A 576,716-nucleotide genomic window follows, 5' to 3' on the forward strand; every position below is an offset into this window, starting at 1 on the left:
TCTTCTTGCTCGGTGCTTCTTCCTCTTGGCTCTGGGTCAAGCAGCATTTCTAGCTTGTGGTTTGGGCATCCCCACCTCCAGGTATGAGTGGTCCTGCCTGATCTTCCTTAGATTCCCACTGAGCAGTGTTAAATTCTGACTGGAGCAGCTGCTGATTAGAACCAACCCAGACACAGAACACGAGCGAGACCTCCCTGGGACGCTGTATTAAAGAGAAAACAAGCAAATTCTGAACCCAAGGGCGTGAAGTCAACTTCTCTGGGTTTGGCTTCTTTACCTGTAGAATGAAGGCACTTGACTAGATCATTTCTAAGATCCTATGATCTTTATCTTCTGCCTGCAGATGAAGAAACTTCCTGATCTTCCAAGGAATAAATGCAAAAGGATTCGTTTGTGACTCCAGTGTATTTCGAGGTCCAGGCCCAGGGATTCACAGGACAACAGACAAAGTTCATGCCTCCATGGAGTTCATGGTTTAAAGCAGAAGATAGAATGAATGCAAAGATTGAAACAGAGTGAGGAATCCTGTAAGACAGCTCTGCAGAGGGTTGTTACCTGAGCACAGAGGAGGCACAACTAGGGAGGGCGGAAGGTGTTGGGAAACCATTCTAAAGATGGATAGTGTTGAGCTGCAAGGAAGAAGAGCATATATGGAGGCACCCACATGAAATATTTTTTCTATAATGTTAGGCAGCTGGGAACCTTTTTCAAACTGAAGCCATCTTCTTGCCCCATTTGGTTTCAGACGGTGCACTGTAGATTCGTTGGTTATGGAGAACCCATGATGGATAATGCTTGGTGGAACCCCAGGTTCCTCGCTGCCTTGACCTTGTCCCAGATCTGTCTCCAGCCCTGCATCCACATCACCTGCTTCCTTCACTCCCCTCCCGAGATACGGAGAATGCCTGGGGAAAGGCACAGAGCTCTACCATGGGTCCATTCAGTCAACAGGGCTCCTGCTGGCATCCAGCAAAACTTAGATCATCTGTTTTCCCTGAAGTGCATTGGCCTCAAAGGCTACTGCATTCTGCTTCAGCTTTCTAGACCAGCTCCTCCCACAGCTTCCACCGCAGTTTGCCTCCTATTTTGCTGAGAAAACTGCAGAAGGAGCTCCCTCGTTTACCATCTCCTATCAAATTGGCTGTGTTGTCACATGGCTCTATCATCTTCATACCCCCTTCCTTCCAAGTATAATTGTCTCCCTTCAGCCTGGATCCCCTTTCTTCTCACTTCCTCTGGGCATTTGCCTCCATTATTCTCTTTCTTTCTAGACTCTCCAGACACCTAGTCCCCATCGAGTTCTTCCCTCTTGACTTCAGAAGTCTCCTCTGGTCTGAAGCTGGTGTCCCTGATCGGGCTCTTAGGCTTCCATCTTTTCTTTTATTTCGGTGTCAGGCTTATGCTAGTAGTAGATATTTGAACTCTCATTTCTTTCCACCTCCTAGTCAGCTCCTTAACTCATCAGATTAAGCTTCTGTCTTCACCACATTGATGGAACTGTGTCTCAGATGTCACATTAGCATTCCCAATGTCCAGTTCCAGCGATAGCATCTTCCATCTCCATGCGTGACTCTTGGCCTCTTCCTCTTTGTTGAAATGCTGGACCCGTTTGCTTCTTTAATGTGATTAAAAATGTTTTTTCCTAGTCTCCTTTGCTGCATGTCTTTCCTCCTACAGTCTCTGGACTCACCCTGAGCTTCATCCTTGGTCCTCTGCACTTTCCAGTCTACATTTTCTCTCTCGGAGATCCCACCCAACTCATGGCTTCAACATCTGGCTCTGCATAGATGGCCCCGAATATAAATCTGCAGTGTTGCCTACTGGGGGCACTTCCCTTTAGTTATCCCAGCATTACCTCAAACTCGGGAATAAAAGCAAACTTTCCATCTTCAGAGTGTCTGTATTATTGGGATTTGGGATCTGGGATGAAAGGGAGCAGTTCCGGCAGGATCCTTTTCTATTTTGATTGTTGCAGATAAAGATGGAAGTGTGTGCGTGTGTGTGTGTGTGCGCGCGCACGCGCACGCACGTGCGCACATACTGGTATATTTCATAGGCCAACTCAAAATCAGTTTTCATTGACCCACAGTTCTTCCTGAAAATTCTCTGTTCATCATGTTATTTTCTCAAAACAACAGCTGTGCTTGTGTAAGAGAAGGCCCAAAGTGCTGATGGCTCACTGGGATTTCTGGTTATATAAGATGAAAATCCCATGCACTAAGTTTATTGACATGTCGATTAAATCACTTCCTTGTGCTACAAGTACAAAATTCATTATAAATCCGTTTTAGTGTGCTTTCTTGAAATAAACAAATTTTATTTGAAGTGTCTAAGGGCAGTGTAGAAAATACTCCAGATATTTGAGTGTGAGTGAACGTCTTAGTGGAATATGGATACTCTTTTATCCTATTAAATTTCCTACTGGAAGTCTACCTCACATCGGTAAGCGCTATAAGTGTTCTAGAATGCTGACGTCCATCTCCTATTCTGAAAGTTCATGTGGAATGTTCCAGAGGAATCAAACTTTTCCAGAAGAAGGCAGAAACCATTCTAAGTCTGAAGGCTTGGCTGAAAGGTGAAATGTATTTGCTTTTGAAGAAGGCTGGAGCCCTGGAATATTCCAGAAACGAAAAGTTCTTCTCGACAACTTGTAGACCACCACTTACCCTTTCAGTCCCTTCATCTGCCTGCCCGGAAAACTAAAACAGAGCACTTGGAGAACTTAGAAGACAGTATGAAACTTTGCATATGATTAAAGGACAATAGCATTTTAAATTTTTCATGCAATTTTCCCAGAATGCTTCAAAACAAATGCATTCACTTATTCACTCAACTAATATTTCTTGGGCACTATGTGGAGGGGAGAGAGTGTCCTCCCTTTGCCACCCTGGAGATACTGTTTTGTGTAATTAGTTATCAAAGATGACAGGCAGCACTGTGCCCTTACGAAGGTTCAGGTAGAATGTGCAGGAGTTTAAAAAGGAAGAGACTGTTCAGAGCCTGGGGGCGGATGCCTGGCATTTGATACAGGTCATACAGAACTGGTAACGGTTGGAGGAGAAAATGTCTGGCAGTATTTTACATAAGAACTTATTTGTTCTTAATAAAAACACTATAAAGGAAAGGAAAATAAATTGCATAGAACTGAAGTTTCAGGGAGACTGAGGGACTTGTGCTCATGGAGCTTGGGCAGCGGCCGTGGTGCCTCTGTGCTCTCGTGACACTGGGATGCCTCAGAGAAAACAGTGACTGTGGCGGGTTGCTGGACCCTGAGTCCAGGATCCCACCTGTATTGCAGGGGCAAAGATGAGAAAGGACAGCGAAGGGTGCTCTCTTACATGTCCCCGAATGCAGTGATTCAGTATTGCCTTTTCCCTCTAAAAGCAGGCGTCCACTCTGTGGAATGCTGGGCTGCTTTCTGCCTCTGGTCTGGGCACGAAGTGGGCAGGGAATTCCGCCAGGTAGAGACCACAGGATTAAGCAAGTCGCTGTCTGCTCAGAGGACATGGAAACACATCTGGGGAGCTCGGGCCGGGAGAGCCAGCTGGAGAGGCAGGGTCCCAACCCCCAATCCGGTTCAATACACAGAAATGGAGAGACAGAGATCACGTGCATATTCAGTCTCTTCTAAATGTCACCTGTCTTCGTTGGGAGAAGCCCTGACAATGCTGCTATTGACGTGATTAATGAGCCTCTGGGCTGCACCTGGCATAGAGAGAGACAGGCTGAGGAGGCAGAAGCGTGAGGACCTTCTCTGTTTCTCTGCCATGCGAGGGGGACGTGCCCTTGTTTCCACGGAGGAGATAAGCAAGTCTCCAGGAGAGCATATGCGTCTGGCAGGGAGTGAGAAAGGAAAGAGCCCAACAAAGACTGAGCTCTGGGGCCACAGGCCAGTGAGAGTTAGTTCCCAAGGCTGGAAAACAGGGGAATGGGAAGTGTGGGAAGAATCTCATGGCCCCGAGGTAAATCACTTGAAAAAAACGTCGCTGGGGTCACTGCCCAAGCTCATTTGCACATCCTCCATACTCACAGTCTGGATGAATGAAGAGAAACGGAATACGAACTGCCCGTATTTAGACCAGGGACCAGGTTTCTGGGGGTCTCCCTGAGATTCTGCTGGCGTGCCCCTTGCTTCTGTTTCCCACGCAGGGCAGGTGCACATTCCATCCCTCCTCCTCCTTTCTGTCATGCCCTTTGTCTGGGGTCCCCTCACCCCACAGCCCCAGAGCCACGGGGAATTCAGGTCCCATCCCCTGTGTCTGATCTGCTTGCTCACGCCACGCCCCCCCCCCCCCCAGCTCTTTCCAACCCAGGCACCTCATCCTAGAGTCTGGAGGGGGCAAGAGGGTGGGGGAGGTAAGGATGCAAGTTCCCAATAGTTAGGGAGCCAACAGGGGTCTTGACAGATCATAACATCTTTTTTTTTCTTTTGCTTTACTTTCCTGAATGTATTTCATAAACTCACATAAATTTGCCAAGTTATGTATACGGGATGCTCCTTGATCCTTTCTAATAATAATAAAAGCAAACACACAGACACCAAGAAATAGCCTAAATGGCCGTCAGAAGGTGGCCATGTCCATTCATTATGGGCATGTTAATACAATGGTTACAGCTATTAAAATGAGGTCGATGGATGTGTATTAATACGGAAAGCTGTCTAACGTACATGAAATTTAAAAACAAGTTGCAGAACAGTATGGATGGGAGGGTCCTATTAGATGACAACACCTTGATGCTTAACATCTTTTGAGTCATGGATGTTTTCGAGCACTTGGTAAAATAGGAAATCTAAAATAGGAAATCTCTCTCTCTTAAAAAAAAAAAAAAACAGCTAAACCCCAGTTTAATGGCTTACTAAAGCTATCCGAAGCACGAGATCTTTTACTGCGTCTATTCAGGTGGCAGCCGAACCACAGTGAGACCTGAGAGCCTCGTGCTGAGACCCAAGCCTAATTCATCTAGGATGGGACCCCCACGTCCCAGCGTGACTCCATCTGCCCATCCCTTTTAGGGAGCAGAGGCGGAATCTAGGCACAGCACCTAGAATTGTTGGGTTTTCCCCCTTCAGCTCTTCAATTCCTTTGACATGGACACTGCAGCCCTCACCAGGACCTCCCTGCGAGGTCAGGTGCGGGTAGGCCTCTTCTGGATTGCTTCTAGGGTCACAGCGGCAGCTAAAACCCAGTGACCCGCTGGTGCCCACACGGTGCGCCCAGGCCGGGCTGGAGTTATCAGCTCCCGGGCTGGCTCGTTCCCTCCTCGCCCGGCGCCCCTCTGCCTGGGGCTGCTCCGATTACAGCTCAGTGCACGTACGGGCAAGAAAGGGGGGACCATCGGGCAGGTTCCGAAAAGCCCTTCGTGTCCCCGCGGGAGGTCCCGGCGGCCGGGGCAGCGGGCTCGCGGGGGAAGAAGAATGGAGCGGATTACGTGCGGGGAGGGGCGCGGGCGCGAGGTGTTAAGCGGAGAAAACCGGTGAAATTCTAGTCGCGGCGATGCTGGCAGGCCGGCGCCTGCTGGTAGACAGTCCGATGAACTCTGATAAACCCCAAGGCACTTTCCCCGCCTCGCCTGAGCCCCGCCAGGCCGGAAACCCTAGCGCCCGCGGAGAGGGGAGGACGCAGGGGGGATGCGGGGAGCGGAGGCCCCCCCCGCCCCCCCCCCCCCCCCCCCCCCCCCCCGGCGTGGGGGCTTCCTGCACTTCCGGAGGGATGGGAAAGGGGCCCACTCTGCTCAGAGCAGGCCATTCAACTGCTGGTCTGTTGACACAATGGGGTCTGCAGAGGAAGGTGGGGGGCGGGAGTGCGGGTGGGGGGACGGTTGAGGGGGAGTGGTTGGGGCCTCGATGCTGGGACTAGAGCAGGGGTGAGAGGAGGAGCGAAGGAGTGGAGCAGCAGGAGGGCCCACGTCCATCATCATCATCATCACCATCATCCTCCTTGCCTCGCATCAAAGCCCTGCGGTAGAGGCTGGGGATGGAGGCCCCTTCTGGGATAGGGTCCCTCGCCACATCTCCTAGACTGGCTGGTGAGAAGCCTTTCCCTCCGGGAGAGTACAGCCAGCCTAACAACCCTTCACAGGCCTGGAGATCCCGGTGACCTCCCTTCTTGACGGAACCCAAGCTTGCATGTTTCATCTCAAATTCCTGAGCGCCCAGACACAGCAATGGGAATGCACCTAACGCCACTGAATTATAAAAAAATAGAGCTACCATGTGATCCAGCAATCCCACTTTTGAGTATATATCCAAAGCAAGCGAAAGTATTATCTCAAAGGGATATTGCACCCCCGTGTTCATAATATTCACGTTAGCCAAGGTATGGAAAGAACCTGTTTGTGGGTTCTTTGGTAAAAGGGTACAAGCTTTCAATTATAAGACGAATAAAGTCTGAGGATCTAATGTGCAGGGTGGTGACTATAGTTGATAACACATGTTGTATAATTGAAATTTGCTAGAGAGTAACACTTGAGTATTAAAAAAATATGGTCAAACAGGATCTGGAAGAGAGATTTGCACATTGATGTTCATAGCAGCATCGTTACAATAACCAGGAGATGGGGGCAACCGAAGTGTCGGTCGGCGGATGAATGGCTGAGCAAAATTTGGTCTATCCATGCCATGGAATAAAATTCAGCCTTAACAGCCAAGGAAGTTCTGCCCCACAGTACAACATGCATGAACCTTGTGGACATTATGCTGAGTGGAATAAGCTAGTTACAAAAACCCGAATATTGTATGATTCCACTTCTGTGAAGTCTGGAAAACAGTCAAACTCATGGAAGAGAAAGTAGAATGGTGGTTACCAGGGGCTGGGAAAAGAGGAGAAAGGCAAGTTGTTTAGTGGGTCCAGGGCTTCAGATTTGCAAAATGAAAAAGTTCTGGAAATCCACTTCACAACCATGTGAATGTACTTAATGCCGCAGAATTGTACACTTAAAAGCCATTAAAATGGCAAATTTTGTTGCATGTTTTGTTAAATAAACTATTTTTTAGAGCAATTTTAGTTTCACAGCAAAATTGAGCAGAAGGTACAAAGAATTCCCATATACTCTCGCCCCCACACGTGCATAGCCTCGCCCGTGTGTTTTTTACTGCAATAAAAAAAGTGACTGCAACATCGATAGAAAAACCTGACAAATTGCATAATGGGAGAAAATTATAGACAAAACTTATTTATGAACATGGATGCAAACATTTTAAATAGTAGCTAAGATAATCTAACTACATTAATAGAATAACATACAAAATATGGTTAAAGTGGTAAATTTTATGTTATGTATATTTTACCGCAATTAAAAAAAGTCTTCTGAGTCCTTTACTTTTCAAACTGAGGAGCAAAACCCTCAGGGGCTCCAAAGTGAAGAGGGAAGAGGAGCTAGGCAGTGAGGGCCGGATCTATGACCGTGGGCTGTTTCCGCAGTCTGGAAAATCCCAGGCAGGGCTGCCAGAATGTTCTGGATCCTCTGTTCAGTGGCGCAGCTGGGCTGAGGGTCAGTGATGGGACGCACAGCTTCACAGGCCTCTAGGATGTTTGTGACTCACGGTTTAGCTTGGCCAATAGGTAGTGAACATCTGCTAGTGAAAGGGACCCCAGGTCCCTCAGAGTAGGGACCTTGATCCTTAAGAAGAGGGCTGTGTAAAGAGAAGTTTCCTGAGTGGCAGGAGGCAAAGAGAAAAAGCCCAAATGGATTACAGAACCAGAAGTGTGTTTTGAATTCTAAAAGGAAATATCGAGATAGGGTAACTCCCGCCTCTTTTCCTGTCCTGTCCCCTCCTCCTCTGCCTCCCCTCCCCCTCCTCTTCCTCCTTTTCCTCTTCCTCTTGATCCTCTCCCCCTCCCCCTCCCTCCTCCTCCTTCTCCTGTCCTCTTCGTCTCCTTTTGATATGCTCCCATGTTTCTTAATAAGTCACCCAAGTGCTTGCATATAAACCATAAAGCATACTTTAAAAAATTTTTCCACTTTTCTGATCTGGTCTGAAGAGGCGCTTGGATTGACACGCTCAGGTGACAGCAAAGGTTCCCATGTGGTTGTGTTGACCTCAGCAAGACACTGCGTTCCTGGCACCCTCCTTTCCCACCTCTTCACCCATAGCCCTGTGATTGACCTTTCCCATGGTAAGAAGCTCAACCTTGAAGAAGAAAAACCTTTTTAATAACTAATATTTGCCGTAATTCAAAATAATCAAAATGGACCATTGCTAAAACCATTCTTTCAACAATTTTATATTCTTTTCTTAAAAGAAAGAGGAAGGTCCTAGGTTGCCATGGGTCTATGAGATGAGTAGTAGATGCTCCTACTTCCAGAATTACTTCTAAAATTATTGCAAATATATTCAGCTTTCTCATCTAGCATATAAACTACCAACTGTTGAAAATGACTTCGCTTCACTTAGGAGTCGCTGACAGGAGATGATGTCTGTGAGAGTGCTTTGTTCCCTGATTGGAAGACATCACACTGGCCTCTCTCATTAGGAGAGCCGCAGAAAGAACATTCCATGAAGCAAGCACCCCAAGGAGAGAGAGAGGGGGGACACAATGCAAAATGCCACTCTGTGCTCCCATTGGCAGTGGGGCTGACAGCCCTCCATTTTTAATCACAAACAAAGCACGATTGTTATCTGATTGCAAAATAATACATATTCATTGTTAAAAAATAAGAAAACCTTGGAAAATACAGAAGACCACAAAGAATGAGTTTCTTTTTAACTTGATTTCTTTATCTTCTTTGGGTCCTTTTTTGGGAGAAAAAAAATGTTTTCTAAAGAGACCTATTCCCAGGAGATTATCTATAAGGAGGAAAACACCTCTTCTGACAGTTCGAGTAAGCCAAGCCAGTGAACAGTAAGAAACGTATTCTCAGAGGTGAGGCTCAGGATACTTAGCCAAAATTCAGAAAAAGATTGAGTCCTAATAGTCCTAATTATTGGTGCTTGTGACAAAGGGAGTGGGATCCTGCCCCTGGCCGGTGGATGTCTATCTAACCCTCCCACGTGGCAAATTATGAAGAGCAGTCAGTGAACGGGAAAGGATCCTGGTCCTCCCTGGGTTATAACTGACCCCGTGACCTTGGGAAAGTGTCTAGAGCATCAGTTTCCTCCCCTGTAAGATGGAGATCTTAATGACTGCCCCCCAGTGGTTGGGAAGAATCAACGAGCTAATGCCTGGAGAGAGTCTCGTGCCACACCCAGCATATACTAAGTATTCAAAAAAGCTAGCTACATATTCAATAAATGGTCAAGCAACTAACTTTCTCTACTAAGCAATACCCTTTGAATCATCACCAATGCCTCAGGGAATCAGAACACTGGTTCCTAACTAGCCTTTCTGAATAAGACAGCAAAGACTCAAGTATACCCAAGGAGTGGCCAGCTCCCTCCAGGATGGTCCTTTTTTAGACTTGGCTTCTGATGCCATGAGCCTGCCTGGCACCATCAGCCTCTCGGGAAATGGGGGAAGTTGTGAATCATGGGTGTGGAGGAAACCTCATCATGTTTCTATCTTTCTGTTCTGCTGGAAATCAAAAGTGTGCGATTCCCTGGACCACCTGCCAGAGAGAGAATTAGAATGTGCCTCTCCAAGGATGGCAATGAAGGCTGCCCTCCTGTGTGGAGCTCGCTGGAACGTACTTTATTCCTCCACATTGGTCTGGATGCTGCTACTGCCAGCAGGAGAACACAAGAGTCAGGGATAGGACTGAGCTGACCCTTTGTCTCCTGATCAGCAGCGGGGAACCAGTCCCGACTGACACTGTCATAGAAGAGAGTGGGAGGGATATGATCAGTGGCTGAACCTCTGCCACCTGTGCCTGACTTGGACCCCGCCCCCAACCTCACCCTTTCTATTGTGTCAGTGAAGACACTGAGTTCTTGTCTCAGCTTTGTTCTTATGGTTGGAGTTTTAATGCTTCCGTGAAAGCCCTGCTTATTTCTTATACGGAGTGCCGAGCCTTCCTGATTCAGGTGTAAGCTGTCTTAGTCGGCCGGGCTGCCATAACAAGATACCACAGACTCGGGGGCGGGGGCTTCAATGACAGACATTTATTTGTCACAGTTCTGGAGGCTGGAAGTCCAAGATCAAGGTGCTGGACAATTTGGTTCCTGGTGAGGACACACTTTCTGGCTTGCAGACCACTGTCTTCTTGCGGTGTCCTCACACGTAGGAGGGAGGGAGAGAGAAAGCCCTTTAGTGTCTCTTCTTATAAGAACACTAACCCTATTGGATCAGGGCTCCACCATTATGACCTTGTTTGACCTTAATTCCTTCTTTTCTGCACATATAGTCACATGGGGGGTTAGGGCTTCAATATGAATTCTGGGGGGCACTGTTCAGTCCATAGCATATGGGTTATAACTCAATCATTACATCCCTACACCCATGTAATTCATGAAACAACTAAGCTGACAGCATTTTAGGCAGCCAACCACAGGAGGAAGGCACTCAGTGAGGGATGAGGAGGCTGGGACTCCTGTCTTGTCCGCCAAAGCCGCAAAACCTTCAGGCGGGTCCCGAGCACAGGGTCCACTTGGTTTCCTCGACTCTGGAAGGAGACTTCTAGTGTGGCCAGGAATGTTTTAAGAGCCCTCCAATCTGGTTGTCACTATTAAGATCTGACCTCATTGGTTAAGAGGGGAGGAAGCCTTTCTGCATGCTTTGGCCACAAACAGGGCTTCCTTCTCCTGGGGAATGAGCATCACAGAGACCTGGCTTCTCACGCAGTGCCACGACTGCAGCCCAGGCAGCTCCCCCTAACATGGGGAGGAGGACGCCTAATTGGAAGCAGGAAGCCTAATTCCGAGCCACTTGGCAGCAGGAAGCCTAATTTCACGGCTTTTTATTGTCTGTAGTGGCTGTCTCATTCGCCGCTTCACTTTTTTAGGAGAGGAAATTGGGGTCCAGGGAAATAAAGTGGCTCAAGCTTTTTGGGACAGGACCTGGACTCAGGACCCCCGACTCCTGGTCCAGGATTCATTTACTTTTGGAGAACCATCTTCCTCTTTTATGGGCAATCATTTCTTACTCAGCACAGCTGAGCCTTCTCCCGCTCACCCTGGACTCCATATGGAAACCCCACTCTGGCGCCCCTTAGACAGAAATATACCCAGCGCTTGGGCACACTTGCACACTGATGGTGGGAGCAAAAATTGGTGCCATCTGTCTGAAAGGCAACTTGGCATTGAGTGCTATCTTAAACACATGTGTCCTCCTTGACTTAGTGTCCTGCTTCAAGAGATGTCGTCTGCAAAGATCCTCAAGATGTGGGCAAGAGATTCGCGGGCAATGACAATGATGTAGCCAAACTAGAAATGACTCCAGAGTCTAACACGAGAGGACTGGTGACGTTAGTCATGGTATAATCCCATGAGGGTGTCTTCTTCTGCAAGAATGCTTAATGACGTTGAAAAATGTTCATACATATAGTAATCAAAAAGAAAGCCATATACAAATCGTAGAAAAGAAGACTGGGAGAAATGTGCCAAAATAATAATAGTAATTATCTTTGGGTGATAGGGTGATGCATGATTATTATTTCCTTTTTTATACTTAGTAGTATCCAAAGTTTCTACAATAAAGGCAAATTTTATAAGCGAATATATATATATGTGTGCGTAGATATTTATCTGTTGTAATGAATGTTACAGATCTAATTGCACCCTTTCTGTACCCAGATGCCTGACATAACGCATGTTGACTCAGCCGAGGGACCGTGTTCACAGTTGGGTAGAGATCTGTACCTGACACCCTTCTTGCTTTGTGACTGGTAGACTGCCCGCCTCCCATCTACAATGAAGATTGTCACTACTACTTGTTTCTTTTTGCACTTCCTCATGAGCGAGTTGTCCACCACCCAGAAAATGTGGGCTCAAAAAGGAAATAAGACACATACATGACTATTATTTGAGATAGAAATTGATTTGGACTAAAACTCTGAAACTAGATTGTGAAAGATGGTGAAGTGTGTGTCTATCGCAAAATGTTGGTAAGCAAAGGGGGAACACAAGGACAGAGTGGACTTCGGGTTCTTTGCTCGGTGTGTCTCCAGTTGTCTCTCCTCCAGCCCCCCGACCACTTGTTCCTGGTCTCCTGATGGTGTGCGTCTGATGAAAGAAGACCCCAGTGGCCAAGGAAAGGTAAGAAAAGAATGTGGGAGCAATATTCACAATTAAAACGACCTAAGGGGAAGGAGGTGATCGTGAGTATGGTGTAGACCCATAGCAATTTGAATAAGCCAAAAATACCAGAATGTTCTACGTGACTAAGGGGTCATTCTATTCCTTATAAGTGATGCATTTGGGGTTGAAATAAAGACAGATTATTTTCCATATCCTGTCCTTTGACTGAACCGAGGCAATGACAGCCAGAAACCATCTTAGTCTAAACTTCCCATTAATGCCCCCTTTATTTTGAGTCTGGATCTCAAGGACAGGAAGCATCAGGAAAGCATTCACGTCACCAAGATTTCCAGGCCATTCCATAAAACCAGGATAGATTGTGCCCCGAGGAGAATACTTTGAAGAACAAGCAAAGCGAAACTCCAGTTGGAGTAGCTGAGGTGTGTGCCTCAGGCGGTGCACTCTGCCCTGTGGACACGTTTGGGGGTTCTTCACTCTCAACTTAAAGGATACAATGCTTTATGGCTTTACGGGTTCCTTGGGGGGGATCCAAATCTTTGAGAGAACTTCCTTTGTCAAAGACTACACACAATCCTGTTGGCCTCCACCCCATCCTGAGCTGAGGAGATCCAAGGCCAGTTTCCTGCCCTGCCCCGCGGCCTGGCTGCTTCTCCATTTTGTTCTCAGAAACGCTTTTAGACGCACTCACATGGACAATGAAACACACAGCAAGCATTGCTAGGACCAGCTCCAGCTGAGGGTCTGGACTGTGGTCCATGAAACCTTCTGGAGCTACGGAGGAGAGTAACAACCCCACACAATAATGGAGTACAATCGATCTTAGCATCTTAGTCATCGACGCTGTGGTAACCCTCTCCCTGGACAGCGATAATGCCCTTAGGCTTATACCTGTTATCAGGAAATGTGGAGGAAAATGATTATTAAGCATATAGCTCACAATTTTGTGTGGCAAAGGGAAGGAGTGATGCTTTGGGGACAGTGAATTGAAATCTAGTAGAGGCAACTCTCAATTATTCACGGCCATAGGAGCACAGAGATAAGTCTTGAAATCCACAAACTTCTTCCAGCCTCAGGGAACTCTACAGAGGTTTCATTTTCTGCCCTAATGTGTGTTTTGCCAACACTGCTGCAAGGTGAGTAAAATGGACTGGTTTACGTGCCCCGGGAGGACCAGAGAAATGGTTCAAATATGAGCGGCAGGGTGGATGTCTATAATCAGTGCTTGAGTAGCCAAGAGTTGGCCAGATCTAATCCTCTTTCTGGCTCTAAACCTCACCATTCTCTTGAACATCAACTCACCGAGCTGCCAGAAAGGTCACCCAAATTCTTACCATGGTCCAGCCTGGGATGAGCAGAACAAGGCTCTTGGCCACTTTCTCAAACACCACGGTCAGCAAGTTCAGGAGACAACTGCCCAAGGTGCCTTGGCTTGGGGAAGGTCACCTGGGAGGACAGGATGAGCCCAATGGGGGCCACTGACTAGTATCCACGGACTAATAAACACACTAGGGGCCGTCCACGAGAATCACATCAGGCCTTTCAGTGAAACTGTTTGGTGCGTTCAGACAGCTCCACTTCTAATGGAGACACCACTACTTCCAGGCTTTGGAACTTTAAGGTTGGGTGCCACCTGGTGTCGAGCACCAATATTCCACTTTCATAGTGAGAAAAACACAGTGACATTGGGAGCACTTCTTGCCCTTTTGTCCAGAAAGTCAAGGGGCCCGAACAGCCAAGACTTTGTGCACTCTGTTCCCAAATGTGCCACTTCATTGACTGCTTTCCATTTTCTGCAGTATTGGGATCCTCCATTAGGGTGACAGCCCGCAAACCACGTTGTCCCCTTTGCTGCTGCCTGTCCCCCCAAATCTGATTCAGGTGGACCCCACAGCTCTCCACACCTCTCTGTTTTCTGTCAAACTAGACAAGCTCCTGAGGACATGGATTCTTTGTCTTTGCGGCTCCAGTATGTCACGTGGCGTTTAACACGTGGGAGGCAATTAACACTCCCCAAGTGGATGAGTAGACTAAAGGGAGGGGCCAAGAGACCAGGGTGGGGCTGATTTCCACTGTGATCATTACGTTTCTTGCTTAATGGAGAGAAGCAGTTCTTTGATCAATGGGGATGCTTGCTCTGGTTTCCCGTCTCCTTTTTTCCACCTTCCTCGGACTCCCCTCTACGTAATCTTCCAGCACGGTCCTCACAAGATTAGGCACGGCTTATGTCTTTGTTTCCCAGATAGAGGGATGCGCATCACCATTCTTTTAGGTCTCACGCAGATGTAAAAAGCAATAATATGGGATCGCACAGTGAAAAGGTTATTCCCCATGCAATTCTCTTTCAATCCTTCCAATGCTGACAAGGAAAAAGAGAAGGTCCCAGATCGTGTTACTATGCCTTTAACACCTCTCAAATATCCATTTTAACAAAGAAATCACAGGCAGCCATCTCGGGCGAGACCATCAGCAGGCAACAATATCCATCTACAACTGAAAAGTTCAATTATTCCCATCCAACGAAGAAATAATTACATGACGAGATAGCGGTGTTAACTAACGCTACAATAGGCCTTGTGTTACAGTCTATAAATGTATCAAATCGACATGTTGTAGACCTTAAACTTACACAATATTATATGTGAAATATAATTCAATTAAAACAATACAACTGAGGGGCCAGCCTGGTGGCACAGTGGTTAAGTTTGCAGGTTCCAGTTCAGCAGCCCGGGGTTCATCGGTTCGAATCCCGGGTGCAGACATGGCACTACTTGGCACGCCATGCTGTGGTAGGCGTCCCACGTATAAAGTAGAGGAAGGTGGGCTCGGATGTTACCTCAGGGCCAGTCTTCCTCAGCAAAAAGAGGAGGATTGGCAGTAGATGTTAGCTCAGGGCTAATCTTCCTCACAAAAAAAAAAAAAAAAAACTGAAAAGTTTTATTTCCAAACCAGTAAGACAAATCTGTTTACAGTAACGATTTAAGTTTTCTGTGCAAAGGCAATGTATAAAATTTACCAAGTCAACTTAAAGGAAAATACTAAGTAAATCATTATAAAGGCAATATAAGTTTATGGCAAGAAAAACAGGAAGGTGGTATACGAGAAAGGAATGATTTAAATTTGTGGAACACTTGAATAACCAGGCATCTTTTCCTTCTTCTGGCCTCCTTTCTGCACATGCACACCTGGCCTCCTTTCTAGGGCTGGCTTGACCCTTTCAGAAAGCGTTAGGAAACCAGTGGAAGATCTAGCCAGAGTGGGCATCAGTCATATGGATGCTTCTCCTGTCAGCACATTTTATTTCTGCACGATGTCCTTGCACTCACGAGACCAGTCTGCAGAGCACGGTGAAAAATTCCACACCGAATTCGTTTTCCCTGGGGCACCCCCCCAGGCTTAGCTTTGCGGGGTCTCATTCATCAGAAATCGCATTCAGGCTAATAAGCAGGCCTCTGCCTGGGCCGCATATGGGCAGATCGGATATCTGATGGCTGCCATGCGGGCGAGCCCCGAAATGGAAACATATGCTGGCTAGAGGTCTCAGGAAAGAACCAGGGCTTCCATTATCCTAGGCTTCCTGGGTAATACAGTCTGAAAATCAATTCTCATTAAATACAAGTGATACTAATACCTCTGACAGGTTACATCTTAAGTGATAATTAAAAGCATATTTCCTGACGCTTAGCTGTTAGGAAATGCTTCCCTATTTAGGCTGCAGAGGGGCTCTCGCGCTAAGATCCAGTGGACACTCATTAGCTCCCCAAGGAAACCTCACAGTTCCTGGAGTGTCATTCATTATTTTAAACTGATTTTCTTTACTCCAGTCAAATAGAAGTTGTCACTGGTGCTTTCTCTCTCCACCTCCACCAGCAGTCCTTAAAAAAGAATTAACATTGTCGTAAACCAGGGGTTGAAGACTTATTTCGCTCGAACACAGTCTTCAGTGCGATCCACGGATGGAGTTTATTCAGCAGCAGCAGCGTCCTGCTATGTTTTATAAACTTCTCCCAATTAATAAAAGGAGACGGCGGCTGAGATGTTAGACGCTTTATTTGAGGCATCATGGTGTAAAGAATCTGTGTCTGGGGCCCTGGGGTAGGCAGTGGGGCTGACAGGAGGCTCAGACTTTCAGAAAAGGGTGAGAATTTGTACAGTGGCTGATAATAGTTACTGAATCAGCCCTGTCAGTATCAAGACGTCAAATTTTATCTCAAAAACTGCCTGTTGGGGGGCCAGCCCTGGTGGCCTATTGGTTAAGTTCAGTGCACTCTGCTTTGGCGGCCAGAGTTTGGTTCCCAGGCACAGACCTACACTGCTCTGTTAGCAGCCATGCTGTGCTGATGGCCCACATACTAAAAAATAGAGGAACATTGGTGTGGATGTTAGCTCAGGGTGAATCTTCCTCAGCAAAAAAAAAAAAAAAAGTATCTGTTGGGAAAAAATGGGAATTTTTTAATATCTTTTGCTTCTGAATGGGGTTTACAGATCATTAAAACATATCATTAGGCATAGGAATAAGCCACCAAGTCAAAAGGACGAAAAATACGTTCACTATATGTTGTCTTAGTTTCCTAGAGCTGCCATGACAAAGTACCACAAACTGAGTGGCTTGAAACTACAGAAATGTATTGTCTCATGGTTCTGGAGGCCAGAAGTCTGAAGCCCAAGTGTTGTCAGGGCCACGCTCCTTCTGAAGCTTCTAGAGGCAGTCCCTTCCTGGCCCCTCCCAGCTTCTGGCAGCCCCAGGCATCCCTTGGCTCGGGGTAGCATCACTCCCGTCTCTGCTTCTGTCCCCACATGGCCGTCTTCCCTCCGTGTCTCTGTCTTTTCATTTTCCTGTAAGGACACCAGACACATTGGATAAGGGACACACCCTACTCCAGTATGACTGCATCTTAACTAATTACATCATCAGTGACCCTATTGGAAATAGAAGGTCACGTTCTGAGGGGCTGGGAGCTAGGACATCAACCTATCTTTTGGGGGGACACAATTCAACCCATAAGACATGAGAAGAGTGATTAGTCAATAAACGGTGTTTGGATAACTGACTTTCAGGGAGAAAAATAAATTCCTTAATTCCTTTCCCACTCCTTATACTGAAATACCAAAGGGATCAAAGTTTCAAATGTGAAAAATCACTAAAATATTAGAATCATAACAGCCAACACATAAAATTTATGTGCAGGCAGGGTTTGAAGAGTTTTACAAATGTCACTAACTCTGCTATTGTCTCCATTTTACAGCAGAGGAAACTGAGGCACAGAGAAGTTAAGTAATTTGACTAAGATCACACAGCTGGTAAGTTCTGGATATGCCGTTCAAACCCTGGTAGGTTGGTTCCAGAGTCTGCACTTTTAATCAGTTTTACATAATTAATATAATCTTGGGGGAAGGCAATTCTAATGTCCACTTTTTGCTTCATGCTCTTATGTAATGTTTAAAAATTTTATAATGGATATGCCTGACTTTAAAATTAATAAGAAAATAATTTGCTCTCTCTCCCTTTCCTCTTTCTCCTGCCCACCACGCCTTCCTCCCTCAGGCACCCTCCCCTACCAGGGCCGAATCAGACTGTTAATCTGCCCAAGATTTGCAACTAAGGGAACCCAGTAGCTTCTACAATGGAATGCTTGCGTTAGAACTACACCCTCATTTCTAGATCCTTCTGGCATTTTTCTGTCTTCGTTGGTGTTAAAACTGAGTGACTGTTTCTGACTCGCTCAAGGGCACATTCCCTTTCACAGTTCTCAGGACGTCTGCTTGACCTTTCTCGAAACCAGCCTTCTCAGGCATTAAAGTGCTTTCGAATCACCTGAAGAATTTGTTAAACTGTCGATCTCGATTTCGAGTCAGGAGGAGGGTGGACCTGAGTTATCCATTTCTAACAAGTTCCCAGAGGAGGCCCAGGTGGATGCTCTTGGACCACATTTTGGGGTGTAAATGTCCAAACGTCTTCCCTCTCCATCAGCTCTACCTCCTGCTTCCATTTCCGTATGAAAATCAAGGCTGCAGAACTGGAACCAAAAAAGAACAAAGGAGACAAAGGTTGGAGTCCTCGCCTAAGAATCTGTCTTCCCCAGCAAGCGCCTCTTGGGAGCACGCCCCGGGCAAAAAGAAAAACGAGGTGAGAGGGCAGAGCTTTCTGATTCAAACTGTTGAAACTTGGCCCCCAAAAATAAAGCGTCCGAAGGTTCCACCTGGGAGGCAGGACCCATGGCGGAGGATTCCCCCAAAGCTGGACACGCGCCTGAAGGAGCCGGGTGGCCAAAGAATGACGCATCACTACACTGATGGGTGGGGGCTTTGTTTGTTCATTCACTCAAGCATTTTACTGGTTATCTGCTAAATGTGAGTCCCTGTACCAGACACATATTAATTATGTTGAAAACAGTAGGGAAATGATCTGGGGTCCTGAGCCCTCTTTTCTTCCAGGATCACAAAGTACGTTAAATAGAATGTCATGGGGCTGGCCCGGTGGTGCAGCAGTTAGGTTTGCACGTTCCGCTTCTGGCGGCCCAGGGTTCACTGGTTTGGATCCCAGGTGTGGACATGGCACCGCTTGGCATGCCATGCTGTGGTAGGCGTCCCACATATAAAGTAGAGGAAGATGGGCATGATGTTATCTCAGGGCCAGTCTTCCTCAGCAAAAAGAGGAGGATTGGCAGCAGCTAGCTCAGGGCTAATCTTCCACAAAATAAATAAATAAATAAATAAATAAGTAGAATGTCTGATTCCTTTCCAAAAAGAACCATCAATCCCTCTCAACAGATGAAAGAAATGAACACGTGACTTCCTGATGGTCCCTTAAGCTAAAGGGCAGAGTCAGAGCCAGTACAAAGCTCCAGGCTCTAATTGCTGCCAGTGCTTGTTGCTAAGTTCTTCAATGCTTGGAAAGGAAACATACTAGCATTTACTGATCCCCTGCCATATGCCGGGGACTTTGTCAGGCTCTTTAAATAGTGGATTTCATCTGAGCAAATAAGTGGCCAGAATCAAACCACTAACCCAATGTATTAACATTAAAAGCAAATCAAAACCGCAATGAGGTATCACCTTGCACCTGTTAGGATAGCGACTATTTTTATAAAATGACAACAGCAACAAGTAACAAGTGTTGGTGAGGACGTGGAGAAATTGGAACCCTCGTCCACTGTTAGTGGGAACGCAAAATGGTGTAGCCTCTATGGAAAACAGCATGGAGGTTCCTCAAAATATTAAAAATAGAACTACCATATGATCCAGCAATGCCACTTCCGGGGACATACCCAAAGGAATTAAATTCAGGATCTCAGAGAAATGTCTGCATTCCCACGTTCATTGCAGCATTATTCACAATAGCCACGACTTGGAAACACCCTAAATGCCCATCAGTGGACAAATGGACCAGGAAAAGATAGTATACACATACAATGGAATATTATTCAGCCTTAAAAGAGAAAAAATTCTGCAATATGCGATGACATGGATAAACCTTGAGAACATTATACTAAGTGAAATAAGCCAATTACAGAAGGATGAATACTGCGTGATCCCGCTCATACAAGGAATCTAAAATAGCCAAACTCAGAGAAGCAGGGAATAGAATGGTGGTCGCCAGGGCCTGTGGGAGGGGGAAATAAGGAGTTGCTAATCAATGGATATAAAGTTTCAGTTATGCAAGATAAGTTCTAGATATCTGCTGTGTAGCACTGTGCCCATAGTTCACAATACTATATTGTATAGCCAAGACTTGGAAGCAACCTAGGTGCCCATCAAGGGACGAATGGATAAAGGAGATGTGGTATTTATACACAATGGAATACTACTCAGCCATGAGAAATGATGAAATCCAGCCACTTGAGACAACATGGATGGACCTTGAGAGTATTATGCTGAGTGAAATAAGTCAGAGGGAGAAAGTCAAATACCGTATGATCTCACTCATAAGTAGAGGATAAAAACAATGACAAACAAACACATAGTATTAGAGATTGGATTGGTGGTTACCATAGGGGAAGGGGAAAGGGGGGAGGGCAAAAGGGGTGATTAGGCTCACATGCGAGGGGATGGACTATAATTAGTTTTTGGGTGGGGAACATGATGTAATCTACACAGAATTCGAAATATATTACGATGTACATCCGAAAGCTATATAATGTTATAGTCCAATGTTATTGCAATTAAAAAAATAAAAAATAAATTTAAAAAACCCACCATACTGTATTGTACACTTAAAAATCTGTTAAGGGTAGATCCCATATTATGCACTCTCACCAAAAAAAAACCTAGATGTTTCTAAGAATGCTAGTTGTCTATGTGAATCAAGTGTCATTTCAGCGGAAGAACGTGTTCACCACGCTGCAGTGCCTGGAGTATCCTATGTAAAGTCACATGTAGAAATACATTTCTTAAGAAAAATAAAAGAAATAAATATTGGTTACAGATCTACAAAATTATTGTCCCATATATTATATGAAAAGAGTGGGATATTGTGGGGCAAAAACTCATCTATGTGGCCACCAAAAAATTCCTAGTAGGTTAAGGGATTCCAAAATGGCACCATTGCCTTCTGGTTGATATGGAAAACATTACAATATTTGACTTATGCTGCTTAAACAGATATTTACCATGTATTTACTATGTTAACACAAAACATGTTAGTCTTGAGTGATATCTGTCCTCAAGGAATTTACTGTTTAGTAGAGAAGATAAGAAAAGCAAATAGATAATTATTTCCTGCTTGACCAGCTGGGAAATTTTGAAAGATAAAAATTCAGATGTCTTTTCCATTTTGACAACTAGGATGGATGAGGGGGTAACCAGAACTGAGGGAGACTGGTACGATGAGTCGCCCTGGGGAAGGGGTCACCTGGGAACACTGAGAACGAAGGAGTCACTCTGCACACTGAGAAGGGGGAACATGCACATTACAGCGGTGGTGGAAGCAGCCATGGCGATCCAGCAGTACCAGGACCCCTCTTCAGAGAAGCGCTTGGTCAGCTGCAGGGTCATCAGCAGAAATCACCAGCTCAAGTCAAAGATTTTTCTGGTTCTGAGTAAATGCAGTGAGTGAACTCTGTTCCCTGGATACTTGACACTCCAATAAAATCACTGATTAAAAAGATCTGAGCCCACATGTGGATTCCAAGCGACGCTTGCCACGCTCTACTTATGACAGGAGAGAACTCGCTTTTCAATGACATGTACAAGCCCCAGATGGGGGATGGTTTGCCGTGCCAAGAAACAAAAAGATTTCCTTAATCTCGAGCTCAAAATAAGTTCCTGAATTCCCTTTTGTTCTTTTGGAGAAAAGGTTAAAATCTTGAAAGCAGGAAAGTTAGTCCTTTTCGTTAGCTCTCTGCCTCCTCCCCACCGTGTGCTCACTCTCCTCCTCTCTACAGCTACGTGCATCCTACGGACGCAAGACTCCCTAACACACTCGGCACGCCCTGCGACTCACAAAACCCTAAGGGGAAGGAAACGTGGCAGAGTGTGTCCAAACCTTCTGAGTAACTCCGTGTCTTCCTCTGGAATCATCCCTTTAGATCTTGAGCCTGTGTTCATGCATGTGCCTGGTTTTAGCCAGAAGCAAACTTTCAAACACAAAAATCAGAATATCAATCCCCAAGGGTCCTTGATCACTTTCCAGCCAGACTAGCATCATGCAGGGCAAACCATCCAAGTTGGCTTGCCCAGTATGTGGAAAGGCCGTGTTGTGGAAATACTGCATGGCGCCATGGCAACAGCATCCCCCACACCTCGGCGGCTGGCCAGATGTGTGTCTAAGACATGGCTGCAAAGGACCAGCCACGTTGAGAATGTCAAACGTTCATCGTGTTCTTTGTACATGATATTATTGAGTTCTCACCACCTGGCACCCACACACTCGCTGTTTGCATGGTGGTGTGTGACATGCCATGGGGTTTTCTCCTAAGAGACCAATTGTCTCTGCCATCAAGGAGTTTATCAAGAGTGCAAAAAATAAAATGAGGCTTCTTCTCAAATCTCAGTCTTTGAGGGGAGTGAAATGGTACACCTAGTAGGCTAGAATAAAAATTTTTCTCCTTTTAATCAATCTCATAGCCATTATTTGTCAGCTGTTATCTCTGAACGGATGCCTGGTTTAAACTTGCATCATTCCTGAACCTAATAAACTTCCAAGGGACAGTTCACTGCCACAGATTGGTGTGCAATATAGAGAAACTGTAGTATTAAACAAAGAGGACACAATTTGAAAAGTAGAACTTGACCTGAAAACAGCACATCATATTCTAATCAAAAAGAACGGAATTTTGGATCATTGACTCTTGGAGAAGCGAAGCGATTCCTCTACAACTCATTACGGCTGTAATTCATCTCGAGTCCTCAGCACTTTTCCTTCTGGCCTCCAGGTGCCCACCACTGCTGAGTGCATCTCGTGGTCTGTTTCTCACTGCTAAACAGGGCACATTCTTCAAGTCCTTGGGGTGGGAGGGAGGGTCTGCCTGCCCCCTCTGCCAAGAACATTACTGAAGACAGCTGCGAGTAAGGTTATTAAGCAAAAGGCCGGGAGGAGAACAAGCACAAATTCTCTCCCCACTGGGAAAGATACATAACCTTCAAGCAACAGAGAAAACGGAGGCTCAGGAAGTCAGCAGAAATTGCTTCTGAAGAATCATAAGCATTACATTATGTAGAACTGTGTTACTTTGTTGGAAGGACGTTTAAACTCCTTCTAAACAGATAAATGAAAGTCTCACCATCATTTACTTCCCTAACTCTAGCTAGTATTAACTTGACCTGATAGTGACTTTATTCCCACCCACTCCCAGGCTTTGGAGCAACTTGAAATAGTCATTTCTTCCACCCTCCCACCAGCTGCTCTTCTCCCACACAAAGGGAGAAAGTGAGGAGGGCCTGACCAGATTGCATTAATCCTGACCAGACCCAGCCTCTTTCTGGTGGACCACCCCCAGAGCTAAATGCCTCAGTGCCTTGTATGCTTCATTCTAAGGCATCATGAAATGATCCAGTTCTTTCCGTCCCCAGCAGTACAAAGCCACGATTGCATGAAGACCAGAAAAACACAAAGACAGATCTGACACTTCTTTTCTCATCTTTGAAGGGCCACCCAGCACTGAAGTGGGATGTCCCATTTCTAAATAGGTCATGGGGCGGCAGTTTTCTTCCATGTTGATATGTAACCCATGGAGACTAACTTTACAGTGATGTAATGAATGTGTGATCTAATAAAGACCCACTTATTGAATGCCCACTCTGTGAAAGGCAGGGTAGGAGATGCCAAGGGGTTATTATCTAGAGAGGTGAACATAAACATAGAGAATTACCTCATAATGGAAGGAAGTGTGTGTAGGGCTCTGTCAGTGACATAGAGAGTGGAAGTTCAGAGAAAGGAGAGAATATTGTGAACTAAGCAGCCAGGAAAGGCATTGGAGCAGCCAGGAAAGGCTGAGACTTGAAAGATGCTAGGATAGCATGAGTCAAGAGGAGAGAGAAATGCTCAATGCCCACTGTGAGAAGATAGCCTTTCCCAGTTGGCATTGGAGAGTAGTGGGACATCATACCATGGTGACAAGGGTAATCTACCCTTCAGAGTCCCAACTATCGTCAAAGGATGACACTGCCACCATATGGCTCTCTAGGCACTCCCACACAATGGACTCTGAGACTGACTGCATTTTCCAAAAATAGACACAGCAATATTTCTGGTCCCACGTGCTGTTCCAGAACGCTGCCTCTGCCTCAACCAAGAAGTGGATTTTATTTCCCCTTCCCTTGAATTTGAGTGGGACTTCCTTTGTGGGGGCCTCAGTGAAGACACTGCAGTGGAAACAATGCTGGGTGACTTCAGAGGTTAGGTCATAAATATGACATGGCTTCCGTCCATCACTCTCTCTCAGAACACTCACCATTGGAACTCAGCCGCCATGTTGTAAGGAAGCCTCATGTAGAGTTCCAGCAGACAAGCCTAGCTCAGGTACCAGCCAACAGCCAGCGTGAATCACCAGACAGGTGAATGAAGACTCCTTTCAGAAGATTCCATCCCCAGCCTTTGAAGTGCCCCAGCTGACAGTGAGCAGAGCAGAGACAAGCTATCCCTGTAAGCTTTGCGTGAACTGCAGATTCATGAGAAAAATAGGTATGATTGTTGTTTTAAGTCTGTAACTTTTCGTGTAGTTTGTTACACAGTAATCAATAAATGGAGCAGATCTCATATTAACCCCTTACTTCGAGCCGAACTCCAGCAGGAAATCAGAGCATGTGAAAATGCAGCAAGGTTACGGTGCCATCTTGGTTAAATACATATTGCCTTTCAATTTCAATGATGCCAATAAACTTGTTTTTCTGGTGAAATTTCCCACTCAGGCTGCCTTAGAATGAGTGGCCTACATCCCTTTATTTAAACCTTTCTTGCCATTCCTGTGGCTCAGAGAGACAAGCGGTAGGGTTAGAGCTTTATCTACAATATTATTTTATTAATTCAATTTTTAAATTAATTTTTGACAAATATTGTATACATTTAAAATGTACAATGTGATATTTTGATATATGTATATGTGGTTGGATGATTACCACTATCCAACTAACACGTCCCTCTCCTCCCATAGTTGCTTTTGTGTATGTGTGTGTGTGTGATGAGAAAACTTGAGATCTACTCTCTTAGCAAATTTCAAGTATACATTATTATTATTAACTATAGTCACCATGCTGTACCTTAGGTCTCCAGAACTTATTCAGCATATAACAGAAAGTTTCTACCCTCTTTTTTGTGGTGAGGAAGATTAGCCCTCAGCTAAAATCCACTGCCAATCTCCTGGTTTTTTTGCTGAGGAAGATTGGCCCTGAGCTAACATCTGTGCCCATCTTCCTTTATTTTATATGTGGGACGCCTGCCACAGCATGGCTTGACAAGCGGTGCATAGGTGTGCACTCAGGATCCCAACCTGTGAATCTTGGGCCACAGAAGCAGAGCACACAAACTTAACCACTACACCACTGGGCTGACCTCTGAAAGTTTCTACCCTTCAGCCTTTGGTCACCATCATTCTACTCTCTATTACTATGAGCTCAACATTTTTTTTGTCGGATTTCACATATAAGTGAGATCAGGTGATATTTCTCGTTCTGGGTCTGTCTTTATCACAGCATAATGTCCACTAGGTTCATCTCTGTCTACGTTACTCTCATGGCCTCTCGAGCAAGCCAGTTTCTAAGTCTTAGACATGGCTTCGGAGGAAGAAACACCTGTGTTTACTTAAAAACAAAAACAGAAAATCACTCCAGGTTCAAGTCTCTGTATGTTTTCCCATTGTTCTGATGTGTCGCTGCCATGACCAGTTGCAAACATTCATTATCTTTTGTCATTTAAGGCAGTCATAAAAAACTAGCCAGGTCAAAATTGGGGACTTTGGCAAATGTAACGGAGGCAAAGCTAATGGATAAGGTCTGCTTGGGGAGCTGGAAATTGGTTCATATTCTGTCCCCACCTAAAATAACAGGCGGTTGCCAGAATCTTTTCCATCTAGAAAGACTCCCCAGCTTGCAATTCCCTCTTGGGGCTGCTGAGTTTCCAGTTATCCTCTCCCTAGGGCACCATAAATGTTCCCCTCCTCCCTCTCCTCCTCCTCCCTCTCCTCCTCCTCCCTCTCCTCCTCCTCCCTCTCCTCCTCCTCCCTCTCCTCCTCCTTCTGCTCCTCCCTCTCCTCCTCCTCCTCCTCCTTCTGCTCCTCCCTCTCCTCCTCCTCCTTCTGCTCCTCCCTCTCCTCCTCCTCCTCCTCCTTCTGCTCCTCCTTCTCCTCCTCCTCCTCCTTCTCCTCCTCCTCCTCCTTCTGCTCCTCCTCCTCCTCCTCCTCCTTCTCCTCCTCCTCCTCCTCCTTCTCCTCCTCCTCCTCCTTCTCCTCCTCCTCCTCCTCCTTCTGCTCCTCCTCCTCCTCCTTCTCCTCCTCCTCCTCCTTCTGCTCCTCCTCCTCCTCCTCCTCCTTCTCCTCCTCCTCCTCCTTCTTCTCCTCCTCCTCCTCCTCCTCCTCCTTCTCCTTCTTCTCCTCCTCCTCTTTCTCCTTTTCCTTCTCTTTTTGGTCATTCTACCCTCTTGACTTAACAACAAAAAGGGACAACAAGCTCTAAAAGATAGCTAAAGGAAACCTGAATTTATACTTTTCAGATTGAGTTTTAAATAGGAAATAGGATGGCACAGTGGTTAAGAACAGTGGAGGGAGAGCCAGGTGGCTCTGAGCCCCGGTGCCTTGGCTCTGGTGGAATCACTTAGCCTGAGAGAGTCTGCCCTCTTTCATCTTTTAGGGTGCAGGTAAGGAAACGTACCTGATTGGGTTGTTATGAGGCTTAAATGAAAAGCTCAGGCCTGGTACACCCGAGGTGCTCAGGGGGTCTTAGCAAGTATCACTTTGAATTGGAGAAGACCCACTGGAATTTCTTAAAGTCTTTTGTAGCTTCATAGAAGCCCACTTTAATACCCAGTAAAGTCAGTGTGACAAAGAGTAAGTGGGTACCATTTATTATTACAAACTAGCCAAGTCCCGATCAGATGGCAGAATTGGAAATGCTCTCTGAAAGACCTCCGTAGGGTAAGGATGGGGGGAATGCACCCTTCGTAGGGAAGAAAATGGAGAGGAGGCTCATTTTTGTTGCCTCAAAGCTTATCACAAGCAGGAACAAAAATAAAACCACCTCCAAGCTCTTGCAGTCAATAGCTTTGACCCCCGGGTCTTCTACTGGACAATGGGCTCTATCACTGGTGTGCAGGTGTACCTTTAACCCTGCGCATCCCTTGCCCCGTTGAGACTCACTGGATCGGAACCTCCAGGGCTGAGGGCCAGTCCTCTGAATTTTCTAAAGCTCCAGAGGTGATTCACATACACCGCGGGCTGGAAACCAGTGGTCCAGGATAACCGAGAGATTTCACTGAGGCATCAAGATAGGCAACAGGGTTTGTGACTGTTATCAATGGGAAAGTCAAGGCTTCGAGGGACGGGCATTGCTTCCAGGGGTGAAACATCATTTAGCAGAAATGGTACTGGACTCAAGAGTCTGTGGTCCTCCTGTACCATCTCCCCTGAAGAGCGGTTCTTGATTCGTTCATTCATTCCCTCTTTCATTCTTTCACACATTCAACAAGTGTTTGAGTGACTGCTATGTGCAGAGGGCATCTGCCAAATCACAGTGTCACACAGATACTAAGATGGCCCATCGTACAGTGCATTTGTGGAATACAGAAGTGCATGGCATGCTCTCTGCCTCTGAGGAGCTTACACCATTATATTGACATTATTATGACCTTAGTTCTTAGGGTGGTTCTGCCTGGATACCGCGAGGCTCGTGTGGGGCATGTTAAGAGGTGGGAGTGGTCTGATAAACCTTAGAGGGACCTAATTATAAGAAAAGACCAGCACAAACTAAAACAGGGCAGAGACAAGAAAACGGGGGTGAGGGAAATAAACTTAAATTTAGCCAGTACTTCTGATAAGAAAACAGTTCAAATTAGTGGGTTAAAATAGAACTTTTACCAAGTACGCTAGAGCAAATTCTTTCGAACTTTTGTCACAAAACTCAGAAATATTAAGGTTTCTGGTTTGGCGATGAATAAAGAACGTCTAACCAACTGTCACAAGAAAGACTGTGCTAGAATTTTTGACCACCCCAAGAACTCCTGTTGCCCCCTTGTGGAACTGTTTGAGAAACGTTAAAACAGAACGAGTATATTTGAGTATACCCTGAATATACACCCCAAAGATATTTCAATGAGAGTGAATCAAAATTAAGGTTCAGCATATTTCACAACCCACCTGAGGGAGCTCAGATAGGATGTCGTGAACCAAGACTAAGAGTTAGTGTCTTATTGATAGTGTTGGAGTAATGTAATGTATCTGGAACAAAACCTAGCGAAGGCAAGCTATGGATTGGAGGAAGTTTGACTGGAGTAGAGTAAGGAGAATGGGTTCGCTGCCTCCAGGACTAACCACTGTGCCACACGGAGCAAGTCACTTAATGTACCAGAACTTCCGTTTTCTTCATCTGAGAAAAAAAGACTGACCTCGAGTTGTCATGAAGACCCAAGAATGCAACACACATAAAAATATTTCAAAATATGAAACACCATAGAGATGTGAATGATTGTTACGTTGCATGTTTTAATTAGTGCCTGATGTGACGGAAGTGCTATTCAAAGTTCAAGACAGAGGCTTTGAGAGTTGATCTGCTACGTTCTGGTGGGTGGACCCGAGGTGCTCTCTCAAGGAGAAGGCATTTGTTTGAAATTTTGAGAGAAGCTAAAGACCTTGGAAGTTGGTCACTTTATATTAATTTGGGGAAACGGACATAAATGAGGAGACTTCTACATTATTTACAAGGAAAATCATTAGTTTTAGGAAACCCCTGTGAACACCCAGCAACAGGCCCAGGACAATCTTTTTGACAAGTGTTTCTTTGTTAGTGTAGGACTCTGCTTTTGCTCGAATAAGCTAAACAGTTGTGCTTATAATGGAGATATTTTTTCCCCACATTTAGAACAGAACTTTGATCGAATTGTTCACCTTCCATTAAAACCAAGAATAGCAACAGTGACACTTTATCTTTAATCTCCGAGAAGATCCTGTAAATAAACTTAAATGTGTCGTTCTAATTTCACAGGCATGTCTCTGCAGACATCTAGCAGATTCTGCAGACTGACTCCCACGCATCTATTCCAACCTCCCTCTGGGGTGCCTTCCCATACTGCAGAGAGCCAGAGGGGAGATGTTTATGAGATTCCCTTGCAACCGGGCAAGTGATGGTTAACTTTACATCAACTTGACTGGGCCATGGGGATGCCCAGATATGTGGTCAAACATTATTCAGGATGTTTATGTGAGGGTGTTTTTGGATGGATTAACATTCACATCAGTGGACTTTAAGTAAAGCAGGGTATCTTTCATAAATTGGGTGGGCCTCGTCCAGTCAGTGGAAGGCCTGAATAGGACAAAGATTGACGCTCCTCCAGCAAAAGGGAATTCTGCCAACAGTCGGCCTTCGGACTTCATCTCCAACATCTTCATTTCTTCCTAGGTCTCCAGCCTGCCAACCCACTTTGCAGATTTTGGACTTGCCAAGCCTCCATAATCACGTGAGCCAATTGAAAAAAATAAATCCCCTACTATATGTATACACATGCTATTGGTTCTGTTTCTCCCCAGAGCCCTGATGAATACAGGGCACCTAATGAGATTTATGTTCCATCAAACAGAAGCAATCGCTTGGGACTTGAATTCCAAACCGATTTAGAGGGGAGCAGGGCAGGGTGCGAGGCATGTGCTGGTGTGGACATGGCAGACACTGGGGCCTCCTAGAGCTGCAGCCGCAGTGGCAGATGGCTTTCTGGTGATGACCGAATCGTAGCTCCTTGGTGGCCTACTTCTGCAATGTGGCTTTGGGAATAGTTCCTGGAAACTCAGCCTGGAGTTTCTTCAACGACTTCAGTCTTACTAATGACTGTGGGAGTCCTTTCACGCCCCGTAATAAATCCTTCTCTGCGTAAACTAACCAGGGCATACTCTGCTCTTTGCAAGTGAACCCTGACTGATGTGGCACGTCGGTCATTTTAGCTCCGAAACTCCCATTGTTACCTGAACACAAGAGTAGCACTGATCTCACAAAGAACCTTCTATGAAGGCCCACACTGTGAGGGAAATTAAGCTGAGGCTCTGAGGAAACAGAAACCACACAATGTCTCTTTCTATGGTGCAAAGACTAAGTTCACCCAACCCGGATTTCATCTCTTACTTACTGTACTCTCCAGATACCAATAGGAATATGGAACCTCAACATCCCACTTACAGGACACTAATTTCACTCCAGACCTAAAGTAGCACCCAAGACAAAGTTCATTGGGTAGGTAGGAAGAGAGGAAAGGGAACAGGAGCTGCTAAACCAACACTCAGAGGCTTTGTCCATCAAAAAAGACCTATAAATGTGTCTCCACTGTAGGAAACGTAGCTTCCCTTTTCCTGGCTTGAAAAAACTCAAGTCTTTATATTGGCAGCCGGTTCTGTAATGGCAATCCCATTTTATCTAAATGATCCATCTTCTCCCGTAGTTCTTTGGCTAAAGAAGTTGGGCATTGTTTCTAGACAATGAAGTCATGGTCTCTGCCCTCGTGGAGAGAATAGTCTGCAAAGTAATGAGGATGTTAGGAGGTCATGGTATTATTTTCTTCTACCATTTTACTCACTCTGCCATGTTTTCAGAGCTTCTTACAACAGAAAAATAATGAATAAAATCCATGTTCTTCATTCGTGTTCCACTGGGAGTAACTTCATTCCTCAGGCTATTGATCTATTTGGAGATATATTATAAAGTCCACTAGGATTGGCAAGGAAGTGCAAACAACAAAGCACCCTTCGCTTAGGCATCAAGGCACGAGCATCCTTCTGCTCTCGCGCGTGTATCACGAATCCTTTGGAGTTATAACCTCCAGCAAGGCATGCTTCAGTGTGTCCCCTGCACTGCAGCCCAAGAGATCTTTTAAAAATCCAAGTGTGAGCATGTCACCACTCCATCCAGAATAATTCCTACACAGCCCGCCATGGGTGGACTTCTGCTCTCGTTTCTTCTCTAGTCTTTCACCAAACTATGGCCTCCTCTCCCACCCTGTGCTCTCTGCTCTGCTCACACGTCCGCTTCTCAGCCCCTCCTCCACTTTCAGATGCCAGGCCCGCCTGCCACTGTCGCATGGCCCACAGCACCCACCACCCTTCTCCATCACAGCTCTTGTCATGGGTACAATTTTGCCTTTGGTCTTGATGATTCTTTGATTGACATCTTTCTCCCCGCTGAAGTGTGAGCTCTGTGAACAGGAACCAGGGCTGGTTTTGTACCTCTGTCTCTCTCTGGTACCCGGCGCAGTGCCTGGCACATGGTAGGTACTAAGTAGAGATTTGTTGAAAGAACAAACGAATGAATGAATGAATCTAAAGACAAAAGAGGGCTGAATAATTGACTATGCATAGGAATAAACAGAAAGGATGGGACCTAGCATACAACAGGGCAGGAGAATCAGATGTCTATGTTTTTCACAAAACCACAAGCGAAGGGCAGAGACTAATTAATTTCTGTATGTCACAATCCCAGCACAGTGTCTCGTATGCAGTGGTAGGTTCCAATCACTATCTGTGGAATCGAATGCCATTGTACCAGCTTGTGTCATTTCTTACGACCACCATATCCCCAATAGCTTTCAAAGAAATTGACCAATCCATCTTTGCAGATCAAAAGCAAAATGCAATGCAGCATATCCAGGGAAAATGAATTGAGCTGTTTTCCCAAAGACGTGTTCATTTAATATTAAATGCTATTAGTCAAATAAATAAGGATTGAAGGAAAGGAAAAGCTTATCACCATGACATCAGGTTTTCCTGCTTAAAAAGCGCCATGGTGGCAAAGAAAGATGGAAAATCAATTATAGACTCACTCAGCACTGCTAATTGCTAGCCAGAGCCAATTTTCAGCTGCATAGCAATTAGTGACAAATTAAATATATTATACATATTTATTTATATACAAAATTCAGTTTATTTTTGTTGCAAGGACAATGGCATGTTTCAGAGAGAGAATCTGCCTGCAAAGAGAGCAAAGGGTCCTATTCTGTAAGATCGGATATGGACGCGTTAGCCAAGTGTGTGAAAAGGGCTCCCTCTACTTGTTTCGAGGTAGCAGAGAGCCGAGAAACAGGTTTCTTTAAATGTCTTAGTTTTATTGTACCATTCCACGTGAAACTGTACTATATTCTCTATTATACATTTGCAAACGCATTTAATTCTATGCCATTCACATAGGAAAAACATTTAGCAATGAATGAGATGGGCATAAACTATATATTACAGTTCTTTTTACATTATGATGTCTTTCCCAATGACTTCAATAGAGGAATTAAATTACAATATTTATATTACTTCTACTTTCACAATAGCTCTGACCATAGGTACTAATGCCATTTTGTTTTCCCCAGGGGAAGAAATTACCGAGAGTTTAAGAAACATCCTCAGAAAAATCAACAGATCAGCAGATAAACTAGAAATCTGGACAAAATCCATATACCTAACCAATGGCATTTTTTCTTTTTTTAAGATTGGCACCTGAGCTAACAACTCTTGCCAATCTTCTTTTTTTTTTTTCTGCTTTCTCTCCCCAAATCTCCCCCTGTACGTAGTTGTATACCTTAGTTGCAGGTCCTACTAGCTGTGGCATGTGGGACGCTGCCTCAACGTAGCCTGATGAGCAGTGGCATGTCCACACCCAGGATTCAAACCAGTGAAACCCTGGGCAGCCGCAGCCACTCGGCCACGGGGACCAGCCCCACCGATGGCATTTTTAACATAAGCTGAAGTTAAATAAAGTCAATAAGTATTTCTGAAATAGTTTGTGCTTTTTTGGTAACTGTTAGATTTATCTCGTTTGACTTTCATGTTTGGTGTGTAACAGGAATAAGAACAAATTATTTTGTCTTGTGGTTATTTGATAAACCAAGAAAAATTACCCCCCAAATGGGTCATGTTTGGAATATTCAGGAGCAAAAAGCAATGTGATTACAAGTTATCATTGGGGCAAAAAAACTGTCTGGGAATTGGTAAAATTTTTCCATCTTCTTCAGTTCCACATTGAAAGTGGTCAAATCGGACCAGATTCTCCAAGGATGCCTTTCTTCCTTTGGTTCCTTAAAACAGTCCACTGGAAGAGAAGGAAAAGAAAAATCAGAATTCCACAACAATGTTGTCAGCTGCGCAGTAGGAAAATCCATAGACAAGGATGTAAAAAAGACAGACCTGAACCTCTCGCCCAGAGCTGTGTAGAGTCTTTTTTCTTATTGTTATTAATCACAAGCCTGAAACCTTTGAAGCAATCTCCATTTTCTCCCCAGGGGGCATTTGCACAGCCTCCGCCCCCCCACCCCCCCGCCCGTTACTGAGGGTCTCCCTGGGGCCTGATCAGTTTCAGTTAAAATATTTGAAGCATGTGGCATTGTAATCAAGCGAGCCCATTGTATCTAAACCAGTCCCTGAAACAACAAATCTGTTGTTAGGGGGTTCCTTTTTAAAAAGCAGAAGGGTTAGGTGGACCTGGTCTTAATTAGTCATTTTTATTTTTAAAGTGACTGCTTCAGCCAGGTATACAGACCTGATGGATGCATAAATCACTGGAATTGTCTAAGACCTCTAGAGAAATCGCTAAGAGCGTTTTCTGGTGTGACTTCAAGTTGAATATTTTAATTTCTGAATAAAAGGGCCAAAACTCTCTGTTATGTGCCCCCATGCAAGTAGCCTGTCTTCCTCCGAAGTCAAGTGCCCAGGAGAGCTTTCTTGGGTCAAAGCAGAGCGGCATCAGACTTGCATCTCCAGGCCTCCTTGAAATGGAGATACAGAGTGTCTCGTGGAGGTCCCAAGACCTCTGTCATTTAAAGGCAGAATAAATGCTGTGTTTATTGTTTTGCCTCTAAAGGCTTCCTCTGCTTTGTGGCTCCTGTTTACAGAGAAAGGCCCCACTGCCCCCACATAGCTGCCCGCTACCTCCATGGACGGAGCCAAGGGCCATCCCAACCCGTCCATGTTCCCCCAGCACCCGGCTGAGACATCTCAAACCAGAGGGGGAATCTATAGCTCATTTAACCAAAACTAGACGAACGGCTCACCTTTTAATGGGATTTCTCTGTAGAATAAACTAATAAATTATTTCTGCCTTTTCCTTGGGTTAAAGTCTGTCTATGCATCTTCCACCCACCTATCATCCATTATCCGTCATCTATCCCTCCATCTATCAATCAATCACGTCTCTCTCTCATCTCTTTGGTTAAACAAAAGGTCAGTCAGTTGACTCTTCCAACGACTCTACTTAGGCTGGAAAAGCCCATCCCGTAATTGCACAGGCCGTGCACACTCACTCCTACTTTCCCGTACCCGCCTCTCTTGTTCAACTTAAAAAATGAAGTTCGTTTTGGAAAGGATTTTAAGTGATGGCTTTTGGACAACTTGGGCCAAATCTGCCTAATGATATAACAAGTACTGTAGAGGCACCCCAAGCAGATGAAAGCAGGGCGCCCCGAGGAGAGGTCTCTGGCATCAGACAGTATTTGTGGAGGTCACACAAGAATGGAATGGTGGCCTGTTTGCCAGAATTCCCTTCCTAAGTGTGACCAGGCACCTTCTGAGGAGCTAAGCGGCACCGCCATCACAACGCTGATATTAATGCAAGCGGACACGCCACGGGGTGGTCTGGGGAGCGCTGTCACCCGGCATCTCATCAGCCTGATGATCTAGTGCGACGGAGCGCCCCTTTCTCAGCCTCTGGGACTCGCGCCCCCCACTTCCAGGTCGAGAGGTGGTCATAGGCAGGAAGGCCTGGTAAGTCATAGCCCACCAAGGACAGGCGCAGTTCTCTGTGAATCGGAAATAATCGGTCCCTATGCAGCCCCAGCAAAAAAAAAAAAAAATTTTTTTTTAAAGGAAAATTATAAAAGAAAGAAAGTGGCAGACTGTTCTGTTCAGAGGTCACAAAACGGGTAAAAAAGCAAGAGCCTGATGCGAGAGGAAGGAGACAAAGGGAGTGGGAAGAAAGGAATGCAGAGCGCAGGCGGCCCGGGGCGAGGGTCCCGGGGAGGAAGGACAGAAGGGCCCAGCGTCCCTGGTGGCCGAAGCTGCAGATCGACGTGTGCAAATGAGCGCTTCAAGCCAGCGCCGGCCCGCGGACCTCAAGCCCAAGGAAAGGCCTTGAAACATGAGCTGCGGGTGCAAAGGGTGACATCAAATGTTTCCGAAACAGGCTTTATGACTTCCAGATGCCGGTGCTTCCCAGGCTCGGAGCAGGGTCCTTGCGCGGCTATCGCGCACGTGGGGATGGAGGAAGCACCCGACACGTCCGAGGCCTCCTTTCACGGTGGGCAATCGACGGGAAATACAGCACACGGATCAGAGACGTATTCCCCAGGCAACAGCAAAACGTCTCCAAATTGACGGTTTTCCATGAAGTCGCACATTCTCTCTTTTGTACAAAATCCCGGCACATCCATGGCTTCCTTGCTGTACTGAGCTTTGTAGCGGGATGACTGGGACCTTCCTAGGCATTTTGTACTCCAAGGGATCTTTATTTTATGTGTTTTTTTAAATTGATAAGTTATTTCTAAGGAAATCTTGCCCTCTAGCTTTCAAGTCTCAAAATTGGGTTCCACCCAGCGGAAGGCGCGCGCGCCGCAGATAAACGGCTGGATAGCACCATCTAGTGGATTCTTCTCACAAGGCAACCTGAATCAAAGGGAAAGCGACTCTTTAAAGAGAAAGAAACGATAACAGTTTCTCTCTTGGGGCTGAAGATGACGCTCATGGATGTATTTTTTTTCACTATCAATACGTTTCCCATTTCACTTCTAGATAGTAGAGCTACTTTCTATCGCATATCTATGTGGACATCCTCTCTCCATAAAGGAGAAGGAGGACTCAGAGTGCAGCCCATTGTCCCTGAAGATGACATGGTATATCTCTAAAAGATTTTTAAAATTCATCGGTCTGTTATAAAATTATAAAGTAGCCAATTCTCACTTTCCAGGCAATTACCACTCAATATAGGAGAGTATATAAAAGGCGTAAAATTCTAACATGAGCGGAAATTAGTGAATCCTTCTGGCAACCCGCTGGTTCAGCAGGAACCTGAAAGGATGGTTATGACCTGTGGTGGTCAGACTGTGCCTGCAGGTGGTGCAAAGGCTAGCAGGTGAGCCCCGGAGAGAGTCTGACCTGCCTGCTGTTGATCTGACTTGATTGAATCATTTGCTAAATGGTGTTACTTATTTTCTATTGCTGAGTAAAAAATGAGATTCCTTCCCAAGCATGAAAGTGCACTGTAAGAGTGGAAAAAATGCAACAATGTTATAACCGAGATGAGACTGGTCAGTGAGAATGAGTTGATCCTATTGTTTCAAGCAAAATCTGTTAGAGAAAGGACATTTCCAGGTGTGGAAGACCCTCAGTGGCATCCTCATCCATAACTGATGGCTCCCTCTTCTGATTTCCCTGGAAGTCTGGAATCATAGGTACTCATGTAACTCTGCTCCGGGTTCTAGTTATTTTTATCTTGTTTCAATCTTTTTCACAGCCTAGGCTAATTTTTCAGTTAAAAAAATTTAATTGAGAGTTTCTATTATAAATGGCTGTTGGATCTCGTCAAATGCTTTCTCTGTATCTTTTGAGATGATCATGTGTTTTTATTCCTCACTTTGTTAATGAGTGTATCACATTGATTGATGTGTGGTTGTGGAACCATTCCTGCATCCCTGGAATAAATTCCACGTGGTCATGGTGTATGATCCATTTAATATATATTGTTGTATTCTATTTGCTAACAGTCTGTTGAGGATTTTTGTGTCTGTGTTCATCAGTGATATTGGTCTGTAGTTCTCTTTTTTTGTGTTGTCGTTATCTGCTTTTGGTATCAGGGTAACGTTGGCCTCGTAAATGACTTAAGAAACATCATCTCCTCTTCAATCTTTTGGAATAGTTTGAGAAGGATAGGTACTAAATCTTCTTTGAATGTTTGGTAGAATTCACCAGAGAAGGCATCTGGTCCCATCCTTTTGGTTTTGGGGAGCTTTTTGATGACTGTCTCAATCTCTTTGCTTCTGACTGGTCTATTCAGATTCCCTATTTCTTCTTGATTCAGTCTGGGGAGGTTGTACGAGTCTAAGGATTTATCCCCCGTTTCTGCTAGGTTATCCAGTTTGGTGGCACATAGCTTTTCATAGTGTTCTCTTATGATCCTTTGTATTTTTGTGGTATCCATTGTAATTTCTCCTCTTTCCTTTCTGATTTTATTCATTTGAGCCTTCTCTCTTTTTTTGTTAGTGACTCTGGCTAAGGGTTTGTCAATGTTATTTATCTTTTCAAAGAAAATCATGCCATTTGCAACAACGCGGATGGACCTTGAGGGTATTATGCTAAGTGAAACTTTAGACAGAGAAAGACAAATACCATGTGATTTCACTCATATGTGGAAGATAAACAAACAAATACATAGATAAAGAGAACAGATTGGTGGTTACCAGAGGGAAAGGGGGTGGGGGGAGGGCCAAAGGGGTAAAGGGACACGTATGTATGGTGACGGATAAAAGCTAGACTATTGGTGGTGAACACGATGCAGTCTATACAGAAGCTAAAATATGATCGTGTACGCCTAAAATTTACCCAGTGTTATAAATAAACAATAAAATAATCTTTAAAAAAATTAAGAATCTACAATATGAATAGAGCTGACATTACTGAACTGTACACTTGGTTAAAATGGTAAATTTTGTTATGGGTTTTTTTAAAAACACAATTTTTAAAAATCTGTGTATCTACTAGATTCTGGAAATTTTAAAAATATTGTGGAAAAACATCTTATGTGTAAACAACAGAGAGATCCACTTCTAAGCAACTAAGTGAACTTGCCTTTTCTCCATCTCACCCAACTTCTACGTACTCTTGGGGTTGGAAATATCTAGAACAACTAACTTCAATGGCCCTTGATTAACGTAAAACAGGAATCCCAGAACTAAGCCATACGTCTTGTTGATCCACCTGTTTCTGAGGGAAATCTGGGTGAGTTTGGCAGAGACTGTTTTCCAGAAGGAGCCTAAACACCTTTGTCATGTTGTCCCCTCATATGCTCTGGAACATTCTTCTTCTGATCTCTTGGCTGCCTTCTTCTCACTACCTGGGTTTTGGATCAAATGTTGTCTCATCAGAGAGACCCTCCTTGACCATCTTATCTAGCATGGCTCACCCCTCACCCACCACTCTGCACAACTCTCCACCACAGTAGCCGTGCATTGCTTAAACCATGGGGATTTGTTGTGAGAAATGCCTCCTTAGGTGATTTGTCATTGTGTGAACATCACAGAGTGCATGTTCACAAACCTAGATGGCATAGCCTCCTGCACAACTAGGCTCTATGGTACTAATCTTATGGGAGCATCGTCGTATATGTGTGATCTGTTGTTGACCAAAATGTTATCATGCAATGCACAACTGTATTGTGTTTTATCGTCTTCACAGCATTTTATCACAATTTGCTGTTACCTTTGTATTTGCACTTGAAGGTCGTCAGGCTGCCCACACTGGAATATCCACTATGGAGCATCCATTCCATAAGAGCTGAGCTCCTGTCCATCTCGGTCCCGACTGCATCCCGACTGATCCTTGGGACAATGCCTGGATCCCCTACGTGGCCGGCAGCAGTACAGAATGATAAACTCCTAGTGAAGGGAAGCTGATCTCCCCAAAATGCAGATGCGTTTACCCTTTGATGCAGCGACCCCACTTCTGGGCATTTCCTTTACAGATTCAATTGCACGTATACGATAACATGTGCACAAAAGTATTTACTGTGACTTTGTTTGTCTTATAATAACAAAAGGTTATAAACAACCCACGCCCATCAGTAGAAAATAAGTTGAATAAACTATGGTACATATGGAAATGGAATGCTATACAGATGTTAAAAATATTGCAGAAGATATCTATGTGCAGACATGGACAGATCCAGGGACAAAGAATATACATAGAGTGCTTTCTAACACACAAAGTGAGATTTATATATTTATATTTGCTTATAAATAAAAAATAAGGAACAATAGCTACCAGTGGGGGAGTCTTCTTAGTTTATATCTTTTTATCTAATTTTGAACTTTGAGCTGTGTAAACGTATTAAGTATTGAAAAAAGAATGGTGCCTGGCACATGGCAGATGCTCAGCTAATTGTGTTGAAAGAAAGCAGGGATTAGTGAATGAACATATGACTTTGATGAGAAAGACAAGTGACTAGACATGTTGAGGCCGCCATGGTAGCCCGCTGCGAGAGGAACTAACAGCTCCCTCAGCCTGGGGGGATGAGAGTCACGCATTACTCAGTGTGCTGAAGAGCGTCCCTAAGGGAGGACCTTATGGTTATAGGAGCAGGTCTGAGTCTACGGCTCTGCGTGCGGGTGGTCCTCAAGGTCAAGGTGAGTCTACTAGGCAGGCATTCATTCGTTATTCGTTCATCCACTCAAGAAATCCTTGCTGGGTGTTACTTTGTGCAAGGTCGTGCACTGAGGGCTGTGGACATCAGGAGAACCGGGCAGCTGTGATCCCTGTCCTCCGGGAGCTCCCAGTCCAAGGCACACAGGAGTCGAAGGTGTATCCTGAGCCCGCACCCCTCCGTTTGGCTTTAGCCTGTCCCGCTCTCCTTTGGATGAGTCTCCTGGGGACAGAGGGGTGGAATAAAGAGGAAATCAAATACTAATTTGCAGAATTATAGTGAAGTTGTGAGTACGGAGCAGAGGGAGTTTGTTACCCTAGAACAGGGCATGCTAACTCATGGGGGCCTGAACTTCCCACCTCTTTAACTCCTTTGTGGGCAAAAGAAACTTCTAGGTCATTGGAACAGACTGGAAGGAAGCATCTTGGTGGCAATGTTGGGGTACTGTACGTGGCAGTAGGGAAACAGAGACTCGTGGTTTTCCTGGGGGCACCTGAGCCTCCCAAGAGCCAGCAGACCCCACGGCAACGTGGAGAACACCCGCTGTTGTCAACATTTACAAGGCGCACTCCACGTGGTCTTCTGCTTTGGGCGAAGGAAAGGGTTTTTGAGGGTCACCGTCCAGTGGTCTCTCCTGATCTGGAAGCACAGAAATGTAGTTTGTTATGTTTATTGTAAGCTGACCAAATTCACAAGATGATAACCTGGAAATGACCGGTGACAAATGACTTAACCTTGTCCCTTCCCAAAATGAAAGAAATCTGTGCGCTCAGTTGAGAGCCGACCTTCTATTAAAGATGCATGTTCGAGATGCATTTCAAAATCGTGGCAGTAACCCTGATCCGATGGAAAGACTTCCTTGTGATCTTGCCTCTGGAGTTCATTTTTGGGAACAGAATGAACTTGGAAGCAAAGCAAGAGTATGAGTATAAAAAGATGGCGGAGGGACAGACTGTTCTTGGCTCGAAATTGCAGCCATTTTAATGATTCAGTTAGAGCAAATTTAAATTAATAACACCCCTTTCTATCATAAGTGTTTTGGTGACCCACAGCCCAAGGAAATGATCAAAATCAATGATAGTATTTCCAAGAGTAATTTACAGTCTGCAGTTTTCAGATGCTTCAGTCCGTTTATGCTTCACCAAATCCCGTAAGGAGACACTACCCTCTCCGTTTAATGATGAGCGAAGAGTTCCGGGCCTCGCCCGGGGGGCACCGTGCTCACAGGTGAGGGAGGCAGAACTTGAATTTGATCCTTTTTGGCACTGGAGCTTCTGCACTTTCCACCACGCCACACGCGCAATGTCAGCATGGTACCTCTGCCTGGTGAGCCTCCTCACCTTCTCATGACACTCACTCACTACAAAGGCCACCGTGTGTATGGAGGTAGAACTTTGAACTTGACCTGCTGTAGATGTGCCGGCCTCTGGGCAGCAGGAAGAGAGAAGTGAAAAGTGGCTGACCTTCTGCTCTTCTCATCCTCGGCGTGAAGTCACAGCCATTGTAATCGTTCCATCGAGCTCTCGCTAATGGAGAAGATGAGTGTCCCCAGGGCAGAGGCTGTCGCTGTCTCATTGACTGTTGTGCACATTGCCTAGACCACAGCTGGATGCTGAATGAGTAAATAAACCCCCAGCACATCCCAAATGATTTGGGAAGGATATGTTAGAAGATTGGTGGTGGTTATACAGAGTATGGGGGAGAGGGAAGACCTAAAGAGACAGATTTTTGATGGCATCCTGACTCTCTACTCTAACTCATTCAAAAGTAGACTAAAGGGGCTATCGTACTTTTTCCTCCAGCTTAATGTGGCTTGGTAACCTAGATAGCCATGAACTCAGTTAACTTCAAAATGATGCTCAGAAATATGGTATTTGGGATAAAGAAACAAGCTCAGAGAGGTTAAATGGTTTTCCCAAAGTCACACAGCTGGCGAACAGCTCAGCAAGCCTGACCCAGCGTCTTTGGACTAAACCCAGGGCTCATTGCGTTATTCTCGTTGCTTCTCCATCAGGGACCCTTGAGACCAAACATTAGAATTCCTGGGAGCAGAGGAGGAGAAAGCAGAGGAGCCTGCCTCCAGATCTTATTCTTAGGTGAGTGGAAAACTGATTTACACCTGAAGTCCTCTCAGCCTGGACTGTGGGCAGGATAAAAGGCGGCACTGGGAGTGGCCCCGGCAGTTTATTAAGTACCACTACAGCTGTCCTGACAGCAGGTCACTTCACACTGTTTCACCATTGGCAAGTGGCAGGTTAGTGTCTGGCTGGTGACACAGTAAACGAGGGCGATACGATGACAGAGCAGCAAAAAGCTAATGGAGTGTTGCCTTGTTAAGCAGAGCTTGCCACGCCTCGTTAGATTTAAAAGAGTTATCGAGACACAGTAATTATCAGAGACAGTAAAACTGTTGTATTAAAAGATTAAAAAGCCAGTATCAAAGGGAAATAATTAACTGCTTAATAGGGCATCTGCTGAGCTGCTGGGTCCGAGGATCAGACTCTGAGAGGCTGCAGAGGGCCCTCGACTGGGTGGGGCCTCGGGCAACATTAGTCATTTGGACCACACCGTTATTTTTTTTAGTTTCAATTTTTTTATTGTGGTAAAATACACACAACATAAAATTTACCGTCTGAACCATTTTTAAGTCTTCAGTTCAGGGGCATTAAGTACATTCACGTAATTGTACGACCATCACCACCATCCATCTCCAGAACTTCTTCATCTTGCAAAACTTCAACTGTCCTCATTAAAGGATAAGACCCCATTTCCCCCTCCCCCTAGCCCTGCCAACCTCAGTTCTACTTTCCATGTCTATGACTTTGACTACTTTAGAGACCTCTTATAAGTGGAATCATGCAGTATTTTGTGTGCGTATGTGTGTGTATGACTGGCTTATTTCGCCTAGCATGATGTCCTCAAGGTTCATCCATATTGTAACGTGTCAGAATTTCCTTCCTTTCTAAGGCTGAATAATCTTCCGTTGTATGTATGGACTACATTTTGCTCATCCATTCATCTCTTGATGGACATCCGGGTTGCTTCCACTTTGGCCTATTGTGAGTAATGCTGCTATGAACATGGGTACACAAATATCTCTTTGAGACCCTGCTTTCAGTTCCTTTGGGTTTATATCAGGAAATACAATTGCAGGACCATGTGGTAGTCCTATTTTTAATTTTTTGAGGAACCACCACACTGTTTTCCATAGTGGCCGCACCATTTTGCATTCTCACCCACAGTGCACAAGGGTTCCAATTTCTCCACATCCTCACCAATGCTTGTTGTTTTCTGTTTTATTGATAGTAGCCATCCTAACGAGTGTGAGGTGGTTGGACCAGATGCTTTTAAGTGGACTCCAAGCACATACTGGGATCTAAGTTAAGAAATCTGAATGGAAGAAATCAAGATCATCCTTCATAAATGAAATTGATGGAAATTTCAATTCTGCTTAATTCATGTATTTATCGGAAACCTCCTGAATAATTGTGGGTGAGTGAAGGTGTTCATCTAAGACAGGAGCTCTCAGTTCCAGGAAAGAAACTGGCTAGGAGCATCGCAACACCTCTGAGGAGTTGCACTTGTTACATGAGAAGCTACCCTACCCACAAGAGCGTTTCATAAAGCAGAAACACCACCAAATTGGGCTGGCCTTATGAAGGCCTGGTCACAAGTAGGTATCTATTAAATAAGGCTCTTCCCACCTTTCTCTCTCTCTCTCTTCCTTCTTCTCCTCCTCTTTGTCCCTTTCTCATCGCCTAATCCTCTCCTCTTTTTTGCCACTCTACATTGTACCTGTCCAAACCTTCAGTGGGTCATTGGTGCCATAACTGCTTGACCCTGAAGGTACCAGAAGTTGAGAGGATTCCTCGCTCTCGCTGGAGTCCATCCCTTTTATCCCCTCTTTCTTTAGCAGCCATAGTACCAGTCAGGGTGATGCTCAGCCCTCGCCACCATCAGCCCCAGGTTTATCCTTTCTTCCTACATTTTCCCACATTCCTCCAAGTCGATTCCACTCCTTCTGTTCTCTCACGGCTCCCAGGAGAGCCTCTGCTATGCTGTCATCCCAGCTTCGAGCTCTCCCTCCACCTCTTGGGCCACACCCAAGCATATTTTTAAAATTCTGCTTTCAACTGTTTCAATGCCTCCAATTCAGACCTCTTCTAACTTCCTATGGAATTAAATGAGAGTGTGTTTTAAACTCAACTGTATGTTCCACATATTGTTCGCTTGCTGTTTCATTGGTGCAAACTTCATCTACCCGATGAGACTGAACCCATCACGGGATCGGAAGCTCTAACGTTACTTCCTCAGTGTTTCCCACGGTGCTGTCATTCAGGAGGTCCTCAGTAAATGCATGAACCAAGTGGAATTCAAGTTTCCACCAATATAGTTTCTATAGACTTTTTTCTTGTGAATTCCTTACTTTAGATCCCAGTAAGCACTTGCAGTCCATTTAAAAGATTACTAACATGATTAATTTTGTGGATATGGGAAAAAGAAAAAGGAAACTTCCTGGCCTAGATTCTAAATTGCATTACTTTATACAGGTCAGATTATTTCACTAAAATTCTTTGTATTTACTCAATTTCTGCCAATCTTCTTTCTAGAGACAACATTTTATATGCTTGACCTCAGTCAGAATTCAAATCTGGTGAACAGGAAGGAGGAAATGGGAAGTAAGTCAGAGGTATCAATATTGCACTAAAGTGATCTGAGCTGGGAGCTCAGCTGTGGAGCGAAAAAGAGAGTTTGTAGCGTTTTTGTTTGTTTGCTTGGTAAAGAGAGAAAGAAGAAACATAATCATCCTCCCAAAAGACAGGCAATTTAAAAAAGATTGCAGGTCTCAGGATATTCACATCTTGTATAAATTCATTTTACAACAGGATTTTCTTAAGACCAATAAACGTAGCCTGTTAACATTGCACTAAATGGGGCACAAAGAGATACTTAGTCTGGAGGGCGTGGAGTTCCCCATCTCCCCAGACTGATAGATGCTCTGATCTACAAAGCTGACAGTTCAGAAATTGGGTAGTTTTCAAAGCTAGACAATCACTAGTTCAAATGAAGACCTTAGTTCTATTCAACTCATCTAGTTACCATTGGCTCAGAAAGTGGAAAAAAAGAACTCCTCTATTGTCAACAAGTCAAGTTGTAAGTTCGTACCTAGAGCAGTGATTCTCATCATTTGGAGGGTCATGGTCTCCTTTAAAAATAGAATGAAAACTCTGAAATTTCTTCCCAGGTTAAAAAAAAAAAATTTACAGGTACAGACATACACCTGAAGTCTTTTTGATTCTATTCAGAGCATTCAAAACCATTTTCTATCATTCAGGAGAGAATGCATAGTGAGCTCCCTAAGTGGGGTCCATTAACCGCAGGTTAAGAAATGCTAATCTAGAAAGATCCAGAAAGAAGGTAGTAAAGGAATCCATATTTTATTCTGTTCCTTCAAATTTACCAGGAGTTGAGTACAAATAAGGAGAGGTAAGATTTTATTCAAAACAAAATGAATTGAATCAAATGTATTTATTCTAGGACCTGCGTGCTGAATTATCATCTTTGGCGGATAAAGTCATCTGACTTTTGAGGCAGAACAAATGAGTGGCATGTCTATCTCATAAACACTGAAGAGAAGAGAAGGCTGCTCCAATTTTAACGCTTTATGCTTAGTGTTTTGGAAATAGCAGCAAGACTGGAAGCACTGTGCTAAAAATGGAGCTTCTGAGACAGCCCTGCTCTCCCCTTATTTCACTTCCAGGAGATAAGTAAGGGAGCGCAACGTTTCCCAAACGGGAAGCCCGTGAAAGATGCGGATCTGGTCAATAAAGCTTTCAAGAGCTATATTTTATTCATGACTCCTACACAGTTTTCCTTATAAATCTACTCAACCTATATATTTTTCCCCTGTTGCAAATTCTAACACTATGAATAAAGTATTTTATTCCATCGTACATGTAGGTTGCAAATTGTAAGTATGTTTAAATTTACGCCCTTTGCCCTGTGGGAAATGAAACCGGAAATCAGGGAGTGTTAGCACCTCAAAGCCCTGTGCATCTAATCCAGCCTCTTCCTTTTTATAGATGAGGAAACTGAGGTAAAGTGACCTATTCAAGGTCACACAGCCACTTAATGTCAGAGCTGGAATGCAAATCCAGAGCAGCCCCCCCCTTTCTATACTGTTTTCACAGCCATGCTGGACCCAGCCCAGGAGCAATGCATTCCAGGTATTAAGTTTATGGCTTTCAAAAAGTCCATTTCTTTGTGCCTCAGTCTACCCATATACAAAATGAGAACCCAGACAATGATCATGGTCACACATGAGGTTAATTCATATGAAAATACTACTGATGCTTCCTGAGAAACAATTTTTTAAGGGTTGATGAGAAGTCACTTGACAAGCTTTCGTGGGTACCATTGTCACGGTTGATGTGAAAGTCCAATTAGGAAGAAGAAATGCCCCCACAAATGCTGACTTTCTGAAACCAGATTAAGCTTCAAAGCCCCAGGAAACAGGATCTGTGGGAAATTATGCCATGTGGAATCTCATCTTCTCAGTCTTACTGGGCAGCTCCAAAATGTTTCCTTAAGGGTCTTAATCGCTTGACATAAGCTGTTGAAGAAATGAGGAGGGAGGGAAAGAAGGAAGGGGCAGGTTTAAGAAATGAGGAATGATCTGGACACCAAAAACTATAAAACATTGTTGAAAGAAATTGAAGAAGACACAGCGAAGTGGAAAGATATTCTGTGCTCTTGGATTGGAAGAATTAACATAGTTAAAAAATGTCCATACTCCCTAAAGCAATCTATAGATTCAACGCAATCCCTATCAAAGTTCCAACAACATTCTTCACAGAAATAGAACAAAGAACCCTAAAATTTATATGGAACAACAAAAGACTCCAGATAGCCAAAGGAATCCTGAGGAAAAAGAACAAAGCTGGAGGTATCACACTCCCTGATTTCAAAATATACTACAAAGCCATAGTAACCAAAACAGCATGGTACTGGCACAAAAACAGACATATAGATCAATGGAACAGAATTGAGAGCCCAGAAATAACCACACATTTATGGACAGCTAATTTTTAACAAGGGAGCCAAGAACATACAATGGAGAAAGGAGAGTTTCTTCAATAAATGGTGTTGGGAAAACTGGACAGCCACATGCAAAAGAATGAAAGTAGACCATTATCTTACACCACACACAAAAATTAGCTCAAAATGGATTAAAGACTTGAATGTAAGACCTTAAACCATGAAACTCCTAGAAGAAAACATAGGCAGTATGCTCTTTGACATCGGCCTGAGCAGCATATTTTCAAGTACCATGTCTGACCGGGCAAGGGAAACAAAAGAAAAAATGAACAAATGGGACTGCATCAAACTAAAAAGCTTCTGCACAGCAAAGGAAACTGTCAACAAAACGAAAAGACAGCCTAACAATTGGGAGAAGATATTTGCAAACCATATATCAGATAAGGGGTTAATATCCAAAATATACAAAGAGCTCAGACATCTCAACAACAAAAAAACCAACGACCCAATTAAAAAATGGGCAAAAGATCTGAACAGAGATTTCCCCAAAGGAGATATACGGATGGCCAACAGGCATATGAAAACATGTGCGACATCATTAGCTATCAGGGAAATGCAAATCAAAACTACAATGAGACATTACCTCACTCCAGTCAGAATGGCTATAATTAACAAGACAGGAAACAAGTGTTGGGGAGGATGTGGAGAGAAGGGAACCCTGGTATACTGCTGGTGGGAGTGCAAACTGGTGCAGCCACTATGGAAAGCAGTATGGAGTTTCTTCAGAAAATTAAAAATAGATCGACCATATGATCCAGCTATTTCACTGCTGGGTATTCATCCAACGAACGTGAAAACACAAATGCATAAAGATACCTGCACCTCCATGTTCATCACAGCATTATTCACAATAGCCAAGACTTGGAAGCAGCCTAGGTGCCCATCAAGGGATGAATGGATAAAGGAGATGGGGTACATATACACAGTGGAATACTACTCAGCCATAAGAAACGATGAAATCCAGCCATTTGTGACAACATGGATGGACCTTGAGGGTATAATGCTGAGTGAAATAAGTCAGAGGGAGAAAGTCAAATGCTGTATGATCTCACTCATAGGTACGAGATAAAAACAATGAGAAACAATCACATAGCAACAGAGATTGGATTGGTGGCTACCAGAGGGAAGGGGGAGGGAAGAGAGTGAAAGGGGTGATTAGGCAGAAGTGTGTGGGGATGGATGTTAATTAGTCTTTGGGTGGTGAGCATGATGTAATCTACACAGTATTCAAAATATATTACGATGTACACCTGAAAGTTATATAATGTTATAATCCAATGTTACTGCAATAAAAAAGAAAAGAAAAGAAAAAAAAAAAAGAAATGAGGAACGGCACCCCGACCATGTCATAAATTTATCACAGCCTGAGAAAACCAGGTGTGAGCGGAAGAATTTCCTTTTCCCCTCCTGTTTGATGATGCAGCACGATTTATTGTGCCTGATCGTTAAAACTTATCCCTGAGCTGCCAGTGATGTGCGGCAGGGCCTCAGCCGAGCCAAGTGGCCACCTTGCCCAGTTCCAAAACACAGCCCTGATGTTAACACAGCTGTGAACTCTAAGTGAAAGATGCGGCCACCACCGCTTACAGCGGAGGCAAAGGAAATTATCACGAGAGAAACTGGCGAGTTATCATTTGAGAATCACTTAAAAAATTACCAGCACTGGTCGGTATCCTTGTCCCGGCCGGCGTTTTCTTTGTGGTTGTGGAGAAATGGGTTTAGGGAAGAGATATAATCTCTGCCTCCCAGGAGACCCCATATTGACTAAGACTGAAAAACAGATAGCATCAGATGACCTGCTAAAATAAAGCAGGGAAAGTCATTACGCCTTTACTTTATTGATCCAGGTCCCGGCTACATGGGGGGAAGAAACAACTTACATTGTTGAAGCTGGAAATCTCTAAGGCTACGACAACACGTTGTTGGAAAGCGCTGCATTTGTCTGCACGCTAGAAACAAGACATTGTATCGAGCAGTCTGCAATCGGCTTAACACCAACCAACAATGCCAGGCTGGGCAAGAAGGGAGAACAGCCTCGCTGGGATGGGAACCGTGTTTTTTTTTTTTTTTTTATAGTTGGCTATGCTGTCTGAATAGGTAAAGATACGCTTAAAATGCTCTTTTTTTAATTGAGGTGCAACTGACATACAATGTTGTATTAGTTTCAGGTGTACCACATAATGATTTGATATTTGCATATATTGCAAATTGATCACCGCCATAAGTCTGGTGAACATCTGTCACCGCATATAGAGAATTTTTGGTGCTTGTGATGAAGACGCAAGATTAACTCTCAGCAACTTTCAAATATGCAATACGTTATTATTAACTACAGCCACCATGCTGTATGTTACATCCTCATGACTTATTTTATCGTTGGAAGTTTGTACCTTTTGACACCCTTGACCCATTTTGCCTACCCCAGCCCCACTCTGGCAACCCCTAATCTGTTCTCTGTATCTACAAGCTTGGTTTTTTGGTGTTTTTTAGATTCTACATATAAGATCGATCATATAGTATTTGTCTTTCTCTGTCTGACTTATTTCACTTAGAATAATGCCCTCAAGGTCCACACTGTGGCAAATGGCAAGATTTCATTCATTTATATGGCTGAATGATATTCTGTTGTCTATATACACCACAATTTCTTTATCCATTCGTCCGTCGATGGGCACTTAGGTTGTTTACATGTCTTGGCTGTTGTGAATAAGGCTGCCATGAACTTGGGAGTGCAGATGTCTTATTGAGTTAATGTTTTTGTTTCCTTCTGGTAAATACCCAGAAATGGGATTGCTGTATCATATGGCAGTCCTGCTTTTAATTTTTTGAGGAACCTCCACACTGTTTTCCATAGCAGCTGACCGATTTACATTCCCACCAACAGTGCACAAATGTTCCCTTCTCTCCACATCCTCACCAACACTTGTTATCTCTTGTCTTTTGGGTAATAGCATCATGCAATAAACTTGAAGAAATGTGTGCATATCCTATAATCCTCCTATGTTATCAACTCCACCCCTGGATTAGGCTGGATGTTCCCTAGCGCCGTGGTTCCCAGGTTTTGGTGTGCTCAACGATCCCCTGGAGAGCTTGTTAAAACACAGATGGCTGGGCCCCACCCCAGAGTTTCCGATTCAGTACATTGAGGTGGGGCCCAAGAATGCGCCTTTCTAACAAGTTCCCAGATGCTGCCGCTGCTGCTTTTTGGAACCACGCTTTGAGAACCACTGCCTTAGAGAAATACGTGCCTGTGCATTCCCTTAGAAAGGGGCAAGAATGTTTTTAGTAGCATGTTTGGTAACAGCTCTAAACTGAAAACACTCCAGTGTCCATCAATAGTAAAATCAACAACTAAATGGTAGTATATTCATACAGTGGAATATTACAGAGCAAAGAAAATGAACGAGCTATAGGTCCACAGAAGAACTTGGCTAAATCTTTAAAACATTATGTTGAGCAAGGTAGGTCAGACATAAAATAATACATTTTATACAATTCTGTTTATACAAGGTCAAAAATTTGCAAAACTAAACTGTATTTTTTAGAGATGCTTAAGTGCTAAAACTTTGTAAAAGATACGGAAACCATGCACACATAGAAGCCAGAGACTATGGGGAAAGGAAGTCAGGATAGCAGCTCCCTCTAGAGGAGGCAAAGAGCATCACAACAGGGCAGGGGTGTGCAGGAAGGTGGGGCTTCTGGAATGTTGGCAATTTCTAGTGTTAGACGTTGGCTAACTTGGAATTCACTTTATAATATTTCATTAAACTGTACCTTTATGTTTTACGCACTTTTATGCATCTGTGTTATATTTCATAACAAAAAGAATAGAATGAACCAACAAAAAAAATCCAAACAAATTTGGAGTTTACGCTCATGATCCTTGTACTTTTTTCTCATGGAGATATTGTACACCAAGATGCCTCTCTGTAGAGAGTGTGTGTGGAGACCTTTGTTAGTGGTGCAGGATATTCCCGAGCAAAGACTTCCTCTTCCAGGATGCATTGCAAGAAACCATAGAATGGGTACCGAATAGAAGTTTCATTATAAGGGCACTTACAGAAGCACATGCTTCATATCCCATCTGTCACGTTCCGGAAGGATAAAACTCCAGACTGGCTCGCCTTCCTGGGGGTTAAACTGGTCTTTGTTATTTGAGGAACAATGCAAGGAAAGGATGAGCTTATTTGTAAGATTCAGAGGAGAGATGCCCCTTCTCGCAAACCAACACAGTCTCGTGGTGATGTCAGCTGGACATCTGGTGCAGGCGAGAGGAAGGAGGGGAGGCAGGAGAGGGGAACGTGGAGGAAGACACGGAAGGAAGAGAAGGCGGCAACTGCCAAGCAATGATTGGAGAGCCAATTCTCCACGCAAGCCAGGAAACGAGACAACTATCCAAGTGTCCTGTCCGCCCCAGGGAGGTTAGACACATTTTTGCAGAGTAACATATTCTCAGGGCAGTGCATTAAGAAAAAAGAAGAAGGAAGAAACTATGTATCCATGACTTCCTGGAAAATTTTTCTTCCTGAAACCACTCCTCCAATGCAATATAAATACCACTTGACTTATCATAGGTAAGGATCAGAGTTGGGGGGAAAAATCTGGCACACACACTGAGAGCCCACAGTGATTGAAAATGAGCCTCTGGCCTCCATGTGCACCTATGTCCACATTATGTGTATACGTATATATACACTCTCTCTATATATACAATGCGCCCGTCTTTCTTTTTTTCCCAGCTTTATTGAGATATAATTGACATAACACTGTATAAGTTTCAGAAGGACAATCTGTTGACTTGATACACTTACATATTACGAACTGATTACCACCATAGCTTAACTAATATCTGCATCACGTCATATAATTAACAATTTTTTAATGTGATGAGAATATTTAAGATCTACTCTTTTAGCAACTTTCAAGTATCTAATGCAGTGCTATTAACTATAATCTCTATGCTGTACAGTAGAGCCCCAGAACTTATTCATCTTCGAGCTAGAAGTTTGTACTCTCTGACCAGTATCTCCCCATTCCCCCATCCCCCAGCCTTTGGTAACCACCATTTGAGTCTCTGTTTCTGTGAGTTTGGCATTTTTAGATCTCATAAATACATGATAGGATACATTATTTGTCTTTTTATGTCTGACCTATTACACTTGGCATAATGTCCTCAAGGTCCATCCATGTTGTTGCAAATGGCAGGATGTCCTTCTTTCTCACGGCTGATATAATATAACTCTTGTGTGTGTATCCATATTTACCACATCTTCTTTATCCATTCATCCATTGACAAACACTAAGGTTGTTTCCGTATTTTGGTTACTGTGAATAATGCTGCAATGAACATGGGGGTGCAGACATCTCTTCAAGAGTAAGTTTTCATTACCTTTGGACACATACGCAGAAGTAGAATTGCTGGATCACATGATAGTTCTATTTTTAATTTTTTGAGGAAGCTCCGTCCTGTTTTCCATAGTGGCTGCACCAATTTACATTCCCACCAACAGTGCACAAGGTTCTCTTTTCTCCACATCCTCGCCGACACTTCTTCTCTCTTGTCATTTTGATGACAGCCATTCTAACAAGTGTGAGGTGATATCTCATTGTGGTTTTGATTTGCATTTCTCTGATGATGTGATGGCGAGCACCTTTTCAGTTACCTGTTGGCCATCTGTATGTCGTCTTGTAAAAATGTGTATTCAGTTTCTCTTCCAAACTTTTAAGCAAATTGTTTTTGTGCTCTTGGGTTATTTATATATCTTGACATTAACCTCTCATCAAATACATGATTTGCAAATATTTTCTCCTATTTTGTAGGTTGCCTTTTCGTTTCGTGGAGGTTTCCTCTGCTGTGCAGAAGCTTTTAGTTTGATTTCATTCCGCTTACTTATTTTGCTTTTGTTGTCTTGGTTTTTGGTGTCAAATCCAAAAATATTATTGTCAAGACTGATGCCAGAGAACTTAGCCCCTATGTTTTCTTCTAGGGGTTTTATGGTTTCAGGTCTTAGGTTCAAGTTTTTCATCCATTTTGAGTTGATTTTTGCATATGGTGTAAGGGAGTGGCCCAGTTTCATTCTTTTGACTGGACCGGTTCTCCCAACACCATTTATTGAAGAGCCCGTCCTTTCCCCATTGTATATTCTTGGCTCTTTTATCGTAAATTAATTGGCCATATACACTTGGGTTTATTTCTGGATTCTCTATTCTGTCCCATTGATATTGGCGTCTGTTTTTACGCCAGCACCATACTGTCTCGAATACTTTAGCTTTGTAATATAGTTTGAAATCAGGAAGTATGATGCCTCCAACTTTGTTCTTTTCCAAGATTGTTTTGGCTACGCAGGATATTTTGTGTTCCATATGAATTCTAGAAGTGTTTTTTCCATTTCCGCTTTAGAAAGCAGTACACCACTGGCCAGTCCCAAGCACAGCTCTCCGTAGGATGCCCTTCCATGGAGCAGGTGAGGAGTCCCCACTGGCTGCAGGTAGCAGGGCCTTGAGAAAGAGATGGGGATCCTGACACCGCACTGGGCCACTCTACCACTGCGATCAGCTCCTCAGACCAGAATTTGATCCCCCGTGGACTCTAGTGGCCCTGACTTGCCTGACAGGTCGAAGGATTCTGATTGTGAGTTGTGGAATTCTTATTTCCATCCTACATCAGTTTCATGAATGCAAGTCTTAGAGCTCCTCCTGCTCCACCTTCCAGACAGGTGGAACATTGGCTTCACAGCCTGAGCCTCCGCGTGCCCCCAATTCACTGGTACAGCCGGTAGGTACAGGTGGGCCCACAGCAGCCCATTTTCCATTCTTGAGGCTTTCTTCCATTGAGGAGAGAAGAGAGTGTATCCCGCCCACCACAGACTATCAGATTCCACGTTTAGTGAGAATCCGAGTGCAAGACACTGTGTCAGCTGCTCCAGAGCATTAAAACATTAAAAGAGAAGACATGACTGGTGCCATCAGAGAATTTATAATCTAGCGAGACACTTACAAACAATGCAATTGGATAATGAATGAGCATCTTCTTGCTCAAGCTTGAAGCCCCACGCTGGGTGAAGGAAGACAACTGTTTTCCCTTAGGGAGTTTATGATATAGTGAACCAAGGATAAATCATACATAGGGTCAATGGGTAACTTCTCAGTCAAAGAAAATATCCATTTGAGCCAAACAGAAACCTAAGTCTTGGTTTAACATGAGCAAGACTGGTATCACACTTTGGAAATCTATTACTTTATTGGATAAACAGTTCTGAATGATAGTGCTGTTCTTACCAACAGGGCTGCACAATGAATACCTATGCAGATGTTCCTAAGAGGAGAACTAACAGGAAGTTTCTATGGGGTCACATCAACTCTGCACCTGCCCACAGATCTCCCACCCAACTGCTCTCTTGGTTTTCTGCTTTGCAATCTAGTACCAATGGGAGAGATGGTCAGAGGGAGGAGGATGGGAAATTTGAGGTGGTGTTTTGCTATTTTTCAGGATGAATAAAATGATTACTTATAATACAAATTGATCCCATAGGGAGAGAGAGGCACATGCTTCCGTGAATCTTTCTTTCTTTTTTTTCCCCTTTTCTTTTCTAACTTTCTTTTGCTGTCACAACTTCCCAATCTATTTTTCCATGCATTTAATTAAGTCTTTTGAGAAACAAGCAGGTCAAAGACTTAAGGAAACATATGCCAGTACCACTTAGCACATTTCCCTCCCAGACATCCTCTCCCAACTCAACCATCTGCTGCTCTGTCAGCCCAAGTATTTATAGCCTCTGCTTTCTGCTCCTCACCAGGCCCTGCTTTCAGTGCCGTGGAATCCGGCGTGGTCTTGCTCTCTCGCTGAAGAAGCAACAGGACAGAGTTAACTTTGAGTCATTGTCCCATTTCTTTCCATTTCAAACGTTATGACAAAGTTAATCATAAAAAGATTTCAGTTATATCTGATCAATAATTTGCCCCATATTCAGCCTCTGTAGAACAACAATTACTTCTGGACTTTTCTCTTCTCATTCTGAGACCCTCTCAGATGAACTTCATCATCATAATTCAGTAGAACAGTGTATATTAAGCCGGAGGCATTCAATCTCATTTTTTTTTTTACAGTTGGCTTTTATTCACAATTGGGGAAATAATGTTATTGACCTAGAAAATCACACAACTGAGAACAAGAGATGTGAATGCTCACAACAAGTGTAATCAGATCTATTCATCCCGGTCTAACTGGAAGACTCTTGTCTCCAAGGAGGAAATCATTCTCCTCATTTTAGGACTGACCCAGAGACAGGGAAGCTGTGGTTCTTGATAGTAAACTTTCCGAGAGCATTAGTTTCTCCATTCACATCACAGACCAGCTGGTGGATTCAAGACCCTTGACAAGGAGCCTGCTTCCAGATTGACACGTTCCTTTGCTGGAATCCTAAGAGGCCCAAGGCCCAGACGGTTCTGCCCTCCGATCTGCATCATTTATCAAATGGAAACTTGCTAGTAGCACCCTCAACACTGCCTATACCAATGCCACCTCCACCGTCCCCCAATCCTAATACAAACGTGAGAGGGAGCTCCCTACAGCTTGAGAACATGTTTGCAGACAGCCCAAGTCTAGGCGGAACTCTTAATAAACTCACAGACCACTTCTTTGGTGTTTAGGGGTTTGACAGGTACTGGGGGAAGACAAACCAAAACTCCCTATTTACACATCAAGGTGTTGGAGGCACCCACAGCCAGAAGGGCTTGTAAAGTGATCCCAGATGGGTCCAACAGCACCCTATTGTTGCATTCGTGGGGTGGGGACATAGCCAAGGCACGTGGGGAGAGGGACACAGCCAGGGGGAGGTTCCTCAGGGTTGGCTGTTTCAGGAAATGTCCCCTGCCCGTCCACCTGCGTGGGAGACAGGTGTGGGGGAAGGGGTGGCCCATGGGTCCCAGAGCACAGACACACGGAGAAGACAGGACAGTGGGGACCAGGGGATGTATGGGGAGTGGCCCCTGGGCCACAAGGGCACCCACACCTGTGCTTAGAGGGTATCTTGATGGATTTCTGAAAGGCATTTGGGGCATCCTTCTCCAGCTCTGTCACCTATTCAGACAGGCACAGGCTCTCTGAGGGGAAGGGACCTGATGATCCTAGAGGTGGAAATCCAGGGGTGAATCCCAAAGTGTTGGGGAGACCTGGGACCCCGCAATGAGAGTGTCCCCCTCACTGAGTGCAGATTGATCCAGCCTTTGTGCAAACAATTTGCTGGCATCATACCACATTGCAAAAGTTTGAAGATGTGGGGGCTGACCCCGTGGCCGAGCGGTTAAGTTCGCGCGCTCCGCTGCAGGCGGCCCACTGTTTCCTTGGTTCGAATCCTGGGCGCGGACATGACACTGCTCATCAAACCACGCTGAGGCAGCGTCCCACATGCCACAACTAGAAGGACCCACAACGAAGAATATACAACTATGTACCGGGGGGCTTTGGGGAGAAAAAGGGAAAAAATAAAATCTTTAAAAAAAAAACAAACAAACGTTTGACGATGTGCCTTCCTTGCTCGCTTTGGCAGCACATATAGTGAAAACGTCCCTTCCTTCTATCCAATCAGCTTACTCTGGGATGCGCACTAAGTAAAAATAGACATGGTTATTTATGACATTTGGTTAAAAAAGCAAATAATCTATGGGGCTGACCCCGTGGCCGAGTGGTTAAGTTCGTGCACTCCGCTGCAGGCGGCCCAGTGTTTCTTTGGTTCGAATCCTGGGCGCGGGCATGGCACTGCTCATCAAACCACGCTGAGGCAGCGTCCCACGTGCCACAACTAGAAGGACCCACAACGAAGAATATACAACTATGTACTGGGGAGCTTTGGGGAGAAAAAGGAAAAAAATAAAATCTTTAAAGAAAAAAAAGAAAAGAACCTAAATGTTCAACTACAAGGAGGAGAGTTCAATAAATTATGGCAAGTCATGCCATATTGAAAAGTATAAAAATGTCCCCACATAATTCTTAGTGACGTGGGGAAAAAAATCCAATATGATATTAAGTGAACAAAGTAGCAACATACAAAGTGTGATGCCAGTGATGGACTTCGAAAGGAGGCCGGAAGGAAATGTGCACAAATTTCCCGATATTCCATAGCCTGCAGTTTGTAGCAATTGTAAGCGATTTTTTTCTGTTCTGTTCTGAATGTTCTACAATTTTTATAAAAATTCCTACAAGTTCTGTAAATCACATGCATGGTTGGAAAACAGGAGGTTTAAACCCACTCTGATCACGTCATCACTATCAACTTCATCAAAAGTTACAATGTATAAAAATGACTTTCCATTATGAAGGAACATTCATTACCCCGTTAACACAGAAGGGCTGTGGTGTAGCCCAGGCGAGACGTGCAGAATCATAGGAGGTCCCCATGCCTAGCTCGTTGATCTGGAGAAACTCAGATCACCCCATCTCATGATGCGGGATTTGAATCCTCGGTGTGAGCAATCAAGGGAGCTTTCTGCAAACTCCAGAGGAAAAATGCCGTGGATCCCATTAATTTACAGCATTTAAGTTGTAGTATTACTGAAGTGTGAGCAGCATAAACTTTTTACTCCTGTGGCACTTAAAACCAAAATAAATTTATAGATTAACTAAAAAGAAAACTGTAAAAAGAACCAGAAAACCTAGTTAAAATTTTGGCTCTGCCACTTCCGGTTGGTGACCTTTTCTGCACGTTATTCATCCTCAGAATCTTTCTTGGTCAAACGATATTAATAATAGTACTGATGTGTGTTTGGGGGGTTTTTGAGGGTTAAATGATAAAACGAACATAGACTTGCTAAATGTTTGGTGTGGTCATTGTTCTTTATTGTTCTGGGGAACATCAACTTCTGGGAGGTGGGAGATAAAGTCTTTCTCAGCATTTGGCTCTTCCCCTCTGACTGTGAGTCAGTCACGGCTTTGAGATGCTTGGCTGGATGAAGCCCCCCCCCCCCCCCCCCCATCATTCAAAGTCTTGGTCTACTTTTAACCAAAATGAAATTCTGTGTCCTGGGGGACCCCCAAGCCATCTCCTTCTTTTGACCCAATGCTCGCATGTCCTACTTTGGCGCAATTTGGAATCTATAGTTTTAGATTCTTTTCTCTTTGCACAGAGGTTCCCATGGAGATGCTATATTGTGGTTAAGTAATATTTGAGAAGAAAATTGGAGGAACGGGGATATAAAGAGGACAACTTTGCACAAAATGTATTAGGCGCTTCCTAATGGAACTAAGAAACTGATTATGTCAAAGCTGTGGACTCGAGAATTCCATTGCTTTGTGGACGCCCCGAGCTCAGACCAAGAGCCTGTCTTTACCTTTATGCCCCAAGCACACGCTTCCAGCCGAGATCAGTGCCACCAAATATATTGAATATATGTTTTGTACAAAGTCCTTTGCTCAGTTTTATGAAGATAAAACCAAGTGGAGCTCACAGATCAGAAGGATTTTTCCAGCATTTTTAAAAGCATACAAACCCACGTAAACACTACAAAGATAAGAAGACCGTTGGAAAGGGTAAAAAAAGGTTATGAGTTAAGAACCTTAGAAAGGGGGAAAAAACAGAAAAGGCTAGAAAATGGAAATAACACGCTGCATTTTAGACATTGGGGTTTTACAAGTGTTTTGCAAACTCATTCCTCCGTTTGATATCTACACACACTTGTGAGTGGGGTCAAGCAGGAATTGTGATCTCCATTCTCCCCATGGCTGAGGTGTAGAGAGAGGCCATCAATTGATCGAGTTGACCACACACACTTGCTCACACACACAGAACTTCCACTTGAACCCAGGTGTCTCCACGGCTCGTCTGCTCCACTAGAGCGAGGCGCCAACTTGGGAAGGAGAGAGAAAAGAGTTTCTGAACGTTTTCAGGGGACTATTCATGAGCCTATGTAGGTTGTAGGATCTGTGGCTGAAAGGACACAAAGGACAGGGCTCTATTCCCGATTTCTTGCTGGTTTATCAAAATCCTTAAGCCCAAGGGGAGCACGTGGTCATTTATGTCTCAAAGTTTCCCATGCTGCATCTGTTCCATATTAACTACTTACGATGGTCCCAAAGATTTGCTCTAAAGCCACAGATCAGCAATTTCATTGTGCGTGAACTTGCTCAACAAATTTATTTGCTCAACAAATGTTTACTGGGTTCCTAATCTATGACGGACTTTGTGCCATGCGCTGGGTATGTAACAAGGAAACAAGACATATTCGCTTCCCATTGTCACTTAAGGGGCTGGAGAGTGTTGTCATGTGGGGTGGAGGGTGGCGTTTCCCTGTTGTATTGCTCCTCTGGGCCCAACTGTGGCTGCTCACACTCTTGAGAATTCTGCCCACAGCAGACCCCGCCTCCCACCTTCCTCAGAAAGAAGTGGTGGCGATAACTTTCTGATGGGTTCACGCCATGCCCTTTATATTTAGACAGGACAGTGGCTCTTTGCAACAAGGGGTTAACAGCACACTCTCTTCTCCTTCCCACATCCAGATTTGGGAGCTGAGATCTGAGTCCACCTTGAGCTTTCCCGTCGTGCGATTCTAAGGGATTGAACCGCCACACCATCGCCTCCCAGTTGGCCCATGAGGGAGTCCAGCCCATGCACCTAAAGTTGTCTTTTCATCCTCCAGCTGCCCAGACCCAAGTGGGCACCACGATGCTGGCCTCTCATTGTGCCTCTTCCTTTGCTCTATCAGCAGAGCAGTGGTGGAAGGAGATGCGTAGAGAGAAGTAGGAAGCTGAGGATTTGGGATGTTTCTGGCGTGTCCGTCCACAATTAAATACCAACCCCCACATTTGCTATGTTGAGCCCACTAGCAGGGCCCTCGAGAAGTAGGAACAAATTGGATGACGCATCCAGCATACCAGGGTCATGGAGGCAAAAGACTGTCTCCTGTCCCCCGACCCCTCCATGATGTCCTGGACCATGTGCAGAAGCGACTCACAACCCAGCACCTAAGATAAATCCTTTGGACGTTCAGAGGCGAGAAGAGTCTCCAGGAAAGAACTTATCTTGAAGGATGAGAGCTGGGGTTTGGTTCCATGGTGACTGTTTAGGATCAGAAGAGGAGTAAGTGGATTCATGTTATTGGAGCCCTTGGTCATTCAAAAACTTTAATAAATATCTTCTAGGCATCAAGCTCTATGTGCTATGGCCTGAATGTTTGTGCCCCCCCCTTAAATTCATGTGTTGAAACCTAACCCCTGAGGTGATGGTATTAGGAGGTGGGGCCCTTATAAAAGTGGCCCCACAGAGCTCCTCGGTCCTTCTGCCATGTGAGGACACAGGGAGGGGACGGCCAGCTATGAACCAGGAAGCAGCCCTCACCAGACACTGAGTCTGCCAGCGCCTTCATCTTAGACTTCCAGCCTCCAGAACTGTGAGAAGCAATTGTGGTTTATAAGCTCCCCACTCTATGGCATTTTTGTTTTCACAGCCCGAATGGACTAAGACACCAGGCCCGGTATGAAGAATGCAAAAAATAATAAGATCTAAAGCTCCCCTCAGGGCCTTACAATCCAGCTTGGATTCCAGGGCACGGGGTCTGTGATGAAAAACAAGTAAATGTTGGAAGAGTTCTTTCAATAAAATTGCCATAAAGCTACTGAAGGTTTTCAAAGCCCAAGACCTCCTGATTGGAGCAGTTGGGCGGTGAGGTATATAGGAAGATGGAAAGGATGAGTTTGGAGTAGACTGGAGCGTGGAGAAACTGTGACCTGAAGAGAGGGGAGGCAGCCAGGGCCTCACACTGGCCAGGAGCAGAGGTCGCTCCTTCTAGACAGCTTCCGGGAGCAGGAGAACCGGAAGGGAAAGTGTCATTGGACAAAGCAGCGTGTCATGAGCAAATGTGACACCTTCCTCTTGGGACTTCTAGAGCCAGTGGGGGAGGAATGCAGGAGCGGCTGTTCCCGGTTTTGTGATCCTGCATTACTCTTGCCTCGTGGGGTGTGAGGAAACGACTGGTGTGCAGAAAGTAGGTCGACTTCTTTTCCTTTCTTGGAAATCTGATAGCAAAGCAGAAAGCGCATGCGTAAAAAGAAATGAGCGTTTTCATCAAATAAATCCAAAGACTAAGTTATCCTTATTCAATTAACGATATAAAGACTGTCAGTATACTTGATGTAAGTAACTATAAATGGTAAGCCTTTCACATTCACTTGGGGTCACTTGGAGGGCAAAGGAGAGGTGATTTCTTGGTTAGTTAAAACTAGGTTTGGTCACACACGACAGAAAACCACAAAGTAACAGTTGCTTCTGCTAAGTAGAAGCGTGCTTCTTTGTCACATAACTCCGCAGATGGGCAGTAGAGGGATGCTGAGGTGGTCTTTAGGGACCCACACTCTGATCCTTCTGCTCTGAAATTTTTAATGCATGCATGACTTTCACTTCCAAGGCCACCTCATAGTCCAAAATAGCTGCTGAGCTCCAGCTATCACATCCTCAAGGAAGGAAGGAGAAAGGAGTAGAGCAGAAATGCAAAAAGGACTCTTCCCAGTAGTCTATGCCCTTCAAGAAAACTTCCTGGACGTCTCACTCGACATTTTCACTTATATCTTATTGCCCACAGCTTAGTCATATGGCCACTTCAAACTGTAAGAGAGGCCAGGAAATGCAATGTTTAGTGCCCAGCTGCAAACAGAGGTTTGGTCTTTAAGAAGGGGAGGGTGGACGGGTATTGGGGAGTAACTGGCAGCCCTCACTCCCTCGTCCTCCTGTGTTCAGAGCTTTGCTGCCTCCTGACTTCTCAATTCCACCTCACTCACCGTGCTCCACCCCCAATTCCCCTGCTCCCTAACCACTCCTGGAAATGGTCACCATGAAAGTCACCTTCTCACCATAGAGCACAGCAGGCCCCAGACACTCAGACTGGACTGAGGGTCAACAAAAACTCCTGGAAGATGGACCACATGCCAAGTGTGATGCTAAGTACCATCGTGTACTTTGCTCTCAGGGATACGGCCAACAGTCTGTGAGACAACCCAACTCATCAGACATTGTATTACTCTGGAAAGGCTGTGTCTTTGTCATCTTTTTCCTTGGCACAAGGAAGCCACTTAAGCAGGTGGGAGGTCAAGAATATTGCGCATATCCTCCTCTTCTCCCCGTTCTTTTCCTCTCTCCTCCTTATGAGCAGAGGAGAATAGAACTGAACTGGGGGTGACTAACATTTCAACTTTCCAACCTGGTCCTGGTAGTCTAACTGAGGCATGGGTACCTGGGCACCAGACCCCGTGGCATAACTGCCAACAGACAAAGTTTGTCTTCATCTCCCTTGGGGTTTCCACGGGCTGGCCCTTTCCCGGTTCGGTGCCAACTCACTCCCAGGGCTGGCTGATGGGTGGAACGCGTCGAGGAGACAGTTGTGAGCAAAACTGGCCCTTTCTCTCCAACCTCCTTGTGCCCAGTCAACAGTGACATGCCTGGGGAAGGGACCGGAGGTGCCAACTTAGCGAAAAAGCAGAGGTGCACACAAAGGTCTTTCACAGCCTGTGTTCAGTGGGTGTACGGACCGCTCAGCCGGTCCTCTCCTGGGACCCACTCTGCTTGTGAAAAGCAAAAATCTAATTCTACCTGGATTATGTCATGACAAATTCCCCTGCTTTCAACGACTCAAGCTTCAGGCAAAATCCGATTGCTGGCACTTTTTCCATAACTTCCCGAAAATGCCTTCTTTCTGCAAATCAGTAAGTTGTTTTGGCTCCCTGTTCAAAATTTTGGATGCTCCACGAGAATAATTAGTCCTAAGTATTTGGTGGGTCTTTGTTATTCTAAGCAACAATAGTACATATCTAAGTAAGGAAAAAGAATATAGAAGAAAAAAGAAAGTGAGAGAGCAAGAGGGGGGAAAAGCACAGACAACTGTGGGGCTATCTGTGTGGATTCAGCTCAGGGGTTTTGTTAAGAGGACTGTGTGTTAAACTGAGCTTTTTCCAAAAACAAAATGGACGTGTACAACACTCTTTAACTGCGTTGTGGAGCGCACACGTTGCAGAAACAAACCACACTTCAAAAGATCTATACAGGAGTCATTTTGAGGTTATTTTAAATCACAATTGGAAATAAAACAAAGTAGAGGGGAAGGCTGCACAAAAGGTTTTTCTTGTGCCCCCAAGTAATGATCTTAACAACCAAAATGCTCCTTCAAAACGGCCTCTCCCAATTCCCACCCCGTGTAAGACCAGGCGGAAGGTCTTCAGAAAACGTTTCTGCGTTAGATTTCTCTCTGGGAGTTGCCAGCCCCTACTCCCACCTCAACCACAAAAAAAACCCCTAGATGATTTAGGGCTTACCCTGAGCAGATGTGGAGCCAGCCATCTAGCCCTGTGGTTCGATAGGTCCCTCTGTCACAAAGCACATCTCCACTTTCAGAGAAAAAGATAAGCTGGTGAAGTGGAGCGAACCCAGAACTGGGGAGTTGGGAATTTGAGTTCTAACGCCAGCAAATTGCTTACTCCTTGATGCCCAAGGATTCTATAAAATGAGGAGACGGGAGCGGATCGTCTCCGGGGTCCCTTCTAGCTCTGACCTTCTGCTGCCGTCCCCTCCTCCCTGAGATTCTGCAATCAGAAGCTCAGATCTTTGCTTTAAGACCCCCTGCCTTGTCCCCAGTGCCCATGGGAGGGGTGGCATTCTAATGCATTTCTAGTAGTTTACACGCTAGTGTGGATTATTTATAGAATAGTGACTAAGTAAAGCCGTGAAACCTTAATTTCAGGCTTATCACTGATAATGTAGATAAGTTTGCAAAGGACAGCTGATTATTTAATCTTCTGCGACTGTAAGATTCTCCTTCAAACTGTTGCTTGGATGGTCTGCAGAACACCCTGTGGGCTAACTGCTGCCGAAATGATGAAGCAGAATTACCAACTCCTTCGTGTTTTCTCTGATTTTGGTCCTGGTTCCTGGGTAGACTGATTTCAAAGTCAGCCTGGGAAGGTTCATTTATTTCTTCCCCTGATCCACATCTAGGAAACAAGATTATGGCATCGGCAGCCAAAGGAACAGCTGTTTTTTTTTTTAAAAAAAAAAAAAAGGGTCATAAGATGCTACATACTGTACTTTTTAAGTGGGAAATCCCCTCATTTGAGCACTGGTTTTTTGTGGTGTCTCGAAACTTTGCTTGGGAGCGAGCCATCCTGTGGTCTTCTCAAGTTTCAAAGTAGTGATACTTAGAAGCCACTTTGCAGGGTTTCCATCAGTCAAGGGCACACAGTTCTGAAAGGCTGGTGCTGTGAGAGCAGACAGAAATCGTTGGCCGTCTGCCCATAGGTTTGTGTCGTTTGCCGTTTTAACTCGCAGCCCTGAAAATTCTGACGGTGTCAGCGGCTCACCGGTTTTCTAAGTATCTGCCTGTTTGCAATGCTTCTTGCTGGCTGGGAAAGCGTTAAGAAGTTGCAACTTCTTGCTTCCCTGGTTAGTAATAATTGAGACGTATCTGTTGAGTTTAAATCAGTCCAACAAACAAAAACGCACAATCCTAGAACAGGATGGCTGGAAAGGATGTCTTGCCTCTCTTGCAGCTAATACAGGGACACAAGCTCTGGCTTTGGAATAATTTAAATCCTTTACTTTCGAGGTAGCCTTGGGCAAATCACATCACCTCTTTGAGCCTCATTGGTAAGATGGTGATGCAAATGTCTATCTTGCAGGTTTGTTGTGACGTTTAGAAATAATATATGTCCGAAGTACAAAAATATGACATTTTTAAAATCATCCCTTGAACTGTTGGATACTTCAGTTGCTTTGGGTGAGTCATTACTAAAAGTAATATTAGACTAAAGAGCCCGTGGCAAACAGGTTCTTCAATGCAAATGTACTGGGTCACCTTGGGTCCTATCTGCCCTGCACCCCTCAGAATGTCACCTTCTCCAGTAACCAGCAAAGCATCTTCCTTTGGTTACAGAGTGCAGGGCTAGGGGAGAGGGAGTGGTATATACACTAGGGGACAAGCTCAGTTGCATTAGAGACGTAAATCCAGAGTTGTTTCGTGTAACAAGGAACCGTCATGCCATGGCTCCTGTTCAGCGGCCTGGATCAATTACATAAAGAGGACCTCTGCTCCTGGCGGCCTTGGTTGCAGAATTAAGACATTACAATAGTAATGTCATCCCACAAACCTGTTATGTCATAACAGTCTGTGTTTTTTACCGGGCTTAGTGTCTGTCTCTGCTGTGTGTCTCACTCCATCAACCTTTTCTCTTTTTCTTGTGTGTTTTCCTGTTTCTACTCTGTCTGTGTGCGTCTATTTTTCCAACTCCTTCTTTTGCTCTATTACTGACCCAAAATATAGAAGTAAAACTCAAAAAAAATTTCTTTTCTAGTTAAAGATGGTGGGGGGAGCTCACGCATTTTTCTCCAGTCTTTCCTAAAACTTCACAAGGCAACCCAAAAGGGCTGGCAAATAGCAATCATCATCAAACGTAAATCCACATAAAGAAGGAGACCAGGAGGAGAGGAAAAGATGGGGAACAGGAGGTATCTCTTGGACAGAAAGAACTACAGATTCTACAAAGATGAATTCTAAGGCTGCAATTAGGAAGGCCAAGAAACAGAAGCCTGGAAGGCTCAGGACTTCGTTGCATAGATACCCCTAGAATAGTGTTGAAAGAGGTGTTGAAAACAAGAGGATTAGGTGAAAGTCCATTTAAGAAGCAGCTGGAGTCACTGATCTCCACTTGTTCCTACCCCACCGGACAGAAGACTGGAAAGTGAGGCCCATCCATGTGCAGCAATCCCATCTACACACGAAGAGTTGCCCGTCTGCCTTTTAACGCTCTAGTCTTAAATACGGGCAGTTCGCAAGGATCACCAGACATCTGTGGAAAGCCTTCATCGTAAAAGAGAGACACTGCAAGGTTGGAGTCCTCCAAAATCCATGGTTGAATCTTAACCCCCAGTGTGATGGTATTAGGAGGTGGGGCCTTTGGGAGGTGATGAGATCATGCTAGTGGAGCCCTCATGAATGGGATTGGTGTCCTTATAAGGAGACCGCAGAGAACTCCCTTGCCCCTTCCACCGTGTGAGGACACAGCAAGAAGTCACCATCTATGAACCAGAAGGCAGGCCCTCCCCAGACAGCAAATCTACTGGTGCCTTGACCTTGGTCTTCCAGCCTCCAGAACGGTGAGAAATGAATGTTTGCTGTTTATAAGCCACCCAATCTATGGTATTTTTGTTATCACCACCTGAAAGGACTAAGCCAGAGACCAAACATACAGAAGACAGAAACTTGGAGGAGACTATACAGGGAGAATAAAACTTACCACACAATCGTTCATACATGCAGGGAAGTAAAAGGATGTCTCGCACCCTGTCAAAAAGCAGCCCTTGGACATCACCATATGACAGCCACAAACAACTCAATAGGAGTGTTGGAAGGCAACATTGAGAGAACACACAAAGCAACAAAAAATAGGAATGAAAAGATAAGATCATTGGAAGATGAGGCCAGGTTATCCAAACAGACAAATAATTGGAAGGAAAGAAATCATCAGAGAAACAATTCAAAGAGTTTTCCAGAACAGACGGAAATAAGTTGCCAGATTGAAAGGACCACTGAGAGATTCTTAGCACAACGGGTGAAAATGGAGCCACGCTAGGGCATGTCTTTGGGATGTTTCAGAACACTGGGACAATAGAAAGAAGATTCTATGAGAATCTTTCAGAGAAAGGCATGGACTTCTCAAAATAGCACTAGAAATTAAGATTAAAGTGGAGAAATAGCTTCAAATTTCAGAGAGGGAATGAATGTCAATCTAGATATCTATACTCAGATGCACAATCATTTATAAATGAGGGTAGCTTAAAAATGTTGCTAGTCAAATAGACCTGCCATTTGTCGTTTTTTTAAGGGAGTCACATAGGACGTGAACAGACGAATCAATCTAATGAGAGGTGAAGGGATGCACAGGATGATCAGGAAAGAGGGTCCCAGATGATAGTTGTGTGGTGGCCTGGGGAGCATGGAACCTCGTTGGAGCAAACTAAACCAACATACAAACAAAACAAAACCCCAGCACTTATTAACTCCAGGAAAACAAACAATTGTGCTGGAAAAGAAAAGTAATCATTGTTTACTACTTGTCTACACAGTGAATGGTGTCTCCATAGCCTAACAAGGTAAACACCAAATTATGATAAACCACAGTGGGAAGATGAGGGACTGGAAATGTGTGTGTGTGTGTGTGTGTGAGAGAGAGAGAGAGAGAATCCTAGATACTAAATTTCCGGAGAGAGAAACCAATGAAACAAAATCTAAAAAAATTAAAAAGCAGCATTATAAATATTTTACCAGAAATTTGAAAGTAGTTCCGAGGGAAAGAGCTAAAAAGAGTTGAAAGCAGTTATTTCAGTGGAGTAAGAGTCTCTCTAAATTATTTGCATGTATAACTTTAATAAAAATGAAAGGATAAAAAAGCACCCAAGGGAGAAATATTAGTTACAATGTGTGCTTCTTAATTAAAAGTTCTTTAAAAAAATAAGCAAAAACCTTTCTTTAAAAATTAAGTTGCACTTTACTTATGTGATATGAATTTCCTTCCCATGTAAAAAAATGACTCTCAACAGAAAAAGATATTCCTAGTCCTAAAAATAAGGCAACAAAGTCTAAATTTAATGAACTATGATGAGCACTAATAGCTTGGTTTCTTTATTGGGGTATAATTTACATACAATAAAATATATCCATTTAAATTTCATTTCAGTTTGCATCTGTGCAACTTCCACCTCAATCAAGACACACATGCTGGGACATTTTCCTGTGCCATCTCAGGCAATCTGTGCCTAAAGCCCCAGGCAACACTGCCCACTTTCTGTCACTTTAGATTAGATTTGTCTTTTCTAGAGTTTCAATGTATCAAAGAGTATCAATGAAATGAAATGCACATAGCATGTACTCTTTTACGTCTGGCTTCTTTCTAATGCGTTTAATTTTCATCCGAGTCGTATGTATCAATAGTCCGTCCCTTTTATTACCGAATAGTTTTCCATTGTATTTGTTTATCTAAGATGAAAGTTCTTGACAAAACTTGGGACCGTTACATTTTCTTTTATTCCTCAAGTCTCTCGATTATGAGCTTTTTCCCCCCACCAGCAAGCTCTCTCCACGGTCAATTATCAAAAAGGGTATGAGGATCTGACAGTGCAGGGAGATTCTTCTGGGTAACCCAGCTCAGTTGCTTAGCAACAAACAGAATAACTGTATTAGTTTAGTGGATTCGGAACAAAAAGGTAATCATCTTTTATCTCCAGATACACTGAAGATGATGTTATTCCAAGTAAAGTGGGGGAGAAAATAAAAACTGTGAGATTGGAAAGAGAATGCATTTAGTAAATACAGGCAAAATGATACCCCCATACTCACGCCTTTGAGTCCATCAAGTGTTCTGTTTCAGACCAAGGCATCCTTGTTCATATTAAAGACCATGGTGTACGACACCAGTGTGCAAAATCTCTTAACAGATGCAAATAAACGACGCGGCAAATAATTTGTGATCGAAATAAAGAGAAACACATTAATCTTTGTTAGCATTAATACTTTAAAGAATCAATCAGAGGTGAATGAGAAATTTTATCCTATTTGTACACCCCTTCCAAAAGGAAGAATTGCATTAGACATTATTCTTCCACTCCCCTGAGAAAGTAACTGCTTTCTAGTAAAGGTGATGACTTACACGTTTTGACCTGATTCCTCATCTCAAAAAGAATAGCACCCATTTTGCAGGTGATGCTGCTAACAGAAATTTCCTTTTTAACTTCCTCAGGAGTTTTGCCAACTTGATACTATCTCCTTCTCATTATCTGTTCCCACCCCCAGCGCACAATGACATAATCCGGCAGAAATAGCTCTGCTAAGAATCATGGATTTAATGAGCAAAATATCCCCCAGCCATTTAAGGCCAAGTGTTTAATAATCAATCAGAGATCGGTTTCACTTAGTTTTACAGGGTTGAGAGGGAGACGGAAACCCTTCACCATCATTTTTCAGCCATCCCTGGAGCTGTTCCCCACAGATTTCTTGGTTTAAATCATGCCCCAAGGGAATGGATATGAAACTCCGGTCCGGCAGTTTTCTGTCAGTGTCTGGGCATTGGGGAAAAGACAGCGTGGCAGTTTCATTTACTTTAGGAGAGCAAAGGGGACTACCAAACAATGGGGATCATATCCCCACTTTCTTGGGACAGCAAAGATCAGCTCTTCTGTAAATGTGTTTAATTGCAGCCTTCCAAAGGAAGGAGGTTGGGGAAAGACATCTTCCAGAACCGCTATCTTTTTATTTTCAGTCTAATTAAAAATATTCCGATCTTTTCTGGGTTCGAGTTGTAAAAGACATCCACTTGTGTTCTGAATTGTATGTGCTGTGAGAGTACACCCAGGCAGATAAACAGGAAGGAGGGCCCCACCAAAGAGCTTGCAAAACCAAAACGCATCCTGGGGCCCCACACAACTAATGAGCACCACTCAGCGGCACAGCTCTAGCAAGCGTGGCTGCTGCGTAGAGCTGAGCTGCGGTAATTTCTGGGTGACTAAGTGCCCTCGGTGTTTTACTCCTTGTTGTGACATTTTGTGGCTGTGGTTTCTGCTCTGGGGAGATTTATCAGTTAAAAGAACAGACCTCATGGAAAAGCATGGCTTTGCACGTTCGCGGGCTCTGCTTCACAACTGCCACGTTTACGGCGATTGACTGAAATTGATTTTCGTTTGGGTTAAAGGATGAAACTCTCAAAGAATGTGTCCATGTCACTATATTTGAAAATATACAAAACAAGAGCCAGTTTTCAGATGGGTTAATTTTTAACTTAGTGTTCTCGAGAGATTCATGATGGTAAAAGAAAAATAACTAAAGACTTTGAATCCAAGTGGTGTTATCTAAAATTCAGATTTGGGGTTGATAGTAGCAGTAAGATTTCTATTGGGTTCCAACCTGTTTCATCCCTTCTTTATCTTTCTGAGTTTTGTTTTCTTTTTTCTCTTCTGCTGGGAGTTTCTGGTGAGAGGACAAGAAACTAACAACGACAAGAAAAAGTAAGATATGCTTTCTGTGCGGGACTAATAAAATGGAAACTAAAGAATCCTGCATGGTTGGCTTTCCCGAGACATAAGCCAATTATAACACAGAACAGTCCGACGCATTTGCATTTGTTGGGCCTGCTGATCATCAAATGCGTTAGCAAATATTCGTTGAGCATCTCCTATGGGTGAGGCACAATATACACCCATTTGTAAGTCTCAAGCAAATTTCTGGTAGAGAAAATTTCTTTTGAACAGTAATTCTCAAAGAACCTTGAGGGTCCTCCAGGAATTTTTTCTAGTCAGAGGATGTTCGGGGAAATCAAGGCATAAAGTGTGTGCAGAGTGGCTCAGGTGTCGTGTGTGTGATCCGGCCAGAGGTGGGGGACAGGATGGGGCAGGATAGCCCATCTTTTTTAGCAGTAAAGTAACAAGAAAGGTTTCCATGATGGTTTTGAGGATTTAGGGCAAAGCTGGTAGGAGAATAGATGGACTTGTGGACCTCCTATCATAGAACGGTCTGGAATAAACCTCAAATACTGTTAATGATGATTAGAAAAAGAGGAATTGGATATGGAGGAAAGAGCTTGGGGGCAAAGTGAATGGTAGCAAATGAGTGACAGTTCTGGGAAGCTGCAGGAGGTCAAAAGGTGAGGGTAAGGGCCCAGGGTCTTGGGGTTGCACCCCACCCATGAGGGAGGGGAGCTGAGGGAGCTGTCCCCTGTGGAGTGAAAGCCGGAGGGTTGCAGAAACAACCTCACATGCATAGCACTTTGCCCTCGGCCTAACCTGGCTAAGCGTGCTCCATGTTTCCGAGACTTTTCCTGTGGGCGGTGTCTCAACGATTTCAGTTCCCTACGGCCATGACCGCTCTGGGAGCATAGGTATCTCCTGGAGAAACTGAGGCCTGAGACAGAAAGTGGCTTCTTCTTGTGCACAGACTGGCTTGGAGCAGAGCCAGGACTACAACTCCCATATCTTAACCCTCCCACTACCCGACGGCATATTCTGCTGATCTCACGTCCACAGATCTGTGAAGGCTCCTGCCAAAACCAGATCACAGGGACGGATACGCCTCTGGATGTGGCAAACCAAGTTTGGGATGTTCAAGTGCAAGTTCCCCACCTCGGCACTGTTGGCATTTGGGGCAGGATGCGTCTTTGTTGGGGGGCTTTCTTGTGCACTGAAGGATGTCCAATAGCATCCTTGGCCTCCACCCACTAGACGCCAGTAGCACTCCTGAAGCTATGATCATGTGAAATATCTCCAGATGCTGCGAGAAAATCCCCCAAGGAGACAACATCGCCCCTGGTTGAAAACCGCTGCTCTGATATGCCTATGAATACGGTGGCAGGGCTCCCCACTTTGTGTGACGGGTGCCCCCAAAACCAGGTTGAGGCCAACGAGGCACGGCTGAGCTCAGGGGTAGTGTGGAAGAAGAGAGTCCAGCGTCGTGGCCCCAGACTTGGGAAGCTGAGCCCCGTGAGGGGAGTGGCATGGGGCTGGACGGAGATGCTGCACTGGGGAGTCAGAAAGCGAGCCGGCCAGCCCCGCCTCTGGGATGTGTTAGCTGTGGGTTGCCCTGGAGACATCACTTCATCTGTCTCACCCTCCTGTTCCTTGTGTCTAACGAACTGAGGTCACTTCTAACTTTCATAAATGTATTAGTCAGAGTTCTCCAGAGAAACAGAACCAATATGTTATCCATATCTATGTCTACCCATGTATTTTATTATGTATATATTTTATACATATCTCTATATTCCTCATATAGACAGATATGGATATAGATATATAGATTTACTCTAAGGAATTGGCTCATGCAATTATGGACACTGGGAGGTCCCACATCTGCCATCTGCAAGCTGGAGACTCAATAAGCCAGTGGTGTGATTCAGTCCAAGTCCGAAGGCCTGAGAACCAGGAATGCCAATGTCCCAGGGCAAGAGAAGATGGATGTCCCAGCTGGAGCAAGAGAACGAATTTGCCCTTCCTCCACCTCTTTGTTTTATTCAGGCCCCCAACTGATGAGATAGGCCCACCGGCATTGGTGAGGGGCATCTTTACTCGGTTCATGGATTCAAATGCTAATGTCTCCTAGAGACACCCTCAGGGACACACCCAGAAATAGCGTTTCACCAGCATCTGGATTTTCTTTCCCACAGTCACGTTGACACATAAAACCAACCATCACAACATCCTATTGTTAAGTTAAAGCAGCCTTTGGCCACAGCTCTCTGCCTCCAGGTGCCAGGAAGAGGAAAGGCAGTCAAAACCCTGCATTTTCATCACCAATACTGGGCAGCTGGAGCGTGGGCTGGAGTGGAGAAGGGTGGGCAGGGAGCCAGTGAGAGGTGCTCTGTGTGATGGGGTTTCCTGCCCTTCCTCTTTCTTCCCTCCTGTTTCCTTCCTGAAGTGGTGAGGCAGCTAGCAGGCCAGCAGAGCGAGAATCTGATGTTTCACAGAGCGCCCGTGGGGTTTGTATGTTGTGTATAGTCAGCACGATTCAAAGATCTAAAAGTTTTACCCAGCATATTGGAATACACACACTACACACACAGATTTCCAGTAATTAGTCCACGATGCCAAAGATTTTCTCTTTTCAGTGGCTGTCTGTTGGAGGAAGCGGCGTTCATTTCACTCCACTGCATTCTAGCGTCGGATTATGGGAGAGGAAGGTTATTGCAGGCATTTCCTCTTTTCAGTCAAGATTTTATTCAAATAGAAAGAGTTCTGCATCTGATAGTAAAAAGAGACAGAGGCAAACTACTTCACCAAGAAAATGACCTAATATGGAGGCGAAAGGACCTATTTCAAACAAGGATTAGTAAAAATTAAACAAGGGAGGTCGTGCTTTGAGTACAGTTAACTCGCCAAACGCAGGACCTTATTTCCCCTTTTCTAAGAGCAGGGCGGCCAAGGCTGCTTGGATCCGCGTGCAGCCCGAGCGGCCGGAACTAACGACGTTTGCAGAAGCGGTTAGCTGCGAATCAAGGGCGATATCCGATCAGATGGGAAGGGTAGTCGGTGGGCTCCCATCCAGGGAACCCTGAGCTGTTTTGCACACCTACATGTAATTTACAGATCAGCCATATTGATCCCGCCAAGAGGAAGTCCACAAAAAAGAGATGCTCTTGGCGTTCCTGGAAATGCTTTTCTTAGGGGGAAAAAAGCAGAGCAGACAGACAGTTTGAACAGGAATAAGCTGGAGCTGCAGAGAGCATTAGTATGCAGCACTGTGATGAAGAAGGAAAGCACAGCTCTCCTTAAGGCGGATATTATTAAGAAGGCAGAGCTCTTCATTTTCAATAGGGAATATTCGGACTAGGCTTGGCTCTTATTTGACAAGCAGGGCATAAGATTGTGCCCTATTTAACGAAATTCTTCCATAAAATCAATTAGCAAGCACTTCTGACTCTGAAGCAAAGGGTTAATATAGGTCCTGGGTTACCCAAGTGAAATAACCTTGAAAGGGGAATATTAATATGCCAACGGAAGGCACTCTTACTAAGACGAGTATTTTTACGCTTGAATAGAAAGAATTTAGCGCTCGCTTCTAAACTTTGTCCATCTGAACCTTACGCATGAGGACTGATGTGAGACACAAGCCATCCAGCAATTAGAAAGCTGTTCACATCACCTAGCTTGTGTCAGATTTGACCCTTCTCGGTGTCTTCACCAATTCCTGTTATTTCCAACATTCTGTCTTTCAAATCCCAGCTCCTTCATGCATGGGCTGCGTGATCACAGGAAGTTGCCAGACCTCTCTGAGCTTCTGTTTCCTCAACTGTAAAATAGAGTAATAACCCCTACTTCAGGTACAGAACACCTCACAACAGCTGGTTTGCAATATACCCTCGATAATGTTGGCTTCAATGTCCCCTTTCAGTCTCCACCTCCACTTCTCCCATCCCCGGTCTGTGCTATATCTCATTACTGAACAGCTCTGCTGTCCTCCCACGCATTGTTTTACTTCTCTCTCTAGCCACAAGACCAAAAAAAAAAAAAAAATGATTATAAGAATAATCATGTGAATTATGGGCTGCAGACTTATGCGGCCTTCAACTCACGAGTCTCCAGGGACGTTTTTGAATAGGAACCATGTTGATGATGAACTCTACAATCCACTAGATGACAGCATTTCACATTCAAATGATAACTACTCTTCTTCACCACACAAAGGAGGGGGATCGTTTTTGAATTTGGAAGTCTAGAGTGAATTTTCTCTCATCATTGCCTCTGTGCCATTGTGTCCACAGGAAAGAGAAATAGACGAAAGTCTTTTCCACCTGAATTACTTAATATTTTCTTGTCTTATTTTTTCCCTGGTAACTTTTAATGGCTTAAATAATACAGGTGAGTGTAAGGCAGGATGGAAATATTTTTAAAATAAATTTACTCTGAGATAAAACTCGTGCTTTGTTCTCTTATAGAGGGAATGGTTTCATAATCGGTAACCTTCGGAATGCCTAAAATTTAAAAATGGTTTAGTGATGGATTTTGTCTTGTAGCCTATGTTGCTTTGTGTCTCCATTTTCTGTCATTTAAGTTTGATTTCTAAGTGCTGCAGTATTTCATTATTTTTTTCCAATGTGCCCACTTAAAAATGAAAGGATATAATTATATAATCCTTGGTAGGTGAACTACTTTCTAGTTATGACACTGAAGGAATAAACCATAAGGGAAAATATGACTACACATGACTATATGGATATATTTTTAATGTTTATCAGAATATCTCATATGTAAAATTAAGAGGCAAATAGCTAAAGAGGAGAAGATAATGTTAAAATATGTGGGAATCAGGAGTTTATATACTTAATTTTTTAAAAAAGAGAGGGCTCACAAGTCAAGAAAACATAAATGAACAAATAAATAGAAGAAAATGAGTAAAACACACAAATGAGCATTTCATAATGGAAGAAAAGTGGCTGGGTAATAAATATATGGAAGAATATGCAACTCTAGTAATCAAAGAAATATCAGTTGATACTGTGAGACAGTATGCTTGAATTAGCAGAATGGTTTCTTTTTTCAATTGTGAACTTAATGTTGGTAAAGATGAAGAAAACAGGAATTTTCATACATATCACTACTGGGAATGATATTAATTTCCTTTAACCAAAATTCTTCATCTAATAATTTACTCTAAGGAAATATCGGCAAAGAGATAGCTGCAGTAATGTTTATTATAGTGTTCTTTAGAATAGGTAGGAAATAGAAACTACTTGATGTATAACTAACGAGGAATTAACCAATTGAATCGTGTGGTATTTACAAAGGGAAAACAATGCAGCTATTAAAAATGGCATAACAGATAGTCAACACTCTTCAGGTGAAATCCACTTCAATAAGTAAAGTAAAAAGGTAAAATGTTGAAAGGTCAAAACAAGCAAACTCACGAACACGTGAGGAAATGAATTCAGCCAGGTCACACGGAGCTGGAAGTGGAAATCAGGTACCAGGGTACTCACTTTTCAGCGGCAGACACTGTGGTCCCGTGTCCGTGCCTCTCTCTTCATGTCCACTCTGTTATCCTGGTTCTGTTTGTAGATTGCTCTCTTGGTCTACTCAGGATCTCTCTTTTTTAAGATTTCTGTTTTCTAAATTTCCTGTCATAAACTGATATGATGTAAGGAAATAATATACATTTTAATAAATAAAAATAAATATGGTAAGGGCATACAAATTTTAAATGAAACAAAGAGCTGAGGATCTTAAATTAACCCTTATGAGAAGCTAATTATCCGTATTGCTGGAGGCTGTAACCTGGCAGACAACAGGATCGTGATAGATTCTGAGGATCTCGAGCAAGGAGTCCTTTTGCCCTAAAATTCATTGTTTCTACTTGGTGGATGTGGGCAGTGGACATTTAAGAATATATTTAATCTATAGGAAAATTATCAATACTGGTCAGTGTTTTAAGATTTGACTTTTTTAGAGTGGTTTTAGGTTCGCAGCGAAATTGAGAAGAAGGTACAGAGATTTCCCATATATTGCCCCTGCCCTCACATAAATGCAGCCTCCCCCATTATCAACATCCCCCACCAGAGTGGGACATTTGTTACCACTGGTGAACCTACATTGTTTATCATCATCACCCAAAGGCCGAAGTTTACATTGGGGTTCACTCTGATGTACATTCCATGGGTTTGGACAAATGTGGAATGACACGTATCCACCATTATAGTGTCACACAGAGTAGTTTCACTGCCCTAAAAATCCTCTGTGTTCCACCTATTCGTCCATCCCCCCACCCCCCACCCCCAACCCCTGGCAACCATTTGTCTTTTCACTGTCCCCATAGTTTTGCCTTCTCGAGAATGTCATAGAGTTGGAATCATACAGTGTGTAGCATTTTCAGACTGGCTTCTTTCACTTACTGATATACACTTAAGGTTCCTCCATGTCTTCTCCTGGCTCGATAGCTCATTTCTTTTTAGCACTGAATAATATCCCATTGTCTGGATGGACCACAGTTTATTTATCCATCCTCCTACTGAAGGACATCTTGGTTGCTTCCAAGATATGTCAATTATGAATACAGCTGCTAAAAGTACCCATGTGCAGGTTTTTGCGTGGACACAGTTTTCACGTCATTTGGGTAAATAATGAAGGAGTGTGATTGCTGGATTGTATGATCAGAGTATGACTTTTTTTGTTTTTAAAGCAAGCACTTCTGCTACTTTTTCTTTTAAGCCATTCTGTTTTGGTGAGGAAGATTGGCCCTGAGCTAACATCTGTTGCCAATCTTCCTCTTTTTTTTTTTCTCCCCACAGCCCCAGAACATAGTTGTATATCCTAGTTGCAAGTTACTCCAGTTCCTCTCTGTGGGCTGCCACCACGGCCTGGCTTGATGAGTGGTGCATAGGTCCGAGCCCAGGATGTGAACCAGTGAACCCTGGGCCACGCAAGCTGAGAGCATGAACTTAACCACTCGGCTATGGGGCCAGCCCTGATCAGAGTATATTTAGTTATATAGGAAATTGCCAAATTGTCTTCCAAAGTGGCTGTACCATTTTACATTTCCATTCTGCCAAGTTTCCTAAACTTTTATATACCTGTTAAAGTTAGTAATCCAAAAAACACTGAGAAAAATGTGTAATTTTAGAAGAGAAGGAGAATTTTGCTTCAGTAGTGGGACAAGACCATTTCTCGTAGGAAGTAACTATATTATTGTTTAAAAACACATGTTTCTCTCCAACTCCCTTGCTTATCTGTATGTTCTCAAGCCTATGATTGTCCATACTACCCTGAAGATGAGCTTTGCAAGGGCTCCGAATGTTTCTCCCAACACACGTTTTGCAGTTTGCCAGTGAGAATAGCCTTACTTTATAAGAACATTTACCTCAAAGTGAATTTTTTCTTTTCTTTTCTTTTCTTTTTTGCTGAGGAAGATTCACCCTGAGCTATCATCTGCTGCCAATCTTCCTCTATTTTGTATGTGAGCCACCCTCACAGCATGGCCACTTATAGGTGAGTGATGTAGGTCCATGTTTGAGAACTGAACCTGGGCCACCAAAGTGGAGCACACCAAACTTAACCACAAGGTCACCAGGGCTGGCTCTCAAAGTGAATTCTTAAGAGATGCCAAAATTCCCACTTCCACCCCATTCTTCGTAGAAAATTAATATCCATTAAAGATTCACTTGTTTGGGTTAAGGCAGTGTCCAGAAGCCAGCATTTCAGATGCAAACATCACTGGGAGGGGAGTACATTTGACCACAAACACTTCATTGTGACTACTTTTATCGGAATCTGCTATCCAGTCCCCTTCCACGGCCCTGAGAGAAGGAGGGAGACTGGTGGCCTTTAAAGGAAAAGACTCAGAGATTTGAACGGTTGCCAGGCGGCCTCCAGGAAGAAGCAGCTGGGAGAAGCAGGACGGCACTGGACGCTTGGCAGAGAAAGACCCTGGGCAAGAGACTGGGGGTAAAGATTTGGAGATGAAATAGCAAAGCGCTGATCTAACTCAGGGCTGGCCCAAGCTGTTCCCAAGAGGGGCCCCTCATCTTTACGAGAATCTCTTGAGTGTCTGACTGTCTCGCTTGATGCAGACCCAGGTCAGTTGGGGAAGCTGGAGCACTGTCTCACAGGGGGTGGGTTGGGGTGAGTTAGGGTGAGTTGGGGCAGGTTGTGGTGGTTTGGGCAGGTTGGGGCTGGGTGGGGGTGAGTTGGAGTGGGTGGGGGTGTGTTGGGGTTAGTGGGGATGGGTGGGAGTGGGTGGGGGTGTGTTGGGGTTAGTGGGGATGGGTGGGAGTGGGTGGGGGTGTGTTGGGGTTAGTGGGGATGGGTGGGAGTGGGGGGGGTGTGTTGGGGTGGGTGGGGGTGGGTAGGGGTGGGTTGGGGTGTGTTGGGATGGGTTGGGGTGGGTGGGGGTTAGGTGGGAGTGGGTGGAGGTCACTGATGGGCTCTCCGGACGCCACTGCTGTGTCCCTTGGCAAAGGGCCAGCTGTTCCTGCCAAGAGTCATAAATCAGCAGCTTTAACCTGTTGCTATAAAGGTAGACAGCACGGTTATTTTTCCCCATAGGGCCTTTAGCACCCAGCAGAGCTCTTGGCTGATTAGGCTCAGAGAAGGCAGGGAGCTGCCTGTTAATGCCCGTGCTTGCTGAAACACGTCATAGAACACACTGCTCAGATTTGGCTGCAACGGAGATTTTATGTTTTACTATTTTGCTGTCTAATTTAAGCCTACCGTATTTAAAATGTCTTCTTCCTCGCTTACCCTGTATTTGCAACGTACTCACGGCAAAGCGTATTAGGCATAATGGGCATGCCAAGATGCTTGTCTTCAAGCATCTCCCTATTCAGTGGGAATGATTAAACAAATGTACGGTTAATTCATTGATGTGAGACAGTTGATAATACTCAGTAAGAGGGAGGCAAATATCCATGGAGGGAGGGATGGAAGCGGTGGAGAGCAGGTGGGATGTGTAAGGAGGTATAGGAAGGCTAGGGAAATCCCGGAAGGTTCCAGAGAGATATCAGTTCAATGGGACCTTGAAGAATGGAGATAATTATCAGACGCATAGATGAAAGGGAGGATGTTTCTGGAGGATGGAATGGTGTAGGCACAGCAGTGAGAAGAAAAGTATAATGTACATTCTGGACGCATCTGTCTACTGGGTAGGAAGCAAAGCAAAGGGTGGTAGGAAGTCAGTTCTGATAAGTGGGTAGTAGAGATTATAGAGTACAATTAATAAAAGGCTAAGGAGTCTGGAATTTATTCAGAAGGCACAGAGGGAGGAACCATCAAAAGTTGGGAGGGGTGCTTTGGAGAGACAGGGCTGGTACCTGTGTGTTGGACTCAGAGCAAGAAGACCAATGACAGGCTTTTAACTTAGTTTAATTTAATTTTTGACAGCAATCCAATTAAGTAGTAAATAAATGGCAGCAGGGAAAAAAAGAGGGGCAAGTAACTAAAGGGACTTCAAGATACCAGCTGCTGAGCATGTGAGCAATTCACCAGCAATGGAGGGGAAGCCACCGATGTGGCAGGCTCCCGGAAGATGCAGAGGGGATCGGCAGCCCAGGTGGAGACTTGTGGGTTAAAATGCAGACGGAGCACAGGCAACTGGTTTTGCTCCCTCGCCATAAAACTGTGTAAAGTGTTAACACCAAACACACACAGGAAACCACATGGATGGGAAGATGGAAGAGGAGCCAAAGCAAAAGACTTTAGAGGCTGGAAAGCAGAGGGACCAGTGGAGAACTGTCTCAGCGCTCCTGAGGATGTCAAATCCCAACAGGTGGGATTTACCAGAACCAATCCTGTCTCAACCGCAGAATCCTTAAAAGGCTCAGAAAGCAGCAGCAGGTACCCATGGGACTGAGTAAAGAGGACAAAACAAGGAAGGAATTGGGAGGAAGTTGTCTGAGAAGTTAGATCCTGGGTCTCCCTCCTCGCTCAACAAGGCCGACGACTGCCTCTCGGTCACCCAGGCAAAGGCTCTGAGGCTTAACAGTTTAGAAAGGATACTCTGAAATTAGAGTCCCTGACTTGTAGTATGCGAGACACAGCTGAGTGTGTGGACACACCAAAAGCAGGGGCTCAATGCCTGGATGCATACTCAGTGCTAAATGCTAAGACACTTTCCACTCCTTCCATCCTTTAGCCTCATAGGGCCCCCTCATAGTGCCAGACTCATCCCCTCCATGCAAGAGACTAGAAGATTATTACTGAAAAAAACCCATCAAATATTGATACTGGAGATTCCCCAATGAATAGTCCACCCGAATCAACCCAATGTGAAGCTCAAATTGACAACCCCACTGATACCCACAGAGCTCCAGTCAGCATTTTAACCCTTCACTCTGAATCATGAGCAGATAGTCAAGGATTACTAGACATCTGAAGAAATTCTCTAAGTTGGAAAATAGAGGCCAAAACAAACCGACAGAGGAAACAGAGACTGTGTAAGGAAATAATAACTTAAAAAAAAAACCCTAGTGTTAATATCTCAGAAAATAAAAGAAGGTGTCACCTCCATACTCCTTGAAAAAAGAACAGGATGCTATAATAAAGGAGCTTCTGTGGAACAACAAAAAGAGCTTTTGGAAATTAAAAGCATTTAATAAAATGAAAATGTTCCCGTAAGGGTTGAAAAATAAAGTTGAGGAACTCTCCTAGAGAGTAGAGCAAAATGACAAAGCCAGGGAAAACAGAAGAGAAAATATTTTCAAATGAGATGATCAATCCAAATTTGAATACTAGAAGTCCCCAGCAAAGGAGAACAGAGAAATAGAGGGAAAGAATCAAAAAGCAGTCCAAGAAAAAATCCATAGAAACAAGGGAGAGGACCTGTCAGCTTCAGAGTTCCCTCCAAATGCCCAGGAAACGGATGAAAATAGACCCATAGCGAGGTATATCACTGTAAAATTTCAGACCGCTGGTGATCAAGAAGATCTCACAAGCTCCTAGAGAGAAAGAACTGGTCACATACAAGACAATCAGGATCCAGAATGGCTTGAGATTTCTCAACAGTTTGGAGCCAGTGCTGCCCTTAAAATGATGAAGGATCAAAACAACACTAAATTTATACCATTTCTAAACCGGCAATAACCTACTAGAAAATATAATAAAAATAAGGTATCATTTACAATGGTCTCAAAACTATGAAATAAACAATGATCAAGTTAAACAAATATATGTAAGACCTCTATAAAGATGGTTGAAGTAAATGGAAACATTTTCCACGATCTTAGATGACACTATTGTGAAATCTGTAAATTCAATCGAATTCCAGTTGTTCTCAAAACATGTGTGGAGCTTAAAGTTCTAAGAATAGATACATTAATCTCAAATAGAAGAGTGAAGAGGAGGAATTGCTCGACTAGTTAGAAAGATCTGATAGGAAACCATAGTAACAATAAAGATATTAATAATAATAATGGTGACAAGGCGAAGCAAAAAGGGAAGGATAGATTACTCAGTTGATGGTTTTCAGAAAATCGGCTCTTAGTGGGTAGCAGATAAATGTTTGCTGAATCTATGACTGTGTAGGAAAAAAAAAATGGAGTCTCTATCTGTGTTTGTCTAGAACTTCTGAGAAGCAGATGCCAAGACGGGAGTAAATGTGCGAGGATATTATTAGGAGAAGCGCCTAAGAGAGAAAATTGAGAGGAGCCAGCTAGGAGAGACTTCAGACTGCAGTGTAAGTCTGACCCCAAGTGAAGGAGAATTGACAGACCACACTCTAAATCTGCACCCGACTAAGGATCGGGTAAAAACGTCCTAGAGTGCTCTCTGTAGTCTGAGAAAAGTCTGGCAGCACTGAGGGAGAGCCCTCAAGTCATTGTCGGGCACCCGAAAAGCACATTCTCTGGAGTTGAAGGTCTATTGAGTCACTTTCATGGCCACTGCACCATCTAAAAGGACAAACAATGGTGAACTATAGACGGATTAAATAACTAAATGTAGAAGATAAACTACAAGTTTAATAGATCAATATGTGGAAAGTATCTTTGTGACATAGGATGAAGAAGGACTTCTTAAACAAAATTTTGAAAGAGATAATCATAAGACAAAAGATCTGATAAATATCCTTGTGTCCAAATTAAAGATTTCCTTTCAATGATGAATAACATGGGCAAAATTAATGGGCATCTGATGGAGTGGCAGAGGTAGTTCCCAAAACTGAGAAGTGATTATAGTTAGAATATTGAAAGAACAAAATTCAACAAGAAAGGGCAACCCCAAAAGGAAAATGGGGAAAGAATATGAACAGGTATTTTACAGAAAAGAAAATTCAAAAAGTAATGAGAACACAATTGGATGTTCAAAATCATCTTTAACAAGAAAAATTAAGATCAGAAAAACATTAGAAAAATGTAAATGAAATTAAAACAATGAGATATCATCTACGAGTCTGGCAAAAATTAGAAAATTGGACAATACCAAATGTTCATGGAAATAGGAGGATATAATACCTGTGTGTCTTTTTTGTGTGAGGTACACCATTCATCGCAGCTATTTTGGAGAACAATCTGGCATTATGTACCCAAATTAAGTGTATACAGAATCTATTAGCCAGTAGTTCCATTCCTAGGCATAATTCCACAGAATTCTCACATAGATGCATGAGGAGATATATATGAAGATATTCACTGCAGCAGGATGTTGCTGTTGACAAAAATTAGAAGAAACTGGATATTTCTCGTTGGAAGAATGCTTAGATAAAATGTGGATGCACCCCTCAGAGGCCTGTGTAAGACTGGAGTACATGGATATAGAAGCAACATATGGATCTTAAAAATACATACTTGGTGAACAAAAAGAAGAAGAAATTCAGATTGAGATAGATAACATAATACCATCTGTGCCATTCAAAAACATATATTTAAGAAAAAATTCAAATTTACTAAGATTTGAAGAGTATATTCAAATAAAAACATACATTAGAACGGTTGCCTAAGGGAAAAGGGAATTGGAGTGGAGAGTGAAATAAAGGAAGCAAATAAATATGCTAAAAGAGAGAGGGGGTAAATTCTGAAAGAAAATCTCGAACATTGAATTCTATTGCCAGTTAAACTGTCGAGTAGGATCAGAGTAGAATAAGGACATTTTTAGACAAAGTATCAAGAGCAAATCTCCCTAGCATCTTATCTCAAGAAGCTACTTGAAGATGTGCTCCAGCAAAACAAGAAGGTACATCAGGAGAGATGAACACATAGAAATTAAGAAAACGGAGACTGAACAAAGGAGAGAAGCTCAGAGAAAGCCCAGGAGAATGTTAGAGGAGCATCTTGGGTGACACATATGCATGGGACATAGAGGGGATAGAGCTGGAATTAAAGCAATATGACAAGACATTTTGAGAGTTGTCGCTGAAATTTCTGCCGCCCCTGTACTTTCTTTTTAACCTGAGAATAAGACGCCCCAATGAGCCTGACCTAGATGTGTCCTTTTATTTAGCTTGTCTTCACCAAGTGATTTGGAAGTTCATATTTTCCTTTCCGCCTGTATCAGCTGAGGATGGTCACCTCACCCAGAAGTGTTCTACTTGGACCTACTCTTAAAAACTGAAGAGAAATTTAGAAGGCAAAAACTAACAGCAGCTCCAGCCTTATTTCTGCTGTATGTCAAACCTGGTTCACATTTCAGCTCAGTTAGACGATACAAATCTTTTTTGAGATCTTTGTTTTCAAAGACTCATTCATGAAAATGCCCATGGGTTTCCCAAAAGGGACTCTTGTAAATTCCCAGAGAAGTTAGAGATCATCCAGAGACCCCATTCATTTTATCTTCCACTGGGAAAGCCATTTTCTTACATAGCTCAGTTTGTGCTTGTTACCCAAATGTTAAAAAATAAAGCACATATTGCTTAGGGGTACATACTTAGTAAAATATAAAGGAAAGCAAGAGAATAATTAACACCAAGTCTGGAGAGTGGTTATGTCTAGGGTGGGGGAAGAGAGGAGTCTTCCATTTTGGGCGATTATAGGCACATTCTTATGACACAAATAATCTTCTTAATCTAGGTATGGGTATAGAGGTGTTTATTTTTTTAACTCCCTATATATGTTTCTATGTTCTTTATCGTACATATGATACATTTGATTTAAAAACATTTTTTAAAGCACATATGTAAAGAAGACTTTGTCTTAAGGATTATTTTTTCTCCAAACCTTGGGTTTGTTGCATGAGGAGAAGGTAGGAAAAACTGAGAGCAATCTTGAAATAATTGGGAAGCAATTTGAGAAATCTTAGTGTCATTTTCTAAGAATGAGGCTGTGAAGATATTAGAAAATATTAGAATGGTCACTGTAGGCAATGAGATAGGGAGTTAACCAGAGAAAGGCTTGCTAAGCAGCATTAAGTATCTAATGGTTTAAGGATAGAATTATAAAAACTATATGGACCTTTCTCATATTAACATTTGAAATATAGCTAACATGAGATTTTACCTCTCCTGAGTTACACTGAATATATATATTCAATGCGAAAGGATTGGGAGAGTGAATTTCAGTTGATGTCACAATATTTGTTGGCCAAGTTAAAAGAGATCCAAGTTTAAGAAAAGATAAGTTATTGGAGCTTCTACCCATCTGGGATAATTTTTTGCTGCTCAAGCATCAGAATATCCAAATAACAATGGACTGTTAAGGAGGGATGTACTTTTCTCACATGAAAATCAGCCGAGCGGTAGGCAGATCCAGGCTTTGGTTAGGACTGCTGTCTGCGGTTCTCTTGGACTTTCTTTCCCTCCTGCTGTCATGTCTGGCAGGGAGACTGAGGACGGGGAAGGAGCCCAACCAGCCAAGTCTATCACTTTTTATAAAGGAGGTAAGAGCATCTCAGAGTCGTCTGCAGTAAACTTCCATATTTATCTTATTGACTAGAGCTGGGTCACGTGGTCTCTCCCAGCTGCTGGGGTGGTGCGAGACCCTGAGGGCGGAGCTTTCCATCTCTGTGGCCGGAAGCAGCAAGAAAGAAGGCAGATGGGGAAGAGTTTGGATGACGTTCTATTCAACAATTTAACAGTGTCAGCCAGAGGCATCTACAGATATTTAGGGAAATCAAGCCAAGCTGTGGCCGCCCTGAGTAGAAAGACGACATGCCAGGAGTCCTCCAACCAAGTCCAGTAAGAGACATGACCAGTTCAATCCAGGTCCAGGTGCTTCAGGCCAATCTGGGGAGGGGAGAGTAGGGAGGGAAAGCAAATCAGAAGGGGCAGTGGCAGACTCTAGGGGAACGGAAAAAATACAGAGGAAAGCCCAACTTCTAAACCAGATCATTTTGAAGGTCCCAGGAGTAACTGGGTTCCCTGGAGACTGAAGCCTGATGGGAGGGATTGGCCTCCTGCACTGCTAGCAATGTCAAACCACATTCTTCTTTGGGCATCTGCACCTGGAAGGGTGAAAAAACAGCTGTTCAAATTAGAGCTGCCCTAGGCTTCTCAGGACCAGTCAGCTACCACCTGTCCTAAGAGGATTTAAAAGAATTTGCAGCAAAATTTCCTAAAGAGAATAATGAGTGGCCACAATGGATTATCAATCCCTTTGGGATGTTGGGAGAATGCCCTAGGGTTATCCGGGTCAGGATAACTATGACTGCTAGTCAGGAGAGACTCCAGGATGCCATAAGAATAAACATGCCCCAAATCTCAGTGGTTTAATCAGCATCCATTTCTCACTCATGTTACGTGGCCAGCAAAGGTGAGCTAGTGTGCTCTGCTGAGGAGTCCCGGCCCCCGAGGGGAAGAACGCTTCACCTTTGTGTATCCTCATTGCCAAGACAGAGACAACGTGTGGACTCACGTATTAGCTTGTAGAGCTTCTAGCTGGACGCTTTCTGCCACTTCCACTCACGCTTCATTGGCCAAAGCAAGTCAAGGGGCGAGACTGTGTATTCTACCACGTGCCTAGAAGGAGAACTCCAAATACTTGTTGAACAATGCCCCCTCTAGCTGGCTCTGAACACTCTTGCAGACTGAGAGTTGCTGCACCAGGGCGTAAAAAAGGGACAAAGGTTGATGCCAGAACAGAACCACACACTTCACAAGGGGTTTTTTTCCTTCATTTTTTTATTGATATGAGATTCAAGTAATATAAAACTCACATTTCAAAATGTACAGTTCAGTGATGTTTAGTATGTGGACAACAAAGCTCTGTGACCATCACCACTACCTAATTCTAGACCATTTCTATCACCCCTAAAAGAAACTCTATAGGATTAAGCAGTCACTCCGCGGGTGTCCCTCCCCCTGGCCCCTGGCAAGCACTCATCTACTCAGTCTCGGTGGATTTGCCTGTTCTGGACATGCCATGCAAGTGGAATCAGGGAGCGTGTGGCCTTCTGTGCGTGGCTTCTTCCACTTAGCATGATGTTTTCAAAGCTCATCCGTGTTGCAGTGTGTATCAGTATTTCTTAACTTTTTATGGCTGAAAAACATTCCGTTGTATGAATATACCACATTTGTTTATCCCCTCATTCGTTGATGGACATTTGGGTTATTTCCACTTTTTGCCTGTGATGAATAATGCTGCTATGAACATCACTGGACAAGTTTTTATATGAACTTGTGTTTTCAGTTCTCTTGGGTGTATACTTAGGAGTGGAGCTATCAGGTCATATGGTAACTCTATGCTTAGCTCTTTGAGGAACGGACATACCGTTTTCCACAGGGACTGCATCATTTTAGATTCCCACCAGAAATGTGGGAGGCTTCCAATTTCTCCACATCCTCAGCAACACTTGTTGTTTTCTACTTCTCTGATAGTCTTGTGGATGTGAAGTGATGTCTCATTGTGGGTCTGATTTGTAATTCACTGATGACTACTGATGCTGAGCATCTTCGTTTGCTAATTGGACTTTTGCACATCATTTTTGGAGAAATGCATATTCAAGTCCTTTTCCCATTTTAAAAAGGGAATTGTTTACCACAATGTGAATGTACTTAATGCCTGGACTGTACACTTAAAATTGGTTAGGATTGTTAATTATATGTTATGTGTAAGGATTGTTAATTACATGTTATGTGTATTTTAACACAATTAAAATTAATAACAAAAATTTGAGAAGTTTGCCTTTTTTGATCATTTGTAAAAATTTTCAATATATTGTGAATACTAGACCCTTATCAGATACATGATTTGTAAGTATTTTCTCCCCTTCTGTGGATTGTCTTGGCACCTTCTTGACAGTATCCTTTCATGCACAAACATTTTTCATTTTCATGAAGTTCAGTTTATCAGTTTTATGTTTTGTTGCTTGTGCTTTTGGTGTCATATTTTAAAACTATTGCCTAATCCAAGATCATGAAGATTTATAGCTATATTTTCTTCTAAGTGTTTTATAGTGCTAGTTCTGACCTTTAGCTCTCTGACCCAGTTTGAACTAACTTTTGTGTATGGTGTGAGGTAGGGGTCCAAATGAATTCTTTGGCATGTAGATTTCCAGTTGTCCCAGCACCTTTTGTTGAGAAGACTTTTTCCTCCATTGGAACCTTTGTTGACAATCAATTGACCATAGATGCGTTTGTTCATTTCTGGACTCTCAAATTAATTCTATTTATCTTCATGTTTATCCTTATGCAAGTACCACACCATTTTGACTACTGTAGCTTTGCAGTAATTTTTGAAATCAGGAAGTATGAGTCCTGCCACATTGTTCTTCTTTTTTCAAGATGATCTCAGCTATTCACAGTCCCTTGCAATTCCATATGAATTTTAGGAAAACTTTGTCTTTTTCTATAAAAAAAGGGATTAGAATTTCAATAGCAATTACATTGAATCTGTAAATCAATTTGGGAAACATTGTCATTTTTATTGATGGAAAATTTTTTTTAATTCCTAACTTAGTTTCTTTACTTGTTACAGTTCTATTCCAATTTTCTACTCCTTGAATCAGTGTTGGCAGTTTGTGTGTTTCCAAGAATCTGACCCTTTCATCTTGGTAATCTAATTTGTTGATTTACAGTAGATCTTTCCTTTCCTTTCCTTTTTTTAAAGAAACATATGAAGCAGATAAATTTGTGGGCTTATTAGTTGCCTGTTTGTGTTAGACAGAATAGTGGCCTCCTAAAGATGTCCATGTCCTAACCCCTGGAAACTGTGAATATGTTATCTCAAATGGCAAAAGGGACACCTGGCATGTGATTGAGTTAAGGATCTTGAGATGTAAAGAGAAGGTTATCCTGGATTATCCACTGGGGCCCAATACAATCAAAAGGGTCCTTATAGGAAGAAGGCAGGAGGCTCAGAGGGAGAGAGGAGACGTGATGATAACAGCAGAGGTTGGCGTAAGTGATGTACTTTGAAGCTGGAGGAGGGGGCCACAAGCCACGGAATGCAGGCAGCCTCTAGAAAATGGAAAAGGCAAGGAACTGGGGTCTGTCCTAGAGCCTCCAGGAGGATCACAGCTCTGCCAACACTTCCATTTTAGCCCATAAGACCTATTTCTGACTTCTGATCTCCAAAAATGTGAGACAATAGATTTGTGGTGTTTTAAGCCACTAAATTTGTGCTCATTTGTTACAGCAGCAATAGGAAATGAATATACCCAGGGATGGAAAATTTCATTCTGCTGTTTGTTTTATTTGGGCAGTTTGGCAAAGGAGAATGATGGCTAAACACACAGATTCTGGAGTCAGTTGGCCTGAATCCAGACCTTAGTGTGTAGCTTTATGAATTGGGCACATTACTTAACTTCTTGGGGTCTTAATTTGCATTTTTTGATGAAGTAGATACATCTCATAAAGATTCATTTAATCCTGACAAGAATTCGATGAGTTATTATATTTAAGGGTTAAATGAGTTGATTCAGGTAGCATTCTTGGAACAGCATCTGGTACACAGTAGACACTCAATACGTTTGAGCCCATTCATATCCTATGTTGTTGCACATTTCAGCAAATATGAGATTTTTTGGATTGGGTTGAGAACCCGACATTGCTGCTTTAGGACTGCAGCTGCCACCCCCAGATTCACTGCTTAAAAACCCAGAGAAGGGGTGTTTTCAGTGCCTACACCCCACAGATGCTGTGTGACTGTGAAGAGTTTGCGGTGCTCAGGGAAAGCCCCGAACACTCCCCAGCAGCTGCACACACTCCCTTGGGAAGGATTCTCTCCTTTGTTCCTCTTTCAGAGGCTCTGTAAAGATGATCAGGACATCGGTGCCATCTGGGCTTGGTAGTTCTTTAAATTCAGTTTCGTTTCTGTTTATGAAGGTATAAAATACTCCAGGCTATATTTAAAACAGTTTCAGGACCAGCATGACTATACCGTTCGCGGCCTACCCAGGGAAATTGCCTCTCCGAGGGACTACCTGCTTCTCCTACCTAAACTGAAGCACGTGGAGGAGTTTTTTGCTAGGAAGCTAAACTTTGCAGTGACTGATCCAGGCTTTGTGAGTGGCAATGGACAACTCTTGCGTGTGTGTGCGTGTGCATGCGCTCCATCTAAGCAGTCATACACGCATTCAGCTGCACCATTAGCTGCACTTCAAAGGTGGTTTTTGGACTTCGATTATGGCAAGAGTAACAGATGGACAGTGCAACAGATCTTCAGAGCTGTATGAAGCAGGCTTTTTTAAGGTCAACCATACCGTTTCTGGGGGGAAGAAACCATTGCCTAATCCAAGGTCATGAAGATGTATGCTTATCTTTCCTTCTAGGAGTTTTATAGTTTTAGCTCTTACACTTGGGTCTTTCATCCCTTTTGAGTTAATTTTTATGTAGAGTGAAAAGTAGGGGTTCAAATTCATTCTTTTGCATGTGGATGTCCAGTTGACCCACTGCCATTTGTTGAGAAGACTCTTCTTTTCCCATCAAATTGCCTTGGCACACTGATTGAAAATCATTTGACCATAAATATGAGGGTTTATTTTAGGACTCTCAAGTCTCTTTCACTGACCTATATGTCCATCTTTGTGGCAGTATCACGATGTCTTGATTAATGTTTTGTAGTAAGTTCTGAAACTGGGAAGGGTGAGTCCTCCCACTTTGTTCCTCTTTTGTCAAGATTGTTTTGTTTATTTTGGATCCCTTGTATTTCTATATGAATCTTAGGATCAGTTTGTCAATTTCTGCAAAGTACAGGCAGCTGACATTTTGACAGGGCTCGCGCTGAATCTGAACACCAGTTTAGGGAATGTCGCCATCTTAACAAGCTTCCAGTCCATGAACACACCCGTTGACTCCTTCAACAGCCTTGAATTCTCAAATAATGTCTCCAATCTGTGCCTGCTTAGCCAGGGTCAGGCAGGTAACTCTGACATGTCTAGTCAGAGGACTGAGCAGTGAATTAGTTAGGTTTGGGAGCATTTGTACATGTACGTTTCTGGACTGCTTAATTCTCTAGGATGGAGCATGGGACCCAAAGACTAGGATAAGATATAGTTCAACAATCACGGGCTTTTTGCCCCAGCCTCAGTCAAATATCATTCAGATTCTTGATGTTGGTATGATGGGGTACAGTGAGATTACTTTTCATTTTTGGGGTAGAGGGCCCCCTGCACGAGAATTAAGCAGTCTACTGTTCCTTTGAGATGAAACTAATCCGCACAAGCCTAGGGAATGTCTGGATGGCCTACAGTGTCCCACCTACTCATCTGCCAGAGAGTTTCTTCAAGTCTAGAGTGGGAGAGGGTGATCTTGGGGGCAGTGGCCAATGGTCCAGTAGAAACAGTTTCAGTAACCACATCTATCCCTGAGCATCCAGAAATGAGGAGGACACGACAGCTTCAGGTGTCTTCATTTAAGAGAGTCAGGAGCTGGTGGACCAGCACTTGCAAACTGTAGGATTTGAACCTTTAGTGGGGCTGTGAAATCAATGTAATGGTTCACAACCAGAATTCTTAACAAGGGACATAACAAATAGAAGAAGTTCATTGGGAGAGGTAAGAGTATGTTGTGTTTCCTGAAACTGGGAATACCAACCTGAAAAATTTTGCGAGGTTTTGGAGTTTCGTAGCTGCTCCACATCTGTCATTTCTGCCGCCCGCATCTCCTTCTCCAGAGTGACAAGCAGAAGAGGCTTCAAACAATAAGGGTCCAAGTGTTGCTCTTTAGGAACAGCAATGCACAGAGGGGTTGAACTGGGTGGACAATAACTCCAACAGCAGTGGGTATTCTGGAAGGAGAAAGGATGCCAGCTAGGTTACTGGGTCCTTTGGGAATAAAAGAGAAACTGTCCTGGGACTGAGAAATGGCCACAAGACTTAACCAGCAAGAAACCAAATGGTCTTCCACATTTGGCCACAAGGAAAACAAACTCAGTGAGAAAGGATTTAACTATTTAGTTTAATTAACTAAATTTGACGATGACCTGTCACGAAATGTAAAAATGACAATATACGCACTTCTTATGATAGATAAACTCTTTAAATATTAACCTCATCTTTAAATATAATCATAATTATTGCAATAATCGCTAACATTTACGCAGAACTCACTATGTGCAAAGCCATGTTCTAAATGCTTTTAGATGTTAACTCACTTAATCCTCACTACAGCCCTATCAGGTAGATACTATTATGATTCCCATTTTACAGATGAGGACACGAGGATCAGAGAACTTAAGTAACTTGCCCGAGGTCACTCTGCAAGTAGTTGATGGAGTTGGGATTTCAAGCCAGGCAAGCAGTCTCAAGAGTTCATGCTCTTAACCACGACACTATGTGCCGTTATGAAGAATGATGAGCAATATGTAAACTAGCTGCTCGATTGTCCACAATTAGGCCACATCTCTATAAGGCTACTTAGACAGATGTGCCCCTCAGGTCTGTCCTGGCTGGCACTCCCAGGCCCCAGCTGCTGGGAATGCTGGGTAAGCATGACTCACAGCTGCCCTCCTCAGCGGAGAATTGCCCTTTCTTTCTGAAGACTGTAGTTTCACTCCATTCCTGGAGGCAGACCTCAGCCGCGCACTGGCTGACCCCAGAGTGCACAGAGCTGACCCCCTTGCCTCAAGGTAGTACAATTTGTGCTCCAAGCATCCACGTGGGGTAAGACGGAAGCTAGTCCCTATCTGAGACCACATTCATGCTTAGCATCATTCTCTATCCCTATCTGCTTCTCTCAAAACCCTTCTCCTGAGAGCACTAGCCCAGGAAATCATTTGGACAAGGATCCCCGTCTCACCCCAGGCTCTGCTTCCCAAGGACCCCATCTAGGACACCTGGTACACGGGGTGGTTGGGACCAGGGATGCGAGGAGAAAGTTGTGCTGGATGGGGCAGTGTTTGAGAGGTATGGGGGAAGGAGTAACCATAAGGACTGTGGAGTGGGGTGGCTGTTGCTAAGGGCCACTGTTTCATTGAAAAGAAAAAATGACAGGCTCAATTAAAGAAGGAAAGTGTGTGAGTCAGCGGGCTTCCTTGGCCTCAGGCCTGTCCCTGGAGGGCAGGAAGGACCGAGAAATAGGCCCAGGGCTTACCTGTAAGAGTGCAGAACTTCAGAGGTGGCTGGGTTCTCAGCCGAGGTGGCTCTCCTGTTCTAAGCCAGGGCCTTGACGGAAAAGGCGCGTGGTGCTGAGAGTCGGGGTGGGGATATCTGGGGAGCTGCCCTGGAGAACTTGAGTCCTCCGACTTCCCGCCCCGTGTGAAGACTATGCGGAGGCCTTACAAGACAATAGTGACCTCCTCAGGCTCTGCCCCAGCTCCCATTCTGGCGACCAGACCCATAACTAGGATCACGTATCAGTGCCTGTGGGCCCAAGGGCTGCTGGGCTGCTAAGGCAAGAACAGGACCGGCCCTCAGAGGAACTGCAGAAGTTGATGAAGCTGCATCAGCAGAGCTGGGTGGGCTGGCCCGGCAGTGGACACTGGGGGCAGGATGGGTGCGGGCAGTGGAGAGCGAAATATAAAGCTGGATAAGCAAGAGTTTGCCAAGATGGGAACCCTCTCTGATATCGGGCTTTACACCCTGGCCAGGGCTCCAGGAGAAAGTCCTAAGACTCTGCTGGTATGGTTTTGGATCCTTAGAATAAGCGATGGGCTGCATTTGACGCAGGGGAGACAGCAAACTGCTCTGGCTACTGTGCTGGAAGGCGTCATAAGGCTCAGAAGCGGGCATGCCATAACGTTCTGCTCAATAAAACTGAAAAACTCACCAGCTGACCATGTACCTCAGGAGGACACAGAAGGCACTCCATTTACCTGAGCAACAAGGAACGTGTGGTGAGGGGGCTCCAGCACTGCTGGGGACTCAAGGTGTCAGCAGAGCCTCACTCCCTCTGGGGAGCCTGGTGGAGAATCTGTTCCCTGTGTCTGCCAGCTTCGGGAGGCCGCCAGCACTTGTTGGCTGGTGGCCACATCACTCCACTCGTGCAATCTACCTGTGTTGTCCCCATGGCCTCCTCCTCTTCTGTGAGTGTCAAATCTCCCTCTGTCTCTCTCTTATAAGGAGCCTTGTGATTACATTGGGCCCACCAGATAATCCAGGATAATCTCCCAAACTTCAAGATCCTTAACAATCTCATCTCCAGAGACCCTTTCTCCTTAGAAAATAACATTCACAGGTCCCAGGGATGAGGACCAGATATCTCTGGGTGGCTATTGCTCAGCCTGCCACACCTACCTAAAGTGTGATACAATTTAAATGAGGTTTTAGAACATGCACTATAATCTTGTTTATTCTGGCAAACTACGAGTTGTCCGCGCCTTCCCCAGGTCCTTTCTCTTCTTCTTCCTGCTCTCTCTTGCACCTGGGAGTGTCCACATGACCAAGATTAGACTAATGGACACAGGCAGAGTGATGTACGCAACTTCTGGCAAGCTGTGTGCCCTGGATCCTGCCTTTTTCACCCTTCCTGGGAACCAATCCATCTTCAACTATGCAGACAAGGATAACGCAATAGTGGGGACCAAGGGGAAAAATGGAAGGCATCTAAAAAACCCATAGAGAGGGAATGATTTAAGCTGCTGTTGGAAATTATTTAAGCTGCCGTATTTTGTTGCCATAGCAGTTCAATCTTTTCCTAAGAAATATCTATCTATAAATCTATATCCATATATGTAAAAACATAAAAATGTACAAGAGAATGATAAACACCATACCATGGAGAATGGCATTTGGGAGAAAAAGGATCTGTAGGGGATATACAAGAGGCTTCGGTTGTATTTGTGAAATATTTTTGTTCATAAATTCAGTGGTGAATTAACAGGTCTTTATTATATTACTGTCTGTACTTTTTTGAACGTCTGAATTATTTTGTTAAAAATTTCTACGCCAATATTGGATAAGAAAATAAGAGTCATAGATGAGGTAAATGATAAAAATGACTTGGATGAAAAAAATCTAAACCCAAATATATTAATGTGATAAATGATCATAGATGTGAGGCTATTTGATCGCACTAAGATCCTTCTGGAACCCTTTTTGCCACATGGAATAATGACGAGAATGATTCATGTGTGTGACATTTCTTTGCAGGGGATCAAGGGTAAGAATTTGGCCCTCCAGGAAGAATGTGCTCTAAATCCACAGTATTTCCTACTTCCTTAGGTACTTGATAAAGAGCTTGGGGCAAGGAAACTCCTTCAAAATAAAGACCAGGAAGTTATACAGCGCACTTGGGTGCATATTCAAGAGTTTCAAGTGCTTTTTATTCTCTTACTGAAACTTAACACTTTGGCTGAACAAGTTTGCAGCGGGTCAAGGTTAAGTGAGGAAGAGAAAGAATGTTTAACTTCCACTGAAAAGGAGCAGGGTTTTGATAAAGACTTCAGAACGTTGTTTGAGGAAGCAGGAATATGAAGCGTGTCCGCTGAACGGATGTTCTAGGTTCAGCGAATGCCCTCGACCCACGAGAGCTAAGGTGAAAGAGAAATGTATGTCTATGTATGGTAAAGAGTAAAGAATTGCACCCCAAAGGGCCCCGCTGAGTGGACCCTTAAGATTTTTAGCTGTTGTACGCTAGAAATCAACATGTGCGCTTCCTGTAAAGACACCTGGAGGTCCAAGAGGAAAAATGTCATCTGGTACCAACGTGCAGGTCAGGGCTCCAGAAATATAGATTCCCCCAAGCTCAGAGACCGAGATCCAAGAAGGCGGTCCGCCATGTTCCTGCCTTGACTCCTCCCCTGACACTCATATCTACACGTTTGCTCTATTTTTAAGCAAAAACACCTATGAAAACCCCTACAAAACCCACGTTATTTGTAGTCTTGTTTTCAGTATTTTGGTATTCCAGCGACGGCCCTAATTTTCTCCTCCCTTTTCTAAATTACCCTTTTGACTCAGTTCTTCTTCCTACACGTCTACTGCACCATCCACCCTGTCCCTTCTCATTTTCTGCATTTTCCCCTCGTTTCCTGTGGTCGCTTCTACTTCTGAATCCTGTGAAAAGGCTGGCCATGGGGATGGAAAGAGAACACGTAAAAGTGGAAATGCGATGCTGAGGAAAAATCGGAAGAAATGGAAGGAATCTGACCTCCCCACCCCCACCCTCGAGCCCGTCAACGCAGTCTCAATGGGAGCAGTTGCCACCTCTTTTCACTGCCTCTTCGGTGCGTTTTCAGGGAGGTTTTTTTCAAGTCAAGGCTGTATTTTCCCAAGTATTGAAGCACAGAGCGATCCGTCCCAACAGATAACCCACTGCATAAAATTTTCTAATTTGTATCAGAACATCCTCAGAATGGGGATAATGCTTTTTTTCCCAGAGTCACTTTACCAGCCTTTTGGCTGATTATTTGGCAAGATGTCCTGGTTGTGTAAAGTTAAACAAGGTTTTCAAAAGGTAATTTCCTTATATAAACAGCGTGTTCTGCACTCTGATGCATAACTTCAGCATTGTTTATTGTTTTACACCGGCGCTTAATTCCCCACCCCTCCCAATAAGTGTGCCCTTGTATCAGTTCTAATTTTACTTTTTAAGGTAAACACTGCAAATGATCATCTGTTGAATGAAAGAGAGCACAACCATTCTAATGAATCAGTTTTTAAAAGGGGGGACATGAGGAATATGTGTTAGAATTTCTCATAAATTCGTAGCCAAAAGTGATCGTTTTATTCATCCAACTCATTTTACATATGAGGAAATCAAGGCCCAGGGGTGTGGTCAAATTTGCCCAAGGTTGCCTATGAGTGAGAGGGATGTCCTGTCTCCCCTTTGGGCTTCTGCATATATAGTACTGTCTACCTGGAAACTGTTTGAAACGGCCAGCCTTCCCCCACCCCGACACTCTACATGTCCTCCTCAGTGCGGTGGTCACTTTCCCGGGAATAATTTCTGTGAAAATCCCCCAAACCCATAAGCTACAGGAGCACCCTGTATCTCCTTCTTTCCATCACTTCCCACCACGTGGGGCTTCGGGTTGTTTGCTGGTCAATCCCACACTCGGAGCTGTGACCTCTTTTCCTTAGTGGTAGGACACAGATCCTTTATACGGGGATCTGCAAAACTTAGAGTGGACTTTTCAGATAGGTCCTTCTTTCTCCTGGGTACGTTTTAGGCAAAGGGCTTGATTATCTCTTTTAAAGTCCTACCCTTGCCTTTGTAAAGATAAAAACTCTGCTGTGGTCTTACCGACTTTTAGCCTAGAGAACTGGCTAGACATCTGGCAGAGAGCTGCCGGGACATTGGGCAGAGTTCGGGGCAGTTCCATGCGCCTCTGTGTTCACATACTGTGTGTTACATGCTACCCCCCAGCCCCAGTCACTTCCACCTAAAACTCGCTCCTAGAGATACTCAGTGAAACTTTTCTCCATTACTCTTTGTAGAGGAGCAGACCATAAATAAGTATAAGATGTTATTCCATTTTTTATTGTACTGGAAATTGTTTGTTACTTTCTGGCGTTTCATCTATGTCAGCTGGTTACCCCAAATTGTGATGCAAATGTAAGGATATTTGATGAAATGCAGTATTAAAGGTTGACTTGTCCCGTGTCTTTCCTAACCTTTAAACGTCTATGTCAAATCCATTTCTATGTTGTCAGCTCCTGAAAAAGTTTCAGAACTTGACAATTCCTCAGCAATTGTCTAATCTAGTTATTTTACTTTATGAACGAGGAAACTCATTCCTCAATAAGCCCGGGAGGCGTCAGTGGTTGGTCGAATCTCAGTGCACTGAACTTTCTCTGTTCAACCTCCGTCCACTGCCTCCTGCAACTACGATGCTGGCTGTGTGGTCACTCAAACCAAGGACTGTTGGTGTCCTAATTATTGCCCATGAGTAATCCACACAGAATACTCCACCTGACTCTATGGATTAGCTCCGTGTGTTTAATTCCTAAGCACATCTCATTTTCTGAACTGGTTAGATAGGAGAGTCACCACTGTTTCCTTTTGTTTCTTCAGGGTTGTAGTAGTGGCTACATTTATCCCAAAACAATGAAAAGCCAACCACAAAGGTAAGTCAATTGATGGCTTATTCTCTTCAGTTCAATTTAATTCACTTTGAATGAATGTCTACTGTGCTCAAGGCCCTGTGATGGCTACACGGACATACAAAGGTGGATGTTAGGGAGTTGATGTTGTCGACAAGCCGCTGATGTCTGGCTGGTAGGGGCTGAGCAAGCCTCTGGGTCTGCATCTCCACCGATGACCACGCCACTGCTGTGGAACACGCAGCTGGGGAGCCAGCTTACCAGTACAGCTAAAGCAGGTTTCGGAGTAACATTTTCATTGTTACTCAGCCAGGTGACACCTGAAATCACCAATAACCAGAACAGTGACAATGGCACGTAACTGGTCATGGAGGTAAGTCTCCAAGGCCACTTCCACACTTCTCAAAGCTCGGAAAGCTCCCAAGGGGCAGGAACGTTAGTATAAATCATGAAGATCTCCTCTGGACTTGAGGGTGAGAACTCAGAGCCTGCCTGATGATTTCAGGATATTAAATGTCAGTAACACTTTTGGCCATAAGCTCTGACAATGGGTCCACGGCGCCTGTTGACCGGTGGGCATGTAGCCACATTACTGAAGAGTGCAAGTTGCCAACAGAGATAAAATCTAGGTTCCAGCTGTTGCAAAACACTCACAATTATTTTCTTGACAAATGTACCCTTGTGTGAATGATTTACAAGAACGTGATATTGTAGGAAAGCGAACGTTGTTGCAACAGGAATGAGTTGTGTCTTGCCTGTGGGAAACCTCACTCCTGTTCTGGGACATTAGGTTGTTGTGGGAAAGCAGGATGTTGATACAAGGAGGGTCTGACATATGAAGAAAGGAAGAAGGTAGACCACATGTGATAAAGTCATCCCAGTATTAAACGCGGATTGTTGCTTCCCGTTGACTACACAGTGGGTCTAATCCAATTAGCAAGATCGTGTCAGATGCTTTGTTACTCCTTTATTTATTAAATAGATATTTATCAAAAGCTTATTATGCCAAGCATTGTTCTGGACTCCAGAGATAACAAAACGGAGAGAAAAAACCTCTGATTGTGTGGAGTGTGCTAAGTAAATATGGATTTTTCTTGATCTTTGAATATTTTCATTTCAGTATATCAAGTGGGTCTGGGACAGAATAAAATACAATACTGACACAGTATTTCAGTCAGTATCCACAGATTGATAGAGTTAATCCACTTCCTAAAGTATGCCTGGGCTACCACTGAAGGCTATATGTCTGGTTTTTGGTAAAAGAGAAAATCAAGTTACAATACTATTTATACAATATGATCCCATTTTGTCAAAATATATATGCATAGAAAAAAGCGCCAGAAAGCTGTACACCCAAATTTTCAAAGCAACCATGGGATAATGGAGCATTTTATTCTCTTCTTTAGGATTTTCTGTGTTTTCCACATTTTAAATACCAAAGCAGAACGTGTTCTGCTTTTGTAACCGAAGACACTCTTTAAATATTATGTATTTTTGCTAATTACTTAAAAAATAACATTTGCGAATAATTTCAGGATTGTTCATTATTTGCTGCCATTTGCCTCAAGTACTACTCAAGAAAGACTATGCTCATTGACTGGGTCATGCACTGGAACCATAGACAGAATTAGAACTCATAATCCTGAAAATATTCGAGTGCATATTCTATTCATTCAACTATATTCTGCTCGTACTAGGGAAATTAAGGCGAGTTGTCATGTATGAGTTTGGCCTCCCCTGGTAGTAGAGCTCTGAGGAAAGGAGTTGGGTGTAAATAGTTTATTTGGGAAGCGATCCCAGAAATACGGTGAAGGAGAGCAGAAGTCAGATGAGAAGGAAGGAAGACCCATTAAGTTTGCTAGAGTGAGAGGGTTACCGGTGTGGGGCCTGGGGCTCCGTCCTGCCTGGGACCTCTGAGAGGATACACAGGGCGTAGCTTACAACAGACTCCCCAAGAGGCAAGAAAGCTGAGCTACCTACCCACCAGCTTCTATCCCTGACTGTTGAGGGCTCTTCCTAAAGGCATCAGCCTCCTAGCGTTTCTCACCTGTCCCACATGCAGGACACACAATCTGTTACGGCCGGAGAAAGCTCTAAGACAGAGGGAGAACCGGGTCCCTGAATGCCCCAGACTGAAGCTGCAGGGGAGCTCCAGTAGAGGCAGGCGATGTGAGTGGGCACTGACAAAGTTTGACACACTTCCGTAACAAACAGCTCTGGTGTGCAGTTGTTTAACACAATACAATTTTCGTTTTTGCTCATATGCTCCTGTGTAGGTCAGGCAGCTTTCCTAGGCAGCTTCCTCAAAACTTGTCTCTGCTCATTGTGCAGTTCCCCCAGCTCCCAGCCATGCTGACACGGAAGGGAGAGGCTGTGGAAGATGGCACTGGATGTCCGATGGCCCAGCCTGGTGGTGAAGGATGTCACTTCTGCCTATATTCCGTTTCCCGCACTCAATCATGTGGTCCACGCCATGCTGCACAGGCAGTTTGAGGATGTGGTCTTCCCACCTGGCCAAGATAAGGGATGGGTGAGCATCTTGCAATACTCTGATGTGCTTCTCATTTCCTTGTCTGTACTCATGAGAATTCTCTAAAGATCTGGTATTTATTGGATACTCAACCTTTTTTTTCCAAAAATGAACTTGAGTTCTTTATATAGGCTGTTTCAGATGCAAACGATTCTATGAAATAGTTAATACTGAGGGGCACAGTTGAGGAACTACGGTCCAGTGTGGCGAGTGCCGGAGAGTGGGAGTCAGAACATCCAAGAGCTAATTCGGGGCCTACTTTGACTACGTATGTGATTTTGGACACATGAGCCTCTTGATCTGAAAAATAATAAAGTATCTTATAGTTATCATATTCTATAATTATTTAGGTTAAGTAGTGGGTTATATATTTTTTAAAGAATATACATTTTGTATGTACATATGCACACATGTAAAAACCATGCACATCTGTGATAGTTAATTTTGTGTGTCAACTTGACTGGGCCAAGAGGTGCCTGGATCAAACACTATTTCCAGATGTCTCTGTGAGGGTGTTTCTGGATAAGATTAGCATTGAATCAGTGGGCTCAGTAAAGAAGATCACACTCCCCAATGCAGGTCAGCCTCATCCAATCCATGAGGACCTGAATAGTAAACAAGAAGGCAGAAGAAGGAAAGTCGCCCCTTTTGCTTCCTGCCTACCTGCTGGACGGGGACCTCGGGCTTCTCCTGCCCTTGGACTGGGACTTCCACCGTCGGCGCCCCTGGTTCTCAGGCCTTTGCACTCAGACCGGAATTAGACCACTAGCTTTCCTGGGCCTCCAGCTTGCAGATGGCAGATGGTGAGACTTCTCAGCCTCCATAGTTGTGTGAGCCAAACCCTTATAATAAATCTCTTCATATACATATACACGTATATGTCTCCTATTGGTTCTGTCTCCCTGGAGAACCCTGATGAGTACAATCCACAGCAGGGCCAGGAGGGGTTAGAATCAGGACCAGAACATCCACTTTTGGATGCTTTCTGTTTGTTGAACTACCTTCCTGTCCATCCCATCTTTTTCTCACCTTGCTCTCCCCTCAGATAAGAAGGGCATTCATTCTGTGGCTCGCCGGCCAGCCGGGCAGGTGTGTGCCGTCAGAGGTGAGCCAACACTGGCAGCAGCTGTGGATTCAATCCTCGTTCTCCGTAGGCTGTGGTAGAAGAAACAACACAGGTCCTGTTGTGAAACCCAAGGAAAGCGCAGACCTGTAGTCAATCTGGTCTCACCCGCAGGGCCGGCCGCATGTCTCGGTGCTAATGTTTCCAGGGCGAGAGGGGCTTCGGCTATTTATTATACACCAGAGGCCAGTAAACCACATACCGATTACAAGGCTACATTTTCTAGCTAACAAAACAGTCCGTGGTGCCAGATGACAGGGAAGCCTTTTTTTCAGTAAGTTTTGCACAGTCAAAGCAGTCGGGCGAAGGACCATAATTTTAGGAAACTCAGCTAACAGAATTTGACGTTCTAACAGGAACACTTAGCCGTCCATTTAGAGCCCAGTTAATTCGGAAAAAAATACTGGGTGATGATTTTCCTATCAGGTATGTGAAACAACGATCATATTAAAGAGTTTCAGTAACTTTTTTATTCTTCATTAATTTTGTTCATGCATTCCTCTATTTACTCATCCTTCAGAGATTTATTGAGTGGCGCTCGTAGACCAGAACCTGTGTTAGGTGCCAGGTGGCGGGTCATCTCTTTTCGCTGCTTCCGTGTGGACAGAGGAGGCCCATTGGGCGCAGCCAGCTTCACAAGAACAGCTTGCATGGGTTGACCTGGATTATTTTCTGAGAAGCAGCCGATAGAACAATGACCCATCTGACTCTTATCCCTAGATAGACTGTTTTCTGAATTAAAGCAATAACAGTGGAAACTAAATTTGTCTTTTCTCTTTAGCATCACAAGTGACTGAAATACATTTAGCCTTTACGACTCAACGAGTGTAATAGGATATGGGATCTAGTGAGGAATAAAGAGCCAACATACATTGAGTTTGTGCTGAGTGCTGTCCTAAGCATGTTACATACATTAACCCATTTAAACGCCCCCAAAATACTAGTATTACTCTTATTTTACGAAAATGGAAACAGACGAGAGTAGACAATTTTCCACCTTTTGCAGGAACTACTTAATCTTCTTGTATGGACGGCACAATTACCATTCCAGGTCATTCTGTTAGAAAAGAGCACTACATAAAAGAGAGAGATTTTTCTTTTCCCCAAAGGACTGCAGAGTTTAAAGTCTTCAAATTTGATCAAAAGGACAGAGAAAGGACTCTGCTGAGTAGATGTAGGCATAGCCAAATGCAGTCATTGTCCGCCCTACATTGGCATCTGGGATCCAAAGATGAGTGGGCCCGAGGGAGCTCTTAGGCCAGGAGAAAAGAGAAATGTGTAAACAAATACTTACCGGGAGAAGTAATAAAAGCTACAAATAAAATATGTGGATAGCAGGAAGGGGGCAGATTGGAGGGCTATTAATAATAATAACTAGCACTTACTGATCACTATTCTGGGCTGGGAGCTGGTCCAAGAGCTGAACATATACTGGCTCTTTTAACCCTTACAACACCCCTATGATGCAGCAACTATTATCATGCCAACTTAAGCAACAAGGAGAGCGAGGTACAAAGAAGTTAAATAATGTGTCCAAGGCTTTTGGGAGAGACAATCCACTGTGGACCCTGAGCGTTCCTGCACCATCTTCCTGGGTGTGTCAAGCACTCATGGCCCTGACCGCTCTTGACCTGAGCTATTTCCCATAGCTGTGTTTGCAGCAAGCAGCCCAGAGTGATGAGATAGCATCTTCCCCTGGACAAAAAGAAGGCTTTTTATTCCACTTATTATAAAAGTGATGATTCCTCCAAGTTCCATGTTCGTGTCCTATAATGCAACCACTGTGTGTGCAGACATCCGTAATGGGCCCTGTGAATTACCACCATGGGACTTGCGGTCATAGGGAGCCAACGCAAACTAACATGAAGTTCAATCTACTGCTTTAGTCGTGAGCAACAAAGTCCTTTGTCTCTGACCCAGGAGTCTCGTGTCTCCTGCCAGCATCTATCAAGCACTAACAGGCAAGCTCGGTAGCTTGCAAGTAGGATAACATCTCAAATCCTGTGTAGTCCTTGACAAGGTCACACGGCCAGTAAAGGGTAGAACTTGAATTTGAACCTAGATAGTTTGGCTCTGAAGACCACAGCGTTAAACGTTTGTTACTAATACTGCATCAAAGGTAGGAACTGACTTTTCCTAGTAGAGTAAAGGCAGACTTTGAAAGAGAATATGGTGTTGGGAATGGATTTTGAAGGATAAACGGGAATGGAACAGAAGATAAAGAAGAAAGAATATTCCTGGTAGAGGGAGCAACGCATGCAAAGGCTGGAAGCCAGGAAGAACACAGTATTTTCCAGATACCACAAGAATGGTGTCGGACTGCAGTGCCCAGCGAGATTTTGCTGAGGACGGGGGCAAGAGATGAAGTTGGAAAGAAAGGCAGAGGCCAGAACATGAATAGGCATGTGCGCGCATTTACCTTTTATTATGGACCGAATGTTTGTGTCCCTCGGCTCAGATTCCTATGTTGAAATCCTAACCCCCAAGGTGATGGTATTAGGAGATTGGGCCTTCAGGAGGTGATGAGGTCATGAGAATGGAGGTCCCATGAATAGATTAGTGCCCTTCGAAAAGGGACCCCAGAGAGCTCCCTTGCCCCTTCCATCACGTGAGGACATAGCAAGAAGACGACATCTATGTACCAGGAAGTGGGTTCACACCAGACACCAAATCTGCCTGCACCTTGTTCTCGGACTTGCAGCCTCCAGAACCGTGAGAAATAAATGTCTGTTGTTCTAAGCTAATCTATGTATTCTGTTACAGCAGCCCAAAGAGACTAAGACGCTTGTAGAAATCAATTTAAGGATTTTAGGCGGGGAAAGGACAGGATCAGATTTGTGTTCTTGAAAAATCCCTCTAGAATCCTGTGCAAGATGAATTGGAGGCGTCAGAGAGATTCAGTAAGAAGCAGGTGGAATAATCTAAGTGAGATGTCATCAGGGCCTGAAGTCGTCACATGTACAATTTAAGTGCCAATATTTCAACTTAATGCCTAATGATAGCAGTAATTGACTTGGAATTACTCCAGCCAGAATAGTTGTATTTTTAGTTCCAGAGCTTTGATCTTTTCAGTTTATAAAAGAAGCAGGTCAACTGAAGAAGGCAATCTCGTTTCTGCCAATTCCAGACAGAAGAGATGAATGAGGAGGAGCTGGGTCTGCGCTGCCCTAAGACCGAGGCAAGCACACAAGATATTTCAGACTCTATCTGCTTTCTTCATCAGGGCAGAGAAGAACGGGGAGAAGCTAACGGGAGTTCCCGCCCAAAGCAAAGGTTCTCACACCTTTCTGAGCAGAGCCCACTTAGGCAGAATAACATAGCCCATAAGCACACATGACTCACTTTTTCTTTTTTCTCTTTTTATAGGAAAAACTCTGGTAACAACAAGGGTCCCTGGAGAAGCCAGTCGGGGTATCAGTGATGGAGGTAAAGATTATGGATTTATCTGCTTTGGCAGCAGAATGTGGGTAATTTATTCTGGGTCCCCAAAGTTCACGTCTTTAAATTAAGTTATGGGAAAATTAAAGTCCGAAATATTGATGAAGATAACGCATCGCTACACATTGTAAACTTAGTAAAATAGTCCATGGCAAACTAAGAATAATGAAATGGAAGAAACTGTAATTTGTGGTTAAAAAGTGGCAATACCAGCAATTGAAAAATATAATGGGCCGAATTCCCTAAGTCACCTAAAACCCATTCATCTTTCCTCCTTCCTAACAGGGCCCAGAAATTGTTGAGGAATATACTCTCTGCACAGCCAAGCCCGTTAGGAGAGACCGGCCCATCCCCAGCTCCAGGTGGTAGATTCCAGTTTGTCTAAATTAGTCCAGTTCTCCTTGCTGGTGATGGGGTTAGGCACAGACAGGTGACAAAAGCTTTTCTGGATATTGCTATGCCAGAATATAGTGCCTGCAAGTGCTTTATCTACCTAGCAAACTTGAGAGGCGCTAGCCCAAGGACAAAACTGATACAGAGACAGGGAAGAGCCAAAAGAGACCCAAAGAAGCAGAGCTGTCACAATTTGAGACTCCTTGTTATGTGGAACAATAGATGCCCTTATTGATTATGCCTTTCAAGTCAGGTTTCCATCATTTGTTGCCGAAATCTTCCAGATACGATGACATATCTAGAGTGATCAGGCACGGACAACATCACCCTCTGGGAAGCTTTGTGACCTCAACAAGCACGAAAAGATCAGCCAGGCTTTTTAGAAGAATTCTGAGCTTGAATCTTCGGTCAACTCTAGAAGCTGCTAATGGTAGTTTGCTAACACCAAATTCTGTGAATCCTGATAACTCCCTTATTAAGCTACTGCTAAGGCGCCCTTCCAAGTGCGTGTAAAATGAAGGTTTCAGAGGCAAAGGAAGGACATCCATTTTGGGACCAGGTCTCGGCAGAGAGTGGAATCTAAACAACAATTTGGAAACACCACTGCCCTAAAAATAACTGGGGATATCCCACTATGGTGGAGGGGCTGGCGGGTAACGTTTCCCACAATAAGAATTCCCGGTGATAGCTAACCTGCTATTTGTTGAATATGAGCTACAGCTAAAACACACTGCTAAATGCTAACTACCAGGGGACAGTTTATTATCGTGATGGCGATTTATAAGAGACTCTCATAAACTCACTCGCGCTCAGAACGCACAGACCAGTGAAAAGTTCTTCCCCGCTCCTCTCCTGATAGCTACGTGTAGACTTTCCCCCAGACGCTTGCCAACATTCTTCATTAAAAATTTGGATTCTCTCATCAAAGCCAGCAGTCTGTTCTCTTTGATTGCCCGTAAACCAGTGGTACTGTTTCATTCTTTCTTTGTATTCTCTCTGAAGAGAGTTGGTGAAAATTTACATAATTTTAATTGAAAGATAGTTAGTCATCATGTGTGGGAAGGAAACGGCTGCCTAGAGTGGGTCTGGGACCCCGGGAAGCTGTCCTGTGCTCTTTTCCTTTGCTGTGCTGGCTTCTTCTCTGTGCTTTAACATAAAACGTTTGTGAAACGAACCAAAAACGAAGTTGAGAATTCATCTTGTCTCAAGGAATGATGTTAATTTGGCTCTTTTAGGTTACAAGGAATACAGACATCCTCTTACTTCAGATGATGACATTAAGAGAAAGAAAGAAAACAGAGGAATTGGGAAATACATCAGTGACTGGACAGCCACTTACCAGTCAAGACACAGCACCAGCACTAACGACCCAATGAGAACTCTGGGGACCAGGCATCTTCTTGTCTCAGAAGTGGACATCTGTCACTCCCTCCTTGTGATCCCCACACTGGTGACTTTGTTTCTTTCACACATGATTTGTCCACCTGCTGCCTCTGAAAGTTAGTGTCACTATATATAGAATTCTAGGTTGAATGCTGGTGTTTTTTCGTTCAGCACTTAAAATGATCATTTCATTGTCTTCTGTCTTGTATTATTTCTGATGAGAAGTCAGTCATCATTCTTGACATTCCATTTTTTAAAAATCTCTTTTCAATCTCTGACTCAGTTGGATAATATCTATAACTGCTGTTCAAGTTCATTAATGTTTTCTTTCTTTCTTTGTTTTTTTTTGGTGAGGAAGATTGGCCCTGAGCTAAGTTCTGTTGCCAATCTTCTTTTTTTCCCCTGCCCACAGCCCCAGTACCTAGTTGTCTGTCCTAGCTGTAGGTCCTTCCAGTTCTTCTATGTGGGACACTGCCTCAGCATGGCTTGATGAGCGATGGTAGGCAAACCCCAGGCTGCTGAAGTGGAGTGTGTGAACCTAACCACTACACCACTGGGCAGGCCCCACTAATGTTGGCTTTTGAGGATTCAAACTGCTGTTAATATCATCTAGTGAACTTTTTATTTCAGGCATTGCATTTTATCATGCTAGAATTTCCATTTTCTCCTTTTTTAGTGTTCACTTTTCTTGCCTGAGATACCCCTATCTCTTACATTCACCTTTCTCTGTAAATTCTTAAAAATGTTTATAATAATTGTTTTAAAATTCTTCTTCATTCCAATAACTGGGGTTAACGGCCGGTCTGCCTCTATTGACCATGCTTTCTCTTGACTGTTGGTCAGTGTCTCCTGTTTGTTTGCATGCCTCATAAATTTTTACTGTATCTCATAAACGTGTATACAAAGACAGTGAAGACTGAAGTATAATAATCTTCACATTTTATTTCTCAGAGAATGCAGGCCCTTTCTCTCTGTCTGGCAGGCTGAAGGGCCAATTATTCACATTCCTTCTGGAGTCAGATTGACCCGGATCTGGGCTGAAGTTTTAATTAGATTGAGATTATTTATGCTTAGACGGACCCCCCAACTCGCACACTACTGCTGTCTTTTTGACATTACCAATATTTGAGCTGATGGTCTTCCATTTTAAATATTTTTCATTTACTTTGGATTCAAGTCAGCAGAACCCTGGAATCCAAGCTCTGTGGGAATTCGGGGTTCTTGGTGACTTTGCTCTGCATTTTAGTCCTTTCTTGTCTGATTCTTTTCGGTCAAAGTTTGAGGGGAGAAGTTGTTGGGACCATTTGTTTTTGTAATTGGGACACTTCCACATTTCGGATTCACCTCTCTAGCCTCCACCACCATCAGAGGCTCAGCTGATTTCTTCTCCTTCCTGCAAAGTCCCTGCCATACCTAAACCACAAACTCTTCCCTGGGGGTCGGCTGTCCTGACTCTCCGTTTGCCAGCGGAGGGCTCGTTTCTCAGAAACTCAGTTCAGTAAGCCTCCCTTTGTCCCAGATCTTTCTTAGCCCCTTCGAAAAGTGTGATTTTTATATGTCTGGGTTTTTATTGGTGTTACCACGTGAACAAAGATGTTTCACGTCCTACCTTCTAACCTGAAGTGGATGTCAGAATCAAAGATTTGAATTTTTAAAAATATAACCATAGGATCACTAGAAAAAAATATGGGATAATTTATTTTACAATTTGGAATGGAGAAAGTCCTTTCAAAGCAGGACGCAAACCTCAGAGCCTCAGAAATCATAGGGTGATTTAAGCTCCCTCTTTCTGTCTCTCTCTCTCATATGCGTGATGCGTGAGATATATAGATGTATATATTCATAGATATAGATATGGATCTATATATCTCTTCAACTTCAGTATAGTAAAATATACCAAAGACAGATGACAAACTGAGAAAGAAATATTTGCAACACATAAGACAAAGATTGCTTCAAAAAAACATGTTGAGATTTTTTAATAAATAATTTTAGAAGGGAAATGGAAAAGGCAGATAGTTCACATAAAAATCATCATAAATAGATTGTCAACATGGAAAGATGCTCCCACTCACTGAAAATTAAGAACTACGACGGGGGCCGGCTCTGTGGTCCAGTGGTTAAGTTCGTGTGCTCCGCTGCGGCGGCCCAGGGTTCAGACCCTGGGCGCGGACATGGCACCGCTCATCAGGCCATGTTGAGGTTGCGTCCCACATCCCACAACTAGAAGGACCTGCAACTAAGATATACAACTGTGTACCCGGGGGGTTTGGGAAATAAAGCAGAAAAAAAAAAAAAAAAAGATTGGCAACAGTTGTTAGCCCAGGTGCCAATCTTTAAAAAAAAAAAAAACTACGACGTGGACTGGACACTGTTTTCGCCTGTCACCTTGACACAGCTAGGTGCCAGGGTCTGGGAAGCCAGCAGTCGCACACACTGTGGAGGGGGGTGGAAATTAGCACAGCGTCCTTAGATGTGTTTGTTTCACGTTCTCTTAAGAGTGTTTTTTGTCAATCTCTAACAAAATTAGAAAATTAATATGACCTTTGACCCAGCAATTTCAGTTCCTAGGAATTTATTCTACAGATATGCCTAAAATGCACATAAGGATGTGTGCAAAAGCGTAATGATTGCCGCATTGTTGACAAGAGCAAAAACTGAAAACAACTAATATCCGTAATGCGGGGCTGGTTAAAAATTTATGGCATATCATCTCAACGGAATGCTCCAAAGCTAGAAGGAAATTCAGAGCCGTGTGTGCCGAGATAGAAAGATTACCAAGGTATATGGCCAAGTGCAAAAACCAAGACATAGAATAATATGATTTATATGCCCTCATTTATATAAAAAGAGGAGATCAATGGATGTGTGTACAGGACAATGTCTGGAAGGTACACAGGGAATTGTTGAGGAGCGGGATTAGGAGTCTGGGTTGGAAGGGGGTTTGTTTTTCATTTTAAACTGCCCTATTATTTGAATTTTTTTAAAATCAAGGACCGTGTTATTTTTATAAAATAAAGGAAGTCATCACTATGCTATGAAATAGGGCCTTTAGCAATGTTTATTACTTACTGACTTATATGGGTGTTGTATCACAGACGGTGTCATATTCCCTTTTGAATATTCTCAGAGTCCATTCTAGAGAGAGCCTTTCACACAGGAGAAACAAGGTGTGAACAAAGGAGCAAATGAAACTATGAATTTATTGACAGCCCGTGCGAGATATGCAAGTTGGCAGAATCTACTGATAATCTCAAACCACCTTCTTCAGTGGTCCAGATAATGACCTATTTTGCTGACCCGAAGTCAGAGCTACTACTCATAAAGGCTTTGAAAAAACATCAATGAACATTCGCTTTTGGGTGGGGCTAAGCCATCATTCTAGAAGAAAAAACAATCTCTTGTCTTGTGTGAACCGCAACGGTATTTTGGAAATCACGGAACACTGGGCTGGGAAGCAAGTCTGAGTTCCGTAATAAATACTAACTAGCATACAACCTGAAGTGAGTTACTGTTCCTGTTCCGGCTTCATCTGTGACACGGTGACTGATGGCTAAGGTTGTTTATCTGTCTAAAATTATGTCAAAAAATTTTTTTTTAAAAAAGGACAACCCAAAACAAAAAATGTAGGCAGGACATTCCACATTTATACTTTCCTAAAATTTCTTTTTTTTTTTTTTTTAACAATCCAGATGCTAATTCACTTCCCCAGGGAGGCCCAACCCAGTTGGCAGACTTTGCTTCCATAAATCTGAGGCTGGCTTTTGAGTATCTGTGGAAATCTTGGCTCTCCAAACTTTGGTTACTTTGATTTCTGGGTGTATAGAAGCTGACGCATGAAACACAAGTTTCTGGTTTCCTATAGTATCTGTGGATAGATAGATGTAGATACCTATTGTGTGCTAAATTCTCTCTCATTCATCTAGGAGAAGGAATATTTACCTGACGTCACTCCGGCCATCATTTAGAACTCCCCAACTTTAGCAAGAAGCTAGAACAAAGCCCAGGTCTTTTTCTTAAACCTAAAACGAGGTTCTCCAGTGAACCTCTGGGGAAAAGCCATTCCACATCCGGGTTTCTGACGTTCCAGCAAGTAACTGGTGAACGCTGCCAATTTGCTGCGAAACCACAGCGATGGCCTGCCGCCCTGGTTTCTGCACGGGGACGTAGCTAAGATGAACAGTGGTCCATTCTGGGGGTTTGTTTAGCTCTGCAACTAGAAGCGAAAGACTATTTATCAGTAGGTGAAACAGGACAGTGCTGGAAGAGGGCCAACCAGAGTTCAATTAGGCAGAGACAAATGGGAGAAGGGGAGGGGTACCCCGGCTCAACGTTCAAGCGCGGGCAGAGTCTCCTTAGAAACGGCTGGTGCGAGGCAACCGCAGTTAAGGCGCACTGAGCCTGCGCCCCCAGCCCCATCCCTGAAAGAAGCCGCCAAGGGCAAAACCTGTGCAGACCCAGGCAGACTTCTCTGCCAGAGAACACGAACCGGTAGCAACATTGCAGAGTTAAATATCTTTTCGGATAGAAATAGGGCAGCTGGCTTCTTAGGGAGCAGTTCTGTTTTCGTGGGGTCTTTATTTGCAATAAACACAGTTGAGGAAAGCCACTCCTTTCATCCTAAATGTTCTTATTATGTCATTTTTCCTCTTCACTAGATCAATGGTTTCCAAAAATGGGTGTTGGAGACAATCTAAGGGTATGTGGGAAGAAAATTGAGAACTTCTATTTAAGTTTATTTTTCTCTAATCCTTTAAATTCTTCTCCCCCCTTTTTGGTGTTTTATCCTGTATCTAATATATTAGTAGATAGTAATACCTTGTTAGTATTATGTTAGCAGTAGTAATATATCAGTGCATGGTCATCTTCTATAAATTAGTATTTATGCATTTAATAAAGAGTTTAGGCTCAATTATTACTTTTTTTATAGGTATGATGCCATAAAAATTTTTGGAGACCACTACTTTAGAATCTAGAGTCTAAATCATGGCTTCTGCCACTTGCTCCTGCCACACAAAAAGTGACATTAAGGGGCTGGCTCAGTGGCAAGGCAGTTAAGTTCATGTGCTCTGCTTTGGCAGCCTGGGGTTCACCAGTTCAGATCCCGGGCAGGGACATACATACTGCCTATCAAGCCATGCAGTGGCAGGCGTCCCACATATAAAATAGAGGAAGATGGGCACAGATGTTAGTTCAAGACTAATCTTCCTCAGCAAAAAAAAAAAATGGGTGGGGACTGGCAACGATGTTAACTCAGAGTTAATCTTCCTCAAATGAAAAAAAAGTGACATTGAATCACAAGGAAACACTGGATATTGTCATAACACAAGTATCTCCGCCACCCTCCAATGCTATGAAATGTTTTTAATGAGGAATGGAACGAGGAAACAGCAAAAATAAGAGTTCAGGGCAATAAAAGAAGGGAGAATCAATGCCAGTTATGAGTATAAACATTTAAAGCAAAGATGGGAATGAAAACAATTTTACATTCTAAGTTACAGAACCACATAGTCAACCTATAAAATGTTGAAAAAGTTATCCTTTTTCTGGGATGGAGCGGTCCCTGAATTGTTGACTCCAATTCTCTGCCTCTTCCTCCTGACCCTGGGGAGTGGTACCAGCTGAAAGCTCTCAAGCCCGCAAGACTGAGTCTCCTTGCAAATGGTTTGACCAGCCCGCTGGGTGCTCCCGGGCCTTCCATTCATCTTACTTAGAAGTCATTTGGCTTGTTTGTTGAACAGGCATTTTAATACTGAGTTCTCCCTCGGGCTCTGCAGGGAAAATCAGTGATGAACTGTGAGCCGTGGGACACGCATGGCGTGTGCATGGCCTCACAGCTGAGTCGCTGTCTGCACCGCATGATTTAAGCTTTACTGTAAGAGCACGGTTGGCCCCAAATATTTCTTCTGCCTGAGTGTCACGGCCCTGAACTCCTCTCCAGCCTGGTAGTCACCGTTTTGACTTGTGGAATTTTCCACAACCAGTTTCGAATCTCAGGGTGGGCTGCCGATCACTAGATTCCCCTCAGCTGTCACTTCTCGCTCCCCACACACAACCTCTCCTCATCAGGCTCAGGGTTGCAAACTAACTGAGCAGTTCAAGGAAAGCTTCTTTGGGAAGAACATCCGATAGGGAAGCAGAACACACGCGTACCAAATCAAACCTATGTTTCTTTTAGAGAATCTGAAGAGATGGAGCTCCCGTGACTCCCTGGGCGTGGAGACTGGTGAGTGCAGCTGGATGGGCAACACAATCACAGACTCCACCGGAAGCGTGGTACTGACTCAGGCAGCTAGAGGGTGAGGCGGTCCCCAGAGGAGTGGCTCTGCCCCACGAGGTTGGAAAGAGGGGTCCCCAGGCCCTCCTCCTGACTGTTAGCTGGCCAGCCGGGGGCCAGATCAAATGTTCGGGTTTTATGCTGCTGCTTCTTAAACTCCCACTGTAATCCTTCTCGATAAATCTCCTTGCAGGCTTACTGTGGGTAGAGTGGACTATTTGGTTGTGCCCGGATGCGGTTATGTTTCATTTCCAGTTTATGGCATATTAATATATTACACGTGACAGGGATTCCTGGCGTGAGGGCCTGAAAACCATCCTCAGTCTGTAGGAGATGTTTCAGTGGCTTTTAGATCCTGTGGGTTCCAACTCAAGTGCTCAGATGCCCGAATCAGTGAGGGCTTTTTTGTTTTGTTTTGATTTTTGCTTTGAAGGGGGAATCCGTTTTTTTTTAACTATTAATTTTAGCTCACTATTGTCTGCTTCTTCAGTCCCCCAATTAATGCAAACCTTGAACAGACTCCTGAACAACAGTCCTGTCTGTCTCCTAGCAGTTGCTAAGTCTTCCAAGAAGCACGAGGGAGCCAAGGAGCTTGTGTCCATGGTCTTAGTAAGGTGGGCGCCACATGGGAATAGCAAGAGAAGCATCTTTCTTTCGTGCCATCTCCTCCACTCTTCTGTGACAAAGACCAACATGGCAGTGCAGCTATTGCCTGAAAGCTGTCAAAATCCCACTGGCAAACCCCTGATGGATCACTTCACAGCAAGGGACCTGGGGGGAGAGACCCTACAGTTTCCTTTTCCCAGGCTTTGTTCTAATGTCATCTTTGTCCCATCTTACTAGTTCTTCCCTTTCTTCCTAATCACAATTTCTTTTATCATGGCTGAGCGTACTTTTCCACTGCAAAAGCAAGCCAGGGAACTTGCTTTAGATGACAGAGCAAAGGTCTGCACAATGGAAAAAAAAAGCAAACCAAGGGCTGTATGTATGCATGTGAGCAAAGCTGCCTCCACTCCCAATTCATTGCACAATAGCTGCACAACTCGTACACCTGGGGGGTGATCCTTTACTGCCATCGTGGTTGTTCCTAGTTAGGTCACTGCCACCCACTCTCCTAATGTGGGCAGCACGCCACTCTGAGAGGCAGTGCAAAGAACACGGGCCCCCACAGTCTATCCGACTCACCTTTGAAGTCCGGGCTCTGTTACTCATTAGCAGACAAGTCATTAGGCTTCTCTGAGGCTTAATTTTCTGATCCCTAAAGTGAAGATAAAGGTCCCCACCTTCCTGGGTTGCCTTAAGGATTATGTTCAGGGTGCCAGGCACATAAGTTCTCAAAAAATGAGCTATTCCAGTGTTCAGAGTCTTACACTGTGATGGGGAAGAAAATGGTGAATCAGATTTGTTTCTTTTTGGGGGAGCCTAAACAAGAAGGAAGAGCTGGTAAATTTTTGGATTAATGGTTTCCCGGTCTAGATAAGACTATATAGCTTGAATATTTGGACAACAGATCTCCACGTTAGCAGTGTCCTTGATACCTAACAAGTGCCACGTGTTTTATGAACGTCATTCTCCCTAATGCTCCTGTGTTCGCCCAGTGCGGAGACAAAGGTCTCTTCTGGCCAAATTAACAAATATAGTCCTGTGTCCCTCAGCTGCTGCTATCGTCCTTGCCAATGTTTCAAGCCACAAAAAGAAAACAACCCACACACACCTTGCCAAGGCTTATAAAAACTGTACAGTAGTTGCAGAAAGTTTCCAAGCAAGAAATTTCTCCATAACTTAAATTATTTGTGGGCTTTTTTTTTTTCAAATAGAAAATATGTTCCTCGCTGGAACCAATTCCCATGTTAAGCGTCTGCCTTCATCACTCATTTTTATTACCAGTCTAAACACAGACTGTTTGAATGGAGGCCATTTACAGCGTACAATAAAAAGGATTCATTACTCATTTTCTTCTTATTATCTTTCAATTGCTCTAGCCTGAGATGGTGCTTAAAGTGGACATTAGGCCCCAGTAGCTAGTACATTATAGGAATGCAATTAATGATAATACTTAACACCCTCAAACGCCCAGATGAGGGAAACGCTCTCTCTTTCTCTAATCCCTTAGCTTGGGCTGCTTCTCATCACATTTATTCCATCTTCATCTCATTAAACTTCACATTTTTCACAGGAAGTTCTCCCTCTTCTGTTCGATATGATGTCTCCCTCTTGGGCTGCAGTAGTCGCAGGCCGAATTCAATTAGCTGAAGCAGTTTTTCCTTAAAAAAATACACATCGAAACACCCACCGTGTTGCTCTCGTAATGAAGTATAATTTCTCTAGAAATGAGCTGACAACAACCACTCAAAATTTAGTCAGAGCTTGAATTCCAGTGCTGCGTGCAAGCAACAAATGTTTCTGGATGACAGTCAACGGTTATGTCATAGTCCGAATAGAGATTACAGCCCCAACTATGCCCTGGCATTTATCCCATAAATTGTTACCTTCTCTCCAAGCCCCCTCTGCCTTTCTCTGGATTGATTCCAGAGAATCAATACTACTGATTATTCGATACTTAGATAAAGCTTAGTAAAAGTAAAATTAATAGGTTGTAGACAAATAGATTCTGAAAAACCCCACCGGCTTTTATAGTTCAAGTTAATGTCACTTCGCTCATATATATATAAAAAATCTACTCTTTTCTTAATAATAATCCTATGGAAGCTTTGTCTGTGAAGCTCTAAACTATTTACAAACCTCATGGTCCCCGTGCGTTTACTCCTGATATATCTAGCCAAAACGTAGTGGGCTTAGACAAACGGAAACTTGCATTCTCCATCTACCACCTACCATCTGTGGGACCCTGAGTCAGTCACGTAAGCTCTCCACACTTCCATCTTCTTGTCAGTAAAATGAGTATAATAATACTTAGTTCTTAAGGTGGTTGAGAGGAACACAAAAGGATAATGCCCATAAAACACTTATTGCCGTGCCTACAGTACATTAAATGCTTCATAAATATTAGCTATTATGTCTGCGCTCACTACTTATTAGGTGACCATTATGTGACGGGCACTTTTATGTGCTCTCTTAATTAATTCTTACACAATTCTGCAGAGTTGCCGTTACTACCCCCATGTTACAAACGGAAAACTAGCTAAATGAGGGAAGTTACTAGTATGGTTCAGAACTGACCTTGGAACTCAGGGCTGTCCACCTTGATACCTTGGCGCTGTATGTTGGGTTTGGAAGGAATAGGAGTCCGTGCCATAAGTATCTGATCATTTTCCCCCTTTAGGGTCTCAGGCTTCTGTTGTGGCCATTAGAGGCATTTCTGAGCCCCTTCTCAGAGATGAAGTAGAGTGGTCCCATGGGTATCCCGTTGCCTGGAGCAACAGAAGATGCTCATCCCAATGAGAACTGTTCATTGCTGATTAAATTCAAGAAACTTGCTGCTGCCTTCTGCGAGAAATACTCTCCATTCTTGGGTAATTTGCAGTACTAGAGGAAGGAAGGAGATGGATCAAGGGCAGAAAGCCTGTAGGATGATGTTGATATAAATGATTGCATCTAAGTTAAAAATGGGCAAAAAATACAGCTGAGGTCAACTTCAATGGTTCAATTGACTTCATTCTGTTTTTTCAAGATATAAGCTGAGCTTTAGAAAAGGTGGTGGGGATTTACAATCACTTCAACATCCACCTCCTTAAAAAGTAGGGTTCCTGAGTTGAAAAAAGTTAACTAAACTTTGATTTCTATGCTTGAATAAATCGTTACAGATGAAATCACTTTAAAAAAAACTCAAAATGTGTATAAATGAACATCAACATATTTGAATAGAGTGGACATCTGGCAACATTTGGCTTCAGAGCATCCCTCTTTAGAAATATCACTGACTTTAGGACTCGTCATTTGAAAACACTCCAGTTGGGTCAGATGAATTTTAGCAGCTTTTTAGCAGTTGATCTTTTCTATTTCATAGGAAGGGGAAATGAAAGGAAAAGGGAACAAAAAAATGGAAGGAAGAATTGAGAATCTCCTATAAAGCTCCAGGCCAGATTCCTTCACATTATCTCATTTAATTCTCTCAACTGCCTAGTCTACTGACAGCCCTTTAAGCTACTGCACTGGTCCTTGTTTCTCTACTTAGGCTCATCTTTTGGAACATGCCTTGCCCACACGGATTTGACATGTGCTATTGTCTTACCAACTACACAATTGGCTCTTCTCAGATTTTCCACCCCATCCTTCCCTCATCCTGAATCTTACTTGTGGTTTTACCTGCGTCCCTCCTCATCTCCCACACTCCATTTGTGTCTACTTCTCCTAACCAGGAGTTGCCCTGCAGGTCCCACGGCTACCTGCTCTTTCTCAGCCCTGAAAAATAAATACTCTCCCTATTAGGTAGATGAGGAAACTGAAACCCAGAAGAGTTTAAAAAAAAATGATGTTGAAGGCAACATAGTTAGTTTTGGAGCCAGAATCTGAACCTTGAATTCCTGTGCTTGACAAATTAATTACTTAGTTGATGTATAAATATAAGTCTTTCTTATCCCCAGATTCATGATTTTGAAACTTCACCCCACAGAGCATGATGACGAGATATCCCGGTTGAAACTTCTGTGATAATTCTAGCCAAGCTCTCATCTCACCCACTCTTCCTATTGCTTGGGGCCATGGTGGGTGCAGAGAGGTAGCTTGTATGGATGTGACCACACTCACGGTGGGAGCTACCATAAGTTACAATTTAAGAGAGAAAATCCTTCTATTGGCAAATGTATAATAGACCAAAATAGGCTAACAATAAGGAATAAGGAGGAAAAAAGGTCTTTGATTTATCCTTAAATTAAAAAGCTACACATTCAACAGCTGAAAAAGAGAAACAATAAGTATCAATCTCTATATCCATTATTATTATTTCCCCAACCTTTAAATCCATATTTCCATTTTCAAGTTAATCAGCGTCAGCCCTTAAATTGAGACAATTCTTTTAACACTTTTTCTCAGCCAGCTATTGCCCCGAAAATGGGCAGCATTGGGGTGGTCTTAGTGCTGTTGATAAATTTGAGAGAATAACCTGAACTGACTGTTGAGGGAAGAAAAGGATGGAGGTAAGAGGACTGCTCAGGCCCCTGTTGGGCATGGTGACATCCCGCCTTCCGTCCCACCTTCTTCCCAGCGCCATCCTTGCCACCCAGCTACCGCAGAAGAGAGTACCACGTGGGCACGGAAGCCGGTCTGCATTCACAGCTAGCACTTTCCTGCTCAGAAATACCCTGGGCCCTGCCATCAGGGAGACTGCCTTTCTCTAGCTGTGTGGCCTTGAGTGAATTACTAAACTTCACTCGGCCTCGCTTTCTTCCACTGTAAAGATGGACATGGTTTGAGGGAGAATTCCAGAAAAGAATGCTTGTAAAAACTCCTAGCTTTCACAAATAGAAAAAGAGGCTATGGAAGATTTTTTTTTTAACATGCTTGCTTCCTTCTTTCCTTCTTTCCAAATCCAACATAGCAAGAGGAACAAACGTTTTCTAATTCCAAAATGAAAACGCATGCTCAAAAAAATCATAGAGCCATCACAGATCATGCAGATCTAAGCATAATACCATGTCGTGATTCACCAGCCTAGTGTTTAATAAATTATTTTATGCCTGACTCAGCAGGGGGACCTCGGAGCGTAGATCAATTTCTCTTTCTGACACTCCTACGAAAGGCGCCTGTGGAAAATGGGTTAATAGATTTCCCCCGGTGTAATCAGAATGTGGAAAGAAAACAGAACTGTTTTGAAGCCAAATGAAGACTAAAACCAGCTAGATTCTTACCTGCTAAATTTAGGATTTTAAACTTTATTAACCAAACCATTTTCTTAATTGCATACATCATCAGAGAACTGTTAAGAGTTATTTATAAAACATGGAGATCTCTTTTTTAATATAGCAGGGGTACACTTATCACACTCGGGGCCAAGTGTGCATTTTCATGCGATGTGTGGGTTACCTCCACAAGGAAAGTGTTTGTTCGCTTCTTTTCAAACACGAAACCTGCCATCACTCTCTTCTTTTGCGTCCCTCATGGAGCACGGCAGCCCTTAGTTCTCTCTTTGTTTATGCTAATGTAATAAACCGTCCCTAGGGAACTCTGGCTAAACATAATATTAAATAGTCAGCGATGTAATCAATTATTTTACCAGCAGGAATGGCTTGTTTACTTAATCTCTCTTTGGAAAACAGTCATTTCTCTAAAGACGTTTCATACTTTACTTATTTTGACAGCCTCAGGAAGCTCCATTGTTAACCAGAAGCAAGTTAAATCAAACAGACGTACCGAAAGGCAACAGGCAGGATTCGTCAGCTGGATTGACTTTTACAGCATAAAGCTGTAAAAACATTTTATAGGGGGAAAAACCATATTCCAGCACTATAAGTGCATATATTGTGTGGCAGAACCCAACCCAGATGAATCCAGGAGCGAATCATGTGCTGAATACCCAATTTCATTTTAATACGTTATTTTTATAGGACAGGAGTACTTGGAAATTAAACACTAACGATGGGAAAGAATATTGAGAATTAATGAGTATATGGAAAAGATAAAGAGTCAATGATTCTGAATCGCTAAATGTAGTGGTTGATTTATTTTGACAGGTGCAGCTTAGTTTTAATGATTTCAAATAACACTTCATCGTAGGATCCTAAAAGTCCTGCTGTGTGTGTATATGTGTATAGTAATAAAATCTTGGTAATATGAGTTTCACTCGAAGTCTTAGTGGCTAAATCTTCATTAAGAGTAACTTGTTCTTCAGGTTTATATGTCAGAGAGGCAAAATTATGCGTCTCTCTTCTACTTTCCGATTTGACTTTTTGATCATTATTTATCTCAAGTTCAGAATACAGTTTTTTCCTGAAGAGAACACTGAGAATTTATCTGCTGGGTGATAACTCAAGCTCTGATGTCAAGTTTTTACAGGATTCAATGTGTCACGCCACTTTCTGCCTCAGTTTCCCAACGATGCAAAATCAGTAATTTCCGGGTGAGAGAATTAATTAACATCTGTAAAGAACTTTAAGATCTCTTTGTGAAAGAACGCTTCACAAGGGAGAATGTTATGCCCAGGAGAGAAAAGAACAAAGACTGTAGATTTCAAACACTGTGGAAGTTACTGAAGAATAAAAAAAACACCGGAGGGGTATAATTATCTACAGAAAGACGCCAATCGCCAGACAGACTATAATACAGTGATGAAAGATATATTAAAAGGGAGTGTGATGAAGCCTTCGGGGAATTAGGTACCAAGTTGTCAGCAAAACTACTGAGACTCATATTGTAAAAACTCTAAATCAAATACCATCCAGAAGATTGAATGAAATGAGATGAGTTCAGTCACAACCTTCTAGTAATCCCCCCAAACCTTGACATGACACATGTTTTCTTTGTATCTCCAATCCCTCTTCTGGGTACCATAATTGATGCATCATTGGTAGATAACCCTTTGCATCCTTCCTTCTAGACCCAAAGAGCCAGATAATTGAGCAACACAGCGGTTGAATTCTTCTCTCCATCACTTTCCCTCTTTCCCTCCCTTCTTGCCTCCTTGCATTTGGTTTGCAGAGTAAGAGAGGAACATCACATCTACGGTTGTCTACGTAACTTCAGTTTAAATACAACTTCACTTTGTGCTTGATAACTCTCACTCAAAAACTGGCTTGGCATTTTTGTAAATGTGTGGAAAGCATCCAAATTTCACAAAGTCTTGGGAAATATCATGTTTCATTTGGTCAAGGACAAATAGCTGAGGCCCAAAGATTCTTTCTAGAGAGGACCTTGAGAGTTGAGCTCCTGGATGGGCATTCGGGCTCCGATGGTGATTTCCTGCACGGCGTCCTCCGTCCTCTGCGCAGAGACACGCACAGTGAGCCACAAGGGAGACTGGGGTCTGATGGGACCACGTGGCCCTAAAAGTGTCTCAGGTCTTGCATTTTCTCCAGGCGTGCTGATCATTTTTTAGCCATAGGCATTTAGGAATTCTCAAATAATAAGTCATGGGAGCAAGAAAAAAAAAAAGTTTCCCTGGAATAAATCCCAGGTGAGGATCATGATTTTTAGAAACTTGAAACTCATAGGCAATTTAAGAGGTAAACCCAGACTGAAGAGTCAGTGTGATAATGTAAGTGAAGCAGCCGGTACGGTGCTGGGTACACAGTAAGAGTTTAAAATATCCCAATCGAATCTTTTGCACAAAAGGAAACATGTTGAGAAAGAGATGGGATGCATATCATTCCATGATATGGACAAATCCAGCAAGATTCTTTTATGCCATCTAGATATGAATCTAGGCCACTAGAGTTGGATGTTGCTATGGACAGAATATTTGTGTCCTCCCAAAATTCCTACATTGGAATCCTAACCCCCCAATGCAATGGTATTAGGAGGTGGGGTCCTTAGGGGGGTGATGAGGTCGTGAAGATGGAGCCCCGTGAATGGGATTAGCTCCCTCCCACTCCCTCTGGGCAATGTGAGGCCACAACGAGAAGGCCCTGTCTACGGACCAGGAAGCCGGCCCTCTTTAGACACTGTATCTGTTGGCACCTTGATTTTGGACTTCCAGCCTCCAGAACTGCAAGAAATTAATGTTTAGGCTACCCCACCTGTGGTATTTTGTTAGAGCAGCCTGAACTGACCAAGATCCGTGTCAACCAAGATTATTTTATTCAGCTTTGATAAAAACTAATAAGGGCACATTTTTCAGACCCACTGTTGTACACTATTACCATCTGTAAGCATTTGGGCAGCTGTCTCAATTTTCTATCTGCTTCTAAATACTAATTAATCATTAACCCCTCCCAAGAAGTTAGAATCGAGATCAACTATATTTAAATGATCTATAATTGCTTTATCTTTCTCATGGGTGAAAATATAACTGCTTCTTTCCTCCAAAAGGAAAAGAGAAAAAATCCTTCTAATAAATACCTGGCTGATTTGATACTGTTTGGAAAATCAATGAGAAATTGAAATGATGGATAATCATAGTGTACAGTTAAGATGTTGCATTTAACATTTATATTTTTAGAAGAGGATTACATTTTAAATATGGCAGTAATTATCATATCATGGAGAAGACAGCCTAAAAAGAGATTTTTTTTTTTTTGCAGTTGCACCTGAGGACTGGGGGGAAAACACTGAAGTTAGGAAAATTACCCTCACTGAGGATAATTGCCCAAGAAATAGCACGAATTTGTAGGGATAAGAATGGCTAGGAGTATACTGCTTATGGAGTTCAACCGGTTACATAAAAACTGATGCTACTTCCCATTTCAGCATCATTTCTAACTGCCACTAATAACCACAAAAATTATTAATACAAGCAGTTATCAACTTACAATCCAATGTGTAAGACAATTTTGTAGTAGTTCTTGTATTTCTTCCAATTTGGATTTTAATCTCGTCTCTGTCAAGAATGAGCCATGTGAGCCAGCTCTGATGGCCTAGGGGTTAACATTCAGTGCTCTTACCGCTTCAGCAGCCTGGGTTCATGTCCCTGTCATGGAACTACACCACTGGTCTGTCAGTAGCCATGCTGTGGCAGCAGCTCACACAAAAGAAGTAGAAGGACTTACAATTAGAATATACAATCATGCACTGGGACTTTGGGGAGGGGAAAAAAAAGGAAGATCGGCAGCAAATATTAGCTCAGGGTGAATCTTCCCCTGCAAAAAAAAAAAAAAAAAAAAGAATGAGCCATGTGAGTTTGACTCCTTCGTAGCATTCAGTCTTTTCCTCTATAATATAATGAGGTTAAACTAGACCAGTGTTTCTCAAACTGTAATGTGCATTTGAATCATCTGGGGGTCTTGTTAAAATTTGGATTTGAATTCAGGAGGTTTCTGGGGTGGGGCCTGAGAGCCTACCCAGATCCAAAGTGAGGCCAACGATGCTGGTGCGAGGACGATGGATGTTTTGGGTAAAGATAATTCACACAGTTCCTTTCATCTCTGTGAGACATTTCTTGAGATGACCCACGATTCTTGTTTTTGTTGTCACATTGGATGAATTGTCTATTGAGTTAGGACACTGACATCTTGCCTTCTCTCAGCATCCTGAAAACGGTCCAGCTTTACTTTTAATTGTTTATAGTGTCTCTTTGGAGGTTCTATCAGATGTTGGACGTAGTCAAGTTTCAATAAAACCACAAGCTGGGAAAAGACTAAATTCCACTCTGCTATGTTTAAGACCACAGACCCCGGCATTGATACAATGACCTCACTCTCCATCCACCTCCCTTTTGATACCTTTTAATGTTCTTTAATACTCAATTAACGCCCCATTAACTGACAAGCATTCACTATATTTCCTTGGGGTTCTTGGGCTGCGGTCTGTCACCTGCAAAAGAGGCGTTCTCACAGTTTTCAGGTGAGGGAGTGTGGTCTCGATGGAGACTGAGAGGCTGAGATTCTGTGTCCTCAGCTCCAGCCTCAACGTTAAGCTGTTTGTCTTAGGCATAACAACAACCAACATGTTAAGTGTCTTATTGAAGCACTGGGTTTATTTCCAGTTATCTGCTATAAAATACTTTAAGAGGCTTAGTTGCAAAGTACTGGCTTACTAACCTAAGCGATGCTCCCCAGGAGCCCATGTGACCATCTTGGATGAGTTATTCTTTCTTTTTGTGCCTTGTTTTCCTTATCTGTAAAATAGGGGAAATTTTTCATAGGATCATTAAGAAGATTAAGGGAGGCAATGCCTGTCCAATATTTAGAACTATACATGGCACACACTGAGTACAATATAATTATCTGCCAACATTGCCACTCAAGATCAGACTCTTCAGGCTTGTTTTAGACCATATGCATTTATTTATCTCTTAAGCAGGTATATAGTTTCTGCTTGCTGTATACAAACTATTATTTAGTAGTCATGATAATCCCTAGTATTAATAAAACCTTGTAACTTATAAAATCTTGGTAATTTATAAATATTATAATTAAAATATTATTTTAATTAATTTTATTGTATGTAGTCACTGTGGAGGACACAAAAGTCGCATGACAGCAGTTCTGCCCTCAAAAAATGTAGTCTTGGGAGCAGCCCCTTGGCTGAGTGGTTAAGTTCATGTGCTCTGCTTCAGCGGCCCAGGGTTTCACTGGTTCGGATCCTGGGTACCGACCTAGCACCGCTCATCAGGCCATCCTGAGGCAGCATCCCACATGCCACAACTAGAAGAACCCACAACTAAAATATACAACCATGTACTGGGGGGCTTTGGAGAGAAGAAGGAAAAATAAAAAATAAAAAAATAAAATGAAATTTCCTTTAAAAAAAATTGTACAGTGTTGGGGCCGGACCCATGCCCAAGTGGTTAAGTTCACACCCTCTGCTTCAGTGGCCCAGGATTTGCAGATTTGCATCCTGGGCATGGACCTCGCACTGCTCGTCAAACCATGCTGAGTGGCATCCCACACACAAAATAGAGCAAGATGACACAGATGTTAGCTCAGGGCTAATCTTCCTCAAGCAAAAAGAGGAAGATTGGCAATGGATGTTAGTTTAGGGCCAATCTTCCTCACCAAAAAACCCCCTAAAAAATAATTAAAAAAAAAACCCCTAGTCTTATGGAAGAGAAAGACATGGTCACTATTTCTTGTCCACTGCTGTATCACAAAACAGAGAAGCCAAGTAGTTACATTACTACTTCAGTTCTTCCATTTCGTTTAACTTCCAAAGACTTAATTTCAAATCTGCATGAAATTTTTCTTTTTCAAAATGGAACTAGCATTATTGTTTTTCTGATCATAAAAGTAACACATAGAAAAGCATAGACTGTCTCAGGAAGATTAGGGAAGACAGAGGTAAAGCCATTGCCCTCTGGAAGGAAATAGGGGAGGAAGGGAGCCTTAATTTGTATTGTTTACTCTATAGTATCCTTTAAATTTTGTACCATGTGCAAGTATTATCTATTAAAAATAAATATTTTTCTAAATTAATAGATGCATGTTGTGATATACATCACATGATATGTTGAAAATTATTAAGTAGAAAATGAAATTATGTATAATGCCATCATGAACTTAACATTTGGGATTTGTGTTTCCAGATTCCTTCTTTAGGCATAGGTACATGTACTGTTTTACGAAAACGAGATCATGGTATCTACGATATTTTAAAAATGCCTCCCATGCCTATAAACATAAATCTACAGCATCATTTTTACTATCTGTATTACTTTTTGTTGTACGCAGGTACCTTAGTTGGTGTAATCAACCTTCTGTAGGTTAGTATTTTCAACAGTTCTGTGGCGAGCATCTTGTGCATACATATTTGTGTAACTGTCTTATTTCCTTAGAATATACTTTTAGAAGTTCAATTGCTGGGCAAAAGATCTGCATGGGAAGTTGAGATTTAAAACAAACGCAGTAGGAATAAAGAAATGAGCATTTCCCCCCAGTTCTCGCTAGGCGGGAGAGCGGTGCATCGTGGTTAATACGCAGGAGCAAAAGGGATGGAATCGCTCTGGCTTCCCCCTGGCTGGAGGGGGCAGCCGTGTGTCCCTCCAACGTTGCCCTTGGCCCGCCAGCCAGGGAAATGGCGGAAGGGATCAGATTGGGTCTTGGCAGTAAGTTACGATGGATGTTCCTGGTTGCATTTCCTGTCTGTTGTCCTGCTTTCCAAAAGGAAATTCCTTGCTTCATCTTTGAAGCAGCATTAGAATGATCTCTGCTAATGGACTCCTAAGTAGTTAGTGTTAATGTTGTGGTTAATGTTCTCCTTGGTGGGGAGGAGGATAGAGTTTGAAGGGGATCAGAATAGCTCTTATCCGTAAGCCTAGGTGGCTCCCCTGATGTAAGTAGAGGAGAGAAATGAAAAGAGAATGGAAAATATTAGATTTAGAGGGCCTAATGGGAACTTTAGTTCTCTATCTCTCTCTTTTAACATGGGGAAACTTAGAGAGGTTGTATCACTCGTTCACCATCATATAGCTGGTGAAAGTCTAAACAGGAAGCGGAAGTTAAACCTAAATTTTGGTTCAATCATTTGGGTGACGCGACGCAAGCCTTATTATGGTAAAGTAGCGTTGTTAAAGACCAGATGGTAGTTTGTCAGTCTTTCATCTAGGATCTTGCTTTTCTGAATGGTGCAACAAGTGGAAGTGACACATTCTCTGCTCTGAATTGTGACCTAAGACAGCAGAGTCAACTGAGCAGACTGGAGCTTACACCCGATAGCAACCCCTATTTCTGCCAGCCTTCTGGACATTTTAGTCCCAATGGGTTATTTTTAAAGGATGCGTTCTCTACAAGTGCTGGTCTGTAGTGCGGCACTGTAATCAGACTATTAAGGTGACTCATGAGATAAAGCTTCAATGATGCCTTCAATCTACTTTAAAATCTGAATGAAAAAAATCTTATGAGCAAAAAATGCTTTAAACATTTTTTTGTTTGTCTTTTTGGAAAGTGTGGGCGCTTCAGGGAGAAAAGGAAGATAATTGGCAGCTCTGGCCTCCAGCCTTTTTTTGGAACCACGGCAAGGATCAAACGACTGGAGGTGTTTTTTCATAAGGCAAAGTGGTCCATCGCAAGAGATCTCATAGTTTCTCATATGCAAGAGCCTTTCTAAACCGTAAGAGACACTCTTCCATTCTCAGGTGTTCAGAAAACGGGCTGCATTCCAGTATCTTCCTGGTTGATCGACAAGCGCAGATTATGTGAAATCTAGAGTTTATGCAAAACATATTCATTTCAGCCTTATTCAGAGATAGACTTTGTGTTTGTGGCCTTTCGTTCATCTTTCATTCACCAAATACTTATGAAGCCCCTACTGTGTGCCAGGCTCTGTTCTAGGGGCGGGGAGACTGCCAGAGATCAGAGAAGGTCCCAACTCTCATGGTGCTATTTTAGTGGGAGGACAGCTAGTGACATTGGTGGAAAGTCACAAGATGATACTGATGATGGTGAGTACCATGAAGAAAAATAAAGCAGGTAGAGAGGCTGTGGGGGAGCGAGTGGTCTTAAAAATAGAGTGGGCAGTGGGGCTGGCCCCGTGGCCGAGTGGTTGAGTTTGCGCGCTCCACTGCAGGCGGACCAGTGTTTCGTTGGTTCGAATCCTGGGCGCGGACATGGCACTGCTCATCAAACCACGCTGAGGCAGCGTCCCACATGCCACAACTAGAAGGACCCACAACGAAGAATATACAACTATGTACCGGGGGGCTTTGAGGAGAAAAAGGAAAAAAAATAAAATCTTAAAAAAAAAAATAGAGTGGGCCCCGAAGTAGAAACCAGAAGAAATAAAGAAACACGTGGCCAATACTTGAACAAGAGTATTCCAGGCAGAAGAAACAGCCAATGATGCAAAGGCCCTAAGAAAGGATGTGCTCAGCCAGTCCAAGCAACAGCTCACTCAGTGCCCAGCAAAGCGAGGGAAGGGAGTAGAATGGACAAAGCGGGAGGAAGGCGGGAGTGGGAAGCGCATAGGCTATGTGAGGGAATGGTGTGACTTGACTGAATCTCCAGGAGCTCACACCTGGGCCTCTGTGTAGAGAGCCGATGGCCGGGCGTAAGAGGAGAATCAGGAGGACCAGGAGGAGGCCCTGCAGGGGGCTACCTGGAGCCAAGCTGAGCCTGGTGGCTTGGGCCAGAGAGGCAGGAGGGGATCAAATACAGAACATATCTGGAAGGTGAGGCCAATGCTGTCTGCAGCATCTGTTGATGACTGTATGTTTACTGAAATGAAACTAATAGGTGCTAGGTAAAACACCAAAGTGTCAGAAATGATGGGTAAACTGTGGCTGTCGGCGACAGGGCAGTTTATAAATATACTGACTGATTTTTAAAAATCCTTCTGTCTTTGGTGATTAATAATAAAATACTGTGGTATTCTAAAATAATATGAAGAAAGAGCAGAGCAGAAAACAGGAATCAGATGGGCCATGAACCCCACCCACAGGTTCATCCCCTTAAATGGCGTCACCTCCAGAAGAGTCAACGGCAGTTGTTGGCCAAGGGACGGCCAGTCTTGGCAGTGGGAACGCCACCAGGCCCGTATTGTGTATTGTGGAAGCTGGATTATTTCAGCTTCTCCTGAATTCCGCCTGGTTCCCAGTGTTCCTTCGGTGGCAAAGGAGGCCAAAGCATAGAGTCGTGGGAGCCCAGATTAGGTGTGATAGACTGTGTTTACAGCCACAAAAGAACTAGAGGAAAGTGACATTTATAAAGCATGCCTTATAACCACCCCCATCAGTCAGGGTTCCCCAGAGAAACAGAATCAATAGCACGAGTGTGTGTGCGTGCGCGCACGTGCTTTAAGAAATTGGCTCACACGATGGTGGAGGTTTGATAAGTCCACAATCGACAGAGTAAGCTGGCGGGCTGGAGACCCTGGGCGAAGTTGCAGTTCAAGTCCAAAGGCTGTCCTTTGCAGAATTCCGCCTTGCTTAGGGGAGATCAGCCATCTGTTCCGTTAAGGCCGTCAACTGATTAGATGAGGCCCATTCACATTTATGAGGATAATCTACTTTTACTCAAAGTGCCCCTATTTAAATGTTAATCTAATCTAAAAAACAACCATCACAGAAACATCCAGAATGATGCTTGACCAAATATCTGGGCACAATGGCCCAGCCAAAATGATATATAAAATTAACCGCCACACCCACCCCCCCATCCCAATCTCCACACAGTCACACTTTTGTAACACAGAGAAGAAACTTGAGGGGCTCAGATAGAACGATGCTGGCGCCATTTATTTGTCCCCTGCTTGTACCCCCAACTTGGTGGCCTGAGGATATACCTTGTTTATAAATGAGTAAATGAATATGTGTACTTCTCCCACAATAAACTGCAAAGTTCCTTTCTCCTCTGCTCCCAGGCCGTGACTACATGTGACCTTTTTACTATTAAAATTCCTGGCCTGGGGCCCTGAAGTTGAATGTCAGGTGAAAGTTAGAGAATGCCACCATAAAAAACACAGACAAGTAAGTGAAAAGTTCCCCTCTCGCGGCCTCCTGTAGGGAGAACACAAAAATACATTTTATACTTATGGTGCGGAGCAAGGCCCACACCTGGGAACTATTTGCTCTTGTTAAGCCCCTAGTCAAGGTGAATATCTTACTTTTCAAAGGAACACAAGGAGGGTTGCTTTGAGATAAAGTTGCCAGTGCACTAGCAAGGGCTCTGCGAAGAGCCCAGGACTGGGGCTCCAGATAGAATAGCAACAATATTAACAATGTTTCAATTTGCATCACTCTTCGAAGCTGGCTCCGCAGGGCTCCTGCAGCCTTGGCGATGAGACAGATTTTGGGGTCTTTAGTCCCACTTCTAGGGTTCTCTAGCTTGAGAGTCACGTTATCAATAGTTTTCTAATAGTACAGTGCACACCAGAGGGCTTAGCATCCCCACATTGCTATGTCACTAAAATTCAGTTTACAAAAATAGTTTTCTTCTTAAAAGCATCAGCAGCCTGCGGCTGGGCCTTCACCCCAGCGGGATGTCTCCTCCTGTTCCAGAGTAACAAAACACAAAGTAAATAAACCCAGGGAGTGCAAACAACGGTTTGTGGAGCACAGCAGTCACTCAGAAGCTTTGTAAACAACCTTTGCTTTCAAAAAACAAAATCCTTAGTGTCCCTTTTCTTCCGAGAAGCTAAGAAAGGGACAAAACTGTAATGACTTTCATATAATCTTTCCAAAAGTGTGTGCATGATCATATCACATTCATTTTACAGAATGGGAACAGGGAGGTACGTCACTCCGTAGTTTATATTCGGGTCCCTGCCAGAGCCCAGACCGAAATCCATAAATTCACTGAGTTCCTGTGTACAAATTACCATGGCAAGTGTCAGCTTCAGGTTCTGATCTTTAAATATATATTTTTTCACTACTAAAAATTTGTCAAAAGCTTCCTTTTAGTTGAAAAGTGGAATGTAGAGAAAAAAAACCTGTTTTTTAAAAACTGGAAAATATTGGCTCATTCAACGTGATTTATGCTACTCAGAGTCAAGAGAGAAAAAGAAAGAGGTATTTCTGTCTCAAAGAATTTTCTGGTTTTGTAGATTTTCTTTCTTTCTTCTTTCTAGTAGCTAAAGGCATACCAACAAAAGACTCCCAAGAAATACCAGCCATCCATTAAATTTTTGTAGCTCTGTTCTCTCCAACAGCCCAAAGCAGTTTGAAACAAGAGTGCAGATATGAAAGCAAATAGCGCCCAGCACAATGCCTGGAATAAAACAGACAATAACTTACAATGACTTCGATTATACCCTGGCCTTACAACACGCCTGTTTCCATGGTTTTCTTTGACTCATGGTTTGGGCTGGAATTGGAAACTTAGTTTATTATTAAACAAAAAAGAAGCATTAAAGGAAATGGATTTTTTTTTTAGCACCCAAGTCAAAGCTTTCACTGGGTTTATTGCCTCTCCCTAAATTCTCTCATTCTTAAGAGCTAAAAAGCTATTGTGTCCGTTTCACAGTTGGTAAAGCTGAGGCTCAGAGAAGTTCATTGACTTATAAAGAATCTATTAAGGAACAGAATTAGGATTTGAATCCAAGTCTCTTCATTCCATTATGCCATTTTCCACTACTTTGGGCTGCAACCTAATTCTCTGACTACTCATCTGGTGCGAATTCAAAACAGTTTGTCTTGGAACATGCTATTGGTGCCATTGTCTGCTTTTCCAATTGGGCATTTAAATTTGTTAGACTTTTAGAGATGGACAGTTTCCCGAAGGCAATACAGCATTGGCATATGTGAAGGCTTTGCTTCCAATGAGTAGATTATAACTTGAAGCCTTTTAACGTCATATGAACCGGCTGCTTGACCCATTCTTGTTTTGGAATACTTTATTTGCAGTTTCAAGAAGATGAACTAACAGACTAACAGAGCAAGAAGAAAGATAAGAGGAGAAGACAGCGAGGAGGAAGACTGAGCAGAGACGGCAGGATCCAAGACCACGGTAACGTGGCAAACAAAATTGGGGATATGATCTGATCCAATGATTCAATGTATAGTTATTAGACATGAATTCAAAAATATTACAAGATTGTACCAAAGGTTTATGAACAATGAGTCCTTTGAGCAGGTGGCGGAAGGCCAGATGGGGGGAGATGGAGCAAATAATATTTCTTAAGTTTTCTGCCAGTCTCTCTATCTCTTTGAAAGAGACACTTAATCCTTACAATAACTCGGGGCAGGGAGAAGGTCTGAGTCCCATTTCTGCATAGAGGAAACTGAGGCACAGAGGGAGGAAGGAGAGAGAGAGAGGGCGAGGGAACCTGAAAGTGGCAGGGCTGAGATTTGAGAACTAGTCCGTCTGGCTTTCAAGTCCACATTCTTTCCTTTCTAGCATGCTGCCCATGGGGCAGATGTGGATTCAGCAGAGCCACGGAGTTTCCAGAAGGCCGCTGGTGAGTTTGGAAACAAATGACCATTAGCTTTCAGTAGCGCCTGATGTAGCCCAATCTTGAGCGTAAACTCTTCTGGCTCTTAAATAGCGTGCGTGTTAGGATATATATGTGCTGTATCACAGAAGAGCTCTGCAATTTACTAGCCAGCTATTGCAAGCAATGAGCTAAGTTCTCTAAGTCATAGATGATATGATGATAGCAACTCCCTTATAGGATTTTATGAGGATGAATGAAGACAAATGCATCAGCCACTTAGTACAGAGCCTAGCAGGGTCTAGCAGGCAGTAAGTGTCAGCTCTTTATTGGTGTGGCTGTTGTCACATTCCAAATATCCTCGTTCCTTTGTATTCTCAAATTTAATCCTATAAATAGGTACAGTCACAATTTCCATGTTCAGTACTCTTGAACTGGTCCCTGGCCCTCCTTTTCCTTTTAGCCTTTGATTCCATTGATAAATGACACAAGTCCCTTCAATTGCCCACTCCATACGTGATTCCTAGAGTCTGGGATCTCTAGACTTATTTATAAGGGGAATGTATTTTGGGGATGAAAAGCCCAGTTCTGGGGCCAGAGTGCCTGGGTTCAAATTCTGGCTCCAACATATGCTAACTGCGCATCCATGACCAGTTGCTTCATCTACGAAGTGGGGAAGATAACACTGCCCACCCCGTGGGCTTGCTGTGGGGTTAAATGAGTTAATATATGTTAACCACGTGGGAGAGCGCTAGGCGCAGAGTTTCTGTGCTCTGTAAATGTTAGCTGTTGCCATTAGTTCTCCAGCCAAACGAAGTTTGCCTTTGCCAAATGCACTATATTGTTTTCAGATTCGTTTGTAACTGACCCTGTTTTCCAGATTTTTTCCTTCATGTTATCCCTAAGCAGTTGATTTCTGGTTTCAGCGTAACTGCCAACCAAGCAAGGAATGAAAGGTGGGAAGAGCACCACAACTTCGAGATCCTTCCTCCGAGTGAACTACTCTATTCCCATTGGTTTAAAGACTCTGAGCGAGGCAGTCCCACTGTTGTGAGGACAAGGCTTAAAAACCGCCCTGTACCGAGCAGGTTTTATGGAAGTGGGTCAGAGTGATGAATGACGACGGGTGCGTCCATCTCCAGATGCGGCACTTACTGCAAGTCCGTTAAAGAGTCCGCTGCAAGGCCACAGGCCCTAGAACAGATGCACAATTCCTGCTCCCAGAGGCCCCGTGTGCAGGGAGAAAGAGGAAGAGGGAGAGGGGTCCCTTCTGGCTCCCCCCATGGCCAGGTGAGCTCACCCCAACTCTAGCGAATAGAGACACTGGTTTCATTCAGTGTAGGTATGGACTTGTGAAGGGTCAGAGGAGGCCAAAGATGGACCGGGCTATCTCTGGAGGGAGTGAGGAGTGTGTCCAAACACAGACTGGATGACCACTGGGTAGAGATAACGGAGGGAGGAGTCGCACATCAGAGAGATGTTAGACCAGATGACCTTTACAGTTCCCTTCAAATTGAGAATCTACTTAAACTCAGGGAAACTGGGTTTGATCCCTGGGGGAACACATGGACTTGTAAGCATTTGAACTTATCGTTTTGTTGTGGTTTCTCATCTGGGAGTACTAGTATTCCTTGCTTAATTTAGACGTGACAAGTCAACAGTGTTAAATATGGTCAAACTTTACATAATTTATTCTTCCCTTGAAGTGGAGCCAAGACAACCTCAGGGCCTTTGCACTTACTGTTCTCCACTCCTTTCATTCAGATTGTGCTCAAATGTGGCCTTATCAAAGAGGTCATCCCTGATCTCCTCCCCTATAAAATGTCACCCCCCCTTGACCTTCTTGTTGTCACTTTCTACACTTTCCCCTCCCTCCACATGACACATTATATATTCATTTGTTCATTTTTGGGCTCTCCTTGATGAAAAATAAACACCATGGAACAAAGCTTTGTCTGTTTGGTTCAACGTATTTCAGATCCTACAACAGCACCTGGCACATAGGAAGCACTCAATAAATGTTTGTTGAATGAATAACTGTAAGCAGAGGTTTGTTTTTATTTATCATGAGTTAATTTTCTTCTATGCATAATTTTTAAAACATTTACCTCCTCAAGAAATTGGTTTGGGAAACTAAAAAATCCTTGAGTCCCTCCTCCACGTAGTATGAAATTAAAATTAAAACCTCCAAGAATTCAGCAAGTGTATCTATTGCAGAGGCATTTACAAGTGTAAAAATCAATCTTTAAAGGGATAAGAAAAAAATCATAGCACTCTATTAAAAAGGTAGTTGTAATGACTCATTTTAAAAAGTAGGAAAGATTTTACTTTTCAAAGAAACACATCCTCCATATGTTACTCAAAGTATGAATGATTTGGTATGAATACATTTCCGTTTATTTAAAACCAGAGCTTACAAATCATTATCTGAAATCTAGTAAAGACCTAATTCTTTCCTTACCCTGATGTCTGTATTCCCAACACCCTTTCCATGAAAAAACAACTATATAAAAAATCTGACAGCAAGTCAGTATTTGTTTCCAGTAGAGGGCGCTGCAAATCAAATCTTTACCGGTCAATTGACTCACTTCTTTGATCATGACGATGATCTTTTATTCTGGAATAAGATCATCTGAAGCCACTCACACAGTGAAAACAAGGAGGTTGGGGATCTTGAAGCCACAAGCAGGCTGGATTGTACAGAGCCCCAACACTGCTATTTCTTTTCTGTATGTCACAGTTGGGTATTTGCTAAGGCAGTGGGTGTGCATAAGGAAAACTGTCCACTTGCTGAGCCATGAAACCCCCTTTTTGATGTGGGATGGGGCTCCCGGTTTTAATTTGTTTAGTCTATTTTATGTTACAAGTCCAATGGGGCCCTTTATGCATTTGCACAGTGCCCAATTCAATCTCCTTCAGGCCAGTTAATGCACAGAGGCAAGACTGTTCCAGCAGCATAAACCACATCCCTGACTGATGCTGTTTTTTGGGACGTGTGTGTGTGTGTGTGTGTGTGTGTGTATGCTTGTGTGCACGCGTTTTGGTCAATAAATACCCTTAATCACAGAGAATGTAAATGATTCCAGATACCTCCAGCTCCACAACAAAAAATGCGACACTTGCATATGTTCCAGTGACAGTAGACCAGCACCCAGCTTTGCATGTAAAGGAATACATGTTTAAAACATACTTTAAAAGCATTTAAAAGAGACATTGCACATAATATAGACTAGAATATATGAAATGTTCTCACGCATGTAAAAACGCCTAGCACAGCGTCTGGCACAAGATAGGGACTAACTAAATCTTCCTTCCTCTGTCTTTCGGAGTAAGTGAGCGAATAAAAGGCCAGAACTGGAGAGCCAGGCCCCACTCTGCAACTGGGCCTGAGACCTCTGTCATTTCGCCCCTGCAGCTCCAGCTCCCTCACCTCTCCAAAGGGCAAGGTGAGAATAAGCGAGATCTAGAATATTCTGCATGATATAAAATAAAATTTACAAGAGAAGTCTGTGATGCTGGGCACTCACTCTACCAGCGGCCTCAGAAGCCAGAAGCCGGGCGTGACTTTTGTTGGGGTGCTTGTCTTCCTGGGGAGAAAAAGCCATCAGTCAAAACGGCACTTTCACAAGGAAACCAGCATGCTCTTTAAATATGTGTCAGAGGAGAGTTCCGACATCATGCGTTTTTTCATACGCCTGTGCACTGTTCGTTCTTTCTCCTGTTGGTCAGGAAGCCTGAAACTCCGTCAGATTGTACAAGAAGCAACAGTGGGTTTCTGAAATTTCCAGAAATGTGTGAGAAAGTGCTCTGATAGTCGTGTCTTTGTGGCCACTGCTCCTTCCTACATTCATTTGGTACTTTTTAGCCATTTACCCAGCGATCTCGATTACCCCAGGCTTTTCTCAGAATGACTCTCATAGGTACTCTCACCTCAGCCCCACACTTCCCTGGGCAACTGAAAGCCCAGATAGTAAAGGCAGAAACACAACAGTGATCTAAATGAGGCAGATGAGGACTTGAACAGCCCCTTGACTGCAGGGCAGAACGGCAAAGAAGGCCCCTCAGCCTTTCCCCTACAGATCTGTTCACTTCATTATTTTTTCCTCTTTGTGACCCCAGAATTTACACCTTGTCTATTTCAAATTGGTTGAGATGGTGTTAGAATGTTCTAGAAAGCAATTGGTGGCTTTGGGCTCGGATAGATTGGTAAGCATTCTTTAGAGTTTGAAAGGATCTTACAGAACATCTCGTCCAATCCCTTCATTTTGCCCATGAGAAAAGAATGGCTCAGAGAGGTCACTTGACTTATGCAGGTCACACAGGAAATGAGTGATGAAGCAATGATGAGGTCACAAGCTAAGGGCTTGAAGTGGAGGCAAGAGAAAGGGTGAAAAAATAAGAGAGGGTCTTTAGTTTTCTCTCTTAGTGACCTTAAGAGCGTAATGGAAGAACATTATCTTACGTAGTCTAAGAGATAACATGTGTAAGCTTCAAGCCTCCAGTAAAGAGAAGATTGCACAAATTCTTCAAATATTCACTTCTTTTAGGACTTTTCCACCTCCTGCGTTTGGGTTAAGTCAGTATGTCTAATATCCCATTAGCGATCCCCTATATGAAGAAAGCACACAGGTTCATCTTCTTTAGAGCATTTCCTTTTCTTAGTGGGAAATGATAACATAAACATGGAACAGTTATGAACAAACTGACAGCCATTTTTCTAGGTGGGATGATTATTGCACCAAGATTTAAGTAATCGTATGTCCCTAACATAAATAAAATAAGTAATATGCATACAATTTTCAACTCTTCTGCAATAATTTCTGTGAAATACCCCTTAGGAACACAGACTAGGAGAAACTTTTCAACTGCCATTTTGGGTTGCTAATTTGTGTTCTAGTTTATATCATCAAATCATGGAAATAGCATCTAAATATTTTCCAACTAACAAATATAATTTTAATATTTTACATAATGGAGCCTCATCCATATGAAAGAATTACAAAGTTATTTTGAAGGTAGAACTTAGGTGTGTAGGTGGATTTTTAAAGGGATGGCATTCATGGTTTAAGCATAGTTTGGGAATGAAATAAGTGGCAGTGGGTTGGTGTGGTCAAAGGCTTATTTTTTTGCCAAGATTTTCCGTAAATGTTAATAATACACAGAGAAATCCTATGGGGTTAATCATGAGATTTACATGGTTAAATTTCTCTTGAGTTGGAATGTATGAAGGCTTCTTTACTTTGAAACCTTCACAGTTTTTACCAGGGCTTTATTCTGGGCTAACTATGCTGGATTTTTATTTCCTTCATCTTTAATAGATTTAAGGTGGGTTCTACATCTGGACACCCATCTCCCTAAAGTGTCTGGTTCTCAAATAAAAATGAAAGGTGGAAGGTACTGAAGTGGGATGGAGGGGCCGCTTAATTCCCTCAGGGAGTCTTGTAACCAATTTTCATTTGCCTCATCATCGGTGTCCTTGGATTAAAGGAGAATGGAGAGAGGATGCAAAAAAAGAAAGGGAAGGAATATTCACGAAGTCACGTGGAAAAAGCAATACAAAAGGAGAAGGTTACCGAACTTGGAGAAATGTCACCATAGACAACGTTGAGATGCTTTGTGACAAAAATGTGATAACCATTGTGTCCTGCGGCTTCACCTTATTTCTTAATCGCGGTAAGTACGAAGAACCTAACTCGTCCACATTGTTTTCTAGACACATGGGCAAAGTTACAGGAATCAGAGTATCAGAAACCTCAGAGACTCAACTACAGCTGAGAAACAGTAAAACAACGTACACACAGGTTATGGGGTTAGAGATTAGGTGTTCTTTTGCATTTGCTTTTTGTTTCGAGGAAATAACGTTCCGTGCATAATAATGACTTAAAACTGGTAAACAAGTCTGGGGACCGCGCAATGGCTGGCTGCAGCTCACGTCGCCACAGCTCGACGAGAGAAAACACGCGTTCTCCCTCTAACCAGGAGCCTCCCGGAAGGCCTGCACCAGGGGGCCCGAGAGCGAGCCTCTGCCCCGTCCCGGGGTCTGAGCTGGGCCGCGGGGTCTGGGACTCACGTGGGAGGGGAGCAGCCGCAGGCCCCTCGCGGGGCCACGTCCACCGCGGGGGGCGCAGCGCCGGCCTGGAGCAGGGCTGGCTGGAGAAGGGGATCCGAAAAGGGGATCCGCACTCAAGGCTCTTCTGCTGGCGCGCGCTCCGCGCTTAGGCGGTGCCCGAGCTGGTGACCCCGTCGTGCGGAAGGGCGCACGGGTTGGGTCTCTGGTGCTGGAAGTCCACTTGGGATGGGACTGTCTCCCTCTGGGACTTGGGATGGGACTGTCCCTCCCTACCGGGCAGATCGTGTTGAAGGATCGAGAAGAGGTGACTCGGGTGTGTGAGACCCAGGGGTAGAGCCAACGAGAGTGCCTGGGGTCTCCATTCTTGATTCCTCGGATCCCCACTGCGTCCATCCGACTCCATGTGGAGCCGTCTCGGGAAACAGAGGGAGGCAGGTCTGGGGTGCGGGTGGGGCGGGGGGGTTAACCTGCGGGGGCCGGGTGCAATTGGCTTGAGGAGTCTCTGCCTTCAGTGACCTTCAGGTGAAAGAGCTCACGGCTCCAGCCTGGTGTCCCCAAGAGGAGCGGACCGGGAAGCTGGAGAGGATGCAGACTCTGGCTGGAGTTGGAACTGTGTCAGTCACTTGATCTTTCTGGATCTCAGGTGGCACCTCAAATGAAGGTGTGGCAGGATAGAGGGAGGCGTTTCACACCTCGCAAAGCGCTCTCCAAGATGTAGGGAAATACGATTTCCCCGACTGGACGTGCGCGGGGTCTCGCGGCTGCCAACGCCCGCCGAGGATCTCCAAGCTCGGCCGCGGTTTCCGCGGAGGGGCGCTCACGACGTCGGGGTTTGGCAAGAGCCGTTTCCGGGCACGTCCCTCCCGCGATTCTTCTAGACCAGCTCTGGCCCCGCCGTCGGGGAGAGAACCCCCCTGGGCAGGACCCCCGCCCATCCCGCGCGCGGTCTGACTCCGCTCCCCTGACTCCATCTCCGGGTCCCCACCCTGTACCCTTCCCATCGGAGCGTCCATTTCTCCTAGGCGACTTCACTTGCTGGAGCTCCTCTGTCATCGAGGACGCGCTGGGGCGGCAGGGCGCGGGAGGATGGGTGGAGCTGCCAACGCGCAGGGGCCTTGGGGACCGTGCGGTCCTCCTGACTCCTTGGGCCTGGGGAGGGGTACGGCGAGACGGGTTCTTGGGAAAGAGATGGACACGGAACTGGGGAATTTTATCCCCTGTATAACAGAGCAAACACCTTGACGTAATGTGCCCATTCTCTTTTTCCCTGGGAAATAAATTCCAGCGTCTCCTCGCTCCTCAGTACAGCGAACCCACCTTCGGAAGTTCTAGGTCTTGCCCATTCGGGCATCGCCAGCTTTTCCGCACTGGGGACATTTCGTTCAGTCTCTGCCCGGCCCTTGCGCCTTGGGCTCGGGGAGCTCCTCTTTATCCTCCCCCCACGCTCTGGGCAGAGTGTCCCCGGACCGGCACACGCCGGCCGGGAATCATGCCCTGCACCGGGCTGCGCTGCCTCGCATTCACTCCAGCAGTCGCCCAGGACCACGTTTTTCTCAGGCAGGAGTCTTTTCCGGCCCTACAATAGCCAGCCCAGGCCAGGAGCCCTCTTTGGGCGCCCAGACCCGGGCATGGCCGCAGGAGACGAGTGGTGACCCTTGTTACCCGCGTCCTGCCCAGGCCCGGCTGACCGCAGCTGCAAGCTCGAGGGAGCAGCCTCCACTTAATTTCCTCCCCCCTGGGGCACGTTTCCCCGGAAAACCTCTCCGAGGCCCCCCTCCCGCCATCCCTAAGGGGCCAGGAACGGTTTGAATCTCCATAGAAAAGGCCCAATATAAGTGCAGGGTGGGGCGCAGTGGGCGGGGCAGGGGTGGCGGAGAGGATTGAATTTCTCTCAGCTCCCAAAGATCCATCGGCGGATAAAGCGCAAGTTTGTGCACTTCGTCGACAGAGGGATTGCAAACCGAGAAAATAAAAGTGTCCAGCGAGGTGCGGAGTTCTCCAGATTTCCCTGCAGATGGGTTTGCGGAAACGCCTGTGATGTGAACTTTCTGCAGATTGTGTATGTAGGGAGCTAAAGGAAAGGAGGAAGGGGAGCGGGGCGGGGAGCGGGCGGTGTGAGTGTGAAATGTGCCTCTGTGTGTGTGTGTATTTGGCGGGGGGTTGTGTGCCAGGCGCGGGGGCGTCCCAGCGGGGGCAGGGGAAGGAATCGAGAACGCCTGGCAGGCTAACTGGCTTAAGACATTCTGCAAGCGCTGGAAAAGGTCGTTGAAGGAGTTCGCTGCACACACACAAAATAATAATCTTAAAAAAGAGTGCCGGGCATGCGCACAGAGAGGATGCCATATTGGAAGGAGGCTGTAGTGGGAGTCGGAGGACCGGAGCGGGCGCGCGAGGGAGGCGGCGGGCGGGGAGCGAGCGAGGCAGAGCGAGTGGGAGCCGGGCGGAGCGAGCGAGGGAGGCCGCTGTCCCCCCCGGCGGCGCCCGGGGCCTTGGTCCACGCCGAGGGGAGGAGGAACTTCACCAGGTAGGACGCCGCGCCGGCCACTGTCCCCGCGCCCAGCCCGCCCCGCGAGCAGACCTCCGGCCCGCAGGTTGAGTGCGCCGGCCAGCTTCTTTTTTCCAGCTCAGAAAAAAAAAGGGAAGCTCGAGCAAGCCGGAGGATGGGGGGCTGGAGGAGGGGGTGGGTAGGGGCTGAGGGAGAGGCGCAAAAGAGAAAGGCAGGAGGAGAAAGCGACAGCACTTGAGCACAGCCTCAAACTCCGCTCTGCGCTCCGGGTTGTCATTTTGGCTTCCGCTGTCCCCTTCCCCCGCGTCTCTCGGCTTGGAAAAGCCCGGCCTTGGGGGAGTCCCTCCGTAGTTGCAAAGTGTCCTTCTTCCCGGGTGCAAGCTGTCCCCTCCGCCGCCCACCTTCCTCATTTGTGCGCTCATTTTAGCGACGCAGCCGCCCTGGCTACCCCGCGCTCCGCGGTCTCCTCGCTGGGGTCTCTTTCTTCTTTTTTTGGTGTGTTTTTGTTGGGGGCGAGGGTGGGGAGGAAGAGAAGATGGTGGGATGAGGACTGGAGACCAACCATCAAGGGGCTTAAAAATCGTGTAGACATTCGGAATCGCCCCCTTGGAAACATATGCCTGTGCAGCTGAAATGAAATTGTCAGTAGTAGTTTTCGGAGCGTGCTCCGGCATGGATGATCTTTGTGTTCTTTTTTTTTTTTTTGCTTTAAAGTAATATCCTGTCACTTGGGGCTTTCCTGTTGTCTACTCTCATATGACCTCCTTTCAAAATTACGAATCCGATCTGGCTTTGGAGTTTATTTTTTAGTGTGTGTGTGTTGCTAAAATCCGCCAGGAAAAAAAAAAAAAACAAAACTAGGAACTGCTAGATATATTTATGGATTTTGACCCGGGGCGGCGGGAGGGGCTGAACCGGCAAAGGGGGCGTCTTGGGGGTAGGAAGTGGTTGATTCGCGGTGGCCGGACACACGTCCAGAGCTCGATCCGTACTTGTGTTTTCTTGGAAGCGCTGCAACTGCGGGGAAGGAGTATTTGAAAACCCTGCCAGTTTCAATATGGCGGGCCAAGGTGGCTTTTAAAAACTGAAAATAAAGGTTTTGAGGTGGGAAAAAACCCAACCGGAGTTGCCATCCCTTAGTTTCGACTCTCTTTGGCTACTCCAGGAGCTGCTTTAGCGAATTAAGCGGGAAAAAAGAGAGAGAATGAGCTGCCCTAGTTTTTTCCCTGGGTAGAGTCTGCGTGTCCAGTCCGTTCCTGGAGGGGAGAGGGTGCCGCCGGCCCGGACTAGGGCATCCCAGCACAACTGGTGTGTGTGCCTGTGGGATCAGTGTGCATACCTGTGTGTGCAGTTGGGGGTGTGTGTGTGTCAGAGAGATCCGCCCCGAACGTGTGCCTGCGTCTTGGATCCAGCCCCTGCCACGATTTGACGTGACAAACTGCTGACACGTGGTGCAAAATACATGAGGGCAGAGGGAAAGATTTATTTCGGCTTTCTGTGAGACGAGCTCTCTGTGCTGGATCCTGTGCGGGTAAAGCCCGGAGTAGGTGGGGCGAGGAGGTGCTTATTAAAAGGACCAACTGTCCACGGAATGGGGTGCCATCGGCTTGCAGACGCCTGTGGGGTTGTGTGTGTGCGGGGGACACGCTGCACTTACCCGCGGGCCCCTGCGACCCTTTGCGCCGCGGTGGGGTGGGAGGTGGGGGGCCCGGGCCGAGGCGTGGGGAGGGTGAAAGTGCAGCGGCAGAAAGGCGAGGGCGCGCGGACCTCGCCCGAAAAGTGTGCAGGGTCGAGGCGCAGAGTTGCTTTGAGAGTTGCGCCCTGGGGAAGGTGGGGGATGGGGAAAGCGTTCTCGGAAGAAAGTGTCCCCTGCTCAGGACGAGCTCTGAGAGGGCTGGATCTGGGAGGGCGTCCTCCGGCCGGGGCGGGAGAGCGGGCGGGGTGTCGCCTTGGGGTTTGAGTGGGAGGCGAGGTGCCAGGGAGAGGCCAGCATCCGGGGCGGGGGAGGGAGGTCTGGGAGTGAAGCTTGGGGGCCAAGTCGGAGCCTGTAAGGGGAGCCCGAGGGAAAGCAAGCAAACCCGAGCTCGCTTAGCTGGGAACGGGGGTCCCCGATAGGGGTCGCCAGTGGCCAGGATGCAGCTGCCGAGCGGAGGTCGCGCGGCGGTGCTAGCGGGAGGCACCCAGGGGACTGGGGCCATGCGGCTGCCGTGCGCGGTCCCCGGGGCCCAGCGAGGGCAGGTCCGGAGGACCTTTTCTGGGCCGGTGAACCTGATGGCGCACCTGCAAAGTGTGCCGACACGTTTTTAAATCACAGCACTAAAAAGCTAGTATTGGCCAGCTCTGTAGTTACCGCAGTAAGGCGGTCTCTGGGCATTTGCAGGGGCCCAGAGGAGGAATCGACAGTGTCAGCTCGCCCTCCCCACTTAGACGGACGCGGCGCTGCCGTGTCCCTCGCGGTGTCCCGTGGATGGGGGCCGGAGCGAAGCGTCACTAGGATTGGAGACCCCGTGGCAGATGTTCCCTTCTACCTAGGCGGCGAGGCTGAGCACTGTGCGACACTCCGGCCAAGACGTCTTCGCCCCCCGGGGCCGAGCGCGCGGCGCGGCCCCGGCGCTTCCAGCCCGCGCTTCCCGCGCGTCCTCCCGGGGACAGCTCTCCCGTGGGCTTCGCTGAAGTGGAACCCAGCCTAAAATGGCTCTATGCTTGTAAACTGCAGTTTCAGCCGGGAACCCCTCCCCTCGTCCTCCTGACGTCGTCGCTGACAAGCGCACAATTCACTCCAACGCCCCAAACCCGCGATTTTGCACCGAGCTGTGCCGTGGAAGCGAATATACAACCGATTACAAAGAACATTCCACACGATTCTCGCAGGGCCCAAGTTTCCCATTCTTGTGGGGAGGAGCGGGAGGAGGGAGGAACCGAGACGCAGCAGGAGCCCCGCCGACCACCGCCCCACCACCAGAGCCGGGGAAGGGGGAATTGGGGCGCCCGAGCGGCCCGGGGCTGGGGACCCTGACGTGTAAAAACCCGGGGGAGGTGCCCCGGGGACGCGCAGGGTGGCGAGCGGAGCGATCGCCACTCTCCCGCGGGGGCTTGTCCTTGACGGCATTTGTGATGTGGAGAGTCTGAAGACGACGCCGGGAAGCCTGGGAGCCCGTTCTCAAACTTCTGGAGACCTGCTTGCAGTTTCGCTTTCGGAATTTTCGGGATCTTGGGGTTTCTGGAGTTGGTGGGATTCCGGGAAGGGCTGGGCGCCAGGGGCTGGCCGGGCGGAGGCTCGTTTCCCTTTTGGTGCGGCAGCCAGACTTCTTACCCGCTCCCGCCCCGCCCCGGGCGTCCCCTCTTTGCATCCCCGGACCCCGCGGCGCGGTGGAGGGTCTGGGGTGCCCGGGCCCGCGCGCGGCCCCCGCTCCGGAGAGCGCCGTCCCCGCGCCGCGTCTTGTCGGCTCCAGCAGCGCAGCCGCGGATCCGCGCCCGCTGGTGGGAAACCGCTTTCGACGAGGGCAGACCCTGCCTGAATCCGCATCCATCGCCGCTGCCCTCCACTTTCCCTCACGCCTCCACCCTTGCACCGTGGCCGAGGGACCCGGGGAACCGACTGGCGCGTCTACACCAAGCAAATGGATCCTTGTTTCACCAGGTTGGAGAAAACGCGAAAACAGGCTTACATTCGGCCCCATTTCCTGGGGAGGCGGCGGGTGTGTGTGTGGGGGGGGCGGGGGGGGGAATGCTAATTGAGCCGGTAAAGGAGGGGAGGGGAGAGGCCTTGGTCCGAAGGAATTGCTGGCCAGGCTCTCCTTCGAGATAGGAGATCTGCTACTTTCTCCCTGCGAAACATTGGGTTTGCACTCACTCTGCTTCCTCCCTTCCGTGGAGAAATACCGTCTCAGCTCTTTATCTAAGCTCCTTGCTGGGGCCCAGCCGCCGGCCCCAAAGTAGGGGGGAGGGGACACACCCATGCACATCAGAGATCCTCCAGTCCCTAGCAAGGTTTTTACCGTGCACAGGACCCGTTCCCGGGCTGGTGTAGACCGCTGCCCCGTGGCAGCCTACTCTAGAGAATTCAGTCTGCCACTTAATTGCTACAGAGCGCTTTTGGGATTTGAGAAGGCCATGCAATGAAAATCAAGACGGTGGGGCCTACACTTAAGTCTAAAGGTTTTGTCAGGCTATCAAAATAAAGGAATTTTTTTTTTTTTAATAATTGGAGCAAAAATGATCTACTGTGGGGTTTGAATTACCTCCTGTTCTAGTGTTCTAGATTGGGACAATATTTCTCTCTTGGTGTTACGGAACTGTCCGAGTTCACTGAAGTGCAGTGGACGTAAAGAAGAGCTTTTAGAAGGTTCTTGAAGCAAAATGGAATTGGGGTCTGTCATTCGAGACACGTTTTGTGTTTTTTCTAACTCTTCTTACGTCTCCATCGCCCTGGTAGCAACTGCTTGTTCCCGTTCTACAAATAAGAACAAAAAAAAATTAGGGAAATTGGACTTGTCGCAACAAAGGAGAAAGTCAGCCTGTGCGGTTATGTGGTGATCCAGGATCTGTCAACCCTATTTTGTGCAGCAGGTTCCTGACAGAGGAAGAGAGAGGACAGAATCAGGAGGCCTGCCTTTTGGTTTCAGAGATGTTTGTGTCTAGCTATGTGACCTTGGACCAATTCTGCCATCTTAGCCTTGGTTTTCTTCTCTACAAAATAAGTGCATGAGACTGGAATCTTGCTCAGAGATCTCCGTGCTTCTTTTTTGGGGAAAAATATCTGCGCTTCAACCCATCTATGCAGACATGTGCAAGCAATTTATCTTTCCCACTCCTGTCTGCAAAGTATAGCGAAAACACGGCTGGCCTTGCTTGACAGGGGCATGAGACGATGTCTGTGAAAGCATTTGGTGGGTTGTTGTTCACTGCAGAAGAAAGTGTTATTGTTAAGTGATATAAGCTCCACATGGGGTCGTGTTTTCATTCGTGCTCTGGAAAAGGGGAGGCGTAGAGGAGATTGAGGAATATGTAGCATGACAAATAACCCCAGGAATGGAATGGACTGGGCTAGGTCAGCGAGGCTTTGAGTCAAGCCATGAGGAAATACCTGACTCAAATTAAGTAATTCCTAGGGCTAGAAAGGACCATTCCAGATAGCCCTCTGTACCCCACCATCCCAGACAGAGCGAGTGGTGGACCTTACTTGCTGATATTTATGGTGTGTGTGGATGCCTGCAGCCTCCTCTTCGCCCAGGGAGTGAAGGTATCAGATCTGAGGCTCCGTTTTCCATTCCCACTCCGTACGTTGGGCCCCTGGGCAGGACTGCCTCACTTTGTAAGACTGAAAATTTCCTGGGACAGGTCATCAGAAGAATGATCTTGTTGGCTAAAATAAGTGTTGGCTGTGTTGAAGTCGGTCTAAACAAGACGTTTACAGACAGGACTGTGTGTTTTTAAATAAGGGAAGATAAGCAATTTAGAGCTTGCAGTAGAACAAGGAATGTTATAGGATTCATACAAAGTTAGCCAGTAACCTTCCTGAGGACTGGTTTTGCATGGTCAGGTCAGCAGTGTTCTGATGAAGAGATGCCACCTTCGCACTCCCATCTGGTCAGCCTGATGTGAATTTTGGGACATGCTAATACTTCCCTGTTCATTGATAGTTAGAGTTCCTTGTGTTACAATAGGATGATACTCCCTAATCGGAAAGTTTTACTTTTTTTCCTTGTCACTGAGATGTTTATTCTTGTGAGAAGATAGTTGTCTTTGACACTGATTAGAGAAAGAATCTGATGTGCTTTTCTGTTTCATTCTTTTTGGTTTTCTTTAAAACAACAGTGACACATTTTGGTAGACACGGCGCTTGTGGTTGAAGCATTTGCTGAATTCTGCAGCGCAGGGCCAATCATGTCAGCAGTCGTGACTACGGAAGAAGGGCACGGGGAAGATGGAACAGATTTTCATCCTGTGATTTTTTTCTTTTCCTCTGAAGTTTTATTGGCCCAGCAAAAGATGTAAAAAGTTGTTAAAGTGTACCTTCCCTCATTTCTCCTAAATTTCGCAACTTTTTTTTTTCCATTTCAGTCAAAAGTGAAGTATGAATTGCACTGCTTTAAGTTATAAGCCAAGAGTCTGAAATTCCAAGTGCACGCATGTTCCTCTCAAGTCTTGTTTTAAATAGCATTTAAACAGATGCTTATTTAAAAACTTGACCTTTGGATCCATAGGTCTAGGGACTAATGATGGAAAGATTGTGGAATTAACCTGATTTGGAATTACCTGTTTTTGCTAGCAAGTTAGAGCAAGAGAGAGGGCGAGGATTCCAATTGTAGTCTTCTATTGTCTTGAAACTGTGACTACTGTATATTATTTGCTATGTGTGAGATGCTATCCTTGAACTCTCTTGAATGTTAAGTACATTGCTTATTTAATCTTTATAGGTGAGTGCTGTTGTCTTTTCTTTATTGATAATTTATTGTATTTGGAAAGGCTATACAAGATCATACAAATAGGATTTTTTTAGTATTTGATTTGAAATGCAATAAGGTTAGAGCACTTTCTTTTTGCACTTACTTCAGATGGTCATGGGAGAGCAGAACTGTTACATGAAGCTTAAATCACTGTTTTTAAATGTAGAAGTGAAAATAGTCACCGTTTTTGGGTTGGGATAGAATGTTGTTCATTGTCAGGTGAATTGGCCATTAAAGATTTGCAAAGTGTTGAACTTCTGAAATTTCATCTTGATTAAAAAATAACTGTTTTTCATATACATCAGTTTCCTTTCTCCCCTCTTCTCTGAAAGATGCTACCAGACGAATGTAGGTGAGAATATGTTTTTTTTTAAATTCTCAAGTCTTGGAAGAAGTGGGGAGTAGAAATCAAAAAGACACTATTGAAAGCTGAGGTAGAGAGCTAGAATTTTGCCTTCTAAATAGTGTTGGCCACTGATGAGCACAGTTTTTTAGATTCAACTAAAGATATTGGTCTTTTATTAGATTATTTTCTTCTCCTGTAGGAAACTGCGGTCAAAACCCAAAAGCTGCTCTTTCTGTGAGGCCTAGGTAAACCTGTCTTTCCTGTGCCCGCTGTGGTCCGCTCAGCTGGTCGTAGGCTCCTCCCATGCTGAGGTTGACCTCCGGCCTGAAGCTGGCAAGTCAAAGTTTCTCTACTCTCTATGAGTGGAAAATAATTTCACTTCCTCTAAAGCACGGGAGAAAAAGTCAAGTTTGCAAATTGAAGTAGCTGAATTTTTGTTGAACTTGACTTTTGGCATTATTTTAGCAAGTGTACCAAATATGGGGTAGGTAAACTACAGTCTGCTGGTTCGAGTGAACCAGTCTTTGGAATTCGGAAACCCTAGTTCTGGCTCAGAGCTTTTTGGGTGACCTTGGCTGAGTCGCTGTCCTTTCATCTTCAACCTCCTGTTTTGGATTTTTCCTGCGATGAATGGCAGGAGAGAATTCCTGCTAGGTCCTAATATATTTTGCAGATCTGTTTTAAAAGGTAAAAGACATGTTTACTTATACAGCTTGGTGACAAAACACTTCCTTTTTGTTAGGAAAAAAAAAAAGACCTCTCCAACTCTTTTATTAGGTACATACTTCACAATTGTAGAGGAAACATTGCCGTGTGGAGTCATTTTTCTTCTTTCCCATCTCCACATTGGAAAGGATGTTTCCCTCTGGGTGGTTTTAAAAAAAAATATTATGTGCTCTGTACTAGTCATCTTGTCTATGTACTAAGCAGAAACAGCCACTGGGCATGCACAGAAAAGGGGATCTGTCATTTGATATAAATGATGCCGATTGATGCATGGCGTAGGTTAGAGTTCTTCAATTAAAAAAGGCAGAGATTCATAAGAGACTGTGCTAAACAGCCTTCCAGCTGGTACTCTGTCTGAAAGAGATGCATGGCTTCCTATGCATTGTGGAGAGCTTGGACAAATGGTCCACGCAGTGAGTGGAGAGAGCAACAGAAGATGGCAGGCAGCTCGCTGCCAGAATTTAGGTTGGATTCCTGTGGGGTTTGCATTCATTTCTGGAGGGAGGAAACTGGATTTGCCTTTCCAAGGGCAGAGAAGTGGGAAAGAGGAGCCTTGGGACTTTGATACCTGGGGAGGAAGGTGAGGTTTACCTGGAGATGGTTTACCTGCACAGGTGTGAACAGCAAGACAGAGATCACGAAGATGCTAAGAAACCCTAAGGACAAGAGTTTATTTTTCCAGGCAGCCTACTTGTTTTATAAATTAATATCATCGTTGGTAGTAACTCACTAAGTTTTAACCTTCATCTGCTTTTAATCATAGTTATTCTTTCAGAATACATAGTCTTTTATTCGTAAATGAGGAAGCAGCAGATGTAGGATCTCTACTCCAACCTCTGGCTCTGCGCTGAAGGCTGTAGGTTGGTCCTGTTTTGCTCCTCTGCTGGGTTGATTTGCTAAGATTCACCCTGCCACATCCACCTGGTTTTGGTCACTCAGTGCTATCGTGCTCGTCCTGCACATTTTGTCTTTTTCATCTTATTTGCAATTCTCAGCATTAATTTTCCACTTGGCCCAATTGAGAACTTTAAAGTCCTGAGTGTGTAGAAAGATGTGTGTTTGAGACACTTATCACCTGGGTTTTTTGATTTGTGTTTTTTTTGGGGGGGGCGTGAATTTTCAGATGTTTATTTGGTGGCAGGTGAGATTCCTTGGGCATCTGTGTTTTACTCAGGAATTTCCAAGGAGGGGACTTTCCTAGCTGAGCAAGGGAGTGAGAAGAGGCCCAAGAGTCTTTTGGGAAGCATTAAGGCCTGTGTGCTAATTAAACAAAGTTAAGCAGAAGGCAGCTGGCGATGGTTCCTTTGGAAGCAGGCAGTTCCAGAGATGCTGGAGCGCCTCCCTCGTGGTGTGGCTGACTTCTGCAGGCTGTGCGTCCCTGAATTCAGGTAGGGAGATGGGAACAGTTGAACGCAGCATTTGGATCAAAGCTGATGGTTGTGGAGTAGCTTTTGTTTTCCTCTGCTCCCCTTTCCTCTGGTCCATCCTCTGCAGCTGTGTGACTGAGAAATAGCCAGCTCCCGGAGGATCACACACACAGTCGTGGTTCTCCAGCCCATGTTCTGTTGGGAGGCGGGGGACCGGCTCACAGTGGAGCAACAGAGAGTATTTGGACCCTAGAGTTTTAGCCCTTGTCATTCATTACCTTTAAAACTTTAAAATATAGTTTATTCTTCCCAGCTAGCTGTAAAATGCAGGATTTTTACAGCTGTCGCTCTCATCCCTGGGGATACGTTTCAAGACCCCCCAGAGGATGCCTGAAACCGCAGATACTACTCACCCCTGTATATACTGGTTTTTTCCCTATACATACATACCTACAATAAGGTTTAATCTATAAAGTAGGCACAGGAAGAGATTTACAATAATAATAAAATAGAACAATTCTGATTATATATAGTGATAAAAGTTACCATAGATCCTAGCAACCTCAGCATGGAATTTTTTTTCCTTTCTTAATTGTTGAGAACTTCCACCTTTTCACTTAAAGGAAGCACTCTCTGCCTTCTCTTTGGCATCTCTGAATTCCCAGCATCACTACTCCTGTGCTTTGGGACCGTTAAGTAAAATAAGGGTGGCTTGAACGCAAGCACTGCGATCGGTCGAGACAGGCGATCTGATAACTGAGACAGCTACAAAGTGAAGAACAGGTGGGGTCCAGCGGAGATCTGCTGGACAAAGGGACGATTCGTGTCCTAGCCGGGAAAAAGCGAGACAGCACACGATTTCAGAACGGTGTGCAGTTTAAAACTCATGAATTGTTTATTTCTGGAGCTTTCCATTTAATATTTTCAGACGGAGGTAACTAAAACTTTGCAAAGTGAAACCACAGATAAGGGGACATTACCAGGACTACTGTCAACTGTAGTGGCTTTGTGCAGCTCATCAGATTAAGTCTTTGAGTAGCCAGCCTACCTTTTTTGTGCAAGCTTTTGGGATCCAGCTCAGACCTGGTGACTATTTTCTTTTTCAAGTCTCTTTGCCTGTTCAAGTGGCTGCCGTAGTATTCTCTCCCTACCATATGTAGTTCGTTTTAACAAGGAAGGTCCGTGAAAACCCAGATTCCCTGAAATGTTTGAGTAGGAGGTGAGACTTTAGGAGGTTTCTAGAACAGTCCCTGTGGTTTGCAGATGAGAACACTGTTGCTTGTTGTGGTTAAAAGGCCAAGAGCACATTCTGTTAAGTGTTGGTTATGTTACAGTATAAACCCAGGCTTCTGCCACCCCCTGCAGGGTTCATTGTATTCCCATGTTCTTTACTCACCAAAGCAAATTAGGGTGTTTTTATTGACTTTGCATAATGATTTGCAGTTGGGCTAGAGGAAACTTCCTTCATGCATTTAAATGGTATAATTTATAAAATTTGATTTATGCCCAATTTTATGGATATATCTATGGCTTAAAGTAAACACCGGAATGGCTCTTCAGTTGAATTATGAATTTCCAAGTAGATCGCAGAGCTCTGCAGGCGGGGCCTCCTTTTTGACTGCTTTCTTCAGAGATGCTTTCATTGACTGTGGACGAGATGCGTCCTTAGGCATTTTGAACTGTGCAGCATCTCTCAAGCCTCATGGCTCTGCATCCTGTCTGGCTTGAAGTAATCCATAGGATCCTCTCTGAAAATTAGACACTGATTGTTAGACGTTATCTATGCATTGTAGTCTAGTTTGCAGAAGGATCCCTTGTAAGATTTCTTTACTGTTTGAGTTCTCCTGACTGTGTATACAATGCATGGGCTAGTTTTCCTAAAATGACTTATATGCACAGGTGTATAACGTGAGACACAAATCTCCTGTAGAATATGAGCTTACTTAGCTTTGTTAACAAATGTGGATCGATGCCCTAATTCATTGCTCTTAATATTTGTAGGTGACACAGAAATGCTGTGTTTGGGGTTTGTCGTAGATGTCAGGTCCAAGATGACCATGTCTGCACAAGTTTTAAAAAGTCCTGCTTCTTTTATCAGGCCCTATCACCAAGCTGTTCGATTTTAAGTATTTCATGTCAGTTGGGTGCTAACCCAAGGACGGTGTTTACCTTTGTGGCTTGGGAGTAGATTTCTGGTACAAGAAACCCTTTATTGCTACCTTGACACAGAGACCTGTTGCATGGTAGATTTAGTTGGTATTTCAAGGCCTCATCCTTCTTTATAGAAAATAGGTAGTTAATACTACATAAATAATTTGTAGGTGAATAGTAAATAAATAAATGAACTTCCAAGATGGTGCACAGCTAGTCTGCACTTTGGGTTTTCTCTCTCTTGAGCAGGTAACGTGGAACGCCCTTACTTTGTACCTCATGCCCATTTGAACGGCTGGTTTAGTTCACCTCTTGAATAATACGTCCGGTTTCATGGGGAGGGTCAGCGGTGACAGTTAAGAGCATGACTCAGAAGACACAGTGTGTTGTTGTGGGAACAGTAGGCTGCTGCCAGCCCTTGTATTTACTCCTCGACGTCCTCTTATCTCCAACATATCTTATTTCCTAGTATCGAGGTATGAATCTGATGGTAGAAAATTAGCATTTCTTAGGCTGGGGCAGCAATTTGTGTCAGATTTCCATCTATTTAGACTGAAAACCCATAAAGCCGGGTTAAAAAGTGGCCAGTAAATTGCTGTCCTAATTCAGGTAAATTGGAGCATATGGTGGATGGCAAAATTCCACAAACCTTCTGTCCCCAAGAATCGATTCGGTTCGGCCCACTTGATGATGGAATCGACCCTGGCCCGTCTCTTCTTAGAAAGGCTGGGGGTTGCCTGGTGAGAGCTGTAAGGAGCCTGGCTTAGTCAGGCATTATTAGCAGAGCCATCTGGGTGACAGGTGACTAGGCTCTTGTTGATCATAATGCCTGGCGCTTAACACTGCTTTTCATCTTCAAAGCCATTTACAAATATGGTTCTTGCAGATACTCTTGTGATCTGAGGCTGTTATTGGCCTGTTGCTTCTTAGGAAAATGGAGGCAGTGGCTTTCAGAGATCAGCTCCTGGTCAAAAATTTGGTGTTTTGGTGTTGTAGCCTTCAAAATCTTCAGGGATTTTCTTTTGTTTCCTTTTTTTTTTTTTTTTTTGGTAAGGAAGATTGGCCCTGAGCGAACATCTGTGCCAGTCTTCCTCTATTTTGTGTGTGGGACACCACCAGAGCATGGCTTGGTGAGCAGTGTGTAGGTCTGCACCCGGGATCCAAACCTGTGAACTCCAGGCCGCCGGAACAGAGTGTGTGAACTTAACCACTATGCCACTCGGCCAGCCCCTGAGATTTTCCATTTTGATTGAAATATTTTGAAAGGTCTTAGCTTAGATTTGCCGTCCTGTGCGCATCTTGCAATTCCTGGAGTGTGACATGAGGCCGTTCTCTCTGTGATTTAGACATGCTAGATTTCCAAGGGCAGCGAGAGCATGTCTGGAATTTCATAAGCTTTTGGTTTAGACTTCCGTGTTTGATTTTCTGCCTCAAGAATCTTCTCTTTTCTGAGTCATGAAAAAACAGACAACAGCAAACCTTCTCCCGTGTCAGGAGTGGCAAGCTTGAAATTGTGAGTATGTTATTAGTCAGTAAAATTGCGAGTTTCTTGAAGTACTTTAAGACAGATCAGTTTGAAAGGTCTGGATAATTGGGTAACTTGAAAAGAAAGGCACCGTTTCTTTTATCACTATTATACTAAAGCTTAGTAGAGGGAGCCCTCTGAGGAGTCAGCCTTTGAGGCCTGCCTTTCGATGGATGGAGATGAGAATGATCGCTAATGCTAAGGTAGCTTTGTTATGACAATGTAAGGTTTTGCTGTTTCACCTGAGTTTGGATAATTTCAGTTTCAAACTCTAGTTGCACTGTGGTGCTTTAACATTTATCGTGTCTAATGAACAAGTCAAGGTGAAAAGTGGTATATTAGTCAGCACTAGCTCATGGAAGGAAGAAAATCTGTTGACTCTCGTAACTGGAAATCGCAAGTTGGAGCTCGACGCGTCTTTATTGCTTTGGATCTAAGAGAGAGATCTTCTTTCTTAGAGTCTGCACTCTCGGGGCTAGAAACTGTCTTTCGGGATGCTCCATTCTAAACCAGCGACAGGAGGAGGAAACCCCTTGCCCTTACATATTGGAATCTGGGAGAACCCTTTTCTGTGTAATTTGACTAACTAAGAGGCTTAAAGACACTCGCATTGGGGTTTCCTCGGGATGAGTCAGCAGGTCTCCAGACAGTGATTCTCAAGATCGTCAATCTCCACCCGCGTGCTCAGAGACACCAGTCAGCCTTTTAACTTCTCCACTCTTTTTTTTGTTTGTTTTTTTAAGGAAGATTGGCCCCAAGCTAACGTCTGTTGCCAATCTCCCTTTTTTTTGCCCCTCCTCAAAGCCCCAGCACAGAGTTGTAGATCCTAGTTGGAGGTCCTTAAATTCTTGTACGTGGGATGCTGCCACAGCATGGCTTGATGAGTGGTGTAGAGCTCTGTGCCCAGGATCTGAACCTGCGAACCTTGGGCTGCCAAAGTGGAGCCCGAACCTGACTACTATGCCGCTGGGCCGGCCCCTAACTTCCCCACTCTTAAATGTGAAAAACCACAAAGTATTATCAGACTTCTGAGGAAGGCAGCTCATCTAAAAAGTGGAGACCAAAACTAACAAAGAGAGAAAAATAACTACTCTTAGGAAAGAGAGAAGAAAAGTCTTAAAAGGGAAAGTTGAGATTAAAGAGGTCCAACATTTGAATGAATGTTAGAATGAAAGAACAGAGAAAACAGCGATGAGGAAATGAGCAGTAATTCAAGAAAATATCCTAGGACTGAAGAAGAGTTTTCCATCGTGAAAGAATTTCAACCTTCAATCTCAGGGCCCGAAGCCATAGTAGATTGCTATATTAGGCACGTCATGGTGGAATTTCAGAACATCAAAGGTTCCGGTAATTAGGCTGGTATCAGACTTCTCAACAATGGAAGCTGGAAGACAATGGAGGGAAACACTCAAATTTCTGAGAGAGGATGTTTTCCCAACTTAGAACTTTTTTACCCACCTGAAGTACTGGTTAAAATGTGAGAATTGGTTAAAGACGTTTTCAACCATGCAAAGCTTACACATTTTCCACCTAAGTCCTTTCTTAGGAACCTGTTGGTGAAAGTGCTCCATCGAAAGGAGGGAGGAAACTAAGATTGAGAAAGACCTGGGACGCAGAGAAGAGGCGATCTTATAAGACAGAAGGAAGCAGGGTCTCAGGTTGACCTCTGCTCCAAGGCATAGAGTTGGTCTAGGTTAGAGTAGAACAGAAGAAACTAATACAATACCTGTATATCTCAGTTTATTCAGCAGAGATTTAGATAGTTAATGGAAAAGTTGTACTCAAATGAGTGATAAGTTTGTAGGAAACCAAGGATGTGGAAAAAACAAGATGGGTATTAACTCCTGGGAAAAGTCGTGTAAGAAAGAGAAAAGCCATCCTTGCATCCTGCGTGGTTCCGCTGTGCTGTCTCCGTCGGGCCATAATAGTGGCATCCTATCTATTAGGAGGACTGGGGTGTGGGGCAGAGATGGGGAGGGAGAGGTGGTCATGTGGCTACCTGATAATGACCGAAACCGAAAAATTAAGAAGTAAGATGTTATTCTGAGATAGGGAGCAGGATGCCAAGACAGTCAGCTAAAGGAGTTGAAAGTGATCATCCCAGGGAGCAGGAAATGAGTGGGGAGAAGGGCAGGTGGCTGCTGTCTTTTGGGATACACACACACAAGCCTTATAGACTATCTGGCTTTTAAAATTATCTACAAACGTAACTAATATAAAAAATCATCAATATCTCAATAAAGCTGGGAAAATAATCATCTGCTCGGAACGAGGGGCCTAATGAGAAGAGCTCGTGGAGATGCTGAAATCCGTTCTTCTCTTGGTATTTGAGAAAACTGAGGCCTGGAACAAATAATTTGTCCAGATACCTAGATTGATGAAGAGAATGGCTCCACTATGAATGATCAACGTGATGAATCCTTGACGCTGTAAGTCTTGTTGAACTTTTGTGGAGAACAAGCTGGCCTGACTTTGGGCAGATGGTTTGGCAAAGCTTGACTCCGTAAAGCATGGAATTGAGATAATTGGCGTTCTGTAAGGAAAACTATTTATAATGCAGAACTATTTATTGCACACTATTTAATGCAAAAGTATTTCTAGAAAAAACAACCTCCTCTCCCCACATTTAAATGACTTTGCAGAAATACTGTGTTTTCTGGTTATTCCTGTGATAGAGATCAACCCAGACAAAAATCTCCTTTTTGTGAAGCAGTGGTTCTCTTGAGTGTAGTCCTGGACCAGCCGCATCAGCATCCCCTGGGAGCTTGTTAGACATGCAGATAATGAGGCACTCCCTGGATCTGCGGAATCAGAGACTCTCGGGGTGGGGCCCAGCACCTGCGTTTTGACAAGCATTGCGGGTGGTTCTGCTGGACCTTACATTCTGGGAACCACTGAATAGTTGATGGTGTTAGAGGTAATGCCGACCCCTCGCCCCTTTAGGGTTAGGTCAGCCAGGACTCCCACGGCACTGAGTCCTCTTTCATTTCCCTCCAGACCTCATTCTCCTTGAGGTTTAAGCACCTTGGTCCGCATTAGTGTGAACTGTGATTTTTTGGGGGCGGGAAACGAACTGATTTTGCATTATTGATAGTCTGTGGATAAAACTTAGAGCACATCCTGAGTTCAGCAATAACAGGCTAAGCCTTGTAATTACGAGCTTATTAAAAAAGAGCACCGTTTCCCTAGGGGGTGTGTGTTGGGATTTGGGGTTGGCTGTGTATCAGGGACCCTAAGTTAGAGCTGACAGCAGACCCGAGCTTCAGTATTCGTGGGGCCTTCATCTGTGTGATCCTGGGTGGCTTTGGGGATGAGTGGCAAAGGGCCATGTCCCTTCTACTATGGGGTGTGACCTTGTAGTTGAACACTTTCACTTTGCAAATCTTCCACTGGCCAGAACGCAGTAGCATGACCACGTCCAATGACAAGGGTTGCTGAGCAGTGCATATTCTGGCTAGCCAGTTGCTCCTCATGGAGCCAAAGGGGAAAACGGATACTCGGGGTGGAGGAGAGACGTTGACAGTCTAATGCACAGTAACTTCTGCCTATGCGCGCTTTCAGATAGATTCTGCTCACAGTAGAATGCCTTGTGGTGGTCATGTCTTAAGAAACTGGGGTCCCAAGCCAGGCAAAATCATTGCCATTCCCTTATAAACCTACCTTGAATGACCCCAAGTTTAATGGTTGCTGGACCAAGAGGGATATATGAATGGGAGTCATAGTTCCAATTCCGCTGACTTTTCTCCTAATTGTAGGAAAGTTGGGTGCACATAGCCTTGCATGTGTAGGAATTTGACATATGGTAAAGACAGGATATAAAACCCCAGTGGGGTCCCGGTGGACTGTTGACTGGGGGGAGAGGCTGTGGTCGTCAGCTCAGAGCTGCAGCTCAGCAAGTACATGAGCATAAATTCCCCATGTGTTAAAAAGTTCAGTGTAAAACTTGAAACCCCAGAGAAGTTAGACTTCTGGTTTCTTAGGTGGAGGAGGACATTTTAGGAATACGATTTTTGGAAGAGAGAAAATGAATTGATAGATTTGACTAAGTAAAAAAAAAACAGCTAACATTCCGTATGTAGATCAGAAGGGACCTCTACAGGGAAAAATGGGGAAAATATTTGCATAAGTTTTGCAAGATAAAATGTGTTCAGCTTGAGCAGCCCTGATGGCCTAGAGGTTAAAGGTCAGTGTGCTCCACTTCGGCGGCCCCAGTTCAGTTCTCGGGTGGGGAACCACACCGCTCGGCTATCAGGAGCTATGCTGTGGGGGTGGGTCACATAGAAGAACCAGAACTTAGAACTATACACAACTATGTACTGGGGCTTTGTGGGGAAAAAAGGAAGAAAAAGGAGGAAAATTGGCAACAGATGTTAGCTTAGAGCACATCTTCTCCTGCAAAAAAAAAAAAAAAAAAGGTAGAGCTCTTAAAAATCCATGCAAAATACCAACAGAGTTAAAATGTGGGAAGGATGTGAACAGAGGGACCACATGCCGGTTATAAATTACAGTGGCTGGAGACTGGTATTTTTTGAATATCAAATTGAAAAAGGTGAAGGGAAACCCTCTTTATGGCCAAGGAGGAGATTGCATTTAGACATATTCTCCCTCCCACCGCTGGTCACAGGGCAAGGACGGCAGACTGGACAGCATGTTAGCAGTTGGTCAGCTGAGGCTCAAACGTGTTCCTACACTTGGCCCCACACTCTATCTTCTAGGATTACCCGGGAAGGAAACATCAGAGATGCAGTGGAATTTACGGCTGAATGTGATCGCCACCACGCTGTTTATAATGGTGAAAAATAAAGAAAATACTTCATGGTCTGCAGTAGGGGCGTGGCAAATACATGACCTTATTCCTATTCTAATAAAAGTTATACAACCGTTTCAAGTCACGTTTCCAAAGAAATTTTCATGACGTGGGGAGATGCTTTCTGTGGAATCTTAAATGAAAAGTGAATCACAATTCTAAATTCTAGATGAACTCAAAAAAAGCAACCTGCAGAGAAGCTATCAAGAGGAGGTACTAGAAATAGAAAAGAGATGATCCTTGGGTGTTGGGATTATGAGTGGTTTTAACTTTAATTTATTCCTTTATAATTTTATTTTCCCAGATTTCTACAAGACAGTGTGTATACCTTTTACCAGAAGGATGAAAGTAAACGTTGTCGAAAAAGGGAAAGGGTGACAGGTCATTCGCTAAAATAAATAAACCTTGCAGCCACCCGGGTGGACAAAGCCTTGTCACTTGTCCTTAGGGAATAATGTGAGGTTTTCCTCTGCCACCCATTCAGGTGGCTTTCTTTTTGGTATTTATATTGTTACCCGTGAGTTCTATTAAAAACGACTGATTTGGTGCATTTAGGTCGATGTCCTATTTTCCACGCCCAGATTTCTTTTTTTATAGTGTCTGTTAGAGGCAAATGGGTAGAATCGGATCACTGAAGAGTCGTAAAAACTTTAGCCAACTTTTTCCCCTTTAATAAGTATCATATAAGCCATTGATACTTGACTGATTTATGAACGTTCATGGACTTTTTTTTTCCCCTTTACAGGAAAATTTTGTGCCTGATTACCTTTTTGAGGTGGAATGATTGTAAGTTTATAGATAAATGAAAATCTTAGCATGACGCACATAACCTGGTATGTAAGATTGCTTCTCTTTTGAAATTGTATTGATGCAGAAATGCAGCACATTTAATAAAAACCTGCTACACTGGGAAGTTTGCTGTGAAAGATTTGTGGAACATTATGGGGGAAATTTAATTGCTATGAAATATTTGGAGAATATTATGGGGAAACTGTTACGTCTCCTTCTGGAGTTTCTTAGGTTTTAAAATTCCTGTGTTCTCTTTTAACTAGCTTGCTGCGATTAAATTAAAACTTTTAAGAGAGCCAAGAATTGATGGTTATTTAGGACACGCTCCAAGCTCAAATACCATAAACTCTGGCTTACCTATGTGGTGTTCTAGCTGTGCTGTCTGATATGGCAGCTGCCAGCCAGGTATGGCTTTTAAATTAAAATTAATTAAAGTTAAAATTGAGATCCTCAATCACACTAGCTACATTTCACAGGCTCAGTAGCCACGTGTGTTACTGTGTTGGACCTTGAAGGTATAGAAATTTCTGTTGGACCTTGATGGTCTAGAGAGAATTCAGAATAGATAATAAGCCCCCAATAATTTCTTTTTAGTCTTAGAATAATACCTAATGAGTGTTCTTCCACACCCATTTCCTTCCTAACAAGGCCTTGCTTAGCTTATTGCTAAAATAGTTTTTTCTTTGAATACTCCCCAGATGATAGGAGGAGGCAGGACGCAGGATACAGTTGAGAGAAGAAGATGCTTTTTGTATTAAATTTGGTTCAGATAAATGGGTAATCTGAATGCAGAAAATACACAATTAATACTGAAAAAGCCCTGGTAGATTCACAGAATTTTGGATTTGAAAAGGGCCATTGATTGCATCTCATCCAACCTTCTTATTTAACTCATGAGAAGTTTGAGGAACAGAGAGGTTAAGTAATTTGTGTAAGTCACACAGCTAGACGGAGGCCTTGCGACCCCTCACTCTCCAGGTTCACTGATTTTGTCATTGGGCTGAGACAACCTTTCTAAGAAGTTCTAGTCCTATAAATCTGTTGTTCATCAACTGTGGAGACAAGAAGAGCCAATTATAGTAGGATTAACTTTACACAAGGTCGCAAAGTATGTTGTAAAAAACAGGAAGTTGCCCTTTAAAAACCCGGTCTTCTGAGCCTTCTTCTCATGTCTTTGAAAAAGTGCTGCTTCCATGAATAGACACTTTTACTTTTGGCCTTGAACTTGTGTGTATTTTAAGAATCAAAAGGAAATAGGCTTCCTTTTAAAAGTAGCCTCTTTTGGGGTTAGGGTGTTATAGTCAGGAAACGTGTTTGCGTTTTAAAATCCTGTTTTTATTTTGCAAAGCTTATGGATCGATTGTCACCAGTAAGATTTGCCCCCCAAACTCCATTGAAAGTAAATTTCTGTGGAACGGTTTGGCCTTCTCAAATGAAATATATTTTCTCCCCAGATTATCTGTTTCCATCAGCGCTGTGTAGGTTCCCTTCGTTGCTGAGAGCTAGCTGCCGAAAGTGAAGTAGTTTATTCCGGGAACCTGACTGCGTGCTGTGCAAAGACTGTGTTTTGTTAATATTGGGAGATGCTCACTGTTCACGTTTTCTGTGAATTCCACCTTCAGATGCCTGGTGACCTCGTTTCCTCCCTCTCTGCTCTCCTTCTCGGTTCAGACCTGCCTCTGTGCGTTCTTCTAACTCGCCTCTTTCCATTCAGTCTTGCCTCTGTCTGTGCATCTGTCTGGTATATGGGTCCCGGAGTGATTTTTCGAGAACAAATCTGATCATGTCACTTCCTGGAATGAAATCCTGCAGAGTCCACTGTGCCTGCAGTGGGAAATGCAGGTTCGGGTCCTTATTGGGCAAACGTTCTCTTCTCGTGGGGCTGGGGTCCGCCCTGCCTCGCCATTGCGGCCTCAAGTCTATGTTCAGCTACCCCTTTGTCAGCCTTGCCTGGCCATCGCCCCATCATCGTCGCCCTCCCTCGCTCACCTGTCTCTTCTTTCCTGTAGCACTTAACACCCACTAACATCCGACTTAATTTACAAGTTGTTTTGATTTCTGGGTGCTTCCCTCCGTTAGGATGGGGTCTCTGCCAGGCTCCGGTGTCTCCCCTCCCATCTTTTCCCTCCGGATGCAGGCCCTTCTCCCCTCCGGGTTCTTGGTAATTTCCCCGATGGGTCACCCACTGGAGGGTGGTCAGGAAGGCCGTTTCCCAGTGTGCTGCCGTCTTCCTCCTCCTCTGCCCAGGCCACCTTGTTGCCCCTGGAGTCGGCGGGGGTTGGACTGCGGTGTAAGTGATGGAGTGATCTCTACTCGCGGCCACACTTCCTGTCATTGTGGGCGGGGTGTGTGTTTCATTTGCTGAGTTATCCAGTGCTCCCCGTTCTCTCGGGGGGAGCCGCTTGGGTGTTGGCTGTTTGGTTGGATGGCCTCCCTGCTCCTCAGTAGGTGGTTTCTCTGCAGCTCGCATCAGGGATGGTCCCTTATATCCCAATGGCAGTGGAGACGAACCGCTGAGTCCCGCTACCCACCGTGAAGTCCAGCCTCTGCTCGCCTGTGTGCAGCTCGTGGGGAGGAGATCTCCAGAAGCGGGGCTCTCTGCAAATCCGTGTGTCCGTGTCGTGATAGGAATTGCACAGGAGCGCTCTTAGGAGAATGCCGTTCTGCGCGCCACCATGTGGGTTATTTTAGCAAACTGATGTCCCAAATGGTGACATCATTTTGAGAAAATAATTTTTGGAGTAAAATTAGCCAGCCTCAATATTAAAATGCAGGGTTTGCCAGGGTCCTCTGTTTTAAGTACTCTTAGAACCCATGTTTCTGTAAAACGGGTTCTTGTATTTGGTGGTGGTTCCAGCGAAGCTTTCAGAAGCTAAGCTCCTCAAATAATTCACTAGCGGTCTGAGATAACTTCATTTTCTTTTTTATTAAGGTTTTATTTTTTTCCTTTTTGTCCCCAAAGCCCCCCGGTACATAGTTGTATATTCTTCGTTGTGGGTCCTTCTAGTTGTGGTATGTGGGACGCTGCCTCAGCGTGGTTTGATGAGCGGTGCCATGTCCATGCCTAGGATTCGAACCAGCGAAACACTGGTCCGCCTGCAGCGGAGCGCGCAAACTTAACCACTCGGCCACGGGGCCAGCCCCTCCTTTTTTTTTAATTATTAAAAAATTTAATTATTAAAAAAAATCCCCAGTTTCTATTTAGGTTTAAGACATTACTTTACACACCCTATTTTCTTCCACTCTCTCTCGGGACCTCCTAGACGCTGAGATGAAGACCCTTGGTTTACCCCCCATAGTGCTACAATGGGCACCTGGAAGGCGGTCTTTAGTCCTGGTGTTTACCCATCCTTTATGTGATTTTTAAACAAACCAAAGGAACCATTTTGTACCCAGTACCCTGCCTTGTGACGCTGGCTCTCACATTTTCCAGAATAGTCCTGATTTAAATTATTTGTATCGTGGATCTTGACTTCTGTGCCTCAGACCGTAGGCCCTCATTTGTGCTTCAGAAAATAGAAGTCCCTGTGCTCAGAGAATGTTTGTTGAATGAATAAAAGATCATCTCCTACTTGTTTGCAATTGCCCTCTGTATTTGGCTGTCACTTTATTTGCTTATTCGTGTACGGATCTTTGTAGCAAGATGCCTAAATTACTGTTTAATGATCCAGTCTAGATATTTTTATAGTTCCTATTCTACAATTTGTGCTTTGATTGAGAAATAGCTTTGCATCCTCCCCATGGTGTCTGGAAGAGCATTTTGTATAGGCAGGTGGATAAATACATGCTGATTAAATTCCAGTGCTGCGCCCCTGGTGCGTTTCCAGTCTCTTCTCTTAGTCCTTGCAACAGACATATCCAGGCTTCCTCCTGCCTTTGCAGAAATGATTAACACGTTCTTTCATGAACCTCGAATTTTGACAAAACCTCACAATATTTTCCGGGAAGGGAACCGGAACCAAACGGGGTGTGTGTGCTTTAAGAAGGGGACGGGGTTCTTAAAAGATAACTTTTCCAGTATGTGAGTGTCAAAATATCCCCTTTATAGGTGTGGATGCCCCAGCCTTTGTTTTCTTCACCTATCCTTGCTCCTTTACCTATTTAGACTTTTATCTACATGTGAAATAAAAGCGAATGTCGAATGAATGAGAGCTTTGAAAACCCTGCGTGGCTCTGTCTGACCACAGAGCTGTGCCTGGCTGACCCTCAGGAGAACCACACCTGGACATGTCATGGGCTGTGGTGTAAACGAACCAATTGTAGGATTCTACGAGAACTGGCTGTCGTTTGACCTGTTTTTCCACCAGTCATATCAGAATGCAAGTGTGGAATAGCCATTTTGTTAGGGGAAAAATATGAGAAGTCAAAGACCACATTATTTGCAAACATTGATCGTTTAACTGGGTTTCTTAACACATCCCTTGGGACACAGCAGACGTCTTGCCTGTGTGTGGCGATGCTGGGGCTGGGGAGGGCTTGTCACTTCACAGCATCGAGGGAGAGAGGGGGGAACAGCTGAGTGGCAGAGCGTCTGGTCATTGCTACGGAGGTAGATTGGGGGTTGAAACGTAGATTCTATTTGGTGAAAAATATGTTCCTCTTACTGGTGATAATGACCTCTAGGAAACTGATGGTTTTGCTATGCTGTGACCTTCGTTGTTGACCTTGTGTAAACATGTTCCCTTTAGTCTTTATTCCTGGTACTTTTTGGTATCAGCACTGCATGGCATCCTGCGTGTTATACTGAAATGGTAGGAACTCTGATAGGAGGGTGATATTTTTGGAGAGCTTAAAAATAAGTGAATATAATTAAAGTCCTCTATTTTTTTTTTCATTGTTGGTTGCCCTTAGGTAATTTTTCCTGCATAATGAATTAAGCGAAGAGGATCCTTACTCCTTAGGAATGGAGAGCAGTCTGACAGGGTCCAGGATGCCAGACCCCGCATCTTCCCCCTTGGGGAAACATCAGAGCTCAGCGAACGGTAACGGAGACCTCGATTCAGGTATGATTTTGTTTCTAAAATCCATTTGGCCTTTTGATTTATGGAGCCATATCTTTCTGATAAATGTTCAGGAAACAACAGGGCAACATTTCTAGATCTCATACTTGCCTGTTTCTAGGATCTGTTGTCATATTTATAAGCACAGAGCAGCTTGAAAGTTATGCCAAGTTTGGTTTAAAATTAATATTACCTGGATATCAAAGTTAATATTCTCTATTCCCTATATACCTATATATGGTGTGGGCTGGGTTATAATGAGGTGACGAATTGCCTCAAAATCTCAATGGCTCAGCACAATAATTGTTGATAAATCATTCACACTGTTTCAGATGGACTCTGAACCTGCTTCACCCAGTCCTTCCATGCCATCGTACGATGCCGGCACTCATCATGGGGCTTTGGGGGCGTTTGTTCTTAGAGGGAGGCAGAGCTGGACTGTCCTTTTTTTTTTTTTGAGGAAGATTAGCCCTGAGCTAACATCTGCTGCCAACCCTCCTCTTTTTGCTGAGGAAGACTGGCCCTGAGCTAACATCCGTGCCCATCTTCCTCTACTTTATATGTGGGATGCCTGCCACATCATGGTGTGCCAAGCGATGCCATGTCTGCACCTGGGATCCGAACCAGCGAACCCCAGGCCGCCAAAGCGGGATGTGTGAACTTAACCGCTGTGCCACCAGGCCGGCCCCTGGAGTGTCTTGAATCATTAATTCACTGCTCTAGCTCAGAAGAGACAGGTGTCACTTCTGCTCAGAACCTCTTGCCCAGAACCAGTCACGTGTCGTGTTTCTGCCGCTGTGAGGGAGGCGAGGAAATAGAATTCTCTCCTCTGTGCCCAGAAAGAGAGGATGCCCAAGCGTTAGATGCTGCTACTCAAGACCACCTCCAAAACCTTGAGCGCATCTTTTAGAAAAGGGTGTCATGTGAAGGAGATTCAGGTCATGGGAATTTGGGGCAAAGTGTTTCTCCCTTAAGAAATCTAAAACGAAACCAATCTAAACCAGTCTTTGATAGTTTTTTTTTTGTCTGTTTGTGAGGAAGATGGGCCCTGAGCTAACATCTATTGCCAGTCTTCCTCTTTTTTGCTTGAGGAAGATTGTCGCTGAGGTAACACATCCATGCCAGTCTTCCTCTGTGTTATATGGGGTGGTGCCACAGTGTGGCTTGGTGAGCCGTGCTAAGTCTGTGCCCAGGATCCGAACCTGAGAACCCCAGGCTGCTGAAGTGGAGCTCCTGAACTTAACCCCACTCCATTACCGGGCTGGCCCCCTAGAATTTTATATTTAACCAGTGAATTTATAAATGCGTCTTTTTCTGAATACTTACCCAATAGAGTTTTTTTAAAAAGGTAAATTTTGAGGGGCCGGCCCCGTGGCCGAGTGGTCAGGTTTGCACGCTCTGCTTCGGTTTCGCTGGTTCGGATCCTGGGCACAGACCTAGCACTGCTCATCAGGCCGTGCTGAGGTAGCGTCCCACACAGCAGAGCCAGAAGGACCTGCAACTACAATAGAGAAGTATGTACTGGGGGGCTTTGGGGAGAAGAAGGAAAATAAAAAGATTGGCAACAGATGTTAGCTCAGGTGCCAATCTTTAAAAAAAAATTTTTTTTATCTTTCCTAATTAAATAAGGATAACTTAGGTCTCAGACTCATAAACACTTTGCTGTGATGAATTCATGTAAAGAAATGTTGATCATTAACTCAGTGGGGCATTTGACCGTTGTCCAAAAGTTACGAGATTTATCTTCACGTTTTGATGAGAGCAATCAATGAGAGAATCACAGATGGGTTGATGTCATTGAATTTATTTGATTAAGTCTGTGTCTGGAATTATCTTATCTGGAAAAAATCTGGAAAAGCTCAAAATAATTGCCTAAATATGTTGAAAGATGTTAGTGTCTGTTTCAAAATCAGCTCATTTCCCCTCCTTTATTGTAGAAGTGAGCAAACTTACCCTAAAAGCAGAGCTGAACCCTCGTCTCCCGGCGGGAATATGGAAATTCTTTTTCTGAGAGAGCGTGGTCCCAGAGTGAAGGTTTACCCTCATCATTCTACTTTTATTTAAGTATAAATATGCCTTTCTGATGTTTGCCAAGTGGGGTTATTTTTCCACGTTTGGAGTCCCTGAGCTTTCTTCGTGTTTCTGTCGTACACATGTCTGATTTCTGTTGCTGCATCATTTCCAACGGTATGTTTTTAAAATGGTTTAAAAGCCAACCGTGTTGACTTATTGTTTTCACACAGATGCAGTGTCTCTCTCTCTAGCTGAGGTAGATTCTGAAACTTAATAGTCGTATGTGTCAGGAAAATTGTTTGGAGTGGATTTCCTTGTGGATGATGCTAACATCCTCTATTTTGTATGTGGGACACTGCCACAGCATGGCTTGATGAGTGGTGTGTAGGTCCACGCCTGGGATCTGAACCTGCGAACCCTGGGCTACCAAAGTGGAGGGCACGAACTTAACCACTGTGCCACTGGGCTAGCCCTGAAGCACCACGTTTTGTATATAATTGGCTGGGGTATGCTTTGAGGAAAGCCCATCGTGTATATTCTGTTACTTCCTTGCTCTTGTGTGATGCGAGGCCCAAATCATCCAGGATGCCATGATCTTTCGTAGAAATAGTTCTAAACAGCTCTAAAATTATCTTAAATTTTTCAGATATTGGCCCTGATGTTTTTTCCCCCTAAATGGCTAATTGGTCCTTTCTCCTTGGAATTTCCGTATGTCCTTGTGAGCAGACTTTGAGCTGGTGCCACAAAGATGGACTCCTAAAGAGGAAGCACATTTCCAGCAGGATCTGAAACTATGTAGAGAGTGGAGGCTGACTTCTAGAAACTCCAGTTTAGTTTTGAACATTTAGAGTGTTAATAACACCCTCAAGTATGAGTCTTCAAGGAGTTTATTGATTTTCCCAAGCAGTTCCCTTTGAACTTGTTAGTACGTAAATTATCTTCCCTTCTGGCCTCCGTTGTGGGGCTATTCGGTTCTGGGACGAACCGTGACACCCGTCGGGCCGGGCGGTGTGTTGGTGCTGAGGGTCTTTTCCCTGGAAACGGTTCCGAGGAGATTCATGGATGGGATGAGCTAGAGATGGCAAAGTCGGCATTCTTCAGCTGGTTCTAAGACTTGCAAACCAGGGACAGCAGGTACGGGATCCTGCGATCAGGCTGTGAGGCAGGCACTCTCTTAGGCGTGTTACATGTGTGGGGTCCTTGAATCCTTCCACAACTGGTGGGAAAGCTCCTTTTATTATCCGCATATTATGGATGAAGAGTCGCTTGGCTCTTGGCTACCAGCAGGGACTTCATCCCAGGGGTCCTGAGGCTCTAGGGCTGGTTCTGACGCCCTGGGCTGTCCTGCCCTTCAGTGCAGGGAGAAGGCACCCTGGATACATAAATGTGTGTGCGTGCACACACACCCCTTGCACACCCCACACCCACACACTTTACGCACCCAGGGACAGCTCACATTCTCTCTGGTCCTCTCCTCTGTCATCTCCCGTCCTCTCTCCCCATGTGTTATGTGACACAGGATGGCATCTCCCTGGTAAGTGGCTGCACTTACATGCCTACAGGTCTTCTCTGCCAGAATGATGGGGCCACGGGACGGAAGTCTAACCTGGTTGCTCCCGGTTGATCTTGTGTGGTTGGGCTCCCTGGTCCCCACCCCCAGCGGCTGCAATTCCTGGCATTGAGATGGGTCATCCCTCTGAAATGACGACTTCAGCTTAAGTGGACTCTCAGTCTCATTAACAGCTTTTTACGTTTTCCTTTTTGCCTCTTTTCCTAAGGAAAGCTTAAAGATATTTGGGGTCAGGGACTGACACCCAGTCCTGTAAATGAAATAGGTGCAAGAGAAAATTCCTCCTTCTGCCAGGAGCGCTGAGGATGGGATGCCAGGATAAGCTTGAGTAGGCTCCCCGGTGGACAGGATGGACACCACTGTCACGGGGCACACCAAGACGGAAGCGGGCCAAAATTGGATTTCTGGAACTCTAGGCTTCTTCAATTGCCGTGATAAAAGCAAGCAAAACAGTGTGCTGACATGGTGATAAATAGATTCCTTGACATTATTTTTCCAGGCCGGCTAAATGTAATTTCCTGATGAAGTCTAGATAAAGTGGCATTGCGCATTCAGATTGGGCAAGCCTCTAAGTGAAAACAATTATTCTGTAAATGTAGGCTTTTTTCTTTTTCTTTTTGGCTTTAGGATATATTAACTGGAGTCCCACAGGCTCTTCTATTCTGGAAGGAAAGGAGTCAGCATTCTTCTTTTTTTTTTTTTTTGAGGAAGGTTAGCCCTGAGCTAACATCTGCTGCCAATCCTCCTCTTTTTTGCTGAGGAAAACTGGCCCTGAGGTAACATCTGTGCCCATCTTCCTCTACTTTATATGTGGGACGCCTGCCACAGCATGGCTTGCCAAGCGGTGCATAGGTCCGAACCCGGGATCTGAACTGGCGAACCCCCAGCCGCCAAAGTGGAGCATGCAGACTTAACCTCTGCATTCTTATTAGAAAAATTCAGATCTCTTTCTCCTCATGCTGGGAACCAGTTCCGTCTTACTCCATCTTCCCTTGTTTTTCAAACTGTCTTTTGAAGAGTTGTCGCCTCCCCTACCTCGGAGATTGGGTGATTTTTGTGTGTTTTCTTTTTTCTGGAAAATCTCTCTGGCCATCTGGGTAATTGAGACAGCCATGAGGACCTCTGTGTCCAGGCCACTGTCCCCTCCCTGGGTGAATCCCATGGCCATGAGCTCCCATCTAGGATTGGCGATGGCCAGTCCTTCTGAGTTTCATTCATGCTGTGTGTCTGTGGAACTATTTTCCCAACCTTGGGACAGTATGAACTGACTGTCAGCAGTTAAGTAACAAAAGGTTAATGTCATCTTTCTTTCTCTTTTCACGTTAAAAAAAAAAAAAAAAAAACAGCTAGCGCACCAGAAGGTGCTCTGTAAGATTTCGTTCCTTCTAGACCTGCTCAGTCTCCATTCCTTTATTGGGCACTGGTCACAGACTTTAATATGCAGCCTTGCAGAGTTAACCTTATTTCACATTGTAAGATTGTACAATCCAAGGTTTGATTACTTAAAAAAAGGTGTGTGAGCTGTTTGTTTAAATCCATTTTTCACCATGCGGTTGCTTGCATTCCAACTTTCAGGAAGGTCTTCTTTTTCTATTTATTATGAAATATTTCGGTCACATAAGCAACTTTCTGTTTTCCAAAACTGGACCGCCACTAATGAACATGCCTGTTTTCTTTTAAAACGTGAAATTTTCTTAGTAGCCTTTCATAATCTGTTTTCATTACATCATGGGGAAATGCCTGCAACTGGTTCATTTGCAGAGCAGCCAGGTTGTCAGAGTTTCCTTGATAAAATATTTATGGGTTTCAGAGGTTTGTGAATCGGCTGTAAATATTTGCTCCGGGTTTATGAGACCTCCACTCATAAACATTGTGTGTTTATCTATTGCTCCTTGAAATGTCTTTAGAGAATCAGCTGCCTGGGGCACATAGGCCTGGAGGATGTCCTAGAAGTTACAGATTCGAAAAGGGCTTGTTGTGGGAACCCTAAATTTTGTGATGTTATCATTAAAACAGATCTCTGCACCCCTATGTTCATGGCAGCATTATTCACAATAGTCAAGACATGGAAACAATCTAAGTGCCCATCGACTGATGATTGGATAAAGATGTGGTATATATATATATATATACAATGGAATACTACTCAGCCATAAAAAAGAGAATCATCCCATTTGCAACCACATGGATGGAGCTGGAGGGTATTATGTTAAGCAACATAAGCCAGGCTGAGAAAGACCAACACCATATGACTTCATTCCCATGTGGAGGATAAACAAACACACACACAAAGAGAACGGCTCCGTGGTTACCAGGGGAAGGGGCCTGGGGGGGGAGCACACGTATGGTGACAATCAAGAAATAATGTACAACTGACATTCACAACGATGGAAACTATGATGACCTCAACAAAAAACCCCCAAAACCATCTCACTTAAAGTTACCAGTGGTGGGCATAACGGTTTTGACTTTAAAAATGCCATTCTAGGTGTGACTTTTGGGGTGCTTTTGAAAGTCTTTTCTTTAGGCTGCAGAGAGTAACAGCTTTCTGAAGCAGTGTTCTGCTGACGCGCTGGGGAGTCTCCGTGGGCCCTCTCCTCTCTTGTTAACTTGAATGAACACCCGAGTGAGCACGAAAGCACACACAGCCTATTATTTTGAGAGAAGAGACCAGAAATGTGGGTGAATTAAAATTTGGTGGAAACCAAAATTTTTGGTAAAATGCCTAGATTAGAATTGTATGAAGAATGAAGAGCTGCAAGGAATGGTCTCAAAGTTGAAGCTGAGAAATTGGAGCTGTGGTCTTACCCTCCTATGAAATCGGCTCTTGGTAAGAGAGGATCCACGGGTTGAACACCAACCTGCAGCGAGCGTTATGGCAAGAAAAGAGAATCTGAACTCTTGAAGCTCTTCCTTATCCATGTGCGTGGACAGCCCTTACTGCTGTGTGTCCTTTCTCTATGATAGCCATTCCAATAGGTTAAAGTAATGTTTACAGCTTATCAGCGCTTTCCATTTGAAGCTAGGACATGTACGTTCTCTGTATTCTAAAATGAGTTACTTGGTGCTTTTCGACTGTACAGGTGATATGTTCATGTGCAGTCTTAAATGTTGTGGGCATTGCTTGATTTCCTTCACAGCAAAGGTGGTGATGGTTTTCAGAACCATGTGGTACATTTGATTGTCTTTCTCCTTGTTCCTTGTATCTAGAGAAACACACGTCCTGCTGGTTTCTACCGGTGTGGCTTGCCCCAAGGGCTCTGTCATGGCAGAAGGCAGGAGGGTGGGCACCAGGGGTCAGTCTGACAGCTGGTCAGTTTCTGTCCCCAACTGGCCAGGTGGCCTCACACGCTTGAGCAATCCTTTTGGGCCTCAATTTTTTTTTCCTTCGAAGTGGCATTGGAGTCAATGCTTTCTAAAGTCCCTTATGGCACTGACAGTGTGTAATATTATTTTATCATCTGCGGCTGTAGTAAGGAGCCAGTGGACAAAGTGCTGGTGCTGTGTGTACATCAGGGTGCTCACTCAGCACCCAGTGGTGTCCTCCAGCTGCCCTGAAGACCGGACTGTCTGCAGTGGCTGATTCCAAACCAATCCACTCAGAGGCAGCAAGTATGCTGTGTAACAAATCTCACTGCATTTACTTAAGAGCGCTTGATTTTACCCTAGGTTTTGTCTGGGTAGTCCAAGCAGAATTTCTTCAGTGTTTCCTTTCTTTAGTCAACTGTCTCTAAAATCAGCCAACTCAAGCTCTGCAGAGAATTCAGGTTTCCTCCTAAACCATTGAATTCATTTGTCTCTTGCACTAAAGATGCCCTGGTCTTCATCGAAGGCGAGCACCGTTCTGTTCGTCGCTCTAACGTCCTTACTCTTCTGTTTTTTCGGTCTTTCGACAGAAGAAGGTTCAAGCTTGGAGGAAATCGGCTTCAACTGGGGGGAATATTTGGAAGAAACGGGCGCCAGTGCAGCTCCTCACACATCATTCAAACACGTAGGTGACCTCCCTTCTCTCTCTGGTCTGCTTGGGGCGGTGGGAGGGGAATCTGCGGGGAGATGCCGACAGCCGATCAGAAGAAAGGAAGGGAAAGGAAAGGAAATTCCAAGGTTTCTTAGACATAAAGAGGTGATGTGGAAGTTGGCTGGCTTTTCCCAGATGACTGCGGGTAGGATGAGCCTTGCCCTTGTAGCTTATCTCACCTAATGGAGGGCTGGGCCCAGGTCGGGGCACTGTGGGTGGGAAATGGGGTGCAGCTGGAACCTTGTTCTAGACTTGAAAAGCCAAATTAGACATTGCCCTTGCCATGTAGAGGCCCACAGCCGGAGACAGGTAAGGTGGATTCAGAGAAATAAAAGGCCAGCAGACTAAGCAAGGAGCTGCAAGGTGTATGTCTTCTTGGGAGGTGTAATTTTTGTTTTGAATTGATATTTTTATTGTGAAAGGACACCTAAAAGTTTGACAGCCATTTGTGTGCAGATTGAGTCAGATCAGAGGACATATTGTAAATATTCACAAAATGGTTGGATCAAACCGAAAAAAATCATTCTCATCAGAACTGTTTCTTCGAACAATGCAAATAGCATGCCCCGCCATGGGCAAATCCCAGGAAAATTAAAAAATTGAGTTTTTATCAGATTTTTGCTTAGAAAGGAGATTTCGATAATGTATCATTAGCAAGGAAAAGACTACATTTCCAGGACCCAAGTTCTGAGACGTTACTGTTGCTTTCCTGGAAGTGGAAGTTTAAATCTAAGAAACATTTTTTTCCATGGGGCTACCCAGGAAAAAGGTGCAGCCTGCATATCATAAGCAACCTGTTCCTCCTTTTGGCTCTTTTGCCGAATGAGGAAGCCAGAACTTTGATTCTTTATTTGATGCAACATTTTATCTCTTCGGTGGTCAGATGTTCTTTCAAAAAGGAATTTAAGACCTTCTTAAATCTGGGTGACCTTATAGTGATAGATTGCCTTCCTAATTCTCTTTTTATACCGACACTCGTAATCTTGTAATTACTGGTTTATTACGAAGGTGATTGTGGCCATTTAGTGAAACCAAAAGCTAAATATTAAAACCTAGCAAAACTGAAACTCATCTGGCATTCAGGCTGCAAGAGCCATTGTAACATTTGCCTCTTACGATGCTGGATGACTTGGTTAGATTCCTTGAGGCAGCTTAAGGAAGAGATATTGATCGGCAACTTTTTCCTTCCTTTTGCTACCAAGAAGTTATCAATATCTCTGCATACGGAGTCGCTCCTGTCTCTTAAATGTGATCAGTTCTCCTCCCTCCCTTTCAATCAAAATGTACGATTCTTCAGGGTGCGCAATTTCCCCAGGCTGCTAAAGCCAGGTTTAGAGGAAAAGTACCAGTGGACCCGAGGATGGTCCATTTAGAATTCCATCCTCCCTTTTTAGCAACTGCTACTCACGGACATCAGGGGTGTTAGCTCTGGGATGTCCACCAGGCTGGAAAGCTTTCTTTTAGGGGGAGGGCTGGCAAATATCAACAGACTATGATCCTTAATTAATAAAAAGAAAATCCATTCTTTAAGGTTGTGCTGTTCACACAGTAGCTGCTAGCCTCCTGGAGCTTTTGAGCACTTGAAAAGTGTGCCAGCCAAATTGAGATGTGCTGTCAGTGTAGAATACACACCGAGTTTCCGAGGCTTCATTAGAAAAGAAGGGTGTAAAATATCTCACTAATATTTTTTTTATATTCGTGACATCTTGATATGATATTTGGGATCTATTGGGTTAAATAAAATACATTATTAAAATTAACTGCATCTGTTTTATCTCACTTTTTTAGTGTGGCTGCTAGGAGATTTTCTACTTTTGCTGGGAAATATTTGTCCTGAGCTAACGTCTGTTGCTAATCCTCATCTTTTCTTTTTCTCCCTCCCCAAAACCCCAGTGCGTGGTTGTATATCTTAGTTGTAAGTTATTCTGGTTCTTCTGCGTGAGCTGCCACCACAGCACGGCTACTGACAGACGGGTGTGGTTCCATGACCGGGAAACGAACCCGGGCCATCAAAGTGGTGAACACTGAACTTTATAACCACTAGGCCACCAGGGCTGGCTCCTTTACTAGGAAATTTAGGGTCACATTGCTGGCTGGCATTATATTTCTCTTAGTGCTGTTCTAGGGCTCAGAAATACTGTTTTTCAATGCTGTGTTTTTAATAGTTCCTGTAATCTTCTGGATGTATGTGTCTGGTATAATAATGATTTTCTTGTGTTTCTGGTTCCTTAAGGTTGAAATCAGCATTCAGAGCAACTTCCAGCCGGGCATGAAATTGGAGGTGGCTAATAAGAACAACCCGGATACGTACTGGGTGGCCACCGTGATCACCACCTGCGGGCAGCTGCTGCTCCTGCGCTACTGTGGGTATGGGGAGGACCGCCGGGCCGACTTCTGGTGTGACGTGGTGATCGCGGATCTCCACCCCGTGGGGTGGTGCACGCAGAACAACAAAGCCTTGATGCCCCCGGATGGTAAGCTCCCTGCATCCGTGCGGCAAGCTGGTCCACGTCGCAAAGGCTTTTGAATGATCAGCGATCCTCATTGGTGATGCTCGTAGAGAAACCTGGTAGAGATTCGATAACTGGTTTAGGATGAAGATCTAGTGCTTTAAAGGTTGCTTCTTGAGTTTCATTAGTCTCAGGGCACCGGAGTGAGCGGGAACCGGGTGTGTTTTCAGATGTCAGAGCCGAACCCACTAGTTGAAGCTTTTGGGGCCTGATCTTCAGATGGACTTGCAGAGGTGGAAGAGGAAGGCTGAGGGCAGGCCAGCCACTGAGGTCTTGTCTTGCCTTTGGTGATGGATTGTGTTGCTTTTCTTTTGCTTTCGAGACTTGACATTTTGAACAGTGCTATTGAGCATCCGAAACAGCCTTCTCCACTAAGTTTTAATCTATCTTGTGGTGGGGAGACTGCCGGGGTGCAAAGCATGTGGAAAACCAAACAGATGAGGAGAGAGGACATTCCTCCCGAGGGAAGCGATGTCAAAGCTTGCGCAGATAAGATCCGTTTAGCTGCTGGAAAGCAGTGGTTCTCTACTGGGGCTGTTTTCCATGCCAGGGGACAGCTGGCAGTGTCCTGGAGGCCCGCTTGGTTGTGAGGGGAGGTGAGGGGGTGCTACTGGCATCTAGTGGAGGAGGCCAGGGATGCTGCTGAACCATCCTGCAGTGCAGAGGACTGCCCCCAAATGAAGAGTTACTGCCATGGAGCTGAGGGCGAGAAAGCCTGCTGGGACAGTGGGCTGCCTATTACAAATGCGTTAAGGAGCTCATCTGATCCTGCAAGTGAGAAAAACGGCATTACCACATATTTGAATCTCAACACCCTCTTCTCTGTGTTTTGTATTTGATGGTGGCAGCTGTTACCCTTGAAGACTTTTGATGCTCCTTCTCAGGCGTGTGCACCATCTTCTTGGTACCTGCCTGCCTATTTTAATTTTGAATTGCTCTTCCTGTTTTGAAGGGACGTGAATGCCGAGGCTCGTCGTGGCCACCCTGTTAGCAGTTGCTCTTGCCTTTCGGAGTACTTGAATTAGCTCTTGTTTTTTGAGTTCTGATATGTTGTGTTTCTGATGGGTGGGAACGGGCTATGGTTTTTACTGCCCCTTGTTTGTGCATCAGGGAGAGTCTGCTAAAGAGAGGGTCGTAATAAATGCATGGAGTCTGAGTTGCATTTATGTGATGTGTGAGGATTGAATCCATCACCGTGGCCTTAGCTGACATCTCCTTCACTCTCTCGGAAGGGAGAGAGAGGCCCTTCTTTCTTTCCTTCTTGCTTTGGGGCCTTGCACCTGTTCTCTCCTGTGCCTAGATCCTCTTTCCTCTCCCCTTCCTCGTCAGAGGTCAGCTTATCTATCGCTCCCCCAGGCAACCAAGGTCACACCTTACCTTTGCCCTCAAGGCCGCCTGCGCCCTTAGTGTTGATCACTCTTGTGGCTGTGCCTCCCCCCGCCTTGTGATTGTTTTTTTAAGTAAGATATAATTCACATAGCATAAAATTCATCTCTTGAAAGTGTACAGTTCAGTGATTTTTATTATAGTCGCAAGGTCATGCAACCATTACTACTATCTAATTCCAGAAGATTTTTGTCCTCTCATAAAGAAACTCTGCACCCATTACAATCACCTTCCTTTCTCCCCTCTCCCCAGGCCCTGGCAGTCACTCGTCTACCTTCTGTTTCTATGGACTTGCTTATTCTGGGCATTTCATACACATGGCATTGTATACAGTCATGCGTCACTGAATGACAGGGCTGTGTTCTGAGAAATTTGTTGTTAGGCGATTGCTCTTGTTTGAGCGCATAGAGCATGCTTACCTAAACCTAAATGGTTTAGCCTACTACACACCTGGGCCCTATGGTGCTCATCTGTGGACAGCACTAGCCATCCTATGTGCTGTCCGTTGTTGACCGAAACGTCATTATGTGGCACGTGACTGTAACATGGGCCTCTTTCACTTAGCATAATGTGTTCAAGGCTCTTCCATGTTACAGCTTGTGTTGGGACTCCATGCCTTTTTAAGGCTGAGTAATATTCCATTGTGTGGATAGACTGCGTTTTGTTTATCCATTCGTCAGTTGTTGGGCATCTGGGTGCAACTGTAGTTTCAAGTGTGTGGCTTTTTGAAAAGGGAACTTTCACCCCCGGAACAGTGAGCTCATGGTGTGAGTTCATTCATCTGTGTACGCCAGCGCTAGCACATACTGCCTGTACCTGACGAGTTCTCAATAAATATTCATTGAATAATGGAATGATCTTGTGAAGAAGGTTAAGATGCCGCCTACCTACTAGTTTGTAGATACCCTTAAGGAAAGGAATCTCGGCTGTTATCTCTACACGTGGTGCCTTCTCTCTCTGTGCCCTTTCTCCTAGCACTTGAGTCAGTGTTGGTCGTGTGCTTCTGTCTAGAAGGGTGAGCCTTTATTTCTTACCTCTCTCTTGAGGGGTTCTTCTCAGGCGAGTGCTAGAGAATGGTTGTTAATGGGTCAGGCTTTATTTTTGACTCCCTCTCCAGTTCTGCATAAGCAAATAGTGGGGTGAACAAGCTCCTATAATGCTTGTGTCACAGTGTCCCCGACCCAGCCTAAATTGTGTCATAAATGACACTTTTATTTTTTCATCCTCTTTACAATTTTTTTTGTGAGGAAGATTGGCGCTGAGCTAACATCTATGCCAATCTTCCTCTATTTTATGTGGCATGTTGCCACACATGGCTTGATGAGTGGTGCTAGGTCCACACCCAGGATCTGAACCTGTGAACCCGGGCCGCTGAAGCAGAGCCAGCAAACTTAACCACTGCCAGGCTGGCCCCTACAAACTGTTAAGTGTGGTGCACATTATTGTTAACTGTAAGGACGATGCTGTCCATCAGCTCTCTAGACCTTTTTCATCTGGCGTGGCTGAGACTTTCTACCCATTGAGCATCATCTCCCCATTTTCCACCCGGCCCATGGCAACTACCATTACACTCTCTGCTTTTAGGAGTTTGACTGCTTTAAAATGCCTCAGATGAGTGGAATCATGCAGTGTTTGTCCTTTTGTGCCTGGCTTATTTCACTTAGCATAATGTCCTCAAGGTTCATCCACATAGTACCATATGACAGGACTTCCTTCTTTTTAAAGACTGAATAGTATTCCATCTGGCTTTGAATTAAAACAGCCACTGAGGCGAGAAGATATTATAGAACATACGATTATTTAATTTCCCAATGATTTCTGATCTGCCATAAAATAAACCTATCTTGATGCAGGAGCTGTCCTGATGGCATTTTGGGAAAATATCAGCTCTCGTTGGAGAATTAGAGATCGTCCTGCTCGCCCAGCGTTGCACACGAAAGCCACATGGATATGCCCACACATACTCAGGAGGGTGCAGACAGATGTGCATTGATCCCAGGGGGCGTGCATGCACTTGGGGGCACCAAGGGAGGGGAAAACGGGGGACAGAGAGGTAGCCCCTGACTCTGGGCTGCCGTCTTGCCTCCTGGCTGCTCTTGCTTTTTGCGATCATGACTCACTCTTAAAGTCTGACACGTCGGGAGCTAAACGCCCTTGGAAAGGACATAAGATGGTTTCACTTCATAATAGGCTCTCTAGTGCATAGTTTTAGTGAGAAGTTCCGGGGTACCAAATTTCAGCACTCTTAAGAGCTAATGGGTTCATTTGGTACCAATCCATGCTGTTGCTTGAGACAGAGGGCATAGTTTATTAATCACTTCTTCTTTCTCACTTGGGTGAAAAATGTGGCAGCCGTCACAGTCTCAGAAACACTATCAAATTTGTATCCTACTGACTTGGTGCTATTAGGCGAGACACAGACACACTTAAAATGACAAATTCCAAAATGAAAAATGGGAAAACCCTGTAAAGAGGGAAACCGTTAATGTGACTGAAAGATTTGAAGTCTGTGGAAACAGTAACCCGTTATGCTAATCTGAGAATTTCTTTATTGCTCGTTTTAAAGAACTTTAAAAAAATTTAGTAGGTAATCAATATGACTTGGAAATCTCTAGCACAGAGAACAAAGTCAGGAAATAGCAGGTTCATGGGGCAAAGGGTTTTATTGATTGCTGTAGTACAGGATAATTATTGCTTTGTAGCCAGAGGCAGCCGTCGTTGCACAGGGAATCGCAGAATCTATTTTTGAACAAGGATTCTTGTCTGTGTGGTTTTCCATCTTAGAGAGCTAACATCGGGGTACATTCTGCAACTGTACCTGGTGGATCTTTGTCGTGGTTAAACTTAGAAGGCATCGTAGAAGATTAACAGTAGTGAAAGCAATCTGTCACATGATGCTTTTGTTTGGGATGCCCCATGGGAACAGAGGTCTCCTTACCGATCCCAGGAATCGGGGTGATTTGAAAGGAGAGAATTGCAGTTGGAACCACAAGATCTGGTTCTTATCTTGCCTCTGCCACCAGTTTAGCTACGTGGATGAGCCCCTCTCAATTTTCTCATCTTAAAATGAAGAGGTTATGATACCTCATCTCTAAAAGCTTTCCAGTCTGACGTGCTTGGTTGGTGATCCATGTAAAGGAAAGAAGGGAGGAGAGGGGGCTGATTTTCTTATCGTATGCATGAGGAGTGGAGTTTGTTTTGGGGTTAGAATCTATGGGGATCTTGCCCAGGACTCTGTACGAAGCATGAAAGTAAAGTTTCTGTGTTACTGTTGGGGATGATGGAGTTTCAGTGGATTTGGGACAAACTGGGAAGTTATTGAGAGGGCCTGGGCCCATCGTTGCCTGCAATGGATAGAATTTCGCTCAACAAAGAATTGTAGGGGCCAGCCCAGTGGTGGAGTGGTTAAGTTTGCATGCTCTGCTTCAATGGCCCTAGGTTCACAGGTTATACATTGCTCATCAAGCCATGCTGTGGAGGGCATCCCACAAATAAAATAGAGGAAGATTGGCACGGATGTTAGCTCAGGGAAAATCTTCCTCAAGCAAAAAAGGGGAGGACTGGAAGCAGATCTTAGCTCAGGGCCAATCTTCCTCAACAAAAAAATTAAAAAAAAAAACGAATTGTAGACTCCAGTTGTTGCTGGAACCTGGAGAACCAGGAGTGATCAGTCCCTGAGTCAGATCAGCTGAAGCCAGGTTGAACCCATCAGTATGTGGATGACCATAGCTTCAAAATATGGTTGGACTGAGCAGAAGGGTGGTAGTTTTGGGTGATTTTGCTCATTAATGGGGGAAGGGAGAGGACTGTCTTTCCTGGTCAGATGCGGGGTGCAGTGCTCAAGACCTTTTGAGATGATCTGGGATGGACCAGAATAGTCTTCTGTTTTCTGAAGTGTCTGCACTGGAAGACTCATTTTATTATTTTAGGTGATATTTTTCCCAAGCACGTAGCATTCTGTATAGTCCCATATTTTCCTGCCTTGCTCTTTTAAAGGAATTTGATCTTTGAGTTATTGCGAGCCATCGTTGTTATGTTAAATGTTACGAGGAAGGAAACAGCACGACAGCAGTGCCCCGGTACAGTCCTGTGTTGCTTAATGATGGGCACACGTTCTGAGAATGTCATCATTGTGCGATCATAGCGTGTGCTTACACAAACCTGGATGGCATAGCCTCTCACACACTCGGGCTCTATATGGTACTCATCTTATGGGACCACCGTCGTTTATGCGGTCCATCGTTGACCGAAACATCGTGATGTGGCACATGACTATCTTTCATTAAGCAGTCAGTAGCCGGAGAGCTCCATTAATAAGGACATGTTTAGAGACCTGGGTTAGTGGCCAATTGGCCATTCAAAGAGCAGTGTTCCTGCAAATGAGCTAATCGGCCCTAATCTTTCATATTAAAAGTATTAAGAGACGTCCTACATTAAAGCAGCGCTAAGTGCCGTGGAGGATTATGGCTTTTATTAGAGGAGAGAAACGTAAAACGTTTTGGCTTAGTAAATCAATAAGGCTTGATTTATTCATAAGCACGTGCAAGCTCGCAGAGGGTAGCTGCCAAATAATTATTGTTTACGGTGATAAGGTAAGGAAATCATTTAATCCAGGGACTGTTCTACTGTTATTTATTGAGAAGTCGCAACATTAGCTCTTACTGTCTGAGGTTGGGGAGCTTTCGTGTTCCAGCAGGTGTCTGCGGAGTCCCTGAACAGGATGCTTCTCTGAGACTACAGGTAAATAGGTGTGAGAACACCTGGTCCACTCAGGCCCCTCGGCTTATAAATTGAGGAGTATTTATGTGCGCTTTCCGCTGTGGCAATAAAAGTATTGGAGTTCCGGTGCCTTAGGAATCATGCCGCTAATTTTTATTTTGCCCGTTATTAAGATTTCTGTAATTTGAATTGCAAACTCTGCAGTCTTGCCAGAATGACTTATTTACCATTTGAAGTTGAATCAAAATTACTGGAATTTGTTAGTGTATAACTTATTTGAATAAAGAGATGTTTATTCATGAAGTGTGAGGAGAAAGTGTGAATTGGGCCTTATGTTATGGGGTAGATCTTGCCAGATGCTGAACTCTGGTCCTAGGACTGTTTTTGGGAATTGCCGGACTTTTTTTGTGGTCTTTGAGAGGTACAGTTTAATTATTGTATGAGACAATCAATATTTAAAATTCATATTTTATTATTTAAATGAGATTTTAGTAATACCGATGACCCTTAAACGATCATATTGTTTTCACTGGCAGTCTTAAATTGTCACTGGAATTCCCTTGGTTTATTAATAAGAAAATTAAGTATATATCCTGAAAAAGAGCAAAATTAATCCTTACTGGCCCCTTGGAGATGAGGAAAGCACAGAGAGTCACTAAATATTAGACAGTTTAATGTAAAGAGAAAAAACCGCATTGTTATAAGAAAGAGTAGGATGCGTTTGACAAGTGTGACAGAAAGTAAACTAGAAATCATAGTTGTATATTTAAAAAAGTGAGTTAGTATCATACCTGTGGCCAAAAAGCCTTTCTTGATAATGATATGTGAAAGAAGGACTATTCAGGTAGGAAGCGAAGTAATCCTTTCTCTGTAGGCACTTAATGGATCTTTTATAACAATGCACGTGGTTTTGAATCCTGTCTGGTCAGGTGCAGAGCCTGTGTCGGGATTCACCACGGTGTAGACCAGACTGGACTTGCTTGCAGATGTGTGTGTGAGCATGTGTGTGTTTGTATGTGTGCGTGAGCATGTGTGTGAGTGTGTCTATGTTTGCATGCATGCATGAGTGTATGTGTTTGTATGCATGTGTGAGCACGTTGGGTGTTTTTGTGTACATGAGCACGTGTGTGTATGTGTGCATGAGCATGTATGTGTGTATGTTTTGATCTAAACAGAATTTTGAAATAATTTTGGTATTTACCATTTATAAATCACGTCATTTAAAAGTTGGGACCGTGGGCATCTCTTGAGGCTTTAGAAGGCGTAGACGTGTGTGTCCTGCATTCCACGTGGCAGCCCTTAGCGTGGCAGCCTCTTCACGGGGTCGTTTGTCTGCTCTCTGGATCTCTGTCCCCTGCTTGTTCATTCTTCTCGGCTCAGGCCCTGTAGCCTCTGGGTTCGTACCCTGCGTATCAGGCACAGAACCAGGAGAGCTACACGTGTCCTTGTGCAGCCTCTGAGTGTGTGACCTCAGGTTTCTGAGGCCCCATCTTACAACACACTGGATGATCGCTAAGGTTTCCTTCAGCTCAAAAGTGCCCTGCCTATAAGAATTCAAAGAGTAATGGATAAAATTTTTGAAAGGACTTGGAAATACATGGGCTCTATGAACGGAAGCCTAGGAAACTGGTTTTTTTAGCCTGTGGAAGGAAAAATAAAATAGAAACCTCCCAAATAAAGGCAGACTAAATGGTCCTCATAGAAATCAAAAACCTTTGTGCAGGTGTGGTGAATAGCTACTTCTTTATGAGTAAAAAATGAATAATCTGTTCTCTCATAAATCCCTGTTTGGTGTTTATTCGTCTTTTGAAATTCACTCTATATCACGTTCCCCCTGTATCATTTTTTTGCACAGTTAATAAATGTATCATGAATTTTATCATGTTTGTGTCGTGACCCTCCAATTAAAGACAGTTTCTCTGACCCACAAACTGTTTTAATTGTGTGCCTACTATTTACTAAGTAACTGAGTTTACCCCTAACTCTCAGAACGACCCTGTAGACTGGCCGGCATTATTCTTTTTTCTACATTTTAAGAAAATATGGCTCAGAAAGGGTCAATAACTTGTCCCCAGGTCAGACAGCTTGGAGTAGATTTTAAGCTAAGGGCCATTTCTTTCTCCCAGTTCTGAAATCAATGCTTTGAAAATAGCAAGGGGGTCGGTAAATAATTGTTTCTTGATTAAGTTGTGTCAATAAGACTTTAGAATGTTCGAACTTGAAATACGGGAAACATATCCCTAGGAAAAGTTGGGGAATTGGCCTCTTGTGATTTTTAAGAACAGGGCAGAAAGTGCCTTGTCCAGAATGTTTTTCATTTGGTCATTTTGGGAGGCAAATAAATGGAAGAGAGTCGGTCTGGAACCTCCTCGGCAAATGGTAATCACGAGGTGGTATAAAGTGATGTGAATTGCATCAGATGCTTTTTGGGTTTTCCCACGAAAACTGTAAGCACACAGCGGCGCTGGGAGATTCTCCTTCTTGGTGTTGGCCGTGAATGAATTTACTTTCTCTTGCCTCTTAATCCAGCAGCATGGATGCTTTAAGACCCGCAGGCGCTGAATCCTGTGTGGAGGATGCTGGTGCTTGAGTTCCACGGGTTTCCTTGGCCTCTTGTCTCTTTTCCTAATTGTCAGTCCTTCATCTCCGTAACTGTCAGAGCCCCAGTCTCGTCTGTCTGCTCTCCTCCCCGTCTAGGGAGCCTGGCCTGGGGCTGCTCCCGACTCGGCTCAGGTGAAGAGGGCCCCGTGTTCGGGGGCTCAGCTCCCGTCTGCCCCCTTTTCTGCTCTGGGTGGCCTCTTAATGCCCTGAATGCCCGAGGGCAGAGCCTCCGGTCCCTCTGAGCAGACTCGTCCCCCTGCACCGCTAGCCCTCCTCCGGCGCCTCTGGCTGTTCCAAGCCCTGACCCTGTCGCACTGACCTCCTGAGTTTTCTTGCCCTGAGCCTGGAGCCCTCAGTGCCGGCTGTCCCCTCTCCAGCGAGCCTCTGACCTGCCTCTAGCCTGGAGGATTGGGGAGCTTCTCTTGCTTCTCTGCCTGCTTCCGGCTCCTGAACAAGCCTCTGACCTCTGACTGCGTCTTATTGAGTCTCCCATCATGGCTCGAGGGTCCAAGCCCATGTCTGCATCCTAGGGCCCTGCCTCCATTCCAGGGCCTGCCTCCATTCCAGGGCCTGCCTCCATTCCAGGGCCCTGCCTCCATTCCAGGGCCCTGCCTCCATTCCAGGGCCCTGCATCCAGTCCAGGGCCTGCCTCCATTCCAGGGCCTGCCTCCATTCCAGGGCCCTGCATCCAGTCCAGGGCCTGCCTCCATTCCAGGACCCTGCCTCCATTCCAGGCCATGCCTCCATTCCAGGGCCTGCCTCCATTCCAGGGCCCTGCCTCCATTCCAGGGCCTGCCTCCATTCCAGGGCCCTGCCTCCATTCCGGGGCCTGCCTCCATTCCAGGGCCCTGTATCCAGTCCAGGGCCCTGCCTCCATTCCAGGGCCCTGCCTCCATTCCAGGGCCTGCCTCCATTCCAGGGCCGTGCCTCCATTCCAGGGCCTGCCTCCATTCCGGGGCCCTGCCTCCATTCTGGGGCCCTGCCTCCATTCCAGGGCCATGTATCCAGTCCAGGGCCGTGCGTCCTTTTCAAGGCTGTGCGTCCATTCCAGGAATGTGCCTCCGTTGCAGGACCATGCGTCCATTCTAGGAACGTGCCTCTGTTCCAGGGCCGTGCCTCCATTCCAGGGCCATGCCTCCAGCTTTCCAGTTGTTGCTTCTGCAGGTCTCTTGCAGACTCTGCCTTGGCTACTCCAGCTCAAAAAGAATGATTGGTTTGTGCATAGCTTGTCTCCTGACTCTAGAATTGTATTAGATCTTGGTGAGCACAGCTTTCAGTTCAAAGTTCTGGGGGCTTAGGTGGTGGGATTCAGAGGTGGGCTTGGTGTTGTCTTGATCAGGGTTCTCCAGAGAGACAGAACCAATAAGATATGCGCATGTGTCCAATCGGCTCACACAGCTGTGGAGGCTTGGTGAGTCCAAAATCTGATGGGGTAGGCTTGCAGGCTGGAGACCCAGGAAAGAGTGGCTGTTTGAGTCCAAAGGCTGTCTTCTGGAGAACTATGAAGAGCCAGTGTTGCAGATGAAGTCCTAGATCATCTGCTGGAGAGCTCCCTCTTACTTGACTGGCGGGGGTGGTTAGCCCTTTGTTCCAGTCAGGCCTTCAACTGATTGGATGAGGCCCACCCACATTAGGGAGTGTGACTTGCTTCACCCAGAGTCTACTAATTCAAACATAAATCTCATCGCAAAACACCCTCAGGGAACATCCAGAATAGTGTTGGGCCAAATATCTGGGCACCGAGGCCCAGCCAAGTTGATAACATGGAATTAACTGTCAGCAGCATGAATTCAGAGTTTTAGTCAAGCCTGTTCTCCTCTGCTATCTTAATACCTTGTGGAGGGGAGGAAAGTCTTAAGGACAGTCGTAATTGCTATCATAGTTTTTGCCTTAACAGGTGACATTCCACTGGTAAGTCAGAATACTGATGCTCTTACCAGAATGCCCTGGTAGAAGGCTGAGAGATTGTGGAGTGACTATGGTGTGTTGGTACCTTTGAATTCTATGAAAGCATCAATGCCAGCGTCAAGGGCCAGAGGTCCTCTTAAGTGAAATGGCATGGCCAGCAGGAGACAGAGACATTCACCTTTGGTGACTCAGGGGGACCATCAGCGTTTATCTGAGAGGTCCACAGGACCTTCCTGCGTTCAGCGTCTGTTCTCGAGCTCCGTGCTGGCCTCCGAGGGTCCCTACCCCCGGGGAGTACTTACGAGTGATCCGCTGATGCAGACGTACTTCTGGATACGGGGTTGGTTCCCTGACAGGTGTTTGAATAGGTGGTGGCTGACTGCCTTCGTCCTGGCGCTGGCTCCGAGGACCTGCTTCTGAATTATGTCACCTGTCCTCAGCTCTGAGAAACGCCAGGCATGCAAGTCAGGGCGTCACCGACCGGAGATCTGTGATGTTCACCCCACACTGACACCAGCGCAGAGGCCTCTCTGGCCTGAGCTCTGCATTTTAGACAACCTTGTGGATGGCAGGTGCAAACAACCACATTTATCAAAGGACGTAGAGTTGCCTTGTTGGTTCCTTTGGGTGGGTGTGCCAGGTCTAGCACAGAGCTGCTCCTGGTTCTAAATGAGTCCATGTGCCCCTCGTGCCCTCAGAACCAAGGGCTGTGTCTGAATGCTGTGGATTTTGTGGGTTGTGGCATTGCCATGAAGATCAAGCAATAGGTATATTAATAAAGCTATGTATTAATAAAGATAAATCAGAGCACAGGTATAATAGATTTCTCACATAATCAAGTGTCACTTTTCATTACTGCTGAGTGTTGTCCTTTTTTTTGTTTTTGCTTTTTTGGGTGTTTCAACTTGTGGTTCCAGAGGTACTTAATAATTAGTGCAGAATTTGCAACAGCCACATGCATTGGCTGAAGAATATCTTACGATATTAAACAAAATTAAAACAAATATTTTACATATAAATTCACACTACTCTTGCTCGTATAACATGTAGCTTTAGACGTGATGTGTGCGAAGCGTGACGTTGAATTTTTTACATCGGCGACTGGATGGATATTGAATGCCAGACTGTGGATAATTTTATTTTAATAAACAGAGTTAATAAGATTAGATTCTCAAAAGCTAGATAAAATGTTTAATGTCATTTAAATATTTTAGATAAAAACTTTGATATTGACTAATTATAATTTGTAAGTTTCCTATTAACTTCAGTACTTTAGAATAGTTAGAGGAAAAGTAGCTTTTTTGAAGACATAAAGTAATTTAAAATTTTGATTTTTGCACTTTAATTTACATTTTTTAATTGAAAGCGTTTAAAATAGTAAAGAATGGATATAATTATATTTATCTTTTAAGCCTTAGATGATTTTGGTGAAGAGAATACAAATTATGTGAAAATCTTGATTTTTTTTCTTAACTAGATAATGATTTTGCTGAGAGAAAGGCAAGGAAAATAAATTTTATGGGATAAATATATAATAATTTTTGAATTATGTTAAGTCTTTATTTTATCACTCATCCAAACATTACTAGCCCATCAGCAGAACAGCCAGACACATCATCATAATTAAATTTAGTATTCTTTGGCATTTTATCAACTTGCACTGATACATAAACCATAACTTTTTACCAACTTTTCTTTTTGAGGAAGATTGGCCCTGAGCTAACATCTGTTGCCAATCTTCCTCTTTTTTTTTTTTCTCCCCAAAGCCCCAGCCCATAGTTGTGTATCCTGGTTGTAAGTCATTCCAGCTCTTCTATGTGGGATGCTGTCTCAGCATGGCTTGATGAGCAGTTCGTAGGTCTGCGCCCAGGATCCGAACAAGCGAACCCCTGTCCGCCGAAGCGGATTGCACAGACTTAATCACTCGGCAGGAGGCTGGCTGCCGAACTTTTGGGTTCTGTCATTATGAAGATAGATTTGTCAGTGCAGGCGGCTAGGATGTGCTTTATTTCACAGCCTGTTCCCTTGATTGATGACTTCGAAGTATTGCCACGTGTGCTATTGGAGCTGCATTTGTACTCTTGCTCCGGGCTCTGGACATGTCGTGGGTGGGCCTCTTCAAGCTTTCCAGCTGGATTCCTGACGTCCCCTGTGAACTGGACATCTTTCCATAGGTTACTCAGTATGGCTTGATTTAGGCAGGCAGCTTCCAGATCCTCAAGTTCTGACTCTTTCCTGAAATTGATCTGTCTGAGAATACACCATTGGTTTCCTTCCCCCCTCCCTGCCCCATTCCCTGTCTTCCTTCTCCCACATTGGAGAAGAATGTCACCGTGGTGCATTGCCTTGGTGACCCTAAACACACAATATCAGTGTTTTAAATGATGCCTCTTTATTCAAGTCTCCAACCACAACCTTAAGATAACCACAATTTACTTTTTATGTTTAATCATCCAACTTTGTAACATCATTGATGTTGTTTTGGTCAGGGCTAAAAATAATTTTAATACTCGAAGCCAAAAGAAGTTTTTAATTTTTGGTCAGAGAAATTTTAAAAAGTTTAATTACAGACTACTTTTCAAAAAAGGTTTAATTATATATTACTTTTTTTTTTTGCAAAGAAGTAGGATAGGATGAACAATGAAGACTGTTGGGAATAAAAAAGATAATTACGTTAGGACAAGAGTATGATTTCGAGGAGAAAAGGGAACGCTACACAAACTGATTATTAAATAGCGCGTATTCGTGTCTATTTTAAAATGCGTGATGGGAGGGATAAGATCATTCCACTGAATATATTTATAGGAGTGATAGAGCAGTTTTATTCAAAATGTCATGTGAGCAACACATAGGAAATGACATCCTTTGCAACTATTCAGACGAATGATGAGAAACTTTAGATGCCAAATTGAAAATACGTGAGTGGGGAGCATTGGTTTTTGAAAAGTCCTTATCTGGAAGGTGTACATTTGCCCTGAGTAGTTGTTGCCCGAGCCTTGTGGGTCTCTAAATACTTTGAACACCCCCCATGTCCGTCCTGGAGACGGGATGGAATGGGATGTAACCTGCCCTACGCTCAACTCTGGTCCCTCTCGCTCCCTGACTCTGGATTTTTAAAGACGGTGGTCTCCCACAGCCCTTCTTGTTCACTCATTACAGCGTTTTTTTCTTATAATTTAGGTGTTTAGAAGTTCTCCGGGCCTTGACTTATCATAATTGGGCTTTTATGGAGTTGATATTTAAGTCATTGGATTCCTTTGGCAATGTATGCGTGTGTCTTCCTCTGAGTTCTTTGCTGGTGGAAAAACTAGAGCTGGCAGGGGAGTCTCCTGAGTTGATGGGTCAGAACCCACTCATGGCTACCAGCCGCTGCTCTGGTCCACGAACGATACTATTGTTGCCATAGAAATGGAAATATTTTCATATCAATCTATGAAGGATGATTTATTCGGTCCTACTTGGTGCCTGATGTTTTTTGGGTAGGAATATACAGTATGGTTATTATTAAACATTTTCTGTCAATGAGCACATTTGTAAGACAATCAACTTTTGGCCAATGACATAGACTCAGGTGAGGAACCTATTTTTGGAAATGGGTGTTTTGTGTGGCAGCTGCTAGCGTACTTATTTATTTGTCGGTCATTTCTGTTTTGACCATCCACTCTTGAAGGTCTTGCTCTTACCTTGCTGAGACGTGTTGGAAGTTAGTTTGGAATTCTGATCCCTGAAAACTTGAGTAATATCTTTCTTCTTGTCCGGGTGGGAACAGCACTTCCTTTGCATTTAAAAAATTTGTCTTTTTTCTGCTAAGCATTTCTAAAGGGCGGTCAGCCTGTTATGGAAATTTACGGAAGCTGGAGGCGGCCCTGATTGGTAATGGAAGGCTGACCCCTGACTTGAGTGGCGATCCCCTGGCTGCTAAATGGAAAGGTCCCTCAGGACTGCATTCTGCTGGTATTTAAAAAAAAGTAATTGGTGTCTCTGGAGCTGGCTCCTGTCAGTGAGAGCGCTCTCCAGGCCCGGAGGGAGGAGTGGTGAGTACTGTCCTGAGTCAGGTGACCTGGCTCCTGGCTCAGCTCTGCCTCTTGCTGAACGTAACCTTGGAAAAAAGTCACTTAACTGCTTTGCAGTACCCTCCGGGCCTCTTTACAATGGCTGATTAATACCTGACCTTGCTCTCTCTCTGTGATGGTGTCAGCACCCACTTTGATGGCAGGTGCAAAAGCTCTCTGTAATGGGCTGAGCATTGTCAAGTGGGAAGGTCACTTAGCATCACATTTTTCCTTCCTTTTGTTTTTTTTTCTCAGTGTAAGAGGCCCTAATGGTCCTCCTTAATAGGTGGGGACGAAGGGTGGTGTGAGTGAGGAAGAGCCTGCTTCCAGTGAGGAGCCTGGTACTACAGCTCGGGAGACGCGGAGGCAGCTCGCTTGGCCGGAAGCCCCCCTGCAGCTGGGTTCAGTGCCAGGACACTGGCAAGGAATTGCTTTTCTTCCCCCTGTGATCTTGGAGAATTTTGGTCAAACCTCTTTTCAAACAGTTATGTTTGCCTTGTGTTAGAATTGTTGGTGCATATTTGATTGCACCCATTGATTATAAAAGTAAGACCTTGTGAACATGGTGTCATCAGAAACACATATTTTGGCTCCTCATTCTACCGCTTAATTAAATTAAATTAATTAAATGGACGAGGTGGCTCATTTCTAAACCTTGTGACCGTCGATATTCCCATCTGTAACCTGGGGATAATGATAGCTCCCTTTTAGGGTTGTGTTGTGTCTTAAATGGGATTTGTGCAAATTCCTGAGAGTCGTGCTAAGAAGGTAGGCGGAGATGGAGAAAGACTGTTATGTTTCTGCCTTCGTCCTTCTGGTTAAGGATGGTATTTTATCCATGTTTTTATTTATTTTTATTTTAAAGACTTTGTTGTTTTAGAGTGGTTTTAGGTTCACAGCAAGATTAAGAGGAAGGTACAGAGATTTTCCCATATACCCCTGCCCCCACACAGGCAGTCTCCCTGTTATCAACATCTCCCACCAGATGGTGCATTTATTGCAACTGATGAACCTACATGGACGTGTCATCACCACCCAGAGTCCATAGTTGGTGTTAGGCTTCACTCCTGGTGGTGCACACTCTGTGGGTTTTGGGCAAATGTATAATGACATGGATCCATATTATAGTGTCAGGCAGAGTAGTTTCACTGCCCTGAAAATCCTCTGTGCTCTGTCTCTCCATCTCTACCCCTGCAAACCCTGGCAACCACTGATCTGTTTACTGCCTCCATAGCTTTGCCTTTTCCAGAATGTCACAGAGTTGGAATCATTCAGTGTGTAGCCTTTTCACACTGGCTTCTTCCACTTAGTAATGCGCACTTCAGCTTCCTCCATGTCTTCTCATGGCCGTCCCATGCTTTTTTCTCTTCACCGTCCCCTTCGTGGGTGTCTCATCTTCATCATGGTGATTGCCACTTCACACACTTGCAGACCCTGAGGTCCAGATGCCAGGGGAATAGCCAGGCCCAGTGTACTGCCGTGCCTGAGGACTTGAGTGCCCCAAAGAGCTCACTTGCAGAACAAGCGGGAACAGCCTGTGGGAGATAGAAGTTGCCTTTCCTTCAAATAGAATTGATGTCAATCTTTTTAAAAAATTTGCCTGCTTTCCGAAGATTAACCCCAATCTGGTTATATACAACAGCTTTGAGGAGAGAATGTTTACACAAAACGAGACTAGTTGTTCTTCATTGAGACTTTTCCTAGGGTTTGCAACAAGAATTTACAGGAGCCGGCTATTAGAAGGTTTGTATTTCTAAAGAGATTTAATGAGAGGGAAGTGCTGCAGAATTGAAAAGAAATACGACTTTTGAGGGTTTTCCTAACTGTGTTTCTCATTCTCTCTTATCAGCTGACAGAGCCATTAAGCATAGTTGATTCAACAATGCCAATTTTAAAAAAAGCCCGTAATGGCATATTTACGCAATGGTGACTAATGGCCCCCCAAAGCCCATCATAGATTATAGAAACAAGTTATAGCCATTAAAATAATCTGTGATTGTTTGCTCACACTAGACAGTTGTGTCAAGTCATTAGCATCTGTTCAGCGTATTTCTTAAAAAAATTGTGTGATGAATATCTTTTGAGACATAAAGGAAAACAATTCCCCCAACCCACACCAACCCCTTCCCCAATGTAAGCAAAACAGAACTCTTTGAAAATCTCCAGGGAAAATAAAATTTCTTTAAAACTTACTTTCTGGTTTAAATGTTTTATTGTCCTTTAGAAATCAGAGGATGTTTCATATGCCTTGTTTGGTGTTATTTGGAGTAATAGTTAATCACAGATTTGTTTTTGTGAAATGAAGAAAGCAACGTTCTCTTACGTTCTTCATCTGTACATCTCACGTGTAACTTGTGAGCCCGTCAGAATTCACTTTGGATCCCTCACGTACATGGAGCTGTGGATTTATAAGTCCTGCTAATGGTTCTTTCAGTAGAGTGTGTGTATTTATATGTTCTTCTAGGGTGCATTTCTGCGAAGCATTTATGCAGGAAGGATGTTCACATAAATAACCAAGCAGCAAATAAATGCCAATTAAAAATTCTATCAGCAGAGCTGGCAGCGGGCCTTTAACAAATATTTAAGTGCAGTATATTTAGATTCAATTAAATGTTTATTTTGAAACAGTTGCCTGCTTCATTTCCTAACTTAACTCATCTTTCTATTATCAGAAGATTGTTTTATTTTCCTTTTAGGGGAGGCAAGGTCTATTCTGCATACATATGAATACTGCATGTTAAATTATTATACAGATTTTTGAGTGGTTTTTTAGAAACAGAGATTTGGTCATTTTTGCATTTTCTAAATTTCCTGGTACTGGATCTTCTTTCTTCCTGGACCCTTTTCCTATTTTTCTTTTTCAAAATTTCTCTGTCCTGAGGGGTTTTAGCTTACAGCTCATCTGAAGGTGTTGACTGCATGGTTTATGTGTTAGGGTACAGTGTAAGCTGCTGTTACAGAAACACCCTAAGAGGCAGTGGTTCACTTAGTTTAGAAGCCTATTGCTCTTTCCTCTAACAGGTGAGCGGCTCGGGATGGTGGTACCTCTTTTCCCCTAAGTCCCTCGGGCACTGGGTTTCCCCAGTGGGCTCTGCCCCGCTGGGTGTTTTCCACATCTGCGTGGAAGAAGCTTGATTGTCCTCCACGCTCTCAGCAAGAAAGAGGGAAAGGAGAGGCAGGGGCCAGCAACTCATCTTCCCTCGGCTTGAACTTAGCACCTGGCCGTACTTGGTTGCAAGGGAGGTTGGGAAACACACTTGGTAGCTACAGGGCCCACCTTCATAGCTAAAACTCCTGGGGTGGGAGCCTTCTTTTAGCAAAAGAAGGAAAGGGAGAAAAGGTCCTCAGGGACACTTAGGAGTGTCTGCCACCCCTCATTTAGCTAACAAAACATACTTTAGGATAATTATTTCATCCTTGCAGAACATCTCAAGGAAAATGTAAAAATGCTTGAAATATAAAACCAAACTGCTTTTTTTTCTTCTTTTGGGAGTCAGAATGCTTTCCCTATAGTTGATGGTAGTATCTTAGATTTCTTTTTTTTTTTTTTTTTAAAGATTTTATTTTTTCCTTTTTATCCCCAAAGCCCCCCGTACATAGCTGTATACTCCTCGCTGTGGGTCCCTCTAGCTGTGGCATGTGGGACGCCGCCTCAGCGTGGTTTGATGAGCAGTGCCATGTCTGCACCCAGGATTCGAACCAACGAAGCACCAGGCCGCCTGCAGCGGAGCGCGCGAACTTAACCACTCGGCCACGGGGCCAGCCCCAGTATCTCAGATTTCTAACTTGCAGTATTTGCTGTTGATTTAATAGGATACATTCTTTCCCGTTTTTGTTTTTTTGTTTGTGTGTGTGTGTGTGTGTGTGTGTGTGTGTGTGTGTGTGTGTCCTGGGGAAGATTTGCCCTGTGCTAACATCTGTGCCAGCCTTACTCTATTTTGTATGTGGTTTGCCTCCACTGCATGGCTGACGAGTGGCACAGGCCTGTGCCTGGGATCCGAATCCATGAACCCCGGCCACCTGAGCTCAGTGTGCCGAACTTAACCACTATGCCCCGGGGGCCAGCCCCTGTATTAACTTCTAAACAGAATAATGGCCCATAATATCGCTTTTCTAATAGCTGGGATTATGCACAGACTGATACCCGATTGTACACAGACTGTCGATTAAACTACTTTGATCCATTTACTTTGCACAAAGAGGTAAAAGCGAAGGTTGTAGCTGTGTCTTCTATGCTGTGTGTAGTCAAATGTTCTGCTCAGAATTAGGCTAGCAGCTCCTGCACTTACGACTTTAGTCTTGGGGTAAGTAAGAGTGAGAGAACCAGGAGATGTGAAGACAGCAGAGTTCAGGTGCTCATTGCCTCTGCTTTTGCCTTAAATGTGGCAGGAATGGAGTGCTTGGTTAGGTCGTGAAGACTCACTGAGCGTGGAATAGTATCAAGACCGTTTCTTGGCGCTGGGAGAAGTGTGGTGAACTGCGTAGCTGAAGTCTCCACTCCCATGGGATTTGCGTTTCAGTTATCACACGCGTCCCCGTGAGAAGCTGATGAAAGAGGGATGCCAGCCACACACACGGCTGAACACCACGTGCGGGGTGTGTCTGATGGGCGAGGGGAGAGGGGGATTCCCAGCCCTCCTGGTTTCACTCGGGCATCTCTGTTCCCTCAGTCTCCTGGCTCCACCTCCCTGTCCAGCCCTTGGGCTCCTGGCTCAACTTTGCTGTCCAGCCCTTGCTCTCTTGGTTCCACCTCCCTGTCCAGCCCTTGGACTCCTGGCTCCACCTCCCTGTCCAGCCCTTGGGCTCCTGGCTCCACCTCCCTGTCCAGCCATTGGTCTCCTGGCTCCATCTCCCTGTCCAGCCCTTGGGCTCCTGGCTCCATCTCCCTGTCCAGCCCTTGGGCTCCTGGCTCAACCTCCCTGTCCAGCCCTTGGGCTCCTGGCTCCATCTCCCTGTCCAGCCGTTGGTCTCCTGGCTCCATCTCCCTGTCCAGCCCTTGGGCTCCTGGCTCCATCTCCCTGTCCAGCCCTTGGGCTCCTGGCTCCACCTCCCTGTCCAGCCCTTGGGCTCCTGGCTCCACTTCTCTGTCCAGCACTCTTCTGTCTTCCTTGATTTTTCCCTGTGGGCCCCTTTTCTACCAATTGCCTGAGATCACCTCACAACTTTCTTTTATCATCTTTATCCATGTGCCATATCTCACAAAAAAATTAATTATGAATTACAGATAAAACAGCCAAATGACAACTTTCTTTGTTCCCTCTTTTCTTTCAAGGTGGCACACACACACATTGAACTTATGTTCCTGATCCATAAAATGCAAAAATGCCGAAGACTTGAGTATTAGGGGGTAAGATGACAAACAAAATATTTTCTCTTCTCTCGTCTGAGGCAGGCAGATCACTGCCTCCCTAAATAGTACAAAGCATCGCACCAAGGGGGCATGGAAGAGCCCTTGAGTACTTTAGTCAAATTAAAACATGCCGTAGCTTCTAATCAGAAGCATACGAATAATTGTGAATTGCTGGACGATCTTTGGTTCAGTGGATGAGAATAATACGAAGGACGAACATTTTCTCCTCTCACCTCACTGAATTTTCAGGAGTTGTTATACCACAGCCTTGCCAAGGGCTTGTGGAGGCGGTGGTGAGAAAATCGTATTTTCTGCCCCCTTCACCCGGAAGTCCCCATGGCCTTCCAGGCGTGTTTCTAAGTTGGAATTATCAGGTCGTTCTGCCTGAGTCGATACTGCTTTTCTTGTCTAAAAGATTCCTGGCTCCGTGTTCTTTTTTACCCTCTGACACATGTGTCTCTCCTCGTTTTGCCCTCCAAGAGCCCAGTGGAATTCTTCAAAAGACGTTTTATTCTTAGTAATGTTGCTTTTGTTTTCGATTCGTGTCAACATAGGTTATGTTTTGGGTCTTTTAAGCTCTTGTTTCCTGAGGGTTTTGGAAAAAAACAAAGGAAATAGGGACATTCGTGATTACTTTTTTAAAATTGGAGTTAGATAAATAAACCTCTATGTGTTTGTTGATTGAAAGACTCATTCCTATATGATGACTTAATCTTGTAGGCTCTTATTCCTGTTCAGAATATTCTAGAAGGATGTTCTGGTTTTCCCATTCCATTCAATACACAAGTGAAACTTGGTCAGGCATGAACATTCACGTGTGTGCCCACCATATTGGTAGAAGGATAATAAATGTGATCCGAACACATCATATCACAGGTTTTTGTTATGAACTGGTATATATATGGGCGCTCCCTTTAAATTAGTACCAGTTTGTCATTATTAAAGTTCTTTGACTTGGGGATCTTGGAGCCTCCCCAGTGGACGCCTGGTAAATCCGTTTTAATGAGGTGGTGAGCTCATTTAGGTTTAAGAAGGAAAAACGAATTAGTGCCGGAACTCTTCAACATCTCAACTCTACGCTGGCACGTTCCAGTAAAATCTGGAGCTCTCGTAGATACTGGGTGTGGTTTGTGGCTTTCCCTTTTCCTATGTCAAAATACCCATCCCATTCTGCTTTTAACACTCTTCTGTAATGGGAAATTAAAGCATATCGCACAGTACATAGAATGTGCAGTGAATCCCCAGATACTCATTTCCAGACTCCAGTCATGATCAGTTCAAGGCCAACCGTATTTAATCAGTATACTCCCACCCAATTCCCTAGCCTGTATGGTTTTGAAGCAAATCCTAGACATCCTATCATTTCATCTGTAAATATTTCAATAAGTGTCTCTAAAGAGTAGTTCTGCACATGCCTGTATAGAATAATTGAAATGCTGTGGTATTTAAAGGGAAGACTTTTGGGCCTGGCCCGGTGGCACAGTGGTTAAGTTTGCACGCACGTTCTTCTTGGGGGGCCTGGGGTTCACCAATTCGGATCCTGGGTGTGGACATGGCACCGCTTGGCAAGCCACGCTGTGGCAGGGGTCCCACACATAAAGTAGAGGAAGATGGGCGTGGATGTTGGCTCAGGGCCAGTATTCCTCAGCAAAAGAGGAGGATTGGCAGCAGATGTTAGCTCAGGGCTAATCTTCCTCAAAGAAAAAAAAAAAAGAAAGTAAAGGGAAGATTTTTTTTGTTGTTGTTTACAAAATGGTTTTGAAAAACTGGAACCAAAAATTCATTTAAAAAAAGACCCTTTTTTTGAATTTAAATGCAATATATCTCCTTCTATGGCCTCAAAAATTTGTTGAATGAAGAAAAACTAAAATCAAACCAGCACCCCCCCCCCCCATAAAACAAAAATGAAAGGAATGCCATCTTTGTTGCATTTTCATTGATGTAGAAACTGAGAATTTGCGTTTTTCTTCCCCTGGTGACCCAGAATGCGCGTTCTGAGATTTAAAGGTAGTGGGTTTGGGTTTAACTGTTGTGGAGGAAGTCACTTTGTATTCCTGAACAGCTGCAGAGTTTCCGTGTTTTGCGTTTTCAAATGTCCGGTCACGTTAGCGCCCATCCTTCGTGTGCGCATTGGGGACCCTTCACTCTGACCTTGGAGTGTGCGGGGCCAGCAGTGGGCCCTGAAGAAGTTCATTCATCCCCCAGGGATGAGCTTCCACATCCTAGAGTGAACTGACTGTGTGTTATATTGGGGCTGCTATTTTTAATGGCTTTTCTTGAGAGACATGTTAGGAGTGGAAAGCATGGAGCCGCCCGTGGTGTTCAGAAGTCAGCTTTGCAGAAAAGATGTTATTCTATCATAGAGGCTTGGAGACTGGCCTTTGGTTACGTAGACGCTCCTAGTTACCTGCATGAGTTTCGTTTGTCTACCAGAACAATCGTTCAACAACCCTTGCGGTTCTGTCCTGATTACTGCCTTAAAAGTATTACGATGCTTATTTTTGCCTACCTGACTCTTAGGCCTGTGCTGGGTCTCGTCCCTCCTGCCGTGTGCTGTCAGGATGCAGCACGCGTTGTCACCTGAGTAATGACAGTCTTCACCTTGGACACAGCTCACCATGCAACTGGCTGTCTGGGTCAGTGTTTAGTGCCTGCACACTCTGCTGCTATGGGACATGGGGAGACAGACCCAGACATTATTATAAGAGGGGCCCTGCCAGCACAGAAGATTCTCGAAGGCTTATTTCTGGCTGCTAACAGCCGTGAAGCATGTTACGTTAATATAAGGTGGAGATTTATTCACAGCTCATCCTGAACGACTGAGGTTTCTCGCTGAAGGGTGGCTTGGATGCCGGGCAAGCAACTCCCTAACTAATGTCAGTTCCTATGACATCTCTGTTATCTGACGACTTCTAAGGACTCAGTCTAATTTGTGGAGAGTGACAGATAAGGGGTAAGGATAATGAGCATCACAACTCACAATGAAAGCAGGTTTTAGAGTCATAGGGAGAATCTTGTCTATTGTGCCTATCCAAAAATAAATTTCTGGGTGGAAGAAATTTTATTCCAAACTCATATTGTGGTTGTTTTAAAATAGGAGAAAATTAGTATCTTATTAAACTCTTGGAATTGTTCTGAAGTTAAGAACATATCCGTTTCTTTATTTACCGTAGAGAGAGTTTAAAAAGGATCCAACTCTTTTGTGTGGATTTGGTTTGAGTAAATATGAAGCCAAAAGTCAAGTCAGTCTTTACGGAAAATTTAAAATGGTACAAACATCCCTACACTTGACCACCATAAAGCAAAGATGGCCCCGAATGTCCATCCTGTCTCTTGTATTACCGAGGGACAAAATAACCGGGGGAGAATTCGTGTAAGGGTGATGGAGGAAGGAGGCGTCAGTTGGGCAATCAGAATAGAGCAGAAAATTAAAAGATGTTAACGTCTTAAAAACAGGTCATTCCAATGAAGTTCACGTCCACTTTGATCATTTTTTGTAGGATTGTACAAATGATTCTCTTGCGATAAGTGTCATCTTTGTGAGATGAATTAGTTTTCCGAAAACTTGGTATAGTTCCCCCCTGGCTAGCTCTGAGCGGGATAAACCAGGCTTTTAAAATTTTATTTTTATTATTATTATTATTTTTTATTAGCTGTTGTCATCGCTGGACTATGAGATTCAATGAGAAAAATTGGGATGGTTTGGGAATTCTTATGTTTAGAGGATGTTCTCAGGATGGGTGCCCCAGACCCAAAACAGGGCTGAAAGGGGCACTGGGGCTCTGACGGTCGTGGAGGCTGAACCTTGAAACAGAATAAAATGATGCCCTGGCAAAGAAACCTTTTCTCGTGAACGGCAACAGGCCACTTTCTATATCTTAGGGCCCAGTAACAGCAGTTTTGAACAGCTATCCATACAGTTAATAGGACACTTGAGTAACGTGGTCATTTTGTATGCTTGTAAACTTTTCTATAAACTACAATTTTAATGAAAAGTAGAGCGGCTGCATCTCTAAATCAATGCACATATCACGCTAGTGTACGTATTAAGTCATATTATCAGTGAAAAGAAATGGACAGTGTTATCTTTTTCATTGGGTTAAATCTAATTGGATACAGAAAATACTCTAGAAATTAATATTGTAAGCCGGTGGATCTAAAAGTGCCTTGTCTGTCTTAGTTCCTGGATTTTTTCTCATCTAACGCCCTCTGTCTCCATTTCCCGCCTCACCCACTTTATCCTCCGTGCTCAATCTTCTGTCCATTGTTGTGCTAAAAATGGTACCTCAGGTCGCCAGCAGCTCGCATCACCAGTTCAGTGGTCTTTGATTTCTCATTGGGTTGCTGCCTTATCCTTCCAGCTTTCTTCTTTCAGCTCTCTTGTCATTTCCTCTCCTGATATTTCCTTACATCTGATTTCCAGCTTTCCCTCACTTTCCTGCCTAATGGCACCATAATTTTAATTTGCTGATATAACCCAAAATAAAATAAAATATAACATTCCCCCAAAGAAGCTTTGAAGTGTAGGGACATGGCTGTCCCATTATGACCCACGAGCATTTATTCCTATTTCCCGTGCACAGTCTCATGCCACCAGGCTGGTCATGCCTGTGTTCAGCTCTGCTCTTTTCCTGTTTGTAAAACTCTTGGAATGAGCCAAGAATTGCTCTTGTAGTCAGATAGCATTCTCGCTAATTCTAGTGTAAAGAAATTAGCGAGGAGAGGAGTGAAACATAATTATGCAGGAAAATAGCCTTTTATGACTCCATGAACAGATTTGACACTGTTCTATTATTTCAAGGCAATATTTCATTTACAGATGATTTAGGATTTTAAAAACCGTTGGAGCCCAGTGAGTTAAGATGGGTTGAATTATTAAGCACTTCGACTTTTATATATGTTTGCCTGATATTTTATACTAGCAGGTGAAATACTCGTTGAAGAAGTGTTTCTCCTCCCTTTGAGGTGTTTTCTTTTTTTCTTTAATTTAGAGTCTGTTGGATATGCATCTGCCATTGGCATTATAGCCAAAAATGATTTGGGAAGAGAGAGAGGAACTAAAACAATCGGGTTAGAGGTTGTAGCACAGAACCGCTGGCCAGTTGCTTTCAGGGTTAACCCTTTGTTGCTTGGTAGTGTAAAGAATGTAGTATCTGTTGCCTGATAATTTGAAAAGTGTCGTTTCTGATTTGCATAGGACTTTAGCTCATTTGTAGGATACCACAAGTCCTACACAGTAGAGCTAGCTGGATGATTCCTTTTCTAAGTTAATGTGCAAGGGCCAGTCCCATGGCTGAGTGGTTAAGTTCACACGCTCTGCTTTGGCGGCCCAGGGTTTTGCCAGTTCGGATCCTGGGCGCGGACTAAGCACCGCTCATCAGGCCATGCTGTGGCAGTGTCCCACACAGCACAACCAGAAGGACCTACAACTAGAATATACAACTATGTACTGGGGGGTTTTGGGGAGGAGGAAAAAAAAGAAGATTGGCAACAGATGTTAGCTCAGGTGCCAATCTTTAAAAAAAAAAGTTAATATGAAATGTTCTATGCATGCGTGCACGCACACACATATATATTATATATATATATATATATGTTCCTGAATATGCTTTTAGGGCTGTTACTCTTTTGAGATAGAGAAGATATTTATTTCACGTTTTAATTGTGGTGGGCTGCAGATTCCTCAGAGCACCTGGGAGGGTGCATCCTTATTCTAGAAGCAGGTGGCACTTGTGGTCACCAGGTCATGCTGTTCTATACGTTTTACCACTGAGCTGTGTGTATATTGCGTACCTCCTAAGGCAGGGTGACAGAGCTGGATTGCAAGATATGGAGTTATGGGGGTTTTTTCCCTCCAATTTTTTTATTATAATATATACATATCATAAAACTTACCGTTTTGCCCATTTTTAAGAGCACAGTTCCGTGGCGGTAACATTCACACTGTTGTGCAACCATTGCCGCCATTCATCTCCAGAGCGTCTTCATCTTCCCGAACTGAACTGTGTGTCTATGCAAGGATATTTCCCCATGCCCCCATCTCCCCACGTCCCTGAGGACCACCATGCTACTTTCTGTCTCTGTGAATTTGACAACTCTCAGTAAGGATCACTTTTCCTAAACTTGGCCTAAATCCGAAAATAGATTTTTTTCTTTTGAACTTTGTAAAATAACTCACGGTGAATTATGTTGCCTCCTCGCTTCTCCGACAGCTTTGGTCTGGTTATCATAACGCTTGTGTTCTCTTTCAAGTTTTTATCGAAGTGTTCACTTCCCCCGGTAAATGCCGTGATGGCCGGTTCTGGCTGTTGCTTCTTGTACCCCTGGCACTTCCCACCGTGTCTGCGATGTGGGGCAGGGCCCACAGGGTGGTGAAGAAGCGAAACTGAATTCCACAGGGCAATCCAGGAGCCCTTGAGTTACAATTTCAGTTGATGGAGAATGGTAAGAACAGAGGACAGTCCTTTTTAAGCTAAGCCGAATCAGTATTACTGTCTTTATGAAGAGCTGTGGAAATTGTTTTATCCTGCCGTCGATAGAATAATGCCTTCGCTTAAAATCGGTGTCGGTTATGGGTCATACATTAGCGGCTCGATTTTATGGTCCGTGTGCCATTGGGAACCCTTAGAAGACGCTGTTCTAGTCCTAGTTATGGGATTTTCATGGTGCTTCCGTGTTACTCTCCGATTCCATTTTGGTCCAGTAAAAATAAGGAAGTGATTCTAAACAGAAGTGGCGTTAGCCGTGAGAGGGAGCTGATGAAAAATGCTGCTACTTTGAAAATGCCAGGCTGCACCTAGCAAGCCTCATTGTGTGTCTGAGGCTCGGGTTTCTGGCTGTGGTTTAGGGTTTGTTATTGTGAGGGTGGTGGGGTGAGGCCCCTGGGGTTTCACTGTGGGTTTCTGATCCTGGTTATCCTCGCCAGGTGGATGTGACAGTGAGTTACGGGGCCCGCTGTGAAACACACTTGATTTTTTTCTCATTATACGTCATTATGTTGATCCCGTAGTCATCAATTAAAGGTATTATTGCCTGAAGTGGACCATATGGTCTCAGGGTCTGCGAATAAAATGAGTAAAATGCTCTGAAAGTTTCCACTGTCGCCTTTGTTGGGACCACTGAACAAAATACATCTTTAAATAGGAGGTTTCCCAAATAAACCGTGTCGTGGAAAGAGTCCTTTAGATCCATGCTTTTCCCAGATTTTATTTACCTATTTGTTCCCCAGCTCTTTTCTCTCCTTCCAGTGTTTCCACACCAGTGCCTCCTGTTGCCGGTCTCAAAGAAAGATGAGATTAAAAATGAGAAATGATGGGGCCGGCCTGGTGGCATAGGGGTTAAGTTCGCACATTCTGATTCTTGGCGGCCCGGGGTTCGCTGGTTTGGATCCCGGGTGTGGACATGGCACCACTTGTCAAGCCATGCTGTGGTAGGCATCCCACAACTAAAGTAGAGGAAGATGGGCATGGATGTTAGCTCAGGGCCACTCTTCCTCAGCAAAAAGAGGAGGATTGGCAGCAGATGTTAGCTCAGGGCTAATCTTCCTCAAAAAAAAAGCAAAAAAAAAGAGAGAGAAAAGGGAAGAAAAAAAGAAGGGAAGAAAGGAAAGAGGGTGAACGGAAGGGACATACCTTTTTCTTCTACTGCACCGAAGGGGGAATTAGTTACTGTGGAGAAGTTTCTAGAAGTGGAAGGGGTTGTATCGGATACAGCGTGTAGTTGCCCGTGTCCCTCTTAGCAGAGATGTTGCACAAGAAGCCTGCGAGGACACTTTAACCCCGGGGAACTTAAAAACACTGTGCCTTAGAAATCCTCCTTGAGACAAGTGTCCGAGTTACCTTCATTCAGCAGAGACTTCATGGCTGCCTGTTACGTGCCAGGCATCACAGTAAGTCTTTTAAGATGACAGCTAAGTGTCGCTTAACGATGGCAATATGTTGTGAGAAATGCATCGTTGTGCGAACATCACAGCATGTACTTACACAAACCTAGATGGTATAGCCTCCTACACACCCGGGCTACATGGTACTCATCTCATGGGGACCGCCATCGTGTGTGCGGTCCGTTGCCGACTGATGTATCGTTGTGCGGCATGTGACTGCATTAGGTTTGAAGGATGATATCTGAATTGTTCTCTTCGTATTTTATTTGTGCCCGTCCTCCATTTTTCCCCTACTTTAAGTGGACGACATTGTCATAAAGCTCAAGTATGGCCAGAAAAAGTTCCTTCTCTTAGACTCACTGCCTGCTTTCTCTGTGGCCTGGTCTGAGTTCTTTTATTTAGGCTTCTGAGGTACTGAGATGTGGCGTGGAGTCGTGAATGGTGTGTCACAGCTCCTCGGTTCTCCGTTTGTGCATTCGTTTTTGCATTTTTGTCATAGACCTTCACAGAAACATCCAGGTTTTAATGAAACAGTTCTCCTTTCTGAGGGGAATTAAAGCAAATGGCCTCATAGACTTGATTTTGGTGGGGCTGGTTTTCATAAGAGCATTTTTAGAAGCAGAGAGGAAGTGAAAGTTGTTAAAATTCTCAAACATTTGTTCCTTTTCAAGGACAAATAAATATGTGTTTGTTTAATTTAAAAAAGTGAACTTATTGAACAATTTTTAACTTTTTCTATCCCTTTCCTCCCCAGTTAAATCACACTATTGAAGTGTAAGCATAAATAGTAGTGCTATTAATTGCTATCAGTGTGAATAGCACTGTTTTAAATTTATTTTATCTTGTAATGCCTTTGAGTAAACACTGTTTGTATTAGTCAGGGTTCTCCAGAGAAATGAAACCAGTGGGATGGAGATAGATAAATAGATAGCGGTGTAGGAACAGATGTATCATAGGAATTGGCTCACACAGCATGGAGGCTGCGAAATCCCATGGTTTGCATATGGAAACTGGAGCCCGGGAACGCCAGTGGTGTAATTCAGTCCAAGTGTGAAGGGCGGGGGACCAGGAGAAGATGGATGGCCCGGCTCAAGCAGAGAGCAAGTGCACTCTTCCTCCACTTTTTCATTCTATTCAGGCCCTCGGTGGATTGAGTGATGCCTTCCCACACTGGGGAGGGCAATCTTTACTCAGTCTACTGGTTCAAATGCCAGTCTCTTCCTGGAACAGCCTCACAGACACATCCAGAAATAACGCCTCACCGGCCATCTGGCCAGTCAAGTTGGCATGTGACATGAACCATCACGCTGTTGTCTTGCTAACAAAGCTAGTTGTGGCGTCTCTCTCACTCATTTGAACGTAATCTTGGATGCCTTCTTAGCTACTTGGACTTACGTTATTTAAGTACCTTCGTTGGAAAAGGCTGAAACAGAGTAAAATATAAAAGTCACAGCCATACAAACCTCCAGGAGAAGGTAGTTATACACAAAAACTTCGTGGCCCGCCAGGAACCAGAATCCATCTGGGTGGCCTCCATTGGTACCTGTCACCCGAGATGAGAGAGGTTGCGGGTCCCCTGTGGTTCCTGGAGGAGCTGGAACTATTCCGCTTTGTTTTGGCTCAAGAACGCATGTGGTGTTAGATGCAGACCAGCTCATGCTTCCCAGGGTCTTAGTTCATCTGTGACACGGGACCTGTGGGCTGGATCCTAAGTTCTCAGTGTTGGCCACAGGATGGGCGTCTGGGAGTAGATGAATGATCTTTGCAGATAACTCCCAAAATGGTTGGTGGAGAAGTGGCTGGGTGCGAGAGACTAAACGCGATTCTGACAAAGCTCTCCACGTGGGAACTCATTCTGGCCACCTGTCCTTCTTGGGAAAACGGCATTCTGTATGTATAAGGTGAAGACCTTCCGATTCAGGAACATAGCTGGATATATACATTTAAAGGTTGCTTTTGAGGTTATTGGAATGGTCACAGTTTTCCCATCCAGAAGGATCCTGAGATGTCGTTTCCTGTTTAAATAATAACCCATTTCCAGACTCATGGTTAGACACTGTGCCCAAATTAATTATATGTGCTGCAGAGTGATGGAAGGGAGAGAGAAAATCTTAGCATCCGAGAGATTTATTACACATAGCTCACAACATAATTTTTATTTCTATATAGTGACAGGGTTTATAATGAAGATTTGATTGGCTGGAGTACTCATGTCAGAATATGAGTCCAAAAGAAGTCATAGAGGAATATTACCTGACAAGGTTTTTAAGAAGGATGGAATAAAATACCCACCCTGGTGCTGAGCCGGGGTATGGCGATGGGGGACCATGCTCTGCCCCACCAAGGCTCGCTGTTCCTGGGTTGTCCCGTCACTGGGTTTAAAAATGATGTCAACTGATGACAGTCACCCTGTGACAAAGAGTTTTTCAGTAGAATGAATAAGAGGCAAAAAGCATGCAAAGTCTTTTTTTTCCTTCATTTCCAGCAAAACAGGGTGTTTCGGGTTGGTGGAAGCAGCAAAAATTAAATAAGCAGATCTGACTAGGGAAAGTGCATGCTAGATGTGAAATGCGAGAGAGAGAGAGATGTGAGCTAAGGTGGCTTGGCTCGATGGAGCTTTTCTTGATTAGGTAATTATGGTGATTATCAGTGAACAGGTTGTACTTACAGAGTGACGCCCCTCCCGGGTGACCCTGTGCTGTGGCTGCGTGACTAAATGGATGGAAGGATCTGTGATGTGTGTCCATGAGGCCACTGGCTGCTGCCTTGCTCGTCTTCTGTGCTTCCTCCGTGTGGCACAAAGGAGATTAATTAATGTTTGATCATCAGAAGTCGGGCGACGCGATTCAAATTAATTATGGGGTGGTGCTGGAGAGAGAGTGGGCCTTACAGAGGTGATTTTTAATGGGAGTCTCAAAATAGCGGGCTTGGAACTCGCCGGACTAGTTATTTTTAAAAATAATGAGAAATGTTAGAAAGTTAGCTGAAGGTATCGATTTATCTTTCAGGTTGTTCAGAAGCAGAATCTTGAGAACTAGGCTGCTGCACGGTTGTAAGAGGAGAATAGAGAGAGCTCTCCTTGCTACAAAGCCTTCACGTTCCATTCTTGGGGCAGAATAAGAAGAGATGCTGAGGCCCGTCCCTGGGCTCACAGAGGATCTCAGAGAATCTTTATCACTTCCTAGAAACCTTGAAAGGTGTGTCTTGAGGGACTTCTCAGACCCTTAACAGGATGGCAGCTATGGTGGTTTTAAAATAGGACTCTAGATTTCTTTGACATTTTCTCCCGTTGAGGGTGGGGTCTGTGTCCTTTCTCCTGGAATCTGGGCGGGTGTGTGACTGTTTGGACCAACAGAGTACAGCCAAAGCGACAGCACGTGACTTCCATGGCCGAGTGATAAGAGGTGATGGAGCTACCACTGTATCGGCTGGACCACTAGCCCTTGGAACCCCAGTCCGCTGGGGAACAGGTGTTATTTCCAAGCTGGGAGGATGCCTGGCCACACGGAGAGGCCGTGTCTGGGTGCTCTGGTCTGCGCTCCTAGTCTGCTGTTCGTCTCAGCTGGGGCACCAGACGTGGGAATGAAGGAATCTTCAGATGACCCGAGGCGCGGCTGGCCGTGAGGGATCCGTGAGCATCAGCAAGTGGCATTTTAGGCCCCTGGGTGCTGGGCTCCTTTGTTAGACAGCAGTAATTCCTGCAACACCTCCAGTGCCACCCCGCCCCGGGTGCTTCTCAGGCTTGCGCCGTGATTCACCGTGCCCGTTTCTTCGATTCCCTCCCTGCTCTTGTGATGTGAGGAAGTCCTTAGAACCTGTTCTCTGTGGTTGCTGATGACTCTTAAAAACGGGATCTGCCTGCGCACAGAATGGCTCATGAGAAACCCCCTGCAGGCCGGGACACCTAGAATCAGAAAGGAAGCTCCTCTTTCTCTTTGCAGACCTGGGTCGAAACACGAGCGTGTTGTCATCATCAACACGTTGGCCTTAATATCTGGCCCCTGTCGTGTCCATCTCAGCCATTATGTCTGCTGGTCTAGGGAATGCTGCTGTGATTGCAATAGTTTTTGAGGTAGTTTAATGGATTTTATTAACCCCCTTATGCCCTGTTACATGCGAAACCAGGAAGAGTTTTGAACGTGCTGATAAAAAGAGCCACATAATCTGGAAGAGAAAGGAAAGATTAGGCCAGCTGTCAGGTTTTCGTAGACTCATGGCTGTTTGGATCTTTTGTGGCAAATGTGCATGATGATGGAGCTATTTCAGAATTTAGACAGGCGTTAACCTGCCATTACAGATTTGGAAAGAAGTTGCTCAATAGAAAGATTCTAAGTCAACGAGAAGGAGTTAGGCCTGGGTTTAAAGCATTTGAGAAGGCAGCCTCGCTCTCCTGTTTAGCAGAGATAGATAGGAGCTTTGAGGGCTGCAAGTCTGAACACCTTTTTTTTTTTTTTTTTTTTTTGGTGAGGAAGATTGGCCCTGTGCTAACATCTGTTGCCAACTTCCTCTTTTTTTTTCCTCTCCTCAAAGCCCCAGTACATAGTTGTATATCCTAGTTGTACGTTCTTCTGGTTGTGCCATGTGGGACGCCGCCACAGCATGGTTTGATGAGCGATGCCATGTCCGTGCCCAGGATCTGAGCAGGCAAACCCTGGGCTGCCAAAGCGGAGCTCGCGAACGTAACCACTTAGCCACAGGGCCGGTCCACCCCAGCTGCCCCTCAAAAAAAACTTTTTAAAGATATAAGTATCTTTGTATGTGGACAAGCTGTTGTCTTTTAAGCATGAAAGAAAGAACGACCTCAGAAATTGAGTTCTGTCTGGGACAACTAGAATTTCAGCCTTTATCAAAGAGGAAATTGTTTTGTTCAAAATCTTACAACAGGACAGCCATATGCAAAGAATTGAAAGTGGATGTAAACCACACACAAAAATGATACAAAAATTAACTCAAAACGTATCACAGGTCTAAATGTAAAACGTAAAACTGTAAAACTTTTGGAAGAGAACGTGGGAGAAAATCTTCGTGGCCTGGGGTTAAAGAGTTTGTAGACATGAGACCAAAAAACAGACCAATAAGTTGGATTTCACGAAAGTTAAACATTTTTGCTGCATGATTGAGACTTTTAAATGAATAAAAGGCAAGCTGCAGACTTGGAGAAAATATTTTTGCAAATCTCATATCTGACAAGGGACGTGCATCCAGAAGCACAAGGGCTCCCAACATTCAACAGGGAGAAAACAAACAGCCCAGTTAGAAAATGGGCCAAAGACTTAAGAAGATGTTTCACCGAAGAGATACAGGAATGGCAGGGAATGTGTGCGAAGATGCTCAGAATCATTAGCCAAGAGAGAATTGCAGAGTCAAACCGTGATGAGATAGTGCAATACTACTCTTAGAATTAACTAAAATAAGCAATTACTGACAGGACCAAGTTTGGCGAGGATATGGAGCAGCCGGCACTCTCGTACGTTGCTGGTGGGACTGGAAAGTGGGAAAGCCATTCTGGAAAATAGTTTGGCCGTTTCTTATAAATTTAAACATGTGCTTACCCTATGACCCAGCGGTGGTACTCCTAGATATTTACCCTAAAGAAATGAAAACTTACGTTCATGTGACATCTGTGTACAGATGTTTTTAGCAGCTGTGTACAGATGTTTTTAGCAGCTCCGTTCATAGTTGCCCAAACTTGAAACAACCCAGCTGTCTTTCAAGAAGTGAGTGGATTGGGGCTGGCCCAGTGGCATAGCAGTTAAGTGTGCCCGTTCTGTTTTGGCAGCCCAGGGTTCGCCGGTTCAGATCCCGGGTCGGGACATGGCACCGCTTGGCAAGCCATGCTGTGGTAGGCGTCCCACGTATAAAGTAGAGGAAGGTGGGCACGGATGTTAGCTCAGGGCCAGTCTTCCTCAGCAAAAAGAGGAGGATTGGCAGCAGATGTTAGCTCAGGGCTCATCTTCCTCAAAAAAAAAAAAAAAAAGAAAAAGAAGCGAATGGATCAACAAACTGGCACAGCCATGGAATGGAATATTGCTCAGCAATACAATAGAATGGACTGTTGATTGATACGTGCAGCCACCTGGAAGAACCTCACAGGCATTCGGCTTGGTGAAAAATATTGGTCCCAGAGGTCATGTCCGGTTTGGTTCTATTTCTATGACGTTCTTTAAAAGACGAAAGTAAGTGATGGAGAAGATTACTGTATTCCCCGGGGTTCAGGGTAAAGGGAAGATGTGACTGTCAAGAGAGAAAGGAGAGGGCTTTTTTGGGAATGATTGTGGTGGTGGTAAAGTGAATCTATTCATGTGTTAAAATTAATAGAACCGTAGACCCAAAAAAGGTCATTTTTGCTGTATGATAGGAAAAAAAGAAAATTAAGGAAACAATCCTTGAAAGTTCTTTTGTTGATGCAAGAGAGGCACGAGAACAGCTCCTTGCAAGGAAAGCCTGGTTTCTCCTGGCAGCTGGTGGCCCGAAGGAAAGAGGTGAAGAAAGGGATGGTTGGCAAGACTCCTCAAGTGAAGGATGGCAAGGAGGCGACGCTTACTTTCACGGTGCTCACGGTGCACGGTGACATCCGCAGGCTTGACTTCCTAACATATTACTTGAAGAAATGCACGGAGAAATCAGGATGCCCGCACCTCCCACCTCCAGACACACAAAAAGGGAATTTGATTTGGTTTTAAGGGCCCCATTGGTAGAGAGAAAGAGAGAGGGTTTTGGGATCAGGAAACAAAGGCTTGACTTGAAGTGATTATGAAGAAGCAGAGACTTGAAATTTTCATCTTTCAGGGCCCTTGGTAGAGATTCAACCACAGGATGCAAAATGGAAGCTAATCAGAACCATGCAATTAAATTAGCACGCACTGCTGGAAAATTAGAGGGTAAACTCAAGAGTCTCCGTGATTCGAAGAAAGATTTATTTCGAGACAATGCCAACGCTGATCGCTGGTATTCATACTAATAATAATATTTACATGAGATGTCAGAAGCGTTCTGGGTCTTCCAAGCCCTCGCTGCCTAAGCTGGTTTCAGAGCCGAAATCAGACCCAAAGCTATTTGAACGACAGAGACCGGCAATTCCCGAGGGTGCCCTGTTGCAGCTTGGGAGTATTTGGGAATTATTGGGGGGGGGGTGGTTATTGATAGGAAAGTGCTAGTGGCATTTTGGGGGCAGCAGCTAAAGATGCCACATGTCCTGCCGTTCCCAGGACAGTCCTGTACGATGAATTGTTCCCGTGATCTTGCAGTGTCCTGCCAGACACAAAAGTGAAGCACCTGCGTGTCATTGATGGAGCCTGGAACCTAATTCCAACTCTTAGTCATTTTTTTTTCTTGAGGAAGACTCGCCCTGAGCTAACATGCATGCCTATCTTCCTCTACTCTGTATGTGGCACGCCTGCCACATCATGGCTTGGCAAGTGGTATGTAGGTCCGCACCCGAGATGTGAACTGGCGAACCCCAGGCCACCAAAGTGGAACGTGCAAACTTAACCACTGCACCACTGGGCCGGCCCCTCTAAGTCATTTTTGCATAGTTTATCTAGTTTTAAAAGAGTCTGACTTTTCCAGGAATGTAACTACCCAGCAAATGGAGGTGAAATTGTTGTTGTTTTGTTTGCAACCTTAACTAGAGTTGTTCACTCTTAGAAAATCGCCTTCGCACTGGGTACAGTGTCCCTGGTGCTGCTTGAATAACATGCCACACGCGTGCATCAGGGGCCATGTGTGCCGGTTGTATTCAGGACAGTTCTGCATATGACAATGCCTATGAGTCGATTCATCCTTCTTTCAAGATAGCACACAGGAAAAAGGGTCGGCAATATTCAGTTTAATGCTATCTTCTTTTAAACCCCAGCTCATTTATTTAGGGATGTAAAAGCTTTGACGACCCCCTTCTCCCTTCTGGTGGAGTCGTCCCTGAGCATTTATATACTGAAACACACTTTATTTTAGTATAAATTGCTTGCCACTTATTTTTCTTCTATGTCAAAATTTGGGCATTTTATTGATTTAAAAAAATTATATGGGCAGGTAGTTTTTGTTACCTCTGGACATCATTTCAGGATAGTAAAGAGAATGTTCCAGAATGTTGATATGAAGAGAGGTTATGCATCCCAGAGGTGAGAGTTAAGCACTGATGTCTTGAGATAATTAACATGAGTATTTTATACTTCTCCAAGTACAACTTTATTGTTTCATTTATTCTCTATGTTTCCTGGATGTTATCGACTGAATGTTTGTGTCCACTCCCCCTCATTTATATGTTGAAGCCCTAACCACAGTTGAGGGGGCTGTATATGGAGATGGGGCCTCTAAGGAGGAAATTAAGGTTGAATGGGATCATAAGGGTGTGGCCCTGATTTGATAGGATTAGTGTCCTTAAAAGAAGACCAGAGAGCTCCTTTGCTCTCTCTGCACACAAAGAGGTTGTGTGAGCACACTGCGAGGAGGTGGCCACCTACAAGCCAAGAGAAGAGGCCTCAAAATGAAACCGACCTTGCTGGCACCTTGATCTCGGCCGTCCAGCCTCCAGAACTGTGAGAAATAAATTTCCGTCGTTGACGCTGCCCAGTCTGTGCTGTTTTGTTCTGGCAGCCAGAGCAGACGAATGCACTGTAGGTTTCTTGTAGCTGGTTTGAATCGCCATTTGCAGGGGCTGGTGGTTGAAAGTGAGTGTCTGCCTTTGGGTCAGCTGGACGTTGAATGTGGGAAGGAAGCCAGGACGTGAGAACCTAGACCAGAGAGTGGCTTCCCCCTCTGCTGTGGTTCCAGCGCAGTCTGGGTTACCGGAGTTCCTGCTTGGCCTCCGCTGTTTTCACTTTTGGCTGTCCTGGCCACTGTCCCCTCTTACTCTCCTCCTTCTGTTATTTGTCAGCCTTGCCTTGTCGACTGAACGGCCGTGTTTAGCAAGCCTTTATTTTCTAATCAACTGGATATGCGGGACAGAGAACTTTTTCCCACAGACACATAAGCCAGATCTGTATTGTGTTTGTGTGATTATAATAATGATTCATACGTGCTTTAAAACATTCGATTGGTTTGGTAAAGGACAAAAGGAGAGCAAAATGTTCATGCAGTATCACTGTGTATAGACATACCATGATTAGCCTTTTGGGATTCTTTCCGGATGGCTCTCTGTGAATGTCCAGGCCACATACCCTCACCCTCGTATTTCACAGGCATGCAATTTTATCTTCTTGGGGTCCTACCATATCTGCTGTTCAGTGAACTACTTTTTAACTATTGTTTTTGGATCTCTTTGGCAGTAAATTTGGACAGATGTATGGCATTCTGAATAGCCACATAGAATCCCGTTGTATGTATGCACTGCGATGGATGTAACCAGTCTCTGCTTGGTGGGCTCCTAGGATGTACGTATCACCAAATATTACATATATGTATATTTTACTTTTGGCTAAAAAGAAACAACATTCCCATGCAAAATTCTTGGTACGTGTCTCTGGTTATCTCTGTTTCAAGGGACTTTTTGTCAATCTATACTTTCTTTTTTAAACCCTTAAAAACAAAACTATTTCAGGACATATCAAACAGATAGAAAAAGTACAGAGATTAAAATAAAAAAAGACCTGCATGGTCCTTACGTAGCTCTGTCAAATCCTCACATTTGGCATACCTCAGACTGTGAAAATAATCCAGTGAAACCCCTGTCTATCCTTGCCCGTTCCCAGGACCCTTTGTCTTCAGTGGTCACCACTTTCGCGAATTTGGTGTTTCTTTCCCCGTACGTGTTTTATATGGCTTGTGTATTTCTCCATTAATCATGTATAGTATGGTTTTTACATGCTTTCAGGCTTTTACATCAATGGCCTCAGTACAAATACTTCTTCAATTCGCTTTTTATGCTTCTCCCACGACTTACCAATATTCTTCACGGTAGACATTTAGTTTTTTCCCGTTTTTCGCTAGTATAAACAGGCCCTGAAAGGATAGTCTTGGCTGAATGTTCTGGCTTCCATGTGAGAGGATTTCTCTGATGAGAATAAAAAAATTGTTTTCATCGTGGTTACACCGTAACGGTAGCAGGCGAAAGTTCCGGTTTTCCCACGTCCTTGTCAATACTTAATTGTTGCCCCTCGGCTACATGTGAAATGCTGTCTTCCTGTGTTTTTTCTGTGTGTCCCTGATTCCTAGAATGGCTTGGCATCTCTTCATTGTGTCTACTGGCCATTGAGGCTTCTCTCGACCGTTCTCCTCGCCACCATTTTAGCACACTCTATTTGTCAGATGTTTCCTTTGCTGTTCATGCTGTGTGTGTCTTCTGTCAGCCTTCTTGCTTCTTTCCACATTGTTCTTGTATATTTCTTCTAGAATCTGTAACGTGTTGAAGGTCTCTAATCCACCTGGAATTGATGCCTCTGCAGGGGCTGGGCTGTTATTCTGTTACTTCTTTCTGTGGCGATGACCGCTTTTCTCAGGAGCACACACACACTGTTTCCTCCCCTCCCGGTGACTTGCTGTGTCTTCTCTCTGATTTGAGGTGCCTCTTCTGTTCCGTTGGCTCTTTTCCTTTCCCTACACTGAGCCACATGTCTTAAGCACCACTTGTGCCCCATCTTTTTCCTCTTCCCAGTGGCACTTTCTTAGTGATGTGTCACAACGGATTGTGGACTTGCTGGGCACCCTAACGATGCGCTCAATTTTGGGAGTGCTGAGGGAGATTGAGGGCAGGCAGTGTTCAGGGCCGATCGCTTTCAGCTGGAAGCATCTTCCTGTTCTCTACTGTGGGTACAAATATGATCGTTTTCCATGTCTACCACGATGTGAAAAAGTTTGGGAAGTACTGGTGCTAGGTAGTAGTCCTTTGACATTCCACATCAATCTTGAGGTCAGATGCATCAAGTTCTCTGAAAAATCTCACTGCAATTTGATTGGAGTTGCCTAGAAGTTATCCTTGATTGGGGAATTGAAATCATTATGATAGTGAGTTCAGTTTGCAATTTAAAAAAATGCATTGCAAATGTAAGCATGTCAGGGTGTTTTTTTTTGGTGAGGAAGATTGGCCCTGAGCTTACGTCTGTTGCCAATCCTCCTCTTCTTGCTTGAGGAAGATTGTTGCTGAGCTAACATCTGTGCCAATCTTCCTGTATTTTGTATATGGGACGCCACCACAGCATGGCTTGATGAGCAGTGTGTAGGTCTGCGCCTGTGATCCGAACCCATGAATCTTGGGCTGCCGAAGTGGAGCACGTGAACTCAACCACTATGCCACCGGGTCGGCCCCTAAACATGTCTGTTTTAATTGTCAACGCCTCAGTCCTAAGTGTTAGCAAGCATCCAGATGAGTAAGAAAGCCTTGCCCTCAAGCACTTCACATCTTTGGAAGTGGACCAGACAGGGCCACAAAATATTGAAGGTAGAATCTTGTGGTTACCCTAAGAAATCCACAGACTCTTGTGCTAAGCAAAGAACTCGAAGGGAGAAGAGACCGTGTCCTCCGTGTCAGTTAACTCAGTGATTTGGCAGATATCGCCATCGTGCCCCTGAACGTTGGACATTTTATCGCTGACGTTGATTTACCCCCAATCGCTATTAGGATGCTCTTAAATGCATTAGTGAAACTTTGGGTTACCCCTGCTTTTATACGAAGAGAGATATATTTTCTTCTTTAAATGAGAGCTTCCTTTCTCTTCCCTCCCAGAAAGATAGTTAATTTGTTTTATAGATGAGTAATCCTGTAATAAAACTTGTCGTATGATTAATTAAAAAGAACACATGCGGGGTCCTGAGGGAAATCAGTCATAGAGAAGAGCATTCAGTGAAATTCTGAATTAGGAATGTCTTCTTGGCGATTTATTGTATTCTCTGTACTGGGACACCCACTGAGGAACGGGGGCCTTGGCAGGTCTGCTGTGCTTGCAAATCAGAATTGCTGACTCTTTTATTAATAGGGCAGTTTGCATTTACAAAATCAGTGATTTTAATCTCCTAATAAAGAATGGCGTTTGGAATTGGTGTGGTGTAGTGAAGGATGCAGACTTTGGGGTCAGAAAGACCCCCTGTTGAATCCTTGCTTCTGCACCCCCAAGCTGAGTGGACCCTGGGTTAGACTCTTCAGACCTCATTTTCTTCATCCGAAAAATGGGGGTAATATTACTTACATCTCAGAACGATGGTAACAAGGATAAGAAAGTCCCTGTACTGTAATGGACCTGGCTATCAGCAGGTATGATGTCCACCTTTCTCTGGAATTGTCTACTTCCTGTAGTGAAACGGTTCCTTGAGGAATTCCCTAGGAAAGGAGTGGAAGGAAAGGAAGTTTCGAGGGCTAAGCTCTCGTCTTCCGTTACCCTGAAGCAGCGTTTCTGCTTGCTTCTCCCTCGCTGCTGTTGTCTGAATCGGGGAACCGTGGCTGAGTGCTCTGGCTCTTCGGTTTGTTTCATTTATACGTGGGGCAGGGTACTTGAGAATACTTACAAAGACGGTTTCAAGTCCTCTGAGGAAGAAGTAAAAAAAGAAAAAAAAAGTGAGCCATTCATTAATCGTTAAAGAGTCAGCCACTGTACACTTAGCCATCTCGTTTGATAGGAAAGAAAAGTAAGCTCGGTGAATTTGAATTGCCTGGCGTGGACGATGGCAAATTCAAGTGAAGAGGGCAAGTCCTGGTGCCCACGCGGAGTTGTCAAGCTTTGGTTTCCCTCTTTCTCTTTCTCTCTCTGGTATCACCCAGTTGAATTCCTGTAGATTATATATTACAAAAAGATAAAACAACAACAATAAACAGAATCAAACTTTAGGACCTACCGTAACCAGATGCTTCTGACTCTTGGCATTTCTTTAGATATCCACAAACAAGTTTACCTTCGTGGAGAATGTTTGTTTTTCTCAAGGTCTGCGTCAGATGAAGAGCAGACCTGCGTCTGTGTGGTTGGAGATCTCTCCGGGAGCTGGTTGGCAGCACTGTGACAGCGTTCAGTTTTATGCTTTGGATTTATCCCATTTGAAGAGCAAAGATGATGTTTTTGCAATTACAGAGGAATCAGAGGGTCAGAATACCGCACTGAGAACTGCACAAGTCGCCTTTCTTCAAAATCTAGACGTTCTGAGTGCTGCGTTCTGACCCTCGGGCTGCTGTGAGCTTGATGCTTTTGGTTTAGTAACTTCCTTACATCAGATTGATTGCTTTGCCTCAAGAGTCCATGGCACATAGCTTCAAGGATGGCTCAACATACGCAAATCAATAAATGTGATGCACCACAGTAATAGAATGAAAGATAAAAATCATAGGATCATCTTGGTAGACGGCAGAAAAAGCATTCGACAAAATTCAACCCGCTTTCATGACAAGAACACTCAACAAAATGGGTATAGAAGGAACATATCTCAACCTAATAAAAGCCATATATGACAAGCCCACAGCTAACATCATACTCAACTGCTAAAGGTTGAAAGCTTTTCTGCTTTTCCTTTGATTCTTTTTTTTGTTTTTTTTTTTTTGCTGAGGAAGATTAGTCCTGAGCTAACATCTGTGCCAGTATTCCTCTATTTTATATGTGAGTCCCTGCCACAGGGTGGCTGATGAGGGCTGTAGGTCTGCACCTGGGATCTGAACCCACAAACCCTGGGCCACCGAAGTGGAGTGCACTGAACTTAACCGCTATGCCACAGGGCCAGCCCCAAAAGCTTTTCCTTTAAGATGAGGAGCAAGATAAGGGTGCCCACTCTCGCCACTCCTAGTCAACAGAGTACTGAAAGTCCTAGCCAGAGCACTTGGGCAAGAAAAAGAGATAAAAGGCATCCAAACAGGAAAAGAAGAAGTGAAATGGCCTTTGTAGATATTTGATCATATATATAGAAAATCCTAAAGACCCCACCAAAAAAACTGCTAGAGCTATTCAACTAATCAAAAACAATAAAATACTTAGGAATAAATTTAACCAAGGAGGTGAAAGATCTGTACACTGAAAACTACAAGACTTTGATAGAAGAAATTGAGGAAGACACAAAAAAATGGAAAGATATCCCATGTTCATGGATCAGAAGAATTAATATTGTTAAAATGTCCATATTACCCAGAGCCATCTGTAGATTCAGTGAGGTACGTAGTTTAAAAATGTCTTTCTGGGGCCAGCCTGGTGGCACAGTGGTTAAGTTTGGATGTTCTTCTCGTCATCCCGGGGTTCGCCAGTTTGGATCCCGGGTATGGACATGGCATCGCTTGGCAAAAGCCATGCTGTGGTAGGCATCCCACGTATAAAGTAGAGGAAGATGGGCATGGATGTTAGCTCAGGGTCAGTCTTCCTCAGCAAAAAGAGGAGGATTGGCAGTAGTTAGCTCAGGGCTAATCTTCCTCAAAAAAAAAAAAGAAAAAAATGTCTTTCTGAGTGTATGAGTGATGAATCCATGCACGGGTGCTCTGCCTCCCACCTCCTCTCTGACTTTGTCTTCTCTGATTCATCTTTGTGTCTCTACTTCCTTTGGTTTGGCTTCCTCACTATTCCTCAGACATGCCAAGCTTGTTTATGCCCCAGGGCCCTTGTACGGGCTATATCTGCTGGCTGGAACACCCTTCCCCCAGATAATTGCAGAGCTGACTCTCACTGCCTTCAAGTCTCTGCTAAAATGCCACCTTTTTCAAGAAAGTCTTCCTCTCCTGTGTACACGTATAATCTGGCCCACCCTGATGGACATATTTCTCTTTTTAGCATTTATTGTTGTCTGACATACAACATATTTGCCAACTGACTGTTCCTCTTCTCTACCTCAGAATGTAAGGGTGTGAAGACAAGAACTTTTCCAGATTCGCTCACTGCAGCTCCCTCGGCATCTAGGCCGCGTATTTACTGAAGGAAAGATGGACTAGATATTCTTGGGTCGATGTGTCATATTCTGGCTCAAGACATCTTAAACAGAGTCACTGTGTTAAACTTCTGCTGATGAGAAGTTAACATTATTTAGCTCATTCAAGACATAAAATTCATGCCTGAGCCGGATCTGCCCAAGATCTGAGAACTTGGCTGCTGGCACTCCTGGGGGTGCAGGCATGGTATGTGACAATACTTAAAGAGATATAGAGTGTCCCTGTGGGTTTAAAATTTCAAGATGGGATGATTTGAAAAAAAAAAATGTCTGAAAGGGCTTCTTAGGGGGGTGATAATAAAAAAAAAAACTTGAGGAATCCTGGTCTCTTGGCAGAGTGGAAAACAGACAAGAGCATTCTGACGGAATCCCCATGAACTTGCTGATCGTGGGTTTGTGTTCCTGGTGTCATCCAGAATTTGATGGTCAGACCTGCCAGTGACAGGACCAGTAGACACTTTTGTTGAAACGATTCTTATCTATTCAATCTTCCTTAAAAGCCTCTGAAAAACCCTCTTTTCTTAGAATGGTGCCTATTTTTGTAATATTTTGCTAATATTTTGGATTATCTTCCACTGTGGTTAGGATAGTGTTGCGTTGTGGCGTTCTTTGACCGACTTGTTGATCCTCAGGAATTTGTACCAAATCAATTGTCTTTTTTCTACAGAGGTACGTTTTTGTCTTCCACCTCATTTTCACCAGGAGCTTTTTTTAAAAATGCATTTTCTTGTTAATTTAATAGAATTCGAGCCCTAATTTTTGGTGTACTTTTGATGTATAAATTAGTATTTTTCCTAAGCGGGTTCATTTCTACAAGAATCTGACTCTCACCTTTTACCTTCTCCTCAGTTCACACTGTCTGCTTGGCCATTTAGTTGTAATATTTCTGACAGTACATTTTTATTTTGGTTTCAGTGATGGGGTCTCATGCCTGTACCAATACACTCTTGTTTGTTTTAACTCTCTGCTATGTGCTTTGTTGGTCTCCTCTGCTCTGAGACTGTCAGCTTCCATCAGCTGAAACTCAGCCCAGGTCCAGGACGTAGGTTTTGAAATTTCTTCTATTTCCCGATTCTGGACAGTGAATTCTGCTTTCTGTGCTTTCCACAGTGCGAGGCTGCCTGTCGGTGAAAAGACTTGTAGTATCTGCTGTATCGTCACATTCAGGGTCTCATTTCCTTTGATTTTGAAATGGTTAACTTTCTTGGGAGGAGCAGCATCTTTTCCTAAGAATTGCCAGGACTCTGCTAACTGGCTACATATCGGGGATAAAGACTTAAATCCTGTCTGTTCTTAGCAATAGGAGTAATAGCTTCTGGAACAGGCATTTTCAACGAAGGGATGGGAGCCTTTTAGAATCATATCTGAGGCTATTCCATTCTAAAGAGCCAGTCCCTCAAATGTACCCAAAATAACAAACAAACAAGCCCCCCGCCCTCCAGTGCACAGAAACACATCGTAACAATTAGAACACGGATATTTAACAATATGAGAGTGGAGAAGATTAGGGGAGGACATCATAACTGGAAAGAAAAAGTTCTGTATGACCTCAAAGGCTAGAATTTGGACCCAGGGGTAGAAGTTCCTGGGAGCCAAATTTGTGGGCGATAATAAGGAAGAACGTTTTGGTGGTTAAGAGGTATGAAGTGGTAAATGTCCATCTACTCTGATTGTTGAAGTGGAGGTTGGATGATCAGATATAGATGTCAAACGGATGGTTAAACTAGTAGATTCATGCCTCTTAGACTTTTTTGTCTGTGACTCAGTACACACAGACAGGTGCGCACATGCACATGCTCACGACCAATGTTTCACAAAACAGCACGTACCCTTAGAATGATCATTGCATTGTGTCATGGGCCGAATCGTGTCCCCTCAAAGTCCGTACCTTGAAGGCCTAACCCCGAGTTCCTCAGAATGTGACTGCATACGGAGATGGGGCCGTTAAAGAGGTGATTAAGTCACCGTGAGGTCGTACGGGTGGGCCTTAATTCAACAGGACTCGTGTCCTATTAAGAAGAGGAAATAGGGACACACACACATGGAGGGAAGACACGCAACAACACAATGACAAGGCAGCCATCTCTGAGCCAAGTGGGGAGGGCTTGGAGGAGACCAACCCTGCCCACACCCTGATCTTGGCCTTCCAGCTTCCCAAACTGTGAGCAAATGCACTTCTGCTGTTAACCCACCTGGTCTGTGGTATTCTGTAAGGCAGCTTTAGCAAACTAATGCACATTGTGATATTTTCTTTTCCATTCTGTTCTTTTTTTTTTTTAATAAAGATTTTATTTTTCCTTTTTCTCCCCAAAACCCCCCCTGGTACATAGTTGTGTGTTTTTAGTTGTGGGTCCTTCAAGTTGTGGCATGTGGGATGCTGCCTCAGCATGGCTTGGTGAATGGTGCCATGTCCGCGCCCAGGATTCGAACCTGTGAAACCCTGGGCCACAGAAGTGGAGCTCGAGAACTTAACCACTCAGCCACGGGGCAGGCCCCCTGTTCTGTTGTTTTTTTAAAATAAAAATGCTAGCCAGAAGGCAATGAATGGACTTCAGGACCCACTGTGGATTGCGTAGGATCCACAATTTGGAAAACGTGGGCTCAGGTGATCTGTATGGCTCCAGCCAACCCTTGGGATTCTGTGATCCTTAGGAACATTCTGAGTCCTTTAGGTGGTTGCTCAGAGTCCCACTTTCTTACCTTTGCAAGGGGCCTTACACCTGTGGTAGGTGGCCTACAATGGCCATGGGGATCTTCCCCTCTGGTGTTCACACCCTGAGTGTCAACTTCCCCCTCAGGGTGATGGCTGGACTTACTGACTTGTCACACTGCCTTGTGACTTCAAGGTTAGGTTATAGAAAGACTGTGGCTCTGTCCTGGGTTCCCGCTTTCCCTCTTTCTTAGATCTTGCCCTCTGCGGGGAGCCAGCTGCCATATTGCCAGCACCCCATGGAGAGCCCGTGTGACCGGGCAACCTCCAGCCATCAGCTATTGAGGACCTCCGACTAGCCAGCAGCTGGGTGAGCCCTCGCGAGGTGGATTTTCCTCACTGGGTGGGGCCTTGAAGTGACCTGGGCCCCAGCTAACAGCTTTCCTGCAACCTCCTTAGAGACCTTGCTCTCCAAAACTGTGCGGTGATGAATGTGTGTTGTTCTAAGCTGCTGAATTTTCGGGTAATGGGTTGTGCTGTGATAGATGAACCAATCCATGACCGACCATCAGCTCTTAGAAACGAATAGCATTGCTAGAAGAGAAAGTATTTTGGCAAAGCAAAGAGAATGTTCTAAATTAGCACTAGAGAATTCATAAATATGGAGAATTCGTGAATATGAAAAATCCACAAAACTAAGCATTACCTATTGCCTTCGTGGTGGAGTCCGTGATTCCTCGTTAATCTTGGCGTGAATCCATTCAGTTGTCTACGGAACTGCCTCCAGGAGACCTGTATTTAGTTCTTTCCAGCTTGGTCCATACAAGGTATAACTGCTGGGAGCCGGGAGGAAATGCCTTTATTGACAATGAAGGTTTTAAATTTCGTAGGTTTATTTTTGTTTGGTTGCCCCCCTTTCCTGAGCGTGAGCGGATCAAACTGTCGTGGTTTCCCTCAGCTACCCCACACGGTAGTGGTCATGGGTCCAGAGCTGGCAGGTCCTCCGAGCACGAGGAGTCCCTCGGTGAAGATGGAGAGCATTGCTTTCCGTCGGCAAAGCTCTGTTCAGACTGGAACTGACTGGAGACGACGTCCACCAGTGTTTGGAATACTCGCTCGTTTACAAACAGTGACTGAGCTGTGTGCCCCAGGCTACGCGTGAAGTTTATCAGTAGAGAAACAAATGGACGTCATCCCTGGGTTTAAGGAGTTTGCAAGCGTACACATGTGTGTGTGTCGCGGGATTGTCATGTACAACACAACCCGCCACACCATAGGCGTGCGATACCAAGAGGCTTGCGGTGGACTCAGTGTTTGTGTCGCCCAAATTGGTATGTGGAATTCCAATGCCCGAAGCGATGGTATTAGGAGGTGGGGCCTCTGGGAGGTGATGAGGTCCTGAGGGCTCTGGCTTTGGTTCTCTTCTAAAAGAGATCCCCACAGAGCCCCCTTAGAGCTCTGTGTTTGAACCAAGCTGACCCAGGAGGAGCCGAAGGTGTCCTTCCAGCCTGAGTCTGAAGGCCTCACAACCAGAAGAGCTGATGGTGGAAGTTCCAATCTGAAGTCTGGCAAGCTTGAGACCAAGGAAGAGCCGATGTTTCAGTTTGAGTCTGAAGAAGAATAAGACCAGTACCCCAGGCAGGAAGAGTTGCCTTTTACTCTGCCTTTTTGTTCTATTCAAACCTTCACCTGATTGGATGAGGCCCACCCACGATGGGGAGGACATCTGCTTTGCTCACAGGCCACTGACTTAAATGTTCATCTCATCTGGAAACACCCTCACAGACACTCCCAGAATAACATGTCACCAAATGCCTGGACGTCCCGGGTCCCAGTCAGGTTGGAACGTAAAATGAACCATCCCAGTGCATCAGGACGTTCCACTTTTCTGTGCTGGTAGATTGGGTTTGGTTCTTTATGCATTTTTAGGTAAAATGCCCTTGCCTTTTCCAAGAGCTCCATTGACAGAAAGGCTGGGATAATCAACTTGCATGTTACACCAAGAGTGCTTGCAAGCTAAGTCCCAGAGGTCCTGTAATCCTGAAGAATCCAAAGGGCAGAGCTGGTTCATTCTTAAGGAGGATCTCCTGTTTGGTTTGCGTAGTTGCCAGAGTAGTTGCCAGAGGGCCACCCTTATGGGTTTGCCACTATGTAACAGTCCTGCGACAGCCAGCTTGTTGCTGCTAATATTTTGTGGATTTTCCTTTAACCACCAATAGGTAGCAGATTAAGTTATTTTGCAGCCGAGCCAGTGGAAGCTGTTAAAACGGCTCACTGTTATTCTGTTTTGATGAGTCCCGTGTTAGCTGCCTCTCATTTAAGGACTTGTCCCTATTTTTTTCTGTTGAAGGTAAATATGAGTGTGGAATTTAGAATAAATCCTAATGGACAGGCGGTAATTCTATATTCTATTTTACTAAATGTTCTGACATATGTATATTTGAATCTATGTAATAATTTCAGTGGGAGTCAACTGAGTTTTTCATAATTTTTAAGAAAGAACTGAGACCAGCCCCGTGGCCGAGTGGTTAAGTTCGCGCGCTCCGCTTTGGCAGCCCAGGGTATCGCCGGTTTGGATCCTGGGCGTGGACATGGCACTGCTCATCAAGCCATGCTGAGGCGGCATCCCACATGCCACAACTAGAAGGACCCACAACTATAGTACACAACAAAGTACTGGGGGGCTTTGGGGAGAAGAAGCAAAAATAAAATCTTTAATAACACAAGAAAGAAGAAAAATGATCAAATTAAACCAGTAGATAAATATATAAAATAAAAAATGAGTCTGCCTTCCTCTTCTGCTTCGAATTCATTTCTCAGAAATAGCTGCTGAAAGATGTGCATTGCTCTACATCTTATATTTTTATAAAGGTATTCCCATGAAATACTTTAAATTAGCAACTTCAATGAGAAAACTGTGGTCTCCCCATGTACGCTGTTCTGAGACTTATCTGTTCCACCCCACCGATTCCCGCCGTGTGAGCACCTCAGGATGCCAGCCTGAGGTCACCTCTGCGTGGCTGTTGGGCAGTGTGGCTGGACCACATAATGTATATAGTCAACCTCTAATACTGCGCTAAGTTTTTCTCTGTCATCCAAGGTGCTACAGTGAGAAGAGTTGTTTGATACTGTATTGTAAGATTTGTTTTCTCAGTGACTTCTAAGATAAATAGAAGGTTTGACACCTTGCAGTGAGGTGGGGTGAATGCCTGATAGGGGGGTAATTCTCTCAGGTGGGTCTGTCTTGGGAGCAGAATTCGGTGTTTTGTTTAGTTTAGTTCTCCAGAGGTGGGCGGGGCACTGCCCATCCTCCCATTTCAGCCATTGGACGCGGCCAGACGTGGGACCATCCTCCAAATTCGCTAAGTCTGTCGAATTTCCACTCCTATCATGTTTGTGCCGTCTCTCTGCTTCTGAAATTAGGTTCTGTAGTACGTTTACCTGGCAAGTAATTAGAGACCCAGTTTCAGGGCTTTATCATTAACAATGGGGAAGAAAAATAGCCCCAGCCTAACTTTCTCCCCCGTGAGGTTCAGTCAGTATCATTTCGATGTGCTGACCGCCCATTCCGGAGACCGCCGCCGGCTGTGAACCCAACAGACGATTGAGCTGAGGACAGAAGTATCAGAGCAGTTCCAGTCTACTAATTTGCTAACTATTGATGGAAATTTGTGTAACTATACGCAGCTGAAGTACCCTAGTTGGTGACGCACGAGGCTGCTTTTGGCCTGTTGTCCGGTGTGTCCGGGCTTCCCACGTTCTTCTTTATTTCATCTGTTTTACTTCTGGCGGCGACCTCCTGTTCATCCTCATCTTTGCTGCTCCTGTATCCCTCATGGCTTAGGAAAACGTGGATGCTGGTCTCCTGGATTCCTCAGGGAGTAGGCTGGCTGCTCTGGAATGTGGCCATGGCTCCCAGACCACGAGGGCCCTGTTGATGGAGTTAATACTTGAATGACTTGAAAGAAAGAGAGTCGTTGCTTATGGTTTATGCCTTAAGGGCAGTCCGACTTTTTAAGTGGTTTTAATAAACAAATTCTGGGCCAGGGAAATGAAAAGATGGTAGCTAATGATTTCCACAGTGAAAAGAAGTAATTTGAATGAGTTACAAATGAGCTTTCCAGAAGTCGTCCCGCCAGCCTTTCTTCAACTGTCCGCTCACGCCAGCGCTTACATAAATCCTTTTTCAGAGGCATTAAAAAGTGCTTTGACGAGTGTACTTACCGGGGATAAATTTAGCTCCTGTATTTTATCTACATAATCTGATTGTAATTTATCTATCTTCAGCCTAGATAAAGCAAAGCCATTTCTTATTACCAAATTTTTCTTGTTGTCAACACAATGTGAGTGGGATATTGACTTTTACTGAAGGGTGGTAATTAATCATTGCGGTTCACAGGGAGATCGTTTATTGCTCTGGTAGCTGAGTGACTGCTGGCGGAGCTGGGAGTCAATCAAGATAAACCCAGGTGGGTTAGTCACTCTTGGATGACGGTGGACGAGGTGATGGATTTATTAGCCGACTTCTCTTTTAAAAATCACTTAGCTCTCTTAGCAGGTGGATTTGCAAATAGAAAAATTACGAGTGGCTGCCAATGGAAAGACTCTTGTTAGTTTGCAAAACAGAGTACCGCCAACTGAATGGCACAATAAAAGATAAACTACCAAGAAATAGCCGGTGGAAAGGTTTAGCTCAAGATTCATCTTGTTAAGTGCAAAGAGGGCGATTATGTTCTTAGTAATTCAAGTCTTTGATAGACTAGGAAGATTGTCTTCATCCTGTGTATAATTACACAGATAGTGTCATGGGACTTCGTTTTTTTAAATTTAGAGTGAAATACTATTTTGCGTTTTTTTTTCCCCAGGGAAAATTGTGTAACCCAGGCTGACATGCTTTTCACACCAAGCATGTGGGTGACCTACCTTTTCCTCCCCGGAATTAATACGTAGTCAGGAAATGCAGAGCAACTTAATATTAACCTTAATAAAAAAAAATTCTAAAGAAGATCCACTTAGGAAAAAAAAAATCAGACAGACCCTTCGAAGCTAAATGTGAGTGATTCCTGGGTTATCCAGCTTTTTCATCACTTGCATTGCTAGTTTTCTTCGTGAGAACACGTTGAGAGTGGGCTACCTTATTTAAATATTTAGCATATGACATACAGTGTTAGTAAGTTACCCTTTGTAACTTTCGGATCCTTTTGTTGCCTGGGCCAATAAGACAGCGACGATGTTCTCCTTTCAAGGCGGAAAGGCCAGGAGCCTTGCGGATCGCTGGGTGTTGGTTTGGGCACGAGATGTGTCAACGGTTGGCGCCAGCGTCTGTGACGCTGACTTCTCAACTCGTCGCATTTGTGCCAGGCTTTGGTCTTGTCTGCACTTGGGCATTTCCCGGCTGGTCTGGAATAGCGGGATGCGTCCTTGCGTGGTGGAGCGGGATTTCTGTGCGTCAGATGGGCTTGTGGTGTTTGACCAGACAGCAGTCACATCACTAAGTAAAACTGTGTGTTTGAAACTGTTTACCCAACTGCTTCGTCTAAACCAGCGGTTCTCCGCTGGGCAGGATTCTGCACCCTCAGGGCCCACTGGGCACTCCCTGGAGGAAATTTTGGTCGTCACAACTGGTGGGGTGGGCGGGGTGCAGGTATTATTGGCGTTAGTGGGCAGGGCTGGGGATTCTGCTCAATGCCCTGCGGTATACAGAACAGCCCCCCACGACAGAGAGTTACCCATCCCCAGATGGTTATAGTGCCAAGCTTGAGAGACCCTGCTGTCAACTGTGGACATCTCTGCTCTTACTAGTGGGATATTTAGGCGTTTGGGTTTCACAGATTTTCCTGGCTGACTTATCTCTGGTTCTTCATTGTTAGGGACCCCACGCCTTTGCTGAAATGATGATTATGGAGGGAAGAGCTTGCGGGAAGTTGAAAGAACTATTATGCCAATACGGGAATAAGGTGGGGATGTGTATTCCTTTGCAGGAGTGTATTAGGGTAAGTCTGTAGGGTGCCTGGCTCGCTGCTGTAACAGCTAAACCTGAGGTCTCGGTGGCGTAATACTGTCCAATTTAGTTGTACTGCTCCTGTCACAGCCCGGTGAGAACTGTCAGGCAGTCTTTGCTCTATGCTCCCGTTCATGGACCCAGGCGTTTTCTGTTATGTGGCTCTGTCATCTTCATAAGGCCGTGTCCTCCTCTGCGTTCAGCTGGAGAATGGGAAGGAAAGAGCTTCAGGAAGGCACAGTTTTGCTATTCGTGGCTAGAACTAGTCCTGTGGCCCCAACATAGATGCAGAAGACCTGCCCACTAAGAGGAGAGTGTGGAAATGGCGAGGGCCGGCCGTCTCCCACAGGGAGCAGTGGTGTGCACTGCAGGCAGACACCTGCGTCTGGCCACATCATGGGACGCCCCGGTGAACTGAGTTTGACTGCAGTTGAATGTTTATTGACCGTTAGGAAGCTGGTGAGATCCTCTATCTATGGAACAGGGCCAGACATATAATGTGTTAAAAGATATTCATTGATCAACAAATATTTGTGAAGTCCCTTTAAAGTTTTGAATGGATAGCATAATTTGCTGCTTCTGAATACTTCTAAAAACTCCTTTTTTAAAAAGGAGTGCCACTGACTGTTGAACTAATGGCTTAATTTTTTTCCCAAAGTAAGATAAGGGATAAGTTTTCTGTTATTATTTTGCATACAAAAATCAGGATTAAGGAATGAGGAAACACAGTAAGTGTAATTTAGCTGCTCATCAATCATATGAAAGCAGATCTGCAATTGTGTTAGTTGCCGTGGTCGAGAGTTCATCTCCAGATCTCTGTAACACTTCTACAGACCCTGAGACTAATGCCTACACAGTCATTATATGTTTTGCTTCATTTTTATTTATTTTTATTTTGGCGAGGAAGATTGGCCCTGAGCTAACATCTGTGACAATCTCCCTCCATTTTGTATGTGGGATGCCACCACAGCATAACTTGATGAGTGGGTGTGTAGGCCCGCACCCCAGATTTGAACCTGTGAACTCCAGGCTGCTGAAGTGGAGCATGCAAACTCAACCACTGTGCCACCAGCCTGGCCTCGTATGTTTGTTTCATTTTTAGAGACTGAACTGGAAGGAAGGGACCTTTGCTTACTTATTTTGTCGTGCCCATTACATAATGGTGCTTCATGACTATGTTTTTAAGGCTTATATCCTTTTCTTTTTGGCAACTGGCAATTGTCTTAGAGTCGGAATTCTCCATGGAAGCAGAACCAATTTGACGTGTGTATTTCTAGAAGGATTTATTATGAAGAATTGGCTCATGTGATAGTGGAGGCTGGAGACCCAGGAGAGCCGATGGTGAAGACGGGGTCCGAAGGCATTCTGTTGGAGAATTTCCCGTTCTCAGGAAGGCTCGTCTTTTTGTTCTAGCCAAGCCTTCAACTGATTGGATGAGGCCCACCCACACCAGAGAGGGTAGTCTGTTTTCGTCAGCGTGCACTGATTTAAATGTTAACCTCATCCAAAAAGCACCCTCAAATTTGACATGGAAAATTAACTTTCACAGTAATAGTAAATATTGCCTTGGTCCCAAGAATATTTACAAAATATGTGTTAACTTATATGGAGTAATGATAAAGATTAGTGGTACCACCCAGGTTTGAAAAAGAACATTACTGTTTCTTTATAGATCTCTTCCACATCTCATTCCCTTCTCCTCCACATCTGAATTAACCACTCTCCTACATTTCGTATTTATAATGTAAATCCTTTTGCTTTTCTTTGTAGTTTTATCGCTTATTTTTGCAGCCCTGAATAACATTGTTTAGTTCTGCGTGCTTTTGAACTTTGATCTAAGTGGAATCATACAGTGTTTATTCCTCGGAGGCCTGTCCTTTCTTCTCCAACTTTAGTCAGAGATTCATCCACGTTGATGAATGCCCTGTAATTTATTCATTTGTACTGTGGTACAGTATTCCATTATATGAAGATAAAGTTGTATAAAGATTATGTTGCTCTATTTTTTGGCAATTGTAGATACAGCTGGTAGAACACTCTTGATTATTGGCCTGGTACAATTAGGATTTCCTAGGGTGTGTGTTTATAAAATGAATTCCTAGGGCATAAGGTTTGCTTTTTCCGCTTAATACCTGTGGTTTTTCAGAGTGGTTATACCCGTGTACACAGCAGTAGGTACTGCTGGTTGCTCTTCATCTTCTCCAACACTTGATCATGGCAGACGGAAATTTTAGCCAGACTGGACCATGTAAAATGGTACCTGAGTGTGTTTTTAAAGAATTTTTTGTTTTTTTTTGAGGAAGATTAGCCCTGAGCTAACATCCTCCTCTTTTTGCTGAGGAAGATTGGCCCTGAGCTGACATCTGTGCCTATCTTCCTCTACTTTATACATACGATGCCTGCCACAGCATGGCTTGATAAGCGGTACGAACATCCGTGCCTGAGATCCAGATGGGTGAACCCCGGGCCACCTAAGCAGAGTGCGTGAACTTAACTGCTGTGCCACCAGCCCCCGAGTGTGTTTTTAATTTGCGTTTCCCTGATTACCATTGAGCTTGAGGATTTTTCACATGGCTTTTAGTCATTCTGGACCCTTTTCTGTGAAGGGCTAAAGTGTTTTATTCATTTTTCTCTTTTTTCCTACTGAGTAATGGGAGTTTTTTAAAAAAATTAATCTTACATTACTTCTGTGCTGCAAACACAGTTTGTTGGGTTACAAGGCAAGCTTCTGGAATGTGAAAGTTCACGTGTGACTAATGAGGAGGGCATTTGCGTCAGCATCCTGGACAAGTCCAGTGGGTTCCTGTGGGGTTTCCCCAGCATGTTAATATTTTACTCCGAGTACCAGCAGCTGATCACCAGCTCCAGCTCCGTTAACACAGTTGCAGTGGGTAAGCCGCAGGGGAAGGTGGCGTGGTCACATGGCCCATTCACTTCGCCGCCTTCTCTTGATGGAGCTGGGCCGTGTGCTCTGATCGAGGAGTGGTTATGACTCCATTCTCATCCATCTGCAGTGCCCAGGGCTCTGCAGAGAAAGAGAACCAATAGGATCGATTGGCTAGATGGAGATAGAAACATAGAAGAGGAGATTTATTATAGGATTTGGCTCATGCAGTTCTGGTGGCTGGAAGTCCCGTGTTCTGCCATCTCCAAGCTGGAGGACCAGAAGAGCTGGTCTGAGTCTGAAGGCCTGAGAACTAGGAGCATCGACGTCCGAGGGCAGCGGAAGGTGGATGGCCCTGCTCCACCAAAGAGAACAAATTTGTCCTTCCTCCACGTTTTTGTTCTCTCCGGGCACTCCATGGGTTAGCTGATGCCCACCTGCGCTGGGAAGGGCCATCATCTTTACTCGGTCTACAGATTCACATGCGGGTCTCTCCCTGGAACACCCTCGCAGATACGTCTGGAAATAATATTGTACCAGCTCTCTGGGCGTCCCCTAGCTCAGTCAAATTGACGTGTTCAGTAAAACCAACCATCACACCATCCACGTATATCTGACCTTTTCCCATTAATGTAGCAGCCTCAACCCTTCCTTGTGTTCCTCTCCATCAGATTATCTTCACCTTTTTATTTTTCTAAGGATAAGTTCTATATTTATCGTAATGTTTAGTAGGTATGTAACATTTCTCTTAATATGTGAGACTGTTATTGTTAGGATTATTATTATTTTTGTTAGTGCTCTGGTCACAAAGTTGCGTGGCTTTGACAATTCTTTCCCAAACCTTAGTTTTCATAAGCCCTGTTATTTTTAGTGCACAATTTTGCAAAATGGGGAGCTTCCCAAGAACCTACATGTAATACCGTAGCAGAAACTCCTGTCTTCCTTTATGGCTTACGGTTTTACTCTCTTCTTAGTGGCTTTTTGATGAACGAACATTCTTAATTTTTCTAAGCTGAGTTTATCAACCTTTTTCTTTATGCTTTTTGTGTTTCTAGTGAGAAATCTTTTCCTCTCCCACACGCAGGGCATAAATATATTATCCATCGTTATCCAGTAGCGTTGTAGTTTTCCTTTCACATTTAAGTCTTTAATTTGGCTGGAATTGATTTTTGGGTAGAGGATGTGGTGGTTTACCTATTTGTATGCCTTTTATACTCCATTTCTTTGGTTTGTCTATTTTCCTCCCCAATGCCACAACCTTACCATTACCGCAGTGTTACTACTTTTGTTGTTTGCATGACAAGTCCCCTGATTTGCTGGAAGCGTTTTGTCTATTCTTGGCATACCATACTTCCATATAAATTTTAGAATCAGTTTGTCTAATCTAGTTTTATAAAACAAACGTGTTGGGATTTGGATTGGAATGGCCTAGAATATGCAGGTCATTTTGAGGCAATTTTACATCTGTAAAATACTGACTTCCCTCATCCATGAACATAGTATGTATTCCTTTTCTTTGTGTCTGCTTTCTCTCTCTGTAAAGTATGAGAGTTCTCTGCATAAGGTCCCTTCGCCTTTTGTAAGATTTATTCTTACAGATCTTATGTGTTTTGAAGCTAATGTAAATGGTATCTTTTAAATTTACATTTTTCTAACTGTTGTTGGTTGATAGATAACCAATAAACCTTTTTATATAGTCAGTTTACATCCAAATCATTTGGTAAATTCTCTGAATAATTGTGATAATTTTCCTACACATTCTTGTAGGTATTTTTATATACTTATGTTTTCTGAGAAAGTGAGTGTTTCGTTTTTCCTTTTTTTTTTTTTAAGATTTTATTTTTTTCCTTTTTCTACCCAAAGCCCCCTGGTACTTAGTTGTATATTCTTCGTTGTGGGTCCTTCTAGTTGTGGCATGTGGGACGCTGCCTTAGCGTGGCTTGATGGGCAGTGCCATATCCACGCCCAGGATTCGAACCAACGAAACACTGGGCCATCTGCAGCGGAGCACGCGAACTTAACCACTCAGCCACGGGGCCAGCCCCTGTTTTTCCTTTTTTTAAGAAAAAGTTTGGTCATCTGTGCTGGCTGAAAACTCTAGTGCAGTGTTGAAAATAAATTGGAGCGGCTGATACCCTTGTTTTGATTTTGACCTTAAATTTAGAGAATGTTCTATCAGATTAAGAAAGTTCCCTTTTATTTCTAGTTTATTCAAAGTTTTTGTCATAAATGGATCTTGAATTTATTCAGCTGTTTTTCTGCATCTGTTGGGGTCATCATCTGATTTTTCTCCTTAATCTATTAATGTTGTGAATTTTACTGATTTTCTGGTGTGAAATCAACTTCACATAATTGGTATAAATCCAACTTAGAATTAGAATAGGTCAATAGGTCAGTATAAAACTGAGTGTGGTCTGTGAGGGGGGTTTGCATCCATATTCATAATGGCGGTTCCCTGTGATCCCTTTGTTGTCCTGTTGGGTTTTAGCATTAATGTTATTCCGGCACGAGAACCGATATGGTGAGGACCGACTGTTTTTAATTTCTGGAATTGGTTTTGTAAGAAAGGAATTATTCACTTCTTCACTTTGATAGAAATTGCCTGATATTTTCTTTAGGATAAGAGTCTTCGGGCACTCTGTTTCTTTACTGATAATAGGACTATTTTAGTTTTCTGTTTCTTCTTGAGTTAGTTTGCTGATGCCCTGGTTTCTAGAAATTTGTCCATTTCATCTGGTATATTGGTAAAGGTTGCTTATATTCTTTGATTACCTAGTTTAAATTCTTTATCATCTGTAGATGTAACTTTTTAATTCCTAATTATTATTTATGCGTTTTTTTTAAAGCAGTCTTTGTAGAGTTTTGTCGATTTTATTAGCTGTTAAAAGCAATTTTTGGCTCTTGGATTCTCTCTACTATGTTTTTTTCTTTATTCTTTTTGAGTTGTTTAGTCTATTTTTTATTTTTCTGATTTCTAAAATTGGGTCTTAGGTCATTAATTTTCACCCTTCTTAAAAAAAAGTCATTTAAGGTTAATGAATTTCCCTTCATTTCTGAAGTTTTAATCTGAGTTGTATTCATTATCCTGAAATTAGAAATATTTTCTGGTGTGATTATTGTGTGGAGTCAATGTTCCTTTAGATTTGTTCGTATATTTACCACTGTATTTTCTTGTAATCCCTTCTTCCGTGTTAGATCTTCCATCTGGGGTCACTTTCCTCCTGTATGAAGAATGTCCTTCAGAACTTCTATAGTGGGAGGAGGATGTTAATAAACTCAGCTTTGCCTTGTCTCAAAATGTCTTCATTTCTCCCATATTGTTAAGAGTATCTTTGCTGTGTGTATAATGCTGGGTGGACAGGCGCTTTGCTGTAGCGCACGGGCAATATAATTCCACTATTTTTAGCTTTGATTGTTGCTGAGAAATCAGTTGTCAGACTAACTGACATTTCTTTAGAGATAATCAGTCTTTCCCCCTCTAGCTCCATATTATCTTTGTTTTTGGTGTTTTGCAGTTTCACCAAAATGTTTCTAAATGTAGATTTCTTTCTATTTATTCCGACTGGGTTTTATTGGGCTTATTCAGGTGGTGGATTATTGTCTGTTATCAGTTCTGAAAAGTTCTCAGTCATTGCATCTTTAGAGATTGTCTCTTCCCTGTTCTCTCTGTCACTTCTCTTTTTAGCATTCCAGGCAGCGTTATCATAGACGTTGTCCTCCAGCCTTCTTAATTTGTTTTTCGTGTTTTCGTCTTTTTGTCTGTGCGTCATTCTGCATGATTCCTCTGGATCCATGTCCTAGTTCACCGGTTTTCGTTTCTCTCTAATCTGCTGTTCACCATGGCACTGGATTTTTAAATAAGATCATTACATTTTTAATTTATAAAATTTCTGTTTTTTTCAGATTTTCTTCATCATTTTTTATGAGTTGTTGCCACTGTTCCTTACATAATTTAAATTTCTTCTTTTATTTCCTTACACATATTAAGTATATTTAACAATACCAATATGTGCAATCTTTAGAGTCTGATTTTTTTTTCCTGTTTATCTGGCTCTCGTTAATGGTTCTTGTACATTTTATCTCTTTCTTGATTGGTCAAATACAAGCCATACTGGTACTACCCTTATAATAATATTGTGAGGATCAACCAGGTAAATACATGTCATACGCTTTGAATGATGACTTGTTCATAGTAAGCTCTTAATAAATGTTACCTATTGTAATAATAGTAAAAATAATAGCAATGATCACTAGTGTTTAGTGATTATTGAGAGTGAGATCAATTTTATTTGTTTTTTTAGAACTTTGTGAGATTTCTTCAAATGCTGGGTTGAAGATGGGTCCTTCTGAAAAAGATTAGTGTTTAGTTCTATCAGGCATCTGTAGGCAAATAACCCACTTTAATGAACTTTTCCACTTGCAGGCTTTTTGGACTATGGGGTCTTGTGGAAGGGGTTGTGAGGAATTCTCAGGGGTTGTGTCCTCATCCGCAAGGTCACATCCTCCATCAAAGTCTTTGCTAAAGATGGCTTTGTTGCAGGCCCCCGGGGCGAGCTGGGTATTTCTAGTTCTCCCTTCCATTTAGGGTGTAGCGCTGGGAGGTGTGTGTCTTGAGTCGCAGCATCACGGGGAGATTCTCCCATTAGACTCTGCACTGCCTGGGCTCTGCCCTGTGTCTCCTTTCCCCTGGTACCAGGATGCTGTCACAACCAAGCCCGGTTCCAGTGGGTCGAGCGGATGCCCTCAGAGGGAGTGATGGCTTCCCTTCTGAGCTTTGCCCATCTAGGTTCTTGCTTTCAGTTAATTTTGGGGTCCCAAGTATTCTTCACTTTTTGATACCTCATTAATATATTTAACTCATGCCTTTTAGAAAAAGCATTTTTACTTGTTTTCAGCACAAGAGTCAGGTTATCATTTCCAAACCGTCGTAGATAGATGTCAGTAACTATTTTTTAAGGGTATCAGTCACTCTTTAATGAGAGCAGCTGACTCTCTTACGTTGCTGCGTGTCTCCCACTGGACAGAATTGGGCGACTTCCCTGCTCAAAGCTCTAATCAGGATGCTCACGTCTTCCTGGAGCCTCAGCTTTAAAGGATAATAAATAATTGAAAGCATTGTTTTCATATTATATTAAACCAGATACAGATCTGTAATGAAGTGGGAAGCAGGGTTTTCATGAATATTTTTAATATAAATTGTGAGACTTCAAGGAAACTTTGCCCTCGGTGTGTGATACTCACTACCCGTTATTATTAGGGGGACTTTAGGATGAGGAGGTGGGGGTGCTCATTTTAGTTATTGCCCTGCCCCCATACCCAGTAACAATTACATAGGCACTTCTCACTTTAACCAGTGTAAAAACACTCTTAACGATAATCCAGCCGTTGAGAGCTTTGCACAAAGTGTCACAAAACAGTCACGTTGTTTCCTCTTTTCCATCTTTGTCCTTTGTCATTATTTCTCGTCTGCTGCCTTTTTTTCTGTTTTGCTTCACTTTCCAGATCTTATTTATTTGTTCTGTTCGTCACTGTCACTGACATGTGTTAGTAGAGGGTTATTATGGTCTGTAATATACTTATTTGAAAGCATTCCTTAATTTCATGACTTGTAAGCTTTTCCTGACCCTCCTTTTGCACCCCTCAAATACTGCTTTTTGTGGGGGCTCTACAGCGGCAATCAGCAGACATTTTCTGAAAAAGGCCACATGGTCAGTAGTTTCGACTTCTGGGCCATCCAGTGTCTGTGGCGGTTCCTGGGTTCCCCACTGGACCCAAGAGCAGCCGGAGGCCGTCCCTCAATGAATGAGCACGAATGTGTGCCAGTCAAACTCGCTGATGGACGCTAAGATGTGAATGTCATATAATTTTCACATGTCATGAATTCTTGATTTTCCCAATCATTTAAAGGTGTAAAGATCATTCTTGGCTTGTGTGGGTGGTGAAAACGGGCCGTGGGAAGGATTTTGCCTCCTCTGCCCCATTGCATCCCGTTTGTACCTCTCACCTTACCCTTAGTCCACGAAAATCTCGTCTTACTAAAAATCTCACAAGTATTTTTAGTGGCTTCTTGTTGACCCCCAATAGTCATAATTTGCGTCTTCATAATATTAAGATAGAGGTATGTTTTAATAAGAGTTCCAGTGACCCTCATGAAAGTATCCATTTTTAATCAAGTTACATATAGGCTTTCTAAATCACTTTGGAAATGAGTCAATTTTAAGTTGATCTGCAATAATTAGAATTTAGTAAATAAATGAAATATATATAATAGTGAAGGCCAATTTCTTTCCAACTCTACTTAGAACCATGTGTTTCAGTAATTGGGCAACTCAGTGATTATTTCGTTTAGCTTCTCCACACCTTTTCCTTTCCTGAATTTATTTTTGACATGAATATTTGGAATTAACGTGTTGTTTGATGGATGGTACTCACATGATATTTAGGCATAATTCAAATACTATTCAGTGTATTTTGTGTGTGTAGACTTAGGGCTTGGCCTGGCAAGTCATTCCTCATAGTAACATTGCTGTTACTCAGAATGTGTTAGGGAGTTCTGAAATGGATTTATTAATGGGCCCTTGAAGCCAGACTAGTTTGTAAGTTGGGAACACCCTGTAACTGTCATAAGAAAACCAAGTCTTCTAATGAGTGATTTGTTTGAGCTCTTTCTGCCCATGGACCTCCCGCCCCCAGTAGAAGAACCATTCTGTGGTCCTCGCTCACTCATCTATGGAAGGAAGATATCACTAATCATGATCTGTCCGCCCTTCTCCCAGCGCTTTCTGTTAGCCCAGCAGGTCCCTCACTAAGAAGGAGAAAAGAGAACCGAACGGAGAGACGAATGTGATAATTCTGATTTCCTGCATTCCTGTGTAATCTTAGTCCTCCTGTGGTCAGACAAGATAGCTTCCTGTCCATCTCTTCTCTGGGGCTGTGTTTCTATAATTGCTCTTAAAATCACCCCTCAGGTGATGGCACTAGATATATTTCTTTTCCCTTTTTATTTATGATGAAATATTCTAAAAAAAATAAGAATTGTCACAAGGAGTAGTTACTAAAAGGGGCGTGTTTCCAGATGAATGCCATCTGGGGCTGGTTTTAAATCGCGTCAGTCTATTGCATTGGGGTTATTGAAATGCTGGATAAGGTGACAAAAATCACCGAGAGCTTGTGGGTTTTTTTTGACAAGTCAATTCCTGGCTGTGGTGAGAGTACTTGTCTAAATACGATCTTGTTTCATTATACACGCCCCTTTTTAAAAATCTCGAATTACCCCATCTTCCCCTTGTGGAAGGGGTGGTGGTTGCAAAATGAGCACGGAATTTATTCCTCTCTGCTCCTCTGGTGTGAATCGTTTCCCCCACATAAGCTGACAAATGGCTGCTTCCAAGGCTGACATGATAGTTTTTGTTTTGCTAAACAACTATAAATCTCATCTAATACGGTCTTAGTGATAACAGGAAGAAAACCGCCCGTTAATATCTGTTACATTTCATTGCTTACAAATAATTGTTCCTAGTAAAGCTTCATTTTCGCAAACGTAATTTGATCTCACGTAATTGATAGAGGAAAATTCAGGGAATCTGTCCAGGCTCTGTTTACAGCTGATTTTTTTCAAGAACTGCCACATGCAATAATCCAAAGGAGTTCTGTTTATGTAATCAGGCAGGCAGGATTTATGGTGAGCGCTCAGTCAATTACCGACAGCTTAGAGGGGCAGCATCTTCTTTTACATGTTCTGATCCTTTGGCAAAACTTTTTTGGAAATATTTTGTGATATATGTGATCATAGCAGTTTTGGTTGGTCGGTTGGTTTTAAGGATCACAGAGAACAAAACCTTAGGGACTTGACTTGTTTGAGATTTCCTGTTCAGTTACTGAGCATCATGAGGAAGAGAGAGAGAGTCAGAGAGAGAGACACACGCTGAAATGTACCTGCTTCCGTTACTGCCGGTGCCTGCGAACCAGCGACAGCTGTCGTCTTAGGCTCTGTGACCGCTCAGCTTCTCCTTCCCTGAGGAGGGAGAGTTGTGTCATCATTTTGGTTCTTTCTGAGCAGTGTTCCTTTAATAACAACCTGTTTTAGGCTTTTGAATCATGATTCTGGGACTTCAGAATATTCCTTATAATTAATCATTTTTGTTAGACTTTCTCATACCAACAAAAATCAAGCCAGCTGATGGCCTGGGTTCCTCTGATTTTGGAATTGTCATTGAAATTCCCCTTCCTCGTGTTGGAGAACTTCACCTGGGTGTCACAGCAGGGTCCATGTTCAGTGTCACGGCCCACTTCGGGGCTGCTTTGCCTGTGGAGGGACATTGGTTCCCTCTGGGGTTAACTAATGAGTAATGATTAGTTTCCACAGCATTCCTCTTGAAGGCAGACTATGACGGGGTCATATTAAATTCTGAAGACAGGGGGCCGGCCCGGTGGCGCAGCGGCTAAGTGTGCATGTTCCGATTCGCGGCCCGGGGTTCACCGGTTCGGATCCCGGGTGCGGACATGGCACCGCTTGGCAAGCCATGCTGTGGTAGGCATCCCACATATAAAAGTAGAGGAAGATGGGCACAGATGTTAGCTCAGGGCCAGTCTTCCTCAGCAAAAAGAGGAGGATTGGAGGCAGATGTTAGCTGAGGGCTAATCTTCCTCAAAACAAAAAAAAATTCTGAAGACAAATTCAAACTATGAGAACTGAGTTTATCCCATAAATATTTCCGCCTCATGAGTAGAAGCGGGAGGATACCTGGAGTTTTATTAGCAGATGAGAAATGATCTGGACAGAGGTTGTCCAGGGACTTTGGAAAAGAAGGAGAGAAGCTGACGCTGCAGGCAGGAAGGTTAAGGTTAGCATTAAGAAGGTGCTTCCTGACGGGGAGAAGTGAAGGCCAGTTACGAGGGTAAGTCGTGAAGTTACCTTGCTGCAAGTTTCGTTTGGATCTTGAGTAGACCATGCAGTCTCTGTGTTGACCCGTCTCCCCGGGACCATGTGGAGGCCTTTGCAAACCTCCAGTGCACCCCCACCCCTAGCCTCCCCTATGCCTTCTGGTCAGTGGAGGGTCTCGTCCGGTACCTGTGCTAGGTTGACACTTGAAGTCCCCCGCTCTCGGCCTGATTTTTTTTTCTTCAGCAACCTACTTTAATGTCACTTCCTCTGTGAAGCCTTTTCTGAACTAATTTAGCATTTCATCCTCTGTGTTTTTTAACATCCATGATGTTATTTTCCCCCCATTTTATTTAGTTATATCTTTACCTTTTGCTCCCCTTCACCCATTTTCCTACTTCCCACCCCCCACCAAGCTGTTCTGTGCATCTGTGAGCTTGTTTTTTTTTTTTAAATTCCGCATATGAGAGAGATCATATGGTGTTTGTTTTTCTCTGTCTGGCTTATTTCACTTAGCATAATGCCCTCGAGGTTCATCCATGTTGTCACAAATGGCAACATCTTGTTCTTTTTTATGGCTGAATAATATTCCATTGTATATATATTGTGTGTGTGTATATATATGTATATACCACAATTTCTTTACTCCTTCATCCATTGATGGGCACTTAGCTTGTTCCATATCTTGGCTCTTGTAAATAATGCTGCAGTGAACATAGGGGTACAGCTACTTTTTTGAAATTAGTGTTTTTGTTTTCTTTGGATAAATACCCAGAAGTGGAATTGCTGGATCACATGATAGTTCTATTTTTAAGTTTTTGAGGAACCCCCATCCTGTTTTCCAGAGTGGCTGCACTGGTTTACATTCCCACAACAGAGCACAAGGGCTCCCTTTTCTCCACATCCTCACCAACACTTGTTATTTCTCATCTTTTTGATGAGAGCCATTCTAACAGGTGGGAGGGGACATCTCGTCGTGGTTTTGATTTGCATTTGCCTGATGATTAGTGATGTTGAGCATCTTTTCATGGACCTCTTGGCCATCTGTGTGTCTTCTTTGGAAAAATGTCTATTCAGGTCTTCTGCCCATTTGTAAACGAGATTGTTTGTGCTTTTGCTGTTGAGTTAGATCAGTTCTTCATATGTTTTGGATATTAGCCCCTTACCGGATACATGGTTTGCAATTTTTTCCCCATTCAGTAGGTTGCCTTTTCATTTCATTGATGGTTTCCTTTGCTCTGCGTTGGCCTGATTTTTTTAAAAACTCTAAACCAGTGAATTTTTCCCTTGGGTAATGTTGGGCCATTTTGTTATACTCCCCTCTCATTAGGCAGCCTCAGAAAGGGGTGGGGCGAGGAGTCTTAGGGAAGGAGGGAGGCATGACTAGATGCTAGTTAACTTTTGGGGAGCCTGTTTCGAGAAATACCACAGAGCAGTGCTGGGTGCTTGAGGTGTGTTCTAGGTGCTTAAGGTAGAGCAGTGAAGGAAGCAGAGTCCCTGCTCTCTGGGACTTCCATTCTGGTAGGAGGAAGGGGAGATAGACAATACATATGTAAGCGTTTAGTTTGTCAGTTGGAAATAAATGCTCTGGAGAAAAAGAAGGTGAGGTAAATGGGAGAGTGAGTGACGGGTTGGTTGGACAAGCGTTGATATTTTATGTGGGGAGAGAGTAGGAAGTCCTATTGAGTGAAGTGACATCTGAGCAGAGGCTTGAGTGAAGTGAAGGGCCAAGCCTTAGAGACGTCTAAGGGAAGAGTGTTCTGGGCAGAGCAGACAATACGTGCAAATGTCCTGAGGCCAGAGCATGCTTGATGCATTAGAGGAGCAATGTGGAGCCCAGTAGAGTGGGGCTGGAGGGAGTGGTGAGGAGAGTAGTAGGGGAGAAGATCGGAGCTCTGGCCAATAGAGCCTTATAGGCTTTTAGGCTTTTCCTCATTAGAGGGGATTTTTTTTTCTTTGCTGAGGAAGATTTGCCACTGAGCTGACATCTGTGCCAGTCTTCCTCCATTTTGTATGTGAGTCGCTGCCCCAGCATGGCAGACAAGTGATGTAGGTCCATGCCTGGGATCGGAACCCGTGAACCAGGGCCACCAAAGTGGAGCATGCAGAACTTAACCGCTACACCACAGGGCTGGCCTCCTCATCAGTGGGTTTTGAGCAGCAGAGTAACTCAGTCATGACTTGTGTTCTGAGTGGATCATTCTGGCTGCTCTGTGGGGAGGCAAAGTCCATGAGAAGATTGTAGCAATAATCCAGGCAAGAAATAATGGTGACTTGGAGTGGGGTGGTAGTTGTGGATTTGGTAAAAAAGTGATTCAGTTCTGTGTGTATTTTGAAGGTGGAGTCCACAGGGTTTGCTGATGGATGGGATGTGAAATGTGCTTGTGTGTAGAGGGGACTAGGAGAAAGAACGTGTCAGAGCCAGGGTTGATGCCAAAGCTTTTGGTCTCAAAAGACCAACTTTTGAGTTGGTCTCAGCTCAACTGGAGTTGAGCACAATTTTTACAGAGTTTGGAAATTCTGTGGGAAGAGCGTGTTGCAAGTGAGAATCAACAATTTATGTTTGGGTCTGTTAAGTTGAGATGCTGGTGGAAATGTCGAGGTGGAAGTTGTATGTATGAGTCTTGAGTTCAGAGAGGGAGTCCTGGCTAGAGATGTAATTGGATGTTGTCAGCACATTGCTGGTATTTGACGCCATGGGACTGGATGAAATCAGTTAGGGAATGAGTGTAGGTTGAGAGGATGTCAAAGGACTGTGTCCTGGGACACTCCGATATTTAGAGGTAGAAAAGATAAGACGGATGGCAAAGCAGACTGAGAAGTGATGCCCAGTGAGGTAAGCTAGAGAGCTCGACGGCTCAGAGCCTAAGTGTCAGTCTACTGGGGCTGCCATAACAAAATACCATAGACTGGGTGGCTTACAAACAATGGAAATTTATTTCTCACCTTTTTGGAGGCTGGCAGTCAGAGATCTTGGTGCCAGTGTGGTCAGGTTCTGGTGAGGGCCCTCTTCTGGGCTGCAGGCTGTGGACTTCTCCTTGTGTCCTCTCTTGGTGGAAAGAGCGGGGCAGTCCTCTGGCGTCTCTTTTATAAGGGCACTAATCCCATCACGAGGGCTCCCCCTTCATGACCTAATCACCTCCAAAGGCCCCACCTCCTAATCCATCACATTAGGGGTTAGGATTTCAGCCTCAAAATTGTGGGGAGACACAAGCTTTTAATCCATCACATAATCTTAATCTTCACATAACATGAAGAATGTTTCAAGAAGGGGAGAGCGAGAACATATAGGAACAGCTGTTGCTTATGTCAGATAAGTCTGCCGTTGAGAATTGACCATTGGATTTGGCAATATGGAAGTCATTGATGATCTTATCTTAGTCCTGTTCAGTCTTTTCCACTCTGTCTTGCACTCTGCATGTCTGGCTCTCCCTGGTTCATGGTACTTGGCCAGCTTGCTTCCAAATATTTGGACCCTGGCACCTGTTGGCAGCCTTCGCCCTGGGATTTGACAGATGAGAAATTGATCTGTGAATTTTGCGATAGAGAGTTCAGAGAAGAAAGTTCCTAAGAGAAGAAATGTGTGAAGGAGTGAGGTTACGTGTTGGAATTATTCTCCAGTTTGCAGACCTGTCATTTAGATATCATTCCACTCCTTTTGGGTTGTTGAAGACTGTTATAATTTAGACATGCAAACTGTGTTTCGATTTAAAAAAATCTTACAAGTCACTGATAGGTTTTCACTAACATGTTTAAAAATCTTACAGGTCAATAAAAATGTCCTCACGGCGTGTAGTGGTGGAAAGGATTTAAATCTCCAATAACTGGATTATAAGTCCTATTGTCAAAAGAATGTTTTCTGGGTTCTCTATTTTGCCAAGAAATTGTATTTTTGAGTATTTCATTTTAATGAGAAGGATTTCCTTGCATATCATCAATTTATCAGCTCTCACATTGGATGCGTACAGATAACACCATTCCATTTTCCTTATTCATGTGATTGTTCATATTCAGTGTGACAGTTTCAATGAGGTGTTTTTAAAGATACCTTTGATTATTGTAATTAGCATGTTAATCAGATTTGAATCTATTAGGAAAGTAATTTTCACTTATTGTGTTTTTACAAAGTATTCTCTTTTTAAAAATTTCATTCTGGGAGAAATAACATTTCGTGAAGCATAGTTGTTGGGCACAAAGGAGTTTTTATTTTAAATCGTTTATTTAAAATTTGCTTCCCTGGTGACATAAATCTTTTAAAGTAGACAAGAAGTAGATTTGAGAATTTGACCAAGAATCTAAGGTTTTGTTGAATAATTATGTGTATGTGCTGATTTCTGAATTATGTGTATGTGTATGTCCTGATTTCTGAAATAATTCGTGTTTGCATTTGTTTAATCTCCTTAATTGTACAATACATGGGTTTTGAAGAGTTGTTCTAAAGTTGACACTGTATACGTCGTGTGTGGGTTAACAGAACTCTATCTGTCGCACACGCACCCTTTAGTATATTTGTTACTAACTATGATTATAGGTCTGCCCGGTCTCTTTGAGTCTTACTTGCTGAATGGGGATGAGAGTAAGTAGCTCATTGGATTTTTGGAAATGCTAACTGAGATGCTGTGTGTGAAAGTGCGTGGCTCAGTGTTGGGGACATAACGAACAGTTGATAGATGTTTCTCTTATGTTATCTTCTAGGCGTTTTATAGTTTTGCGTTTTACGTTTAGGTATGTGATCCATTTTGAGTCAGTTTTTGCAGAGGAATATTTTTTGTGTAAGGTCTGTGTCTAGGTTCACTTTTTTTTTTTTTTAAATGTTTTATTTTTCCTTTTTCTCCCAAAGTCCCCTGGTACATAGTTGTGCATTTTTAGTTGTGGGTCCTTCTAGTTGTGGCATGTGGGATGCCACCTCAGCATGGCTTGATGAGCGGTGCCATGTCCGTGCCCAGAATTTGAACTGGCAAAACTCTGGGCCGCCGAAGCAGAGTGCACGAACTTAACCACTCGGCCACGGGGCCGGCCCCTAGGTTCAGTTTTTTGCATGTGGATGTCCAGTTGTTCCAGCACCGCTTGTTGAAAATACTGTCTTTGCTCCATTGCTGTGCCGTTATTCCTTGGTCACAGATCAGTTGACTACATATATATGCATGTGTATTTCTGGACTCTGTTCTGTTCCATTGATCTCTTGTCTGTTCTTGCATCAGTACCACACTTGTCTGGATTACTGTAGTTGTATAGTTAGTCTTGATGTCGGGCAGTGTCAGTCCTCCCACTTTCTTCTTCTTCAATGTCGTATTGACTGTTCTTGATCTTTTGCCTCATTGTATAAACTTTATAATCAGTTTGTCAATATCCGCAACAACTTGCTAGGATTTTGTTTTGGATTGCGTTGACTCTGTAGATCATCGGAAGCACAGACATCTTGACGCCATTGAGTCTTCCTATGCATGAACAGGGAATATCTCTTCATTTGTTTAGTTCTTCTTTGATTTCATCATAATTCCCACTGGCTCTGGGGAGGCCAGTCTTTTGTTCTATTCAAGCCTTCAGCCGATTGGATGAGGCCCACCACATTAGGGAGAGCAGTCTGCTTTACTCAAAGTCTGCCAATTTAAATGTAAATCTTATCTAAAAACATCCTCACCGAAACATCCAGGGTAATGTTTGACTGAATATCTGGGCACCACGGGCCAGCCAAGTTGACATGTAAAATAAACCATTACAGATGGTAACATGAAGACTTGAAAAATAGGCTGACTCATGTAATTAGAGATATACAAAGGGCATGTTAATGTAAATTTTATGCAAGCTTGTTTCTTTCTTTCTTTTTAAAACATACACCTAAGGGGAGCATAGGGAAAAATTTGAGTGGAAGCTACTTTGCTGAAGCAAAGAAAGTCACTTTACAGAAAGAAATAAGTATGTGAGAAAAAGAGACACCTATAGGAATAAAAGCTTTAACAAGCATGTGTCTAATTCTATTGAACTTAGAGCCCTGGACCTTTGTGATTTGTCAGCTCAGTCTTGACAGTTTCTCTGCAGTGTGAGCTCATAAAAGGCCTGCAGGAAATTTTTCCTGGAGGAGAGAAAAAAGTGGCTGAGTCTTTGGAAGAGTATCCTTGAGAAGCAGGAAAATGTTTAAAGCAATAGCAGAAACATCTCAAGGTGAGATATTGACATCTAGAGAAGAATTGGGGAAAATGTGCAAGAATGCGAGAAATTCCATTTTTTGTTGGATAAAAATCTCTAACCAGTGAACAATGATAAGGTTTTAAATTTCTTCTAGTAGTTTTAGAGGCTGTTTATCTTCTAGGCTCTTAAAGATATGATGCAGACTAATAGGAATTATACCTTGAGAATGTTATAAATAGTTTCTGTCTTTGCGGCTTTTGCTTTGTAAATCTTGGTTGTTTCTGGCGCTAAGAGGTTCTGGGGAACTTCAGAGAGAGCAGTTGGCTCCTTGGGGATTGAAGGATGGCTGTGTGGGACCTGGTGTTTCTTTAATCTCTGGGTGGTGCCCTCGTCTGAAATGAACAGTATCAGTGTTCTCTATGGGATGAGAATGGGTACTCCCTCAGAAGGAGAACGCCGGAGAAATATGCGATGTCTGTCCTACCTCATCAGGCGTTTAATGCCGACTCAATGAAATGGACGGATCTCTGGCTGTTTGGGTTACGTGTGCTGAAACTAAAATTTTAAGTGATAGCTTACCTCATATGTAAGCAGTTTCAAGCCAGGTGAGTGAAAGAAGAAACAAGAAGTGGCAGTTCATTTGTGAATGCTTCTGGTGTGCTGTTGAGTTAAATCGTGTTTTATTGAAAGGTCTGTGTACATCCATGGGAACGGTATCCTTCATCTGAATTCAGCAGGTTATATTTCAACGAAAGATTGGTAAAACAGACACAATTTATAAGACCATCTAATTTGTCAGTCTTTCCTTCCTGTGATAGAAATTCATTAAACACCTACTCTGTGCAGTTGTTGCAAGTATTGGATATACAGTCATCATGCAATGGTCATGGATGGTTCCTATCCTCATGGGAGTGACAGTTAGGTGGGGACTGTCCTCAGACAAACGAGTACGAACATGTAATTATAAATTGTGTTAAGTCTATGAATGGAAAGAATTTGGGACTCCAGGAGAGGATGCAGTTGACCCTGGAAGTTAGGGAAGACCTCTGAGGAAATGATGGTTGAGAGATGATGAGGAGTAGGCTGGGGAGAGACTGGGAGAAAGTGTTTCTAGGTAGAAGGAAGAGGATGTGCAAAGTCCATAAGGGGACCCATTAGAAGAGAAGAGTTTAGGGAAAACCAGTGCAGAGAGCAAAGGGAAGAAGAATGGAGAGGGGCCCAGTTGGGCAGGACATTGAGCCAGCTTTAGGAGTTTGAAAATTATTCCAGATTCAGTGGCTGAGTGATAGGATCCCATGTCTTGTTTTTAAAGGGTCATGCTGAATATCATATACAAAATTTAGAGCTATGCTATATCTAACAAAGAATTAATATCATATATGTAAAGAGCTTCTACAAATCAATATTTTTTTAAAAAGATAATGTCTGTAGAAAGATGTATAAGGGATGGGAATTGTAAGTCCCTAGAAAAGCAGTTCAAATTGTCATAGTGTCTTGATACTAAATCTCACTGATCATCAATAAAATGAAAACTAAAGTAAAAAGTCAGTTTCATATGCTTGAGATTGGTAAAAAAAAAAGTCTGATAGTGTAAAATACTGACAAGAGTGGGGGGCAGTGGGAACTTTTATATACTGATGGTGGTCGTTTAAATGGTAAGTATAACTTTGGAGAGCAGTTTGCCAATCTTTGATAAATCCTTTGCTATTCCGCTCCAAGGAATTAATCCTATGGGAAGTCTCTTGTAAAATTTAATAGCCTAGTCTCAGACTTCATCTTCCTTGTCTTATCAGCAGCGTTTCACACAGTTGGTCATTCCCTCCTTATTGAAATATTTTCATCACTTGGTAATAGTCTTTTATCTGGGCACACAGTTATCCAGCTAGGGTCTAAATATTTGTATAATGCAAGGTGGGTCCCATTCGGGTCTCTACTGTCACACGCTGTGGCTATGGATGAGTTCTGCAACATCGTATGTTACAGATTTAGGAAGAGGCTTCATTGGAGGAGGGGGGAAAAATACATAGACCAAGAGTTTACAAAAGTAGGCCACCGTGCATGGTGGACCGCTCCTGAGCCTGCAGCGTGGGTGTGTGTTTTGGTGGAGGGATCCTTCCACTTGGGGTTTTCCAAACTTCTTACAAGATGAGCTTGGCAAGCAATCTTGATGTTGGGGGAGTACACAGTTAAGGCAGCACTGCCCCTCCCGAGCTGGAGAGGAAGCATCCATGCCACAGGGAATCTGAGTGGATGTGGGAGCTGCTCCTCCCACTGGCCCTGTCCCAGACAGCATATTGTCCAGCATCCCAGCCAGAGCGCCCAGGGTCACGTTGGGACCTACCTCCTGTTATACCAGAAGATAGGGCCACACCCAGCCACATGTGGCTGTGCATCTAAGAGAGAAGGTTGCGAGTGAAAGTGGTGTTTGTGACTTACACGTAAACGGAAATTGTTCACCCTTCACTTACACTCTTTCCTCGTGGGTGCAATGTGGTGTTGAGCCAGCGGTGGCCCTGCAGACCGGATTCACCCTCCTTTATAGCAGAACCCTATGCCTGAAGGAACGTGGGTTGCTTAGGCCAAAAGCCTCGGGGACATTTTTGACATCGGACTTCTCAGATGCCGCATTTTATCCCATTGGCTCTCCCTTCCTGAGGAACACCTGTCTGCGTCACTGCAGTGGTCTCCTAAGGGGCCCCCTCCTTCTGCTCTTGCTTGCTTACAGGCAGGTAATAATTTCATGGTCAGAGTAATCCTTGTAAAACATGCCACTTCACTTCCTTCTGCTCAGACCCTCCATTGTCTTTCTCTCTCCCTCCGAGTATCTGTGAACATCCTTATGCTCATCTCTTGAAGCCCAGCAGACACATATTAGAATGAGTGCAGTGAAAAGTACTGATGACGCCAAGGGCTGGCGAGGACGTGGAGCAACTCATTCTCTCGTTGCTGGGGGGAACATAAGATGGTGCAGCCACTTGGAAGACAGTTTGCAGTTCCTTTAGTTGACTGTACATTTCCCATACCACCCAGCCATTGCGCTCTTGGGTACTTCTCTTTGAGAAATGGAGACTCACGTTTGTGCAAAACCTGTACGCAGATGTTCATAAGAACATTATTTATCAAAGCCAGTAAGTGGAAACAACCCAAACATTCTTCAGTGGGTAATTGGATGGACAAATTATGATACATCCTCACGGTGGGACACTCAGCAACAAAAGGGAGTGGAGTGTTGAATGAACTAATAGGATGACCTAATGGACATGCAACAACTTGATGGGTCTATAGGACGTTACGCTGTGTGAAAAAAAGCCAGTTTCAGCAGGTTACATGTTTGCTTCTATTTTTATGACATTCTTAAAGTGACACAATTATGCTGATAGAGAGCAGAGAGATCAGATTTGTGAGCTGTTAAGGAGGGAGGAGGTGTGATGGTGGTGGGTTAGCACGATGGAGCGTCTGTGTGGTGGTGGAATAGCATCCCAAGTGTGGTGGCAGTTGCCAGTATTATATATAGCACACATTTTTTTTTTTTTTACCAATCTCAAGCATACGAAACTGGCTTTTTACTTTAGTTTTCATTTTATTGATTATCAGTGAGGTTTAGTATCAAGACATTATGACAGTTTGGATTGCTTTTCTGGGGACTTACTGTTCGCATCCCTTGTACGTTTTTCTATAGATATATCTTTAAAAAAATTTGATTGACAGTGTACTGTGGTCACTGGGGAAGCTGAGTGAAACGTACATTTTGCAGTTTCTTGTGAATCTTAAGCTGTTTCAGAAGAAAAAGTCCTATGTATAGGCACCTGTCTGTGTGCAGCCGTCCCTCAGGTCCTGCCCGCCCCTTCTCTCCCCTCACTGCTCTGACCCTGCCTCCTGCTGGCTCCCCTCCCCATCTCCTCCATGCCAGCCTCTTGGGATGTACCCGCGGACTCCCATCCCGGGATCCTCACGTTGGCTGCTCTCTCAGTGTGGGTCTCTTCTCTAGGTATTTGCATGACTTGCTCCTTCACCTCCTTCAGGCTCCTTTCTCTCCTTCTCCTCAGCCTACTAACAGTGCATTTCCAGTTCCTCATCTCTGCTTTATCTTTCTCGAAATCATGTACCCACCTGAGATACCAATGAGTATTTTAGTTGTTTGTGTTCTCTTGTAAGAATGTATACCCCACGAGGCCAGGTGTTCTTATGTGTTTTATTTGTCTTCTTTTTCTCCCCAAAGCCCCCCAGTACATAGCTGTATTTTCTAGTTGTAGGTCCTTCCAGCTCTGCTATGTGAGATGCTGCCTGAGCATGGCCTGACGAGCGGTGCCATGTCCGTGCCCAGGATCTGAACTGGCGAAACCCTGGGCCGCCAAAGTGGAGCTCGAGAACTTAACCACTCAGCCACAGGGCTGGTTCCTGTTCTTGTGGTTTTGTTTGGTTCTGTATTTCCAGGACGTGGAACAGGAGCTTAGTGGACATTTACTAAATATTTGATGATTGAATGGATGTATGAGTTGACACGTGCAAAAGGGGAGGTATACACAGTTGTTCATTGCATTCCTGAGAGTGGTGAATGGATGAGACAGAGGATGAGCAGCGACAACCCAACTGTCCATTGGTGGGTGAGCAGGTCAACAGTGGCAGTTATATTGTGAACACCTCCTAACAGTTAAAGTCATCAAACTAAATACACACACGCATGCAACCATACATGCTACACCAGTAGTCATGTACATCTCTCTCTCTCTCTCTATATATATATTTATGTGTGTGCATATAGACGTATTTATCTATATACATATAGATAGATAGTCATGGAGAACATCTCAAAAAATATAATGTTTATTAAATCAGTTTACAAAATGGCGCTCTGTGTCCTTTGTCTAAAATTTAAAGCACGTAAAGCAGTGCTTCATCTCGTCTACGGAGAGGCATTTGCAGTAGAAGTTCACAGACGTGCGTGGGAACCACATGCCGTCCTACAGGCTCGTGGTTTTCTCTGGGGAGCGGTAGGGAGGGAGAGGGTGTGGAGGCACAGAGCTTTAGCTGCAAGTAGACGTTTTTTTCTTAAAAGCCAGTCTGAAGCATGATGGCAAAGTGCTAATATCTCTTCAGTCTGAGTCTGTTTCATAACTATATTGCTTTTCGGTGTGTCCAAAATATTTTGAAAGGAAAGGTTGATTCCTCTGACTGTTCGGTGGGGATCGGCTTTCGGATGAGCCAATATGGAAATTCAGGGGTCAGTTATGAGGTTTCGCTCAGTGTCTTGATGAGAGTGGGTGATGGCCTCAAGTGCCATGGGGGAGGAAGATGCAGCAAGATGTGGGCTGTGTCCCAGAGGTAGGCATGGTAAGGTTTGGGGATGGTTTATATATGCAGGCATCTGGTTTCAGCAGCCAGGGAGATGGCAGTGCCTTCGGTGGGAAAGATTTGGGGAGGCACAGATTGGGGGGAAGTGGGAAGGTCAAAGCTTGGTTTTGAGATGCCTTCCAGAAACCCATGGAAGTTTGTCAAGCAGGCAGTTGAATCTGTGGTTCTTAGGCTCGCAAAAGACATCTGATGTGTAGAGAGACATTTGGCAGTTGTTGGTTTTGTTGTGATTAAAGTCATGTGAGTGGATAAAACTTTCCATGGAAAGACCACAGAGCGAGAAGAAAGGAGCGTCAGCCCTGGACCAATTTCACCCTGAATCATCGGAAGTTGAGTAGGGGAGGAAGTAAAGGGGACTGAGAAGGCATGGCTGGAGAAGAAAGGAAAAAATCCAAGTTTGGTGTCGAGGCTCACAGAAGACTCTGTGTGAGGGGGGAAGTTGTCATTTGTGTCACATAAAGGAGGTCCCGAGAAGGCACTGGTGTGGCAATGTGCTGGTCTTCGGAACGGTTTAGTGGCTTGGTGGCTGTGGGGAGGAAGTTGAATGGGTTGAATACTGAGTGAAGAGTTGAGTCTTCTTTGATTAATTTTGGTTTTGGAGAGGAGCAAAGAAATAGGGTATTAACTTGTCAGAGAAAAGTGTTCAAGGGAGGTTTTTGATAAAGGATGGTTGGTTCTAGAGCTTGGAGGTGATGGTTTGGCCCAGTGGTTTTCTTTACGCCTCCCTTATCATTCTAGTCGCTCTGGTTTCAGAGGGGCACAGGTGGGGAGGCCGAGTGGGGCAGACACCGGGCAGGTGAGACTGCAGAGAATGGGCAAGTGGAAGGACTCAGGGTTCGCTGGACCAGGGCAGCGAGACTGGGAGTGGGTGGTTTTGAGGAAGGAGAACAATCATGGCGGTGGGGTGGCTCCTTCAGGCAAGCGCCCCTTCACTTCTTGGGTGTCCCGATGGGGGCGCTCCTTGCTGCCACTCCCCTAGGCAGCACTGCATGCCCTTCTAAGGAGCTGGCAAAAAATATTACGCAATTGCCCCAAATCCCCTCATCAATACCTTACAGCGAATAGATATGTTCTGAGGTGCTTGCCTTATTTAAACAGGCAAAATAAAATACAATAAAACCTTATTAGAATCAGTTCCTATTTCGGTAAGATGTGACTTGTGTGAATTGTAGGAATAACTTAATTCAACGGATGAAAAGTCACGTTGCAAAGAAACTGCTTAAGCCAGACTGGAAGGTAGGTGTGTGAGTGAATCTGGTTTGAATTCTGAGTTTTACGATTCTCTCAAGTGTGCTGTCTTTCTTCGTTCGACGTGCTTTTGTGCATAACAAGGAACAGAGTTCGATCTGGATGTGGAAGAAATGTAGACTACGAGAACTCTCGCATGCGCCGCAGCGTCAATTAAGAAATAAATGTAAATAGCCGTGTGTGTAAACATTCATACTGATGTAAGCACTGTGTGTCATCCATTCGCTGTTGATCTCATTCTCGTAAAAAACGTCAGAAGTGACTGGCTGGAATAATGATCCTTGTGCACAGTGTATCCTATTGTGTCAATACTGTTATTGCTAAGTTCAGCCAGAAGGATTGCATTCTACTACTGTATCTCAGGTGGTCAATTTTATAATAATGTGAGGAAACAGGAATAGAAGGCAAAAATGAATTGGATTCCCATAACGGTTTCCACTAGGAGTTATTTTCTGTAAGATAGATTTTTTTGGACACCAGTTTATCAGTGTTTTAAGATGTGGTCATGATGGCGTAATTAGTATCCATGTTAGGGAGGGCACTTAAGAGAGTTGCGGCTAAAAGGTGTCATAGTCTGGGGGGCTGGCCCGATGGTGCAGTGGTTAAATTCACACTTTCTGCTTCAGTGGCCTGGGGTCCGCCGGTTTGGATCCCAGGTGCGGACATGGCACCGGTTGCCACGCCATGCTGTGGTAGGCATCCCACATATAAAATAGAGGAAGCTGGGCATGGATGTTAGCTCAGGGCCAGTCTTCCTCAGCAAAAAGAGGAGGATTGGCAGTAGTTAGCTCAGGGCTAATCTTCCTCAACAAAACAAAACAAAAACATTTGAATGCATTAAAGAAGGAACGATTGCATTATCAAAGAATACTTCACTTTTTATGAGGGTTGACACTACAACCTGAGTAATAACTGCTGGGACGTTTATATTTGTTTTCTTGTTTAATCCCCACAACCACCCAATGACGTAGTCGCTCCTAAAAGTCAGGATGGCCCCCTAATAAGCTGATTTCAACAAAAAATCACTTACCTGTTCTCATTCCCAATACTGAGGAAAACTTTAAGTGATGTGTAAAAGATTAAGTAGCAGAGGCCTCTTTTGGTAAAGTTCTGCATCAATACTGACCAAGGGTTTAATGATTATGGCCTAAATATTAAATGTTCTCATTATGTAGAATATTCTGAGGTTCATACCACTTATTTTTCCTCTTTCAACCTAATGTCATCACTACAAGAAGTCTCTGTCGTTTGCGACCAACAGTCCTTAGATAACGTCTTTGTTAAATCCTATTCTTCAGAGCAAAATAATAATATTTCTTCTTGTAATTATACAAGTATATTTATACAATTGAAAGGATCTTGAAAGGTTGAACTGAAACTTCTCCTCCAATTTATATATGACAAGTGCTAAGGAATGTGAGCATATATGTGTGTGTGTGCATATATAATTTTTATGACGTTCTTCACAAGTTCTGTCTTTTATCTGGCTTGTATTTATTTCTAAAGACAAGAATACTTTGATTTGCATGTTTGAACTCCAGTAGTATGTAATGTGGTCCGTTGACATAGTAGGAACCCATCTTTCCTATTGAATCATTTTCTGATCTGTCCTTCTGTTTGTAGGAACAGTTTAATTTGAGCCCTCTATGAAAAATTAATGTAGATTCTTGCCTTTAAAAATCTCTAAGGGAAGGAACTCAATAGTCTTTTATTCTTAATTGTAAGTGTAAGTGCTTCCATTTATAATTTAAGATCCACTGTTCTTTTCTTTAGCAAAGTCAGTGTTAAAAAATTCCTAGGGGCCGGCCCAGTGGTGCAGCAGTTAAGTTCGCCTGCTCCGCTTTGGCAGCCTGGGGTTTCCCAGTTCGGATCCCAAGTGCGGACATGTGCACTGCTTATCAAGCCATGCTGTGGCAGGCGTCCCTCATATAAAGTTGAGGAAGATAGGCACAGATGTTAGCTCAGGGCCAATCTTCCTCACCAAGGGAAGAAAAAAAAAACTTTCCTAAGTCAAAGGTTGCTGCCCAACATCTTGTTGAAAAGGCTCAGTTCTCTTGTGAGCTAGGGGTTTCAGGGGCTTGAGCACTCTTATTTATCTCTTCTTCCTCCAGAGACCCCGTTAAAATGATAGTAAAGGAATAAAAAATATATAAACCAACAACACAAAGAACTGAAGAGTGACCAGTGCAGAAAAGAAATTTCGCAATATTTCTGGCTACTGGAAGCTGATGAAGGCTTGGCAACTGCTGAAGGATGGGGGTGCTCCTGCAACCCTAGACACACTTAGGGGCTGCAGCTGACCTGGGGACCCCCACAGGCTCAGGACTTTCAGTGCCAGGTGGGTGGGAGTGCCATGTGGGGCTGAAAGTCACAGGGTTCAATGGGATGCCTGTAGTCAGAGCACTCCCCAGGCCCTCTCTCCCCCGGCCCCATTGGTACAACCAAGGCCTAGAAACCACATGTTTCTCCCCGAGGCCGATCTCTGGGGCGATGGACAGAACTGTCTAGGGACAACCAGTCAGGCTAGTTTGGGAGTCAGCTTCACGAGGGGAGTTGCCCTAATTCCCACTCTCTGAGTCAGAAAGCTCTGCTCCAGGACCCGAGGCACCTCCAGGTTTTCCATTGTCTCCAATTTAGCTACGCTCTGTGACCCAGGACCACCAGACCCTCCAGGAGAGCCTGTGATCTGAGAGAGAGAGAGGGAGATAGAGAAGCAAGAAAACGACCCCAGGGGTCAGAGAGCATCAGCAGGGGCACAGAGGAGGAAGTATTCCTCTCATTACCATAAGGAGAGGTTTTGAAATGGTCTCTGGTAAGAAAAAACCTTTCTAGAAGAAAGATTCTAGAAGAAGGGAACGATCAAAGACCAAGAAAGAACCATTGAAAATTAAAAATACGACTGACAAAGTAAATTCAAAGAAGGGTTGGTTGAAAGTGAGTTCAGAAAATTGCCAGAAAGAAGAACAACAAAATATCCTCTGTGCGTTTAAGCTCTAAGATGTAGGAATATGACGAAAACTCCTTTTCTTTTATCCAGGGTGAGTGGAAGTGGCCTTACTGTTCATTATACTGTGATGATTCTCCCATCTCTCGAATGAGTAGAAAGGTGTGGTGCAGCCGGTCTTCTCCGTGGACCTGGCTGTTGGACGTGGTGACACGGAATGAGAGATGAGGAGCATGTCTGTGGACCCCAGCCCTGGTCTCAGTGCTCAGGATCCACCTGAATGGACACTCTCTTGGGTGGCTTTGTACCCACAGACCGGTGTCCATGGGAAACGATGTCCTTGAGAAGTGACAAATCCTTGAACTCTCTCTGTTCACATGTGCTTGATGAGGCTGGAAATCCAACAAAATTGGTTTCCCCAATTCTGGAAAATTTATGGCAATCTTCTGCCGTTTATTTGGAATTCTTTTTAAAGACAGCTTTCTAACCCCTAATAAAGCTGTTGTGGGATTTGGGGCCATCTCTAAATGTTTTCACAACAAAGTGTGTGTGTGTGTTTTCTTTTTCTGAAACTCCTGTTCATGATTACTCCCCAAAAGGGGTGTCATTGGAATGTAGCTTGGGGGACTGGCCCTGTGACGCAGTGGTTAAGTTCTCGCGTTCCACTTTGGCAGCCCATAGTTTGCAGGCTCAGATCCTGGGTGCGGACCTAGTACCGCTCATCAAGCCACACTGTGGCAGCGTCACGCATAAAATAGAGGAAGACTGGCACAGATGTTAGCTCAGCGACAGTCCTCCTCAAGCAAAAAGAGGAAGACTGGCAACAGATGTTAGCTCAGGGCCAATCTTCATCACAGACAGAAAAAGAAAAGGAATGTATCTTGGAGTTTTGAAAAAGTAAAGTTGCATGTTTGTATAATATTATAACCGAACAGAATCTTGAAAACCTGTTCATGAGAAGCTTATAAAACGATGCTGATTTTATTCTTCTTATGAACTTCTGGAAGTTTCTCTCTATAAATTAAAAACACAGGAAAATGATTACCAAGTTGTGGATAAACTTTCCTCCACCTGAAATTGCAGATTCAAAAAAAAAAATGATGTCTTTCCCTGCCTTGGAGTTCACATTTGATGTTGTAGTCAGGGGTGTGGGTTTTCTGAAATTTCGTGTATGGATCAGTCCTTCAATTGGAAGAAAAGGATAACGACCATAGGGCAAGGAATTGGTTTACATTTGAGAGAGATTGTTCATTATGTCCATACTGCTTGATTTCGAGGCTTTGAAGAGAAACGTTCTGCAGTAAATAAAAAGTTACGGTTTTAAAATTTCCAGTTAGAAGCTTATGTGGACACGTGGCAAAACGCAGTTCAGCTTCTGTTGCAGTGCATTTAAGGAATTTCCAGGCAACTTTTATTATATTAGGATTTAACTGAATTAAATATTGTTTAAAATAGGTCTGTTGGCTGGGAATTGTAAATTTGTTATGCACAGTCTTTTATATATGGTGATATTTGTTGTAATAGATTTTTACGTTTGAAAATTTTGGATTTGGACACCTAAATGTCAACTAAAAGAAAAAAAACAGTTTTTCTTTTAAAATTAACAATATTCCTGAGAGCTGTTTCTTTTCTATTTTTGAACCTAAAATGGTTGGTGTACCTTGACAACTAAGATGTATTTTCCATGGAGAGTAATTTGTGTAGCTATTCTGTGGCTTATGAAAGATCACTTCCGAGTCTTCTGCAGACCATAATGGACAGTTATGGGACCTCTGGAACGAAGGGCTCATGAGCTGTAAATTTCAGAGTCATCTCGAATGTTCTCTTCCTATAACTCAGACCATTTAAATTTCAACATGGCACCATGTCTTCATAGGGTGCTTGCATATTTAAAAAATTTTAACTTAAATGTTAACTTGGATTATATGGATGTTAGAAACAACTCAAGTGGAAAATTGAACTTTCTTCTCGTGGTTATAGACATAAATTCTGTCAGACAGCACCATTTGTTACTTGACTATGCTGCTTATCATTCTTTTATGATGAAATATGAAATGCATATTGATTGAGTATACTTGTATGTTTTGTCCTCATCTTGAACCTTTTGTTTAGACAGTCATTTTTATATTATCTCTATCAAGACTGCAATTTAAATTATTGATTTATCTGTATGAAAAGCTTCTGAGAGTCATGGATTGTAGTGGAAAGACTACATGTAAGATTGGAGTCTGAATTCTTGGGTTTGAGGCTGGCTCTGCCCTTAGTTTTCTCTAAGAAGTTGGGCAAAAGTTGTTAAGAAAAACCACCTCCTAACATTGTTAGGATCATCAAGAGAGATGAAGTAAGTGAACAGTGTTTGTAAAGCATAAGATGAATACAAATGTTAATGAATTTATCTCGGATGCCATTGCTGTTGGCCTTCTCAGTAACCCTAGGCGTGGAAGAGGACTTAGTCCGTTGTTGCTGCTGTAACAAAAATCCCACACACTGGGGGGCTTATAAACAACAGACATTTATTTCTCACAGTTCTGGAGGCTGGAAGTCCAGGAACAAGATGTGGGCAGATCCAGTGTCTGGTGAGAACTCGCTTCCTGGTTCACAGACAGCTGTCTTCTCCATGTCCTCACATGATGGACGGCGCAAGGGAGCTCTCCGGGTCTCCTTTTCTTTGTGGTTGTTGAGGAAGATTATCCCTGAGCTAACATCTGTGCCATCTTCCTCTGTTTTGTATATGGGTCCCCGCCACAGCATGGCTGACGAGTGGTGTAGGTCCAAGCCTGGGATGCAAACCTGCAAACCCCGGCCCCTGAAGCAGAGCATGCCGAACTTCACCACCATGCCACGGGGCTGGCCTTTGGAGTCTCTTTTATAAGGACACTAATCCGTTCATGAGGACGCCATACATTATCACATTATCTAAATCTGATTACCTACCAAAGGTCCCACCTCCTAATGCCCTCATGCTGGCGGATTAGGTTTCAACATAAGAATTTTGGGGGACACAAACATTCAGTCCACAGCAAGGGCTAATTTAAAAATGGGTATAGCATTGAAAAATGATACAGCATTGAAAAATGCACTTGCTAATGATGGAAAAGAACACAACAGCACAGTTTGTGCCCCAAATATGTGCATTTGCATGTGAGTAGGTAGGTATAAAATAAGGAAGAGGCTGTTTTATCTGAGAAAACAAAAAATCTAGTGGTGAAAGAGGAGTGGGTGAGTCGATCTTTGTTACTAGGACACCGTAGTACAAGTTAAAGCTGGACTTTCCGGCCTTTCCTGAGCCCCTTCCATTGCGGTGTGTGTCTCGGTCTTTTCACCATTAATGGGCGATGGGGTGATATTGACTGAGATGCAGGTTAGTGATGGAAATAGCAGGTGCTGCCACTGTTCCCCGTTCTGTTGGCGGTTCTGCCAAAGGGTGTTGAAAGTTTCCATTGGAATTTGCGAGAATGAATAATAAATAATTGGTGAGAATGTGTAATAATTTAGTATGTACTTATAACAAAAAAAGAGCTAATATTTCTTAACTGCTTAGAATGTGTCAGGTCTGGTTATATTTTATTGACATAGGTGTCTTCTTTAATCCTTATTGCACACCCATAAGCAAAATGTTGTTGGCACCATTATACAGATGTGGTTGAGTATAAGAGAAATTGAGTAAATCACTCCAAGTCACATAGCCGGTGTTGGCAGAGCCTACCATGGAGCCCATCTCTTCCCCATGCTGTGATTTGGCAATTCCCGCCACACCAGATGGCGTGGTTTCCTTTTGTAATAACTTTGTTCCTTTAGGTTTGAGCTGGAGTAGTTGCAACAAGCCTTTGAAGCCTCTAAACAATGTACAAACCACTTGAGTCTTGAACCTTTCAGGAAGGCTAAGTATGGGATGTGTCTTGGGCCGTGTCCGTGGGCCCGCTGGCTCTTCATGAGACGTGAAGGTCAGAGTCTCAGTGTGGGTGGATGGGAATCAGGGGCACGCGTGCTGCTCTCCTGTGGCTGATTTTGCGAGTCCGTGGTGCCCTGGGAAGGCTCAGGGCCTCTCCTGGATGGGGATGTGACCTGGGAAGCCTTTGGAGATTGGTAGGTTGGGGAGATGTGCCAAGAAGTTATGTTCTTCTCAGGTCTTGAGTTCTAAGCACTTGTAGAATGGTGCCCTCCCAGGTCTGACATTTCTTGTTTCAAAAGAGTCTCCATTGCATCCCTTCCCTACTCACAGAGCTGGCACCCCTGTTGTGGGCTTTGTCACTTTCTTACGTAGTTAACTAAGTAGCTTCTACATTGGTTTTCCTGCCATTAGCTGCTTTTGTTTCCATTTAAACTTTTTTTCTCTTGCCAGATTCATTTTCTGCAGAAATCTCCTGTTTATTAAACATCTGTGTTGACTTTGTTGGCTGTGCATAATTTTGTTCCTGCCTCTTAACGTTATTTCCCGGTGTCTTAACCTCAGACTATGGTTACCTGGCCAATTCCCGCACTGTCTTTTTCCATTTCCTCCCTTGCTCCATCGCTGTCGTTAGCATAAGCTGTTCCTCTCAGTCTGTAAATCCTTTCTTCTTCTTCTCTACTTTTATAAACCTTTTATATAATTCAGAGCCTGGTTTTATTTTCCCACCTGGAAAACTTTCTCTGATTTTTCTAGCCCTCATTTATCTGTCTCCTTGGATCCTCCTGAATCACATACCTTGTAATATCTTCATTGTCCATAGAAGTTTCTAAATAGATTGTAGGACCTCGAGACCTCATATTCTTCAATCTCCTTGATGCCCAGTGAAATCTAGGCACATGGTGGTGTGAAGTCACCCATTGGTGACAGATTTTTTTGTCGCAATTTTAGTACCTAAGCAAGGCGCTTAAAATTAAGAAAAGCGTTGAAATAACATGTATCTACAGAAAAGTGCTGTCATTTTAAATGTATTTGATCCTCCACTGCTGTGTTGAAGTATGTTTTCTCTCCTTTGTCTCGCCAGCAATCAAAGAGAAGTATACGGACTGGACAGAATTTCTCATTCGTGATTTGACTGGTTCCCGGACAGCCCCGGCCAACCTTCTAGAAGGAGTATGTATTGTTGTTACACAGCTTTTCTATGTCTCAAGCATCACAGTTACGTGGGCTCAAAGCTAACAGCACCTTTGCATATATCCTTCTGCAGGTACATGAGTACACACAGAAATCTGTACCCAAAGGGCCTAACTTCCTGTTTTTTCCTTAGGTTACTGATTCTAATGGCGTTGAAAAGTTTTCACCTGTGGTACAATCAATAAATAGGAAGTTTGTTTCTATGTGAACACATTTTTAAATAATAATATGTTAGAATATCTTCCCACTATACTATATGTTTAAGCCTCTGTCCTGTATTAGTGAATGTAAAATAAAATTTAGAGTAACTGTTTTGTGTAATGGACAGCTAAGCATCTATGTGGTCTGGGAGCGTCTTGGAGTAGCTGGATAAATGGTTCTATTAAGGCTTCTGTTCCAGAGGCATAACCCCAAGATTTAAACACACGTGGGTTAAGTAATAATTGGATAACCTCCCTTACAAAAACAAGAGGAGAAATGGCTAACCATACTTCAGTGTGGTTAAGGCAATTTTAAGGTATTGAATGCAAGATAGTTTCACCTGCCATCTTGATGGTTCATTTGAAAATAATTTTATGATAAAACATTTTAATATATACTATATAAAATAGAACAGGAAGAGAAATGTACTGGGTCATAAATAATTATTGTTACCAAATCTGTTTGATGAATGCCCCTGAAAAAGAGGAAAACACAGAGGAAATAACAAGGAATACGGTGTGAATTTTGACAATATCATTGTTTTCTCTTATCATTAATCATAAGTTTGCCTCCTCTCAGAAAAGAGATTAATAATTTGGAATACCATTGTCTAATATACAAATGTTGGGTTTTGTTTTGTGACGATTTCACCTGATGTATTTGTTTATCTTAATGGCTACTAACTTAATTGTTTGGTTAACAAATCAAAATGATGGTTGTTCACCCTTCATTGTCTTAATCTGTTAGGGTTTTTTTTTAACATATTTGCCCACAGGGCTGGCTGAACAAATGCCCTTGTCATATGCTAAGAAGGTTGCTTAGATGGGGCAATAATTGTATATATTCTCTCAACCAACTATTGGGTAAAATGTAGAAATAATTTTACCTACTAGTCTAATTTAGCTGATCATTAATGTTTGTTAAGCATGTCGTCTACACACATTCATGCTTGACTCACATTGTCAGACTCTGAGAGGGTCTTGGTTATTACAGTAGAGGCCATCGTCAGATAAATACCTGTTCAGTCATGGTCTAAATTTATGGCCCCATATTAGATATATCTGCCTATGGGAAAAGTCGACATTTTGCTACCACATGTTTTCTAGCTCAAGGCAAATTCGGGTATAACTCTTCTTAAAAGCATACTAGTTTCTAACAAATGCCATTTTATCCAAGAAGGGTGATTTGTTTGTCGAGAACTTAGCCCAAACTATTATTTTCTATTTACTTGTGATTTTTGTTGTTGGATTCAGAGTTGGGTTAAAATGGAAGTGTGTGTGGGACGAGAGGGAAGGGGAGGGGGCGATGACTGTGGGAGAGGATGGGGGTGGGGGAAACACCAGACTGTTTGCCAATAGCTTGGATGATGGTGTGAAAAAAATATTATCTTCTGCTGTCATCTGTTTCCATGAGAACCTTAAAATAAAGTTTAAAATAAGGAGTTTTGCTTCTGTTTGAACAGCCTCTGCGAGGGAAAGGCCCTATAGACCTCATTACACTTGGTTCCTTAATAGAACTTCAGGATTCTCAGAACCCTTTTCAGTACTGGATAGTTAGTGTGATTGAAAATGTTGGAGGAAGATTACGCCTTCGCTATGTGGGATTGGAGGACACTGAATCCTATGACCAGTGGTTGTTTTACTTGGATTACAGACTTCGACCAGTTGGTTGGTGTCAAGAGAATAAATACAGAATGGACCCACCTTCAGGTAAGAGCTGAAGCTTTGGCTGCTGCAAAGTATTTCAGAAAAAGATGGGATATCTTCCTGGATGTGTCTCTGGAAAATTTATTAGCTCTGCGATATCTTGGACGTCTGAGTATGGGACTATTAAGCATTTGAACTTGAGAATAGTTTCTACAGGGAATAAAACCCAGGATCTCAATTAAAAGTGCTCTGAAAGGAGAAAGTCATGCTGGAGGCTGTGAAGTTGATCTAGTTCCTTTGGAATTGCTGATTTGGAAATGAAAGACCAAGTGGATTGGGACTTGGTCATATTCTCCCTTTTTCTTTAGGGATTTTGGTAGTCTTGGAAGTAGGTTGAAATCTCCATCTGTCCATGCATGCATGCATCCATCCATTCATCCTACCTCCATCCACACACTCATCTATCCGCTTACCCATCCATCCACCCAGCCATCCATCCATCCATATCCATATCCATTCTTCACCCACCCATCCATCCATTTATTTATTTATCCATTCATCCGTATCCATCATCCATCTGTCTGTATCCATCCATCCATCCATCCATCCATCCATCCATATCCATATCCATTTTCATCCATCCACCCACCCGTCCATCCATTTATTTATTTATCCACCCATCCATATCTGTCATCTTTCTATCCATATCCATCCATATGAACATCCAAACTAAATGTTTATCATTGTGTAATCTGTTCTGACCTGGAAATTGCGAAGAGAAAATCATCATGCATTTTTTTCTGGCACATCATAGATTTTAATTAGCTTCAAAAACACTGTCAAATGACTTTCCACAGGCTTAATTGGCTAGAATAGTGCATTATGCTTTCTGACATACCTAACTGGGCAAAGATCTCAGTGTTTACAAAATAACCCTTCTTGAATGTTTACTGTGTGCCAGGTGATTTTACATCTGCCGTGGTGTTTATTTTGATTCCAAAAAAGTGCTGCGTATTTGATGGGACTGTTGCCTTTCACAGAAGAGAAAATGGAGACTGAGGTTAAGTTACTTGCCCAAGGTCCCCCAGCTTAAAAGGGGGATGTGCTGAAGTTCCAACCCCAGGTCCCTTGCCCATACATCCCGCACCTCCTCTGCCCCTTACTGGCCGTATCAACCTTTTGATGGGGAGTCTCAGAACAAAAATATTGGGTTCTTATGGAATTCAAGATGCCAAGGAAGAGATATTCATTTCTTCCAGAAACTAATCATCTTCATTCTGGTCAATTTCACAGGTATATTGGAAGCAAAGACAACTCAGCTCTTTGCTTTATTAAAATTGCCAGAGATTTTTCCTCTCCTATTAGTTGCCAGTGTTAGTCTTGAGTCCATGAAGCTTAGGAGTTATATTTCCCTTTTCTGTCACTCAAAGGCTTTAATTGAAAAACCTTCCTGGGTCTGTATCTCACGTGTTTGCATTTGTGTTGAATTTGACAGGCGTATAGGCATGTAACATGGTATTTTATGAGTATTATTATTGTCAACGTTTTGAGAAGCCGCCAAGAAATCCATTTATACCCCTAGTAATTCTGGACTATGATGCAAACAAAGGGCTTGTGAGGGTTGTGAGGAGAAACCTCAGCTCACGTTTGCCTTGGGATTCATAGCCTAGCAGGAGAAATTTACTCTGCGTGGAAAGTCGAGTGTATAAATCTTAGTATCTAATTGCTTTATAAATTTTAGGAGAAGCATATATTTGCCAGTGTAAAAATTTATAGCAGAGCAAAGGATTGCTAGTAGCTTCTTAGGTTCTCGGAGACGTTCCTTTGCTGTGAAATCATGAGACTGGTCCTCAAAAGCAAGAATGGAAAGTGCCACGGTGGAAACCTGGGGAACATTTGCATATGAGAGCTCTCTCTTTTTTTTTTAAGATAGTTTGTTGTCTCTATAAGATAAGAATAAATTGCGTTTACTTGTCTTAGTAATTTTCTGGGCGTGAGTTGTCCCTTTCACTGAAGAGTTCTCGGGAGTCCTTAAAGACTTTGGGACGGGCACCAGCAGAAGAAGCTATGTTCCCAACATTTAAATTGTCAGCAGGAGAGGTTATGAGTGGGACGAAGACAATAAAAGGCGAAAGGACATTTCCAGTCCGCCTCCTCATTCTTCCAGTGCCGTACTTAGAGGATGAAATCGGGTTCTGTTACCTTTCAGCAGGACAGCACCTGGGGAGGTAGTTATTACCCGTGTTTTACACGTGGGAACGGAACCCAGTATTTTGGGTTTGTGTAAATTAGTTTTAGGACCCAGTGTGGCTTGTAAAACTTAGATGGCAGCACTGTTTCCTTAACTGAAATATAGGTGGGAATAAAATTTCCGACTTGCATGGAGAATATTAAGCTATTTTTCTTTTTCCCAAACATCCTTAAATAAATGAGAAGTGTGCAGCGTCAGCTGATGGTGAGGAGTCGGTTTGGAAGGGGGGTGGAGGAGAGGAGGTGGTAGAGGCCTTGGGTGTGCTTTGAGATAAGCCGTGGGAGTGCCCCCTGCTCTCGATGCCCCATAAGCGCCCCCACTGACACCACCACCTTGGCCACAAATAATCGTAGCTCTTGCTTTGCTTTTATGTATGCTTTCTGCTTTTTATGGCGCCCAGTATTTCTCAACTGTTTAATGCAAATAGAGGTAATGGAAAGTAGCTAGGAAGGTTGTCTTCCAAACCTTGAGGAGGAGGTGCTGCCTTTTATATGTCCACCAGTGAGAAATCTAGAGTCAGTGCGCCTTTCCATTGCTGGCCTGACTCAGAGGAGATAGCTTGGGGTGGGGAGGATTCAAGAGGGAAAGGAGCCACCCCACTTCACACACACACGGCGGTCGGGGGTGCGTGTGGGTGCTCACGTGGAACCCAGCTTCGGCGAAGAATGGGTGAAGGAATAGAAAATGGTAAGACAGCAGGTAGTCGTGGAAGGGGCAGTAGCTTCCTGAATTCTTGGTGAGTCTGGCTTTCCCGGTCGAGGCCTGGCCCCCTTCAGTGCTGAGGGCAAGGCCGTTGTGATCAGCTCCTTCTCCAGCTATCTCTGACCAGCTCCACTCCTCCTTTATCCTCCGGCATGTCGGTCTCCGCTGTGTTCCACGAGCGGACTCAGCGTGTCCCCTCTTTGGAATGCTGCTTGTCCCCGTGCTGGCGCGGCCCCTCCCTCCCTTCCTTCAGATCTTTCATGAGGGGACTTTAGCAGCCACTCTAACTGGAAGTCCCCCTCCTTCACTGCTGTCTCCCCAGCACCTGGCACAGGGCTGGCACGTACGGACGCTCAGTGAATACTTGTCGAATGAATTGACTGAATAAAAAGTCGAGTATGTCTACAAGGAAGGCAGGGACCAGCTGAGTCCACCTTCCAGGAGCCACATAATCGACGGGGCTCTGGAAGCCAATGTGGAGGGGAGGGCCCGGGGTGAAGACACCCCCAAAGTGGCGAGGGCTCTGCCGTCCTCTTTTGCCCCTAATGTATTAGGGGAGCTTTTGAGAACTGAGTCAGAACATGTAGATGCCCTTTGTTGATGTGTTTCCTTGTTCAGCAGCCAGGATGGCTCCAGAACATATAAGATGCACAGGAATATGGCCCAGGGGTTCAGGATAATTTTATTCTTTTAAAAGGGTCCACGTGTGAATCAAGCTTCAGAAACCTGGGAAAGTAGTGAGAACGTGCACTTGGAGTCAGGGTCCGAGGTAGCTTCTCCTCCTGCTTCTGTCAGTAGCTGCAGAGCCCCCGTGCAAGTTACCCTATTTTTCTGAACCTGTTTCCTCCTCTGTCAAATGGGGATAATTGTACATTTGCTGTGTTGCTGATGTTACAAGGTACCTCGGGTGACTGGCATTTTCTAGGTGTTCCATCTGTGATGAGAGGATTATGGTTATATTTAGTTTTCTAAGAAATTTAAGTAGGTTGTTGAGGTCAAGGGTTATTTAGAGGCCCCACCTGCTTTCGTATTTCTTGATGTTTAGAAAGCAAGATAGAATCTTAGATATTTTTGCAGAAGCTAAGGAGATGAAACTTTTTGAGGTTTTTTTTAATCTCTATTTCTAGATTTTTTTTCCCCATATTTTTTTGCCTTTCAAAAACCTTCATGTCAACCTTTCTTTTTTCCTTTTTCTTTCTGCTTTAGATAGTTCCTGGAGTGAGGAGGTTTCTGACTCTAATTCAGATGCTTCCTACTTGAACTGTTTCTTTGTCCAAAAAGAGTTACTGCTTTCTGCCTTAGTCAGCTCAGGCTGCCATAACAAAAACCATAGACTGGGCGGCTTAAACACCACCAGTTATTTTCTCACAGTCCTGGAGGGCGGAAGTCCAAGAGGAGGGTGTCAGCATCGTTGAGTTCTGGTGAGAGCTCGCCTCCTGATTTGTAGATGGCACCTTCTTGCTGTGTGTGCACATGGCCTCTTTATGTGTGCAGGCGTGGAGGGGGGAGAGAGAGAGTGAGAGCGAGCCCCTTGGGGTCTGCTCTTAGAAGGGTGCTGATCCCATGATGGGGTCTCTGTTGTCATGACCTCATCTGACCCTGATCATCTCCCAAAGGCCCCGTCTCCAAGTAGCATCATGTCGAGGGGGTCAGGGTTTCAACATAGCAATTTTGGCAGGATGCAAACATCCAGTCTGTAGCACTTTCCACTGTCTGTTATCGCTTCACAACCACGGATTAGTCCTTCCTCGTTGGTGAGAATCTGGTGGAGGAGGAAGGAGTGGAGGTTTTGGGGTGCATGGCAAAAGGGGATCGCCCCTCAAGGCCTTCATTTAATCTGAGGCCGTACCGTGACAATTTTGTGCACTCCTGCCTCCTGCCAGCATGCACTGCGGAACAGCCAGCCCAACGCGGGCAGAGAGGGAGACGGCCTCATCCTCGCCCAGGCGTCTAGTTAAAGATGAATCAGGACGGATTTTAATTGCTTATTACTTCCCACAAACAGAAATTGACGTGACACACTCTATTAAATTACCTGCAACACGATCATGTTAAGAAAATGTTTTATGTTCTTTTAATGGTTCTATTTACTGTCCATAAACTTGCCGGTGTAACCAGGTGCCTCTCTGATGAAACACACCTGGATATTGATGTCTGCTTCCTGAGGCCAGTAGGTGGCTAGCTTTTGCAGGCCATCGAGCATACTGACAATGGTGCAATTGACATTCACTTTTTAAGAAAAGAAGGATGGCTTGCCGTGGGGTAAAATTCCGTAGTAGGATTTAATATCCTCAGAAAGAAGACAAAGACTCTTAGGATGGAAGGATGGGGCAGAAACCACCTGGAACTTGGATGTGTTAGTGAGCTGGGGCTGCTATAACTGAATACCAGCAGCTGGGCAAGCTTAAAAGAGACAGACGTTTCTTTCTCATGGTTCTGGAGGCTGGAAGTCTCCAGGTCAAGATGTCAGCAGATTTGGTGCCTGGTGAGGGCCGGCTTCCTAGTTCACAGACGGCTGTCTTCTTGCCGTGTCCTCATATGGTGGAAGGGGCAAGGGAGCTCTCTGGGGTCTCTATTATAAGGGCACTGATCCATTCATGGGGGCTCCATCCTCATGCCCTCTTTACTCCCAAAGGCCCCACCTCCTAACACCCTCACGTTAGCTAAGGGTTAGGATTCAACATGAGAATTTTGGAGGGACGCCAACATTCGGTCCATTGCACTGGGCTTCTTGTTACATTTGTCTCTGTTTTAGCATGAGAGAGATGATGTCAGCCCCACTCTGCCAGTGTGTGTGAACACAGGTCCGGGAGGGCTATGAGCATCCCTAATGGGGTCTGCATGCACCTCGCTCAGTCCTGGTCGTTTGGATCTAACTGTGGCCACGTTGGGTTTTCACTGCTCTGGCCTTGAGTATCTTTTTTTTTTTTTTTTTAACCGCTCTTCTTTCACCTTCTTGTCTGTCTCTGGGGCCCCTTCTCCACCTCCAGGGGCCTCAGTTACAGACCGTGGGAGCTCAGGATGCCAATCCAGTGGGCCTTTTCTTCCCTTTTCCTCATCCCTTACGTCTGCAGACTCTTCCTGTGGTCTTGTCTTTGGAAGTCGCTGTCCTTTCTCTTGAGTTGGTTCTCCCTTGATCCCCAGGCCAAGGTTGAACTCCCTCTGATCTGCTTCCAGGTCGCTGGGAAAGTGACCTTGTTCTTGTCCACTTAGAGATCTGGGCTCTCCTTTGTCGTTTCCTTCCTGCCCCTCTTGAACGGGGCTTTGCTTCCTGGGGTGCTCTGAACTGCCTCCCCCTTCACCGAGATTCAGATGTGGTGCCTCCGAGCTGGACCCCCGTGCGTTCCAGGGCATCCTTCTCACCCTCGCAGGCCGATCTATAGGGCTCCAGGGACTGTCTCCTCTGCTCCTTTGTGGGACCCTGAGAGATAAGTGATTCTCCCTCAGCACCCCCTTCTCACCTGTGGAGGTTGGAGAAGCCATTCATTCCATCTCTGCAGAGGCGTTGATTGGGGCCCCGCGGTGTTCCCCTGAATATGTTAGTTACTACCAAGAAGAATCACATCCTATTTTTGTTCTGACATAAAAATGCCACGTTGGGGAAAAAAATTTCTCAGGGGTAGAAGAGTATAAACAAAATGCTAGAAAGGATTGTAGACACTATGCATGAAGGGAGCCTCTTTGGTCATTAATAACCCTTGATGTGACTTTGGGTAACTGACAACGGATGACAGTGGGCAGAGTGTTGATAACTCAGCTGCTTCCGGGAGCATCTTTCGCCGACCATAATTAGGGTAGTCGGAAAAGACTAAATGAACTGCTAAAGCACGGGGGGCTTCAAGCTCAAGGTGAGGCCAGAAGCTACGAGCGTCCGAATATATGGCTGCATGCTAAAAAGCAGACATGCAAGAAATTAAAAATATAGCCCCAAAGGTTTAATGTTGCCTTTTAGCTGTGCTTAAATTCATATTCAAACCCCATCTGTCTGTCTGAAGTCGCCTGGGTTGATAGAGGGAGGGTATAAACATATCTGCCTTAAGTGAGTGCTTCTTCAAATCCTATTTGATAAGGTCTTAAATCTGTTGAGATCAGATCATAAAATTCCCCTGCAGTTACAGCAATTGGTGAAAACAGTGCTCGACAAATTTCTTTCTTTGCCTTTTGCATTCAGACCGCGTAACCTCCATTCGTAAATCTCTCTCTCGCCGCCGCCGCCTGGGGAAAAATATAGGCAACATGTGGTGTGTTCGCAACATTTCAAGTGTAAATATTAAACTTGGTTGGTAAATTTTAATTTACCTTTTAATAATTTTCCGACTTACATGGGCTATTTTTAGCATACGAGAGCTTAGAGATTTAGTGAAAAATAGGCTGTGATCACTGAAAATGCCAGACGAGAGTGCTTTCTCGTTTAGAAATTTATCAGGTAATAAGTTCTCCATCAGTGGATATTACTTCCCAGGTAATATGTGGAATTTGGGGTGGTGGATGACTGAAGACGTTGCTAATGTGATTTATACCCTTAAATTACTTACAGAATGCCAACAGAATGCATGCAAATGTTCCCTGAAGAAGAGCCCTATTAAATTTATTCTTCATTTCTGATAGGAGAACCCCAAGCTGGCATTTAACTTCAGAAAATCCCTTTAGCAGGTGGCCTTTTATGGCGGGTAGGGTGTGAATTCTTACGGTTGCTGAGCTTGCTTGGTTATTACGAAATCCTGGCAAGATAAAATTCAAGAAAGAACCACCCAGTAGAACGTTTTAGTCCTTAAATTCTTCTCTGGTTTGCTGTTGATACAGAAATCTATCCTTTGAAGATGACCTCTGAATGGGAATGTGCTCTGGAAAAATCCCTTACTGATGCCACAAAGTTTCCTCTTCCGATGGAAGTATTTAAGGTAAGATGTCCATTTCTAGCAGTTTGTCTGCTCTTTTCAAGAAGAAACTGTGTTTCGTTTCCCATATCAAATCATCTCCCACTATTTAAAAAGCTGCCTTCTCGGCCAGTTTCCATATTAAGTGTTTAAAATGTTATCTGTTCCCTTCGGCTGTGTTTTCTAATCTTCACAAATACCCATATTCCAAGATCTAGATTCGTATTTTTCAGGTTTCCTGTTTTTCTCCATCATGTGTTATTATAGAAATCTCATTGTCCCCCTCTTACTCCCTACCAAAGAAGCAGGAGAAAATAGAGCAAGTCTAATTTTGGTATTTATTTGGTAAAAATGACAGAAGGTGGTGCTTCTCTTGATGGCTCCATTTTCTCGATGGCTCAGGAAGCTGGTACTGAGTGTCTGTTGGAAATGAGGCCTTCTTTTGGGTGCAAATACAAGGATGAAAGAAACATGCCACAACTGGAACAGATCGCCAGGTTCTTAACACTGTTAAAATGATGCTTAAAACGTACGTGAAGTAGCAGATTAAGTTCTGGGCAGGAATGATCCATTGAGATCGGAGGAGAACGTAAAGCAGCCTCTTCTTCTTTGGAACCGGAATCCGTTCTTGTCCTGGGACAGTGCTGAGTGGGGTGGTGGTCGACGGTCACGAGCCTGCTCTTCCATTCCGAGAGGGCCCGTTTCTGCAGTGCCCGAGAAGTTTCGCGTGGAAGATGAAAGTAAAATGGTGTTGAGGTCCCGCACGCAGCACGGGCTTGGGGCTTGGGGCTTGGGCTGGGTGCCGGCTTCCTGAATTTTGTCTCCACGGAAGTCCTCACGCAGGATTCTAACCTGTCACAGCCAGGGATGAGCCCTCTTCTTCTGCACTTTCCGTGTGTGTGAAATTGGACCCGTGGAGGCCTCTTGTGAAAAGTCATGGAGTTGTGTTCTGAGGTTTCGTTGAATGATGACTTTTACAGTATTTTGAGCTTAGTCTTCTAGAAGAACGGTATAAACGGACTATACCGTTAGCAGTAGTGATCACTGACAAGGAAACGTTACCTTGGACTGTTTTTTTTTTTGCCAACTGACCAAATAGTTCACTTTCCTCCCCTTCCCTCCCTCCTTCCTTTCCTGCTAATGTCCTCCCCTTGCAAAAAAATTAATAATGATAATAATAATAAAGACAAACAGCATCTCCTCTTTTGTAACCTTTGTGGCTCATCTACCTCTTCCCATCCCGTCCACCCCCATCACTCCCTTGACCTCTACCATGATGTCCACTCTCTCCTCTTCACAGTAACCTTAGTAATATTTTCTTTCTTTCTTTTTTCTCTTTTTTTTGAGGAAGATTAGCCCTGAGCTAACATCTGCTGCCAATCTGCCTCTTTTTTTTTTTTTTGGCTGAGGAAGACTGACCCTGAGCTAACACCCATGCCCATCTTCCTCTACTTATGTGGGACGCCTGCCACAGCATGGCTTGACAAGCGGTGTGTAGGTCCGCACCTGGGATCTGAACCGGTGAACCCCAGGCTGCCGAAGCAGGGTGTGCGAACTTAACTGCTGTGCCGGCGGTCCAGGACCAGTAATGTTTTAAATGTACAGATCTGATCGTGTCCCTCATCCTTGTAAAAGTAAATTCTGGGCCAGCCCCAGTGGCCTAGTGGTTGAGTTTGGTGTGCTCTGCTTCAGTGGCCCAGGTTCGGTTCCTGGGCGCAGACCTACACCACTCGTCCGTCAGTCGCCATGCTGTGGTGCTGGCTCACATACAAAATAGAGGAAGATTAGCAGCAGACCCAGGGCACATCTTCCTGAGCAATAAAAAAGAAGAAGAAGAAGAAGAAGAAGAAGAAAGAAAACCCAGAAAAAGTAAATTTTATTTTGAAATATATTATACACATGTGAGAAGTTCAAAGAGTAACATAATGAAAATACAGGCAAATACAGACATCCCTTTCCAGCCTGGACCTGGGCAGTTGCTGGTCCATGAGAAGTCCCCCACTTGTCTTTCCCCATCCTCTCTCTGGACTCGGCTGTGGTAACCAGCACCCTAACTTTTGTGTTAATCATTTCCTTGCCTCTCTGTGTAGTGTTCCTGCCTGTGTATGTTTCCCAAAGGTTCTATTCTTCGCTTTTGACAAAATAAGAAGCAAGCACAGCCCTGACTGTTCCAGGAGAGGCCGTTCTCCAGCTCTTTGGAGGAGAAGATAGCTGGACAGTGAATTGAGTAGGCCAATCATGAGTTAATCTAAAGAAAATTAGGGTTTATCCTAGTTGGGGCGTCTGCCAAAGTTGTAGCACGAACTCCAGGTACTGGACATCCCATGGAAAGATGGACAGGAATCAGCAGATTTATGTTTTCTACTCTGGTTCCAGGAATAGGCCCAAGGGAATTGAGTGCTCCCATCTGCTCCGGGTGGCTGGGCCCAGAGCAGAGAATGGGGGCTTCTTTGGGAGAGGGTCACAGTGAGCCAGCTGTTGTTAACAGACTTGGTCTTCCTGCCTCTGCCATTCTGTCCTCAGGTTACAGAGGCCATAAAATGTGTCAGGCCATCCCAGGGGTGGCAGCATTTCATCTCACCTCGAGCGCCTGAAAACGTCCTTATTCTGTCCTCATGTTCCACTGATCGTTTGGGTATAGAATTCCAGGTTAGCGGTCACTCCTCTCAAGAGTTTGTAGATAGTGCTTCAGTTTTCTTCTCTTCTCTGGAATCTCATACCCTCTTTTTCTCCACTGTTCTGAAATTTCGCAGTGGTACCCTTCGTGGGCATCTCTCTTCATCCATAATGCTGAGTACTTCGAGTGTCTGCAGCTCAACGCCTTTAATTTGGAGACATTTCTTTTAAAATGGTGTCTTCCACCTCTTTCTCCTCTCTTGTCCTTTCTTGGGCTGTGGCTACGTGGATATGGTACTCCTGGACTGGCTTGTTAATTTTTTTTCTTCTCAGTTCTATTTTTCCTTTCCTGGTCTGTTCGCTCCACCGTCAGAAGTTTTCTCAACTCATTTGTGCTGTCACGTTCTTAGCAGCACTGGCTGGGTGTTTTCTCCCTGAGTGCTGTCTTTATAGCCCCCTGTTCTTGTGGCCTGGAAGCACGAGTTAATCTCATTGAAATGACTGATTATTTTTAGAGTTTTTTCTTGCTCAATAATTTCTTTCCTCCATGTTGCTTTTGGTGTGTGTCTTTCTTATTAGAAGCTTTCCTTAGATAGCTGAAAATCCTTGATGTGTGTTCTTGAGTAAGAGGGGAGATTAGAAAGCTAAGGGCAGGCTAGTCCGCTTAGGTGACCTTTGGGGGCTACTAATTTGTACGGTGGTTTTTCCTCTTTAGGTGATTTCCCAGGGGGCATTTTTCAACTGCCCATCTGGGGTTCAAGGTCCAGCTGCCAGCATTCTAGGAGCTGAGTGGCAAGAAGAGGGCCTGGCGTTTGTGCACTGAGAGTGTCCGTCCTGGCACCCACAGACCGGGCACTGTGTTTCATCCCCTTAGGAGAGCCTGGAGGAGGACAGCTGGTCTTGTAGGGTCGGTAGGGGAGGATGCCTAGGGGTCTGACAGTGCCCCACACTTCTTATTTCATCTGCTCCCATGCACCCGGTTTCAGACACAGGAGCCATTACTGTTTCTGAGTCTCCTGGAGATTCCCACGTTCTCCACTGGGTTGGTTCTCAGCTTCTCTGCCGCAGGCTTGGGATTCATCTCTGATGCATATGTTCAATTAGTTACTTCTTGTTCATCTCCATTTTAGCTTCCATACCTTTGCTGCTGTTGAGTGGATTTGTGTCTTTTTAAAAAAAAATAATAATCTCTTTACCATAGTCTTGGTTAGATTTTGAAAGAGGTAAAAGTCACGTGGATTTCTAGTCTGCCCTCTTCATCTGGCACTCCCATTTTTAAAATCTTGTCGTCTGGACGCTGGGCTGAGCTCTCACATCCTTCCAGGAAGTCCTGTGCCTGGTGAGCCCTCACTGTGCGCCCTCTGTGGTCCTCCACGGCTGGGTTGTGCTGCGCCCCTCAGCGCTCCACACGCTGGCCTTTTCTCGTCTCCAGATGCTCTTTGTACTTGTGTCGTTCTTTCTGTTAACTTCCTACTCGTCCTTCGATCATGAATATAAATTCTCTGAAAGAAGCCTTCTGGACCTCTGGCCTCTGAGACTGGGCTCCCCTGGGTACCTGCTCTGTTTTGCGTTGTCACCCAGGTCGAAGTTCCACTGAACCCTTGTGTGGTTTCCCTCTCTTGTTGGCCAGCTCTGCAGCTCTGGGGCGGCCAGCATCTTGTCTGTCTTGTTCATTGTTGAGTACATGCAGCCAAACATCACTCCTTGGCTGTCGTATGCTCAGTAAATGTTTGTCAAATAAGTGATCTGATTCCTGAGTGGATATATGTCTTTAACTCACTGATCGGAAGTATTTTGAGTTAACATAGTTATAGATTAATTGGATTTGCAGACTTATTATTTAGAACCATGAATAAGACTCAAAGGTATAAACATTAATAAGCCTAACATAGTTTTAATTAAAAATTAACGAATTCGTTGCACATTTATTGAACAGCTACTCTCTGCCAAAGGCTGTTGACCTGCTTCCAGGGTTTAATGATTCGTTTACATTTTCCCAAATACGTTCACCGTCTTCCCTAACTTTTTTTAAATGTCTTTCTTTAAAATTCAGACTATTATTTATTTTTTTATTTTTTTTTGCTTTTTCTGCCCAAATCCCCCCCAGTACGTAGTTGTATACTTTTAGTTGTGGGTCCTTCTAGTTGTGGCATGTGGGATGCTGCCTCAGCATGGCCTGATGAGTGGTGCCATGCCCTCGCCCAGGATCTGAACAGGTGAAACCCTGGGCCACTGAAGCAGAGCATGTAAACTTAACCACTTGGCCAAGGACGGGGCCCGCCCCCAGACTATTATTTTGATGGAGTGCCTGAAAATGACCCTCTTCTTATTCGATATTTTGTTCCTAATTAATAGTTGCTATAAGAGTGAATAGTCAATATTTACTGTTTTTCACAGGGCGGGACATAGGGAATTGGCCCTTAATAAATAAAAATTGGTTGAATTGAAAATTATGTGTTCTTAAAGCTTGCGAGACACTTTTATAAATGTTTTCTCTTATTTCAATTTGATGGAAAAGCAATGAGCAGTTTTACTTTCTTAACCACACTTGGTGTGGAGTGAATATTTATGCATTTAATTTTGAAATTGTGAGAGCAACCAATGTATTCTCTTCCTAAGGCTGTTGTTATAAATTACCACACGCTGGTGGCTTGAAATACTGGAAATTTATTCTCTGATAGTTTTGGAGGCCTAGGAGTCAGTCAAGGTGTCCACAGGGCCGTGCTCCCTTGGAAGGCTTGGGGGAGAGCCTGTCCCGTGCGTCTGTCCTAGCTTCTGGTGGCTGCCTGCACTCCTTGACATTTCTTGGGTTCTGGCAGCATCACTCCAGTCTCTGCCTCCATCTTCACATGGCTTTCTCCTCTCTGGACGTCTGTCCAAATTGCCTTCTATCTATAGGGACACCGATCATTTGATTTGGGCCCATGTGAATGCAGTATGACCTCAGCTTAAATTTGATTGCATCTGCAAAGACCCTGTTTGCAAATAAGGTCACATTCCTAGCTTCTGGGTGGATATGAACTTTTAGGAGACACCATACAACCCAGCACAACCACACTTCATATATGTACCATATTGAAGAAATCATAAAATAGCATTCGCTACTGTTATTTTCCCTATGGAGGTAATTCTAATTATGGAGGTAATTAAAATTGTTCCAAGAAATGGCATGGGGGCATGGGATAAAGTTCAAACTGTCTTAGCAGTTGCTTCATTTTAATAAAAACAAGAGAAATTTTCTGTCTCAAGTTTTTAAAAGTTTCTGCAAGCAGTATTCTCCTGCAGGGTCCAAAAATAGAACTTATATGTATTTTTTTCTGTTGTTACTATTTGATCATCACTGTTTCTCAGCAGGCAAACTTATTTCTATTACTTTCATTATGGTGAAAGGTATATATGTTTGGATTCATCCACGAATCCTCCTAGGTACATGTTATGGAAAGTTGCCGTAGCATTCAGCTGTCATGAGACAGAAGTCAAAGCTAAGCATATTTAATGGCTGGAGATGAGCAGTATTTCAAAGCCATTGTTTTTATTATTTTTACGCTTTAGATCAAGTGAGTATTTTAAAGGAATGAATCTCATTGTGCTGCAGTGTTTGTCACTTTGGGGGATGTGTTCCCATATCTGCATTGGTATCTGTGTGTCTATGTCTGTAAATGCAGTCTGATAGCGTTCATGTGTAGAATTTCCCTTCTGTCATGAATACAGACAGCAACGGTGTAGAAACAAACTCCTAATGAGCATTCCCACTATTTACCCTTGATTTGAGAGAAAACTTTGAATGACTTTTGGATACCGTATTTTACTGGGAACCATGACTTCCCTTATACGGAAAATTCAGATAATCTTCAAAATGTAGGTTCAGTTGAAAGGTAAGTAATTAATGAAATGCGTATCCAAAAAAAAAAAAAAGGGAAGGGGATTCAAAACACATCTTATTGAAAAGCACATAAAGAAATGATTATTTTTCTTGAAAGCCCGCCTCATTATTGAGACCTGATAGATTTGCTGAAACAATCCATATATTAATACTAATTTACTCTTGAAAAATAATAAGTCTGTAGAGGTGGTTGCACTGTGAAAATCAGTGAGGTCTCAGGGCTGGCCCCACAGCCTAGTGCTTCGGTGGCCCAGGTTCGTGGGTTTGAGTCCCAGGTGCAGAGATACACCACTCATCAGCCATGTTGTGGAGGCACCCCACATACAAAATAGGGAAGACTGGCATAGACGTTAGCTCAGGGCTAATTTCTGAATCGAAAAAAAAAAAAGAAAAAAAAGAGGAAGACTGCCAGTGAATGTTAGCTCAGGAAGAATCTTCCTCAACAAAAAAAGAAAGAAAGAAAAAAAAATCAGCAAAGTGTGTCACTCGGTTTTTTTTTTTTTTACTCATTCTGCAACCTTTGCAAGCCATCATTGGATTCACTTACAGTACGTCCCACTGTCAAATAAAGTGAAATGCCCCAGTTTCAGTAAAAGCTTTTTACTTTTGTCTTCACAAAGAACTGCTAGGATGGGTTTTTTTCGGTTTGTTTCTATCCTTAAAAAAATCAATTTAATACAAGGCTCATTCCATTTTTTGGCCAGAGATTTCTGCACTGTTTCAGTTTTCTGGTTCATTAAGTATTTACGAAGGTACAACAAATGAATTTGGGGGAATTTAGTTAAGTTTTAAAAATAGGGCTGAGGGAGCCTAGACAATAAGAATCTAACGATAATTAATGTAGTATTTCTTGTGTCAGATGTTCACAAGCCTTCTATAATTATGGTTACTTTTCATTCTCTGCACTTCTTGTTAATTGTAATCTATGTTTGTGACCCCACTTGTTTGCAAATGTGAAATTATAGAAGTTTCACTGACAGCTCGTATAGACAACAAAAAGAGCTACAAATAAGAAACAGCAGTTCCTAATTTGCCAGTTAATTGAAGTAAAGTATTTTTCCCTTCGAGGACTACAGATTTGAGGCCCCGGGAAAGCACATGCTTCTCTGCTGACTTCATTCACGACCACACCTCGTAATTGCAAGGAAAGAACAGTATTTGAAATGTCGCTAAAATCCGTTCTCCGTTTTTATCCCTGAAAGAAGTGAAATTGTTTGAATATTTTTTTCATCCTGTTAAGAAAAACAAATGTTCCAAATCTCAATGTATTTGAAATCCCAAATAAGCTGTTTAGAGATTAGCATTAGAGCGAAGGGAAGTGGAGATAAAGAACTGAGACTTGAAGCCGGAAACTCGAGCATCCTCCGCGAGGGCTCTCTGCTTCTCACACCCCTGGGTCAGGGGTCCCCGGATCTGCCCCCAGGTTTGGTGGCTCACCAGGACTCACAGGACTCCAGTGTTGTTATAATCACAGTTATAGTTTATTCCGGTGAAAGAAAGGAAAGTCAGCAAAGGGAGAAGCCACATGGGGTGAATTCTGGAAACCCACATGCGAGCTTCCAAGAGTCCTCTCCCAGGGAAGTTGCACAGGATGCTCCTAATTCCTCCTGCAGCAAGCAGGGACAACGTGTGCTCAGGAAGCTCATCAGCGACTCGGTGCCCAGGGTTTTTATTAGGGGCTGGCTGTGTAGGTGCCTTCTGCCTAGGATGTACCCGCCTTCCAGACTCCAAGCAGGAACCCAGAGGTTTTAGTATAAACCATGTTGTTTGTACACACAACCCAGCAGCCATGGGCCTCTCTGTATTTTTAGAGAAAATTTTATATCAGTGCGGGGTACTGTTTATCAGCCATATTCCCAGATGCCAGTCACGAGCTGACTCTGCCAAGAGGCCCTTTCTAAGGACCGCGGTCTCTGTCCGGCCTTCTGTGTGTGTTCATCCTTTCCTGCACACCTCCTTCCAGTGCGTGACCAGGGCCTGTTGGCTCTACTTTCCAAATGTGTCACGAATTCACTCATTCTTCTCGTGCTACATCATCATGACCCTAGTCCAGGCTACCATCTCTCTTGTGGACTGTCGCATTGTTTTCCGAACTTATTTCCCAGCTTCTAATCATTGCTTCCCTGTGGTCTGTTCTTTAGAGAGCAGCCGGAGAGATTCTTTTGAAACAAAATTCAGATCGTGTCAGTCTTTTGGTTATAACTCTGGTGGCATCTCATCCCACTTGGGGGGATGCCCAGGGTCCCCCTGCATGCTCTCTGAGTCCATCTGCTCAGGGCCTCCATATACTCTCCTCCCCCACCCCTGGCTTCCTGCTGCCCCTCCAGCATGCTGAGATGCCCTCCTCAGGCCTTGCAACAACGCGCTGAAGGTGATTCCCCCAGATGCTTGCATAGCTTCTCCCTTACTCTCTTCAGTTCTCTGCTTAAAATAAAAAATAGCACTCTCCAGGGGCCAGTCCGGTGGCGTAGTGGTTAAGTTTAGGCTCTCCACTTTGGCGGCCTGGGATTCGCCAGTTCAGATCCCGGGGATGGACCTATGCACCACTCATCAATCCATGCTGTCGCGGCACCCCACATATAAAATAGAGGAAGATGGGCACGGATGGATGTTAGCTCAGGGCCAGTCTTCCTCAGCAAAAAGAGGAAGATTGGCAACAGATGTTAGCTCAGGGCTCTATATTAATGTGCTTTTTTTTGCATCTGATCTGTTTCCCCTGGCTACAATGTCAGCTCCATGAGAGTGGATGGTTTTTATGACTGCTCCATCCCCAGTGCCTTGAACAGTGAGTGCCTGGCACCTAGGAAGCGGTCAGTAACAATCCTTGAATGGATTAGCGACGAAATAGGTACAAAAATCAACTTAGAAGAATTACTGCTCAGGAGAGGTCATGAACATAACTTAGTGAGGTGAGACTCCCGTGAGTGGTTCTGAGTGATGGGGACGACTGTGTCTAGAGAGGAAAGAGAGGGCTCTGTGCTTATGATGTGCTGGATTCACTGCTAAGCAGGCGTTTTCGTGATCAGCTAAAAATACTCTGGGTCAAATCTTGGCAAAGAAAAGGGAATAGTTGAGAGCGCCGAGGAAAATATTAGTGATGAAGTGAAATTAAGGACACATCTTGGCATAAAAAGCCCCCCATTCCGTGAAATCCCATTGCTCGTGGACTTGCAGGGTCAGCGTTCGCTTCTTGCTGAAATGATTGCAGAGCAGACTTAGTTTTGCCTCACCTGTGTTGTGGGGGGTGGGGGATTTATTTTCTTTACAGAGTGTCTGGCCCTTAAGATCTCTCTGGGTCTGCGTGATAACGTATTGTAAGGTGCTGTGGTGTTATGTATTGTTTCCTCGTTAAACAAAGTGGAGACACAGTGAGGTTGAGGAATGGGCTGGAGAAACCGTTTGCTTCAGTGGAGAGCCGGCACTCAGTGGCTGGCTTCCGCCTCCCGGTGGGTCTGTTTTCCGCTGTCTTGCATTGCCTTTCCTCATATGACACTCTCATTCCCAGGGAGGTATGGTAACTGAAGAGATGAGAGGCACTTGGGCAGTGAAAACCCACGTGTCCTGGTTGTTTCTGTATTATTGGAGGCTGAGGAGAGAGGTGTTTTTCAATGGGGTGTCTACACCCGGGACTCTAGTGATGATCCATTCTGTTATTGCCTCCCTGCTTAATTCCAGTCAACATCTCTGGCTATCGTGGAGGTTAAAGGGAGCTGAGGTCATGATAACTGAGGATTTCCCTCCTCAGGACTCACGGCACTTCAAAAGCATACCTGGTCTAGTACTTGGATAAAGTGCCTGGTCTCTTGGTCTCCCTCCCATGGCTCAGTTTCTGTCATCTTTGACACACGTAGCTGTTACACGGATCCAAAATTATGTATCTCTAACTGATAGGCGTTAGAAGGCGCCCTTGGAATCTGTGAATAAAGGGCTTTCCGTAATGGCAAAGCAATAAGTTACATCTGGTTTGGTCCAGTCTCAAGCTACGCCTGTCGTCCTTTCTTCTTTGCATCTGGCTGTCCCGTCGGTTACTGTTTAATAAGCAGAAGGAAGAGACAGCAGAGAAAAGGCTAATTGATAGAAGATGCTGCATGCGGCCATTACGGTTTTTTTTTTAAACACAAGCAAACAAAGACAGACAGACAGACAGACATTCCGTGCACGTATTTCTTCTCTGTTAAGAGCGTTCAGGCGATGCTCATAGTGCACTGTGATTCCGAGTCCTGGTATTTCTTTAGCTCTTTTCGGCTTCAAACGATGTACCTGTTGTGTAATTGTGGATTTAACCCCTGGGAGTGAACCTCCTCTGTAACTTTAGCACCTGAGACCTGGGTGAAAAGCTGGAGAGAGAAGATGAAGCATGGCAAAGAGAAAAGCTGTGCTTTCTCCTTTCGTCTGGTACAGCCAGAGGCGTAAGAAAGGATGTGAGCTGTTCGGTTACTATAGATTGCGATGTTGCGGTTTCCATGGCGACCGATTCCTCTTCCTCTTGTTCCGCAGCTAAATTCAGCAACAATAAAAACTCAGCTAAGTTTGGCCTTCAGGTGGGAAACTTAAGATTCTCCCAGAATTTGCTTTGGGGACTCCCCATATGGGGCCAGCACCGAATTTCTTTGTCATGACTTTCCCTGTCTCACCTGGCAGAGTGTCTGATCCCAAATAATTTAGCAAGAAATGCTGGCGTGACATGGGGTTGATATTTCCATCTCATCCACTTCAACCCAAATGATTCTTTTAAAGAAAGGCTGTCTGAGACAGTAGGTCATGTTGTTATCGGACTGGTGGCTCGCCCCTGTGAGTTAACTTTTGGGTTTTCTATCCGGTGGCCCCTACCAGGCCGTCTTACCTCGGAGCTCCCTAACCACACGCTGGGCTCTGCGAGGGCTGTGTGACGTTCACTCCTCGGCCGTTTCTTTTCTTTAAAGACTTGGAGAGGTTTGTTAAACAGAGTCCCTCTGGGTTGGTAAGTCAGAGAAGCGCAGTTTACGTGATGCCCATCCTTGGCAATGGAGAGAAGCCAGAGGGAGTTACTCTTCGTGTGTTCTGGGCTCTTGAACTGCAGATGGCGAATGACATAACTGGAAAAGGACCGTGGGGGCCACCTCGTTTTTATGAGTCTCGGAGAAAGTCTTGTGAGAGCCACCATAAAGAGGGCAACTTTGGTCAAACAATAAATGTAACCATAAAAATCACAGACCCCAGCCATAGAAAGCGTTCGCTCTAACCATTGCTCGATTGCAGGAGCTTGGACCCCTGCTGCTTGCGGGCTGCTAGATAGCGCCTGGCTTTTAATTCTAAACATTAAGAATTTAAGAACATAGTCAAATTTGGGTTATCGGCTCTGAGTTATCATTCCTAAAAGGCCTCTGTGGGCCGCTGATTATCCTGGCTCTCTCCAGGGGCTGCCGTTCCAAGGAAGGCAAGATAACATTCGCATGAACTTAACGTAATTGGTGTTGGGCTATGAGGAGCGGGCAAAGATCTCTTATTTGTAAAACACAAACGTTTCAAAGTGATTGTCGCATCATATTTTAATTTTTTTTCAGATGCTACTCTCTCTTAATAAGAAGAATTAAGGAGTGATTATAATTCTTTCTTCTATGGAGGATTTGATGATAGACCACAATAAAATGATACAGAGGCAGTTTTTTTCCCCTAAAGCTATAGATTGTTTGTAGATTTGGTCCTATTTTTAGTCCTCAGGGGGCTTGTCATGAACAGGCGGTTGCAAATCGCAGTATCTCAAGTAGGGGAACTGATGTCAGAGAAGATGAAGTCCTTTAGGTCTCCAGAGGTTTAAGATCTAATGGGAAATGAGGACCACATATGATAGGAGCCGGCACATCCATGCTTCTGTGCTGCGAACCCCGACCTTCGGTGCATGCCCTCCTACCATGAGAAGCACCCGAGGGAGTTCGTGTGTATTGTGGATGTCGATGAAAGTGTGGGAATCCCTGAGTCCTGTGTCTTCTCTCTTAGACAGCCACCCTACTCTGAGTTTCCTTGTCTTGATGGCACAGGTCAAAGATAAGGTTAAAATCTACCTCCAATTTTGTCTCCCCCCCATTTATAACCAGAAGGAATGGCGTAAACAAATCAGATAAACTTTTACATGAATATATAATGTTCTGAGTTCAACGTTAAAAAAAGGACAAATTCGTTTGCAATGGTAGAAACCCGGCTTAAGGCTCGTTAATATTTATCAAGATGTCGCTCTTGTAGCTACCAGAGAGATTTCTAGACCCCCATCAGGATTCAACTCTTTCCCTAGCATCTGAATTCTCCGGACAGTAAATACGCGCATACATAACTCCAATCTGCAAAGGAATTTGGGAAATTTAGTCGTTTCAGGTGTGATTTTTGTAGAAATTAGTCCACTCGCTGGACCTCACTTGTTTGTGATGCTTCTGAGAGACGGCAGGGACGATGTTGTCAGTCCTGGTTCTCGTGTAATAAGTTACGCACCTGTGGAGTGTCTTTGGAATCTACCACTAACCCTTCCAGACCCTTCAAGATAGGGTACAGAGGCACCGAATACAAAAGGCACGTGCAGCCATGGGCACTTCACAGGAACTCTGACATCGTTCTCTGGTGGAAAGTTGTTGCCAAAGTGTTGACGGGAGCTTCTCATTGTTGAGCACCCACAGGATGGAAGAAATGGCGCTGGGCGCTCTCCATTCTCTCATTGTATTCGCAGTAACTCGGCGCTCCATATTATTGGTCTTACCGTAAACTTGAGGAAACTCAAGGCTCAGAGAAGTTCATCTCTTGTCCTGCCTTGTGCAGAGAGCCTGCGATGGAACCAGAACGTGAGCGCAGATCCATCTGAATCCCAACACCAGGGGTTTTCTTCTGTCCCTTTTCAGTAAACGAGGATACGTAAAGGCTGAGCCAAATAAGTATTATTGGAACTAAGAGCCAGAAAATGAATCTTGAGAGGGTTAAGTGTAGCCTATCAAGCGTCGTGGGTGAACTGGGATGTGGTGACTGACTCCTCACTATGCGGTTGCCTTGCACAGAGGTTCTGTTGACTTTTAGGGCAGGATGTTTCCCTATTGTAATCATTAACAAATGCGCCCGCCCCTTCCAGTGCCTGCTCTCCACAGGGTGGTGGTGCTCCCAGTGTAGACATAACACCACTGGTGTAGGGTTTAGTAGGGGTCCCATTTTTCTTGTCAGTGATTGGTTTAGGAAGAGGCCTGTGACCAGCTTGGGTCAACAATCCCTGAGGAAGTCAGCTGAGTGGCTTCTGGAATAGGTTTCCTTGTTTTTAGGAAGAGGGCTAGGGAAGGGTGGCGCTCTCTTCTTCCTCTACATTTTATCATGTCCAGCTGAGAAGGCTGGAGTGCCTGCAGCCATCTTGAGACCATGAGGGGAGCTGGACTAGGAGTAAAGCTGTCCCATAAAGAGTGTCAAAGGAGAAGGATGGAAAGAACCGGGCCATTTATGACATTGTTGACGGCTCTGTTAACCAGTCTTGAGTTGCCCTTCCTTCCTCCTGAGTCCTTTGTCATGTGACATAATGGATTTCCTGATGGCTTAGGTCAGTGTGACTAGGGTTTTCGGGTCTGTGCATGGGCAGGCAGCCTGATGGGTAAAGCTTTGCTCAGAGACTAGTACCAATCCTGGTGACAGATCTGCTTGCCTGTGGGTTTGAAGTGATAGCTTAGTCCTTAAACACCACAAACCCATTACTGCCATAGTGGCAGGCAGGTGGGTCAACAAGTACCTCAGTCATCGTCATTGTATTGCACACACAGTAACTATTCCATGACGCCATATTGGGATGATGGTGTGTTGGCCTTGGTTCCCTTCATTCTCAACAGCATCTTCTAATTTTACACACTAGGTATTTGGAGTGGTGGCCTCTGGAGGGTAGGTAACCATAGCACGCATCTGCAGTGTAGACTGGCACAAATGCTAAATACCAGGATTTCCATGTCTTGTTGAGATAGCATCAAAGTGGGTCAAAACTGAAGAGGATGGTGTGCATGGCCAATCAAACCAAGGGACGGAAGCTGCCAGAAGGACTTCATGCTGGAGACAGAGGCTAAGAGACGCAGGCGATTTTGAGCCCGCTCACAGAAAGTGAAGCGAGGAGACCACACATTCCGGTGTCTCCTCGACTCTACCTGACCTCTCTCTTCAGTGTATCTAAGTCTGTGGTTCTCCACTGGGAGAATTCCCCATCAGGACACTGGGCAATGTCTGGAGGCGTTTAGATGGTCCAATAGGGGGAGCTGCTACTGGCTTCTAGCGGTGGAGGCCAGAGATGCAGCCATACATCCTACGGGGCACAGGCCAGCGCCCCGCAAAGCATGATCTGGCCCCCAAATGCCAACTGTGCAAACCGAGGTCTAGGGAATGAATACTTTTCTGGAAACAGACTGACCGATTGAAAGCGATGGCGGCCCGGATTTGAGGAGGGCGCATGAGACTTTGTTCTTAGATCTGTGCCGGGCTGGCTGGCCATGGGAATCCTCCTCCTGTGACAGCGCACGCTAGGTGTGTCTGATCTCCCTGTGTTTCAGTGGCCACTGTCCATGCCTAGAAAGATCAGAATACAAGAGTCAGCCTGCTTTGGGGAGAAGTTTTGTTCATCACCAGCTCTTACCTATTTTCCGTGAAGGGTGGTATCTACCCGAGAAGGGACAGATCAGGGCCCTTAGTCCTATTTCTATGACAATAGTTTCCTTGCATTTAGGACTCTCGGCAGAAGAGGGCACCCAACAATAATTTTGTCCACCACACCCCATCCGTGGGGTGTGGAGCTGGGAGGGAGGCTGACCCCCAGAGCTGCTGCCACGCTCTTTTTCAGCCCACAGCGCTCAGCCTGCCCAGAGCGTTGCTGTGGAAACAGGAGGAGATAGCGGCTTATTGGAAGAGAATTAACTAAGCATGAGAAAAGACGGTGTAATCACTGTTTACCTACACACGCAAAATCAGCCTTGTTTTTTTTTTTTTCACGGTGGTGCTGTAAGGAAGATTGAATTTCTTGCCACTTACAAATGCTTTTATGGTGCTAAATGTTAATCAATGAAAGACATTCTCATTGCCCCGTTTTTTTTAAACAACCTTGTGTACCAGTTTTGGGCTCCCTGTGAAATAGGCCCACTATAATTGTCTGTTATAAATCGTGCGGTTAGGCTGAAGTATATAGTACCACATGTTCTCATTACTGTTTTTTAACTTGATTTAATGCACGACGAGTAGATAAAACTGCTATTTACAGCTGTAAGTAAAAAATGGAAATGCTTATTAGTGTTCAGCTTATAGATTTTTTAGTACATTTTTGTTATAAATATTACATTGGCTAAATTTAATTCAGTGCCATGGAATTGAAATGTAATAATGCTATTGATTTAATAAATGCTGGCATCCTAATGTCCATTTTTGGATGAAACTAATATAATGAGAGTAATTTTCTAATGAGCATATGACCACTAGATCGTTGGAAAAACAGAAAAAGAAACAATATGATAAATTGCACTGGATCTTTTAGTGTGTGTGTGAGAGGAAGATTAGCCCTGAGCTAACATCTGCTGCCAATCCTCCTCTTTTTGCTGAGGAAGACTGGCTCTGAGCTAACATCTGTGCCCACCTTTCCTCTACTTTATATGTGGGAAGCCTGCCACAGCATGGCTTGATAAGCAGTGCGTATGTCCATGCCCGGGACCTGAACTGGCGAACCCTGGGCTGCTGAAGTGGAACATGCGAACTTAACTGCTGCACCACCGGGCTGGCCCCAAACTAGACCTTGTTTTAACATGACCTATCATGCTGATATGCACAAAGGAATTAAAGTGTCGATCATTAGATATCAATTTGAGTGTAACACTCATTAAAACCTTCCTTTGACTTCTCTGAAAGTTGCTCTTAGAAATTACACGGATTAACAAAGTCCTATGAAAAGATGCGTATGCAATGTTTGAGCACCCTGTGGACCCAAAAACTGGCATGTTGGAGCTGAAAAAATTATATTGTGCAATATTTTTGTTTATGATACACTAAAAGATTTGGATGCTTAAAAAAAACGTAGAGAGGCCAGCCCTGTGGCATAGCGGTTAAGTTGCATGCTCCGCTTTGGTGGCCCAGGGTTCACAGCTTCGGATCCCAGGTGCAGACCTGCACTGCTCCTCAAGCCATGCTGTGGGGGCGTCCCACATAAAATAGAGGAAGATGGGCACGAATGTTAGCTCAGGGCCAGTCTTCCTCACACACCCACACACAAAATGTGGAAGGGGACTGAATTGTGTATTTTTTTGTCCAGTTTATTTCCTGTCCACATAAACAAAAAGGAAGAACCAAAGAATTCAAGATTCTGAGTAGACTGCCACGACTGAAGAAAACGTCCCATTCTCCTTGATTGTGGAACTCCGCTTAAGAACTTGGTTTCCACCCAGGGAATCATTCGCTGCTTTCCTCCCATGAAAATCCTCACCCCAGTGCATTTTCATTGTGTTGTGTTAATTAGTTTGAACTCAGTCTCCCCTGTGGCACCTTCTTCGTATTTTTATGGCACGTGAGGTGTATTTATCTAATGAAGCCGGGGTGGCAAGAAGCATTTTGGGATCTGAGATAGCCATGTCCTAAATTATAAGAACATAACCTGCCGTTGCTTCAAGCCTCTGAAGTAAATTTAGAGATGAGTCAAGTTCCAGTAGGCAAGCGGGACGTGAGTGGAAACTAACAGGATCGAATGTTCTTTCTTCTTCCCTGTCTTCTTTGTCTTCTGTGGCTCAATTAGTTATGCTCTGCATCTCCTTCTGCACGTTAATACTCATGGTTGGCAGTCTGTTTTCTGAAGAACTTCAGTAGGCACTCCAAAGCCTTATCCCTGTGACAAGGAGTTGTGTTCACACTTACTCACAGATGACTAATAGAAGGGCAGTCTGTGGCCATGGTGTTTCTTGAATAGCTACGTCTGATTCTTCCAGAATCAGCTAGTGCCTTCTTCCGGGCACCGCTATTGCTTCAAAGGCAAAGACTTCCTCGGAGGCTACTGTTGAAAGCATTCGGTGACCCCAGGGCGTGCTCTGAGGTTGTCTCATCTTCTTGACCTCTGTGTCTTAGGTGAAATAAAGTGAGGTGGAACCCAGAACTGTGAAGCCAAAGAACCAAATTTATTATGGTTTGTCCAGACTTCTTTTTCCAGCCTTATACTTTGTCTTTATTGCTGTTCAGTCATTTTCTAACTAAATTTCAAGCTTCCCAAGGTCAAGCTTATCCATATCATCCACATTCTTCTTCTTTTCTTTCTTTCTTTCTTTCTTTTTTTTTTTTTTGGCGAGGAAGATTGGCCCTGAGCTAACATCAGTTGCCAATTTTCCTCTGTTTTATGTGGGATGCCTCCACAGCGTGGCTTGATGAGCGGTGGCAGGTCTACCCCCGGGATCCAAACCTGCAGACCCTGGGCTACTGAAGTGGAGTGCACAGACTTAACCACTACACCACCAGGCTGCCCTCTTGTCCAGTTTCTGCTTAATTCAGTCTAGATTAATGCTTAACACATAGTATTTAAAAAAGAAACACTTGCAGATTGAGATCTGTGTGGACTTTGCAGGCGGCTGCGTTTACCAGGTTAACCACATTAATCAGATTAACCTGTCTGGGCTAACACTGATAACGTTAGGAGAAAATAGATGTTGATGAAGGATGCCTTATGGAACACCATAGGCATTTTGCTGCAACACGTTTCTTAAATCTTCTTTGCCTAAAGAACACACAAAAGCAATTAGTGGACAATATTTGTCAGTTGTTGATGGAGACTGTGATTGACGGTACGTAAAGATTTTGGGGGTAATTTTTGGTGTCAGGATTCTCTCTGATGCCCTTTTTTTCATAAGCTATTGAAAAGTGGTATGAATTAGCAAAAATTGGAGGTTTTAAGAAAATGGTCAGTATCAGTAGCTATCACTTTTTAACTTGGCGATATCTGTCTTTGAATTAAAATTTTAGGAGCCTATAGATTGTAAGGGTGTTATTTGTTAGTGCGTGTACTAGGTTAGCAATAAAAAACAAAGGATGCTTTCTGGTCCTTGTTTCCCAGTCTGTTTGATAACCTGGTAGCTAATCAGGGATGTAGACTGTGTTGATTTGACTCCAGGCTCATCTTGTTAGCTCTGTGTCCTTGCTTAGATCACTAAACCTCTCTGTATCTTAATCTCCTCACTGTAAGATGTCAAAAGACTGCCCTGTAGTCTGCTGTGAGGGGAAAATGATGATACAAGGAAAGTGCTTACAGGTATTCACAGCGTGTTAATCGTTGTGACTGTTTCTACCCGCTTGATACTGTCTACGAAGCCAAGTTCTTCTGGGCGCAGCGTCCCTGCCTCTCAGTGGGAGAGCAGGAGAGCGGCTCGGGTTCCGGAGAGGATAAAGCTGATGAAATCTGAGCAGAGAAAGGGAAGGTGATGGAGACATCATCTCTTTTACATTGTCGTTCGACGGAAAATAAGGCTCCCTGAAGAGCGACTGTTCAGTTAGGCTGGTAAGACAGCCCTGCAATAAAATGAATGGCCTTTTACTTCTGATCAATATAAAATTACTTTAGGGCAAAAATGAAAGGCGAAGCGAGGACTGTAGATGGGAAAGACGTTGCCAGCATTTCTTAAACGGAGGGAGTTTTTCTGCAAGCAGTTTAACTGGACTCCAGTACATTTAAACAAACAGTATTTCTTGAATGTGACAGGCGTATTGGTGAACGTACTGAGGAGTCAGGAAACCCTCCTGATTTCAAGAAAAACGTTGATCCAATAACGGTGAGGTGTGACTGATTCCCCAGAGCTTTGCAAAGGCCGGAATGTGTCTTTCGGAGCACAGCGACTTTTCCATTCTCTCTCGGTAGATAATTGGTTTTGTGAACTGTCTTTGGGGGCCCGGAACTCGCTCTCTCCTAACATCAAGAATGATTAGCTGGTGTTTGTATAAATTAATGCGTGCACTCTGACTGCGTCAACAGCCCAAAGTCAATGGTCTGGGGGTGATTAAATTTGTTTTTCACTGAGAACATCTGTACCTTTTCTCATAGACTATTGTGGATGTACTTAGAGACACACACACAGCTCAGAAGGTATGTGTATTGGCTTGTTTGGAAATTCACTGGTGTTGAGTTCTTTAATTATCATAAAAAACGCTATATTTTTTTAGGAGTGTCAAATGACTCCTTTTGCCTTTTAGATCAGACTTAAAAGCCTCAATCTGGTATTTTAAGACCCAGCTACCCTAACTCCCTAACTGAATTTACTGTGTCACCATCCATCCCAGAATCTTTTCCTTATCATTCTAAGTCACATACTTTTCATGTTCCAAATTAAGATTCATTCCTGTAAATCCTTGGACTGCCGTCTTTATAGTGACAGTAATTTTTGTATGCTACAAGGAAAAATATTTCTTCTGAGATTTCTTCTAAGCCTGGGTCTTCCATAGCTGTTATTTTTATTTTCTTTCTCCCTTTGGCAAATGTAGTTTTTGTTATGTGTGCTCCGTGCATCACCTAGTAGACTGTGTTACCTCTGTGGTTTCTAACGAATGCTTATTGAATTAATGATAGAGCGTAGAATTGGAACTGGTGTCAAGAAATCATCTAGTTTTTTGACAGATGTAACTAGTCTTATCAGGATGATCATTTTGTAACGTAAATAAATGTCAAATCGCTATGTCAAACACCTGAAATTAATACAACGTTGTGTGTCAGCTGTACTTCAGTTAAAAAAAGAAATCATCTAGTTTTTGATGTTCTTTCAGCTTAATTCAGTAAATATTTATTCGTGTCTTCTTTGGATGAACCATGTGGCATAAATGAGAGAGTTCAGCATTGACTAGAAAGTATTGCACATACTACGTGGTTACCTGTCATGTTTTATAAAGGTCTTCAGTAGCAAGTCCTTTTAGAAAATACTATCCTGCCTCTTGTAGTAAAAAGTTTCTGGCATCATCCATTGTGAGTAACATAAGATTAGAGTAACAGATTTATAATCATAATCAAGCTCATAATCCTTTTGGGTCATTGCTCTTGGATTTAAAAAGTTTCCATTATGTTGACTTGCCTTGGAAACTGGGAGGGTTTCTGCATGGTCATAGAAGGACTTTTCTTTCTTTCTTTCTTTTTTTTTTGTGAGGAAGATTTGCCCTGAGCTAACGTCTGTTGCCGATCCTCCTCTTTTTTTTGCTTGAGGAAGATTAGCCCTGAGCCAACGTCTGTGCCAGTCTTCCTCTACTTTGTATGTAGGATGCCCCCACAGCATGGCTGATGAGTAGAGTAGGTCCACACCCGGGATCCGAACCTGCGAACCCCAGGCTGCCGAAGTGGAGCACACAGAACTATAACTATTTGGCCACAGGGCTGGCCCCTCTTTTTTTTTTTTTTTTTTTTTAAATGCTAATTAGAAAGTGATCTTATGAAAGTGAAAGTTAGGGCTGGGGGTACAGGAATGTATTGTATAATTTCCAGGTTCATTTCTACAATTTGGAGTTCAGGTTTCATAGGATATTATAGCTGAATGTGGATATTAGAGACCAGAATATAAATACTTACATTTAGGTGCAGCCGCCTCTCAAAATATCTGTCTTCTTTTTCCAGTAAGAGTTTTCACATAGTTTGGAACGGAAAGAGATACATTTCCACAGGTAGGAAGTTGACGTGCTTGTAAGTGAAACCCAGTAGATAATATCAGATGTCGGAAATCTGAGCCGCGATTAATAAAGGAGAAACTGATTTCTAAACCTTTGCTCACTCAGCATTATTTTTAAATTGTTCAAAAATATTTTAACATCATCGAGACAAAATATCGTCAATATTTTGATTGTTTAAAAATATTAGTGTTCTTAATGTTTTATTTTCATGCCAGGTAGGGGCGTGTATGATTTGGGTGTACATGGTTTTTTTATGGATGAGCAGAGAGGTAGCGATGATCGATGGTTAACAGACAAGCACAGGGATGCTCCAGGAATGAAGAGAGAATGTAATACCTGCACGAAATGATGCCTCTTCGCCTGGAGACAGAGTTGGAGGCAGAATACACTGAAATCATTATCAATGAGCATTTATAACACAGCCTTGGAAGGACAAGTTTATCTAAGGAGCAAATTGCAGTCCTAAGCTTATTACTAAGGAAGGGCAGCCATTGCCTGGTCCCCTCAGACAGCCGTGAATAAGATAAGGCAGCAGTTAAAGGACAAGCATTAGGGGAGGGTTCCTGGGGGCCACAGTTTTCAACACAGCATCGGGATCTGGGATCTGTGAATGAGGGACCTTCCGGCAGAGCTTGGAACGTAGATATGGGATGGGTGTAAACTTGGCCAAAGACTTCAAGTCGATGGTCAAGGTCAAACTGAGAGCCTGGGCTGTAGAAAGAGCCTGGGGGTCATGGGTCAACCCTACTTAGAAAGCTGGCTCTACTCAGAGAGCCAACGTAGGAACCAAAGTATATGAGGTGAAAAGTGGTACCCAAGCCAAAATCGAGGGGATTAGGGTGGTGGGTAGACGAGAAGCCCAGAATGCTGTAAGGCCACCCCTAGAGCAGAAACGCGGAGGAGAGGCACACAGGAGAAAGGTGAGAGATCAGGATTGCACAGAGAGCCCTGGTGATGGGGGCTGCCAGGGAGAAGTGACGAGTGTCCCGTTCTTGGTGAACCACGTCTCAGGAATGTTTAGCCTTTGAGCTGTGAGTGATGAGAGGGGATGCTGCAGCATGGAAGGACATCCGATAGCAGGGAGGGAAACAGGAGACCCCCTGGGAAAATACGACATCCATCTGGGCCATTGATGGTAGCTACAAATGTGTCATTAGTGCCGAGGACATTTGTGTGTTGTCAAACAGTATAACAATGAAGGCTTACACTTGTTGAGTACATTCAGGCAAAGTTTTGTTGTCATTTTGGAATAGTTCCTCTTTTCCAAAGATTAAAGGGTTTTGTGCATTGAAGGCAAAAATATTTATCTACAAAATCCACCAGCGCGGGTGCCTGACCGGAACATTCACTTTTAACCTTTTAATTCAGATGTCAGTCGTTTTTGACTTCCACTTTTGTCTCAACCTGCGGTTTCAGCTCTGCCTGGGCATTACGGTTGACGTGTGTTAATTTGCGTTAACGCTCTATACTGTTTCTGTTCATTCCTTTTCTGAGCCACCTTCCCCAGCCACCTCCAAAAATAAGTGCTTATTTTCGGTATAAGAAAATGAAAATCGTCTCCTGCACCTAAGAATGTTTTTTATAAAGTGTCGGTTATAAGTTCTAAGGTGTTCATAAAGTTTTATAGGACGGGCCGGTTCTTTGAGTGAGTTTTTGTCACATCAGCCCTTGCACATTGAACACATCCCTTCTGGTTGTGATCACCCCCTCCCTGGACCTGGCACTGTTTGCTTCAGCCAGACCTCACATTGATTGTGCATCCGTGGGGTCCGGAGACCTTTGCAGACTGCTGTGGCGACATGAGAAATGACAGGGTCCTTGTGGTTCTTTAGGTATTTATATTCCGTGCCTTCTTTGGTAATGCAGTGGAGTTGTGGAGAGTTTTATAAGCAATTCCTCTTCTTGCCTCTCCTCTCAGACACGCGCTGCACGGACCAGATTTGGGGTGGGGAGCAGGCCCAGCTGGGGGGGGGGCCTCTCCATGATTCTCAGAGTTGGATGTTGAATGGCATCATTGATTTAATTAAAAATCCACTTTACATTTGCAGGTGAAAGAAAGGAATAGATCCCCAGATATTTTTGTACGTCTCCCCCAATTGATGTCTTTAGAAATAGCAGGATTTATTTGCAGCTATTATTTCCTCAGGGATGGGCTGCAAGTACATTTATTCATACACTACTATTTATACAGACTGTGAGTTATGAGGCGACCTCCATCCCAGCCAGATAAATCGTGGTACCCAGAGTCCAGCCAGCCTCCTCGACTGCTATATAGCTCAAGTGGATGTTGAAATTTGTTTCCTTGAGAAGGTGGCAAAGCTCCGTCTCGCGCACGTAAGGCTGCTGTGAGCGGTCATAAAACTGCCAGACACCTATTAACCAGGGGGTGTTGCTCATCTTTATTGAGTGGGAGTCGGGTTCTCATTGTGTGTAGGGCTGTTTTGGACCCTTCTGTGCATGCGTCTCAAGCATCATCAGCTCACTACCAATAAGTGATAAGCTGTATGCTCCTAGACACAGGGGACGGGGACAAGCTGAATCACCCACAAGGTGCTCACTGAAGCCTGTGCAGTAGCCCAGTAGCATGAGGCCACATTTTCAGAAGATGCTCCTGCTGTGTTTTACGCCACTGCCTGCCTCTACCCCGCTCCTGCCCTTCAGTTACAGCACCTCGGAAGATCAAAGCCGTGCCATGTAAATTTTTTTGCTTCGTCGAAATTTAAGCCTGGCCACCAAGGCTTGTTTTCTCTTCCCTGGAAAAGAGATGTAGCCTGCAGAAAATAATTAAATCCGCGGTGTCTCGCAGTAATTAGAAATTCGAAACGGGGAGGGTGATCTCAACCTGATTCCTGCTGCCCGAGAAAATGTTCAAGGAGGGCATGCCGACCATTACCGAGTTAATTTCCAGTCCCGTTGCCTTCAATATTTTTATCCTTTTCCCCGCAGGATCATGCAGATTTGCGAAGCCATTTCTTCACAGTTGGGATGAAGCTAGAAACAGTGAATATGAGCGAGCCCTTTCATATCTGTCCTGCCTCGGTGACCAAGGTGTGTTTCCTCCCTTGATCTTCACCTCCACCTCCAGGGGGAGCAGATAAGTCTTTCTGCTCAAAGCCAGCAGGTGAAAAAGCTCGCGCAGGGGTGTGCCGCAAAGCCCATTGACCAAAGGAAGATTGCCTTCTCCCCAGGCAGTGCTATTTTAAGCTCTCTCGTTATCACTGGTGTCGTAGAGCGTGCCCAGTCAGATGCCTCCTCTTAGGATGGACCGCGTGCGTTTCACTTGTCTTCTGATTGTATAGAGTGTAGACACCCGTGTCCTTGGAGTGTAGACACCCGTGTCCTTGAGTGGCTTGGAGGCAGGTTCGGATGCATAGCCGCGAGTTTACAGCCGTGAACTCTGCCACTCGTATATGCCACCTTCGTTATTAACCATTGTCACGTCAAACCTGCCCGTTTGTTCCTATTCTCGTTATAATAAACTACTGATGAGATGCATGTTGTAATCATTATGACAGTATCTGGCTCCTCCTACACTGATCGTAGTTAATAGGATCTAGTTAGATTTTGAAAATACCTGAAAATGGTGAAGAGCAGATTGCTATCTCCAGAGGGTCAGCACTTCTAATTTTTCTCATCTGCTTTCATCGACTAAGGGGAAAGTCGTGCTTCTAAGATTGGCAGATTTAAAGTGAAATGAGCTTTTCGTGTAAAGGCATTTTTATTATGGTCTGATAGTGTTTTAAGATTGTAATTTCCCTTCACCATCAAAGAAATCTCAACGAAGTCACCTATGCTAACATCTCAAGTATGTGTTTCTATCTTACGTCTCCACTTAGAAACCGTGCGAGAAGCCAGCAAAAAGCATTCTTAGCCAATGTGAGTTTTAGTTAATGGCCTTTTGTGCATTTCATGGGGGGCACTTAATGAGTGGTTCAAAAGTCAATTCCATATTAATTTCTTTTTTTGAAGGAGACTAGATTTATTAATGCAGTGATGAGTGTTTAAAGTTCTTTGAGTCATGCTTTTTATTTTTGTTCATGATTTGGTAAAATTTGAGAAACAGTAGTGATGATGTATTACATAATATGGAAAATGGTTATCGTAATGAAATGTCCTTTTCTTTTCTAAATATTTTTTTCTTTAGTGAACATGTTAGTTTTATAACTGTTAAAGTAATTTATTTAAAGAATAATTACCTATGAGAAACAAATATTGACTTACGCTTTGAATAACTATCTCAAGGTTGAAATGCATGCTGTCACCATTGATACACCATCCATTAAAAACCTTTTTATTTGAAATGGCCTTTAGGGCTTTTTACTGTGTATTCTGGTAAATTGCACATTTTTCCAAAACCAAGGAGTGACACCGGACACCTTGATGAAACCTGACCTGAATTCCCTTTTGTTCCAGCAGCAGGTGATACAGTAATGCCAGCTGCCCATTGATCTGGATCTGTATCACCTTGTCCTCATCCTAAGGGGCTCTGGTGTCAGCTTCACCTGGTATTTATAAAATAAACCAAACAGACACAGATGTGCTGAGTTTGTCAGTAGTAGATGCTCACATTTTTATACCTTTAAATAGTTGTAAATTGTACCAAAGATAAAATACTTGAGTCATTCTGTTTCACGTGCACCCGTCCTTCTTTCCTTGGCTGTGTGTCATAGAACACATGGACTGGATTATGGGCATCTGCCTCTTAGAACTCGGATGGGCACCTCCCTAGGTTCGAGACTTACCCACATATATTAGAATATTCTTAGTGTAGAAGATATTTATAATTAAATATATTTCTCCTAACGTTGGGAAAGGCTTTAGAATACTGTGTCTGTAACTGTCACACACTGCGCTGTTACTACTCCTCATCATGAAAATGTCCTTTTTATGTTCCTTGAGGCTTTTCTTCAGGGCACCGCAGTTGAAGAAATACATAAATAATGTTAAGAACAAGTGGACAAGAAAGCAGAGAAGCGTGTAGCAGATCCAAAATCAAAGGACCAACCGTTAGCTGTACAGCAGGATTGTTTTTGGTGTTCCCGAACAGAGTGAGATACTGACAGCTGATGATGATGATGACAGTATCATCTGTGTGTGTGAGAGAGATGCTGTATTGTTTAGAGAAAGGCTCCTGGAATTAGCATTAGAAGTCTTGAGTTCTCTTTCTAGTTCTGCTCGCTCTGAGCTGCACCATCTTAGGCAAGTTGAACTCCTCTGGCCTTGGGTTCTGAGACCTGTGGGTTCTGGACCATATGGACCAGTGTTTCTGAACCATTTGAGAATATGAACCCTGATGGGTTTGAAGGACCTTATTTTAGCTTTTCCTCTGAAGTACGCACACATAGTGGATCTTGGAGATCCCTTACTGCCTATCTTTACAGAGTCCAGTGGCGCTAAGACATTGTACTACTGGAATTATACGTTATTCTGTATGCATCTGGGTGTGACTGTGTATACGTGCAGGAGAGACCAGATCACATTAACTTAACAAATATTTACTGAGCGTTTGTAGGCACTGTTCTGGACGTGGGACTATAGACAGAAGTCCCTTCTCTTATAGAGCTTATATTTTAGTGGGGGAGACAGACAATAAGCAGAATTAATAAGTAAATAGATGTATGTTACCTGTTAAATGCTAAGGAGAAAGATCCATCATGGAAGGCACTAGTGGCCTGTTGGAGTGGGAGGAGGGAGGTGTGACTTCAAATTGGCCTGCCAGGGAAGGCCTCCCTGCAAAGCTGATGTTTGATCCTTAACTCTTCAAAGTCTAGTTTCAAAGGCAAACCTCAGGCAGCAGAATTCTAACTATTTACTGGAATTAGCATTGAGAAGAACAGAATCCTGTTCTTTCCTGCTTAGCTTTGAACTAAGATGCTTTCAGAAAATATTTTGTAAATGAAGGAGCCAGGAATCATAGCTTAGGAGGAGCGTTAGGGTTTCCTAGGAAGGGCTGGTTTATGTCTGTTGAGTTGAGAAAGATCTTTTTTCTCTGGTCTGTTTTACATACTGAGTTCTTTAAATTTGTCATGCTTTTCAGCGTCAAGATTCACCAGATTTTTGCACTCTGCTTTTTCCATCCACATGCCCTGTCCTATTTCTTCACTGATGTTTTTTCTTCTACTCAGTGGATGTTTATCTGGCTCTTGTGTGCAAAGCATTTTTTGTGCATTGTGGGAATATCTTGATGAGTTACAAAGAGGCCACTGTCCTTGAAGGACTTAAGATCTGTTGGGAGAGACTCATGTGGTATCAGTCCATAGGAAGGAATGAGAATTTTCGGTACAGAGGGTCTGATACTCTGGAAGCACCCATTCCCAAAGTGGGTGGGAGTGGCTGGGAAAATGTCCCAACAGCCATGACTTTCCGGATGCACCTTGAAAAATGCAGTGTTTTGATGGACTGATGATAGAAAGGGGTGTTCCGGACCATTCTCATGGTCTCAAGGACGTGCCTGACGGGAATTATTTACTCTGAGGCTGGAGGCTGGGGGGAAGTGCAGGGATGTGGTGCAGGATGAGGCCAGAAACCTCCAAGTCAGACTGCGGAGGTTCTTGAATGACTCCGTGTGAGAACTTGTGCCTGCTGTGGACACTGAGAGACGAGTGTGACCTTCCAGTGCCCCTCCTGGCTAGGGTCTGTCAGTCTCACTCCGTCAGATTGTTTTTCTTCCAGCTCTGGCCGTTGGTTGACTTCTCTGAGGTCATCGATGTTTTTCCTTCTCTGTCTCCTATGTATTCCAGTTATTCATCGATCTTTCCATTAATATGACCACAATGATCAACGCTAACGTTTTAGCAACTGCCCTGTTGAGTAATAGACATTGAAATGCCAGTTTGTGCTCAGATCATTTTGGTGAAATATTTTCATTGCATTTGGAAGCCGTGCCAGTATTCATACCAGCGTTACATCTTATCCCAAGGAATTAACCCTTGGCTCTGTTGTTTGTTTCTTTCAGGTCTTTAACAATCATTTTTTTCAACTAACTATTGATGACCTGAGACCAGAGCCTAGTCAACTCTCAATGCTGTGCCATGCGGATTCTTTGGGGATCCTACCAGTCCAATGGTGCCTTAAAAATGGAGTCAACCTCACACCTCCCAAAGGTTTGTATTCTGGGAGAATTTGCAGGGTTTGGGTCATTCTGGGGGGTGTCGTATTCTCACTGAAGTGATGCCTTTGTTAATCTGGAGAAGTTAACGTTGTAAATAGTTTAGACGTAGTGGAAAAATAGTGTGTTTCATACTTAGCTCGAAGCAGGATCTGTTACAGCTCCCTCTCCTGGTGAGGGGGGTGACCTTGGGCTTCTCAGTCCACCTCAGTGAGCTCCTGTCACTTACTGTGTTATTGGCAGCTTTGCTGCTGTCGTGTCGTGATAGTGGGTACAGTATTGCTGAGCGATTGAGGTTAAAACCTTGAAAGTGTCTGTGAAATGGCTTTAAAAACGCAACAGAATGCTAATGAAGCATTTCTTTAAGTGTTTCTTTCCAATAACTTAACATTATTATCTGAGAGCCCGGTCACTCTCAGATATCAACAATTTGATGCTGACGTCCATTAAAATAATTCAGTTGGGAACCAGGGTGCACTAAAATAATTTTAAATTGGGATCCGGGAACCATGTTATTGGTAAGTACCTTGCTGTAGTCTCGTCGTGATTTCTTTCTGTTATAGATAGATCTAAGATTTATTTGGGAAAGAAAGCAGCAAGATGAAAGACAAGAAGATGGGAAGGAAAATGAAAGGAGTGATAGATGAGAAAATTGGAACAAGATTAGAAAAATAAACTTAAAGAAGTGGGGATTTGAACAGATAATGTCAAATAATACCAGGGTTTCGTACTAAGCTTTTCAGAGTGCCAGAGGTGGGATTCCCTGTCGTGTTAACCATGTTGGGAGATTAATCAATATCCACAAGTTAAGTTCGAGTTTGCCCGTGGCCATCATAGACTCTAGGTAACCTTTAAATGTGCGACACCTCGCTTAACTAGGACATGACTGAACTCCACTGGGCATGTTTATCTTCATCTCTCCTCCACGCCCGTCCCATGGAGGACATGCTTTTGAATATTTCCACTTCTGCTGTTGAGGCTTCACGTTAAAGTTCCGCAGGAACGGAATGCATTCTAATTATATGATGGCGAACTTTTATGTAACACCATTTACACTATTTTAAGTGCTAAACTCGTTTAATCCTCAAAATGAGGATTTCCCTATGAGGAAACAGTCACAGCGAGTTTGCGTACCCCACGCAAGGCCACACGGATAGCAAGTAACAGGGCAGCAGGTCCGGCTCCTGATTCTGTGCTCCCTGGTGTGGTGAGAACCCCAGTTGATGAGGCCTCAGATTTCTTTTTCCCATTTTGGTCCTCATTAATGACTCTAGGCAAATCACTAGCTTCAGTTTTCAAGACTGTCAAATGGGGACCCTATGGTATTCCACAGGTACTCTGCAGAACCAAAGAAATGATACAGGTCTAAGTGTCTTTAGAATCCTTTGAAATGGCTGTATAGGTTTTATGTTACGAACGTCTATTTACGGTAGAGAAGAGAAGTCTTTCCTGCTGTACAATTTCAGCAACAGTCGCTCACGGAGTTCGAAAGCCCCTTGGACCGTCTTTGTTTCTTCCTGACCTCTCTAAGCAAAGCGTGTGTGTGGGTGACTTCCACATCGCTGAAGAAAGACTTTCTAGGTATCTAAAAGGCTGCTTGGTTGGACTTTGCAAATTCCTAGTTCGTTCTGGTTAAATAGGATCTATTTAAGAATTTTATAAAAAATTAGTTGGGTATTTCCTCATGTAGTGAAAAAACGGAAGAGTATTTAGGTCTGCATGTTGACCGCTTGATTATTCTATTATAGCAGAGGTTTAACGTTTACCGGTGCCTTTAGAATTTTTTAACACATTTCTTATGAACTGTAACTGTTAAAAATATGTATGTTTCAGAAAAGAGATTGTTGACGTAGCTTGGATATTCACTAGGAAAATGAGTGTGCCTGTTCGGATAATTGCATTTCATGATGTTAGGAAAGTTGTTTTACGTTAATGTAATTGAACTCTTAAACATGAAATAGACAATATATTTATAATATTAAATATTTTTGTATCTTAAGCATCTTTGTACCTAATATTTAGCCACAATTACCATTTCTTCTCTATCCCCCAAGGTGTTTGTGATATTTGGTGAAATGAAATTGTCTTTATGCAGTCTTCCAGACTGTTCCTTCCCTCCCCTATTGAAAGTGAAGTGTACCTTTTGCAAAATCTCAGAAAACAAAGGGAAATTTTCCTCATGGCTATTATACATCATCTGTAGAATATTGGGTAATGGTGGTTAGTGTCTTCCAATGAGAACATGTCAGTGAAAACCCTTTTTAAATTCTCAAAGCATTCAAGAAGTGATGAATATCAGTAGTCAAGGACCCACTGGTAATCTGCAGAGGTCGTCTTTCAGCCATGGGACTGCTGTCTTGAAATAGTAGAGCTTTTACTTATAAATGGATAAGAAAAAGACCAGCTACTTCGAGAAAAAGGTTTATGATGATGAACAGATAGTTCACAGTAAAAGCAACACAAACAACTCTTAGATAGACCCATCATGATAAGGGAAATGCCAGTGAAGTCATATTGAGGTGCCACGTATCTATCAGATGAGGTAGGACTCCAAAAGAGAAAGAAAAGAAGCAGCTGTCTTTTGATGATGAGAATGTGGAGGAACAAGGACTCTCACACTTGCTGGTGGGAATGCAGGTAGGTGCAAACTATATGGAAGGCACTTTGGCAAGTTTTACTAAAATTATAGATGCATTTACCCATTGAGTCAGCAGTTCCACTCTGGAAATTTCTCCTAAAGATATACGGCACAGATAATATGCATAAAAGTTTGGATTTTGCAGCGTGACATATAATAGCAAAAGACTGGAAAAATTCCAAGTGCTTATCAGTGTGGAATCGGTTAAATAGATTTTGGATATTCATATAATGAGAAGTATGCAGTTGTTGAAAAGAATGAGGAGTATCTCTGCGTACTGAAATGGAAATCTCTCCAAGATACGCTGTGAGTGATGGAGATAAGTAGGTTGTAGTATGATGCCTTTTTTGTTAAAAAGAGGTAAATAAGAATATATGTTTGTGTTTGCTCTTTTTTTGTAAAGAAGCTCTGGAAGGTTACATAAGACTCTAATGGAAACGATGACTTCTGTGTTGGGGTATGGGGTACGGAGGTGGCAAGCAGGGCAGATGGGAGCGAGGGCAGGAGTTTTAACTTTTTAAATCTTTTCATTGTTTTCCTTTGATCTAAATGAATGTATTATCTATTCAAAAATAAATGTATGTTATTAAAAGTACAGAGGTTTTATAACTGAAAGGGATCTTAGAGCTTATCGCATCAACTGCATTCTTTGTATATCTGGGGAAATTGAGGCTCAGTGAAATGATTTAAGTCCTGAGGCAGAAGTTGGCTTAAAACCCCAGTCTTAAGATCCCAAATCTAACGCTTTTTCTAATAACCAAATCCATGCTTTACTGCTGTTCTCTCTCACTGGCTCCTTCATAAAATGCATCCTTCTTAATAATTTGGGGGCGTTTTGGTGTCCTGGTGTAGGACTAACCGATGACAACGGACCATGACATTTCCATGACTGAAATGGTCTATTTGTCAAAGGATTTGGAGAATTTCACTTTCAGGGAATAATTGTCCAAATGTTTGCTGTTACAGTAACGTTACAGATTTATTTTTTGAGCTCCCTTATCATTTTCTGAGAATATATTTATTATATGTTTATATGTATATCTTATATAGATAGTAAAATATATTTATTTTTGTAATTAAAGTGAATTAAAATGAGAGGCGGTGGTGGTGGTTTCAGTAGTGGTGACTTTATGATTTCCTTTTGAGGTAATTTGTTACGTGTCTTATGTCAACACCAGGGCCGGGAATCATGCTGTAGAATTTTTTTAAACACCATCCTTTGGTTTATTAATGTATGAAAGTATACACTCTTTTTAAAAGTTTGCTTTTAACTTAAATTCTGAGCTGCATCTAGAGAGTGTATAGGATTTATTATACATGTTGAGAAGTGAATTTAGATCTTCTCTTGTATGTTTTCCATGAACGTATTGCGTTGTCAGATTTCTGTTAGCACTGTAAACACTGCTTACAATTACACTGTGTTTGCCTGTCCTAACAAGGTATTACGCCCCCCTCCCATTCCCCCGGGATGGTAGCTGATGAAACAAAAGACATCAGATGGTACATGAGATGTGCGAAGAACATAGATTCTTACTCACATTGTTTTGACTCTATTCCTATCTAAAAAAAGAAAAATTCTGTCCCCAGACTTCAGAGACAAAGAGCCTAAGCTGGAGTGGATGGGGGTTTCCAGTGTTGTCTCTGTGAGCACGTGCTTTCCTGGTGAGCAAAGAGCAGAACCTTGGAGAGTTGATCCCATTAGTTTAACCCAATGAACAACACTTCAGTGTTATAGACGCTATAAAAAGTGATCAGACAAGTAAAGAACTCAACGAAGCAAAAATGGATATAGGTTACCAACCATGACTTGCCGTTTTTAAATATTTCATTAACCTCCTTGGCATGTAACATCAAAGATGAGTCGTGGAATTAGGGGGACAAATGTCCCACCCAGGGGCGTCTTAATGTGTAGCCTTTAAATTTCTCTCGTAAAATGTGTGAGCAAAGGTTAAAGTCCATCATTTACTTTAGCACTTTGTCTCCACTATTTGGCCATCTTAATAGACAAATAAACTGTTAACACGATTTAAGAAATAAAGGCGGTGTTTAATTATTATCAACACGCAAAGCAGTGACCCTAATTGGTAGTGTCGTTGCCTAAAAAAAAAGGCCTCGAACACTGACCGATGAACTTAACCCATTTTGTAATCCCCTATTTCGGACAAACCAAAGGGGACAGAAAATAATAAACACACATGCTCGCGGACCTACTGCCTCCATTGAAGAGATGCTCACATTTTGCCCTATTTGATGCAGATTTTTAGAAAATGAAATAAAGTAGATGTAATTGAAGACTGAGTCATCCGTGACGCCTCTGTGTCTCACACCCCATTCTCATCCATCAGTGAATCCTGTCAGTGTTTTCGGGACTTGACCGTGTGTCATCGAGACCACCCCGGTCCACGTCACCGTTAAATGTCACCTGGGTGACTGCCGTGGCCTCCCGTTTTCGTCAGTCTGCTCTCAACACAACAGTCAGACTGATGGCATTAAAACGTAAATCACAGGGGCCCCTCCTCTGCTCAGATTTCGGGCCCTTCCTCCCTCAGTCAGTGGCCAAGTCCAGGTCATGACAACAACCTTTCAAGGCCCGCCAGTTCCCTGTTTGGCCTCTTGACTAAGAGGCCCCTTCACACTGGCCTCCTTGCCCTTCTTGGAACATGGCGCGCGTCCCTCCTTCCCTCTGCTTGCCACACTCCTCCTCCTCCTTCAGTCTTGACCCAGGTGTCGCCTTCTTGGGGCCGTCTTTCTTGGCTGCCCTGTTTAGCATCCATCGCAAATCTCCACCCCGAACATTTTTATGTCCTTCCCCCTATGGCTCTTCTGCACAGAACTTTTTATCCTGTAAGATAACAAGTAATACGGATTGTACTTCTTTGCCTTTTTTTAATCTCTCTCTCCATGAAAGTGAAAGATCCACAAGAACAGGGATTTTTGTCTTGTTCTCTTCTCATCCCCAGTAGCTAGAATAGTGTGTGGCCCTTGGGAAATATTGGTTGAGTGTTGAATGAATAGAAGTCCCGCCCCCATTCTCTTCCCCTCCATCTCTTTCTCCCATAACCCTTTACACCCATCCTCCACCGGATAACCACCTTCCTGAAGCTGTTATGCTTTTCCTACGTTACTGCCTTGGCTTCTGTATTAGTCCTTGCACCGGTCTCCCATTGTTTTTATTCCAGGCAGTTTACAAGAGATCTTGTTTTGATATGTACATAAATAGCATTATGCAATGCGAATCTTTATGTAACTTTTTAATTAGTTAGCATTTTGCACGTTTTTCCGTGTTGATGCTTATAGATTTTTTATTCGTCTTACCTGTTTAAAAAGTATATCATAATTCTTGAAATCCACTTCCCATTGATAGACATTTAAGGTATTTCCAGTTTTCCTTATTGCAAATGGCACTCAAATGTACATCTTAGTACGTGTACCCAAGTGTGAGAGATCCTTTTGGGGATGTATTTAAGTGTGGAGTTCCCATTTTGCATCATCCGCACTCTGATGTCATGTTCGTAGGCCATTCTGAACCTGGCCATTCTGGTGGCAGTGGCAGGTGTCTCTTTGTTTCACTTGAGTGTCCCTGATTACGCGTGCATTCGAACATTTCATCATACGCTCGTTGGCAATTTCTATTTCCTTTGGATTGTTGATTATATTTTTTGCCCTTTTTCTTTTGATTATGGGAGTATTTATGTATTTGAAAATGAATTCTTTCCCAGCAATGCACTTCACAAATATGATAGTCTAGTCTGTGTGTTATTTCTTCATTTTTATGTGTTTCATGTTATACTGAAGCAGTAAATTATAATGTGGTCAAATATCTATCTTTTCTATTGTGATTTGTTTATGTGTCATTAGAAATCCTTGCTACTCATGTTCCTCTGTTTTCTTTCAGAGTCTTGCAGTTTTCTTGTCCGTATTTAGCTCTTTAACCTACTTAGAATTAATTTTTTCTGGGGCATGAGGAAAGAAAACAGTTTTATTTTATTTTATTGCTTGAATTGAATTGTATTTTCCGATGCATTAGTTGTCTCAGCATCACTGATTGACTAGTCTATCATTTCCTTTCTGACTTATAATGCCACCACTGGCATATATCAAGACCTCTTTTGGGTGTGAACCTTATCCTATTCTTAGTTGTTCTGCTTCTTTGTCAGTCTCTTTGTCCATCTCTGCACAAATACCTCACTTTTTAATTTTTTTATGGAAGATTAGCCCTGAGCTAACATCTGCTCCTAATCCTCCTCTTTTTTGCTGAGGAAGACTGGCCCTGAGCTAATATCTGTGCCTCTCTTCCTCTACTTTATATGTGGAATGCCTGCCACAGCATGCTTCCCAAGTGGTGCCGTGTCTGCACCCGGGATCCAAACCGGTGAACCCTGGGCCGCTGACGTGGAATGTGTGAACTTAACCAATGCGCCACCAGGCCAGCCCCACAAATACCTCACTTTTAAAAATTGATTTTGCTTTATAATTTATTAATATCTATTAGGTGAATTCCTCCGCTTTTTCTTCCTTTTCAAAATTATCTGGGTTATTTTGGGCAGGTTATTTATTTATTTATTTATTTTGAGGAAGATTGGCCCTGAGCTAACATCCGTGCCCATCTTCCTCTACTTTCTACGTGGGACGCCTACCACAGCATGGTGTGCCAAGCGGTGCCATGTCTGCACCCAGGATCTGAACCAGCGAACCCCGGGCCAGCGAGAAGTGGAATGTGCGCGCTTAACCACTGCACCACCGGGCTGGCTCCCTGGGTTGTTTTTTGTATCTAAAAATATTTCTGACTGTTGAAAACTAAGTTCACTTATCTGATTGTTGAAAACCCTCTTGTTCCCTTATCTCTGAATTTACTTCATTCTCCAAGCTTCTTAAGATGGTTTTGCTGTTGACAGGTGATATTTATATCATGTTAGACTCCATCCTGGGGACTTATCTACATCTCCTAACATTATGTTTATAATTCAGAATAACATTTTGAGTATGCCACCAGAGAGAGAAGGGTGTTAAGTGTCCCACCGTGACCTATATGCATTAAGTACTTCTCAACATTAATTTTTATTCTAAAAGATAAGGAAGTTGGAACGACTGGTGTTTATACTAACTTAGTTCCCTCCTCGTTCCTTACTTTCCGTTGTTTTTTTTTTTTTTTGTAATGCACTCTTCCATGAATGTAAAAGCAGCATAATTCCATTGGAAATGAATGTGTAAGTTTTAAAGCTCTGCCTCAGGAAGGGCTCGCAATGGAACATCAACTGAGAATGTGGAGGGAGCTGGCCACTTCCAAGGGGACGGTGTAGCTCTTTAGCCAACAGCCTGGATGAAAAGAAAGGCTTTCGTTACTAGTGTTTTTCCCTTCCTGCCTGTAAGCCTGTACACAAAGTCATTCATGAAATGAATGGGCAGATTGTTGAGAAACTTGCTCGGGAATAGACAGACTGGTCACCGGGCTGCTTCTGCCACCTGAGGTCTGTGTGGTCCTGCTTCCTCACCCGGGCGGTGCAGACATGCATCCTCCTGACCTCATGGGATGGTGGTGAGGGTCACGTGAGGGGAGCCCATCACCTGCTGAGCCTCAGTGAGTGTTCAGGGAACTCAGTCAAAGCCTCGGGCCTGGAAGAAGAGTGATCACCTTTCAAGAAGAAGCCCCATGCAATGAAAAAGTGCCCGGGAGAGCTGCTCTCGTGAGTCACGAGATTTCCTGAGAAAGGATGAAGAGCCTGTTCTTTCAGCATGGTTTCTGTTGTGTCATCTTTCATTCTTCTAGCTCAGTGCTGGTATTTGCTGATCTTTGAAGATGACTGTGTCACCTTTTCTTCCAAAGAGACGTTGAACGAAAACCGAAATAAGTTTACTTTAACACCAGGCAGTCCAGCACCTCAGCAGTGTAAACGTGCTCTGGGGTGAAGATCATCTCGTTATGGGGCTGTGTGCTCTTCAGTCACGTGTGGTGGGATTCTTCTGAGCTTTCTTTCCTAATTCTCCATGTCTCCCTCCATCCTTGCCTTTATTTCTGTGTCACACTTATCCCACTGTGCGTCTGTCACTCTCAGGAGCTGCCTGAGCACCTGAAACCCGAGCCGATTCCTTTTTCATCCTTATCTTACCAGCAACTAACCAGAGTTACAAACTGGAGACTTACCGTGAATAGTTACGGAATGCATGCATTTCCTTGTTTTAGAAAGTGTTGCTACTTTATAGGACTCCTGCTTTCTTTTTTAAAGGCTGACTTTTTAATTAGAGATTTAACACACGTTTGTTCTTTAAAATTCTGAAAAAAGTTGAATTTTCCTGTCCTGTAGAAAGAACTTTTGGTGTATATTCTTCCAAATTGCTCTTTCCTCGGGTATGTAACTTTGTGTATCTATTTGATTATTTTATACACACTCATTTGTCATATTTCTTAAGATGTATCAGGCCAAAATAGCTGCTACTGAAAGGACTGTGGGGAGTTCCGTGATTTGTAGGTAAATAGTTGATTTAAACACGCTCCTGTTCTTGTGTGTTGTTCTCAATTCTGCTTTTATACCTAAAATGTTTGCACAGGCGTCCGTTGTTTTCATAGGATACCCCGTCGTAGAGTTACTGCTCTGTTCTCACCCCAGCTCCCTCTGCTCCAGCCCCACAGTCCTCCTTGCTCTTTCTAGAACATTCCGGACCTACTGCTGGGCCTTTACAGTTGCTGGTCCCTCTCCTTGGCTCACCCTTTCGCCAGATAGCCACGTGGCTCGCTTCCTCAGCTCCTCGGTGTGTCACCTTTTCGTCAGGACCTTCCTCGACGCAGCCCTCCCTCTGCCCTTCTCCACTTTCTCTCTGTTGTGCTTGTGATGATCTCGCTTTTCACATTTCTGTGTTTTCTGGCTCATTTCACTGATACGTAAACTGCGAGGGGAAGGATTTTTGTTGGTTTTGTTCACTTCTGTATCCCTAGTATCAGAACCGTACCTAGCACATAGCATGCACTTACTAAATATTTTTAAATGAATGAATCTGTGAGTGAATAAATGGCTAAGTTGGAGAGTAGACACCTTCTTAAAGATTTTGACACACATTGCCAAATTGACAGCTGCAATGGTTTTTCTAGTTCTATGCCAACCAGAAATGCATAAAAGTACCTGTTTCCCCACAGTCTTTACAGTAGGAGGTTCGTTTTTTTTCCCCCCCCTTGGTGAGGAAGATTGGCTCTGAGCTAACATCTATGGCAGTCTTCCTCTATTTTGTATGTGGGATTCTACCACAGTATGGTCTGATGAGTGGTGTGTAGGTCCACGCCCAGGATCTGAACCCGCCAACCCTGGGCTACCGAAGCGGAGCACACGAACTTAACCACTACGCCACCGGGCTGACCCCATACAGTGAGGGATTCTTAAAAATTGTTTTTTATTTTGCCAATCCAGTAGCAGGCAAGCAGGATATTCTTTTGGTGTTTTTACTTTTTATTAAGGTTGCACAATTGTTTTCACATCCACCCAGCATAGAAGAGTTGCTCTGTTACTCCCGTGTGTCTCTTTTATTAGAGAGGGAAATCTTTTTTTAAATCCCTCCCCTCCCCTCCATCCCAAGTCACTGGCAAGGGGCATGAGAACAGCACGATTATCTCAGGGTTGTCACGAGTCACTTCCTTGTGCTGAGGAGAGGCCTCACTTCCTCTAGAAGCCGGATGAAATCAGGATGCTGTTAGCAGATGAGAACAGGAGGATGGCTGTGGGGAGGCAGTCACGGTGTAGTCCGTGTGCTGAAGTACCCCTTGGCCGCTGACCACTGCCTTCGTTATCTTTTAAAATAGGGCAAGGATGCTATGCTTTCAGATAATTTTTATTATTGAAATAATTCCTGATCATCATTGAAAACTTGGAAAATACAGAGAAGTAGAACAAAAAAATATCCAGGAGTCCCACCACCCAGATAATTCACCGGAATATTTCAATCTTTACTATGAAGTTTTTCTTATGTTTCCTTGGTCTTTTTCTTTGCCTATTTTTATATATAGATTTGATAATTCTGTATATGTTTGTAGCAGTCTTTTCATCTAAACCTATGGCCATCATTTTTTCATGATTTTATTTTCTTTTCTTTGCAAACTCTGTGCAGTTTCATGACGTGCCACGGACTTGGAAAAGTTTCATATCATTTCCTCTTTTTGGATGTGAAGTTTATTTTCCCCCCCGAATTATCAATAATAATGCCGTTGTGTCTCAATGTATAACAATTTTTCAGTTTTTAGAGTTGTTTTGCTGGGAAAAATTCCCAGAACCGTCAAAGTTCATGAACATTTTTACTGCCAAGTTGTTTTTCGAAAGAATTGTCCACTCGCACCACCAATAGGAATGTTTGCAAGTGGAGCTGTTTTATGTCAATGAGTTTGTATCATGAGGAAATGGTCATCGACCTGTTCCCTTTCGGACGTGTCACAGTTGGAACTTCATTCAGAATAAACGCTAATAAAAGCTTAAATGATTCTAGTGGTTATGGGTCAACAGGCTCCTATGGCAGCTTGTTGCAAAGTTTAATAGCCCGGGGGGTTTTGATTTCCTTTTATTTTCTTTTCCCCTCTGCTGTTTTCCTCCCTCCCAGGTTCTGGCTACAGTAAAGTCTCAGTACTTCTTCTATCTTTGTTGATTAATGAGTATAATTGACCCCTGTTTTCTGTATTATACAAGCCACCGCAATTTGTTTTTATGTGGCAGTTGTTTTCTGAGCTGTCACAAAATTGCCTTACAAAGAGAGAGCTCATTATCAGCCCCGAGGAAAAGAATTCTGAGTTATGAAGGGAATAAAGGTCCCTAAGAGAAGGAAATAGAGGAGAAGTCTAGGCTGTTGGGATGTTCGAGGAAATGAGAGCGTTCTAGGGGCAGAGTAATTAGTTGTTGCTTTGGCACCAAGCAAGACTTGGTTATCTCTTGAAATTACTAGATTAAAAATGGCTCCCCATAGGCTGGCCCCGTGATGTCGCGGTTAAGTTTGTGCACTCTGCTTCGGCGGTCCGGGGTTTGCTGGTTCTGATCCCGGGTGTGGACTTACGCACTGCTTATCAGGGCATGCTGTGACAGGTGTCCTACATATAAAATAGAGGAATGTGGGCATGGATGTTAGCTCAGAGCCAGTCTTCCTCAGTAAAAAGAGGAGGATTGACAGTGGATGTTAGCTCAGGGCCAATCTTCCTCAAAAGAAAAAAAAAAGAACCTCCCCATAAAGAGAGAGTCTATCCATCCAGGATGCAGGTACAAGAAACCATAGGAGCATGACGTGTTAGGAAGTGGGTTGAGGTCCACTGGAAGTTGTTGGGTATGAATGTGATTATAGAAAATTCAGCTCAGTGTCCATCTGTAGGGGGAGTACAGGTAACTTCTAAGTTGGAAAGTTTTATCTGAACAGATATCAACCATGAAGAATACCCAAATTCCATGGTATATCAGAAAATGGTTTGCTATTCTTGTGTATAGGTTTTTTCTTATTTCCCCTTTCCCCCCATAATCTTGATGAGATTTTTCTCAGCTCACAAAATAAACTAAGGGAGTAGCAGAGGTCCAGGGAAGAGATATTAGAACAGAGGGAGATCCTGGCTTAGACAAAGTCGGTCTGCTACAACCCTTAACAAATAGGGTCCTTCTGTTAGAGGGACGCATCTTGTCTCCAGCTGTTCAGTCGAGAGCTCTTCTGGGGAATGTCTTGTTCCGTAACCCGTCCTCATCAACCCTGCCACACTTCTCTCCTAGGAGAAGAGAAGGGAATTAACCACAGAGGGAGGAAAACATCCCAAGTAGCAGCAGGAGAACAATGAGTAATGGTGGCTCTGAATCACGGAATGCAGCAGCTGGAGGAGACTTGAAACATCTTCTCTTTATTTTGTGAATTAGGTGAATGAAGAGGGTCAGACATCGAAGATTTAATTTACTTTTACCTTGGTTCATCCAGTTCCTGGTAGAAGTGGGTCTGAGACCAGTTCTCCTTTCTGGCTCTGTACCCTTCCTACTGCTCAGGGACTCCTCCCCAGCGTGAGGTGTCTTTTGGCAAATTCTTCTGTTCTTATACATTATTGCATGGATTTGATCACAAACAGTTCCAGAAAAACTACTTTTAAAACGGAGGATTTTTTAATTGTAAAGAAACTTGCATTCCTTTTTTTAAGACTCGTTTTGTTTATAAATGTCTAGAAGAAAGTTGATTTGGTCCTTTCCAGAAACTTCTGAGGCCAGAGCCATTTGGCTGGAGGGGAAGCTCTAGAGGGAAGGGTTGGGGTGGGGAGAAGGGCAGGTGGAAGATTTGCAGAACTTCTTCAAAAGTAGCCAGAAAGAGCACCTAGCATCTCAAAACTCTGAGACTTCTTATCTCCTTGTTGGAAAGATAGGAGTTGTCAGTCTTTATAGAATGAAAGGGATGTCCTGGGAGGAAGAGGGTACCTCTGCCCCTCATGGTCAGAAGGGCATGAGAAGGTCGAGGGTCAGTCCTGGGCCAGAGGCAGACAGCTGCCTTCCTCCATCTTAAAAAAAAAATTGGTTAAATTGAGCTTCCTTAATGAAAAGAATACTGTTTTGTACTTGGTAGTACAAATGGAGGTAGGAGGCAACCAGCATCTTGAGTTTCTTTAAAAAAGAATTTCTGTAGTGGCTCCACAAGTGTGGAATTGTGTAACTAGAAGTCCCCATTCTAATGAATTTTCAGGTGTAGAATTTATGACAATATGGAGAAAACAAATCAGGGGACTTAGGTCAAAAATACACTTAAGGGGCTGGCCCGGTGGCAAAGTGGTTAAGTTCCCACACTCTGCTTCGACGGACAGCCTAGGGTTTGCAGGTTCGGGTCCTGGGTGCAGACCTACACACCACTCATCAAGCCATGCTGTGGCAGTGCCCCACGTACAAAATAGAGGAAGACTGGCAACAGACGTTAGGTCAGGGCCAGTCTTTCACACCAAAAAAAAGAAGAAAAAAAAATATATATACACACACTTATATATACTTCCGAAATCCCTTATAGATTTATATACACTTAAACCAATAAAGGGAGCACCCTAAATGAAGATTCTAGGGACATTTTGCACATTTTAGATTAATCCTAATTGGTACTGTACTATTTGTTTCCGTTGCCATCTTTTGTTCACAGAAAATGCAAATAACACTCATAGTGAGAAGTATTTTCCCTGGGTTAAGCCATACCCCCAGTGCTTTTCTTATTTTATGATCTAGAACTGTCTTCTCCTACCTTCTCCCATGCCTTGTCTTGGTGGTTGTGATGGATATACATTGCATAGTTGCCCCCTCCCCCCATGAAATGAAATGAATAAAGAAAGATGAAAACCACCTTGGTAATGTCTATATTTAATTAAGTTTAGTATATATGACTCGTTTTTCAAACCTTTCCCTCAATATCTCAGATGTGCCCCAAAGCTTCACTGGAGAGGCTCGTCTTTCCCAATTCTCATTTTCCTTCCTCATGTGCAGTTCAGTTGTAAGGCAAGGCTTCTTCCTCCCCTCCTTTCATTTTTCTGGAGTTTTCTCACTAAAACCTCGACTCCTTGTTGCTGTCTGCTTTCCCTCGTGTTACTCTTTGAAAATCACCCCCCCCCCCCCCACGGTAGTGATGTTTTCCAATAGTGTCATGGTTTCCACGAGGATATTGGGAAGTAATTTTTCCACGAACTCAGAATTGGTGGGCAGGGTGGTATTATTGTACGTTTCTGCAAAGTGCATTGTGCGAACGTGTTTTGTGCTATCTCATTTCTCACCCGTTCTCCCCCAAAGCAGATCTCCCCAGCAGCATGGGCTGCTGTCGATTGCTTCCACCCTTCACCTGGTTTCAGGCACCGTATTAGGATAATGATGGTACACCTTACCTGCATTTAGTAGTTTACACTTTTTGAAATATTTCACTCAACTCTCGTAAAATCTGATGTGCTCTCAGGCTCAAGAAAGGCCTTCCCCCTTTGGGGGCCTATGCTTGCACTCCTTATGATTTTAATTACTGACACGCCCTAAAGCTGTTCATTGATCGAGGTTTAGTCTGATGAGTACTGTTTTGTCCGTGTTTGTTGTGTACAGGTTACTCTGGCCAGGACTTCGACTGGGCGGATTATCACAAGCAGTGTGGGACAGAAGAAGCACCTCCCTTCTGCTTCAGAAATGTAAGAAGCTTGGTTTTTGCTACTCCTTTTGTCATAGATGTCAAGTTTTATGAGTTTTGTAGGTTGACTTCTATTTATTGAGCAAGATTCGAGTGCTCCTGTGTGTCATAGGATCCTAAAACTTCCCTCGTTTATGAGAAGCCCTCCTTCGAGGTTGTGTGTTAGTTGAGGTGATGCTGGGCCGTGGTACCAAGTCGACTGCTGAATGGAAAGTGGCTCACACATGTTGTGAGTTTAGTTCTCACTCAGGGAAGGGTCCAGGGTGTTCTGATTGGCGCCTGGGTCTCCTCCTTGTGGTGAGCCTCGGGCTAGATCAGAATTTGGCTTCATTGTCTGAATCTAGTGAGCAAATAGGAAGAGATCCAAGAGAAGAGATCCCGAGTTGTAAACACGGTCACTGATATTGACACATCGTACTCCGTTCTCCTTCCATTGGTGACAGCTAGTCACTTGGCTGCACCATGAGTGAGGCTGGGAAATGTGCCCTGGCTGGCTACTCTTCCCCGCCACGATTCCACACAATGGAGGAAGGAGGAGGAATTTCGGTGGACAGAGAGCCACCCGTGCCACCATTAGCTATGCCCTTGCTGTGCAGTGTAACATTTGATAAGTCCATGGATCTAGGTTCTCTGCCCCTCAGGTGTGTTCTTAAAATACATTCTTAAATTTTTTTCTTTTGGATTACTTTAATAAGATGCTGGCCCAACCATTTTGTGCTTTGCTTACTTTAAGCCACTTCCTTGTTCAAATAGAGCTTATTGGCACGATGTCTCATAAAATAGCAGTGTGTGTGTGTGTGTGTGTGTGTGTGTGTGTGTGTGCGCTCACACGTGTGTACTCGCTTAGTTACAGGAGTTGGTTGTACAAAGTAGTTTATAAATTATTCATTTAAACTTCAGCACCCCCAGGAACTATGGAAAGGGAGGTGGATGGTTATTTGTGTTTTTAGAATGAGGCCTGAATGTAGAGCCTAATGTGTTGAGCATGCTTTTAGTTGTTAGAGTTAATTCCTTACACTGAGAAAAAAGGACCCAGCCCTCCATTTGGGGACTGCAGCGCTCAGGGCTCCCAAATCAAAGACGTGTGCTCCTAGAACTGCTGATTCATTGCCACCCGGCGTGTAATTTGTACTCTGGGGGGTAACAGAATATGAGAATGGAGAGATGGGAAGGGTTGCCTTGATAGAGAGAAGTTCATTACGGACCATAAGTCAAAAACGGATTTTGGAGGATTAAGTAGATTGATTACTGGGTCAACTTGTCCTCATACTTGCAGAAACAAATCAGTGACAGAGTTGGAAATCAGGGCTCCCTAAAGGATTAAATGAACTTTCTACTTGGTGACGTTGCCTTTGCACCAAGGTGGGTTTTCTGTAGCACTGAAAGGACTGTATGGTGCGTGTTTAGGTTTTGTGATGGGAACAGCTGTGTAACTACACCATCATGAGGATAGCATCTGGTTAGCTTGTAAGGCTTCTTCAGTCCAGTGCAGTCTTACTAGACGTTTTACTATATTGACGTCACTTGTCACAGGGTGTGCTGGCCTCATTGCCTTTCATTCAGGATCACGGAAACACTTGATCACGTCTCCAAACCCCTTTGAGATTGTGCTTTCCACCTGATAAGAGAGATATTCCTTCCCCGACTCTTTAACCTTGGGGGGAAAATCCTGGCATCTCCGTTAGTTCTGTATTTAGGGAGTTGTTTCTTCTGTGACACCACAGGTCCTCCGAAGCTTCCTTTTATTTGTCCTCTGCTCCCATTCAGCCAGCCATCGTCCAAATGGATTTTAATAGTGGAGCAAGTAGCCACATCCCCAGGTGGCCGCTGAGCGTTCAGGATTTAACTACCAAGATTAACCCTATCTTTTTTTTTAAAGATTTTATTTTTTCCTTTTTTCTCCCCGAAGCCCCCCGGTACACAGTTGTATATTCTTCGTTGTGGGTCCTTCTAGTTGTGGCATGTGGGACGCTGCCTCAGCGTGGTTTGATGAGCAGTGCCATGTCCGCGCCCAGGATTCGAACCAACGAAACACTGGGTCGCTGGCAGCAGAGCGCGCGGACTAAACCACTCGGCCACGGGGCCAGCCCCTAGATTAACCCTATCTTAATGACTATGCTGGCGTCTTCATTAGGAATGCACTTGTTACATGTATGCCCCCCCTTTGTTTCTGGTTCTCTGTTTATTTAATCGACAGTATTGTTATCTGCCTGTTGGCATATGCATTGCATTACTGGGACTTGGCTGAATTTTGTGAGCTTTCTACAAGTGCTCTTTAATGGAATACTTATTATGAATTCATTTTTTAATCATACATCTCCTGTGTACTAGAGGAGACAGAGTGTAGAAGTGGATGCTTAGAAAATGTTTCCCTGGGGATGTTTAACAATCAGAGGCCGTTCTGAAATGGATTGACACAGCCAAATGCTTAGTGAAATAAACTTGCGGGTAATAGTTTTGCTATTGATCCTTTATAAATTACCCTCAAGCAGTGAGTTGAAATGAAAATAGGTTATACGGTTGTAGCTTTCCCTTATTAAGTAGGGTAAAGCGCGTTTTAAGTTACTTAGAGGCTTTTCAGGCAGCCTATCGAGTTGTATTATCAAAAAGAAGGTCAATACATAGTACACGTGGATGAGGCAGGATGACTTGCAGAAACGTAGCCCACCTAGAATTTCTTTGACTCCTCTTTCCAAAGAAATGTAAAGGAAAGGAGCAAATTGGTATCTTAACATACATTGGATAATTTTACTCTGGTTACTAAAAGATATAATTGCGTTTTAACAACGTATATAAAAAGACGTGAAGAAGTGAATTCCTTGGGTTTCTTTCCATGAGTCACATAAAGATGTTATCTCTGTTACTGACAGGAACCTGTTTGTCTCAGTTTACATATTTCAAAATAGACATATTTATATAGTATTATAACATCTGATTGAAATTTATAGTAGTTGGCGATTTTGGAAAATTTTGTAGTTATTTTAAAAATAATGTTAGGAGGGAGTTTTGCTCCTACTTTGGCTGAGTAAGCTCATACTGAATTGACCCTCCTACGATAGCAGTATAAACTGTGCCTACATCTTTGGCTGACCCCTGAACCATGTATTTCCCAGTCAGACTTCAGGCAGCCTACCTAAGGATGAAAGAACTAAACTGAGATTTACTCTGCTTCTCAAGAGACAGAGTGTATAGTTTAAGTCCAGCCAAGTTGATGGATTGCTAAAACAGAAAAATCAGCACTCTTGGGAGAAATGTAACACAATCCAGAGTTTCTATGACATAACCTGTAAAACATCCAGATTTCAATCCAGAGTTGTTCAACACATGAAGAAATTGGAAAATCTGACTCATTTCTAGTAGGAGAGATAATTGGCAGAGAACAAGTCAACATGACCCAGATGTTGGAATTAGCACACAAGTATTTTAAAGTCGCTGTTATATTTAAGCTGAGTGGTGGAAGGCAGTGGTTTCCAAAATGTGGTCCTTAGGCCTGCAACTTCAGCGTCACCTGAGAGCTTGTTGGAAATACCAGTTCTCTGGCCTCAGCTCAAATCAACTGAATCACAAACTTTGGGATGAGGCCCAGCAGTCCATGTTTTTAAAAGGTTCTGTAGGTGATTCTGATATACCCTAAAGTTTGAGAACCATTGATGTAAAGAATACTGTCATAATGAGTGAAAAGATAGGAAGTGTCAGAACAGAAGTAGAAAGTATGAAAAAGAGAAATTCTAGATCTGAGAAAAATACAATATCTGAAAGAAGCAAATTTATTGGAGGGAAGTAATAGCAGAATAGAGATGAGAGAGGAAGGAGTTCATGACCTTGAGGATAGAAATTATCCCATCTGAAGAACAGAGAGAAGAAAAAGATTGGCGTGTTGGGGGGGTGGAGGAAATGAACAAAATCTCAGGGCTCTGTGGGGCAGTGTCATGTGTCATTGGAGACCTAGAAGACGTGGCCACCAAGACTGTGAAAGAAAAAAATTTATGAAGAAATAAAGGCCCCAAATTTACCAAAGTAGCTGAAAGATCTAAATTTACAGGTTCCAGAATCTCAGTGAATCCCCAAGCAGCATAAATACAAAGAAACCCAATGTAGTCAAATGGCCGATAACCAACCTAAAGAGAAAAATCTGGAAAGATTTTCCAAAGAAAAATGATACATTCCCAATAGAGGAATGACAATTTGAATAACAACAAACTTCTCCTCAGACACAACAGAAGCCAAAAGGCAGAGAACCAGCCTCGTGAGCGTGCTGAAAGAAAAAAGTGTAATTCTTTATCCAGTAAAAATATACTTCAAGAAGGAAGAGAAAAACAGACACTTCACCAGAGAGGATATACTAATGACGAACACGTGGAAAACTGCTCAGCATGATTAGTTGTAGGAAAAAATGCAAGTTCAAACCATGATGTGATACCATTAGATCTACCTCTTAGAATGGCTAAAATGTGAAAACCCGGCAATATCAAGTGCTGATGAGGCTCTGTAGTGGCTGATACTCCATACACCGTTGATGGGAATGTCAGATGGTATATTGGAAAATAATTTGGCAGTTTCTTAGAAACATACATTTTACCGTATGAATAGGAGCCAGCAGTCCTATTTCTAGAGAAATAAAAACCATGTTACAGGCTGAATTACGTCCCTGCAAAATTCATGTGATTAAGTCCTAACCCCCAGGGCCTCAGAAGGTGACTGTATTTGGAGTCAGAGTCTTTCAAGAGGGAAGGAAGGTAAAATCAGGTCATACGGGTGGGCCCTCGTCCACTGTGACTGATGTCCTTATAAGAAGAGGAGAGTAGGACGCAGACCACAGAGAGGAAAGACCACGCGGAGACACAGGGAGAAGATGGTCGTCTACAAGCCAAGGAGAGAGGCCTCAGGAGAAGCAGCCCTGAACACACCTGATCGCGGACGTCCATGCTCCAGAACTGTGAGGCAATAAAAGTCTAAGTCCTCTGGTCTGTGATATTTTGTTATGGTGGCTTGAGCGGACTAATATACTTATGTTCACACACAAACTTGTCCTTGAATGTTTATAGCAGCTTTATTCCCAATCACCACATATTGGAAACAACTCAGATGCCCTTCAACTGGTGGATGGATCGACAAGCTGTGGTACCTCTATATACATGATTCCATTTATATGACATTATGGAAAAGGTGGAATTAGGAACAGAAAGAGATCGGTGGTGTGGGCCCGGCCCGGTGGCGCAGCGGTTAAGTTCGCACGTTCCGCTTCTTGGCGGCCCGGGGTTTGCCGGTTCAGATCCCAGGTGTGGAGATGGCACTGCTTGGCACGCCATGCTGTGGTAGGCATCCCACATATAAAGTAGAGGAAGATGGGCATGATGTTAGCTCAGGGCCAGGCTTCCCTAGCAAAAAAGATTAGGATTGGCAGCAGTTAGCTCAGGGCTAATCTTCCTTAAAAAAAAGGGATCGGCGGTCCAGGCATTGGAGTCTAGAAGGATTGATTACTGAAGGGCTAGTGCAAGGGGGTTTTGGAGAGAAGGAACTATTCTGTATCTTGAACGTGGTTATGGCCGCATGACTGTATGCATTTATCTAACAGCACTACCCTCATAGAACAGTGCACCAAAAAGGGTGAATTTTCCTATATGTAAGTTTTTAGAAAGTGAATTTAGAAAGTAAATAAAGATAAAAAGGAACAAAGCACAAAGGAAAAATAAAGACTATTTTGGATAAAAGAAAACTATGGGAATTCATCTGCAGCACACCTGCACTGAAAGAAATGCTAAAGGACACTCTTCAGGCTGAAGGAAAATGATACCAGCTGGATACTCCATCTATTTCCTTTAAAATCCTCGAATATGTCCACCTCTAGTGGTCGTGAGGAATATAGGGAAGTAGAAGACATGATTTGTACCTCCGTGGCTCTGTAGAAGTAAGGGTACGTGTGGAACTGGAAAGAGAGAATGTCTTCATCCTATTACTCTTTCAACAAATATCATTAGGCACCTGCTGTGTGCCAAGGGGAGTTCTGATTTCTGGGATACAGATGAAGAAGCGTGGTTCTTTCCTCATGAATGGTGAGAAAGATAGACATGGGAACGAGCCTGTCTGTCTGATACATAAGATGTGTGCGTGTGTGTGTGTGTATTTCGACTTCACCAGCTCTGTTGTGCCTGTTATCTTGCTGTGGTATCTCCTGGCTCAGTGTCAGTTCTCTGTCTCTTTCAGACATCCTTCAGTCGGGGTTTCACAAAGAACATGAAGCTGGAAGCCGTCAACCCCAGGAATCCAGGAGAACTCTGTGTGGCCTCTGTCGTCAGTGTGAAGGGGAGGTTAATGTGGCTTCGCCTGGAAGGTACGCACAGTTAGTCCTCACCCTCAAGGATGTGGGGTCCGAGTGGAAGTGGCAGGGCGCAGACGTCTTCAGCACTTCTCGGAAGTGCCCCTTTCGTGTTCCTCTTCTGGAAACAGATCTTAAATTATTCAGTGTTCTTAAATAAGTGAAACGAATCAAATATAAATTTGTTCAGAGTCTCTCATCTTAGCTAATAATTTCATGAAATGAGATGCTGGTGTGATAATTATGTTTGGAACGCAGTGGTCTTTTTACATCTATGATTATGAAAGCTAATGTCACAATTAAATTAACGTGAGTTGCTGAAACTGGCATTTGAGGTCTTGGTTATTATGAGGATAAAATTATATATTTGCATTTTCATGTGAATAATGCCTTTTACTTTGGTTCCTTCCTTAGACATTTAATTTTTCCTTAAAATAGTAACTGGAGAAGACTTTCGCCCCACATATATAATAAACAGGATTTAGTCTTGTTTGCTGAATGGTGTTTTAACTGTTCTTTATAGCGACATGTTATTTACAGTTGTACAGATAATGCACAGAACAGTGTACTCTGTAAGCAGAACCTTGATCAGATTTTGGATTTAGATAGAAGACCATTTTCCAGATGTTATATTTTCATGAGAAAGAATTAAAATAAGTTTTGTATGGAAGGTTTTTCCATCTTTCTGTGGTTTAAAATACTTTGGGGTTTTGTTCTGTTTGTTTGTTTTTCAGCTTCATAACATTCAGTAGTTATTTCAAATGTGTATGGAAAAGCAATAAGACTAGATATGAATAATAAAATAGTTTTTCCTGGTCATATTTTAAATCTTATGACATGCTCACACCACTCTTAGAATAGAAAGTTTGGAAGGTCGTGAAATCGGTGCCAATATCTTCATCCTTATGTCCTTAATAAGCAAGTCTAAAAAGCATTGAAATTTTTTTAGATAGGCCTCCCATTCATAAATATTATATAGTCCAAGAAAAGGAGAAGGGTAGAGAACAGTGATTTTAGCTGAATATCATATATGTCATTAATGCCAAGAAACTAGTTTAAAACATTGCTATGATTTAGGATTTCAAGATCAATTTAAAATAAAAGGAATTCTCAGAAAGTTGATGGCTTTGTGGATTTTCAAGTAGAATGGTGTTTTGTCGGAATTAGCCGAAATGTAGACAGAGGCTTAACAGTCATGTTCCTGCCGCCACAGGAGTAGAACATGACCTTATTTTGGTTACTACGTGTAGAGTTGAGTCAACCGCTCTTGGAAAAACAAGATGCCCTCCGTGATTCCGAATGCCTGCGTTGAACTCGCTGCCTCCTACTCTGCTAAGTAAGCCGTATTAGGAGACAGGAGTCTTGTTCGCATTATTAATTTGAAAATGAAAATGGTGAAGCTCAAAGCCCACGTGCCATCATTATTTAGCACCTTGCGGTTAAAATTCTGTGCCACTCATCATTTATTTAGCAGTTTGTACTTCCAAATACTTTACGTCTATTAGTTACCTGGCACAGACAGCAGTAAGAGTGCCCAGATTTTTATAGATGGAGAAACTGGCTAAGCCATTAAGATACACCTGGGGCTCAGTTTCATTGCGCTTGATGTCGTCTTTGTTGCCGAATTCGCCAGCCCCTACAGCTTCCCAATTCTTCAAAAGAATGAGGAACCACATTTAGTGTATGTTTAACATTTTGGACAGTCTTTTTTCTCTTTATGGTTGTTTTTCTTTGGATGTAAATTTCTGGTTTTATAGCACAGAAACGTGAGTCAGCTCATGCCAGCTCTTTTTCTTATTCTTCAGAGTGCTTTCATCCGTGTGCTGAGGAAAATTAGTTAGCATTAGGAAGCAGATCAGAAAATAGATTGCCCGTTTCGCTAGATCTTATACATTTAAAAAATTTTTTTAAACAATCTGTTGAATATTATCTACCTGGAATTATTAGTCAACATTATGCATCTGGCTCATCACAATGTAAAATTCCATTTAATCTCCTTAATCTTGCTTGGACTTTGGGTCTTTGTTTTGTTTTGGTTTTGGCTTTTACTGAACCTTTTAAAGTGACAGCAAGCTTAATGGCCCTTATTTCTCATGATTTCACAGTTTTATGTATATACTGTTTTCTTTCCTCAGTCCGGGGGCCATAATGTGAGAGATTCACCATGGTCACTTTGTGGCCGTTAAATTATTTTTATGATGCTGGCGATTCTGATTATAGACCATTGATCTGACACTTTAAATTTATAAATGCTTCGTCACAATTTTTTAATTATTCTTATGCGTTAAATTGATTTGAAATATCTTGAACACATGGCTGCTTGACCACTTTTAGGTAATTAAAGTGATCATTCTTATTTAGTATTTGACTTCTCTGGAAGTCGATCGTTCTTTAAGTGTCTATAAAGGAGCTGCTGTTGAAGAGGGAGTAATGAATAAAATATATGAGATTGGTGTAGTATTATTTTAGGTGCATATTTGAAAAGAATTTCAGGCTCTCACAAACCTCTGACAGTGAGCGAGGGCAATTTATGATTATGGGGTTTTGTGTTTCAGAAGGGATGTCTTGGTGTTTTCTCTGATGTTAATATTCTGCTCTCGGTGATCGTATCCACAATGTTGCGCATTTTCCGCATGATATCAATTACTTTCCATTTTAGTGCCTTTAGTTTTGCAGCCACACAGACTGGCTCACACACGCATCCACCAGCATTCTCACAAGCCATCACTTTATGGTCATTTCAGATCATTTTCTTGTGGGACAGCTAGGCTGTGGGTGTTCTGTTTGCCCTCCCAGCCCTGAGACTCCCCAGGAAGGTCTCCGTTTCTGCATTGCCTTCCTTGGTTTCTCTTATCCCCATTATTATTAATACTATTTTATATCATAAAAGAACGACGACAGGCTTCATTTCTACTAAGTTGTGTAGCTCCTTGAGTTATGGCTACTGCAGAAATTTTTGTAGAAAGCCTTAGAACATGAGCCACACAGCCTGGTTTTGAAATTGGGAGCAGCGTTCAAATAAAAATAGGTGAGAAATTCTCTGTTAGTTTCTTTGTATTTCTAATGTAGAGAGAGAATGACAGCCCCATAGGATTCCATACCCAGTGCCTCTCAGTTCCAGTTTGTTAAAAAGAAACGTGCAGAGAGCAAAAAGCAAAGACAACCCAAAGTCTCCAGGTCTGAGGAGAAGTGTCCAAATGTGAGTGCAGGCAGCTTACCTCACGCCATCAGCTCACGTTATTACAGGCATCATGGTCTTTGCTTTTTGCTGCCCTCTGAAATGAAATCTGGAGAGAATAAAAGTTTTCCACAGTCACTACGGGGATGCATACTGTATAAATTTCGGTCTGTGAATCTGTGCTCTGCGTAGCTTCTCAGAGTTCAGGTATTGAATCCTTTCACGGTGAACTTTGCAGTCCACGCTGATGAGCACAGGACACACAGGACCTGGTCCGGATGTGGTCCCTGATTTCTGCAGGTGACGGCCACTGTGACCAACGTGTGGACCCCAAGTCTGTGCTCGCGTAGCGTTTCAGCGTAGGTATTTAAGTGCAAGGCTCAGGGACAGTTCAAGGTCGAATGTGAACCCTCCTTTTCCGCTCTTAAGTAATGCATGCCCTTCAGAATTGTCCAGTGGCGTTTCCTGATTTATCTGATTTTCTTGCAGCTTCTTGGCTGTGGTGGGATAGGTCTCTTGGCATGTGGTCCTCTGCTGGTTTCCTTTTCTCCGTTTAAGTTTTACGCACCCTCTGAGGTCAGGGACCCTGTCCTTGCACTCTTTACCTGCCACTGGCAGTGTCCCAGACGGGTTACCTGTGTTGTTGGGAATGATGGCGGAAGGATGCAGACCTTTTACTTTTGACACATGGCCTTCCACATATCCTCTCTCTTTTGCCCTTCTCTCTTCCCTGTTCTCAGCCATCGCTTGGTCTTTCTGACTCTAAGTCGCTCTGATTCCTCTTTTCTAGAACGTGAACCTTCAGCCATCTACCTGGGCGGAGGTGTCACCTGGCTCTAATTGCTTCCTACAGAGACTTCCAATCAGCTGCCCAGTTCTGCCCCTCTCATCCCTCGCCTCCAGTTCGCTGTCCATCTAGGGTCCCGAGGCCTGAACTAGCTCACTTCTTGCCTTCCTTGTCCTCTGTGCTTTGTAGCTTCTCAAATATTTGATGGATGAATAAATGAGCGAGTGAACAAATGAATGAGTGAATGAATGAGGTAACATACACAGCAAGGTTGGTGGAGTTTTGTGCTGAGCCCCTTGTGGCAAACTCGATTCCATGTCAGGCATGGGGATGAGGGCCAAAACCAGGTGGGCATGAAAAAATATTTTAAGAGAGGGCCTGGGTCATTCCTGTACCAGATTCCTGGAAAATTAAATCTGCTTTGGACCAGGTGATCTTATTAGGACTGAGAAGATGTTGGCGTTCCTGGACCAGTCCCCAGATTTTCACATTTGCGGTGGGACAGACCCCGTTGAGATTCTGATGAAAGCTGTTGAGACTCAGAAAACTGCACTTGCACATGTATACCATTTTTGATGCCATTTCAGACAATTCATGGGCCCTGTCAAAACAATCCTTGGCTAGACCTCCTTGGAATTCGTAGACCCCAGATCAGAACCCCTGCAGGACAGATTCTCAAGAGATAATAATAGATCTTAGATCTGTGCTGTCCCATGTGTAACTTCTAGCCACATGTGGCCATTTCATTTTAAATTAATGAAGATTAAATTAGAATTTCTGTTCCTCAGTTACACACTCTGCAATCAAATTCTCAATAGTCACTTGAGGCTAGAGGCTGCTGTTTTGGACAGCACAGATGCAGAACATTTCCATCCTTGTAGAAAGTTCTTTGGGACAGTGCCATTCTAGATGCTCAGATCAAGTCAGAATTAAATTCTGCACGTCTCTCGAGGCCCAGAACTCACATTTTCTTGGAATGTGGAGGCAGTAAAATGAAATTTACTCTGATAACTAGCTCAATGCCAGGCTATAAGTTTTAACCACCGCAGAGACCCTTGACGCCTTTGAATAGAAAGGGAAGTACCCAGTCGAGCAGCTAACACATACCGTGACCTTGCCTTGTCGTCAGGAATAAGAGCGGGAAGATCACCTCTGCCTCATTCCGTCCTTTGCATCCCACATGAGTAGATATCATTGGTGGAACCTTCTTTGTACCCGGTCCTCTATCATGCAAGGGAGTCTGGGAGTTGAATTTCCAAATCTCCATGCCCTGCAGGCAGAGGGGAAGGTGGCAGTTGGTGCTGAGAGCCAGCCAGCCATAACCCACATTCCCTCTCTCCACCTAATCATAAAAGAAGACTTGGTTTTGTGGAAGTGGAATATAGAAGATCTTAGATTACATACTGAAATGTTGGAGGCTTATTTTTTTCATAGAAGTAGCTGGTAAACGAGGTATCATTTTTTAAATTAAGTAACAACACAGGACATGCCTGGTTACCTCTGCTCCTACGTTTGGGCGGGGATCAGTGGATAAACAGGATGCGTTCGCCCTGACGACTCACGCCCCTTATATGGCAGGTACCATGTCCTTTCTATTACTAGTAATCACCTTTCCTATCTCCATTTTTTCCCCTCATATTCAGTTTTCCTCTTGTTGAAAAGGCTAATATAGATGCTCCATGTCTTGCTTGGGTTGGTTTTTCCTTGGGATGTTTTGTTTTTCATGGAAGTTTTTTCTCCATCATCGTAATTCTCCATCTCTAGGTGGTTTGCGTCCCTTTGCCTCTTAGCCAAGTTTTACCTGTGTGGATCCCTCCTCCATGGTCCCCTCCATCTTTTCCGGGATGCGGGCCAGGCAGGTTACTCTTCCTGCCAACTTTTCCTTACCTAAGTGTCCTTGGTTTCCCTTTTGTTTTGCTTTCCCCACATGTAAAGGTCAGAGTTCTTCACGGTCCTGTCCTTCTTCAGGGCCCACGCTGTCTCATCTCTCTGTGCCTTCAGGGGGCAGTTCTGTGCTGACCGACCCAGCTCCCCAACGCTCACAGGCCACATATTTGTAACTCCCCTTTGCCTCCACCTGCACAACATCTCCACACCGACGTTGCATTTCCCAACCACACAGTGCTATTGTAGCCCCCATATTTTCTTCTCCAGTATCAAGTCTGACCTAATGGCACCGTGATTTTACCCAAGTTAGAAACCAGAAAAACTCCTGTCTGTGTGCCCCGCTCCCGTTGCCCCACGACCTTGTCACTTCAGTGTCTCAGCGCCCTCTCTCCATCTCTGGCTCTCTCTGCGCACTGCCATGCTCCAATCCACGTCTTCAACCCCTACCCTTACGACTTCAGAAGTCTGCTAACTGCTCTCTGCCATCTTCATGGGGCTGCAAGAGTGAGCGCCGTACGGCACAGTCCCTGCCTTCCTCCTCCTGTTGCACCAGTGTGTATTTCTTACAGAGTGGAGACTCAAGTTCCGGAACAGGGCATTGAGCGTCCGCCTCCCATCGTGCACCTCTGCTTCTGGGTGTGTGATATGGAGTGCTTTGCAAGTGGGAAATCTCTTTTCTCATTTGTGCAACTCTGTAAAATGTATATACGATAATGGATTCTGCCATCTAGGCTGGTTGTGGAGACCGGCTGACAGCATTAATGTCTGTAAGGTGCATTGTCGTGGTCGGCACATCACAGTAAGTGCTCAGTGAACGGAAGGGCAGCAAGGACAGTCGGTGAGCAGGACAGGCAGCCCCTTCTCATTTTAGCTTTAACCTCCCTGCGTGGAGCCTGTGCGGCGTCGGAATCGAGCGCTCACGTGTCCCTAAACGTCCGGATGCTGTTGTTAGCACTGTGAGCTGCTGCAAGGGGCTGTACTCCTGTCTGCCTGTCACGGTGCACATTACTTGTACAAGAGTTCGTGTGCACTTTGCTTGCTAAGTGCTTGCTGAATAGATAAGAGGAATAAATACAATCTGTGTTGCCAAATGAGAAAGTGATTTAAGATACAGCAGCCCCATAAGAACTGCTGTTTTGCTAACCAAATTTTGAGGCAGTGAGCTATTTTATCCTTGTAAGCTAAAATTCACAAACTCCTTGGTCAGTTTTTTTGTATGCTTGGTTCTATTCCAGCAAACTGCCCTCCACATCTTAATCAATGGTGTCGGGGGGGGGGGGTGCCCTATTAAATTCCTGGGGCCTCCTCAGACCTAGTGCATCTGAGAACAGGGTCTGGGAATCTGCCTTTTTTTGTGTGTTTGTGAGGAAGATTGGCCCTCAGCTAACATCTGTTGCCAATCTTCCTCTTTTTGCTTGAGGAAGATTGTTGTTGAGCTAACATCTGTGCCGATCTTCCTCTATTTTGTATGTGGGAGGCTGCCACAGTGTGGCTTGATGAGCAATGCATAGGTCTCGCCTGGGATCCGAACCTGAAAACCCGGGGGCTGCCGAAGCAGAATGTGTGAACTTAAGCACTATACCACCGGGCCGGCCCCTGGGAATCTGCATTTTCAAAGTCACCGTCTCGAGATGATTCTTACACACACTAGAGTTTGCGAAGGAGTCTAGGAGATGAAATGGGCAAGGCATGGCATGCTTCAGAGAAACTTGTGTGAGGCAGCCACTATGTTCAAGAGACCAGGTGCAGAAAACTGCCCTTTAAGCTTTTCTGTAATTTGTGAAAAAGTCAGGTGGTTAATAAGCATTTTTCACAGGCTTGCAAAAATGAAACAAGGCAAAATGCAAATGTGAGAGTAATTATATTTCAAGCCCGTGTGGGTGGTTTTAAAATCTCTAAAAAGAGGTGTGGCCTGCATGAGACATTTTGGGGAGAAGCTGCTTCTGCAAATCAGGATACTGGAACAGTATTTGCTGGTCACTTTTTAGAAGGTGGCCCAAGAGTGGGAACTGGCTTCTAATATTCCCAAATCTGTTTTGTCCCCAAAGCTGAGGCTCAGTTATACGGGTTCTTGGTGGCCAGAACTGGCTTTGGCTGTAGTAAGTGACATGGGGATTTGGGAGGAGGCTTTTGATGGGAGGTTGGGGGATCACCACCCCACAAGGCCTTGCAGCAGGAACCAATGCAGAGTTTGGACTTTCAAGCTGCTGTTGTGATGACGGTGACTTCTGTCTGACCACGTGCTTGTTCAAGAGGCCTGAGACCATCATCATCTGCCTGCAGAGAGGGTGGGTCTGGTCCCTTCCCCTTCTGTGGGAGGCTGCAATAGCCACCGCATGGTGGAAATTCCACAAAAAGACATGGGGCCCTATTCGAAGGAGATAGATGCTAGACAGCCACAAAAAGAGAGGGAAAGAAAACGGCCTGGCTAGGATGCTTTCTAAGGCTCCAGAGCTAGATTTTCTTGGGTCCAAATCCTGGATCTGCTTCTTACCAGCTGTTGGATCTTTTCCTGTGCCTCAGTTTACTCATCCATAAAATGGGGATGGAAATAGTCCCTATCTCTTAGGGTTGCCGTGAGGATTAAAAGCTTGGAACAAACTTGCTGTGCATGTGTGTGTGTGTCTCTCTCTCCATGCACACCTTTAATCCCCTTTCTGATTTCCTTCAGATTGTCTGTTTCCTGTCGTGTCTTGATCTTGCCAGTCCCAGTTGTGCCCGTCTCTTTATTCCTTAGGAGTTGAGCTTGAGAGCTGACAAAGGGGCTCTTTAAAACCTTGTTCTGTAGAGAGGCGTCTGCAGGGTGAAGAAGCAGGACAGACGGCCTGTGGGGATCCCGGCATCCACTGCTGGCTTGCTCACAGATCATCAACTAGCTTTTGCTTTTTCTGGTGCTTTTCCTTTTCAGGCACAATTGGGCCCCTCACACTTTGCTGTGGCCTTTAACTATTAAAGAGGGTACTGAACAAGGTCAACCTGTTCCCTTAAATTCCTCTTGCCTTTCTTCCCATCCCAGCTTTTCACTGAGACGCAGCGGTCCTTCCGATTCCGTTACTGGTTTGAGAGGGTTGCGTTCCCAGGAAGTGACCTCAGTGTGACCACGAACCATCTGCTTTTCTCATCCTGATGTTCTGCCCAGAACAGGTCACTGATTCTCTTGCAGACCCGAGTTGTCTGCTGGATTAGGTCAAGATACAGCCTGTGCAGTTAGAAGGACGGGCGGAACCTTGTGGAAGCAGACGGGATCCGCTGGTCTGACGACTGAGTCGCAGGATGTGGCAAATTGCAGAACTATTTTCAGATTCCGAAGGGATCCTTACAAATATCTGTGCTCATCCATTTGCACTGTGAGTATGGAAGTCTTTCTCCTCTGAGCAGTGGAATGATGCATCGTAGCTTCATTTTGGTTATCTTTTCAGCTGACTTGTCCTTCCTTCATCTGATCTCTGTGGCAACACAGGATTCATGTAGAAAACGCCGCCTTTCTTCTCTGAATATCTTGTTGTTAGTGTGGGGATAGTGAGGTTGAGTTGTAAAATAGGAAATTCATTCACAAGGGCCAAAAATACAGAAAAATATCTGTGGTCAGATTCTCTCTCCCGCTTCTGTTCCTCCCAGCCCACAGCTGCTGAGTTCCATTTCCAGCAGACACCCACTGTAATAGTATTTTGCATTTCCTTGCAGATTTATCGTATGCACATATAAATATATGTGATTTCCCCTTTTTAAACAGATGGTAGTATGCTATATATACACAGTGTTCTGTACCCAGCTTTTCCTTTACTCAACATATATATACATCTTTACATAAAAGTCTATAAAGAGGTTTCTCCTTCTCTTTTATAGTAGCAGAATACTTCATCATATGGAGGCACCATAATTTACTTAAGTACTTCCCTGTGGATGGAGATTTAGACTTCCTGATGGTTTTTCGAGATGAAAGTTCTGGATAAGAAGGAATGAGTAGAATCTGTAATGACTTTCCGCAGCTGAAACCAAGCCAGAGATCGAGCACAGCCCGTGTTGTTCATAAAAGAATTTTTTGTAAAATAATAAAGAATATTACAGAGGTTCTTCTTCTTGGAACGTCTAACTTTGCGTAGGTAGTTTTGGCAATCCTGGAATAGTCAAGAAGGAGCATTGCATACATTTTTAATGGATTATTTTGTAAGCTACTGGGTCTCTAATCTTGGAAAATAATGGGTTATGTTTTGAAAGCTTATTCTCAGGCCAGTCAGATGTGTCTACATTCGTAAGGTTGATAAAGGGAAATAAAGAATTGGTACCCATCCATCAGAATAGGATTGGAAAATTTTCATGGTCAGGAAAACTTTCCTGGGTGATAAATAACTCACTTTTCCATCAGTTCTTGTTGAATAGATGCCTTAAAGGGGCATCTATTTTGGGGGTAGAAGGTAGGCAGGAATATACTTTTCTTGAGGACATGGCAACTGACACCTCTTAGCTTAAAATATTTGTTTAATTGAGTGGAAAGCATGATCAAAGAATTTTAAAGTATGGTAAAGACAGCCTTAAAAATATGTTCATGTAAACAGTATTATAGAAGAGTATATTTTAAAGTATTAATACGATGTGATGTTTGAGCCGGCAGAACATGAGAAGACGAAAGTTATAATTCGAGGGGGGATAAGCCATAAAGTTCACTTTATGCTTCCTTTTGATGCACCATTTTGACCTTGAAAATCTTATTTATACCTAAACGTAAATCTGGAAATACAAATGTGTCCAGAAGGTGAATTCAGCCTGTTCACAAAATTGTGGAGTAGCTAAGAAACCCACGCCATTTTTGTGAGTCTGTGTAATGGGGGGAGCAGCCCCCTGACCACCTGCATGGGACCCTCCGGAGAATTGTGTGCCTTTCAGGACAAGAAAATCACTTCCTCATTTGAAGAGACTTGGAGAGTTTCCTTCCCTTTTGTCTGTTTTGGACGTCTTTTTGTTTACTCGATGATTTCTTTGGCGAATAGGTTAAACATTGGTTGAGTCATATAATAAGACAGAAATGATTTCTATTCATTCAACTAAGTTGAAAAATAATCCCTATAAACCTGCTTGCCTTCCTTTAGCTTCTATAGCCCTAAAATTATGGGAGAATTCAGCAGAAAAAAAGTTAGGATTGATAAGCACAGTAATTGCTTTCTTTGAGAACAAATCAAAAGTTCAACGTGCCTGATGGTGATGATAATGTGTGTGTGTGAGAATCTGGTGTCACCGTGTTCAGGGCACTTTAAATACACAACATACCAGTTTCACACTAAATTGGGAGTCTGTGTTTATCAAACAGCGTACTCCCTTTTCACTGTATTGACTTTATGATGAGACATAAGAGGTAGGGAACCCATGTAACTCAAATCAGAGTTCAGATGGTCAGGACCATTTTGTGTTGGCTCGTGTTTAGCTTCTTGAAGTCATGGTTTTGTGGGGATAGGATTCAGAGTTCATCCGATGTCATGGGGTGACACAGGTGTGTCGTGGGCTTCTACTGGCTTATTTTCCTCTTGGTTCTCAGTGGAGAAACCAAACCAAAGCAGGATTCAGTGGTCAGAGCCAGTGAATTACTTTATGAATGGAGCTCTTATCTTCTGATTCTTGGTTTGAACTTGTCTTCCCTCAAAGTGTCTTTGTAAAGAACTATTGATGTTGAGTAGAGTTTTCTTCTTTTCACTAGTTTGCTGGGTTCCAAATTTATTCTCTCAGCAGTAATGCTGATATATCATAAAGCCTTATGTTATTGTGGTTCTGAAAGGAGGTGATAGATAGGCAGATCCACAATAAAAAGACTTGCCTACGTAAATGGCTTTTGTGTCATGTGGCAGAAATCTGCAGGCGGAAGATGCAGGAGTTCAAAATAAGTAACTCCGATCAAATTGATAAGTGAACAAGTTCCCTAGAGAAATGGTGTCATCGGTATGGTAGTGGCCATAACCAGTGCTATTGAGTCTTAGTTCCTTTGAATTGTAGTGTTAACTTTCATTGGTTGACGGCTGCTCTTTGCTTGGGGTTGGGTGAAGTACGTCTGAGTGGCTTACACGTGTGCCTGGGGCCCCTACCCCAAGCTTGGCCACATTTCCTTCATTTCCAAGGTGTGCTTAGACAAGGAGGACACGTTGCCCCTTCCAGCACTTCTGGCTCCCATGCCAGTTGTTCCTAAGTTCCTTCCTCCTCCTGCTGTTTTCAGTGGGATGTAGCTCTTTTCCAAACTCCCCTTTTATTCCAACCCCTTGTACTCTTGCTGTTTTACGTGTCGGCATTTGTACCTGTCGTAGGACTACTGTCGTTTTTGTGTTTAACGTTCAAGGGAATGCTCACTCTCAGGCATGCTCTGCATTTTCCGTTCTTTGTCTGCATCTTTGTTGATAAGACCTCTTTGTTCCAATGCAGGCCTGCAGACTCCTGCTCCGGAGTTTATCGTGGACGTGGAATCCATGGACATCTTCCCAGTGGGCTGGTGTGAAGCCAATTCTTACCCTTTGACCACACCACACAAAACAGTGTGTAAGTATGGACCAGTTTGGAGCAGAGGTGGCTGCCGTCTGGGATTTGGGTGAAATAAACAGGCCGTGTCGTAAAAGATAGGATATCCAAGTTGTAAAAATCAAAAAAGGGCTTTAGATTTTCCACAGAGCGCCAATATTTTTATGTCGTTTTTCCTTTTAAGTGTCTTTGAGAGGAATATTTAGAAGCATTTCACAGGTTGACCGATAGGTCACAGTGATGGGACAATTGAAGGTCACAGAGAGAGACAGAGAGAAAACGTCTTGAATCTTCACTCCCAGTTTTTTATACAGTTCGTTATTTTGATTAGAAAAACTTTAAGTACCTTATTTTTGTATTATCATATCTGAGGAAGAACTAATTTTTCTTGTGAGGTTTACCCCGAAAGATCATAATTGGCCCCAATAATTTACTGACATAGGAATAAACACTTAATGCTCTTAACTCTAACTAACTGGCGGGATTTCAGCTATACTTTGAAAAGCGCATTACTTCACATCCTTCTGATCCCAAAAATGCCAAATTAAAGCAATATTAGCAGTCAACCCAGCAACACACACGCACTTAAAGGTCTGCAGCAGTGTGTTTGAACATATGTTATGGTGGGGCATTATCATGAAATGGTACCGTTTAAAAGTCTTCGAGACCTAATAAATCTTGACATTCATTATTCCACTGTAAGGTGTATCAAAAGTGTTATTTAAAATTATGGGCCCTTAAAGATAAGGGGTTGTAATTTTTTATGAAATAGATAATTCTAATATTTTCTTTATGTAATTTACATGCTAATGTTACTTCTTTGTGGCAGTAAGGTGTATACGGTGTGTACACGAAGCGTTCTGTATGTGCACTTATGGAGATGCTCAGAACATTGCTATAAAGAAAGCTCCATCTCACAGTTGGCCTCCCCTTTCCTGACGTCAGCCGATTTTGAAGGGACCTTAAGAGTCCTGCTCCTCGATATTCATTAGGACTAGGGTGGGGGCATTATCTGTGTGAAACAAAGTCGGTAGCTCAGACTATAGACAGAGGTGGATTGTAAGGGATTCTTCTGTCCCGTATACCACACTGCTCAGTGAATCTGATCCAGTGAGAGTAATATCTTGCCCACACTTTAAAATATTTCTAAAATTTCCAGCTTAGGATAATTATTGCAATCTCAAGGGCCTTCTATCCGCTGCCCCTCCACCACCCCCATGTAAAGTGATGCAGATTCTTGACTCTCCGCCAGCACAGCCAGTAGGTCCTCCCTGGATTGGGTCATGAGTTTGGGGCCCAAACCCTGGTCTTAGTTGTGTGTCAGACAGAACCTTGTGTCCTGTGTCCTCCTCCCTCCTTCACGTGGATTTGGGAGGTGACAGGTGCTTTGAGTTTTTCTGGGGCCAAATCAAGTCTGGGTTAAGGTGGCCATTGTGTTTCTTCTGTTCTGCATTTCGCATCTGGGTCTGTTGTGTTGTTGGCTCCTTACCAGAAGGTCACAGAGTTTGGGCATCTCTACCCCTATTTGCAGAGACCGAGTTTGACAAATTACACTGTACTCGTTTTCCACCGTACAGATCACAGCTTGCCTTTTTCATAGTAGTAACTGGAACTGAATACTAACAAAGTTAAGAGTGGATGAAATTTCATCGACTATTTCTCTTATTTATGCTTGCTTTCATTTCATTTCTTATGCATACATTTTGCTTTGAAGAGGCAAACTCTTAAGTCTAAACCCGCCAAACTCTTAACAGCTTTAGAAGTTTTGTTGGAATTAATTTATGCTTACGTTGGAAGATGCAGGATTATCTGTGCCAAAATTAGTGGATGCCAAAAGCTCTGGTCTGTCTTTGTTACTGTGATTCTAATCAATTATAAATATAAGCTGGAGAGGTTCTTATCCAAAAAATTATTGTTGGCTGGTTTATCTCAATATTTGACAGACATGTTTGCTAGGCACCCGTCCTCCTTTCAATAATAAATGTCATAGTTTAAAACATGCCTCTAATCCTAATTTTGGAGTATGCTATTATGGCAATGTTATTTGACTTACCACACTTTCTGTGGACAAAAAAATCATCAGGATAATTGTGCTTACAACAATTTCTCTTACCAGGTGTGTTCCTGTGAGGTATCATGTGCGTGCTCTTTTTCATTCTTATTAAAAGCACATTTTAAAATAAAGCAGCCAGTGCAGTGATAAAAATTAACTGTGCCACATTCTATTTAGACCTCGTTTCTGATAAGTCAAAGTCTATTTTCTGCCGGAAGAAATTAAGATGAAACTGTGGCATGAATGAAAGACCTTTTCAGTATTTAAACTTTTACTTTAAAACTGTGTTACACGAAGCTATTTTTAAAAATGCTTTTGCCCAACTAGCTAACAAAGCTGATTTTCCTCTTTTTCTCTTTTTTGCCTGTTTTATAGCACAAAAGAAGAGAAAGATTGCAGTGGTGCAACCAGAAAAACAGTAAGTTTTTTGTTCTTTTTCAAACACTATGTGTTAAATGATGGAGTGTGTCTCTGGAGGTTGGGAAAAATGGCTGTTTTTATTAGGAAGTTAGTTAACACATAGCGCAGTAGTAAAGATAGCAGTAATGTGTATTGGCTGTTATTCATTTGGTCACCTTTATGGGCAGGATATGGGGCCTCCTTTTTTTTTTTCCTCCCCAAAGCCCCAGGATGTAGTTATATAGCCTAGTTATAAGTCATTCTAGTTCTTCTCTGTGGGATGCTGCCACAGCATGGCTTGATGAACAGTGTGTAGGTCTGCACCCAGGATCCCAACCCATGAATCCTGGGCCAGTGAAGCGGAATGTGCAAACTTAACCACTCAGCCACAGGGCGAGGCGGGGGGGGGCCCGCCTTCTAAAGGAATTTCTTCTCCAGTTCGTAACTTCTCACTTTCCTTCCACTTCAGCATACCTGAAGGATATCTCAGTCCCACAGTAGCTAGGAACGGTTCTCTGTGGTAGCGGTTCTGATGCCCCGAGAGGGTGCCCAGAACTCTCCCATCCCTACCACATGCTCCCCATCACTAGTCATGGCCAGGCCTGGCAGGCAGGGCCTTCAGTCTGAGCCCACTCTGCCACCTCCCAGCTGGGTGAGCTCGAGCAAGTGGCCTTAGTTCTCTGCCTCTCAACGCCCTCATTTGTAAAAGACAATTTCTCAGGGCTTTTAGGACCATTAAGTTAGTTTCCATGTGAGCAAGTTTGTAGGCCGTACATTGTTGAATGAATATAAAGCATCCCACATTTCAATTGTAATTTTATGAGGAAGGAGGGTGTTCAGGCAGCCTGTGTACAAGCTGGAAGTAATGTTTTTGGAAAATTGTCACTGTTGGTAACATTTTTATGTGTTGGAAAATATCTAAAATACACATCCCCTGCCAGCTGATTCTGTTTTCTTAATATGCTGATGGAAAGGGAATTGAAAACAGCCTTTTTTTCATGTACCCAAGTTTAAATATAAGTAAAATGAAATTGAATCACAGTTGAACTCTGATTTGAATGTGAATCACGGTTTTGTGGGTATTTTTTTGTACATTCCTTTCTAAACACGGTGTGTCAGGTGAATAATCTGGACAACATTGAAATAGAGAGTAAATAATAAAATAACAATCCCATCATTGAATCCAAATTGGAATGAGAACTCCTAAATTTGCAGTCCGTGGACCAGTGGTTCTCATCCATTACCTGCACTGGTCACTTAGCTCGTTGAAACATAGATTGTGGGCCCCATCTGCAAAATTTCTGACTCAGGGTGTCTGCATGGGGCCTGAGCATCTGCATGTCTAGCAATTCCCAGGTGACGCGGATGTGCCAGTTTGGGGACCCCACTTGAGAACCGGTGCCGTCGACGTCCCCACTAAGATCTCTCGTAATGGTTTGCTCTGAGTTTGTTGCTTTTCAGCTGTGGTTTCCACGCAGCCAACCTGGATCCCCCTGTGAATCTCAATTCACCTCTTTTCCCCCTGAGGCTACACGATTTTATATTTATTCAGCAACATTTCACTGAACTGTAACACAGAATTCTGTCCTAAAATACGCCTGCTTCCCATTTTTAAGAAGCATCAATTCCTAGGTTTTCTTTGAAGGTATTCTTTCTAACGTGGCCGTGACCTGCACAGGCACGGACACCAGAAAGTGTCAGCAGAAAGTGGTTTTCAATTAGACATTAAAGGGGAGAAATCTGACTTTAATTAAAGTCAGTACAAGTTGATGTTTCTTCGTGTCCAAAATTAATTCAGGACATTATTATAACTCTATAACGAGAGACAAGCCCAGGAGTGATAGAAGAACCTCATTGATCAGTGATGAACTCACGCGGGCAGATGGCCCACTGGCTTCTTAGGGTTATTACAGGAATTTGAGGACAGCCTGCCTGAGATGGTTTTTATCTGCTTCTTGATGTTGCTACAGGATGCCCATTTCCTGTCCTCCCACATTCTTAGATTCTGTCATAGTCGTTTTAAGCCATAAGAAGACTTTGGAATGTATTAGTTTCTTCTAAAGCGTGTGACCCATGGCAGCTTTATTTTCTTTGTCAACAGATTGCCATCCACAGTGCCTGTTGAGAAAACACCTCACGACCTTTGTTTATTTCCTCACCTGGACAGCACAGGTAAATGAGCCCATTTAGGGCCCCCTGTCTCTTCCCAGTTTGTTGCTGTGAGTAGAGACATGCACATCTTTTTGAGTCAGTATGAGAATAACTCAACTTCGAGTCTGTTCTCTTCCTTTCTATTGCTACTTATTGAAAATACCTGCCTTTTTTTGTTTTTAATTTCTAAGCTAAATTCTCTGTGCCTCTTCTTTTCTGCTTCTTGGTCAGTAGCTTGGGACAGTTCTTTTGGTCTGAAAGTGTGTTACTTGGAAATTATGAGCCCACGTAGGGCTGTGTATCATGGAAGAGCATGTAGAAAAAGAAGGAGCTGAAAAAATCATTATTAGGCGTTTTTTTTTTTTTTTTTCCTGGTGAGGAAGATTAGCCCTGAGCTAACATCTGTGCTGGTCTTCCTCTATTTTGTATGTGGGATGCTGCCACAGCATGGCTTGATGAGTGGTGTGTAGGTCTGTGCCTGGGATCTGAATCCACAAACCACAGGCTGCCAAAGCGGAGCAGGTGAACTTAACCACTATGCCACCAGGCCAGCCCTAGGCATTCCTTTTTTGACATTTTATGCAGTTCCACTTGGATTTTTACACTAGTGGTTGATACTTAAGTCCATGCAGGCTTTTGAATTGTTCCTTAAAACCTCTATGTTTGAATAGCCAGTTGTGAATAGCATACATTTTTTAGTGTATAAAGTCCTGCATTTTACAGTAACCTTTGAAAATACAAATGTGAATTACCCTTTGACCGCAAATCTGATTATAGACGTGTTTGTACATTAAGTAATATGGTTGCTTAAGAATTCTGTTTTCTATTTAAAAAAAAAAATTGGCACCTAAGCTAATGTCTATTGCCAATCTTTTTTTTTTCTTCTTCTTCTTCTCCCCAAAGCCCCTCAGTACCTAGTTGCATACCCTAGTTGTGAGTGCCTCTGGTTGTGCAAGAATGCTATTTTCTAGCCCCAGTGAAACCTGCTCTGAATTCCAGGGTTTAAACCTATATGCCATGGAAGAATTCTATTAATCAAAGTTATCTTTGGTGTAAAGGGAGCAATTTTATGAGTAGACTTACTAAAATTAATTTTTTATGGGCAGAGTAATCCTACCAAAAAATTTCCATGGAGATGCAGCTGGGGACTTCACTTTTTTGCCTGTTGTATAGAATTCAAACTTCAGAGTGGTTTTAAAAGAACCGTGTCTGCTGCGCTTTTAGAGTCTGTAATTGTTATTTTACTCCTTTTGTCTTATCCCCAGAAAAATAACCTCTCTCCCTCTAACTGTTGGTTGTTAGTTGACATCCTATGAGAGCAAGCCTTTCTGGGCTGTTAGAGGACCATCCCACATTAATGACAGTGTTATACAGGAAAGCCACTGTTCCTGCAACTTAGCTGGGAGCAGTGGAGGGAGAGGGTGTCCATGAGCTGTAAGAGAAGCCTCCTTCTGTGTCTCCAGATGTCACGAAGCTTTGGGGTGGCATCTTACCGTTCGTTATTCTAGTTTTTCCACACACCAGCTTGAGACACAACCAGACCAGCAACTTGCCCTGTTCACTTTCTAAATTGAAAGGATAATGAGGGAAATGCAGGTTTAAGCCACAGTGAGGGACATTTCACACCCATCAGATTGGCAGAATGGAGAACCCTACAAAACCTAGTGCTGGCTTGGATGTGGGACAGCAGGGGCTCTTATGCAGTGCTTATTCGAGTATAAATTTGAGTGGGCACTGTGGAGAATGGTTTGGTGATGTCTAGGAAAACAGGTATGCAGACCCCACAGCCAAGCAATTCCGTGCCTTGTTATATATTTGGAAAAATCTCTTGTCCATAAGCGGAAGTGGATTTTTGTGGTTGTGTTCCTTAAAGCACTGTTGGTACTATTGAAAAGGTAAAAACAACAAAATGTCCATCAATAATAGAATGGAAAATACAATTGTGATATATTCATACGATGGAATAGTATACAGGAGTGAAGAATGAATGAACACATTTACTGACTTGAATGGATCTCAGAAACTTTATGTTGAACCAACAAACAAAATGTTGCAGAAAACCATCTATGGAATATTTTTTAAATATCCAAAATATATTGCTTGCCAATACACACATAGATATACATGTGGTAAAGTTTATAGACTTGCATGGGAATGATAAATACTGGAGACAGGGTGGTGGTTACCTCTGAGAGGGAGGGTGGGGGCAGTTTCTGGGGTAGGATACACAGGGAAACTTAGCTCTGTGACTGGTGGGTTTTTTTTCTTAAGGTGCATAGTGATACCTTAGATGTCATTGTCTTAGTTTCTGCATCTTTTTGTGCATCTGGAATCCTGCGTCACAAACAGAAAAGTTCATTTATATGGTAGAAAAAATAATCCGAATTTCTAAGATGCTCCTGTGGCTGCAAACCTTCTGATATTAAGACACAATGTGCTTCTGGGTAGTTTTGGCAGCTCCGTGGCTGCAGCCGGTGTTCCATTGGTTCTGGAGGCCTCAGCGGTGATGTTCTCCCCGCAGGTCCCGTCAACGGGAAGTACTGCTGCCCTCAGCTCTTCATCAACCACAGGTGTTTCTCAGGCCCCTACCTGAACAAGGGGAGGATTGCAGAGCTGCCGCAGTCCGTGGGGCCCGGCAAGTGTGTCCTGGTTCTTAAAGAGGTAAAGTGCATTCCCGGGTCTCGGACGGCTTCTTTTCACAGGTGTGGGCGCAGTTCCTGAAGGAGATCCTGGAAACATGAATCAATCCAGGGGACGTTCGCCAGGCCCCTGCCTTCTCTCCGTCCCGCGGGCTGGGAGCTGGGCATCCACAGATGGAAGTGGTGTCGCTGTGGATGAAAGACTCACCGTCTAGTGGGAGGCGTAGACATTCCTCCCCGGAGTAAGGGAAGCATTGCATTAGATTTGAGTAAAGAGCTTCGGGAAGACAGAGGGAGGAAGAGTTGTGCGTGGAGGGAGGGTTTAGGACTGGAGAGAGGTTTCTCTGAAGAGGTCGGCGAGCCTGGGAGGGCTTCCTGAGCTGGTCCAGAGTATTGCTGAGAGGGGACACTCCTCTACCGGGTCGGGGGTGGCATCTTTTGTCCCTCCCTCCGCAGTACCGCGTACAGCAGGGGTGACAACGTGTGATCAGTGCTTCGACGGGCTCTAGGCACGTGCATGAAGTCTGTGTCACGGGTGGCGCCCAGGCGAGGCCCAGGCCGCTCATCATTTCCGTGGTACTGCTTCCCATTTCTCTCCCTGCCTTTGGGAGCCGACCTGCAGGCAGAGGTGACGCCTCATTACGTTAATGGAGGTTTGTCCTCGCTGTTGCATTTTTATGGCTTCTTCCCTGACGGTGTTTGCAGACGGATGGGAATTTTGGAACCGTTCTTGGCACTCTGTCTCTGCTTTTTTCACACACATTAGTGCTTTCTCTTAAGAGAAAGGACACACATCTGTCTTCTTTACTGTGACCGTACCGTGATGAAGGTGCTTTAATTCCCTGGGCGCAGCAATCTACTGATCCATTGAACAAATGTTTTTAGGCTGCTTCTGGGAGCCTGGCGCTGCATAAAGTACTGGGTCAGAGAATAAACGGCCCCTGCCTTCTGCCTGTTTGCGTTTCACATTCCTGTTGGGGGGATGACATAATTCTAACCTGGTTGTACAGTAGGGTGACTGCTCAATAGAGACAAGACAGAAGTGCTCTGGGAGCACAGGAGGAGGGAGTGACACTTGATCTGGCTTAGGCACACTGAGAGGACCTGCCATGCACAGAGTGGATAAGGAGGCAGAGGTGGAAGTTCAAGGTGGTGTCTGGGAAGAGAAGGTGGTCACGTATGGCTGGAGGATTGGATAGGTTCTTAGGCTGGGGATAATTCATAAGTGTGAAAGAATATGTTAGATTTTGAAAAGAAAGAAAGAGAGAAATCTGGCTTGCCTGGTGCTTCAGGGTGAGGCGGGATCGAGAAGCTGGGGGCCTGCTTGTGAATGGCCTCCTTCGACATCCTGAGGAATCTCGAGTTCCCGGTCCGGACAACAGGAGCCCTCCCAGCGACGCTGTGCTGATGCAGCTCCCTCAACACGAGAACCCCTGTAAGGCTTCCAATTCCATTTTACTTAGAGATGAGATCGCTGCAGCAAAGCCGAGCCCGCTGGCTTTTCCAGGCCATCAGAGGTATTCTCACTTGCAGACTTTTCTATATTGAGAAAACAATCTATTTTAGAGAGAAAATATCGGGGATCCAGTTGAGAAGAAACCCTATCAGAAATTGATCAGGCTATTGTTGTTATTTATTTGGGAGCGTTTAACACAGAAAGTGTGTAATAGGTGGTTCCTGCTGTTAATGAGCTCCCAGTCTAGTGGGAAAGATGAATGAGCAAATAGAATATTGCTGAGGAGTGGGCGTCCTAGGTCCTGGGACAGGGTGAGCACAGTGCTCTGAGATCACATGGGAGTCCCACAGGCTCTGGGGGCAAGGGAAGCTGGCAGCCTGTCTGGTAGAGGGAGAAGTGTGTCGGGGGCCTGGAGCATCCATGGTGCCCTGGGAGGAAGGGAAGCAGAATGGAAAGGAACACTTACAGCATCTTAACTGGAAGGACCACAGAGGCTGGACACAGGAAGGGCAGAAAACTGTGTCAAGGGTCTCCTGCGGGCCTGGGCGTCTTCCTGGACTCTGCATCAGTTCTTATTTAGTAGCGGTTTGGACCTGCTCTCATGTAAGATAGCTCCCCTTGGACATTACGCTAGGACGTTACATCCTGAAATCAGACAGCGCCGGTCTGGCTCCGCCTACGTGGCAAGTTGGTTCCATCGATGAGAAATTTGTAGCTAAAGAAAGACGGTTGGTGGGGAAGGAACACCTGAAAGGCAGTGGGGATGTGGCTAAGTGGAGGGTGATAACTCCACCTGTACACATTGGCACAGACAATAGATTCCTGCAAGTAATAGACTCCATCGAAGATGAAATTGAACCAGGATTACACTGAGAATTTCTGTCGCTGTATGAGATCAGGCCGAGTGTTGACTTTCTTCAGTCCACCAGTGCTTTTGGCCTGTGAGTGCCTTTTTGCTACGGTAATGTCGTCTGCCCGTATTTCTGCCTGTTTTGCTTTGAGTGATTAGAAAGGACCACAGAAGTGGACAAAAATGCCGTGAATTGATGGGTTTCTTTGAAGCTGCCTGCAAAACTGGTCCACACCAGGTGTTCCAGTATTAAAATGAGGTCTTTGGTCACCTGCTGGCTCTGTTAACAAACAAGATGTCCTCAGCCCTCTCTTTGGGGCTGGGCTGTTTTCCTTTCCTGCATGGTTTTTTAAGTCAAAACTAGTTATCCCTGATCAGTTCCCCGATAGGAGTCAGCAGCCAAATTTAAAAGCCAGGCCAGAGCAGTTTTCTGATGACAAAACTAGTTTTTTGCTTATGTTTAGCAAATGCAAGAGGCAGGAAAGAAAAAAAAAAGAAGGCAAACACTTCAGTTCTGTGAGTGGTAGAAAAAATGTAAGTTCTGCCAAGCAATGTTTATGCTAATGCTCTTCCTTCAGCCCCAGAACCTCTCTTTGGTTGGTTTCAAATTCCATTTTATTTAAAGAGAATGAGGTAATTGGAGCCAAGACAGAGCTAGTTTGCATTTTCAGGCCATCAGTGGTGTTTAGCAGTTAAAGGGTTTTACATCTTTGGAAAATGTAAAGTGATAGTTGTTTTCTGGTTGTCGGGTCTGCTAGAAATAGATAATGTCTGTGGGTGTGGATGCACAGCCGGCCTTCGGAGAGGTTAAATGCAGACTGAAAAGAGGAGTCTTGAGCTGGAGAGCGGGAAGGTTCTGGCAAGAATGATGATTGATGCGTGTCTCTATTATCTTTCTGGGCCATGTGCATTCTGTGTATTAGATTTGCATGGGCTCGTGAGGGACTAGGAGCTGTGATAGCCTCAGTTCCAGACAGGGCGCAGCAAAGGGAGGTATGTGACCTCTAAGGAGCTGGAGCCGGAAGCAGTGACTGGCCCGGTCAAGTTCAGTCATCCTGCATAAGGGAATTTAAGACGAGCAAGCCTTGAGAGGAGGGGGCCGGTTGAGCCTGTTCGCGGCCCTTCAGGGGCTGGGGCATTTGGTGTGGGACCCCTGGGCACAGTCGCATGGAGGGTGGGACCTCAGTAAGACAGTTAATGATGGTGCTTATTGTCAGTCACACCTGCATGCTCAGTATGATCATTGTCAACCGGGACTGCCCTTTTCTATTCCAAATACTTCTACCCCCACGCCTGCCCCGGGAATGTCAGGGCCTCCCAAAGATAGACATGGACTGCAGCTCCATGTGGGCCCCCGGTAAAGTGAAGAGGTTTTGTATCACAGACTTCCCGCCCTCTGAGACTGTTAGCAGCCGGTGATAGAGTCTTGTTGGTCTTTCACAAAGGTGTTCAGGAAATTTCTGCTTAGCACTTTAGACGCAATCTCCATACTGTGTAATAGGGTGGGTGTTTATGTCTGGGTGTGAAAGAGAGTGAGTGAGTGAGCCAGCGTGAGCACAAGAGAAAAGAGGAGAGTGGAGCATGGGCCGTATTAACTCCCATCCTGTGTCCTGCGATGGAAAGTTCAGCTGCTGATAGAGACACCCGATGAAAGGAGGAGAACATGACCAGGTCCTACTGGCAGACGTGACTCTGAAAACACCAACTGAGGAAGAATCAGAGACTCTGTTTGCATAGAGACTCTCAAGGCCACGGCTATAAAGGCAACATACCAGGATGAAATCCCAGGGTGGCTTAACAGAGATTTGGGGAGCATCTGTGGTTTTTCATAAACGTTATTTGCCTTAAATTATTTCCTAGTATGTAACCTCTGTTTTTAGCCAAAAAAGAGAAACATATCATTTCTAGTGGGGAACCAAACTCCAGGAGTCCTTTTTCATATTTTTCACATTACTTAGAGACGTGTGAAGCTGCTTGTTGCTCTAGAATTGTGTCGATTCGGCAGCAGAAATGACCTGAGTCTTCCGTGCTGTGTTTGGGGAGCATGGGTTCAGTTGTTTAAGAGACGGACATTTATAGAGGGAAAATCGACACGTTGTGCGCTTTCTATGAAAAGGTAAAAATAAAGCACCTGATTTTATATTCCCCTTTTTCCTTCTTTCTGGTGCTCGAAAGAAGACTTAGGAGGAAGCAGCAAGAATCCTGGACACTCAGAATCTTTCTGAAGTGTGAGCTTCTGTGGCTTATTTTTTCCCTCCACCGTACCTTCTACCCCCCCTAGTTGAGATCGCCACAGACACTGACTTGAGACCTGTGCCTTCAACCTGACATCGAGATCAGTCTGAATGTAATGGAGTAGGCTGATAAGATAAAATAAGTAAGACCACAGAGGGCTTCTGCTCTACCGAGGCAGAAATGTTGTTTTTCATGGGTACAATACAAATACATACGTGTGTGCACACCCACCCCACACTGTCCCACCTCACCCACCCACCTACCTATCCATCCGTCCATCCATCCATCTTTCTATCATGTATCTATCCATCCATCCATCTTTCTATCATCTGTCTATCCATCCATCCATCTTTCTGTCATGTATCTATCCATCCATCCATCTTTCTATCATCTGTCTATCCATCCATCCATCTTTGTATCGTGTATCTATCCATCCATCCATCTTTCTATCATCTGTCTATCCATCCATCCATCTTTCTGTCATGTATCTATCCATCCATCCATCTTTCTATCATCTGTCTATCCATCCATCCATCTTTCTATCATCTGTCTATCCATCCATCCATCTTTGTATCGTGTATCTATCCATCCATCCATCTTTCTATCATCTGTCTATCCATCCATCCATCTTTCTATCATGTATCTATCCATCCATCCATCTTTCTATCATCTGTCTATCCATCCATCCATCTTTCTATCATGTATCTATCCATCCATCCATCTTTCTATCATCTGTCTATCCATCCATCCATCTTTCTGTCATGTATCTATCCATCCATCCATCTTTCTATCATCTGTCTATCCATCCATCCATCTTTGTATCGTGTATCTATCCATCCATCCATCTTTCTATCATCTGTCTATCCATCCATCCATCTTTGTATCGTGTATGCATCCACCGATCCGTCTGTCTTTCTGTTGTGTATCTGTTCATCTATCCATCCGTCTATTATCTATCTGTGTTTCATCCACTTATCATCCATCTATATCTGTCTATCCATCTCTCTATCTCTCTATCAATGAATCAATCAATGTATCTGTCTATTGATCCTTAAGAGGATCAGGGAGTCACTTGATCCTCCTCGTCACAGCCTGATGAAGGGATGCAAAGGTTCAGACGTGACCAGGTGGGCCTTCCTTGGCATTTAAGAGAACAGGTTGTGATTACTTTAACCTTGCAAAAAGTGACTCAAAAATGGGTACTGCGCTGACGATGCCAGGGTCATGGTGAGCAGGATGTTGCCCCCCCTCAATGGATTGACAGTCCCCCTGCAGACAGAGGAGGGGGCCTCGTCTTCTCCTCTCCCTTCTAGGCCTACCTCATTCTGACAGGCGCATACAAATACACCAGCAGAAATCTGTGCCTGGTTGTGTTAGAATAACACCCCAGTTTTGTGTCCTTTGGGGTCAATGGGAGTAGTAGATGTGGTGGCTTTTAGATCTGGACCCGGTGCCATTTGTTGCTTTGACAGTAAAAGGATAGAAAAAGGTGACTCTTACCGAGGTGCCTCTTTCTGCGTTCCCCTTGGTCTCATCCCCAGTCTCACTTTCCCGGGGCTTCGTGTGATCTCTATGGCTCAGGACCCAATGTCAGAACCCTGTTTTCCATGGCAAAGAGGAATAGAAGAAGTCAGGCTAACACTGGCATCTGGTAATTATCTCTGACTTTGAGATTCTTCCGTGAAGAGTGACCAGTATAAACCAGTCAAGTGAAGTATGATTTCGGACATCACAGCACAGGGTTGAAACACTGAATATTGAATCTGAAGCAGAAAGCGAGTTGTGCAGACATGCTGTTACTTGGGGTTCTGGACCCGTGCTGCCTCCACTCTGCTCCACTGACATGTGAAATAGGTTTGAGCAGGAGGTTCCAGAGAGATCCTCTGGTTCCACAAGGCTGGAGCCCTATTTGCTCTCTGAGCCTCAGAATACATGGACCACTCTGGCTTCCCCTCCTCTGCCCTCAGGCAGAGATGCTCGACTGCAGATAGTGACGTCAGTGTCCCAAAGAGGGAAAGTGACACGGCTCCTGCCTGGCCTGTCTCGGAAGTTTCAGTGGGACCTGGCAGGTTGGAATTGGGCTTCCCTGGCCACATGGTCATTCCCGCCATCGCTTGGTTTTGACGACAGTGTTTATTTCCCACCTGTGGGGGTTCTCTGATGACTTGTTGGAATTTCTCCTTCATCGTACATCTCTGAGCATTTCTTCTTGGCTGCCTGTCACAACAACTTTTACTTAAAACTAGAAAGCCTTCATGTAGGAACCTAGGAAGTCAGAAATCTGAAGCAGCCGTCACTGTTTAAGTGATGATATACTGCAAACGAAGACCGCTTTTATTATTCAAAGCAGCCGTGGGTTTATCAGGATAATCGAGAGAATGGGATGTTGAGGCAGCGGGAAATATGGTCTTCTATTAAGGACCTTCGCTTTTCAGGTAATATTGGACAGAGGCAAAATCTTGCCTGGGTGACATCCATTTGTCAGTCAACAAATCAAAAATGGAGACTTGCCTCTGGATGATATTCTGTGGAGCTTTTGTTGCTGCTGTTTTAAGCTTCTGCTGAACATTAACCCATTAAGAATGATGTCCCAAGCTCACGGGTGGGTGTAAACTATGACACACACAATCCGTGATGCAGGAATTATAAGGATGCTAGACAGTGTCTGGGAAGGCTGGCAAAGGAAAAGCACAAAATTTTTTGTTGTTAAGTCTTTATTATTTATCTGTAAAGAAGATAAGATCCCTTTGTTGAAGTTTCTCATCAAGATCATATAGGATAGGATTTTGTCACAAAGAAAATCAGTAGCTAGCGCTCTCTCCTGGGCCTCCATTCTCATAGATTATCTGGTATCGAATATATTCTGGGAGTGAATTAGTCATTAATTTTTGGATGTGCAGAATAGTTTTGGCTAATTTCAGTAACCCATATTGAAATTCACTGAGCAAATTCCAAAAAATATCTATTGAACACCAAGTATTGCCAGGTGTAGTTCTAACTGTTATGAATACAGTAGCAATAAAAGGAGTCCCTGATTTCTTGGTGCTTATGCACTAATGGGAGAGGACCGGAAACAAGTAAAGCAATAGATTTGGGGTACAGAGAGTTTCCTGGTGAGTTGGGTATGGACCGTGAGAGTAACAGAACTCGCGGAGGCCTCCAAAGTCTGGCCTCAGCCTTCAGAAGAGGGAAGTTACTGAGAAGGGGAAGCCCAGAGCACAGATGAGATCTGTCTGTTTGGACAGATTGTTTGCCCATTAAACATCCACGTGGAGGTGGATAGATGAGTCTGCAGTTCTGGGAAAGGTCTAGGATGGGCATAGAAATTTGGTAACCGTTGGTTTGCTAGTGTATGGATAATGTTCAAAGCCAGATGCGCTGTGGGGTGAAGGCAGACAGAGAAGGACAGTCTGAGGACTGAGCCCTGAGTTCACCATCATTTGAAGGAGGGGACACGGAAGGATCCAGCAAAAGTGAGCAGCGACTCAGAAGAACTGGGAGAGATTGGAGTCTTGGAGGCAAGGATAGAGTGTCCACAGAGGAGGGCGTGGTGGACGCTGCCTTGCGCTGCCCACGGGATAGAATAAGAACAGAACTGAGGACCGCCCGTTCTTTGGTGATGCGGACATCAACAGGTGGTCTTGATGAGACCAGTTTGGGGGGGAGTTGTGGGCCCGGAAGCCCCTCGGATTGGGTTCCAGAGAGGGTTGAAGGAGAGAAAGAGGAGGCGGTGATTGTCGACAGTTCCTAAGGATTCTACTGTAAAACAGCAGAGAGAAGTAAGGTGGTGACGGAAGATGAGAAAGGATGGGGGGAAGTTGATGCTTTCTTCTTTTAAGATGGGAAATGTTACCAGCAGTTTCTCTGCTAAGGAGGATGATCTGGTTGAGAGAAAGAGCAGTGTGGTGGTGAAGAGGGAAGGACTGTCGAGCTGCTGTAACAAGAGACCACAGCCTGGGGGGCTGACCCAGCAAACACTTATTTCTCACAGTTGCAGAGGCCGGAAGTCTGAGATCAGGGTGCCAGCACGGTCAGTTTCTGGAGAGGACTTTCTTCTTTCTTTACAGACAACTGCCTTCTTGCTGTGTCCTCACATGGCGGGGAGGGGTGGGGGGGAGACAGAGAGAGAGAACAAGCTGTCTGTTCTCTTCTTAGGAGGCTGCTAATCCCATCATGGGGGCCCCACCCTCATGACCTCTTCTAGACTTATCTACCCTCCAAAGGCCCCACCTCCGGACACCATCATGTTGGGGGTTAGAGTTTCAACATATGAATTTGGGGGGACACAATTCAGTCCGTAGCAGAAGAGAAAACCCCAGGTAAAAAAGAATATTCTGCAAAGAGGTGCATTGTGTCCAGTGTTTTGCTGATGAGGGACCATGAGTCCATGGGGCATACTGGATGGATCTGGGGAGCCGGGTAGGGGGCTTGAGATTGGGTCAGAATAGGGGAAAATACAGAGCTCTCTGGGAATTGGATTCTGGGTAGAAGGAATGTTCTAGAAGTGTTGGTTCTGGTGAATGAAGGCACAGGGCACGATGTTGGTCTATCCTGGTGGTCTTCCAGGGGGAGGTGGAAAATTCCCGAAAAGTCTAGCTTCCTTTGAGGAACAGTCTTTCAATCAAATTGAAAAATAAAATGGGGAGTTCATGGTGCGGGGGGTGGGGGGGCCTGCCTCCCTGGGAAGCACTGGGGCTCCCTAACCTTGCTGCGGACCTGGGTGGGAGCGCCTCCTCTCCAGGGGCAGTGGGCTGCCCAGGGGACGTCAGCCTCATGCCGAGAATCTAAATAAAGGTTGAGGCCCGTTTGGGCCAAAGCAATAGAGCTCTTGGTGAACTATGTCCGAGTATTACTGTTATTACAGTTTTTGTAACTAATAACGAAAGGAGAGATGAACACAGTGGTTATCATTAGATTGATATTTGGGGAGTGTATTAGAGGTAGTGGAGACGGAATGCAAACACCTACTTTTAAGGGGTAAATAACTTGAAAAAAATCACTCGCTTTCTTTTCTTTTCAAAGCTCATTCCGGGTTTTTCTCTGGGTTCCGTAGAAGGTTGCGTTTGCACTAAAGAGAAGAACAGACTTCCTCTTTTCTCTTACAAGCACATCCTCCTCTACTTCCAGCTTTTGATGGCACTCGCTTATGTGAGCGTTTAAGAGGAAATGCTGTCAACCCTGTTGGTGCAGGATGGAGGGTCAGTCAGCGGGGTAGAACTCTGGAAAAAGGTGCACCGTTGCCGCCATTCTTCTGAAACCCAAACTCCTTTGGCAAAGGAGACATGTTTTAATTAACATTCTCCATTTAAATCTGGTTTGAAAAAAAAAAAACAACTCTGCTTCTCTGCTCTGCAACTCGCTGGGCCTCCAGCTGTGCTGACCACGCCAGGGGTTGAAGTCTGAATCCTTTCTTATTTTATTCCCCTTGCAGTTTTCCACGTAAGATCCCATTCACCAGAGAAACCCTATTGATAGAGAAATTGCTGATTAAGCAAGAAAAATTCTTGATCCTTTTACTTAAAAAAAAAAACTATTCGTAAAATTAGCCCCATTCCATCTGATTCTGAGTTGGAAAAGAAGACATCTTTTAGGTGCCCGAGGGCCTTCGATGGTCCTGATTTCTGTAAAAAGCAGATTATGAGAACCATGGCTCTTGAATGGACTGCACAGCAGAGAGGTCTGTGGAAACAGAGAGAACGTGTGAGGGAGCGAGGGCTCCTTTTCATCCAGACCCTTTTCCTGGCCCCTCAAGAGAGAGAACATGCTCCTTCCTGTTGCCCTGTGGGCCCTTCTGACTCTGGACGTCTACCCCCATGAGACCCGTCCCCATGGTCACTAGAAATCCGCAGATGGCAGACCTTTGAAAGTCAACAGTCTGTCTGCTTTCCATTAAAACAGCCGGGCTCCAGCTGTGGGAGCCGTATTTGCATTCTGAAGTATTTCCTAATTCTGACACTCAAAGAAATTTGGTTTCCTATGTAGGGGTTCCGTGCACTTTCAACATTGTTATAACTTTCATCATCACGTATCGTTGACGTTGGGCATTGCCTCCATCCCTTTTGGTGTTTGGAGAGAAGTTTTCATGCTAGTGAATATGAGAGCAGATCATGGAATCACATGATTTCATGAAGCGGACAGAAAAGAACTCCCATCGATTTACGTGATCTTTTGTGTGCTGACATGTACACGAAGGGAAGGAGTGGGGAGGACACTAGCGTTTGTTGACTGCCCCTTTCCCTGCTAACAGCTCCTATTCTCTCTTCTCCGTTTCATCTCTTCCTGCCTCTAATTACCCCTCCCACTTCTGCTTCCTCTCTCCCTGACCAACTCTTGTGCCTGATTAGAGCAGAGGTAGGAAAGCCGAGAGGCGTAGCAGGGCTGGGTGGGCATGTGCTGTCAGATGCCTGGAGGCCCAGTTAGAGGGAAGTGTGAATTGGGCGTGATCAATAGGTCACTGGTACCCTTTCTCAAAGCATTTCTGCATAGTGGTTGGAGAGGAAACTAGATTGGGGTGGGTTGAGAATCAAGTTGAAGATGAAGAATTTGAAAGTATAAACTATTTATATGAGAAGTTTGATTCTGAAAAGGAAGCAGTAACAAGAAAGTCAGGGAGCTGCTAAGGAGAGTTATTTTGTGAAGATGCACAACTGAAACATACATTTGGGCCAGTGGGGCTAGAGAAGTGGGAGGCACAGGAGAGAGGTTATTTTATGGGTTGATGAGGACCACACTGACACTGAGAAGAGGGCTACCTTTAAATATTTCTGTATATCAAGATGTTACCTCCTTTATTTCTCATAACATCCTTATTGTAGAGGAGGAAAATCTTTCCCTGCACTCTTAGGTTCGTTAGCTGGGGTGTGCAAATTAAGCTGACAAAAGACAGATGCACAGGAGAAAAGGTTAATTTTACACTCACACAGGCTTCACAGAAAAGAAGTGGAAACCCACAGAAGCCCCTTAGGCTTGAGATCTTTACATATCGTTTCATGAAAAGACCGTAAATTGTGGAGGAGTGACAAGACCAAGGAAAAGGAGTTTAGGCTTCTAGAGGTGGTAAATTGTGGGAAGGGAAATATAGGGGGGAAACTAATGGAAGGCAAGGATGACTTTAGTAGGCTTTGTTTATGTAGACTCATCTCCATGCCATCTTTGCATCTCTGGTGACAAGGGTTGTTCTGGTACAAGAGAAAGGGCGGGACACCTACGAAAAGGGAATTCACGCCCTGCTTCTTGGCAGAAGGGAGGAAGGAAGAGATCGTTCCTTCTGTGTCTACTGTTTCTCAACTGCCCTCAGCTCGATATAACCCTGTGCCAGAGTGGTATATTTTGGGGTGACGTGTTCTGATCCCGTTCATTATGAACCAGATAAATGGCAGTGCCCCCTTATAGAGGTGAAGAAAGTCAATCCAGCATCTTGTGTAAGGACTCGTGCCTTCTAAGGGATGCAACTGGGATTTGATCTCAGATCTGTCCATCTGTAAAGCTTTTTTGCCTTTCTGCTCTAACACACTGTGGGACTTCTGTGTAGAAGGATATTCTCAACAAATATTTCATGATCCCCACGAAATCCACTGAGGCGTAGCTCTAGCATGAATTTCTGCCTTGAATTACTCAAACCACCTAACACCAGTTTATGGGGAACAGTGTCCTTGACTTCATACCTAACATCCTCTTAGTTCATTGCGGGCGGAGTCCATGCTGCCCTTTCTGATCACGACGGTAATGACGTGAATTCTGATGTTTTGCAAGGTGTACAGTGATTCATTCTAACTCGGCATGGTCATAACAGCCTTCAGCTAAGTTGTCTTTATGGAGGGAACTATAATGCACTAAAATGTCACATACGCAAAGATTATTCAGCTCACCACTCCACAGTTTTACAGAAAGCTTGTTGAATGTGGAGACGAATACTGTGGCATTGGGAAAATTATTCAATATCAGATGCTTTTTTTACAATTTAATTGCCGCCTCTTCCCAGACTGATTTGAACTCTGCGAGGCATTTTCTTTTCACAGCCGCAAAATGCGTTTTCGATAGGCAGCAAATCACATGGCGCTCCGGGGTTTCCTTGGTGAAGCACAATGAAAAGAATCCGTTGACAGTTTACTGTCTGTTGATAAACACTTTGTGCAGTATTTCAGCCAGCTCTAATTGGATTTATTTTTAAACTCGGTTTGAGTAAATTGTGCTGACAGTAAACAATAAAATCAGATGATTGTTCTAAGACAGATTCCATAAGCACACCAAAACTGCTCGTCCTGCCTTGTCATGGCCCTTTAAAGCCTTGGCAAAACCATGTTCGCTTGATGGGGAGTTACGGGGCCCTCGAAGCGTATAGCAAAATGCTCCCCAGGCAAAGGCAAGTACAGTTGCCGTGCTGACTGCACAGTATACGATATTTTGAGATGGACCTCTCGGTTATGGTAGGAGAAAGCTTTGCTGTTTTTCTGATTGAAATCAGGGTCCAAACGTGCCAGTTACATCCGGGAACACGTCAGTTACGTGAAAACTGTGCATGAAAATCCCTGCTTCCTGCTTTGATCTCCTTCCTTCCCACCGATGCTGCACTGGTCTCCTCCCGAAAGCCGAAGGTGCTTTGGCATCGCTGCCAGGCTCCCATCTCAAAGAGATCTTTTTCTCAGTCTCTGGGTGGTGCTTTGCTCTGCAACGTGAAGCCTGAGCTCAAGTCCTCTTCTGGACAGGAAGAGACTTCAGGAGTGGCAGGCGCTGTGTCCTCTTCCCATCTGGGGCTCCCAGGACCTGGCACACGGCGGGTCCTCAGCAAATGGGCATTTCAGGGAACAAAACCTCTAAGGTCTCCGTGTTCCTAAGTACGCTGCGTTGCAGACATAGCAACGTTCTTTAAGCTCTGTACCCCAATAACAGCAGTTCAGAAACGTGCCCGAACTCATCAGTGCTCACTGTTAATGATTTGCTTTATGGGTAGGGAAGGGCCCCCAGGGATCTAAGCTCCCTCTTCTCATCCGAGAAGCACATTGCGGTTAACGGGGACCTGTTATCTCCCCAGCATGTGCAGCTGGGGCTTTAGAAGCAAAGTGTCTGGTCCTTCTGTGAGTGTCGCAGTAGGCAATGGCAACGTGCTTATTTTCTGGGACTTGGGACTCAGGAGTGAAGGAGAGTTTGAGGAATTATGATATCAGACGGCGTTAGATGCTCCAGTCTTTCTTTTGAAACACTCCCATCTCTGAGAGAATTGTCCTTGGGTGAAATGTGCGTAAATTGCTTGAGTATCAGGTGAGTTTCACATAGTTTGTTAACCCTGCTTCCAAGGGTCTAAAGTCTATCCTGAAGTGTTGGCACGAACCTCTTGTCTCCGGCTTATGATTCCTTTGGGAATTTATTTTTAAGAACAAAATGAAACTCTCAGGAGCTGGTCCTACTGATGGGTAATCCTGTTGAAGAATCTTGAGTCTCTCTTCGCAGGAAATGATCCCGTTTTCTGCAACCAGAAATGTTGGTGAGAGTCCACTCTCCCCTCTGCCTGGCAGTTCACACTCTCCCAGCCAGAGGGATTGGATTTTACCACCCTTTTCTTTTCTTTTTTTTTTTGAGGAAGATTAGCCCTGAGCTAACATCTACTACCAGTCCTCCTCTTTTTTTTTTTTGCTGAGGAAGACTGGCCGTGAGCTAACATCTGTGCCCATCTTCCTCTACTTTATGTGTGGGATGCCTGCCAGAGCATGACTTGACAAGTGGTGCATAGGTCCACACCCGGGATCCAAACTAGTGAACCCTGGGCTGCCAAAGTGGAACGTGTGAACTTAACCACTGCACCACCAGGCTGGCCCCTCTTACCACCCTTTTTATGCCGGTGCTGGCGAGTCAAGTCTGTATTAGCCTGCACAATGTTCCATCCATCTTCATCAGAGCCCTTCACTTACTGGAGATACAGCAGATACGTCTTAAGTGTCTGCAGGGTGGTTTCCAAGCATTCTTGTTTTAGGAAGGAAAGGTGCTGTCAAAGTTCATGGCCGTTCTCATTTCCTAACAGGTTCTCAGCATGCTCATCAATGCGGCTTACAAGCCGGGGAGAGTCTTACGGGAACTGCAGCTGGTGGAAGATCCACACTGGAATTTTCAGGAAGAGACGCTGAAGGCAAAGTAAGTGTTTTCCGTTCTGGAAAACCAGGGTTCTTGCCACCTTTGGCCTGCTGCCCTGAGTCTTGTCATTCCTCCTTTTGACATAGCCCAGAGAACGGAAACAAACGGAAGGACTGGCGTTCCAAGGTTCTGTGTACCACGCACGGGTTTAGTGGCGTTTTTGCCACACAGCGTTGCCATAAGCCTCAGGAATCGTAAAGCAGAGATTTGCTTAACTAATACTTTATTGTGTTAAACATTTGGAATAAAAACGTATTGTGTTTCACAGCCAATAGGTATTTGATCAAAAGGGGAAAAACTCATCTAAGAGAGAATATCCCTCATCGCTATTATGCATTATTCATTCACAGCTCCTAACATTTGACACTGTAAAGAGTTTGTGCCACCGACAGACGTTCTCTACTCTGAGAGATGACAGTTTTAAAAGATGAAAGGCACTGAGCCCTCTCTTTGGTTTGGTTAAAGGGCTGTGGGTTGACATGGAGTTGATCACCTCCTCTTTTATTTGGAAATAGGCTAATTGCAAAGGGGATGTCTTTGCTTGGCTCTGCATTTCTCGAACTCTGAAACTGAGAGCACCCACTGGGTCGATGTGCTTAAATCACTCAGCTGGTCAGTGTAAAATAAACACCTGAGGCAGACAGAAAAAGATCCTTTTTGGCAGATAACTTGATGGTTAACAATTGCTTTGGTGTTTTGAGAGGACTTTTAATATTCATTTGTGCTTTTCAAATAGATGAGATATTACTGGTCAACTTCTTCTTCTTCTTTTTTTTTTTGCTGAGGAAGATTCACCCTGAGCTAACATCCACTGCCAATCTTCCTCTTTTTAGATGTGAGCCACGACCATAGCATGGCCACTGACAGACAAGTGGTACATGTCTGTGCCTGGGAACTGAACCCAGGCCACCGAAACGGAACATGGCGAACTTAACCTCTAGGCCACCAGGGCTGGCCCTGGTCAACTTCTTATCTTACAGTGTCCCAAGATATCATTTAGATGTAACATTTGAGAATGAAGCTTTTTTAAAGCGTGAACCATTTTTCGAAGGCTGGGATATATTTAAGCCCTCCTTTAAAGAAAGTACCCATCCTATTCATAGTGAAAATTGAGGACAGTTAAGTATTATTTCTATGACCAGGAGTATTTTCCTCTGTAGGTGCCTTATCCTGGTACTGAGTAAAGACCTTGAGATATTACACTGTGGTTCAACTTTCATTGTCAGTTACCCACTCAGCGTTTCCTTGGGTCTTTTTTGAACATCTCTGTAATTTTATATTCAGTAAAAGTCATTTATGGTATAATGATATTCTGCCAAATCACAAAAATTAGGGGGAATATCTTTAAATGAGGAGAATGTTTCTTTGTATGAAGTGTCATGCCAAGGCAAGGTAGACCGGGTCTCATCCTTTCCTTCTTTCCCAAGAAATCTTTAAGTGAGCTTCACTTTTAGCCCAGAAAAAAGGAGAACAAGTTTTTGCTAGACTACTATTGCAGATTTTTCTACTTTATCTAAGGGGGAGACATCAGCCACAGTAGAACACTATCTGATAAGGGCAATTCGTAGTCCTAGTGGGGGCAGAAAACCTGAGCGAGTAGTTAGACAGAGAAGCTCTTTTTTTCGTTTTTTGTTTAAAGATTGGCACCTGAGCTAACATCTGTTGCCAATCTTCTTTTTTTTTTTTTTGCTTCTTCTCCCCAAAGCTCCCCCAGTACATAGTTGTATATTCTAGTTGTAGGTCCCTCTGGTTGTGGCATGTGGGATGCCACCTCATCATGGCTTGATGAGCGGTGCTGGGTCCGCGCCCAGGATCTGAACTGGGGAAACCCTGGGCCACCGAAGTGGAGCTCGTGAACTTAACCACTCGGCCACAGGGCTGGTCCCCTTCCTTCCTGTTTTAATTTTTTTTTTCCATAAAACTCAATACATGCAAAATACACCTAATGGATATGGGAACAGATAAAGTACAAACATTTTAAGTTCCATTAAAATCTCCTCGGCTCTTTAATAAGCTAGAAACTTGCTCCTGATACCAAAATGACCGGGAGCATTCATTCTGCAGTGTTCGCGCTCATTTTCGCGTTACCCAGTCGATCATGGCTTTCCTTAAATCCAGCCTGATGCCATCAGAACGGACACGGTGAGATCCAGCCAGCCGTATGCAAAGGCGATGTATTACCTATTATTTTCCAATACGACAGCGAGTTCCTGAGCAGAATCTAACACAGCAACTTCTAATGAGAAGATGTCTCTCTGAACTGGGTTTCCAGTGTGCTGGATCACAGGAGCGTCCCAGAGCAGCTGCTAATGATAACAGATGTACACTCAGCGGGAGCGTGCCTGTTAGAATACTACATGTTGAGTCACTGCTTTCCTTCTGATGTAAAACGACAACTTTTTAGATCTTGACAACTTTGCTATTTTCTTTAGTGCAAATATGAGGAGAGAAGGCTGGCTTCTTCCCATCTAGCTGAAAGGCTGAAATATTTTCTGCCATGAATAAATTAACTCAGTGAGGGGAGACCTGCACTGAAGGCATTCAGTTGTCTTGGTTGTGGTCGCTGAATTATGACATGGCAGAGTTTTCAGAAAGTAAAGGCATGAGGTCGCCCATCTCTGGGGCCTGGTGAATGCCATCACTCAGCATCTGGGGCTTCTGACTGTTTTTTCCTCTTCTAAAGAGTAAAGGCCTATTTACTTGAGAGGATGGAGGTGCCATTGTAAGGGTCTGACCTGTAAATAGAAGAAAAACTAACACTGTCCTCCACAGTTGTCCGTCAGAGATTTTTTTTCCTATTTATTCAACAGCCACACCTTTTATACTAAAATTATCATAATATTTGAACATCGTGTAAGGAGTCAATCCTATTTTGTCTTCAGTGTGTTTTGAAAGGCAAAACTGTAACTATAGTACTGAAGGAAAAATGGATGCTAATGTAGTTCATTTCAGCGGTTCTGGAAGAGAAAATTCTTTCTTTCCGATGAATTTAAGTATACTGAATTGACCTACCTTACTTTGAATTTCAGGAGGAGGAATTCAGGTGATACCTAAAGGGGATAAGAAAAAAATTCCAATTCCGTGCAGCTAGAGACATTTAAATATGTTTTCTAACATGTTATAAAATCTTCTTGAGGGGAAAAAAAAAAGACTTGACTCTTCTTTGAATGGCTTTTGTGATAATCTTTATAAAAGCCAGGTGGAAGCTAAGTAGTTTTCCCAGGCTTTTCTTGCAATTGTTCCAAATACTTAAAGAGGAAATATCCTGATATAATTTTGAGTGAATTAGACTTCATTATCAATTTGGCAGAAGCGTAGAGATAAAGTCAAATCTTTACTCTTGGTGAGTCGTGCTCAGCTCTATAGAAATAATATTTTGGTTTCTCCTTTTCCATAAGCGTTGACTAATTTTATATGTGTTTTTATTTGTATCACCTTTTTTTGGCCTTTTACTCGTGCCCACATTTTAAGAAGGGTAAGATGTAATATTTGGCTCTAGAGTGATTTATGTGATAAAGGATCCCCAAAGAGACTTTTCACTGGAAAAGATTTTGTTTGTTTATGTGTTAATTTTTACCTTGCTCAGATTTGTGTCGTTTGCTGTTCTGGAAATGAATATTGTGAACATGACATTCAGTAAGCAGCTGGACCAGTTTGTGACGAGAAGACTGCGTTTCTGTGTGTGTGCTTAAACTCATCAGATTATGGACGTGGTGTTTCTGGTTCAAACACAGGCCAGTTTAGGATTGTATGAACTAGACGTCGTCTTTCCTAAAATAAACACACACCCCATTTATTGCACAGAGTTCCCATTCCTTGAAATGCAGGCATCAAGAAAGAAGAGGGAAATTTCTGAGGAGCTGAGTATCCTAAAACTGAAAGCCAGTGAACCAATGTATTGACCCAGGTTCTGATGATTAAGAAGATGCGACCTGATATGGGTCATTTTGAAGATGAATGATAGAACTTAGACCAAGTTGAAGCCATCCCACTTGGACCAGGCTGATAGTTATGAATGGATGGTTACACCTGTGTGGTTTTTTCACTCTCTATGTCTTTTTGACTCAAAATCCATTTTGATTTTCTCAACTCTTAACTACTGAAAGAGGAGAGGCATTTTTTCTAGCACTCTTTATTTCTCCATCTTCATCTGTCTATCTTTCCCCACCCTGCCATATGCACTCACAGGTGGAAATAAAACCCTACTCTGGTTGGTAGGAAAGTATCAGAAGGCCACTCACACTTCCTTATTGATGCTGGGGAGAAAATCTTTTTATCTACCCTCTTAGGTTCAGTGCCAGAGAGGCTGCAAATTAAACTAACAGAAGATAGTGTAGCGAAAGGCAAGACAGAGTTTATTTACCTGTGCAATGCACATACACCTGGGAGTGCTCCATGATGAGTAACTCAAAGGGGCAGTTAGAATTTGGAGCTTCTACCTAAGTTAGTAGGGGAAAGGGAGTGGGGAGAAAAGTTCTCTATGGGAAGATCAAATAGGTTTCTTTAGGAAAGACAAACGGCCTTTTAGGAGAACACATGGGAGATAAGAAAGTTTGTGATAATGTTTGTTTATGTGGTGTGAGCCGTCTTTCTGTCTTCTTCATGGCCATGAAGCTCCTCCAAGAGAGGGTTTATGGTCGGTTTACTCTTGGGCTCTCCCCAGGGATTAGAAGTGAGCCCAAAGAGGGAATTTATGGCGGTCCTCGTGTCTCAGAAGTTTCTGCTTTTGGTCAGATAGTGGAAGTTCCAAGATAGCTTCTTTCTGCATCTGTTGAATCTCAGATGTCTTCATCATAAAATAACCTTACATCAGCCCCAGGCTTCTGAGTGGGTCCCCACATGGACAGCCAGGGAGAACATCCCCGTTGTGCCCTCTGTGTGTTTCTGTTGTTCTCTGACTTCCTGTCCTGTTTCAAAGGGTGTGTCCGAAACTGCTGTCATCCTCAGCATCCCTTATGTGCTCCACTTGTAAAGATGAGAAGGTTACGTTTTCCCAGATTTCTCTGGCATTTCACTTTTGCAAAAGCACTAAGGCAAAAAGGGGAAGAAATCTTAAAAGAAAAAAACAAACAAAAAACAAAAAACTCTGACCGGAAGGATCTGCTTCGTACCGAATAGCGTCCCCTAACTCCTTCCTCCCCGACCTTTTTTGTTCTCTTTGCTGTCCATCAGTTCCAACCCAGTGATGTTTTACTTGTTTCTTTTTTCCTTCTTCCTTCCTTCCATCTGAGATGATTCATAGTGCCAGGGAATATTCTGCTGTGTGTACCAGCTTGATTGTCTCTTGCAATATTTTCCTCTTTTTCTTTACAGAACTTGTAATACATGCTTTAGAAACCTTATCTTCCTATTTACCACAGCCTTGCTGGGCATCTAATAAATTATATGGCTAAGTATTTTTCCCTGCAGACTCACATCAGCAGGATAAAGCGAAGGCGTTATCCCGTGCTTTTGAGCTCTTCTCTTCCCATCCCTACCTACAGAAATATGTCATTGGCATATGGGTTTTAAGCCTTTTATGGTGGGGAGAGGTACAGAACAGATTCTTGTTTTCCCTTGTGTTCAAATAAAGAGAAGTGAGGTGACGAGGACGCTCGCTTCGCAGTGTCACCTGGATGCCCTGTGTCGCTACTGAAGGTGCCAGGTGCCCCCCCACAGGCTCCGTGTCTGTCAGGTGGCACTACTGACACCTGCCCGTTCTCTCTTGGAAGATTGTATAAGGATCGAATGATCGCATGGTGCAGAGTCCTTGAGAAAATGGAAGGCACAGTATTACATAAATGCGCTCATCCCACGAAACCCCGGCCGGTGGGCAGAATCCTGAAGCTGCCTTTTCCCGTGTTTCTTGATAGGCCAGTATCTCTGTGTGTTTAGTATGTCTTTGCAAAAAAGAGATGTTTGAGCAGTTGCCCCAATTTCTTGACCAGCTCCAAAACGGGCCAGTCGATTGGTTCAGGCTCAAGCTGGATGCTGCAATTACTTCTTCCTCCATCTTTGCAATAATAACTGGAGTCTACGCCTGTACTAAACCGATAGCACTCAGAAAGGCTCATTTGATGGAAAATGGGTTGTCTAAGGGGCTGAATGGAGTTTGAGCCATTATATAACCACATTTAGTTTTATTATTTTTTTAAATGTTTCCTTTGAAACAAACTTACAGAAAAAAATTGCAAGTATAGAATAAAGGGACTCTTCTTTTTCCTGATGGATTTGAGAATAAGTCGTTGGCATCATACCCCACTCCTCCCTAATACTTGGCTGTGTATTTCCTACAAACAAGGACATTCTCCTACATAATCAAAATGAGAAAATGAATGTCGACATTTGACTACGATCTGATCCTCAGATTCCACTTGAGTTTCACCACTTATGCCAGTATTTTCCTTTATGGCCAGAGCACCGAGTCCAGAATCTCGCATTTCGTTAGGGTGCTGTCTCTCTTCACTCTCCTTTCTTCTGGAAGTGTTGCTCAAACTTTCCTTGACTTTCATGACCTTGATATTTCTGAAGACTCTGGACCACTTCTTTTGTAGAATGCCACTTCCTTTGGTGTCTCCTCATGACCGAATTCAGATCATGCATCTTGAGCAGGAATCTCACAGAAGAAAGTACCTTCTTGTTGCATCCTGCCTGCTGGCACACAAGTTCCGTTTGCCGCGTCGCCGGTGATGTTCACTCTGATCACTTAGTCAAGGTGATGTCTGCCACGCTTTTCCACTGCAGAGGTAGTTTGTGGAGAGATGCTTCACATGTGTAAATATCCCCTTCTTCATCAAACTTTCCATCTAGTCATAAATTTATTTATATCCATAAGAATTCATGGATCCCTGTTCTGTTCAATGGGTTATCATCCATTGCCCCCATCACTTATCTTGATGCTCAGTTGCCCCAGATTTGGCCAATGGGAGCCACATCAAGCTAGCTTTTCTTTATCCCTTGGACATTTCTCCATCATCCTCTGATACTTTTCTCACTTTCTGACCCGATAATATGTTCCTGGCTTGTTAGTCCTTTCTCTGCCCCAGTCCTGGAGTTAGCTGTTTCTCCCGGGAGCCTTGATTTTCCTGCGATTGGTGGTGGGATGTTTTTCAGTGGGGGAGGTATAAAATGGTATTTAGAACCAAGATCTGACATTCGTACACTCACTACTGTTAGAGGGGGATGGCTCCCAGGCTCTCAGTGGACAGAGCGAGGGCATTTGTGTGTCTGTACGTGTGTGTACACGTACGAGTCTGTGTCTACACACACACACCTAAGAACACATTTGCATTTGTATTTATCTCTCTGTCTCTTGGATCAGGAGTTCTCAAGACCACTTCCACGTTCTAAGTTCCACTGCAAGGAATCTTGAGACTCACCATGTAGTTGTGCTCATGGCTAAGCTTTTACAGCCATGTAATAAGGACCCAGTGAGGTTGTAAGGAGAAGAGATGCAGATGGAGTCTGGAAGAATCATATGCTCCAATTCCTGTCCGACACCGCAGGTTCCTTCTAGTCTTTTCCTTTCCCGTACTTGCAACGCCCCCCCTCTGACAGTGGGAAACGTGGCTCATGCTGTCTTCTGTGTCTTTGTGTCTTCGATCAGGCCCCGCTATGCAACCAGGCTCTTGTCACGTTGTTCTCATCCCACTTGGGCATCAACACTCAGTGCCACCCACCCCATCACCCGTGTGCAGAGCCCTCCTTGCCTGCCACAGGTCTGGATCCTTCCAGGTGGGGGTTAATTGCAGAGGACCCCTAGGACCGGCACCTGTAGAAGAGAGAGGAAGGAAGCCGATTGGGCAGAGGGAGAGATGGGCTGTGGCCCATGACAGCTCTGGAGTTAGAATACCCCTCCATGGTGGTCCCGAGTGGGTCCCGAGCAGCCAGGCGTTTTTGCCCCTGATGCAATAAGTCATTATTGCAGGGGGACTGTCTCTGGGGAAGGGGCAGGGAGGGCAAGGCAGCTTTTGCAGCTGAGCGACCCTAAAGGGACCAACAGCTGCAGGCCACCTGCCAGCAGCAACGCCGGCAGCAGGGGTGGGAGGTCCCGGCCACGCTCACAGCACCTCCACCCTGTACCAGGGCACTGTAGGTCCCACCCCGCTTTCCCCAACCACCACTGCCGTGGCGTTAGACAGGATTGTTCCGGAAGGGCAGGGAAGAGGAGAGGAGCCCATTGCTTTTAAACCATCCTATAATTCCATTGTCGGGAATTTAGATCAGCTTTTCCTAATTGTGGGAACTTCTAGTAAAACACTTGCTTCCACTGAATCATCCTAAACTGGAGGGGGAACAAAGCTGTCCTTTTTCCATTTTCCACGTGCATTTGTTCCCTTTCTCCTTACATCCCGTTAAGTTGTCGCTGCAGGTGGCTGCTTCGGAATTTGCAGGTGTGGGAACATAAATATCTGTCTCTGGGCCCCACTTCCACAGTTTGAATTCTAACCCAGTTTTCACATTTCTCCTGCTTTTTGACCTTCTGTTATTTTTTTTTAAGGGACTTTAAGAATCTTGATACTGAGCTTTTTAGGAGAGCCGTGGGACCACTGGAATCGTAGTGAAAAAAAACTACAAGGGAAATGTCCCAGTGAAGTATTTTTATTCCTTGTGTCCCAGAACAGTACATAGGCTGGGTTCACAGAGTTGTGCTGTTTTTATTATGCAACACAACAGAAGCAGTGAGCAGGAACCACCCAAAAGGGAATGAGAGCCCCCTCTGTGGTGCAGGGGTCAGTGGAGGTCCTAGAAAAAATCTACAGTCGTGCAAGCCTGTGGGATTTAAAGCATGATCTTATCTACAAAGAATTGCTTTTTAGTTCTTACTGCACAGAAAGTCAAGCTTGCACTTGAGAGAAATGGAAGAACAAGGAGTACAGAGGGACTGGGGATGCGAAAACCAAGGAATGAACGTAAAGTCCAGTTTTTCAAGTTAAAATTTATTTTTTTTTGCTGTTAGGGGGAAAATATTTTCCAATCTTCAGAAAGACAGAAAAAAACCCAAACTGAAATAAACTCAGGAGGAGTTTATTATCCTGTTTATTTCTATCACCACTTTATTCTGAGTAAACCAGGTCTAGATTTTGAACTTAATGTTTTATTCACAAATTTCAGAAGTGGCAGTCTCTTTATGTTGCAGTCTTAGTGGCACCGCTTGCCTGATGTCCCTGTTGTGTTTGTGGTGGAGCGTTAGGGACCTGAATCTTCGAGAGCCGGAAAGAGCAAGTTGGCAAAGAGTTTGCGTTATCATCCCTAGTCGTCCATGCCCGCTTTCTTTGGTCGTTCACTGTCTCTTGATTTTGGTTAGTTTCCTAAAAACTAACACAAGTTTTCTCTGCCAGTGCTACTGCAGTATGCTATTTTCCTGGAAAATAAATTGTTGTCCAAGATTTCAACTTAAAAATTAGGGTACACGTCAAGGACAGAGTTTAACAGCCCCGGCTGTTTCGACGTGTCATCATTTCAGTGGACTCTAAGGTTAGTGAGATGGTGAACTAAAGATCTGTGAGCCGTTGCCAACTGAAGAGTCTGCAGTTATTTTCTACCAATGATAGTCCTAAAAACTGTACCCAAGGGGATTCAGACTGATTTCCAGATGCTCATCTTTTCAGCCAGGCGTTCTTGACCATAAATATTCGAATGAGGGCTTCAGTACCTAATTTTACAACAAGAATCCATCCAAACTGCTTCCCAGAAGATCCGGTTTCCAGTTTAGGATCAGTGACTTCCTTCCATGTGGGTTTTCTTGGGCAAGAGAAAGTCTTTTTCTCAAAAGTGACAAGCAACAAGGGACAATATCTAGATGCTAGAATCTTTCTCACCGTAAATTATTGGTCATGTTCATGTGGAAGGGGGCAGGTCATTTTCATTTTTCGTGAAACAGTTATGTTTTATTCAAAGAAGGAAAACAATATTATACTGCCCTCAATTCTTCTAGGGCCTTGGGGAAGACATCAGAGATTAATTAATATTTAAGTACCATGGCACTAAGACAACCATTTCTGTAAGGAGTGTTGGTTGTGTTTTTAAGATTCCCATACCTTAATACCGTAAAATCAGTTTATGGTGGATAAACACAAAAGGTGTTTGAATTTCCAGGACTCGTTCTCTGGTGCCTCGAAAAAATGTTTTGGAAAATTTTAATACTTTAATGGTCTTCCCCCTAAGATTAGAGGAAGAACACGTAAGGATGACCTCAGACAATTGTTGCAAAATCTGATCCGAAAAAGGAGAAATTCACGGGAAGTGACAGCCATGATTAGCATGGAAAACACATTTGTTGCTGATGCTGAAGTGTCAGCAAACTGTCCTGGGGTCCTCCCTTCCTGTCCTGCCCTTCCCCCTTGAGGTGACAGTTGTTTTCATTAGTCTGCTAGGTCTGCCCTAACAGAATAAGACCGATCAGGCGGCTTAAACCATAGAAATGTATTTCTCACTGTTCTGGAGGCTGGACGTCCAAGATCGAGGTGTCAGCGGGGTTGGTTCCTCCTGAGGCCGCTCTCCTAGGCTTGCAGACAGCCACCTTGCTGTGTCACACACACTCCTGGTGTTTCTTCCTCTTCTTGCAAGGATATCAGTCCCGTGGGATTAGAGCTCCACCCTTATGACCTCCTTTAACCTTAATGACCTCTTTCAAGGCCCTGTCTTCAAGTGCAGTCACATGAGGGGTTAGGGGTTCAATGTCTGAATTTTGGAGGGACGGTTCAGTCCATAGCATGAGCAAAGGTCCTGTGTCAGGTCCCTCTGTTAGATTTACTGCTTCGTGGAGAGGAAGCCAAAGCCCGTGGCAGCATTGGCCAAGGGTAGCTGGCTTCTCTGGAGCGAGTCTTAGCTCATGGAGTGTGTTTCACTTTTTCCCAGCCTAGAGGGGGAGACGAGTGGTTGCCCAGTGGGCACGCTGTGTTGAAGGCTCTGTCGTTGCATTTACTCCTTTCACATTGAAGAGCTAGAGAAATCTTTTCCTTTAACTACTGATAATTCATCTGAGGCCCATTACGGTTCTGTGAGCATTCAAGTCTCCTGCTCCCAGCGTCTGCGATGCAGAGACTCTGCCCGTGTCTCACTCATAAGGTTGCTTTGCGTGTTTTGTTGGGTTTTTAATTATAAAATCTATTGTGTTTCTCTCCTCTTAAACGTGACCTTGTGTACCTATCACCATTCTGCACAGATACCGTTTGCCATGGACTGAATGTTTGTATCCCCCAAGAATTTGTCTATTGAAATCCTAACCCCCAATGTCTTAGGATTAGGAGATGGGGGCCCTTGGGAGGTGATCAGGTCTTGAGGGTGGAGCCTTAATACATGGGATTAGTGACCTTATACAGGAGACCCCAGAGAGCTCCCTCCCCACTTCTGTGCTATATGAGGACACAGCAAGAACAAGGCCCTCTATCAACCAGAAAGGGGGCCCTCCCCAGACACAGGATCTGCCACATCTTGATCCTGGACTTCCAGCCCCCAGAACTTTGAGAAAGAAATATCTGTTGTTTACAGCCCCGCAGTCTACGGTATTTTGTCATAGCAGCATGAATGGAATAAGACACTGTGTACGAATGATAGTAATTATCTTCATTTCAACAATATGATATGCAACTTGACAAAGATAACATTTCCGTTCTGAATTTGCACGGTCTTCACAGAGAATCACGACACCGTATCCACTCATATTTTTCAAAAATTAAATACTATAGAAGCAAGAAAATACACTGTATTTCATTAACTTCATTTTGAGGATTCTGTCCACTAGGTATGTACTGCATACTGCTAATATCTGGTATTAAATTAGGTACAGCGCCATGAGAATATGCTCAATGGAAATCTTTATTACAGAGATCCCGTTTGAGCTCTGTCGTCACAAATATTGTGCACGAGGTCGGGCGTTTCTTAAGAACATTTTTATGAGATCAAAATGAACAATAAAAGTAAATGACCCGGAACTCACACACGGTGTGCTTTGTTGTTAGAAAATAAAGGGGCTGCTTTTGGAACTCGCTGCACCACATAGGTCTGAGCGATTCTGTGGTCTAGCCATCACTTAAACTCCCTTATTTCTAGGTACAGAGGCAAAACATACAGGGCTGTGGCCAAAATTGTACGAACGTCTGACCAAGTTGCGGATTTCTGCCGGCGAGTTTGTGCCAAGCTGGAATGTTGTCCAAATCTCTTCAGTCCTGTGCTGGTTTCTGAAAACTGCCCGGAGAACTGCTCCATTCACACCAAAACCAAATACAGTAAGTACAAACAATGGAGAGAGTGTTGGTCCATGGGCCCAAACTACAAGGAATGTAGTTGGTGGGTTTGTTTTTTTTAAACCTTTCAAATAGTTTTTTATAGGAATTTCTATGGAAAATTCTTTAAGATTTGCTGTCAAAGACGCTTATGTGTTTTTAGCCTTTTACAAGGAAGGGATGGGGGTGGTTAAAATCAGGATGAATTACCGTTGGGAGGCATTGCCAAAGAAGAAATGAGGATGTATGTGCTGTCGTGAATGTCAGTGGATTGAGTGATTTTGAAAACTATGTGGCTGAGAGAAGAGCACAATAAAACTGATTCTTGGTAGTGGTTAGTAAGCAGAATTCTTTTCTTGGACCTTGCACTGAGAAATTGTAACAGTTCTTTCATTGCCCTTCTTTTTTTTTTTTTTTTTTTTGGTGAGGAAGATTGTTGCTGGGCTAACATCTGTGCCATCTTCCTCTATTTTGTAAGTGGGTCACTGCCACAGCATGGTTGACAAGCGGTGTGTAGGTCCGTGGCTGGGGTCTGAACCTGTGAATCCCAGGCCACTGAAGCAGACTGCGCGAACTTAACCGCTACGCCACCAGAACGGCCCCCTCGTTCTCCTTCTTTACACGGAGCAACCACATCATAGTCTGCTTCTCGCCTGTTTATACTGCTTTCCTCCACACTGTCTCATGTTTTTGTGGAGTAGTTGGAGGTGCAGAAGCTGTCTTCCTTTTCGTGCTCCTGACTGTATTTGCTCCTTCACTGTAATGCGGACTCAGTGTTGCTCCCACAGCACACGTCCCCTTCTCTCTGACTGCTTCCTGGCAGGATTTTCCCACTTTCGGCACTTGCCCTTCCCCCCATCACGTGTGGTGACCTCTGCCCCCTGTGGTCGGCCTCTCCTAGGCCCTGCCTGGCCCCTGTTCTGAGCTTCATCTCCAAGCCCTTTAGCCCCTCCCAGACACCTCCACCACCTCGAGCTCTCAGAACTCTCGCTCTGATCTCAGCTTCTGCTGTCTCTGTCATCTCTAATCCAAGCCCCGCTGCATCCCCTTCACAGGGAGCTGGAAATCTGCTCTGCCAGCCGCTGTTCCCGCCAGCTGCTGGGGTGTCACCAAGACCCACGGCGTGCGTGCGGTCGGTGCTCCGTGGGCCCCAAACAGTTGGGATTTATCAACATATGTGGGAGAACCAGGAATCTGAACATACTGGAAACACTATTCAGAGTGTGAATTTCCTTCTCTTATATAAAGGTTTAATAGGGGTTTTTTGTTTGTTTATTTTTATGCTTTTTTTGGTGAGGAAGATTGGTCCTGAGCTAACATCTGTTGCCAATCTTCCTCTTCTTTTTTTTCTCTCCCCAAAGCCCCAGTACATAGTTGTATATCCTTGTTCTAAGTCATTCTAGTGCCTGCATGGGGGACGCTGCCACAGCGTGGCCTGATGAGTGGTACTAGGTCTGCGCCCAGGATCCAAACCAGTGAACCCCGGGCCACCAAAGCAGAGCACGTGAACTTAACCACTCGGCCATGGGGCCATCCCCTCCTTCTCTTATATATACATAGTTATTTTTAAAATCTCTTTTCTGCTTCATTCCTGCTAAAAGTCAGTGACTGTCTCTGACACGCTGAACCTCATTTCATTCTGCACACACAGTCACTCAGGGAGGAACCGTTGGTGTGTTGGCAGAACGTGGTGAGGTCACCATCCCTTTGAAGAACTTGTCTCCACATCACATTTCCTTTGGCTGGAGGAGGGGCTCACTGAGGCAGGCTGCTCAGGAAGAGATGCTTCTGAATCGAAAACGACTTGACTGAGGGCTCAACACGGCCTTGAGCGTTTCCCTTAACAATGGGCTTCCATGTCCTTCCAGGACGTGGTGGGAAATGGGAGGGAAGGAGCACGTTACTACAAGTCACAGGATACGCAACTGAAATGAACCTAAAGATCTTTCTGGGTCTGGTATTCTGAAAGTTCAGAATCCTAGGATCCCTTGGGTCAACTTACCATGAATATTGCTGCAGACTGAACTGAAGCCCCAGCTGGAGAATGATGAAACAATATTTAGGAGGAATTGAGATCTGTAAGGCCCGTGGCAGCCACTCTCTTTCTAAGTCTCTAAAAATGTACTGCATCTTTGCATGCGTTCAATAAAACCAGTTGTAATTTCCAGCATCCGGCTTCTAAAAATCCAGGCTGCCCCAGACTTGTCTTGTCCACATGAGCTTTTTGAGTGTGAACCAATGCTCATCCGTTTGGACCTGGGACCTAGAGATAACCCTGAAGCAGTGTCACTCGACGGCAGTCTGTCCATGCTCATCGAGGAGTGTGGTCCTGATGGAACTGGAGATGGGGCGTTGTTTCAGGTTCTCATGCAACCCGGCCCTCTCAGGAGGGTGATGAGCGCATGCAGATGCTTCCACAGCAGGTGCACCCTCGTGAGTTACATGGCTGCTCTTAAGTGGTTTCTCGACAGTTTTTATAAGTGCCATCCTCATGGACCAAATTCAAGGGAGAGGTATCGGGAACAGAGAATTTTAGTCCTAGTGAAGTCCAACACTAGTTGGTCCTGATGGTCTCGTTTTGCATATAAGGAAAGTGAGGTCCAGAGGCAAGGTGACTTGTCCACGTGGTACAGCAGCACGGGGCTGGATGGAAGCCGTGCTTCACCACAGGGTGGGGGGCGCCCACCATAATCTAGGAGCTGTGCATTTTGATGTTTTCTTTTGGCTCACTCCATCCGTAGGTAAAGTTTCCTTTGCTGCATTTGGTTCTTTTACGGAATGACAGGAGTTACATAGCAGGACACTTGGGCCTTTGGTTAATAAATAAGTTGTCTTGATTATGGTCATAATTGAAAATGAGATTCATAGTAGGTTTTGATTAGTTGCTCATGCATTTAATTTATGGAATGCGTCAATTATTACTAAAAGTTGGTAAATAATTTTCCAGCTAGCACTCTTAAGTGTTAATATAGACAGACATCTCTGCTATAGAATTCAGAAGCAATGCAAAGTCTCCACTGAATAAGAAAAGAATAGAGGACGTAGTTAGGTAATAGATAAGGAACGCTATTTGGGGAGAAAAACGATGCTTCCTCAATCTGGCCTGTGTGTTGAAGATCGCCAGTGTATCTTGGTCAGATCAAGAGATGGGGAGTCCTTCCCGACGAGGCCCCTCCAGCGGTGTTCACCATTCTTGCTGACTGACTGAGTCTTCTTCCAGATGCGACTTGGGAGCAGTTGTCAGAACGTCCAGTGGGAAGTGATTGCCACCACTGTGTGCAGTATTTGGGGCAAGGAAAGGGGACAGAGAGAAACTCCTGGAACAACTGTGGTCTTGGTTGACCCCCCCCTTCTGCACAGTCAGCTAGGGCCGCCATAACAAAGTATCATCGACTGGGTGGCTTGAATAACAGAAATTTATTTTCTCACAGTTCTGGAGGCCGGAAGTGCAAGGTTGAGGTGTCGGCAGGGCTGGTCTCTCCTTGCCTTGCAGAGGGCTGCCTCCTCCCTGTGTCCTCTGTGCACGTACATCCCTGGGCTCTCTCCGTCCTCTTGCAAGGACGCCAGTCCTGTTGGATCAGAGCCCATCCTTATGACCTCATGGAACCTTCATTATGTCCTTTAAGGCCCCCTTTCCAAATGCAGTCTCACAGGGGTTTAGGACTTCACTTTAATTTGGGGGCAGAGTTCTGTCCATAGCACCTTCTAAACATGAGGGCATTGGAGAAATGTTCTCACTCTGTGGAGCTGTTGTCTCGGAATTGCTTCCTGAAGTATAAATGAGGTGTCCAATTTTTATTGTCTCAAAGGGATGAACCATCTTTCTCTCTCCCCTCGCTCCCTCTCCTTTATTTTTTCTTTCTCTCCTCCCTCTCTACGATCTCTCTGTCCCTGTATGTACATGTGTGTGTCACCTTTAAAAAAACAGCTTTTAATGCTCTCTCTCCTTGTAGCCTATTATTATGGGAAGAGAAAGAAGATCATTAAGCCCCCGATTGGGGAAAGCCCCGTGGAGACCGGGCACCCCAAACCTGCCAGGCGGAGGAAGCGGCGGAAATCCATCTTCGTCCAGAAGAAGCGGAGGTCTTCCGCCGTGGACTTTGCAGCCGGCTCGGGGGAGGTAAGAGCCACACACAGGCAGCTTCCAACCTGCCCCCTGGGATGCACGGCCCTGGATGCATAGCGAGGGCGCAGCGGAGGCTTGATGCTGCATGGTTAGAAACGCGGAATTCCAGGAACCCTCCTCGTTGTTTGTGGAAAAGGGATGAACATTTTAGGTTCTCTAGCTGGGGAAGGGCTGCAATGGGGCCTCTGGTTGGGACCGTCGGCTCATCTTCAGAGGCCTCACCAAGTGGTTTGCACAGGGCCACCTGCACAGGGAAAGACCCAGGATCAGAGCCCGGCCCCGCAGCCAGCGCTCAGCCCACCCTCTTGCATCCTCCTTTGGCCAGCCTCCCTTCACGCATTTCCCTTCCTCCTAGGAAAGCGAAGAGGAGGATGCAGATGCCATGGACGATGACACCGGGAGTGAGGAAACCGGCTCCGAGCTCCGGGATGACCAGACGGACACCTCTTCGGCCGAGGTCCCCTCCGCCCGGCCCCGGAGGGCCGTCACCCTGAGGAGCAGCTCCGAGGCGGAGCGCCGGGCGCCGGTGGAGAGGGCGCGGAGGGGCCGGCGAGCGCAGACGGCCTCGTGCGCCGACGGCGGGGACCAGGGGACGGCCGCCGGCCAGGACGCGGCGGAGGTAACGCCCGCGGCCCTGGAGCTGGCTTGTCGGGTGTGGGCAGCGGGCGCAGTGTTGAAGAAAACCCGCATCACAGTTCATTATATTATAGTTCAGGGCCTCGATTTGGGGGTCCTTGTTTAAAATATGAAATACACCAGCGGCTGCTCCAGCTTGGTTCCTAAACGCTTGGCGATTTCACATCCTGATGGAGGTCAGTGAACATCAGAGTGGGATTCCGAGGGAAGTAGTAACTCCTGTTTTTCGAGAAGATTTAGAACCTCCAGGGACTCTTGTCAGGAGAACAGACAGAGTAAATCCTCAAGGTCTCATGGAACACCAGGCCTTCCCTCTATGGGGTCCCTCTGAGATGCTGTCGAATACTAAGTCGCGTATCAGGCCGCCCCTAAGCCCACAGGTGGTACGTGATCAGCTGAAAAGCCTTTGGTACCATTGTCACAAAAATACACTGGGACGTAGGTGGCTGTCTCACCTACGAACACATGTGCCTTCTCCTTTGTCCTCTCCCTCAGAGATGCGTCCTTAATAAGCAGGCCCAAGACTTCCTGAACTTTGGGATTCAATGGCTGCTGTCACTGTGCCTTTTTTTTTTTTTCACCTCTAAAGGCACACAGGTCTTTAGAGCAAAGTGATAACCCGGGTGAGTTGCTGAGACAGCCCCCGGAGAACGGAAGTCTCTCTGGCTTGGTTCGTCCTGATGCCCAGTGAGAGCCCGAAGGGAGGCCACTCTGGGTCCTGGATGTGTGGCTCCGGCCCGCCAGGAGTTAGAGAGGGTCCCGCCGTGCATGCGGTGATAAAATGACCTCCTTCTCCCCTTCCCTCCGCAGGAGGTAAAACAAGAGGAGGAGGAGAGGCTCGTTCTGGAGAGCAACCCATTGGAGTGGACCGTGACCGACGTGGTGAGGTTCATTAAACTGACCGACTGCGCCCCCTTGGCCAAAATCTTTCAGGAACAGGTACGCCGGGTCTGCTGCGTGTGGGCTGTTTCTGTCGTGAGGCTCGATCTTCGGGAAGCCTCCTGTTTCGGCTGACTTCCTGTGCCCGACTCTGGGGATGGGGATTTCTCGTTACTGGGGGTGGGCAGGGGAGGTGGAGGTCCCGGGTCCACACGTGGTCCCCACTGACACCTCCGTGGGGGGCTCTTTGCCATCCATGGAGATGGAAGTCCTGGCTCTCCTCTGGCCTTGTAGGGGGGATTAGGGGGACTGGTGCCTCCTGGCCAGGCTGGAAGTCAGGGGCCCCCGTGCTTGGCCTTTGCTGGGTGGGTGGGGTGGGCCACCTCGTCCCGCAGGGGAGGAGTTCTTGTCTAAAAGGTTCTGTCTCCCTGGGGTGCCGTTTCCCAGTCCTTTGCTGAGAGAAAGTGGGCTGTTCTTGGGCCTCTTTGCATCCATGCCAGTAGGCGTTTTGGGGTTGCCAGCTTCTTTAGCAATCAATATTGGATACAGGAGGCAAACAAACAAACGGAAAACCCCAAAGCACTCACTGCCTTGTCGTATCTTGGGTCCCAAAGTCCCTAGCTGGTCTGCCACCTTCTCTCCACCTTTCAGAGTCTTCTTAGGCTTGTTTCATTTATAATGTTATCATTTATAGTTTTAGTTATACTTAGCGAGAGAAATAGGGAAGAGTATGTCAACTCGCTCTTCCCAGAAGTGGGAGCCCTGGTTCCCTTATGTTTAATTTAATGCTCCTTTCATCACTCTTTTCTTCCATTCTGCATTTCTTTCTTTGTAAAATATTTTAAACCCCATGCTACGTTAGGCCCTGTGCTAAATGATGGATAAATGCGAAAACAATTGATAGAATCTCTATGTTAAAGGAATTTGTAATCTAGTAGATGAAATGAGTGTAATTAGCTAAAACTTAAGACATGCTGTGAGCCATCAGAAAGGAGGGTGTTTATTTACATTTTCCCTTAAATTAACATGAAAACAAATTGCCACTCTCTAGAAACATGCCACCTTCTCACTGGCCTCACTTAAAAAGCTCAGCTCGGGGCCTGTGACCCTTGCTCTGCTCTGTTGGCTCAATTTCTTGAAATTTTTTTGCCCCACAAGGTAAATATCTGACTTTCAAGGCCTTGTATGTTAAAAACAATACCATTTCCCATATCATAAATTAAAGATATGTCTTATCCGATCTTTTTTTAGATTAGACAAACCAGTAGTCCGGAAAGAGGGTTATTTAAGCATTCAATCAGGAGGAAAAACAGAGAGACCTCTGATTTCCCACGCACCCAGTGAATTTCCCGGGTTTTCTCCCAAGGCCGCCATTGTGCAGTAGTGAACTGTGGAAAGCAAGTTGGTAAGGCTCCCAGCTCTTCCCAGAGGACAGGAGCTCTTAACAGTCAGAGGTGTCTCCTGCCGACTGCTCGTCTTCTGTAGACACCCAGGGAGCACACGCTGCGTGGGTGAGTGGTGGCCAGAGGGGACATCGCCTCCTCCCTACCTGATGTTAGTTGTGCTTGGTCCCCAGGTGACACTTAAAAGCAGACAAACAGGAACAAGCTTCGTTACCCATAAAGAACCTGGTAATGAGCGTGTCCCTTCATTTAAAACCCACAAAGAGAAAAGAGAGAATTGTGAGCAATGTGAGAAATTACGTCATTTAGGGCTTGTTGATAAGCTGCATCTCTGTCTAGAAAACAAAAATAAAGCAGTCGGTTGAAATCCAGCTTGAAGCATTGCCTAATGTGACCTTCTCCAGGCTGGTGTTTATTAATCGCGGCACTGAGAAAAAGCCTTGCATTCGAATACAGCACAAGGGCTGATGACACAGAGTTTAACGTGTGTATCCGTGCGTTCCTGTGTTCTTTCAGCAAACACGGATGGAGCGTCTGTTACGGGCCTTATGGCATCCAAGAGGCAGACATGGAAGGCAGCATTCTGTATTAGTGTAAAGTCCTGTTTTTGTGTTGTTTTGTTTTTAGACTCAGATGCCCAGTTTTATCTGAGAAATGTCTTTCACTTGGGCCTGTCCCTGAACAGAGGACAGAGCTCCCCCCTAGATGCTGGGTTGGCTGCCGGCGCTCAAGGCCGTTTGTACCGTGAAAAGTTAACAGGCTCACGTGTTGATTCTTTTACAAGTTTCTAGTAATAAGAAAGTGAAAACAAAGCTGACTTGGGGGAAAAAGGCCAAGATACCCCTTTATGCTAAGTCACCCTTAGTTTTACTTCTCAACCTGGTTTATAACAATATCTCAGAAAGTTTCATGCTTCCCAAGCTGAGGCTTCTAAGAAATGAAATGTTTTCAGCCAGTGGCACTTCTAGAATCAAGCAATGGGCTTCAGTTGCTCTTTTCACATCAGTTAAAGCTTGGTCCTACATGCCCACGTATTTTTTTCAAAGAGAGAAAAATAGGTCACTTTAATTGGTAATAGCCTTATTCCTGTTTAATTCTAAATTTCATCTTAGACCATTTCACCTGTTGTAATAAAAGGCCATTGCCTGCTGGGCTATCTGAAGTACGTGGGCACTTGAGTCCTTTTCTGTTCAATCAGATCTTTTTTTTTGTTCTTTGCTGAGGAAGATTTGCCCTGAGCTAACATCTGTGCCAATCTTCCTCTATTTTTTTTTTTCAGTGTGTGGGCCACCAGCATCACATGGCAGCTAACAGAGCAGTGTAGGTCTGTGCCTGGGAACTGAACCCAGGCCACCGAAGCAGAGTATGCTGCGCTTAACCACTAGGCCACCAGGGCCGGGCCTTCCATCCGACCTTTAATTACTAATTTTTACGAATTTGTTCTATTATCTTTGAGCCCCGAGCCACGGCTCTGATTTGGTGGGGCCTGCAGTGGGTCACACCAGGCGTCATCTGAGTTTTTAGATGAACTGGAAGGAGCCCAGGGTCTTTGTTCACTGAGAGGTGGGAGAAATCACAGCACATGGACTGATAGTAGCTGTGTGCATTAGCCCCTCTGGGTGTTGTAAACTCAGAGACTCTCGTAATCACCAGGAGCATCTACAAAAATTATAAACTCCCCATTCCCAGAGTATATGCCTTTTAATTCTGAAATGTTGTGGCAACTGCTTAAAAAAATCTGTACTCTATAATTTCATGCTGCAAACACGTATGTTCTACAGTAAAACTCCATACATCTCTAACTAAAAAAGCCGAAAAACTCTTAAATAGGATTTTGCCTATTCATTCCCCTTTTATGAATCAGAGATGTACAATAAGCAAACTACCCAAATTAGTGATTTACTTTGATAAAAACGTTTCAGCAGAGCTTACAGGTTTGGTTCTCATTTATGCTCTTCGCTCCTCTTTCTATTTCTGTAGACCTGAGTGGCCCCAGGAAGGAACTGCCTAGTCCTAACCTGACCTCTATATCAAAGTAAATTTAATTTTGCCATGTCTAAGTATAGCTTTCATGTATATTTTATGGTAATTTCATTTCCTAACAATTCATAGTCCTTTATGGTAATTCTATGTTTAACATAACAAGCGAGTTGCCAGTGATTCTAAATTGTTATGAGCATATTTATAAGAGTTAAGTCAACTGTGAGGTCCATAATTACATAATCAATGAGAAAAAAATTACTTCTGGAGGCTGGCCTGGTGGCGCAGTGGTTAAGTGCACACATTCTGCTTTGGCAGCCCAGGGTTCGCTGGTTCGGATTCCGAGTGTGGACATGGCACCACTTGGCAAGCCATGTTGTGGTAGGCGTCCCACATATAAAGTAGAGGAAGATGGGCATGGATGTTAGCTCAGGGCGTCTTCCTCAGCAAAAAGAGGAGGATTGGCAGTAGTTAGCTCAGGGCTAATCTTCCTCTAAATCAATCAATCAATAAATAACTTCTTCTTTTCTTCTTTGCCTCTGGTTGGCCTTGCCAGGTGGATTCCTCCTTCAGTCTTTGGCTCCTTGCAGATCACATGTTAGTGTTTTTCCCAGTCTTGCTGCCATTCACCCATCTCTCCCTCCCACCCCGGGTGGGACGTGGGGTGGACGTGGGTTCCATGTACACAGATGAGAGTCAGGGTGGACGTGTCAGTCAACCACGGTTTTGGTATCACGGAGCCACCACCACTGTTCTTCCCCACCAGTGACATCTGATGGTTGGCTTCTAAGCCTAGTGCCTGACGCTGGGTGTTTGGAAATTGGAGGCGTGATTTTATTCTTGGTAGCCTAGTCTCAAAATGAGAACACTCAGGAGTTCTGTTTTACATCAGCAGAGAAGTGGGAAAATGAGTGGAGAACCCAGCGATGACAGCCTGAGGCCCCTCGGGGGCTTGGTGCAGACACACTGCGTGTTAACCACTTTGCCACTTCCGATATGAGACCCACTTGTGGCTCAGTTCTTCCCAGACGAAAAGCGAGGTGAAAGGTCTCTGTAATTAAGCAGATAGTTGAGCCTTAATCCAGCCCCAGCCTGTAATCTCCATCTTCGTGTGAATGGGGGTTTCTCTGCAGACAACCTTCAGCTCTTAGGTTTCTCCTCCGTTCTGTTAGTCGCCGATGGACCAGGGCTTCTGCGTGGGGCACGGGGAGACCCACCAGACGCGTGTAACCAGCTCCCAGGAGAAGTTCAAAGATACGGACTCGATGCCATCCCTCTCACATTGTCCACGCTTGAAATTCTGTGGGTTCTCCCCAGCTGCGGCCTCAAAACTGAGACCTCTTTTAAACTTCAGGCATTTCACCTCTGCTCCTGGCCGCGTGGAGAGAAGTGGGGCCTGGGGAGCCCTCTCCCGTTTACGTTGGTTGTTTGGGAAGATGAGTGGACGTGTTGGGGCGGGGGGTGACTCTGATTTGGTAAAGGTCAGAGAATGCCATTTCGAGGCCCCTGACCATCATTCCCATTTGGTCTCATCTGGACCGTGCAGCTCTCCCTGGAACTGTGCAATTTTCCCCTAAGTGCGGGGGTCCCCGCCTGCTGGGACTGTGGACCAGTCCAGGTGTGCGGGAGTAAGAACAGCTCGTCCTGCCCCCTCACCGTCTCCTGCGCTGGGTGAGCATGTACCAAGCAGGGTGTTAGTTGCAACAGTTCCGTGTTGCAGCTGCCAAGAAAGCTCATTGTGGAGTCAGTTTGTAATTTGTTTCCTCATCTCGTGAGTTTTCTTTTGAAGCAGCATGACCAAAAGCTGGAGTGGGTTTCACTAGCATGATATAAGGAATGCACACACCAGTAGCTGGTGTTCACCTTATTATTTCTCGCAGTTTATTTGCTAAGATAATTCTACATAACCCAAACCAAAGTGGTATGTTCCATGGGTGGCGTGGTTCCACAATAGGGAAGTGCACCCGGGCCGCCAAAGCCATGAGAATGCTAAACCCTAACCACTAGACCATCAGGGCTGGCTCTAAAACACAGTTTTAAACCTGGCTAACCTGGCTCCGACGGACATACCACTGCCTTTGTAGAAATGCCGAATGCCCCTGAATGTAATCTATTTTATAATTCTCATCCACAGTTTTCAAAACAGAAGGCTCGAATATTATATGCATTGTAATAGAGTGGAGAAAAGTTCTCCATACTGGAAACCCCAGTCCTAGGAAATAGGAGGACCCTCACAGATGCCGCAGCTTGTGTTCTCTTTGCCTGAAGTCCCACTTCCAAGTCTCCTATCCATCCATAGTCTGGCTCCTCAGTGTATCCACCATTATTTGAGCACTTACTCCTGGGCTGGTGTAGTGCTAGGTACCATGGGAGTGCAGTAGGAGGAGATCACCTTCTGAGGACCAGTTTTCTCCAGGTCTAGAGAGGACTGAGAATTGAGAAGGCCCTTGATTGCTCTCTAGGAGATTATGTGTAAGAGCTCTCCTTATCTCAGTAAGAATTTACAGAGTAACAGCTGTGTGCAAGGCGATGCGTTAAAAGCTGCCTGAAAACAAAGATGGGTAAGAAAGCCCACAATGCTAAAAGCTCATACTAGACTGGGGACGGCGATGCTCAAACAGTTGGCAACAGCACGTAAGAGAGTAAAGTGGTGGTACAGTCAGTGCAGATGAGGACGTGGTTTTAAGCATAGAAATAAGGAAAGAGAGAGCGTTGAATTAGGTCTTAGAAGATGATGCTAATTGCAGCGACAGGCCTCCGAGGCGTCTTCAGCTAAGCAGAAGCAGACGCAACGGGTCTTTGCAGAATGATGAGAGAGGTGGAGCTAGAGCTGAGGTCCCTGGAGAAACTGGTGGCTGTGAGGTTGGAAGGGTGTCCCTGAGAATAGGGCCGTGGACTGCGTGGCGGGTAAATGATGCCACTGATCAAAACAGCAATTTGTCCCAGGTGATGTCCCAGGAAAGAGACCAAGTTCTCTCTCCAATTTTGTAGAATAGCTAGGCAGTCGTAGCACTTAATCTCAAGGTCCATCTTCATATCAGATGTATTTTGTGACATCTCTTCATTCCAGAAATATTTGCTCGTCTCTTCTTTGCTGAATGCTGTACCAGACTCGAGTGAATGCGTCTTAGACTCCTCGTAGTCATAATTCACTTTTCCAGTGAGCTTGGAGTTTGACAGTGGCCGTCACTCTGGCCATAACTGCACAGTTCGTTATAGGATCGCAGGATCGAGCACACTGATCCCAACAGGCGTGGAGTTGGTGTTCAAGGAAGAGCTTATTGAACTGGATCAACCTCTCCATGTATGGAAGTCAGCTTGTCTTCATGGCTGAAGGCACTGCGGCATCCCCCAGGATAAACACTTGGAATATCTAGGAAGGAATCTGTGGTCTCTAAGGCTCCATAAATACTGCATTCGCTCCCACTGTTTGTCCCACAACTTCCGCCCTACATTGGCAGAAGCCCTGGTAGGCTTTGCAGAGACTAAGTGAGAGGCCATCTTGAAGTTCTCTTTGGGGATTTGAAGACGTTGAATTCGCCCTCACCACTCAATGTGATTTTTTATTTTGAGGATGTTTGCAGCTTAGTAGGGTTAAGTCTCATCTCCCTCATTTCTTCCCATGTAAAATTCATACAAAAGAATGGAGGAGTCCTCGGGAGCTGGGGGCTTGCTTTAAAGGGCTGTTCGTGGTTCCTGTCAACCCGTAGAAAGCACTAGGGGAGTGCGTTCCGGCTCACCCAACAGACAGCAGACCTCTCCCTATGGGAGCCAGATGCCACCTTGTAGCGTCTGTGCTATAGACAATCTCCATGTCCCCCCAAATCCATGTGTTGAAATTCTAACCCCCATATGATGATGATAGGGGCCTCTTGGAGGTGATGAGGTCCTGGGGGTGGAGCCCCCCATGCAGGGATTAGTGCTCTTATAAAACAGGCCCCAGAGAGCTCCGTTGCCCCTTCCACCAGGTGAGGACCCTGTGAGAAGACAGGAAAGAGGACTCTTAACCCGATACCAGATCTGCCACCTCCTTCATCTTGGAGTTCCATCCTCCAGAACTCTGAGAAATAAATGTCTCTGGTTTATAAGCCTCCCAGCCTGTGTGTGGTATTCTGTTATAGCAGCGTGAATGGAGTAAGAGAGGCCAGGAGCCCCCAATTCTTTCTGCTCCACTTCCATCCACTTTCCAGATTCTCTCTCACCATTTCCTTTCACCCATCTATTGACTTTGAATCTTACCGAGTCCAATTCTTCCCATTCATTCATTCATTCAGCAGATGTTTAATAAGCCCCTATTACATGCTGGGCAGGCGTTTTTCTAGGTGCTGAGGATAGAGAAGGGGGGACAAACCAGAAAAAATAAAACCCTCGCTTAGGGTGGCCCCATTGCATAGTGGTTAAGTCTGATGCACTCCACTTTGGTGCCCCAGGCTCACGGCTTTGTGTCCCAGGTGCAAACCTACACCACTCGTCAAGCCATGCTGTGGCAGCATCCCACATACAAAATAGAGAAAGATTGGCACAGATGTTAGCTCAGGGTGAATCTTCCTCAAGCAAAAGGAGGAGGATTGGCAACAAATGTTAGCACAAAGAGAATCTTCTTCACCAAAAAAAAACAACCTTGTTCGTTGATATGCCTTCTGGAAAGGCGGTTAAAACGTGATGCTGTCTCTGGTCCCCAGCCTGGGGGTGTCCCAGTGCTCACCATCTCTAGCTCTTGGTACCTCTGCTAAGGTGTGTTGTTCGTGGCCTCGTGCACATGAGTTTCTGATCCCCAGCTGGAGAAGGAGGGAGCCACAGCTCACTCATGTTTGTATCTAGTATCTGCTTTGGAGATTGACGTACAAATAATTTAGTAACTATTTTGCAAAGAAATCAGAACAACTTTAACAGGGTTAGCACCTCCTCAAAAACTAAGATTTGATTTCCAAAGGGCTCTCTTTCCCTCCTTTTCCCCAGCTGTGGTGTGTCAGAAAAACGTAGAAACCATAAAGCATTTCAGAAAGAAAACCAGCGAGAAAGAGCGATTTCCTTCTGGGATGTGGATGCATTCAAGTGCTTTTATGGAGAAGTACTTGGTGCATACTGAAGAGTATACACAATATTTGTACATAGGGGGCATGCTGATAAACTGACCACCTGTGACATCCACCACCCAAGGGAAACATGTGGAGCATTGCAACCCAGCTCCCTCTACCTAAGGACCAAGTGTAATTCAATGTGTGTGTCTAAGGATGACCCTCGTGACTGAGTGTAGATGTTAAGAGCTGAGCATACAGTTGTCCCTCCAAAGGTTAATATCAGAAAACCATGATTCTGGTTCCAATGGTGTCTCTAACTAGCTGTGATCTCAGTTAGATCCACCAGCTTGTCTGGCATTCATTCTCATCTAAGAAAAAGTTTCCGTCTCCTCCAGTAAGTTTCAGTTCTATTCTTCATTGAACGTGGTGGTTAGGCCGCCTGCACGTAGTTTTATAACATCAGTCCATTTCCTACTGACGATGTCTTTTCATGGGCCCGTGGTACTCAGAAGGCCTTGTGTCCTGAGGCCTACACCCTCTCTGTCCAGTTTTGATATAGCGTAGGTGAATTTGGCTGTGGAAGTGGAGTTGGCTGACAGGTCCCAGGCCAGGGGCACCGTTGGTTGTGTCATGACCTTGAGCAAAACACCATTTCTCAGTACTTCAAATTCCCCCTCACTACAAGCACCTTAGAGCTAGCATCTGAAAAGAAAGTAAAAGAAGATGTGAACGCACTATAGAAAAAGGAAAAAAGTGATATAAATCTGACATGAAGAACTCGTTGACAGTTTTATGAGTTTATCTCCTACTTTCAGTGTGTATTCAGACTGATCTGTTGACTTTATGGTTGATGTGGTCAAGTCAGAGTCTTGGTTGAGGCGTGGCTTACAATGCGTGCATCATAGCTGGTGCTCGTGTGTAATTTAAAAATAATAAATTGCACTTGCATTGACGGTATTGAAGTGAATGCTTAGTTTTTATGGCTGCTGTACTTATTAGGGACTATTAGCACATCAAGATGGCTTTTGAAATTGATCGTACAATAAATTATGCTTCCTCCTAACACGAGTCTTATGAGTCTTCCCATGGCTGACATTTGTACCCATTTTGGTTTTTTGCCTTTGATATTTTCAAGACAGCTAAATAAACCATTATTTTACGAAAATAAGCTACCTATGTGAAATGTATTGCTAGATGATACGCTCGTGTGCAGTTGCGTGACTATGAAGTCTTTGTGGCTCATGGCAGCCCTGGGTACACGATTTCTCCCAGTGGCAGAAATTCTGGTGTGCTGAGTTCAGGTTACAATCTCATCCTTCCACTGATGTGTGTCATTCCCTTCGGCCTGGGGTCTCCTGGAGCCTCAGTTACTTCCTCTGGAATACACAGACTGTTTTGGTGAATAGGAAGAAGGGATTACAGTTAAACTCAGGAACCTGTTCAAACGTTAGCCACTTAAGTAAAGGTGACTATTACAGGAAGGAAGCTGACGAGGCAAAGATGTCCAATGGGGTGATCTTAGAGCTTTGCAGGGAGCCTTTGTGCTCTTCCTCCTGCAGGGAATGCAACTTAACCATCATTTAATGAATATCTTCATTGCATGGGCCCCTGTGTAAGGATGCAGAAGGGCTAAATAAGACAGAACAGGGAAGGAGACCTCATACACCTCATTCTGCGTGACATAGGAATGTAACTGTGGGTGTATGTGCTTGTGTCTACATACCCGTTTTCCTCCCCTCTTCTGTGTAGTTGGCATATCCCTCTGGCATCTTCTCACCCATTCTGATGGGGAAATGTCAGTCCTTGCCAAGGAAGAGAGGGAGCTTTTTCTTTCAGTAGAGAGGGGTTTTTTAGTGCTCAAATTAAGTCACAGCAGATCATTGGAAGGACTGGCCCTGGGGGCTGGGGGCACTCTCCCAGCAAGAGGAAGGAAGAATATGGGCAGCGGCTAACCTGTTCCAGCTCTTCCTCCCCACCACCCTGGACATGTGAATTTCAGAGTAGCCAAAAGTTTTCTTAGCAGAGATTTTGTTAACCTAAAAGATTAGAGAGTCATCCACCCAAGTTGGAACCTCTGCCAGCTCCCTCCAGAATCGGAGGACACGAGAGCGCCTCTCGCGCCCTTGGCCCCCAGGATGAACTCTGCTCTGACAGATGCATTCCCCTGGTGCATGGTCCTGGCTCTAACCTGGTTTTCTTTCCTGGCAGGACATCGATGGTCAGGCGCTCCTGTTGCTGACTCTTCCTACGGTGCAGGAGTGCATGGAACTGAAGCTGGGACCCGCCATCAAGTTATGCCATCAGATCGAGAGAGTTAAAGTGGCTTTCTACGCCCAGTATGCCAACTGACTCCGCCTTCTCTGGAAGCGCACCGGTATCTTGGTGATGCAAGTGTCCTGGGAAGGTTTTTGGGACTGAAGCTTTTATTTTTCTGGGCTACATGAGATGGTACATAAACGAAGTATCACCAGGACACGAGAAGCACGAAGGAACTCTTCACCCACTAGCCTGACTGATATTTCCGTGTCTTTAAAGCACACTCAAGTATCGCCAACCACAACAGTGGCTCCTGGAACATGTAAATTAAAGTTCTATCTTGGCCCCTGCGGGACGTGGGAGAGCATCTTTGTATATCCTCATCTCGCCTTTCTCCCACCCCAAACCAGGCAGCTTCCTCTAAACAAGATTTCCTAAACTGAGGCTCACGTTTCTTTGAAAACTAAGGCACAGTTGGTGGCTTTTCGAATATGACCGAGGAGGTGCCTGGCTGGTAGTTTTTGCTGTAATCATTCTCGGGCGCATTTACAGATGCCTCTTTCCATATCGATACACGTGTGGCTGTGGTGGTGGCTGTCACCGCAGTTTGATCTTGGTAGCAACTCATTTCTCAAACACACCTGTAGGCGATGTTTCAGGATTTAGTGATAACAAGACGGGCTAACCCTGCATCCTGTCAGAGGTGCCTTTTAGGAAGGAGTGGGAGCGAAGGCAGGTGGCATGTCATTGCCTTGAGATGGTTTTTCTTGCCTGATGGATATCTAGAAAGTCCCTAGAGTGGAGCTCTATTTGCAGTCTTTCATAGAACCTCAGATCTCTCTAATGTTCTGAGTCAACTGTAACCAGATCAGGGAATGACTCCTTGAGTCTCTTGGGAAATGTTGAGTATATTGAAGACAAAGCTTAATTTCAGAGAGCAAGAGTGGGAAGAGATGTGAGAGCTTTTCAAAAACCAGCGACATCCCCTTAGAAGGGTGGCGGCAGCAGGTTCCCCAAAGAGATTCCCTTGGATGCCACTGTTGCTCATTGCAGCCCTGGCACACCCATTTACTGTGCCAATGACGAGGCCAGTGTTCCCAGCGGGAGGCATCGTAGCGAGCACTGGACCTGGAGTCAGCCCCGGTTCTTATCCTGGTGTGGCTCATCTCTAACTCTGTGATCCGGGGGGGCCTTGACTCCCTCTGGACCTCATTCCTGCACAGCGACAGGTCGGACACTTACAAGTGCAGGGGTTCACACAGGCCCCTCGTTGTCTCCAGCTCCTCATGATGTGAGAGAGGAGTCCAGAGTGGCCAGGATGAGAGAAAGAAAATAAATGAAAAAGAAGTGTGTCCCCACAGCTTTTAACTCTGGGATTCCTGCCGCTCGGTCTGGCTCTGAGGTTGCTTGTGACCTTTCTCGGGCCTTTTTCATTAAATTGGTTAAGTCCTTTGCACAGAGATCTGTGGCTCTGAGAGTGGGCTGGCCTTTTCTCCCAGGCACTTTGTTGTTTGTAAGCCCATGAGTGATCCAGTGTATTCTTCAAACCCAAATGGACTCCTCTGTTCTGTTGTGATTGTTGCCCAAATGCCTTTTCAAACTTATGCAAGGAAACCCATCCTTCACACAGTCCAGGGGTGGACACAGGCAGCGGAGGCCACGCACCCTTCTGTTACTTTTTCCCCCTAATTACCTTGATCTCTTCTCTTTGATTAGAGTCTCAACAATTCCAGTAACATCGTGTGGTGGGCTGCTCATGTTTCTGCTACCTTTGAAGACATGATTATCTGTCAGGTTTTGGAAAGTTTGATTACTAGTGCTAACTTGTATGACCGTTCTGTGACTGTCCCAGAGGGAAATGGAAAACAAGTATTTTGCGGTTGAGGCTTGTTCGTCTCCCCTGCAGCCGATTCTGTAGTTGAGTTTGAAAAGTTTGGCCAATCCCTTTGCCTGGGGGCCTCTGATGGAAGGACCAGTGTCCTGAACTGTGCAAGCAGGCGCCCTCGTCCCGATGGAAGTGTCCGTGGCCATTCATGCCGACTCACTGTCAGATTTCTCTCTTCTAAGCTCCAGGTTCGACCTCCTCTCGAGTTCCCACCCTGCCTTCTCAGCCACATGCTTTTGGCCTTCAATGCTCAGTCTTGTGGAGTTAAATTCTGTCAGACAAGTGGAAAAGGCATCCATTTCAACAGCTTTGGCATTTTCCCTGCGCTGGCTCATTGATGATCTTCACAGTGGCCTTTGCAAGCTGAGCTGTTTCTGTTGCATTTGAGGTGGGGATGAGGGAATGTGGTGGCTGCAACGTATCCTTGTACTTTCAGAACGAATGTCACCTTCTCGTGTCCTTTCAAGTGATGACACGGAGGAGGAGGTGCTACCTTGGAGTAAGCAGATCTGGGGGTCTCTGGAGCCCGCCCAGAGGAGCTGGAAGACCTCCCACCAGCGGGCCCGAGCAAGCCGCCACTACCCTTGCTGGGGAAGCTCCCCATGGGGCCGGATGCCCAGCACTCTCCTCGTCAGCTTCATCCTTACAGTTGAACTTCAACCTCTCTGTTTGCGTGATCAGTCACTCCATCCGCTTCCACTCTTTGTGTCTGAGTGGTAAGGAGAGGATGGCTGTGGCCTGAGGCAGAAGAAGGCCCAACTCTGGGGTGATCATCATGAAGATGTCTGCGCGCCATGTCCCGGCCCTTCTGAGAGCCGGGAAACATTTTAGGACCAAGAAGATGCTTTTGCTCTGCGTGTTGCCATTGTGCTCCTGACCTTGGATTTTTGGGGGGTTCCTGTGATGGTGGGTGTGCATCTTCACATTGGTAGCACTTCAGCTACAGAATTTCATTTCTCTGTAGGATTCACCACACACCAGCTTCTGTCTTAGAAATAGGGCCAGTTTCCAAGGAGCATCTCCCTGTGTTGTTACTGTGTCTTTGTCTCTTATTGCAAGAAGAATTGATTTTACATGTTAGACCCCCCAGTCCATCCACAGCCCCTGAGCCGAACCTTTCTCCGTCCCTGGAGACCTCTCCTCAGTCTCTCTGATGATACTTTGGGGTTATGTACCTGGGTCCTGCATACACCATGCCGCTCATTACCTCCCAGAACTGGCAGGAAGTGGGTTTTCCCTCTCCTAGCCAAGCAGGCACTTTGCAGTCTGCACAGTATGTGCAACTTGAAAGCAGAAATGCCACCTCATCTTTAACGCTCGGAGTCCATCACTCGGTCACGCCCAAAGGCTTGTTTCAGCCTCTGACTTTTTTTTTTTTTTTTGAGGAAGATTAGCCCTGAGCTAACATCTACTGCCAATCCTCCTCTTTTTGCTGAGGAAGGCTGGCCCTGAGCTAACATCCGTGCCCATCTTCCTCTACTTTATACGTGGGACACCTACCACAGCATGGCGTGCCAAGCAGTGCCATGCCCGTACCCGGGATCCGAACCAGTGAACCCCAGGCCGCTGAAGCAGAACATGCAAACTTAACTGCTGCACCACTGGGCCGGCCCCCAGTCCCTGACTTCTTGACTGCATTTGTGCTATGTTGGGAAACTGCCCTATCCACAACAGTATAAACATGAAAACCTAAAAACACCCGGGTACCACTAGCATGACAGAAGAGCATCGTTGCTTTTCAAAAACCACACCAGCTTCCTTCACCCCGCAGTTGCAGAGCGTGGAGAGCTCATCCATCACTTTTAAAATTAGGTTCATTTGATCAAAGTTTGATTTGCACACACAGTGTTTGAGCTGTGCAGCTTTTAGGTTGCTTTCCCTTATTTGATCATATTTGAGAGATTATTTCCTGTGTTCGCTTTGATTTGTTCCGTGATAAATTAAAATGACTCAAACCTTAAACACTGTCAGCTCTGACCCTCGCTGCAATCTGTAGAAGGTTGGTTTTGATCAGCCTGTTGAAGATGGGGCTCAGTTTCCTCGTTTTTCTTCTGGAATTTTGAGTGTTGTGTCAGGCACATTCTGAGATTTGCCTTTTTGTCTTGTACCAAAAGCCCCTTTCTGAGAGTGTTCTCCCGTGGTCTTGGAATCACTAAGGGTTTTCATAGTTTTTTTGTACAACACCCATTTATATTTATTTCTGTATATAAAACTGAAACAGAGAACCGTAGTGTTCAAATCTTTATTGTGGTTTGAGCATCATTGTTGCTTCTGGGTTAAGATGGTAATCGAGGCTCCAGGTCCTCTCTTCTGTCTTTAGAAAGCTGTGGTTGAGTGTGCAGTTATTTGAAGGGGAAAATGGTAAATTAAGGTATCTAGTTTTTAGGAAGAAATCGTTAGATATACATACTCCCCATGTCTCTTTGGTGCAAGGCTGGAGTTGCAACTGTTATGATTTAATGATTCTCTTTTTCATTCACTGTTCTGTTCTGTTCAAGAGTTTTCTGGAAATTACTTTACTCCTTTTAACTTGGTTGAATTTTTAAGTTGATTGATTTTCATAACTTTTATCACCGGAATTGGTCTACAGCTATCCAGACACGAGGTGCTGAAATCGAATTGGGCTGTTTTTGACCCATTTACCTAACAATTGTAATTGTTGACACCTGGTGCCGCCTGGGGTTTTGGCTAGAAGCATCTTTGGTTTAGACGGTAATAACTCACACAATTTCCTGAACCATAGACTTTCCGTGTCACTGATTTTGTTTTCAATGGCGAGGATGCTGTACCAGCGAGTGAGTATGTAGGTCTTGTCACAGAACCAAGCAAAGCCGTGCTTCCTGTGGGCCGAAGAGACACATTGAAGAAAAAGTGAAGTTCTGGGACAGTTTGCGGAAAATCACCTTACGATGGGAAATTGGACAGAAAATTTCTTAAATGACAGAAAAAATAATCATCTCATTTGTCGTTCGAAATGGGAGCTCGCATGTAATCTAGAAGCATACACTGTCCCTAGTCGTGAATGGTGAAAGCCCTTTTACTGTTTTGCATTCCAGTTTGAATAGTTTGTACTGAAATTTGATTTATATCTTGTGTACGTTTTGGTGCGTAAAAGGGAAAAATTGGTGTTTTTACTTTTGAGATTTGCAGGACAACAGGCATGTTGTTGGTTTGCTGTAAGATTGTATTCTGTATATATGTTTTCATGTACATAAATGAAAATCTATATCAGAGTTATATTTTAATTTTTATTCTAAATGAAAAGACCCTTTTTACTTGAAAAAATTGTAAGCCACATTGTTAATAAAGTGAAAATAAATTCTCTGGTAGTGTTTGTGTCTTTGTGTTGAAAGTCATTAAGTATTATTTTTAGGGTTTGCATTAGGATTCTTTTGTTCTGGCATTTTTTCTTGCCATGCACAAAAGCATATATTTGTATATTTATAATAACCATGGCTTTCAAGGTCCTGTGTGACCTTTCAAAAGTTACCTGCTGTCTCTGGAACATTTTACTCAAGGAGTTTGTGTTTATTCTTTTTATTAAAACATTCCTGTGTATCCTCACACCATCACCTCTAGCCTTGCCATTTTCTCTTGTTTTACTTATTGTATGGTTACCTGGTACATTGGTAATTTCTCTTTGTTCTTGAAGATCTCTGATGACAGAAAATTGAAGACTGAATATATAATAAAATAAGCTGAACAATTTTCCAGATCTCCAAATTGAAAGAATCAAGGCAAAAGAAAAAAAAAATCTGCATTTCTCTCCATGTTGCCAACAAAAGCCTTTTTTTTTTTTTTTTTTTTTTGAGGAAGATTAGCTCTGAGCTAACATCTGCTGCCAATCCTCCTCTTTTTGCTGAGGAAGACTGGCCCTGAGCCAACATCCGTGCCCATCTTCCTCTGTTTTATAGGTGGGACACCTACCACAGCATGGCTTACCATGTGGGGCATAGGTCCACACCCAGGATCCAAACTGGCAAACCCCAGGCTGCTGAAGCAGAACGTGTGAACTTAACCACTGTGCAACCGGGCTGGCCCCAAAAGCCTATTTTTAATTATTCTGCTATCTAGTGAGGCTGTTTATAACCTGCAGTTCCCTAGAAGCTGCTTCCCCTTTGTACCGGCTGCTACTGTTGATTTCAAGTCTGTGGGACAGCATAATGTTTACTGCAGGTTCAAAACCTACGTAAAAAAATGCTGTTTATGGGAACATAACTTTGGGTGACTCCACTGTGAACGCCGGACATTTAATCAGTGAGGTGAAAATACTACATCAAGATAATAGACGGGCCCTGAAGGTGTACTGGGGAATAATTTCATCAAGAGGTTTTTATGATGTGGCCCGAGACTGAGATGCGACCCGTCCCATTTGGCGTAGTTCATTTATGGTGTCAAAGTGCCCTGTTACGTGCACTTATGTAAAAGGAAACTCTGCCTTCGCTATTCTGAAGTCAGGTCAATGCGCGATCACCACCCCCATGCCTTCCCACCCAACCGCAAAATTGGTTCCATGATGGTTGTTGCCATCCTTTGCTTCAGATTTTTGGGATGGTGGATGGGCTACAGTTGGGTGTAGGTTGTGGGGAGAGGGACCTGGATGGAGAGTCAGCATTGGCATGGAGAAAGAATACACATATGGCACCTTCCAGACAGTCCTGGGTTCAAATACTTGTTCCACCGCCTGCCAGGTATGGAACACAAAACCTCAGTTTTCTTCTCTGTAGAAGATAGTTGGCAATAGCCCGTACATTTTCAGAGGAGGATTAGAAATGTGTGATTCTAGGCCAAGAGTCTGGCACATTCTGTGAATCGGAGCCCCAGATTGACTGGACATCATTGACTCTAGGGCCCTTGACCACTTACTCATTGGACTCCTGGCTGCCCTCACCATAGTCGCCATCACACCCACCTCAGTGGAACCTCAGGTACCCAGGCCCGACCCAGTCAAGGCCTTGAGAGCAGGGGCCCCTCCCTCCATTTCTGGATTCAAGTGAAACACGCACCATGGGGCGCAGGATCTGACTTCCTGGATCAAGACTTGGCCAGAAAGGCTGGGTGACAACCCATAGGGAAGAAGGGTGTGAATGTTCTAGAGCACCAGCTTGGAGCAGTGAAGGATTTGAGAGAGAGCTTGCAGGAAGATGTTCCCTCTGTGTGCCCCGTCCAGCTCCAGCGATGTCTCGCAGGCAGAGAAACCACCTCTGTTTTCTTATGCGGAGGCCAACCCTATAACATACACCTCACGTTTCCCTTTGCTCCTTTCCTGCTTCAGTTTCCATGTTGCCTTATTCCTGCTGCCCTAGTATTTTATTCCAATAAAGTAAATAAATACGAGCATATAAGCTTTGCCTCCGACCTTATCTCTGAACCCCAGTTAAGACAATGGGTGCCACACGTTTTCTAGAAAACAGACCCTCCTGAAGGGCTTTTGGAGTCAGACTGCCACCTCTCTGAAAGCAACAGGGACCCTATTGCTCTTACTAAGCAGGGATGACAAATCGCAGCAATGGCGTCACCATCACTTAAGCTTTAGCCTCTGGTTAATTAGGATGGGCAGCAGGTGGAAGGCAAGGCTGTGGGGAGAGACAGGGATATTAATAAAGACGAGATGGAGGTACTGTGTTGGGCAGCACTGGCCTTGAGAAAGGAAAGCGGCAGGCTTTGGAAAGCCCTTTGTCAGCTTGGGCGCATCTAAGGCGGCTTTCAAAGATACTCTTATCTTATGCAGCCGCAGGGAAGACCCGCTGGAAAATCAGGCCCAGGATCTGATTATAAGGCTGGCAGAGCTGCAAAGGATATGAAATGTGCAGCATTGACAGGTTTCTGTCTGCAAAGTCAGGGCCTGGTAATCAAAGTGAACATCTGAAACCTGGCATAAGCCAGTGAGGACATAGGCAAGAGTCATGAGCCTTGCGTTGCCCTGACCCCTCCTAGATGGCAGAAGCGCCCCCTCGTCTGAACACCGCTGGACAACACCTGATGCAGGTGCTCTGCAAAATGACATTATTCTTGACATACGTCCCCTCCTTCTGCTACCCATCATTGCTTCCACGGTAACCAGCCACGTCTCAGCACAGCCTGGGCGGGGCTTACAAACCCTGGTCTTGGAAGGTCAGTCCACACCCCAAAGAACTTACGGGATGTGGCTAAGGTCCCCTGGCAGAGCTGGGGGAACTCACGTGGAGTAGACGAGGGGGTTAGACCGAGCAGGATGGAATCCAAGACGGGGTGGGAATTCAGGACATTGGGCGTTCCCCGGTGACTTGAGATTTAACATTTGTGCAAGGACAACTGGGAGCCCATCTAACGATTACCTGGGATGGTTCCCAGATGTTGGCCTGTGCTGAGCAAGGTGGAAATGCCAGAACATCCTTTTCATAGCATTGAGGCTGGAGTCAGAAGGCTGGAAATATAATGGATGTACTGTGGACATCAGGGCCAGGCTAACACGTCTGCTCTTTTTTAGAATATGGGTTGCAGGCGCATTGGACCTGCACCTCCCGTCTTGGGGAAAAAAGTGAGAGCGTCTCGTTTGCAGCGTATGAGAGGTGGACATCCTGGGAGCGTGTGAGTGTATATGGGAGGCACGCCAGTTAGTGCACTCGCCACATTTGTTAGCATCCACTCCCTCCCAGGCCTGCGACCCCTTTACGGACAGTCCCAGCCACTGCTTCTGTTACTTCATCTCCCAACACCACCAGCTGTCTTGGCCTCCCCCAGGGAGGGGGCCACCCCAGCACACACTCTCACATCCACCGTGGTGGCAGCCACAAGCACTCCAGCCCTCAGAGCCCATTGCACTGGACCCATCAAAGCTTTAATTCCTCCCAATTGTGGACCCAGATGAAGCACTGGCCCGTAGAGTGTGGCTACTTCAGGTGACAGAACCTGGACGTGCCAAGGAGGTCATGCCCCATGGGCAAACTTTGATCAATGAGAGACAGGATGTAGCCAGAAAAAAAATTCCTCTGCCATCCTCCTCCAGATCGACTTTCCCCCATATGGTGGTCTGTTCAGCCTGCCAGGGACATCCCACATGGCTGAACAACGCCTTGTGCTTTCTCATGAAATCACGGCCAGCTCTGTAACGCACTACTCTGCACTGAGTTTCCCTCCTTCCACGCTGAACTTCAAGGCTCAGCGTCGGATTCCACCAATAAAGCTCAGCTGGCAAGCTTATCTCCAGGATCTGTTTTCTGGGGAGCTAGCCTGAGACAAGAGGCAGCTATTATTATACTTGTATATGCAATGTGCAAATAATAATGACAAACTATTCTGGGGTAATCCAGCCGTCATCTGGAGGCTGGGAAACCAACCAGCCTTGCGGAATTGGAACTGCTCGTAACATGAATCCTTTCTGAATTACTTTAAGACGTGGGTTGGAAGTTCAAATTAAAAATGTTCTTTCTGGTTATTAAAGTAATATGTGTGCATTATAGAAAATTTGGAAAGTAAAGAGCAGTTATAAAATTGTCCCGTTATCTTGTATGTCCAATTACTACCTTCTCATATTTCCATGTATATTTATATCACAATATTAAAATCGAGTTCATACCATTTAAAATTTTTGCAGTAACTGTTATTTTGTAATCATGTGCTCTGGGATGGTATTGCTATTTTTATATATCTCGTATTTTTTAAATGTTTCAAGAAGCTTTTAAAAAATTCAATATAACGTATGTTTATGTACCACCCACCCAGCTTCTAGAAATATCACGTTTTGCCATATTTGCTTCAGATTTATATATTTTATAAAATCTTATAGATGGAGTTGAAACCCCTTTGTCTTCTCCCTATTCTGTTCTCTCCGTCGTATCCCAGAGGTAACCACAGTTCCGATTTTGGTGTTTTCCATTCCTAGGCATGATTTTTATGCTATTACTACCAGTAGTACTCCCAGTATACTAGTAATGGTATTTGTATACTAGTAATGGTATAAAACCATAATAATGTACACCACTGTTCAGTGGGTTTGCAACATTTTAGTGAATGCTAGCATGCTAATTGCATCATATTGCAATTTACTCTTTTTGCTCAATATTATGTTTTATGAGATCTATGCTCGTTTATATATGTGTATATATATATATGCATCCAATTCATTTATTTTCACTGCTGCATAAATTCCGTTGAATCTGTCATGATTTACTTATCCGCTGTCCTATTGGTGGACCTTGGAGTCCTCAGTTTTTCTGCTACTTCAGTGAATGCTGCCGTGAAGCTTTCCATATAGCTCTTACACACACATGTAACAGTGTCTCTAAAGGGCATCTCGGAAAGTGGAATCGCCGGGCATGGACAGTGCCCCTTTTCAGTTTTGCTGGATGTTGCCAGTGGTGGTAGCAGCTGGCACCCCTGCCAGCAGAGTATCCAGTTACTCTTGCTCCACACGTTGCATCTACTTGGCAGAGTTTTTCCTTATTGCCAGTCTGCTGAGTGTGGCAATGGCAACTCACAGCAGTGTGGATTTGCATTTCTCTGATCGCTAGTAGAGTTTAGCCTCTTTTCATATGCTTATCGGCCACTCATGTTTTCTCTTTTGTGAATTTCCTGCTCACAACCCGTGCATGTCATTATTCTCCCTCCCTCTCTCCTCTCTTTCTCTGATTTATAAGGATTTTTAAAATAACTTCTTGACAATAATCACATATCAATGGTTGGTGCTGCAGATTTTTTCCTCCGGTTTGTTTTTGCCCTTTTACTTTGTTTTGTCCTTTGTAATTCAGAAAGGTTATTATTTTAATGGACTTCAATTATCACCCTCTTCCTCTATGATTCTTGCTTTTATTCTCTTGTTTAGGAAACTTTTTCTCCTCCGAAGACATCAAGATGATCTTTCTTTTCTTTTAAAAGTGAAGTTTTACTTTTTCCAGTCTCTCTAGAATGCTTTTTTGGGCAGTTGGCATTTCCAATGTCATTTAAAGTGGTGGTGGCAGTTTACAGTTCTGCCACATGAGACTTTTCCCTGCTCCACACCTTGCCCATACTTGACAGTGTTTTTAATTCTCGCCAGTCTGATGAGTGTGGAAACTGCGGCATGTGATGGATGGCGTGAGGCAGCTACATTGCCCTATTTATCCTTTTTCCACTGACCTGTCATTCCACCTGTGTCACAGTTCAAGCTTACATATATGTGTGGGTCTGTGTCTGGCTCTATGTTCTGTTGCATTGGTCTGTTTGTCTATCCCATGCCATTACCACACTAAGTATTATGGCTTCATAATAACCTTTGACACTTGGAAAGGGAAATCTCCCCATCTTATTCAGAGTTATCTTGGCTCTTCTTGGTCTTTGTTCTTCACCATTAATTTTAGGCTCAACTTGTTGAATTCTATAGAAAACACTGTTGGGATATTGATTAGAATTACATTAAATTTAGGAGAATATTTGCAGAGAATTGACTTCTTGTATCTTGTTGAATCTTTCTATCCAGAAGATGGTGTAATTCTTTATTTATTCATCTCTTTTGTAAATCCTTCAATAAGGTAGTGAAGTCTTTGTAAAAGTCTTACACATGTTTTGTGAAATATACTCCTTATGTATTTTATAATTTTTGACTACCTTTATTCTGTTTTGTTTCCTTTGCTATTACTGGGAACTCTATTGATTTTTATATGCTAATATTCTATCCAGAAACTTCAGTGAACTCAACTGAAAGGAATTTCCATCTTGAGTTTTTTGCCTTTTTTCCCTTCACATTAGGTGATCTTTATGCTTTTGGAATTTGGGTTTGCCAGATCACTTTGAAGTGGAAGTTTTGTTTTTATTTATTTCTCTTTTCCCCTCCTGTTTATTGAATTAATGGTTCTGCATGTGCTTCCATTTATCCCGTAGACCGACTAAATGGAACCAGGTCTTATATTGTTGGGGAGAGGAGCATTCCTGGCCCTTGGTGATACTGAGGCTATTGCTTATCCAGTCACTGAGCCCATGGCCAACTTGTGTCACTTTCCCGTGGTTAAGCTTTGTCCTCATCCTCCTGCTTTCCCAAGCCCATTGCCCTAGGGTGAGCCTTGCTTTACAGCTGGGGAAGGCCCTCCACAGCCCTTGGCTTCAAGCTCTGAGCCTGGTTACTGCCCCATCTCTCATGGAGCACTGTGCCCCACAAGAACAGAGCTCCCAGTTTCAGCTGTTCTGGTCCTGCTCCAGAGCCCAGCAAGCCGTGGCTTCAGCCCCACTCACCACTTTGTGTTTCTGAACCTTTTCTGGTCAGTGGAGATGTTTGCCTTCTTTCTGAGTTCAGCCGTGTCTTACTGAGTTTCTTATTTCATCTGTCATTGTTCTGCGTTTAGAACAGAGCATACGTGTCCAGGTTTAAACCTACAGAGCCATCTTGACTAAAAGTCTCTCCAATGTTACCTGAAGAAAAAATCTTCCAAGTGGCAGGTGGTATTAGAGCATGTTCTGAGAATGAAACTAAATTTTGCGTTATTCAGGCGATTTAGAAATGAGAGTTTTAGCCCATATGAAAATTCATATTGGCATGGGGTTCATTTAAGTTACGATTCCCAAAATGCTCAGCTCGTTGACATTTCTAAATGTCTCTCCTGCATAGTTTAACTCTTGGTAAAACCTTAGTTTTCTACAAATGGTTTGAAAAAACTGCTTTGCATATTATCCCCTCTGACTTCTTGTCATAAGTCCCTGTAGCTGAGGTGTGAAGCTGGAGTGACGTCACTGTGAGAATGGGTCTGTTTTGTTCCATACCACTCACTAATAATGCTTACACCTACCAGCGTTTGAGCAAAATGATCCATTCTCTCTCCTCTGTGGGCAGGAATGATTAAGTCCTGACACTGTCTAAATATAGACATTTGTGGTATGTGCCACCCGTCAACTGACCCACTTGAAACAGGGCATCATTAACATGTAAATGGGCTGATCTCTGCCATCCCAATAATCCTTACGAATGAACTAAAATGAAAACATTTTATGAGACACTTAAGCATATGGTGAAGCTAATCATTCTTATGCAAAACCTAAGGAAACATTAATTCATGCAACAAAAATGTTTCATACCCACTCCGCGGATGCACTGCGCTGAGTTCATTAGGAAAAAGAATAGCACTGTGTGGGCTGCTCCTCGAAGGGGAGAAGCCGCCTAGCAGGGAGGTAGACCACGCACAGAAGGAAAACAGGCGCTGGTGTGTGCACGATGGGCGTTCGCGCTGTAACTAAAACAGGATTGATGTTTATGTGGCTTTTCAGATCCCTGTACAAGATCCCAGCCCTTATTACTGGCCTGAAAGTGCGATTGAGAACTCAAAAGCCTCTAAGGATCAGCCAGGAAATGTGAATGAGTGTGGAGAACTGGTGGCCACTGTGCGAAGCTGGTGGGGACACCTGCCCGAGAAGGGGCTTGGCCTCCAGTGGGCTGTCAGACAGACCATGGGCCAGTTGTTGCCTGATCTTCTCATTCTCCAAGGGGAGCCAGAAATCCAGATTTCCATGTGAAATCTCCTAATTGTTCAATGCTGGCAAGAAATTCAAACATTTTCAAGATGATGACAGCTAAAGAAAATGTCTACAGCCAGATTCCGAGCCACCAGTCCAACACCTCTTCCATGCTCCAACCCGGCAAGTCCTTAACGTGGGGACAACCACCAGGGAACCACATTCAGTGATAAATGTGAGACATCTACCTAGGACATTTTTTGTCATTTTTTTGGCAGTCAAACTTTGATCTATTTTGATAGTAGTTAAAACACATCAGAGGGAGCCGCCCCTGTGGCCAAGTGATTAAAGTTCGTGCACTCTGCTTTGGCAGCCCTGGTTCTCAGGTTCAGATCCTGGGTGCAGACCTACTCCACTCATCAGCCATGCTATGGCACTGTCCCACATACAAAGTAGAGGAGGATTGGCACAGATGTTAGCTCAGGGACAATCTTCCTCAAGCAAAAAAAACAAAAAAAAAGAGGAGAATTGGTAATGTATGTTAGCTCAGGGTGAATCTTCCTCACCAAAAAAAAAAAAAAAAAAAAAAAATCAGAATTCATTCTTACTCAACTGAAGGCTTACTATAATTCTTAAAGTCAAAAATCCTCATAATGGGGGGCCAGCCCCGTGGCCGAGTGGTTAAGTTCACGCGCTCTGCTTTGGCAGCCCAGGGTTCAGACATGGCACCACTCATTAGGCCATGTTGAGGCGGCATCCCACATGCCACAACTAGAAGGATCCAGAACTACAATATACAACTATGTACTGGGGGGATTTGGGGAGAAAAAAACAGGGGAAAAAAAAAGAAGATTGGCAATAGCTGTTAGCTCAGGTGCCAATCTTTAAAAAAAAAAAATCCTCATAATGTTAATATGAGGTCATAATAAAAATCATCATAATGTTATTGTACGATGTAAGGATGCATATGTGTTTGTGTGTTCTTGGTTTGGGGCAGGGGTCCCTGGCGCAGCTGCAGATTGCTATCCCCATTCCAATCCAGGAGAAAGAAGAGGCTTCATATCAGAAGGGCTAACCTTCAGCCTTGTCCTGCTCCTAACTGTCTGACCTGAGTCAGGTAAATTACCCTCTCCCGTTTGTTCCCCTGTAGAACGGGAGTTAGATTGCTCTGATGATTTCACACCTGGGGTGTGCCGGACTCTAAGAACTCGCATAAATTACCTGACTTGAGCCCTACAGTTTCACTATGACTCAGGCATTGTTAGACACCATTTTATAGATGGGCAGACTAAGGCTCAAAGAAATTAAGTAATTCACTTTTGGAGGACAGATCTGAGATTGGAAACCTCCACAAGATGAATGTGCACACACTTGGAACAAAATCTAAAGTGCTATTCAAAATTAAGTTGACACTGGGCCTGGCCCAGTGGCTTAGCAGTTAAGTTCACGTGCTCCTCTTTGGCGACCTGGGGTTCACAGTGTTTGGATCACAGGCACAGACCTACGTCCTGCTCATCAAGCCATGCTGTGGCAGGCGTCCCACATATAAAATAGAGGAAGATGGACACAGATGTTACCTCCGAGCCAATCTTCCTCAGCAAAAAGAGGAGGATTGGCGGCAGATGTTAGCTAAGGGCTATTCTTCCTCAAAAAAAAAATCAAGTTGATATTATGGGCCAGGTTGTCCAAGGAGACCAACGCAACAACATAGTCCTGTGCTGGAAATGAGATTCACTTATTAATTGAGCATCTGCTACGTATTAGGTACAATGCAACAAATAGAATAATGCTTGGGTCTTGCGTTCAAGGAATTTACAATCAAATAGAAGAACTGAGAGTACATAATCAGTTTTAGAGATCTTCACTTTGGGTCAGATCCTTGGAGAATTCAGATGTGAACTTTAAGGCTCCAGCATTCCTTGGCTAGTGATTGTGTAAGTTGTAAGAGTTCTTTCATCTCTTAAGTGTTTTCCTTGTATTTTAAAATGTTCTCTTTTTTCTAGTGATAAGGTAGCCTGGACCACAGCATCTGGTAATAAGTTGTAAAAACATGACATGTTTGTTGTTCAAAGTTTTCAAATAGCAAATATTTAGTTCTGAATTTTTTTTATTCCAATAAAAATTATGTGCCTTTTCGTTAAGGCCAAAGGACAAGAAAAAAAGCCTTTGAATGCATTTTCTTATAATGTATATGAAACAGCAGTCACTCATTCAGTGTCTGTTAAGTATCACACTGTGTGTCTGGCCTGTGCTAGTGCCGTAAATAAAAAGATTCCTTGAATACAATCACGCTCTCCTGAGACTCAGTCTAGTGAGCGGTAGACATGGAACATGGGGAATGCTGCAGAGCAACAGTTGAGAGTGGGGTTCCCGGAGTCGGGCCGACTAGGTTTGAATCCCCATTCTGTAAGTTGGGTGATTAACTTAACATCTGTGTGCCCCTGCCTCCTCATCTGCAAACTTGAGATAATAGCATCTGGGTCATTTGGTTGTTATAAAGAATAAATGGGATAACCCACTTTTAGAAAGATGCCCTCAGAAATGCATGGTTATGGACCACTCATAGTGGTTATGGATGCTCGTAGAAGCATTGTATGTAATAACCCCGAATAACCAAAACGCCCATCATTAGTAGAACAGATAAATCAATTGGGGCATATTCCTACGATAGGACACCATAGAACAATGAAAACAATCATCTACAGCTGTATGCAAAAGTATGAATGAATAATTAAAAAACAATACGGAGTGAAAGAAGCCACACGCAGTAAAATAGGTGCTTTGTGATTCTGCTTCTAAGAAAACCCCAAACAAGCAAAATCATGAAAATTAAACCACCTATTTTTAGAGATGCATAATTAAGGGCAAAACTGTAGAGAAGAACAAGGGAATCAGTACCATCAAATTGGTATATGATGATTAGAAAGGGGTGGAAGTTACCGAGAAAGCAAGACTAAAGTAGCCGAGAGCTCCTGGGGACACATCTCAGCATTCGGATGGGATCTGAACTGAGGAATTGCATTCCCCAGAGAGGACGAAGAGCCTTGCCAAGGGGCAGAGAAGACCAACGATGTGAGAAAGTTACGTGGGATGGCCGTGGGGTGCAGACAGGTTCAAGACCTTACCCCGGGGTGCGCATGCGCCTTCAGGAAGTGCACAGACTTCTAGAAGGTAGAGCAGGGGTCTCGTGGTTCCTGGATGCTTTCTTCACCCTTCTGAGGTTTGTTTCTCAGCTTTTGGGGGTGACTTAGGACCGTATGACTATGTTAGCCTCACTTCCAGGGCGTGGACTGTGTGTGGTCTCTACTGACTTCTGTGTGTTCACATAGACGCCTCTCCACGCTGGATGGCAGAAAAGTGAACAAATCCACACACAGTCGGAGACTGGAATCCATCAAAGACTCCAGGGGGTTCGCTACCGATTTCTGGAACGTTCTCTGCATAGTTCCCACCTCACAGTTACTGGGCTCCACAAATCCCAGCCTTCTGGGTCTCCCTGAACTCTCACCTCTGGATTCTTGACTTAGTGATGTCATTATTTGAGTTTGAGTTCCTTTTTAGGGGGGACCAACTGTTGGTTCCAGGTTGCCTGGGTCAGAGGGACTTTCAACTGCCAAGACCAGGACAGTCCCGGGCAAACTGGGACAGCTGGTCACTGGAAGTCCGTCTGGAAAGGCTTCCAGATAGAACGTCCTTGTGGTCACAGGGACCATCTCCGTTGTTTCCTGTGATTCCTAAATATTCCGAAAAATTCCGAAAATAATCACTTCCAACATTTTATCTTCTAATTGCTTACGGCGGGAGGCTGAGTCTATATCCTGTTACTCCCTCAGGGCTGGAAGTAGAAGTTAGTGTTTTTTATCATTATGAGTCTAATTTTTCCTTCTACAAATGAGAATCCTGATCTAAGTCTCAAACTGTTGTGAGGATTAAAAGATAATAGGTGCAGATGTTTGCAAATAATAAAATGTTCTAGAAATGCTTCCATTTTTATTTACCAAGATGCTACATCCATTTGCATACTTATAGCAGCTTCACTCATAAATATAGACAGTAAGCCAAAGTAAATTCAAGAAGAATTAAAAATTGGAATGTCAAAGTAACTAAAGTGTACCAAAATAGGAGAATATTTTCATGAAAGGTAGTCTTTATGTAACACCAATGGGGAATAAAATCACAAGTGTGACTTTGGAAGACACAATAAACAAAGTTTAGAAAAGTATTTGTACTATTAAGACAAAAATCTAATATTCTTAATAATCAAATAGTTCTTAACAAATAAATGAAAAATATGGATTTCCAAAGGAAAACAATCGGAGAATATTGTGGCCGACACATCTTGGAGAAAACTGACTTTAGATGCCAACTGGAAATTGCCACACCCTTCTATTGTGACTAGATTTAATGGTCATTCATATTAATGAATGAATGTGTCACTGGCTGCTGCTGCTTTTGGGGTTTTTTTTTTTTCTCTTTCTGTATGCAGATCTAATAATCACATCCAAAGTTTCTTTTCTCCAAATAAACATCATCCCCTCTGGTGCGATGTTGCCACCAGAGGACCACTGAAGCATTTGCTTTCGCATCTTTCGTAAGGACCTGTCCCCATGAAAGGACCACTTTGTTTTCCACAGTTGTTTCTCATTAGATGCTAAATGACACAAGAGGGTGGAAGTTCAGAATAGAACACAGGAGCCCCTTGCTCCACTGTGGTTAGTGTTGCTAACAGGATGTGCACAGCTTTCTTTGAGGAGAGGCTGTTAGCAGATTCCAGATAGACATATCCAGTGTCAATGTATTTGGTTACTGAGTTAACACTACACCACACTCTGAGGGGCTGGGGGCACAGCTGAGACAGTTGTCTATGGTGGTCAAGGAAGTGAGAAGAAAGAAAGGATTTTCTCCCATCTCTTCCGGTCAGACAAAATCCTGGAATTCCTAAGACAAGAAATAGTTTGATCTAATCTTTCCTTTTGCATCCTTTTCTCCTCACCCCTTTTTTTAAATGCTTCCCGAGTTTTTGATCATGTCCCTCCTAGCTTTAGTCAATAACTGCTAAATGTCCACAGTGTGGTCCCTCTATGCCAGCTGCTGAGGGTGGGACCAAGCCGTATGACCTTGAGCAAGTCACTCAACTTGTTCTGGCCTCATTCCCTTCTTTGGTGAAATGAGAATGAGGATTCCTAACCTGATGGAATATGGGATTCTGTGATTGAGGATTTGATGAGGACAGAGTCAGTGACACCAAGAACCAGTTCTTGAAGGGCTTCTTGTATAGCCCAAGAGATGATGCTAACATATGGATGAAGAAAAAACACGATGGAGGAATAATGATATCATTGATTCCAAAATGGATGACTCTTAAAGTCAGCATCTCTAAAGAAAGCAGCTTATGTTCTAGCAACAGAGTCCTTCGCAGCAAGGTTTGGTGAAAAGGAGGGGAAGGTTATGTGAGTTAACATTTATGGAGCAGACCCCACATGCTTTATATTTATTATATCATCCAGTCTTGACAGCAGCGCTATGAAACTTACAGTCTGATGTGTGTTCCCTCCTCCATGTCCACTCAGAACACTGGGCTCATCTTTATCCCCAGTATTTCAAATCCTGGCTCCAGACTCATCTTCCTCACTGCACTGGGAATTTCTTGAAGGCAGGCATCGTATCTTGTGCCTTGTTGGACGCATCTCCAGAATCTAGTATGTTGCCTGGCTCCTAGCACTCAATCAATGCTTTCAAAAATGAAATAAACTACTTGTTGTGTACTGTCTGATTTGGGAAATGGAGTTCAGTTAAGCTTGAGGGCTTTAAAATTTAGAGAAATGAGATAATTACATAGATCAAAGAACCGAAAAATAACACAGTATATTCTGTAGTCCAACTCTTGATTTTGTGGTCTACCAGCTCTAGGAAGCAAAGACTTCCAAGAATGGGAGGATCGTCCTGGGTAGAGGTTGGTCATGCAAAGATTCATCTCTTTATCCGTTTATTCACTGTATTATAAATGCTTGCACTATGTCGTGAACTTTCTCAGGTATAAACCTTAAACAGCATAATCCTTAACCTCAAGGCATGTACATTCTAATGGGAAATTCAGATATGGAAAGATCTGAAGCTAGAACATAGGCTCCTGATTTCTGGTCCAATATAGTTTTAATAAACACATGGGGTGCCATTTTCACTTTACAAAGACCAATACTGATGATGTGTTTTTTCAGAAAAAATAATTTTTAATTTCACCTCCACATCTGGCATAGCTGAATATGCTTAAGTTTTCCGAGCATATTTAAATCTCATACGTCTTATAGATGGCAGCTTGATCCCCTAGCTCAGAACTGAGATGTTAGTCCCCAGAGTTCCAACAGCGACAACACCATCGTCGTCATCCTCCTCCTCATCAACGACATCACCAAAACATCTATTAGCCATTTAATACATGCCAGGCTGTGCTAACTTCTTGCAGGCTAAGGGGTGATGGACATACTCCATCAGCCCACCAAGGTACAAGTATAAAATAGAGTTTATAGGGAGGGGTAACTTACAAGCAAAGAGCAACGAGAGCTCCCACAGTCTCCTGACTTCTAAACCTGCAGCTTGGACCAGGCATAAATGGACTGTGGGCTCGGGTCACTGGGGAAGGAGAGAAGGGAACCTTCCCTCAACGTGAGCCTCGTATTTATAGTTCTGGGGGCCAGAAGATCTTTGCGACTGTGTAGAGGTCAAAGCTTCCTGGATGGAAGGAGCGGCCTTTTGGAAAGGGGGAGCCTCTGGAGATGAACTGGTGAATCCGCTGCTCTTCTGCTGAGCTAGCTCATTCCCCCAGGTCTAGCTCTCTGCCGGAACCCAAATAAACCCCTGGGGCATCCCCATTTGCTGTCTCACCTCAATGCATTATGGGGATTATCTCATTTAATCCTCCAACAGCCTTATGAGGCATTCTCTATTAAAATTTCCATTTTACAGATGGGCAAACTGGGACATAGAGAAATTAAACTAGTTTACGGTCGTAAACTAGTAACTGACAGATCAGGAGCATGAGTCTAACTTGACTTCTATGATATATTGCCTCTTAAAACGCTGGAGTTTAGGAAATCATGCTATTGGCATACAGATTCTATCTAATAGATCACTTCTAAATTTGTATATATTTACAATTTTTATTATATGCTACATATGTACAATGGCTAGGCAAGTCTTGAATACATGAAAATTTCTCAAAAACAACTTTAAAGGGTATGAAAAATAAAGTTCCCCAAAGCCCCATTGATCTGTACTCTCTGGTTTTAAGAACTGAGGCTTTTAAGATCAAGCCTGAATAAATCCTTGAAGGACCCAAGGAACCAGCAGCTCAGGATATTGCAGAAAAGAGTGTTTTTAGCACCCGCCTCCAAGTGGGCATTCAATAAATACTTGCTGACCGGATGGAATTAAACAAACAGAGTTTCATGATTGACGCAACATGGAACTAACTGCAAAACCTGCTTGAGGAACAACTTGATGAAGCCAAGCAAAATCCAACGGGCCGACATGAAAGCAGAGTGATGGTGTTAGAACATCTTGGTTTCTGGGCTGAAAGGCAGCTGAGAACATTGTGAAGTGTGGGCAATACACAGGCAAGGACCAAACAGAATTTCTTCAACTGCTTAATTTTTGAAACTGTTTATACAGTTGGTATGTTCAGTGCCATGGAAATTGTTTCTGAGTCTTTGCAGGAGAGATGGCATTTAATCTCCACATAAATTTGTATGTGTTTGTAATGCAATTGCAACATATAGCAAACCTATAAGAACTGTATCTCTCACCTTTCTTATTTCGGCATTAAAATAATATTTAAGATTATATTCTTGGAAATTGTATGGTTGCAAGATGAAATCAAACAGTTAAGCTTCAGGAGAGGGGAGAGAAATGGAACGGGATGGTGGGCTGAACAAATGGTGACGCTGACCCATTGTTCCCGAGAAAGACTTGTAATCTTTTCAATTTTCAATTGAAATGCAGCCCTCTGAGATTCTTCTGGTGTTTGGGAAGTCAAATTGTCTTATTAAATTGTGCAGAAATCGACAGATTCCAAACAAATAGAGAGACTAATCATTGGAGACTGCACAATAATCTGGCAATATGGAAATTACAAATTATAATATTTTCCCCCTGAGTAAATGAAATATACAAAAGAAAAACACTATAATGCGAGAGAGCTTGTGTAATCCCTTGGTAGCTACTGTTAGCAAGCTATTTTATCACAGTTGCTTACTTCTCAGTTAATAATGAATGCACAAAATTAAGTTTAAAGTGAATTATAAAATTTTTTAAAGTTCAGTTTTTACATAAAGCGCCATCAGGAAATATCAAAATGTTCTGGCAACCAATGACATAAATCTTTTTAAATGTCTGTGCACTTTACCGAACACTCGGATATTTTTACCGTCTTGCTAACTCTTCTTTATGTCAGGGAATTTTTCTAATCTGTTTTCAGCATATTACTATACATAGTAATCTTGATCCTACAGAAATAGAAAAATTTACCTCTGCAAGAAATGTTTTTGCAATCTTGATATTATCTTAATAAGATTGTGTCTCATTGTCCGTATCTGTGAAATGTGATATGGAAATCCAATACTGGTGGTGGTGAGAATATTAGTTCATTTTATTCAACGATTCACTTTGGTGAATGTTCTCTGCTTGTAAGACCTGGAGCTCAGTATTCTGAGGGCTGTAGTCAGTGCAGCACACAGGTCTGCCTCTTAGGAGTTGACAGCTATTTAAAGAGCAGTTGGCATCCGAATTTTTAACATTAGTCTGGTTCTCACTCTCAAAGCAACATTCACTGCAAAATCAACGTCTTCAGTCAACTCCTGATTATTGAAAATCTCACTCATCTTCCTATCTTCTAAGACCTTGTCTTATCAATTTCATTGCTCATCATTTTCTCCCATCACGAATGGACAAATTATGGATGTGAGAAATCTGATCAAAGATGTGTAGGCAAATGTGTGAATCTTGTGGGTGTTGATGACTTCTGTCTTTCATTCACATGAGTAACCTAAAATTGCCATATTCAATGCAAGTGTGCGTGTCCCAGATTTTCCAGGTGTTTAGTGTGGGGAAGCTTTCTTTGTTTATTGTTGTCTTGAAACTGCCAATTCCGTGTTCATCACTGTTCCCTGTAAAGCTCTGTGTAAGTCTTATGAAGATGAAGTTGGAACATTTTGCTTTTCAGCTATCTATCTACTAATGAACATAAGTGACATAATATTTACAGAGATGGCATGTCAGCCCAAGGGAAGTTTCTGGGATGTGGAGATAGGCAAGATGTTGAGACTGAAATACGGTACCAGAGGCAACACTTAGAGGACACGTGCCTTCTGAACCATGCAGAGCTGGTTACCAAGCAAAGACTAATCGAGAGCAGAATGATGGAATTTTCTAGGAACTTGGCAAAACTGGAGCAGATTCTGTCAGGACATTCCAGAGATGTCTACTCTCTACTCAATCTTTGTAGTGCTTAAAATGCATGATAACAGCAAATTGCCTTTCAGTGCATGCAAGGTATATGAAAATGAATGTCCTATTCATTGGAAGGGCAGTCTTTGGTAAATATTTGGTGGATTGTTCAGAATTAAACTTATGCAAGTGGATAGAAGAAGTAAACTGAAATATAGGGAAGCATGCACTTCTGAAATATGCTAAAGAATGTAATTCAGAAACCATTTCTCAGGGTCTCATTCTTTAAATTTAATTCAATAAATATCTACTATTGCACGATGCTCTCACATTGTACAGCGTGAAAATTGAAAGGCACTGATTCTCAAAGACCAACGTGCTATCATGACAAAGTCAATGAATAAGCAGAAAAAATGACCCAGGTTGGGAAAGCTGATGACGGCCCACTTTGCGGTGTTGTTGGAGGAGGTCATCAAGAAGTTGTGGCCGCCAGTTGACCTGTGAGCTGGACCCAGGCAACTGGAGGCTCCCCACTCCCTCCCCTGTCTTTGGGATGAGCATCCCACTTGCCTTCTCCACTCCCAGAAGCTGCTCCAAGGATACAGCCTTGAGATGGAAATGTGCAGTTGTGACTATCTGGATTGAGTACATGACTAGACCCAGTTAAGGCCTCTGTATAGGTTTTTAAGATTCTGGCAGGCAGATGCGGAAATATTTGTCTTGCGGCCGCCCAAGACGAGCCTCCTAAATAAATTCCCTTGCTTGTTAAACCTACCGCCTACCAGCCTGGAGCGGTCTGCCTCTTTCTTCCTTGCCCTGCCTGTACAGGGGCCGGGTTCAGATTTCTGCCAGGAAGCTGGACTGTGACCCAACAGGTGTATGGGAGGCTGGTGGTGAGACAAGGCTGTTTGGAGAAGGCAGACGCCTGGTGGAACTCGGAAGAAGGTGGAATGCAAGGGATGTGGTGGCTCATGCTGAGAACGGATGGAGGAAGAATGAGCACAGGCGCGAGGAGGCCAGCTCATCTACTAGGCGTCAGCAAGAATGTTAATGGAAGACGGACGATGTAAGTCCTCAGAGAGTAATACAACTGGGTAAGTCCGTTGATGGAATCCACACATAGGTGTCAGCAGAGATGGGTGGGGATGGAATTGGGGCCGACGCTGGAGACGGATTGATTACAAGAAAAGGAATTTCAGTGTAATCTGAAGATGACTTGCTGCTGCTGGCTGTGTTAACCTCTCCTGGCAACCTTGGAGAGGGGACATGTTTGAAAACTCCTAGCAGAGCCGCTAAGACAAGCCTCAGACCTCTGGACTAGACAGTGTCTGTGGTCTCTCTTGGCTGCCAAAATTTCAGTTTCAAATTTTCTCTAATTACTACCACTTATGGTCAAGCATCGCACATCATTCCTATAACTTCTCTTTTGCTCAGGTACCTTTGTTTGTTGAACTGGTTTCCCAACTCATCTGTAAACTCCTAGAGGCCACAAACCACATCCGCTCTCTCTTCTCTGCACCTCCAACCCGGTCTCTGAGCTGCTTATTATCCCACTGCTGCTCCATCAATTCCTGTCCAGCTTTTGGATTGATACAGGAGCCCCTAAATGCCTGTGTATTTCTTGAGCATGCGCAGAAGAGATGGTAAGGCTCCAGTCTTCCACGACCTAACTGGCAAACTTGGACCTGCAGGACCCCAGAATTGCTCAGCAAGAACACAGCTGCAACATCTTCCTTCCGCCAGCTCCAAGTCTTCGATGCTGTTTAAACGGCGGGACCCAGTACAGCTCATTTAATTACCCTGCCATTTTAACTGAATGCTCTTTGACTTAATTTCATCTCAATGAGTATAAAGCGTCGAGAGGCTCTCCCATAAACAGGGAGTTGCCTCTGACAGCTTCTGGGAAGGAGCCCCAAGGGAAGGGCATGGTGATTTACAGCACACTGACGGCCCTGCAGAACAGCTTTGGCACCAGAAGTTTCTGGGGTTTAATTACTGCCTTTAAAATTTAAGCCAGAGTTAGACACAGAGCAGTAGCCAGCAGAGGAGGAAAAAAAGAAAAAGGCATAACTGCATAGTAAACAAAAGACTTGTAAGATGAGGATGGTGTTATTCTTTGTTGTATTTCCTGTAAAGGCACCAACCTAAATGATTCATTGTTCTTTCTATGCCTAGTATGACCCTTTCTGTCTATGGCCTATATTAGCCATACAAAGACTCCTGACCCATTTGAATCCAACTAAACATTCTATTCATAAGACTCTTACCTACTCCTGAAAAAAACCCCAGGACTTTTTAATTCCTTTCAGACAGTCCCTGGCCAAAGATGTAAAAATTCCAGTAGTCTCAGAAAATGTTCACATCCTTTTCTCTGTGGACCACCATTCCCCTATTGAACTGTTTAAAACATTGTTTTTATAGTTTTAGGAGAATTCAGAGTTGCAGAAACAAAACACATAAACACACAGATTATGCTGACTTGCTGGCTGTTTTAAGAGATAGCAATTTAAAAAATAGAGCTTTTCTCCCTCTCCCCTGTCTTTGCAATGGGAAATCACTTTTCATTAAGGGGCATTAAATAAATACTCCCCAAAGTTCTTCATTTACTGGGGAAGGACGCCTCTCGTGCTCCCTTCTGGGTTCAGCTGATTATGCTGTTAGGAGTTTAGCAGCTCTGAGCCTGAGGACAGTACTCAGAAGACCAGCCATGACTGCCCACCATCCTTAGGAGAGGCATAAGACCTACGAGAATGGGAGCTGCATTTCAGAGATGTCTAGAAACGCTGAAATCTACTTTCAGCAACCAGACTAAGCATATTAGTCATCACTGGCACTTGGGAGCTAAGAGCTCTGTAAGACAAACTACCGAGGAGGAAGGGGTGGTCCACCCCTTTTACAGGCCACTCCTCATTTCCTGGGACTCCTGGAGCCCCTAATTCAGCCTCTGGCACTGTTAGGGCTGCTGGTAATTCCCCAGGTTCAGAGCACCCCTCTGTCTTTGCGCTTGTTGTAGCTGCCGCCTTCCCTCTCTCCGCCTGGCTGTTGGTCAACAGCCCAACATCAGCGTCCCTGGGGGGAAGGTCTCGCTGACTTCTCCAGCTGGCCGGAGACATGCTCCCTCTTGCTTCCATCCTACCTCATTCTCTCCCTGGTCACAGGGAAGCTCTCTGTTCACCTTCCCTCCTAGTGGAGGGTGGATTCTAGAGGTCATGAAAGGCATGTTGATTTCTGTAGCCCCAAACCTAGCACCCATAGGTGTTCAACAAATATTTCCTGACAGACGGAGTTGCCAGTCACAGGAACTCTGTAATTATTGACGTCAGTTCACACGCCAACCGTCTGCCTGTGCAATATCAATTTTCTGGTCTTACAGAGAAATACCTGTGAGAAAAGTTACAAGTCATTTTAAAGTATATTACTAGTCAGGGGATGGATGGGGACCCAAAATATTCTGTTTTTCCGGAAGATAAAATAAGGAGAAATTGGGGGTGACTAAGAAAGACCCATCCCCACACCCCGGTTATGTGACTATGACATGAAAAGGGCAATAGTGAAATAATAATGTTCAGAAAAGTCGCCACTAAGGACCATCCCTGAGCGTGGCTTTGAAAAAGGAGGAGAAATTCATTGAAAGGAATGGACTGCGCCGCACTACAAGCCTCCTTAGCAGATTAAATGTATGAGTCACACGGCCCTCAGTGGCTCGTTGTCCATTATCTCACTGAGTTCTCTGATCCCTGGGGCACACTGTGTCAATTACATGCGCCAGGATTTATGTCAGACTTGCCAGTGGCTAGAAATTGTCCTGTGAGATTGTGAAATAGAGTAAACTCCTGAGTATAAATAGCGGGGGATGATAGTCGCTTTCTGTAGCGAGTGTGTGTGTGTGTGTGTAGGAGTCCGACAAAATGGTTTTTCTAAAGCCTTGGTATCATTTTTTTATGAACTGACTTTGTGATGGAAGGACTCAGAGAAATAATTTAGATCACTCAAGTATGTGTTTCTAGCCTCTCAGAAGCACCATAGTGAAGGGACCAGGGTGCAAGTGCAGTCACATTGGGCCACCATGTTGGCACCATCACTACTGGTTGACCTTGGGAGGGACTCATCTCCTCTCTGGACTTTCATTCTCTCATCTGTAGCATGAGGAGTTTGAACCAGATGGTCTCTTCCCAGCTCTAAAATCCTGCAATATAGTCTCTTCTTAAGAATGTTTTGAACACTATTAAGAACATTTGGGTTTTACTCTCTAGGAATTATCTTATTATATATTATAAAAGTGTAGGTGGTTAATACATAGTGAGCTACTGCCTTTTAGCTCTAAGCTTTAGGAAGTGAGATTTCTACACTGGATGTATTTACATGGAATCTGTTAGATAAAGAAATAAAGGAAAGAGAATGGACGCTGCATGAGATACACCAAATGCTCCTTGTGCTACATCCTCTGAGACTTTAAAGACGTGGGTAGTTTAGCTCACCGAACAAATTTTTCCCCTGAGCAAAATCTTTGGTAGGGAATTTTCAGGAAGTACAGTGTCTAGGGCACTGGAACTACTTTTTTTTTTCCCCTGAATTATTTTCAAAACCACTGTAAACAAAATACTATTGATAGACAAATGCTTCCCGTTTTCGCAGGGCTCTGTGCTCTTGGCAATTGGGTAATAATGAATGGTTTAAAGCACGCTGCCTTCTTGCTCTGCGTTTTGTGCATTTGAGCGTGTTTACGACCACAGATTGGGAGTCGTTGAATGAGTGGGCACCATCAGTAAGAAGCGTGGAAGTTTATTTGTCAATTTCAGAGGAAATGTCAATATCAACGGAAATGATAAGAAAGGACTTGTATTTTCTTATAAAGTGTATTAATGGGATAAGGGAGGGATTAGGATTTCTGACTATCTAATCTGGTCTTCAGCCCTAAAACATGAAACCCCTCTTCGGAACACGGTCCGTTGCTCTTGGAATCCACGTGCTGGGCTGCAGAGCTCTCTGCTCTGTACATCCTGGGCTGCACAGGAAGGAATTTTAGTTTAGTGGAAAAAAAGTGAATGATTGGAAGTCGGTTTTTACAAACTTTTATTGTTCTACGAGTAAACAGAGATAATCGGTCTTCTAGGCGCTTTCTGCCAGCCCTGAGCTCAATTATAGTGCAGCTATAATTCCAGAACTCTCTGAACTGCGCCTACGTATTCTTCTCTGCACAAATCTTTAACAGCTATTCATTAGTTCAAGAGACCTTTGCTTTTATATGAATCGCAGTTTAGTGGCTGTAGAAAAAGGTATTCATCCTACCCAGCTGCTACTTTATTGGGCCACTTCTATTCTTCCTTTAAATTACACTCTGACCTTTTAAAAATGGGACAGAAATTTCAAAGGTTTATTGGATATTCTCTGAAAAGCTGTTACCCTGTTTTTGCTACTTGATTTATAAACTGGTTCGTATTGTAATATGTAGATACTCGCACTTTAAAAGGGGATTAGCTATAAATAAGCCCTGCACACATGCTCCCTTCAAAGAAGAGGACAGGAAAGCCCTCGGGGACAGCATCATGCCGGGCAGGGAAGCCTACGAAGGGGACCCCCAGGGCCTTTATTCCATGGGAGAGTAGGAGAAGGGGTGGCAAGCCAGAGTGAGACCTCCTCTACATAGAATGTCCTTGGCTACAATTTAAGCCCAAGAGAAATGATCCTTGGATTCTAGAGAGCTCTCAGGGTGCCACAGAAAGAATATTATCATCCAGTGCCAAAATGTAGGGTTCAGATGTGGTGCCCAGAGAAAGGGGGATCACTGTTGACTGGAGTTCTTGGAATGGGGGAGGGGCTGTCCTGGCATCACAGGCTGGGTAAAGAAGGAACCGGAGATGGAGAGAGTAACACAAGTAGCACTATGGTCTTTCCCATGGGCACATTGTGTTAATGAGAGACCAACACTACTCCAAGCATTCCCCATCTGAAAGACACCTTTACATGCCTTTCCTTAGGCTCTTTAACTTCAACTTGCACCTGAAATTTCCCAGATGAGCAAGCAGTTGCGACTGGCTTAGAACGGCAGATGCAAAGAGGAGAGGTGTCCCCAGGCAGTGGGCAAGTGAGAGGGAGAGTGTAAGAAGCTCATTGGTGTGTCGGAAGAAAATACTTTTAATGCTATTTATACCAAAAAGATAAGAAAGAAATTAATCTCTGGATGATATTTAACACACAAGTTCACATTTGATCTGTGAGTTATCACTCCTGAATTTAGAGCAGGAGTTCTGCTGGGTCCAATCCTTGCTTTCTTGCTTCCTGCATATTGGAGAATACTCAGCTTCTTCATGCCTGGGTAGGTACTTTTCATCTTTTTAAATAGGAGAATATTTAAGATACTTTGGGAAAAGATAAGGATTGGCATGAATATCTTTTCCACTACCCAGAGGTTTGTGGCTTATTTTGTGGCAGAGTGTTAAAACAATTGTGAATGGAAAGATAAATTGCACTTTGTTTTCTTTTGCAAAAAGACGAGAGGTCCAAATTGTTGACCTTTCCTCTGATGACAAGTGGCTGTCAGAGTATTATTGCTACCCAGCAATAATGATGCACTCAATCTGTCCTTTTGTGGTAAATGTAACTTACTGCTGGAAAAAATAATGGCTTTTTGAAAGAATCTCATGGTATGGAGAGAGCATTTTGAAAATGGACCTTGGGCAATGTTTCTAACGTTAAGTGACTTTTTCGAGGAAAATGGTTTAAATGAATCACTTATAAAGACTCGCATATTTCACACTTTAAAAACTTGGGAAACAATTTTGTAGCCAGTTCGAAAATTTTAAACAAAAGAGTTTCGGGGCATTTTGAACCCATTCGTTAGAAATATAAAAACGCGGCATCTTCTGATTAGTAAATGAAAACATCTGGAAAGAGAGAAATTTGTTAGCTGAATTTCAGCAAACATTTGTATGCTTGATGGAAGGGTCTGAAAACTGAAGATTTGGGGCACAATCAATGACTTCCTCCAGCTGGGTTACAACAGCTGTTAAAACCGCTTTGAGAAATAGGCTGAATTTAGATGCAGACCTATAAATTGCTAAATTATGAAGTGTTTAACCAAAATCTTCAAAAATAATAACATATATTCACATTATGCTCCCTAAGAAATTAGTAATAATTGTTTTTAGTAGGAGCACAATTTTGTACTTTCAACAAATAACCCATTATTAAAATATTAGTTCAGCTCTTTTAAATTTCTATCTGTATATATTTTGTAATAAAATGGGATATTTACATGTCAATACATGTATTTATTTAGATGGAGTAATATACATATGAGCATAGTACTGCATGTATATGCATATATTTTATAAGTAACTTGTATATGTGTGTGTGTGTGTACAATTTATAAGTAAGGTATATACCTACTTTAAGATTATTTACTCAAAACCATTTTTTTCCTAAGTTTAGAGATCAAAGACATAGAGGAAAGAATATGTGTGCCAGAGTTAGGAGACTCAAGTTCTCCTCCAGGGTCTGCAGTTAAGACATGGTACCTTACACAAGTCAGAACTTAAGGGTGGATGGGCAAGGCCAGCTTGCAGAGGGTCTGTGAGGACCGGGGGAAATAGGATCACATGTGTTGATTGCCTGACATAGAGCAGAATGGACCTTCAGTAACTCATGGTGGCCACTGGAAGGGACCCTAAAGACCAGCTGGCCCATCGCTTAATTATCCAGGTCAGGAGATGGAGGGAAGATGGGAGGATGGAGTTGCTGGATCTCTTAGGCTGAGTGATGATAGAGCCACCACTGAACTCCGCTTGCCAGCTCTTTTGAAATCTCATGTTAGTTTGGGTGATAATTTCTGAGACTAATTCCTTATAACATTGGCTCCAAGGATCACCTTCTAGTGTCCTACAGAGGCGGGCTCTGCAATCCGTATGCAAATTACCATCTCTATAAGTTGCTCTTGTCAATGCTTTTCATATTAAAATACCATCAGGTTGACATGTCTTGACTTTAATTTCTTCTTCCCACTGCCTTTGGTTCTCCATGTCAGAAGCATTCTGGAAAGACTAGAAGAACAAAGGGTGGGACCCCAAAAGTTCTGTCAGGCTCTAGAGCATAGGAGAACCTAGGAAGAGAGGGATGTGTGTGTTACTGATTGGAGAAAGCCAGCGCTAAAGGATAAGATCGGTCTAAATCAGTGATTCCAAACTTTGGCTGGTCTTACGTCCCTCTGAGAATCTGATGAAGTATCTGGATCATGTCCCCAGAAAACGCATATATGAATGTGCATATGATATTCTACATAGGATTCCAGGAAATCATGCCATCCCTGGAGCCTACCCATTGACTGTAATACTCTATATTTATAAATATAACACATTTATAAATACCCAGAGGAGGAAATTCCTATCATCGATTTGACAGTTCACACCCTCATCCCGGCATTGCTCATTTATACCTGTCCCCTCTTTAATTTGGCTTAGCGGCATTGTGATAAAATCAAATGTGTTTTAAACATGTCCTTATTTCCTAGTTGGATGAGTTAATCCCACCAACATCTGGTCAAGGGTTTCCGAAGGTCTATGGCGCTCACCTAAACTTTATTTTTCCTTTTCTGCAATCTTGATCATGACTCTTTAAAAATGTTTCCTTCTTGAAATCTGGCAATTTGATTTCTTTTTCAAATCTGGTGTAATTGAAGAAGCAACATCCCTTCAGAGTACACCTGCTCCAAAGATGTGTGGTATTGAATGTTTTTTTATAACTAATGGAGGGACTTAGCATTTATTCCTTGCCTGCAGTGTACCAGACACTGTGATGGGGCCTTTTATGGCATCATATCATTATTTCTTGTAAAGTTACTGTTGGGTTCAGTGTTACTACTTTTATTGTAGAGATGAAGAAATGAAAGCCCAGAGAATTTAAGTAGTTAAGGAATGAATTAGATGTCCAAACTCCTAGATTGCAGTCCTAGCATTGCCACACATTACTGAACTTTCACCTTGAGTTTCTCCATCTGTAAACTGTGCACAACTGCCTGCCACCGACTTTTGTATATTTACACAGACGAGTGATCAGAGAGTGGAGGTTTTGACTGTGGCGATACCATCTATTACCCTGACACAGATCTAAACTTGACTTATTAGTCAGCAAACTTTTTCTCCAGATGCTCCCGCTCTGACTGAAGTTTTAGAGATGGTTCACTTCACAGGAGTGAATATTGGTGGCCCCGAGGAAGTCTAACTCGAACCAGCTCTCAAAGCAAGTCGCGGAAAAGTCATTCCAGTTCCAAATTTAAAGAAAGACAGAAAGGTGAAAAATCCATTTAGAGAAGGGTCTGCCAGTTTATTTGGAAACTCTAGACTGCTGTGTAGCTTGTCTGGGGTACCGTCAGCTGACAGCGTAAAACCCTCAAAACTGCTCTGTCGTCGGCCAACAAAGCTGAGTGAAAACATGCTGCTTTGAGCAGGAAACGAGTCATAACTGCACACTTATGCTTGTGATTATTAGTCATTTCATTATTAGGTTAAAAATGATTAGGTGTGTACGTGCATTTGTTTCTCTGCTTATGGTAGGACTGAACCTAGGGAGCAGAGACTCTAAGTTAATGTAAATTCTCAAGTCTTCTCTACGCGATGGAGATAACATGGTGATGGAGATGGTGTTAGTAATGATGACACAAAGGCTCTTAAAGGGACCTTCTTGATGGCACTCACCTGTTACAGACACATGGTGGTCATATGTAAAGCTTGCTGCCAGGTAGTGTCAAGTGGAATAAAATCTGAACTAGTGCATGAATTTAAGCGTGTGCCACTGTCAGATGGCACATTTTGATGTGTCTAAGTGACAGAGCAATTTGTGTCCTTGAATAGCTGCTTTGAAAGATTAAGAAAAGTGATTACCTTACCCTAGAAATCGATAAATTCACGGAAGGCTCCAGTTGTTGGTATTTGGAAGAAAGAACGAGATTATATTTCTGTATGACTTTCCAACTTTTGTTAGATCGAATCCTGGGTCATAGCAGGGGTGTGTGTTGGCGTGGGGGGGGGGGGGAATTTGAAGGCTAGTTTTAGATTAGACTTCACAGAATTTCCAATATCAAACTGGTAGCGGAGAGTTTTTTCCCTCTGTTCTCATGGAGCCAAATGGATGCCTAGAAAGAACAGCCAGTGTGGGATTCAATGACAAAAATTACCTCCTCATGGGGGCACTCTTATACTCAGTGTGATCCAGCTGTGAAAAGAAAGGGTTGGGGTTCCATCAGGTAATCGATGAAACCATCTAAGTTGCAGCCTCCTTCAGAGAGATCTTTTAAATCCTTGCTTGTTTATAAAGCTGTGCGAGGAATACAGTCCTACCTCAACAATTTATTACCTCATGATGGTGATGACCGTGTTGAGGAAGTATTGATACCACTTGATCAAGTGTTTCCATCAGAGATCATCATTACAGCCCACTTTTGATAATAAATTCATCGCTGCCCACAAAGTTGGCTGACCCGAAAGGTAATACTTTTCTCCATCTAGGAAATTAAATATTGGTAAATGACTTCATGCCTCACTTAAAATCTCCAATGGCTTTCTTTGTACATTGGAACAGAGACCAAGAACCTTGGCCAAGAAGGCCTCCCCAGCCTCATTGCTCACTATGTTTATTTTACTCCCTCCATACTGGCTTGTTTTTCATCTCCCTGAATGTATCAAACTCCTGCTGCCACAGGGTCTTTGAACATGCTATTGTCTCTGTCTAGAACACTTACCCTCAGCTTTCTTTACATAGTTAGTCTCTATGCATCCTTTGGATCTTAGCTCAAAGGGCACTTTGTCCAAGAAGACTTCCTTGATTCCACTTCCCAGCCCACCAAGACTAGATCAGATTCCTGTGTGATACATTCTTGCCATTCAGTGTGACTTTCTTTTAAAATACTTAATTTGTGAATATGAAAACACAAATGCATAAAGATACATGCACCCCTATGTTCATCGCAGCATTATTCACAATAGCCAAGACTTGGAAGCAACCTGGGTGCCCATGAAGGGACGAATGGATAAAGAAGACATGGTATATATACACAATGGAATACTACTCAGTCATAAGAAATGATGAAATCTGGCCATTTGTGACAACATGGATGGACCTTGAGGGTATTATGCTAAGTGAAATAAGTCAGAGGGAGAAAATCAAATACCGTATGATCTCACTCATAGGTAGAAGATAAAAACAATGACAAACAAACACAGAAATAGAGATCGGATTGGTGGTTACCAGAGGGAAAGGGGGAGAAAGGAGGGAGAAAGGGTTGATCAGGCAGATGTGTGTGGTAATGCATTGAAATTAGTCTTTGGGTGGTGAACATGATGTAATCTACACAGAAATCAAAATATATAATGATGTACACCTGAAATTTATATAATGTTATAAACCAATGTTAACGCAATAAAAAAATAATGGCGTTAATCTGTATGAACTGAAAAAAAAAATCCTTAATTTGTAATTATACCTTGATTGGTTTAACAATTTGATTATTTGCACTAGATTGTAAGGTGTATAACAGGAGGGGTTGTGACTAGTACATATAATTGCTTAATGAATACTTGTTAAATGAATGAATGTATGAAGAAAGAACAAATGTGATTTGACCAAGTGCAAGTTTTCCTAAGGAAGCTGAACACCATGGATTAAAGAGAAGATGTGACATAGATAATTCAGTGAACAGATAATGTAGGGCACATCGATACCGGAGACAGCTTCCCTCCTGACCCTCACATGCCTGTTATAAATTATTATGGCTTCAGGACACCTCCTCCATCATTTTGTCTGTAGTTTTTGTTCATCTTGACCCACATTAGCCCCACTTCTTCCCAGGCCTTCTTCATTTGTTCTCCTCTTAAGTCTTTGGGCCCCTCATTGTACGTGGATAAGGTACTCTTCAAATGCTTCCCATCCACCTAACTGAGAATATCATGGTCTAGTGATAAGGGCAGAGCCTTGAGGAAAGAAGACCCAGGCCTGGATGCTGAGCTTTGTCACTTGGGCACACAGTTCTCTTGTTCTCTGTATTTGCTTTTCCCCATCTGTCAAATGGACCTTTTTAGATAGCTATTGGTGCAACAGTGTAACAAACAGCCCACCCCCAAATATTTTTCTCTCTCTCGGGTCTGTGCATTGGCTAGGCTTGGGTGAATCTCAGCTGGGAGCTTGGGCTTGGCCCTGGGCTGCATGTTGAGTACAGATCTTTTCCATGCGTCTCATACTGGGGCCATGAGGGGCAGGAGATGTTCAATATATTTTCCTCTTGATGGACAGCAGGACTGCGAGAGAAGAGAGAAAACACACACTGCTCCTCATGGCCTCAGCTTGGAAATGACACACAGTCATTTAATGCTCACATTCCATTGGTCAAAGCAAGTCCTAGAGCCAAGGGCTACGTCAGGGAGAAGGGACGTTCATACTTCCCACAATGGGGGTTGCTACAGAACCACATGGAAAAGGCCAGGTATATATCATTTTACAGCAGGGAGGAAGTGAGGAATGAAAACAATCTCATCTGCCACAGAACTCTGCCCATATGTAGGAGCATCAAATAGGAAGCCTGGGAATGGGTTAAATCATAGGTTTTGATTGTTACTGTGAATAATACCTACATTTGTATTTCCCCTGATGAAACGCTGTTCCTGGAAACACTCTTTAATTCTTTTATTTATTGATTTGTGTAATTCATTATATATTCTTGATGCTAATCCTTGTCATTTATTTATTTTGTGAATATTTTCTTACAGTAGGCCGTTTGTCTTTTTAACTCTGTTTATGGTGTCTTATGTTTTTGCTTTGTGTGTAATGTATCTTCCCTCTGGCTACTTTAAGATTTTCCTTCTTATCACTGGCTTCGATTAAGTTGATTATGATGTGCCTTCGTCCACTTTTCTTCATGTCTTTTGCTTAGGAGTCCTTGAGCTTTTTGTATTTGTATATTGATAATTTTCATCAAATTTGGAAAAAATTTAGCCATTTCTTCGAATATTCTTTTTCTGTTTCCTCTTTCTCATCTTCCCTTTGGGAATTCCAATTATATGTATAGTATCTACTTGAAGCTGTCTTGCAACTCACTGAAGCTCTTTTTATTTTCTTTTGAATTCTGATTTTTTTTCTGTGTTTTATTTTGGATAATTTCCATTGTTCTGTCATCAAGTTCATTAATCTTTTCTTTTGGAATGTTTAATCTGACATTAGTTTCCACCCAGAATAATTTTCATCTCATATATTATAGTTTTCATCTCTTGTGGTTTAGTTTGAATCTTTTATATATCTTCCATGTCTTCACTTACATTTTTTTTTCTTATTTTTTGAGGATGGTTACCCCTGAGCTAACATCCTCTGCCAATCTCCCTCTTTTTTGCTGAGGAAGATTGGCCCTGAGCTAACATTTGTGCCCATCTTCATCTATTTTATCTGTGGAACACCTGCCCCAGCGTGGCTTGATGAGCAGTGCCTAGGTCTGCGCCTAGGATCCGAAGTGGTGAACCCCAGGCCAGCAAAGCAGAGTGCATGAACCCAAATGCTATGCCACTGGGCCAGCCCCTCCACTTACGTTTTTGAACAAATAGAATACAATTATATAAGCGTTTTAATATCTTTGTCTTCCAATTCTAATTTTTGTGTCAGTTCTACGTTGGTTTTGATTTATTTGTTCCAAATCCTCCCATATTGATTGTATTTTCCTCCTTTCTTTCACGTCTGGCAATTTTTGTTTTAATGTTAATCATTGTGAGTTTTACTTTGTTGGGTGCTGGATATTTTTATTTTTTCATAAATATTCTTGAACTTTGTACTAGGATGCAATTAAGTTACTTGAAAATGGTTTAATCATTTTGAATTTTTTTGGTGAGGAAGATTGGCCCTGAGCTAACATCTGTGTCAATCCTCCTCTACTTTTTGTGTGTGGGATGCTGCCAGAGCATGGCTTGATGAGCAATGTGTGTGTCTGCTCCTGGGATCCAAACCCATGTACCTGGGGCCACTGAAGCAGAGCGTGTGAACCCAACTACTATGCCACTGGGCAGCTCCCTAGTCATTTTGATTTTTAAGACTTGTTTACTTTTAAGGTTTGTTAGATAGGATCAGAGCAGTGTTTAATCTATAGTTAATTATTTTCCACTATTGAGGTAAGACTCTTCTGAGCACTCTGCCTGATGCCCCACAAATTTTGAATTGTTTCAGTCTGGCCAGTGGGAACAGGCACTATTCACAGATCTGTGTGAACAGCAGATACTGTTTTTTCGTAACCGTCTATGTCGTTATTTCTCTAGCACTTTCCTCACATGCACGTTGTCTAGTTTTCTAGTGCTGCATAACAAGTTACCACAAATGCAGAAGCTTAAAACAGCACACATTTATTATCTCACAGGTTCCATAGGCCAGGAGTCCAGGCATGCATCAGCTGGATTTTCTGCTCACTTCCTGTTGAATAAAGTACACCCTCCTGGGCTCAGCATTTGAAGCTCTTCACAGTATGAGTTCAGCATCACTTTTCAAACTTTATCTAACTCTAGTATGTACATTTTAAACTTGACAGATTGGATTACTCATTGTTCCTGAAAGCTCTTTGCATCATCCTTAGTTGAATGCACAGATTTTTGCTCCTGGGGGACTCTTTATGGTAGACTGCATTCATTGTTTGAAATAGTCTCTTCCCTCTCCCTGAGGCCCATCCCTTCAAGGCCTTCCTTGATGTTTCTATCATCCTTTGGCATCGGGGTTGGCCAGGTGATTTGTTTCAGCTAATGAATTGTGAGCATGATCGAGCAGAAGCTTTAAGAGCCATCCTGGGATTCCCCCATTGGGATTTTCTCTCTGCCGTGAGAGAGGCATGGCTCAGATCGTAGCTGCTCTCCCAACTGGGTCTTGGAATAAAGACGACACAACGCAGAGCAAGAGCCAACCCACAGCTGACGCATAACATGAATGAGAAATAAGCCTTTGTGATTGCAAGCCACCGAGATTTGGGGCTTGTTTGTTCCTGCAGCGCAATCTAACAGAAGTTGGCTCATAAACCCTCCACCGAGGTGGCAGAACAGAAAGAACGTGGCCTTTAAAATTAGGCAGACCTGCATTCAAATCTTGGTTGCATCCGTAACATCCTTAAAAAAGAAAATTCCTTCACCTCTGTGAATCTGTTTCCACATTTGTAAAATGACAATTAGCGTGTCAACTTTGCAAGATCATTGCGGGAATCAGTGATAGTCGAGGTACAATACCTGTGGTGGGCAAGTCCTTGTTAGAGAAGCCCTTCCATTATAGTAGCTCTAATTATTGTTATTGTTGATGTTACTTTGTTGTTGTTGTTGAAATGCCACCCGTTTCCCCAAAGATTTGACATGAATTGTGTCACGTATATTTGTTTCTCTAGATATTGTGAACAAAACAAATCAAAACTCCCAAAAAGTTTCCCAGAGAAGTGCTTCCTGAAGAGCATTCTAGACTTTCAGTTCCCATGAGGGAGCTTGCCAGGGCACTGCACGCCACTGCCCTCTAGAGGAGGTGTGTGGCAAGAGCCTCCATAGAGGTCAGCGAAAGAACATATTTCTGCAAGCAGCAGCTGCCGTGCCATGAAAAATGGAAGCTATTATAAATATAACAGTAATAAAAGCTACTATTTATGGAGCGTTTCTCCTGTATTAGGTGCTATGCGTTAACTCCTTGAATCTTCGCAACAACGTTGTGAATCGAGTTCCACTTCGTACTAATTTTACAGTTCAGAAAAGGGAGGTACAGAATCGTTCAATCACTTGCCCTGGGAGATGCAACTATTAGGAGGTAGAGCCTTCGCTCAAAGCTAGGACTGACTGATTCTATAAAACCCTCGTCTTCACTGCCACACTGTGTTGGCTCTTGTAGGCATGCTCCTATGCTTGCAAAATCTGCTAGAAAGATACTGCCAAGCAAAAATTAAAAAAGAAAAGTTATTTGCTCCCACCCTGTTCTTTCTCTTTATGAGCAAATAATTCTCCTAAAAGCCAATGGGGGTTTTATGTTACAGAAACAAGGAAAAACCATATTCCTTCATTCTAACAGAAAAACATAACAATGAAACCAGACTCTTCCTTGGCACAGGTCACAGACTACATCTATGAGACATCTCCTCTCATGGCCAACATGGCTGCTCCTGTAAGTATTTTGAAAGGCAAATAGTCATACTTATGTAGCAGCTTCAGGAACTCGGAGTGAGCACCGGATCAGGGTGCCCCTTGGCCGTTCTGTTTCCATAATGATTTTAGCATTTCTGAAGGAAACCAATGACTGAAATTGCTATCAACATTTGCAACAGAGAGACTGCAAGATGGAAACTGGATTTTCCCCTCTCCTTGCTAATGAGCTCCTTTCTCAAGGTGCTGATGCCCGGAGTGGAATGGGCGAATGATGATATTTCTTTTCCTGTGTTGTACACCCACTAATGCTGTAGTGAAATTCCAGCAACACCTCTGTGACAGGGGAAGGGTAGGTGAAACCATAAAAATATTGCCAGAGGAAGTGGCTTAGCTGGGGACACCTTAGCAACTTAAGAAGTGGAATCTTTAATTGTACAAATTGTGAAGTGTTTTCAAGTGGGTGTACACGTGTCAGGGTCTTCTACCTCAGCAGTTGCAGTGACCAGAAAAAAAAGAATTTTTCTTGTTTGCTTGTTTCATGGCCTTGATGGTGTTCTCAAGAGAGACAGCTGAACAGCCGATGTCAGATGATTCTAGAACAGTCGTTTCTTTAGGTCCCCATGGCAAGGCTAGATAGACCCTATTTGCACATGGGAAGTTGATGGACACAAGCAGTTCTTGCTCAGTTACAATGCAAATCCACAGTTGGGAAAGACTCTTGGTATAAAGAAACAAAAAGTAGGTGTAGCCAGAGCAGAATTCGGAGTTCATTCTCTCACTTTGTGAAAGTGTTTCTGTAAGTCTGGATGGACACTATTGAGAGGAGCCATGAGTCATCACAGCATTTTGACATGGCCGTTCCTTGCAACAAACGAAACGTGTGATGAGAGTTTACCAAGTCTTACTGGCCAATCTCCTCCAACTCTCCACCGTGGGGCTCCTTGGTAACCCACCCCACCCTTTCATCCTGACAATTTGCTTAAAGGCCGTGTGGTATAATCGTGACAACATTGGTAAAGTTCCAATCCAGAAATTTTCAAACTCAACAGAGATCATTGGAGGCTTATTTTCAGAAATGATAGTATCTGACAATCGAGGTATTACAAATAATGGTGGAAAGCAGTGATTTTCACAGAGATCTGAGGGGTAAAACAAAGAGCATTTCAGAACCATTTTGGAGAGGCTCCATGATCAGTGTCCAGCCAAATCAGTAAGAATTCCTAACTAAAACTCCCTGATTTCCCTGATGATAGCTAGGTTTCTTTATCAACTTGTGTGGTGGATGCGTCCTGTGACGGTACAGCTCTTACGAGGCGTTCCAATGCCACCTTGGAATTTTTGACCAAGTCTACCCTTAATTCCTCAATGTGGGTTTTAATTTACTTAAATATGCTAGTACATCTGCATCACGTTGGCCTTGAAGAAATAAAAGAGCCCTAACTATTTTATGAAATGAAGTTATGTTTTCCATGAGGAGTATAATGTATGGAGCAGCTGGTCTAAAGACTTTCTATACCTGGCAACATAGGTATTATTCTTCTCAATTTTCCACGTAAGTAAACTGAGACTCAGAAGGGCTAAATTACCTTTTCAAGCTTGGTGAGCCAGAAGTGACAAACCCGGTCAACCTTACTGCAAAACCCATATGCTCTCTTCTATGTACACGTACTGCCATGTGTATGAGAGACAATTTTGAAGTTAAAGAAAGAAAAGGAGAAGAAAAATCACTCTTAGTCCCAACACATATCAGGCACATTTTGGTCTATTTTCTTTTATTCGTCGGGTTTTTCGCTCCATGCATATGTTCCTTCCTCTTTGTTGTGATGGCTTTGCTTTGGGCATAGACACCTTATGGGCAGCACATGCCCTGAACAGGGCAGAGGGACCAGCAGCTGCATTGATGAAGTGGCCCGAGAATGTCCCCCTGAAGCTCTATAAAATTTTACTCAAGAAAAGCAACAACAAAGAAATCCAAGTAGGCAGTTCAGGGAAATGAGAAAACTGGAGGATTAACTATTATGTGCTGCTGGTTAACTCCTAGTTCCTACCTTCGCTCTTCTTATCTTTCTGAATTACTTTGGGTCTACTTTCTCAAGTTTATCAAATAGTAAAAATTCTGGGGTTAATGACCTTCAGTAACCTAGAATATAAAATTCCTGAAACATTTTGCAGGAAGAAATGTAAACAGGCATAATGAGGCTTAATCTATGTGTATTTTAGAAGGTGAGTAATTGGCGTCATCTCAGAGCCTGTTTGTGTGGGGTTCTCTTCTACAGAGCAGTAGTTCCTAAGTACGGGGCTGAGTCTCTGGGAGCTCACAGCAAATTTTCCCTGGTCTGTAGCTAAACAGGAAAAGGAGATACGAGTTTTTCATGAAGCTAAATTCATGCAGTTTAAGGAATCGCTCCTTATTCCCAGGTTAAGTTCTTCTGTCCTATTAGATGATAGCTTTATTGTTAAGGTCTTTACCTGATCAAAATACAAAGTAGTCAATCCTATGACAATATTCCAAATTTAAACTTTTACTCTTCAATGAAATTCTAAAGTCTAGAAACCTCTGGCCGTGGCTTTCATGAGCTCTCTGCTGACACAAGGTCTGGAGGGGTAGAGAATCACCAGGATGGTGGCATTAACCATGGTAACCAAACAACAGCTAACACTGTAGAAAGTGACTACTTGGTGTCAAGCACTGTTCTGTGTGCTTTACGTAGATCAGCTCGTTTGATCCCAACAAAAATCCTCAGAGGTGGAAGCTCAGAAGCATTCTCATTTTCCAAAGGAGGAAACTGAAACACAGAGTTCTAGAGCTCTGAAGTTCCCCTGTGCTAGTAACAATTCTATAACCTGCTCTGGTTTTGAATCAAATTCCACAGCTGATGCCTGGAGCTCAATTTATAGGGATAAGCACCATCAAAATGTTCTCTACTTCCTACCACTTGATTCTCCTCTAAGAAGCCTGCAATGGCTAGTCCTCGCTATTATTTTCTAAGTATGCTTTTTATTTAGATTTTGTTCCACTTGATTTAGGCTACAGAGGCTGTACGTATTCTTTGGAAATAACTCTTTTTGTCATCTCTACGCTAACAACCAAGCAACACGGTCCACGCAGAGATTCATGCGATGAATCTGAGGATTTGTATGCCTTGTGCTGAACTTGAGAAATGGGGCCCTTTCATTTTCTTCTCCATCCTGATTACTTATTGCAAGTAGATTTCCCTGTGTGGAAGACAGTTTCGATATTTACTTAGAACTTGACACTCTATTATTGTGTTCAGAAATCTGCAAAGTGTCCTTTTCTTTCTTTTTGCCTGTATGTGGGCACAGAGCTCAGCCTCCCCACACGTCAATGAAAAGAAATCCTCCCAAACATAAATTTTAAAAAATATAATATTTTTAGGAGCCAGCCCAGTGGTGCAGTGGTTAAGTTCGCACGTTTCGCTTCAGTGGCCTGGGGTTCGCCAGTTCGGATCCTGGATGCGGACTGGCACCGCTTGCCACGCCATGCTGTGGTAGGCGTCCCACAGATAAACTAGAGAAAGATGGGCCTGGATGTTAGCTCAGGGCTAATCTTCCTCAAGAAAATAAAATAAAATATTTTTAGAATAATATTGAACTTTAACAAAATCTTTGTCTATAAATTTGTGTGGCATGAATTTTTCTTTCTCTTGACACTGCTTCCAGTGTACTTAGAGTGTATGAGAATCAGGGTGGCTATCATCAGAGGTAGCGGGCCCTTCTTGCTCTCTTCAAGTGCAGTAACAATCTGCCACTTCTCCCAACATTAGCCATGGCCTAGAATCCTGGGAATGCCATTGCGGTGGGCCATTCATTCTGGAGCGATCACAGTAGCAACTTTTGTTATTGTCTTCCTCAAAATAAATCCCTGGCTCAAGTTACACCACTTGGATCTTTGCCCTGTATTGAACAGGTAACACAAATAAAATGCAAATCTGTCTGTTCAGAAGAGGTTGACCCCGCTGGTTAAATTTAAGGCATTGATGGTGTTCAATGCAAGACAGTTTCTCGGTCTATATATTTTCATGTGATTGTGAATAATTCCTTTATTGTTAAATCCTTAGCACTCAGTGTTCTTTACAGGAATGGTTCAACAAGAATAAACATTATGACACCATATATTCTGAATTTTTTGTGCAGTGTTAATTTAAAATATTCTATTCCATTGTCCCCAAATTGCTCTGAATTTCAGAAACCAGTTGTTCTGATATCAGGTTCTGAAAATACAGAAACCACAGTCAGTCACCAAGACAAGTATGCACAATTTCCTATAAAATAAGAGATTTCAGGTTAAAGATGGTTCTGTGCTTGCCTGTACCCATTGACTGATTATATAAATTATAATCCCTTGCATAGATTGAGGATTTACGGGTGTCAATAATTGTGCTAAGCACTTTGACCATCTTTATCTCATTTCATCCTTATGACATCCCTATGAGATTGGTAATGTTATTTCCCCTGCTTTACAGATGAGAAAAATGCAGCCTGGAGATGTTAAGTCCCTCACTCAGGGTCACACAGCTAAATAGCGGTTGAACCTTGAGATGAATTTCGGAGTCCTTGATCTTAACCACTTCACCAAACTACATTTCTGCAAGAACTTGGGTAGTTTGACATCTCTTTTATTGTTTTCAATTCCTGAATTTAAAAAATTCTTTTCTTCTCTTTCCTTGCAAATCAGATTTTTCTCTTTCTAGAAACTATCGTTCTGCTAAGATGGCGAGGACCTTGACTTGCAATCCCCCAGTGTCCACTAGAATCTCCTGCCTGTTGCTTTGTGTCTCCATGTTTTGCCCCATTTCTCTCCACCGAGGGGCACTTTCCGACTCTGGGTTTGACACGTGGAGAGAATGAGACACTTAAGTAGGCTGATTTGAGTTGAAAGAGTACTGCAGCCCTGATCTGGCACCTCCTGTGCAGGTTTCCACTCAACCTTCATAGAAGAGAGAAGAGAATGATGAACTTGGGAAATGCATGCTCTACTGGTGGATCTTAGGAGGGGAGGTTGCTGTGGGGACAGACTCTGAAAAAGACCCTCCTTGCAAACCCTTTATAGACTTTTCTCCCCTAAAATGCTGTCATGCAGTTCCTAAGAACGGGTCATGCTGGCTAGGTGATGGATGTCATCCTCTGAGGACACATCACAGGTCCCTTAGGTCTTCTTAGGAAGAGCAGATGTGTTCACAAATGTATACCCAGTGTTTGTGTTATTAACATTCTCAGTTGTAGACTCTCTTCCTTTGGAAGCCTGAGGTTGATATCTGCGTTGCTGGGTGAGGGGTTTTAATTCAGCTTTGCCTTCAGAGGCAGGTTCTGCAAAGTATCTTGTTGCAGGAATGGAGGTCATCGTATGCGTTTATGGGACGCCCAAACTGTGTTTGAGAATGCTTCTGTCCTGAAAGACTCCCAAATATCCTCAGAAAAGAGCTGTTTCCATCATATGGAAGTTAACTGAGAACCCAGATCACTCTGCAAAGAGGGGAGAGAGAGACAAGCTGATGGAGCTCACAGGAATATCAACCCATCCAACCCACATATTTTCCAAATAAAGAAACTAAGCCCAGATATCATAAATGACTTGCCCACGGCTAGACAATATACTGTCTATGTCAGAGAGAGGTCTGGAATCTAGATATTCTAACTCCTAGGCCAATGGCAACCTTTACCACCACCACCACCCCTACCACTGAACTTTCCTAGGAGGATTCATTCATTCATTCATTCATTCATGTTTTATTATCCACAGGCTAACCCAAGTCAGAAAACCTAGAAAACTTTGACTCTTGCTTCTCCATCAGTCCATATATCCTGGCACTAAATATTGACAATCTTATATCCTAAATGTCTCTCAGATCGATCCCTGTTATCTCTACCATTATCTTATTTCAGACCCTAATTACCTTCTAACCAGACTAGCTATAGCTTACTCTAAAAATGACATTTCTTCAGTTATGCAACACAATGCACTGCGAGGCGTGTCTGTGCTAGGCGAGTGCCAAGCACTGGGGACCCATGGTGATCACTGGTCCTACCCAAAAGTCCTGACAATCCAGTGGGGGAGAAAGATGTCTTTAGTACAGTGAGTTAAGAAGCCCTTTGTAAGCAAGCGCAGGGTGCCATGGTGTGCACAGAAGGGAAATCTGACTGACTGAGTCTTGGGTAGTCAGGGAGGGCTTCCTGGAGAAGGGGATGGCTTACTGAGATGTGAAGGACAAGCACTCCTTAGCAAGATGGGCGCAGGGACGCGTGTAAAGAGTGTTCTAGAAGAGAAAAAGAGCCTGTGCAAAGGCCAGAAAGTAGGAGAGAAAATGACACACCAGACTGTAGGGGAAAGTATGGGATGTGGATGGGAAGAGGTAAGAAAGAGGCTGGAGAAGGAAGCAGAGGTTACCATCTAAGGGTTTCTTAAGGCCATCCACTAACAAGAGAGAATCCTTCCAAATTCCACAGTATGGAAGAATTTACTACTCTTTTAAGACAGATGTTCACATCAAAACCAGAGCTCAAGGAGAACCTCTTGGGGAAAGTGGGACCCTGGGACCACATCGAGCATGTATTATTACCACCCAGAATTTTTTGGTATGTGGACTGATGAAAAGAGCAGAGGTTTGGCCTCTTGGGAACATGACTCCATTGTTTATGGATGCATTCCGTGGTCTGATCCTGATGGTATCTGATAAACAAGTACAACCAAGCACACTTGAGTAGTTGTTTTCTTATTAAAGAGAAAGCTAAACTCAACATTTTGGTTCACATCACTTTTTTCATAGCCCAGCTCAAGAGATGCCACTGCAATAAATAGATGCTGATATATTTCAAACCTCTGGCCCTGTTGGCCAGGGCTGCTGTAACAAAGCGACACACACCGGGTGTCTTACACACCAGAAACGTATTGTCTCACAGTTCTGGAGTTCTGAGATCAAGATGTCCACAGGGTTGGTTCCTTTTAAGGGCTGTGAGGGAGAATCTGTTCCATGCCTTTTGCCTGGCTTCTGTTGGTTTGTTGGCAATCTTTGGTGTTCCTTGTAGAAGCATCACCCCGATCTCCGCCTTCATCTTTACATGGCGTTTCTCCCTGTGGTCATGTCTGTGACCAAATGTCCCCTTTTTATAAGGACACCAGTCATATTGGATTAAGACCCATCAAATGACTTCACTTTAAATTGATATCCTCTATAAAGACCCTATCTCTAATAAGGTCCCCTTCTGAGGGGTTAGGACACCAATATATCTTTTTTGATGGGACACAATTCAACCCCAATACCTCCCAATTCTGCCTTGAGTCTTTTCCCAAATTCACCCCGTATAATGGCATTAGAACAAGCTGGAAGTAGAATCTATGAAAATAAATTAACACATAACTGTAGCGAGAAGGAGAATGATTAAGGATGGTGTAATCTAGTGGTTTTCAAACTTTTCTTTTGGCAGTTTAGATTCAGGGAACAATGAATCTGAAACCCCAATAGGTATAACTGTGCTGTGCTTCTGCATGAAGTTGGGTGTGCGCTTGGTGGGAAGAGAAAGTGACCGGAGCTTCTTTATCTGCTCAGCATCCCCTCAGCCCCAAGGCAGCCTGCAAAATACCTCTGTGGAAAGTAGCACATGCTGGAGGGTTGTTTGAAATCCTCCCCAAGACTCATTCCCCAAGTTCAAAGTCAGGATCTTACACGATCCACTTACCAGAGTGCCAGATACCAACAATCCCAGGAGGGCTGGGTTAGATAAACCCTATGAAAAACAAGTAATCTGGTCCAAAAACCAGAGAGCAGGGAGAGAGAAAGAAGAAGAGAAGACATTTGAAATATTGTAAGGTTTTTCTCCTTATTTCTCCTTTCTTTCGGGGGCACTCAGATGTCCATCTTTTACATGAAACTTCCTTGCACCCTGAAAAGTTCATCCAAAACCTGGTTCAGTTTCTGTGTCCTTTTGAGAAATGAGTGATGAAGTCAGGCTAGAAAACTCTTGAAAGTGGGCAACGTAGTTAAATTTAATTTCCATGCACATAGATTGAAGGTCAACAACTTGCTGGTAAAATAAAAGACAGACTCTCCTTCTCCAGTCTTTCACACTTCTTTAGATAGTGAGTGACAATTCAAATTTCCCTGGGACCCACCTGGAGACTTCTCAGGGCCTTGAGGAATTGTGACACTGTTCTTCTCAGCTTCCCATGTGGAGATTGGAAAACCTCCTAGTGCAACATTTCCCCCATGCTCCCTGATGGTGTCCCCTTGTGATGAAAAGCAATGTGAAAGAATAAGATGTCCACACGCTTAAGTCACAGCATCGTGGAGGTCAGCAAACACAGGTGTGGAATGACTCTTGAATTGTATTATTCAATATCAGCATAGCCTTCCTCTGCACATCAGTCTTTACGTTAAAAATACTGTTTATTTTATTTCATTTTATTTTGTGAGGAAGAGTGGCCCTGAGCTAACATCTCTGACCATCTTCCTCTGTTTTGTATGTGGGATGCCACGACAGCATGACTTGATGAGCAGTGTGTAGGTCCGTGCCTGGGATCCCAACCCGTGAACCCTGGGCAGCTGAAGCAGAGTGCGTGAACTTAACCACTATGCCACCTGGCCGGCCCCAAAAATGCTGTTTATTTTTTTAATGGGAAATTCTAGGAGGAGTCAGAGCCTTTACTGATGTTTTAAAGCTTGAAATAAGATTTTTCATCACATTCGTGGATCTACCTTCTATGGAACCTTGACTTATTTGGTCCTTTGCACTTATGCAATTTTATTATGACAGCTGGCTACAAAATAAAAACACAGCCTACAGGAGCCTGCTGATTTGGATTCCTATGGAAATATGACTTAGATGTGGAGACTAATATCAGGGAAACTGTGGTTATAGAAAACATTAGTCATCATGACATTCACATTGAAACTCGTACGTTTCCTCTTCTCCTTTGTTTTGCCTTGTGAATGTAAACCAGGATCCTTGTCCAGAGACGGGAGAGAGCATCCTTCCAGAAGAGAATGGAGGGAGGTCCTCTGTGGAGAGGAGTGCTCTCTGTTGCTATTATGACAAGACTTGAAAAGCAAATTCTCTGATAGGATGACACTGGGAGTTAATTCTCATCATTTTGTACATTACCAATCTCTGCTTCTGTTCTCAGCACAAGTTTTGACAGTGGAAGATAGAGAAAAGGTAGAAGAATACTGGATTGGGAGAGGCTGCCATGAGGGCTGGACAGACAGAAGGGAAGTTAAGAAAGCAATTGCTTACTTTGCATTTTCTCCCTGAGGTGGGCTTACGTCCTACCTCCTCATCACATGCAAAGAGCAAGACACCATGAAGAAATACCAAGTGTGGGACTTAGCCTGTAAGTGGGACCTGTCTGATCTCTCGATGCTTCAGAATTCTTGGGAGGAGCCCCAGGTAGGAGCTAACTCTTAAAGGACTCTGTTTCTCAGGGCCACCAAACACTGAAGACCTTAGGAATTTGCTGCATAAGGAGATATATGCACCTTGACATTACACTGGGTATCACTTGCCAGGAATGAATCTGATAATTGTTAGAAAAGTTGCAAAAAGTTGAAATTAGATTTTTAGACACCTTGAAACTTTCACCTGAAACGAAATTGTTTATTGTCATTTGATAATTAAAGGCCTCTGGAAGCAAGAAAAGGAGAATAGTCAACAGTTCTGACATAGTGGCCCTTCCAAAATGTGGGCGTGAGTGACAACATGGCCCCTGTCAGTGGACACTCCCAGGGGTTCTGTGAGTGAATGATGGAGCTCAGAGCCACCGGATGCATTGGGGAATGGGGGCGCAGCTGCTCAGCGGGCCCTGCAGGGAGCAGCTCTCTTCACTCTGTTGCTCTCCCTTGGTAATTCATGAACTTCAGTGTGAATGGAGGTACTGTGTCCTTGTATTAGTCAGAGTTCCCCAGAGAAATGGAACCAATACAGTATGTATAGATTTATAGAGAGATTTATCATGAGGGATTGAATCATAAGATTATGGAGGCTGAGATGCCTGCGATCTGCCATCTGGAAGCTGGAGACCCAGGAGAGCTGATGACGTAATTCAGTCCACGTCTGCAAGCCTGAGAACGGGGGAGCCAATGGTGTAATTCCAGTCTGAGTCTGAAGGCTCCAGAACTAGGAACGATAATGTCGACGTCAGGAGATGGATGAACCAGCTCAAGCAGAGGGAGCGAATTTGCCCTTCCTCCATTTTTTCCATTTAGGTCCTCAATGGATTGGATGAAACCTCCCCCCCCCCCCCCCCCCCCACCGCTGGGGAGGGCAGTCTTCTTTACTCAATCTACAGATTCAAATGCTCATCTCTTCTGGAAACATCCTCACAGACACACCCGGAAATAGTGTTTTACCAGCCACCTGGTAATGTTTTACCAGCTACGTGGATGCTACTGCGCATCCTACGGCCCAGTCCAGTTGGAGCAGGGGAAGCTCTAAAACCCAGACAATGAGGAGGCCCTGGTGTCTCTAGAGGGAATGAGTGTGGGAAGAAAAGGAGACAGAAGACAAGATAGAAGATAGGGGAAAGGAACCCAGACTCCCCAGTTGCCAGGTCCCCCTCCCAGTGAAGGTGTGGCCTGGGGAGCGCCCCGTCAAGCTGGTCAGTCGATCTGGTTCTGTGGGACTGAATGGGGTTGAACATCTGTGCTTCGAAAATTTCTCTGGGTAATTTTCAGACACACCAAACATTGAGAGTCATCCATTCAGAGGCTAAGATAAAGAACCCATCTAAGAAAGGAAAGAAAAACACTTGTGAGCTCCTACTGTGTGCTGACTCCAACTTCAGTCTGTCTGGTGCAAAGCCCGTGCTTTTCTATCACGCAAGGCCAACTTTGAAGTGGAACTTTTATCATCCGGGCCTCAAATAATCCTTAATATTAAACATTGGCTACTATTTTTTGAGTCTAGACTTTCACCTCATATTAAATGTAATCATTTTCTTATATTTTAAACCCCCTCAAATAGAATCAGAAACAAGTTTTTAGTTTTCAAGTCTCATTGAAAACAATTACTTTAATATTTCAATCCCCTAATATTTAAAACAAAGTCTTCCATAGTTGATAACGTTGTACTGTATAATAAAAATTTGCTAAGAAAGTAGAACTATGTTCTCACCAAAAAAAGAAGAGGAGGGGAATATGCGATGGATGTGTTAAATAATTCAATGGACGAATCCTTTCACAATGTCTACATATATCAGATCACACTGTACGCTTTAAATATCTTACAATTTTATTTGTCAATTATACCTCAATAAACCTGGGGGAAAAAGCCTAAAATCATATGTTAAAAAAAAAAGACAGTCTTCCGACTGTTTGGTCTAGTAAACCTGACATTGGGTTTCTACAACGTCACTAAGGGTCATAGAGTCGACTTTGAACCTTACATAAACAGCACCACTAGGAGAAAAGAACGTTGAATCATGACTCAGTTGAAAATATCAAGCATTATATTTCAATTGAAAATAGAGAAGGCAGGACTGACAGTAGGATATAATACAAACAAACACACACATACCAGAAACCTGGAATGTGGGGAGGTGTATTAGTCACCATTCTCCAGAGAAACAGAACCAATGGAATATATATATGTATTTATATATACTTAATATATAAAGAGATTTGTTTTTTTATTTTTGGCAAGGAAGATTGGCCATGAGCTAACCTCTGTGCCCATCCTCCTCTGTTTTGTATGTGGGACGCTGCCACAGCATGGCCTGATGAACACTGTGTAGGTCCGCACCTGGGATCTGAACCCGTGATCAGGTTGCCAAAGCAGAGTGTGTGAACTTAACCAGTACTCCACCCAGCCAGCCCCAGAGAGATTTATTTTAAGGAATTGACTCACACAATTGTGGCAGATGGGGGAGGTCAGCAGGCTGGAGATTCAGGAAGGAGTTGCAGTTGGAGTCCAAAGGCCGCCTGCTGGAGAACCAGGAAGAGCTGATGTTGTGGATGAAGTCCAAAGGCTGTCTGCTGGAGAAGTCCTTGCTCAGGGAATGTCCGTCTTTGTTCTATTCAGGCCTTCAACTGCTTGGACAAGGCCCATCCCACTAGGGAGAGCAGTCTGCTTTACTCGGAGTCCGTCAATTGAAATGTTAGTGCCATTCCAAAACACGCAGAAACATTCAGAATAATGTTTGACCAAATACTTGGGCATTGTGGCCCAGCCAAGTTGACACATAAAATTAACCATCCCAGGGAGGCCAAGGATTGGAAGGATGTTTTTACTCCCTTGGTTTCTTTATTTTGGTCAGTCTGTTTCTGTCCAATGTACACATTAACTCTTATGTTGCATTTGGGATGTGAGTAAGTGGCTCCGTGTTTGGCTGCATGGACATTTGGTGAAACACTGAAGCTGCCCATGATAACTGGGAACTATGGTTGGTGACCAGACTTGGTGAACTGGAACAGACCAGGCCTCCCAAGGCTGAGCCATTTATTTCCCTCCTCGGAGCCAGTGTTTGGAATGCCTGGGAATGGGAACTAGCGTATGGCTGCTTTGGAGAAGCCCAAGCTACTCTTTCTAATGCGGACATTCACACAGAGGATTACTGGGGCTACTAAGTGGGAGCCGTATGGACTCTTATCTGTGCTGCTTTCAGGAAATGCACATAGTAATTTATTCTGGGGAATTCCATTAAGAATCTGCATTCACTCTCTTATTCTAACTACAGAAGCCCTTATATATGACAAATGAATAGAGAGATGAGTGCGCTGTCCCCTTCCATCCCTTTCTTTAGAGCTTGAAGAGACCTCTCCTGCATCCTCCCAGCCTTGACTGGCATCTCTAGCAAACATCCATTCATGGACAGCCTCTATTCTCCCGTGGTCACTGGGACCAATGACATTCTGTGCACCATGGAATGTGACCAGACCTGGTTTAGAAGTCAACAGCTGGGCAGCATCCACGTGCGTCTTTGGAGATTGAGAATGAAAGAGCATTCTGCATAGTTGGAAATCCAAAGGGAATTCAGCTGGGTGGAACGAGCTGGAATTGTGCAACCCGGCATGGACCGGGACTAGAAGAGATCTGATGCTGGTCAGGAGATACTTTTGCAAGCGAGTGTTTAAATTAGGCTTCACACACCTCGTGTGGCCCATTTCTTTTCCTTTTAAACACACAGATATGTATGTGTTTGTGCATATGTAGGTGTATATAATTAGTTTATTTTTCTGATGTGCCCCACCCCTCAGTTCTTCTTACATCACACGCCTGCGAGGGTTTATGGGCAGAAGGAGAAATAAGAGTCAGCACTTTCCCCCGGATCAGGGTGATGTTAATACAGTCGGGTATTTCCTGAGGACTGTGTACTCTGCTAAGAGCTTCATACACATGCTCTCATTTCATCTCCACAAGCAGAACTGTGGAGCGGGTACAAAGATTACACATTCTCCATTAGTAATTCTTCAGAGTATATCTCACTCTCCTAATTTAGACCTCGGGTTCACCAACTTCCTTTGTTTCCTTTTATTTAATTATGAAATAGAATCTATTTTTCCTTCCTGATACTTTGCTCCTTCGCGCTTTCATCCTCCTATCTTTTTCATTCATTTCATATTTTAGGTAATCATGGGTTGTGACCAAAAGTAAGACCTATGTTTCTTGTTTTTATTTTTCCCTAAAAGTTGGAGGAACAACATTCGCTGAAACATTTAGGTTCTAGAAATTTTGAGGACCGATTCAATTAAAAAATATCCATCCAGCCTCCTCAAATTAAAATTCGTTTACAAATAATGTGTTTCAGCTCTGCCTGACTGATTTCTCGTTAACACTGGGGTGACAGTGAGGTTTCCTGGTTTTGCCCGAAAATGAGCATTTAATTCTAACTCCTGGTGGCATCTTCTAGGGTAGATGTTTTGAGGTTTTGAAATTTGTTGCTATCCTTTGTTGTCAAGACCAGCTAATGATTTAAAGCCCCAGAGCTATTATGGGATGATCAAAAAGAGCTAAGGATGTCCCAAGGACTCAGGTGCTCCCACCACTTTATAGGGTGAATCCATTTATAAGAACAGTTGGAAACCTTGCGCTGACACCAGGCAAATTAAATAAGAAAATCTCTATGAAGCTTCCTTTCAGACATAACCTATACCAATGAACTCAGACAGGATTGAAATATATGTAATTGTCTCGGGGCATGGGGAGGGGTTGGCTCTGGCAAGGAGTACAATATACTTTCCAGACATTATCTCATTCTGTCATGGATGGTCTTGGGTATTATTTCCATTTATCAAGGAAACGAACAAAGTATATGAAGGCCAAGTGACCTACACTAGAACACTGGCGTCTAGTCTCCAGGAACAAAACCAGCTCAAGAATTGAGGTGTTTCTCCCAGTAATTCGGGTGAGGCAGTGGCTCTGTTTATATTATTTTAGGGAAAATTCACTTTTTGCTTTTCTTTGTTAACAGATCTAAACTATGAGTTAGCGATAGATCTTTGAATGTGTTTTCCCTGAATATCAAAGGGATTTAAGAGAAGCTTAAATTTAATTTATGGCTTAAGGGCCCCTAAGTATGATTACATTGTGAAATAGACAAGCAAGTCCATAATACCCTTTATTTTAAATACTGCTGCATTTACAGCTACTACTAGTTACCATTTATTGAATGCTTTCTATGCTAATATTGATTAAGGCATTTATTCCTTTATATTAAGAAAATATAGTAATACAGGCTCATATAAAACAAAATAATAGCAACTGGGATTCAAATAATCCTATGTGCCTTATGTATGTTGGTTATTTTGCCTTGAAGAACTTTTCCTCATCTCCACATGTTGAAATCCTACCTATATGTGGGATGCCTGCCACAGCATGGCTTGATAAGCAGTGCAGAGGTCCGCGCCCGGGATCCAAACCAGGGAACCCCGGGCCACTGAAGTGGAGCGTGAGAACTTAACCGCTACGCCACCAGGCCAGCCCCTATTTTGTTTATTTTTATTCCTTGACACAATGAGTCATGGATAGAGTAAGTATTCATGACATAATAAAGAAATATACGTTTGGTCTCTGCCCCCGGTTGCTGACACAGAGCTCTTAAATCCTTTGTGATTTCCTGAGTGATAGAAGCATCTTTTGTTCTAATGAGACAACTCTTCGTGGGCTCCTAGATAGCATCAGAATGCAAGCTGGTCACCAGAAAGACCAAGCCATGATTAGAACCTTGGAACGCTCAAATCCCAGTCCCCCACCCCCCACCATCCTGCAGGGAGAGGAGAGGGGCTAGAGATGGAATTCATAATAGATCATGCCTATGGGGTGAAGCGTCCATAAACATCCATGAGCTGTGGGGTTCGGAGAGCTTCTAGGTTGGTGAACACATGGAGGTGCTGGGAGGGTGGCAGGCCTGGAGAGGGCAGGAAGGATCCCCACCCTCCCCTCTTCCTTCCCCTCTACATTTCTTCCATTTGGCTTCTCCTGAGCTGTAGCCTTTGTAATAAACCAGCAGACATAAGTAAGTGTTTCTCTGAGTTCTGTGAGCCTTTCTAACAAATGATCAAACACGAGGAGGGAGTCATGGGAACTCTTGATTTATTCAACTAGAAATAGGGGGCTTGTCATTGGCATCTGACATGTGGGGGGCGTTCTTGTGGGACTGAGCCCTTAACCCGTGGGGTCTGCACTGACACTGGGGAGTGAGAGTCACAACTGAACAGTGTCTGGAAAGTTGGAGAATTGGTTGGTATGGGAAAAAATCCCCACACATTTGGCGTCAGAAGTGTTCTGCGGGTAGAGAAAAACAGTGCTTTCGTTTGGTGCTCGATATCTATCTGTTGGATTAGTGAAATTAAGTCTCAGGGTTGGAAGGGATCAGAGAGTTCATGTAGCCCAGCTTCCTACTCCATGTGGAAATGACATATATGGCATCTCTGAGGGGGCAGAGATGGAGAGCTGTTCTCTTCCTTAGGGACTTGCTACTGGCAGGAGGCTTCCAAGTCAGGACCTCGTTTCACACATTTCCCAGCCTCTCTCGCATCTACACATAGTCATGTCATTAGTTCTTGCTGATGGATGTGCATGGAACTAATATGGGGCAGGATCTTTCAAAAGCACTTGCATTTTCTCCACTTTTTCCTTCCTCTCCATTGAATGGAAGCAGAGAACTCGAGAACTCTAGTGGCCAGTGACACAAGATGCAAGAGCCTGGGATCCTGAGTCACAACATGGAAGAAAGGACTAGCTGACCAGGAACACCAGCATCAGGACATTATGTGAGTGAGAAAGAAACTTCCTTGGTGCTAAGCCATTGAAATCTGGGGGGTTCATTGTTAGATCAATAATGTTATCTTAACTTTATTGATTACTTTCTTTAGTGGGGAGTTTACTGTTCCAGCTCTAATTGTTATGAAAACCTTACCCGTCATCTTAGTCAGCTCAGGCTGCTGTGACAAACACCACGGACTCGGTGGCTTAACCAATCAACACTTATTTCTCACAGTTCTGGAGGCTGGAAGTCTGAGACCAGAGTGCCAGCATGTTTGGTTTTTGGGGAAGGTTCCTTCCTGATTTATCGATGGCTGTCTTCGTGTTGTATCCTCATATGGCAGAGAGCAGAACCAGAAGCAAGTTTTCTTGAGTCTCTTCCTGTATGGGGACAAATCCCATCATGAATTCTCCACCCTCATGACTTTATCAACTCCCAAAGGCCCACATCTCTGAATACCATCTCATTAGGGATTAGGGTTTCAACAGATGAATTTTCAGGGACCACAAACATGCAGTCTGTGCCGGTTAATTTTATATGTCAACCTAACTAGGCTAAGGGATACCCAGACGGCTGGTAAAACATTATATCTGGTTGTGACATTGAAGGTGATTCTGGAAGAGCATTTGAATTGATAGACTGAGTGAAGAAGAGCCTTTGTCACCAATGTGGGTGGGCAGCATCCAATTCCTTGAGGGCCCAAATGCAACAAAAAGGCAGGGGAAGGGTGAATTCCCTCTCTTCTCTAGAGCTGGGATGTCCATCTTCTCCCGGCCCCAGACACTGGAGCGCCTGGGTCTTCGGCCTTTGGACTCCAGGACGTACACCATCAGCCCTGGGTTCTCAGGCTCTTGGATTTGGACTGAATTACAACACTGGCTTTCCTGGGTCTCCGGTGTGTAGACAGCAGGTTGTGAGACTTCTCAGCCTTCATAACCACATGAGTCAATTCCTGTAATAAATTTTCTCTTACATATACACATCTATCTATCTTCTCTTGTTTCTGTTTCTCTGGAGAATCCTGACTACTGCACAGTCCATAACCCTCATATTGAGCCAAAAGCTGCCTTCCTGTCACTCCAATCCATGAGCTATTCTTTTCCCTTTTCAGCCTCCGCATATTTATTTCCTCTTCATCGAGACACCTCTTCCGATATTTAACACATATCATAGGAGCCATAAGATGATATTTCTAATTTTTTTGTTTATTGCTGGATTAGTAAACAGGTTCTTTCAGAAAGCTGAGCAATCATTTTAAGGCTACTACACCAAGAATTGCCGTGACCTTGGACTGAAACCATGGGCTTCATGAGCCAAGACCTGTTTGTTCAAAGAGTAACAGCAAAGATCTACTCACTCGGTTGCATCCTAGGGGAAAAAACCAGACACTTTCAAAGGAAAACTCAAAGAGGTGAAGGTGTAGAACATCTCATGGATATACCAACACTAGTCATCGTTCAGCCATTCAACAATCGTTAGTGGAGTTCTTAGGTTCCCGAGGAGAGAGAAAGCTACAGCTGGAACATGCCTCGTTACAAGGGATCTGATGTGGTAGTGAAAATCCACTTTTAAGCTGAAACCCAATTTAATGAATATGGTTGTTTTTAAGCTGAAACAGTCACTGTCTTCAAATTCAGAGACAAACTGTCTATGGCTGGCCTGATTCAATCTGCCCTACAGACATTTTGCACAGTCCAGGCGGTAGGACTAGCTAAGAAAGCCCAAAGACCAAGAATTTGCCTTTTATTTTGCACTAAAGTTTTATCCTTGTAGAGAATCTGCTTAAGATCAGGCGGTGTGGCCAACATTGGGCCGGCTGTTAGTTATTTTATTCAGCTTATGGTGAACAGCAGTCTGCAGCCTGGGTAATTGGGATGTCCCCTCACTTAATTATTTTGTTTGTGTGCATTTCCTTATGAGCTACAGGATGTTTTTTTAACCATCATCATATCAACACAGGGGGCTAAAATACCTGGAAAATGTGAATGCTGTTGAACATTATCATACTCATTGTTCAAAGTGATTGTCTTTCTCCGGTCAACTGAATGCCCTGTGGTTTTTAACACAACCTTTGGTTAATATGAACTCAGTTACTTCGAGGCATGTTTTGTTCTCAGCCTCTTGCATTTTAAATTAGGAGGCTTTATGGTTGAGTTTAGAGAACTGTGGAGATAATAATACTAATGTGCTATTTCTCTGGATACCTCCCACGGCAGCTACGGAGAGGATCTGAGTGTAGCTGATCACCCGTATGTGCTAGAAGAAATGGATACTGGATAAGACGATGCTGCTAATGAAATGTGAGGATGCTTTAGGAAGCCCCAAGGGAACAAAAATTTCTTTCCTTTGACTGTTTCTGCACCTTCTCTCAGGAGCAAAGAGACATTTCTATCCTAGAAGAATACCAGCTTTAGTTATTGCCATGATTTGTAACTTCTGGAGGCTTCAGTGAACTTTAAAACTCTGCAGAGTTCGCTTGTTTTTATTTTTTTGGTTGGTTTGTTTTTGTCAAGGAGAGTCAAAGAGTGTGGGTTGGACAAGGATGAATATTGGATTTTGTTCTAGATTTCTTTCTTAGGTGTATTCCGCCTGGAGTTGCCAGGCAGGAGGGAATAAGTTCTTTCATGTTCTGTGGGTGAGAGCATAGATTGGTTTGGAGGTCCATGAACGGTATGCTTCAAAATTTAAAACATGCACACCCTTGGCCCAGGAATTTAGGAATGTAGGAAGTTAACCCCAGAAAACAATTAGACGAGTATGCAGAGATGTATCAAAAAAGTTCACAAAATCTGAAAAACTTTAAAATGATTTTTAATACAAATATGTATTGAGTGCTCATTAAGGATTTTATGGGGACAGAGACCAGCACGATCCCTGCCATGCATGCACCAGGGTGACAGATTTATGGCCAGCTCATGAGTGGGTAGCATATATTGGTAGTTATTTTTCTCTTGAGCCAGGGTCCGAGTCACCTAGCAAGAGGTTGGAGAGAGACATGAACTAGACAAGAGACAGGGTCAGCCCCTGCCTGGTGTCGGGGGGGGAGGGCAGGCCGAGCGAGCAGTACTGGGGTCACCCTGAGATATGGGGGGGAACCATGTGGGAGTCAGCCAGAGGGAGACATGGAACTTCAAAGGAGAGTGGGAGACGAAAAACATGTGGTCATTTCACATTTTTGCTCACATTTAGCCTCAAACCTAGATACCATTTTGTCCTAATTTCTTTTTTTTTGCTTGTTTTTCTCTTAAAACCTTTGCTTTTTGCATTTAGCTTGGAATTTACAATCGCGTAACTCCATGTTTACAATCAGGAAAACATTCCACGCGTTCTTGTGAAGACTTTATGACTGTCTCCCACGTCCGTCCCCTGTGTGCGGAGCTTTAGCGAAGCCCGAGGTGGGGCAAGACAGTTCTCTGTGCAGCTTATGGACTCCGTAACTCCCATAATTTCCTCCATCATCGACACAAGGCTGAGATGAAGAAGATTGTCCTCTTTTTTTTTCAATTATTTATTGAGGTCATAATGGTTTATAACATTGTGTAATTTCAGGGGTACGTTATTATTTTTCAGTTTCTGTAGAGACTGCAACGTGCTCATCACCAAAGTCTAATTTTTATCCATCACTATACACATGTGCCCCTTTATCCCTTTCTCTCTCCCCGCCCCAGCCCCCTTCCCCTCTGGTAACCGCTCATCTGTTTTCTTGGTCCATGTGTTTATTTATCTTCCACACGTGAGTGCGATCATGCGGTGTTTGTCTTTCTCCATCTGCCTTATTTCGCTTAACATCAGACCCTCAAGATCCAAGAAGATAGTCGCCTTTAATGGGGTGTAGGCACCTGTCCTCCTTCCGCTTTAGATATGATCCTGCTGGTGGCCGAGAAGGAAGCCCTGCGAGAGGACTAGGTTTTGAGTGCAAGACAGTGAAAAAGTCTATAATTTACTTTCCCTTCAAAAACACAAAGGTGTTTGGCCAGTCTACATACCGCGTTGTAGTGAGTGTGACAGCGTGTGTGTGTTTCTGTTTCTGTCTTTAGGAAAGCAGTGATGGAGAGTGTGGATTACTGTCTCAGCAGCTTGGTGGGAACTTTCTGAGAACCAAATAAGGAGGGCGTCTGGGTCGCAGGCCAAATCATGTCGTCTCTAATTGTGTCTGAAGGGATGGCATGAGAAATCCCATTTCAAGGAGGTGGGTTCATGGAGATGCCATCGCGGATTCCACATTCTCTCATCTCTTTTTGGGGAATATGGAAATCACCTTCATTTCAACTTGTTTCTGCCAACAGAGAAATACAGTTACTTGCTGACATTTCTTTTTCCTCTGGGAACATCTAAATCATCCTCTCTTTACTATATCTCCGCCCTGTTGTCTTGAGGCTTCTCTGCGGTCCAGCACTTCCATCATATGAGATTGCTTCAGATTAGTGAAGGGGAAATGAGGAGTTTTGGAAGAATCGCACAGTCAATGTCTGTGATCAAATGTCTACAGCTTTCAGTGGCAGAACTGAGAGAGGTGTCACAGGCCACTTTGTTGAACTCTTTATTTTACAATCGAGGAAACTGAGACAGGACAGAAAATGCAGCTGACCTGAAGTCACAGAGAAGCAGAACTTGAGTTCTCTGATTTCCCGTTCAGAGCTGTTTCTACAGAAGAGGCTGATGGAATCTGTGAAGGAGCCCCATTAGAACTATGGACATGTATTAGGTTTCCATGTGGTTAGCCAGTCCGTCAACTAGCAAATATTTATTGAGCGCCTTGCACCTATGCAAGGTCCTGGGAATGGAGCAGCGACTGCGAATTCCAAGGCCCTACATGGATTTTTAGTCCACCGGGGACTATGAGCATTAAGTAAACATTTACCAGCATATTGAGTGCTAGGGAGAAAAGCACAGAGTCTTAAGGGGGTGTACAGTGTGGGAGCAAGCCTAAATATTCCACACCTCTCATTTCCTGTTCACTTCAAGGTCCAAATCAAGTTTGGACCAGGAGCCATGTTTATCTTCCAGGAGGAGGCAGGCAGTGTGCTGGGAGGGTATGAGCAATTTATCTGACCTTCTGAGATAGTACAGTTATATCCATTTGGTGGAAGAAGAAACTGAGGTTAAGAAATTTTAAATGATTTGTTTCATGTCACACAAACGTGGAGGTGCAAGAAGAGTCACGTTGGGCCAGCAAGAAATAGAAGCATCTTATGTGGCTGGCGTGGAGAGTTTGAGGCAAGGAGTGGCAGGAAGGTGCCCTTCCAGGACTTGAGACCACCTCCTCTTTGGAGATGGTGGGTATGGCCAGCCTTAGGCAAAATGGGGGGCTCCATAAACTCTGTCTTCTGAGGGTGTAAGCTCCCTGTGCAGAAGGTCACGTGCTTTATGCCACAGCTCCCTTTTGGATCAGAGTCCTCATGCCCCTTCGCCTGACAAACCCACTCCCCACATCCTCCACTTTCACTTCCAGGAGAATGGCCCCAACCAAAGAGAGGCCATCCAAGGTCAGGAATTGGGGACGGCGGGACGAGGAGGCATTGACATTTTCCCAGAGTCAGCCTTGGTTTTAGATAACTTCTTTTTTTCATTACTAGTACTTTTTTCCAACTTTATTGAGCTATAGTTGACAATTAAAAATTATATATATTTAAGATGTACAACTTGATGTTTTCATATATGTATACATTATAAAATATTCACTAAGCTAATGAACATATCCATCACCTCACATAGTTACCATTTTTGTGTGTGTGCTGAGAACACTTAAGCTCTACTCTCTTAACAGATTTCAAGTATATCATACAGTCTTGTTAACTAGAGTCATATTGTTGGACATTAGATCTCTGAAAATTACTTACCTTGCATAACTGAAACTTTAGATGGCAGTTTTTTCTTCCCAATTTCTTTTATTGTGGGAAAATACACATAACATAAAATTTGCCATCTTAAACATTTTTAAGTGTATAGTTCAGTGGTATTAAATGCATTCGTAATGTTGTGCAACCATCCCCACCATCCATCTCCAGAACTCTTCTCATCTTGTAAAACTGAAAGTCTATACCCATTAAACAGTAACCCTCGAGGGCAATTTGGAGCATGAATATAGGACTCGTAACAAAATGTGATGGTTGGTTTGCATCTTTAAAAGAAACTAACACAAAATGCAAAGAAGCAAAAATCTCAACTTTTCTCATATCTTTTCCAGAGCCAAGACAAGGTTTCTGCTCTCTAGTTTTCCCTTCACAATTATTCTTGACTGGTGACATTTATTCCTGATTGGTGACATTTATTACATACCCACCACATGTGGTCCTCAATGCTTTTAATATCAGAATTATCCCCAGGAAAAAATGGGAGAGAAGACGTTAGTGGCATTTTTATTTTGCAACAATACATGGTGCCGCGTTGTAGAAATGAGTAAATAAGTAAATGAGAAAGATCTGGACCCGCGTTGGATAATTCATATTCTGCAAAGATAAGAGGCTAAAACCTTGCATTATTTGAAGACCTGTCTCCACAGAGTTGGGACCCTTTGTGGTTTAGTTAAGATGGATATGAAGAGTATTTGGTGATAATAAAAGGAAGATGGATCCTTCTTTTTTTTGTTTTTGATATCCTCTTTATTGATATAAAATTCGTATAACATAAATCCACCGTTTTACAGTGTAAAGTTTTCACATTTTTAAGTATACACTAAAGTAGTTTTTAGTGTATTCACCATGTTGTGCAAACATCACCACTATCTAATTCTAGAAAATTTCCATCTCCCAAAAAGAAATCTCATATCCATTAGCTGTCACTTCCAGTTCCTCCCTCCTCCCAGCCACTGGCAGTCACTCATCTCCTTTCTGTCTCTGTGGATTTGCCTATAGTGGACACTTTGTGTCAGTGTAATAATACGATATGTGACCTTTTGTGTCTTTTTCTACTTAGCATAATGTTTTCAAGGTTGGCCCATAGTGTAGCATGTGTCAGTACCTCATTCCTTTTTATGATTGAGCAACATTGCGTTGTATGGATATACCACAGGTTTTTAATCCATACATCCGTTCATGGACATTTGGGTTGTTTCCACTTTTTCGCCTATGAGAGAATAACGCTGCTACAAACATTCATCTGTAAGGTTTTTGTGTGAGCCATGTTTTCGATTCTTTTAGGTCCCTACCTCCTAGTGGAACTTCTGCATCATATGATAACTCGGGTTTAACTCTTTGAGGAGCTGCCAAGCTTTTCTCACAGCAGCTGCATCATTTGACATTCCCACCAGCAATGTGTAAGTTTTCCAATTTCTCCACATCCTTGCCAACACTTGTTATTTTGTTGTTGTTGTTGTTTTAATTAAAGCCACCCTACTGGATGGGAAGTGGTATCTCATTGTGGTTTTGATTTGTGTTTCCCTGATGGCTAGTGATGCTGACCATCTTTTTATGCGCTTGTTGGAATCTCTATATATTCTTTGGAGAAATGTCTATTCAAATCCTTTGCCCATTTTTAAATTAGGTTGTTTGTCTTTTTGTGGTTGAGTTGTAACTTCTTTATATATTCTGGACACTAGATATGTGACTGGCAAATATTTTCTCCCATTCTCTGGGTTGTTTTATTGCTTCTTATTTGTCCTAAGATCCTTCTGTTTTGAGCTCCCCCGTGATCACTGAACTCACAATGCCGTATTGTCACACACTCAGGAGAGCCTCTGGCACACATGTTGGTTGTGAGTGGGGCTGAGCAGAGAAGCGCAGTTGGGTCTGGGAGCCCAGAACGCCTCACAGTTGGGCTGCGGGAAGAGCTTCCTAGAATCATGGGGAATTACTGTTGGATTTCGATTTCCACTTGGACTTAAAACTGGCTCTTTAGACTGCCAAATATAATTTCAAGAAAGGAAAAAACAGAAGCCAAAAAGAAAAGACAAGAAGAATCATTTTGGGAAACAATTCAGACATCTGAAACTGTAACAATCGAGTTATTTGCTGAAGCACATTTACTATGTAGTCAATATTGGGGGACAGAGAAGAAAAGACAGGGAACCCACCTTCTAGAGCTTTCATTCTCATGGAGATCACAGGAGGATGGAAATAACTAGTGTACCATTTAAGATAGTTACCATTTAGTAACAATGGTCACCATCTTTTGCATAGTATTTCTACTACACCCCAAACCCAGATAAGCCTTGATATTCTCACCCATCCCATTAGATGTGGGAGCTGAGGTTCAAAAAGTTCTACAGCCTGCCTGAAGCCACACAACGTAAAAGGGACTGAGACTATGCAAACTGGAGTCCTTCTGACTGTGAAACCAGTGTGCTTTCCCTGACACCACCCTGCCATTCCAAGAGCTTAGCTGTGTCCTGTTGGATCTTAGAGAAGGACGCTCTCCATGAGGCTGGAGAAGTCATGGAATTCGGTGAGCAGAGGGGAGAGGGGCAGGCTGCTGACACTCCCCAGGCGGGGGTGACAAGTGTTAAGTAAGAGAGAGCTGAGTTCATGTTCTCATGGAACAGGAAATGAATATATTTTGCATTTTTAAGTTGTCTCTTATAAATCATTGCATGGAATTTGAGACCCAAGCAAAGGGTAAGCAGCCACTGGCTTAGACGTAGATACTGAAATATGAGAAGTCAATACGAGAAGATGACAGCAACCAGAGGGAAGAAGGCACTTCGCTGACACATGGTACTATCTAGATATTTTAAAAGCTCCCATGTTTCATCTTCCACCTTGTCAGGGTAAGGCAGTTTGAGATCATAGATTTTGGCACTAAGATCTCTTAGTTAGCATCTGACAGCTTTGGTCCTACGTCTGGGAAATTCAAAAAGGAACTGGGACCTTTCTGCAATATGCTCCTGCTCCAGTGTCCCAAGGATGAGCTGGAGGACCGTGACCCATTCCAACTATCCTAAAAATGCAAGGCTCACCAAACCGTTGCTGCACTTGTCTTAAGAGCTGTGCTTGATGTACAGTCTCCACTCTGGGTCACTTTTGATGAGAACCCCCCACATTCAGGCACACTTGCATAAAGGCCCTGAATTCCTTTTGGTCCTATTCTGTGGTCATTCAAGAAATCCCCATTGATATTCCTTTTTCTTTGATGAAGTACTTTGATTTAGAGAATGTGAATATGGGAAAAGCTCTAACTTTGGTGTGTAAGGTCTAAAGTGGGGAAAAGACTCAAAAAAAAAAAAAAAAAAGCTCTAGACTAGAGTCCTAGATTTACCAGCTCCAGGATTTTTGATCACTTACTTAAGTCCCTGGGCCTCAGTTTCCTACCCAGCGGAAGTGCCCATTACTATACATACTTTCCCTACTTATTGTAAATGATCTTTGAAAACAGGATGTTGAAAGAAGTTTTGCAAACTGTAACATGCAGTCAGCTCTTGGTTCTGCCATTCATTCATTCACTCCTGCTATGGTCAGAATATTTTTGTTCCCCTAAATTTATATGTTGGAATGCTAACCCTCAAGATGATGGTGTTAGGAGGTGAGGCCCTTGAAGTCATGAAGGTCATGAAGGTGGAGCCCTCATGATGGGATTAGTGCCCCTTAAAAGAGACCCCAGAGAGCTCCCTCACCCCTTCAGCCATGTGAGGACACAGTACAAAGATGGCCATCTAGGAAACAAGCTCTTACCAGACACCGAAAATGCCCGTGATCATGGACTTCCAAGCCACCAGAACTACGAACAATAAATGTCTGTTGTTTATAAACTACCCTGTTTATGCTATTTCATTATAGCAGCCCAATGGACTGAGACAACTCCCAAATAGTGATTGGGAATTAATCATCGGTGAAGGCTCAGCTGTGCTGGGAATTCCCTGGGAAGCAAAACATGAGAATCCTTGCCCTCAGAGAGCTAAGCGTCTAGAGGGCACGCACACTTTAAATAGCCCTACAAATAAAAATAGAGTTATGTAACATGATAAATGCTGTTCAGCAGGATCAGATGACCCTCCGTGAAGCATTTCAGTGAGACGCGAGCTTCCAAGGGAGAGCTGCAAGTGCTGTGCCTCTCATCCTCCGAAAGTGTTAGAACAGCCAAGGTTGTTTAAAGCTTCAAGGCCATCAGGGGGCTTCCTTTAGTTTCCTCAGAGTGGGAAGTGATTTCCAGGAGGTTTTTTAAAACTAAAGCTCTGATAAGGAAAGCACCAGATTAGTATGTTGATTAAATTTATATTCAAAGTGATATTATTCCCTTGGGATTGTTATAACCTTAAAGCCAGTTTCCCAATTTTACTAGTTGATATTTCTGTGCCTTTTGAAGCGTAGGAGTTTACAAGATAACCTCTAGGAGGACAGGCACCCTGTCTGAGGCAAAGGGCTGGAGCTTTGCAGTCCAGAAATCTGACCCTAGGCAAGGCTCCTGGCTTCTTTGAGTTTCTTTCACCATTTGTGAAATGAGGATATTAATCATTGCTTCAAGAGATTCTTGAGAAGTTAGAAATAATAAGGATTTGTGGACACAGGAGGCACTCAACAAATGCCTACAGTGCCTAGCAGAGCTCCCAGATTATAGTACATGCTCAATAAAATTGTTCCTGGCCTCCTTGCATCTTAGAGGATTGGATTGTGTGGTGAAGAAGTCAAGGAGAACCAGGTTTCAGATCAGAGAGCCACCTCCTAAGCGGCAGAAACGGGCCCTCTTGTCATTATTGTTATCGTTAGTGGCAAGAAACATTTCTCTTGTGCCTTAAGTGTACTGCCCAATAAACAAAATTAAACTCAAGCTAATAACAACATTCCTTTCATAAAGAATTCATTCCATCTTCTTCCTACATCCAACATCCCTTCTCGGGAGCCTAATCCCTCATGTTTTGACATTGCTGACTGTAACACATGAAGCGTTTCCACAATAACAAGCCACTTTGGAGGCGTCTGTCTTATGGAGTAGACCATTAATTTATTTCGTCTATAAGGAGCACTTAGGTTAAAGGGAGACAAATTATATTGACTCATGGCCGGCCTTCTTGCCCACCGTTGACAGGAGCTGCAGACTGAGCCTAAACATCGTCCCCTTCCAGGCATGGAAAAGGACTCCAGTTTCCTTTGATTGACTCCCACGGAGGAGGCTGAAATTGTTTCCAGCATTTTCTGGTTCCAGCTAAGGAGTGTTGTGAGGCTTTTTCTACAATAAAGTAGCTATCCTCTTCTTAGGGAGTGGAGAGGCAGCCACTGTGCAAACTGGAGAACCGGGCTTGGAGTCAGACCAACTGGGTCCTCAGCAATTTGAGTCTCAGACTTTTATCCCTAAATTGGCAAAAATAAAATTTCTAGCTTGCATGGCAAGGTAGTTCTGAGCAGAAAACTTAAAAAGCATACATATATTTGTCATTTATAAATATCACATCAGTATTGTGATTGCTCTAATAAATCCTGCGGTTCCCAGCCACAACTCCTTTTAGCTCACTTAGCAGAGAATTAGGACAAATAACTTTTCATATGTGCAGTCTTGGACAGGCTAGCGAGAAAGGACAGTGGGTATTTTTTCTTATTTTTCCAGTTCCCCAGGAGCTTGAAGAATGACTTGAATTATAGATGTGGATATTTCTAGAAAATGTATGTGTGCGAGCACATGCATGCACGCGTTCTCAACTGAGAAGGAAAGGAAGGAAAGAACACACTGAATGGCTACCTATGGGATGCTGCTCAGTGATATTTAGGAAATCGTGGAGAATTGACCGGCCTCTTTTGGTTCAGCAATTGCGATTGGCCTGGGGTAGCACTGACAGCCTGAAGTCTGAGCTTCAACTAGTAAACTTTCCCAGGGCCTGGGTGGGTGAGACGAGAACTAGAATTAGTCACTAGTTTTTCCTCACATCCTTGTTTTTCTCATGCATAAAGTGAGACCTAAGGTCCATGCAGCTCTGAACTTTTGTGCTCTAATGACTCCATAATTTCCAACTCTAGTTAGAGAAACCGCCATGCGATTTACTGCAATCTCTAATCCTGAGTCTTGTAAAAGCCACATATATTTTATACATGTGTGTTAGCATGTTTTCAGATGTAAGTAAAGGAAAACCTTCTAAAAGTGGTTTAAACAACCTGGATATGTATTTTTTTAACGTGACATAAATTCCAGGCAGGCAGTCTCAGGTTGGTTCAGCGGCTTCCTGATGTCCTCGAGGACCCAGGCTCATCCCACCTTTCTGGGCTGCTAAAAGGAAATTTATGATATGGAATTGGTTTGTGTGATTATGGAGGCCAAGAAGTCCCCCAGTCTGCTCTCTGCAAACCGGAGACCCAGGAAAGCTGGCGATGTCATTCAATCTGATTCCAAAGGAACCAATGGCGTAAGTCCCAGTCCAAGGGTCGGAGAAGATGAGATGAGACATTCCAGCTCAAACAGTGAAATTGGAAAAAAAGGATGAATCCCGTCTTCTTCTGCTTTTTGTCCTATTCAGGCCCTGGACTGGTTAGATGGTGCTCGCCCACAGTGGGGAGAGCGATCTACTGAGTTCACTGGTTCAAATACTAATCTCATCCAGAATTATCCTCAGAGACACAGGCAAAGTAATGTTTAATCTGGGCACCTTGGGTCCAGTCAAGTTGACACTAAAACTAACCATCAGGTAGACCTGTCGTGTTTGTCATCGTCATCATCATCGTCCTTGTCATCATCATCATTTATGCTCGACTCAACTCTCTGTCCTTCTTTCTGGACTTCTAAACTGCCAGAGGGAAGCTAACCTGAGGATACTGTTTTATTTTACCCACTTGAAGGAGAGAAGCAGGTCGGTGTGAGTAGACAATAGAAAGTGACCTATTCATGAATTTTTACCTTTCTTGACAACTCTGATTACTTGCTTAAACTAGCATCTTCTTGATTCTTTTGGAGTGCTCAGTACTTCGGTGAATGATAACTTGCCTGAGTTTCTGTAAGCACCTCTGAACATTACACCTTTGAGGTTCAGATGATATTTTTATGTGCTGATAGCTATCATCAAAGCATGGAGATTACTTAAGCTAACAAGTGATGATCCATCACAATAGAAATGCAAACAGTACTTTAATTCATCATTTTGCTCATGGTTCTTCCCTGGTCCATTCATCAGCTTCCGTTCCATCTTTTGCCCTAATATACACTCTGTATTGTTTTATGACCTTTCTGTGGAGTGTTAATGTAAGAAGAGAGTTATTATGGTCCCTATTACACAGAGACATGATAGAACGAAGGACTTGCTGGAGATTATATTTTCCTATCATTGTGTAGGTCTTCTAGGTGGATTAATGCTCGTTCTTCCTCCCATGCTCAGTCCAAATTCTTTCCTTTGACACTCTTAATTTCCTTTTATGGTCAGAATGAATTCTATATTCATATGTTTATGCCCTGAATTGGAAAACCAGCGTTCTCTTCCAAATGGATGCCCTTGATGTCAACATACAGGAAATAAGACACGATGGCAAGAGAAGGTCCTTTGCTTGTACCACTTGGTAGCCAAGATGGAAACTAAAGACCATTAGCTTAGTCTGGGCAATAGTCGTATAAGCATAGATATTTGTCCATGGGTGACATTTACCCTGAAGCACAGTGAAGTTTAGGCTAACACCTGATTTCATGTTTTGATTTTTCTTTCTCTGCAATCTGGTACTGTGTGCATGAACGTATTAGTCAGCTCAGGCTGCCATAACAGAGTACCCCAGACTGGATGGCTGAAACAGCAGACGTTTATTGTCTCAGCATTCTGGAGGCTGGACGTCTGAGATTAGGGTGTGAGCAGGGTTGGTTTCTCCTGAGGCCTCTCTCCTGGGCTTCCCGTTGCCCACCTTCTCCCGGTCTTCCCTCTGGACATATCTGTGTCTAATTTCCTCTTTCAAGGACACAAGTCATATTGGATTGGGGCCCACCTATTTTCCTCATTTTAACCTAATTACCTGTTTAAAGATAATTTCTCCAAACACAGTCACATTCTGAGATACAGGGGTTTAGGACTTCAACACGTGAATTTTGAAGGGGACACAATTCAGCCCACAACAATAGAGTTGGTGCTCATTTACCCAGAGGATCACAAAGTTTGGGGAAATTTTTGAAAGGCGAGGAGAATTACATAAGCTCTGTAACATAGTCCGGTGATTAGAAACTTCGCCATACTTAGGAAGTGAATGCTGTGGCTGCCATAGAAATAAAGGTAGCTTTCATAGAGAAAAATTCAACATGGAGTTTAAAACTCCCTAGCCAGCTAACACTGGAAATGTATTAGATTTACATAGCCAGAATTTTAGAATTTAGGAGATTTGGGGTCTTGTGTATATACTTCCTTCAATGGCGCCTCCAACTGCTTGAGTGCTGTCTATCCAGAGAAAATGAAAAGGAAGGGAGCCGAGTTCTGGGAGCTTCCACTGGACGATAGTGTCTTTAAATACTGGGAGAATTACCAGTGATTGCTGTGAGAGGCAGGTGGTCTCTTAGGTGCCCAGCACTGGGGACTCTGAAAGAGAGCAGAGCAAAGTAGAGACAGAAAAGGGAAATGAAAATAAAGAATAGGGGCTACAGACCTCTGGGGTATAGCATGCAGCCCATCTCATTGGATTAGCCAGCATCTTTCTCTACAAATTATCCAGCTCCGTCTGATAGGGAATTTTTCTTTCTTAACCTCCATAGAAAAATAAATAATTTTTTTTAGAGCTATGAGTGACATTCACTTTTTAGAAATTGGTATCTTCACCAAATTGCTGTCATTCAACAAAAAATCCTCAAGTGACCACATCATGAAGCCAGCTCCCAATGTGTACTGTGTGGTTTGATGTGCAGGTGGAAAGGGCTGTGGACATTGTATCTTAGCACTGTGCATGGCACACAGTAGGTGTTCTCCATGTGTCTGTTGAACCGACCTTATTGAATTTTGCTTCAGTTGACCCAATAGTATGAGCGAAAGAATAGTTTGCTCCCAGTTGATGGTGGGAGTAAATTCCAGGGAAAGTCTTAGAGTGTAGGGGCTGCTGGAAATCATGCTGTCGTTTCTCCCCCCACACAAAATGTTTTTATGTGGATTAAACAGGCTAATTAGAGGCAGAAGCAGTAAGAAACCCAAGTTCTGCCATACGAGGTATTTGCCCCTTTGAGCGTAACTGATACAAATTTGACCTCCTACGAACAGAGGTCAAACTATAAATGACTGAGCTCATGGAATGCTAGATCTCTGGTTCTAGACACGGGGGAGAAAATGGAGCTGGACACATTCCCTGTTTGTGTATTCTCCTACTAATGCCAACTGGCTGCCGCAGCACGGCCACAAGGAGAGAAAAAGGAGAGGTCAGAGTTCAAATGAAATCACCAGAGTTTTGCCTCGAGAGTGTTTGCTTTTGTTTAATTTTAAATATTCAGAGTCTCCACCATGGGGCTATTAGGAGTGACTTTAAACTGTCGGGGTGCAAAAACACTTCATAGAGCGAGCGAAAAACACTGCATCTATTTATGAGCCAAGTTGCCCTCCCCTCCCCCATGCGGATGCAGTAATGCAGTAACCCGTTTTTCCAGGGGAAGATTTTTTTCAGTCTTTTTAAGGGAATGACAAATACTATTTACTAAAGGAAAAAAAAAAAGGAGCTTGTGTGCTTACCACAAAATAACAACATTGTAGATCATGCTAACTGAAGGTTCCATGTCGTACAAACACAGCACACTGCCTTACTCAGCGCTGAGTTATTGTGTTTCATTGCAGAGAAGCCGACTCTGAATATATTAATGATTCATGCTTGCCTTGGCAGAACATAATGTATACTAATCACGCGGAACCAGGGTACAAGAGCACTTTAAATGCATTTGTCCAGTTAATAGTTTGACTTAATCTGATATTTCATTGGGTCACCGACCTTTTCATTGTAGGTAATGTACAGAGGAAAATGTATGGTCGACACCCTGGTAAATCAACAGAGGGCTTTCTGGTTTCCAAGCAACGTGCTACTTAAGCTTCACCTCTGCATAATTCTGCCATACTTGAGCTTCTTGCAGCTGATGAACTTGAGTGTGGCTCTGTGAGCTTGTGTGTGGGGTTGTGCGCGAGGGTTGTGCGTGAGCGTGCATGTGTGTGCATGTGTATGTTTTGGGGAGGGGCAACACCACAGGCTTTTTATAGGCATTAAGCAATAAGCTCCCATAATAAACAACCACGCCAGAGTTAATACTCAATAAACAGTATGGTTTATAAGCAATTAGGGACCCAAATCGCAAAATAAGACAGTTCAGCAGAATGAGAGCATCTACCCTAACAATGCTTAGTAAGATATGTGGCTTGTTAAAAGTGTCATAATTCTCCTTTAAAAAGCAATTAACAGTTGGCGTGTTTGGGTCTGCCAAGCACAGAGTTTCTTAATCCAATGTGAACGAAATCAAAGAGCCACTTCTCAGCTTTACTAATGGGCAGTCGTTTACCCAGAAAGCACAGTCGAAAATAAAAGGACAATTGATGTTCTCTCCTGTTTGTTTATCAACCTGAGAGTCTGTTGAAGACATCAAGATAGGCAGATAAATGCCTTTTGTCAGGTTTTCAAAGAAAGCCAGCTCCCTACTCTGTTTTGCCAATATCTTTGTATTTCTTAGTAACTTTGTGGGTTAAAAAAAAAAATCTCTGCTTTCTAGTTCCTTCTTTAAATCGTGGTAGGTGATTGGAGAAACCACACGCGTTTGCTTTGTCTTGTCTTTTATGACAAGAAACACAATAGGTAGTTCTTATTCTCTGCGGTTCCTGGGATTTTTTTTTGAGGTCTTTTGAGATATTTTACAATAGGATTCAATACTCAGTTACTGATTTCCTTTACCCATCGTATGTGAGGCTAATGAACCGTATTTTTAAATACACTTTTAAATGATGTAGATGCAGAGTGCTAGGAAACTAGGCAGAGATGGATGTGCTTCCTTCCTTCCCAGGACTCACCATCCAAGACGGATTTATCATCAACTACACGTTTCCTTTTAAAGCACCATGAAATGAGTGCATCTTAGATCAATACTGTTGGCCTTCTAAAATCACTTATTTGACCCTCTCATCCAAAAATTGAATAATTTTTTTATTAAGGATGGAGGGAAATGTGCAAAGAGAAGAAGAAAAATGGAGCGTGCACTTAGATGGTTGGCAATGTCGAATTAAACACTAAATTTAAGACTTGATCCATCTTCTGCCTGTTCTCACCAGCTTTAGGCATTTTAGAATGCTGCTCTAGGAGGCTATGGGTTGACATTCCTGCATTTTATGACTTGACCCCTTTCCATCCAGCTGAAGGTGTGGGTAGTAGACCATAGATGTGTTCATGCTTGTCAGCTTAAAGGCTCTAATTTCATCTGTCAAATGACCAAATTGAATGGATCGTCTCTAGTGTTTTCTCTCCAGGAATCTATGATTTAGCAAATCACTGAACTCTGAAAACTTTTCATAACGTATATGTGGATTTAGGGAAGAGAAATCAATATAAGGAAAAGCAATAATTAAGGGCAAAAAAATAAGATCTTGGGATTTCTTTGACAGACAAGTGTAAATATGCAGTCTGAAAACCAAACTTCAAATGAATCTAATTTTAGAAGAACTTCCACGCAAAACTTTTGGGACATTAAATGAATTCTCATAGCCCAGGTTTGCGCACTGTCAAGAACAGGCTGGGAAAATTCTATTCACCTCCCAGTGGGGTATGTGGAAGACCAGTGTACCAACATTACACCCGTCTCCAGCTGGAAAGCTGCCAGGAGTCCCTGAGCCCACCACTGCTGGTGTATTTTATTCATTTCAAGTGCATTTTTGAAAGTCTGCTGTATGTTCCACATCCCAGACATCATCCTCTGGGTGGTTCAGTTTGCCCAACTCTTCTGTACCCACTTCCTGATTCTGATCATGGAAGATGAGAACCAACTGTGGAGGAGTACCCCTTAGCATCCTGAGGGAAGATGCATGTAGAATCTTCAGGAATTATTCAGGAATGCCAAATTTCCTCTCTCTTTAGCAGAGTTTAAAGGGTGAACTAGAATTTGAAGCAATATTTGGTACTCTCTGGAACTCAACCATAGAATGGAGTATGGCATATACATTCTCCTCAAAACAGCTCCTGCTGAATGTGCTCAGTTCTATAAAATTCCACAGTTAAAAATGCATCCCTTTGGGGGCCAGCCCCATGGCCTAGTGGTTAGGTTTGGAGCACTCCACCTCAGTAGCCGGGGTTCAGTTCTCGGGAGTGGACCTACACCACTCATTTGTGGCCATGCTGTGGTGGCGAACCACATACCAAAAAAAAAAAAAAAAGTAGAGGAAGATTGGCAACAGATGCTAGTTCAGGGCAAATCTTCCTCAGCAGAAAAAAAAAAAATGCCTCCCTTTGGCAGTAAGTCATGTCAAGAGGCGTTCCATTAAGCCACAGTCAGCCATTAGCTGTAACAAAACAGATCGTGTTCTTTCTAGTATACCAACCCAGCAGATTCTGAATGATTGTTATGAGGTGGGTGGAGAGAGAGATCCAGAGCAGAGATGGTTCTCCTTGATGGAGGAGGGAATTAGGTTAAATGGACAATAGGCAGAAGAAGCAAGGACTTGAAAACGGAGATGGGCAATGCCCAATGCAGTCCACACTCCCTGAACCGGGGTCCCTAGGATTTGTGTTCTAGCCAGCATCCCTTTTCAAGAAAATGCAGAGTGGAGTTACTTAGGTCCTGTTTTCTCTCCTTCTGGCTTTTCTTTCCTTGGGGTTAGGTTAGTCATCGCAGACACTGTATTCTCACTTGGGTGGATAGCAAGATTTACTGAAGTGAGAAGCACAGTAAATGTTGACTATGGCAAGGAGGAGGTCAATATGTACTTCCAGGGGTGATAGATCCTGATATTATTGAAACGTGAAGTCGATATGTGGACGCTGGTGTCAGGCACATCCTAAATTTACTCTGCAGAAGTAGCTGGAAATATTTCCCTACCGGGTCTGTTTCTTCAGCTTCACTGTTTCCTGTTTATGTTAATGGTTTAAAGAGTAGAGAGATGGAGAGGTTGGGAACCAGCACTGCTAGTTTCTCATTTTTGAAAAGACGAAGATACTAACTATGGCCCCTCAGAAACACATCTGGCTTTTAATTTATTCTTTGAATTTTTTTAAAATTCATGGACTGGGACTTCCCGCTTCTATGTGACCAATAGGGAGCGTGTGGGAGAAGAGGAGGGAACAGCTCTGAATGGATCTGTGGCTGCATCAGAGCTGTTCGTAGCTGGAGCTGTCGAAGCCCATTTCATTCTCACAAGCCGTGATGTGTATTTTCTCACTGATTTTCCACTCACTTCCTTTAAATGTAGCTTTCCTTCCCCTGATTAATTATGAATCCGTTGAATAAAAAGCAATATCAGAGAGCGTTTGTTACAAGAAACCTTCCCTGCTTGTCCATGATTTCACATGCACGAGTATTGTCGCTCTTTTTGAGAGAGCGATGCCTCAGCTCCCGTTGGATGTCAGCTCTGAGGCAGCAACAGTTGCCAGTTTGTGATCAGCTCTGCCCAGCGCTGAGGACCAGGGATGTGGACACAGCACAGACAATAGCTGCGATAGATAATAGCTGCCCACGTTGCCCAGACAGCATGTTTCCAGCCTCTCTGAGAAGCGCTCTCTTCTTCCCTAAGATGACTCTCTTTGTGTTCATTAATGTCCTTTGGCAGCGGGTGTAGCATCGCAGTTCACAATTCCTGATGACGCTTTAAAAAGCCATGACTGCCGTGGGACAAATTCACATTCAGTAGAAATGACCGACAACTCATTTCTCTCCTGAGAACAGGTTTGAGCGGAGGAGAGCTAAGCGGGGCACATGGTTCCGGCACCTGCTGGGAGATGGTGGGAAAGACTCGGTGGAGGGAAAGGCGTGGGTCTGTTGCTGGAACTTCCAGGATGAGTTTTGCTAAGAGAATCCCACACACGTTTTGAGCCATGATTGTGCTTCAGACACTGTGTAAGGTCTTAACATGGATTATCATTCCCATTTCACAGATTGGGGAATGGAGGCAGAGTAACTTGCCCAAAGTAACAGGGCTACGTTGGGACATGGGATTCAAGCTCAGGTCCTCTGCCCAAGAGCTGGGCTCCTTCTAGGAGTTTCTATCAAGCGATGCTTGTAGCTCACCTCTGTCTCCACTTACAGAAGATGGACCCATTCAAACCTGATTTCATTCTTTTTGACCCACGTGGGTTGCAGGCCTGTCCTGAAGACTTGAGTACAAGTGGCCAGAAGAGCAGGCTCCACAATTCAGGCGAAGTGGTTGGCTTCCCGGCCGTGTCACGTGGTTGGTTCCACTTTGCCTCAGTTTTTTCCTCCTTTCTTCCCCGTGGCCCACCTTCAGGCTTTAAATTGGTCATGCTGGTGAAGGGGCTCTGGACCACTTCTCTCTAGGTTTTGGTTCGCTTCAGATTTGAGTCCAACCTTCATACTTTATTCTAAGTTTGGGGTACTTTGGGTTTATCCTGGGGTAGGCAAGAGCTATAGGCAGAATTGACCCCCTTCCTGGTATCCTTCTGGGAAATGCTCCCCTATCGGGGGGTTTCCCTTGCATGTTGGGTTTAGGACGCTCTTGGTGGGGTGTGGCCAGTCTGGCAGGCTCTTAGACAGGCGTGGGAAGAAGGATGTGGAAATAGCAGTATAGTTAAACAGACTCATTTGACATATATAAAACTACACGTGCGGGTGTTGAGTCAGAACTTCCAGTTCTAGAAGGGGTCTCAGGAGATTTCTTCTCCATCCCGATACTGCTCAAGTGTATTTATTTATTTATTTTTATTTTTATTTTTTTAGTAATTTCTTTTTTTTTTTTTAAAGATTTTATTTTTTCCTTTTTCTCCCCAAAGCCCCCCAGTACATAGTTGTATATTCTTCGTTGTGGGTCCTTCTAGTTGTGGCATGTGGGACACCGCCTCAGCGTGGTTTGATGAGCAGTGCCATGTCCGTGCCCAGGATTCGAACCAACGAAACACTGGGCCACCTGCAGTGGAGCGCACAGACTTAACCACTCGGCCACGGGGCCAGCCCCTCAAGTGTATTTAGCTCCTGAATAAGAGTCCCCTCTCTGTACTCTCGCAGGGGTGGAGGGGCCCCCATCCTTTTGTAATAATTTATAAGAGCAATGCATGTGGGTAATTCCAGAACCTTCTCCCAATTTAGTGTATGCCAAAGGGAAAACCATAAGCTCAGACTTTCCAATGCAAAATGAGGACGTCGGTGTCATGGGAACATCATGGAGGGGTTTTCTCCCCTATTTGCAGAGCTTTTGAGGACTGAGATTGTCCCAGAGGAAAATTCTGTGTCAAGGATCCTGTAGCATACAACCCAAGGACATGGCTATGATGTCCCGATCACTGTCGAGGACTGGGGCAAACTTCAAGGCACTTGTTTAGGGCTGTCAGGCCTGGGTCTCTCCCCTCTTTGTTGCTCTAGGACCCTGTGACACTGGGCTGCTGACAGGTGGGCACAGGTTTATGCTCAGCATATGTAACTGCAGAACATTCCTACATATCATGCTTGTTTTATGAATATAATGAAAACATATATAAAAAATTAAAATTAAGTTACAGCATAAATGTACATCAAGGGATGAATGGATAAACAAAATATGGTATATGCATACCATGGAACATTACTGAGCCTTAAAAAAGAAGGAAATTTGACACGTGCTACAACATGGATGAACCTGGAGGGCGTTAGGTTAAGTGAAATAAGCCAGTCACAGAAGGACAAATACTGCCTGATTCCACTCATACGATGTACCTCGAATAGTCAATTCATAGAGAGAGAAAGTCGTATGACCAGGAGCTGGGGGAAGAGAAGAATGGGGAGTTGTTGAATGGGTGCAGAGTTTCAGATTTGCAAGATGAAAAGTTCTGGAGATCTGTTGCCCAGCAACGTGCACGTAGTTCATACTACACAGTGTAGACTGAGAACTGGTGAAGATGGTGAATTTTACATTGTGTGTTTTTTTACCACAATAAAAAAAAATTAATCTGCCAATTCCATGCCTCATTAACAAAAGAAAATGCTGTCAAAATACTGAGCAGAGGAGGCGAAGCACACAGGAAGCAGAGGAAGTTTGATTATGGAATGGTTCCTGTATTATGGAGGTCATCTCGGAGGATAAGCTTTGAGGATAAGGTTCTTGACTCTAGATGCTTCCCAGATAAGGGGATGAAATTGTGAGACGAGTGAGCTCGTTTCCTTTAAAGCCATAAGGACAGAGATGACCTTTGGTGGGCACGTCCTTGAGCGTACTGGGCCTGTGTGAGCCCTCAACAGGCACTACCTCACTTGGCCTACAGCCCTGGGAAGTTAGCATTATCGTGAGCATTTATTTATACACAGCTTGGGAAACTGAGGCTTCGTCAGGGAGGGTAAGTAACTTACACCCAGCTGATAACTGCAGGCCCACATCCAAAACCTAGGTTTTTCATCACGATGATTCACTGCACCATTAGCCGCTTCTGGAAAGGTTAACTGATTAATCACGCCCCTCATGCATGCCCATTTGTTCAACAGCTTCAGGGCCATCCATCCTGCTATCAGCCAACATTCATTTCTCAACCTCATTAGCAAAGATAGAGAAAGAGACTTCCTGAATACCTCGAGGACGTAAAGATACACCAGGCTTCTGACATTTCCCTGGTACGACAGATTCCTAACAAACTTGTATTAATTAGTAATATTCCAAATCATCTGTTGGACACTGGAAGTTCTCGAGAGTGCACCAAACTTACCGTTTCTCCTTTTCTGAAATTCACCGTTGCTTCTTTTTGAAAGGTTGGGATAACGTTTGTCTGCCATCTGTCTTCTGTCGCTCTCCTACACCCTGCTAATTATGGCAATATTTCTGAGACCCGATCTGTAAGCGCTTTCACTCACTTCGGCTCACCACCGCAGGAGCTTGTGATCTGAATTCAGGGAGAGAGGGCAGCATGTGTGCCTTCTCCTATGTGAGCCCTCCCTTCCTTTTTAACGATGCTTGCCCATTTTCTGATGTGAAACCCCAGAAATTAGGAGTTGAGTAGTCCTTCCATCTCTCTGTCTGTTGTTGACATTACATTAATTTTCTTACTCAGTGGGCTATTTATTTCTGCTCAACTTTTTCCTCGATATTTATTTTTCTAAATGTGCCTTTTATTCTTCGCTCTTGGCATTTTTCAAGGACCCGGGTTCCTTCTGGCCTGTAGGCTCTGGGACCCTGATCTTAGTGCTTGATGTATCCCGTGTATTCTTTGTGTAGTGGTCGTGTGTGAGCTAATATTGCTTCCTTACATGCTGAGCAATGAAGTCTTAGCAAGGTAGGTCAAGAGCTCCTAAACGCTAGGACTGGTGAGGTGAACATACGATGCTGTTCTGAGAGTGAGGTCTCCCTGGCACTATTGGTCAGTGTCTTTGTGCTGGTTTTGGGTCTACACTGGGAGAGCATCTCTGTTCTCCACCTACCCAGGTGATCAGTCTCAGCTTAAACTTAACCAGATCTTGTGAGCTGTGACTTTGGCTTGGTTGCCACATTGACCAGTGAAGTCCTTGGCTGGGAATAGTAAGGGATCTGACAGTGAGAGGATAACGCAGTAATTAGTCTTTATGTGGATTGGTGAAAAATTTAAAAATATCAGACCATATATCTTAGAGGATTTTAGAAAGTAATTACAGCACTGTTGTGTAGAAAGATGGAAGCCATAGTGAGTAATAACTCTTAATCAACTGGTAGTCATCGGCCCTTGGTAGAACTCCCAGAACAATAACACTTTTATAAGCATGAAATCAATAAGCTGTCACATTTAGTTGACAGCAAAATCTATGGAGGGAAAACAAATAAACAAACAAATATTAGTTCTAGCAGGGGAACAAACATGGAAACAGAGAAATCATAGGAAAACTTATTGTCTGACACAACCGGGGACTGACAGCACAGAAACTCTAGCCTGAGATGCTGGGAATGCGTCCACCGCTTCCAGATATTTATTCAGAAGACAGCCCTGCCAAGTAATATGTATTATGGGATTATTTTTAGTCCCAGTAGTAAATTCTCATACTTGACTTACGCACCGAACCTATAATGTTATAATGAATCTATTGCAAATCCACTTGGGTTATAGATAAATTAATAATTAACATTATAATAGCTACAACATGACATAATTGCAGAAGATAACCCACTCTTACACTAGCTCAAAACTAAATTTCATTTTTATCCAGGTAATACATGCACCTCCTTGAAGGAATCGAATATCTTTGGTTCTGAAAGGCTCGTTTTGAAGGATGGCTTCCGTTGGGGTGCACCAGAAGGAGAGCCGACACGGGACTGGAAGGCAAGTGGTCTCCCTGGGAAGTGATTCCAAGAAGCACTGATGGAGAAGCCAGGAAAGGAAGGGAAGGGAAGGAGCCAGTTTAGGGGGCGTTAATGAACAAGATAACACTATGTGTACTGGGGGCGTGTCGCCACTGGGCAGCTCTGGGGAGTGGGGAATGGAGAGGACGCACCTCAGAACTGGCCCAGCCAAAGGATGAAGGAGTTGGAATGTTCATCTTCCAATTCCCATCCACTGTTGGTCCGAGGGTCACCGGAAGTGGGGCATCACCCGGTGCAGGCTGAGCCGAGCTGGAGCGAGCCCTCAGGGGCAGAATTGCAGGGACCTACGGAAGCAAGCCACCAGCACGCGCAGGGATGGTGAGGGCCAAGAGGCCACGGGCGGGCACTGAAGGCGTGTGAGACCCAGCTCCATCCTGTCCTCATCTTCCTCCCCTCCCCTCTCAAAAGAAAGCCACTTTCAACGTTTTCATTTTTCTGCTATTTGCCTCTATATTTCCAAATTACATACTTACACTACTATTCATTAACGTGTAATTTTAGATAATAGCTATTGACTTTTTCAAAAAAACAAATATGAGGATTTAGTTGTCTTCCACCATCACCAGTGGTTCCTTCCTCTCCTTTCTCCTCCTCTATCTTCTCAGTAGGGTTGTATGCCAATCCATCAAATAACACCATGTAGGGATTTTCACTAATGACTCGAGCAGCATAATTTGATTAAATTTCCTATCTTACATGACTTCTTTGTTATTCTTGGAATTATTGCCTCATTTTTCCATTTGCTTAGTTTTTTATGTACTTATCACTAACTCTTTCCAGATGCTCTAACACATCTGGCACATGCCCACTAAGAATCTTGCCAAATGCTCAAAGATGGTTCAAGCCATCCGTCAGGTCCATCCTGCCGTCCACCTCTCCACCTGCCCCGCTCCTCCCCAGGGGGCATCTTCCAGGCTCACCCTTCTTCTGCTCCTGTTTGTGTTCGAAGCCTGGCACAGGGCTGAATCCCAGGGACTTCCCTGTGCTGTCTGGGGTCCTGTCTCCTCCGTTCCGTGCTTGTCTCTTTCTTTCTTTAGTCCCTAGGTGAGGTGGAATATGTGCTTGTTGAGAAAGCCTGCAGGACAGATGTGTTCCTGGAGGCATCCAGTTTCCTTCCAGAGGACTCTTTCTGCCTGGCTGCAGGTGACTGGGAGCATAATGAGTGAACCAGGCTGGAGTCCTAAACTTCAAGGTGCAGTTTTCACCTAATGCATCTGTTTTCAGCCTAATTCTGCTGTCTGCTCTGCGCAATGTCCCCCAAGTACAGAGCATATTCAATTCATGTTATTCAGACTGTAACCCTCTTGTCTTCTCTTGAATTCCTAGACTCACATATTAAGGAGACTACAAAAGGTGCAGGCACCGCCCACTCTATTCTGTGTTTTAACGAGATGGAAATTACATTGTTTTACGCTTCTTCTCGTCTCCGATCTGAGGTCTCTGACATTTCATTGACTCATAATTTTTGATCTGCCCACAGATGTTGTCAATTTACCTCAGAGAAATCTCTTGGAGTCCCTTCCTTATCCTCATCACCTTATCTTTCGTGTCAGCACAGCTTGTCATTGTGTCTCAAATGGCTCAGTGCCATCATCTCAATGTCCAGACTCCAGGTGAAACTGTAGACTGCTGAAAATCTGATCTTTTTGAAATATGTGATGCCCCACAAAAAAAAAACCCAGCTTCTCCCGGGTTTTTCACACTTCAGTAATTGCAATGCCAAACTTTTAGTCTTCAGGCTCAACACTATGAGTCACGGGAGATTCCCTTTTCTCTCCACATCCAAGCCATCAGGAAATCCTGTCACCTGTTCTTTATAAATACAGGCAGAATCCAACAACTTCTCGGCTCCTCTGCTGGTGTCACCTTAGTCCAAGCCACCATCTCCTCGTGCCTGGGCTGTTACAGCCTGCTAACAGGATGCTGTCATTCTGTACTTGCTTCTTCCTGTCTGCGCTCCATACAGCAGCCAGAAGGTCCTTCTAAAATGTCACTAGGGGCCTTAAAATTTTCCAGAGACTTCTCGTCTCACACAGGGTAAAAGCCAAAGTCTGTGCAGTGGTTTCACAATCCTTCCGCCCTTCATGATCTGCCTCACCCGACCCTGTCACCCCTGAGCTCTGGTCACACTGTCCGTCTTACCGTTCCTCAAGTGCATCTCCGTGTTCCCACCTGACAGCCTTTGCATCCACCACTGCCACTGCCTAGAATATTTTATTTCACTTTAGATGTCCTTTGGCCTTACTCTTTCACTTCATTCGAGTCTCTGCTGAGAGACACTTCCCCGGCCCTGCCCCTATCTAAAATTGTCTCCCTCTCTCTCTCCCTTACCTTGCTTGAATTTCTTCATAGCCCTCATCATCTTGATTTATTTTACACACACACACAATTTTCTGGTGCATCATCTGTCTCCCTCCGCTAGAATTTAAGCTTAGGTGAAGGATCGGTTTATCTGTACTGCTCACCACCACGTCCCCCAGCATCTAGAACAGCACAGCACACGGGGTGGGCATACACAGGGTCTTTGATAGATGGATTGATGACTTAGCACGCCACATCCCAGCAAAGAACTACTACGGCCCATCAAATGCCTGCTCCATAGGGGTTTTACGTTTCTGCCTGCTTTCTGGGGCTTCATGAGTTTGCCTCTTCTTGCCTGTCCAGTTTATTTCCCACTCCTGGAACCCTGTGATCCAGTCACACAGGCCAGGCTTCTCACTGGCTGTCACACCTACCTGATCTGACGCCAGCCCAACTGAATAACAGACCCACCTTGCCAACAGTTTTGCGCCTTTTCAAAGTTCCTCAAAAAACTAAAAATAGAATTACTATATGATCCTGCAATCTCACTCTGGATATATATCCCAAAGAATTGCAAACAGGATCTCAAACAGATATTTGCACACCTACGTTCATAGAAGCATTATTGACAATAGCCAAGAGGTGGAAATAACCTAAACGTCCATCAACGTGTGAATGGATAAAGAAAATGCAGTAATATTATTGAGGCTTTAAAAAGAAGGAAATCGTGTCATATGGTGCACCAAGGGTGACCCTCAAGGACATTATGCTAAGTGAAATAAGCCAGCCACAGAAGGACAAATATTGTATGATTCCACTTATATGAGGTGTCTAAAGTAGACGTATTCACTGAAATAGAAAGTAAAATGGTGGTTCCCAGAGGCTGGAGGAGGAAGAAATGGAGAGCTGTTGAAGGGGTACAGAGTTTCAGTTTTGCAAAATGGCAAGTTCTGGAGATCTGTTGCACAATGGGATGCATATAGTTAACGCTGCTGTAATGTACACTTAAAAATGGCTAAGACGGGAAATTTTGTGTTGTGTGTGGTTTTTTGTTAACCACAATTAAAAAAACTGTTTTGCTCTTTTTTCCTTCCCAAACATGACCTATCCTTCCGGTTTCAGCTCTGGGGCCAGGTACGCTCCTACATGGCTCCCCCCTGAGCTGTTCCTTCTCACTTCTGGACTCTTATTACCCTGATTTTCAGGACATGCAGTGGAGCACTTAATTTTGCACCAATGTTTTATGCATATAGATGACTTCCCCCGGGTAGACGTCCAGCTCTCCTGGAGCAGACATAAGGCCCTTTGGCTTTTAGTAAACTCGGCAATGAATACACTTACCGGACAACGCTGTCGTTACATAAAATCTTTGATGGATTGAATCGGGTCAATGGTGAGCACCCTTTAAGATCTTCAGAGAGAAGAAATCCGCAACCATCCTTGACACTACATTGCAGTGTTCTAGCCTGTGGCTCCTGGAGTTAATATTTCATTGCTTCTTAATTTTAGCAGTGAGTTGTTATAGAAACAAACCTTTGTCTTCCTCCTCTATACATCTCAGTATCCCCTTTGCCCTCACTATTATTCTTTTATTCTTACACATACTTGGACATTTCCGCAAAAATGCCCATTTAGAAATTGCCCACTTGAACTTTAGGAAACTTTTGACATTAACAGATGTTAATGATGTTTTCCTGAACTCTCGCGATTCCCCCAGCGGTCTTTGACAGCCCTCCTGTGAACAGAAATAATGTCACTTTGGGAAAGAGGCAGTGACATTTTCCTGACCAAGGCACCTTTAATAATTCATTATCCCCAAATATCCCAATGTTGTTGAATCGAAGAATCAGAACATTTAGTCCTGTGTTTATAGCTAATTCCTCAGCAGAATGAATCATTTATTATTTGGTGCCATTTTCAAGAGAAAGGAAAAATGGCCCAAAGTCACAGTGTGGGTATATGTATATTTAATATTTTTACTGCACATGCATTAAAAATCAATATTTATTCCTTGGAAAAATAGGGTAATGTAAGAGCTGACTGGCTGATACAAAGGAAAATGGTGTGTCTTCGGGGCCACGAAGCAACAGCAAACAGCAACCTCCACGTGGTTGGAAGGCGGTGAGGGTTTCTTATGCAAGTTTATCTTCCTCTGTGAGGTCACTGCCACTGTGTAAGTTTTATCAGATACTTCATATTAAACTAAAAGATAGAAGCTTTGGTTTTACAACATAACCATCATCCGACAATGGCAGAAAACACTACACCTGCCAGCCAGGAGTCCAGTGAACACAAATAGACAAAATATTTCAATATTTGGATCTCATTTTCCATTAATCAACTAACTTTCTGATTTATATTTCCATGTAGTATGAGTTGGGTTAGCATGCATCATCCCAGGAGCAAACTTTAAGGTTTTTGTTGTTGTTTTGTTTTGGCCTTAAAGTTTTAAATCTCCGGTTCTAACAATCATGCCTGGGCACTGTCACCCTTATAGATTGCATCGTGACACATTCTGAAGAAGCCAAGATCATAGACTCAACAGTAAAGAGGCCATGCAAACAGTGATGAACTAGGGCAATAAATGAGAGACAGAACTTCCTGTCTGAGTAACTGTTAACGTTTGGGACAAGAAGGCATGCACAGTAATGAGAAAGTTCTACTAATTCCATTTGGGATATAAGATAATGGAAGCATTGATTGGGGAACCACTCACTAGTGGTAAGAGCCGTGGATAGTCTAGAAGATGAGGATCCGGACCAGGAGCCTCTAAGCCGGAGTCTCCTGTGTGTGTTACTGTTGAGAGAATTCATCGGCGCTCTCTGCACATCTATATTCCTTCTGTCAGCTCCATATTTCATCTCTCCGAGGCTTCAGCTTACTAGAAATGTCATGAGACCTATAAGATAAATGCTCAGAAAGGTCCCCAGAAGGCAAAGCAGAGTCCATTGATCCAAAGAGGCTCATTCTTTTAAAGTTATTGCGATTGTTATGCACCCAGAGCAGCCAGCCAAATCTCCTCCCTCCTGTTAGGACGTCCCCGGGCACTCCCCACCCACAGTCCAAGACTAAGCCTCATTCCACCAGCTGTGGTCATTTCCTCTCAGAATGATGCTGCACTGATGCTCTCGAGTGAACCAGGGGAAGAAAAAAGATCGAAGTTGATGACTCGCATAAAGAGAACAGACTGTTCAAGAAAATATATGTATCTCTATCTTAAAACTCTGAATTGCAGAGCGAAATGCTGCCCAGCAGGGTAGGATGCTCAAGAAAGCAGGGCGGGTGTGAGGATTAGGATGAAGATGACATGGCGGGTGTTTGGGGGTGGGATGAGGTGGGGAGATGCATTTCCACCCGGGCTGGAAACCCAGCCCCCTCGCTGACTGCTAGCCCTCCCTGGTCCAGTCACTCAGGTCCTACAACTAGCGTCCCTGTCTGTAAGTGTGAGTAATAATTCCCACCTCGTGGGGTTCGCGAGTGTCTGTGTTGTTTTGAAATGCCTTTTTTTGTGTGTGGGGAGAGGGAGTTGGTGGAGACTGACTCTCAGGCGCTCTTGTAGAAATATGATAGAGAGAGGGGTAAACATCAGCAAAATTTCCTCCAGCAAATGAGGAACTTTCAGCTTGTCCAAAATATCCAGCCAGCTATCCAATGAGCTGCTGATCACTTAATGATCTAATTAACTACTCAGTGTTTTAGGTCTGTGAGACATCTTGGAGCCCTGTGTTATTTTGCCTTGACCGGTTCTAATGGTGCATTAAGCAGACATTTACCGGGATCTAACGTGCACAGGCGCCGTCATGGGTCCTCAGACCATGTTGTCTGAAGAGAGAGAGTTTTGCTCTAAGGAAGTAGACTCCTTGTGCCCTGTGTTCTAGTTCCTCCCCCAACAAAACCACATGCATGAAAAATATCTTCCCAGAGTCCGTGGTTGGATTTTTAATTTTGTTCATGGTCTTTAGATTTCTAAAAATTGATTAACATGAAATTTCAGAAGCTTTAAATATAACTGGTGAGAGCAAATATATATATACATATATGTATAAGCTTCTTTCTTCATTTATTTGATTGCAGTATTTGATTATTTCTTTGAAATGGGGATTTCCTTCCTCCCTCTAGGGCTTCTTTTTCTTGATTTGTTCTGGGAGATGCTTATTCTGTTGTGCGTCTTAAACCTAAAGGAGATTGAAGTGACACGTAAGTTCCCAATCCACAGAGGATTTTCTCTTTTTTTCTTATTTATTTGTTTTTTAAATTTTATTTATTTATTTTTTTTTTGAGGAAGATTAGCCCTGAGCTAACAGCTGCCATCAATCCTCCTTTTATTTTTTTTTGCTGAGGAGGACTGGCCCTGAGCTAACATCTGCTGCCAATCCTCCTCTTTTTGCTGAGGAAGACTGGCCCTGAGCTAATATCTGTGCCCATCTTCCTCTACTTTATATGTGGCACGCCTGCCACAGCATGGCTTGACAAGCGGTGAGTAGGTCCACACCTGGGATCTGAACTGGCAAACCCTGGGCCTCCGAGGCCGAAGGTGCAAATTTAACTGCTACGCCACTGGGCTGGCCCTCAGGATTTTCTTCTTTCCATTGTCTAGTCTGATTTGGGCTTCCCACAAAATTCCTACCTCTCATCTCCTCCTGTGCCCTCCATTTTCCTTATTGGTTGTTTTTGTTCATTGCTTGTCTTCTGTTTACCAAACTCTTCTGCTTTTCCCATGGAAAAGCACTGCCCCTGGTCATTGTCCCCGTCCCTTCTGGGCATTGTTCCAGAAGTTCTCCTCATGCGTTTATTCACTGATGGCGGCCACCTCGTCATGACTTTGGATGCCTCTTAGCATCCTTGGTTCACCCCGCTTATAGCTGGAGTGAACACCTAGTGTTTTTCTGTGGATTAAACAATATTTATGAAGCAACGGGCATAGTCCTTGGTACATTTGGTGCCCAGTAGATATTAGTCCTTTATATCATCTTTATATAACATGTTTCTGTGCAGCCCGCTTTCAGCATCAAAGAGGCCAAACAGAATTCCAAGTCAAGTTGGACATAGTGCCTGAGAGGGCGTTCTCCCGGACGCTCTGGAGTGGGGAGAAGAGACCTAAGTCACTGAGAGCAGTGACTGGGGCATCAGTCTCTTTTCCCGGATTCTCCCTCTGGCTCTGGCTCTTAATAGCTTTGTGGTCTTGAGAAAGGTACTTAATCGCTCTGTGCCTCAGTTTCCCTGTCTGTCGGTTTTGAGAGTAACTGCTCTACAGGATTCCCGTGACGATTAAATGGGATAATTTATGTAGAGCACTTTGCAAAGTGACTGACACACAGTAAGCGCTCAATATGTGTTCACTCATCATCCAACAAGCAGGCTGATGGCATTCTTGTTGAAAATTTTGGTTAAAAGGGAGTTATCGTTTTTTTACCATAGGCAAATCAACATTTTTTTCCCAAGGAAATAGAAGAATGCAAGAAAACGTGCCTGCCATGAAAACTAAGAGTAAGTATTTAGCTCAATTAATTAAAAATATTTAGGGGCCCGTCCAACGACCAGCGGTCTTATGCTCTGCTTTGGAGGCCCGGGGTTTGCCAGTTCGGATCCCAGGTGTGGACCTGCACACTGCTTGTCAAGCCATGCTGTGGTGGCATCCCATGTATAAAGTAGAGAAAGATGGGTGCAGACATTAGCTCAGGGCCAGTCTTCCTCAGCAAAAAGAGGAGGACTGGCAGCAGATGTTAGCTCAGGGCTGGTCTTCCTTGGAAAAAAATAGAAGAATTTACCTGAAATATGCAAGTGGTAGGCTTCTGGAAAAGTAAAAGTGTCTTAGTCAATATCCCTTTCCTTAAGCAGTTTCCCATTTATTTGGGGGAAATTAGGCATTTAGACGAAAATATGAGAAACAATACCAAGCAGAATAGGAAGAGGACCAAATTGTTGGCTTTATGGTGTTGTACTACCACGTAAATGCAGGAGCAGTAACGGCTTCTGGATACAAGTTTTTTGCTATGTGGATTTTTCTGTTTCCTTTCTCTCTGTGTTTTTCTGTCAAGTGATAATTTGGGGATCAAACTGACAGTCTTCTCCAAGAATCTCAAAGTTATGATGTAACGTCCAAGCTAAAGGGCATGTGATATTCTAGGACAGTGTTTCTCTCTCTCTCTCTCTCTTTTTTTGAGGAAGACTGGCCCTGAGCTAACATCTGTGCCCCTCTTCCTCTATTTTATATGCGGGCTGCCTGCCACAGCATGGCTTGATAAGCAGTGCATGGGTCTGCACCTGGGATCCGAACCGGTGAACCTTGGGCCACCAAAGCAGAATGTGCGAACTTAACCACTGTGCCACTGAGCTGGTCCCGGTGTTTCTCTTTTTAACTTTTAATTATGAAAATCTTCAAATGTGTACAAAATAGAATAGAAAAATGAATTCCTGTATATCCACCGCACAGAGCCAACCATTATCAAGGTTGTGTCTCATTTGCCTCACCGTCCACTCACGCTTCTCCTCTTTGCGGAAGTATTTTGAAACAAATCTTCCCCAGCATCATGTCACCTCAATCTTACGTACTTTAGGAGGCACCTTGTCGTGTAAGAGGGTCCCTAACGCCACATGATGCAAATATATCATAGACTGTCCTGGGGGGAAATTGGCAAGTAGAGAAGTAGCAGAGGCCTGGCTAAATTTCCCACTCTCAGTTTTCCATGGCACGAGCCACGCATTGATGCTCAGCGCACACCGTGGCCAAGGCTGCAGCAGGGAGGGGCCCAGCTGGATGTGCTACAGAGAGAGCACGCTGAGAGAGAGGACAGGGCCCGCCCCCAACTTGTGCTTCCTAGGGGGCTACGGGTGAGCCTAAGAGGAGGTGGGGACCACCTCATTTCTTTACAAAATAAGAAATATCTCAAGAAATCTCTAGGCCCAGGACTAATGCAAGAGAGTGCACACCAGGGCCAGGGACTAGCCATACTTGGCGGGAATGCCAACATAAGCCCACAGCCCAGCTGTTTCACTGCTAATGGGCCCAGGCTAGCTGAGCCAAGCTAGTTACGCCACCAACACGGGGAAAGAAATGAGTCTCCTGGGCCATCCAGGTTTGCTTCTCATTATCTCTTTAAAAATTAGGACAGGGGCCGGCTCCGTGGCCCAGTGGTTAAGTTCGTGCGCTCTGCTGCGGCGGCCCAGGGTTCGGATCCTGGGCGCAGACATGGCATCGCTCGTCAGGCCACGTTGAGGGGGCGTCCCCCATCCCACAACTAGAAGGACCTGCAACTAAGATATACAACTATGTACAGGGGGGGTTTGGGGAAATAAAGCAGGGAAAAAAAAAAAAAAAAGATTAGCAACAGTTGCTAGCCCAGGTGCCAATCTTTAAAAAAAAAAAGAAAAATTAGGACATTTTCTTGGAGAACCACAATGTGCTAATTACACCCAACACAAATAGTAATTATTCTTGGTGTCACCTTGGTATCATCTACTACCGAGTCCATGATCAATTCCTCAAATTAGGAGTTTTTTAAAACTGAGAGGTGCAACTCATTTCTGGGGCAAGAAATCCATTCAGTGCATCAACATTGGGATTAAAAGAGAGAGAGAGGGGCCGGCTCCGTGGCCCTGTGGTTAAGTTTCAGGGGTTCAGGGTTTCACCGGTTCAGATCCTGGGCACGGACATGGCACCACTCATCAAGCCATGCTGAGGTGGCATCCCACTTGCCACAACTAGAAGGACATAGAACTAAAATATACAACTGTGTACCCGGGGGCTTTGGGGAGAAGAAGAAGAAGAAGAAAAAAAAGAGGGAGAGTATAGGGGCTGGCCTTGCGCAGCAGTTAAGTGCACACATTCTGCTTTGGTGGCCCAGGGTTCACTGGTTTGGATCCCGGGTGTGCACATGGCACAGCTTGGCAAGCCATGCTGTGGTAGGCGTCCTACATACAAAGTAGAGGAAGATGGGCACAGATGTGAGCTCTGGGCCAGTCTTCCTCAGCAAAAAGAGAAGGATTGGCAGCAGATGTTAGCTCAAGGCTAATCTTCCTCAAAAAACAAAGAGGGAGAGTACAAAATATCAGAGTTCATCACAAATACTAAGGGTATTTTTTTCAAAATATTGTTTCAGTTATATGTAAATGTCATATATAAATTATAAATAAGTCATATATATATGGGCTTGAGAAACATCCTTCTAGGGGACTTTCATACCAGTCCTCTGTTCTTACTATGCTGCATCCCGTCTTAACAACTAATACTTTAATTCAATCATTTAGCACAGCGAAAGGATACCGACCTTTATCCGAAGGCACTTGATACTGGGAATTCTAAAACAAAATAAATTATTCCTTCATTAAATTAATAGTTGGTAAAGTAGTAATGCGTAGGTATCAAGCAGGCCCAATTATAGCACACGCAGCATCAATCATGAAGAATCCTGACACTGTTAACAAGCCAGCCTCTTCTGCTTGGTTCACCTGGAAAATCATCTCAAGTGGTCCTGGGCTGTAGCCGTTCAAGCTGACGGGCTGAGGAATGGTATCCAGGATGGTATGGAAGGTTCGGATCAGGGGTTCAATGCCCACCCTAATTTGGGATTCCCACACACTGAGATCTCAGCATAGTTCTGTACCCAGAAAGAATCCAGTTCACGGTGAGATGTGAGCATCAATGATGTTAAGAAGTTGCCTATAGTTTATTGTGGAATCCCAAAATGAGGGGAAGCTCGCTGCCCTCATGTCCTGGGGCTGCCAAACAAAGATCCAGAAACTGTGTGGCTTAACACCACAGAAACTCAGGCTTCCACAGTCTGGAGGCCAGAAGTCTGAACTCAAGGTGTCTGCAGAGCCGTGCTCCCGCCCAAGGCTCTTGAGGAGAACCCTTGCTTGCCTCTGCCTGCTCTGGTGGCCTTGGGCGTTCCTTGGCTCGTGTCAACACCACTGCAATCTCTTTCTCCCTCTTCAGAGGCCTTCTTCCTTGTCTGTGTCTGTCTCTCCGTGTCCTTTCCTTTTCTCATAAGGACATTGTCATTGGATTTGGGCCACCCTATCCATATGAGCTCATCTCAATCCCTAACTAATTATGTCAGCTAAGAGCCTATTTTCAAATAGGTCACTTTCTGAGGTTCTGGATGGATATGAATTTGAGAGGGGGACATTATTCAACCCACTACCGTCACAGATGGAAAATTCTAGGTGATAATAAAGGCTTTGAGCATTGATTCAATGGTTGTCTCAAATGACCACTCTGGGCTGTCTCACCAATGAGAAAATCTGATTTAATTAGTTTGGGATGAGGCCTGGGCATCAGTATTTTTAAAGCTCTCCAGATGATTCTAATATGTAGCCAGGGTTGAGAATCGCTGGGTCATATGATTTTTTGAGGTGCCTTTCAGTAGGGTTTGGGGATCTAAGATCTTTTCCTGTATGTTAGCACTGAGTTAAGAGTCTCCTGTCTGTGTTTCTTAGACTTCTGTAAAGTAGAATGTCTTCAATCTCTTTCACCCGTCTCTCCATCTACGTATGACATGGGACAAGAGACTCAGAAGCCAGCTAGAACACTCAAAAATTATAAGCGAAGAAAAATAAAAATAATGGTGAAAGAATAATTCATTTTTCTTCAGACTGGCTTTCACTCTGAAAGGCTTGTCAGACTGAACTGCGTTCATAAAACCATCCTCGAATTTCCGTTAACATCTTTTTGCCAAGTCACTAATACCCACCGTGGTATTTATGAAACAGTGGGAACCTATTTCGGGGTGACAACTTTCTCTGCTTCTGAGTGTGTAAAAACCCTAAAGTCCATGGAGAAAAAAATCCTCAAGCCGTTTGAAAAATAAGTGCAACATATTCATTCGCAAAATGTTCTTTTAAATGTAGAATTTATAGCTAATCTCCTTGTTTAGACAAATGTCAATGTTGTTAAAGATTATTATCACTCAGGAGACTTCTGGATTTTTGTTGAGGCTCTTAATTACACCAGGTTTAATCCACTTTAATGCCAGATGTCTAGATTAAAAGTTAAGCATATAGACAATAATCTTTTTATCTGGTGTGGTGCCTCCGAAGGTTAGTGCTATTTTAAATGGCTGCACGTGACCTAGTTTGGTCCAATGAAAGGAAAGTTTGGGTGTGATACCTGTTTTAAAGTGCAGAAACTACAGCGGCGACATCAGGTGCGTGCCAGAATTAGCCACAAGGCAAGTTTGTTCTTGGAGCTCCAGCTCCTCTGGTCATGCTCTCCTGGCTATAGAATGTCTCTCTGCATGTGGATTACGAGGGTTTTCACAGACATTGTAAGTTTTCCCAATATTGCAAGAAAAGATATTGGTAAGCAACAAAGGAAAGGCTGCCTACACCCGCTAACATACCCTGAGTCTGAAAAAGCGCGTTTGGATTCAACCGATAAAGGTTCAGTGGTTCTGTAAATTGGCTATAGGGCTTCATAAAACCTGGGAAACACAGACGTATTTTTATGTTAGCTTTTCAAACAATCTGTGTGCCTCCAAGACTTTCTCCATTTTCTTTATTTGCCATTCGTGTTCATATTATGTTTAGACCTCAATGACCAGCTTCTGCTGATATTATCACTGTTGTAAAAATTCCTGGTCATGAAGACTAAAACGCTGTCTTCCCTCGTGATAGCTTCCGTCTGGGCTTACTGCAGACTGAACCGGCACGTGAAGTACTGTCCACTCCCAGCATGCTCCTTGCTGCCTCCATCCCGTTGCGACCATCAGGGAGCAGCTAGGTGCTATTCACTGACCAGCTCTGCCCTTGGAGCACCTTCTCCAAACAGAAGAGTCTCATTTAACGTTGAACTTGACTTCAAGTTTTCATCTCTCAGTGGTGAAATCAGGAGTCATTGTGCAGTTAATCTTTCTTAGGATGGCATTGCTAATTTAATCATCTTGGAGCGGGGTGGGCGTAGGGACTATAGACACTCCAGTAGATAGTACTGATATATCTTCGTTTACTCAACAACCTTCCACTAGACATCACCAAACCCCTGAAAGTAAGAAAAATTTCATTTGATCCACTGTTCAGATGTACAAATTGAGGAAGACCATATGAACCAACAATTTGTTCAGGGTTGCGTAACTGCTAAATGGTGGCCCAAAGAACGGTGATCGCTTTTATCGAAGGAGCAAGGAGAAAATATATTCACTTTAGGATGCAAGTTAGCTCCTAAAATAAGTCCAAGGACTTGAATCTCCTCAGCCTCTGCAGCTAAGTTTGGAGAAAATACTTTACCTTAATAGATATCAGGATACAGCAGGACGGAAATAGAACATTCAGAACTAAAGGAAACGCTGGCTTTAGAATTCAGGCTGTGCACAAGAAAAATTACTTTCTTGTCATCTTCGCCATTTTAATTGGTATTGCTGGTTGCTATATAAATTCAGTTCATGGCCAAGGGTACTGGAGATATTAGTTCTTGCTTGCTCTTTTTTTAAACACTGAGAACCATGCCATGTCTGTGTTTATATGGGATTTTGGACATGACCGCAATTTTGCTCAAGCAACCAGAGAAAGATTTGAAATTCTTTGACTCCAGGGAAAAGAGCAAAGAAAGTAGGGCCAGGGCATCCTCTGTTGGACTTCACTTGAGAACTGAGGGAAATGGAGCTCCCGCAGGTCTGAGCAGTTCTGTGTAGTGACCCCTCCCCAACCAGGTACTTCAAAATGAACAATCCTGGTGTGTCGCAGACTCGGCAGAATCATCAAGATATTTTTCAACCAACCAACCTACCAACCAACCTACCAACCAACCCAAACCCTTCTGTTCTCTGCCATTGGCAGAATCATCACAGATGATAATCACCATCAGTAGCATCATGTGAAACCAAAACACAATAACCTAACATTTAAGTGGAGAATGACCAGCTGGACAGACTCCTTGTTGACTGATTGACTAGATTCTCCATGAAGTCAAACATGGGAAATGGTCACTGGTGGATCAGCATGAGTCTCAAGGGTTAGTGGAATTACCAACGAGTGGAGATGGGGCAATGCATTCATCTATTGCTTTCCTTTTGTTAATAAGTTCATGGGATTTTATACTACATATTTATATTATATATAATATATTTCGATTTTTGTCTTGAAGTATGGAGCTGTGAGGGGAAGTAGAACCAAGTAGGATGCTTAGCTGAAGTCAAGTGGGGGCTGCAGGAAACCCTAAAGCAGAGTGGGAGGTGGGAAGGGCTAACCTCAAGTTAGAAACTAGGCCAAGAAAGAGGAAGGAAGGTGAGAGTCAAGAGATCAATCAAGTCGCAAATGCTCTTCATACCTAAAGACCAGAGTATAGTCAGAACAAATTCCAGAACAAAGGCTCAGGTTGATAGGTCTTGGAAAGCAATGAGGGGGTGGCATAGGGCTCCTTCAGTAAACATAAGCCCCAAAGGGGAGTATACATACTTGAAAGCATAGAGATGTAGGGGAATGTGGACCTTTCTGGATTAATTTTATAGGGTTTGGGAAAAGAGTGAAATGACAGTCTTCTGCAAGACCTGACTTCCTGAATTAGAGGGTTGTCCAGGGGTAACTATATCCAAAGTCTACTTGGATAGATTGCCTAGCTTCAGGAGGCGGTGGCTAGTTCCCTGGCCACTGCAGCCACATATCATGGGACATGGTCAGCCGGGCTGTGCCTTTACCAAGGGCCCCTTTGAACCACTTCCCGGTAGACAGATTGGATTAAACATTCAAGAACACGTCCCTTAGACCAGGATTGGGGTTTGAGAGGCCCCAGTCAATAACACACCTCTTCCTCACTTGAGTTCTAAGCAATTGAGAAATAAGACCGAAGAGGATGGCAGATGCAAGTCCTATGTGTTCCCGTTGTATGGGGAAAGTGAACTATACTGGAGAAAGTGGCTCCTCTCTGTGGGTAGGTGGGTTTCCTAACATTGACCCTGCTTGAGTAGATTTACCCATCTTATCATGGCCTCTGGGATTCCTGTGACTCTCCCATGGCGGAAGGGTGTGCTCTCTGCAGGTGGCTTCCTCCCAAGAGAAGGAGCTGGGGAAGGACGTGTCCGGTTTGTCTTTCCAGACTCACCTTACAGACTATTACCCTCCTTCTCCGAGAATGAGGGAGGAGATAGAGGGGGCCCAGAGCGCTGCATGGATGGTGCCCCCTCTGCACAGAAAGGGGAGGGACAGGGGAAGAAGCCCTCCCTCCACCAGCAGCCAGAAATCACCTGTCTTTCAAAATTGAGAAAAAAGTATAATTTAACGCTCCGTTCTCTAGAGGTGACCCACTGAAAGCTTACCTGGAAGCTCACTGTCTCCCTTGAAGAATTGGAAGGAGCACATAGGTGATACTAGATTATTCTAATCTATAAACTCTGGAATATTGCTACTTGGAAGTTGAGGTCTTTAGACCAAGTTATAGGGGCAGTTTGTGTGATATTGGCAGAATATCCCCAGATATTTCTTGTGGGTTGTGCTTGTGTTCATTGTTGATATTTTATTTGTATAATGCCACCTATAGAACTGTTTTTCGGTGCCAAAGACCCCAGAAGAATATATAGGAAGGTGTCGAGAGATCTACGAATTTCATGAAATGATTCGCAAAGTTTTGCATGTTGTTGTTCTGCGGGGGGAGAATGTCCATCGCTCTCTTCTGATTCTTAAATGACCTAAAGTGTAAATGCAGAGCAGAAACACCGTGGAGTAGAGGAGAAAACAAAACCATGTGAGAGTGAGGCGATGACGTGATGTCTGCCAGGAAAGGTGTTCTAGATGAGCCGAGGGTGAGCTCCAGAGCCCTCTAGACCTGCACAGGTAACCCAGAGGGATATTTCTACAGGGCGTCTGACGGCATTTAGATATACGTTTGTGTTATGTTCCGCTGGTTGTGTGCACACATCTTTTAAAAGTGAGATTCCAGTACCTGACTCCTTCATTTGTCCCAAGAATTTCTCTAATTAATTTTCCGTGATTATCTTGTCCAGATAGTCATTTTGAAGCAAGAAATTGGGCCTTTCTGGGCTACGTGCTGTGGCCTTTGGTGTTTAACAACAAATGTGATTCAAGGACTGGAGTCTGAAGTCAAGTGAAAAGAGACTGGAAATTCACAATTACCCTCCTTCCAAGATTGCGGGGGTGTCAGTGGGAAACCCCATCACCTGGTGGGCTCTTGGGAGAATCCTCATGACCACAGCAGTTGCCATCTTTCACTCATTCAGTGTTTGCCAGTCGAGGTCCAAGGAAATGCTTCTTTGGTGATCCTGAAAAATTTCTGTCCTGCCTTTCTTGCTCTCACTCTCTTTTTCTTTTTCACTCTTTTTCTTTCTCTATGTTTCTTCAATTCTATCTCTTTGTCTTTCTCCCCGCTCCCTCTCACACAGAAGATTCAGTTCTGTCTTCCTTGCAATGCATGGCTTCTCTTCTTTCTTCTCTTCCCTTCCTTTCTCTTCTCTTCTTTCTCTTTTCTTCCCTTCTTGGGTGAAGTGAGGGGCCTCGGGGTGATTCCAACAACAGAGAATCTGACAAGAAGCAAGTAAGCAGGAGAGAATATTTATCTGGCAAGTTTCTTAACTTCCTTTTGTCTCAATTTCCTGGTCTGAAAATAGGATGATGATGGTACCTACATGATGGACTGGGTGATGACTAAGTGTGATCATACGTATGATGTGCTAAGGACGGGGCTTGGCACATAGTAAGCAGGACGTAGGTGTCTTAGTCAGCTCGAGCTGCCATAACAGAATACACAGACTGGGTGGCTTAGACTACAGACATTTAGTTCTCACAGTTCCAGAGTCTGGAAGTCCAAGACCAAGACGCTGGCAGATTCATCTCCTTGTGAGAGCTCACTCCCTGATTTATAGTCGGCTGTCTTCTCTCTGTGTCCTTACATGGTGAACAGAGAGAGCTCTCTGGTGTCCCTTCTTATAAGGGCACTAATCCCATCATGGGGGCCCCATCCCCATGACCTCATCTGAACCTACTTACTTCTGAGAGTCCCCCCTCCACATACCATCACACAGGGGCTAGGGCTTCAATACACAAATGTGGAGGGGTGCAAACATTCCATCTATAACAATAACAATTGGCGTTGTGGTTATTTTTATTCAGATCCCTAGTCTGTGTCAGGCACTGCTCTGGGTACTGAGGACATACCAAGGAACAAGATAGACACACTCCCTGCCCTCCTGGAGTTTATAAACTGTTGCACGTGTGTGTGTGTTGGAGGAGTTTAATTGACACTTGGACCAAGGGGAACATTTTCATCAACGGCAACTTAGGAAAGGCCACTTCTTCTCCTCTTCTTTCTTCTTGTGGAAGAAATGCCAAAGGCCTTTGAGGAGCAGCCTTCCTGGGAGCTCTGTGAGCTGTGGCACTGCCATGCCCTACACCTGGGGACACTCTGATAGAAACATCCCAAGGGAAGTGTTCAGCAGGCTGACCTTCGGGGCCTGGGAAAGAGCCAGTGGGAGCCACAGATGTGGCTAGTTGTGACCTGTCACTTGCTGAGCCACGTAGTACCATGTTGGTGCATAAGCCTCCTGACTCCTTTTTGGACTGATTCTGCCAGAGTGCGTATGTGACCAGTCCAGCCAGAGACTCCCAGAACTCATAATGCCACCATTTATCAAGAGTCATCTATGTGACAGCTACTCAGTTTGGTTCTGTGCACATAGATCTCAGTTAGTTTTCATAATAACCCCACGAGGTAGGTATTGTTGTTGACATTTTGTAGACGTGGGAACTGGGAATGTGAGGAGTCAACTGGCTGTTCCCAGTTCACACTGGTAATGAATGGGGACGATGGTTTCCAAACCTGGGTCTCACTGACTTGACTCCTGTGAGCTTCCCAGTGTACTGCGCTGAAGTTTTTAAGAATATTTTAAACAACCAGCTCTGTAGGAAAATTCACTTCTGGGCAGAATCCCCCCCCTGACACTGCGTGCTCACGTGTGCCAAGGCTGCTTGGATGATAGTCTAGTTAGAATGACAATTGGCAGGAAGGAGCTGAGAGTCTTCCAAACGACAAGTGTAATCATTGTGGGAGAATCTTTGCTAAGACACAGAAGCACACAAAGCCCTAAAGTGTGTGCATGCATGTACACACACACACACACAGAGATACACATGAACATACACATACAGAGCCTTGCAGAGTCAGAAAACACTGATTTGATTACTAGATGGTTTCTGGGGATGTGTCAACAGACAATTGTTGGAAGTGGAAGAAAGAAGACAGTCAGGAGGCCCCTGGACATATGGTTGCTGACACCAGTGTTGGCCCTTGTTGGGTGGGTACAGACCCCAAATCAACAGAGCTGACACGTTAAAGGGCTTTCACGTTTCCAGGGTCGGCTCCTGTGGCTCCCTCGTGGTCTGACTCTGAGCTTCGTTGGTACCTGCTGAAGCCCCTCTCCTTTCCAGTGGGTGCAGCTGATTCCTGGATTCTCTGAGGGCTTAAACTCCTCCCAGAGCAACCTCCATGGAGGGAGGGTGAGCGGACTCCACGGAGAAAGTCCCTAAGCCTAGATCGTATGTGCTTCTCACGTTTCCTTAAGTCGCACTTAAGTACACAGGCAACTGTACTGGGTTGCATAGTGTCCCCCAAATTCATGTCCACCTGAAACCTCATATTGTGACCCTATTTGGAAATAAGGCCTTTGCAGATGTAATTAGCTAAGTGCAGATGAGGTAATACTGGATTAGAGAGGGCTCTAAGCACGGAATGGTGTCCCTAGGAGAAGAGAAGAGACACAGAGGGGAACGTCATGTGAAGACAAAGGCAGAGACGGCAGTGATGCACCTACAAGCCGAGGATTGCCGGCAGCCATCGGAAGCTGGGAGAGAGCACAAGTTATGTCAGCCCTAGCAAACTAATACAGCGAGGTTGATGCACTCATGGATTTAAGAGGAACCTGCAGATTTTAATGTATGGTGGATGCTTTTTATCTGTTGTTCACAGAATGGAAATAGACTCAGGGAGGAGCTGGTGGACGTGGGATGGAACAGAATCAGAGAATGAGAAATGGGTAAACGAGGAGGAGTGGACGGAAGGACAAAACCCTGGAGGTGTGGAATGGGATGCAGAAGAGCGAGCGGCTCAGGGAAGGGAGGAGCTGCCCGTCCTGAGCCCTGAGACCAGGATCACTGATAATAGCCATGATCACAGACTTTCATGCGCTTACAATGAGCCAGGCCGGACTGTAGGCACTTCATGTATGCTGACTCACTGAATCCTTCCCACCACCCTGCGAGGCGGGTGCTGCTATTTTCCCAGCTTCGAAGGTGAGGCACACAGAGGTTAAGCAGCTTATCCATGATCCCACACTAGTGATTGACTGAGCCAGCATCGAACCAGGCACTCTGGGTCAGATCTCCCTACCAAACAGCTGTTCCCCGCTGCCTTAGTCTCTCTAAAACAGATACATGAACCTAAAACTGCTCTTAAAAAAAAAAGTCTTTAAAAACTTTAAAAAAAGGGGCTGGCCCGGTGGTGCAGCAGTTAAGTTCACACATTCTGCTTCGTCAGCCCTGGGTTCACTGGTTCAGATCCTGGGTGCGGATGTGGCACCGCTTGGCAAGCCGTGCTGTGGTAGGTGTCCCACATATAAAGTGGAGGAAGATGGGCACGGATGTTAGCTCAGGGCCAGTCTTCCTCAGCAAAAAGAGGAGGATTGGTGGCAGATGTTAGCTCAGGGCTAATCTTCCACACACACACAAAAAACTTAAAAGAACCCAAAAATCGTAGCTTGAATCTAATCATGGAAACATCAGACAAAGCCAAATGAAGGACATTCTTCCAAATAACTGGCCTGTACTCTTAAAAAATAACAAGGTCAAGAAACACAAAGAAAATCTGAGAAACTCTTCCAGATTAAAGGCAGTTCAAAAAAACAAGAAAATTCAGCGTCATATGTGACCCTGGATTGGATCCTGGACTGTGAAGAAATAAACAGCCATCATTTAGAGGCAACTAACAATGTTTGAATATGTATGGACTCTAAATCAGGCATAGTATTGTATCAGTGTTAAAATTCCTGATCTTGGGGCTGGCCCCGTGGCCGAGTGGTTAAGTTCACGCACTCCGCTGCAGGCGGCCCAGTGTTTCATTGGTTCGAATCCTGGGCGCGGACATGACACTGCTCATCAAACCACGCTGAGGCAGCGTCCCACATGCCACAACTAGAAGGACCCACAACGAAGAATATACAACTATGTACCGGGGGGCTTTGGGGAGGAAAAGGAAAAAATAAAAATCTTAAAAAAAAAAAAAAAATTCCTGATCTTGATAACCATATTATCATTCAGGACAAGGTCTTTGTTCTTAGAAAATGTGCCATGAAGCATTTGAGGGTAAAAGGGCATGATGGTATCTCCAAAAGACCCTCAAAAAGTTCAGAGAGAGAGAGAGTCTGATAAAGTAAATGGCACACAATGTCAACAAGGATTCTGGGTAAAATGCATGTGGGTAAACAAGACTCCCCATATTATTCCTGTAACTTTTTTTGTAATTTTGAAATTATATCAAAATTAAAAGTTGCTCCAAAAATAGGGGCTGGCCTCATGGTGTAGTGGTTAAATTCACATGCTCAGCTTTGGCAGCCTGGGGTTCGTAGGTTTGGATCACGGGTGAGGACCTAGCACCACTCGCCAAGCCATGCTGTGGTGGCATCCCATGTAGAAGAGAGGAAGACTGGCAGCAGATGTTAGCTCAGGGCCAATCTTCCTCACCAAAAAAAAAAAAAAAAAAAGTTACTCCAAAAATACATCTCGCAGAGAGAGGGGGGAAAAAGCAGATATGCATTATATTATTGTATCCTTCTGCTCTCTCTTCTAGTAAAATGATGTCTAGGTGCCAGTTCAGCTTTGCCGAATCACCATGGTTCTGTCCAGCTGAGCTGGATGAGTTTAAGGGATAAACATGCCATCCCAATGGAGCCGGTCGCGACGTGGAACATCTTTAGGGGTGAGTCACTTCCTGCATCTCCACCTCCCATCTTGCCTATCGCCTCGTGCACCTCTGTGGCGCTCTGCCCGTTTTGAGGAGCTGAACCTCTGTTGAGTTAAAATGTTGGTAATTACGAGAACAATACTAATGACCAAAAGAGTCATTGGCCACCTGCAAAATGAACATTTTCCCCGGGACCAATGCCCGGGACTCTTATTCTGGCATCTTGAAATGATCGTCTCAATTGCTTCCACAAATGATTTCTTTGGTGAGGAAAAAAATTCCCATGGAAGCCATCAGGATCAAAGTCGTCATTTCTGAGCTTTGCAGCAAGCGGGGCTGGCGAGGGGACAAAACAAACAGAGCGAGTCCAAGATAGAAGGCAAGGGCGCAAAGGCCGTTGGCGCTCTCATTTTTCTACTCTTCTGGGTAATTCGTTTATAGGTCAGAAATATTCACGGAGAACTGCAGTCCGTTTATAGAGGGCGATTCATGTGTTTGGCTTTTGAGCTTCTAGAAACTGGGGGTGGGGGGTGGGGGGGATGGGAGGTAGGAGTAGGGAGTAGCACACCTGCATCCTCCAGACACCTTCAAATCTACTCCCCTGTCTCTTCTCAGCTCCATCAATGCTTCCTCAGGGAAGCCCTCGCTGACTCCTCAATTAGGTAAATATCTCCATTATTCTGCAGCAAGCCCAGATGTTCCAAACACAGCATCCGCAGCCAGGCTCCTGGGCTCCTTGTCTGCCGGCGCCACATCCTAGCTGTGCTGCCTTGAGCAGTGGTGCAAGCCCAAGTGACTTAACTTCTCTGTGCTTCGGTGTTCTCATCTGTAAAATGAAATCAGTACAACAATTCCCGCCCAGGGTTGTTTGGGGTATTACATTAACATTTGAAAAGATCTTAAAACAGCGGCTGGCATGTCATAAGTACCTTAAAGACATTTGTTGAATAAAATAAGATACAACTTGGTGGTGCCATCTATCCTCTACTCCATATCACTTGAAATAGTTGCAATGGTGCACTTTTTATGAGCGTTTGATAATGCCGGCTCTCCCCCAAATTTATGGACAAGGCAGTGTTCATATTTCTCACAAGTGTATTTCCAGCATCTGGGGCAGCACCTGGCACAGAGTAGAGAATCTTTGTGAAATGAATCAATCAATGAATGAATCAGTCATGAAGCCTTTTCTACACCTGAGGTCGTGGGATGATGAACACCTTAGAGGGAGAAATGACCAGGGACACGAAGGATCAAGGACGTGCAACAGAACAGATGGTGCGAAGGGAGAAGGGACATAGAAAGGGGGAGTGGAGGATGTGGCCATCATTGTCCTGTTCTAGAATTGTGTCCAGGGTTAGTTCTTTAATGCTCCTATCGTGGGAGTGTCGTTTACTATATGAATGTGCCAAACAGACTGGGAAGATGTCTGGTCAGTCTGGGTGTAGTGAAGAATCCAGAATTTCTATGTGGAGCACGTCTCAAGGGGATGGACCGCCACCGTGGGGAACTTGAAAGCGCCCACGCATTGCACTTCATGGATGCCTGTGTAATTGTCAACTGTTCCCGTCGCAACACAGGGAGCATGACAGAGACGGCTGAGTCCCCCTTCGCCACCTCTTGGCACGGCCACCAAACCCAGAAATCCTTTTCTGTAGCGGCCTACTCAGATTTCGGAATCGGGGGTCTCTTAAAATCAGTGTGGCCACATGCGCTGTGAAGAAAGAAGTGCATTATCTGGAAATGTATCTTGTGGCGTGGCTTTTTGCGGAAAGGACAGAAGAGAACAAATGATTCATCAACAGATTTCAGACAATTTGGTCTCCCTCAGAAAGCCTGGAAAGAAAAGATAACAAACCAAGGGGGAAAATGAGAGGGAGAGTTTGCATGAGGAAACCTGGCCTTCTGTACCAGAAAGCTAAAGGTCTTCAGTAAGAGATGTGAAAAATGGATTGAAAATGGGGATGAATCATCTGAAATGGCATCCTTAGGAAATTGGTTTGCAGTTTCACAGGGGAAACGGGCCCCATGAAATGACTACAATAAGGGCTTTGATATAATAAATGTGTTTTCTTTGTGTGTGTGCCTGTGGGTTTTGAGCTTCAAATGCTGATGAAAAGTTGGTCATGGTTATATAATATCTACTCCAGGGTATGACGCTTGAAACACAAGGTTACTAGCCCTTTGGGACTCATTATATGCAGGAAATTCTTTTAGGATCTAAAAAGACCAGGATTGGTGTCTTGAAAAATTCTCTCCGAAGGTCCGTCCATAACTGAGCTGAGCTCTGTGGGAACTGGAGATAAAGATGCTTTTCCAGCACCAAACCAATTAATTATCCTCCTGCGATACTGGCCTGCTCAGGCTTCTCTCTCTGCCGTTTGCCCTCGTGTCGTGGAGCCCTCCTATCCTTTCATCTTTAAGGTTGCAGATCGTTTTAAGAGTAAGTTTCCCAGGTTAGGAAACATTTCGGCATCACTGAATCTGGCTTCTGAGAATGTCTAACGATCTCTGACAGCTTTTGGGGAAGACGGTGAATATCTCAGTTTCTGAATATGACAGAGCAGCCACTGTGAGGCACTTATCAAAGGGCGTTATCAAATTAATTTATCAAATTAGCTTTCCATCAATTTGTAAAACAGTTAAACTTTTTATTGAAATATTGCACACACACACAGGAAAATGCAGAAATTGTCCACGGGCAGCTTGATGAATTTTCGCAAAGTCAACAGCACCAACGTAATGACGGCCCTGGTCAGAGGGTAGAGCGCTCACAGGACTCCAATGTCCCCCTCTGTCCTCGCCTAAGGCACAGCCACATCCTCCTCCCTACTGAAAAAACTACAGTCTCCTGACTTTTGTCATCATCAAATAGTTTTGCTTAATTTTAAACTTTATGTAGATGGAATCCCAAAGCATGTGGCCTTCTCTGTCTGAGTTGTTTCTTTCAACTTTGTGAGATTTTTTCAAGTTGTTGCATTTACCTGAGTTGGTGCATTTTTGATCTTATGAGTGCTTTTTATGACTATCCTACTCTTTATTCACTCATTCTACTGTGGGTGAACAGTTAGGTTGTTTTCAGCTCTGGGCTATGGGGAATGGTATTTCTAAGAACATTCTTATACATGTCTTTTGGGGCACGAATCTACATTTCTATCCCTAGGAGTGGCATTCCTGGATCCTAAAGTATATAGAGCTTTATTAGATAATGCCAATCTTATTTCCATTGGGGCTGAACCAATTTACACCCCACAGCAGTGTGTGAAAATTCCAGTGGCTCCATGTTTTCACGAAAACTTTTTTTTTTTTTTGAGGAAGATTAACCCTGAGCTAACATCTGCTGCCAATCCTCCTCTTTTTGCTGAGGAAGACTGGCCCTGAGCTAACATCTGTGCCCATCTTCCTCTACTTTATACGTGGGACACCTGCCACAGCATGGCTTGACAAGCAGTGCCATGTCCACACCCGGGAACCGAACCAGCAAAGCCTGGGCTGCCGAAATGGAACATACGAATTTAACCGCTTTGCCACCCTGCCAGCCTGACGAAAATATTTCTATTGTCTGTCATGTTGATGGCAGCAATTCTGGTGAACAGGTGTGTCTCACTGTGATTTTCATTTGCATTTCCTTGATGACTAATTATGTCGAAGACCTTTTTTATGCCCTTATTGGCTATTTGCATATCTTCTTTGTAAAATTTCTGTTCAAGCCTTTTGCCCATCTTTTCATTGGGATGACTGTCTCATGGATTTATTTTTAGGAACTACTTTACGTATTCTAGGATACAAATCTTTGGTTGGATATATGTATTTCAAATGTCTTTTCCCACTCTATGGCTTGCCTGTTAACAATCTTAGTGTCTTTTGATGAATATGCTTTCTGATTTTAATTTCATTTATTTTTTTAAAGTCACTTTTTAATTTTTTTCTATGCTAGTTTCCATATCCCATGGGGTTTTAACCGTACTGACTTTGGTATCTTCCAGACGCTTTCTTAATTGTAATGCAGTCCAATGTAACAATCTTTTCTTTATCATCAGGGCTTTCATATAATATAATGAAGAACAAATAATCCCCTTCCTCTCACTCCCCCCAAATTCACCATTCTGGAAAACATGGGCAAGTCCCTTCACCAAATTCTTTTTTTTTTTATTCCTGAGGAAGATTTGCCCTGAGCTAACATCTGCTGCCAATCTTCCTCTTTTTTTTGTGTGTATGTGAATCCCCACCACAGCATGGCCACTAATAGATGAGTGGTACAGGTCTGTGCTGGGGATCCGAACGCCAGGCTGCCAAAGCTGAGCACACCGAACTTAACCACTAGGCCACTGGGGCTCCCCTCAAATTCTGAATTGTGTATGTGACCAGTTTCTCACTAATGGAGGGACCAGTATATGCCAAGCAAATGCCATTGATTAGAAAAGAAGATGAGCAGCATTTGCTGCAGTGAAGGAGGCAACAGCATGGTATCAGAGGAAAGTGGGGTTCAGAGACAAACCAAATGGGGTGTATGCCCTTTAAAAAACCATTACCATTTGCATGGGTGAGGTGTAATTAAAATGGACACGCAGGCCTACCCAGAAGGCAAAATGAGAATAGGTCAAGGGAGTGGGGATGAGGCGTGGGATGAGTTTGGGAAGTGTCCTCTTTCGGCTTGATAGAGACCCGTTTGCCTGGGTGAGCACTGTCTATCCACCTGCACACCTGAGCCCCTTTGCACACGGCCTGACTCAGGAGGCAGCCACAGCACGGTGCAGGGACTAGTTCACCGTCTCGAGGGGCCAGCCCTGGCTTGCATTGGTATTCGATTTGCCCAAGTCTTGTTGGCTGTGTCCTTCCATCTGGATTTACTCCTCTGTGCTTTGCACAAAACAGGTACATAACACTTACGTGTTGCTGTTCTTTGTGGTCCATCAGTGTTAATAAACACTGGCATCCCATTAAATAAAATCAGTTCAGTAAAAAGTTATCAAGTACTTGCAGTGTGGAAGGTACTGCAGGAGAGTCAAACAATGATTAGACCAGACCCCTGAGCTAAGGTAGTTGAGTCTAACATTTGAACTTTTTTTCATTGCATTGAATTTTTAAAGTATCTTAGTAGATATTAAAGTTTATAAACAACAACAAAAAAATAAAGCTAAGTGGGGCGAAACTCCACATAACGAATCAGTGGCAGAATCCTGGTCAGAAATTAAGGTTTCCCGTCCTGGGTCCTGACTTCTGCTGTGACCCCTCTGATGGTCCAGTGCTACGCTGTGCAAATGTTATCCCAGCCGACCGTGGTACCAGCATCATCTTCCCTCCTAGGACACGAGCTATGCCCTACAGCTCTCTTTTTGCTTCGCTCTGTATGACTGTTCTTAGCTCATGGCACCTTACATGAATGAGAGTCTTCTCTCATAAAATGCTACCGGATACAGTTGCGGGCTGTATGTTTCATTAAATCCCGTCTGAATTACGGGCTTTTCTTCGGAGAGGCATGGCAGGGGAAGAAAGCCATGTTGCCACACTTAGCTGTCTCTGAAGCATCTGAAAGGGGGTGCAGACTCAATTCAATGTTTCAGTTCTCAAAAGCCCGGTTTCCGCATCATGTGGGAATCCATCTATCATTGGCATTTTCAACATGTTCAAAGACCATGTCGATTTGTTCAGACAGACCACTGGTCCCCAGAGTGGAGTGTGTACACCCCGGGAAGTTTACAAGACTATGCCCAGGGCCGCAGGGAGAACTTATTAAAACTCGTATTTCTATTTTCATCTCATCCCTTCAAAATGTCTATTCCTGCATATGTTCTATAACATATATATTATTTCATATCCACATACAAGTACACATACACACATATACCTTATGTATACACTTTAAAGTACATGTTTTGGGTAGTCTGTACTCAATTTAATTTAGTTAATGAATGCACAGTCAGTAAAGTTTAGAGACCACTGTCAAAGACTGTGATTAAAATAATCAATCACTAGACAGACAAACAGGATGGTTGATCTTGACCATGAAGCATGGTAGAAAAAGCCTGAGATTTGAAGTCAAACCAAACTTAATTATTAGCCAAGTTATATCTTTTTATTTTAATCTGCTCTCATGTGTCTGCATCAAGGTGACATCATCACAAATGCCACTGAGAAACAAACTCCCACAGGTACTTTTCTTGGGTCTTTTGAGTGAGGCATCCAGAGTGGTCCGGTATATTAGAAAATAAAGATTTATAATAAGGCAGTGGCTGAATGACAAGCTGCTCAGTTGTACGGCTTTTGCATACCGAGTGAGGGCCAGTCACATTCTATGAGGAAAAGTGTCCTCCGAGTATTTCCACATGTTTTTAACGAGACTCAGACATCTAGGTCTCTTTACTCAATAACTGCCAGGACATAAGAATTGGAGTGTCCAGGGGCTGGTTCTAAACCATTTAAAGTTACTCCCCATCTCAGCAGTCATGAGCCATCCTCCACCGCTGCAATTCTCAGTCCTGACATCCTCAGAGTGGCAGATGCTGGTTCCAGTGTGCCTCATGAGAAACAGCACACTGGGCAGAGAACCTAGCTCTTGGTGACAGGTATAGGCATTCGCAAATAAATATCCTCTTTCTCCACGGGTCCTCAGAGGTCCATCCAAGGAGCACAAATTCAAAAGCTCCCATTGGTGAAATCAGGAAGACGGACTTTCTTTTGCAATGACTAATTTGTCCATCTTTAGCCACCCAGCTTCAATTCCTGAGGCTCAGGTGTCTTTCTCCTTTACACCTCTAGCCCTATCTCTTGAACACTGATGTTGACACTTAGATTAGATGGAATCAAGATGAGGTAAGCTGTTAGACAGCATGGATAACCTGGATGGCGTGTAATCCACGAAATGGAGGAGGTTATTTAAGTAATGAATTGCCAGTAATGCACTTGAGGCAGAGAGCAATTCTGTGTGATTTCAGACTCCGAACTGCAAAATACTTAGGGAGACCTCAAATTTGGCCACACGCTGGAGTCTTAGGTTATACAGTCCTGCTCATTGTGTACACGCCACATGATTTTCTGGGTTTCAATGTTGCCTGTTGGCGAATGATCAAAGGCCTGTTGATTGGGAAATAAAATTCACTTTGATGGCCCCAAAGGGACTCTTGTATGGACTTAATGTTTCCAATGGCTTTTTCAGTGACTTTGTCACTCACAACACAGTTTTTTTCTGTGCGAAATATGCAAAGATGCATATTTTGTCTGAAATTTCAAACCAGAAGACAAGTGAAAGAGGATTCTTTCAGATTAGAGTTTCTTAAAAACTACATGAGGATAAAAAGGACCAAAAAGGTTTTTAAGGGCCAATACGTGTTCACAGTGAGGGAAGAACAACGACTACATTCATGACATGGGGTTCCTGTTTTGACTTGTATTCCTAAGGTTAATGGTTTTCCTAACTTTACGTCAGTGCTATTCATGATTTCCAGTAAAGGAAGGCGAGCATCAAGTCACAGTCTTTTTGAATTCCACAAGCCTGGCGCTTCACCCAAGGACAAAGGTGTTCAAATACACTTCGTAGGTGTAGGCAGTCAGATCCTTCTCAGAGAATGAGAGTGACGCAGGAAAACGATACTTGCAGGGCTGGCCCAGGGGTGTAGTGGTTAAGTTCACGCACTCCACTTCGCTGGCCCAGGGTTTGTGGGTTCATATCCTGGGCGCGGATCTACACACCACCCATCAAGCCACGCTGTGGCAGCACCCCACATATAAAATAGAGGAAGACTGGCACAGACGTTAGCTCAGGGCCAATCTTCCTCACCAAAAAACTACACTTGCAATTTGTTAAGTGAGCACCCACGTCTCAGCAATCCTGGTCTCTTCTTGACTCTGTCCCTGATGGTTACGTAGTCAATAAATGCATAGTAAGCTGATGAGATAGGAGAAAGTGCTTTGATTTTAATTTTTTTAGATATATAAAAGAGGAAAATATCCCTAGCAAGTAAGAAAATTGAGAGTCCCAGGGCCCTGTGTGACAGAACACCTCACACATTTGGATGTAGGGTCTTAGTGTTGTCTATTGCAGGCAAAGCTGTAATGTGATTTTGTGTAAAAAGCCGCAGCACAGAAATCAGTGAGGGTTCCCATATCTAGGCACCGTTATTGGCCACTTCATTCTGCATCATTGTCTGCAGATTTCCTCCGAAGTATAGGTTCATGGGCACTCCTGTCCCTAGGGACATTTCCCAAAAACCTTTCCCAGCAGAACCTACATGTGTGGGAAACCAAGTTCGTGTTACGGGAACCTGAGAGGCCATCATCCATATTTTACATTCTAAGTGTCATATCTTGCTAACCTCTCTTTGGGGTCAATTCATGCAACTTCTGAGCAATTTCCTGTTTGTCACAAGTCAGTAACTCCATAATGTGTGATCATTCCTAGTTGTCTTAAAATGACAGCAATACTAATATTGTCATGTTGTTTTTAATAGAGACGTTATCTGTGTGTGCAGCATTTCCATTCACAGCTCTGCTGCCCTTAATCTGCTCCTTCCTTAATTTGCTCATTCATCAAAAGTTTCCCCTGATGATTTGTCATCTGTGCCACTTAGGTCTGCCACAAGTGATTTAAGAATAGCTCTGGAGAGTTTCAAGAGAATGCTGACAGCTAAATACAACAGTGTGATACGTGCATTAGGATCTCAGGATGTGTACCAGGTGTGTACATTCGGTCATATGCTTTATAAGATTAAAAAGAGGAATTATAATTTCCGAGTATGTTAGATTAGCAAACAGTCAAAAATCACGGCTTCTGTGCCTGCCTTCCCCATTGCTGGCCTGGTCGATCCAAGACACATTCAGCAGAAACCCAAGTGGAATGTTATCCCTTCATGGCGGCTTATTGCAGAAATTTCCTACCCTCTCCCTTGTTGTCTCCTACAATATGGAATGGAGCAAGGATGAGAGCTGGACACCCCAAACCTTCAAAGACTGTGCCAACTCCCTTGCTGCTAATAGAACTCTGTTGATGAAGGAGTTTAGCAAAAAATCTTGGCAAAATGGTATGATAGATTATATAATTGTTACCCTTTGAGAATCCATCTTGTAGGGGGTACAGCTTATCCCAGTAGGAAACTAAACCCCAGAGTGGTGACTACTATGAAGCTGGACTAAGTTTCAGAGGTCAGTTACGCTGTGGACGGAAGGCTGAGACCCAGGAAGTAGGTGACTTCCCCAAGGTCATTCAATAAGTTAGGGAGGAAACCAGGAGGCAGAATGGAAATTTCTGACTTGAGTCCACTCTACCAGGTTGCCTCTTTGTCCTGCACATTTCTTCATTTTATAAATGTTTAAAACTTTTTGTCAACTTTATCCATGTAGGTAACTCTGTTGGATGGTGTGGCACAGTGTATGGTGGTTAAAGATGGGGTTCTATATTTGGACAAGCTAGGTTTCAATTATGGGCCCCTACTTCTTTGCTCTGTGACTTAAAATCTTCAAACTTCATTTATCTCTAAAATGAGTGTTGTGAGTTCTAAATAGTTTTATGCATGCCTACCATGGTGCCTGGGACATCTGATTTTTTTTTTAGATGGAATTTGTAGAGGGTCGACAAATAAAATATCTTTCCGAAATATTTGCTCTGAATAGACATGGTATTTAGCGACCTTTTTATTTTCCAGCTGGGAAGTGTAGAGAGATGCTGAGTAATGTTCTCTGACCTTAAATATCATCTAAAAACATCTAAAGTCCAGATATTTCAAGTTCTAGTTCTTTGTATGTCTACAAGTACCAACATTCTTGCGTGCTTTCTGTTTCTGTAAATACCCCAGTGCATCAGAGTTTGAGACGCAGATGGGACCTCTGCGCCTCTCTATATGGGGAGGCAGGAGAGACTAATGGTTGAAGAAATGCATTTTGATGTTAGGTGGTCTGGTTTCAAGTCTCATCTCTAGAAGCCTAGAACGTGCTTCTGAAACTCTAAGCCTCAGTTTCCCCATGTAAAAAATGTAGCTAATAATATAATCTACCTTATGGAGTTGTGGTGATCATGAAATGAGTGAATAGATAGAAAGCATGTCACTTGGTACCTGGCACACACAAAGTCTTCCAAAAATGGTAGCCATCAGGATTACTATCTATTCCAGCTCCTTGATTCTTCAACTATTATAACCACAGCCCAGAGGACTTCAGCAATTTGCCAAAGACCACACAGCCAGTTAGTGGTAAAACCAGAGCCATAATCCAGATTTCCTGCCTATGAATAGGGGATTTATTACTGCCTCTGGTCCAAAAAAAAATCAGCCTAAAAATATGGTATAATTAATCTATAATTAATTCTCAAAGAGCAGTGATCTCTCTTGATTTTGAAGAGTACTACAAAATGCAGGGGAGTGCCACAAGTTGGAAATGTTTTTCTTGAGCTTGCATAATGCCTGAGAACCTTCCTCAGAGGCTTCAACCACGTGAATTAGAGAACTGGGCTACAGGAGGCCCAAAGATATTAAATAATATTACAGTGTAATGTCCCGTCTCGGGAATCTTGGCTCTAAGAAGAAATAAAGCGTCTCTGGTTGATAAGAAGATGGAGCCTCATGAGAGAACTATAAGTTGAATTCCATACAGCCAAGGCTTACGAATTCATAGTTATAAAGAGTCTCTGAAGGGTGGAAGAGGAGAAACGTTTCACTTTCTTGTATATCAAAATAGTGGTTGTCTCCAAAACGGTAAAGTTCCATGATTCATGACACTGCCATAAGACAGAGCTGCATAGAAAGAACAGAATTTGCTTAATTAATGGGACTCGTGATCCTAAGATATCATTGGGCCATCTGTTGTCATAGGAGATGGTCTGGACCAGTAGTGTGCTACAGCCACCTTGCACTGGTTTGTGACAACTGATGGGGACCATCTCTTCCCTATCTGTATTCAGTGACATCTAGTTGGTCACTTGAAATTAATGGTGGGAGAACTTACACCATGGAAATTGGCCAATGCCAGGGGCTTTTCCCCCACACCACTGAGGCTACTTTATTTTTATTGCTTTCCCTGCTCAAACTATCCTGGTCCAGTAGGAGAGAGAAAGAAAGAGAAACAGGGAGGGAACCACTCTGTTTTAATATTAGTCCAGCACTATTCAGGGGTTGTAATTCAGGGATGGCTTTTGAAAGTGTGCTCCCTGAAATGGATTCTGAAAAATCTTTCCAAAGTTGAATTCTCTGTGGTTTATTCATCTTCTCTAAAACAGAACAACAAAACACCAAGAGTAAATCATATTGTGGGAAAAAGAAATGCTAGCCGGTAAAATATAAAAGGCTCAGATATCAAAGTTAGAAATGGAAAACGCTGTGTCAGGGGAAGTTTTTTTGGATTTCTGCCCTTTGGGGGCATTGAAATCTGGGGAGAGTAATGGAGCAGGGACGACCCACAGTCTCGTCATTTAGATTACAGGCTTCTGGGGTTTAGAAGAGGCTCAGTGAATAATACATCGTGCCCCACTCTCATGTGGAATGGGCTAGACAGAGTCACAGGAGTCATGCAGATGGAGATTCAAACGTCTCCTTCACCACTCACACAGAGGCGAAGCGAGCGTCAGCTGGTTTTGCTAACTCTCTGAGCTTATAGCCCAGGGCCCTCTAGGACCAGGTCAACCAGGACCCCATCTCTTATCAACAGAGTGATTAGGAATTGCCTTTCAGAAAATCTGCAAAGTCATGTAGCCAAAGCATGCACACAAGAGGAAATCTGGACCTGAGATGACAGTGGAACCAAAGATCCTCCTCCCCATGGAACCAAAGGACCGGCACATGACCAGCGCTGAAAAGCCAGACTCTTATCAGAAGCGAGGGGGTCCTTCATTCAGGAACATCTGGTGTTAAAATTCCTTCCCCACCTCATCATAAACGTTTAGAAAACTCACCGATCGAAACCTGTTCCACCAGCGTTTCCTTGTGCCAGCCTGTTCTCCCTAACCTCTTAAATTTCACCCCAAATCCTGAGTCGGAGAGATAGATCTGAGGGCACACACCCCCGTCTCCCTGCAGACTGATCCTGCAGAATAAAGCTGATCTCTTTTCCCAAAGGCTGATGCTGTAATTAATTGGCTTTTTATGCGCTTTGGGCAAGAGAACCCCAATTTTGTGCGGTAACGAGCTCACCTGCTCAGATTCCCGCTGGAACAGCTTGGGCCTCTCACCAAGCACAGAGGAGCAGAAAAGAGTTTTGCTTCCTGTGGACCACTGGGTTCCCTAAAGTGGGAAGAACTGAGCCAGAAGGCCCAGTGCCTTCTCCCAAACTCTGCTCAAACAGATACGCCATTAATCTTTTCTTAGAAAGAAGTAAGAGACAGGGAGAGGATGCTACTCAGTGGACTGTCCCTCTCTGTATAATAAAACATGAGGAGTGAGGAACAAGTGTCCCCTTCACCCCCACTGTCCCCTGAGGAGAAATGTGATGAGTGTTAAGAGCTCAGGTTCTGGAGACAGAGAGCCCCAGGTTCAGATCCTCACCCATGACTCCCCATTATTGACCACACATGGGTTACACACACTCGCTGGGCCTCAGCTTCCACATCCGAAAACTGGGTTGGTTATAAGGCTGCTGTGAGATTCAGTGAGGTACTGATTGCGTGGGAAGCACTCAACACAGTGTCTGGCGAATGGCAAGTACCCACGACATGTTAGCTATTATGAGAATTGCTGTATACTGTACATGGCAGGCTCCCTTTGGACAAGACAAGGGGTAGCATAGCTAGTCATCGAGGCAGCTTGTTGAGGCTGCCTGACCAGTTTCTAAAGAAAAGGATGAAATTCTACATCAACTTTGAATCAAGGTTGACAAATCCCATGATGATTAGGGAAGAGTAACCACCAGTGTCTTTTTCTGTGGGGCCCACTGCCTTGGAGTTGGAGAATATGACATTATCTCCAAGGTCAACGTGTCCTTAACGCTAGGTTTCAGTAGGAGGTGGACACTCAGCAAGTCGGATTGTTCTAGAGCCTGAAGCTCTCATCGAGAAGCCCACCCTTCAACTTTCCACCTGTCTCAGCCCGGGCAGTGGGTAATGGAACACCAGTCCGAGCAAGAAGGAGGAGGAACATACCTTCATATCTGATGCACCTTGAGGCTTACAGGTCAGTGCTGCAGGAGGATTCTATACTGAGTGTATGTTTTCTTTTTTAAAATCTTGAAGACCTTATTCCTTGTAGCTTAATAGTGACAAACTTAATTATTAAAAAAATATAATTTAACCTTATGTACCTAACTTACCCCCCCCCCATCATTTGAAATTGGAGAAACATGGGCTCAAACCTCCAATTAAAAGATGTGTGACTGTGGGCAAGTTAGCCCTTTTGAGACCCGATTGTTCCCCTCTGTAAAATGGGATAACAGCATCTTCCGTGAAGGGTTGAGGATTCAAGGAGATGGAATATATGAAAGCCTTGGACACTCTAATTCATCAGTTGTCCCTGTTTCTCCCTTCTGTCAAGTCCGGGTCAGCCCCTCGGGTGAAGGGAGCCCTCTTAAAGAGTGTTTGGATCAAGCACTTCACTGGCCTTAGAATGGAGAATAACCTTGTAGGGTCCACGTGTTAATTTTCTAACAACAGGCAAAACGTGATTACATCAAATGTCATACCGTAGTGTGACTGTTCTGACAAAAGGCATGGAAAGCAAATAGCTAGACATCGTATCCCTAGGGAAAAAACCATTTAGGTAGGAACTGTACAGACCACTGACAAGTATTAAGAATCAGGCTAGGGGGGCCGGCCCCACGGCTGAGTGGTTAAGATCGTGAGCTCCCCTTTGGCGGCCCAGGGTTTCGCTGGTTCCGATTCTGGGCACAGACATGGCACTGCTCATCAGGCCATGCTGAGGCGGTGTCCCACATAGCACAACCAGAGGGACCTACAACTAGAATATACAACTATGTACTGGGGGATCTTTGGGGAGAAGAAGAAGTGTGGAACAGAGAAGAAGATTGGCAACGGTTGTTAGCTCAGGTGCCAATCTTTAAAAAAAAAAAAATCAGGCCAGGGGAGCATCTCAAGATAATAGTATCTATGACACTGATAAAGCTGTGGCTGACGTTTTTTTTTTTTAACGGAGGAAACAAAGAAAAACAGTAGTCCAAAATGATGTTTTAAGTTTAACCATTGCCTTCATTTCATCTGTGAATCCATAGTCCCATTTTCCACATCTTACAGAGTGTAGGTTGTGTAAGATGATGATGGTTTTATCACAAAATGTTAGCAAAATACCCCATAGGCGTAATGAAAACAATTGTCATCTATCTGGCCTGAGTTAAAGCAGATGAGTTGTGAACACAGGCATTTCTGAAGGGTAGATTCAGAATGCTTTTTAATTCTATGTTTGCCAAGGAAAATGCCATAAAGGAGGAATAAAACTGTCTTTTAGTCATTCATATCATAATACACTTCTGCAATAAAAAGCAATCCATCTTTTGATCATGGAAGTGATTGCCTGGGTATTATTTTCAGGGCTTTGTTGAAACAAGTACCGTCTCTCTACATTAACCTTCTGGGAGAAGATGTCCTGCCCTGACAATTTGAGCCACATCTTAGAGGATCCTGTGCAATTTACACATTTCAGGTTTGCTAATGGATTCTTTATATCAAAACTGCCATAGACAGAAAATCTTTCTTTGAATTTGCATCTTGAAAGAGACGTGGAAAGAAATACGTGAAATCCTTTACAGGTACCATTAAAGAGAAGGGTCCGTTCAACTGTGGCTAAATTAAATAGAGAGCAGCTTTGAAGAGTCAGATTTGTACTTAGAAACTTAATGACAAAAGCAAAGAGGATAGCGCATTAAAATTCAAATTTCTTTTTCCTCCGGCCTTTTCAGATTAACGCCGGGGAAAATATATTGTAGGCAAAAGAGATACCCATGTATTTTAACAGGTGGTTATGCTATTACATAACAGGTAATGTAATTTCCCATTTTACCATTTGATAGTCCTGTGCTGGGATGTGCTCAGAGGAGCCCTGGGGAAGTGAGGGATGCACTGGTTCCATAACCCTTTGTCAACACAGCTGCTTTGTTTAACATTTAAATGTGGCTATTCTTAGTTAAGAAATATCCACCATAAAAGCAGCAGCAACAACAACAAAATGCTAGTTTGCTTTTCCTGTATTGCGTGGGCTCATTATGGTAGTAAAAATTGGTCCTCAAAGGTGAGCAGGTGACCGATGCTCAGAGGGAGTGGTCCACCGTCTGTGCTCGTGTTGAGCGAACTGCAGACCCAGAGCCGCATCTCGTCTGCCGCCCGCCCGCTTTAGTGAACCAAGTTCTGTGGGGACTCGGCCACGGCCGCTCGTTTCCGCGCCGTCCACAGCCGCTTTCCCACTGGGACAGCAGAGTTGAGGAGTTGCGACAGAGACAGTGCAGCCTGCAGAGCCCAAAGTCTTCACATTCTGACCCTTTCTGGAAAACGTTTGCTGAGACTGGGTCTCCGCTATCAAAATTACTGACACAAGAAGATGCTTCCTTATCACCCATAAAGTTAGGAGCAAAGCAGCGGGTTGCTCTTAACAGCATATTCCCAGAGCTTTATTACCCTCCACTGGGGCCAAAGAAAGGAGGGAAGCTTCGGAAAGGAGGTGTTAGATGGAAAAGAGAGCGTGTCGCTGCGGATGCTTTATCACAGACAGGGCTCAGGCAGCGGCAGAAATGGGGCTTTCAAGACACACTTGTCTGGGGGGGAAATGACATTTAGAGGTCCTTTAAGAAGCAAGTAGATTCTGCTAAGAAAATAAAGTTCATTTAAATGAGCTCATCCTACTTGCTTTTCCAGATAGGTGACTGCATCTTTCGTGATTTTATTTTCTTTCTTTTCTAAAGGGCAAGTGATATTTCTCTCCACAGGTTATTAAATGTGTGCCCTCGCCTCTGGGTCACTGCCTTTCAGATAAAACCATGACTGTTACTTTTCACAGTGGATTTCCTTTTCTTTATTCCATGATTAAATGGGATGCTATTTGTTAAACATATACTTGAATTCTAACTTATTGCTGTTTCATTTATTGACTCACTTGTGTATTTGATACACGTATATTCACTCATTATGCAATGTATGTAGCTATCATAGGTATTTGTTCTTTTTATCTCACTGGTTGCTTCTTCTTAATCTCCTTTGCTCATTAATCGTCATTTTCCAATCTTCTCAATGTTGAAATACCCCAAGCTAAGTCCTTGTATCTCTTCCTTATCACCCTTTTCTTTGATGATCTCATTCAGGTCTGGTTTTAAAAATCACTTATCGATGACTCACAAACTTCCATCTGCAGCCTGATCTCCTCTTTGCCCTCAACACTCCTCTACCCAACTTACTACTCAACATCTCCACGTATATTCAATGGGCATCTCAAACTTAACATTTCGGAAGCTGGAGTCACAATTGTGGTTAATTTTAAATATCAGCTTGGCTGGGCCACGGTGCCCAGATATGTGGTCAAACATTATTCTGGATGTTTCTGAGGATGTTTTTGGATGAGATTAACATTTAAATCAGTGGACTTTGAATAAAGCAGATTGCCCTCCATAATGTGGGTGGCCTCATCCAATCAGTTGAACTCCTGACTAGAACAAAAGATGGACCCTCCCCCAAGCAAGAGGGAATTTGGCAGCAGATGGCCTTCACACTTGAATTGCAGCATTGGCTCTTCTCTGGTCTTCAGCCTGCTGACCTACCCTGCAGATTTTGGACTTCTCAGCCTCCATAATCGTGTGAGCCAATTCCTCTAAATAAATCTCTTTCTATGTATACACACATCCTATTGGTTCTGTTTCTCTGGAGAACCTTAACTAAACATCAGTCGTTCCCCTCAAGTATCCTGCGGTCTTCCCTGACCCAGTTAACTGCTATTCTGTTCTTCCATTTGCCCAGGTCAAAACCCCTGGAATCATCCTTGAATCTGTTCTTTTTTTCCTATTCCATAATCAATCCACAAAATCTATTGGTTTTGCCTTCAAGATATTTCCAGAATGAGACCCCTTCTGATCTCCACCACCTTGGTCAAAGCCACTTCCACCATTCTCTTGGGTCACAGTTTCTTTTATCTAATCTCCAAGCTTCCACCCTTGCCACATATTGTTTAATCTGACAGCAGCCAGAGTGATCCGAAGAAGTTACTCCACCAATGAAAAACCTTCCAGTAATTTCGATCTCACTCAGAATAAGACCTGACCTTCTTACAATGTCCAGCAAGGCTCTACATGTTCTGAACCCAGTTCCCTCTCAGACCTCAGCTCTTATCACCCTCCCTTCTCTCACTCTGCCCCAGTCTAAGTGACTTGTTTGCACTTTTTACAATATTCCAAACATGGTCGTGCCTCAGGGTCTTTGAACTTGCTATTCTCAGTGCTGAGAATGCTCCTCACCCAAAGAGCCACATTTCCTTACCTCCTTCAAGAAATTGCTCAGACGTTACCTTTTTAAAGAGGCCTTCCCTGAGGACCTGATTTAAAATTGCTCCCTGCCCCTGTGGCTTGTATTCTCTATCTCCCTTCCATGCTTTATCTGCCTCTACAGCATTTATCAACTTCTAACAGACCATATAATTAGCTCCTGCTAATTCTTTACTTATATATTTTATAATAATTTACAATAATTAGAAATGTGCATTAAAATATATAAAATAGTATTTTATAATATATTATGATCCTTCTCTGCCACTCTCCTTCTATTCCTCCTCATCTCATTGAAAAATTAACTCTGTTAGGGTAGGAATTTGGTCTCTTTTGTTCATTGTATGTCGTTATGTAGACTGGTGTCTGGAACAAAGTAGCTGTTCAATAAATAAATGTCTTTAATTGCCTACTGTATGCATGGTTCTTTGTCAGAGCACTGAGACCACAAGGGCATTATAAGCTATGATTCCTTTCCTCCAATCATTGATAATTCAGTCGTGCCACCTTAAAATTTTTCTAGAACACAGCAGAGGATATTCTTCCTCATGCCTGGAGGAAAGGTGATCTAAGACATGCTCAACTGAAACAGTTAAACGTCAATGTCAGGCAACATTTGATCACATCAAGGAGATGCTAAAGGGGTTGCAGAAGGAACTGACATAGTAGGGAAAGAATTCACAAAGGAGAAGGAGCACTGGCTTTGGCTCTAAAGTACAGGGAGGATCTTAATGGACCAAAAGAGCACTTTCAAGAGAAAGGAATTGGGTAGGGAAGGAGGCAGAGCTCTCCTCCGCCTGGACTGGTCACGGGTCTGGGTGATGAGCTCCTGTATTCTTCATCTTTCTTGCTGGGGGCCATGGGGATTTAGCCTGCCCCCTTCTCTTCTTTAAAGATGCTGTTCCCTGCCAACACTACCATGACCAGCACACCCACTTAGTCCAGAGGTCCTTTCTCCATCAGACTTGCTATTTAATGGGAGACAGTTTTAGGATGGTTTATCTGACAGAGAGATGGAGCGGAGGACTGAGGTCACGGTGGGAGAGAAGAATGGATGCCAAGAGTGGTGGGCAAGTTAAACCAAGACGCACAGGGTTTGGTGATTTCTGGCTGCATGTGATTAGAAGAGGAAAAGAGATGTCATTATGGGATAGAGACGAAGGGAAGAGTGACTTACTTGTGGTTTGGAGGTATTTGTGGTTATGCATGAGACATATTAAGTTTGGGGTGACTGTGGAACAATTGAATGAAAAAGCCCTTACAGCTGATTGGCATATGGTGATGATATCTTAGGCCTGGAGTTAAGAATTTGAGTGCTTTCCAGTTAGAGGTGATACGTAGACCAATGGTAGGAGAAAGGGTAAGAATTCAGGGAAAAGAAGAGAGAAGTCAAGGATAAAGCTTTTGGGGATACCCAAAGTCTGTGGTCAAGAAGAGGAAAAGGAACCAGCAAAGAAAACAGAGAACTGGTCAGTCAAACAGGTGGAGGAAAGTCAGGACAGGTACCTAGACATCCCGTGAAGAGAGTCTGAGAGCATCAAGTGATGCTAAGAGTTTCCGGAGAACAAGAATCAAGAAATGAAACAGACCATGAGTTTTGTCAAGATAAAGCGAAGGTGTCCAGGGAAGATGTGAAAGGGTTAACTTCAGCGAAGAAGGCTGCTGATTTTTCCTCCAGAAAGGAGGGAAGGAGATTATCTTCTTGGTTGGAGAAAGTGTGACGGTAGGAAAGGAAGTGATTTTGTCAAGGATGTTTAGTCACTCAACGGCAGCAGAGGCAATTGCGCTGAGACCGCTAATACCCCATTTAGGAGGCTATTTCAGGCACAGGTGTGCGCTCCAAGGCCTGGTGCTCGGAGGTGTGATTTTTATCCTCAGCTCTAGAAATTAGAGCTAGTGCACCAGGCAACGAAGGGACGTCATTGATTTTTTTTCTCTTAGAAGCGGGGCCCCTTCCCGGCAGCTGGGAGGAAATGGAAACATGGGTCCTATCATCACGTGGAAACACCGAAAATCTCTGGTGGATTTTCTCGGCAGATGGGCATTAACATACGTATTCACACCAAATGCAAGCTAAGATGATGCATTTCGCTGACAGGTTGTCTACACTCCCTTCCCTTCCTCTCTCCAGCCTGCCTCCTTCCCCTTCTTCCTAAAGCCGTTTGCTTGCTGGAGTGGAGAAAAATGGGCTTTTGAAGGTCTCTCCCACAGAGGGACCGTGACACCTGAACATTTGTCCAAAAATATTCCAAGGGGGATCTCTTCGGAAAAAGAAAAGAGAGAACATATGTACATCCATTGTCCTGCTGCATCTTCTCCTTTGCCCGCGCCAGATGGACTGGAATTCTGTCCTATTTCATTGTTTGATTTTGGTTTGCCATCTACCACTGAAAAGCCATCTTCTCGAAAACCCACATGTGAGAAGACTTCCCTTTGACTCCGTGCCAGGCTCAGGGCTTTCCCACCCACACGCCAAATCCGGTCCTACAAATGGAGACAAGCAGTGTTGATTTTACTGATGCTTTCATGAGAAATTAGAACAAAGGATGTGTTGCACAGGAAAACTCCCTGAAGTGACCTGAAGCAATTCTCTGCCTGCCTTCCCTTCGAGTAGTTTTCCTCCCACGAGTCCTCTTTTGAGCAACCTTCCTGGTGCAGTTTCAGCTTTCGCCCCCTTCCCGGGTCATGCTCTCCCCTTCTTCATATTCCTTTTCTTAGTAGAACAATTTCACCCTCTCTGCTTCTCCAATTTGCAACCTCCTACTTAGCACCCCTCTTAACCAACCATGGGTGGTCCTTGGGCTGAATCTTCTCCAGAGGCAGAGGGTATTGTAAATACCAACTTCTGTCCTAGCTATGCTTGCATGGCACATTGACTCTCAAAATCCTTAAGGAAGGTCCATCCTTTGTTGACAGGTCTTAGTCATTGGACTTACATCAGATTTCCACTCTCATGCTGGAGCGCAAGAAGCAATCGGGAAGTTAGGGGAATATAGCCCTTGGGTTCAGGTGAAAATCATATGTTTTTGAGAAAAGCAGTCATGAAAACATAGAGTCAGAGTTTCTTGCAATGGAAAAAAAGAAGCCAAAACATTTCACTTTTAAAACTACTGGGCAAGACAGATCTAGTGGTAAGGCATGGATGTAGGATCAGTGCTTATGAAAATGATGAGTACTTGCTGTGCTATAGCAAGATTGAGCTATGAAGTAACTCGCTTGGGGAAATGCATTTTTACAGACAGTGCAGAATAAATGACTTCCATTAAACGTTCTCCTACGTACAATGCAGGGGACCCAAGGGTGTGCAGGAAGCAGAGACTAAAGTGGTTAGTGCAGATATAGTGACCACGTCTTCAAGTGACCACATCGCTAGCACACACTTACCTGCTGTGCCGACCTCAAGCTTTGCAGGTGCACATGTGTGTACGTGCTGGTGTAGAAGGTCAGTCAGTGTTCACGTCTGCGGATGCTTTTGTCCTTTTCCTGTAGCCCTGGTTTGCCCTGCAAGGTCAGGATGCCACATTTTGATCAATGTGTGAAGGAAATTTTCATTGCAACCGAGGAGACATGCAATTATGAATGTGCCTTTCAGGGGCAACAGTGAACGGACGGACTCTTCCAGTAATATTAGAGTAGTATTTTTCAACCTGTGGATGATGACATCAATCTGCTCAGTTCTAGCCACTCAAAAAGTGAACTAAAGAAGCAAATACCAGAGTGCATCCATCTAGAAGGGAGATGTGGCTTTGTGAAACTTTTATCTGTGTACAACGGGGCATGGTGTAAAATGTGGTTTTTACTAGGAGTCATGGTTGAAAAAATTTGAGAAACACTAGATAGAATACTAATCATGTGTTTACATGACCTGCAATAAATTTTGCCTTAAAAGTGTAAAATAGAGGAGCTGGCCTGGTGGCATAGTGGTTAAGTTCGCATGCTCCAATTCAGTGGCCCGGGGTTCGGTTCTCAGGTTCAGATCCCGGGCGCGGACGTACACACCGCTCATCAAGCCATGCTGTGGTGGCGTCCCACAGATAAAATAGAGGAAGATTGGCACAGATGTTAGCTCAGCGACAGTCTTCCTCACCACACACACACACAAAAAAGGTATAAAATACCGGGTATTTTTTAATGCACAAAAAAATGACTCCAGTGGGTCATGAAATGAATTTAGCAGGTCGTGACTGGCATTATTAAAAACAAACACCCACAACTAGAAGGACATGCAACTCAGATATACAACCGTGTACAGGGGGGGTTTGGGGAGATAAAAAGCAGAAAAAAAAAATATCGGAGTGCTCTTATGTAACTGCTATAAGACTTTTGTTTCTGTCATGCACATAGTTATAAACTATATGCACGGGGGTACTGGGATGTGATGTGAGATAAACTTCTTACTGTGGGTCATTGTCAATTAACTTTTAAAGCCACTGTTACAAACATTCAGGGCAGTGGACAATGTGCTCAGAGAACAATACAGTGCTGAAGGGTGACCAGGGGAACACCGTGCTGATCACTGATACAATTTAATCCCTTCCAGCGTGCTGCCAGTAACCAGAGGGGTGTCAAGGACACAAAAAGGCTGAGAACCATTGTTGCAGAGAGACGATGGCCTCCTCCCTAGCCAGCTGGAGTTGGTGGGTACCAAGGAAATTCCAATTGCTCTTCCTGCAGTTCCGGTAAATGTCGAAATAACCGATCTTATTTTGATCTGGGGCATATGGGCGGCTACCCAGGCAGACCTACCTCTATGTGGTCTCTCTAGCACAGTGGTTTCACAGTGGCCAATTTCTTGTCCAGTGGCTCAGGGCTCCAAAGATGTGTCTCCAGAGAGAGCGCCAGGCAGAAACCCAGCCACGGGAGTCACGGAGTGTCACTTCTGCTACAGAGGCTGGTCCATATTCAAAGAGAGGGAATTAGACTCCACCTCCTGTGGGAGGTGAGTCAAAGGACATGCCGATAATTTTAAAACTACCATCCCCTTTTGTATCTTCTGCTTATTTACTCTGATGTCTCGGCATCAATGTCTTTATTGATATGGTCTTCTGGCTTCCAACCTACCAGCTGACCCCTGGTTTCTGGCTTTCCTTCCTTTCCGGTTTGCTATTGTTCAGCCTGCCTGCCCCATCGCTGTTTTATTTATTTGCCTTTACCATCTCTCTCCGCCATTACAAGGGCTAATTTCTGATTCAAGTGTCTATGTGCAGGTACATGAATACATCTTGTGACATTTTCACCCCTCCAAGCTCTCAACAGGTGAACAGTTGAGAGGAGGAGAACTTCGGCAGCAATCCCACACACGGTTCAGGAATTATCCAGAAGCTCCTGACACCACAGATGTGGGCCCTGGGCCTGTGGCTTCTGACCAGGAGAAGTGCATAGGTGTCCATCTGCTGGTGTGCTCAGCAACCCGCGGGCATGTGCAGGCGCTCCCTACAAACTGACCCCCTTCCCAGGCCTAGAGGAGGTGGGCATCTCTCTATAGAATTGATTAACCGGTCTTTGCTTGAGGTGATGGAGAGATCCAGGGTCCAATTTATTTCACGCACCACAAGCTCTTATCATTTGCATCGTTGCTCTAAGCAGACTGAGAACTATTCACCTGGAGCACATTTAGTGCCAAGCAGGTAACTCACTGAGTTCAGCTCTCCTGTGGTTAGCGGACATCATACCTAGGTTTGCCTTCTGTAAATAAAATGTAAACTCTCCATTCAAATTAACAGCTTGTCGAGGTCTCACGGTGCTGTAACCAAGGTAGCAGCCGCGACTGCGGCATCCTCAGCAAGGAAGCGAAGATTCTGTTATTTTCCTGGAATTCATAAAAGGGCCACTTTACAACTGCAATCCCACCACGTGGAGAAATTCCATTGTATTTTAAACTTTAGGGCTGACTTGTGCAAACAGACATTAAAACTAATACCTGTGTGCCTGGTGGTTCAAAAGCGGAGTGTCCAAAGCCAGAATGTGTGCAAGTCTCTTGGGGAGTCACGCCAGAGACAGAAAATGAATATCGAAATGCAAAAACAAAAACATATCTATGTGGAATGCCATCACACATCTAAATGGAGAAAGGAGTCTTTACAACAACTGGTTCTCTTGATCGGACCGCCCAAGCCTGGAGCTGGTAATCCAAGACAGGTTTTCAATGGTCCATTGTGGACAGATGGGGGTGGGTGGAGATTGTGCAAATGTTGTACTAGTCTGTCCCCGGCCCCGGGCTGTTTTGGTTTCCTACAGGGATGGTAGACTGAAAAGTGCCTTATTCATTGGTGAACAAAGCCAAGTTTGTGAGCAGGAGATGATTCTTGAAAAGCTGGAGAGGAGGTCAGAAGCTACCAGAATTAAACTCACTAGAGATCCGTGCAAAGGGGTCATTCAACTCTCCACCCCCCCTCCCAAGCTCTCCTCACTCCCAGCAAATGTGTGAGCATCCATGGGACTTGGGCGAAGGCTGGCTGGGTGTGAGTGTTGGGGAGAAAGAACCCAAAGGCCACAGGGAGCCATGGTGTGAAAATCAGCCACAAAACCTCACTGGAGAGAGAAGGACATTAAATACCATTGCATTAAACATTTTTATTTTCCAGAAAAAATTAAAGGCTTCTGCCCCAAAAAAGCTACTTAATTTCTCAATACTAGAGAACAAGAGTTCTCTCCTTTCTTCAGCTCTCTCATCTGAAATCACAGAGGACTTTCCAACTGTGGGCTCGGTGAGATTTTTTGAACCCATTCTGTCCAAAGCAGGACCAGTTTTTCAGGTTGGAACCCACAGTCTAGTGGGGTCCAGTATGGGATGGTGGTCCTAACTGGTGGGAATCCCAAGCAGCCTGTGCGTACAGATCTGGGGCTTGCTTCCTGAGGCATCTGCATCGTGCACATTACATTTGTCCAGTTCAGATGACTGGGCTTCTGCCTGGTCCGCTGCTTTCTCTATGGTCCTCCTGTTGCAATGGGTGCATCTCAGCCCATTCGGATGGAGCCCTGCAAACACTTGGTGTTCCTGTCAGTAGGCTCTCCCAAGGAGTGATACCCTTTCTAGCTAGTGACTGAGGACTCTTTCACACCAGTTCCCAAAACTTGCCTTGGTCTGGATTCTCTCGACGCTGAGCTTCACAGAACAGATAGGATCCCCTTAGAACATTGAACTCTGGTCTCCCGGCCACCCCTACCCTTTGGAACCAGATCTAGTGCTGGATTCTTCTGGCACGAATCCAGCCTGCAAATGCTGGTTTCTTCCCTTCTCCAGTGAACAAACAAGGATAATAAAAGATAATTGCACATGGGAATTTTGATTCTTTTTTGCCACTCTACCAGCCAGAGAACGCCTCCTCTCCGGAGAGATATAATTTAAAGGGAAAATTCTAACCCCACTGCCGCTGTTTGAATGGACACCCACAGACCCAGCTGCGTTGTTTTGGGGGCTCTATATTAAAGTCTTTGTTCCATCCTAATAAGTTAATAGAAATGACCATAAAGAGCATGTATCGTTGGTGCCCCGTGGGTGGGATGCAGCAGCTGTGTATGAACACCGGCTCCTATCTCATCTCCTTCCGTGCTTTCTTCTCGGTCCCTGGTGAGGTCCGTGAGTCTGGGGTACTTGTCAAGAGGTGGGGGTATTCTCAAAGCTCCCAAGGAAAATGTAGGGAGGGTTTCTCTTCCTGGGCTGGTCCCATGCTCCCAGCTGGGGAGAAGCTCATCAGACTAGAAATAGCATCTCTTGGATTTCTCGAATGCTTTTCTTTCAGAGAGCATCTATTCCACATCATTAAAGGCCGGGCTGCCAGTTATTCTTCATGAGTTGGAAGTGAGGCTTCAACTGTTCTCTAGACACTCCTCTCATCATCTTCTTTTTTGTGACATTATTCATTACGCACTCCTGCTTACACCAATTCTGAAGACTCTCTGCAGCTGTGCCAGAAATTGTGGCTTTTCCAACAGCCTTCTCCCACGGTGGAGGGCCATGGCTCCCTCCACTGGGTTTTATTTTCCATCTGCTTCTATCCTCTTTCCGACTTTAAGCAGCAGATTACCAGATCCAGCCCCTTTGCCATTTTGCGGTTCTCCTTTCTGTTGTAGGTCACTCATCTTGGTCCTTCTCTACTATAATTTCTATGGGGTTTGGGGAGGAAGTGGAGAAGGGAGGCAAAGTCTTGTGCTCAGCCCGCCATCTTGAACTGGAACAAAGAAAGGAATTTCCAAAAATAAATGTTTCTGGGCCCCAATCCCACACCTACTGAATCTGAATCGCCAGGTGTGCTGCCCAGAAAAGACAAGTTCTTTGTTTTTTTTTCAAATCCCTCTTGGTGACTCTGAAGCAAGCCCTCCCTTGAAAGGTGATTGGACCCCAGAGCCATTGGATTAAGTCCCAGCTCCCTGGCAGCCCCAAGTCTGCTCTTTTCCTGCTCTCTCAGCCACCTAAGCAATTTCTATTTCCTTTTCACTCACCATGATATTTCATTCTTTTGCACCTTTGCACATCCTGATTGAATTGCCTCTATTTTGTACTTCATCTTCTTCACTTAATAAATTCTATTCATTCTTCATTCGATCTTTGATGGAAAGCCTTTCTCAGTTCTTCTAATTAAAGATAAGAAATTGAATATTTCTTAAAATGGGAATGTAAGAATGCGCACATTAATTTTCTATATTTGCCATTTCAACCTCAAAACCCTCTACGTCATCTCTAATTTTCATCTATGCCTTTAAATCTAGCAACTCCGTAGCTCAGCAAAGAGCTGCCATTCTGTTTCCTGTGACATCAGCCCAGCTGCGTCTTAAAAGACAATTAACCTAAAGAAAAGTTTGCGTGTGGGGAAAATGTGCCCCCATCCACTGCGTTGACTGCGTGGAGCTGAATCCACCAGGATTAGAAATGCAATCCTTTGGATTTCAAATGTGATAAGAAAGACAGAAATAGATTCAGATGTCAGCGAAGACAAAGCCATGTTTGTTCAGATGTATGTTTCAGTTGCGTCTCCCGGGAAAAGCTTACTTTCTGCAGCAAAATAGGAAAGGCCTCCATGAGGGCTCAGGTGAGTGAGCCTGTATGCTAATTTACTAATTAGTTTCAGGCACTTAAATTTGAGTCACCCTGAATGCAAACCTTGATGCTTCCCATTGTGCCAGACGCTTTCACAAATCAAACCTTGCAGACAGGAATCATTTTCCTCCTGGGGATGAATTTTATAAGCTGTTATATTACCTTATACATTGCAACTAACGTCTTGGGTTCTGCAGACTGTAACTCAAAACTTTTTTTTGCCGTGGTAGGACTTGGACAGCCAATCAATTCAATTCAAACATTAGGTGAATACTTAACTCTGTTTCCAGCTGGCATCTGTGGTCCCAGAGGCCAGGATTGTGTTATCCATTGTTCTAAATGCAGCTCCACCTACAGTGCCAGGTAGATAGTGGGCAACCAAGAAATATTTGTTAAATCACTGATGAATCATAGATGAACCAACGGGGGGAGCTGGTTGAATAATATGCTGTCAGGGTTTCTGTCCATGAGGAACTCACAATCTAGAGCAAGGATTGCACACTTAGGCGGTCTATGGGGCCTGGAAGGTAGAAATGAAATGGATTGAATGTAAGAAAAATCAAGTGGCAGAAATATATTCAATCCTAGTCTGTTTTTCCAGATGTGTTGTTGTAAGGTCATAATAGAAATATATGCCATAGTAGAGATCATATTATCAATATGAACTTGAAAAATAAACATTTTAATATCTAATGCATCACACTTTTCAATTTATTTTCATGTATTTTTATTTAGTAATTCATTATGCTTTGGGTTAGGATGCATAAACCTGACAGTTCTCTCGGTTTTTTTGGTCCTAAGATGACAGTGTCAAGTCTTGAGTTCTGTGTTCACTCTTAAATCCTTTAACAGGCAGTGACATTTAGTTTTATTTGGTTTCATAATGGAAAACAGCTGTTCGCAAATGTAGGGATGCTAAACGAGGATAGATTCTGGCACAGTGGTTTTTTTAGTTCAAGTAACTAATCTCGAGGTTTTCGTAATATCCTGCTTTTCTAACATCATTATATTTACTTTTCTTTGTCGTATCGTCCAATAACTTCCATTGGTAGCTTTTATTCAAATTATGATTATTAAAGCAGAGCATGAATTGACAATATTAGTTCATAAAGTTTGTCATCTGAGAAATTTTCTGTCATTTAGTCTTCAAATCTATAATTTTGGAAATGTTTCACTTTCATTTCAAGAAATGGAAACAGGGATGTTTCGCTTCTTATGAAATTACATGTGAACGACATTTTTTTCTTTAAAGATTGGCACCTGTGCTAACACCTGTTGCCAATCTTCTTTTTTCTTCTTCTTCTCCCCAAAGCCCTCCATTCATAGTTGTATATTCTAGTTGTAAGTCCTTCTGGTTGTGCCATGTGGGACGCCATCACAGCGTGGCCTGATGAACAGCGCTAAGTCCACACCCAGGATCCCAACCCGTGAAACCCTGGGCACCCGAAGCAGAACGCGTGAACTTAACCACTCGGCCATGGGGCTGGCCCCCATGTTAACAACTTTGTAGAGAGTTCAAAGTTCTTAGGATGGGTTAACATCAACCTGAAAGGCTAAATCTGTATTCTCTCTTTGCTCGTGGGATGTCGTGATATTTTGCTTTGGATTGTATTAATATGTCTATTTTTCCAAAAATTAATAAAAATCTCTTTGTCACCATCACAAAACCAACTGCCCTGACCTGCACATTATGGCACCCTGCCACACTTTGAGGCCAAGAAACACGAGCTATGACTTTGGGCTTTGGAGCAGACAGTGGTCATGGTGCTATGTGTTTATTTTTCAAAGATTGGCACCTGGGCTAACAACTGTTGCCAATCTTCCTTTTTTTTTTCCCTGCTTTATCTCCCCAACCGCCTCCCCCCTCCCCTCCCCGTGTACATAGTTGTATATCTTAGCTGCAGGTCCTTCTGGTTGTGGGATGTGGGACGCCGCCTCAACGTGGTCTGACGAGCGGTGCCATGTCTGCGCGCAGGATCCAAACCCTGGGCCGCCACAGCAGAGCACACGAACTTAACCACTCAGCCACTCAGCCAGCCCCTGTGCTACGTTTTTTAAAGTTTTAGTAGAAACTTCTTCTTGGGTGAACGAGTTAACGAATAACTACATACAGGGCCCTTGCAAACTGTTACCCTCTTGATTTAAGTACTGTGGCAAGCCCGACATTGACCATGACCATTCCAGAAGCTGTCTCCATACTCCAGCTTACTAGTTTGGACCCGTTCACATCAAAATTTTCAAAACTTCTTGATACAACACAACACGTCATGTCCTGCTGTGTGCAGCTATCATAGGCACTATGTCCAAGGGTTTTTATCAAACTTTAATCATATCAAAATGCCAACCGAAAGCATGAAGAAATACAGCTAACTGGGAGATATTATCTGTGTTCTCATCAACTCTAATAGAAAATATCATAAACAATTTATCTACCTTCAAGTAACTTGTGCTGCAAGTTCTCAGCCTTATCGGCAGCGTTCTGACAGAACTGTTTCTCGTTAGACATGTTTACAAACGCCTGTTGCTGTCCTGCTCTCGAGAGATGCTGTTGTAAACCCACCATCTGAAAAGGCTTTGATGTCCGGACAAATTTTTCTCGCTTAATGTATAACTGTGTCTCATAGCAGCATTACTTATTTTACTCACATTTTAAAGATTTTATTTTTTTCCTTTTTCTCCCCAAAGTCCCCCTGGTACAGAGTTGTGTATTTTTAGTTGTGGGTACTTCTAGTTGTGGCATGTGGGACACCGCCTCAGCATGGCTTGATGAGCGGTGCCATGTCCGTGCCCAGGATTCGAACCGATGAAACCCTGGGCTGCTGCAGTGGAGCTCGCAAACTTAACCACTTAGCCAGGGCCGGCCCCTCACATTTTAAATAAAGAAGTGGAAATTTTATTTTATTTTTATTTCCTTAGGGTTTTTTTTGTTGTTGTTATATCACATTTTATTCAAGTAAAACTTACCCTGCCTCGTGGAAACCACAATAAAGGCTGGGGCTCACATCTTCCTCTTGCTCCCTCTGCATCCTGATGGATCCTCGTGCCTCTCCATATGGCCTTTCGTGGCGTGGCATTCAATGCCCCTGCGTGCCCCCTTCTCTTGGGATCTGTGAGTATAACAAGCCATGTTTTAATATCAGTCGTCTCCTGATCTGTTGGCCTCACCATCCCTGAATAATAATAAGACCTATATTTTAAAACAATTTGGGACTAGAAATAACATGAAAAGTGATACCAATTCCTACATTAACAACCAAATGTACATCCAACTCTTAAATTGCTATAGTTTCATTTTTATAAATATATTTTGTAAGATTTTTAAAAATTTCCTAACATGTACATTTTAAAATTTCATCTTGACTTAATTTTGAATGAATATTTTGATATTGATTAATTATAGGTTGTACTTCAGAAGAAAAATAACCTTTTGGAAAATATAAGAAACAAATGTTAACTTGTAAAATTTTTTACATTTACTTTAATTTATGTTTTTAATGAACATATATTTAAATTGTGTGTATCTTAAGTCAAAAAAAAAATATATTTTTTATCCTTTGGATCATTGCTGTCAATAACACAAACTATGTGAACAGTGATTATAACAACATAAATAATGATTTCATTAAAATAAAGCCAACAACACAGGTTTAATAGAATAAAATTTATGAGTTGCTTATGTTTTCATTTTATTACTCATCCAAGCATCATTGGTCCATCCACTGCACACCCACTATAAAAATAATTAGGGCACCAGCCTGGTGGCACGGCAGTTAAGTGGGCACGTTTCGCTTCGGCAACCCGGGGTTTGCCGGTTCGGATCCCGGGTCTGGACATGGCACTGCTTGGCAAGCCATGCTGTGGCAGGTGTCCCACGTATAAAGTAGAGGAAGACGGGCACGGATGTTAGCTCAGGGCCAGTCTTCCTCAGCAAAAAGAGGAGGATTGACACCAGTTAGCTCAGGGCTAATCTTCCTCAAAAAAAATAAAATAATAATTAAATTCAGTTGTTGTTATTTTGATGACTTTCCCTCAAAGAGAAACCATAGTTTTACCCTTATTTTTTAATTTTGTCATGATGATGATATATTTGTTAAAGTAGGAATATAGAACATACATTCTTTAACAGTTTCCTCCATTTATGACTTTTAACTATTTAGGTATATGGCCCATGGGCCTGCCTTGGCCCTCCTACCCTAGCCCCACAATTGTAGGAGCAGGCTGGCAGACATACTAACTTTCTTTCTCAAAATGACAAGCCTCCTTCAGCCATTTCCTCTCATAGGAAGGCTCTTTCTCTGAGGTCTTTGCATAGTGAGCTCTCGGTCACCCATCTTAGCTTCAATGTCACCTCCGTAGGACACTTCTTTGGATCCAGGCTCCCTATGATGACCCTGTTTTATTTTCCTTATATCTTGCATCACTACAGATATTTTCTAATCTATAGCTTTGTTTACTTTCTGTCTTCTCTTTCCAGAAGGTAGACCCTAGAAGAATTGAAGCGGAATCTTTGCTCTTGCGCCTGGGTCGGTATCTTTCTGAACGCTCTCTAGCGTGCAGGCAAGGTGGAGACGTGGCCGTGAGACTAGTCCTGCTTGTCTGCTTCAGGGAACAGAAACAGAAATGTTTGGGGCAGCCTTGTCTACAATAGCTAAAAACATAAAGGTGACAGAAGTCTACAGCCCCAGGAAAATGGAGACGTAAATGATGGCATATTCATAAAGTACCGTAAATACTATACATCAGTTAAAGCAAATTACCTTGAGCTCCCTAAATCCACATGGACAAATTCCCCAAAGGTGAGCATGAAAAGCAAGTTATAGAAAGATATCTATAGGACAGTGGTGTTCATAAAAAACCAAAAAGAAAAGATGCGAAACAATACATAATTTATGGATGCATACATCTGCAAGTAAATTTAATTTTAAAAAACTGCTGGGGTGATTAACATCAATTACATGAAAGTGGTTATTTCTCTAAAGAGAGAGGTACAAGAGTTGGGGAAGGAAAGAAAAGAGATTTACCTCTATCTCCATGCTTTGTTTAGAGGTTATGTTCAACACAGCTCATTCTCCATGCTGTTCTGTGTCCTTGAAAGCTTTTGTAATAAAAAGAGATGATAATTTTACAGTGGCTTTGGAGAAGCTGTCAATAGAGCTTCAGGACCATTTTTGTGAAACTTCTGGGCTTTCCACATTTTGTGGCCACTATGTCTTAACTTGCTTCTACCTCTTCCACAGTAATTAAGAATACAAAGAAAACTTGAGAGCAATCTGGGTCCTCTTAGCACTTTAATCAAGAAATGTTGCCCCTGCCATCTTGGATGCTATTGAATCGACTTAAATTCTTTCCTTCTCAGAAAAGTTCTAAATCCTGGTCTTATCCTGGTGCCCCACGCTCATCCATGAATTCATTTGCTTGTTTATTCAATGAATATTTGTTGAACACACTGAAAAAGTGGGACATGGGTAGAGTTTTATTCTAGAACAAACTTTTATGCCGTGACTCAGCCTCTCCTCCTGCCTTCAGGTCTACAATTAAAATATTACTTTTGTCGTGTTTATGGCAGGTTTATTTCAAATAACTCCAAGAATTTCACGGTTAGACTATCTTTCATTTTTTACATTCTCACCCATTTCATGATGTGTGATTTAAGCTCCTCTAAGTGCCCCACACGTCACTAACAGAGTGTTTAACCAGAAAGCCTGAGGGCTGGTGCAGAGTTCCCAAGAATGCACTGGCGAGGAGGGGCTGGCTGACGCTTGCCATTCCTGCTCAAAAGCCAGAGCTCGGGCTGTACTGACTTCCAGAGAATCTCACAGATTTGTTATGATTTATAACAGTTCGAGTTTCTCGAGGACCCAGATTATGTCAACCCTTGTCCACACATCTGTCATTTGTCCACGCCATTTTCCAGCTTTTCGCTGAACAATGACTCTCTGTTTCATATTGGCAGGTCTTTGGTATCATCCCACTAACTTCAGACATTCGAATTATTGGATGTCATTCTTCCCCTATCTGTTTTTCAGTGTATTGAGCTTTCAACTAGCTACTAGTACATACCTTGGACGCATCTTTAGTCTTTAAAGCTATGTAGACAAGGGAGCTGGCCCGGTGGCATAGTGGTTAAGTTTGCCAGCTCTGCTTCAGCAGCCCGGTTTCCCCAGCACAGACCTACACCACTCGTCAGCCATGCTGTGGCAGGGACCCACATGCAAAATAGAGGAAGATGATTGGCAACAGATGTTAGCTCAGGGTGAATCTTCCTCAAAATAAATAAATAAATAAAATGTAGAAAAGGAAATAAAAGGAACACTTATTTTTTAAAAAATCGTTCAGATTCCAGTTATTCCCCAAATTCTTAGCTAAATTCTCCCACCCACCCAACAAAAGAAACACCACAGGCTAAGCCCTAAAAACCTTTTTAAAGAGACTTTACGTTACCTCCCCACAGCTTAGTAAGATATCTGAGTACCAATTAGATGGAACCCGTGAAATAACAGTTTTACAAGGGGCGAGCGATGATTCAAGTCAAAGACTTACTTTTCGTTCACGTGTGAAAGAAATCAAACTTCTCAGGATTAAATTGGCTGGAGGGAAATGTCATGCCGGCATGTGCAAAATGACGAGGGACAGCTGGCTAGAAAGGCGTAAACCAGAAACCAGCCTCACCTCCCGGCTGTGGAAATTGCCACCAGAATGCTTATAAATAGCTCGTTCTGTTTGCCAGTTCTGTTGGGAGCAGCAGTGGGTCTCTCAGTGAAAGCCACCACTGTGTACGGCTCGGAGGCAGACTCAATGGTTTCCTTATAGAAGGCCGAGAAACGGAGGTCTCATGGCCAGCACGCGCTGTGACTGGGTCAGTTTGCATGGGGAGAGGGGGCCCTTGAGAGCCCAGGGCAGAGGGCTCAAGCGGTGTCACGGCTCAGTGTGCAAATTGTATAGGCTTCAGTTATCCGGAAGAGGTAACTAAAGGTAACACAGAGCTCCTTCAAACCAGACTCTGAGACAAGCCTGTGAGCCAGCCCGAGATTTCTTTAGATCCCAGAGCTCTTCGTTTCCTACGTTCAGAGATTCTGGATAGGCAATCCCAACTGGATGCTCATAGTGTATTCCAAATTACATTTCTAAACGTGACTTCTGAGTTCAACTAAATCCCATAACCGCTCTTCTAAACCCTAGGAAACCTTTATTTTTAGGTGAGAAATACAGAGTCCCCCCAAATTTCCCACCTGTCAGACTTGGTTCTCTTTGGTGAAGGAGGCTGTGGCTCACCCAGCGTTCATTTCCCTATAACCCCCAGCAAAATGCATTTATAGTAAGTGCTCAATAAATGCTTGCTAAATAAATGAACGGCCTTTTCACTTTTCTGCCTGGGACCCAGAACATCAGAAATGTTCTGGAAGAGGGCAGCCCCCAGGTGGGCTGTGGAAGGAGCTTCTGTCTTCAGTGCATTGGTTGGCTCAGTTTATCACGACATTGACTTCAGGGAAGGAGAAGAATAAACCTCAGGAAAGAGGAGTTAGTGGGAGGCAGAGAATGTCATCATTCTGTGCAACTCATTGATTAAAATGCAACACCGGCAAGTCAAACACAAATAATACTTAACCTAGGACTGATCAGAGTGGGAAATATCCCCTATGACACTTGAAGTCCCCAGGAAGCATGAGCTCTTTTGTTATAGTTAAGACAACTATAGAACAAAGCAGAGGAGTCTAACTTTCCGTACACTTTTGGGGGCTGGTTAGGGAGCCCAGCTCTTTCTGTGAACAGTTCTTTCCGTGAGTCTGCAGTCATTCCATTTCGTAATGTTGGTCCCTCATTGGCTGTGTGAAAGGATGAAGGAATAGAAGGAAGTGAGGTCATGTGTTTCTGTGGTTGCAATTTATCCTTCCTCCAACTTCTTGTTAAAGATTCAGAGGGGAGACCCAGGGCCTGGTGCGACAGCTTGGACCTCTTTTCTGTGCTTTTGGCCTCGTCCTTTCTCTCACACATTCTTTTCATCCGGGTTTTGGCAACTGCTGAGCAAAAGCAGCTGTTTGCTTAGCTGACTTAACTTCCTTCGGGCTGTTGACATCTGTGCTGTTTGCCATTGCTCTGGGGCAAAACGCTTGTTTGGTTAACTCAGTTTGATAACACACCATCCACGGAGGTACCAATGCTACTGGATTTATGGCCTGGTCGGTAGCTTCTGATGAAGAGCATGGCTCCTGGATAGACAATGTAATGACCGTGTCCGAAGTCCGGCGACAAGGGAAAAGGCAATTTTAGATGAGATTTTTATTGGTAAGATCCAAACTACAGGTTGTCTCTTTAAGGATTAGGATTCACTCCACAGGAGTGCTTTTAAGTGATGTTATTCAAGGAAAAAACCCATTTACATTCGGATTTGGCCCAATTATATTTTCGCTCAGTTTATCTTCTTAGGTTTTAAATACTTTTCTATTCAAAAAAAAAAAAACTTTAAAATGTAGTTTTATGATGAGTCAAGGACTGCTGCTGTGCCTTAAGCTAGAATAAAACACACAGAATACATTTAAATGAATTACAAAGTGTATTATACTCTGAAAATCAGCATTCGAATGCACATTAATTTTTGCGGCTCTTAACTGCTTCTGGTTGCTGAGGAACCACCTCCAGTTCTATAATTGAAATAGCTCTTCAGATGCAATTTAGTTGTTGATTGGTTTTTAAGCATTTTTAAAAGCTAACGGCTTAGATAGAAAAAGGTGGTCTATCCTTGAGTTTTAAAAGGAGCACAGATGTCATCATGCCCTGGACTTATTAGGCCACTGGAACCAGGTTTATTTCCTCCAAGAAGGGGCGCTCCCCCCCAAAAGGCTGACCTACCGTTGACTGGTCAGGAGCCACAGAGCTGGCTCGACATCCAATACAAGGTCCCAGTTATGAAGTTGTCATGCTTTGAATGAATGAACCAGGTTTCTCATGAACTCCAGTCCCTAGTCCACACATTCCCCACTTTCTTCTCTTGCCTTTTGTTACCCCTGGCTTTTTGTCAGGTTTAAGAAGTGACAACTAGGAAAAGAAGAGACAAAACGAAAAAGGGAGCCCATTTTGATAGTCATCAGCAAGTGAATATCCACAGGTGTGACCATGATGAGATTTCAACAAAAGGCCCAAATCTGGCATCGGAATGCTCTGTGGGTTTTATTTTTCAGTTGTGCCAGGCAGCAAAAGGGTATTGCAAGGTGGCTGTGTCCCCATAGCAACATTCAATAACTTCAAGATAAAAATAATAATAATTATCTAGAGATTCTCAACTGTGTGCCTGCCTCCTGGATATTAATAAGGTTATTTTGAACTCAGTGATGATGGGAGTAGCAGTATGTATTGGAGAAAACATGGAGATCTAATCCATTCCATTCCTGAATTTCTCACTGAGGGGTAATGGTCAAGCCACCTAATTCTTGGTTTCTTAACTTTCTTCTAGACAAATAGTATTACTGAGTTATTGTTGGAATGTTATAAAGTTGACATGTCAAGTAATAATGCTTGAAAACCACAAATCGCTATGTGAATGCCAAGTAAAATTACTATTAGGGAATTCTGAAGATTAAGATTTGAGAAAGGACCCTCGTGAGCTCGCCAGAAGGGAAACCTCAAAAGCTCGTTGGAATCCTTTGATGTATTGTATCAAATTAGACAGTTTGTAAGCAGGAAAAGATCCAAAGACAAGTTAATTGTGCTCTAGGAATCCTGTCTCTCTAGGATTCCAGCCAAAGTTTGAGAAGGTAAATTTTAAGGTATGGAAAAATCTACTCTTTGTACTTTCTTCTTACCTATGTCTTGTCAGGAGAAACATGGACGTAGGTGGAAAACCAGCTTGGCTGATAATAACAAAGTAATAATTAACAACACCTAAGTACCCTTTATTGTTTGTTAAACCATGTCCCTGGCAATTAACTACATACTTTATGTTCATTTTAATCTTCACAAAACCCTATGACGTAGATACTATAAATATCTCCTTTTATAAGTGAGGATACTGCTCAAGAGTTTAAGCAATACAGTGTGATATAATCTCATACAAGGTGATAACGGCACGTATATGTTCTAAAATGACTTTTCTAACTTAAAGGATGTTAGGTTTAACTGTATGGATTGCTTAGAATTCATTACAAGATAGATCTCACTATGTTTTGCACTGTGGGGACCTGGAAATGGCCACCCCAAGATATGTCTCTTTGGCATCAAGATTATTTGAGGCTGATTGCTTTTGATAAACTGGGACAGGGAAGGAGGCTCTGAGGAATGGAACTTGCCCTTTGTTAGGACACATTTACATTTGTAAGGTAAATCTCTATCTGTAAAAGGTGCCTCCCTCTCTGTACCAGGAAGAAGAAAGGCGATGACCTTCTTTCTAGAAACTCTTAATCCATGCCAAAGGCAAGGACTTAAATCTGCATTTTATTGTGCTTGTCTGGTAACCTCCTGTAACTGACTTCCCTCCCCCTCCCAGCGTTGGCATTTCTTTAAGGATTAAGCATCTTTCCTTAGGTTAGGAACTGATTACTGCGTTCACCTGTGACCGCCCAGCTCCAGACAATAGACTTGCCTCTTGCTACGCCCACCGAGATAGCAGACCACTACCTGCTGGTCCATCAAGCGCTGTGCCCACAGGGCAATCTTGTGACTATTGTGGGAGGGACATTTCAATCACATGTGAAACACCCTGTTTGGGGGTATATAACCACGATGTGCACCCCACTTCTTCAGTGCCCTTTCTTCCTTCGGGAAGAAAGGCCCCGGGCCATGGTTCCTCATAAAGCTTTGTTTAATTTTCTCTTGCTATTCTGTCTCATGTGAATTTAATTCGTTCTCCGGCCAGAGGAACCCCCATTTGGGAAGAGGAAATGTCTTCCTCCCCTGCAGCACACACAAGCAATAGTCTCTGCTAAAAGCCATGGGTGGTTAAGAAAATTCATGGAAGGGTGAAGAAGAAGAGGGAGAAGAGATTTCAGGTTACAGATCTTTCTTTTTCCTGTGTGTGGTAGGTGCTACAATGTCTGGTTTATTTGTCTTATGAAAAGCAAGTTACACAAAGAAGAATGTGTCCTAAATCCATTAAGGAAAAAGAAAACTCACCACCAGTCAAAGACTTCACAAAGAGATGAGGAAATGGATCACATTCAAGGGTGGCAATTACTTAATTCTCTTAAGTAGATCATTATTTAAATTATGCTCCCCAAATGTGAGTAACATATGCGGAGACACCAAGAGCCCCTCCTTCATAAAAGTCTCAATGGAAGTTTAAAAAACAGAGCACCCTACAGTCTATTTTCTTGGAAAATACATTGCTGGCACTTGAAGAAGGAATTTTAAACAACTCTCCCAGTATCTACATTTGAGCTCCCCTCTTCAGCTGGAAATCTCCCAGCCAGATTGCTTTCTCTCTCCTGGTTATGCAGAGTCGGCAAGCTTAAAAAGCAAACCAACAAAAAACAGAGACCAAAGGGTAGTGTGCAGAACGGGAGGAGATGAGAAGGCTGTGGGGTCTTTACAAAATGATCTTTCCATTTGTGATGGGAAACCAAAAACCCTTGATAGACAAATGCCGATATTTTCACAATGCAGGGTAATGCACCCGGGAAGTGATTGAAAAGAACTGTGAAAGTGATTTCTCTGAACTGTTGTCCCTGACGCGGAACATAGGTACCTTCCTTTTTGTGGTACTCTATGTATTGTCTGCAGCCAACAAGAAATTCGACTGAATGGGACCCTTGAATCCTGCAGAACCTCAGAAGCTGCTGTTCCTGGCCCCAGCCCTCCACGGAGCCAGACGAGGCCAGGGAGACGTCCCAGAGCCGGGCGGGCAGAGGGGAGTCAGAGGCAAAAGTGACCATCCCAACCAAGGGAGATGACAGGGAAGATGCCAAAACACTGCAGTCAGGACTTGAGTTCAGAGAATCCTGGCAAGTCTATTTTTCATGCATGATAGGGCATTCATGGTTTTAAATAACACAGTCTGAAAGGTTTAAAAGCTCAATGTGTAGCTGTGCTAAAATAGATCTGTGCAGCAAGATTGCCAAGCTGGCGTTAAAAAGAGTGAGAGGGAAAAAGAGAGAGAGAGAGAGAGAAAAGAAAGAGAAGGGAAAAAAGGTGCCCACGCCAGAGGCCCAATTGAAATGAACCCTAAACCCACCTGGTGCTGCATCCAGATGTTTCCATGGAAGGTGTGATCCTCTTAAACCTGCAGAGGATGCACTAGGAATTTGGTTTCTGGAAATCCGGGAGATTCCTTATGTTCGTATCAGTGGCTTCCTTCCTAGACTGCACACTAGCACCTCCTACAGAGCTTTTCAAAATTACCTGATGCCTGGGCCCCACCCAGAGAGATTCTCGTTTCATTTGTCTGGGGTTTAATTTTCTTTTAATTTCTCAGTTGAGTCTAATGTGCAGCCAGAGTTGAGAAATGCTCGTATTGACTGCAAATGTCTTTTTAAGAACTGCCTTGATTATTGTTCCTTAGGGAGATTTTTAGGCCCTTTTCTAATGTTAAGTGAAATGTCAAATTCCATCTTCATGAGCTAGAACGACAGGCTTCCCAAGGAGAAACCTGGACACAGGCTAAAACTGTTTCCGCATTTCATAATTTCTAAGGTGCACATTTCCCCCTGACATTTGAATGTAGCACAGAAATCAGATCATCTTATAATCGATGTGATTGTTCAATTGTTGTGGGACCCAGAAGCAGTCTCAGCGAAGCTATTACTTGGGCGAACTCGTTCATAGTCCTTCCTGTCTTGGCCACTTGCATTGCGTTATGGGAATTGCTGCAACCATATGTGTTTAATGGTTTAATGAGGGCTTAAATGTCTCTAACAAGATTACACCATGATTTGACATTGAAATGAAAAGGTATTGAGTACAAAGAAAGACAGGAAAGCGGAGAAGAGAGCACAAATTTGGTATTAGGAAAACAATTATTTGTTAAAAGGATGGCTGCAATTCCTTATGTCCTTGTAAAGCAGAGACCACGTGATTCTTGGATGGAAAGGAGGACACTTACATGCAGCACGAGTAGTCTCCTTCCTCAGATAGTGCAAGAGGACTGCCCGTCACACCAGGCAAGCAAGAAAGCATGCACACCAGAACTCACCGGAAGGTTAACAGTGGTTTGGAAGAAAATCTGGGACAATGGTGGAGGACTTTTTTTTTTTTTTTTAAAAACTGTATCATCAATGCTTTGGATGGCACAAATGACAGCATCATGGAAAAAGCTGCCCATGGATGATAGAGTTAAGAACCAATCTGATGTGGTATTTATACACAATGGAATACTACTCAGCTATAAGAAATGATGAAATCTGGCCATTTGTGACAACATGGGTGGTCCTTGAGGGTATTATGCTGAGTGAAACAAGTCAGAGGGAGAAAGTCGAATACCATATGATCTCACTCATAAGGGGAAGATAAAAACAATGATAAACAAACACATAGCAATGGAGATTGGATTGGTGGTTACCATGGGGGAAGGGGGAGGGGGGGAGGGCAAAAGGGGTGATTAGTGAGGGGATGGACTATAATTAGCTTTTGGGTGGTGAACATGATGTAATCTACACAGAATTTGAAATATATTATGATGTACATCTGAAAGCTATATAATTTTATAATCCAATGTTACTGCAATAAAAAAAATCTAAGAACACCATTCCCTGAATGTGTAGACATTTTAGAAATACCACAAGTAATTTACTTTGCTAATATTTTCCTTTTAAGGTATGAACAAGGCCGATGCATTTTTTAAATGCATTTTTTAAATTAAAAGAGCTCTTTCAATAAATATAATATGAAACTTCTACATAGTCAGAAAACTTTGTGTTTTGCAGTGTGCTATTTTCTTAGCAATGCATAAACTAAGTGTGTGCCTTCCAACCAATTGGCATCTAAGATTTGATGAAACCACAATATATAAATTCTCTACCAGCCAACACAGGGAGACAGCATTGTTTTCTGATAACTCAAATGTTCTCATTCTTAGAGACACTAGAGTCAATGGCAAGACTTTACACTTTCATAGAAAACCAATTTTTAAAGATTTAGTATGCTGTAAATACCATAAAAACTTACTAGCATGTTTCCCTGAATAAGGAACGTCACTTCTTTAGACATCAGATTCCTCATATATAAAATAATGGGGTGAAAAAATGGTTTCCAAGGACCTATCTCCACCACAAGTTGAGGCAAGAAAAGGCCGAAATGAAAGCAGTGAAGCCTAAACCAAGGATGGCAGACACCATTTAAAAAATGTTTTATGTGGGGCAACCAATTGTGCTCCACTCCTCCTTCCACCATCTGCTTCTACTGCCTACCATCACCCCCCTTCATTTGTTCATTCATTCATTGATCCCACAAGTGCCACGTATATGCCAGGTGCTGGGGCTAAGAGGAGAGAGGGGAAGAGGACAAGGCATGTTCTGCCCTCATAGAACTGGGCGGGGTGGGGGGGGGGGAGGCAGGCAGCAGTAGATTTTACTAAGATTTTTTGGTGAGGCCATGCAGCAGACAACTCTTGGAGAATCGCAATCTTGCTTTTAACAGGAATTAGTTCTCTCTCTATAAAAACAAGTGTCAACGAAAATAATCCATAACCAATCTATAAATGAAAATTTGGGTGAGTTTATTCTGAGCTTAAATCTTAGGATTATAACCCGGGAGAGTCTTTCCACAAAGGAACAGAGCACTCCAAAGAAGTGGGGGTACACAGGGTGGTTATATACCCTCAAAGAGGATGTTTCACATATGATTGAAATGTCCCTCCCACAGTAGTCACAAGATCGCCCTGTCAGCACAGCGCTTGATGGACGCAGCAGGTAGTGGTCTGCTATCTTGGTGGGCTTAGCAGGAGGCAAGTCTATTGTCTCGAGCTGGGCGGTCACAGGTGAGCACAGCAATCAGTTTCTAGCCTAAGGAAAGATACTTAATCCTTAAGGAGACGCCAACATTGGGAGGGGGAGGGAAGTTGCACCTTTGTCTCAAGGGCCTTTGCTCTTGCCAAAGGGAATGTCTAAAGCCGATATACAATGCATGCTCAACAGCCACGGTCAGGCCCTTTTGGAAAGACAAGGTCAGGCCGAATTAGGTTTACACCAAATGGCTTCCTCATACATTCCAATATATTCTATTACTTGCCATTTTTATTTGTCACAAGAAAGCAAAAAATCTCATCCTCCATACTGAAATCTACTCCCCCACCCCCAGGGTCACAAAAAGCCTCTGATAGATCAGAGGAATCCTGGGGACCTCATGATGTTTACTCTTGATTAATCCACAGGGAACAGTGTCCAAGAAGGTTTTTCTAGAAAAAAACATCTACCGCTGCAGCCGTGAGTCGATGTGAAGTTACGAACCCTCAGGGGAGCTGGGATCCCAGCATTTCCTGTGAGCAACCTACCAGCTCTGAGGAATCCCATTCACTCCCGCTAGTAAGAATGAGGAGTCGCCACATTAGATGGGATTATGCTAATAAATTGCTCCTGACTCGCCTTGTGTTTGAACAGTTAAACAATGAGAAGTCTGGATTCAGGGAGAGGCTCCAGCTAAGCTGATGACAAATTGAGGTGTTAATTAAAACCTTTCTTTAGCAACAAGTAGGGCAATTTGTAGTTAATGGCCTTTAAAAAGGATTTTTTCCCCTTCAGCATAGTATTCTTTCATTTTTGATGATGCCAAAGTCTTTCTCCCTGTTTAAAGGAATAGAAAGAAACATTTGCTTTTGTTAGATGATGTTCCTGTCCCTGGGGAAGCTTTGGAGGAGCACAGCTCTGCTCAGAGGAAAAAAAGCTGGCTGACCCCGGAGTCCATGGGCACGGCTGGCAGCCAGCAGGATCCTAGTCTCTCGGCTTCGGTGCCTTCTGGATTTCTCCTTGAGGACCAGGGCCCAGAAAAATGTCCCTGGCTGAATGGGTGGCAAGAGTTAATATGACTCAAGAAATGAGTCAAAACGAAACAAATTGTCTAGATGGTTTTTTTCTGGATGATGACACATTTAATGAGTCATAACACAAGTCCTTTCTTCTTCGTCATCCATCCACTCCTGCTCCAAAATTATTTCCCCTCGAATCAGCAATGGTTATTTTGTTCTTCCTGCATATCTTATTATAAAATATTTATGTTCCTCATGGAAACGGGGATAAGTGTGAGGAGATGTTATACTAATATTTCTTCCTAAGAACATCTTCTAGACTCTTAGGATGAGGATACCAGTAATGGCAACACCGCCTGCATTTTGATAAGTGGAGATCATCCTTTAATTCCTTAGTATTCTCTCCTCTTCTGGAAAAAACACTGAAGGAGCCACAACAATGCACGGACAAGCTTTGCTAAAAATGGTGTGTTATGTGCGGGTGTGTGTGTTTTCTCTCATGGGTGTGCGTGTGTGGACACAGATATGGCTATTGGATTCAAAGAATATGTGCCAAAGAGAGAATGGGGCACTGGGAGACAATTATTTGCTATTTTTTTACACCACGATGTGTTTGAAGTTTCTACAATAAACATATAGTCTCTTAATAATTAAAAATTAATATAAAAAGCAAAAGGTGGGGCCCCAAGCAAATTTCAGAGAAAGCTGGGCCTCGTTGATTGTGAAATAAATAAGCAAAGCAACAGTGCATTCTGGAAACTCCAACCCTATGCAGCGAGGGTAACTGACAGCTGACACTCTGAGCCCCAGTGCCTGCTAGACTCTCATCACATCCTGGGGCACGCATAGATTCCTTGTCTAGATGGGGAAATCCACTTCAGAGAGGCGATGGGGATTGCCTCGGGAGTAGCTGCTGGGGTGGGACACCCTGAGTCCTATGGCCTTAACCACTAGGCTAGACTGCTTCTCCGTTGTGCAATAGTTATGCTACAGAAAGGAGCCGGTGAGCACACTTCTTCAGGGGACTCTATAAGGATTCAGTTTCGCTTTGTAACTGACAGGCAGTGTGCACGTGTGTGCACATGTGTGTATATGTGCATGTGTGAGGGTGCATGTGCAACTGTAGGTGCATGGGTGTATGTGACTGTGGGGGACTGGTCTTGGCCACCCCAAGATATGTGTCTTTGGCATGAGGATTATTTGTGGCTCGTTACTTTGCAGACAGGAAAGCAACTGAAAAGTAGAGCTTACTTACCCTTTGTGAGAGACATTTACATTGTAAAGGAACTCTCCATCTGTAAAGATATCTCCATCTGTACCAGGAAGAAGGGGAGATGACCTTATCTCTAGAAACTCTTAATCAATGGGGAAGGCAAGGACTTAAATCTGCATTTGTTTATTGTGCTTGTCTGGTAACCTCCTGTAACTGGCTCCCCCCACCCCCAGTGTCCTCCTTTGTCTTTTGGCTGGATATGATATTTGGGGTGGTGGTTTCGGCCATTTTGGCGAGTTGCTCGGCTTGCCTGAGCCTCTCTCATCTATACATTGACAAATAGAAATGGCAAGCAATAAGGATATATTGGAGTTCATGAGGAAGCCATTTGGTGTAAGCCTAATTCAGCCTGACTTTGCTTTTTCCAAAAGGGCCTGACCGTGACTGTTGAGCATGCATTGTGTATCTGCTTTAGACATTCCTTATGGCAAGAACAAAGGCCCTTGATATAAAGGTGCAACTTCCCTCCCCCTCCCAAAGCTGGCATTTCTTTAAGGATTAAGCATCTTTCCTTAGGCTAGGAACTGATTGCTGCGCTCACCTGTAACCGCCCAGCTCGAGACAATTGACTTGCCTCCTGCTACGCCCTCTGAGATAGCAGACCCACTACCTGCTGTGTCCATCAAGCGCTGTGCCCACAGGGCAATCTTGTGACTATTGTGGGAGGAACATTTCAATTATATGTGAAATGTCCTGCTTGGGGGTATATAACCACTCTGTACACCTCACTTCTGTGGTGCCCTTTCTTCCTTCGGGAAGAAAGGCCCTGGACCATGGTCCTCATAAAGCTTTGTTTAATTTTCTCCTGCTATTCTGTCTCTTGTGAATTTAATTCCTTCTCCGGCCAGTTTTCCGAACCCAGAAAAGGTAGAGGAAATGTCTCCCTCCCTCCATGTCTATGTACGTAAGCATGTGTGTATGCATGTGTCTATGTGTGTATCAGTGTGCATGTGAGTGTGTGTGTGTGTGTGTGTGTGTGTTTGGGGGAGTTGTGGAGGAAGAGGAGACATCTTTTTATTGTCCATCCTGGATTGCAAAGTTGAGAAGGTAGAGAGCCCTGCCTACTTTATGTCCTTTGTCAGCCTGTGACCTCATGTTGCTCTGAGTTAGACCCTGGCCAAGGCCACAGTGGCAGATCTGAGCCTCTTTGGACTAGTTTTGTTGGCTCAGACTTCTCTCCTTCAGACTGTCACACACACATTGTGTTGACAAAAAGAAGTGAAAGCATGAGGGAAGGCATTTCCCCAGGGCAATCCATGACCACCGTTGAAAAGTCACTCGCTGTGCCACATTGTCTGTGGGACTCACCAGGGGCTTCATTTCAACACACCAACCCCAGAGATGTGATCATTCTGGAGATACTGTGAACAGCTGGAGAATCATAATAAAACTCTTGGAGTTTGCGATCTATTTTCAGAAAGGAACCCACGTCTAAACAATGCCTTGAAGAAGAGGAAGCCATTTGCAGCTAGCGCCTGATCTTGTTTCTATGTTCCTGTTCCCCAACTGATGTCCAAAAGATTCTGTGATGCACCGTGTATTTCAGGATCTTCCATAGGGAAAGCAGAGGGACTAGTGGGAGGCATCGTGAAGAGAATCTCTGAATGACAGCGATTTCCTTTATGACCAGTCTTAGTGGCGGAAGATCTGGACCCCGAAATGCTTCCAAGCCTAGAATCTAAGATGTTAGTGTGAAACAAACCTTAGATTGCCCAGGAAAACCTTCCGCCTTCAGACACAGCAGACTCCTTGAGGCCAGTACCCGCTTTTCTCCACCATCTGTCTCCCCAGGGTTTATTTGAGCATAGTGGCTGCTGGGGAAGCTGAGATTTAGAGATGTCCATGGCTTGCCCATGAGTCCAAGGACAATTCATTGGCAAACAAATGTGGGCAGGTGGCTACAAGGACTGAAATAATTACTTCGGAAATTTGGAAATCGCTTTTGGAATAATTGCCTTAGAGAATTCTCTGACTTTCTTATCTTACCGATGGGGAAACTGAAGCTCGGAGAAGTTAAGAGGCACTTGTCCCAGATTGGACAAATCGTCAGTAATAGAATTAGTGCCAAATTACAAGTTTTCTTTGACTTTTGTTACATATTCTGTTAGAAGGACCCCCTCTTACAAGGAGAACTGTTTTCTTCTCCTGCAGATTTTATCAGGAAGAAGATAGCACAGCTCAAGGAGTTAGATAGGAGGCAACTTATGTCTCCTTCTTATGGGGAAAAGGGCAGGTGGAGGCAACTAGAGCCCTCTACACAATTTGATCCACATAGCCGTCACAGACGCCATACTCTGCTGAGCTTAGGTATTTCCGAGGTCAATTTTCCCCTCTCTCTCTCTGTCTCTCTCAAGACTTCTACCTCATTCAGGTAATAAAAGCAAAACCCCTCGACACTTAGGAAAATGCTCCTAATGAAGGAGAACCTGGCGGAGACCATGTTTTAACTCGGAAGCACGTTGCTTTTCTCCTCTTTGTCCAAGCAGATGTGACCCCATAGGGTTCCATTCATCCAGCAGGATGCTCTCTGGAATCCTGAAAACAAACCTAGAAGGTTCTTTAGCGGATGGGCAGAAGAGCACGTGGTTGACATTTCTGCCAAAGGCAAAGGTGACCGTTGCTGTCAAGATCTGACTTGCCTCTAAGGATAAGTCCTGAGGAAGGCATGGAAATTTGTTCTGAATGAACTTTGGAGCCTATAAAAATGAGAAAATTCTGCATCCACGTTGTGCTGTCTCTGTGGTCATGTAGGAAGTGATGAGCAGAAGTACATTATTTTTGCTGCTGGCTTCCCCGCTAGTGTTGGCCATCAGACTCCTTCTTATGTCCCCGCTTGTAGATGTCTTACATTTTTACAGCTGAGGTCCAAGGGCTTCCAAGCCTTTCTCGATTGTATGCTCAACTACCTTGCTTTCCTTCTCTCTTTTTGTCTCGTGAATTTCTCCCCACAATGACCTCATGGCCATCAAGATTCAAATCAGCCCTCAGCAAAATGCCGTATATGCATCACAGAACTTTGAGGTTTATTGTAAATAGTCAGAATTCCAAATCCTAACTCTAATATTTCCAGGGCAGTCAATACAGCCTATAGTTTTGTAATGAACAAGTTTTGGTAGTGAAATCAATGTGTATGTGTGCATAAATAATTTGTATCGTAATAGTTAAGAACTAAGACATTGGAGCCAGACCCCCTGGGTTTGAATTCTGGCCTCACCACTTACTAGCTGTTTTATCTTGCTTAGTGTCTTATTCCGTTTACTTTGTTATAACAAAATATCACAGACTGAGTGGCTTAATAAACAACAGACATTTATTTCTCACAGCTCTGGAGGCTGGAAGTCTAAGATCAAGGCACCAGCAGACTTGGTGTCTGGTGAGGACCCGCTTCCTGGCTTATAGACAGCTATCTTCGGGCTGTGTCCTCACATGGTGGAAGCGATAAGAGAGCTCTCTGGGGTCTCTTTTATGAGAACACTAATCCCATTCATGGGGGCTCCACCTTCACAACCTAATCACCTCCCTAAGACCCCACTTCCAAATACCATCACTTTGGGGGTTCGGTTTCAACATACGAATTTCAGAGGGACACAAACATTCAGGCTATAGCAGTTAGTTACTTAATTTTCCTAAACCTGTTTCTTTATCTGTAAAACATACATAATAACAGTACTTATCTCATATGTTTGTGAGGAATACATGAGATAATGCATCTAAAGTGAAAAGCCCTTTGTTAACACTCCAGATGTTATTATAATAATGATTAATGTAAGAGATTAGGGTCCGTTTTTTATACACCGTAAATGCTATGTTAAGAAAGAAACAATGTTTTAGTTTCTACAGTTACCCACCTTTTCCTCAGTAAGTGAAGGCAGTTGAGCCAATAAGACCTATTGTGTGGATCTTAGTGCTCAATCCTAGAAGTAAATTGAGGCTTGTGAAATAACAGATGAGAGCAGTGTGGTTGAGCGAGGGGCAGGCCCATCTTCTAACAGCTGATAACTAGGAAAGGATGGGGTAGTCGGTGGTGGGGAGGGGGGAGGTGGGACACGGTACATGAGAAATAAGCGGTGGTCACTCGGTGTGACAATTGATTGAGATCCAACAAAACCCATGGCTTCCCATTGTGAGTGGTGATGATAAAGACCACATATGGCATCAGTCACGTCCACCCAGAGAAAGTGTCCAGACTGTGGGAGAATCTTTCCTAGGAATGTGGATGGAGATTAGGGTGGGTGATGGATACCACCCACCTTCCTTGGTTGACTTCACCCAATTAAATGAGTTGCTGACTTTATTAAGAGCCTGACGTTTCACATGCTAATTATATGGACCCCTAACAATGGGTCAGAGCTATTTGCAGGTATAGGACCAAGACACTGGGCAAGGTCTTATCCAATCTTCTCTTGATGCTTTGTGCCTCAGGGCAAAGGCTTTTAAATGCCTAGATGTTAGACTGGCAGATCTTTCTGTTAAGAAAAGAAAGAGAGGGTGCGTTAGAAAGTCTGAATTTTTTCAAACGCAATTTATCTGTTTGGTCTCAATGGTGTGGTATGAAGTCTCTCTCAATCTCTCTTCAAATATCTTCCTCTAAATTGTTTTGTAAAGCTGCATTCTGGGTAAGGGATAAGGAAAACCCTTTCTAAGAAACAGATTCTCTCTAAATTTGTACCAAAGACAAATGTAATCAGAGGTTGCCGCTGGCTGTTCTTGGGGCAAGTCGAGATAAGGACTGGAAAACTGTTGGAAATAACATACTGATCAAAAGAGTGGATATCTTTGGCCCAGAAAAAAGAAGAAGAACCTCCCAACTGGAAAAGCACAGTACTGGTAAGGTCCTCTTCTCATCAGTGGAAGTCAGACACAAAGATGGCATATTCCAGGGGCACATCTTCCAGAACATTCCTATCCCTCCTGCTCCCTCCGCATAAAAGAAGGGCTCTCATTTTATGAAAGAAGGACTTAAGGACTGGCATCTGGAAAGAGAAGAGGAGGCCAGCGGATGCTTCTCCATCCAGCCAAAGTTGGAGGGACCACCTCAGAGGAGCCACAGGGATTTGAGCTCCTGTGACATTGGCTGACTGAGGGAACATGTGGCCCCTGGGACACTTTTGTCCCTGAAGGACAAAAGAAAATCGGAAGATTTAAGCCTTTCTCTTTAGGGCACTGTCAAGAGTTGAAAAAAATAATGAACTGGGAACAGAGCCAGCTACAGAATGTGCGGGACACAGTGCAAAATGAAAACGCAGGGCCCCTTGTTCAAAAAACAGGAGGAAGTGTCGTCAAGGTAGTAAAATGTGAAGCTTTTTCTTTTCTTCCACAGTGTCTCTCTTGACTTCTCATGAGGTTTTTTTATTTGTGGTTTAATGTTGATCTAAGTAAAGAATAATGGAAAAGTTTAATTATTCGCATGTTTCACTGTTCATCTTTATACTGAGCATGCCAGTCTTAAACGCAGATATCAGCACATTTAATGCACGTACAGAATCACTGAAATCACACAATTTGTATTTCATAGCTTATATGTTTATATGTTTTTTTTTTTCCTCTTGAAAGAACAGTGTGGGAAAGAAAAAATTCAGCCCTTGGGGCCGGCCCGGTGGCACAGTGGTTAAGTGCGCACGTTCCACTTCAGCGGCACAGGGTTCACCGGTTCAGATTCCGAGTGCGGACATGGCACCACTTGGCAAGCCATGCTGTGGTAGCCGTCCCACGTATAAAGTAGAGGAAGATGGGCACAGATGTTAGCTCAGAGCCAGTCTTCCTCAGCAAAAAGAGGAGGGTTGGCAGCAGATGTTAGCTCAGGGCTAATCTTCCTCGAAAAAAACAATCAGCCCTCGACATCTGGGGCCTGGATCTGACATTCACAGCCTAGTCTCCATGTTATTGCAAACTGATCTGACACTTACAGTTAAGCCATGTTTTCTCCTTTTGGATATAACCCACCTCACAGATCATTCCCTCAGACCAGTCCCTATACAACCCACAGAATACCCAGCACCACCCTCTCTTGATGAATGAACCACGGCTGTGTTTTTGCCAGTTACAGCTGTAGCCTCACTCTACTCCACCCCTCCTAGAGATAAGATTCGTTGAGATGACCACTCACAAAATCCCCATTCCCTGTTTCCTGACAACACCCAATCTGGAACAAACCTCTGCCTCCTCAGACCCTCCCCAATTCACCCAACCAAAGCCCATATCCTGTAATAGGTTCTAACATCCTCTTAAGTAAGATTGCCCAGCATCCCCGTGGGCGATGGGAATTCCTTGCTGCAATGAGGAATAAACCCAGCTTGTTAAAGTACAGGTGTGTCCCTGGAGGGCCTTCAGCACAAAACTAACTCAACTGTTTTCATCTCATGTCTTGATACATGCACATTTTATTAACACTCTCTGCCTTTAGCTTACAGGAGAGTAAGGAGAGAGGAAAGAAAAAGGATGGGTTGCCCTATCTTTCCCTTCCTTCTGTGTCATCCTTTTTAGTGTAGGTGGTTACTAATACAGGGAACTGACATGAGTGAGAGAGAGGATATGGTAGGATTCCTTGGTTGTTCGTGTTTCTTGGAATGTCATTGCTTTCTTTCCGCATTGGAAGCAAGTTCTTTTTCAAACAGAAAGAATGGCCTCAGGGGGCTGTCAGCATCCCTGCCTACTGAAACACGGCCGTAACACACTTACTGTGCGCTCTCTTTGAGTCTTGTTGAACTCCCACAAATTATGGGTCAACTGGAATCCTGTGCTCCTGGGGCATCGTGAACACTACATGTCAATGGGCAGCCATGAATGGGGGGACGTCTCTTTCTTGCTCACATGTATGCTTTATTGTCTCATTGGACTCCTCTTACGAAACGCAAGTTCAAAGATAAAATTAAGGATTTCAAGACAATGACGGCAAATCCTTAACCCAAGCACAAGGCTCTTCTGAGCGCAGGGCCCCAACCAACAGCACAGGTTGTATGCCCATGAAAGCTGGCCCTGCCTGGGAATGGAATTAAGAATAGCGACAAAGATCTGAAACAGCACTTATTAGTGAACAGAACTCAAAAGCTTCTTCTTAACCTTTTTTCCAACTCATCATACCTGAGGCTTATAAAGCAATCCCATCAATGACGAGGAACACAGATACATGGGGCAGCTGGTTGTTTGGGAAAACCCCATCCCTCCCACCCCATTACAAGAATCACTGTCCGAAAAAAATGCCTTTTTTTTTAAAGTTCACCTGTGGTAATAACATTTTATTTTACATTTTTTAAGTGGAAACATTATGATTGTGATCTAATTTTGATGATATAACCAGAGTATCTACTGACACCCTATAACAGTAAACTTCACTTAACTCTCATCATTTGTCATTGAACAAACGTTCATTTGGAAGTGCTAAGTGCCAGGCACCGTTTTTTGAGCTTTGGATTCAAGGATGGGGCTCCCACCGGCCCCTCCTTCATAGCTCTCATAATCCAGAGGAGGGGATGAATCTAAGAAGGAAAAACCTCCTCTTAAAGACAGGAATGGCAAAACCACGTCATCAATAAATGACAGCAAATGTTAGACAACCGATTTAAAAAATAATTCCATTTTTACCAAGGACAGAAAAGAAGGTAGTTTTGACAAGAACGTATGAATTCTCTTGGCCTTAAGTGAAGACTGTCTCCCTCAGGACGTATTCTTGGCATACTGCAATGATTCTGTACCTCGGAGCTTGCTGCGTTTGCCAGCTGCTCATTTATTCTGGAACTCTAGGTCAGCACCACCTGATAGAAATATATAAGTCACATGTGTAATTTTAAATTTCCTAGAAGCCACATTTAAAAAGTTAAAGGAAACAGGCGAACTTCACATAAATATTTTATTTAAATCAGGGTATCCTAAAAATCTTTTCAGCATGTAATCAATATAAAAATTATGAATGAGACATTGTCTCATATTTGTCTGTCTTTGAAATCTGGTGTGTATTTTATACTCATAGCACATTCTAGTTCAGACCGGCATATTTCAAGCACTCAGAAACCACATACGGCCAGCAGTTACCATAATGGGCAAAGGGGCTCTGTGTTCAGGGTCTTAGCTAAAGGATCTGAGAGCCATCGTTGTGGCTTCTACACAGAAAGAACTGGAGCTGAGGGTCTGGGACAATACGCTGGAAACTCGATTTTGATACAATGAGATGTGGAGCTCCATAGACGACCAAGTTAAATTCTCAGGTAAAATTTGACTGAGAAAGACAATGTGATTTAAGAGCAGGATGCGAACAGAAGGTGGATACCTCAGTTACAGCTCAGGGCCAACATGGATGAACCCAGGACGATTGAACATAAGTGGAAATACAGTATATCCAGGGAGACAGACCATTTCTGCCTCATTCACTGGATGGCTGAATCAATCACATTTTCTTTTTGGAGAGATTGCACCCTTTCTTGTACAGTTATTTTTTATCACCTGTTTGGCTTGACTTCGTTATTAGTCTGGATCTCCCAACCTAGTCATCTTTGAGCTGTGGGTGGGGATCCTTTGAGGCCCCCATAGCTCTGCACCCCTTCCTGACTCCAACTCCCAATGTTCCCGCAGCAGAAATTCATCACTGCAAGCAGGCCTGGGCGCCAGAAGGGTGTTTGCTTTGCACGGAGCTGCAGATTCGGAGCTTGCTAAGGCGGGCGTTTCAAGCAGAGGGGAGTTAAGCCCCATCATGCAACTACATCCAATTTCCATTTGAAAATTACTTTGCAGGAAAATGGCAGCGAGCCTGCCCTCCTTTTTGCCAGCTGATTCTCAGGCCCTGGCTTCTGATGACGCCGGGGAGAACTGGGTTATGTAGAATGAGGGAGGCTCTAGATAAAACCATGTCCTATTTTACAATTTAGAGCTGGAATTGCAGCTGAGATAGGAGAGCAGACGAAATGGATTGGATTATTGCATTAACCCACAGAACATTTCAAATGAAAACTTTCATAGGGTAATCAATAATTCAGTCTTATCAGTTTGTTAGTCTGGGCAGATGGCATTTATTTTAATAGGCACTCTCTGGGGGAGTATGCAATTTTACTTACGGTGTGCTTTTTTTTTTTTAAAACACACAAATGCCTTTGCTTATTTGTCTATAGTTGAACGGTGCTTCCCGAGTCTCTTCACTCCTTCTGTGTCAGGTAAATTTCAGAACTCTAACTCGAGAAGGGTATATTCTCCTCTCTGTTCCTGTTCATCCACTCCCTTGCCTCTCAAACCCAGCCTCGTACCTGCTGTCTAAGACACTTTGGCTAATTTAACTATGCCTGACTAGTCACTTCTTTTTGCTCCTAGAAATTACTTGCATAATTTGCATTATATTCATTTTACGTTTCTCTCTGTTTTCTCTCTCTGGATCGCTAGCCTTTTTTTTTTTTTCCAATGGGTTTGCCTGACATTTCTTGCTAGATTTTAAAGCATCTGAGGTGAAAGATGGGGTCTTTAATTTGTGATTGCAACATTCTTCCAACTCCTGCAATCATTTCTCCCATCTGTTGTTCCTGCTGACCAGGGTGGACTAACCACAGCCCAAACCTGGCCCTCCATCTGCTTTTATAAATAAAGCTTTATTGGAACGAGCCATGCTCATTCGTTCCTGTATTGTCTCAGGCTGCTTTCATGCTACAATGCAGAGTTAAATAGCAGCAACTGTCGGGCCCATAGAGTCTAAGAGATTTATTCTCTGGCTGTTTACAGAAAACGTTTGCTGATCTCTGCTGCAGACGTACGCCCTTTAGTCTTCTACCCGCACCTTACAATTAGAATAAAGCCAGAACATTCGGGTGGCAGAGGGCAAGAGGCACACATGTTAAGCAGACCCAGCTTTGACTCCTGCTGACTCTCTCGCTCCCTGGAGAATTCCCTGAAGCTCTCAGAATCTCAATCTCCTCATTTATACAATGGGAACAATAATAGCCACCTCGCAGAGACGTTAAGATAATTACCTGAAAGAGGCTCTGAAAAGTGTACAGCACAGTGCTGGACAGATAAAATAAAATAATCACAATAAAATAAATGGTGTAACAATAATGACAAGGAAAATCATCATCATTATCAGTGGTAGCTTCTTGTGCCAAAGGCAGCCCTCAGGTAGAATGATTTCCAGAATTACTCTCCAGGGATGCCCAAAAGAAAAGGGAAAATGTTGTTATTGGGGCGTCCTGTATGAAAAACCATCCCCGGCCCCAGCTCCTTCCTCGTTCCCCTCTCCTGGGCAGTCCTTATCTTTATCAAGTGCCAGCACGCGTCCTCCACCATCCCGAGATGCGCCCAATACTTAGGGCGGAAATAGACAGTATTTATATACAGTACAGATGATTGTAGCCATCCACACTGACATCATTCAGTCAGGTGTATATAGCACAGATGATTGCAGCCATCCACGCTGACATCATTTAGTCAGGTGTATATAGCACAGATGATTGCAGCCATCAACCCTGAAGTCATTGAGTCGGGTGCTGTGGCCTTTAGCGTCACCGGGATCTCCTTGGTACACTGACTCTTCCTGTGGAACAGCAGCGTGAAGACTGGGTGTTTTCACTTCACTTTCTCTGTCCTCAGCAAGTAGAACTAGGTGTGCGTATTCCACATCAACTAGTTTTTGTTTGTTTGTTTTGTGGGATTTTTAAACCCCTATCTGAATACCCACTATGTTAGCCAGAGAAACAGAACCAATATGAGATATATATCTGTATATCTCTATTCATCTATCATCTATCTATCTATCTATCTACCTATCTATCTATCATCTATCTATATCTACCTACCATCCATCTATCTGTCTATCTTCCTATCTAACTATCTATCATCCTTCCACCTAACATCACCATCTCTTTATTATCTATCTATGTATCTATTTATCATCTATGGTCTATCTGTATCTACTTATAATTCATCTATCTGTCTATCTGTCATCTATCCACCTATCATCACCATCTATCTGTTATCTATCACCATCTATTACTCATCTATCTATCACGATCTATTATCTATCATCACCATCTATCTATCATCTCTCTATCTATCATCTCTCTATCTATCTCTCTATCTATCTATCTATCTATTTAATAAGGAGGTGGCTCATGCAGTTTTGGAGGTTGAAAAGTCCAGAGAGCTGCAGTGGCAAGTTAGAGATCCAGACAGCTGACACTTTAGTTCCCGTCTGGGACTGAAGGCAGGAGTAGAGCACGGTCACAACTCAAAGACAGTCAGGCAGCGAGCAAATTCTCCCCCACTCCCATTTGTTCTATTCAGGCCTTCACAGGATTGGATGAGGGCAATCTGCTTTGCTCAGTCTACCGACTTAAACGTTAACCTCATCCAGAAACACCTTCACAGATACACCAGGAATAAAGTTTAACCGAACGTCTGGGCACCCTGTAGCCCAGTCGAGATGACACATAAAATTAACCATCACACCTACTGTCAAATAAGGGCAGAGATTGGAATTAGGCTCAAATAGTCAAGTAAAAATATATTAGTTTTCCTTCATTTAACAACCTGTCCACATTTCATTCTTAAATTCTCCAGCGAATTCAATGGAGATTAAACCTTGGGATTAAAAGTGGTATGACACGGGTTTTTAGGCTGCTTGCGGCTGATCAAACCTTTAAGGGAGGCAGCACGGAACAGTGCAAGGGATGAATGTGGACTCGTTGACTTGCCTCTGTGGGCTGTGGCCACTTGGAGGGCTCTGCAGGAAGGCTCTGCAGGTCCTTCTGGGGACTTCAGTGGCATCGAGTGCAGGCATCAAATGGTGATGCCCTCCATGGCTGCCACAGCAGAGGGCGTGGCCCTTCCTCCAAGTTCTTATTTCCTTCTAGCTCACAGACCTAATTTTTTCAAGGTAGGTGTTATGTTCTAGTAATCATTACATTTTCAGCAATCTGATGCTATTTTATACAAACTAGGTATTCAGCAAAATATTTACTAAATGAATCCACGATAGTGAATCCCTGTATGTATCTATTGCTACCTGAAAATTAAAAAAAAAAAAAGCCAAGGAAATATATTTCTTTTCTACCTCACTGTGATTATGGGAGGATATGAAATATTTGAGGAAAACTTGGAGTATTTCAGAGAAAAAAATGCACAATATTCATTGAGTTGTTATGTCTTCCATTCCCAGGGAGTGTGTACCCTCTGGTAAATCTCAAATCCCGAGGCATCAGTTTCCTGTTCATACACTCTGATATTTTCTAGAATCTTCACTGCATTTCTCCCTCTTCCACGTTTTATGAGCTCACCTTCGAATCCACATCACGAGTCACCTTTGATTAGAGATTGAGGATGGCACTGACATATTTAATTTGAAGATGCAGCTCTGTGTTCTGGAAGGTGCAGGAGAACGTGGCCCGCAGCCACCTTTGCAGTCTAGACATTGCACTGCGTTCTCTTTCCTCAGGGGAAGCTCTTGAATCTGCAAAATTACAATTCATGTAAATGCTGTTTCATGTCTGTACAACTAGATTGTAAACCTGCAGATCCCTGGGGCCATGTTCTCTCTATTAGTAAGCATGGTTTAAACATTCAACCCATCATCAATAAATACCCATTGGTTGGTGTTATCGATTGAACTGTATCTCCCCTGAGTTCCAATGTTGAAGTCCTAACTCCCAAGGTGGCTGGATGTGGAGATAGGACATTTAGGGAGATAATTAAGGTTAAATGAAGTCACAGGGTGGGCCCTGATTTGATAGGATTAGTGTCCTTATAAGAAGAGGAAGAGATTCCGGAGATCGATCTCTCTCTGCACTCGTATGAAGAAGGAGGCCATGTGAGGACACAGCAAGAAGGCAGCCTTCTGGGCCAGCCCATTGGTGTAGTGGCTGGGTTCTTGTGGGGTCTGCTTTGGCAGCCCGGGGTTAGCAGGTTCGGATCCCAGGCGCAGACCTAGCATCACTTGTCAAGCCACGCTGTGGCAGCGTCCCACATAAAATACAAGAAGATTGGCACAGATGTTAGCTCAGGGCCAATCTTCCTCACAGAAGGAGAAGGAGAAGGCAGCCATCTGCAAGCCAAGGAGAGCGGTCTCACCAGAAACCAACCCTGCTGCCACCCTGATCTCAGGCTTCCAGCCTCCAGAACTAAGAGAAAATAAGTGTCTGTTGTTTAAGCCCCACAGCCTGTGTTATTTTGTGATGGCAGCCCAAGCAGACTAACTCGATTGGTTTATCAATTAATTCATAAATAAATATTTTAAGTTTATTGTGGATAAAATTATTCAACATGCAATGTGGGTTGAGTTGATCTTTTCTAAGAAAGCCCTGAAATCCCAAAGTCCACAAAATTGGATACAGATAACACATAGCAGTTAAACTTGAGTTCCAAGCTCTACATAGTAACATAATGCGATGTCCACAACCTGTTGGTAAATGAAGAATGTGTCATGGAGGAAAAAAAGTTTTCCTTGATCCTCTTAGGGTCCCCGGCTGTGTCTGAAAATTACACTGACAGAGATGGGGGAAAGCATACACATTTATTTAACATAAGTTTTATGCGACATGGGAGCCTTCCTAAGGAAATGAAGACCTGAAGAGATGGTTACACCGGAGTGTTTTTATGCTACGTTTGATGACGAGTGGACAGTGGTAGATAGGATTATCCTGGGATAGGTGGGTGGATAGGTAGATGTGATAGGACAAAGAGCGTGAGCTAAGTGTGGAGGACTAGGGGACACGTAGCAAGGTTTGTTCATTCATATTCCAGCACCCTCCCTCTGGAAGATAAAGGCGGCTCTCCCACGAGGTTCTTGTGACCCGCTTCAGGGGAGACGTGGGGGGTCAGAGTGACCTTCTTGTTTCTGCTGTTTTCTCAAAGGCCTTCAGCTTAAAATAGTCAGTGTGCCAAACACCATATTTTGGGTTGGCGTGTTCTGAGTCCTGTCAAAAGCAAGCTGTCAAACAAGCATATAGTGTAATTTCACTTGGGTTGGGCGAAGTTACGCACGTGGGAATATACAGTCGGTTGTGCTCTAAGGTGTCATACGGCTTCCTAGAAATCACAGGGCTGTGGATCAGCACCAAAACCACAGCGTGTATGGGAAGGATGAGGTTGGGGCAAACACGCAAACAGTTCATCTGTGACACATTCAAAACAAAGATAGGAACTTAATAAAAAAACGTAGTACAGCTTTACACAGACTAAATAGGTAAGAATTACGGAAATACTACGACAATTGCGGCCCTCGTTCTTGGCAGTGTGGAAAGGTGACAGCTCCCGGCTTTCTCCTCGGCGGTGGGAGGGGTTATCCGGGTGGGAGGAAGGTGGCAGCATGGGCCAGGACGGGTGCGATGCACTGGGGCAGCTGGTTGTTTTCGAGGTGAGTATGTTTCTTGGATCCTTACGCTCCTTGGATCAGCTGTGTTTAACTCGTGTTTTTGCAGATGAAATTGCATCTAAGAAAAAGGAAGTTCGTGTTCATTTAAGATTGTTTCCTAATATCTCAGTTCCGTTGGAACAAGTTTGCACTTTCAAAGAGGTAAAGCAGAACTGACTGTATATCAATATGATTTCATAGACACGGGGTGGGGGTAGGGGGAGCCTAACTGCGAAATATGTAAATATTGACTCCATCCATCCTCTCCTCTCCATCTCCAAGTATTTGGGGTGTGCTGTCACCTAACTCTGAAGTTGGTGGCCCCTCTTCTAGAGGCCAGGTCGCTTTCGGGTAGGAACTTGCCATGAGACAGAGCCAGTGCCCGAGGAATGTCCCAGGAAATCTCCAGCAGCCAGAGCAGGGTAGGAGGGGGAGGGGTGGGGAGAGAGGGGGAGTGATTGCTCCTGGTAGAAGGGGGAGTGTCCCCTGTGCCAGTGAAGTGGTGAGGACACTGAGTCAACGTCAGCGGGCTGGAGTGGGAGGCGGTTGGTGTCCTCTTCTTATAGATCTGCTCAGCGGGGCCGCTGGGGCTTAGCTTCTGCAAAGTGGGCCATCCTAGGCGCCTTTGAGTGTTAACCGAAGCCTTATTACTTAGTGACAGATTTGTGCCCCCGGGGCTGCAGAAAGCAAGCAATTGGTTATAAAAGTGATTGCACGCTTTTATAGCCAAGACAAGGTAAATGCTTTAAACCAAAGGTTATTAGATTATCCCAGAAGAAACGGTCACTGTGAATATCGAAAAAGACTCTCTAGCCCCCACTTCAGAAGATTCCTTTTAACAGGATGTTCACAATGACAAGCTACTCACGGTCCCAATAGCCAGCATCACAGACTCCCCATCACAGGCCTGCATGCCTTTCCCTGGGGACTCATTCTTTTCTGCCTGGACGAGGGCAATTTATTAAGTGGGCTTCTTAATTCCACGTCTGTCTCCCTAAAGCCCATCCTCAATAGGAGCAGCCAGTGGGATCTCTTAAAAATAGAAATCTAATCATGCTCCTTCCTTTAGCAGTCATCTGTTGTTCCTGGAATAATACCCACACTCCTTAACAGGCTTCCTAACTCTGAGCCTTCTGGGCACTGCCTCCCTCTCTAGTCTTACCTCATGTCAGTCTGTCCTGGCTCACTGAGCCTCCGGCTTTTCTGACACTCGAACACCATACACTTTTCTCACTTTGGGCCTTTATGCTTGCTCTTCCTTCTCCTAGTATGTTCCTCCTGAGTCCTCCACTGGCTAAGCCCCCCACCTATATACTAACTTACATCACACCTTCTCTGGGAGGTCTTACCCCCACCACCCTCTATTAAGAATTGCCTCCTTTGATGCAAGAATGGTTCAACATCAGCAAACCAATGTGATACACCACATTAACAAAAGGAGGAATAAAAACCACATGATCATCTTGATAAATGGAGAGAAAGCATTTGACAAGATCTGACATCCATTTATGATAAAAACTCTCAATAAAATGGGTACAGAAGGAAAGTACCTCAACATAATAAAGGCCATATATGACAAACCCACAGCCAACATCATACTCAAAGGGGAAAAACTGAAAGCCATTCCTCTGAGAACAGGAACAAGACAAGGGTGCCTACTCTTGTCACTTATATTCAACATAGTACTGGAGGTTTTGGCCAGAGCAATTAGGCAGGAAAAGGAAATAAAAGCTATCCAAACTGGAAAGGAAAATGTGAAACTTTGGCTGTTTATGGATGACATCATTCTATATAGGAAACCCTAAAGAATTCACCAGAAAACTATTAGAATAATCAACAACTACAGCAAAGTAGCAGGGTACAAAATCAACTTACAAAAATCAGTAGCATTTCTTTTTTTTTTTTTTAAAGATTGGAACCTGAGCTAACAACTGTTGCCAATCTTTTTCTTTTCTGCTTTTTCTCCCCTAACTCCCCCCAGTGCATAGTTGTATATTTTTTAGTTGTGGGTCCTTCTGGTTGTGGCATGTGGGACGCCACCTCACCATGGCCTGATGAGCGGCGCCATGTCTGTGCCCAGGATCTGAACCGTCAAAACCCTGGCCTGCCGAAGTGGAATGTGTGAACTTAACCACTCAGCCACAGGGCTGGTCTCTCAGCTGCATTTCTGTACACTAATATTGAACTAGCAGAAAGAGAACTGAAGAACACAATCCCATGTACAATCACAACAAAAAGAATAAAATGTCTAAGAATACATTTAACCAAGGAGGTGAAAGACCTATGCACTGAATACTATAAGACATTATTGAAAGAAATCAAAGAAGATACAAAGAAATGGAAAGATATTCCATGCTCATGGATTGGAAGAATAAAAAAATAAAATATCCGTAATACCTAAAGCAATCTACAGATTCAGTGCAATCTGAATCAGAATCCCAATGAGATTCTTCATGGAAATAGAACAAAGAATCCTAAAATTTATGTGGAACCACAAAAGACTCTGAGTAGTGAAAGCAATTCTGAGAAAAAAGAACAGAGCTGGAGGCATCACAGTCCCTGACTTCAAAATATACTACAAAGCCATAGTAATCAAAACAGCATGGCACCAACTCAAAAACGGGCACATAGATCAATGGAACAGAATTGAAAGCCCAGAAATTAAAGCACACATGTATGGACAGCTAGTCTTTGACAAAGGAGCCAAGAATACTCAATGGAGAAAGGGAAGTCTCTTCAGTAAATGGTGTTGGGAAAACTGGACAGTCACATGCAAAAGAATGAAAGTAGAACATCATCTTTTGCCGTACACAAAAATTAACTCAGAATGGATTAAAGGCTTGAATGTAAGACCTGCAACCATAAAACTTGGAGAAGATACTATAGGTAGTACACTCTTTGACATCCGTCTTAGCAGCATCTTTTCAAATACCATGTCTGCTCAGGCAAGGGAAACAGAAGAAAGAATAAACAAGTGGGACGTCATCAGACTAAAGAGCTTCTACAAGGCAAAAGAAATCATGAACAAAATGAAAAGACAACCCACTAACTGGGAGAAAATATTTGCAAATCATATATCTGACAAGGGGTTAATTTCCAAAATATGTAAAGAACTCATACAACTCAACAACAAAAAACCAAACAACCTGATCAAAAAATGGGCAGAGGATATGAACAGACATTTTTCCAAAGAAGATATACAGATGGCCAATAAGCACATGAAAAGATGTTCAATATCACCAATGATCAGGGAAATGTAAATAAAAACTATGATGAGATATCACCTTACACCTGTCAGAATGGCTATAATTACCAAGACAGAAATAGCAAATGTTGGAGAGAATGTAGAGAAAAGGGAAGCCTCATATACTGCTGGTGGGAATGCAAACTGGTGCAGCCACTATGGAAAACAATATGGAGATTTCTCAAAAAATTAAAAATGAAAATAACGTATGACCAAGCTAGCCCACTACTGGGTATTTATCTAAAGAACTTGAAATCAACAATACAAAGAAATCTATGCACCCCCATGTTCATTGTGGCATTATTCACAATAGGTAAGATGTGGAAGCAACCCAAGTGCCCATCAACTGATGAATGGATGAAGATGTATATATACACAGTGGAATACTACTCAGCCATGAAAAAGACAAAATCATCCCATATGCCACAACACGGATGGACCTTGAGGGTATGATATTAAGTGAAATAAGCCAGGCAGAGAAAGACAAACCAGTATGATTTCACTCATATGTGGAAGATAAACAAACACATGCACAAAGAGAACAGATTAAGGGTTACCAGCGGGGAAGGGGGTGGGGGGAGTGACCGAAAGGGGTAAAGGGACACATATGTATGGTGACAGATAAAAACCAGACTATTCGTGGTGAGAATGATGCAGTCTATACAGACATTGATATATAATAATGTACACCTGAAATTATACAATGTTATAAACTAATATAACCTCAACAAAATAATTGAAAAAAAAAAGAATTGCCTGCTGTATTTATCTGCTTTCTCATTTATTGTCTGTCCTCTCCACCTCCCCTACCCCCAACTACAATGATGTTCCGAGGTGGCAGAGGTCTTACCTGCGTTTTCCACTCCCGCATCCCCAGCATCTAGCCCAGAGCCCAGATGCTCTGTAAATTAACAGACACTCAGTAAATATTTGTGAAGTCAACAGGTAAACCAAAACGATGGGAAGGATGCACACCAAGTGTTAACAGCGGTTAACTTTGTGGAGGGAGCATCTTTGGTGTTTTACTTGATAGACTTCTGCGGCGTTTATTTTGCAACAAGAGCATGCTGCTTTTGTAATTCAAAGGAAAATCATCTCTAAGTGTTGAATGGGATGAGATCACATGGAAGAAGGGCATGTGGGAGGCTCCCATGCAAACCCAGACCTGCCGGTGTCATGCATCCTGGGTTTCCCATCAGCCCTCTCTAGGCAGATGGGGGTGTCCATTGGAAAGTATTGTGCCAACTCTTGATGAAATATAGATGGCATTTGCCATACAAATCAGTTCAAGACGCCATTCCTGGGAAGGGGATGGAAGAGCAGGACATGGTAGCAGAAACAAAAGCAAAATGGCCAGAAAGTGGTGACATCAGGCAACGGATGGAGATGAGAAGGACAGAGCAGGAAGGAAGTGGTCGGCCTTGTGAGCCTGAGCACAGCCGGGTAGGGGCTGTGGGTGGACCCGGGGGAGGAGTCCATGTTGCTGCCTTCCTGTGGTCTGCCCGGGGCCTGGGGCAGTACTGAACTCGCCTAGAGGGGTCAGCATGCCTCCAGCACCAGGACAGACCAGATAAGAGACAGATGCAATGAAGGCCGGCAGAGGGAGCTGACCACGTCCTCCCTTTTGGAGCAGATTCTCTTGATTTTTTGGAGTAGCCCAAACATTAAACAGATACCTTTGCCCCTTTGAATGCAAACAAACATGCTGAATTTAAGAGACTTCGGCACACATCACTGCACCTTAACTTCTTGACCCACTGAAATTGATTTGCTGTGGTACCTTGCTGTGCTGAATAATCGTAAACCGTCTACACCAACTTGTTTGGATGGAAGATGTTATTTCAGGCAAGCCTGAATATTTGCACAACTCTTAATATTCATTCTTTTCTCCCATGGAAGACATTTTATTTGTCTATTGTGTTTACCTTAGTGCAATCAAAATGATCCTATAAGTTGTTATTTTTTTTAGATTTGCTGCTTTTCCTATAAAATAATCATGATAGTAAGATAAACGTGATTAGCATTCATGGAGTGCTTCCCTCAGGCTGTGTGCTAAGTGTGGCAGATATGATCTCGTTAACTCTCGCAATTACTTAATGAGGGAAAATGTCTTGGACTTCCTTTTCTCATTTTCAGTAAGGAAACGGAGGCCAAGAAGGATTTAGGAACTTATCTGACATTTCCTGTGAATGGTGTGGGAAGTTTCAAACCTGGGAGATTGGACTCAATCTCTGTGTTCTACTTCCTTGCAAGCCTAAACTTTTCCAGCTGATTTGGAGGTAGGCGAGCTATATAGGTGCATTTAAGTAGTAATTCACAGTAACTCTGACTTTTTCTCCATTTCTGGATTTTTTTCCTATGAAATCCAGATTGCTTTGAAATGTGTTAAGAACATAGCAAAAATACTTATTGGTCCATAATGCAACTGATTTGGGGCTTTTACCTTGGGCAAAATCATATTAATAATTATTCTAGAAGTCATAAGACTCTTGATAAAACTGCCCAGCAGGGGTAAAAGTAATACAGCTCTCCCTTCACGCCCATCCCTACTTCTACGAGATGACTACCATTAGCAACTTCTTGTGTAACTTTCCAGAAATATATTACTCTTTTACAAACGTATACATAAATAAATATATACACATATTTGAAAATAAAATGCAAATGGACTTATGATACAGGTAGTTTTCTACAACTTGTTTTTTTATTAAAAACACGCACATAACTTTTGACTCATCAATAAAAAATATATGCAGATATGTAGCAAAAAATTCACCACAATTCATTGATGGTAAGAGCTGAAGACTACAAAGAACCCAAAGACTCATCAATTAACAACTAGTTAAATTAATTACGTTACATAAAATGAGTTACCAGGCAGCATTAAAAGGATGATATATGAGCTGAAATGGAAAGATGCCTCTGTGGTCTTTTACCCTTTATTTAAATTTTCTAAGCCAGGTAATGGGAAATACACATGTTTCCCTTACCACCGCCTTGCCAGAAAACACTTGCTTAACACCTATGGTTTTGAGGCCATGTGCAGGGTTATTGCTAGAAATTTGTCTCTTAAGCAATGATTCAGACAATTTCCTTTGCCAACTGCAAAGCGAACATCTCTCTAGGTGCCTGTAATGCACAAAGTACCTGTTTTTCTATGTGCTTCCACGAAGAGGAAAAAAGGAAGCAACTGATCCAAATATATTTCCCTGTTCCACCTCCAGCTCCTTTTCCAGTGCCTTTCCCACCATCCCATAAGATAAATTAAAAATAAAAGTAAAATAAAGCAGAACACGGCAATAAAAGCAACCAAGTAAACTCGGACCTAAAAAACTTAGTGAATTATTCAGGAGGTGGGTGTCTTCTCAAAGTTTCAACGAGGTAGTCGAATTTTATTTCTATAAATGCAGTACTTCAGGGAGATTTTTAAAGTTTGAGAATGTTCTCGAGGGATCCTTAGGAGAATAGACTGACTCTTGGCATTTGAAGCTCCTTCACCACGTCCTCACACTTGGGGCTTCTTTCTCTTCGTGTCACCTGAGGTTCTAAGCATGTGTCCTAAAGCACCACCTCTGGCCCTGGCACGTCAACTATTGATTCAGATACAATGGATGAAAGGCAGGAGCTTTGATAACACTAGTGGTTTGTTATTCACATTTATCTCCCTTTGGCTGTTCTTCTTGATCATGTAAGGATTTTAATATGACTGGAGCCAGAAATGTATCTAAAATACTGCTAAACTGGTCCACTGCATGGTGCCTGATATTGACGAATCCGCAGGATCCTGGGACCTCCCAGCTGTGGCTGCTGTTAACCCTTTAGTGGCTGGATTATGGAAAGTTCTGGAAGGTCCAAAGAACCATGGGTGAGAAGCCAGGGTGAGCAGGATGGCTGAGAAGAGGGCATCTTGGGGATTGGGAAGTGTTTCAATATTTTTAACAGCCATCATGGCTGTATTGGTGGGTAACCTGGATTATGCAACAGGTAAAAAGGAATGATGAGTCCAGAAAAGAACAACACCAATAATTGGAGAATTGAAAATATTTAATTCAGCAAATATTTATCGAGCACCTCCTGTGTGCCAGACACACTGTACTGGACATAGGGTTATAGCAACGACCAAGATCAGCATTACCTGCCTGCCTGAAGCTTGTGGTCCAGAGAGGAAGAAAAAGCTGCACTGAAGAGGAGCCATTCATTCTGTTTGGGCTACTTAACCTGAAAAAAGGAAAGTTTGAAGGAGAAGTTTTTAATTGCAAGGGGTGATGAGAAAGGACCAGCTAATATCCATAGGCTTAACGAAATACATCGCCTTGAGAGAAAATGCTATTAATCATGAGGAAAACATCTTATGTCTATGAGCATGATTAAGGCTTGGCATAGGCTACTGAACTAGCTTTGGGAGAGGTCTCTAAAATGAGGCAGGTGCCCAAAGATCCAGGGTGGCCTGGGCAAGATTGCGTCAAGGCAGCGCAGAGTGCGTGATGTCAACAGGTTGATGCAACTCTATTCATTCTCATTGTTTTGTGTAACGTAAACGCAATCTTTGAGGAATTTTTATGAAAACCATGGGCAGAACTGCATACTTCTTTCCTAAAAGCAGATGCTGTGACTAGAGTTGAGTTTAATCACAGAATTGTATCAAGGAGTTTTGAAGGGCCCTGTCTGAATTCTCAGCCCATAAGCATCAGGAGATGAAGATTCAGTTTGATTTTCCAGGCCTCGGTGAGAAACTTTCTTGATCTGTGGCACGCTTATTGGTACAGATAGCATGTATCGATTGAGTAAACAGGCGGTGTTGCAGAGAAAATATCAGACTCGCTTTCTCCTCGTGGCTGCTCCCCCATGTGTCACTTTGTGAAAGCTGCTTGTTTTGTGGAAACAAACACATTTTGGCTCCTTTCTGGCTCTGTGCAGCCAGTGGAAAAGCCAAGTTGAATCCCATTCTATCTTGTGAATCATCCTGCAGTCTGCCAGCTAAATTCTGGCTGAGGACACTTTGTTTTAGGAGAACGAGGTACGGAGCTAAAGGGAGCATGTTGGTTCTCAGATCTCAGGCCATTTGCAGTGTAATTAGAAACATAATGTTTTGACTGAAAAGCTGATCACATCTGATATGGGTGTCAGCAAGACAGGATAAATAATCAACTTTTTGGTGCAATTTAATAGAATCAGAGCCCCAGTGATGATGACACCACTTCAAGTGTCATTGGTATGAAATCATTCTTCCCCCACTGCTCCTTTAAAAAACGTAGATATAAAACCAGTCTAGAAATTTCCACAGCTTACTAACTAAGATGTATGAAATATATACTTCATATGTGGGTGATTTTAAACTAAATATAAAACACTATTGGTTATTGGGGCATCTCAGGGATGGGGAGAGGAAAACCAGTTCAACATATAGTTTGAGCAGAACACCGTGAATACCATGATGCATTTTGGGAAGTCATTATTCTGAAAATGTATGGCTTTCTTCCCACAGAAGCATATTTTAATAAAATTGTAATATATGTGACCATGTGAAAACTCAACGTGGCTACTTCTAGCCTTATGGTACGTGGATTTTATTAGATCAATAGTAAATATAAGAATTTACTTCTCTGACGAGCTGGCATAAATATACTGTCCTTCTTCAATTCCTTGGCTGGCCTGCATGATGCGATGGACCATATAGGTACGCTGTTGTTACGTCCACCTCTGTGGGTCCAGTGCATAGTGCGGGCCTACCTATAGCAGCTTCTCAAAAAGAGTTTGTTGAATGAGTTCATGGATGCATGAACTAACAGAGGGAAAATGAATCTTGGCATTGAGAAAGAGGATCTAGGTTTTCTAGGTTTGTTTGTTTTGTGTTGTTTTCCCATCATCTAGAGAGATTTAGCCCTTAGATTCAAAGGTCCAAGTGTTTCAAATGAGAAAACTTTAAGGGACGTGTTGGTTTTCTATTGCTACACAATACATTATCACAAATGTGGCAGCTTACAGCCACACAGTATGTTAGCTCACAGTTCTCCAGGTCAGACGTCGAGCTCGGGTCAGCTGGGTTCTCGGCTTCTGATCTCACAAGGCTGAAATCAGGGTGGCGGCCAGGCAGAGCTGCCATCTGGAAGCTGGGGTCTTCGGTCAAGCTCTTGTGGCTCGATTCCATTGCTTGTGGTTGTTAAGACTGAGGTCCCTGTTTCCTTGGTGGCTGTCGGCTCCTGCTTCTATACAATATGTCAATTCTGCTGAAGCAGGACTAGGTTTCTCGGAGGTCCTTACTTATTTCCCTTATTGACAGTGGGCTACCTTCTTCTGTATTGCTGTGTACCCTCATGCAAGGCCCTACGCGTGGCTCACCCCCTTTGCAAAGCCTCCTTAGATTCCTGAGCCCTGGCGAGCCCTTCCTCAGCTATGGGTACTGCTTCTGGTACAACTTTCCTTCAGATAACCCATTTAAACAATTTAATTATAAAGTTCCTTGTGAGTCTTATTTTTGCAAATTGTGTTATAAATGCATAAGGAGGGCTAAGTCATTAGTGTCACCTCACTGGTAATCTTGGAGATCACCTTGTCTAACCCATAGTTTTAAGATGCAGAAAGAGACCAAGAGGGTTACAAGATTCCTCGAAGGCCACATAAATACAGCTCCCTTTTGTGTCTTCTATAGCCTTAAATAGTGGTTCAGTAATTATCTGACAGAGGAAAAAAAGAAGGGCGAGATGGAGCCAGGGAAGGAAGAAAGTAAGGAGGAAGATTTGTGATTTTTTTTTCTCTAGAAGACTCTAGTTGTATCTTCCTTAGGGGCAACTATGTAAGTGCTAATTCCTCAGTTCTCCATCGTGCTCCAGGAGTCATGTTTCTTAAACGTTCCCTCCAAATTATCCCAAATTCAGAGACCAACAGAAGTGTACCACAGGGGTCTGAGGGCATTGTGCAAAGAAGTCCCGTAGAAGAAAGACACTTCTTAAAAGCTTCATGTTTTATCTCTTAAATTAATGCAAAATTTGTATTCTCCATAAACTATATTTCTTTGAACTTTAAAATATAAAACAAATGTAAAATTTCCTATTTTCCCTACCATATCATCAAGCAAAAACGGTGCCCCAGCCTGGGGTCAAGTTTTCTTCCATAATTTTGCCGAATCCCAGATATAATTACTGAGCCAAGTGGACTGCCCCGGGGGACCCTGACTCAGATTCTTTCAATCTTTGCTTTCAGGTATTTTATATATGGAATTTTCAGATCAAATTTTATTTGAACGATAGGTTTAATATCTAAAAGAGATTGAAGACTACCGTCTAGGCCAACACTTTATGTTTTCTGTTTTTTTTTTTCTTTTTAAATGACAGGGTTTCAGGTGCTTCAAAACCAGGCGACATAACTCAAGCAAGTGTTTTGGGAAGAATCATGTAAAACAGAAACATCTTCTGGTTAACACAACAGAAGTAACACACAAGTTTATCTCTGCTCCCTCCCAAAACTTCATTACAATGATATAATCGTGCATACACACACATATTAAACAGGGGAGCAGAAGACAGCAACAAAATTTTGGAAGGCATTTGAGGAAGAGTAACTGGCTTAGCAAAATAAAAACTTAAACTCAAGCAGGCTGTGGGGAAGCTTCTAAACAAACTTATTCTTACTGTAGAACCACAGAAGACCTCAGGAACTAGAGGCACCAGGTTTGTCTGTAAGTAACAAGGGTGAGAACAAGGATTGAAAGAAATTCTGACTAAGAAGTTAGACACTGCAGACCCCTGCTCCGTCACTTGCAGTTGAGTGACTGCTTCTCCCCTGTCCGCATAGAATATTAGCAATTTATTGAGAGACTCTGACCCAGAGGGACTTTGCCCTTGGGGCTACCGGGAGTACCATACTGAAAACAGGAGGTTTAAGGGAAAGTCTAAATAATGAGTGTTGAACCCGCCATCCCCAGGCCTTCCTTCCCACTTATTCTCCAGAACTCTATCAGTCAGAATTACACGCCCCAGGTAAGAGATTAGTGGGATCCCAGCTGGAAAATTTCATTCTAAGAGAAATGACCTATAGATGGTGGTCTGTCAATGACGGTTTCTGGTGAAATTACGCTGCAATGACATCCATCAATTGACAAGCACCACCCACACACACAGCTTTCAATGAACTTTTTGATGTCTCACTCTTAAATTTAATAGGCTTCATGAATTATCATTTTATGAAAGTATTTAACATAAAAGAATACAAACAAACAAAAAGAAGGAAGAATCAGAGATATTATAGGGAACAGAAGAAAGCTTCAACTATACATATACACTTATTCATTTATAAATCAAAGAGATAAGAAAATACATTATGTCCATGAAAAAGAAAACAGCGTCTATTTAAATCAGTGGAACATTCAGAGAGCCAAAAATAGACCTTGGAAATTAGAAATAAGAAAGAGTGAATCAAATTTAAACAAAATACTGGAAAGATAAAGTTACAATCTCTAAGGACAAAAAGACAATGAAATGGAAATAGAAGAAATGGAAAACAATTAAAAAATGAAAGGATTAGTCTAACAGGTAAAATATTATATATGAAAGTTTCAGAAATAGAAAAGAATGTGGAAAATTTTTCAAGAAATATTAAAAGGAAAAATTTCAGAACTGAAGAACATAGGTTTCTAGACTAGAAGGGCCTGCCAAGTATCCAAGGTAATAAATGGAACAAGATCCATGTCAAGTCATGTCAATGTGAAATTTCAGAATACCAGGAGTACAAAGATCTAAAACTGAGAGAAAGAGGGAGGGAGGGAGAGAGAGAGAGATGATGTATATAGAATTGGGAAACAAAATGGCTTTGAAGACAATCAGAAAAGCCTTCAAAATTCTGAGGGAAAATGATTTCCTAGTTCATATTCTATACATAGCTAAAATGTCTGTCAAGTGTGAAGGTAAAATAAAAAAAAGTTATAGATATTCAAGACCTCATATAATTATCTTCCACATATCCTTTCTCAGGAAGCTACTAGAGGATGTGTTCCAACCAAAGTAGGGCGTGAACCAAGAAAACAGGTCACAGGGACCAGGTCACTTGTGGTCATAAGTAACCTGGATGACACGGACATGGGTCACAGGACCCAGGAACATATAAGGAAGGATGATAGGTCGGCAACATGCCTCAGGAATAGCCAGTCCAGATGAAGCAGGAGGACAGAGAGCTCAGGGAGGGAATGTCACTGAGAAAAAAAGGAAAAGAAAGAAGAAAAAGATTGCATGTCTGGTGTATTTGGATGTAGAGAGAGGAAGTTTATACTTTTGGTGTATGGAGTTTTGCAGATGAGTTAGTGATGATTTTGTAAAAAGCCAAGGAAATTAGAACACGAGACAGCTATTAACTTTAGGGAAACTGGGAAGTTTTTGAAGGAAGAGATTGTCTTTATAATGAACTGTATGTTCAACTTTCAATAATATTTACGCATTCATAAAATTTGTCTACCCCAAACCATGGCATCACTATATCTGGCTGATGATGATGGTGGAGTGCTGTGTGTGTGTGTAAAGGACAGGTGATGGCACGTAGGAGAGCTAAGCCTTATCATCCATAGCAGAAAGTCGACATCTAAATCTGAAAAATATCAGTATTTGGAAATACGTAGGGAAATACCAAAATAAATTGGTAAAAGCATAAGAGTGTTATCCTCTGGCAAATAGGAATTAAGAAAGAGAATAAGCTGGAGGAGAGGACTTTATTTTATGAGAAACTTTGTAGATCCATTTGGTTATATATATGTAAAACTTTGACAAAAAAATAAAAGTTAAGTTAAAGAATGGAAATATAAGGCCTCAGTACTGTGTTTTGGTTTTTTTGCTGAGGAACATTTGTCCTGAGCTAACATCTGTTGCCAATCTTCCTCTTTTTTTATGTGAGGCATCTCCATAGCATGGCCAATGACAGACGAGTGGTGTGGTTCCATGCCCGGGAACTGAACCTGGGCTGTCAAAGTGGAGTGTGCCGAACTTAATCACTAGGCCATTGGAGCTGGCCCAGATTCTTCTTCTTATTATTACTAGTTGAACACATTTACTCATCCACACTGGTGCCAAGGTGCGAATTTGATGTAGAATTGATTACATAACTTTAGCCCTTCTGGCTCCTTTTAAAGTTTAGGTCAAGGCATAGAGCGATAAGTAACTCTTAACCATCTCAGTAAAATGATGAAGGAAGGAGATTATAGGAGAGTCTGACACATCATTACTGATATAACCCAACAGCATGGAACTTTCTGCGTGGACGTTGAACTTACTCTTTCTCTTGGGGAATCATCTTATTGTAACTGGATAAGCGATCCTTTCCGATTGTTTCTGCTTTTGAGATAAATGGGGATCCTTGCTATTTTCTTGGGCTGATTGATCCAATCCCAGGTTTATGCTCTGTCTACCTTCACAAGCCCTCCAAGTTCGCAGTTATTCTTGCGACATCTCAGCTCTCTTGGTCTTCAATTCGTAAATCCTTTTTTTTTTTTGATATTAGTTTCGATCTCTTCCTCTCCTCTTTCATTTGATCTTTTTTCCTAACTCTCTTCCTCCTGATCTTTTCTTTTTGCTCTCTCTACTTTGACTCTTCTTTCACCAACCCCTCCAATAGGATTTAGCATATAAAATTAATTTTGAAGCCCATTTTGAACATTAATATATCAAATTCATAAATACCTACCCAAATAGAAACGATTCTCGTACAGCATGCTCCAAAATATGAACTTCGTATTTTTCTGATATTCAAACTAAAGAAACAACCCATTTTTTAGTGATGACATCAGCAATATATGTTTGCTATCCTTTTCCCGTGTTTATATATTGTTTCATTTCTTTTTTTTTCCTATAACAACTGGACTGGCTTAGTGGTCATTTGACAGAATATGGCTCCAAATTTCAGAGTATAAGCACATTTTCTTCAGACATCAGAAAAGGCGACGAGTTGCCTGTGATTTCCCCTCAACTAAGTCCCAAAGCAGACCCCATGTGAATTCTCTAGATTTCAGTCAATGTATTTAGAAGAAAAGAAAAATAAAGCCTCCTAGAAATGTTTTTGTCTTTTAGGGAGATGGGTGAAAACTTCGACATTTCTCAAAGAGCCCCAAGTTCTTTTGGAAATTAGTAGAGTTGAATCCAGCCACTACAAACACATGAAGGCACAGGGAAAATGATTCTGGGCGGGTCATCTGCCAGGAGAGGCCATGGAAAACAGCACAACGTGAAGGGCCTGCATCACGCACCGCATGCTGCTTAGGGAAGCCATCACCAGCTCAACGGAGATGAGGAGAGAATGCAGTTTTGGATGCGAAGATGGGAAACAGAACTCCACTTCAGGGAGTGGCACCTTCTCAGAGCGACCCGTGTCACCATTTGGAACTCAGGCCTGAGACACAGAGGCCTGTTCTGGAGAAGTCAGGGAGGAAGAGTGAGTCCTTGAGTGGCTTGACTCCAGAGGTTGACACAAACAGTTGGCATTGGCACTGGGAGGGAGTGGGGGAAAAAGAAGAGAGGGGAGAGCTGTGGGCAGAGCACTGGGGCAGAGAATTTAGGCAGAAGGTGGTTATTAGCTGGAAAACCATTTTTAGGCAGCTGTACTCCAGGCCAAACTTGAGTCCTGGGGAGGATGACTTGCACCAAGTAGGGCAGAAGGCCTCTTACCCTCCAGACTTAGGAAGTCGGCCAGTGGAAGTTCGTCTTCGGGCCCCCTGGGGACCAGGTTGATTTTAGGAACGTGGGCCTGATGAGTAGGGAAGAGTTTTGACTTCGAGAAGATGGTGGCGTGGAGGTTATAAGGAGCTTCCTGCTAAGTTAGGTTTGCCTGAGGATCTCGAGCAGGAACAATACTGCATTTGGGGTGAAGAACTGTGTGGGAGGGGAAGTGGAAACATTGCCTCATTCTATTTCAGGGCCTCCGGGACAACAGAGACAGAGAAAAGTGGTTGAAGCCAGGGTTGAAGATTTAGAGAATAATTATCCCTGTTTTTATCACTGTCATTGGAAGGTTCCCAATATAATCTTAAAGGAAATCATGACTTTGACTGAAGTCCAGCTGGGCTGTTCCGTGTTTGGTGTTGGCAGTCACCATGGTGAGAGTTGCTTTCACACAGCCCAAAAAGGCCTGAGGGTTTCTAGGATCATTTAGAAGACATAAGGATTACATCTTTGTTTAGGTGGAATGATTCAAGAGCAATGTGTCCGCCATCGCTGCATCCCTAACGTGAAGGCCACTTGGACGGCATCCTTGTAATGACATCCGCTCCCTCTGGACCCCCACAGCCTCCTCAACCATGATGCTTAATGAGGCTGCACCGGTGGTTGATCCTGATTATTCCTGGCACCATCTCACTGGACTTTAGGTTTTGGTATCCTGGCCAAGATTCAGCAAACCATGCCAGGAGAATCCCAGAATGCCGGCCTACTAGGCCAAGTTTACGAGACGCAGATCTCTCTTTTTTTCCTTTCCCCACGGTTCTTAGCAAATGTCCAAGTCTTCTCTACAGTGAGCCCGATTCCATTCAGAGAAAAGATGTTCACGGTCACAGGCACACTTCCGCGGCACACAGACATTTCCAACTGAAAAAAGCCACACACTGTAAAGTAATACTTTACTACTAAGTCAAATTTCCCCAGGTTTCAACTCTCTGGAACATGGTTCTGAATCTAAATTCAGGAAATAAGGCCCCCACACTAAAGTCATTATACTTTGCGCCTAAGTTTTTCACACAGGGCCATCGACTATAACTTAACAACAAATTCTTAACAAACCGGATCTCCCACCCACAAAAGAATAGAGCATTCTGTTTAACGTAGACACAAACTGTGAGGAATGCAAAGAAATATTTGAATTAATGCGTAATTGCATGTTATGCAATATGTACATATAATTAAGAAACCTTTAAAAGGTTTTCAGATGCTTTGTTTTTGAGGGTAGAGAGAAAAGTGTATGTTTATTATGTTTATTCTTCTATCAAAAATGGTTACAGTTTTTTCAAAGTTTGTGCTAGAATGGATGAACTTCCCTTATCTGGACAATTTCATTCATATAATACTTCATTTCCCACACAAAGTGTCACTAGGCATATTCTGATTATTTATTTGTCCTTCAAACTGCTTCTTCTATTCCTGCTGGTTCTGTCTTGGCACTGCGCAGTTTTTCTCCATTTCATCCTTTTTCTCGGTGGAAAGCAAAATCATCAATAGCTTTCGATGAAAACTGTTTGTTGAGCGTGCTGAAATAATCTGGTTGGCAGGCTCTGATTCATTTGCGTCTAAAGGACGTGCAAAGGGCATCTATCAGAGCTCCGCTTTCTCCAGAAGGGTGTGCCCCAGCCTCCTAAGGCCTACGGCTTCTCTTCTGGTGCTTGTGGTTTCACACAATTTTATAAGCTGCCTGCTTCTCGCAAATGAAATTATATTTCTGCAGCACTCCCACAAGCAATCAAAGAGACCCTGAGCCTCAGCCTCAAGCCTGGGCATCATCAGAGCCATTGTCCCACTACCGAGATGCTATATGGGATGCTTATCAGTTTCCTCTGGTCTGAGAGCTCCAGAGAATCTCCATGAAGGCCAAACAATGGAATTCTAGAAATAGCCACATGCAATGTAAACGTTTTCTTGCAGATAATGTGACCCTCCTAAAACTTTTGCTTTCTGATAATGTCTTGACTTCCAGAACCTTGAGCTCTGGGATAAAAGGGTGATGGGTCTCGTTCCACAGGTCAAGTTCTCCCCAAGCTCAGCTCACGTTTTGTTATAAGATCTGCCTGGCCTGCTGGAAATGTGCTCACCTCTTCAAGCCTTAAGTTTTCCAGTTAATCTTTATTTTATGATGTTCCCGAATAACACCATGTGATACTGTGAAAATACAGAAAACAGCAAGCAATGCTCTAACAACAAAACCGACCGTGTGTGTGTGCGTGTGCATGTGTGTGGGTGTGTGTCAAGGGTACCAAAAGGTAACTTAATGTCGTGGAAAAGGAGTTGAAATTCTGGATACTTCTTGCTTACTCTTAGGGACTCATTTTGAGCCTCAAGATTTAAAGAAATTCTCCAATGCTTGGTGAAATAAATTTCAACTGTATTGATTCTGAGATCACCGTATTGTTGGAAGGCAGATCTTGAATGAGTTTCTGATTAGGCCAATCCTGGCTAGATGTGTGGTGTCTCGTGAATTTGTGGTGTCTCAGGCTTGTTTATGTGTACGGTTCCCTCCCTGTCTGCAGGACTGTGTCCCTCCCTCCCTACCTCTCAGGGAGAATGTTCTCACTGCTTCCTTCAGCTTATTCCCTGTCAGAACTCCCAGAAGGAAGGAAGGAAGGAAGAAGAAAGGGTCTGATTATACAGAAATGTCGATGACAGATGACCATTTACAGACCTCCCTACCTCCCCAGCCCCACGATATTTACAATGTCTTAGGGCTTGAAACTTAACCCTAGGAAACACAGCTTTCTTTGTGGAATTCTAGACCATAACTGGCGGTTAACTGAGGGATATTTCTTGGTAATCCGGAAAGATTGTTGTTGACACCATTCGCCATGTTTGCAAACAATGTGGGTTCCTATAACTATGGTGGTTTACTTTGGAAGTGAGGGGCAACCTTGACTTTAGATGTTGAGATTCTTCAACATGTTTTCTTTCCAACATTTACAGGAAGTCACTCCCTCTATAACCTAAGTTGCAGAGTTAGCCAACGTTATGGATTGAATGTTTGTGTCCCCTCAAATTCACGTGTTCAAGCCCTAGCCCCCAGGGTGATGGTATTGGAGGAGGAGCCTTTGGGAGGTGATGAGGTTTAGATGAGGTCACGAGAGTGGGAGACCCTCATGAGGGGATTAGCATCCTTACAAGGAAAGAGAGAGAGACCAGAACTTCTCTCTGCTGTGTGAGGACACAGCAAGAAGGCAGCTGTCTGAAATCCAGGAAGAGAGCCCTCACCAGGAACCAAAACTATCAGCACCTTGATGTTGGCCTTCCCAGCCTTCGACTGTGAGAAATAAATATCTGTTGTTTAAGCCCCCTCAGCCTATGGTATTTGCTTAGGTAGCCTGAGCGAACTAACACAGCCAACGTATCTGGCTAAAGTTCTAAAGAGACTTCCCCAAGGGAACAAGGGCCTCTTTACTGGGGATGAGTTGAGGCACACTGACAAAACAATATATCATACTTGATAACGTTATTACGAGGCAACCGTGTGTAACAGAGATGGAGATGCACTTTATAAATAGGAGCAATAAAAAAGCGTTTTTAAAGATTGTGGTACAATATACGCAACATAAAATTCACCATCTTAACCATTTTTAAGTTTACAGTTCAGTGGCATTAAGTACATTCATATCATGCTATCATCACCGCCATCCATCTGCAGAACAGTTTTCATCTTGAAAAACTGACTCAACACCCATTAAACAGTAATTCCCCACTCCTCATCCCGAGCCCCTGGCAACCTCTGTTCTACATTCTGTCTCTACAAGTTTGACTACCCCAGGAACCTCATACAAGTAGAATCATACAGTATTAGTCTTTTTGTGACTGGCTTATGTCACTCAATGTCCTCAAGTTTTATTCACCTTGTAGCATATGTCAGAATTTTCTTCTTTTTTACAGCTGAATAATATTCCACTGTCTGTGTATTCCATATTTTGTTCATCCATTCATCCATTCGTGAACGCTTTTGGCTATTGTGAATAAGGTTGCTGTGAACCTGAGTGTACAAATATCTCTGAGACTCTGCTTACAATTATTTTGGATACGTGCACAGAAGTGGAATTGCTGGATCATACAGTAATTCTATTCTTATTTTTTTGAGCAGGAGAGAGCATTTTAAAGGGCCTCTTGGGACCCTTCACAACATATTGCAGATGAATTTGTCTGTTTTGTGTCTGGGCACAACTTTGTTGCTGAGAACAAGGTTCCTATTTGCCTAATGGAAGGAATGTGAATAGGGGGCTGAACCTATTGATGATTATAAAAAGAACTGAGTCAGGTCAGCCTCCGTTCAGAATTCTACTGAGGTCATCATTCTGTCTTGAAGAATGACCATGACCAGACAAATCAAGAAAGACAAAAATAATAGAAAGATACACTCTTTCCGAAAGGTGTAGCTAGCCCCAAATTCCCAGTATCTATGGAGGGAAGGACCCTAAAGTGGAGTCATCAAATGAAGGTGTCAAATCTTCACATGCCAGAGGAAGATGCAGGAGCTGAGAGGCAGACATGTTGTGTGTTGAGAAATTCAGACATGGTGCCCTTCTCTGATGTCACACTGGTGTTAAGTTTGGCACACTCTGCTTTGGTGGCCCGGTTCCGATCCCAGGTGTGGACCTACACCACTCAGCGGTTAGTGGCCATGCTGTGGTGGCAGCCCACATAATGAAAAAGAAGAAAAAGAGGAAGATTGGCAGATTGGCAATGGATGTTAGCTCAGGAAAAATCTTCCTCAGCCAAAAAAAAAAGAGAACTGAGTACCATGGAGTCATGGATAAACAAAGTTGGAGCAGGACTTCAGCAGTTTGATTGGTTGAACTCAGTCTTATGCAGTTTATTTAGCATTAGCATCCATTTTACTTATGGGGCAATTGGCTTGAAGTCACAGAACTAGAAAGTGATGGAACAAAACTTAAACTTGGAGTCTTGTTTCTTGGTGTACTGTCTTTCTATCATGATACATTGGCCTCTTCTCAGAGTTATCGATTTGGAGGATACTGGCTTAGAGATCAACTAAGTTAGTAGTTTTCAAGCTTATTTTAATGGAGACAGCCTTTGTTCAAACAAGATTTATGCAGAAATGCTGTAGACAAAGGTGCTGCTCAGGATGTAGCGGGGCACCTTGACTCTTTCTTTTCCCTTATCCAAAATGCCTTCTGGGGAGGCCAGCCCGATGGTGTAGTGGTTAAGTTTGGCATGCTCTGCTTTGGTGGCCCAGGGTTTGTAGGCTTGCATCCTGGGCGTGGACCTACACCACTTGTCAGCCATGCTGCGGCAGTGACCCACACACAAAATAGAGGAAGACTGGCACTGATGTTAGCTCAGGGTGAATCTTACTCAGGGAAAAAAAAAAAAAAGACTCCTGGGGAGAACTCTGCAAATCTCTAGGGAGCAATTTGAAGCCCACAGCTCAATACATGCATCTTCATTTTGTAGGGTGGGACATGAGGTTCCTGGTGGGCAAGTGGGCAAGTGGGATGGGGATTAGAGTTATTTTTCCAAGACTGCTAAAATGTCTTGAGCAAGCTTGAGCTAGAACATGCATTTCTGCAGATTCTTCCCTGCTCAATAACTTAGCCAGCCCTCTCGCTACTATACAATGCTCCCTAAGTGGTAGCCATCCTTGCTTTTATCTAAATCTTAAGAAAAGGAAAATGCCACTCACTGAGCTATCCATTGATATTCATAAGGCAAAAACTCTATTTCCCAGAGAATCTACTTTCACACTGTTGCAAATCTCTGGAATAAACGGAGGAGACATTACATTTTCTTAGAGTTTAAAGGGAACTGGTTTTGGAGGTAATAATGACTTTGTTGTGTAAATTTACAAACGAGAAAGAGAACGAGACAGAGAAACAACGTCCCCCTAGCCCCCTGCAGCTGCTGGAAGGGGGCAAACACCAGTGTGACATCAGAGAAGGGCACCATGTCTGAATTTCTCAACACACAACATGTCTGCCTCTCAGCTCCTGCATCTTCCTCTGGCATGTGAAGATTTGACACCTTCATTTGATGACTCCACTTTAGGGTCCTTCCCTCCATAGATACTGGGAATTTGGGGCTAGCTACACCTTTCGGAAAGAGTGTATCTTTCTATTATTTTTGTCTTTCTTGATTTGTCTGGTCATGGTCATTCTTCAAGACAGAATGATGACCTCAGTAGAATTCTGAACGTTGCTTGCAATCAATTTTTTCTGCAGTCCGCAAGTACCAGTACATTAAAGCATGTTAAAATAATGAGTCTCTGTGACTTTCCCTTTAGGGGAAACACAAACATTCTCGTCATTTAAATAATAATAATAAATATTGCCCCTGAAATGGAAGATTAGGGTTCCGGCTGTTTTCTGTCTGTAGAGATGCTTAGTTGGGGAGCTATGAGCCCTCTCTACTGCAACACACTGCTTCTAGCTCCCCCACAAGACTTTGCCCCACCAAAGTGAGCAATACCAGGAACAAATAGGTTCTCACGGCTGATGGTCACATCCATCAACCTGCTACTTTGTCTATAGGTTAGAGTTTAGGTGGAGCATTAGGTTCAAGAAGGGTTCTCTTTCTTTCTCTGTGGGCTTTTGTTTCATTTCATTTTTTAAGTGGGTCAAAGACTTTCAGTCCTGTATCACTCTTCAGAACTTGCTTCCTGCTTTCTGCCTCTCCGTGCTCCCACGAGGAGGCAGCCACGCAGGAGGTGACCAAGGGTAGGGTCTTAATGAAGAAGAGAATCATCTTAGTTCCTTGAACTCTTCAATTGCAGCCTAAGAACTCAGGCATCAGCCACTTTATTTGAAGATGCTTAACGCATCCCTTAGAGTCCTTGGGGGGTGTGAACAAAATCACTGGTGTTTACAAGTAGTATCTTCCAGGATGCAAGCTACTACAGATGTGGGAGCGGAAGAGTCGTAGTCTTTTTCATTTGTTCTTATCCCTGTGGCTAATAGCATTGCGTCCACCCAATGGAGTGGCAAAAACAAAACAATTTAACAAGTAATTAGCAAGTGTCTGATATGAAAAAGACATTGTTAGCTTCTGGGGGTGTAGTGGTAAACAATGCAAAGTTAGAGCTTGACTTCATAGAGCTTATGTCTATCAGGGAAACAGACATTTACAAAGTGATTTCTTGGGACATTATGGACAATTTAGGAAAAGAGGAAGATTATGAAGGTGAGCGATCCTTGGTTTTTGTGAGCCATAAATAGTAATCAGAAATACTTTTTAAAATCTAAAGTACAAAACCATCAAAAGCTTTATGCAACAATACAGATGATGAGGAATCCAGGTGGGAGCTCGGGCTGATCATCAGTTATAATCTTCCTAAATTAAACAAGCTGTAAGAACACATGTTGGGATCAGGAAAAAATCACCGTGGCAATGCGTGATGCAAAAGGATATGCCTTAAAGAAACCACGCTGCTCTCTTGAAAGAGAGATGCTTAATACCGCAGGTGCTTTGAGAGTTCTCCTTGAAAAGCATGCATCCTCGGAAACTAAAGTGCTTTAGGAATTCCAATTCTTCAAACGGGCAATGTTTTTCAATGCTGTTATCTTATCTTATCGTATCCCAGCCAATGGTGGGGTTAAGTGACTTCATCCTTTAAAAATATATATATCTCTCTCTACATTGTAGATCTTTTGCAAGAGAAATGATCTTGTAGATGATCTCTTTTTAATTCTCGGCGTGTCTGACTCTGCTATGCTACTTCCTTCCTGCCATTTGTTTGCCAATAAGATTTCTAAGACAAATCACCATTGTAACTACCGTGAAAATAGTATTCTCTGTGCCAAGTACTGTGCTGAGAAATTTACATGGCTTATCTTTAATGCACAACCAACCTCTTTTCTTATCTCTGTCTTATAGACAGAATATCAGACTCAAAGTGTTTCATAACATGCAGGGAAGGGATGGAGGGGGCGTCCGGCTGATTCCAGAGCCTGTCCTCATGCTATTCCGTGATATGTCTCCTCACATCTAATAGGTTTAATTTTAATGTTTCTATTAAACAATTTCAACATCTTGATGGAAATTTAACAGACGGGGGAAAACTTAGGGATCCAGCCCGGTAGGCTTCAAAGCAAAAATGAACTTTAAAAGTCAGTGCTACACCTGCCCACAGCGAAGATGGATGACGTTCTGCAGCCTCGCCCAAAGCCTACCTGCATTGTGCCCCCAGGATCGAGTCTTACCCATCCATCCCTTACCTGTAAATGTGTCATTGTTTTTTTCTGGCTGATGTAAGGTTGAGAATGGGAAAAAGGCTCTGAGCAAAAGTGCTTGGAGGAGGGAAAAAAGGGATGAGCAGAGGCTTGGTAAGTTGTGTTCAAGAGAGCTCTAGATAGATCCTTTTTCTCAACTTTACTGAGGTATAATTGACAAATTAAATTATAATAGACAAAGTGTACAATGTGATGATTTGATATATGTATATATGAAAGGATTCTCACCATAGACTTAACAAATTCATCACATCACATATTTACCTTTTTTTTTTTGGTGAGAACATTTAAGCTCTACTCTCTTATCAAATTTCAATTATACAGTATAGTATTATCAACTGCAGTCACCACGCTGTACGTTACATCCTCAGACTTTATTCATTTTATAACTGAAAGTTTGTACCCTTTTACTGACATCTCCCCATTTCCCCCGCCCCCAGCCCCTGGCAACCACTTTTCTACTCTCTGTTTCTATGGGCTTGACTTTTTTTTTTTTTTAAGATTCCACATGTAAGTGACACCATGCAGTATTTATCTTTCTCTGTCTGAGTTATTTCACTTAGCACAACACTCTCTAGGTTCATCCATGCTGTTGCAAATGACAGGATTTCAGTCTTTTTTAAGGCTGAATGATATTCCATTGCACATATATATATGTGTGTGTGTGTGTGTGTATGTCACATTTTCTTTATCCATTATATTTATATCCCTATATATCTCAATATAATGATTATATATAACATATATATATATATAACCTTATATATATTCTGTATGTATAACCTTATATAGAACATTATTATATATCACATTTTCTTTAGCCATTCATCCACCAATGGACACATAGGTTGTTTCCATACTTTGGCTACTGTGAATAACGCTGCAATGAACATGGGAGTATAGATACGTCTTCCAGTTAGTGATTTCATTTCCTTTGGATATATATCTAGAAGTGGCATGGCTGGATCATATGGTAACTATATTTTTAATTTCTTGAAACTTCATACTGTTTTCCATAGTGGTTGTACCAATTTATTTTCACACTAATAGTGCACAAGGATTCCCTTTTTCTCCACGTTCTCCTCAGCATTGGTTATCTCTTGTCTTTTTTATAGTAACATGTGTGAGGCGTTATCTTATCTCATTGTGGGTTTGATTTGCATTTCCCTGATGATTAGTGATGTTGAGCACCTTTTAATCTGTATGCCACCTGTGTGTCTTCTTTGGAAAAGAAATGTCTATTCAAGTCGTTTTCCCATTTTCTAATTGGGTTATTTTTGGGTTTTTTTGAGTTTCTTTTAGATTTTGGATATTAACCACATATTGGATATGTGGTTTACAGACATTTTCTCCTATTCGGTAGGTTGTCTTTTCATTTTATTGATGGTTTCCTTTGCCGTGCTAAAGCTTTTTAGTTTGATGTAGTCCCACTTGTTTATTTTTATTTTGTCAATATAACATATCACATTGGTTTGTGTATATTGAACCATCCTTGCATACTAGGAATAAATCCCACTTGATCGTGATGTCTGATTCTTTCAATGTACTGTTGAATTTGGTTTGCTAATATTTTGTTGGGGACTTTTGCGTCTATGCTTATCAGGCATATTGGCCTATAATTTTCTTTTCTTGTAGTGTCCTCTTCTGACTTTGGTATCAGAGTAATGCTGGCCTCATAAAATAAGTTTGGAAATGTTCCCTCCTATTTTTTAGAAGAGTTTGAGAAGGATTGGCATTCATTCTTCTTTAAATGTTCAGTAGAATTCAACAGTGAAATCATGTGGTCTTGGGATTTTCTTCTTTGGGAGGGTTTTTGTTGGTAAGGAAAATTAGCCCTGGGCTAACATCCATGGCCAATCTTCCTCAGCAAAAGGAGGAAGCCCTCAGCCTAGGGCCAATCTTCCTAAGCTGATGTCTTCCTCCATTTTATATGTGGGACACCTGCCACAGCATGGCTTGATAAGCGGTGCATATGTCCACACCCAGGATCTGAACCCACAAACCCTGGGTCGCTGAAACAGAGTGTGCAAATCCAATCACTACTCCACCAGGCCAGCCCCTGTTGGGAGGTTTTTGTTTACTGATTCAATCTCCTAACCTATTATTGTCTGTTCAGACTTTCTATTCCTTCATGATTCAGTCTTGGTAGGTTGTATGTTATATTTCTAGGCATTTACGCATTTCTTCTATGTTATCTAATTTGCTGGCATAAAATTGCTCATAGTCATTTCTTGTGATCCTTAGTATTCCTGTGTTATCATTTGTAGTGGCTCCTCTTTCATTTCTGATTTTATTTATTTAAGTCTTCTCTCTCTTTTTTTTTCAGTCTAGCTGAAGGTTTATCAATTTTAGCCTTTAAAGAAATCCAGCTCTGGGGCCAGCCCTGTGGCTGAATAGTTAAGTTCACACTCTCCACTTCAGTGGCCCAGGGTTTCAGTGGTTCAGATCCTGGGCACCGACATGGCACCACTTGACAGGTCATGCTGAGGCGGCGTCCCACATGCCACAACTAGAAGGACCCACAACTAGGATATACAACAACGTACTGGGGAGACTTGGGGAGAAAAAGCAGAAAAAAAAAAAGATTGGCTGGGGCTGGCCCCGTGGCCGAGTGGTTAAGTTCGCACGCTCCGCTGCAGGCGGCCCAGTGTTTTGTTGGTTCGAATCCTGGGCCAGACATGGCACTGCTCATCAAACCACGCTGAGGCAGCGTCCCACATGCCACAACTAGAAGAACCCACAACGAAGAATATACAACTATGTACCGGGGGGCTTTGGGGAGAAAAAGGAAAAAAATAAAACCTTTTAAAAAAAATTTAAAAAATAAAATTAAAATAAATAAATAAATAAAAAAGATTGGCAACAGTTGTTACCTCAGGTGCCAATTTTTAAAAAAAAACCAAAAACTCAGATCTTAGTTTCACTGATTCTTTTCCATTGTCTTTCAAGTCTCTATTTCATTTACTTCAGTTCTGATCTTTGTTATTTCCTTCCTTCTACTAAATTTGGCCTTAGTTTGTTCTTTTTTCTAGTTCCTTGAAGTGTCAGGTCAGATTGTTTATTTGAGATCTTTCTTTTCTCTTAGTGTAGGCATTTATCACTCTTAACTTCCCTCTTAGAACTGGTTTTACTGCATCCCATAAGTTTTGGTATGTTCTGTTTTCATTTTCATTTGTCTCGATATTTTTTTATTTCCTTTTTGATTTCTTCTTTGACCCATTGATTGTTCAGGGATGTATTGTTTAATCTACACATATTTTAGATGGATCTTTTTTTACAGGAACATTTAGAGAGGAAAAATTAGGAACAAGCTTAACAAAACAGTAATGACATTACTAGTTTGCCTTCATCAAGAAGTTTTTTTTTAAAGATTTTATTTTTCCTTTTTCTCCCCAAAGCCCCCAGTACATAGTTGTATATTTTTAGTTGTGGGTCCTCCTAGTTGTGGCATGTGGGACGCTGCTTCAGCATGGCCCAATGAGCGGTGCTATGTCCACACCCAGGATCCGAACTGGCGAAACCCTGGGACCTTGAAGCAGAGGGTGCAAACCCAACCACTCGGCCACAGGGCTGGCCCCAAGAAGTTTTAATGATGGAAAAATTGTCCCTCATCTATCAATCCCATTTTAACCTAAGAAGGAGGTAGAGTGGGCTCTGCTCATCTTATTTCATAATTGGAGGGAAGTCATGCTGGAAGTCAATGAAGGTGCTGTTATGGGTTGAACTGTGTCTCCCCTCTACCCCCAATTCGTATGTTGAAGTCCTAATCCCCAGCATCTCAGATGTGACCATATTTGGAGACAGGGTCTTTACAGAGGTAATTAGGTTAAAATGAGGTCATTAAGTTGGGCCCTAATCCAATCAGACTGGTGTCCTTATAAGAAGCGAAAGTTTGGGTACAGACACGTACAGAAGGAAGATGATGTGAAATCACAGGGAGAAGATGCCATCTATGAGCTAAGGAGACAGCACTGGAACAAACGCTTTCCTCACAGCCCTCAGAAAGAACCAGTCTTGGCAATACCTTGATCTCAGGATTCCAGACTTTGTAACTGTGAGGAAGTCAATTTCTATTGTTGAAGCCCCCCAATTTGTGGTACTTTGTTATGACAGCTCCAGCTACCTAATAAAGGTGCCAACTCTGGAATTTTATCTCTTGAATCCATGTTTGTGCTTATTTACCTACAGCTGAGCTGTCCAATATGGTAGCCATTAGCTACGTACATCTATATAAACTAATATTAAGTCAAATTAAAATACAGCTACACTAGCCATATTTCATATACTCACTAATAACTATTTTATTGGACAACACAGATTTAGAATATTTCTGTAACCACAGAAAGTTTTGTACAAGAGTGCTGCTTGAGACTAGACTTAATTTAATCTCACAGTATACCACAAAGATGAAGAAGATACAGACTCTAGGACCAAACTGAATAATGAGTAACTTTTTAAGATTTAGACTGGGAGGGTTATGCGCCAGGTTTATTTTAGTTTGCCCCAATGTGAGGAATTTCAAGAAGAGGTGGTGTGTTGTGGGGGGGGGGGGGGGGGCGGGGGTGTGTGTGTAAGAGGGCCATCCCTTTATGAAGTCACATTTTACCTTGAACTGAATTCCTAAGCCTCCATATCTTCCAGCTCTTGTCCCAATTCTCCACCCTCAATGCCCTAATTAAATTCTTAGTGCGATTCATTCTTTTAGGTGATTCAATTCCTGTAATATATTGCAAAAACTTCAGCCTTATCCCTTAAGAATGCAACTAAATCCTAAATTCTAATGGCAGGGGAAAAACGGAACCTGTTTTAAATGACCAGCGAAAAAATAAATGAAAGGGTCAGAGATTTCCCAAGCAGTGGTTTCCGGGACAATGAACGTGTGTTCATGCTCTTAAGTGAATTATGGGTCAGTAAGGAAGAAATATTAATCAAATTAGGACAAAATTAAAAGAGGATTGGGCAGTAGAGAAAGGGGGAGTTCCAAGTGGGAATTGTACTGGTGGATTAATTATCTCAGAAAACTCATAACATTTAAGTAAATTTCCTGAAGTCTTAAGGAAGGAAACGTCCCTCTGAGTTCCCAGAAAAGGATTTGAGTCAAACTGAGGCTAAGATATGAACAGGACTCATCCAATCCGAAAGATCTACAATCAATTAAATAATTCCAAAGGAAAAAGAAAGACGCATGAGAAATTAACATGAGAAATTAACAAGAAGAAGTAATTATGGCTTCTCTGATTTATGACATGGCAAGATTGTCGTCTTTAAGTAGAATTTTGCTTAGCAGCGAAAGGTTAGTGCAATCAACATGTTTGGCACAACTCACATGGAAGTGGGAGTGTGTGGAGGGATTTGAGAAAGGGAGGGTTGCTCCTCACTCACAGAGCAGACTTGGCCTCATATGCATGGGTGTGAAAGGGGAATTATCAGTATGTTCAGACTCTGTCCTCCTTAGCTCTTTCCAGTATTTCATAATAACCACATAATGGTCTAGGCCACTGGTTCTAAAACAGTGGGGTGTTGATAAAGGTTTAATGACCAATTCTCAGAGGCAGAGGACGATAATCCCTAATTTATAGCATTTGCCAATTTCCATGGTGTAAATACTCTCACTGTGGCTGATTTCAAGCTGCCAACGTGATGTCACTGAGCTCAGAGTTGGGAAGTGTGTTCCAATACCAAGTGTCTGAGACACCACCTGGGGGTCCTGAAATTCAATTCAGTTCTGATAGGAACTACCCAGAGTTAGTGCAGACCCCACAAATTAAGGGGAAATCCCTTCATAAGACCGCCCTCACTTCAGACATCAGCCACAAATTCTGGGCATCTCCAAGCCACCTGCACATCTGCAGAGCTGGCTACAAATTCAGGGTTTCCCACAAGCCCCTCAGGTTTGATAATTTGTTAGAATGACTCACAGGACTCAGGAAAGCTCTATGCTTTTGATGACCATTTTATTATAAAGGACACAGATGAATAGGTACATAGAGCAAGGTCTAGTAAAGCCCGGATGCAGGAGCTTCTGTCCCCACGGACTCAGGGTGCGCCACCTCCCTGTACGTTGATATGGTCACCAGCCAGGAAGCTCCCCTGGGTCTCAGTGTCCCAAGTTTTTGTATGGGGGTTCATTACATAGGTATGATTGATTAAATCATTGACCACATGGTTGAACTCAGTCTCCGGTCCCTCTCCTCTCCCCAGAGGTTAGAAGCGTGGCTGAGAGTTCTAACCCTCTGATCTTATGCCCATTCCGAACGGTGGGGCCAGCCCTTCCGTTAAAGCTATCTTAGGGTCCACCATGAGCCATCTCATTAGCATAAACTCAGCTATGGTTTAAAAGGTCTTGTTATAAGTAACAAAATATACTCCTATCACTCAATAAACCCAAAGTGTTTTGAAGCTCTGTGCCAGGAACTGGTGACAAAGACCAGATATATTCCTTTTTTTCTCATAGGAAGAGCTACGAATGATCCGCTCTTTGAGTGGGTATGAGTTGGCTCCACCTCCCCATTGTTACTTGGCTCTGTTACCTGGAGAGGTTTCAAAAGCACTGGTCTGGGTCCTTCCCCCAGGGTTCTGCTTTAATTAGCATGGAAAGCCACCTGGGCGTTGAAGTTTTAGAAGCTCCCAGGATATTCTAACGTGCAGCAAAGTCTGATTCCTACAGACTGCCCTTCTCCCATCTTAGAGCCATGAGCCGGGCCTCTCTCGGTAATCTGCAGGATACGAACCTAAAGGGTGAAGAAGTGGGATTCATCTTTTTTGGTCTTCTTGGAAATAAAGCAAAGTTGCAAGGGATGCCCCTGGCACTACTGGGGCCAGTCATCCTACTGCCTCTATCACTCTTCCAAGGAGACCAAGCCTGGGATCTTTGAAACATGGCGTTGTTTTACACCCCAAGCATCCTTCCAGGGCATGGGCATCCTGGCAGCAAGGCCCAAACTATCAACAAAACAATAATAATAATGATAAGGCTGAGCATGTTCAAACCTGCTGGAGACAAACCTGAACAAGCCCTAAGAGGGGAAATGAAGCCTTAATCCTAAACCTTCATGGGGACCCTACTTTGGCAAGGGTTCTGAGTTAGGGACTTTCCTCTGGGGGCTTGTAACTCAATAATTACCTTTAGCTGTATGACACTTTACAGTTTGCATAATTCTTTTAATTAGGTATTCCATGGTTCCCTCTTCCAGTTTCCTCAAATCTTTGCCTACATGTACCTTCTCAGGAAGGCTTCTCCTGACCTCCCTTATTTCTCCCATCACACTGGTTACCATGTGAGACATTTCACACTCACACACACACACGCACAGTTCCTTTATCATCTTCCTCTCCAGTCCGGGAGCTCAGCCCAGTGAGAACAGGACTTTGTTTTGTTCTCAGAAGTGTAAACAGAGTCTCTGGAACAGAGTAGACCCTTGGTGAACACGAGCAGCTGTGCTCACGAGATGCCCCAGAGCGCAGTCTCCTTGCTGGCATCACTACCACCTGCATCCTGTACTGTTGGAAGCTTGGCTTCCTGGGAGTAAGTTAGGATCTGACTGAGATGAGACTTCAGGGTCTAGTTTGTCATTTTAGTCAGCGAAGCTGTTCCCAGGGGGCCGAAAGCAACTGCAAAATCAGGTTGGGTTCTACCAGAGTTTAGCTGCTCAGAGGGCAGGCCGTGGTTTTCAGGACATGGTGTTGAAGGGGAGAATTCCTCAAGCCCTGCTTGTGTTCCCATATAGCCCTTCTCTGGGAGGAGAGAGCAGGCCCTGTGGAACTGTTTAATTGATGGAGCAGAAGTTCAATATTCTTCATTCTAATTAGGAACTCTGAAAACTAGAAGCTTTCACAGATAAATTACGCTTACATCTCTCTCTGAGATGGTAATCAGTCATCTGCCCCAAATAACTATCCAGAGGTGACTCTGAAAATCCTACTACTGATCCATCATCACCATTCCTTCATCCATTCCTTCATGAACGTTCGTGTGTATTCAACCAAGATTTAGTGAGTACCTGAGAGGAGTTTGCCCTCTGCCGGGCACTGGTGAGTGAACCCCTGCATTCATGGAGTCTACTCTCTGGAAGAGAGCTGGGCATTAGATGAGTAAGGACTTAAATTATTTAAATAAAATTTTTAAAATTAATATTATTATTATTGTATGCTTTTTGGTGAGGAAGTTTGGTCCTGAGCTAACATCTGTTGCCAAGCTTCCCCCCCTTTTCTTTTCTCCCCAAAGCCCCAGTACATAGTTGTACACCCTAGTTGTAAGTCAGTCTAGTTCTATGTGGGACACCGCCATGGCACGGCTTGATGAGCGGTATGTAGGTCCACACCCAGGATCTGACCTGGCGAACCCTGGGCTGCCGAAGTAGAGAGTGCAAACTCAACCACTACGCCACCGGGCCAGCCCCAGAATAAAATCTAATTAACTCACAAAGGAGAAGGGTGGGGTTTGTAAGATTGCAATGAACAGGCTACCATCTAACCTGGGGGTCAGAGAGGTCTTGCTAAAAAGGTGACACTGTAAGCTGAAATTTGAAAGATGAATGGAAGCTGGCATTGATGGCTGTCTTTCAAAAAATTATTAAGGTTGATTCTCTAGCTGATGGGCATGTTGTCCACAGTAGGACAGGATTCAAGCATGCCTGCTGCAGAAGAGACAAATAACCTATTTTCTTATGTTTGCTGTCCTGCTTAGCCAGAAAGGAAGAATTGCGTTGAATAATATTTACTTACTGAACAGATCTATACCAAGACTTGCTATCTAACCCCAGATAAACAGGTTTCCATATTTTTACCTGAAAGTGACATTAAAATAGAAGTGTTATTAGTAATATTGATTTCTTTTTTAAATCCGTTGTCTGTCTTCATTAACTTTGATATTTCAGAACCTGTTTCTTTGTTGATATAAACTTAGGCTGTAGCGTGACTCTCCGTTTTTAGGTTTTGGAAAAAATACAGCTCTTAAGAAAAAGCAGCACACAGCATGATAAAGGAGAGGACAATTCTCCCTCGGTAACCCCAGGCACAGGCTAAGTGTGGCAAAGGGTACTAATGGCCTTGGAGGTCCCATGGGTCAATAGAGTTTCACATGATAAAGTATTATTTGATCTGAAAGCTACAAGAATCAGGCCAGGAGGGGTGCTATGAAGATCTAGCTTAAAAAGCAGGAGAGAAGACAGTTCAGAGGGAAAAGGCTGAGATCATTAAGAACACTTTTCCTGCACTGGTCAGAGTGCGACTCTGGCTATTACAAATCTATTTTAATGTTGTCCATGGATTCTGCATTGAAAAGAAAAAAAAAAGAAAAGGGGGAAAATGTTCAGGTTGGGAGAGGCTCAGGCTGTGTGAACTCAGGGAGCCAGAAATGAACAAAGATCCAGATCAGCTATTTGATCTAAGTAGGGCGACCCGTGGCAAATGAGATTGAATCTCGACAATTTCCACCTTACATACTATTGCGGTTGCGAGGGAGCAGAGAAGGACAAAGGAAGAGGGCAGCAAAGACTTCATGAATGAACAGGAGGAAGCTCGAGTCCATCAAAGGGGCCCTGTAGTAATGGAGCTGTCTTCTGTAAAAACACTTAACAATGGGGGAAACCATCTGAATAGCTGACAGAATGCCAAAGACAACTGCTGTTTCTGAATAAGAGCAGAGGGAAAAATATTGAGTCCAGAGCACAGCATCTATAGAATCCCAAGTGAGGGAACACATGCAGTGGTGTCATTCTAGGGTTAGGAGCGCCTGAGGTTATTTGACTAATTTCCGACTTTACAGGAAAAATTACATCTACCCCTAAATTATTTCAGACTAGTGGGAACTTACCCTATACTTACATCTCACCATATTAAATTGGCTTGACAGTTCGGCCAGTGGTTAAGAATCCTTTCAGCTTTGATGCAAAGACAATGGGGGAAAGAGATGATAGCAGTTAACATTTACATGGCATTTACCATGTGCCAGGCATGGTTCTAAGTGGCTTATATTCATTTACTTACAGTCACCTTCTAATATTAAGAGAGAAGGGCTGCCATGTGCTCCATTTTACAGTTGGCAAGACTGATACATGGAGAAGCTATGTCATTTCCTCCAGGTCACACAGCCTAATGGGTATGAATCTGGACAAGCTGGCTCCAGAGTCCATCTCTAAATCACCAAACTATGTTGCCTTTTCAAGACAGCAGAACCTGTTCTGCCATATTGGTAAGATTTTCATTAGAATATTAATGCACAGGTCTATACAAACAACAACTCAAGTGAAAGAATCAGAGCTTCTTAGAAACTTTAGCCCATAACAATAGTGGTGATAACAGATATAGATTCACGGATGTTAATGAGCCTTGCATGTCTGTATAGAATTGGATTGATAACTTGGAACCCCTCTAAATTCTGAACGTTCTAAACCATTCTGATTCTGGTGCACTATGTGTCATCTACCAGAGAAGGAAAAAAATCAAAACCTTTAGGATGACAAATTACTTTATGATCTTGTCCCTGATCTTCTACCTGGCTTCGCTTCTATCACCAACTCTCCTCTTGTACTCTACACAGTAGCTCTACCAAAAGACCTTTCTGGGCACGGACCGCACTCTCTCAATCCTCAATGCTTCACTGAAATGCTTCCCTCCCCTTCTCTCACTTACCTGACTAACTCATCTTCATCTTTCAAAACTCAAACAGAAGTTGCCTTCTCCAGGAGTCCTCCCCAGCCCATCTCCCATGGAGGCTGAGTTAAGGGTCTGTCCTGGATGGTGTCTCTTGTTAGTCTTGGCTACTCTCTGTCAGAACCATTCTCACAGGTATTGCAATTGAGGATTTCTCTGTCGCACTAGTGGACCAGTGGCTCTTGATAGAAGCTCCAGGAAGAGCGCCTGGGACGTGGCAGGCTCTCAATGAGTACTTGCTAAGGAAATGTGCCAGTTTAGATGGAGAATATAAAATTAATGTAGTTTGTACACAAAAGCCAACTGATAATGTTAATCTTGGGTGGTGGGATACCAGTAAGTATTTCTGTTTTCCTTTTTCTTTTCTTTCCTTTTCCTTTCTTTTCCTCCTTCTTTCCTCCCTCCCTCCCTTCACTCTCCCTCCTTCCTTTCTCTCTCTCTCTTTCTATCTTATGTTACATCTGGTTGCTTTTTTGCAATGAGTATTATTTTGCAATGAGTATTACTTTTATAACTAAATAAAGTAACCAAATTATTTCCATTTTAGGAAAAAAAATAATTGAAAGTAAATGAACCCTGTAGTCCCCCAAAATTGAGCCACTTGTATCTACATTATATCTACAGTCTCTTCCGATTGTTTGTTGACGTCTCTGACTAAGATTGCTGAGTTGGTTTGAAAAGAGGCAGATTCTTAGACATATATTTCAGTTTTCAACTCATATGATGCTTTTGCTAGAATTGTGGGTCTACCTGTAGCTTTGAGCGACCTCCACTCCATCTCTATCTCTTTGACTCCACATGTTTGACTGGCTGTGCTTGAGTGTCCTAGACACGGAGATGCACAGTCTTCTTTAATGACTGTTTTTCCATTTATTTTCTGTCATACAATATTAAGTGAGAGGTAGCAACCAACCCAATTCTTCTGCCAGTTTTTCTTCACTATGTTTGACAACTACGTGGTGAGAGAATGGATTTTTCTTTTGTGAAGGCAGCACACAGCAGCAGTTGCTTCTCTGAGAGAACAAGATATTTTAGAAGCAACCAGCTAAATGGGCCAACCCATGCCACACTGTTGTAAGACTTTGCCACCAACAATGTAAGAGAACCCTGACCAAGAGACTAGGGCATGCCTCCCCTCTGGGGACCAATGAGGTGGGACACCAACAGGCAGCCACAGCCAGACACTCTAATGAGGAAAAGAACCAACAAGGAGACTAATATTTTGAACACTTCCTATGTGCTTGGCACTGCGAGGCAATTTCTTACACTTTATGTGATGTGTCCTCTCAGCTCTTCTTGAGGTAGAATTGTCTTAAATTTTTTATACGTGAAGAAACTCAAATACAAGGGAGTTAAGAAATTAAGCTGCATAAAGTCATGTAGCTAGCAAATGAAAAGCTGGATTTTATTTTATTTTAGTTTTTATTGAGTTAATGATAGGTTACAATCTTGTGAAATTTCAGTTGTACATTATTGTTTGTCAGTCATGTTGTAGGTGCACCCCTTCACCCTTTGTGCCCACCCCTTACCCCATCTTTCCCCTGGTAGCCACTAATCTGTTCTCTTTGTCTACATTTTTAAATTCCTCATTTGAGTGGAGTCATACAGAGATTGTCCTTCTCTATCTGGCTTATTTCACTTAACATAATTCCCTCAAGGTCCATCCATGTTATTGCAAATGGGACGATTTTGTTCCGTTTTACAGCTGAGTAGTATTCCATTGCATATATGTACCACATCTTCTTTATCCAATCATCAGTTGATGGGCACTTAGGTTGCTTCCATGTCTTTGCTATTGTAAATAATGCTGCAATAAACACTGGGGTGCATAGGACTTTTGGAATTGCTGACTTCAAGCTCTTTGGATAGATATCCAGTAGTGGGATAGCTGGGTCGTATGGTACTTCTATTTTTAATTTTTTGAGAAATCTCCATACTGTTTTCCATAGTGGCTGCACCAGTTTGCATTCCCACCAGCAGTGTATGAGGGTTCCTTTTTCTCTACAACCTCTCCAACATTTGTTACTATTAGTTTTAGTTATTTTTGTCATTCTAATGGGTGTAAGGTGATATCTTAGTGTGGTTTTGATTTGCATTTCCCTGATGATCAGCGATGATGAACATCTTCTCATGTGAAAAGCTGGATTTTAAACAAAGTAACCAACCCTCTTGAGACTCTGATGGTCCACACTGTGGAGACAATTCAACCCCAAAGCTAGAGGAGCAGTTGTCCTAATGCGCCCAGGAAGGGACTGGTTGTGCGGTGTTCAGATACATATTTTAACTTTGATTATTTTACATGTGAAATAAAAAGAAAAGAAAAAATCCAGTAGATAAAAAAATTCAGCTTCTCTGGTTGTCATGAGATAAACTATTCCAAACGGCAAAGCCTTTCACGGGGGCGAACAACGGCAATTGCGATTTCTGACTTCCAAGAATTGTATTCGAGGAAAGACTTGATTTCCACTTGTTCACAATCTGTTTCTCAAAAAACAAAATCTGATTAGGGGGAGGGGTAAATATTTACACTCATTTTCTGTTGTAGAAAATCTGAGCGGCAGAAGACTACCCCCCAACTGAAATCTCAGAGCTTTGTTTTAGGACCCCAAGTAGAGACCTGTTTCCGTTTCCTGTGAGGTGTGTGCATAATGTGTGTAGGTGAGAGACAGACAGCCTGAGACAGAGAGTTCTCTAGAAGCTATTAAAGTGACAGTCTATGAGGAAACATAAAATATAGGACAAGGACAAAAGAGAAAAAATTAGTTTGTCTCTAAAAGAAAAGAGTCTTTGGACAGGAATGAATTCGAATCAGAAGAAAAACAAAGTCCTCATCCCTGGCAATACCATCTGCACCCCTGGCGAAGCACTGGTTAGGTCTTGAGACACAGCTAGTGAAAATCGTGTAGGTCCACAGAATCTCAGAGAGCCGCCATGAAGCAGGGAAACGTGAGAGAGCCGAGTGCTTGCCTGGACTCCTGTTCTGGAAACTAGGGCTTAATGCAAGAGTGGTTTTGGGGTAGCTGCAGCATGTAGAGTCAAGCAAAATCCAGAAAATAGGGCTGGGAGTGAAGTTACACTGGAAACAGACAGGTGGTCTTAATGCAGCATCAGTCACAAGGATGGGGACAAGGAGATGAAAGCAGGCACAAGGCAAGGGGCCAGTCAATAGAGACAGGAACCTGGAGAAGAGGTTGGAGAGTGGGTGGATGAAGGAGTGGCATAGGTTCCCTGATGTGCTGGAATGTAAGCCTGAAGTTTTTAATAAGTGCCTAAGCATTAGCCCATGGGTAGGGGAACACGTTAATTACACCAGGGCAATTAAAATACACCAAACCCTTCCTTTGATAGAAGAGGAGACAGGGAGTCAGAGAGGGCAGACAATTCATTAAGTGCACACAGGAAACAAAGAGAGCTGAAACCACAACTCATGTTGCTTGCTGTCTTCTTGGCTATTTTGATAAAAATAACTACTGGATATGTTACCACACAAAATTGGGGTTCTCTGCCTGATGCACGTAAACAAGCCAATTAATTATGGCATCAGCCTTTGTGGGGAGAAATCAGCTTTTACTCTGTGAGACTGATCTGCAGGGAGACACGGGGCATGTGCCCTCAGATCTGTCTCCCTGATTCAGAATTTCGGGTGAAATTTAAGAGGTTAGGGAGAAAGGCTGGCATGCTGAAGTGCTGGTGGAACAGGCTTTGACTGGTGGGCTGCAAGCATTTATAGTTATGTTTTAAACATTTATGACAAGGTTCTAAACATCTATGATTAGGTGGAGAAGGAATTTTAACCCTGGGGTCTTCCTGAATGAGAGACCCTTCGCTTCTGATAAGAGTCTGACTTTCAAGTTCTACTCGTGTTGGGGGCCTTGGGTTCTGTGGGGAGGAGGATTTTTGCTTCCAAGCTCCTTTCAGGTCATGATTTCTTCTTTTTTGCATGCTCTGGCTATGTGACTTTGCAGTTTTTCTGAAAGACAATTCTTAATCACTCTGTTGATAAGAGATGGGGTCAACTGAGCTGGTCCTGGAGGGCCTGTGGTAACAGCTGGTACGCTGTTTTCCACCTAACTTCGAGGTGGCTATTACTGTTTTTAATTTCATTGTTTCATTGTTTGATGACTGTGCCAATCAGTGCTTTCCTCCTCTTCTCCTGAAAAAACAAACAAACAAACAAACAAAAGCAACTGGGAGAATTTTTTAAATCCTGAAAATTCAACTGTCTGTGAAATTTAGAAGTCAGATCATCTTCAGGGACTTTCAAAAGCCCAAGATTAGGCAGAAGCTGATGGGGGGGAATGAAAACAAGAAGCTCAGAGGATGGGGAGTGGAACCATAAGAAGCAAATTTTAGGAAGACCCATCAAAAGTACTATTACTGGTAGTCAGTGCAAGAGCTATATCTCGTTTGCAACAGTGAATGTGTTGTACCAGGATGAGGACAGCTGATGGCAGAAGATGTGATGAAACACGGTTCAAATGTGCAGAGGAGAAAAGGAAATACAAACTCATGTAGAAAAACAATACCTATTGGAGCAGGCAGTTTTTGTGGAGAAGAAGTAAGTCCTTTGTTGTGAAGCCTGCAAAATTATCTTGTTCCGTCTCCACTTGTAGAAATATTCTGCTAATAGCTGAGTCATGAAAAACCAACTTTTCAATGTTCAATAATAACAAGATATTGAAAACAAAAGTGTGGAAAAGATCGGTAAAGTTTTCTAACTGATGTAGAATATTCATCATTAAAAACAATGCCACTGAGCAAAGGTAAACTGTGACCAAACGTTTTACCGTGATTTTGAAAAGCTTAATGAAGCAATTGCTTCTGAGAAGGAAGATACAGTAGAAATTAGGGAAAATATGGTGAAACAACTGTAGGTTATAAAACATGAGTGGGCAGAATTCAGAAAAGAAATAGAAGAAAAAGCAAAACCATTATAGAAGTCAAAAAGAAATCTGAAGATCACCAGAGAGAATCAACACTGTGAAAAAGACAGAAAAGGTCCTTAAGGGTGGAAATGAGAAAAATTGAATAAAATGAAACAGTAACGAATATTTTAAAAGCATTAGAGAGAAAATGATAGGTATAAAAGATAAGCAAAGTAGAGCTAACATAAATGTAATTGGAATTCCCAAAGAGGAATTAAATAGAACAAATATGCAAAGGTGTAATTTAAGTAAAATGAAAGACATAAGTCTGCATACTGAACGGGCATACTGTGAGCCAGAAAATACTGACTCAAAACAGTCAATGATGGGGCTGGCCCAGTGGGGCAGCTGTTAAATGTGCACGTTCTGCTTCGGCGGCCCAGAGTTCGCCGTTTTGGATACCAGGTGTGGACATGGCACCACTTGGCAAGCCATGATGTGGTAGGCATCCCACATAAAAAGTAGAGGAAGATGGGCATGGATGTTAGCTCAAGGCCAGTCTTCCTCAGCAAAAAGAGGAGGATTGGCGGCAGATGTTAGCTCAAGGCTAATCTTCCTCAAAAAAAACAAAAAACAAAAACAAAAAACAGTCAATGTCAAAATGTAATCTAGCAAAATTGTTGAACTTTGAAAATAATAAAAAAGAGAAAACTCTGGGCAACCAGGCAAAAATATTGTCACTAAAAAAGGAGGAAAAATTGGGCTGGCTTCAGGTATCTCCAGAGTACCATTCAGTACAGAAGGCAACGTAGCAACACTTATGAGATAGATAAGAAAACAAATAGTGTGCCAAGGATTTACACCAGACCAAACTCTCTTTCTCCTATAATGAATACAGAAAACCAGTTTCAAACATGCAAAAACCCAGATAATATTGTTCCCATAAGCCTGTGTTGAGGTAACTAAAGGATGAACTTTATTTGGCCAAGAGATTACTGAGAAAACTACAGCAAGAGAACTAATGGTAATGTATGAATGTATTTAAATATATAAATAAGATTAAAATGGTGGAGGATCAGCGAGACAGCATAAAATGTAGATTTTATGTGCCCAGACAAAGTGCAAGTGCTATGACTAGTAAAAATGAGAGAGGAAGAGGGAAAGAATGTGAGAAGTAAAGTAGGCTTGCTGATTGCCTTATCTATAAAATATAAAAAATATCGTTTAAAGATCGCAAACCAGGAAGTCGGAGTATTAGCATATTTAATAGTACATAGTTAAGTACTAAGAAAGGTAGTATTATGAACTGAAATTGGGTTATTGAGAGGAAAAGGACATAACAGTCGTGGACCAAATAGACTTCTCTTGATAATGTATAAAGTCACAATTATAAAGAGAACTAATCACTAAAACAAACAAAAAATTTTTTAACTCTGTACACGATGGAGGTGCTATTCACAAAGTGAGGTAAACAGACCGCATAGTAAAAGGCCTTCAAAAAATTATAAGCACATGAGCATAAAGTAATAGGTAGAACTAAGGCCAAATATATCGATCACCTTAATAAATAATAATGAGTTCCAACTCATCCGTTAATATAAAAAGATTTCAGGTTGGATCACAAAACCAACTCAACTCTGTGATACATACGGTGACACTCCTAAAAAAGTGCTTCGGAAAGCCTGAAAATAAAAATGTGAGTCAAATGCTGCTGAAAAGGAAAGGAAAAAGGATCACAGACTGTAATATCCGTCAAGGTGGAACGCAGGCCAGGCCAAGACAAGGAAGGGCACTCGCTATAAAGAGCTGACTTGTACAGACCACAGTGCAAATGTATTAGCCCTGCAATAAACATATGGTAGCAGCTACATTCACGAACCAGATTTAAGGACACGCAAGGAGGAGTAGACAGAAGCAAACCAGTGGTAAGAAACCTTAATTCATCTCTTTTGTCACTGCAAATAATTGCAAAAAATTCATGGTTGTAGAAGTTTTAAGTAACATTATATGATTGATCGATATATATCTAACATTTTACCCGTAAAATAGAGAACATATCTTTTTCTTTATTATTTTCTTTTTATTTAGATAAATCTCCTAACCTACCAAGAATACTGGCCATTTTTTCTTTTTGTAAGATGGGCACCT

At 43.7% G+C, this 576,716-nt stretch overlaps 1 protein-coding gene and 4 long non-coding RNA genes across 12 annotated transcripts; 4 read left to right on the plus strand and 1 right to left on the minus strand.

Moving 5' to 3' along the window:
- The first annotated feature begins 23,485 nt into the window (after window positions 1-23,485).
- On the plus strand, window positions 23,486-29,267 carry LOC138921367 (uncharacterized). Its single transcript, XR_011433882.1, has 2 exons — window positions 23,486-24,251; window positions 29,171-29,267. It is a non-coding gene; the product is annotated as an uncharacterized lncRNA (long non-coding RNA).
- Window positions 29,268-77,074: 47,807 nt separating this feature from the next.
- LOC111771206 (uncharacterized) lies at window positions 77,075-107,685 on the plus strand. The gene is made up of 5 exons (XR_002804895.2): window positions 77,075-77,309; window positions 96,488-96,540; window positions 98,848-99,046; window positions 103,536-103,595; window positions 105,236-107,685. It is a non-coding gene; the product is annotated as an uncharacterized lncRNA (long non-coding RNA).
- Window positions 107,686-128,709: 21,024 nt separating this feature from the next.
- On the plus strand, window positions 128,710-131,959 carry LOC111771235 (uncharacterized). The gene is made up of 3 exons (XR_002804953.2): window positions 128,710-129,587; window positions 129,978-130,038; window positions 130,938-131,959. It is a non-coding gene; the product is annotated as an uncharacterized lncRNA (long non-coding RNA).
- A 5,971-nt stretch (window positions 131,960-137,930) lies between these two features.
- Window positions 137,931-382,703, plus strand: SFMBT2 (Scm like with four mbt domains 2). 7 transcript variants are annotated; one of them, XM_001499964.6, is made up of 21 exons: window positions 137,931-138,140; window positions 161,599-161,750; window positions 169,227-169,321; window positions 171,582-171,822; window positions 255,636-255,724; window positions 257,409-257,655; window positions 265,349-265,446; window positions 289,499-289,600; window positions 293,508-293,655; window positions 308,337-308,419; window positions 314,623-314,749; window positions 326,989-327,102; window positions 329,510-329,552; window positions 331,635-331,705; window positions 334,206-334,345; window positions 348,880-348,989; window positions 361,023-361,198; window positions 365,149-365,315; window positions 365,677-365,940; window positions 366,768-366,896; window positions 377,449-382,703. In XM_001499964.6, exons 2-21 carry the CDS (start codon window positions 161,651-161,653, stop codon window positions 377,587-377,589), a joined length of 2,685 nt encoding a protein of 894 aa, XP_001500014.1. In that variant the 5' UTR covers window positions 137,931-138,140; window positions 161,599-161,650; the 3' UTR covers window positions 377,590-382,703. The 7 variants fall into 7 exon arrangements, with proteins under 7 accessions (XP_001500014.1, XP_005606998.1, XP_005606995.1 ...); XM_005606941.4 differs by lacking the exon at window positions 137,931-138,140 and adding an exon at window positions 138,423-138,605 and having other exon boundaries at window positions 169,230-169,321; XM_005606938.4 differs by lacking the exon at window positions 137,931-138,140 and adding an exon at window positions 138,472-138,605.
- An 86,851-nt stretch (window positions 382,704-469,554) lies between these two features.
- LOC102148726 (uncharacterized) lies at window positions 469,555-512,950 on the minus strand. Of its 2 annotated transcripts, none has more exons than XR_011433870.1 (6): window positions 510,983-512,950; window positions 510,503-510,634; window positions 509,464-509,537; window positions 507,407-507,549; window positions 498,790-498,906; window positions 469,555-470,106 (listed from the first exon to the last, which is right to left on the minus strand). It is a non-coding gene; the product is annotated as an uncharacterized lncRNA (long non-coding RNA). The 2 variants fall into 2 exon arrangements; XR_011433871.1 differs by lacking the exon at window positions 469,555-470,106 and adding an exon at window positions 476,816-478,849.
- Window positions 512,951-576,716: the final 63,766 nt, after the last annotated feature.

Source organism: Equus caballus, chromosome 29 (assembly GCF_041296265.1).
Source record: "Equus caballus isolate H_3958 breed thoroughbred chromosome 29, TB-T2T, whole genome shotgun sequence".
Lineage (NCBI taxonomy): Eukaryota > Metazoa > Chordata > Mammalia > Perissodactyla > Equidae > Equus > Equus caballus.

Coding starts and splice junctions, on each gene's coding strand:
- SFMBT2 (XM_001499964.6), top strand. CDS start 161,651: ATGGAGAGCAGTCTGACAGGGTCCAGGATGCCAGACCCCGCATCTTCC. Junction 293,656..308,336: donor CAACCTCACACCTCCCAAAG/GTTTGTATTCTG, acceptor TGTTGTGTACAG/GTTACTCTGGCCAGGACTTC. Junction 334,346..348,879: donor GTGTCCTGGTTCTTAAAGAG/GTAAAGTGCATT, acceptor ATTTCCTAACAG/GTTCTCAGCATGCTCATCAA.